Source organism: Raphanus sativus, chromosome 5 (genome assembly GCF_000801105.2).
Source record: "Raphanus sativus cultivar WK10039 chromosome 5, ASM80110v3, whole genome shotgun sequence".
Taxonomy (NCBI): Eukaryota; Viridiplantae; Streptophyta; class Magnoliopsida; order Brassicales; family Brassicaceae; genus Raphanus; species Raphanus sativus.
This window is the reverse complement of record NC_079515.1, coordinates 30,655,649-31,147,697: the sequence shown is the minus strand read 5'-3', so window position 1 is coordinate 31,147,697 and position 492,049 is coordinate 30,655,649. Positions and strand designations below refer to the sequence as shown.

The 492,049-nt window shown below is 35.0% G+C and overlaps 87 protein-coding genes, 7 long non-coding RNA genes, 3 other non-coding genes and 4 pseudogenes across 128 annotated transcripts in view; 51 read left to right on the top strand and 50 right to left on the bottom strand.

Moving 5' to 3' along the window:
* Window positions 1-6,663: 6,663 nt before the first annotated feature.
* LOC108856140 (alpha-1,6-mannosyl-glycoprotein 2-beta-N-acetylglucosaminyltransferase) lies at window positions 6,664-8,453 on the bottom strand. The gene is given in 3 exon segments (XM_018629879.2): window positions 6,664-7,594; window positions 7,597-8,165; window positions 8,253-8,453. Coding segments are annotated over 2 exon segments (1,302 nt in total). The 5' UTR covers window positions 8,120-8,165; window positions 8,253-8,453; the 3' UTR covers window positions 6,664-6,815.
* A 3,794-nt stretch (window positions 8,454-12,247) lies between these two features.
* Window positions 12,248-15,311, top strand: LOC108862917 (uncharacterized). The gene is made up of 2 exons (XM_018637183.2): window positions 12,248-12,573; window positions 12,858-15,311. The coding sequence occupies exon 2, from the start codon at window positions 12,963-12,965 to the stop codon at window positions 15,036-15,038; it is 2,076 nt and encodes a 691-aa protein (XP_018492685.1). The 5' UTR covers window positions 12,248-12,573; window positions 12,858-12,962; the 3' UTR covers window positions 15,039-15,311.
* A 739-nt stretch (window positions 15,312-16,050) lies between these two features.
* LOC108861897 (zinc finger CCCH domain-containing protein 18) lies at window positions 16,051-19,378 on the bottom strand. Of its 2 annotated transcripts, none has more exons than XM_018635876.2 (7): window positions 19,112-19,378; window positions 18,928-19,004; window positions 17,623-18,529; window positions 16,923-17,347; window positions 16,686-16,823; window positions 16,508-16,601; window positions 16,051-16,434 (listed from the first exon to the last, which is right to left on the bottom strand). In XM_018635876.2, the coding sequence occupies exons 3-7, from the start codon at window positions 18,492-18,494 to the stop codon at window positions 16,338-16,340; spliced, it is 1,626 nt and encodes a 541-aa protein (XP_018491378.1). In that variant the 5' UTR covers window positions 18,495-18,529; window positions 18,928-19,004; window positions 19,112-19,378; the 3' UTR covers window positions 16,051-16,337. The 2 variants fall into 2 exon arrangements, with proteins under 2 accessions (XP_018491378.1, XP_018491377.1); XM_018635875.2 differs by having other exon boundaries at window positions 16,054-16,434; window positions 16,508-16,610; window positions 19,112-19,375.
* A 3,605-nt stretch (window positions 19,379-22,983) lies between these two features.
* On the bottom strand, window positions 22,984-25,207 carry LOC130512383 (uncharacterized). Of its 3 annotated transcripts, XR_008945907.1 has the most exons (9): window positions 24,838-25,207; window positions 24,669-24,736; window positions 24,536-24,589; window positions 24,392-24,468; window positions 24,240-24,292; window positions 24,104-24,140; window positions 23,910-23,976; window positions 23,363-23,718; window positions 22,984-23,260 (listed from the first exon to the last, which is right to left on the bottom strand). It is a non-coding gene; the product is annotated as an uncharacterized LOC130512383 (long non-coding RNA). The 3 variants fall into 3 exon arrangements; XR_008945905.1 differs by having other exon boundaries at window positions 24,392-24,589; XR_008945906.1 differs by having other exon boundaries at window positions 24,240-24,289; window positions 24,392-24,589.
* A 428-nt stretch (window positions 25,208-25,635) lies between these two features.
* Window positions 25,636-30,664, top strand: LOC108861896 (nuclear pore complex protein NUP133). Its single transcript, XM_018635873.2, has 8 exons — window positions 25,636-25,916; window positions 26,015-26,133; window positions 26,215-27,975; window positions 28,195-28,916; window positions 29,005-29,157; window positions 29,370-29,706; window positions 29,783-29,850; window positions 29,936-30,664. The coding sequence occupies exons 1-8, from the start codon at window positions 25,717-25,719 to the stop codon at window positions 30,464-30,466; spliced, it is 3,891 nt and encodes a 1,296-aa protein (XP_018491375.1). The 5' UTR covers window positions 25,636-25,716; the 3' UTR covers window positions 30,467-30,664.
* A 581-nt stretch (window positions 30,665-31,245) lies between these two features.
* On the top strand, window positions 31,246-32,308 carry LOC108861895 (chlorophyll a-b binding protein 2.1, chloroplastic). Its single transcript, XM_018635872.2, has 2 exons — window positions 31,246-31,454; window positions 31,566-32,308. The coding sequence occupies exons 1-2, from the start codon at window positions 31,309-31,311 to the stop codon at window positions 32,215-32,217; spliced, it is 798 nt and encodes a 265-aa protein (XP_018491374.1). The 5' UTR covers window positions 31,246-31,308; the 3' UTR covers window positions 32,218-32,308.
* A 1,128-nt stretch (window positions 32,309-33,436) lies between these two features.
* On the top strand, window positions 33,437-36,380 carry LOC108857417 (altered inheritance rate of mitochondria protein 25). The gene is made up of 12 exons (XM_018631403.2): window positions 33,437-33,639; window positions 33,844-34,221; window positions 34,605-34,691; window positions 34,774-34,815; window positions 34,942-34,986; window positions 35,126-35,191; window positions 35,282-35,338; window positions 35,439-35,500; window positions 35,598-35,718; window positions 35,863-35,940; window positions 36,020-36,126; window positions 36,217-36,380. Exons 1-12 carry the CDS (start codon window positions 33,538-33,540, stop codon window positions 36,245-36,247), a joined length of 1,176 nt encoding a protein of 391 aa, XP_018486905.1. The 5' UTR covers window positions 33,437-33,537; the 3' UTR covers window positions 36,248-36,380.
* Window positions 36,381-42,079: 5,699 nt separating this feature from the next.
* Window positions 42,080-47,926, top strand: LOC108861767 (histidine kinase 2). The gene is made up of 11 exons (XM_018635720.2): window positions 42,080-42,805; window positions 42,894-43,493; window positions 43,591-43,851; window positions 43,938-44,320; window positions 44,417-44,603; window positions 44,698-44,749; window positions 44,839-45,068; window positions 45,184-45,282; window positions 45,364-46,463; window positions 46,554-47,324; window positions 47,573-47,926. The coding sequence occupies exons 1-10, from the start codon at window positions 42,509-42,511 to the stop codon at window positions 46,768-46,770; spliced, it is 3,426 nt and encodes a 1,141-aa protein (XP_018491222.1). The 5' UTR covers window positions 42,080-42,508; the 3' UTR covers window positions 46,771-47,324; window positions 47,573-47,926.
* A 609-nt stretch (window positions 47,927-48,535) lies between these two features.
* Window positions 48,536-51,205, bottom strand: LOC108861768 (WRKY transcription factor 1). Its single transcript, XM_018635721.2, has 5 exons — window positions 50,928-51,205; window positions 49,894-50,514; window positions 49,659-49,824; window positions 49,431-49,589; window positions 48,536-49,333 (listed from the first exon to the last, which is right to left on the bottom strand). The coding sequence occupies exons 2-5, from the start codon at window positions 50,453-50,455 to the stop codon at window positions 48,868-48,870; spliced, it is 1,353 nt and encodes a 450-aa protein (XP_018491223.1). The 5' UTR covers window positions 50,456-50,514; window positions 50,928-51,205; the 3' UTR covers window positions 48,536-48,867.
* Window positions 51,206-53,497: 2,292 nt separating this feature from the next.
* LOC108805135 (protein MAIN-LIKE 2) lies at window positions 53,498-56,483 on the bottom strand. Its single transcript, XM_018577104.2, has 6 exons — window positions 56,293-56,483; window positions 55,867-55,978; window positions 55,127-55,771; window positions 54,878-55,045; window positions 54,411-54,803; window positions 53,498-54,339 (listed from the first exon to the last, which is right to left on the bottom strand). The coding sequence occupies exons 2-6, from the start codon at window positions 55,960-55,962 to the stop codon at window positions 53,647-53,649; spliced, it is 1,995 nt and encodes a 664-aa protein (XP_018432606.1). The 5' UTR covers window positions 55,963-55,978; window positions 56,293-56,483; the 3' UTR covers window positions 53,498-53,646.
* Window positions 56,484-56,619: 136 nt separating this feature from the next.
* LOC108856239 (pentatricopeptide repeat-containing protein At2g04860) lies at window positions 56,620-58,895 on the top strand. The gene has a single exon (XM_018630003.2). The coding sequence runs from the start codon at window positions 56,797-56,799 to the stop codon at window positions 58,867-58,869; it is 2,073 nt and encodes a 690-aa protein (XP_018485505.1). The 5' UTR covers window positions 56,620-56,796; the 3' UTR covers window positions 58,870-58,895.
* A 75-nt stretch (window positions 58,896-58,970) lies between these two features.
* On the bottom strand, window positions 58,971-60,728 carry LOC108856240 (cytochrome b561 and DOMON domain-containing protein At2g04850). Its single transcript, XM_018630005.2, has 2 exons — window positions 59,913-60,728; window positions 58,971-59,638 (listed from the first exon to the last, which is right to left on the bottom strand). The coding sequence occupies exons 1-2, from the start codon at window positions 60,532-60,534 to the stop codon at window positions 59,031-59,033; spliced, it is 1,230 nt and encodes a 409-aa protein (XP_018485507.1). The 5' UTR covers window positions 60,535-60,728; the 3' UTR covers window positions 58,971-59,030.
* A 98-nt stretch (window positions 60,729-60,826) lies between these two features.
* On the top strand, window positions 60,827-62,658 carry LOC108857640 (uncharacterized; the record flags this gene model as incomplete). Its single annotated transcript, XM_018631644.2, has 6 exons — window positions 60,827-61,097; window positions 61,398-61,469; window positions 61,647-61,734; window positions 61,864-61,996; window positions 62,106-62,144; window positions 62,232-62,658. Coding segments are annotated over 6 exons (738 nt in total), but the record flags the coding sequence as incomplete, so codon positions are not given.
* A 2,529-nt stretch (window positions 62,659-65,187) lies between these two features.
* On the bottom strand, window positions 65,188-68,555 carry LOC130495109 (uncharacterized). The gene is made up of 2 exons (XR_008934384.1): window positions 68,231-68,555; window positions 65,188-65,297 (listed from the first exon to the last, which is right to left on the bottom strand). It is a non-coding gene; the product is annotated as an uncharacterized LOC130495109 (long non-coding RNA).
* Window positions 65,437-68,192, top strand: LOC108830213 (threonine--tRNA ligase, chloroplastic/mitochondrial 2). The gene is made up of 7 exons (XM_056986222.1): window positions 65,437-65,809; window positions 65,993-66,139; window positions 66,208-66,355; window positions 66,450-67,081; window positions 67,156-67,464; window positions 67,557-67,757; window positions 67,834-68,192. Exons 1-7 carry the CDS (start codon window positions 65,549-65,551, stop codon window positions 68,092-68,094), a joined length of 1,959 nt encoding a protein of 652 aa, XP_056842202.1. The 5' UTR covers window positions 65,437-65,548; the 3' UTR covers window positions 68,095-68,192.
* A 2,698-nt stretch (window positions 68,556-71,253) lies between the features above and the next one.
* Window positions 71,254-71,832, bottom strand: LOC108859247 (uncharacterized). The gene has a single exon (XM_018633134.2). It carries the CDS (start codon window positions 71,757-71,759, stop codon window positions 71,481-71,483), a length of 279 nt encoding a protein of 92 aa, XP_018488636.1. The 5' UTR covers window positions 71,760-71,832; the 3' UTR covers window positions 71,254-71,480.
* Window positions 71,833-72,881: 1,049 nt separating this feature from the next.
* LOC108858759 (F-box protein At1g47340-like) lies at window positions 72,882-74,297 on the top strand. The gene has a single exon (XM_018632634.2). It carries the CDS (start codon window positions 72,903-72,905, stop codon window positions 74,214-74,216), a length of 1,314 nt encoding a protein of 437 aa, XP_018488136.1. The 5' UTR covers window positions 72,882-72,902; the 3' UTR covers window positions 74,217-74,297.
* Window positions 74,298-75,138: 841 nt separating this feature from the next.
* On the top strand, window positions 75,139-76,757 carry LOC108861310 (F-box protein At1g47340). The gene has a single exon (XM_018635148.2). The coding sequence runs from the start codon at window positions 75,216-75,218 to the stop codon at window positions 76,530-76,532; it is 1,317 nt and encodes a 438-aa protein (XP_018490650.1). The 5' UTR covers window positions 75,139-75,215; the 3' UTR covers window positions 76,533-76,757.
* A 521-nt stretch (window positions 76,758-77,278) lies between these two features.
* On the bottom strand, window positions 77,279-78,355 carry LOC108859759 (uncharacterized). 2 transcript variants are annotated; one of them, XM_018633666.2, is made up of 4 exons: window positions 78,100-78,350; window positions 77,923-78,004; window positions 77,614-77,775; window positions 77,279-77,534 (listed from the first exon to the last, which is right to left on the bottom strand). In XM_018633666.2, exons 1-4 carry the CDS (start codon window positions 78,292-78,294, stop codon window positions 77,467-77,469), a joined length of 507 nt encoding a protein of 168 aa, XP_018489168.1. In that variant the 5' UTR covers window positions 78,295-78,350; the 3' UTR covers window positions 77,279-77,466. The 2 variants fall into 2 exon arrangements, with proteins under 2 accessions (XP_018489168.1, XP_018489169.1); XM_018633667.2 differs by lacking the exon at window positions 77,279-77,534 and having other exon boundaries at window positions 77,640-77,825; window positions 78,100-78,355.
* Window positions 78,356-78,760: 405 nt separating this feature from the next.
* Window positions 78,761-80,407, bottom strand: LOC108805202 (fasciclin-like arabinogalactan protein 7). Its single transcript, XM_018577175.2, has 2 exons — window positions 80,250-80,407; window positions 78,761-79,746 (listed from the first exon to the last, which is right to left on the bottom strand). Exon 2 carries the CDS (start codon window positions 79,726-79,728, stop codon window positions 78,958-78,960), a length of 771 nt encoding a protein of 256 aa, XP_018432677.1. The 5' UTR covers window positions 79,729-79,746; window positions 80,250-80,407; the 3' UTR covers window positions 78,761-78,957.
* Window positions 80,408-89,459: 9,052 nt separating this feature from the next.
* Window positions 89,460-92,178, bottom strand: LOC108856487 (BTB/POZ domain-containing protein At2g04740). Its single transcript, XM_018630297.2, has 4 exons — window positions 91,571-92,178; window positions 90,342-91,036; window positions 90,125-90,258; window positions 89,460-89,980 (listed from the first exon to the last, which is right to left on the bottom strand). The coding sequence occupies exons 1-4, from the start codon at window positions 92,040-92,042 to the stop codon at window positions 89,644-89,646; spliced, it is 1,638 nt and encodes a 545-aa protein (XP_018485799.1). The 5' UTR covers window positions 92,043-92,178; the 3' UTR covers window positions 89,460-89,643.
* Window positions 92,179-93,279: 1,101 nt separating this feature from the next.
* LOC108834368 (GDSL esterase/lipase At2g04570) lies at window positions 93,280-95,120 on the bottom strand. Its single transcript, XM_018607700.2, has 2 exons — window positions 94,701-95,120; window positions 93,280-94,205 (listed from the first exon to the last, which is right to left on the bottom strand). The coding sequence occupies exons 1-2, from the start codon at window positions 95,070-95,072 to the stop codon at window positions 93,522-93,524; spliced, it is 1,056 nt and encodes a 351-aa protein (XP_018463202.2). The 5' UTR covers window positions 95,073-95,120; the 3' UTR covers window positions 93,280-93,521.
* A 2,139-nt stretch (window positions 95,121-97,259) lies between these two features.
* On the bottom strand, window positions 97,260-98,979 carry LOC108857181 (protein-tyrosine-phosphatase IBR5). Its single transcript, XM_018631129.2, has 5 exons — window positions 98,593-98,979; window positions 98,259-98,358; window positions 98,095-98,152; window positions 97,815-97,921; window positions 97,260-97,737 (listed from the first exon to the last, which is right to left on the bottom strand). The coding sequence occupies exons 1-5, from the start codon at window positions 98,833-98,835 to the stop codon at window positions 97,466-97,468; spliced, it is 780 nt and encodes a 259-aa protein (XP_018486631.1). The 5' UTR covers window positions 98,836-98,979; the 3' UTR covers window positions 97,260-97,465.
* Window positions 98,980-101,619: 2,640 nt separating this feature from the next.
* LOC108856532 (3-oxoacyl-[acyl-carrier-protein] synthase, mitochondrial) lies at window positions 101,620-104,464 on the top strand. The gene is made up of 14 exons (XM_018630358.2): window positions 101,620-101,818; window positions 101,905-102,134; window positions 102,328-102,426; window positions 102,512-102,583; window positions 102,654-102,740; window positions 102,846-102,997; window positions 103,076-103,156; window positions 103,250-103,283; window positions 103,363-103,429; window positions 103,534-103,610; window positions 103,729-103,789; window positions 103,876-103,958; window positions 104,050-104,121; window positions 104,219-104,464. Exons 1-14 carry the CDS (start codon window positions 101,713-101,715, stop codon window positions 104,378-104,380), a joined length of 1,383 nt encoding a protein of 460 aa, XP_018485860.1. The 5' UTR covers window positions 101,620-101,712; the 3' UTR covers window positions 104,381-104,464.
* Window positions 104,440-106,249, bottom strand: LOC108856533 (tRNase Z TRZ2, chloroplastic). The gene is made up of 8 exons (XM_018630359.2): window positions 105,778-106,249; window positions 105,535-105,697; window positions 105,376-105,446; window positions 105,207-105,302; window positions 104,998-105,111; window positions 104,853-104,921; window positions 104,699-104,773; window positions 104,440-104,618 (listed from the first exon to the last, which is right to left on the bottom strand). The coding sequence occupies exons 1-8, from the start codon at window positions 106,165-106,167 to the stop codon at window positions 104,529-104,531; spliced, it is 1,068 nt and encodes a 355-aa protein (XP_018485861.1). The 5' UTR covers window positions 106,168-106,249; the 3' UTR covers window positions 104,440-104,528.
* Window positions 106,250-106,769: 520 nt separating this feature from the next.
* On the top strand, window positions 106,770-107,808 carry LOC108805370 (eukaryotic translation initiation factor 1A). The gene is made up of 2 exons (XM_018577392.2): window positions 106,770-106,930; window positions 107,246-107,808. The coding sequence occupies exon 2, from the start codon at window positions 107,251-107,253 to the stop codon at window positions 107,686-107,688; it is 438 nt and encodes a 145-aa protein (XP_018432894.1). The 5' UTR covers window positions 106,770-106,930; window positions 107,246-107,250; the 3' UTR covers window positions 107,689-107,808.
* A 33-nt stretch (window positions 107,809-107,841) lies between these two features.
* Window positions 107,842-108,688, bottom strand: LOC130495231 (uncharacterized). The gene has a single exon (XM_056986619.1). It carries the CDS (start codon window positions 108,628-108,630, stop codon window positions 107,965-107,967), a length of 666 nt encoding a protein of 221 aa, XP_056842599.1. The 5' UTR covers window positions 108,631-108,688; the 3' UTR covers window positions 107,842-107,964.
* Window positions 108,689-110,987: 2,299 nt separating this feature from the next.
* Window positions 110,988-112,664, bottom strand: LOC130512370 (cytosolic sulfotransferase 5-like; annotated as a pseudogene).
* A 142-nt stretch (window positions 112,665-112,806) lies between these two features.
* On the bottom strand, window positions 112,807-113,312 carry LOC130512369 (uncharacterized). Its single transcript, XM_057010284.1, has one exon. The coding sequence runs from the start codon at window positions 113,237-113,239 to the stop codon at window positions 112,910-112,912; it is 330 nt and encodes a 109-aa protein (XP_056866264.1). The 5' UTR covers window positions 113,240-113,312; the 3' UTR covers window positions 112,807-112,909.
* Window positions 113,313-115,665: 2,353 nt separating this feature from the next.
* On the bottom strand, window positions 115,666-116,377 carry LOC108858758 (cytosolic sulfotransferase 5-like; annotated as a pseudogene).
* Window positions 116,378-125,612: 9,235 nt separating this feature from the next.
* On the top strand, window positions 125,613-128,204 carry LOC108863500 (bidirectional sugar transporter SWEET11). Its single transcript, XM_018637946.2, has 6 exons — window positions 125,613-125,783; window positions 125,896-125,932; window positions 126,190-126,400; window positions 126,528-126,689; window positions 126,791-126,910; window positions 127,671-128,204. The coding sequence occupies exons 1-6, from the start codon at window positions 125,732-125,734 to the stop codon at window positions 127,944-127,946; spliced, it is 858 nt and encodes a 285-aa protein (XP_018493448.1). The 5' UTR covers window positions 125,613-125,731; the 3' UTR covers window positions 127,947-128,204.
* An 8,201-nt stretch (window positions 128,205-136,405) lies between these two features.
* LOC108856509 (DEK domain-containing chromatin-associated protein 1) lies at window positions 136,406-139,682 on the bottom strand. Its single transcript, XM_018630327.2, has 11 exons — window positions 139,210-139,682; window positions 139,092-139,125; window positions 138,841-138,920; window positions 138,672-138,731; window positions 138,451-138,564; window positions 138,287-138,367; window positions 138,122-138,193; window positions 137,231-137,597; window positions 137,047-137,144; window positions 136,940-136,970; window positions 136,406-136,830 (listed from the first exon to the last, which is right to left on the bottom strand). Exons 1-11 carry the CDS (start codon window positions 139,462-139,464, stop codon window positions 136,709-136,711), a joined length of 1,314 nt encoding a protein of 437 aa, XP_018485829.2. The 5' UTR covers window positions 139,465-139,682; the 3' UTR covers window positions 136,406-136,708.
* A 1,674-nt stretch (window positions 139,683-141,356) lies between these two features.
* Window positions 141,357-144,027, top strand: LOC108805339 (probable carboxylesterase 12). Its single transcript, XM_018577355.2, has one exon. The coding sequence runs from the start codon at window positions 141,428-141,430 to the stop codon at window positions 142,400-142,402; it is 975 nt and encodes a 324-aa protein (XP_018432857.2). The 5' UTR covers window positions 141,357-141,427; the 3' UTR covers window positions 142,403-144,027.
* A 964-nt stretch (window positions 144,028-144,991) lies between these two features.
* Window positions 144,992-146,732, top strand: LOC130512328 (uncharacterized). Its single transcript, XR_008945834.1, has 6 exons — window positions 144,992-145,204; window positions 145,288-145,464; window positions 145,564-145,779; window positions 145,926-145,995; window positions 146,080-146,173; window positions 146,408-146,732. It is a non-coding gene; the product is annotated as an uncharacterized LOC130512328 (long non-coding RNA).
* A 1,476-nt stretch (window positions 146,733-148,208) lies between these two features.
* Window positions 148,209-151,109, bottom strand: LOC108805337 (protein INVOLVED IN DE NOVO 2-like; annotated as a pseudogene).
* A 2,292-nt stretch (window positions 151,110-153,401) lies between these two features.
* Window positions 153,402-153,897, bottom strand: LOC108860129 (uncharacterized). Its single transcript, XM_018634034.2, has one exon. The coding sequence runs from the start codon at window positions 153,815-153,817 to the stop codon at window positions 153,608-153,610; it is 210 nt and encodes a 69-aa protein (XP_018489536.1). The 5' UTR covers window positions 153,818-153,897; the 3' UTR covers window positions 153,402-153,607.
* A 546-nt stretch (window positions 153,898-154,443) lies between these two features.
* LOC108861494 (beta-glucosidase 13-like) lies at window positions 154,444-156,695 on the top strand. The gene is made up of 2 exons (XM_018635369.2): window positions 154,444-155,521; window positions 155,692-156,695. The coding sequence occupies exons 1-2, from the start codon at window positions 154,748-154,750 to the stop codon at window positions 156,439-156,441; spliced, it is 1,524 nt and encodes a 507-aa protein (XP_018490871.1). The 5' UTR covers window positions 154,444-154,747; the 3' UTR covers window positions 156,442-156,695.
* A 233-nt stretch (window positions 156,696-156,928) lies between these two features.
* On the bottom strand, window positions 156,929-158,405 carry LOC108858757 (probable xyloglucan endotransglucosylase/hydrolase protein 11). Of its 2 annotated transcripts, none has more exons than XM_057011088.1 (4): window positions 158,120-158,405; window positions 157,703-157,803; window positions 157,446-157,633; window positions 156,929-157,333 (listed from the first exon to the last, which is right to left on the bottom strand). In XM_057011088.1, the coding sequence occupies exons 1-4, from the start codon at window positions 158,313-158,315 to the stop codon at window positions 156,973-156,975; spliced, it is 846 nt and encodes a 281-aa protein (XP_056867068.1). In that variant the 5' UTR covers window positions 158,316-158,405; the 3' UTR covers window positions 156,929-156,972. The 2 variants fall into 2 exon arrangements, with proteins under 2 accessions (XP_056867068.1, XP_018488134.2); XM_018632632.2 differs by having other exon boundaries at window positions 157,506-157,633; window positions 158,120-158,402.
* Window positions 158,406-161,237: 2,832 nt separating this feature from the next.
* Window positions 161,238-163,671, top strand: LOC108859321 (uncharacterized). 2 transcript variants are annotated; one of them, XR_008945925.1, is made up of 6 exons: window positions 161,238-161,717; window positions 162,412-162,527; window positions 162,606-162,693; window positions 162,797-162,958; window positions 163,078-163,139; window positions 163,222-163,671. It is a non-coding gene; the product is annotated as an uncharacterized LOC108859321 (long non-coding RNA). The 2 variants fall into 2 exon arrangements; XR_008945924.1 differs by having other exon boundaries at window positions 161,251-161,717; window positions 162,415-162,527.
* Window positions 163,672-169,821: 6,150 nt separating this feature from the next.
* On the top strand, window positions 169,822-171,550 carry LOC108859677 (cytochrome P450 94B3). The gene has a single exon (XM_018633585.2). It carries the CDS (start codon window positions 169,883-169,885, stop codon window positions 171,395-171,397), a length of 1,515 nt encoding a protein of 504 aa, XP_018489087.1. The 5' UTR covers window positions 169,822-169,882; the 3' UTR covers window positions 171,398-171,550.
* A 592-nt stretch (window positions 171,551-172,142) lies between these two features.
* Window positions 172,143-172,228, top strand: TRNAY-GUA (transfer RNA tyrosine (anticodon GUA)). Its single transcript is given in 2 exon segments — window positions 172,143-172,179; window positions 172,193-172,228. It is a non-coding gene; the product is annotated as a tRNA-Tyr (tRNA).
* Window positions 172,229-172,846: 618 nt separating this feature from the next.
* On the top strand, window positions 172,847-175,606 carry LOC108862031 (cyclin-dependent kinase G1). 6 transcript variants are annotated; one of them, XR_001950958.2, is made up of 3 exons: window positions 172,847-174,892; window positions 174,971-175,225; window positions 175,323-175,606. XR_001950958.2 is itself a non-coding variant. In XM_018636049.2 (2 exons), the coding sequence occupies exons 1-2, from the start codon at window positions 173,206-173,208 to the stop codon at window positions 174,779-174,781; spliced, it is 1,503 nt and encodes a 500-aa protein (XP_018491551.2). In that variant the 5' UTR covers window positions 172,847-173,205; the 3' UTR covers window positions 174,782-175,606. The 6 variants fall into 6 exon arrangements, 4 of the variants coding, with proteins under 4 accessions (XP_018491551.2, XP_018491549.2, XP_018491548.2 ...); XR_008945833.1 differs by lacking the exon at window positions 175,323-175,606 and having other exon boundaries at window positions 172,847-174,700; window positions 174,774-174,892; window positions 174,971-174,993; XM_018636049.2 differs by having other exon boundaries at window positions 172,847-174,700; window positions 174,774-175,606.
* A 9,387-nt stretch (window positions 175,607-184,993) lies between these two features.
* LOC108829133 (uncharacterized) lies at window positions 184,994-186,427 on the top strand. Its single transcript, XM_018602792.2, has one exon. It carries the CDS (start codon window positions 185,080-185,082, stop codon window positions 186,046-186,048), a length of 969 nt encoding a protein of 322 aa, XP_018458294.1. The 5' UTR covers window positions 184,994-185,079; the 3' UTR covers window positions 186,049-186,427.
* Window positions 186,428-188,146: 1,719 nt separating this feature from the next.
* Window positions 188,147-190,010, bottom strand: LOC108829161 (pentatricopeptide repeat-containing protein At4g14170). Its single transcript, XM_018602827.2, has one exon. It carries the CDS (start codon window positions 189,920-189,922, stop codon window positions 188,489-188,491), a length of 1,434 nt encoding a protein of 477 aa, XP_018458329.2. The 5' UTR covers window positions 189,923-190,010; the 3' UTR covers window positions 188,147-188,488.
* A 289-nt stretch (window positions 190,011-190,299) lies between these two features.
* Window positions 190,300-192,996, top strand: LOC108829172 (uncharacterized). Of its 2 annotated transcripts, none has more exons than XM_018602843.2 (3): window positions 190,300-192,330; window positions 192,410-192,556; window positions 192,647-192,996. In XM_018602843.2, the coding sequence occupies exons 1-3, from the start codon at window positions 192,271-192,273 to the stop codon at window positions 192,710-192,712; spliced, it is 273 nt and encodes a 90-aa protein (XP_018458345.1). In that variant the 5' UTR covers window positions 190,300-192,270; the 3' UTR covers window positions 192,713-192,996. The 2 variants fall into 2 exon arrangements, 1 of the variants encoding a protein (XP_018458345.1); XR_008934449.1 differs by having other exon boundaries at window positions 190,439-192,319; window positions 192,410-192,540.
* Window positions 192,997-196,923: 3,927 nt separating this feature from the next.
* LOC108829167 (probable ubiquitin-like-specific protease 2A) lies at window positions 196,924-198,873 on the top strand. Of its 2 annotated transcripts, none has more exons than XM_018602834.2 (7): window positions 196,924-197,157; window positions 197,332-197,572; window positions 197,660-197,836; window positions 197,930-198,064; window positions 198,139-198,220; window positions 198,299-198,412; window positions 198,494-198,873. In XM_018602834.2, the coding sequence occupies exons 1-7, from the start codon at window positions 197,079-197,081 to the stop codon at window positions 198,569-198,571; spliced, it is 906 nt and encodes a 301-aa protein (XP_018458336.1). In that variant the 5' UTR covers window positions 196,924-197,078; the 3' UTR covers window positions 198,572-198,873. The 2 variants fall into 2 exon arrangements, with proteins under 2 accessions (XP_018458336.1, XP_018458337.1); XM_018602835.2 differs by having other exon boundaries at window positions 196,925-197,157; window positions 198,305-198,412.
* A 521-nt stretch (window positions 198,874-199,394) lies between these two features.
* On the bottom strand, window positions 199,395-204,390 carry LOC108829155 (uncharacterized). The gene is made up of 12 exons (XM_018602818.2): window positions 203,994-204,390; window positions 203,807-203,909; window positions 203,440-203,614; window positions 202,952-203,137; window positions 202,695-202,837; window positions 202,109-202,385; window positions 201,816-202,030; window positions 201,557-201,655; window positions 200,960-201,474; window positions 200,100-200,866; window positions 199,822-200,020; window positions 199,395-199,695 (listed from the first exon to the last, which is right to left on the bottom strand). Exons 1-12 carry the CDS (start codon window positions 204,177-204,179, stop codon window positions 199,510-199,512), a joined length of 3,051 nt encoding a protein of 1,016 aa, XP_018458320.1. The 5' UTR covers window positions 204,180-204,390; the 3' UTR covers window positions 199,395-199,509.
* Window positions 204,391-206,291: 1,901 nt separating this feature from the next.
* On the bottom strand, window positions 206,292-207,773 carry LOC108829162 (GDSL esterase/lipase At3g48460). The gene is made up of 3 exons (XM_018602828.2): window positions 207,088-207,773; window positions 206,803-206,984; window positions 206,292-206,711 (listed from the first exon to the last, which is right to left on the bottom strand). The coding sequence occupies exons 1-3, from the start codon at window positions 207,730-207,732 to the stop codon at window positions 206,390-206,392; spliced, it is 1,149 nt and encodes a 382-aa protein (XP_018458330.1). The 5' UTR covers window positions 207,733-207,773; the 3' UTR covers window positions 206,292-206,389.
* Window positions 207,774-218,040: 10,267 nt separating this feature from the next.
* LOC108829170 (protein NOI4-like) lies at window positions 218,041-219,084 on the top strand. 2 transcript variants are annotated; one of them, XM_018602840.2, is made up of 4 exons: window positions 218,041-218,086; window positions 218,232-218,292; window positions 218,454-218,717; window positions 218,789-219,044. In XM_018602840.2, the coding sequence occupies exons 2-4, from the start codon at window positions 218,284-218,286 to the stop codon at window positions 218,810-218,812; spliced, it is 297 nt and encodes a 98-aa protein (XP_018458342.1). In that variant the 5' UTR covers window positions 218,041-218,086; window positions 218,232-218,283; the 3' UTR covers window positions 218,813-219,044. The 2 variants fall into 2 exon arrangements, with proteins under 2 accessions (XP_018458342.1, XP_018458341.1); XM_018602839.1 differs by having other exon boundaries at window positions 218,074-218,292; window positions 218,789-219,084.
* Window positions 219,085-219,195: 111 nt separating this feature from the next.
* LOC108829154 (lysine-specific demethylase REF6) lies at window positions 219,196-224,280 on the bottom strand. Its single transcript, XM_018602816.2, has 8 exons — window positions 223,090-224,280; window positions 222,893-222,971; window positions 222,733-222,800; window positions 222,489-222,639; window positions 221,798-222,399; window positions 221,220-221,708; window positions 220,745-221,127; window positions 219,196-220,660 (listed from the first exon to the last, which is right to left on the bottom strand). The coding sequence occupies exons 1-8, from the start codon at window positions 223,961-223,963 to the stop codon at window positions 219,374-219,376; spliced, it is 3,933 nt and encodes a 1,310-aa protein (XP_018458318.1). The 5' UTR covers window positions 223,964-224,280; the 3' UTR covers window positions 219,196-219,373.
* A 3,479-nt stretch (window positions 224,281-227,759) lies between these two features.
* LOC108829163 (CBBY-like protein) lies at window positions 227,760-229,607 on the bottom strand. Its single transcript, XM_018602830.2, has 8 exons — window positions 229,223-229,607; window positions 229,070-229,140; window positions 228,831-228,989; window positions 228,576-228,642; window positions 228,308-228,403; window positions 228,188-228,234; window positions 228,008-228,088; window positions 227,760-227,920 (listed from the first exon to the last, which is right to left on the bottom strand). The coding sequence occupies exons 1-8, from the start codon at window positions 229,553-229,555 to the stop codon at window positions 227,800-227,802; spliced, it is 975 nt and encodes a 324-aa protein (XP_018458332.2). The 5' UTR covers window positions 229,556-229,607; the 3' UTR covers window positions 227,760-227,799.
* An 856-nt stretch (window positions 229,608-230,463) lies between these two features.
* On the bottom strand, window positions 230,464-233,374 carry LOC108829156 (MA3 DOMAIN-CONTAINING TRANSLATION REGULATORY FACTOR 4). The gene is given in 5 exon segments (XM_018602820.2): window positions 230,464-231,161; window positions 231,163-232,398; window positions 232,494-232,588; window positions 232,699-232,852; window positions 233,174-233,374. Coding segments are annotated over 4 exon segments (2,052 nt in total). The 5' UTR covers window positions 233,174-233,374; the 3' UTR covers window positions 230,464-230,594.
* A 2,105-nt stretch (window positions 233,375-235,479) lies between these two features.
* Window positions 235,480-236,353, bottom strand: LOC108829169 (uncharacterized). Its single transcript, XM_018602838.2, has one exon. The coding sequence runs from the start codon at window positions 236,264-236,266 to the stop codon at window positions 235,859-235,861; it is 408 nt and encodes a 135-aa protein (XP_018458340.1). The 5' UTR covers window positions 236,267-236,353; the 3' UTR covers window positions 235,480-235,858.
* A 72-nt stretch (window positions 236,354-236,425) lies between these two features.
* Window positions 236,426-237,902, top strand: LOC108829168 (protein-L-isoaspartate O-methyltransferase 1). Its single transcript, XM_018602837.2, has 4 exons — window positions 236,426-236,629; window positions 236,870-237,140; window positions 237,227-237,394; window positions 237,480-237,902. The coding sequence occupies exons 1-4, from the start codon at window positions 236,624-236,626 to the stop codon at window positions 237,728-237,730; spliced, it is 696 nt and encodes a 231-aa protein (XP_018458339.1). The 5' UTR covers window positions 236,426-236,623; the 3' UTR covers window positions 237,731-237,902.
* Window positions 237,903-238,472: 570 nt separating this feature from the next.
* LOC108829160 (cytochrome P450 71A26) lies at window positions 238,473-240,240 on the bottom strand. The gene is made up of 2 exons (XM_018602826.2): window positions 239,300-240,240; window positions 238,473-239,203 (listed from the first exon to the last, which is right to left on the bottom strand). Exons 1-2 carry the CDS (start codon window positions 240,149-240,151, stop codon window positions 238,604-238,606), a joined length of 1,452 nt encoding a protein of 483 aa, XP_018458328.1. The 5' UTR covers window positions 240,152-240,240; the 3' UTR covers window positions 238,473-238,603.
* A 1,135-nt stretch (window positions 240,241-241,375) lies between these two features.
* LOC108829159 (probable serine/threonine-protein kinase WNK3) lies at window positions 241,376-243,973 on the top strand. Its single transcript, XM_018602825.2, has 8 exons — window positions 241,376-241,531; window positions 241,616-241,653; window positions 241,750-241,977; window positions 242,061-242,284; window positions 242,511-242,668; window positions 242,758-242,923; window positions 243,122-243,247; window positions 243,340-243,973. Exons 1-8 carry the CDS (start codon window positions 241,463-241,465, stop codon window positions 243,876-243,878), a joined length of 1,548 nt encoding a protein of 515 aa, XP_018458327.1. The 5' UTR covers window positions 241,376-241,462; the 3' UTR covers window positions 243,879-243,973.
* A 564-nt stretch (window positions 243,974-244,537) lies between these two features.
* On the top strand, window positions 244,538-246,693 carry LOC108829158 (pentatricopeptide repeat-containing protein At3g48250, chloroplastic). The gene has a single exon (XM_018602824.2). The coding sequence runs from the start codon at window positions 244,651-244,653 to the stop codon at window positions 246,487-246,489; it is 1,839 nt and encodes a 612-aa protein (XP_018458326.1). The 5' UTR covers window positions 244,538-244,650; the 3' UTR covers window positions 246,490-246,693.
* A 4,631-nt stretch (window positions 246,694-251,324) lies between these two features.
* Window positions 251,325-253,496, bottom strand: LOC108829164 (kinetochore protein SPC25 homolog). Its single transcript, XM_018602831.2, has 8 exons — window positions 253,268-253,496; window positions 253,112-253,177; window positions 252,796-252,942; window positions 252,531-252,644; window positions 252,346-252,435; window positions 252,113-252,235; window positions 251,770-251,981; window positions 251,325-251,585 (listed from the first exon to the last, which is right to left on the bottom strand). The coding sequence occupies exons 1-8, from the start codon at window positions 253,431-253,433 to the stop codon at window positions 251,574-251,576; spliced, it is 930 nt and encodes a 309-aa protein (XP_018458333.2). The 5' UTR covers window positions 253,434-253,496; the 3' UTR covers window positions 251,325-251,573.
* A 1,048-nt stretch (window positions 253,497-254,544) lies between these two features.
* Window positions 254,545-256,703, top strand: LOC130512384 (26S proteasome non-ATPase regulatory subunit 6 homolog). Of its 4 annotated transcripts, none has more exons than XM_057010312.1 (6): window positions 254,545-254,840; window positions 255,153-255,220; window positions 255,384-255,671; window positions 255,855-255,963; window positions 256,077-256,245; window positions 256,352-256,703. In XM_057010312.1, exons 3-6 carry the CDS (start codon window positions 255,495-255,497, stop codon window positions 256,524-256,526), a joined length of 630 nt encoding a protein of 209 aa, XP_056866292.1. In that variant the 5' UTR covers window positions 254,545-254,840; window positions 255,153-255,220; window positions 255,384-255,494; the 3' UTR covers window positions 256,527-256,703. The 4 variants fall into 4 exon arrangements, with proteins under 4 accessions (XP_056866292.1, XP_056866293.1, XP_056866291.1 ...); XM_057010313.1 differs by having other exon boundaries at window positions 255,121-255,220; XM_057010311.1 differs by having other exon boundaries at window positions 255,085-255,220.
* Window positions 256,704-270,136: 13,433 nt separating this feature from the next.
* On the bottom strand, window positions 270,137-296,807 carry LOC108829153 (serine/threonine-protein kinase ATM). 7 transcript variants are annotated; one of them, XM_018602814.2, is made up of 79 exons: window positions 296,585-296,806; window positions 295,974-296,082; window positions 295,737-295,880; window positions 295,192-295,350; window positions 294,877-295,072; window positions 294,624-294,780; window positions 294,382-294,518; window positions 294,198-294,285; window positions 293,765-293,868; window positions 293,348-293,446; window positions 292,710-292,766; window positions 292,425-292,506; window positions 291,808-291,882; window positions 291,225-291,266; window positions 291,083-291,153; window positions 290,794-290,842; window positions 290,594-290,665; window positions 290,006-290,149; window positions 289,822-289,908; window positions 289,552-289,736; window positions 288,655-289,237; window positions 288,496-288,567; window positions 288,213-288,383; window positions 288,008-288,133; window positions 287,467-287,594; window positions 286,828-286,984; window positions 286,683-286,729; window positions 286,549-286,612; window positions 286,344-286,418; window positions 285,847-285,966; window positions 285,454-285,639; window positions 285,066-285,187; window positions 284,917-284,986; window positions 284,695-284,822; window positions 284,017-284,158; window positions 283,795-283,935; window positions 283,601-283,699; window positions 283,461-283,507; window positions 282,787-282,973; window positions 282,480-282,701; window positions 282,030-282,101; window positions 281,685-281,754; window positions 281,031-281,148; window positions 280,811-280,934; window positions 280,504-280,638; window positions 280,201-280,311; window positions 279,618-279,665; window positions 279,418-279,522; window positions 279,028-279,114; window positions 278,274-278,591; window positions 277,889-278,001; window positions 277,486-277,552; window positions 277,327-277,401; window positions 276,746-276,868; window positions 276,422-276,586; window positions 276,251-276,349; window positions 275,883-276,034; window positions 275,567-275,771; window positions 275,318-275,365; window positions 275,114-275,197; window positions 274,915-274,998; window positions 274,380-274,460; window positions 274,174-274,263; window positions 274,028-274,090; window positions 273,611-273,751; window positions 273,467-273,523; window positions 273,319-273,378; window positions 272,787-272,881; window positions 272,586-272,694; window positions 272,332-272,421; window positions 272,158-272,237; window positions 271,982-272,060; window positions 271,841-271,887; window positions 271,676-271,775; window positions 271,176-271,307; window positions 270,954-271,088; window positions 270,803-270,868; window positions 270,542-270,685; window positions 270,137-270,437 (listed from the first exon to the last, which is right to left on the bottom strand). In XM_018602814.2, exons 1-79 carry the CDS (start codon window positions 296,651-296,653, stop codon window positions 270,360-270,362), a joined length of 9,063 nt encoding a protein of 3,020 aa, XP_018458316.2. In that variant the 5' UTR covers window positions 296,654-296,806; the 3' UTR covers window positions 270,137-270,359. The 7 variants fall into 7 exon arrangements, with proteins under 7 accessions (XP_018458316.2, XP_056842097.1, XP_056842098.1 ...); XM_056986117.1 differs by having other exon boundaries at window positions 283,461-283,699; XM_056986118.1 differs by lacking the exon at window positions 296,585-296,806 and adding an exon at window positions 296,372-296,479 and having other exon boundaries at window positions 283,461-283,699.
* A 3,708-nt stretch (window positions 296,808-300,515) lies between these two features.
* LOC108829145 (putative pentatricopeptide repeat-containing protein At1g13800) lies at window positions 300,516-303,131 on the bottom strand (annotated as a pseudogene).
* Window positions 303,132-307,047: 3,916 nt separating this feature from the next.
* On the bottom strand, window positions 307,048-309,892 carry LOC130495213 (uncharacterized). Its single transcript, XR_008934479.1, has 2 exons — window positions 308,720-309,892; window positions 307,048-308,620 (listed from the first exon to the last, which is right to left on the bottom strand). It is a non-coding gene; the product is annotated as an uncharacterized LOC130495213 (long non-coding RNA).
* Window positions 309,893-310,032: 140 nt separating this feature from the next.
* Window positions 310,033-311,056, top strand: LOC108829128 (thioredoxin-like protein CXXS1). The gene is made up of 3 exons (XM_018602785.2): window positions 310,033-310,256; window positions 310,445-310,567; window positions 310,729-311,056. Exons 1-3 carry the CDS (start codon window positions 310,155-310,157, stop codon window positions 310,882-310,884), a joined length of 381 nt encoding a protein of 126 aa, XP_018458287.1. The 5' UTR covers window positions 310,033-310,154; the 3' UTR covers window positions 310,885-311,056.
* A 22-nt stretch (window positions 311,057-311,078) lies between these two features.
* LOC108829147 (probable xyloglucan endotransglucosylase/hydrolase protein 8) lies at window positions 311,079-319,325 on the bottom strand. Its single transcript, XM_056985853.1, is given in 7 exon segments — window positions 311,079-311,647; window positions 311,650-311,720; window positions 311,846-311,975; window positions 311,978-312,035; window positions 312,119-312,177; window positions 312,180-312,204; window positions 319,167-319,325. Coding segments are annotated over 7 exon segments (771 nt in total). The 3' UTR covers window positions 311,079-311,378.
* A 1,024-nt stretch (window positions 319,326-320,349) lies between these two features.
* On the top strand, window positions 320,350-321,762 carry LOC108860439 (uncharacterized). Its single transcript, XR_001950686.2, has 3 exons — window positions 320,350-320,734; window positions 320,879-321,256; window positions 321,360-321,762. It is a non-coding gene; the product is annotated as an uncharacterized LOC108860439 (long non-coding RNA).
* Window positions 321,763-322,857: 1,095 nt separating this feature from the next.
* LOC108859147 (B3 domain-containing protein At3g17010-like) lies at window positions 322,858-324,479 on the bottom strand. 2 transcript variants are annotated; one of them, XM_018633005.2, is made up of 4 exons: window positions 324,153-324,479; window positions 323,743-324,028; window positions 323,367-323,662; window positions 322,858-323,285 (listed from the first exon to the last, which is right to left on the bottom strand). In XM_018633005.2, exons 2-4 carry the CDS (start codon window positions 323,822-323,824, stop codon window positions 323,268-323,270), a joined length of 396 nt encoding a protein of 131 aa, XP_018488507.1. In that variant the 5' UTR covers window positions 323,825-324,028; window positions 324,153-324,479; the 3' UTR covers window positions 322,858-323,267. The 2 variants fall into 2 exon arrangements, with proteins under 2 accessions (XP_018488507.1, XP_018488506.1); XM_018633004.2 differs by having other exon boundaries at window positions 323,743-324,479.
* Window positions 324,480-324,719: 240 nt separating this feature from the next.
* Window positions 324,720-324,799, top strand: TRNAL-UAG (transfer RNA leucine (anticodon UAG)). Its single transcript has one exon. It is a non-coding gene; the product is annotated as a tRNA-Leu (tRNA).
* Window positions 324,800-327,270: 2,471 nt separating this feature from the next.
* On the top strand, window positions 327,271-327,785 carry LOC108835906 (uncharacterized). Its single transcript, XM_018609126.2, has one exon. The coding sequence runs from the start codon at window positions 327,516-327,518 to the stop codon at window positions 327,783-327,785; it is 270 nt and encodes an 89-aa protein (XP_018464628.1). The 5' UTR covers window positions 327,271-327,515.
* Window positions 327,786-330,541: 2,756 nt separating this feature from the next.
* LOC108829126 (pectinesterase/pectinesterase inhibitor 18) lies at window positions 330,542-333,339 on the top strand. The gene is made up of 3 exons (XM_018602783.2): window positions 330,542-331,303; window positions 331,946-332,210; window positions 332,455-333,339. Exons 1-3 carry the CDS (start codon window positions 330,596-330,598, stop codon window positions 333,144-333,146), a joined length of 1,665 nt encoding a protein of 554 aa, XP_018458285.1. The 5' UTR covers window positions 330,542-330,595; the 3' UTR covers window positions 333,147-333,339.
* A 621-nt stretch (window positions 333,340-333,960) lies between these two features.
* Window positions 333,961-336,295, top strand: LOC108829132 (glucose-6-phosphate/phosphate translocator 2, chloroplastic). Its single transcript, XM_018602791.2, has 5 exons — window positions 333,961-334,612; window positions 334,957-335,182; window positions 335,287-335,509; window positions 335,591-335,804; window positions 336,009-336,295. The coding sequence occupies exons 1-5, from the start codon at window positions 334,121-334,123 to the stop codon at window positions 336,018-336,020; spliced, it is 1,167 nt and encodes a 388-aa protein (XP_018458293.1). The 5' UTR covers window positions 333,961-334,120; the 3' UTR covers window positions 336,021-336,295.
* Window positions 336,296-337,637: 1,342 nt separating this feature from the next.
* Window positions 337,638-339,518, top strand: LOC108829178 (cytochrome P450 77A3). Its single transcript, XM_018602847.2, has one exon. It carries the CDS (start codon window positions 337,729-337,731, stop codon window positions 339,259-339,261), a length of 1,533 nt encoding a protein of 510 aa, XP_018458349.1. The 5' UTR covers window positions 337,638-337,728; the 3' UTR covers window positions 339,262-339,518.
* Window positions 339,519-349,631: 10,113 nt separating this feature from the next.
* LOC108829149 (putative F-box/LRR-repeat/kelch-repeat protein At1g11620) lies at window positions 349,632-351,014 on the top strand. The gene has a single exon (XM_018602809.2). The coding sequence runs from the start codon at window positions 349,707-349,709 to the stop codon at window positions 350,898-350,900; it is 1,194 nt and encodes a 397-aa protein (XP_018458311.2). The 5' UTR covers window positions 349,632-349,706; the 3' UTR covers window positions 350,901-351,014.
* Window positions 351,015-351,419: 405 nt separating this feature from the next.
* Window positions 351,420-351,491, bottom strand: TRNAW-CCA (transfer RNA tryptophan (anticodon CCA)). Its single transcript has one exon. It is a non-coding gene; the product is annotated as a tRNA-Trp (tRNA).
* Window positions 351,492-351,574: 83 nt separating this feature from the next.
* Window positions 351,575-354,760, top strand: LOC108829192 (polyadenylate-binding protein RBP45B). Of its 2 annotated transcripts, none has more exons than XM_018602859.2 (6): window positions 351,575-351,886; window positions 352,229-352,676; window positions 353,819-353,877; window positions 353,969-354,099; window positions 354,203-354,299; window positions 354,395-354,760. In XM_018602859.2, exons 1-6 carry the CDS (start codon window positions 351,641-351,643, stop codon window positions 354,581-354,583), a joined length of 1,170 nt encoding a protein of 389 aa, XP_018458361.1. In that variant the 5' UTR covers window positions 351,575-351,640; the 3' UTR covers window positions 354,584-354,760. The 2 variants fall into 2 exon arrangements, with proteins under 2 accessions (XP_018458361.1, XP_018458360.1); XM_018602858.2 differs by having other exon boundaries at window positions 351,576-351,886; window positions 352,229-352,694.
* Window positions 354,761-355,856: 1,096 nt separating this feature from the next.
* Window positions 355,857-356,321, top strand: LOC108829150 (uncharacterized). Its single transcript, XM_018602810.2, has one exon. The coding sequence runs from the start codon at window positions 355,944-355,946 to the stop codon at window positions 356,289-356,291; it is 348 nt and encodes a 115-aa protein (XP_018458312.1). The 5' UTR covers window positions 355,857-355,943; the 3' UTR covers window positions 356,292-356,321.
* Window positions 356,322-356,684: 363 nt separating this feature from the next.
* Window positions 356,685-358,290, top strand: LOC108829183 (nucleolin 1-like). Its single transcript, XM_018602851.2, has 6 exons — window positions 356,685-356,949; window positions 357,016-357,068; window positions 357,197-357,349; window positions 357,425-357,592; window positions 357,678-357,931; window positions 358,042-358,290. Exons 1-6 carry the CDS (start codon window positions 356,929-356,931, stop codon window positions 358,149-358,151), a joined length of 759 nt encoding a protein of 252 aa, XP_018458353.1. The 5' UTR covers window positions 356,685-356,928; the 3' UTR covers window positions 358,152-358,290.
* Window positions 358,291-363,417: 5,127 nt separating this feature from the next.
* Window positions 363,418-365,360, top strand: LOC108829175 (ATP-dependent Clp protease proteolytic subunit 6, chloroplastic). The gene is made up of 9 exons (XM_018602844.2): window positions 363,418-363,689; window positions 363,778-363,824; window positions 363,907-363,952; window positions 364,106-364,310; window positions 364,397-364,462; window positions 364,549-364,689; window positions 364,745-364,807; window positions 364,918-365,010; window positions 365,156-365,360. The coding sequence occupies exons 1-9, from the start codon at window positions 363,592-363,594 to the stop codon at window positions 365,201-365,203; spliced, it is 807 nt and encodes a 268-aa protein (XP_018458346.2). The 5' UTR covers window positions 363,418-363,591; the 3' UTR covers window positions 365,204-365,360.
* Window position 365,361: 1 nt separating this feature from the next.
* LOC108829176 (mediator of RNA polymerase II transcription subunit 32) lies at window positions 365,362-365,769 on the bottom strand. Its single transcript, XM_056985852.1, is given in 3 exon segments — window positions 365,362-365,481; window positions 365,484-365,592; window positions 365,594-365,769. Coding segments are annotated over 3 exon segments (405 nt in total).
* Window positions 365,770-373,722: 7,953 nt separating this feature from the next.
* Window positions 373,723-375,544, top strand: LOC108829140 (berberine bridge enzyme-like 2). Its single transcript, XM_018602800.2, has one exon. It carries the CDS (start codon window positions 373,738-373,740, stop codon window positions 375,352-375,354), a length of 1,617 nt encoding a protein of 538 aa, XP_018458302.1. The 5' UTR covers window positions 373,723-373,737; the 3' UTR covers window positions 375,355-375,544.
* LOC108829143 (alpha-ketoglutarate-dependent dioxygenase alkB) lies at window positions 375,461-377,357 on the bottom strand. The gene is made up of 7 exons (XM_018602804.2): window positions 377,200-377,357; window positions 376,978-377,123; window positions 376,584-376,894; window positions 376,372-376,510; window positions 376,227-376,293; window positions 376,015-376,136; window positions 375,461-375,896 (listed from the first exon to the last, which is right to left on the bottom strand). The coding sequence occupies exons 1-7, from the start codon at window positions 377,304-377,306 to the stop codon at window positions 375,757-375,759; spliced, it is 1,032 nt and encodes a 343-aa protein (XP_018458306.1). The 5' UTR covers window positions 377,307-377,357; the 3' UTR covers window positions 375,461-375,756.
* A 561-nt stretch (window positions 377,358-377,918) lies between these two features.
* LOC108829136 (uncharacterized) lies at window positions 377,919-379,745 on the bottom strand. Its single transcript, XM_018602796.2, has 4 exons — window positions 379,249-379,745; window positions 379,016-379,167; window positions 378,822-378,932; window positions 377,919-378,732 (listed from the first exon to the last, which is right to left on the bottom strand). Exons 1-4 carry the CDS (start codon window positions 379,727-379,729, stop codon window positions 378,148-378,150), a joined length of 1,329 nt encoding a protein of 442 aa, XP_018458298.2. The 5' UTR covers window positions 379,730-379,745; the 3' UTR covers window positions 377,919-378,147.
* Window positions 379,746-381,459: 1,714 nt separating this feature from the next.
* On the bottom strand, window positions 381,460-384,045 carry LOC108829130 (glucan endo-1,3-beta-glucosidase 1). 2 transcript variants are annotated; one of them, XM_018602787.2, is made up of 4 exons: window positions 383,751-384,045; window positions 382,367-383,677; window positions 381,804-381,831; window positions 381,460-381,720 (listed from the first exon to the last, which is right to left on the bottom strand). In XM_018602787.2, the coding sequence occupies exons 1-4, from the start codon at window positions 383,815-383,817 to the stop codon at window positions 381,579-381,581; spliced, it is 1,548 nt and encodes a 515-aa protein (XP_018458289.2). In that variant the 5' UTR covers window positions 383,818-384,045; the 3' UTR covers window positions 381,460-381,578. The 2 variants fall into 2 exon arrangements, with proteins under 2 accessions (XP_018458289.2, XP_018458288.2); XM_018602786.2 differs by having other exon boundaries at window positions 382,367-383,680; window positions 383,751-384,044.
* A 1,362-nt stretch (window positions 384,046-385,407) lies between these two features.
* On the bottom strand, window positions 385,408-387,226 carry LOC108829181 (uncharacterized). 2 transcript variants are annotated; one of them, XR_001945922.2, is made up of 3 exons: window positions 386,918-387,226; window positions 386,132-386,324; window positions 385,408-385,869 (listed from the first exon to the last, which is right to left on the bottom strand). It is a non-coding gene; the product is annotated as an uncharacterized LOC108829181 (long non-coding RNA). The 2 variants fall into 2 exon arrangements; XR_001945923.2 differs by having other exon boundaries at window positions 386,183-386,324; window positions 386,918-387,197.
* Window positions 387,227-391,889: 4,663 nt separating this feature from the next.
* Window positions 391,890-392,536, top strand: LOC108829179 (uncharacterized). Of its 2 annotated transcripts, XM_057011038.1 has the most exons (2): window positions 391,890-392,189; window positions 392,226-392,536. In XM_057011038.1, exons 1-2 carry the CDS (start codon window positions 391,955-391,957, stop codon window positions 392,306-392,308), a joined length of 318 nt encoding a protein of 105 aa, XP_056867018.1. In that variant the 5' UTR covers window positions 391,890-391,954; the 3' UTR covers window positions 392,309-392,536. The 2 variants fall into 2 exon arrangements, with proteins under 2 accessions (XP_056867018.1, XP_018458350.1); XM_018602848.2 differs by having other exon boundaries at window positions 391,891-392,536.
* A 717-nt stretch (window positions 392,537-393,253) lies between these two features.
* On the top strand, window positions 393,254-395,481 carry LOC108829191 (aminomethyltransferase, mitochondrial). Its single transcript, XM_018602857.2, has 4 exons — window positions 393,254-393,412; window positions 393,668-394,243; window positions 394,330-394,448; window positions 394,809-395,481. The coding sequence occupies exons 2-4, from the start codon at window positions 393,683-393,685 to the stop codon at window positions 395,353-395,355; spliced, it is 1,227 nt and encodes a 408-aa protein (XP_018458359.1). The 5' UTR covers window positions 393,254-393,412; window positions 393,668-393,682; the 3' UTR covers window positions 395,356-395,481.
* Window positions 395,482-395,948: 467 nt separating this feature from the next.
* LOC108829137 (serine--tRNA ligase, chloroplastic/mitochondrial) lies at window positions 395,949-398,671 on the top strand. 2 transcript variants are annotated; one of them, XM_018602798.2, is made up of 9 exons: window positions 395,949-396,409; window positions 396,595-396,688; window positions 396,764-396,912; window positions 397,002-397,094; window positions 397,348-397,527; window positions 397,618-397,784; window positions 397,870-398,004; window positions 398,068-398,160; window positions 398,275-398,386. In XM_018602798.2, the coding sequence occupies exons 1-9, from the start codon at window positions 396,047-396,049 to the stop codon at window positions 398,384-398,386; spliced, it is 1,386 nt and encodes a 461-aa protein (XP_018458300.1). In that variant the 5' UTR covers window positions 395,949-396,046. The 2 variants fall into 2 exon arrangements, with proteins under 2 accessions (XP_018458300.1, XP_018458299.1); XM_018602797.2 differs by having other exon boundaries at window positions 395,953-396,409; window positions 398,068-398,161; window positions 398,251-398,671.
* Window positions 398,672-398,721: 50 nt separating this feature from the next.
* On the bottom strand, window positions 398,722-401,183 carry LOC108834182 (uncharacterized). Its single transcript, XM_056986456.1, has 8 exons — window positions 400,741-401,183; window positions 400,550-400,655; window positions 400,383-400,475; window positions 400,077-400,272; window positions 399,792-399,958; window positions 399,464-399,696; window positions 399,217-399,392; window positions 398,722-399,100 (listed from the first exon to the last, which is right to left on the bottom strand). The coding sequence occupies exons 1-8, from the start codon at window positions 401,069-401,071 to the stop codon at window positions 398,936-398,938; spliced, it is 1,467 nt and encodes a 488-aa protein (XP_056842436.1). The 5' UTR covers window positions 401,072-401,183; the 3' UTR covers window positions 398,722-398,935.
* Window positions 401,184-401,439: 256 nt separating this feature from the next.
* On the top strand, window positions 401,440-458,756 carry LOC108829134 (25.3 kDa vesicle transport protein SEC22-1). 3 transcript variants are annotated; one of them, XM_057011154.1, is made up of 7 exons: window positions 401,458-401,577; window positions 401,749-401,984; window positions 402,180-402,340; window positions 402,444-402,590; window positions 402,737-402,813; window positions 402,933-403,017; window positions 458,746-458,756. In XM_057011154.1, the coding sequence occupies exons 2-6, from the start codon at window positions 401,797-401,799 to the stop codon at window positions 403,014-403,016; spliced, it is 657 nt and encodes a 218-aa protein (XP_056867134.1). In that variant the 5' UTR covers window positions 401,458-401,577; window positions 401,749-401,796; the 3' UTR covers window position 403,017; window positions 458,746-458,756. The 3 variants fall into 3 exon arrangements, with proteins under 3 accessions (XP_018458296.1, XP_056867134.1, XP_018458295.1); XM_018602794.2 differs by lacking the exon at window positions 458,746-458,756 and having other exon boundaries at window positions 401,440-401,577; window positions 401,755-401,984; window positions 402,933-403,214; XM_018602793.2 differs by lacking the exon at window positions 458,746-458,756 and having other exon boundaries at window positions 402,933-403,214.
* On the top strand, window positions 404,277-406,062 carry LOC108834185 (uncharacterized). Its single transcript, XM_018607532.2, has 2 exons — window positions 404,277-404,667; window positions 405,453-406,062. The coding sequence occupies exons 1-2, from the start codon at window positions 404,385-404,387 to the stop codon at window positions 405,833-405,835; spliced, it is 666 nt and encodes a 221-aa protein (XP_018463034.1). The 5' UTR covers window positions 404,277-404,384; the 3' UTR covers window positions 405,836-406,062.
* LOC108834184 (F-box protein At2g32560) lies at window positions 406,395-410,185 on the top strand. The gene is made up of 5 exons (XM_018607531.2): window positions 406,395-407,761; window positions 407,853-407,932; window positions 408,035-408,216; window positions 408,286-408,360; window positions 409,860-410,185. The coding sequence occupies exons 1-5, from the start codon at window positions 407,159-407,161 to the stop codon at window positions 410,045-410,047; spliced, it is 1,128 nt and encodes a 375-aa protein (XP_018463033.2). The 5' UTR covers window positions 406,395-407,158; the 3' UTR covers window positions 410,048-410,185.
* On the bottom strand, window positions 410,201-413,957 carry LOC108834183 (aspartic proteinase A1). The gene is made up of 14 exons (XM_018607530.2): window positions 413,803-413,957; window positions 412,835-413,187; window positions 412,680-412,740; window positions 412,378-412,472; window positions 412,177-412,289; window positions 411,917-412,085; window positions 411,791-411,830; window positions 411,598-411,662; window positions 411,392-411,505; window positions 411,215-411,279; window positions 410,981-411,137; window positions 410,765-410,884; window positions 410,584-410,672; window positions 410,201-410,486 (listed from the first exon to the last, which is right to left on the bottom strand). Exons 2-14 carry the CDS (start codon window positions 413,180-413,182, stop codon window positions 410,402-410,404), a joined length of 1,521 nt encoding a protein of 506 aa, XP_018463032.2. The 5' UTR covers window positions 413,183-413,187; window positions 413,803-413,957; the 3' UTR covers window positions 410,201-410,401.
* LOC108858750 (EP1-like glycoprotein 3) lies at window positions 417,826-419,373 on the bottom strand. Its single transcript, XM_018632628.2, has one exon. It carries the CDS (start codon window positions 419,328-419,330, stop codon window positions 417,993-417,995), a length of 1,338 nt encoding a protein of 445 aa, XP_018488130.2. The 5' UTR covers window positions 419,331-419,373; the 3' UTR covers window positions 417,826-417,992.
* Window positions 421,173-422,232, bottom strand: LOC108860879 (lectin-like protein At1g53080). Its single transcript, XM_057011153.1, has one exon. The coding sequence runs from the start codon at window positions 422,172-422,174 to the stop codon at window positions 421,290-421,292; it is 885 nt and encodes a 294-aa protein (XP_056867133.1). The 5' UTR covers window positions 422,175-422,232; the 3' UTR covers window positions 421,173-421,289.
* On the bottom strand, window positions 427,282-428,080 carry LOC108860470 (stigma-specific STIG1-like protein 1). Its single transcript, XM_018634345.2, has one exon. It carries the CDS (start codon window positions 427,973-427,975, stop codon window positions 427,556-427,558), a length of 420 nt encoding a protein of 139 aa, XP_018489847.1. The 5' UTR covers window positions 427,976-428,080; the 3' UTR covers window positions 427,282-427,555.
* On the bottom strand, window positions 431,522-434,617 carry LOC108860486 (glycosyltransferase BC10). The gene is given in 11 exon segments (XM_057011152.1): window positions 431,522-432,018; window positions 432,109-432,255; window positions 432,341-432,397; window positions 432,483-432,524; window positions 432,700-432,780; window positions 432,930-433,011; window positions 433,135-433,206; window positions 433,521-433,621; window positions 434,022-434,138; window positions 434,237-434,378; window positions 434,380-434,617. Coding segments are annotated over 11 exon segments (1,182 nt in total). The 5' UTR covers window positions 434,520-434,617; the 3' UTR covers window positions 431,522-431,817.
* On the bottom strand, window positions 443,894-444,784 carry LOC108863122 (uncharacterized). Its single transcript, XM_018637440.2, has one exon. It carries the CDS (start codon window positions 444,675-444,677, stop codon window positions 444,003-444,005), a length of 675 nt encoding a protein of 224 aa, XP_018492942.1. The 5' UTR covers window positions 444,678-444,784; the 3' UTR covers window positions 443,894-444,002.
* LOC108836486 (leucine-rich repeat extensin-like protein 1) lies at window positions 449,402-451,743 on the top strand. Its single transcript, XM_018609638.2, has one exon. It carries the CDS (start codon window positions 449,808-449,810, stop codon window positions 451,509-451,511), a length of 1,704 nt encoding a protein of 567 aa, XP_018465140.2. The 5' UTR covers window positions 449,402-449,807; the 3' UTR covers window positions 451,512-451,743.
* LOC108836489 (rho GDP-dissociation inhibitor 1-like) lies at window positions 456,518-458,479 on the bottom strand. Its single transcript, XM_057011155.1, has 5 exons — window positions 458,091-458,479; window positions 457,576-457,642; window positions 457,191-457,415; window positions 456,969-457,093; window positions 456,518-456,675 (listed from the first exon to the last, which is right to left on the bottom strand). Exons 1-5 carry the CDS (start codon window positions 458,274-458,276, stop codon window positions 456,604-456,606), a joined length of 675 nt encoding a protein of 224 aa, XP_056867135.1. The 5' UTR covers window positions 458,277-458,479; the 3' UTR covers window positions 456,518-456,603.
* A 6,550-nt stretch (window positions 458,757-465,306) lies between the features above and the next one.
* On the top strand, window positions 465,307-466,215 carry LOC108838228 (uncharacterized). Its single transcript, XM_018611192.2, has 2 exons — window positions 465,307-465,465; window positions 465,648-466,215. Exons 1-2 carry the CDS (start codon window positions 465,451-465,453, stop codon window positions 466,059-466,061), a joined length of 429 nt encoding a protein of 142 aa, XP_018466694.1. The 5' UTR covers window positions 465,307-465,450; the 3' UTR covers window positions 466,062-466,215.
* Window positions 466,216-471,854: 5,639 nt separating this feature from the next.
* Window positions 471,855-475,572, top strand: LOC108838263 (uncharacterized). Its single transcript, XM_056985851.1, has 6 exons — window positions 471,855-471,883; window positions 471,974-473,636; window positions 473,727-474,352; window positions 474,437-474,721; window positions 474,795-474,900; window positions 474,973-475,572. The coding sequence occupies exons 1-6, from the start codon at window positions 471,855-471,857 to the stop codon at window positions 475,570-475,572; spliced, it is 3,309 nt and encodes a 1,102-aa protein (XP_056841831.1).
* A 15,868-nt stretch (window positions 475,573-491,440) lies between these two features.
* The window catches only part of LOC108859259 (protein NRT1/ PTR FAMILY 6.3), a 5,308-nt gene continuing 4,699 nt past the window's right edge, over window positions 491,441-492,049 (top strand). The window contains exons 1-2 of the mRNA XM_056986490.1: window positions 491,441-491,711; window positions 491,905-492,049. The exon at window positions 491,905-492,049 is cut by the window's right edge and continues 33 nt beyond it. Coding sequence (XP_056842470.1) covers window positions 491,600-491,711; window positions 491,905-492,049 — 257 coding nt within the window. The 5' untranslated portion in view covers window positions 491,441-491,599. The remainder of the gene's footprint in view (window positions 491,712-491,904) is intronic.

The following is a 492,049-nucleotide window of genomic DNA, read 5'->3' as shown; positions in this document are numbered from 1 at the left end:
GTGTTGTTCAAGACTGTTCTGCCCTTGCCGTCTTTTTGCTGTCACTCAAAAGCATGCACCTTATTTCGAGTAATTTCTGGGAAAACCAATCTGCTGCAAGTCTTTTAAAGAGTCTGTCCTGTTCCTTGAAGATTTGGTCGTGGACCAGACCAAAGTATTCAGTAATAATAACGTGCGTGCTTCGATCACTTGCAGTGCCCTAAAAACATTGAATACTCTGTGAACTAACTATCAACGCTGTTCCACCATCGTTTTCCATGCCATCACTCAACAGCCATGCAACTTTTATCTGTTACGTTCTCGGGAGGCGAATCAGTTTTAAATCTTTTAAAAATATGCCATGTCCTTGAGGATTGGTTGTTAACCAAAACACAAGTGTTCGATAGTAAATGAGTGTACTCTGAGTAGTTGCAGAACACTAAAAAAGTTGACGCTCAGTGAACTAAGTATCAAGGCGGTTCTGCCTTGGTTTCTACACTTCAATCTCCTTCTTTCTTCTTCTATGACTGGCGGCGTGAGCCAGTCCGATCTCGAAGGGAGAGAACGATGACTTCGGGGTCCATCCATCGTCGACAGGAAATGCTTCTAAATGTTTCTGGTTCGTGGTGGTGAGTTTGGTAACGATCTTTATCCCCTTTGCTGAGATGGGGATTCAAAATATATGTTGTTATTGTGATTGTTTCTTGTCGTTTAACGTCAAAGCTAAAAAAGAAGAATGTAAACAGAAACTGTTCGACCATAAAAAAAATGGTTAAATTTTTTTGTCATTGAAGCAAATAAGGAAAGAAAGCTAAGAATTAAATGATCCGTTTTTCCTTAAAATCGCTCACAGAGTGACACGTGGAATGGAGACTTCTCATGCATTCTCACCAAAATCGTTTAAGAAGAAAGTCTTAAAATGCTTCTCCTTAATATATGGGGATAGTGCAATAAAAAGATGAATATATTTTATTAAAACAAAAGTAAGAGTAATTGCATTATCTTCAGAAAATGACAAAGTTTAGGTAGCAAATTAAATAACATGGTATTTATTTGCAGCTTTTGGATCCATCCTAAAATGAAATTGGTAATGAGATAAGTTATCAAACAAAGTATACGTTGCGTCGGCCCATATGGTGGGTTGTTGGAAGACATTTTTGCAAGGAACTTTAAACTCGATAAAGGGCAACCTCACTAGTCTTTAAGATATTTCTTATCGACGTATTCAAAAACAGAGCAAGCAGACACATGTTAATACATGTAGAATCGCATTATTGGATCATAGTTTGATATTATTATTACTTGGGCACAAAAGTCGTCCACTATCTCTACTTTAAAGATCTTGTGGAAATCTCAGCCGACAGATTTTAAGCAGTCGATAAAGATGGATCTTTATGCATTGTAAGTAGAGCATGGAGGAGTATACGACGTAATTAACTAAGATTACTAGATAAATCTCCTTTCATTAATTAATGAAAATGTACAATTGCGGATTTATATAAGGAATTGATGGCCAAAACCAGAGCCTTTTTTTTTGTTCAAAACCAGAGCCTTAAACCAATGTGTAACGCCCATTCATTTCCACGTTTAATACTTCATTGAATTTTGAAATATAGTTTTAGTATTCTGCTATAAAAATAAATAGAAGTATTCTGCTATAAAAATAAATTAGTATATTTATATATTAAAGAAAAACGGTAAACCGTTCTTCCCATGAAAGAATGTTAAATCACCGATGACCACGTGTTAGATTCTGAGTATAATCGGATTCGAACTCAACTATATTTTACTTAGATATAATAGTAAATTATTAGTGGATTGCCATAACATATCTAAAATATGATGTTTTAGATTTTTGTTTAGAAAATATGCCGTAAATTTTTTGCTTTGAATTTATTTGTTTTTGTGTATATTGATTTTCAAAACACTATTAAAAGCGGTAAAAATTTTGATTTTAAAAATTAACCATATTTTTATTTTTTGACTTTTGACTTTTCGTTTTACTTTTTAAAAATAAATTATGATTGCTTTAAAAAATTGATTCAAAAAATAGTTGTCCAAAAATACCTACGATCACATTGCCATTCAACCCCTTAATCTATATCTGGAGTATATAATGATGCAAAACATACTCCCATCTTTTTAAAAATCAAATTTTATCAAAAATTTATTTGATTCGTGCGAAATCATACTACCACAATTAAATTAAAAACATCCCCTATATATTAAAGGAGAAACATTTTTAAGACTTTCCTTAAACGATTTTTGTGAGAATGCATGAGAAGGCTCGGATCCACGTGTCACTCTGTGAGCGAGTTTAAGAAAAACAGAGCATTTAATTATTTGCTTTGTTTCCTTATTTGCTTCCATTACAAGAAACGAATCCAGTTTTTTTTTCATTCATGCGCGAACTGCGTTGACGTTAAACGTGTAGAAACAACTACATTTCCAACTTATGGTTTGAATCCCCATCTCAGCATGTTGATAAAGAGCGTACGAAACTCACCACCACGAAGCAGAAACACTTTGAAACATCACGTCATCGTTCTCTCCCTTCGAGTCTTGCTGTCTTCTGTCGCGGGTTTTGACCCCGAGATTGATGAGCCAGCCCTTAGCGTAGACGAGGAGGACAAAAGTTAGGGAGAGCTAAGGGACGAAGGCCAAAGCGGATGAGTTTGAACTTCAGTTGCGAAGGCCAAATCGGATGAGTTTTCCGTTTGCAAACAGGGAGAGCTAAGGGACGAGCAAACACGAAGAGCTAAGGGCGAGCTAAGGGACGAGCAAACTTCAGTCCCGAGTAACTATGGAAGATTGAGAGAGAGAAGGAAAAGATTTGATACGTTTACGAAGAATAAACTTTATGTTTTTCATAGTCCTACACTGATTTTTTGTTGTTTTATAGGTCGACCATAGTTATCTACAATTTTCATGTTTTTGTAGAACCGAGCTGCTCGTGGAGCTGATGTTTATTTCCATTTTCTCGCAAGCATTACGTTAGTAAGTCGTGTATTTTGACAAGGCAAGTGGGTGAAACAATTGCTTTTATGGTGATTTGCTGCTATTCAAAGGAAGCCTTGCATTCAAAGGAAGTCTTGCATTGTGATCAAACATTTGCTGCTTATGGTATAACCATAGTTTTTATTTAAGTAATATTCGGAGTCATTTGCTTCTCTGCATAGCCAAAATTGGATTGAACGAACCAGTAACATTATAGTCAAGTTTGATAGACTGTCATGTATTTTTTTGTATGCTATAGTTTGGTTATTTGTGCACACTGATGTTTCATGTATGTAAGTTATATGTTGTATGAATTCTTTGAAGCAAAAAAAAAAAGAACTATGTGTGTCTTCTTCGCGGAAGTTTAATAACCAAAACAACAGCTTCAATTAATAAAAGGGTTCTCTTCTCTTTTTTGTCAAGTAAGGTTATAGAAAGAAGCTAAATAGACGTACAGTGCAAGAAAACACATTTGTTTAACTACTTCATTGGCTTAGATAACATTGCATGATAATAATATCGATCAGATTCTGTAAAACACATATGTTTTGTTTAATACATACGAGGACGTTGTGCATGTTAAGTTTTTTGCAGAATCAGTTAAAAAAATATAAATTTTTTTCTTGCTTACCATATTTACCTACTAAATATTTTTCTTGCTTACCAAGTCTCAAATCAGTAAAAAAAATGTTAAATATCTAAACTTCGAACTTATAAGATATCTATTTAACATAATCTAATTTTGCATTTACTTTCGTATTGCCTTTCTTATTAGCAATAATATTGCAACTATATAAACTAAAACACTATAATTACTTTATTAAAAACACAAATAAAAATTATAGAGAGAGAGAGAGAGAGTTTAGGGTATATCCAAGAATTTAGGGTTTAGTGTTTGGATTTTTACCCATGGGTTTAAACTTTGTCCATGGATTTAGGGTATAGTGTTTAGTGTTTATGATTTAATTTTTTTTGACGGTTTTAAAATTGTTAAAAAAATTCATCTTTTTGCAGCTAATAATATTTCTTGTATTTTAAAATCTTAACACAAATATTATTATTTTATTTATTATATTTAAAAAAAATTGTACATTAATTGGCAAACTATGATTAGTTGGTAATTCACCAAGAAAAATTCATGATAAAATATTAAACTAGGAAATATTTCCATATAAATAAAAATATGGTAGTTAAAAGATAATCGATGAATTAAAAGAATGTTTACATTTTTATATTTTTCAAAAAAAAAGGTTTACGATTAAGGGGATATCAAGAAGAGAGAGAGAGAGAGAGAGAGAGAGAGAGAGAGAGAGAGAGAGAGAGAGATTTGGTGTTTAGGGTATACCCAAGGTTTACAGTTTAGTGTTTAGGATTTACCCAAGGGTTTAGGGTATATCCAAGAATTTAGGGTTTAGTGTTTGGATTTTTACCCAAGGGTTTAAGCTTTGTCGAAAGGTTTAGGGTATAGTGTTTAGTGTTTATGATTTAATTTTTTCTGACGGTTTTAAAATTGTTAAAAAAAATTTCATCCTTTGGCAGCTACTAATATTTTTCATTTATTTAAAAACTTCACAAATTATTATTATTTATTTATTATATTTAAAAAAACTGTATATTAATTGGCAAACTATGATTAGTTGGTAAATCACCCAAGAAAGTTCATGATAAAATATTAAACTAGATCCCATATAAATCAAAATTGTGGTAGCTAAAAGATAATCAATGAATTAAAAGAATGTTTACATTTTTATTTTTCTCAAAAAAAAAAGGTTTACGATGAAGGGGATACCGAGAGAGAGAGAGAGAGAGAGAGAGAGAGAGAGAGAGAGAAGAGAGAGAGAGAGAGAGAGAGAGAGAGAGAGAGAGAGAGAGAGAGAGAGAGAGAGATTTAGTGTTTAGGGTATACCCAAGAGTTTACAGTTTAGTGTTTAGGATTTACCCAAGGGTTTAGGGTATATCCAAGAATAGGGGTTTAGTGTTTGATTTTACCCAAGGGTTTAAGTTTTGTCCAAGTTTAGGGTATAGTGTTTAATGTTTATGATTTACTCTTTTGTGACGATTTTAAAATTGTTAAAAAAAATCATCTTTTGGCAGCTACTAATATTTTTCATTTATTTTAAAAAACTTAACACAAATTATTATTATTTTATTTATTATATTTTATAAAACTGTACATTAATTGGCAAACTATGATTAGTTGGTAATTCACCCAAGAAAAATTCATGATAAAATATTAAAACTAGGAAACATTCCCCATATAAAACAAAATTGTGGTAGTTAAAAGATAATCGATGAATTAAAAGAATGTTTACATTTTTATAATTTCTAAAAAAAAAAGGTTTACGATGAGGGGATACCGAGAGAGAGAGAGAGAAGAGAGAGAGAGAGAGAGAGAGGAGAGAGAGAGAGAGAGAGAGAGAGAGAGAGAGGAGAGAGAGAGAGAGAGAGAGGAGAGAGAGAGAGAACTAGATCCACTTATGCACTTATAATAATAACATAACATGTAGTATATGAATTAGACATAATGATACATAGAGATTGAGAAAGAATTACAATCTACTTATATTTATACTAATAGCTAGAACGGGTAATATATGAATCATATGAATGCCCGCACGCATGATATGATCGTAATTACCTTTTTATATCCTTTCAAAAAACTAAAATGTTTATGATGAGAGAGAGAGAGAGACTTATATGGGATAAACCTAAATGAGTAAGATACAAAGATACAACGAGAGTGAAATATAATTACGATCCACTTATGCACTAATAATAATAGCTATACATGCAATATATAAATCATATCGATGCCCGCACATGCATGATTTATTATTTCATATTTCAAAAGTATATGATAATAATTTAACCTCAAGTATATTGAATTAAGTAATGTCTAAAATGCTTATAGTTTTGAACCACAAAAAACTGAATGGAGAACAAATTTAGTTTTAGTAATACATAAAACATATGAATTGTATTTGAATAATACATATTTATATTAATAATACATAAAACATCTGAAGAACAAATTTTAGTTTTAATAATACATAAAAACATTTGATTAGATATTAATAATAGGCCCTTTAAAATTATACATAAAACATAAGAATCGTATTAATGCCCGTGTGCGGGCATTAAATACGATTCGTATGTTTAAAATAAAAATATGTTAAAATCTTAATCTTATTTTTAAAAACACTCATCAATACTGATAAAATCTGAGAGAGAGAGAGAGAGAGAGAAGAGAGAGAGAGAGAGAGAGAGAGAGAGAGAGAGAGAGAGAGAGAGAGAGAGAGAGAGAAGAGAGAAGAGAGAGAGAGCCATAGAGAGAGAGAGAGAGCCATAGAGAGATAAACAAAATGAGTTCGAGAGTAAGATAAACACACAAAACCCAAATTCCAAACTATATATATATATATATATATATATATACTTTCTAATATTTTCGAAAAATTGCTGATCTAACCATCTCATTCCGCGCAAGGCGCGGATTACTACCTAGTTAGTTAGTATGAAGGGACCCCTAGTATGAAGGGACCCCGGGTTCGGAACTCCACCATGCCCATTTTCACCTTGCAACTTTTCCGTGACACATGAGTTTTTAAGTTCATTCTATCAACCTCTCCGGCCAAAAAGAACAAAGTTCCGCAGTGATTTTGCATAACACAAAACTCAAACCAAATCTAAACAAAACAGCAATCACCTCAAGTTTCCATTTAACTTTGAAACTATTGTCAATTAGTAAGAAATGCGACAGAAGCTCAATATAATGCAAAACAAGACATAACAATAAGAATACAAGTTTACTTTTGGAAGTCCTTAAAAAGCTTCTTCATTCAAGGAGAAGACGCATCTCTGCTTGTAAAACGATACATAGTGGCAAAATCCAAACACAAACGCCGGTCCCTCTCGTCTCCCCAACCTCCCCAACCTCTGAAACCAGCTTTATAACCAGGCTGATGTTCAAACACCCGAACTCCCCATTCTTCCTTTATGTTCACACCTCTATCCGTCTCCTTAACCTCAATGTTCACCTTCCCATCATCGACACAATCACCTTCCCCTACTCCACTACCTTCATGCAACCCGCATTTCCCAAAATGAACCGCGCTCGTCCTAGGCCCTCTCAGCGTGTAAACCGGTGAACCGAACGAAGGGAACACCGTCGCCCACATGGTTATATCCCAATTATAATCATCGAAGAAACAAAACTCTCTCGCCTTCCCGTGTATACTCTCCCACACACTTCTATTAAAAGAGTAACCCACGTTCCCCATCCTCTCCGCGACAAGACTATCAAACCCTTCCCCTCTCGACTTCACGTCAGACGGCGCCAAATTAACAGCAAAACACTCGGGACATTTCCCGCCGCCACGTGTCAGCCTCGCGAGCGTCTGTATATTCCTATAAGCATTAGGAAATAAAAAATGATCTCCCTCGATGAAAAGGAGGTGTCCCTCGTGACCTCTGGTCTCCTCCAACCCATCCCACACGGTGTTCATCATCCACCACCAGTGATGCTTCAGAGACACGATCTTCGGAGACCGGTGGTTCCCGTACTGATCCGGATCACCTTCGCAAACCTTATTATCACCTCTCTTCTTACAGTCGTTCCAGACACCCCGGGGAAAGTATCTCGGAAAATGTGAGGAGAGTAAGGAGAGAGTATCTGCTTCACCCGACAGAACTCGATCCTTTCCACGATCTCGTTCATCTCTTCGAAGTAACCGTCGTGGCTAACGATCAGCAGCGTCTCGTTTATTCCTACGACTCTGGACAGGCTTTCGACGGTTACTCGGAGATACTGAGGACGGTTGTGGACGTATAAGACGATGACCACGCGGTCGTCTTTCGCGAGATTCGGGTACAGATCGAGATTCCTCGGCGGGAAGGTGTTTCTCCTGTGCAGCCTGAGTGACATTTGATTGCCTTTGGCTACACTTAACAGGGAAGCGTTGAGCTTGGCTTGAGAATCTTTGTCTAAATTAGCTATATCGTTGTCGGAGAAAGGATTGTTGAAAGCTGTTTTGGGTACAGACACGAACACGAGAACTACGGAGGCTGTAACTGCGAAGAGAATCGCTAAACGACAAAAAGCCGTGTCTTTCAACAATCTCTGCTTCTTACAAGGAGTTTCCATAGGCACAAAAGTATTAAAAACTAAATTTCCAAATCTCCTTAAACCTCTGCGGGAAAAAATTGGTTCCTTCTTTTTTTTTTATAAATTAAGAGGGAAGTAATCAAACCGTGAAGAGGAGTTAGGAAGAATGTACCAGCTTTGATTTTGAAGCAAGTTTCTTAGGAGAGATCGCGAGATGGGTGAAAGATGAGATTTCATCAGGAAAGGAAGAGAGACTTTGAAGTCATTGAAGAAGAATCTTTGAGAAAGTAGTAGTGCCTAGTCTAAACGTGACTTTGGGTTTCGCATTTCATTTGTCAGCTATCGATGGGTGCTCCAATTTACGTTTCTGCCATCCAATTCTGACTGCTGTTTTTGGTTAAATAACTTATTTGCTTAAAATGCAATCAACATTTTGTGCGAATAGTTCGTTAGGATGGATGGATGGACCATCATCCTCTGTGATCGTATCACATTTACCCACATTGTTTAGGAAGATGCTTCTCTTTGAAGATTACTAATTAATTTTCCACTAATTCTTTATCAGTAGCGTTTGATCATGCGTCCCATGATGGTTAGATCACACTAGATTTTCACTTGCTCTTTGGAAACGTTAGAATATTTTCTTAACAAAATTTTAATTTTTATATTTGATAACTTAAAATAAAAACAGTTGTAATACAAAAGTTTTCAATTTTTTTGTATAAATATATTTTATTGATTTTAACATGACGATGTATGAGTTATTTTAGTTTAACTTAATACAATTTCACAAAATATGATAAAATAGATTAAAAATTACATTGAACTAATAATTATTTATAATATTTTAATAAAAGTTACGATTTAATAATTTATTTTTAAAATAAAGAAAAAAACATTTTTAAGATTTTTCTATAGTAAAATAAGAAATATATAACATTAAAATTATTATTTGTATGGTAAAATAACAAACATTTCATGGAAGTGTTTATCAAACATTACACTTAACAAATCAAAAGACACCCTATGAACCTAAAAGTAATGATTGATTTTCACTTATTTTTTAAGTTTCAGCAATTTGTTTCATGTTCAAATGACTTTTATGTGTGTTTTCTGCATTATGTATACACCAACAGATCTATATGCTATATCAAACTAGGAAAGCTGGCTGAGGGACTTGCGGATTCAGAAATGTCTTTTAAGCTCTGTCCTAGATTTTTAGAAGGCTATTTTCGAAAAGGAGATTTGGAAATCTTCATGAAAGACTTTGATAGTGCAATTTAAACATTTAAAATGGGCTTAGAGTATGATCCACTCAGTGAAGTTTTGAGAGGTGTTAGAAGGTAATTGCTTTTACAATTATCTATGTTTATGTGAGAATCAATTTTCTTGAACTAAATGTCTATTTGTCGTTTATGTAGATGTGTCAACAGGACCAGGAATATACTTAATTAACATGTCTTCATTCTAGCAATTAGTGTTAGTTTCCAGGAGAAAAAACAGAAAGCTTCATCAAGAAACCATGAACTAATTGACGTATTGTTTGTTCTCTTTTGCTTTTTCTTTCTTCTAGGTGACTCATTGTAGAATTTTTTACTTATACTAGTTACGAGTAACAACATTTGTGATTATGCTTTACTGTTCTTCATGGATGTTACAACTCACTTTCACTTCTTCTTGGTCCCATCAGCTACGAAATATATAATGTTAGGATTGGAACTAGAAAAACAAAATTTTCAAGCCTAACTTGCTATCAGACTCCGAAGGCACTGAAGTGTTAGGAGTGTTTGAGGAACCTTCTCTTATACCCTTCCTATGATGGTTTCTTAATGCAAGGCATCTATGTCTGTTTTGTGTTTTTTTTCTGTTCTCCGTTTTGAACAATGTTTTGTTTCCGTATCAAGCCTGTCTCCATAATGAACCATTAACCGACAAAAAGTACAAATCAAGCAATAATTTAAAATTTTTTGAGAGTAGTTGATATGAGTTTATCTCATTTTTTTAGTTTGTGTTCATTTATTGTATGAGCACCACATAGATTTCTAGTTGATGCAAACTAGTGGTACTTCCTCAGAGAAATTATAGTGATTTGGTTTTCATGATATGAATATATTGGATCATAGAATGTGTGTCCTCTGTTTCTTAATTATTCTTGATCAATGACACACAACAAGATCGAGTTCGACCTATTAGGAGATTCTGACAAGGAAAATTTGTTTACATACTTTGTTTATACTTTGACGGAGGTCGTTTCCGTTAATGCAAGAAAGTTCAAGAACTCATCTCTTTACAAGACATTAAATGGGCAGTAGCTCCCTCCTATGATTCACTTGATCTATGCTAAAAACACCATACTGATCCGGGAAATTCTTCCTCGTATACATTCTCAATCGGTACAAAGAAGCATCATTTCACTGTACAAAACTGAGCCAAATAAGCAAACAATTTTTCATCTAATACCCTCACAGAAGCTAAAATCCGAGTTGAACATGTTCTCAATATCGCAAATGAAGGAGGGTATTGGAAAATAAATTGGTTCCCTGAACTTTTTGGCAGAAGAAAGAGAGATATCTTTGCCAACATATTGGACCATACTCACGAGAGAGCTCACATTCGGATTTCAAAGTTCCTCTTATGTGTTGGAAAGCAAGTTCTTCTCAAAAATTTCCTCATAGTGATGACATCATATACGATGGCTGTCATGCTTAAACTATACTTGTCTTTGTGTAGGAAATCTGTTCTATCTTCTATGTACTCGCTTATGACGGGATGTGAAACATGAACATGATATTAGGTAAAAGAAACCGGATATAAGGTCTGCCTCTGCAGATATCTCCCATACCTGGAGAGGTATTTTGTAAGTAAAGAGCTCCCAGAATAAAAGCTTGGGCTGGGTTGTATGTAATGTGGATCTCATTAAGGTCTAGAGGTTTGACTGGATCTCCACCTGTGCATATTATACAACATATTCTTCCTAATTAGCATCTCACCATTAAAATGAATATGCCTCGAGGTATAGGATCAAATCCCCAAAATCATCCCTATTTTTTTAACATGAAGGATGGAATTTTTTGGCTACCAAAAACCTTTTATTCCTATTCTACAAGGTCAGCTTATCCTTTAACCAAAAAAGTAATACTTGTTTGGCAAGAGCCGGGCCTTTCCTTACGAAGCAAAATATATGGAACCTCCACACTTCCCTCGTGCTTAAACGTCCATTTGGAAAGCTAAAACCAGAGCCCTTCTAATTCGAGAATCTTTCGTCTCACAGAAACTAATGTCAGTGTCTCGTGTAAAAAATGCAGAGGAGTGAAAACCACCTTTCATGTCCTTGTCTATTCCCCTTTGCAGCTTGTGTGTCGGGCTTTCTCCAACCGTTTACTAAGTAGACGGTCCAACCGTTTACTGAGTAGACGGTCCAACCCTTTACTGAGTAGACGGTCCAACCCTTTACACCATTGCTCATATTTAAGATTCTTCCAGCCTGATGATCAGTTTAACCCCTTTATAGATCTTTGCTCTTTTTCATCGAATCTTTTTGGTCTTTATTTTTGGAATGGCGGAATTCACAAAGGCATGTCTGCTCAGAGACATCTGAAATGCTCACGCTTGGCAAGCTGTGCAATTATTCTTTAGTCTACCAAAGTTATCACCCAAATAAGCATCCCTTTGTCAAATCCCTTTTACTCTTAATCAATTTAGAAAAATTATCTAAAATCTATTTAAATAAATAAAAGTTAAAGAGTACATACATAATTTCTGCAGAGAACCAAAATTGGCTTTGGATTTTCAAAGTTTTATTTGTTTTTTCAGTGACCTAATTTATTTATTTTATCTATATTTTCCAAAAAAAATCTTTAATCCAAAAAAATATTTTTTTTAGATAGAACTAATTTATAATTTACATCTTAAATTAAAAAATCTATTAATTAATTAGCCAAAAAATATACTTTTCTAACTTCCAACCTATTTTAGTTATTTTTTTTACAAGAAGTTAAGAAAAATCATTTTAACAATTCTACATCTTTTCAACGACAATTCGATTAATTAAATAGTCACATTAAACATTTTAAATTTATAATAAAAAAATAAAATAAAATATGCGCACTACTCATCACAATACACGTAGATAAAGCCATCAACTATTAAGAAATTAGCACCGTTTACTTTCACTCCAATATTTACTTTACAACCCAAAAAAAAAAAAATTCCCGAAAATTATAGATCCGCCGTTCGACGGCAAATCTCGAAATTTTTTTACACCCACACGGCGGGCGATTCGCTCCGTGATGACTTGAACCGCCGATTACCCAACAACTTCCACTTTCCCCACAAACCCTAAGCTTTACTGTAGCATTGGTTCCCAAACCCCCCCCACTTGGGATTCGTGCTTTTCGCTACCTCGATTTCGTCCCCGATCTGCTCGAACTAGGGAAGACGAACCTGCAGCGATCTATTTCAAAGCCTTGTTTTCATTTCCCCCAAAAACCTCAGTAAGATCGCTACCTCTATTCTCTGAGTTGAAAATTAGGGTTTGTTTTGGTTCAATGTTGTGATTATTCGTAGGGTTTCGAAATTAAAGTTGGGGCTTTTAAGTTAAATCCACTGAAAAGGGTTTATCTTTCTTCATTGAAGAAGTTAATAGCTTCAATCTAACGCTGTGTAATTGTGTGATTCTCTCATATGTTTTAAGTGCAAGTGCTGTTTTGTTTTTTTGTTTTGTCTAAAAATGTTGCATTTTAAAATGAATAATGCTGTTCTCTTGAAATGCTTGCAGATAATGATGACCTGTTTGTGCTTGGGAGAACGGTCTTAGTTTATTAATTTAGCAGAGTTGGTTTAATATATATTGGAGTTGAGTCTGGTTCTTCTTCTATCAACTATGGAAGCATACAGAGAGGAAGCTATTAGAGTGAAACAGGTCGCCGAGAGGAGATTCGCGGAGAAAGATTTCACTGGCGCCAGGAGCTATGCGTTGAAAGCTAGGTCTCTGTTTCCTGATCTGGAAGGTTTGACTCAGATGATTGCGACTTTTGAAGTTTACCTGGCTTCTCAGTGTAGAAGCGGCGCCGGTCAGATCGACTACTACGCCGTGCTTGGACTGAAACCCTCTGCTGGGAAAAGAGACGTGAAGAAACAGTACAAGAAGATGGCTGTCTTGCTCCATCCGGACAAGAACAAATGTATCGGAGCTGATGGCGCGTTCCATCTCATATCTGAAGCGTGGAAGTTCTTGTCAAATGAGTTCAACAAGAGCACTTTTTACTACAAAAGAAAGAAGCATATCGAGTCCACGGTGGTTCAGAAGCACCACCGCGCAGAGTACACGCCACCGGGGACTGCAGCATTTGATCGGTTTCCATCATCATCATCATCAGAAAGACTCGACACTTTCTGGACTGTGTGCACCTCTTGCAAAGTTCAGTACGAGTACCTGAGGAAGTACGTGAATAAGAGGCTTTCGTGTAAGAACTGCCGCGGAGCATTTATAGCTGTGGAAACCGGTCCAGCTCCTGTTAGTGCACCGTTTCATTACACGCCTCCATCTCATGCGCCTCCTCCTCCTCCTCTTCATAGTAATGGCTATAGCTCACATAGCTACGATGCACGCATGCCCACAAGTTCCACGTATCTCTTAGGCCACTATCCTACGCAAGGACATGGATATGAATATGGTTCATATGATTGGACCTCATCATCATACCCTGAAACAACCACCTCCCCAGGGAATCTTGATTTGAAGCGTGTGTCCTCTGTGTCCAATGGGTATCCTTACAAGCACAGCAAATCAGTCGTTAGCACGGGGATAAATAAAGTTAAAGACGGTTCCAACGGGACATGCTCGATGAAAACCAAACCAGACGGTCTGATCTATGCTAACCCGCCAGGCCTTTCTACCCATACGGCTGCAGTTAAGGTCGGCAGACCTGAGAAGAAGAGCAGAGTATTTATTGAATCGTCTGTTAATGGATTTGTTGAGAACCCTTTGATGAGATCTTCTGCTCCAGCGTCAAAGACAGCGAACGCAGATTTCAAAATTCACGGGCAAAGCTATGGTTCAACTAGGCGGTGGTCTGCTGCATCAGTATTGGATACACGCAAGCCACTGCTTCAGAAGGCAAGAGCAGATATTAAGCAAAGACTGGATATCATAAGATTGGCTTCAGAGGCAGCAGCGGCTGTAGAAGACCCGACACCAGTTGATTCCTGCAAGTTGGGAGATGTCACGGCGGGGCGCAAAACCAGTGGGCCTATAACGGTACCAGACTCTGATTTCCATGATTTCGATAAAAACAGATCGGAGGAGTGCTTTGAGCCAAGACAAATATGGGCAATCTATGATGAAGATGATGGCATGCCACGCCTGTACTGTGTGGTTAGGGAAGTGCTCTCTGTTGAGCCCTTTAAGATTGACATAGCCTACTTGAGCTCCAAAACCGACATCGAGTTCGGTTCCATGAAGTGGGTACAATACGGGTTCACAAAGTCGTGCGGACATTTCAGGATACAGAACTATGACATAGTTGAACAAGTCAACATATTCTCGCATCTTTTGAGGGACAGGAAGACAGGGAGAGGTGGTTGTGTTCGAATCTTCCCCAAAACTGGTGACATCTGGGCTGTATACAAGAACTGGTCGCTAAACTGGAATGAATCAACACCTGACGAAGTGAGGCACGAGTACGAAATGGTCGAGATCCTTGATGAGTATACTGAACAGTATGGTGTGTGCATTGCGCCTCTTGTTAAGCTAGAGGGTTACAAAACAGTGTATCACAGGAGCGGGAGGGAAGAAGACGGTAAGAAATGGATACCCAGGAGCGAGATGCTGCGGTTTTCACATCAAGTGCCGTCTTGGTTTCTCAAAGGTGCAACTAGCGGCTTTCCCGGAAACTGTTGGGACTTGGATCCGGCTGCAATCCCCGAGGAGCTGCTTCAAGTCGGAGCAGAAGCCTGATTGATGATTCCAGTGACGTACCCTGCAGGAGAAGCAAGGTTTCAGATTTAGACCAAGTGTTATAGTTGTACCAGCGAAGACTAGAGATGTAAGAGAGAGAGACTGTTGACACGCAAAAGATTCTGTTTGGTCACTAAAGCTGTTGTATTAGGTGATGTCCAACTGAGTAAACCAAAGCGTAGTTGTTTTTTTGTTTGCTCTCTTCTTTTCCTTCTTTATTGACCTTGACCGAAATTTTACAAAGCAGTTATTAAAACTAGCAATTTATCTTTCCGTTTCTTAGCACTCTTGTTTTGTTTTTTTTTTTGTTTTTACATTTAGTTATGGTATATATTGAAACATTCCACGAGACCGAACCCATTTTAGATAAATTCTTTTTAAAATCATCAACTTTAAAATTTTCAAGAAATTATGTAAAAACTATTAAAATAATTAATGAGGAGAGGAAGGTATTTGTTTCCTATGGTGATATAGTATTTGGTAGTGTTCTAAAAATCGGTTTACAGCCACTATATGTAAGAGCTGTTTGAAGAAAGGGAAAGCTTTTATTATATTCGACACCCACATAATTACTAATTTTGTACCAGTATTGTCGTCGTATCATAATTTATTTTCAAACTTGCCTATATAAATTGCAGACAATGGAAGAGAAAAACGTATATTTTACTTCAATTTTCACCAAACTAGATATTTGTATTGGTCTCATATAGGGTGATAGCATTTTATAGTTATATTTGATCATTTTTTCATCCTTTAGCTGATTCTTTCTGACCATATGTATGTTTGATCTCTCTAGTTCAACTAACAATACATATATTTGTCATAAATTCCAAATAATCATATGCACACTCATTGATGGAGACAATTTCTAAAATTTGTAGAAACTAGCTACATAAATTAAACCTTGTTTCTTAAAACTAGAATGATTATCATAATGTACAGTGAGATATATCAGCATAATAGAGTTGATAAGAGAGAACAAGCCAAAAAAAAAGAAGCAAATTAAACATTTTCTCAAGTTTTGAATTATTATTACAACCACTTGTACTTTAGTTTTTCTCAATCTGCTAGGCTCATGTTGTAGTTGAAGCAAACAGCTTCTGTGTTTCTGTCACCTCTTTTTATCTTTTTGGTGTTATTGCTGAAGATTCTAAAGTTGATATGCAAGAACATTATTAAAAAAGAACTATCTTTCTTTCTGCTGACTGATGATTATTAGATCTTTGTGAAATTTCCTCTAACCTTTATGCTCCTATCTTCTTCTCTCTCTCTTTTGGTTAGGTATTAGTCTCTTCCTCTCTATGTAACTGTCGAAATTTCCTTCCCAGAAAGGGAAGAAAACGGACTCTCTGGTAGATTCAAGACTTGGTTGTCCAAAGGTTCACAATGGATTCTCCTGAAAAAAAAAACGTCATATTGATAAATAATGTCTTAAATCTGTGTTCGTTAAGATCATTTGTTGCTCGTACCGATCACTGTCTTTGTAGTTAGTGGTTATGTTCAGGACATTATCTTCGGTGTTCAAATACTCCAGCAGATAGCTCAACCGTCCCGCTTGTTCCTCTAGCTCCGCTAAAAATTAAGAACATCAAGCAATTGATTGTGTATATATAGTTTTATATATCAATCAATTAGCGTTGTAATTACCATCTGCTGTTAGTTTAAAGTCATCGGAGAAGCCAAGATAAGAGTAATTAGTAGGCAAAGACTTTGAAACCGATTGCTCATGTTCCTCAAGAAACTGCTTTCTCATTAGTCTTGAGCTCTCACTTACACGCGCTGGCACTTAACAAGACCAAAGCAAAAAAAAAAAAACAGTTAAATGAAACCGTAAACCCAAGAGTATTATTGTATATGTTAAAACTGATTTTGATAATTACTAACATGTGTTCATCTCCATGTCTCTGTCCATGTATTGGGAGCCATACCGCATCCCGTGAAGAGGCTTGTTATTGTCAAGATATCGACTGGAGCGCGATTTTTCCCGGTAAGGCTTGACGAGAACACGGGCCCCACAGATGAAATGAGGGTTGCCTTTAGCAAGAATGAGTTTGACGGTTTCTGTGTAAACAAACGTTACGAATCCAAACATTCTTTTCTGTTGACAAGGAATCCTCACATCTTCCACAAGTCCAAACTTGGAGAAGTAGTTTGAGACATCATGTTCAGTGAAACTACTCTCTGCTGGAAATGTCAAATAAATCTGTTTGGAACCAGCAAGGATCGCTCCGTGTTCGTTTCTCTCTTCCATGTATTCCACAAACTTTGATACATCTTCTGCTAGTATAACCGAGTGCTGCCCATGAGGCCTGAAATTCAAATATAATTTCAATTAGTATTCCCTCCATGTGGTTGTATAATTTTTTTTTTGCAAAATAAATGTTGTTTTATCATTTTAATGCATAATTTATTAATTTTATTCTCTAATTTATTTTTCAATCAGTTGAAATATGAGTAGGTGTATGGATAATGATATTTTTATATGGAAAATAAGTAAAATTAAATGATTTTTTATCTGTGTGAACAAATCTAAAATAACAACTAAAAATTAGAAAAATTTAGATAGGCCGGGTAACAAACTAACCTGTCGATGAGACGGATGGTGTTCTTCAAGCGAGCAAGAAGCTTGGTGAGGCTAAAGCCAGCTTTGCCATGCCTTTGTGACTCCGTGAGGTATCCTTCAGCTTGGAGGGTCCTACCGTATTTTTCGAAGTACATCATCGGCAATGAAGCTATGGAAATCGGAGCGCCTCTTCTTGATTTCAGCAGCTCGATGATCTCTCCCTCGAGCTTCTCTAGTGATCCAGGAGAAACAACGTGCTCTTCATCGCTTACGTTGTTTGGATTAAACATCTGAGAGAAACTCTCTCTCTCCGGTATGATCTGCCCGTGGAAGTACCGGCAGTTACCGCCGTGCTTGCAGTACCCTTTGCTGAAATAATGACATATTTTTACGGGAAACTCGGGTAGACTCGGTGATCTCCTGCTCGTTCTCAGAGGCAAACACTGATGGTGATGATGATCCCGAGGGAAGAAGCCACTAGAGAACTCGTGGCTTGTCATCGAATCGTCAAAGTTCAAGAACTGGATGTTGTTCTGCAGTGAATCAACAACCTCTGTTGGATTCTCCCAAAAACCGGTTCTCATGGGAGGAGAAACCGATACCGAGGGTGGCTGGATTGGTGAACCGGTGAAAGATCCGAAACTACTACGAGTAGTAGGAACGTGATCAGAAGAAGGAGGGCTGTGGTGGTAACGAGGATCTTTAGCTAGTTCGCATTTAACGAAGTTGATCATGGAACGCATCACAGAGTCAGGACAGAAGGCGAGACGTATCATGTCACGGTCACCATGGTCTTGCATCAACAAGAGATAACCAATGATTTTCGAAGCATTCTCAGGTTCAAGTTGTTGGATTCTGTTGTGCACAACGTTCATTGCTTCTGTGAAATTCATCTCTAATAATAATAACGTCTGATCCCAAAAGTACTCTGCAAAAAAAAAAAAAGATCACTCAAATTATTCACTAGATTATTGTTCCACATGTTTATTAGTAAAACACTTTTATATGGATGAATCAAAAGTAACAGAACAACAAGTTGAGAACAAATAGAGTAGTAGCGTGAGACTCACTCAAGAACGCACATTTTACGAAAGTGGACTTTACATTTTTAAGTCAAACAAAGATATGGATAAGAATAACAAAGAATTAGATCTGAGTCATGCTTATACAATCAAAACAACATTAGACCCCCAACATTTTAACCATTTCGTTGGTAAATTTTCAAAAAAGCAGGAATATGGATTACCTGAAAGCAATAAGGAGAAGAGTCTTCTTTTCTTAAGGTAAAGGATGAAGAACAAATAGAAAAGAATTTAGATGTGTAACCTTTTAATGGATCTGTTCGTGAAATTCTTCCATGTTCATAGACTCATATACTTTCAGCGTTTCTCATGGACAAGTTTCTGGTAAATGAAAATGATTGTGTCGCAAGTGTCAGATAATAAATATTTTCATATGAAAAACACAGTAATATTAACAAAAAAACTGGACATAAATTAATCATAATTACCAATGCTAATGACAATGACAATTGTGGCCAGTGCCGGCGCTGGGACAAACCTGGATTTTTTTTTAAAAAAGAATGAAATATGATTTGGTCTCTGTGGAAGGAAGCTGAAAGGCTTAATTGAATAAATTAACTCAAGACCGTGAGAACCACAAACGAAAAGAGAAGAACATCACTTTTTAAAACAAAGGTAAACAGAAAAGGAAATGGAGAACGTAGAAGACAACAAATGGGAAGATCGTGCAATTTTCTTAATTTATTATTTTAATCTTTGCAGACTTACAGTAACTGTAAAACAGATAAGATCTTTCAGAGACTCTTGGCTGGTAGAGAGAATAAACGATAAGTCCTAGGTACAACTTAATTTGTTTTTTTCTGATAAACAAATTCTTGTTGCGAGTTGTTTTTTAAATAAAGAAATATACTTTTTGAATTTTTCTTCGTTTGACAACTAGTTCCATTCCATATCGTTACAGCAAATATCGGAACTCAGTTGGAAGAATAATTTAGCTGAAGATTTTAAGACTTTTTAATTACGTGATATAACTATTCAAAAATAAAGTAAAGCGTTTCCCGGCTTACGCTCATGTTCATTATTTTAAATTATTTGCTATTTTAGTTTGACTAAGTTGATATCATAATAATATTACGATTTTGTATATTTAAAAGTAGTTTTATTTATATAATACAAAAGTTTATTATAAATAAACTTTTTAGTTTCGGATCGTTAACTTAGAAATATGTTATATTAAATTAAATTTGGAATAATTTATTGCATTTTTTGTTATTTCTAAACAATTCATTTTTTAGTCATCGATTTCGTTTTTGTGAAACTAATAAAACTATATCTAATATAGTTGTTGGATCCAAATATGTGACATATTGGCGAAATAGTTTGATAGGTCTAGTTACGATTTTTTGGGATACGCAAGATATCAAGGAAATGAAGAGATGAAATCCAACATGAGGTAGATGGAGGTACAATAATCGGTCTCATACAAATTTTGCAGAAACAGGTGGAAAGATGTTAACGCAATTATCAAAGTATACACTCCAAGGATGTGGATATAAAAAGAAGAGGGAAGGCAAGAGCATACGGCGTTCATCAACACACACATATTCAGTGCGTTATCAACACACCCATATTCAGTGGCGGAGCCATACATTATTACTATCAGAGTTAATTTAACTAATGTAAATTAAATATAAAAATTATTAAACTTGTGAAAATAATTAATTAAATAGTATAAATTATTAACGCATCAAATTTATTTGAAATTTATATTCATCTAAAGTTTACCCATAAATAGTTTATATTTGATAATTATTAAAACTCTAAGTATTGATCAAGAATGGTTAAGAAAACTATATAACAAAAATAAAAATATAGTATGAAAAGTGGAAAAATAATTCAGTTATCACTGTGGAAAGAGAAATGTTGGACAACAAAAATAATATAAAGACAATGAAACAAAAAATAACAAAATAATTATTGAAGTAGTAGACATTTACCCACGTTCTAAGAATTCTACTAGAATAAACAAAATTTCCACAAGGCCAAGTTACTTGCGAGAGGAAAAGTTTTGGGGGTCAACCAGTGCATTTCTTCAAAATACATGTAAAAATGTTTGAAATATAAATCCACAGGGGTCTGGTGACCCCTCCCCAACAGCTGTCTCCCTGCCGTATTAGAGACATCGAGCTTGCCCATAAACATTCTATCGGCCTCTCTTTTGTTTTTTTTTTTCTTTTGCTAAAAGCGGCCTCTCTTTTGTTTTTTTTTTCTTTTGCTAAAAGCGGCCTCTCTTTTGTTTCTCTCTCTTTGTCTCGTTTACATTATTGTTTACATCATTGATCTTGTACATAATTTGATACCATCTACAATATTAATATATTTTAACTTATACTTGATCATATCATTTGTTGTTATTTAGATTTTGTACTCTTGTTCCTTCTTTTCTTTACTTACAAAAAATATACTTTTAACTATTCAGTGTAGGATTTAAGGTAGCATTATCGGTTAAAGGCATGTCCATTGAAGATTAATAAGGGAAGTTCATCCCATTCCCAAGGAAAAAAATATATAATAAACTGATTTTGTTGAACTTGGGTCACCAGAATTCGCCCCAGTGATACCGAGTATTACTGTTTCATGGGTCGTAAGCCATGTAGGCGGCCCACTATTGAACCATTACTAATTTTTTTTTTTAAATTAAACGAAAAAACAAAAATAAAAAAAATCGAAATTAGAGCATAGGGTCTCGAGCTCCCCCGGTACACTAATGCCTATGCTCACTTCTTGAGTTTCTTAGGAAAAAAGTAAATTAATATTATAATTACTAGATTTCTTAACCGCGCTACGCGCGGATAAGATATTATTAAGATATTATGTGTATTTTTTAATTCTAAAAAATAATGTATAATATTATTACATTATTTACAGAATATAAAATAAGACTACATAACATAAATATATTTAAAAAATTCTTTCTAGTTACCATTATGTTGTTTGATTGTTGTACTTGATTTACATATTTACATAGATATTTGTGATAGATGAATAATTATATTTTTATTATCATAAGTAATATATATTTATTATATAATATAAGAAAAACGAAATTACTTACTTTTTAAACAAACTTGTCTCATATTGGGGATTCAGTTATAGACATATCATATTCGAAGGAGATATTTTTACAGTTATCAATCTTCTTAACAATCAAGACACAAATCTGAATATCAAAACAATATCTCATACAATCTCTTTGTAGACTAACAGCGTTGATTAGGTATCAAAAAGGACTGGAAATGGATGTGCAGATGTGTTCTCTAAGTCAGCTTTACAAAGTACTACTCATAGTTCGATATATCATTTATGTCCATCCTTTTTTTTGTCCATCATTTCTTAAACATCCTGAAATAATTGATGCTAATTAATAATAAACATCCTGAACTCGTCTAATATCCACCGTAAGCACCGTCGGGGCACGTCAGATGAGTAAAATATTAAATATTTTATTAATATTGTCTAAAAAGCTTTCAAGTGATATTATAGTTTAATTTTTATTAGTTTTTTTTGTTATTTTTATAGTTTTCTGTATTTAAGATTTTTCCATATTAAGCTTCTATTCTTTCACAGAGTTGATATATATATATCATAAAAAATTACCATCAAATCAGTTTTACTTATTTATTATTTTGTTTTTAATGAAAATACACTTTTTAAATAATTTAATTTAAAATTAAATTATATATTAATTTGTTGTATTCTAACAATTTGATTGATTTAATTAATTTGCTTTGGTGAATAACTTAAAAGGTTTTCATATGAATAAAGCAAGCTTATGTTGTTATATTATAATTATTTGTGTATATATAATCTAGGGCAAATCTCTAAAATAGCACTTTTTAAGTTTTTATTACAAAAATAGCACTCAAAAAATAAAATGACCAAAATAGTACTTTTTTTGTTTTGAAAATTTTTATTTTTATTTTTTGTTTTTAAAAATTTGAATACATTCCTAAAACGCCACCCTTTAACTCTAAACCTTAAGTCTTAGATTAATTAACCAATTGTTATAAATACATATTTACCCTTCAATAAAACTTATTTTGGTCATTTTCTTTTTTATGATGCTATTTTTTGTGACAAAAATTTGGTTTAGTGTTATATTTGTCTTTTTCTCTATAATCTATATATAATGCTAGTGTAATAAGGAAAGAACATTATTTTTTTGTAACTTAAAAAAGATAGATTATTACAATTTGAAATTAATCAAAATTGAATAAAATGGTAGTTAAATATTTGTAAATCTAATTGTCTTTTTATCTTGTTTAGTTGGATTCTAATGACCTAAAATGTGATAATGATATACCTGAGAACCAGTAGGAATCTCATAACATGGAGAAAAAACACAAACTTCTTGTAATAAATCTCAACATGATAATTCTTGCGAAAATATACAACAACAGAGGTGACTGATCATATAAGGATGGCCACAATATCTTGATTTATTTATTAACGGTGTGAATTTTTTTTTTGCAGCTTCGTACTGTAAGAGAGATCAAGAATGGAGAGTGCTCCTTCTGTAGCAATGTTGTAACTCTCTATTTCTTGTTTGTGGGTTGCCATGAACACAATGAACATATCTGCAAAATAAATGTAAAAGAGATAACACAGCTTGGTTAAATAATGTATTCCGTTAAAATTAACTTAAATGACCAAACAAAGAAGATAAGCAAAGAGCTAACCTCATTGAGCGAGTGACAAAGAGCTTCCTCTCCCAAAGATGAATAGATAGTAACCACAGTGACGTTGCGCCTGAATCAACCCTGTAACGCAATGAACCACTCTTCTCTCGTATCCGCAAAACCTGTCGCTGTGGTTCTTGCACGAGATCTCGAAGAGATCTGGGAGAGTGGAGATGTCTTCCCAGTGAGAGCTGACGGGATCTCTGAACTGGTGGTTTCTAACGGTATGACATGGATCTCCGCCGACGACATCGATAATCACGCCTCGTTTCTTGTCTTTCTTAGCGTTACGGACCAAAAGGGTTAAGGCTAGAGGGACAATGACACCAGCAGCATAAGGAATCGTCTCCCACTTCCTGCAAGCAATAGTAAACGTGTTTATTCACATAATCAATACTGAGTGGAGCTAAAAGAGTACACATTGGTTAAAACCAGTATACAGTCTCGTCAAATTAGAATCTTTTTAATACGATTTTGATTTGAGACCGAAAAGAGATAACTGAACAAAAAGAATAAATAAATAAACACAGAGATGTGGATGCTGCACCTTAGATTAAACTATTGTTTTGTTGTTCTGCCACTGTATACACTCTCGAACTTCCTCTTCGTCTCTCCTAACCAAAAAAAAAAACAACCATTTCTTCAAATTCCCCCGAAACGGAGTTTGAATAAAAACGCTTAACTTTACCCCTCAAATCAGGGAGAAAGAACTAAGAAACAATTATTTTCTGCCGGAATTACCTTCGTGTGTGCTTCCCGAATTCTTAGCAACTGGACTCTGATGATGATAGAAAACATCGATTTGAAGTCACTTACGGAATCAACTGAAAACCAAAATCAGCATTACAGAATCTGGGAAATATGAGATTTTATATACCCTGTGGGAACTGCTGCACATACTCAAGATGCAAAAACCCTCTCTCAAACCTTCTTCATGTAAACAAAAGTAAAGATCAAAGATCAAAAAGAATTCTCATTAATCAGAAAGTGAGACAAAACAAAACACACTGAGAGCTATTTAAAATGTACCTTGAGTTGAGATAGAGAGCGAAGAATCTGAACAAACCTTTCCAAGAGTAAAGTTTCTTCCCTTTTCTAGACACAACCTGAATGAGACATATAATCAGCTCAGAGAGAGTGAAATGAGCAAACTTTTTCAGAAGAAAGTGAGACCCCCAAGGCTCTCCAATATATTGACCACATCATATATAAGCCAACGTTCAACTCCTGCAATAACCACACAATTTTCTAAGTTTTGGAATCCAAATAAGGTTTAGATATATTCACAGAGAATTATGAATCTCACCTAATTTGGCTGCGGCATCATCCATGCCAAACAAATCAACATCGTCTCGGTTATATAGTCACAGGAAACTGGATCGTACAAACACACAAAAGACAATAAAGTTACACAGAAACCCAATCTGGAGGAAAAATATCTAGAGAGAGAGAGAGGGAGAGGTATGTGTAAATACTTGGACCGAGAACGCCTAGAGATTTGTTGCTGAAGAATATGGGAGTGAGAGCATCCGAATCTTGAGACACAATCCTAGCCTCCCAAAACCTCAGAAGATGGACCTCGGCTGGGGTTGAACAGCAACTGGCTTCTTCTAAATCAGCAAGCAGGGTGATTGGGTGAAGGAATTCGCCATATTGTGGCTGGTAATTAGCAGAGATTATACTGATAGATTTCATAGATATGGCGTTCTTCATCGCTGGTAACATGCAAATTTATAGGAGACCTTCCACCGCTATCTTCGTAGTACCAATACGGCAGGGACATCAAAGACGGAGGAGACGATGAAGGAGGAGACGAAGAATCTGGATGTTGATGATTGATATCGTGACTTTCACCACTTGGGCTTATGGGCCAACTATGAGGGAACTATCAGTTTATCACAAATAAGCCCAAACGCTAACAGATCAAATTAAATAAGCCCAAACGAAAGTGACGTGGAAGAAAAACAATTTCTGATTGGTCTGAATTAAATGGGTGACGTGGACACTCTCTCCTTTCAAGTTATTTACCTTTTAGTATAGTATTGATTTTTGCTTTTTACAATCCATTAAAACAATGTGTGATTAACACATTTTCATTTATTTTAAATGTTGGCCTATTACAGATTCCTCATTGGAGTTGGTCTTTATGATCCATATTCTGGCCCAGTACGCAGAAAAGAAAAACCCAATCTAATACTAGCCACTTCGAATTAAAATAAGTCGAAATTCATTTTACACCAAAGAAATAATTTTTAAATTGGAGAGGCATTCCACCTCTAATAGCTGCCCACTCGCCTTGTTCACATAAACCCTAAACCCCCATTTCTCGCTCTCTCTGCAAAAATCAGTAGACAATGTTCTCTCCACAGACGAAGCGACCTAAGCAAAGCTCTCTTTCTCACAGAACTCCACTCCATCGAGCCGCTCCGCCCGATTCTCCAGTAACTCCGGCAACTCACAATCGCGAATCATCTAACCGCTCCAGTTTCATATCAGATCGTCCCGCCACTGGAACTCCTGCGCCTTGGGCTCCTCGTCTCTCTGTTCTCGCTAGGTATTATTCTCATCCCCTCCTCTCTCTCTCTCTCTCAATATTTCCCCAGATCTGATCTTGTATTGGTAACACACTGTTTCATTCTGTTATATGCGTAGAGTTTCTTCTCCTGTCAATGATGCAAACCAAGTAAAGCCTGTGTTCGTTAGAGAGTTTCCCCAATTGGCTAGAGATGAACAATCACGCTTCTCCAGGAATAATAATAATACTCATCCTGGTTAGTTACTACTCTTTCCCAATTGATCGTAACAAGTGAGAGTCTCATGTGTTCTCAATTCTTCTGTTTCTTCTTCTGCAGTTGATGTTTGTGTTTCAGGTGGAATGGATAAAGAAACTTGCCTTTCTTGGTTTATCACTGGAACTAAACTTTTTGTTTGGAGTCACTTGACAGCCTCACCATCAAGAAAATGTGTTCTTCTTGAACTCCCTTTCGCCAATCAAGAGTCTTTACAAGATGGTAAAAGCTGGTTGATTAGTCTCGTCTCTTGGGATGCTGCTTCTACTGGTGCACCTGCTCGATCTCCTCGTAGTCCTATTGGTCTTGTGTTGGTCAACAGAAAAACTCGAGGTGTTGTGTTCTGGTCCGACATCTTTTCTAGTCAGGAAGCTTCGCCTGTTACTACTAGTCTTGGATCTTTTGACGAGACTGGTATGTATAGTTCACCTAAGGTCAGAAAAAGCTCGCGACAAAGCAATGGGATAAGAGGCAATAGATCAGGATACAGTGATCTTAACGCTTTGATTACTACCCCGGTTGATTCAACAGAGCGTGTTTGTATTGCTGTCGCCTGCAGTTCCAGTGGTGAGCTATGGAAGTTTACTTGTAGCCCTACAGGCATTGAAAGTAATCAAATACACTTGGATGTCAGCTCTTCCTCCATGAGTGAGGGTTACCCGAGGTCTCTGGTCTGGAAAGGATCGGCTAGAGAGTCTTGCTGTCAATTTTTAATGTTGACAGATTGTGACATACATTGTTTTACAATCGAGCCTGATCTAACTCTTTCGGAAGTCTGGCGTCATGAGATTGTTGGCAATGATGGCGATTCTGGTATCAAGAAAGATATAGCAAGTCAAAAGGAAATCTGGCCTCTGGATTTGCAGGTGGATGATCAGGGTAAAGTGATTACCGTTCTTGTTGCTACTATCTGCATGGACCGGGCCAGCAGTTCAAGCTATACACAGTATTCGCTTTTAACCTTGCAACAAAAGTCTGAGACGAGGTTGGCAGATGGAAAAGAGGAAAGGGTTCTTGAGAAACAGGCTCCAACCCAAGTCATTATCCCAAAAGCAAGAGTGGAGGATAAAGACTTCTTGCTCTCTATGAAACTCAGAGTTGGTGGTAGACCTCAAGGGTCAGCTATGATTCTTTCAGGTGATGGAACAGCTACAGTCTGCTACTGTCATGGTAACTCCACCCGGCTCTATAAGTTTGATTTACCTTATGATGCCGGTAAGGTCTTGGATGCATCCGTTCTCTCCTCAACTGACGAACATGAATGTGGTGCATGGACTGTGCTAACTGAGAAAGCTGGAGTGTGGGCTATACCGGAGAAAGCTATCGTACTTGGTGGAGTTAAACCTCCAGCGAGAAGTTTGTCACGCAAAGACAGCTCAAATGAGAGATCACGAGATGAGACAATGAGCACACCATATGGTATTGACAGAACCGCTAGATTGGATGGTTCTGATTTACAAAATAGTGAAGACAAAGTTAATGCTAAAATGGGAGTTTTTCGTCAAACAGCCCGTGATGAAGAGTCAGAAGCTTTGCTTGGTCAGCTCTTTGAAGGTTTTCTGTTATCTGGGAGAGTTGATGGTGCCTTGGGGAAGCTTAGTCAATCTGGTGCATTTGATAGAGATGGAGAGACCAATGTTTTTGCTCGCAAAAGCAAATCTATAGTTGACACATTAGCTAAGCATTGGACAACAACTAGAGGGGCGGAGATCGTAGCTATGACTGTTATATCTACACAGTTGGTGGAGAAACAACAGAAGCATGAGAAATTTCTAAACTTTCTTGCCCTATCCAAATGCCATGAGGAGCTGTGTTCTAAACAGAGTACCTACTTTGATCTCCGACTTTTTTTTTTAAACTACTGTAGCATGATTCTGTTTCATCTATTTTAGTTTAAAGCTCGAAGATATATCTCTACGTTAGAAGTAATTTGTTCCCCAATATCAGATGGGTAGTTCATGTTTAATGCATACTCCGGAGGTGTTGTAATATTTTGGCTGGCATAAAATCTGACTGCTGTGCTAATGCATCTCTTTATGGCAGGGAATTCTTTGCAAATAGTTTTGGAAAATGGTGAAAAACTTGCGGCAATGATTCAACTCCGGGAACTGCAAAACTTGATTAACCAGAGCCGCTTAGGCAAATTTGGGTCGCCGCATGCTGCCTCACAGGACCAGGTTTCATGTGCCCTTTGGGATCTTATTCAGATTGTGGGGGAGAGAGCCCGGAGAAATACAGTTCTGTTGATGGACAGAGATAATGCTGAAGTTTTCTACAGCAAGGTATCTGAAATTGAGGAAGTATTTTATTGCCTGAACAGGCAGCTAGAATACATAATCAGAGATGAACAACCACTGGGAATTCAAGTGCAGAGAGCATGCGAACTCTCAAACGCATGTGTTACAATTCTTCGGGCTGCCTTGGATTACAAAAATGAGCATCAGATGTGGTATCCACCACTTGAAGGTTTAATACCTTGGCACTCTCAGCCTGTTGTGTGTAATGGACTGTGGTGCATTGCGTCCTTCATGCGTCATCTGTTAACTGAGGGATCTAGGATTGATATCTCTTCTAAATCCGAGATATACATGCATCTCGAGGTGCTTACTGAAGTTTTACTGGAGGCTTGTGCTGGTTCTGCCACTGCTAGATTAGAGCGAGAAGAAGAAGACAAAGCTTTGCTTGATGAGTACTGGACACGGCGAGATACCATTTTCGACTGTCTTTATGAACAGGCCAAAGAGTTCATGGAAGCAGATTTCCAGGTTAGCATGTTCTTCTCATGCAGTCATGCTGTGCAGTGCATATTATTTTTGCTGTTAGTAACATCATGAACTGGTTTTGTATCTGTAGAACGTCAATGAAAGAACTGAAATGACAGATGAAGACATCTTCAAAAACCGTTGTTCAGATTTACTTTCTATTGCAAAGCGACATGCAGGATATAAAGTTATGTGGAGGATATGCTATGATCTCAATGATACTGGTCTGCTCAGAAACTTAATGGTATGGTTGAGCTCAGGCTTCTTCTTTCCGTGTTCCTGAGTTACACATTAGAGTAGACAATTTGTTATACTGTGTTGTTTCTTTTTTTGTGGCATCACTCGTACAGCTTTCGCTTTACTTTTGTTTAGTTAATCATCTCCTTCTTTATCTTAGTTATCTTACTTCTTTTCTGTGTTCCTGCCTAGTTAAATACCCTTGATTTTTCTGTGCAGCACGAAGGTGTAGGACCACAAGGAGGCTTCAGTTACTTCGTGTTTCAGCAACTTTACGATATGAAACAGTTCTCTAAGCTTCTACGGCTTGGAGAAGAATTCCAGGACGAGTTATTGATATTTCTAAAACGCCACTCTGATCTGCTGTGGCTTCATCAGGTGTTTCTTCATCAATTCTCATCCGCCTCTGAAACTCTTCATTCGCTGGCTCTAGCACAAGACGAAGAGTCTATGACAGCTACTAATGAAAGAACGGTGTCAGAATCTGAAGATGTACAACCAACATTTGCAGACCGCAAGCGGTTCCTGAACCTTTCAAAGATAGCCTATGTGGCAGGTATAATAGTTTATTTTCCTTGGTGTTATTTGACATATTTTTTTTCTTACTTTTAATGATGAATATCACGTTTCAGACAAGGATACTGATTCAAAATCGATTGTGAAGCGCATTGAAGCTGACCTCAAATTACTAAAGCTGCAGGTTATAAGAGATCTTTTCAGCCGTTGATATTTATAATCCGCTGTGGCATTTTCTCTAAAACTAGCTAAGCCGTACTTTTTTGCAGGAAGAACTAACAAAAGCTCTTCCAAGCGATGAACAAACCAGAAACCGACTGTTCCGACCAGAGGAGCTCATTGAAATTTGTTTAAGCATCCAGGGCCGATGGACAGCTATAAAGGCTTTCGAGGTGTTTGCATGGACGAGCTGTTCATTCCGTGAGAATCACAGGAGTGTCTTGGAAGAATGCTGGAGAAACGCTGCGGATCAGGACGACTGGGACAGGCTCCATCAAGCCTCTGCTAACGAAGGTTGGAGCGACAAAGAAACATTACAGAATCTAAAGAACACAGCGCTTTTCCAGGCTTCGAAGAGGTGTTATGGACCAAACCGAGTGAACGCCTTCGATGTGGACTTTGCACAAGTCCTTCCCCTGAGACGAGAGAACCCTGAGGATAAAACTTCTTCTGTAGAGGACTTGTTGATGAGCCATAAAGATTTCGCTGAGGCGGGTAAACTGATGCTAACTGCAATCATGCTGGGTTGTGTTGAAGAAGAGGGTATCGAAGCAGAAGATTTTTCATCCCCAATGGAGTAATTGAATCGTCTTTTTAGAGTAAAAGTGACGGTGTAAATGATGTTTAGGGGATGCCATTGTTTTGAGGATGATTTGCTGTTTGTTTTTTTTTGGTCAAGATTTGCATCTCTGTTTAATGAGTTCATGTCGGGGGACTCCGAGGTTTCGTAACAATGTTTTTCTTTTAAACGCGAAGTAGACCATGCTACGTTAAAATCAGTCTAACCACAGCACAGAAACCATGTTCGGTCTAGATTAGCTATGAACCAATTCGAACTAAACCAAAAGATATCCTTGAACTGTTTCAGTTTTTCAAAACCAAATGATCCTATTTTGTGAATTATTATTTATTCCACTTAACAAGTATTCTTTGTATTTAAACTCATATTTCCCACCTTTGCATTATAATTATAAAGTATATTAGCTGTAACTACTATTCATATAAGATTACATAATTTGGGATTCACACTCTGGAATTATAAACCTTTGAAGTTCTAATATTGATTTAAAATAAAGGTAAAAGAGATGAAATCCAAAATATATCAAGAAAGAATAGCCAATAAAACTTAAAAAAAAAAGAATAGCCAATAAAACCAATCCAATAAAATCTGTGAAACAATATCCTCTCATCGAGCCAGAAGATCTTCCACTGCCAGGTGGTATCACCACAACCTCAACATTTCTCCACCAAGGACCAAAGAGAATCTAAATCCAACTCTTTCAACCAATCAGATTTCGCCGACGTGTACATCTGATCATCCCCAAACATTACCTTCTCTGTTATAAATCCCATTTGGTTTCACTCCTTTCTCAACTCACACACTCTCTTCAATCCTTCTAGTTAAGAAAGACTTGGATCAGAAATGGCCACCTCAGCAATCCAGCAATCCTCCTTCGCTGGCCAAACGGCCCTAAAGCCCTCCAACGATCTCCTCCGCAAGGTCGGTGTCTCCGGCGGCGGCCGCGTGACCATGCGCCGCACAGTCAAGTCTACTCCTCAAAGCATTTGGTACCAAATTTTAGTCTCTAATTTATTACCACAGTAACTTCATTAGTCCTTAATTCTTGAGATCTGTCTAAACACAGCTAAGCAAAGCAATCTGATGGACTTTGTAAATAGGTACGGACCAGACCGTCCCAAATACTTGGGACCGTTCTCCGAGAACACACCGTCCTACCTAACCGGAGAATACCCCGGAGACTACGGCTGGGACACCGCGGGACTTTCCGCTGACCCAGAGACATTCGCTAAGAACCGTGAGCTCGAAGTAATCCACAGCAGATGGGCAATGCTGGGAGCTCTAGGCTGCACGTTCCCGGAGATCCTCTCCAAGAACGGAGTCAAGTTCGGAGAAGCCGTGTGGTTCAAGGCAGGATCCCAGATCTTCTCAGAAGGAGGTCTTGACTACCTCGGAAACCCTAACTTGATCCACGCGCAAAGCATCTTAGCCATCTGGGCTTGTCAAGTTGTGCTCATGGGTTTGATCGAAGGGTACAGAATCGGAGGCGGTCCTCTCGGAGAAGGTCTTGACCCGCTTTACCCCGGAGGTGCGTTCGACCCGTTGAATTTGGCAGAGGACCCGGAGGCCTTCGCTGAGCTGAAGGTGAAGGAGCTCAAGAACGGACGTCTTGCCATGTTCTCCATGTTTGGATTCTTTGTTCAAGCAATTGTTACTGGTAAAGGTCCCATCGAGAACTTGTTTGATCACTTGGCAGATCCTGTGGCTAACAACGCCTGGTCTTTCGCTACCAACTTTGTCCCCGGAAAGTGATTTATCTTATGAATTTGCTTCACCGTCTTATCTTACTTTGTAAAAGCATTAATGTATTGGTCGTGTTTTATGTGAATTTGGTACTTGGTGACTTGGTGACTGAATGAATAAAAAACAACCAATCACAACTAATTAAGAGTTAAGACTCAAGTCTTATTGCACAACCAACCATAGGTCTTAGACATTCATACAGTCAATCCCGCACATGGTCTTGAAATGAAGCCCGACAGAACAAAATTCAGTTTTGTACTGAAACATGTTTCCAACTTCGATTAGAGGGACCGATCCACTTCTCTTTTCTGTGTACACTTGCTTCCCCATTCTCTCTAGGACATATGGCACTTCGACTAGATCTCTACCGCCCTCCTCTCTCACGTTTGAAACCTTTGATTCTTATGAAATCAGCCAAGTCCTCATCAACGAGTTTCTACAGACAGATTTTTGCGCCTAGCACCTTGAAGTTAACGGTTGAGTGTCCATTTGGTCCCTTCGGTACTCGCACTACTCGCTTTCGTCGTATGACGTATTATATTTTGAGGATCAAAAATCGATCAATCCTCCACTTGAACATCAGTTTAAGCATTAAAGTTTCCATAGAGTTACCAAAATTGATGGCTTCATAACTAAATAAAATTTGGATAGGAATCAAAAGTACAAGTTCTCTAAGCTAATTAAGTTGTTGATATGTCCTAGGCTGCTCTACATCAAGGTCTTTCATGACGAGCTCGATTAGGAGAGGATCACTATGAGATTTGCCGATTCCGCACTGTAACCCTTTCTTCAAATGATACTATGTCATTTGAGAGATCGAAGGAGAAAACAAGCTTACCTTCGTTTCTACGTTCCGCTGATTGATATACCTTGATTGAGGAAGCCGGATTGTGACAGGAATTTGATCATGGTGATCATCTTTATTCTTCTCTCTGATTGTTGTTATTATGCTTTTAGAGATTTGTATTTTTGGGACGAATTTTCATCTTTTTCTTATCTATGATGAAGACTAATGCTTAGTAGAAATTGTCATCTCGATCTAAATTAGACTATTAGTATCATATTTGTTATTTTATCGAATATTAACTTATAAATTTTTTTTTTCTAGAAGTAAAATAAAATATCAAAACACCACCAATTAGGGGTAACAGTTGGAGTCTCTTACAAAGTTCTGCCACGAACAATAGACTTGATCCATTGTATGCATTTGTCATTAACTTAATTAAAATAAATATCAATCTTCCAAGAAACAAAACATAAATCTGTGAAAAAAAGCAAACATCGGCTGAGCTCCCACAGGGAAACAAAGCGACCGAAGAAGTCATCATCATGCTCTGCCTCTCCAAGCGCTCTCTCTCTTCTCTTCTCCTCCGATCCGGTTCCGTCGATGTTACTGCGGCTGTCTCATGTTCCTCACTCTTCTCTTCCCTGGTATATTTTCACTTCTCCACCCGACTTTTTTGAAAATTTCTCATCCCCAAAATCGCTTCCTCTGCGTAATGCCACTGATAAAGATCCGAGCTTTCTAGGTTTCGCACCAGGAACTATTTATGGATTGAACAAAGTTTCAACCTTTTTGCATCTTAGGAGTTTGATTAGGGATTTTCGTTGTTAACCCCTCTGAAATCTTTACAGGACGGAGTAGGACTCAGGAAGCTGCATTCTCCTCCTGCAGGAAACAACACTATCTTATTGAGAAATGGTCATCTTTCTTGTTCAAAAGAAGGAGTCTTGTTTCCCACTTTTCGACGCTTCAGCGATGCTAGTGGTGAGACTCCTCCACCTCGCGTGGACCGGGACTTTTTGGCTAAGCTATGGGTTTCAGATATGAAAAAGCTAAAGGAGAGGGAGAAGCGATTTGGGAAAAAAAAAGCTTCTACTAAGCATAGAGTAGACTATCCCGAGGAGGATGCAGCTTATGAGCAATCTTCTTCCCGTTACGAGCCTACCCGGCAGCAACCACCTGTTAGCCAGTCTATGTCTGGTCCTCTCAAGCCTAAAACTTCAGATGAGGTCACTCTTTATTTTTCTTCTCTTTTTGGCTACTAACTAGACTGTAAAAATACTTTCTTTATTTCTTTTTTGCTTGAGATAATCTTTTATATTATGTATGAATTGGGCTTATTAGTGCAAGAGTGTGTATGTAAACCATCGTCTAGTATCTTTTTTCTTGGTGTCACTGCATCTCTGTGACATTACTATGGTCTAGAACTGAACACAAACAAAATGTTGTTTTGTTACTTGTATAGATGTATGGAACCAAATATGGTCTTTCTGACCAATTTCTATATGAAAGTTTATCTCTTTTTAATTGATTAGCTTACAGAAAATATTGAAGTTAGCTCATTGTACTCTTCATCTTCCTGATTTTTCTTGAAATTGTTTTTTCTTGTTAGGCCAAAATTGCGACGCTGCTTGCTCGGTCTAATTTGTTGATTACAAGGGACATTGAATGGGCAAATCTGGTTCTTGGTTTCGAACAGGTATATATTTTTTTCTTCTTCCAGTTCCTCATTGGACTATGTGATACCGTTGCTTGTTTTATCTTCACTCTTCTCTCTGCAGGAAAATCGCTATGCTGTAGTTGATGTTTGCTATCCTGAGGCGGTAAGTGATATATCACAACGCATGTAGTTCAGTCTTTTGCTTACAAAAGGTTTGAGTGTGGAGGACACTATTGAGACCTGAGACCTTGTGTTCATAAACAAGTTTTTTTTCTTTCTTCCTTGACAGCCTGTGGGGTCTATCCGGGAGCAAAGTCATGTAATTATGCGGCAGGTTACATTCTCACTTTCAATTATAGTTTTTTTTTAAAATCTCATGTATCTTTGCCTAAAGTAATATCACTGTGTTACTACAATTGGCTGTCACCAATGAGCAGTGTTTAAAGTTTAACATGTATCAATAACATCTGCAGCTGCTTCGTACCCGGCGACCATTTGTTGCTTCCATAACTGATGCTTTGGGTAACGAGCTTTTCCGGGTGAGGTTTCTTTGATGATTCTCTACTGTGTGAAAATTTGCTACAAGATATTGTGTTTGAGCTGAAGTAGTTCATATTCATCATTTTTAGGTTCGTAGACCTTTCTGGTGGGTCACAAGTTCAATATATGCTGAGATTGATGGAGAGGTACGCTTGTGTATATCACTTTAATTATATACGTACAAAAGAAAAACAGTGATAAGATGTTAGGTTGTCTCACTCTCGTGTCTGCTGCTACTGGGTGTAGGAAATTGGTGTGGTTCACCGACGATGGCATCTATGGAGAAGAATTTATGATTTATACCTCGGGTAAACTTCCTCCCATTAGTAAAATTTCACTTTAAAACTTATCAACATGTGTTGCACGAACCAAACATGTGACATATACACACTATTGTTGGTGCAGTAACGAGCAGTTTGCAGTGGTGGAGAATCCTGGGTTTTGGAACTGGACATTCACGGTGAAGGATGCTGATGGAGAAGTGTTGGCCCAAATAGATCGTGACTGGAGGGGTTTCGGCTTTGAGGTTTGTCTTAGTTGTGATGACCAATATAAGGCTTGAAATTTATATTGTGCAATCTATGTAGGGTAGAAGAGTGATACATACATAGTAGATGAAAAGTCTAAATAAATGGCTCTTTTTCTTATGTATATATATGTGGTACAACAGATATTAACAGATGCTGGGCAGTATGCAATAAGATTTGGAAAATCTGATGCTGCATTCCAAAGTGGCCCTGCTAAAATGGTAACTCGGTGTATTTCTTTTATATTTTGGTTGAGAATATAGAGAGATTTGATTTTTGAGAGTCTTTTTCACATGGCAGATAGAAGAGCTACTTGTGAAACGGCCATTGACCTTGTCGGAAAGAGCTGTTGTTGTTGCTCTTGCTATTTCTCTAGATAATGATTACTTTTCAAGACATGGTGGCTGGTAATCCTTCTTCTTCTTCTTTTTTCCTTTGGGTTTATTCAGTCTCTAAGTCAATGAGTTATCTGAAAAAACCATTGTTGCTGGTGGCAGGGGTATCCCGTTCATGGCTGTGGGCGAGTAGGTTAGGTTTCAGCTTTGTCTTTTGGCACTTGAGAGCCCTTGTGTTGTGTTTCTCTATTATCTCTCGTTTCAACTCTCTTATGAATATGATATAACTTCGGTTTATTTGTATAATGATGATGATCGTTTTGGAAGATGCCCCAATGGTCAAAAGAGTATTTGCATGAAACAAAGAAGGTGAACCAACCCATCACCAGAAGGTGAACTTCAGCTTCTTTCTCACACTCCTCCAACTAAGCCATATATTTTTGTTGTTTATCATTTCTTCCTATGTGAATATAAACTTTTATATATTGGCTTGGAGTCATAATTATATTTGAGAATGTTTTTTTTTGGGGTCAAATATTTGAAATGTTTTCTGCCGGCATTATGTCATATTTTTCTGAAATGGAATAGGTAAAATTTAAAAGGATCGGTTCTTAAAATGATAAACAAGAAAAAAACACGTTTTTGTAGTGGACGTATTTGCCCAAAAGGAGTCGTAAAGAAAAAGAAAGACTTAGCAACCACCAAACTTAGTTATATAATTAACACATCCTTATTCCCTATTAGTCTATTTAACAAAAGTTGTTGTTGTGTCATTTTCGTCTACACAATAACCTCTTTTCTCTCTTCTCCACCAATGAAACTCATTACTTTTTAGTTTTATATGACGACTTTTCAGTCTAATAATACAACCACAATTTCACCACAATATATATGTATTTGATTCTCTCTCCTTGTTTTTTTTTTCTGGTATATTCAAGACACGAGAAGCCGGCTAATCACCTTCGAAGTTTCAATGTCTAATCTCAAAACTTTAAGGTTTCAAATTTTCAATCGAACTGAGGTGTGGTCCTACTGTAGCCATTTTAGCATTTTTGTACAGGCCTGTGCGTCCATTAATAACTTCTCATTTCTTGATGCGTGAAATGCTTACATTCATCCCATTTACCAATCTATAACATAAATTTTTGGACTTCTTGAAAGATTTGTTTTGAGTACTCATTATATACAAATAAATATATAAGAATATATATTTGAGATGGTGAATGATATGATGGTCATTAAATAAAACATGTATAATAAAATAAGATATGTAAGTAAAATAGATATCAATGTACAGTTCACAAGATGATATGCATCGGGTGCTTCTGGTCAGGTGGTAAAATATTCACGGATGTGAGTTTTACCACCTAGATTTAAGTTTTGGTTATTGTTGATTAAAATGTGATGAAAAGTTATCTATTAAAATAGAGTAAAAAAGACGTTATCACATATACTTTTGACTGACTCTTGGACTTAATTGCCATCAGTCATTAAGTGTTAACCGAATCTTTTCGAAGGTATTCAAATATTAGAATTATCAAAAAATATATGATAGCATGTAATTTAATAATAAATACCAAACTTTAATAATAAGAAAAATCTCCAAATTGTTAGGAAATTGGATACAAAACTTGGTTTTCAAATTGTCATTTTTTTCTTTCATTTTCAATTAGTCTTGGTTTTGTCTTTCTTATATACTAACTATATATATTTAGCTGTTGGTTAAAACTAATTGTTTTTTGTTACTATTAAAGTTTATATTAATTAGGCTTCTTGCAATTACTACATAACATTCTAAGTCAGGTACAAAATGAACTCATTTTTCACTTCGCCATATTTTGCTGCTTTCATCATATTTTATTCATAGTATATACCCCACTATTTATGAAAAAATGTCATTATATGTTTTTCTTCTAAAAATAAAAGAATATTTTTGTTGCGTCTCTTGCATGCCCGGATTTTTGCCTCCTTCAAATCTTCTTGAAGTTTCGTTGGAAACCACCGAAGATGCTTGTATGAAAGCTGAGAGATCCGCTTCTTTGATAAGATCCGTTTTTCGGCTAATTTAGCTAATGTAGTGAGTCACATACGTAGTTAGTCAACAATGAGAGGATGGTGATTCCTATCATGTGATTAAAATTCAAGTTAACAAAAATAGTACAATTTATCTAATAAAAAAAATAAATTTCGTTTTTATTTTATGTATAATTTATATATTTTAATCATTAAGGGTAGTATCGATATTAACCACTCTAACTTTTAATGTGAGAGCTCCATTGCGAAAAATCACTTCGTAAATAATAGTATATATAGATAGATTGTTTTTTATTTTGATTTTTTAACTTTTATAATAAAATAATTATTTTAAGATAACAACACAATATATAAAATTATCTTATTTTAAACATAATTAATACTATTAATATAAATTTGTTTTAACTATATAATAAATTCACAAATAATACATTTACCATCAATCTATATATATACATATTTAGATTGATTCACCTAGTATATACATATATTGTTAAATACATTTAATTTGGCCCGCGATGCGGACATAAGTATTTTATAACTACTGATTAATACATTCATTACTAAATAAAAACTATAATATAAGTTATTATTTATGTTTTCATCTAAAAATTCTTATGTCTTATAATTGTTTGTAAATTTCTTTGTATATTACATATATTTCTTCTATATATATATTATATTTTTATTATATAAATTAAGAATTTTACTTGATGAAATTAAATTATGTGTTTTCTTTTTTTTTTACCTTTTAACTTTTTATTAAAATATTAAATTTAACTATATTCATTATTAATAGATAAATCTTAAAAATCATTCAATATTCTCTTTTCTATTATGTAAAATCAAGAATTTTAAATTATTAATATTTAGTTATATGTTTTCTGGTTTTTATTTTTTGAAATTTTATATTGAAAGATATTTTCCAGATAACAACACAATATTTAGGAATTTGTTTTTAATATAATTTAAGATTTTGGATAATTCTTATTATTAGTAATATACTTACTTATCTAATCAAAATAATTTAAATTTTTTTATTTGGTAATTAGCAATATACTCACTTTATCTAATCAACATAATTTATATTCGTTTTATTTGGTAATTTATATATTTTATTTATTAAGGGTATAAACATATTAACCGCTATAAATTTTACCGTGATAGATTTATTTTTTATTTTAAAATATATTTTATATTTTGGACAATTCATATTTTTATTAATTTAATCGCTTATATTTTTTTATTTTGTGTTTTTAATTTTACCCTTTTATTAAAAACACCTTTACAGATAACAATACAATCATATATAAGACATATCTTTTGTTTTAATATATCTTTCTAGGTTTTTAATAATAATAATTATCCAAATATAAAAATATATATTAAGATAAAACGAACTTATAATTAATAATATTAGTTTAATAAAATATATATTATTTTGTTTCAATCTAACAATAAATGTATTGATCCAACTATTACTTTCTGTAAGTAATTTTTTTATTATTTATGTTTAAATAGTATATATGAGCACAATATATGTAATGGAAAATATAAATAATAGAAAAGAAATGGAAAATATGAGCAAAATATAAGTAAAAATAAGTGTATAAAAAGTGATAACAAAAGTATAAGATTTCAAAATCAAAAATATTTTTAACATGTTAATGTTTTCAAAATTTAATACAATAATAAGCATATATATTTTAATAAAATATATAAACTAATAAATATTCGTATGAAAATTGTGCCCGCATATGCGGGTAAGACACCTAGTTAGTAATTATAGATAGAAGTCACGTTCTCTTAAAAATAAAAAGGAAAAAAAAAATAAAAAAAAATAAAAAAGAATATCATTGGCAACTTTCTCATCTCTTTGTCCAAGGCCTCTGATTATTGAGTTAGAGAGTTCCAGTTTAGTTTCTCAAGGAGGGGCACACACCAACTTGGTCTTCCTCTTCCATCCTGTCCTTTTTTTTTGCTCCAAAAAATATGGGAGATGGAGGAAGAACATGCTTCGGCTCGGCATTCTCGCAGGTGTTTCTTTGTCTGTTCTATGGTTTTGGGACACAAACGAGCAGCTCTTGTTCCAAAGGAAAGAGACGTTAACCAATATGTGTGAGGAACGAGCTCGTGTGTTACAGGACCAGTTCAATGTCAGCATGAACCATGTCCACGCCTTGTCCATTCTCGTCTCTACCTTTCACCATGGCAAATCCCCTTCTGCCATTGATCAGGTTCTTAATTAAAAAAATAATAATAATTAGTTTCTTAAAGATTCTTTAACTCTTTCTATGTGTCTTTTCAGAAAATATTTTTATAGATATTTTTGGCTGATTCCTCGGTTTAACTGCAGTCAATCATTAGGTTTTAACCGAATCTTTTCGAAGACATTCAAATATTAGAATTATCAAAAAAAAATGTATGATAGTATGTAATTTAATATTAAATACCAAACTTTAATAATAAGAAAAATCTCCAAATTGTTAGAAAATTGGATACAAAAATTTGGTTTTCAAATTGTCATTTTTTTTTATTTCGTTTTCAATTAGTCTTGGTTTTGTCTTTCTTATATACTAACTGTATATATTTGGTTGTTGTAAAAACTAATTGTTTTTCGTTACTATTGAAATTTATATTAATTAGGCTTCTTGCAATTACTACATAACATTCCAAGTCAGATACAAAATGAACTCATTTTTCACTTGGCCATATTTTGCTTCTTTCGTCATATTTCACTCATAGTATACCCCACTATTTATGAAAATGTCATTATATGTTTTTTTCTAAAAATAAAAGAATATTTTTGTTGCGTCTCTTGCATGTCCGGATCTTATTGGAAGACGAGGTTGGGCGTAGTTTTTTTTTTTTTAAAGAAGAGGTTAGGCGTAGTTACTCAAAAGTTTTCAGTGTTTTTTTTCATGCGACCGCACGTGGATCTCCGTTCTGTGTTTCGTCGACAGAGAAAGTGGTGTTGATTCGTTGTGGTGGCTATAGTGGCGAGGACGTTTAGTTTGTTTATTTGACATGCTGGAGTGATTGATTGAGTAAGCTCGCCGTGTCAAGGGCTGCGACATGTCTCAAAAGGAGCTTCCCAGCGACTGACTACGGCAACGGTTGGTCCTTGACAGGATCAGTATATTTCTTCTCATAATCCTGCTCTTTGTGCTTTATCAAGGAGCTCTCTGTCATAGTCCTCTGTTTTTGGTGTTTGCGGTTTGGTTCATCAGGTGGAGGTCTTGTCGGTGTGCTCTAGTATCCGGTGTTTCAGGGGCTCGTTTAATCTTTGTCGTTTTTGGCGGTTTGTTGCCGAACAAAGAAAACTAAAAAAAGTCTTAAATTATGTGCTTTGGATTTTCTTTAAAAAAATGTTTATCTTATTGCAGCATATGTGTAACAAAAATAATAATTCAATAATTTGTAAAAAAAAAGATCGGGTCAGACACATTTGTTAAACTGATGATGCTTCTTTAGGAACGAAAAATTGATTGGTGGTGGCATGGCGTTGCTCTGTGTAATTTCTTTTTTCAAACAAGTCGGTCAAATGTTTACTTAAATTAAAATAACATTAATGTCAACAACACATATGAATGTAAAACATGGATTTGAATCCCTGTCTTGATCCAGTTTCACACTAAAAGAAAAAATAGTATAAGATTACATGTCATGATTTTAGATAATTAAAACTAATTGTGTACTATATTTTTATAATGTTTCAGCAATTACCTTCTCCCCCGCGCAAGATGATTATTGATGAGATCATCATGGACCCAAAAAAACCACAAAAATATCAACGTTGAGTGCATCAAAAGAAAAAGAAAAAAAACCAAAAAACCAAAAACATAAAAAAATAAAAATAAAAATAAAAATGATCAAAAGAGAATTAGTAAGTCTAGAGAGAAGTGACGTTCTTTTTTTTTTAAAGGAAAATAAAAATAAAATAAAATAAAAAAAAGAATATCATTGGCAACTTTCTCATCTCTTTGTCCAAAGCCTCTGATTATTGAGTTAGAGAGTTCCAGTTTAGTTTCTCAAGGAGGGGCACACACCAACTTGGTCTTCCTCTTCCATCCTGTCCTTTTTTTTTTTTTGCTCCAAAACCAAACTGAAAATAAAAAGAAGAAAGAGTTTATCTTTTCTCTCCCTCTCTCTCTCTCTCTCTCTTTAGTGAACCATGTTGATTTGCTCAAAGCTTGGCCACGAAAACGACTGAGTTTTGGCTTATCTTGTCTTCTTTGATTCAATCACTGGAAAGCTTCCACCCTTCTTGACTTCTCTCTCTCTCTCTCTCTCTTTTGATTCTACTCAAATCTTGGTTTCTTGGAGAAGAATTCTGAAGAAAAAGCTTCCCCCAAAATTCTGAATCTCAGATTAAAAGGGGGGGGGATTGGTAGATGTGGTATTGGTGTCAGTCGACGACATGTCTATAGCTTGTGAGCTCTCAAATCCCAATTTAAAGAAGACAAAAGCAGCAGAAAGCAGTGTCGGTAAATGGATAATAATAAGCAAGATTCTGCTTTTCCGGGTTTTTTGTGGCTTACTCTGCCTTTCAGCTCTTATCTGCCTCTGCTTTAGCTTCTCATCATGTATATGCAATAATAAACAAGATGAGGCTGCTGAATCTTCTTCTTCTTCCAAAGGAATGTTGTTCAGGAACCAGAACGTTAGCAGAAGTGAGATTGATGCTATGCTTTCTCTCTTCTTTGATTCAAATCAGGTCTCACCACAACTTCTTCTTTTGATGTTTTCAATTATTGTTGATAATTACTTACTTAGCTTTGAATAAATTTGGAAAAAAAAAACAGGTCACATCTTTTGAATGTCGCAAGGAATCTAACGACCCTGGAATGTTGGAGAATTATGGTATTACATGTTCCTTGTCAACACGTGTTGAGAAAGAAGAAGAAGAAAACGAGGAGGAGGAGGCTAAGAAGATTAAGAGACACGTTGCAGAGCTTATGTCATCATCATCATCATCATTTGAAGAGAATGAAGAGGGTGTGCATCATGAGCTGGTTGTATTATTTTATGTAATGAATAAATGGCACTGGTGGTGGTTGGTCCTTTCTGTACTAGTGGGCGGCCATGTGATATTTGAATTTCATCAAAGAAAAATAGAAGTTTCTTCTTTCCTACAAGACAAGCAGCAATGCAAAAGATCTGGGAGATGGAGGAAGAACATGCTTCGCCTCGGCATCCTCGCAGGAGTTTCATTATCTGTTCTATGGTTTTGGGACACAAACGAGCAGCTCTTGTTCCAAAGGAAAGAGACGTTAACCAATATGTGTGAGGAACGAGCTCGTGTGTTACAGGACCAGTTCAATGTCAGCATGAACCATGTTCATGCCTTGTCCATTCTCGTCTCTACCTTTCACCATGGCAAAACCCCTTCTGCCATTGATCAGGTTAATTAATAATAGTCTTTTTTTTTTTCAAAATAATAGTCTTCTTTTTCTTTTTTAAATAATAATACTTAAACTCCTTCTATGTTTTGTTTTTCAGAAAACATTTAGTGAATATACTGAGAGAACTAATTTTGAAAGGCCACTAACGAGTGGTGTTGCGTATGCATTGAAAGTAACACATTCTGAAAGAGAGAGATTCGAGAAGGAGCATGGATGGTCAATAAAGAAAATGGAGATTAAAGACCAGACTCTTGTCGCAGGTTTCGATCCAGCTCCTGTTCAAGACGAATATGCACCCGTTATCTTCGCTCAAGAAACCGTCTCTCATATTGTCTCTGTCGACATGATGTCTGGAAAAGTCAGTCAGTCAGTCAAAAAAATCCACTTACTCTTAGACAGACAGGTGTGATTAAACCCATCTTTATTACTCTTTTTGGCTTGTAGGAAGACCGAGAAAACATCTTGAGAGCGAGGGCATTAGGGAAAGGAGTGTTGACATCACCTTTTCAGCTTTTAAAATCAAATCATCTTGGCGTTATCTTGACCTTTGCTGTATACAACACCAACCTACCACATGATGCTACAGAAGAAGAGAGGCTTAATGCAACTATTGGGTACCTTGGTGCATCGTATGATATGCCATCGCTTGTGGAGAAACTTCTTCAGCAGCTTGCGAGTAAACAGACGATATCTGTCAATGTTTATGACACAACTAATGCCTCGTCTGTCATCAAAATGTATGGCTCAGAAGTTGGTGATATGAGTGAAGAGCACATTAGTAGCCTTGATTTTGGTGATCCCTTTAGGAAGCATGAGATGCACTGCAGGTTTCGTTCGTTCGTTTCAGCCCCTCTTTATTATGATGATCATTCTGTTTTTTTCACTCAGAGCTCATACATATAGTGGCTTTTTTTTTAAAACAGGTTTACACAAAAACCACCCATTCCTTGGTTAGCAATAATGCCACCAGGTTTCGCACTGGTCATTACGCTTCTTCTTGGTTATATCTTTAATGAAGCCATTAATCGGATTGCTTCAGTTGAAGAGGACTATCAGAAAATGATGGAGCTTAAAGCTCGTGCTGAGGCTGCTGATATCGCAAAGTCACAAGTCAGTTTTCTTCTTTCTTGTGCTATATTTTACCCCCTTAATCAAGTTCTTATGATTTTGATCAAATGTTTGTTTGTTGTGTGTGATTGGTCAGTTCCTAGCCACTGTTTCTCATGAGATACGTACTCCAATGGTTGGTGTTCTAGGTAAAACAAGCATACTTAATAATTGTTTTTTCTTTTTGGATTTTTGTTTCTCTGGAACTGAAAACTTGCAAGGGGGCTGTGTTTTACAGGGATGTTGAAGTTGCTGATGGACACTGATCTTGACGCTAAACAAATGGACTTTGCTGAAACCGCTCACGGCAGTGGGAAAGATCTCATATCGTTGATAAACGAGGTTCTTGATCAGGCAAAGATTGAGTCAGGAAGGCTTGAGCTTGAACACGTTCCTTTTGATCTCCGTTTTCTTCTTGATAATGTTTCTTCACTCCTCTCTGGCAAGGCTGCTGAAAAAGGAATCGAGGTATAACCACACAAACACAAACACAAGTCAAACTTCGCCATCATCATCATCATCACCCTATTGCAATGCCAACTCTTTCTCTAATGAATGTTTGTTTGTTTTGTGGCAAGAACAGTTGGCTGTTTATGTTTCTAGCAACGTTCCAGCTGTTATAATTGGTGATCCAAGTCGGTTCCGACAGATTATCACAAACCTCGTTGGAAACTCAATCAAGGTATAAAGTAGCTTACTTCTTTTAAGAACCAACAAACATATAAGTCTCCTGATGTTTTTGTTCTTTTTTCCATTAATAAAGTTCACACAGGAGAAGGGACACATATTCATCTCGGTGCACCTAACCAGTGAGGTGAGAGAACCGTTTGAAACAGAAGATGAAATACTAAAACAAAGACTTGGTTCGGATGAGACATCATGTAACACGCTTAGCGGCTATCCAGCTGTGAATGCAACTGGAAGCTGGAGGAACTTCAAGACGTTTCAAGACCATAGCTGTGATAAAAAAACTGAGCTGCTTGTTACTGTGGAGGACACAGGGGTTGGCATTCCTTTTGACGCACAGTCTCGGATCTTCACTCCGTTTATGCAAGCCGACAGCTCGACATCACGGACTTACGGTGGGACAGGGATAGGTTTGAGCATAAGCAAGCGTTTGGTTGAGCTCATGCAAGGAGAGATTGGTTTTGTGAGCAGGCCTGGCGTTGGCACTACTTTCTCCTTCACAGGAGTTTTCGGAGAACGGGAAAGGGATTCATCAGCCTTGGAGCTATTGGATCAATCTATTCAGGAGTTTCAAGGATTGAAAGCATTGGTTATCGATAGCAGAAACATTCGAGCTGAGGTTACACGTTACCATCTTCAGAGAGTTGGTGTATCTTCTGTAGACATTGCTTCGAGTCTTGCAACTGCATCAGGTAAATTAGTGAACTTGGATTTGGTTCTAATCGACAAAGATGCCTGGAACAAGGAAGAGTATAGTGATCTGCTTAAAGAGCAGCCCTCTACGAGACCATCACCGAAGATTATACTTTTGGCTACTTTTACAACTCCATCAGAGCTCAGTGAGATAAAATCATCTGGTTTGGTAGACGAGGTGGTGATGAAACCACTTCGAATGAGTGTATTGATATGCTGCTTGCAAGAAACCATGGGAAGTGGTGGTGGGAAGAAGAGGCAGACGAATAGAAAACCAAAGAATCTTGGGAAGTTGCTTAGAGGGAAAAAGATACTTGTGGTAGACGATACAGCGGTAAATAGAAGAGTGGCAGATGCAGTGCTTAGGAAGTATGGAGCTCTTGTGACTTGCGTTGACAGTGGCAAAGCTGCAGTTGCAATGCTTAAGCCGCCTCATGATTTTGACGCGTGCTTCATGGATTTGCAGATGCCTGAAATGGATGGGTAAGTAGTAGTAGTCTTGAGTGGATATGATGATGAATGCAAAGAAACTCATGGGTAATAATCTCTTTTTATCTTTTTACTGGTGTGCAGATTTGAAGCAACAAGGAGAGTCCGTGATCTGGAAGAAGAGATGAACAAGAAAGCAGAGTGTTCTAGGAAGTGGCACACACCAATATTAGCTATGACGGCTGATGTGATTCAGGCGACAAATGAAAAATGCATCAAGTGTGGAATGGATGGGTTTGTATCTAAACCGTTTGAAGAGGAAGAGCTTTATTCATCAGTGGCAAGATTCTTCGACAAATAAAAAAAGAACATATATTTTATAATATATAGTTAGGCAAATCCATGAAGTTTGATGGTTAGGAGTTTCGCTTTCTTTAGTGTGAGAAGAATGTAGATTATCTTTGTATAGATAATATATACATGAAATATAATATAGTGTATAGATTCAGGACCAAAGGGTCTCTCTTAAGAGCACCATTAACGGGGTTGCTTAGACCTGTTGCTTAACTTAATTATGATTAAAAGAAAAAGAAAATTACCTGTATATAGAAGCACCGTAGCTTAATTAAGGTGTGCAAGCGTTCGTTGCTTACGGACACGCGTCATTCATTCAAGTCCATGGCTGCTTCAGATTCTTTCTCTCTATCATCCCCACCACTCTGTCTCTCGCCCGATGATGAATCCACAAGGCTATCCCGAACCTGATTTCAAACCTCCTCCGACGATACCTTCTAGTCCTCAGACACCGAAGAAGAAGGTTAGCTCCAAACTGAATCGATGGTCCATGGGCCGAGCTTTACGATCCGGTGCCGTTAAGATCGACTCCGACAACAACGAGGAAGAGATGCTTTAAAGGTGGAGATTTTGTTGCTGCTTTGCTTGTGTATGAGATTACTCAATTGCAAGTTTTGATTTTTTTTTTGATGAATTTGTGTAATCTGAGAACATGCTCAATCAAATTTCCATAAAGTTCATTACTTTGGTCTCTGTATTTTTGCCTCGTGGATCTACTCATATCTCCTTTGCTGTAAAGTGTTTGATCTTTACTGTTTTTGTGTTGATGGGTCTTAAAACTTATGTATGTGTTGGTGTTCTGTGTTCAGTGTCTGGACTTTCTGGAGATGCGGGAACTGCATCAGCGCAAGTCTCTGTGGGAATGGGTTTGCTCGCTGGCTCCACCGTTACTTTGATTGGAGTAGTGTGATGAATGAAATAAGATAATAGAAACAACAGGAACAACAATTCTCATTGGTTAGATACTGTCTTCACTCTATTTTTGGGTCTTAATCATAAAGAATGAAAGACTATTCAAAGAAACATAATCTCTTGACATGTGTTGTGAAATTGAACAATAGCTAGATTGTTTGGTTGAGACTTGAGGTCAGAACTTTTGATCCATATGATTCGTTTTGTGTGTGTATGATACCAAAGGCTTAAACTTTTACTTGTTAATGTAATGTGAACATAGCAGTAGCTTCTTAGGTAGCTGTGTCAGACACTGTGGTTGTGTTTAGAAGTTTCTAAGAGTAATAGATCATGAAAGTTTTGTTTGATGGTAGTACTGTGAGAGTTGTCGTTTGAACTTGTAATTGGTGTTGTTGTGTTTGACTTATAGGTAGAGTGAGTGAGGAGAGGAGTACATGTGGTCTTGTTTTCTTCTTGTTGTCTTCCTTTCTTGTATCACGGACCTAGAGATTGTCATGTTTTTTTGTGGTCTTGTGATGTGATTAGTATTGTGATTTAAAGATGAAATGTGGTGGATTAGTATTGCTTTACTTGTGGATTAAGTTTTTTCTTAAGAACACCAAATTAAGATACTTGCATTAGAGGACATTAATTAGAAGTTGCTTAAGAAAAGTGCTTAACACCCATTTATTGTTAAAAAAATGATTAAGCACCCCATTAGAAGTGCTAGGGTTAATGGTGCTCTTAGATGTAAAAACAGTTTGTTTGTTGTTGTGTAGTTAAAAAGATGAGTTTAGTTATTTGAAGTTTGTCATTTAAATTGAATTTGTCTACATTGCACTTTCAGGATTGTAATGCTAAACAAAGACACTAAGTGGAAGTAGTAGTAGATGGATTTGTCTTAATACCATTAAATAAAAGTTGGAACAAATCAATATACATATATCCCCAGTCTACAACTATTACACAGGCGCCATCACAACAAAGAAAGACTTTCTTATTTTGTGCTACCCAACTTTTATTTGAACCAAATCGAAATGGCTTAATGCGCATATGCTATAATATTAAAGGGTCATAAGCATACACTATACCATCCATTATACACTAAATCTAATCTGGTTCCCGCTTGAACACCAAGCTGTATGCCTGTACTAATCTCTATGTTAAGCATCTCTTGTATATATCATTTAACACCTCACAAATGCCACCTTTTTTAGCTTTGACCAGACTCTGCTTTGGGTTTCTGTTCCTCGCTCTCCACAGTTCTTGACGTCTTCTCGTGACAAACAGTGGTGGTTTTATCATCCGACTTTGTTTTGGCTGCTTCATCTGATCTCTCCTTTGTTTCCTCCTTTGGCTTCGCATCCAAAACTGGATCTTCAGCAAGACTTTTCTCAAGGCCATTAGTCTTAGCTTTCTTTTTCGAGTGATGATGTTCTAAGCGCTCAGCTGAGCTCTGGGGAGTTTTGTTGACTTGTGTGTCTTTACTAGCACTCGGTTCTTTGTCACCATCAACTTCTTCAGAGTCCAGCGTGTTGTTGTGAGTGACAATCCTTCCTGGTGGCATGTCATGGTCGTGGTTCCCCTCGTACGTCATTATAAGCATCTTCGTGTCATGAGATGACCTCTCTACGTGTTTCTTGACAGGGCATCCAGAACTTGAACATCTATAGTAGCTCCTAATAGCATCAAACAGAGAAATATTGTGAGTGTGGGTGGGGAGACTGAGAGAAGTATATGAAACTAAAAAAAGTTAGTAATTGGATCACTACTAACCTTGGATATGGACTGCCTTTCACAGACTTCTGACCATATTTACGCCACCTGTACCCATCATTCACAATATCAAACAGAGTCTGAGTGTGAACCACATTGCGTGATTCACTGTTTGGCCTCTCCATCGGAATGTGCTCAATGCTCCCTCCTCCTTTCTTCCTGATTTTAGTAGTGAACATCAAGATGAGAACAAGACACACAAATGAAAAGATGAATATAAGTAAGTACCTTCGCTTTGAGGCAGGACTAATGTTATCCTTTGGTGTTGTTATCCTACTAGATGGTGAAACAGCAGTTTTCACTTCATCAGCCATTGGAACAACAGAAAGATGTAATCCCCCATGGACCTTCGGTGGTTGATGTGTCTGAACACTACTAGATCCAGATGATTTCTCTGCAAAACACATCATAAGCCCCCAAAGAAAGTCTTTATATCAAAAAACAGAAAAAAATATTCTTTTACCTTTACTCACAGCCGTCAATACATCACTTCGTCTATCTTGATTGATAGGAACAGCAGCAGCACCACCGAGAGGCTTTGGATGATCATGCTCACCAAAGTAAACAGTATCCACGATCTGTCCACCTGGAGACCGTTCCAACTGCTTCTTGGCTTTGCAGTTAGGGTGCGTGCACCTGTAATAGCTCCTCACGAACTCATTCCCTTTAACAAGTTTCTGTCCGTACTTCCTCCAGTTGTATCCGTCTTCCATAACTTTCTCTCGGATAAACGGGCTACTACTCCCTTCCGAACCAGACTGCAGGGATAACACGGTACCACTTTCAGGAGCCTTTGGTGGTTTCTCCGAAGCAACAACTACTTCTTCTTCTTCAGACACTGAAGCTGGAACAAGCTTCTTGCTGTCCGTAGATTCCGGAATCTCGGCTGGACATTGCTCAGTTTCAGTTCTAGTTACAGTAGCCACTGGTTTAGCCTCTATTTTATCAGTGGAAGCAACGACAGCATCAGATGCTTTAGCCTCGCTTGATTTGCCACTAACCAAGACTTTTCCCACCTCAGCCATAAAGAACCAACAAAATCTCTAACCAGCAGATGTAATTTTAATCAGAGCTTAACATTAACCTGAAAGAGACCAACATGATCAATCAATCAACACAAAAAAAAAACAAATTATTTCAGCAAATTCAAAACACTAAAAACTAAACTATTGTGAGAGTATAACAAAACTCTACTTTGGTCAGACAATTACATTCTTAAGAGTCAACCTTTAAAGTGTACAACAAAAGGGTGTTTATTAACCAAAAAAAAAGAGAAAAAGAAATGAATTTTCCAGGTTTGATCCCTTATGATCTACGTTAATCTTACCATCTTGAGAGAATCAACGTTTGTCCTTACAACATCAATAGCATCTAAAAAAAATTCCTTTTTATTCCCCTCAAATACATTTAATACTAATAAGCATTATTAAGTTCTGAATTAAAGAACTTTGCTAAAATAAATAAATAAATAAAAAGAAAAAAAAGAAAAGTAATCACCTAGCACAGACATCGAGAAGATCACACCATCCGACCAAGATTTCCGTAAACTGAAGCTTCTCAAATTCCAGTACGATAAAGAATCAGCAGATCGAAACCGAACAACCCTCAAAACTAGGGTTAAACTAAAAAAGGCAGAGAGAAAAAAGGGGGTCGTGTCCGAATATCAGATTGGTTGGACTTGGAAGGACTTTGGAGAGGAGAGAAAGGAAGAGAGAAGTGGGAAGGAAGAGATATTATTCGGTGCGATGCGGCACACTGAAAGATATGTGGACACAGTTCGATCTGAATACGTTTTTGAAAGAAGTCTCTTGCGAGATGACATATATTCTCTCCCACTCACGAACCTGCAACCCGACAAAATTAAAGTAAGCACTGGGACCCACTCAGTGCATAATAATCTCGTGTGTCTCATTAGTATTGTGCCTGGTGGCCCCAGAGACGGTCATAATGTGGGAGTAATACAAAAATACAGGGATCCAATTTTGCAAATTATAAATCATTCAAGGAACAATGGACTTTAGTTTGTTGCCTCAAACAAAAGTAGCAACATAGTTTAATTGATATCCTTTTTTTTGTTCAACAGTTGAATTGATATCTTAAATACGAGTTTACAGATATTTTTATCGATTTTAAAAATATGCGAAATAGAGAAGTAAAGCAACCGAACCAACTTTTTGTTTGGTCCATTTCAAGATTGCAAACTAAACTAACAGAAAATCGAATTGCCTAAACCGAACTCACCGTTTTAACCAAATCCGCATGTTTACCTACAACATCGAAACTTTGCACATGCGTAGCCATAGATATACCAGTAAACCAAAATTTTGAAATTAGATGTCACTAGTAAGCAATATGAAGTTTAACTACTACATCACATCAAAAATTTAACATTTTACCAAAAAACGAACTACTACATCACAAAGAAAAAAAAACAATTTTAATGAGATTGCATTTGTGATTTGAGATTCACATTATTAGACTTTTATGTACTATTGTGCTTTCTAGGTTGGAGGGTTTTTTCCGATCATTCAAAGGACAGGAGACTTTGACGTTCACAAAAAATAAGGGGAAGGATACGTTTTGATCTTCTTTTTTTTGCAATTCTGCGATCTTTTTATTTTTATGATGTCTGAAGAGAAACATAAGCATGCATTGCAACCAAAATAAATAGGATTGATTCGATAAATTCATAAACTTAAAACACAAAACATATACAGTAGAACCTCTATAAATTATTAATCAATAAATTAATAATCTCTATAAATTAATAAATTTTGCCGGTTCCAAGTTGGGCCGGTGTTAAATATAACATAAATCGATAAAATAATAAGATAATAATATTTTTAAAACTTCTATGTAAATATATAGTCCAAATTAAAATCATAAATTAATAATCTATCTATATATAATTTTTATTTAAGTACAAGCTAAATATTTTATTGTTGGTTTTATATTCACAATGAAAATTCTTTATTTTTCTTAACATTTCAATATATTTTGATAATATTTAGTAAAAATATACCGAAAACCACTTAACAATTCTATGAAACATAAAAATATACATAAAATAAGATAGTAAAACAATATGAAAAAACAAATTTCTAAAATTTAAATAATGTACATACGGTAAAATACAATATTTTCTTCTTTTTATAAATAAAATATTTAAAAATAGAAAAAAATCTAAATTAGAAAACTTTTGTAAATTAAAATCTCTATAAATTAATAAAATTTTAAAGTTCCAACATTATTAATTTATAGAGATTTTATTGTAATTATCGCATTTGTAGTGACTCGATATAGTTTAGCAACTTAATAGACTCAACTATTGGTTATTATAAATTGAAAGTATAAATCAAACCACTTTCTCCGAGGAACAAAGCATCAATTCTCACACAACTTGACCTCCTTTTGTAACTACTTTTATTTAGGACCTCAAAGTACTTTTGTAAGAAAAGTTAGAAACGAGCATTTTTTTTTTTGAAAAGAAAAAAAAAAGTTAGTAAACGAGCATTTTCAATGGTCAATTTGTTGAACCACCACTAATCGTCTGATCCTCATTCGAATTTAGGTAAACAATGTTGTTAAATTATTCAAATATTCACAAAACTACAAAGGTGAAATTGTAGTGATTTACACTACACTCTTTACAAATATAAGTGAGAGAAATGGTAAAGAGAAAATAGCATTTTTGTTGAATAAATTAACTATTTCTTTTCCAAAGTGAATGAACACTATTTCATGGATACTTTATCCAGTTTTTGTAGTGAGTACTGAGTAGTAGTGACACACTAAATTTTTGGGATCAGTATGATGTTTCATTGATTAGACTGAAACTACTCTGTTTGAAACAATGACTCTAATAATCCATTTGTTTCAGATGAGAATCATGAACTATATTGTAATTGGTAATTTGAAAGTTACTTTTACCATTTGACCAACTCAAATGAATCATCTAACCTGTTTCATGCTTCTTTTATCTTTCTTCTGTAACCTCTTCTACATATATTATAAATTTATAAGTTTATTTTAATCATCTACTCAAAGTTGGTTTTTATGACCTAACATGTTTGATGCTTCTTTTTTCTGTAACCTCTTTTACAGGAAAAATGAACATACTTCTAACAGAAAGAAAAAGACAGTACTTCAACAAAAAGAGGTTTAAATAAACAAAACAGAAAAACTAACTCAGCTTCCTCTCTGCAGCCTTTCTTAGTCAAGCCACAACAGAGTTCTCTCCTCTTCTTCCAAGTGAAGACGATTCTGCAACATTTTCTCCCATGTCTATTCCATCTTCTTCCTCTCTGTTGTTCACGTTTTCTTCATTACTTTCCTTTGCTGCATCATTGCCTTCTGCCTTTGATTCTCTATCTTCTCTCTTCACATCATAGCTCTCAGGCAGTTCCCCTAGGCTCTCCTCACCGGTCATCGCATTGCTTGTACCAACAACATCCAGCGACGACCCATCAATCTTGTTCATCTCTTGAGCCTCTGGCAACTGAGGTATCTCGTCGCAAAGCTCCATGTCATCCACTTTGGTGACAGGATCGTACATATGCGTTCCATCGTACACCGAGTTGCCGTGATGGTGGGTAAGTGGTAAATGCAGCTGATCAACCTCAAGGACAGGTCCAAACTGTGATTCATCTTCACTACCTCCATAGTCTTCCATTGGATCAATGCCTTTCCTTCTCTTCCCCGTCCCTTTCCTTCTCACCCTTTCTTTACCTCTCATCCTTTTCCCAAGTTCTATCTGCTGCTGGCTCTCCGTTGGCGTCACTCCAACTTGATCTCTCAGACAATCTTGCGCAAGGCTGATAATCCGTGCCATCATGTTCCCTCTTTCAAGGTCCAAATCATGTGTCGGAAAATTCTCAGCCAACTCCAATATATCCCTCACATTTGTAATCTGCAAGGAGGAATAAAAGTATTAAGAAACGTTGCTGTAAACATGAGTAAGTGTCAAACAAAACTATTTACCGTTCTTTGAAACTCGCTTGAGAGAGAGATGGGCCTTCCCACGACTTTACGGGTGATTCCTAGATACCACCTCATGTAGTCTGCTTCAACAACACCAAGAACGTCATCAGGCACGATACTGTCCCAACGCAATTCCCATTCGTTTAGCTCTGCTTCCATTTTAGTTGAGAGGTCAATGCCTCCGTCGACTCCACGGGACTTTCTTACCCACTTCGGCACATCCTCTGGGATGCCTTGAAACAAACCAAACTGCTTCAGACAGCGATCAGGTAGGTGTCTCTCCGCCTTGTCAAAAGATACCAGCATTGTTCTTGATCTACCTAACTGCAGAGAGTTTCTTATGTGTTCTGGTATATATCTACCATCCAGATTTTCATACGGCAGCCACTCCACCTTAAAATTCCGAAGGAAAGTATATTAAAAGAAGTGTATACACAGAAGAGTATGTAAGGAACAATAAAGCTTACATCAGTTGGCTTCAAGACGTCCAGAGATTTCCGGTAAAACACCACATCACGGTTTGCTGTTGGACCGTTTTGCTTCCCCTTCCACCTAAGCACAAATGGGAAATGATCATGGACTGGCTCACGGTTCAGCCTTGGCCGGCCAATGTTCAAGTGATAGTAACTCCAACACTACACAGTACACAAGAAACAAAACAAAAAAAAGAATAAGAAACAAGTTTGGGGAAACAAGAAATGAAAAGCAGAGAGCACCTGTAACAGCGTCAAGCAACCACATATGGTGCTTTGGGATCTAACAGAAGCATTCCCAAGCGCTCTATACAAAAAAGCCAAAGCAGCTGCACCCCACGCAAACGTTCCAGCATCATCAAAATCCTCAAAGAGCGGGAGATACATAACAGGCACCTTGTTTCCAGTGGTGGTAGAGAAGATGGTACTCCCAACCAGGTACAAGAGGTAAGCACGTGTACGCCTCTCGACTTCCTCAAAAGAAGCGTCATCAGGACAGAAAGAGAAAGTCTCTTTCAACCAGCTGAGCTTCACCATCCCACCGCTAGCGTAATTAGGATCAGGGGCCTGTCCTAAGTACCTCTCGCAAACCGAAGAACAAGTCGTGTACGTAAACCCAATCACGGGTTTGCCATCGATCCCTAACCCGAGCAAGAGGGCAATGTCCTCGAGGGTTACAGTCATTTCACCGACGGTGAAGTGGAAAGTGTTGGTCTCTCTCCTCCATCGCTCGACCAAAGCAGAGATGAGAGGGTTGTCGAGACTAATGGCGGGGATACGTCTCAAATACCCGAAACCGGCTCTCTCCACTAACTCAATCTGCTTCGAGTTGAGCTTCCACTCGCTCAGCTTAGAAGTGTGCTCATGACACCTCAACGCACCTCGCTCCTAACAAGTTTGTTTAAACCATATCAATTGTTAGTCAGTAAAGAGGAGGGAGACATCATCAAATCTTTATAGAGAAGGATGATGGTGAATGAAACCTGGCCATCCCAGACAGCAGAGGAGACATGTTTCTCTTGATCATAAAGGACAATGTCCTTAAGTGGACCAGGATTCGTTATAACGTCCATAAGCATCAACACACTCACTCACCTGTGTGAGAGAAAGAGAATGTTCCAAACCAAATTAAATCTTCAAACTTTTACCATAAAAGAAAAAAAAAAACTAAAACTTTTGATGCCCAGATGATATTCGCAGCAATGATTTTAATTCGAGAAATTGAAAACCCTAACAAAAAAAAATCGAAGCTTTTTCAGATGAGGACAGAGATTTTTCCCGAAATCAATTGATTTTACAAAGGATTAAAAGAGAATGCTTTCGATTTGGGATTTAAAGTTGTAGAGAGAAGGTAAAGGAGATGAGATTAAAGGCGGGGGATGAAACGACGCCGGAGAAGGGAGACTAACCTGAAAACAGCGCGGAACAGAGATGAACTTTGAATGAATGAATCAAAACGACGCCGGACCGAGAAAAAGGGAGGCTTTGAACTTTGAAGAATGAGATCTCAGGAGATTGGAAGGAACGGTGTGTGCCAAGCAAAATAAAAACCCTCAAAACGACGGCTTCCTCGTCGTAAGGGATAATGCCTCTCTTCTCTCTTTTTCTCTTTTCCATTTTTTTTCTTTAAACAAAAATAAAGGTTATAGCGTTGAGATTTGGGCCTCAAAGGCCCAAACAGTGAACTACCTAAATTTATAAAGATCAGCTGGTGATGACGGGAAAGGATCAAATCATGTTAATATCGAGATCATTTTGAGGAAAGATATAAAACATATTTAAAAACATACCGACACCATAGGAAGATCAGACACTTGATTGATCAGTTTGTTGTGTCGCAAATCTTGTCATAGTTTTTGAGTAAAAAATAGGATTCCGACAAGAACAGAAGACTTTGAGAGGAATACAACATTATGCGAATTAGCAAACCAATAACTTTTATCACTAAAGATCTTTCTTTCTACCATTCTCTACTGAAGTCTTGTCTTCATGGCGATAACTCTTCTTCACCAATCACAATCTTCCGTGACTTACTTCGTTCCTCTCTCAGACCAAACCATTTTACAATGTCCTTCCTTCTCCAAGCTTCTTCTACCTCTGTCGTTTCGTTGAAGCTAGTCCAAACCCATCTCAAGAAATCAGGCATTGATAGGTTCGTATACGTGAAAACATCTCTCCTCGATCTCTACTTGAAGCTGGGTCTAGTAGCGACCGCAGGTAAGCTGTTCGATGAAATGCCTGAGAGAGACACCGTTGCTTGGAACGCAATGATCTGTGGGTATTCACGCAATGGCTACGAGCGTGACGCGTGGCATCTCTTTATAGTAATGATTCGACAAGGGTTTCTCCCTTCCGCGACTACACTTGCAAATCTGTTGCCTTTTTGTGGGCAATGCGGATTCGTTTCTCAAGGGAGGTCTGTTCATTGTATCGCTGCTAAGTCTGGCTTGGAACTTGATTCTAAGGTTAAGAACGCCCTCATTTCGTTTTATTCAAAGTGCACAGAGTTGGGTTCAGCAGAGGTTTTGTTTTCAGAGATGAAAGATAAAAGCACGGTCACTTGGAATACGATGATTGGTGCTTATAGCCAGAGTGGTCTTCAGGAAAAGGCCATCGCTGTTTTCAAGAATATGTTTGAGAGGAGCGTGGAGATTAGTCCGGTCACTGTTATCAATCTCCTTTCTGCTCATGTCAGTCACGTGCCGTTGCATAGTCTCGTTGTTAAAACTGGAATGGTGAATGATAACTCTGTGACTACTTCTTTGGTTTGTGCGTATTCAAGGTGTGGGTGTTTGGATTCAGCTGAGCGTCTCTATGCATCTTCTACTCAAGACAGTATCGTTGGTCTAACTTCGATTCTCTCAAGCTACGCCGAGAAAGGGGATATGAACACAGCGGTTGCTTATTTTTCTAAAATGCGCCATCTGTGTATGAGAATCGATGCTGTAGCGTTGGTTGGGGTTCTCCATGGATGTACAAACTCTTCCCACATCGACGTTGGAACGTCGTTACATGCTTATGCGACCAAGAGCGGATTGTGCACGCAAACGCTGGTTGTGAATGGACTGATAACAATGTACTCTAAGTTTGATGACATCGAGACCGTCCTGTTTTTGTTTGAGACATTGAATGAGACTCCTCTGATTAGCTGGAACTCAGTGATATCGGGGTGTGTACAGTCGGGAAGGGCAAGTACAGCCTTTGAGATCTTCCATCAGATGAACTCAAGTGATGGACCTGTCCCTGATGCTATCACCATAGCAAGTCTGCTTGCCGGCTGCTCCCAGCTTTCATGTTTGCATTTGGGGAAGACGCTTCATGGTTATATTCTTAGGAACAGCTTTGGAAACGAGAAGTTTGTTTGCACTGCTCTTATAGACATGTATGCTAAATGTGGAAATGCAGAATTAGCTGAGAGAGTGTTCGATAGCATCGAAGCTCCGTATACAGCAACATGGAACTCAATGATATCAGGATACAGCTTATCAGGTTTACAAACCCGAGCTCTTTCTTGTTACTTGGAAATGAGAGAGCAGGGATTGAAACCTGACAAGATCACCTTTTTGGGGGTTCTGTCTGCATGCACACATGGAGGTCTTGTCGATGAAGGGAGAGTATACTTCAGAGAAATGATCAAGGAGTTTGGGATATCTCCAAGTTTACAGCATTATGCGCTAATGGTTGGTTTGTTGGGTCGAGCATGTTTGTTTAGTGAGGCGTTGAGTTTGATTTGGGAGATGGATGAAAAGCCTGATTCTGCAGTGTGGGGTGCGCTGCTTAGTGCTTGTATTGTGAACAGAGAGATTGAGATTGGGGAATATGTAGCTAAGAAAATGTATATGTTGGATTACAGGAACGGAGGCTTATATGTATTGATGTCAAACCTATATGCAACAGAAGAAATGTGGGACGACGTATCAAGGGTAAGGAGGATGATGAAAGATAATGGCTATGATGGTTTCTTGGGAGTTAGTCAAACATTATAATTTTCCATTATGAGAAACCAGAAAACAGGTTAGTTATGAAGGGTTCCTTAAATCATTATGAAAGTTTAAACAAAATCATGATGTTCTATGAACAGTGATGAAACCACCTCAACAATGTATATTAACCAAGCAAGAATACAATATTAGGACACATGAACAAACTATGAATGAATCCCACTGCATCTGCCATCGGTCAAACCCTCTCTCTTCATCTTCTCCTCTTTAGCCTTGCGACAAAACACAACCCACGAGTTAACTTCCATAGCCACACAGACTCCGACCAGGGTGGACAGACACACACAGTAACCAAGCTTCGCGTACGATCCCCCTTCCCTCAAAACATCAAACCCTTGGAACACATTCACCACACCCATCACCACGCAACCGTACCCGACGAAATGATGGTAAGACTTCCAGTACCTCCTGAACTTGTTAGTCGTCTTCGGTCTGAACAGCAGAGCCAGCGTCTGCAGCGCAGCGAGTGTGAACGTCGCTATCCCGAGGCTCCGGTGTAAGCCGTAGGTCACTCCTGGGGAGTTCCGGCCTAGCACCATCCCGATCGAGAAGCCGATTGTTCCGAGGAGGAAACCGGTCAGCTGTATGGCTGCGTGGATGTAGAACCAAGTTGGTCCTATTGACTGCATCTGACGAAGGTATCGAGCTGTTACTGCTCCCGCCGGGATGAGAAAACCCCACGCCACGGCATTGATCACTCCGTGTGTCACTTTCAAAGCTCTGGAACCGCTGTTTCTTTTAACCGTTGCAAAACCTATACAAAACAGAACAAACTCAAAACTTATGACTGATGAGACGAAACTAATATTACATTCATGGCCGTCTAACACAGCATGTGCAAGTGAAGCTGTTGAATAGGATCCGAGTTAAAAAAAAAATTAAGAATTTTGAAAATATATAGCTGATAATTTCAAAACTAGACATCAAATATATATATAAAATGTATAAATTTTCATTACGTCTTAATATTTTTTGAACATGGTCCGACTGCCCTGATTGCATTGATGTGAGCCAAAGAGTGGGTATACCTGAAGTGACATCGAAGGTGGAGAAGGAAGAGAGATCAGTGGAAGTGGTGGGATGAATGGTCGGAGAGTAACCTTGAACGTAAAGACCTCTGTTCCAAACATGATGGATCTTGGTGCTGTTCGAGGAGAGTTTCACCGACGCGCAAATCTGAACGGAGGCGCCGTTCCGTATGGTAGCCATGTTACCGCCGTAAAGAGAAGCGGAGGAGGAGGAGAGACGGAGGAGGTCGAGGGGACGAGAGAGCAGAGGACCTTTCTGGAGCTTGACAGAGGAGTCGAGAACGTAAGGGAGGAGGATGAGCTGACCCGAGTTAGGATCCGGAAACGCGACGAGGACTCGAGAGCCGGTCATCTGGGAGGGAGCATCCGGGTTGATGCCCCACCCGACCCACCCGGAAGGTGAGATGAACGTTCCGAAGAAACAGAGGTCGAGGGTCGAGTTGTGCGGATGGTATGTCCACGCGATTGAGGCTTGCTGTGTGGGAAGTGAGATGCATTTCTCGAATGTTTTTGTGGATGTGGTGGTGGTGCACTTGCCGGAGACTGAGGCTGGAAGTTTTGTTGAGAGAAGGAGGAAGAGAGTCAACGTTAAAGTCGTCGTCGACATTGCTACTACGATCATCTCTGTTTTTTTTTTCTGTTGGTTGAATCAATACTATATGTAGTGAAATAGTATGGTTACCAGAAAAATCAATGACGTATTTTAAAAAAAAAATTAATTTGTATATATTTTTTTGGAGATGGGAATGATGATTTTCCATTGAAGAAGGCTTTGCTTTGAAGTTAAGTGATCACACAACTCCAGTTGGTTGGTTGTGTAATGTTTGGACATCTTTTTACGATATATCATTAATGGTCGTCATGCGGATAAATTTTTAATTAAAGCTGACGTGGATTAATGACGACATGAAACGACACCGTTTTCATTGATTCGTGGACGTTTAATTATTCTCTCTGTAAGAAAAGAAAAGGAGAAGACGAAGAAGAAGAAGAAGACGACAAGAGTGACGATGAAAGTGAGCTTGGAAGGGAAGAGAGTGGTGTTGGTACCGTACATGTCGGAACATGTCCCGAAGTACCACAGTTGGATGCAGGATCCTGCGCTTCTCGAAGCTACTGGATCTGAGCCGTTGAGTCTGGAGCAGGAGTATGAGATGCAAATCTCTTGGACTCAAGATCCCAATAGTACTATGAACTACCTATTTACCTAATTTCAGTTTCTTTTTTACCTAAAGTTGATCACTTTCTTGTGTATAAGTTCAATTAGGTTTTATTTCCAGAAATCTGAATGTTGACTTTTGTTTGCATCTGGGTTTTGATCATTAGACCATTATAATATAATACTCATGATTCTCTATTTTTTGAGTTTGGTAATCTTTAGCCATATAGCTTCTTATGAAGTACATTGAGTAGAGTAGCTTTATGAGGTTATGTACATATAAAAGGTCCTAAATGCTTCTGTTGTTTTGTTTGTTATGTTTGCAGAGCGGACTTTCATTGTCTTGGACAAAGATTTCATAAAGGGAGACTTGGCTCATGGCGAACCTCATGTAGAAGGTTTGTTTCCCGAGTTAAGGAACTAAAAGGAGATTACTTTACCATGCATTTTAGTTTGTAATCTTCTATGTAGCTACTGTGACTAAGCGGCTTGCTATCATTACTATTGCAACACACACTCTCTCTCTCTCTTTAGTTGTTATAGCGTAAATAAGTAACCAAAGCTTTTGTGTGCAGCCATGACGGGTGATGTGAACATTTACATGAACGATGTGGATGATCCTAAGGTTGCAGAGGTGGAAATAATGATAGCTGAGCCCACAAGGTAAACTTTCCCTTCTCTTATCACATAACATTTAGGAGCAGGTTGAGATTCGAAATCGACTTGTAGTTAAAAGCTAGTGTTATTATTTCTGTGCACAATGATGAATCTTCCTTTGTTGGTGTAGAGTAGTCGTGGTAAAGGAATAGGAAAGGAATCTGTGTTGATGATGATGGCTTATGCTGTCAAGAACTGGGAGATTCACAAGTTTACAGCCAAGATTGGGGACTCAAACACAGCTTCCCTCAGCTTATTCCGCAAACTGGTACAATAGTAACTCACCCTTTTGTCTCAAAAAAAATGTAATGTACTTGATACCTGGATGTAAAAAGAAAAAAAGAAAAAGACTAAACACACTTGTTTGTGTTTGTAAGGGTTTCGAGGACACTTCTCACAGTGAAATCTTCAAAGAGGTAACTAACTAGTACACTCTCTCTCCAACAAGGATGTTTCTTCAGCTCTTGTGTTAAAACTGGACTGAGTCTTTCTTTACCCGACAGGTTACACTAGAGTACACGGTGACAGATCTCCGTCGAGCAGAGCTTTTGAAGTCATTGGAGGATGATGTCATCACGCACACTCATTCATCTGACAGCCCATCAGATTCGCTGCTAGCAGGGAAAGCTATTGCATAGGGCCTTTGTTCAATGCCTTATTATTGTTGAAAGAAAAGACATAGTTTACCGTGTCTGAGCCTAAACAAAATGATGGTAGCACAATAATATATATGGAGTTTTATGGAGCTTCTAACGAACGTATACGAGCTTACCAACAAGGGAAAACTTTTCTAAACTTCGGATACATCTGATCTTTCTTTTTAGGTGTTAAAAGAAATGAGAAATGTAATGGCAATAATTACTTGTAATTGTAACCAAAGATATTAGACCGCAGTAAATCTAAAGATAAAATAACGAATTTTCTATTAAACCGAACTGAGATCGGATTCAAATGCTGGAATGGGACAAGAGAGGTCAAAAAAATCTGGAATGAACCTCCTCTATTTTCAATTAAAAAATGAATTAAAAATAAATCAAAAATAGAGAGAAAAGACCATAAGACCAAAGGATTTAAATATATTTACTAACTTATGCCATTACTATCCAACCCAGATCTGACCCGGATCCAGAACCAAAATCCGAACTAACTTTTACCCTAATCTTTTTATTCTTCCTTTTTTTTCTCTATTTACATTCTTTCACCTTAAAATAAAATCAAAAATTTTCTTCAACCATTCATCAAATTTCTATTTTATATCTCAAATCGATAAATCCATAGTCATATTTAATTAATTATATATCATCTATAATCAAATTTCATCTTTTATATACACGATTCAAGATAAAGAAGAACGCAGAGTATTACTTATACAACTAGAACAACTCAAACTAGTACAACTACGATTAGTACAACTAGTAAAAATAGTACAACTACAACAAGTATAACTAGTATAAATAGATTGAGTATAACCATTATAATTGATATATAACTAGTACAACTTTGCAATAATATGGTGATATTTATTTTTTTGTTTTCAGTGTATGAAGATGATAGAAAATAGGATGATGTAGAATTAATAAGATATGTTGGTCTAATCTTCCCCTCCATGCATGTATCAAATACATGAATGGTATATTTTCAATAATATTTAATTTGGTTAATGATTTGTTTATTAATTGTACTAGTTATGTTAGTTGTACTATTTTCGGAAAAGAATCATCTTTATATTTTTGCTCTCAGGGCAAAAAAGGTAGATGCTGAGCCAGAAAAGTATTCAACCATGGCTCCCAAAAACAAGAGTCACCTGAAGAAGTAGAGAAGGGAGCGTTGGTGATGAGTAAGAGTGGCTCACCAGCGATGAACAAAAAAAAACTTTACTGTGAGGAAGAAAGATGCCACAACGAAGAAGAAAAAAAGAAGAAAGACAGAGTGAATAAGAAGAGTTTTGCGGCAAAGATGACTGAAGTCGTGGCGAAGAAGAGGATGCTCGACGGTGGTGTCCACGGTGGTCCTCATCAAATCCATCCAAGCAGGATTTCATATGTAAAACATGATTTATTAGTCGATTCAGTTACATTAGTTGCATATTATACATGAATTATATAATTTATATATTAATTATATTAGTTATATTAGTTATTTTGTTAACATGTTTAGTTGTACGAGTTATACTAGTTATATCCATCCAAATAAGAGAAATTGTATGGTCATGATCAAACAAGAGAAAATGATTCTATGGTTGAGAAAAAAAGGAAATGGGTCCCATCCGAATGAGAGAATAAAGGATCATGTGGCTCGGAATTAAAGGAGATGTGAGAAAAGGAGGAAGTAGGTCACATCCGGCTATACATAGTTGTACTAGTTTTTTAGTTGTGCGAGTTTGTTCATAGTTGTACTTTGGTAGTAAAATCGAAAATATTAGTTATACCATATTATAAATAAGATTATCTGAGTGGTACCACTTATTTATGTGTTATATGACTTTGCCCCGTTACAATGAAATTATCAATTTCGTAAAAATGAATTTCATTAATGTTTTCCAAAAATTATGTGAACAAACAAGTTAACAAACCTTAAAAGTATAAGGTAGATCATGTAAACTTATGAAGTTGTGTAATAATTTATGATTTTTTTTTCAAAACTTCAAATACATCAAGATAAACTTTTTAAGTACATACCAATTGATATATTTGATTATTTTCTCATATGTAGTATCAAATTTGTTTTGTCAATTTCTGAAATGTCAAAGTTATACCAATTGTACCAGTAATACTCATCTAATATATACTAAAAGATTATACCAATTTTTATATGTCTAGTAACGGGGGGTTTTACCAATATTTTCACATCCTATCTTTGTAAAAACATGTTCAATGTTTGTTTATCATAATAATATGGCTAATATAGTTAATAAACTTTAAAAATGTAAAAAATATAATGTAAAACTAAAGGTGTAATGTAATAATTTAACAAAACATTAAAAACCTCGACAAAATAGATGAAATTTTGTCATTATATACCAATTAAAATATTTGTTTGTTTATTTTATGTGTAAAACATTTATGTATCAGTTATATAATTTTTTTACATATTTAGTTGTACGAGTTATATTAGTTGTACTCAGTCGAATAAGATAATGAAATAAAGAAGATTGTGTGGATGTGAGTGGTTGAGATAAAAAAAAAAAAGAAGAGATAAAAGAAAGAAAATGAGTGAAATCCGATGGCCAAGATCAGAACAAGATCATAAGATCCAACGGCTAAGGAAAAAGATTCATTAATGGCATTGTTGTAAATATTTCATCTTTCACATCCGACGGTTCATATTATAACGTGAAGGATTCTGATCTAATGGTTCATATTCAGCCATCATTAAGGGCAAAATCATAATTGACACTCATCTGTCCCATGACAGATTAATTTAGGTGGTTCTAGATTTTTTTTTGACCCATTTGTCCCATAAGAGATTAAAGTCCACTGAGATCAAACATATAACAGAAGTAAACAAAACCAAAACGTGGTCTTATGTTCTCCAAATCAATCCAGAGAAGCTTCCACCACAGATTGTTCCTGTAAGAGTAGTGTTGAATACTTGTAACCGAAGATATTAAACCAACCAAATCGAATTACATAAATGGTTTTCTACTAAACCGAACCTAAAAATATATATAAATAAATAAACAAAGCAAAAAACGTGGACTTGTGTTCTCCTCGAATTCAATCCATTTTATGCAGGGGAGTTCGTTCCCACCACAGATTGTTCCATAATCTCAAAATCATCCCTGCGGAAGCCTCTTGGAGGCTTCATCTCTTCTTCTCTAATGGCCTCTACTCGCTCTCTTATCCTTTCCTCTTCCTTCCTCTCCAAACCACCTTCCTTCACTTCTTCTCTAAGACGCTTCGTTTACCTTCCTTCTCCCACTCCCAGATTCCATCCAAAACGTCACGCTTTCTCCACCGTCTTCTCCGTCGCCACCGAGCCAGCTATCTCCAGCACCGGCCCCGAGAAGAATCCAGAGCCAGCGACCGTCCCTCTTCCCAGTAACGACTCATCCGATAAGCTCCTCAAAATTCGCCACACGGTAAACACATTCTTTGCTCTGTTTCTGTTCTGCAATGAGTCCAACACTAGTGGGACATTACTAGAAACAGTTTGATTATATTTTTCTTAATGTTTGTGCTGTTAGCTAAATTGGGTTTTGCAAAAGTTTGAATTTTGATGAGCTGAAGAGTGTGTAATAATTAATTCATGTGAGTACGTACAGTGTGCACATGTGATGGCCATGGCGGTTCAGAAACTCTTCCCCGATGCTAAAGTCACCATAGGTCCCTGGATCGACAACGGTTTCTACTACGACTTCGACATGGAGCCTCTCACAGACAAAGACCTCAAGCGGATCAAGAAAGAGATGGTTAGTTTCTGTTGCTGATAATAACTATCTATAGACTTAGCTTTGATTTCTCTCGGTTTTTATTACAGGATCGTATCATTAGTCGGAACTTACCACTTCTACGAGAAGAAGTATCCAGAGAAGAAGCGGAGAGAAGGATCATGGCTATCAACGAGCCTTACAAGATGGAGATTCTCGAGAGTATCAAAGAAGAACCCATCACCGTTTATCATATAGGTAGGTAATAAAAGCTGTAGCTTCTCTCTGTCTTCTTGAGTATATGTATTTAGTTTGGTAATATAACTTTATGCCAGTTAAAATGCCTATCTAGGTAATGAATGGTGGGATCTTTGTGCTGGACCTCACGTCGAGACCACAGGGAAGATCAACAAGAAAGCCGTCGAGCTAGAATCCGTCGCTGGTGCCTACTGGAGAGGGGATGAGAAGAGGCAAATGCTTCAGAGGATCTACGGAACGGCTTGGGAGAGCGAAGAGCAGCTCAAAGCCTATCTTCACTTCAAAGAAGAAGCTAAACGCAGAGATCACAGACGCATTGGCCAAGACCTTGACCTGTTTTCGATCCAGGACGAAGCTGGAGGAGGGTTAGTGTTTTGGCATCCCAGAGGTGCCATCGTTAGAAACATAATCGAAGAGTCATGGAAGATGATGCATGTCGAGCACGGTTATGATTTGATCTATACTCCTCATGTCGCTAAAGCTGATCTGTGGAAGATCAGTGGTCACTTGGACTTCTACAGAGAGAACATGTATGATCAGATGGAGATCGAGGACGTGCTTTATCAGCTTAGGCCCATGAATTGCCCTTACCACATCTTGCTCTACCAAAGAAAACGTCAGTCGTATCGAGATCTGCCCATAAGAGTTGCAGAGCTTGGTACGGTTTACAGATACGAGTTGTCTGGTAGCTTACACGGTCTCTTCCGTGTCAGAGGGTTCACACAGGTTAGTCCTCCTAGTTTTGTTTTTTAAGTACTTAGGATTAAACTTTAACTAACGTTTTTTTTTGTTTTTGCCAGGACGATGCACATATATTTTGTTTAGAGGATCAGATCAAAGACGAGATCAGAGGTGTATTGGATCTCACGGAAGAGATATTGTCGAGGTTTGGGTTCGATAAGTATGAGGTTAACTTATCAACTAGACCTGAAAAGTCAGTTGGGAGTGATGATATATGGGAAAAGGCAACGTGTGCTCTTAAGGATGCTTTGGATGATAAGGGATGGAGCTATGAGGTTGATGAAGGAGGCGGCGCCTTTTATGGACCAAAGATTGATCTTAAGATCGAAGATGCATTGGGAAGAAAGTGGCAGTGCTCAACCATACAGGTAAGTAAAAAGCCTTTTCCTTTCTATCTACTCTTTATAAATCTCAGGAGGATGCTTCTCTGTTAATGTGTTTCTTGTTTTGGCAAACGCAGGTTGACTTTAATCTTCCTCAGAGGTTTGACATTACTTATGTGGACACAAACTCGGATAAGAAACGTCCTATAATGATCCACAGGGCGGTTTTGGGCTCTTTGGAAAGATTTTTTGGGGTTCTCATTGAACACTACGCAGGGGATTTTCCATTGTGGCTCTCTCCTGTTCAAGTTCGGGTTCTGCCCGTCACAGACAATCAGGTTGGTTCTGTCTCTTGAGTCTTGATGAAACTGAAAATATGATGCCATGTCCTAACTTAGTGAGGGGGTTTTGCAGTTGGAGTTCTGCAAGGAAGTGAGTAAGAAGCTGAGAGCTTGTGGAGTGAGGGCTGAGTTGTGCCATGGGGAGAGGTTGCCAAAGCTCATAAGAAACGCAGAGACGCAGAAGATCCCGTTGATGGCGGTTGTGGGTCCTAAGGAAGTCGAGACCGGAACTGTTACCGTTAGATCGAGGTTTGGAGGAGAGCTCGGAACCATTCCTGTTGATGAATTCATCAACAAAATCAACATTGCAGTCGAAACAAGAACTGCTTTGTAACTTTATTGTAAGACTAGGACCATACACATCTCTCTGTTTAAAACTTTGTTCGTTTGATTTAAAAGATTGAAATGGCCAAGCTAAAATCTTTGGTGACACTGAATGATTTCTTTATCTTGTATAAGAGATTAGTTACCTGAGGCAGTGACCATTACGATCTCTTTGGCTGGGTATAGCTGTCGGGTTTGTTGAGTTCTGCTTGTGTTCGGATTCTTTGGCTGGGTATGTTCAGTTGAGTGATCGGAAGCTGCATAAGCTTTTTTTCATAGTTTGAAGGCGTTTTTTTCTCGATAGCTTGTGGCACCTGGCTCCTGTTCTCGACTGTTCTCTTCTCGGATCCTATGGTCTAAGCTTGGCTCGTCGCTAGGCTGCTTTTCTACTTTGTCCTGCTTTACTGTCGTGGTTTCTTTTAATTTCTCACACTCTACTATTCCCTCTGTTTTTAAAAAATATATGTTTTGGTGTTTTCATACATATTAAGAAAACACATTAATTATACATCATTTTTAGAAATTATCAAATTCCAGTGCATTTTAACCAATAGTCTTTCAATAAATTCAATCAATTTTATTAAAATTTGCAATTTTTGTATAGAAAACATAAAAATACATCTTTGTGAAACAATTTATTTTTCTAAAACATCTATCTTTAAAAAACAGAGGGAGTATTAGTTATCTTTATAATTTATGTCATAAATTCGAAAAATTGATATAATGATTTAATATTTTACCGGAAAAAAAAATAATTTTTTCAATTTCTTTTCATTGGTTGACGCGCTGGAGAGTTAAAACCAAGCATAGCTTTATATTTGAAAAGTTTCCTAGTTAATTCCATAGTGTGAATTTAGTTTTGATTTATCGTTTTGTAAATTTAGCTTTCCTTCAAACTCGTGCTGGACCAAAAATCAAAACAGGTTAAACCACTATCTAACATATCTAGACTAGATAGATAACAAAACTCAAGATTCATGACCAGTAAAAAAGATAATTCATGTCAAACCGGAAAAAAGCTTAGAAATCGTAGAACCAATGAAGAGGATAAAATTGGATATATCTGTAATACACTGTCATAAATCAATTTGTTAATTATTTCTTCTTCTCTTGCACCAATATAATAAAATTTATAATTAAAAAAAAACTAACACTGCACAATTAATTGTCATTTGCTAAATTAACTACAAAATAATTGAACTATTTGGTTTATGATAATGGTGGCGGCATGCAATGCTTTAATAAACTACTTTCCAATCTTTCCACTTGTTACATAAGGATTCCAACTCAAACAAGATAATCTATAGAAATTTGTGGAAGTACGTACACTTCAAAGAACTAGTGGATCAACAAACTAACACTTTCATTGGCTGCTAAACAAAAGGAAACATTTCGTTGAGCGAAAGTCTTAAATTGCAAAAGTGTAAACCAATAAACAGATTAGATTCATGACGGTGTGATCTAAATCAACATGATTGTGTCCGCCATTGTTTGCTACCCGAAATAGAAGAGGAGGTTACTCATCTTATTATATAGTCTGGGTTTGTCTAATCATAATCTAAATGAATATAAAATGTAAGTAGCACTGGTTTAATTAATCTTTAATAGTTAGCAAAGAGGGTTCCAGTACAATCAGATTCTAGAAATTTGTAAATTCTCCAATCAGGTAAAAGAAAATAATTAACAAACGTCAATTACAACGATGGGATGATTCATAGAGCGAACCGCACTGAGAACATCACTATCCTAATTGTAGTCGACTTAACGTAACAGCAATTGTTTTGTTTAAAATTAAATTTAGCAATGATTTATAAGAAAAAAAAGGGTCGGTTCATGCTGTGTCGCACTAAACATGGACATGAGTATTTCCACATCCTGTTACCATCCCGCGTTAGGTAAACTTAATTTTTGACCCATCTTCAAACTATCATGTTACTTCAAATTTTGTTATCATTCATCTACAGTTTACACGCACTCTATTATAATCCAACAGCTTACTAACACAAATAACTAGACGACAAACTTTGGTGGATCAGATTTTACCAACTCGATTATATTTATTCATATTAGGCTCTAGTAGTTAAAGTGATTTAGCGTTAGAATAATGCCGAGGTTAATAATGCAAAATGATTTAACGTCATCTTAAGCTCTATTTTGGTAAAGTATATAATACTGTATTGGGACAATAGTTTGAACTAATACCATTGATTTGTCATATACTCGAAACTAAAGCCGTATAATGCATGTTGACCAAAACTGTTTAGCAAGAGCAACTCCAACAATATGTTTTCAATTTTCAATGAGTTTCTAGAGAATCTAAAATAAAGAAAAAATCATGAAAGGATATGTTCTCTGCATATGATATTCAAATGGCAACTGTTTTTTTTTCTTCATTTTTTTGACTTTTTTAAATGTAATTTAATTATTAAAACAAAATTTATTAAAATATTATCATTAAAAATTTTTAGAAAAGAGTTGTGAACGATAGGGTTGCTCTTAGCCATAACTAAATGGACATGCTTGTAACACTTTTCTTTGTTATCTAATATTTTGTTTGAAATAATATCCAAGATTTCGGGGTTCGACCAAGCCAACTTATTCTTTCTATTGGCATTATCATCTTGGTTCCAAAGGGAGTTTGTAGTCGTTTGAGTTGTTTGGCAGATTAGTAGAGAAGCTGTAGGAGCGGATGAGATTTTGGGTAATTAACAACTTTGAATCTGTAACTCCCGGCAGCTAAGTGAAACTCTCCTTCGCAATCGCAACTTAATTATGTAGCGGTCGACGTTTTAAAGACTGTTTTTCTACTCGTTTGTGATTAAGTCGTTTAACTTTTCATAGTCATTTGTTGCGTTTTGCATTGTGATCGATGTTTAGATGTTTTTCATATTTTCCACTATTAGTTTACTATATATTTTCAATAAATTAAATTGTAATGAATCTTAGCATGTTTTGACCTAAAAAAATTTATATGACAAATAATCCAATTCTTTGGCAAAATAAATCATTTTTTTTCCGTTGGATGATCTTTGACCAATAAATAATATGTGCACATAATCCATCTAAGACATCGATTTGTCACTATTTTAATAAAGTTTTGTTTTTATCAAGTTCAAAATTGTCCAAGTTGTATAATTAAACATGAACGTGGATATCTTACCAATAACACTAGACATAAAAGTGAAATACTCCTATGAAATCTTCTGGATTAACAAACGCCTCATGGACGCAACAAGAAAAGAAAAAAGGGGGCGAAAACTCACTGTATATCTCTCGCTAGATTCACTAACTACTAAACCCATTAATCAACAAAAGAAGAAGCAAACCAAATGGGTATTGATGAAGATCGGTGTATTACTAGGCTACTAGCTAGAGTATAGAGACAAAAGTGGATAATTACATTAAGAGAGCGTATCTCATGCCATCACAAACCATGAGATGGTTAACCTCCGAGACCCTTCCGTAATCTCCCGACACCCACACACCATCAGTCCTGCTACCACGTGGAACTGCGAAGCATGACATGATCGATAACGGAAACTTCATCATCGCGCCGTTTTCTCTCCCTTCTCCTCCGTTAACGGTGGTTGAAGGGAACGCGTTTTCGTCAGCAACACGCGGGCTTTTCCGAAGACTTTGGAGGTTTCGCCTTAATACAGATAACATCTTCAGCATCTCTTTCCTTGTTCTTTAGTAAATATATCAGTTTTGGTATTTGGAGAGAGCAATGTGTTTCTTGAAGGAGGAGAAGAAGAGGGTATTTATTGTGTAAAAAGTGCAAGTGGCCAATTGGGAAAAAATTCCTTTTTACTTTTTTTTTTTAATTTGTTATCGCCTAGTAGACGTAGTGCTTGTGTTTATCATGAACATTATTCTGCTTTAAATTTTTCACGAAAAAAAAATTCTAGGAAAGAAACAAGATAGTGGAGACAGAAACTTGAGGGTTCGCTTTAGAAACTTACCCCATGATTGAGAGAGATGGTGGGGTCTGGTTTACTTGGGTATCTCTTCCCATTTCTTAAAGGATAATTGACAAGAAACAAAACTAAACTGAGTGGTATGTATTTTTAGGTTTTGAAAGGTGACACTGGTTGACAATAGAATAGAGGGTAAATCTTCCAAAAAGACATAAAAGTGTTCTTATGATAAAAAATCCATAAAAAAGAAAACCAAAATAAGTTTCATTAAATAGATAAAAACATTTGTGTACATACTCTATCTACAAATAAATAAATAAATATTGAAAAAATAACAACTATTTATCTTGAGAAATTACAGCTTGTATCACTTTTCATCTTTGTTTTTTTGCTAAGTATGTAAAAAATATAATTTCTAAAAATGAACAAAAGGTCTTACAAAGAGTTTGTGACAATTTGCAGAACCTAAACAATTGGTTCCACGGCAAAAAAAAAAGTTAAAAACATGGAAGCAAAATACAATCGCTGTTCATCTTTGTTATTATAACTCTTCCTACACTTTTCTTAACTAAGCCCAGGACGAAGCCAGTAAATTAACTCAATAAGTATGTTTCTAGTTATTTTGTTCTTACAAGTACCGCTTGTGAGTTGTGTCAAATGTTGTCCAATGTCAACACATACTTTTTTTCCTTATTTCTTCACTTATCACTAAATTGGAAAACTGAAATTAATTTTGATAAAAAAAAAAGGAAAAGAATGTAAGCAGTGAACATTTGTATTAGTTCTTTTGGGCTTCTTCTTTTGGGCTTCGCCTTAATTCCTTTTTTTCCCTTTATATATCTCCGCCCCTTCCCACATATTATCAGAATCTCTCCCTCTCTCTCAGCAAACTAAAACTATAATGGTTTCAGAATGTCTCCCCACTGATCTGATCACCGAGACATTGTTGAGGTTACCAGAAAAGTCCATCGCTAGGTTTCGTTCCGTATCGAAGCAATGGACATCAATAATCGACCATCCACAGTTCAAACACTTGTACCTGACCAAGTCCTCCTCGTCTTATTCTCGTATCACATTCGCCATCGAGGAAAAAGGCCTGTGGAGCATCTTCTCTTCACCTAAGCATCATCGGGAGGCTTCTTCATCCTCGTCGTCGTCTCTCGTAGTATCCCCCGAGTTTCATATGAAGTTCCCTCCCGACAACATGTGCATCTTTCCTCGCGATCACCGACAGTTCGCGTGTGGCGATGCCTCCGGTTTGATCTATTTCCACAGTATGTGGACCAACGAGTATGGTTACGGTGGAGTGTCTGTCGTATGTAACCCTAAAACAGGACGGTACGAGGCCTTGCCTTTTATCTCACGGTACAGGAAGTCTTACAGCTTTTTCGGGTTCGATCCTGTCGGGAAGCAGTACAAGGTGCTTCACATGGCTTATCCGTGCGGTCCCGACGACCACAGGGTTATGACGCTAGGAGCTAGAGGAGCTAGGTGGAGAAAGGTCGACTGTTTGTTGAGACTTGAGCATATGAGTGAAGGGGTGTGCATTAACGGGGTTTTGTATTGCTTGGGTGACACGTCTGAGTGTGACGAAGAAACGTTGGAGGAGAAGTCTAGGTTTGTGATAGCTTGCTTTGATGTTCGGTCCGAGACGTTCAGCTTTCTTTATCCCGAGAGCTTTTGTGAATTGATAAACTATAACGGTAAGTTGGGTTTGGTTTACTACGATGATCTCAGTGATGATGTCGTTGAGTTTCGGGTGTGGGTTCTTGAGGATGCGGAGAAGCGGGGATGGTCCAAGCATGCCTACGCTTTGAGGGGCGATTATAAGCTCTTCCCGCGTTACGTTTCGGTGGTGGGAGTGATTTGTACGGGTGAGATTGTTTTGTCGATGGCGGATTATACGTCCGGACAACCGTTTTATGTTTTCTACTTCAATCCTGAAAAGGATACTATTCGACGGTTTGAGATCCAAGGTTTTGGGGAATACCATGATACATCCAACAACAGTACTCGTAGAGTCCGCGTCTTTGTAGACGATTGTAGTAGTTTCTACTCCGTTGCTGGCCGTGTAGAGCATCTTAATGTTAACGGTCCAACGCTACTCAAGTCTAGCATCTACGCTCCTTATGTGTATAACGAAGAATCAGAAGAAGAGGAAGAAGAGTATTGTGTTTTTGGGGCTCGTTTTTATGGTAAAAAGAAGAGAGGATGAGGATGGTGAAGGAGAAAGAGAAGGAAAAGAAGAGACCATGAAGAGGATAGAGCCGATCATTGAAGTTTGGTGAAAGCAATGGGCATGTAACTTTGATCTATATGCGTTTAGCCTCTTGAGTTATGTACCCGCTTTCTAACTATTTTCATAAATCATGTGTTTCATCTAACATTCTATATTTTCGAATTAGAAGGTTAGGAAGTTATCGTAATTACGTTTTTGTGTTTCTTGTGTGGTGTGGTGTGGTGGTTATTAACTAAGGATAATAAAATTGGTTTTTTGTACTTGTCATTTGTTGTCATTTGCTTAAAATAAGGTCTTTAACCTACGAGTTAAAACTTAAAAATATGCTTATTAGGTGCTGGCCATTTATCTTGGTAGATAAGTGAACATATGTTTCATCCATTCTTGAGGTGGATGCTAACTGCTGTAGCTTCTTGTGAGTCGCTGAACAATTTGTTTTTCTCCGGTAAGATGTTGAACAAGTTCTGCAAATGAAAACATGAAAACAAATCCCAAGACTCAAGAGTTAAGACTTAGTTATGTTTTTATAAAAAAAAAAAGCAAAGTGATCAAAGCTTGTAATAGTACCATTGGTATAATGTCGACAATCATGAAAGCCAACTCTAAGATCAGTCTCCCATGAGCTACTAAACTCAATTGCCATTTCCATGGCGTTTTCCCCTTTGGATGATCCAACCATCCAACATCTTTGTTTAGGAACATTCTCCAGCTTTCTTTGCATCGCTATACCTACAGACCAAACCAGAACTTTGGTCAGAATATTGACTACAACATCTGTATTAGTTCTTTTGGGCTTCTACTTTTGAATAAAAAAAGAGGGTAAAAACAAAAGCCCATCTATGATCTATCACAAACAAACAATTTCAGCTGTGCTCTCCTCGGGACCTAGGTTAACGCCGCCCTAATCCATTTTTAATATTTCTCCGCCGCTTTCCATAATATTCTCAGACCCCTCTCTCTCTCTCTAAAACGACAATGATTTCAGGTTCTATCCCTACTGATCTCATCACCGAGATATTGTTGAGGTTACCAGCAAAATCCATCGCTAGGTTTCGTTCCGTATCGAAGCAATGGGCATCAATAATCGACCATCCAAAGTTCAAACACTTGTACCTGACCAAGTCCTCCTCTCATCCTCGTCTCATATTCGCCATCGAGGAGAAAGGTCTCTGGAGCATCTTCTCTTCACCTCAGCATCTGAGTCCACACGACGACAAGGCTTCTTCATCTTCATCGTCTCTTGCCGCCGAGTTTCATATGAAGTTCCCTCCAGGCCGTATGCGAATCTTCCGTCGCGACGACCGACAATTCGCGTGCGGCTACGCCTCCGGTTTGATCTATTTCTACGGTATGTGTACCGGTTTCGAGCGCAAAGACGAAGTGCCTGTGGTATGTAACCCTAAAACAGGACGTTACGAGACGATGCCTTTTATCTCACGGTACAGGAAGTCTTACAGCTTTTTCGGGTTCGATCCTGTCGGGAAGCAGTACAAGGTGCTTCACATGGCTTATCCGTGCGGTCCCGACGACCACAGGGTTATGACGCTAGGAGCTAGAGGAGCTAGATGGAGAAAGGTCGACTGCTCGTTGAGACTTGAACATATGAGCGAAGGGGTGTGCATTAACGGAGTTTTGTATTGCTTGGGTGACACGTCTGAGTGTGATGAGGAAATGTTGGAGGAGAAGTCTAGGTTTGTGATTGCTTGCTTTGATGTTCGGTCTGAGAAGTTCAGTTTTCTTTATCCCGAGAGCTTTTGCGAGTTGATAAACTATAACGGTAAGTTGGGTTTGGTTTACTACGACGATCTCAGTGATGATGTGGTCGAGTTTCGGGTGTGGGTTCTTGAGGATGCGGAGAAGCGGGAATGGTCCAAGTACGCGTACGCTTTGAGGGGTGATAAGCTTTTCCCGCGTTACGTTTCGGTGGTGGGAGTGATTTCTACGGGTGAGATTGTTTTGTCGATGGCGGATTATACGTCCGGACAACCGTTTTATGTTTTCTACTTCAATCCTCAAGGGAATACTATTCGACGGTTTGAGATGCAAGGCTTTGGAGAGTGCGATGAACCACCGTCCAACAACAGTCCTCGTAGAGTCCGCGTCTTTGTAGACGATTGTAGTAGTTTCTACAGATTCGCTGACCACGTAGAGGATCTTAGTGTTAAAGATCTAGCGCTACTCAAGTCTAGCATCTACGCTCCTTATGTGTATAACGAAGAATCAGAAGAAGAAGAAGAACAAGTAGCGTGTGGTCACGGGCGTTATTTCACTGGTAGAAAAAAGAGAGGATGAGGCTGAGGAAGGAGAACGAGAAGGGAAAGAAGAGAGCAGGAGAGGATAGTAGAGCCGATCATTGAAGTTCTGTGAAAGCAATGGGCATGTAAATTTCTGCTTTTATCTATTATTATGCGTTTAACTATTTTCATAAAATCATGCTTTTCATTTAGTATTCCATCTTTCGAATTGTTTTAATTTTGTTACTTTGCAATCGTTATATGCATTGTCAAGTTCAGATAAGCTATCTCACTATAAATCTATCGTTTCTGAATTTTTTAAATTAAAATGTTAAATTAAAACGATAGATTTATGTACACTCTTTCTAACTATTTTCATAAAATCATGCTTTTCATTTAGTATTCCATCTTTCGAATTGTTTTAATTTTGTTACTTTGCAATCGTTATATGCATTGTCAAGTTCAGATAAGCTATCTCACTATAAATCTATCGTTTCTGAATTTTTTAAATTAAAATGTTAAATTAAAACGATAGATTTATGTACACTCTTTCTAACTATTTTCATAAAATCATGCTTTTCATTTAGTATTCCATCTTTCGAATTGTTTTAATTTTGTTACTTTGCAATCGTTATATGCATTGTCAAGTTCAGATAAGCTATCTCACTATAAATCTATCGTTTCTGAATTTTTTAAATTAAAATGTTGATTGCGGGTTTTTTCAACTCCCACACGTATATCTGGTCACTTTGTTACTCTCTTTTGTGTTCCTCGTTTGATCAGCACTCCGTTGGAACACAGGTAGAAGTTCGAAGGTTATTTTAATTAAGGATAATAATATTGGTTTGGGTACTGTTCTTTAAAAAAAATCTTAAACCTACGAGTTAAAACTTAAAATATACTTATAAGTGCTGGCCAATTTGACAAAAAAAGCTAGCAATTTATATTGGTAGATAAGTGAACATATGTAACATCCATTCTTGAGGTGGATGCTAACTGCTGTAGCTTCTTGTGAGTCGCTCAACAATTTGTTTTTCTCCGGTAAGATGTTGAACTAGTTCTGTAAATGTAAACAAGAATCAAGACTTTGTTATGTTTTTATAAAGAAAAAAGAGCAAAGTCAAAGCTTGTAATAGTACCATTGGTATAATGTCGGCAATCATGAAGGCCAACTCTAAGATCAGTCTCCCATGAGCTATTAAACTCAATTGCCATTTCCATGGCGTTATTCCCTTTGGATGATCCAACCATCCAACATCTTTGTTTAGGAACATTCTTCAACTTTCTTTGCATCACTACACCTACAAACCAAAAGACTTCGGTCAGAATCTTGACTACACTTTCAAGATTCCTACACGAAGTCATGAACCAAAAGATTCGTTGAAAACCGAAAAAAAAACTGTCTAAATCATAGATTACATTCGATATGATTGTCTGGGAATAAGAACCTGGAACTGATTTTCCTGACAAGATTGAGATTGCTGCATCTATGCTTTCTGGATTAACAGGTTGAAAATCAAACACGATTACCTGAAAAGCCCCACATAAGTTTTCGTTGAGAGACATTTATACAAAACACCTTATGGTATATAGTCAATATACAAAGAAAAGAATAATGAAGAGACCTCTTGAGGAATTGAAGAAGATGGTTTGATGAGAACCAAGAAATGCTGTAAATTCCTTATATTAAGTGAGTAGGCCATTGACATGATAAGCTGTGGTGGACCAGAAGTTGCTCTGAGCGGCACGGCCGCAACGTAAACGGCATCTCCGCCTCCACTGGTGGCGTTTGCTGATGGTTTGAAGAACTGAGATGCCATTTTTCCCCTCTGTCTATGCTTACGGTTCTGAGTGGACCAAATACAAAGCTACGAATAAATCCATATAATTAAATTATTTTTATCTTAATTAACACAATATATGACGTCATAATTTAGTGGGCGTTTCTTTAGATGTTGAATTAAGGAGACATTTCATCATTACTGATAAAAAGTTAATGTGTATTTTTTCTCTAAGCTAAATAGCTAATGATAACAGTTTTATTACAATATAGTTATATATCTAATTTGCAATTTTTTTAAAAATGTATTGTGTCCTTATTCTTATTTTTTATTATTTGATAGACCTATTTTATCTTCTCTCTTTTACTTTATATAATTTTTTTTTTGTAGTAACGAAAGAGAAACTCTTTAAAGTTTAAAGTATCTTAACGAAGTGCGTTTATCAAAAGATGGTCTTAACTTAGCTTGCAAATGAAGCAAAAATAAACTAAAATAAAAACAAAAAAGGAAGAAAAAGCTCAATTCACAAACACTGATAAATGACAATAATAATGGTAAAATGTATAAAATAAAAAATGGTGCTTAAAAAAAGAAAAAATCAAAAAGACAAATTTGGAATGATGATGTAATACAAATCTCTTTGACAATTGGGAACTTACGACATACTCAACCTGCAAAACAAATCCATCCTTATTATTATTCTCACAAGAACAATGCCACCAAACCGGAAACCACCATAGCGACTGGACCAAAAGCAAGCGTCTGCGCGGAGTTCTTGTGCGATGACTTAGGCGAAGAAGCCTTGGCGTCATCAGAATCAGCAGTAGGCGAATCAGAAGGAGCGCTAACCACGGGAGCAGGAGCCGGAGCAGGCATTGGAGGGACGTCAGTTCCAAAGATAGCTTCAGGTAGAAGCACCCGGTTCACCTGGTAAACCGCCACAGGGTCGGTGGAGAAAACGCTGCTGCTGACTTTAGTCCTGGTCCAGAGCGTCTCGATCCTAACCGTACCGGAGACGTCTGTGAATTTCAGAGGGTACTGTCCACCGGCGAAAGTGCTGACCGGACCGGACTGGCTCAGGTTCTTGAACTCGGAGAGGGAGTAGTAGTGAGGGAGGGCGTGGGAGAGAAGAAGCTGCTTGAGCTGGTCCTTCGTGAGGTTTGAGAGAGGAGGGTTCTTCTGAGCCTTGAAAGCGTCGTCTTTGGGGACGAAGATCGTGACGCCTTCCTCTGTGTTGTTGGCTTGGTTCTGGAACGTTTCGATGACTCCTGACGAGAGGAGATAGTCGAGGAACGTGTGGAACGGACCGGCTACGCTTAGAAGCTCGGTGAGATTCACGTGGTGTGGAGCAGGTGCTGGAGCTGGTGTCGGTGGTAGCATTGGTGCCGGTGGGCTTGCGGTTTTGGCGTTTGTTGATGCAGAGAAGACGAGGAAGGCGACGGCAATGAAGATTGTAAACTGCATCTTTGCCATTGCTTCCTTTGACTCTTCCTAATTTACACAGAGATTGAATCAGGATTTAGTTAAAACAATGCAAAGATCAAATCTTTATCAAGAATTATTAGACAGAATCTCAGATCCGGATCTGTAATAGTCAAAGATTGGAAGTAACAAAACTAAAGTAGTGTAAGTTAATCAGATCTTGCACATTACTTGAAAGTTGAGACTGCAGGAAAAAAGAAAAACAAACCGACACATTAACACACAGAGACAGTAAGTAGCTATAAAGTTCACGAGATCCGAAACACATAATGCAGAAACAATGATAAGCTAACTGAAGAGAAACTAGATCTGGATCAGACAAAACATAAACTTATTTTTAAGACAAGTACACGGAGCTTTGATAAAGTAGTTCAATGACATTGTGATTAAACTGTAACCAAAGTGGAAAAGAGAGGAGAGACACTGAAGAGAGAGAGAGAGAGAGAGAGAGAGAGAGAGAGAGAGAGAGAGAGAGAGGAGAGAGAGAGAGAGAGAGAGAGGGAGGAGCTGACCTGAGCAAATGATGGTAAGATGTGAAGTCTTTCTTGGAAGATGGAGAGAGCAGAGGAGTAAGAAGAGAAGGTATTTAAAGAAGTTTTTTTAATAGTTTCTATAGAAAAGGAAGGAAAGACAGGCTGTGTACTATTTTCTTGTAAAACTCTATGCGGTGTTGTTGTTGCGGCACTATCTGGGGGTACTTGTTTTGTAACCGGTGATGCCGTTATTCATAGTCGTGTTTTTATTCATGATTTCTTTTTAATTCATGATTTTAGTGTAAGCATATATATTTCTTAAAGTTACACTAAAACCATACCTATTATTTTGGTTTAGTTCGGCTTATATAATCGATTTTTGTTTTATATCGTTGTATACCAGAAATCATAAATATATTTATCTTTTCTAATATTTTACATATTTTATTTTATATAATTTATATCAGCTTTAATAAATATGAAGAAATTTTGGTTTTTAAATAGACTAATTTTCTTTCTTTTTTTTACAAATTGAAAATTATTAGTAAAGATGTTAAGTTTACTAAAAGATACTAAGTTAATAATAATAGTATTTTTATAGAACAAAAATAATAAAATTAGTAATCAATAATTCATGATTTTAGTGTAACCTTAAGGCATAAAACACACTCATCTATTTTACATAATTTATTAGTGGGGTTTTATGTCTCCCTTAATCATTTATTGTTGCTTCAACTTTTTTCTGGGTGTTAGGGTTTGATTGGTAAACAAATGGAGTAAATATTTTTAAATCAAATTATTTGTTTTTTCTTCTTTCAGGTGAAAATGTCTTTCTCATAAAAGGATGAAAATGTTTACATTGACAGTGGTGAGCACAAACACAGTTTCTGTTATTTGTTCCTCTCCACGAATAGACCAATTAGAACCTAATGGTGATAAAAATAAAATAAACAGTTGATAGAGTTTCGAATAAAATGTTAGGCTCAATAGTTACAAACATTTGTATTGTTTAACCACAATAGTAAATGAGATAAACGAAACATTTTGTATTTTTGTGTATAAATTAACCTATTAAATTTTGAAAAACAAACTAGGAAATTGCATAGCTTACATTATACGTTAACCATCAATAATTTTTAGTTGATAAATAAAAAACACACGTTAACTATCAATAATTTTTAGTTGATAAATACAACAAAAAAACACAAACTTTTTATTGGACACTTTTTAAACACAAACTTAAAGTGTATCATTCTAACAAAGTATCTCATGGTGTAAATGTTTCTACTCTGATCTTTGATCCATGAGGTTCAAGCTATTGGATTTATAAAAATTACCCTTACTACTAGTTCGGTTCCAAGCATTTCTTGGCATCATTTACAAATTGGATATTTTTGCTTTTGAACGCAACTACACCACATATTCACAAGATCGCCCCACTTCTTTGTATATATATATATATATATATATATATATATGCTTATTTATATTTTTGTCACGAGACTATGTTTTTTTCGCCAAATCTTTTGTATTAATCAAGAGAAAGAAAATCAACAACGGTACAAACAACCAATAGAAGGAAAATTACATATTCACAAGGGTAAACATAACAAAGTACATCTGAACTCTAAAATAAATTTAAAAAAAATATATGTATTATATGTTTGGATATATGGAACCTGATTTGTTAAGTTATTTCATTTGTGGATGTAGAATGTTCTTTTTGTTAATTGTTAAAGTTATAGGAAAGAGAACCGTTTTCCAACTTTTTATTAATTTAATTTAACTGGGAAATTCTTAAAGTTATAGGAAAGAAAAACCTTAAGTTTTATTTTTCAAAATTTGTAGAGTAGGTGAACAAATAAAATCGAATTTAATCCCGATAGAAGCAATTATATATGAACATCACCCTTCAGGGCATTACCAAAAAAGTCTTAGCGAATAATTTCCCATAATTCGTGAATTGCAAGTAAAACAAAAATAGATCGTTACGGAAGAAACTTAGAAAGCAAATCGGAATATGGTGAGCTTTCCTAATCACCCTTCCACATATTTGTCTTCTCTAATTTTTGACTCGTCACCAACCTTATGGTACTCGCTTTAGTTTATTTTGTTTTTGACATTGTACACGGTGTATTTAATTATCTTAATTTATTTCATACAAATCATATAACGCGAACTGTACTTCCATATCTATATAACTGGTTTTAATACGGTTTGACATTTTTGCGGTGTTATCACTCGATGTTTTGTGCTGCTGTATTGTTTGTTTGTTTGTATACATTACACGTGTATATATTTAAAATTTAATTCATACACAAACACAGTTACGTTCGACTTTGTAGACACCATATTTCCCAGTAAAATGTATAACATAATGCGTTATTTCACTCATGATTTGGTTCTTGAATTAGAACCTTAAATAAAAATAATAATTTGATTTGAACATGTATACTTGTGGTATAATTTTAGCCAAAATCTGATGACCCAAAATGGGCCTAACCTGAAATTGGTCTGACTGATTATAGGAGATTTTTTTTCCTGTAAAACCACTAGAAGTAAGTCTTATGCACAAGTAGCAAATACGTAGAAGTCAAAAACCAGTAGACGTTCATGTTGGATCAGTTCCATATCACCAAAATCTGAACCGACCTAATCCTACGAGATTTGAGGAATTCATTTACAACCAAAGTGTTTGACAATACATGCTTTTTATTTGTCTAGAAGACACCAACTATGGTTCCGTAGTACACTGCACGAAGACGATGATACCAAACTTTTATATACAATTATCTTACAATTTGTTGTCATTATCCAAGATACGCAATCACTAATTTGACAATATAACAAACCATAAATATGGAAGATTAAATTATTGGTGATACTTCAAATCCATGCAAATACCTTAATAAAAAATGTGCCTGTATATCGATTTAACATCTTTGTATGTCTTAATCGTTACTTTCTCACCGACAGCCGTGACAAGCAATTTCCCGTAATAATATAAATACGGGGTGAACTTTTTTTTAAATATGTTGTATCTAAATAAATAATACATTTTTTTGTTATCAATAATTTTTTTTTACATTTGATTATGGATGACATGTGGGTAGGTATTATTTGGTTTGGTTAGGTTCGGTTTGGATCTTTGCAAATTTGGTTCGAATCTTTATATGTTCGGTTTGGTTTTAGATTCAGATAATCCATTTAATTTTTTAAAAACTTAAAGTTCATATATACTTTAAATTTCTCAAAACATAAAAATAAAAATAATATGTTACATATAAATTTGAATAATGTATACCAAAAAACTTAAATTTAACATAAAAATTGGTTTAACTTAAATATTTGGATAGAAAATGAATAGATATTTTCAGTATTTTGGTATTTTGAGTAATGTTTAGTTATTTTAAATATATAATTTTTACTATTTTTATATATTTCTAAATATTTTGGACAATTTAAAAACATCTTAAGTATTTTGTATATTTCTTTGAGATATTAATTTTTTTAAATAATATATTTAAGTATATAAATTTGATTTGAATATACTCGGATACCCAAAATATTTTGGTCCGAATCGGGTTCGGTTCTGGTTTTTAGATACCAAAATTTTAAACATGTTCATATATCTAACCAAATTGATTAAAGTTCTATACTATTTTGTAGATTGGATTTGGTTCGGTTATTTGGATTCAGATTTTTTTCCCAACCATATATTTTTATTGTAACCAAATTTTAAATGAAAGTGACGATGGTTCATACTGATTTTGGGTATGCAACAATTTTTAAACCAAAACACTTTCTTTTATGTACATGATTTATTTAGTTAATCATTAAAAAATGTTCAAGACCCATTAAAAACGATAGGCTGAACTGAAAAAAAATTACCATTGATCACAAAATTTTCAATGTGAGGCTTGTGCCATTTTTAGTAATTTATAATCGTTTTAAAAAATTCGAAATACAACATATAAGAAAAATATAATTTTTTTTATTATATGCTTAATGTGATTGTTTAATTTATTTTAACAAATAAAATTAAACGGAAAGTATAGAGGATAAAAAATTATTATCAAATCTTTATTATTCATAATCATTAATGGTGATATATATGTCAATTATATTAAGAAGTTCCGTAGCTTTTATTTAAGGAAACAATAGAGAATATTCTTTTGTATATTAATAATTGATTTAATAGTTATTTAATAAAAACTATAATATATGTGTAGATGGACCAACTTATTTCTCTAACAATCCTCAGAATAATTTTCATGATGACACGTGGTACCAAACAATGTTGCAATGTTCCAGGATTAATATATAGGGGATCAGATATGATATTATGCTATTTTGATCCATGTTGAAGTTGTATTCAGTCAAAATAAATCATAACTAGATGATAACCCGCGCCTTACGCGGAGTGAACTTTTTTTTTAAATATGTTGTATCTAAATAAATAATACATTTTTTTGTTATCAATAATTTTTTACATTTGATTAGGGATAACATGTGGGTAGGTATCATTTGGTTTGGTTAGGTTCGGTTTGGATCTTTGCAAATTTGGTTTGAATCTTTATATGTTCGATTTGATTTTAGATTCAGATAACCCATTTAATTTTTAAAAAACTTAAAGTTCATATATACTTTAAATTTCTCAAAACATAAAAATAAAAATAATATGTTACATATAAATTTGAATAATGTATACCAAAAAACTTAAATTTAACATAAAATTGGTTTAACTTAAATATTTGGATAGAAAATGAATAGATATTTTCAGTATTTTGGTATTTTGAGTAATGTTTAGTTATTTTAAATATATAATTTTTACTATTTTTATATATTTCTAAATATTTTGGACAATTTAAAAACATCTTAAGTATTTTGTATATTTCTTTGAGATATTAATTTTTTTAAATAATATATTTAAGTATATAAAAGTGATTCGAATATACTCGGATACCCAAAATATTTTGGTCTGAATCGGGTTCGGTTCTGGTTTTTAGATACCAAAATTTTAAACATGTTCAGATATCTAACCAAATTGATTAAAGTTCTATACTATTTTTTTTTTGGCATCTAAAGTTCTATACTATTTTGTAGATTGGATTTGGTTCGGTTATTTGGATTCGGATTTTTTTCCCAACCATATATTTTTATTGTAACCAAATTTTAAATGAAAGTGACGATGGTTCATACTGATTTTGGGTATGCAACAATTTTTAAACCAAAACACTTTCTTTTATGTACGTGATTTATTTAGTTAATCATTAAAAAATGTTCAAGACCCATTAAAAACGATAGGCTGAACTGAAAAAAAGTTACCATTGATCACAAAATTTTCAATGTGAGGCTTGTACCATTTTTAGTAATTTATAATCGTTTTAAAAAATTCGAAATACAACTATATAAGAAAAAATATAATTTTTTTATTATATGCTTAATGTGATTGTTTAATTTATTTTAACAAATAAAATTAAACGAAAAGTATAGAGGATAAAAATTATTATCAAATCTTTATTATTCATAATCATTAATGGTGATATATATATGTCAATCATATTAGGAAGTTCCGTAGCTTTTATTTAAGGAAACAATAGAGAATATTCTTTTGTATATTAATAATTGATTTAATAGTTATTTAATAAAAACTATAATATATGTGTAGATGGACCAACTTATTTCTCTAACAATCCTCAGAATAATTCTCGTGATGACACGTGGCTACCAAACAATGTTGCAATGTTCCAGGATTAATATATAGGGGATTCGGAAAATGATTCCTTACACCTGTTTCTTTGCTAAATATGTAAATATTATTTCAAAAAATGAACATTGAAGTTTACAAAGTGTGATTAAGAAAATAAAGCCACTAAACTTGATTCCACGGTAAAAAGATAAAAACATGAAATCAAAAGCAATTGATATTATAACCGTTCAGTTTGATATCAAATCAAACATGACTATAGTAGCGATACACGATCTTAAAACGCCTGAAATGAGAGATCGAGCTGAGACTGATACACAAGAAGAAACCCAAAGACAAAGGGAACAGCAGCAAACAAAGCGAGCAAGAAGCTGATTCACTTACACTTATTTTCGGCTATGATGTGTGGAACATATTGTGAAGATATAAACATTCTAACTTCAACATATATACCAAACTCTAACCAATTGACAAACATGATTTAAAATCCATTTTATTTCATCCAATTCATAACTATACGATTTTCTTAATTTTAATTTACATGATTTTATTTTTTATATCTACATGTTTTAAATTTATTTTTGGTCAAAATAATTTTCAAATTTATAGTTTGATTATAAAATTAAATTTGTAAGCAGACTTCCTAATTTTTTTTTTGCTTAAAAAAACAAAACTTACTCATAGGACTTTGTTTTTTTTACAGATTTTAGGATTACAATCGTAAAATATTTTTCATTACTTTTTAAGTTATTTTTGTATTTGAATAAATATGAAGTGTATATTTGCATTCAAGAATATTAGTATTGTATGCGAATATAGACTCGGTATAAGATTCGTGCATCTTTTTGTTCAATAAGATTCATGCATTTTTTTGTTGAATAAGATTCATGCATTGCCATGAAGACATTAATATTATCATGTTTTATCTCACCGTCCAAGATATACGAACAGCTTGAGCCTATTGTTACAGATATATTATTTTTGTCCGGACGAGCTTAAATTTATTTTTCAATGGAGGTTGTTGTTGAAGGTGAGTGACCACGTAGGATATAATCATCCAACCCTCAAACACAACTTTTAATCATTAACTCACACTCCACTCCTGGGGCAAGACAGCTAATCATGCATAATTAAACGGCATCATATCATTATACAGCCGTCCCGAAATCCTTACCGAGTAGGCCAGTCCCCACTATGTGGAAGCAAACCGTTGATGTGGAAGTTGTATTCCTTCTATTGTTCAAGTACCAGGGAGAATGCATTCCTTATAAAAAACGTTTTTTTGTTGAGAAATTAACTTTTACATTCTACAAAAGAAAGAGGTTAAATTAGCTTTCACTGATAACCTGTTTTGATCTCTCTAAAAATTTACAAATTAAAATAACTCTTAAACTAGAAACCCAAGCAAGATTTTATGGAAAGATGATTACACATTTCTTACCTCAATGCATCAATATTCGAATTTATGTTTGGGAATTAAGTCGTTTTTCTTGGACCTCTTGGACTCCTAAATTTTGGCCATATATGTGGAAAACTCATATACTAAGAGACCTACTCAACCTCGTGAGACATTGAAGTGGAATGTTCCCTAACTTGAGTTTTAAGAAATCGGCCACCGGATAAGGGATACCCAATTGTAATCTAATAAGTCTTAAAGTGGGGAACAAGTACATCAGCAATGACCTATCTCTGTCAGTTCTGATACAAACTTTTTTTTTTTTTTTCCATCTGATGATTTTCATTGATAACATTGAGTCATACAAGATTAAATACTAAAATTGGCAGACCACAACAAGATCTCCAGAAACCAAACCCAAAAGAGGGAGACTAAAGCTCAAAAGACTAGATATGAGCACTTAAACAGAACAATAGCCAAGATACTACACTCCTCCAACTAGCTAACTGAATCCAGAAACAACCCAATAGGAGATAGTAGAAAAAGAACTTAATTGACTATGACCAGCCGGATGTCTTGCCATGAAAAGCAAGAGAGCACACACCGTTAAGGACTTCTTCATGGAGAGCAGCAACTTTCATCTGAACCACCCGTCCACGATGACACAGCAAGAACCACACGAACCATTTTGACGAAACCAAGACAGAAACCAAACAGAAGCAACAACCGGTAAAAACCCCTTCTCAACAGAACCTTCATCTGGACGCTTCAAAGCCACAACCTCATTCTATTGCTTCAACTTCAAGAAGCCACCGAGGATAATAGAGACCAGAGACAGACCAGGAAAACACACTTATTCAAGGAATGGGAGAAGGGCTCCTAAGAGACAGAGAGATGAAGAGTTGCCCTGAAACCAGCTTCTTCTCGACACTAACCTACACCTGCTCAACACACACCACTACGAAGCCTGCTACACCGTTGCAGAATCAAAGACCAACTAAGCAAACTCTACACTCCATCAAAGATTAATCGGATACAATCCAGCAGAGAAGACAAAATCCACAACTTAACGAAACCCTAAGAAAAGCTAGCAAGGATCCAGGATCCACTACAAGGAAGATAAAGTCCAAACAAGAAGGCACCAAGAGCACAAACTACTGGAAGAGGGGCGAGTAGATCTAGGGATTCAAAAGAGTACCAAACTCTCTGATACCGGCGAAAAGACATCGCACACGTCTTCCACATCTAGATAAGATCAACCCCTAACCGTTGGACACCGAAATCGCTCTCCACGCGCCGTCACGGTCCTTCACGCCGGAATCTCCACAACCCACAAGCCAGACAGATCCTCACCACACCTTCAAAGAGCAAGCAGAATAAGGAAAACAACCTGAGAATAAGACCACGAAACCCGACTCCGGTGCTGTGTGAGCCACCGGAGTCGACCACCAACGAAACCAAGATCTGTTTTCTCTCTGTTCTTTCAGCCAAACTCTTTATGTAAATATATTTGCTGGTTCTGATACAAACTTACGTTCCAATTCTTTTAAGAATTAGCTAAAACTACAAAAAAAAATATATTTAATAGCCAAAGAATTTCCTATGGTTCCTTTTAGGAACTATAACTATTTTGATACAGCCACTTTTCATCTCTTTCTCGCCATCTGTTTATTCCCGTTCTCGACAATACAGAATGAGGTTATTTTTACCATCGTGCTAGATGACTACCACATCTTTTTGTTCCTACCGGCCACTCTTATATAAACTCCTCTCTTCCCGTGGTTACTGGGTTATGCTCTTATGTATCTGTGATGCGCTATGCTGAGATTAAGATAGGCTCAAGTTTTGTTTGGGCTTGTTGTAATAAGGATGAGATTAAGAGCTAGAGAAATGTAAGAGACAGGAACGAGTCAGATAGTGAATTAGTGATATTTGTTTAATCCGTGGAGATGTATAATCTGTTACATATTGTGTAATCAACAATAGAGAGATTGTTCATACAAAATTACAAACACAATCTGATACATATTGTGTAAATATATATATTTGATTCTGTGGGTCATCGCAAACTCTTGGATGTGAGATTGTCCTATCGGTCCTTGTTACAAATCATTTCTTATAAATGAGAAATCAAATCAGAGACTAAAGAGACAAGAGAACGAAATTATATTATCAACATCTAATAGTATGTTTGATTGTTTGTGTAAAGAAATACTTGAAAGGTTCTATATAAGATTCTGAGAAAGTAAGTGAAAGTATATACTGTATATGAAAACAAAACAGACTCAAAACTTGTCTCCACCAGACTCTTAAGGAGGACCGGTGTCTTAGTTGTCCTCAGCTTCTGACTCTGATCTCTCTTGCTCGGCCATTTCCACAAGCATTCTGAGGCGCTTATCGAAAACCAAAGCACTCTCGTCTCTCATGTCAAGCTCTAAAGCCTCTGCTTCAAGCCACTTCTCTCTCAGATCATCGAGCACATTCCCTTGGTCTGCCGTCATCGTTGCACCTGGTGCACTGGGAACAGTGGTTCGAAGCGAAGAGTCCCCTGACGGTGGAGGCAACGTTAATAGCATTGCCCTGAACTCTCTGGTTTCCACAAACGCCTCGAAATTACAAGCAACCAAGTCTAGACAGTACTCTCTTATCTTCAACACGCCGTACCTATACCATTCAAATACGAATCCACTAGAATCAATATCATCAAAACGAGCTTCACGCATGAAACTATAGACATAGAGACACGATGTTTTTAACTCCCACAACTAGTAGTGAACAAACTTTAATAAACAAGAAGAAAAATCATACATATCAGACAAAACAAGCCAATGACAGAGCTCAGCAGGTGTGGCAGATTCCAAGTGAGGCAACAAGGCGTCAGCAACAGCACGTTTAAGAGGAAACAGTAAGTAGCGAGATGCAACATCAAAGATCTCCTCAGCCTGCAAAACGAACAAACTATCAAAAATTTAAACACACTTTCCAAATTTTACCAAAATGGCGCAAACAAGTTTTTTTTTAAAACCTGATCTGGACTGATCTCCTTCAAGCCATCAGTGTACATATACTCAATCATCTTCTCGAAAGCCTCTGCGCTCAAATCATGTTCTTCTAGAAACGGAAGACCCGGAAAACCATTCTTGCCCTCGTGAAAATCATTAACTCGGGACAACCTCGCTCTGAAGTACTCTGACCTCGACGCTAGTATCACTTGATGGCAATAATAACTCCTTCTATCTACTCTAACACAAACATCAGCAAGGCTATCCACTCCAAGAATCCTACGCAAGGAAGCAGGAAGCCTGTCTTCCTCTGGAAGGGATACACCCTGCAAGATAAACCGTTTCATGGAGCTATCAAGATCCCTATGCGTCTTGTACTCGGCGTATCTCTGGTGAATCAGCTCCTTCTCGACGATCTTCTGCAGCGACTCGCATCTGCAGACTCTGCAGATCCTAACCAGATCTTCCATGTCGTCGACCGATATCTCCAGCCTATCAGAGTAGAAGAAGTGGATGAGGCTAGAGAGAGCAGGATACGAAAGCTTCTCTTTGGAGAACCTGACTTCTATCCGCTCTTTCCACTCGTTCTCAAACTTCTGCTTGAAGAACGGAGACCGAGCGCTTAAGATAGCCCTGTGCGCTTCGATTGGTCTGCCTTGAACGAAGAATACCACGTCCGGTGGGAAGTAGCTTGAACTACCCATCTCATCAACTGAAACTGAAAATTGCAAAACGTTCTCATCATGCGTCAGTCTTTTTTGACTAAATACAAAAAGCTAACAAGCACAAGAGGATACATACATCCACGCCTTATCTCAGTAAACATCTCTACAACAAGGGGCCGGCCCTGAGATTTTAGGAACTGTAGGCGATTTAGTAAATGATTCAACAATTGTTTTTATTTTTTTATTTTACAAATTTTGAGAGTTTACAGTTTCATTTGGCTCTGCCTAGGACCGGCCACTGTCTACAACTACAATGTACTACAACAAGAGGTCGGCCCTGAGATTTTAGGGGCGGTAGGCGATTTAGTAAATGATTCAACAATTTTTTATTATTTACATTTTACAAATTTGAGAATTTATAGTTTCATTCGGCTCTGCTCAGGACCGAGGACCGGCTCTGTCTACAACTAGTCCACTACAATGTGCTGAACGATTAAAGAACTCAACCTTAACCGTCATCTCATACATATCAACTAACATGTATTGAATTGGATTCGAGAGCTTAATTGATCTCGGAGAAGGCATACCAGAAACATCAACGTTAGCATCGGAATCTTGTTTTAAATAAGCTCGATTGTGGCGGCAACCGAGAAACGTATCCCTAAGAGAAGCTTGCAAGGGAGCAAGCGGAGGCGGACGAGCCTCGAAGGCCTTGAGAAGCTTCCTGATCCTTAGGTTGAGAGAAGCGTAGTGACAGCGATCGCCGTCGAAAGTGTGCTCCGAGCAAATGGCGCCGTTCTCGAGGAGCAGGCGAGCGGCGTCGAGGCGGCCGGTGAGGCAGGCGTAGTAGAGAGCGACGGAGTCCCAGCGGTCGCGAGCGTTGACGTTGACTCCGGTCTCGAGGAGGTAGCGGAGCCTGTCGACGTCTCCGGCGCGGGAGGCTTCGAAGATGTCTCCGTTGGGGACTCTTTTGGGAGGCAGGGAGGGGCCGTAGTCCTGGAGGTCGATGTCTAGATCCTCTAGGTCCGATTCGAGTGTCCAGGACGGCGAATTCTCCATCGGAGGGGTTTTTTCCGACGAGTTAACTCAGGGAATCGGCGATTTAAGAGGGAAGCGCATTAAACCCTAAGAGGAGGGAGGAAGTGGTGAAGAAGCTATGTGCATTCTCGTTACTTTCCGTGGTTGTTTTGTTTTTTCTTTGATGTTTTACTTAAACGCTTTTTGTTATTATTAACGAAAAGAGACACGACAGAGTTTAGTAATAACAAATCCAACGCTTTTCGTTAGTAGGGCGGACTCTAATTTGATTTAGAGTCGGTTCTACTCGGTTCAGGGTCAAGATCGGTTCAGTTCAAACATCTCCAATACCGATATCAAAAACTTTTTACTTTACTTTGCGGGAAATGGGGTTCTCAACAAAACTTTCTTCAATTCATATCAATTTTGCAATCAAGTTCACGGCACTCTTCAAGAATGTTATATTTCCTTGTATTGTGCAACATTACATGCTTAATAGCTTTGAGTCCTCATAGCACGTCTTCCGGTAGATTAAATTTGTCTTTCATATATTCAGTGATACTGTCTATGAATAGATCATCCATCATGGTTTCGTACATGCACTTTTTTAAAGAAACTGCATGAGTAGATCCCTTCATCCATGGTACTTTGTAAATAGTTCAGAAATTAACAAAAAAAAATAGTAGATATTACGATTTAAACTAAAACTTACTACCAGTATGCATTGAAGATTCCGTGACCAGTATGTAATCTTGGTTAGGTTGTAATGAATTTTGTTGTAATCTTCATTATTTTGTAACTTTGTAATATAATGAGCAATATAAAAAACTGATCTAAAGACCGAGTTATAAAGCAATATATAATGAGATGTGATTTATCCCTAATAAAGTTGGATTGCGAGTGTGTCTTTGACTCTTTCTCCTTTCTTCCTTTCTCGGTGGTTCCTCTTCATGGTATCTTGTGTTTTGCGATCTAGTATTTGCTTTGTGCTTGTACTTTAACAGTTACTATGTTGTAATGTTTCTGTGTTGTGAGAGTTCTGTAATTCTGCTAGCTAATGTCTCCAGAGGATAGTTTGTCGGGATTCTACGTAACTCGCAGATTAGTATCATATCATGTGTAATTCTCTTCAGTGAACAAAAAAAAAAAATGTTTAAGCCAAGTTCAATTTCACTTAAATTTGTTTGGTCTTAGTTCTTTGTGGAAAAAAAATCACTTTGAAACCAAATTTCTTCTTAGAACTTTCATGATGAAACATAACGTAATGAGAATACCTAAACAAGAACACATGCATATTCTTTGTCTAATAAAATAAGCTATATAGGCACACCATAGTACAGAAATAAACATAGGTTACGCTATTTTAACATCTTAACACAAAAGCAAAGTCTAATTTAATACATACAAAGTGCATAATTTATTGGATCAAAAATATGGGAAGTTAAGCCCTGTAGACAAGCCCTAATAATAATATTACTCTCCTCTCCATCATCCGTTCTCCAGACACACACACATAAATCATTACAGGAAGTCAGAGAATGTGTCGTTCATGAGAAAATTGGCCATGATGCGATGAGTCTTCTGTGTTGGATGAAATGAGTCCCAAAACACATACTTGTCTGCGTTTGAACATGTGAATGGGTTATTCCTTTGGCAACTATAACCCATCTCGAACATCCCCGTCGCACAGCAAGCAGCTGCGGCCACCTCGAACCCAAAAGAGGAAGGGTTCTTGATGATTCGCATAAATGGTTCATAGGGATTTGAAAAAACAAGGACGGAACCAGAAAGCTCTTTGCTCAGCTTCTCAACAAGCCTCTCAAGCTTGCCGTTGAACTGGACCGCAATGTCGTTAAAGCGTCCAACGCACTCACCTCCCGTGCCAATGTTGGTGGCTCTCTCTAAAGGCATACATCCCATTGGAGGCAATCCACCTAGTGAAATCTTTCTAGCTCCAAGTCCGTGTAGCTTCTTCACAAACTCTTTGGCGATTCCAGCTAGAAAATCTTGGTAAAGATCGACCGAGTATTGAGAAGAACGTCCAGGAAAGGCAAAGTAGTTCTCCAGGAAGTCGTTGGTCCCTACGCTTATGAGGTACAGAGAGTTGGTTATCGTTTCTGTGGCTTGGTCTTTTCCTTGGTATGCTTCTAGTTTTGTTTGGTATTCTTTGTAGTATTCAAGTTGTTTCCACAGTGGTAGAACCGACTAGAATCGCCATCAATTGAAAGTAATTAGTAGATTGTATGACAATATGTAAAGACAACATACTTTTGGACGATCATCTTCTTCGAAATAATATCATCGTAAATTATTATTTCTCAAAATGTACATATAAAGACGAAATTATTTTATATATAAAATATTATATTTATCCGTTTGTAGTAGGTGTTATGTTTTTAATAAAAACTATATACTGGACCCCTCCTTTTTAATAATATTTTTTAATAAAAATGAATGCTTTTGTATTTCATATGTATAATTTGTATGGTAATATTTATAAGACATTTACATAATTAAAAACAATTTAATTTTTTGTGAGATTTACTATTTATAATTTTCTTGTAGATGTTATATATACTCTGCGTCAAGAATCATAAATAATGTCTATAAAGACGAGTAGATTTATGTAACATACCAAATACTGTAGCTAGCATAGTAGCATATATCATAAATACAAGGGAATTAAAGAAAAATCCGTACCAGCACATCGGAAGTGGCGTTGTCGTAGCCGGTGGCAGCAGAAGCAAAAGTAACACCTGTTGCAAAATCTGAAATGTTGTAAGAAGGATCCAAGTATGCCGGAATTATTGGTTTGAGCCCTATGGCTTCCGACATAAAGTCCGTCGCAATCTTTCCATTACAAAACCTCCCAGTCGGTTTCCCACCAACAAAGTCCCGTCCGTATGGCTCAAAGTTGCTTCTTGCCACTGTTGGGATGTAGTTGTTGTTACCCGCATCAACGGTTGAGTCGCCAAACACGATGATGGCGGGTATTTTACCGGCAAACGTTACTGCTAGCGACGTAGTTATTATGAAGAAGAGAAGTGTGAAAAGACTTTTGATGTTTCCCATAGTGTAATCTGTGTCTTGTGATTTTGATTGTGATGGTGTGATTCCATGAGCTGTCTGTCTTTATAAGAAAACATGAGTGTTTGAAACTGTGGTTTCATTGAATAAGGAGAGGTTTGTTGTGTGTTGAAATTAATGCTGAGAAATTCTGGTTAGACATTATTATTTTCAGCATGATCTGTTGTTTGGTCGTTTGCCGCGCCATTAATACTAGTCTTTTACCGTTGGACTTCTTTTTTTGCTATTCACTCTAAATATTTTAGTGGTGGAAATATTGATATACTAATTCTGCAGTTGTGGAAATATTGATATATATTAATTCTGCAGTTAGGTTTCAGTTTACAAAAAGGAATGATCTATCGTCCATACCTAAGTGATATATTTGATTAAGTGGTTGCACATCCACCAATTAACTTATTGTGCAAACAATACCATAAGTGAATGGTATGTCATTTGTAACATTTTATGATTGAATCCATATAGAAACTAGTGATTTATAACAACACTAAGGCACACATAGAAAAGAGTTTGAAGCTAATCTAAATAAAATGTAAAAGTCAATAAAAATCTACAATTGTCAAACCGACGAAAATAAAAAGAAAGCCAAGCTTTTGAGTCAAAGTTATTGATTGGGATGATGAAATACTAACTTATGATGCTAATACAATCAACAATTGTTAATCGTTATGTTTAAGATCACTAATTTAAGCTAACACATTTCCATGAGCTTAATCATCATATGTTCATCAAGTTCTTCACATCAATTTTCATTGGTTAATTACCATCAAATACGATCAAGTTCTTAATATCAATTTACCATCGCCGTCCACATCAGTTTGTAATAGTCAAAGTCTGTAAGCAAAACATAACACACCAAACAAATTTATAAACACATACATTTTTTTATGTTGTTTTGTTGGTTCTCATTCTTTAAAACTTTTTGTCTTGAAAATTTAATAATACAATCTAGCGACAAAAAAAAACTCATGCATTAATCAAAACATAACGCATTAGCATGCAATAGTAAAAGCGTAACTCTAAGCCAAACATGCACATTAACAACTTCTATATATCTACAACTTTAACCATTAACACTAAACAAAACATAACAAGATTGTAATAATAAGAATCCAACCTTTAAGTAGGCTTTGTTTAACATGATGCGAGAACAAATTAATGCTGTGCTTGGATTCTCCGGTGATCCACCAGAGTAACAAATATGTGTGGCTTCCATCTTTGTTTGAATGACGAGTTCCTCAGTTCTGTAATCCACAAATGTTCCGTATTTGTGTGTGTGTCCTCCGGACAAGCTTAATGTATGGTGGTGGTTCTTCAACACTAGACTCAACAATCTGAAAAACAAGTCTAAACAGCAGTAGAGAAAGCATGAAATGATACTAAGTTAAATTCAATAAGTGCAAAAGACCGAGGTCTTGCATTATGCTTGTGAACCTCAGATTTGAGTTGTAGCTCTTGAAAGCTTTCCTTATCTTCTTATGTACTAGTTCTGTTGACCAATGCTCCATGAGATATGTCCAGTAAGGCAGTACTCTTCATCGCCAATGTGCTTTGTTTTTTTTTTGTTTTGCCTCTTCTTCTTGATAATCCTTTCCCATGGGTGTGTGCTTGCTATGTTGTATAGTGAGGTCTATGTAACTAGTCATGGGTGTGCTAGCTATACTGCAGCCCACTAACTTCCAGCTCGCTTGCGACCCATGAAGTTCTAGCCTACTAGTATTAACACGACGCGCTGAATTACTGGTCCTTATGGTCAGTGGCGGAGCCAATGAAGAAGCATGTGGGTCAACTGACCCCTATCAATTCTAAATTTTTATTCAATATAAGCATATAACTGTAACACACAATGATTAATTAGTTTATTTTTAGTGGTTTGACCCACTTGATAGTTACAAATCTTCCAATAGTTTTATATGTATATAGTTTTGACTCCGGTAGACTGTATTTCTACCTCCGCCACTGCTTATGGTGGTTTGCGCATTTGCTTCTAGTGTACATCAATATTTCACTTCTTTGAATTTTTTTCCTGTCTACAAAGGTTCATTACGGTGAATGATGAGAGATTTTGCTAAGTCGTTACTAAATAAATTCAAGGGCTTACGTAAATATTGAAGGATTATAAGACAAAAAATATTGAATGTCAGCTTATTAGACAACACCCAGCCTTTGCCATACTAGTAACAATGAGGGTATTGAATTAAACCAGAAAAAGATGCTTTCCTTTCAGCAAACAGAGATAGATGCAAAACACCAAACCAACAAAGATTCATCTCACGTACCCAAACTCTCTCAAGCGTGCACCAATATCCATTTACAAAAAGGAAAAAAAAAAAGAAACCGGTATGTTTTTTTTGTGGAATGTTCTTGCAGATTTGGTTTTAAGAGCCATCCATGGAAATATCATCGCCGGTTGTTGGCTTTGGTGAAGCAGCTCCAAAAGTGAACCCTTGAGGAGGTATACTTGGAGCAGGGGATGAAAATATAGAAGAAGCAGGAGCACTGTTGAACACAGGGACTTGCGCTTGATCACTGTTAACCTTTGGGAAACCAAAACTAAACGTTGGAGGATCGTTGATACTCATGGCCGACATCATTCCTTCTCTTGATCCGAATACAGCCTGCTCAAACGCCTCCAGTTGTTGGTAGAACTCTGCATATTATTATAAAAAGCATATGAGCAGACTATTTCACTAGCTTAAAATCCTTGAGTGTGGGTTTAGCACTTGCCTGGAGATATGTCAGTAGTTGGTCTTCGTTGCTTAACCCACTGATGACTCTCAGCGAGTCTCCACCCTTTACGTTTCATCAAGTACGCAATAACAACCGCTGGTGATCTGCCAAGTAATTGAAAAACATCAACATAAAAAATTTAAACTTAAAAAGGTTTTTAATCTCTAATCACAGAGAATAAAAGAGTCTTAACTACACCTAATAAGTTAAGCAACCACAAATTTATCAAAGCATGTGTTTATAGTTGGAGTATACGAGAATGATAAATGATACTCACCTGCTTTTCCCTGACATGCAGTGCACAAGAACACGTGCCTTGTCCTTCTCGCACTGGTCTACACAGTAAAAACAAGCACAACACAATAGATGATCAGACCCCAAATAATTATAAATATATTTTTTTAAAATAAATGCTTTTGAGGTGGGAATGAGAATTAAAACCTAAGAACTTGATAGCATCATCAAATTGTAAGACTTTTTCATCAGAGAGGCCATGGTAAGTGAAGGAGTTCCTGTAGAGATTCTGGCACATAGGAACAGTCTGTTTGAACAAAAGAGAAAACAGAGTCAATACAACATATAATCTACAACTCTCTTATGGGTCAATGATTCAACAAAACCAATTCAATAACCCGGTCAAGACTAAACCAATTCCATGATTCAATTGAGAATAAAAACCAATCAAAACACAGCTAAATTAACAAGCTTTTAACCTAATTAAGCTTAACCCTAATACGAATTGAAACAGAGTCGATGAAAAAAAAAAGAAACTCACATTAAGAACGCGAGAGATTCCCTGAGTCTTGAGAAGCTCAGAGCGAGAGGCGTTGTCGTAGCTCCCTAGGAAGAGAAACTCCGGCAAGATCTCCGACGGAAAAGCGCTGACGTGGACTTGAGGAGCCGGCACATCGGAGGGATCAGGCATGCGGTGGCCACAGATTCCACAGACTTCTCCTTCCTCGTACTTGTGGTAATGCCCACAAAGCGAACAAGGGTTCTCCCTCTCTCTCTTCCTCATAATTATCAAAACCTAGATCCGGTTCAATTAGGGTTGTAGAAGGAAGATGAAGGTTTTTTTTCTTGAAAGGGAAGGATCGGGGGAAGGAAGGAGAAGTAGCGAGACTTATTAGTTCTGCGAGAGAGAAGAGAATAAAAAATATTACAGAGGGCTTTGTTTGTCTTCTTCTTCTCTGACTCTGAATTTACGCCTAAATACGGTTCGGGTAGAAACACGCCACGTGGTGTTAGATTTATGTAAAATCTAGCAACACTTCTGTAGTTCTGTAAGAAAAAGTTAAATTTACATTATTGCATATTTTACTTTTTATGTTTTACAGACTTTTTCCTTTTTCTTTTCTTCTTTAACTTTTTTCCTTTTTAATTTCTGAAACACAAAATGAAACCTTTTCTTCTTTGACTTTTTTCCTGTTTTTAGTTAACAAAATTAATTATAATTTTATGGAGGAAATCAGAAATAAAAGAGAACACACTAAAGGATATATGAAAGATAATACTCCCTCTGTTTCTTTTTATAAGTCGTTTAAAAACTATGCACAGAGATTAAAAAAGTCATTAATTTTTTATATTTTCTAAACAAAAACATCATTAAATATTTACCTAACCACAAATTAACCAATGAAAAAATAGAAGCTATATTCTTATTGGTCACACAACATTAATTATTAATAAATTTTACATAGAAAATTGAAAACGACATATATTTTGGAACAAAAAATTTCCTCTAAAACGACTTATAAAACGAAACGGAGGGAGTAGTTGTTAAAAAAAAGAAAAGGATATATGAAAGATAAAATAAGGCATACAATGATACTACTAGCACAAAGGACGATAGAGATTTGGTTAGATTAAAACGAATATTTAGAGACAACATAAAATGATCCTTCCCATAAATCATCAGCAAGAGAGACTGCATCTTATGAAGGTTCTGTTTTTTTTTCTAAATAAAGTTTGATGCCTGGAATTTACTAATTAACATAATTAGAATTACATGTCATTTTCTTAATTAATTTTAGATTTTTCTACATGTGAAATAAAATCTAATTAAAAAGACAAGTCAATTATAATATGAAAAATGTGTCTAATTAATTAAATCTAAAATAATCAATTTATCAAGATATTCAAACACCACCTATATAAAAAAATTGTTTCAAACAAATAGAAAATCCCCTAAATATTTAAAATATGAAAATTAATCAAAAACTCAATAAATTTGAAATTTATGATACATTTATTTGTTAGTTTTTTCAAAATCTTTCATTTTATATTTTAGATATACGTATATCTTCGTTGATATCGACTTTTTAATTTTTTTTTGTTTTCCTATTAAAAATCAATTGTAAAGTTTAAAACATATTATAAATTGTTTTACAAGTAAACTATAATTACAAACTTTTGGAATAATCACATTAAACACCCATGAACTAAATACAATTTCAACTTCCCTTGTTTTTGTTTTTTTGGAAACAGTGATTAATCTAACAGCTAAAGTGAATTTGAGTTTTCACAAGAAATTAAGTCTAAGTATAATTATTATTTGGTATGAAATCTTGTAGACTAGTTAACAAAGTAAGCAATATTATTATTATTATAATACGTATAGTGATATTTCTCAATTAGGGTTTTTACCACTAAAACACTTTAAGTTATTTTTTTGTAACACAAATTTATTAATTCAAATTTAAAATATTTTAGTGATTACAATCGAAGGTATACTCAACGGTAAAATAAACAACAATAACAATAGTACAATGAAATAAGAGACAGAAATGTTGAAAGGAGTGATTTGCTCAGAATAAAAAGACCTACAAATATTTTTCACTTTGAATTCTAGAAACCATAGTTGGAAGGAATTTCAAATAATCTAAAATGATGTTGAAATATTCAAGTGAAAAGGATCCGGAGGAGTTCAGTACTAGCTTGAATAGGGGTGGGTGTTCGGGTATCCATTCGGATTCGGCTCGGGTCTATTCGGGTTTCGGGTTTTCGGGATCAAAGATTTCAGCTTCATTAGGGTATTTCTAAATTTTGGTTCGGGTTCGGTTCGGATCATTGCGGGTTCGGTTCGGGTTCGGATAACCCATTTAAATTATTTTTAAAATTTTAAAATTCACTATATACTTTAAACTTCACAAATCTATAAAAAAATAAATATTACATATAAATTTGAATAACATGTGTTAAAATACCAAAACTTAATATATATATTGGTTTACTTTGAATATTTGGAATGAGAATCAATATATATTTTTAATATTATTGGTGTTTTGAATATATTTTAACTATTTAGACATGTACTTTTGACTATTTGTATATATTTTTCAAGTATTTTGGACAATTTAAAAGTATCATATATTTTTGGATGCTTTTTAATATACATTAAATCTAAAATTAGTTAATATATATAGATATATTAATCTATTTCGGATATATTCGGGTACCCGAAATATTTCGGTTCGGATCGGGTTTGGGTTCGGTTCTTTAAATACCAAAAATTTAAACCCGTTCGGGTATTTTATCAATTTCGGTTCGGGTTTGGTACTATTTTTTCGGATCGGATTCGGTTTGGTTTTTTGGGTTCGGTCTTTTTGCCCAGCCCTAAGCTTGAACACTTTTACTAAAGGTAGAAACTAGAAATTGAATGACTTCTTGTGGGGAGTCAGCGCTCCATCCAACTAATCAATAACCATTCTGGTTTGCAATTATTTGCAGTTGCATTAGGTATTCCTGACTTACCGATTGATTGGCAAAACCACCGGTTAACTAAACAATCGAACGGTTCTTATTCAAGATAAACAAAAAAAAAAACAAAGCCCCTGCTCCTCTTTCTCGCCGTCGTATCCAGCCAGCCATCATCGCCGTCGTCTCTGCGCGTGAAATGGCGACCTCGTTTCTTCGTAGAAACTTGAACTCAACTCGCTTCCGCTTCATTTCTACATCCTCTTCTTCTTCTTCATCCTCACATCGCCGTGTTGTTGTCACAGGTCTCCGTCTCATTCAAAGCCTTCCATGTCTTTTTACACATGCTTTGTACCTGCAAACTCCTCTGATTGAACTTTTTTTCCTTCAGGTCTAGGAATGGTGACTCCACTTGGAAGAGGCGTTGAGACAACATGGAGGCGTTTGGTCGGTGGAGAAAGTGGGATAAGAGGATTGACACCTGATGATCTCAAGATGAGTTCGTTTGATGAAGAGACAAAGTTGTATACTTTTGATCAGCTTTCCTCTAAAGTTGCCGCCTTTGTGCCATACGGAACAAACCCAGGTCAATTTGATCAAGGTCTTTGGCTTAACTCCAAGGTATCTTCTTTCTTCTTCTCTAGATTTGAAGGTTATTAGGACAGAGTTACTAGCAACACAGTCAAGTTTCATGTCATAACCAAAGCTTAAATGTGGTTTCTTCATGTTCTTTTGGAAGCTTGATGTGTTTTGTCAGATATGTTCATATAATTAAAGGTTATATTATAATGCATTTTTTTTTTGGATCCTGGAGGCAATTGCGAAGTTCATTGGATATGCTTTATGTGCTGCTGATGAAGCCTTGAGAGATGCAGAGTGGTTACCAACCGAAGAGGATGAAAAAGAAAGAACAGTTAAGTATGAATGATTTACTTCTACCTATCTTTTTCTTTTTTTTGTTTGGTTTGATTTCTTATAGTTTCCTTGGAAAATATCAGGGAGTCTCTATTGGTGGTGGAATCGGAAGTATAAGTGACATTGTAGAGGCAGCGCAGATGATTTGTGAAAAGGTTAGAGACATTTCTGTATGGCTCATGAAGTTTCTGTGTATCACATCGTTAAACGATTATGGTGATGCAGAGGCTGCGGCGGCTTAGTCCCTTTTTCATCCCAAAGATATTAGTAAACATGGCATCTGGTCACGTGAGCATGAAGTACGGTTTCCAGGTTTGTTTTAAAAGTCTTTTTGTTTTACTTTTGTATCATAAAAACAGTATGAACGAACATCTTAGATTAATGAAAACATAGCATTGTCGTGCTTTTTGATTATAGGGGCCAAACCATGCTGCTGTGACAGCTTGCGCTACTGGTGCGCACTCTATAGGCGATGCCACTAGGATGATTCAGTTTGGAGATGCAGATGTTATGGTAGCAGGTGGAACCGAGTCCAGCATTGATGCTCTCTCCGTTGCTGGATTCTCCAGGTAACTAACATGCTTTGTGTGTGCTTCCGTTAAAAAAAAATTCTCTTGGAAAGTCATTGTTATCTTTTCTCTGTCCAGATCAAGAGCTTTGTCGACTAAGTTTAACTCATCACCGCAAGAAGCTTCACGGCCTTTTGATTGCGGCCGGGATGGTTTTGTGTGAGTTGCATTCTTTGGTTGCTTATTTGAAATAATATGTTTTGGAGGAGAATGTTGAGGTCATCATATAACATTTTTTTAATTTTGTTTCAGGATAGGGGAAGGCTCAGGGGTTATAGTATTGGAGGTGAGACTCTAAAGTGATCATCCTCACAGCTGTTTTCTTGGCTTTAGTCTCTTCTGATTTTTCTGGTTATAAACAATAGGAACTTGAGCATGCAAAAAGACGTGGAGCAAAAGTTTATGCTGAGCTTTGTGGATATGGGATGTCAGGTTAGGCTCATACATTACAGAAAAAAAACAAAGTTTGATCTTCCGTAGATAATACTAAAACATATTTTTGAGATTTTATAAGAATGTATCTTCTTGGCATTTAGGCGATGCACACCATATTACTCAACCTCCTGAAGATGGAAAGGGAGCTGTTCTGGCCATGACACGTGCCTTAAGACAGGTAAGCTCCGTTTGCGGTAGCTTATAGAATGGTTTCTGTTGATCATTTTTATGTTTGTTTTTTTTTTTCATCGGTTTGAATTCTAGTGATTTGACTTTTACTGTCCGTGACTTTTCAGTCTGGTTTGTGTCCAAATGAAGTTGATTATGTAAACGCACACGCAACATCAACCCCAATAGGTAAAACAGATTGAGATTTTTTTTTTGTTGATTCTTTTTAGTATTACAATTCAATTGATAATAACTCTGCATCTAATTTTTTTTAGGCGATGCTGTGGAAGCAAGGGCTATAAAGACCGTATTCTCTGATCACGCCACTTCAGGCACATTGGCTTTCTCCTCCACCAAGGTTAAAAAAAATGCCTAATGATGATGTTTTTGTATTAAGTAGTAACTGTGTCAACAACTATAAATAAGAGTTTGATTGGTTTGGCCTAAAGGGAGCTACTGGTCATCTTCTTGGAGCAGCTGGAGCTGTGGAAGCTATATTCAGCGTCCTTGCTATACACCACGTGAGCATTCTCATTTCTTAGTCTTGTCATGTGTTCTTGTTTAATGATTGAAAAAGGTTTGTAACCAAACCAAGAAACTAAAAAAAAAAATTTGTAGGGAGTTGCTCCTCTGACTCTAAATGTCAAGAATCCAGATCCCATCTTCGACAAGAGTTTCACGCCTTTAACCACTTCGAAAGAGATGCAAATTAAGACCGCAATGTCGAATTCTTTTGGGTTTGGTGGAACAAATGCATCTTTGCTCTTTGCCTCAATCTAAAGTTAAAGTGTAAAACACAACATGGCAAAAGTTTTGTACCCATCTTTCTTCAGTTGCAATCAATGAATATATTTCTTTCCATTTCTCCTTGTTAACTTACATTAGTTGATAAAGATGGTTTTGAATCACACTAATAGCTTGCACTCTTTCAAGAATACCTTGACCTGAATCCTTCTGTAAGAGGAACGACTTTTGCGGACACTTTTGATTGCAACTTGAGCACAGCTTCGCGAATTTCCTGCCCCATTACAAGTATATGATGAAATACATGGTAACAACTATACTAACTAAGAACATGACGTCAAATGAGACTATCACCTCTATATTGTAACGTGATGAGAAATGCGTTAGCAACACAGTTTTGCTCCGGATCCATTTTGCATTCTCAATTATCTGCAAATTGTCCGTGGAAAGATCCTTTTACAGTGTAGTTCTACGAATGTTTGAACATAAAATAGGATGGATCATAAACCTGAGATATATGAGTGTGACCGAGTGACTGCGCATGCTCATTACTAAAACTTTCATCCAAGAAGGTAGCCTGCCAAATATATTAAAAGCTCAGAAGCTGTAGTAGCTAAATTCGTTAATAGAATTTGAAGTAAGAAAGCAAGGACCTCGGTTATAAGAACTTTAGCCCTCAAAGCATCAGCGTTACGAGGGTCAAGCATATACTCAGCAGTTGTATCTCCAGTGAAAGCTATCTCAGGGGATAATATCATGTCTGTAATCTGTAATTAAGTACAACATAATATGTGTGTTTTTCTTTTTCCCTTTTTCACATCAACAGACAATTATGGCTTTCATAAGAAACAAACAAACAAACCTGTTCGCCAGATTTTTTAATCTTTTCGATTTGTTTGCCTTTAAGGTGACCATACTGCTTCTTCAACTTGTTCCTGACCGAGTAGATAACATAACCCTGAGAGAAGGAAGCCATTAGAGCATTAGAAAAAGACTACACTTGTCTCCCTGATAAAAACGTGTAGTAGAACCTGGCTTGGTATGACGTGGTTAGTTGCAAAAGGTCTAACGACAATGTCATTCCGTAACTCATATGTTTCACCTACATATAACAAACTCTCATGTTTTTTTTTATAACATTTAAGAGTAGAAAACTGGTTTTTTTGAGTAAGTATGTTTCATAATCATACCAACGTGGAGTGGAATGAGTTCAACGTTGAGGTCAACTTGACCCATAGACCTGTGAATGTCAAGGAGTTTCTCAACATCTTCTTTAATGGACGGTGGCACGAATATTTTAGGTGGCTCTAGATTGTATAACCCACGGCTCGCTACATACATCGGTAGACCTCCCTGAAAGAATCATCATCAATTCAATACCTTATCCATTCAAAATAGTTGAAAACTTAAAGAGAGAGATTGAGGTCTCTGACGATGTGATCGAGATGAGCGTGAGTGATGAAAAGGAACTTCTGCTGGATGGCGCGCGAAGGACACCTCCCGATATCGAAGACGCATTTGAGCTCAGGGACGATGACGCAGGTCTCTTGGCCTCCCACGGAGATTCCCTCCACGGCGTAACCGTCCAGCTCGACGCCTTTGCGGTTAACGGCGGCGCGCGCCTTGCGGTACTCTTCCTCCTCCTCGATCGCTCGGCTTATGGAGGAGAAGTAGCCGGAGACTCTGACGGGTGGAGTCGAGAAACCGGCGCGGTGGTGATGATGCGTGTGCTGCGGCGCGGGGAGGAGGTGAATCGGGGGAGGGACGTGTCGATTGGGGAAAGGGAAGAAGTTGGAAGGTGAAATTGGAACCGAAAGCTGCATCCTTTTTTCCGGATGGATAGAAAAAGGTTTTTGCAGAGGTTTTTGGGTTTCTCTCTCGTTTGCACTGAAGACTAGTGATGAGGGGAACAAAATAAAAAGATAATAGGAAAAATCCCTAACCAAACCGAATTTTTTTAATACAAACCGATATTTTTTCTGGTCGAAACCCAAACATAAAAATTATTTCTGAAATTAGACTTATTTAAAAATATTGTTTTTAAAAAAAAAACTGGTGCATCTAATCAATCTTGAGGAAATTTTTTTTTGTTGTATCCAAGTATCCAACACTTAACTTTTATTAAATTTAATTTAGATACTAGAATTACTTATTAAAAGTTAACCAATGAAAATTGGACTAAAATACGAAATAGTATATTTCAGTTTGAATATTTCTTTTACAAAACTCAAATTCAGTAGATCGCTTACCTAATCAGAACCGGACATAATTGTTTGGATTTAAATTTGTTTCTTTTTTTTTTATAACTGAAATATCCAGACCGAACCGATCTGAATTTAGACCAAAACCAAGGCCCAGACCGTGTGTCAAACTGAAATGAATGGCATTGTTCGGTAATAAAACCTAAACCAAAGGGGTATTAAAATAACAAAGCACCGACTTGTCTAGAGACATCGATAAAAAGGTCTTTCGCAGCCGCACGTCTTCAGAAAACGTTGTTGATCCAAATTCAAAGAGAATCTCCGAATCTCTCATCTCATCCAAGAGGTTTTCTTCTCAGCTTTATCTCAGATCGCTTCTTAGCTGGTAAGTCTCGTCTTCTATGCTATTCATTTCATCTCTTACCTCTAGATTTTTAGGGTTCACGCTCTTCGTAATCAGTAATTGAATCGGCGGCGAAGGTCTATTTAATTTATTGCTACCTCTTGGTTTGATTCGTGTAACTAGGGTTTCGATTATTACAATCGAGGAAGAATACGTATTGAATCACACGTGTTTGTTTTTTTAGATTCTTCTCTAGAATCTGCTTTTGTTTCTTAGAGATAGTTTTGTTTTTTTTGCTTTTTTTAAGACAGAACCGTGAACTGAATCATTTGTCTATTATTTATATTTTTTTGGCAGTTACCATGCCGAAGAACAAGGGAAAGGGAGGAAAGAACAGGAAGAGAGGAAAGAACGAAGCTGATGACGAGAAGCGTGAGCTTATATTCAAAGAAGACGGACAAGAGTACGCGCAAGTCCTTCGCATGCTCGGCAACGGGAGATGCGAGTGCATGTGCATCGACGGCACCAAACGTCTCTGCCACATCCGCGGCAAGATGCACAAGAAGGTTTGGATCGCGGCAGGTGATATCATACTTGTCGGTCTGAGAGACTACCAGGATGACAAGGCTGATGTCATCCTCAAGTACATGTCTGACGAGGCGAGGCTTCTCAAGGCCTATGGTGAGCTTCCCGAGAACACTCGTCTCAACGAAGGTATTGCTGGTGATCTTGACGATGATGAGGAGAATGGCGCTGATGATGTTATTGATTTTGAGGACGAGGATATCGATAGGATCTAAGGTGTTTGTTTGGTTTTTGTTTTTGCTTTAAACCTTTTCTGGCAGCTTTGTATTGTCAGTTTGAGACGCATGACTTCTGAGTTTACAGAAGAGTATACTTTACAACTATTATGTTCTTTAGTTTGGTTTGGGCTTTGCAGTGAATCAGGTTACTTTGGCACCAAAGTAAATAATCTATTCAACAGCAAACAAATAAAAAACTTTTAACATTCTCTAGAAGAATGTGAATATGCTAATGATAAGTTGATAAATATTACTCAAAAAACAATCACATATCTAAGAAGTAAATAAACTCTGGGACTCCGATCGAATCCCCGCCTTCATCTTTCTGATGAACTCCTCGCATTTCTTGTTCAACTCTTCCGAACTTAGGAAGTTATCATATATCTCATCATCATCATCTATTCTAACGAGAGTGAGGTCTTTACCTCCATCGTCATCCTCAACGACCATTGAAACTTCTTCTCTCAATAAACTTGTCATATCTTCTTCTTTGGATGCACATTGTTCTTCAAGTAATGCCACTGCTTCTTCTCCTTCTTCTTTGGATACACACTGTTCTTCGAGCAGCGCCACTACTTCTTCTTCTTTTTCTTCTTTCGATACACATTGTTCTTCAAGTAGCACCACTACATTCTTCATTTCTGATTTTCGAATATGGTTGATCCTTAGTTCTTCCGTTTCTTCAACGATGTTAATGGCATGACCACGCAGAAGGGTTTTGAAATTCCCCATGATAAAACCTACAATACCATTGCATAACAAGAACATGTATTTCTTGTCCACAAGGCTGATATACATGGAAAGTAAACAGAGTCTTTGTTGTAGGGAGGAGACTAAAGACGAGTAAGACAGAACGAGAGAGAAAATGGATGCCAATGCTATGATCTTAGTGACTCTTTTCATCTTCTTCACCCCACTTTCTTGTTTCTGATATTCCATCCTTTCTCTCTCTCCCCCCTTGATTTGAATTGAGTTGAAGAATGGTGAATGAGAGACAAGTTTGAGAATCTATTTCTTCTTTTATAGATTAGTGGAGGGGTTGCGCTTGACTCAAAACCATTTATTTTTTATATATATTTTGGTTAAAACAATTTATCTTCTCTTTTGAAGCATTCAAACGCAACGCGTCTTGATTTTCTTTTGGGTTTGATTATTTCTGATTTATTCATACGTTAATTTTTACTTGGTTTATTACTTCTTCCAGTTAAATATGATCAACTGAAAAAGAACTGCTTACATAAATATTGCATTTTTAACAAACTAATTTGCATAATTTTCTTAGATTCGTTTATTTTTTTCTTAAGTTTGGCTCTTACAAAACCTTCAAAAAATAATGTTAGTCAGAAGTATTAAATAGTCCAATTTAACAATGTATTTTTTTAAGTTATAATTATTATTTAAAAATTTCATAATTCTTTTCTAATAAATATGTACGATCGATCTATTCTTTTTGTTTTGTTTGTCAAAAGATGTTCTAGAGCCTTAGAGGCTTAAATATTCATAATATATATGCACAACAAAATAATAAATCTATCTATAAATAAAAAAATTATATCAAAAGTTTTAGATTTTTATATGACTTGAATCAGTCCTGAGTGCAAACAATATACTCTTCGTGAGTTGGAACGTTCCTTATGTGGTATATACTTATAAAGTCAAGTCAACTTATCACCTTCGAAGTAAATTCTCGAGTCCTTCGGTTTTCTTCCTATGGGCCATGTGGGATACCTCTTTTGTTTTGTTTTGAGATGGTCACTAAAAACGCCAAAACTAAAAGACCATTGACTTGAGATATAAATAAAATCCAATATAATCTATTTAAAGTTATAAAATAAAATCAAACTATATCATAACCCTCACGACAGCATGGATTTCATTTCAAATTAATTAATTTCTTTAATAAATCAGTTGAATATTGTTTGGTATTGAAAAATATTTGGTTTCAAGATTAATTATTGTGTTGCCGATCAAGTTTTTAATAAAAAGATTTTCAGGAAAATAGTTTTTGAAAAATTTAACTAATTTGCGAATAAAAACCAAAATCTAAAAACTAAAAATCAAAACCAAAAGCTGAAAATTAAAAATAAAAATCTAAAAATCAAAAACTAAAATCTAAAAATTAAAACCAAAAACTAATTCAAACAATCAAAACCTAATTATAAGAGGTGTCTAGAAGATTGGAGTGAAGGCCTTCTAGATGATAGATGGAACTTAACTTTGAGAACAGCATGAGCAAACGGCCTAGCTTCATTTTGGAGTCAGACTCACGCCATTCCCATCAGCGTTTCAAAGTAGAATTATCAATTTAGTGAGAACATGTCAAAGAGAAAAACGCAGAGGAAGTTTAAATCAGCTGAAATATATGGCACTTATAACAGTGCCAAATTTAATCTCAAATCCAGTGACGAGATAGTGTATTGAGTTAGGGTCAAAATATCGTTGGATCTAAATCATTCCGAACACTGACTCGTCGTCACAAAATATCACGTGAAATTTACAAAACTTCAAATCACTCAAATAAAAATATGTGGTCATAGAGAGTTGTTTTGGAGAAACGCCAAATACATGCATTTCAGTTCTTTTTCAGGAAACTAGTTCAGACAGTTTAAGGATTGAGAAGTCTATTGTTGAAGAGACACTAGTTCAGACAGTTTGAGGATTGAGAAGTCTATTGTTGAAGAAACTGTAAAATACATGTATATTGCAAATATTCTGGCAGTTCATCTTTCAATATTGAATACTGTTTTTTTTTTGTTAAAGATGAAATTTCAACTTCTTCAATCCAAAGATCAAATTTTTGTTTCTGACGGTTTCTTCTGTACGTATATATTCCAAAACTGAATATGGATCGTTGAAAAATTTCTCCCCGTGCTTGTTGATTCAGTTTGAAGCAATGGTGTTGTTTTGGGTGCACATATGGATTGTAAAAGCTTTAAGATAAACTCTAAGGTGATTCACAATTCACAGTTAGATGCACTTAGTTACATAAAGCAAAAACGTCATGGACCAATATGGTGTGCATATGTTTCTACTTCTTCAGCAGTTGTTCAGTACTACTAAAGCCACGCCTAGCTCCTTGCCCCTGCACTCTCAAAATAATTCATTGTTCAGAGAGAAATGTACATTCTCGATCGATATGAAACCAAATTCATGATAAAGAATCTTATTGGGATTTGGAAGCAAGTTCCTCTAGTCTTCTTTAATCCTATGTAGTGATCAAAACCGAACGTGCACATAGTCAAAATCTTCCGGAGCAACCTCAACTGCTTTGGAAATTTTTTGTTTTTTTTTTTGCAAGATCAGCATTAGAAACCCGAATATAGGCTAAGACATAGAAATAAGCATTAACGAGAGAACAATTAAACGCAACAGATAAAGAGTGGTTTGCCTTAAAAAGGAAAAGGACCATCCATAACAACGGAAGGTGCTCTTATTATGCTGCATCAACAAAGAAAACACAAACCATAATAAAACTCTAAAAATTCAAACCAGAACCTTGCAATTTTTCTTGGATGATCACGTCTATCTTGTTCTCCATTTCAGGCGTGAGATAATTTTTTGAGACACCGACTTCCCCTTTACGGAAAAAAATTTGTGCTCCACATTGTTTATTTTCCCTGTTTTGTTAACCTCCAAACTGCTCAGATTACGCAGAGAGCAAAGTTCCAAGATCTCGTCCACAAATCCACTCTCTTCTTCTTGCTTAGTAAAAGGACAGCCCAAGAAGTCCGCGAGTCTCTTGATCTGATCACGAGGCTCGGCTTTCATTTCCTCATACCTCATGAGAAGGACATGCTTGGGGTCTTCCAAGCTTCCTCTCCAGTAACTCAAGGTATGTTCCCAAAACGGTTCAAAATAGTTCGTTCCATTGCAGAGCTCTTTAAACCTAGACTCGAGAACGCTTCTGGTTGGTTCAATTTTATAAATAGCACTGCTATAAAACCAACACGAAGTCAACGTGTCCTTCACGTTCCTACCCAGGTACACAATCTTACGATGAGAGTACTTGAGGGCTTCGTGCATCGCGTGCAGTGGCATGTGAGTCGAGAACAGCCTCGGAGCTGAGAACTTGGCTAGGTTAGTGATAGGATATCAAAGCAATGACAACACGTGGCTTCTTTATTTCTTGCTATTTACTTATTCAAATAAGAGACCTAGTCTTTAGGAGATTAGTTCCCACTTTGTGTTGCGTTCCCGTTTTGTAAGGAGGTGATGACTCCACTTTCCCTTTTACATTATTTGCTTCTTGTACTATCTATTTAAAGAAATGAAAAAGACAAAAAGAGGTAGTCTTAACTACCCAAAAGAAAAGTGTGTTATTAGTTTGTTCTTGAACAAATTCTCTTTGATTTGAAGAGGGACCTTAATTGGTATCAAATCACATGTTCCTAGATCAACATTGATATCTCTTGGCAAGGGACCTATCAGTTAGGACTTGAGCTTTCGTGGTACGTACACATCGATCTCAAAGAATGGTATAATGCCATGTGGATTATCATGTAGAAGAGGGTGATCAGCATCATCAGAAGAATGGTTCTTTGATCTCTCAAGGAGAGCTACGGTGAGGGCCTTGAGCCAAGTAGTGCCTGATTTGGGGTACGAAGCAATGATTATATCAGTGTCTTGCGGTTGAAAACCTCTCTGGAAATTGAGAACACCTTGGAGGGTATTGTAAAAATACTAACATCCTTGATATTCACAAATCTTATTCCCTTGGTAATCTATATATGTGTGATGGAAGCGAAGAGATCAACTTTTTGGTTTCTTCACTTGTCTTGTCGTCTCCTACGTTGGACTTGGACGGAAGCTCCTTCGGATCCATTTCTTTGTTGGTTCTTGACTTCTTGTTACAGAAAGATGTGTTTAAGCTTCAAACCAAGTCACAATAGATAGATATTGTTGATAATATTGTTGGTAATAAAGACGAAACCTAATTTAATTTGCCGGTAATAAACGACAAACCAATACTGAATATAGTTTTCCACTAAAAGAAACAAACTATTTAAATATGGATGGGTTGGTTGGTGCATCTATCTTACCATTGGTTAAACTAACCATTGGTTATAATATAACAAATAAATTGAATAAGTAAATAGCAAGAAATAAAGAAGCCACTGGTTAAAATACTAGGTCTCTTATTTGAATAAGTAAATAGCAAGAAGTAGGTCTCTTATTTGAATAAGTAAATAAAGAAGCCACTGGTTACTTATTTACTTATTCAAATAAGTAGCACCACTACATTCTTCATTTCTGATTTTCGAATATGGTTGATCCTTAGTTCTTCCGTTTCTTCAACGATGTTAATGGCATGACCACGCAGAAGGGTTTTGAAATTCCCCATGATAAAACCTACAATACCATTGCATAACAAGAACATGTATTTCTTGTCCACAAGGCTGATATACATGGAAAGTAAACGGAGTCTTTGTTGTAGGGAGGAGACTAAAGACGAGTAAGACAGAACGAGAGAGAAAATGGATGCCAATGCTATGATCTTAGTGACTCTTTTCATCTTCTTCACCCCACTTTCTTGTTTCTGATATTCCATCCTTTCTCTCTCTCCCCCCTTGATTTGAATTGAGTTGAAGAATGGTGAATGAGAGACAAGTTTGAGAATCTATTTCTTCTTTTATAGATTAGTGGAGGGGTTGCGCTTGACTCAAAACCATTTATTTTTTATATATATTTTGGTTAAAACAATTTATCTTCTCTTTTGAAGCATTCAAACGCAACGCGTCTTGATTTTCTTTTGGGTTTGATTATTTCTGATTTATTCATACGTTAATTTTTACTTGGTTTATTACTTCTTCCAGTTAAATATGATCAACTGAAAAAGAACTGCTTACATAAATATTGCATTTTTAACAAACTAATTTGCATAATTTTCTTAGATTCGTTTATTTTTTTCTTAAGTTTGGCTCTTACAAAACCTTCAAAAAATAATGTTAGTCAGAAGTATTAAATAGTCCAATTTAACAATGTATTTTTTTAAGTTATAATTATTATTTAAAAATTTCATAATTCTTTTCTAATAAATATGTACGATCGATCTATTCTTTTTGTTTTGTTTGTCAAAAGATGTTCTAGAGCCTTAGAGGCTTAAATATTCATAATATATATGCACAACAAAATAATAAATCTATCTATAAATAAAAAAATTATATCAAAAGTTTTAGATTTTTATATGACTTGAATCAGTCCTGAGTGCAAACAATATACTCTTCGTGAGTTGGAACGTTCCTTATGTGGTATATACTTATAAAGTCAAGTCAACTTATCACCTTCGAAGTAAATTCTCGAGTCCTTCGGTTTTCTTCCTATGGGCCATGTGGGATACCTCTTTTGTTTTGTTTTGAGATGGTCACTAAAAACGCCAAAACTAAAAGACCATTGACTTGAGATATAAATAAAATCCAATATAATCTATTTAAAGTTATAAAATAAAATCAAACTATATCATAACCCTCACGACAGCATGGATTTCATTTCAAATTAATTAATTTCTTTAATAAATCAGTTGAATATTGTTTGGTATTGAAAAATATTTGGTTTCAAGATTAATTATTGTGTTGCCGATCAAGTTTTTAATAAAAAGATTTTCAGGAAAATAGTTTTTGAAAAATTTAACTAATTTGCGAATAAAAACCAAAATCTAAAAACTAAAAATCAAAACCAAAAGCTGAAAATTAAAAATAAAAATCTAAAAATCAAAAACTAAAATCTAAAAATTAAAACCAAAAACTAATTCAAACAATCAAAACCTAATTATAAGAGGTGTCTAGAAGATTGGAGTGAAGGCCTTCTAGATGATAGATGGAACTTAACTTTGAGAACAGCATGAGCAAACGGCCTAGCTTCATTTTGGAGTCAGACTCACGCCATTCCCATCAGCGTTTCAAAGTAGAATTATCAATTTAGTGAGAACATGTCAAAGAGAAAAACGCAGAGGAAGTTTAAATCAGCTGAAATATATGGCACTTATAACAGTGCCAAATTTAATCTCAAATCCAGTGACGAGATAGTGTATTGAGTTAGGGTCAAAATATCGTTGGATCTAAATCATTCCGAACACTGACTCGTCGTCACAAAATATCACGTGAAATTTACAAAACTTCAAATCACTCAAATAAAAATATGTGGTCATAGAGAGTTGTTTTGGAGAAACGCCAAATACATGCATTTCAGTTCTTTTTCAGGAAACTAGTTCAGACAGTTTAAGGATTGAGAAGTCTATTGTTGAAGAGACACTAGTTCAGACAGTTTGAGGATTGAGAAGTCTATTGTTGAAGAAACTGTAAAATACATGTATATTGCAAATATTCTGGCAGTTCATCTTTCAATATTGAATACTGTTTTTTTTTTGTTAAAGATGAAATTTCAACTTCTTCAATCCAAAGATCAAATTTTTGTTTCTGACGGTTTCTTCTGTACGTATATATTCCAAAACTGAATATGGATCGTTGAAAAATTTCTCCCCGTGCTTGTTGATTCAGTTTGAAGCAATGGTGTTGTTTTGGGTGCACATATGGATTGTAAAAGCTTTAAGATAAACTCTAAGGTGATTCACAATTCACAGTTAGATGCACTTAGTTACATAAAGCAAAAACGTCATGGACCAATATGGTGTGCATATGTTTCTACTTCTTCAGCAGTTGTTCAGTACTACTAAAGCCACGCCTAGCTCCTTGCCCCTGCACTCTCAAAATAATTCATTGTTCAGAGAGAAATGTACATTCTCGATCGATATGAAACCAAATTCATGATAAAGAATCTTATTGGGATTTGGAAGCAAGTTCCTCTAGTCTTCTTTAATCCTATGTAGTGATCAAAACCGAACGTGCACATAGTCAAAATCTTCCGGAGCAACCTCAACTGCTTTGGAAATTTTTTGTTTTTTTTTTTGCAAGATCAGCATTAGAAACCCGAAGATAGGCTAAGACATAGAAATAAGCATTAACGAGAGAACAATTAAACGCAACAGATAAAGAGTGGTTTGCCTTAAAAAGGAAAAGGACCATCCATAACAACGGAAGGTGCTCTTATTATGCTGCATCAACAAAGAAAACACAAACCATAATAAAACTCTAAAAATTCAAACCAGAACCTTGCAATTTTTCTTGGATGATCACGTCTATCTTGTTCTCCATTTCAGGCGTGAGATAATTTTTTGAGACACCGACTTCCCCTTTACGGAAAAAAATTTGTGCTCCACATTGTTTATTTTCCCTGTTTTGTTAACCTCCAAACTGCTCAGATTACGCAGAGAGCAAAGTTCCAAGATCTCGTCCACAAATCCACTCTCTTCTTCTTGCTTAGTAAAAGGACAGCCCAAGAAGTCCGCGAGTCTCTTGATCTGATCACGAGGCTCGGCTTTCATTTCCTCATACCTCATGAGAAGGACATGCTTGGGGTCTTCCAAGCTTCCTCTCCAGTAACTCAAGGTATGTTCCCAAAACGGTTCAAAATAGTTCGTTCCATTGCAGAGCTCTTTAAACCTAGACTCGAGAACGCTTCTGGTTGGTTCAATTTTATAAATAGCACTGCTATAAAACCAACACGAAGTCAACGTGTCCTTCACGTTCCTACCCAGGTACACAATCTTACGATGAGAGTACTTGAGGGCTTCGTGCATCGCGTGCAGTGGCATGTGAGTCGAGAACAGCCTCGGAGCTGAGAACTTGGCTAGGTTAGTGATAGGATATCAAAGCAATGACAACACGTGGCTTCTTTATTTCTTGCTATTTACTTATTCAAATAAGAGACCTAGTCTTTAGGACTATTTGTTTAAATATAACAAATAAAGAAGTATAACCAGTGGCTTCTTTATTTACTTATTCAAATAGCAAAGAAACTATTTGTTTAAATATAACAAATAAAGAAGTATAACCAATAGTTCTGCCATTGTTTTTTTGGAGAAAATTATAATGACATGTCACTAAAATTTAATTCTGATATAAGTATTACTTATTTAAAATAAACAATTAAATATTTCTTATATTTATGGTAACTAATATTTCCATATTTTTGGGAATTAAATGTTTCTTGTATTTATGGTAACTAATCTATCCATATTTTTGTGAATGATAATAATTCTAATTTCTATGCAATCTATACATTTCGTTGAACAAATATTTAATACTCTAACCATTGGTTATACTTCTTTATTTGTTATATTTTAAAATTAAATGTAATTATTTTCTAAATTGATATTACATATTTTTTTTAATATTTGCGGCTACAGAACTATAATTTTATATAAATCATAATTCATAATTTTAAATTATTTTAAATTAATATTTTTAAAAAATAAAAATAAAGTTGATTTTTCAAAACCACCCTATAATAACGAGTTGACATTTTTACAATTACTGTTTTCTGGATTAATTCATCAAATATAGAAACTATTTATCAATTAGAAACGGGTTAAACAAATAGATTTTTTATTTATGTTATGAACTCCGCTGCTCTTCGTTTTAAGTGGTGGTTACTCTTAAGACAGAAGCTACATGCTGTTTGCTTTGGCTCTACAGATGACTATTGACTAGTGGGGAGTGGTCTTAGTCGACGTGGTAGTGCTCCAGCGGTTTTCGCTCCTGTGGAATGATCACTTTCTGGTTATCACTTTTGAATCCAATTTCTTGTGTCGGTTTACCTTTGTGTATCAGCTTTGTTATCTAGGGTTTTAGATTTTTTTTCTTTATTGTTTTTTATTTCTGCATTCCGTATTAAAAATTCAAAAGATAATTAAAATGAAAGCCTTTAAAATATATTTAGATTTAGAAAATAAAAAGAACCGTTATCTATATTCTATATGATTTATCCATATTTTGACTGTGCAATATCCGTAGGTAGCTTAAAGGATATAGGGGGTAAATTTTTTTTTTTTTGAAAGCTATATAAGGGGTAATTAACAGTAGCTTGGTGCAAATTAATCGTTTCACTCATTTAATTTTAAAGTTTATTCGCAATAATTAAGATAGCAAAGATAAAACAAATCATTCGCTCCATGCTGACTGGAAAAAGAAGTAGAGAACATACGTGCTCCGTTTTTTTTTTCTTAATAAAAAATTAACGTATGAAATCTATACAAGTATCTCCAATCCAAAATAATATACTGAAAAATATTTTTTTTGCTTTCAGTAAATTTATTCTTAGATTTGTTTACAAAAAAAGAAAAAAAATTATTCTTAGATTCTCCCATTCATGCAGATATATTTTGAAAAATAACCAAATGGGCCTTTCTTAGAAAAAAAATGGACCAAAATAAATGAACTAATTGGAACTTTTCCCAAATCAAAGACGTGATATCAATTCAACTTTTATAATCCGACCTTATACAATGGTTAGGGGCGGCATGAAAAGAAAAAATTTGACACAAATGACTTTTTAAATAAATAAAATGTATTTTTATTAATTGGCAATAACGTCCGGCCAATCATATCATATCTCTCCAGTCTCTCTTTTAATCTTTCTCCTTTTATAAGATCTCAAGATAAGGCCAACGTGATTGCTATCTCCATGGATGTTTATTTTTTCTTTTTCTTTTCCTATCTTCAACAATATACAACAAATGCATGAAAAGAACACGTTCATCACGAGTTACGATGGACATGGTTAGCCATGATTAGTTGCCAAAAGTTTGGAGTAGAAAATCAATCATGACATCATCATTAAAATAATGGAATTTTACTGTTTCTTGTGATTCTTTCTATTATAAGTGAAATTTAATTATTCGTAAGATTGTATGATTTGCCAATGTATATTTTTCTCTTCCATCTACACGGGACAAAGTGTTCTACTCCTTCTGTATAGTAAATAAGCAAAGACTGAGTTCAAAATAAAATAATTTATTTTGATTTTTGAGAAGCCGAAAATATTTTAGCAAATTAATAAAAATATTAAAACATATTATACAACAAATAAAATATATTGAATTTTGTAAACAAAAAGTAAAATTAGAAGCCTCTAATAATCATAGAATCTTAGTTTTTAACTTTATCAAATATCTTGCTTTAATTTCTCTATTTCTAAAGTCACGAATACTAATATATAAACTGTAATAAATGTATCTTTAATTTTAACCCAGATATATATTATACATATATAGATGTGTGTGTTTAGTGAAAACATAATATATATAGATGGGTTTGAATAAAATTATGAGTGGGGGCAAATGCACCCTCTTTGCATAAGTTGGATCCGCCCTTGAATATACCAACTGTTCAATTCTACAATAGTTTTAAAGTATGGAAATCAAGTATTTTATCATAAACTTGATATTCAGACTTCATTTGTCGTGTAATATTTCAAATATGAAAAATAATAATTAACAATCAGTTTTTTTTCCTATAAGTATAGATATCTGGACGAAAGTCCAAAGAAAATTGATATCCAACCCCCAATTCTCTAAATAAAGCTTAAACATTTTTAATGTCATTGATTAAACAAATGACGATTTAGTTCTTGGGAAAAATCAAATCTAAAATTTACGAACATACGTCTTATCCTAAATTCTTTTTTAATTATTATTACTAGGACACTACCCGCTTAACTACACTCACAGTTTTAACCATTGGCGCCGCTTTGCCTGCATCTTGATGTGATGCAAGTTGGTTTATTACTAACAAACAACAAATAGCAATAAAGTTACAAAAGATGTATACCAAAGAGGAAAAGTATAAATAAGACTGAATGGTATTGGATGGAGAGGCTGAGAGCAACTACATATGATAGAAGAGCCACATTTTATTGTTGTCTCCTCACCTCTTCTTTTGCTTTTTTTTTATCTCTTTTTTGTTTTCTTTATATGAGATTTTGCCATTTTAATTCTTCGTCTTTTGTAGAATAAAATTATAATTTTTTTTGCAAATATGATTTAAAACTTGAAATCAAATATAAAATTAACCTTCTTAGAATTTTTATTTGTCTTTTTTCACCTAAAAATTTCAAGTTATTCACGAAAACACAATTATTATTTTTTCAAAAAAATTATCTTACTCTATCATCATCATATTCCGCTTATATTTACTACATTGTCAATATTATCAATATACCAATCACCATGATATTTTTAAAAAACTCTAAATACACATTTAATCGACATCTACATCTTCATGTTTCTTTATCAAGAACGAATAATTAACTTTCATTAAGATGCTAAGTGTGTTTGGAGAAGTTAAACACGAATCTTACCATATATATATAATAATGATATTTGCATTTTTTCAAATATGTTTGGCGAAGAAAACTTCTCTATAAGTCATCTCCATCAATGCATATCTTAGTTTTGCAATTGTATATTATGTGTGCATTTTTTTAAAGCAAAACAAAACAAAGAAAACTTCATGAAGTCTTCTCTAATAAGCATGCTAGTTTTGCAATCGACCAAGTTTTACAGATATTTAACTTTTCATAGATCTACCTTTAAATAAGTTGAAGATGAAAATTTTGGTGTCTTCGAGTTCAAAATATTTCTAGAGAGAGGTTGGAGAGAAATATTACATTTTTATTACAGTCGTTTGAGAGGAACATATAGAATGCGTAAATTTTCTTTATCAAAAGAGACAAAAATTTCTATTAGATTAAATATTTTTGGTTCAAAAAACTTCTTGTGAAGTCTTTTAACATAAAATGCACTAAAAGTCTAAACCCTAAATTTACCGTGCGTCCCATAATACTTTCTAAGAAGTCTTCTAATGCATCAAATACTTCATTAATAATATATACAAAACTAAACATATATATGTAAAAAAGATTAAATAAAGATTCTAAGATCTTATCCTAAACATACAATCAATACTAAAACATATGTTACAAATCCTAAACCAGTGTTTTACACCCGGATCAGATTAAACCATGAACCAGACAAAAATCCGGGTTGGGTTAATGCCAAACCAAAATTGAACCGGTCAAAAACCCATATCAAACCGTAAAGAATACGGGAAACGGTGACCCAATGAATCATCCAAACCTTGGTTTGTATATAAACCAAAGTTTTGTTAATAAAACAATTAACGATTCTTTTCTTAAAGTAAAAATAGAATTTGTGAAAGATTAATAAAGTATTGCCTTTCATCTTTTTCTTTTGACATGTTTGTAACTCACAAATCACAAGATTTACAAAGTTTATTTTCACGTCAAGATATTGTTTTGGTCTACTTCTCACTTTATCTAAATTTTATTTCATGATCATTTGTATTGAAGACTTTAATAATTTGAACATTTACGATTGTGAAATTTTTATAATTTATAAAAGAAGAAAGCACTTGTTTTATTTTAAAATATAACTTTTAATATGTATATAATTTAAATAAAAGGTGATGAAAATTTGAAGCGATAAAGATCTAAAGAATAAAGTTTAAATGTGTTGTTTGTATTGATTTTAGATCTGAATTATTAAATTATTCTATTACCTTTGTTGCATTTTAGTTGTTATTTTTTAAGTTTTTCTAAATATTATTGGTACTGAAACATTTTACTTGATATGTTTTATCTTTGTAAGAATAAAAATATTATTTATAAAATTTCGTTAAATTCAGTTTAATCTAATCAAATCCAGTTTAAACCGGTCGAACTACAATGATCCATGACCCAAAATATTTCTGATTCGCTAGTCGGTCCTATTTAAAAAACACTGCCATAAACCAAAGACAATAATGACTAGCTCATAACATATATTTATTCATTTATGTTAAAAACAATTTAGTTTTAGTAAATCTAAATTTTCATCATTTACAATAGTTCATAAGTACATAATTCAAATTGATTTTTCATCAAAATATTCTTAATTTTTTTATAAATTATTTTTAAAATTAGATACATGAGAATACTTTCACTAACCTGGTACGACTTCTTAAGATTATAATCATAAAATTGATTACAATTTCTTTTGTTTGGTCATAATAATATGGTTGTAATTTCATTACTATATTCGGTTAATTTTACATTTAAAATCAAAATTTATGTTAATTGTTTTGAAAATTCTCCAAAATAATAATAATAAGGCCTAGAAAATCCTTCAAGAGATGAACTATCATAAAGAGCTTAATATTGTATATGTTGTTTTCAAATAGTTCTCTTGCCAATTTTTTTTCTTTCAAATTCCTTTCGTTAAAATCCACCAACGTTAGATCTTGTTTTATTTTGAGGTAATAAATCTAAATCACTTCAAGCCTTTGGGACAATTTTCTGACTGACGATTTTTTTCGTTTGTTATAATGTTACTGTTGATTAGTAAAAAGAAGGGAATAGAACTAGCATTTCACTTATGAAACAATTCACAAATATATTTATACGCTATTCCTTATTTTATATTCGTATCGTTTTTAAGCAAAATAGACCACCAAATTTCTTTTACAAACCTTTTCAACAAGAATAACATGATTTTCTGTTTCTTGTAATCAAGTTCAAATTTCTTTTTCCATCTTTGCTTTTGTGAAAATTTTGTTTTAGTATACATGTGATTGGAAAAAATCTGAAAGATATTATTAGATGTAGTCCACTACATACTATTGTAGCATCTATTATCAATAATATTACAATTCTAAATATCGTTCATCAATTATTTTATTTTATTTTGGTAAACATCGCCGTGAATTATCCTAAAATATAAAAAGAGTTCCAAAGGAAATGGGTGTATGACCTTTTTAATAAAGCAAAGGCCCAAGTTGTGTGAACTTAATTTCCAAGTGGTTCTTAGATGGTGGAGAAGGTTGGAATTTGGAAACGTAACCAATTATGGGTGTATCATTTAATAAGAAAAATACATTAGAAGGAATCGACCTGAAAACTATGGGTGCAAATATGATCATTTATACCAATTTAGCTACCAAATTCTATTGGTTTTAAATTTTATAATTTGCACGTGCACTATTAGTTGCCAAGTGCCAACCATGGCAGAAAAATGATCAATTATTGTGTAAAGTGGGAAGATTCCATGCACGTAGGATAACTAGAAATAACATAATCGCCGAGACACGAGGACGTCTCTGCAGTGTTAGTTGTTTATGTATAGTGATGGCTTCTATATTTGTGTTTTTGCTTGCCTTTTGTTGCAGCAAAGCTGTTAGATAGTATGGCTTTGTTATCATTTTTGTAAACAATTCCTCCTCTAATGGAGACTAGTTATCTATAAAATCTTGTTTGACCAAAAAAGAAACATAAGATAGATTTAATCTAATTATTCATACGACATCTGCTAATGAATTGTGTCAATGATGCCTGCCAACAAAATCTGCAAAAGAAGAAAAAATAAATGTTAATAAATAGTTAAAATTATTTTTAAAAAAATACATGAGATAGTTTTTTAAATAACATTTTATTAGAGTTCATCTGAAATCTGTTTAAAATTTATAGCTCAGTGGATTTCAACTGAAATTTGTTATATCAGATTATTTTCAGATATGAAAAATCTGAATAATCTTGTAAACTTTACAATAACTTCATATCTGATAGAAAACTTCAAAATGTGTAAATTATAAGCTATCGGTGCACACAAAAAGTAAATTTTAAGCTGAATAATAGAAAAACTAATTAATTTTGAATTCATAATTTCATTGGATCTAAACAGAAATACAAATGTAAAATTTAAGAATCTAATATTATCTGTTTGGGTGAGGAAAATAAAATTCATAGAAGATGATACTTTCAAAATAAAATATAACTAAATCTTGACTTGTGCATCCTTGCGGATATTAGTTCTTATGGTTTTATACATTGATAGTTGCTATTCATGCTTCTTGATCAATAGAACAAAATTTTTGATCTATTCTTCTTGTTTTATTGTTTTACTTCATGTTTTGTAGTATGATGAATAATTTTCTATTATTTTATAAATTAGTTTTTAAAACTTAATTACAAGTTGATTTTAAGAGTTTTAAACAACGCATAAGTGATAATGAAAGTTTTCAAACATTTAAATGATTTTTAGTAATAAAAACTTTCAACTAAAGATCAGATGGATCGTAAAACAAAATTCAACTAATAAATTTAACAAAAAAAAACTCTCAACCCTAATTCCAGTAAATTGTACTACCCTCCGTTACGATATTATAGATGGAAGATGACAAAAAAATTAACATTCTTTCATCGAAATTTTAGTTGAGTGGTTGTATTACTAAAAAGCCAAAATAGAATGCTCATATATCATGTTTAATGTAATATTTTGCTATTCTAATTAACTGTATAAATACTTTTATTTTGCATGTGTTTCTATTTCAAAATCATATGTGTTTTTAGAATCTAATTGATAATACTAAATCAATAAATATTGTTTAATACATAAATATTGTCGTTACATATCAAAGCTTTATTTCAGGTAAATATAATAGTATAGAACAACTTTATTTCATAAATATTGTAAAATATAATATAGCATATTGCTATACATAAATAAAATAGTAATTTCAATAGATTAATCAGGGGGAAAGTGTTAACTTACCAGAAAGACCATCTCACGCAACACGTTATAAATGAGAGTCGTCATTTATGTCACTACCTGATGCTTCTTACTATTATCTTTCAATTTTGATTTACAAAACATTCTTATAATAAAATATTTTATATTCTAATTAACTAAATTATACTATTTTACATGTTTTCTTTTTCTTTTTACTGATTGTTAACGTTAAAGTGTAAATTAGACATGTTAATTCACACATCAATAAAAGCTATAAGCTGTATATTTGCACGATTTTAGGGATTCACGTTACGTTTGACACACGGTCACGCATGAAGAGAAAGAATCTCTAAAGTTTTGTGACAAATTCTGTTACAAAAAAAAAAAGTTTTGTGACAAATTGCTACATCTCCCTAGCCGATCTTACATAAACATTTTATTAAATTTTCTTATATAATGGGTGTGCTTCTAATTCATCTATATTCTAGTAATAGAGAAAAGTAGTAATTTATAACATTAGAAATTTATCCTATGTATATTGTATCTAGTTATATTAGTTGTACATTCATACATGCAAATAAAAGCACATAAATTTTAGAAATATAATCTTCCACTACATGCCAAGAAGTTATTGAAATAGTTTGTTCAATTGTTATTATTAGGATAGTTTTAGTTAGTAAGACTATAAAATTCACATGAGTTTAACAATAATCAAACTTTTTTTTTCAAGTTTGGTCAAAAGATAACCGAAAATCACCTTATAGCATAAAATATTACGATATGCCAACCCCACATAATGGTAAATTAATTAGGGGACTATATATGTAATTAAAACTAGAAAATTTCAGTAAGTTATCAAAATATTATCTTTACTATTCGTTTCATCGTTAGATACCCGAATTGAATTTCTCGACCCTAAAATATAATTAGTTTGATATATATTTGTTTTCCAATTCTCTTTTCTTTTTAAGTAAAAAAAAACCACTAATATGTTGACACATGAATAAAATAGTTTCTTAGAAGGTCTCATAGTTTCGTCTTTTAGATCTCGTATCTCAATTTTTTTTAACACTACTCTTTTTGTATTTGGTTATATTATGAGAACTATGAACTCCACTACTTCTCTTATGTTGTTGTAGACCCATAGATAGAATCTAGCCATATAATCCTTAAAAGGGGGCTTGCCTAAACTGAGACTGACAAGCATTAGTAATTAGGTTTTTATATCCTAAACCAAAACCCAAAAACAGTTACTTTGGTATGGGTTTTGTTTTGTTTTTTTTGCACGTCAACATGTACAATTTGGTATGTATTAGCGTGTAAATTATTGTTATATGTCTGTAACATCTTTATTTTTCCTTTTTGTACAACTACAAAAACAATAATGCTTTTTAAAATACTTTCCAGAATTATTCGAAATATTATTGTTCACACAAACATTTCACCTTTTTCCATCTCTCCCACACTAACCCCATTCCTCTCTTTAGCCATAACCCTCTATATAATACGTGAGTTCCCGAAATGTTAAGTTCGTGCCATCAGCTTTTATATTAAGAGAAACCACTTACAAATCTAAGTGCGAACTCTCTTCTTGTTCCTCCTTCTATAAACCTAAACAGTTTATTTAAACAAAACAAGAAAAGCATGCCTCTCTTCGACACTCACAACACATGGGCCTTTGTCTTTGGTTTGATGGGTATGATACTGACGCTTGTGAGATTTCGTATAGATATATCAACGAGTGTAGTTAGAGATGTAATTCAATCTATTAATACCATATGTTTTGTTTATTCTTTTATAATCTCCAGGGAATGTCATCTCCTTCGCTGTGTTCCTCTCTCCTGTGTAAGTAGTAATTGTTATTTATATTTAGTGCATGTTAATATTAGAGACAAAAATCTTTCACATCAGTAGTTTGAATGAATCACAAGTAATATATAAAATCCAATTGGTTTTAGATTAGAATCTCGTATATTTTAACAGTTAATATATATGTCTACTTATATCAATATATATATATATATATTCGGTATAATAATATATTTTTTTTTGCTGAAATTTGGTCGGTATAATAATATTAAGATGCTATGAAATGGTTGCAGGCCAACGTTCTATAGGGTTTGGAAGAAGAAGACAACAGAAGGGTTTCAGTCTCTTCCTTACGTTGTGGCTCTCTTCAGCGCGACACTTTGGCTTTACTACGCAACGCAAAAGAAAGATGTTTTCCTCCTTGTCACCATCAACTCTTTTGGATGCTTCATAGAAACTATTTACATATCTATCTTCCTTGCATACGCACCCAAGAAAGCCCGGGTACATAAACACCTTCAAATTCATACATTAATATATATGTAGATAGTTGTTCAAAAAAAAAAAAAAATATATATATATATGTAAATCAAATCAATCCGCTAACTAAAACACTTCTTAATGGACGCAGATGTTGACAGTGAAGTTGCTTCTTCTGATGAACTTTGGAGGATTCTGTCTGATTCTTCTTCTATGCCAATTCTTAGCAAAAGGAACCACACGTGCCAAGATCATCGGAGGAATCTGTGTCGGATTTTCCGTCTGTGTTTTCGCTGCTCCTCTAAGCATAATCGTAAGCACTTCGAAAAAGCTAATTAATAAGTATATATATAAAGAAACGGCTAATTAATATTTAGTTTCAATAGTTAACATATTTTATGATTTAAATCACAGAGGACAGTAATAAAGACAAGAAGTGTAGAGTACATGCCCTTTAGCTTATCCTTAACCCTCACAATCAGTGCTGTGGTATGGCTCCTTTATGGTCTTGCTCTCAAGGACATCTATGTTGCTGTAAGCCATTTCTTCTCTGTCTATCTCTGCCTCTCTTTCTATATTTATGATTACATACACATACATATATACAAGTATATGATATTGCACGCAGATATGTTTATGTAGATCCATATATGTACTGTAAGACACACGTAAGCACATGCTCAATTTCGAAACCGACACCATAATCAATATAATTTGATTTGAAATTTTTGGTTATAGTTAATATACATTAATATGTTTTTACATTATTATTATGCCTTTCACCATGTCATAATCATATTTTTTTGGGTGTAGTATCATAATCATAATTGTATCATTATGATAAAGTATACTTAATGAAAGTGGGTGCTTTTGTTTCTTGTGTACCTGAGACTTTGAGGTTCTAATCATAGATTCATAGATAAAAGAGATAAAAGCAAAACCCTTTTGTTTGGTATTATATTGTCCTTTACGATTAGAAATTATAAAACATATTATAAAGAGACTCGCTTTATGTTCCAATGAAACATTAAAGAATTTAGCTTTTGCAAAAGAAGTTCAATATATATTAGAGTTCTTTATCTTTCTTGTTCCATAGAAATTATATTTTGTACGTAACTTCTATTGGTGCCGCACAAGTTTGCTATAAACTTTACACCAAAAAAAAATTTGCTGTAAGCTTTTCTTTTGTCATAGTTTTTTTTACGTACTATATTCATAAGCTAGAAAGCGGAAAATGGAGTGTATTGAATAATTATCATGCTATTGCCACTAAACAAACTTCTTTTGTTTGCAGTTCCCTAATGTGCTTGGTTTTGCTCTCGGTGCACTCCAAATGATACTCTACGTGGTCTACAAATACTGTAAAACGCCGCCGCATCTAGGAGATAAAGAAGTGGAAGCCGCTAAGTTGCCTGAGGTGAGCCTCGATATCCTAAAGCTAGGCACAGTGTCGTCCCCTGAGGTTCGTCAAGCGAACAAGTGTACTTGCGGAAATGATCAGAGGCCTGAGGTTGAAGATGGACAAAACACTAAAAACGGCGAACAGTTCTCTTCCGCATCAGCTACATGAAAGTAAACGACATTGCTTTTACCCCAACAAGGCAACCACCATGTGTACCCGTTAGCTGTCGTATTTTTTCTGAGTTTTTATCCAAGTGTGCTAAGTAGAGAATTAGTTTTCCTGAATAATATATATGCATTTTCGGATGTTACATATGTTTTTCTAAAATTAAGTTCTCCACTTCTTTATAAATTTTCTATAGTTACCTATTAAGGATATGTATATTTCCTACTTTCACATTTAACAAAAACTATCAAATTTATCTACCATGATTTTCTTCTATTTGTTATTACTTCATTATACGTTGGCTGATTGTTTCAAGTTTATATCAATATATTATTCAAACTCTACGTACATCTGGAAGAATTGACATAAACCAATTATTTGACAATATCTTAAGAGCATCCACAATGGTGGATTCCATTGTGGAATCTTTAGCCATATTTTATTAATTTTTTTCTTTTTTGTTTTTTGTTTAAATAGTTAAGGATTTATTGCAAAAAAATTGTCTACAATGGTGTACTCCAATTTGGAGTCCTTAAAATAAAATAAAAAATTTTAAAAAAGAAAATTGAAATCCTTTTTTTGGTTGATGTTTCTTGCTGTCCAAGATACCCAAATCAAACCAGAAACACCGAGCATATGAGTCGCAAAAGCTTACCTTCACACAGAGAACTCAAGTTCAGTATACAAAAAACACACACACCAAGAGTTTAAAAATATTAACAAGTAGCATCTAAATCAGTAATGTTCACAACCAATCACATTTTATAACCAAAGATTGCAACTTTGGATACCGAAGAGATATATCAGGTGTATATGAGAGTATATGTGATGATGCATTGTAGCAAACATACCTTAGATTCTTCTTCTCTTGATCAGAATTAATAGCCATTTTCGAATCAGTTTCCTTGGCCACTCGAATTGTGGTTCCTCCAATCTGAGCAGTTACAGATCTTTGTAAGATATATGAGATTACCTGGAAAAGAATGCAACTCAGTTGCTTAGAGCCTACCTGTGATGCAACTCTGTTCCAAGCTTGTCTGCTTCTTGTGATAGAATTGATAAATGTCTTATCTTTACGTTTTTCACCCGGTTTTGAGTTTTCGACTACTACTGCCACTGAAACCAATTGTAATCTCATTAGAAAATAGAAACCAATCCTAGACATCTAAATTCAATTAAAATCCAATTAAAGTTACCATCTTGCAATAAAACAAAGTTCTAGAACGGACTTCATCTTCGATCTACGATAAAAAGGTACTTGCTTAGGAACAGAGTCGCCGGAGGGAGGATGTCCGTTGTTGCTGGCGGCTGAGCAGGAGAGTGTAGAGCGACCATGTAAGAGAAGGCGAGTGGTGGGTTTGAGGTGAGATGAAGGGAATAGGAGTAAGGATCTGGAAGTTGATAGAGGAGGAGCAGGAGGAGCAGGAGAGAAGCTCGTCGTCGTCGTCGTCACTAGCTGAAGCTCGTCGTCGTCATCATCTTCCTTGTCAATACTTTGCTTCCGATTCGAAACCTATGGGCCACCGTAGTATCAATTTCTACGGAGAAAGACAGAATAAAGAGAGAGATTCTAATTTGTCTAGGTTTATGTGCTAAGGATCAAGTCCTAAAAATATTTATCCAAGGATCAATCCTTACAATACTTAAACTAAATAATATTATTATATTCTAATTTGTCTAGGTTTATGTGCTAAGGACTCCCAAAATCCACAGTTGCAGGTGGTCTAACCTAATACATTTCGAATATATACTCTAATAAAATTACTATTGTGACTAACGTGAAGACTAAACATGGAATTATGAATAGTTCTAAAAAAGAGATGAAAATAAAATTCAGAAAAATATACAAGGTTCCTATCTGATATTTAGTGATTGTAAATAATAGAATCCTATTTGTTCCGTTAGTTTAGACAAGTATATATAGTCTTCATCACTATTGAACTCAAAGAATATAATTCACAGTACTCTATTAGTTTAATAAAAGTTAACATAAAAGTTTCTTTCCATTGTCTTCTTCATTTAACACTCTTCATCACTATTGAACTCAAAGAATATTGGAATATTTCATGTTCATAATTAATATTCACTATATGGTATTAGAACAATACAGTATTTGCGACTATGCTGCAATTTCAAAAAATAGTCGCAAATTAGTGTGCAGAATATAGCGACTAATTTAGGACTTCATCCTTTTAGTCACAAAAGTATCTCTCATTAGCAACCAATTTGTCTTAATTGTTCTGTGTTTAATGTGATAACTTATTTATGACTACCAGTATTTAATTATTATTTTTTGGAAATCTTAATTTCAAATTATAAATGCTACAACAATAATATAAAAGCAGATATTTAAATACATAATAGCCGAACTTAAAATATTTTATAGCCAAAAGAATCATAGTTTTGAAAATATGAAACAAATTAAAACCTAACTTTGTCCAAACATTAGGAATGTTATATATATATTGGGTGATCAATTTTAGGTGAACGTTAAGTCTGGTCTGATGAGGTGTCTGGTGAAGTAGCTTGTGTAGTTTCTGGAGGTTGATTATCCATAAACGATGCAAGTGACGGATTTTGATTCTTCATAAAATCGATGGCCATCTCCATGCTTGACATGCGATATTTAATAGCATGTTGTTCATCATGACGAGCATTCTCTGCTTCATGTTCGACAATCTTCCGGTTAGCGCGCAGTTTCAAGTTAGGCCTTCATCTCTAAGATTTTTTTTTTGAGCAAACCATCTCTAAGATTGTTGTGTCAGAGTTTCCGTAACTCTCTTTTTCTTTCCCTTTCTCGAGAGTTTCTACGAGACTTCCAAATCCAAAGAGGTTTCTCTTTTTATCTGTTTCAGTAGAATAAACGAAGAAACAAAAAAAGTATCATCAATTGCAAACATAAATAAATTATCTAAGGCTATGGTTAAACATCAAATTCAGACATTATACATAGACTAATTACTAATTAGAAAACACACATGATTTATATATCAAAGAAGCTACTTTCATGAAAATATAACTGATATTAATGCTTATAATTTCTTAGTTTATTCCATTTTATTTGTAATGTAAACAAAATGAAAATATATTTCTAAATTATATTAACGTTTTGTTGGTTAACAAATACGAAAATTAAACTTAGATATAGTTATTCTGATTATTTGGGTGTAGTGCAAATTATTTATAGAAGTTTAATTATATCTAAATTTAAATTATATTAACATTTTGTTGGTTAACAATTACGAAAATTAAATTTAGATATAATTATTATAATATAATATTAACGGATCCTTTAGAACTTTGGACTACATATAAAAAGACGGTCATCTCTGGTTTAAATCTATGTTCATATTATTGGATGTAGTTTCCACCTTTATAAAGTGGATTATGAACTTTCATAGATTCATGAACTCCATTGCGTCATATATTCTTAAATCATTCCTAAACTAAATATTTTAGAATTGAAGAAAATAAACTATTTTTTTTTTTTTACGTCAAAGTTTAATTTTATTAATTAAAAGAGTTTACATAATCAAAATACAAAAGGTTATACAACCAAAGAGGAGGATACAATCTTGATGAATAAAAGATTTCATTCCTATCTAAAAACCTAGCCAAACTATTTGCAGGTTCATTATTATCTCGCTTTGTGAAACTAAAGGTACAATCTTTGAATTTCCTACTCCAGAAATGAATATCATTGATCAAATTATCAATAAGAATATTTGTTTGTTTGCCAGTGAGAATGTTAACAAGTTGTTGACTATCTCCTTCAAACATAACGTAAGAGATTCCCAATGACCAGATATGTTGCATTGATGCTAGTAGAGATTTTCCTTCTGCCTCAAGAGCTGAAGTTGACTTTCCAGTACTGGCTGAACCCCAAAAAAGTGTTACTCCTTGATGATCACGAAGTACCCATCTTGCTTTTCCTTGCTGTGTCTCCTTGTCCCATCCTGCATCAAAGTTTGTTTTAACCTTTCCTAAAGGTGGTCGTTTCCATTTCGAGTTTGAGTTTTCCTGCTGAGTTTGCTGAGTAGTTGGATTTGTCAGTGCTGATTTTGCCTGTAGCCACGAGATCACATCTCCATGTGCCCATTGTATTTGTAACTCTGGGTTAAGTGGTTGTTTTTTAAAAATAAAGTTACATCTCGACTTCCATATTCTCCACATAATCCAAAAGGGCAAGAGTTGGTGATACTCAGACAAACCAGTCAAGTCATGAAAGGACAGTAGAGAGAGTATTTCTTCTTCACCATGGTCTTCTGATGAGGGTGGTGGTTGCCAAGGGGATTGTGACAATCTCCAAATCATCATCGAATGAGGGCAGGAGAAAAAAGTATGTCCTATTGTTTCAGGTGCAACACCACATCGTTGGCATGTATCATCCATAAAAACTCCTTTAGTATTTAATCTAGTTGCTGTACCAATTGCGCGAGACAGGATTCGCCATAAAAAATGTTTTAGTTTGGGCACCAAGTTAAGCTGCCAAATCTTGTGTTTAAGAGATGGGTCACCATATGACTGTCTTTGTGCGTCAGTGTTCTGATCTGTGAAAGACATCCAATAACCTGTTTTAACTGTGTATTCACCAGAATTAGAGTAATGCCAAATCACTCGATCATTCCTAATGGCCAGCGGTAAATAGATAGAGATGATTCGTTTCACTTCGGTTTCTTCAAAAAGTTGATAAAGTAATTCCTCATTCCATTGTTGTAGAATCCCTGTTTTGATTATAAGGTCGTTGACAGTTAGACCTTCATCATAGATGGTATTTGCTTTTGGTATTGCCGGTCGGGGTGGATCTGAGATAATCCAATTGTCAGTATAGACTGATATATTTTCACCGGTACCAATAATATGTCTTATTCCTTTTTTCAGAAGTTGCAAGCCAGTCACAATGGAGCTCCATCCATATGACTGATTTACTCGTTGTGTGGCATGTAAAATGGTAGTGTCTTTGAAGTAGCGGGCTTTTAGTAGTCTAGAAAGAAGGCATTCTGGGTTTCTCAAAATGCGCCATCCTTGCTTGGCAAGTAAGGCATCATTAAAAATAGGGAGATCTTTGAAACCAAGACCACCATCTTTCTTTGAAGCCTGAAGTTTATCCCATGCTATCCAAGAAATTCCTTTGTTTTTTTCATTCTTTTCCCACCAGAAACGACGTAAGATAGAAGTGATTTCATTTGTGACATGCTGAGGAAGCTTAAAGCAAGACATTGGAAAAACTGGCATCGAAATTCCTACTGATTTAATCAAAATTTCTTTGCCAGCAAAGGAGAGATATTTACAGCTCCAGGTTGATGTTCTTTGGCGTACAGAGTTGATAACATTGTCGAACATATCTGATTTCTTTCTTCCAAACTGTTCAGGTAACCCAAGGTATTTACCACCACCTCCTGGGTTTGTAATTTGCAAAAGATTTTTCAAAGACTCCTGAGTTGATTCTGGTATTCTCGATCCAAAAGTGATGGCTGACTTATTTTTATTTATCTTTTGTCCTGATAGAGTTTCATATAACTGGAAAATCTTTTGGAGAGTACGGCAGTTTCTACTATTAGCTTTGCAAAAAAACAGAGAGTCATCTGCAAATAATAGGTGTGTAACTGACGGAACACCATTTCCAATTCTAATACCTCTTATACTTCCCGCGACTTCATTTGATCTGATTAGGTGACTAAGAACATCTGCACATAAGATGTAGAGATAAGGTGATAGGGGATCGCCTTGCCGCAAACCTCTCTGTGGTTTAATCACTCCTTGTGGGTATCCATTAATTAAAACTGAGTATTCAACTGTAGTGACTGTCTCCATGATCAAAGTTGTCCAATGTCTATCAAATCCAAAGGCTAGAAGTGTGTTTTCCAAGAACTTCCATTCTAGACGATCATAGGCTTTAGTGATATCAGTTTTAATAGCCATGTAAGTCTGTGAAACCCTTTTCCTTGATTTTAAGGCATGCATTAGTTCATGCGCAATAAGCACATTATCATGAATGACACGTCCCGGTATGAATGCAGCTTGTGAATCAGAAACGATGTCTTTGAGATAGAGCTTAAGTCTGTTAACCAATATTTTTGAAATGATTTTATACAACACATTGCATAAACCAATTGGACGGTAATCTGAAAAGGTAATTGGTTTCTCCACTTTTGGAATCAAACAAATATTTGTTTTATTTATTTCTGCACTCATTCGTGATGTACGAAAGAAGTTTGTTACTTCTTTAATGACATCATTGCCAATGATATCCCAACATGACTGATAGAACCTGGCTGTTAGACCATCAGGCCCAGGAGCACGGTCAGCTCCAATACTGAAAATAGCAGTTTTAATTTCTGTTGGAGTAACTACACTGAGAAACCATGCATTCATTTCTTGAGTAACCGTAGGGATGATATTTTGAAAGATAGATTGGTCTTCATTACAGTCTTGACTTTGATAAATTTGTTGGAAGAAACTTTCAGCCTGTCGTCCCACTTCAGAGTCACCTTTGTAGACGTTACCTTCTTCATCCTGAATCAAGGGGATTCTGTTTCTGGAGTATCTTGCGCGAGTACATGCTTGGTAGAACTGTGTGTTCTTGTCCCCGAGAACTAGCCATTTATTTCTACTCTTGAGAAACCAATATGTCTCTTCTTCTCTATAGGCGACCGCCAATTCCTCTTGTATTCTTTTTATATCTTCACTGTCCGAAAGTGCCAAAGACAACGTATGCTCTAGTTCTGTTTCCAGCGTTTGTATTTTTTGTGATGAGTTTAGCTTTGATTTTTGTTTACAAATGGACATTTGTTTTCTGCACTCCCGTATTCTATCAGATATTAAAGGATCACCACACACGTTCCTGTTGTTCCAACCCTTTCGCACATATGTTTTAAAATCCTTAACTTGTAAAAGACGTCGATCAAAACGAAAACATTTCTTGACTATGTTTTCAGAGTATGCTACAGAAACAGTCACCGGCCTGTGATCCGAACCATAAAGGCCTAGAAACTCGGCTTGTGAAGCAGGAAAAGTCTCAAGCCAAGTAGTATTAGCTATTACTCTGTCAAGGCAGCATTTGACTGTGTGTTTATATCGCTTTCCCACCCAACTAAATCTGTTTCCCTTACTCTGTATATCTTGGAAAGCGCAAGTTGAAAATAGGTTTCTAAAGTCATAGAAACTACTCTCTTCTCGTATTTTTCCACCTTCTTTTTCTTCATTACTTAATATTTCATTGAAATCCCCTAGAAGTAACCAAGGCTCAGTTCTTGTGATACTAATCTCTTTAATAGTATTCCATAGTTCATGTCTGTATTGATGATTTGGATGTCCATACACACACGAGCAATAAAAGGCCATTCCATTATAATTAAGAGATACATCAATCATCCTTACATCTTGTGAAATCTTAACAACATCAACATCTTTTTTCCATAATAAGGCTAATCCTCCACTCCTACCGATAGGAGGTACACTACAAACATAATCAAACTTCAAATACACACATAGATCCCTAATAATATCGCACTTATTCATAGTTTCTTGTAGAAATAACATATCTGGCCTAATAGTAGTACATAGCTTAGTAAGTCTTTTTTCAGTAGGAGACCCCACAGGACCGAGGCCTCTAATATTCCATGTGATGATCTTCATGGATCCAACCCTGGAGGTACCGGGCCCTCCGCGCCTCTGTCCATAGCGTAACAAGGAGACCAAGACCCCTGAGATTCCTTATCATAAGCATAATTGTTAACGGGACTCAGGTCCGTCCCATTAGCAATCACATAAGAGTTAGGATAAACAAACTCTCTGTCATAGCGTGTCCTCTTGTTATTGCGTGGTGATTCTTCCTGGCGAGTGTACTCAGCAAAGGTCTTCATGAAGTCAGTTGAAGTGAATTTCCCTTTCGCCATTTTTGATTGTAAGTAGCGCACCGTTTCAATGGCAAGGTCATGATCGTCTCTGTTTTGACCCTGGTTTGCATTTGAAGTATCCTTGGGGAAATCTGGAGACATTGGTTCCAGTCCCGTGTAGAGATCAGCAGTTTGAGGAGGGAGAGATACATCACCTACATGTGCATCACCATTATCCATCATAGGGGATGGTGGTTCATCATTATCATCATTGTCATCGTTGTCTTGCTCTGGTGGTGGGGAGTTGTTTGCATCATCATCGAAATGAAGTGGACACTCCTTCGCCTCATGTGTCAACATAAGAATTTATTATATTGTTTAATTTAGTAGTTTGTGCTTTTGTCTGCTATTCTGGAAATAAAAATTAATTAGGATCATTATATTGCTATGAAACTATTATTAGTGCTAAGCATTATTTGGGTGTAGTCCTAATTCTTTATAGAAGTTAATTGGTTTGATGAACTTTGCTCCATGTCCTAGTTAACACAGGTTTGAATTCCATAGCAGAGATTAAGAAGTGATCATGTAACTATCTATCTGTCATTAGACATGAAAAAATAGATAGAAAGAAATTTTAAAATTCTTACAAACATCCCAATTAAATCAAATCCACAAAATATCCAATCATTCAGTTGTAAATAATAAGTTAGAAACTGAACAGCTACACGAGCTGAAGGAAGAACCTAAAACAACATGAGCCTAACTGATTACAAATACAACATAGTACAAACAAATCCCATTTTGTAAATCAACCCTATGATTACACACATGAGGATTAAGTTAAACCCTGTCACCTTTTTCTCTTAATTTTCATATGGGATATGCAGAAATGAGAAGAAAGACAACTAATCCTTTCATTTTTTTTTCTCAACCTTCATCCTCTGTGTTTTCCTCTCTTTCATCATCAACACTCATTTCGTCAATGGCATCAGTGATGATATCCTTCACCTCTGATTTTCTATGCATAAGATCAACTCCAAAATGGCTCCCTAATATTGTTATGACAATCAGCGAAAAAAACATTTTAGTGTAAAAAAATATTCTCTGCAAATTCGAAAGAAGATAACATTTATGAAAATTGAGAAATGTGAAACATACCAAGCTTCCGCAGAATATCAGATAAAGTTGCCTGTTTTGATACAAAGATATCTCATAAGTTTTAAGACTTTGGTAAACAGTTTGTATATAATCTGTTAAAGTCCTACCGTATTGAAATCCACTTCTTTCAGAATTTTGGCAACCACTACGTGCATTTCTTTTCTGGTGGGTTCTCTTTTATTAGTACCTTTCTTACTAGCTTTTCCTGAACACCCACACAATTAGTGATAAAAAAAAGATTCAATGAACTATCACAATGCAATTTAGCAGAGCTGAGAAATAGTTTCAAACCTTGATCTTTGGACACCTTTGCCTGTGGTTTACTTGTCTGTTTCTTGCCTTTCTCTTTAGAGGAATCGTCTTTATCAACCTTTTGCTTCTTGCTTGAAGATGAAGTTGATTTATCAACTTTTTTAGAGGACTTTCCACCAGATTTTGCAGACCCTTTAAGAGATTTCTCCTCTTCAGCTGCTGGTTTCTCCTTCTTACTTCTTCTTGACAAGTTTTTCTTATTGGTTGACCTCTTCTCCTCAGCTTTATCTTTCTCATCTTCAGTTTCAGTATCTTCGCTTTTCTCCGGAGCTGCATCATCTTCTCCATGAGAGTCATTAGATGGCTGGTCTTGCTTCTTTCCAGATTCCTTTGTCTGCCTTCTCCTCTGTAATATCAAACAGACACATTTATGCAAAACCATTCAAAGGCTTGATATTTCATGAAAATCTCAGAACCTTTCCTTCCAGTAATCTATACATTGATAAAAATCTGAAACCTCATCACACAAAGAGCTAAATGTGGAAAACTGAACAAAAACAAAATAGGAGTACCAACCAATAAAAATACCAATGAACCAGTGTTTTAGACATCTCTTTTGCTGACACCCTTGAAAACTACTGTGCAATTTGCTACCAATCCTAACCATTTTCAGTATGGGAGCTTTACGTACAGCTTAATAAACTATGACATGAACATCAGATTACAATACGTTGATGCAATTTGGAACCGTTCACAAAGGTGAATTGCACAGCTTCACGGGTAAAGTTTCATGAGACGAAGCTACTCGTATTATAAAGACCACAAAGTTCAATTAACAACCAACTAGTATTACCAGCCGGGAGCTAAGAAATAGATAATCAGACTAACAATTACAAATTATAAAGACGAAAAAGGTTAACGATAACAAACCTTGGCTGGGACATCTGACGATTCCCCAGAAGTCACGTCTTTGGCTGTGCTCTTCTTCCGTTTTTTAGTTTCCTATATTATGTATTCAAAACAAAGCGAAAACAATTTTCTCAAGCTTCTAAGTTGATAACAGTAATCAGATTCAGCTGCCAAAAGTTAGAGTACCTTTTCAGGATCAGCAAGTACAACATCCCTTGTTGCCTTGGGACATACCAAAAAATCAAGCACGCTTACGACTAGTTCTTCCTGAAGGTATGTATTATTTAGCAAACATTTCATCAAGACATAAAATAGATATATAGATCGACCAAAAGTTTCTGATCACTAACCTTTTTCACATTACTTTTGTTAATGGGTATGTCAAGCACATCACAGAAATCAATTAACTTGTCTTTAACACACTTGTCAATCTTCTCCTTTGTTTTTGCTCTTTGCTTCTCCTCCTGAAAGAACATTGTAAAACAAACACACAGCTCTCTCAAAACAAAGGCCGAATGTGTCCCTGGAACTAAACATCTACTAACTAGATGATGTATTTTTTTTTTGTTACCTCTTGCTCCGACCAGACAAACCCCGAAAATTGACCAATGTTTTTTTTCAGCGTCTGAACCTGCACAGTTCCATTTCCACACAAACCTTGAGTAAATCAATCATGCACTCGAGAAAACACTGTAAATTACTAGACAGCACTGAAGAGTTCAAAGCTATAAATGAGACACCTTTCCTTTCTTGGCGTAAAGAATAGTGTGAAGCAAGAAAAGGTTGTCGTCAGGTTTCCTCTTGGATAGTTTATAAGCCACTGAAAAAAACAGTTACAGAGCTCTCAGACAGCAGAGTAAGACAGAAGAAAAGAAAACATGTCTGAAATCCAAACACATTAAAGAAAAAGAACAGGACAGTTATGTAAGAGACCGCCAAACTGTAGCCTAAAAAAAGCAACAATGGTTGTAAATAAATAAAATTCAGATACCATTTGGAATCTCCTTAAGCTGTGTTCCACGACCCTGAAACAATCAAGGAAACAGTCAACACCCCAATATCCTCATAAATACTCAAAAACACAAAGAAGAAAGATTCAAACTTTGTACCTGCTGAACAGAGACGGGCTTGCTCCTCGAACGAGAGGGAGTAAGCAAAATGTGAGGCTCTACTTTCTTTATTATCCTCTTAGGCCTCTCAGTAACGGGCGTCCCTGTGACAGCCTCCTCCTCCTCCTCGCTGTCTCCGTCTTCATCACTTGCAGGAGCATCTTCTTTGTTCTCCGTCTCCTTAGCAGCAACAACAACACCATCTTCCGCTTCCACCGCTTCGGGTATCTTCTCCTCTTTGGTTTCGGTCGTCATGTGAGAGACTGACTGCTTACACGGTGGAAATCGATCGAGGCAGGTGAAGAGAATCGAATTAATGTGTGGGTCAATAAACCCTAAAATTTCAGAGCTTTTTTGGGGGAGAAGTTCGAGGAAACCCTAATTGGTGATTTCAAAAAATTTGGTGCCAAAAAAGAAATAGAACACGGTGGCTTTCACAGCTCGCGGCGAAGCTAAGCTAATAAGCTAAGAAAGATATTATTCATTAGTATGTTCTTTTTTTCTTGTCTGAAATTAGTTTTATTAACCACGTAAAGTTTTCAAACAATTTTCATTGAGCCGGATAAACCGAAAAATAAAGCCTGCAAATTTTAAGACAAAGCCCAGTAATTGATCAACCAAAAAAAAAAGACAAAGCCTTTAACAATTAAGAAATGTCTTTAAAAACTCTTTTATGAAATGAAAATTACATAAACAATTCATTTTTAAAACTGGATAACTATGATATTACAAATAAATTATAAAAATATTATAGACGATTTTATAACCGACAATTATATTTATCTTACAAAGATTCACGCATCGTTTGAATCACCCCTATCAAATCTATGTTTGACGATATTCTTTACGTTATACTACAAATTTCTTGCGAATCTTTTTTCTATTAATTTATATAATTTCGTTTGTATTGGAATTCGAAATTCAGACTTCATAACATAAAAATATTAATGAACTCTTAATTAAATCACCGGACCAAGAGAACTTTCACTAAAAGATACTCCCTCCGTTTTTCAAAGAAGGACTTTCTGGATTTTATTTTTGTTCCACAAAGATAGATTTTCTATTTATTTAATGTACTTTTGTATACTTTTAAGAAACATTAATTGTAAATATTTGAATTGATTAAATTTTATTGGTAGATAGTTGTTGGAAAGTGTGTAAAAAAGATAAATACTCCATCCGTTTCTTAAAGAGGGTCGTTGTGACATTTTTCACACAGATTAAGAAAGTTGTTGAAATATATATAAGTTGTAATTAATTATACCTCTTTGACCAATAGTATTTTAGATAAATAAAATTATTTATAAAATTAATGCAGTTTGCAATTAATTTTCAGCTGAAAGTTAGTATAATTTATATTGGAATTGTAAAATGACACTCTTTATGTAACAAGAAAATGAACTCAGAATGATACTTATTATGAAACAGAGGGAATAATAAATTAAATTGTAAATATTTAATGTATTCTTAATAAACATGAAAACTTCAGAAAATCATACTTTCAAGAACAGAGGGAGTATATTTTAGCAACAAAATAATTCTTCATGTTTAGATATTTTCGTGGCTTTTGAGTTTTTGAGAATAGATAATTTCAAAACATCATTTACACAATCCCTTAAGAAATTGGCTAATTCTGATATCAACACTGCTTTACGTGTCTCTCGATCCAAACAAGCACTCATAATTTATGCTAAAACATATTTCAAGTTTATGTTTTAGCACAGATGATGAGTGTATGTTTAGATCAAAACTCCAAAACAATTTGACGTTGGAATTGGCCGTTTTCTCACAAAAATCCTTTATATATCTTCATAAGCTGCCAGACCAAACAATCAAAATGTCAAACAGAACCGACGACTCAAAATTTCAGTTTGAGAGTTGGAATTTGTTTCGGAAACGGAGAACTTGGAAACTCGAGAATCCAAATTAAACAAATCAAATAAGTTAAAAGAAAATATAAAAAAGGAAACGGAACCAAAGGTGCTCCGTAAATTAAGATGATTTACTTTACTTGACTAGTCAGCAATTAAACGCCTAGTTTGAATTGTGTGGCAAATAGATCTTCCGTGTAACAATAATACAACACATCACATCACATGTCTCAACCAAACCAAGCTCCAATAGAATTACAGACACACACACACACACCATTTCTCAATATAAACCCAAAACGAACACTATCCTCTCAATCTTATCATCCCCAACCAACCAACCAACCATGGACTCCGAGATCGCCGCCGACTACTCTCCACTGCTCAAAATCTACAAGAGTGGCCGCATCGAGCGCCTCATGGGAGAAACCGCCGTCCCACCCTCTCTAACCCCACAAAACGGCGTCATCTCAAAGGACGTCGTCTCTTCACCCGAACACAACCTCTCCGTCCGCCTCTACCTCCCGGAGAAAGCCCCCGGCGGTGATGAGAAACTCCCTCTCCTCGTCTACTTCCACGGAGGAGGTTTCATCATCGAAACAGCCTTCTCGCCGACTTACCACAATTTTCTCACGGCGGCCGTCTCTGCTTCCGGCTGCATAGCGGTGTCGGTGGATTACCGGCGTGCGCCGGAGCATCCCCTCCCGATCTCTTTCGACGACTCGTGGACGTCTCTCAAATGGGTGTTCACACACATCTCCGGCTCTGGACCGGAGAGCTGGCTAAACGAACACGCAGACTTCGGCAGAGTGTTCCTCGCCGGAGACAGCGCCGGCGCGACGATCGCTCATCACATGACGATGAGAGCTGCCAAAGAGAAGCTCAGCCCCGAGTTAAGCGACTCGGGAATCTCCGGCGGGATCGTCTTGGTTCATCCTTACTTCTGGTCCAAGGCACCGGTGGACGACAAGGAGACGAAGGACGCTGCGGTGAGGGCCAAGATCGAGGGGATATGGATGATGGCTAGCCCCAACAACAAAGACGGAGTGGATGATCCGTGGCTCAACGTGGTTCAGTCGGAGTCGGTGGATATCTCCGGGTTGGGTTGCGGGAAGGTTTTGGTGTTGGTGGCTGAGAAAGATGCGCTTGCGAGGCAAGGTTGGGGTTACAAGGCGAAGCTCGAGAAGAGCGGTTGGAAAGGGAAAGTGGAGTTGGTTGAGAGTGAAGGAGAAGAGCATGTGTTTCATCTGACGAGACCTGATTGTGAGAGAGCTGTTGAAGCCATGAAGAAGTTCGCAGGTTTTATTAAGGGAGAGATGTGAGAGATTATGATATACGTAATGGAATAATTATATCTGTCTATCAGTCTCGGTAATGGAATAATATATAAATTCAAGAAAACAAATGGGAAACTATTATTTTGGTTGAAAAGAAAGAAAAAATAAAATAAAAAGAAAGTAAACTCTTTCTGAATAAAAGAACAGCGCCGTCGTTGAAGAGTTAGCTCCGGTCGCCGTCTCGACGGAACCGGAGGCGTTCCCCTCATCTCTTTATCCTTGTTTTCTCTTTGCTCTCTTCTTCCTCTGCTCTCCTTGGTCGATATGCAAGTCACTCTGTGCTTGTCGAGGCTTCAACCAGAGGCCTTTTGCGGCTGATGGTGACGAAGTACGGCTTTCTATGGCGTGACGGCGAGACTCACAGCGGGACAGTGGAGATGGGAGTCGGCTTCTAGGGTTGAAACTTTTGTAAAGATCTGATTTTCCTTTTCTAGATCTCCAACGGTAGTTTCGTGATGACGGCGCGTGGCGTGGTGAGACTGTTCCTTCACCTCAGATCTACCCCTATCTATGGCGGTGAGACTGTAGGAGATGATTTATATTAGACGGTGGAAAGAGGTCTGTTTGTTGGTTCCCGGATTCGACGTACGGTTTAGATCGGCGACGGTAGAGTAGTCAACTAGAGAAGAGGCTCTTGCCGGTGCTGCGTGGTGGAGACGTGTTTCCCAGCGCCGGTGTCTGTCCCGTGGTTGCTCCGGTAACATATACTCGGCTCTCTTGGTAGCTGCGACTTGGTGTGCCTTGCTTCGTTTCCAAAGTCGAGACCCGCCCTTTCGATCCGGACGGTGATGTTCGGTGCCTGTCTTACAGTATGGACGGTTTGATGGTGTACCTTGGCTTTGGTGTACTTATTCGATCCTCTTGCTGTGTCTTGTTATCGGAATTTAGATAGTAGTTTTGCGGTATGCTTGGCGTATTGTGGCCTCAGTCTCTTGCGTAGTGTTTGACAGTTTCAGATGCATTTTTCTCCTCTTTTTGTGGCGGTAGCAGTGATCTCTCGTCGGTTTGGTGGTCAATGGCTGTATTTGTATTGGGGTTCGATCGTCGAGGCTTGTTTGTGTGAAGGTTTATGGTGGGCTTCTATCTAGGTGTGAAGTGGACGTCAAAGAGTGCGTTCAATCCTTATCCAAAAGTTCCGAGGATCGTGAAGCGATCTATCTTGTCGGGTTATGAAGCCTTGTTTCTTGTTTTCGAGTGTGGGATGGTATCGTTTGGCAGGCCATAGGCGGCAACGATAAATCCGGGTTGAGAAGGTGCATCGGTGTCTTCGGGTTCTACAAGTGGATTGTATCGTTTGGCGTGCCGAGAGTGCAGCAACGATGTATCCAGATCATTGATACCTGCTACTTGGGAAGTCTTTTGCATTGGTTTGTCGTGTTCTTTTGTGCGGTTTTTTTTAGTTTATTGAATCCTAGTGTGTGGTTTAGTTTCCTTGTCTTGTTAAAGTTATGTTCAAAAGGTGCTCCGGTGTGGGTTTCAGCTGCCTGTTCTTTGGGTTCTTTGTACGAAAGGTGCCCCGGTGTGGGTTTCAGCTGCATGTTCTTTGGGTTCTTTGTCTCTGGGGATTTTTATCCGCCAGCTTTATGTATGAAACAATCGCAGTTTGTTTATGAATGAATTTCAATTTGGGAAAAAAAAAAAAACTATTATTTTGGTTCAGTTCTCTAGTCAGCCGTGGTTCAGTTCTTTTATGTATTTTCTTGTGAGGAGCTGAGCATTCTCTAGTTAGGAGATGGCTGATATTGGTGTGGAGTGTCCACATGTAAGAGTAATAAGTCTTGGTTGGCATTTTCCATTTGCAATATGTTGTGTTTGTGTAGCCTTCAGTTGTGTGTTGCTGATGAAGCCTTGGACCTCTCACACAGAAGAAACGGGAAAGTGGGTTCAGTGAAACATATGAAGCCACTGGTTTGTATCTATAGATGAAAATGTTAAACAACATGTAGCTCCAAAGTTTAGAAAATGACAGTACAATATCGATCAGTGTATAGTTTACTTGCACGCAACGCAACTTACGACATCAATAGGAATCATCCGGACTTGCAAAACCTGACCTTACTAGAAAACAATGAACATGTATAATATTACAAAGAGAAAAGCTCTTGATTTGTTTTTCAATATTTTTATTTCTTTGAACCTTTTTATTCGTTTTTCTGGATCTGTTAACTAAGTATCACTATTTTATTTTACTCTTTACGAGCCCATCTTGAAGTCTTGCAAAGGCAAATTACTGAGATGAATTTACTAGGAAATACAGCAGGATCCCCATGCATGAACCCATAATCATCTCAGAGATCTAAGCAGTAAGTAAAGCAGGGCGTACATAAGCCCTGAGTCAAAAACTTATTTCCAGAGAAAAAAAGCCCGAGTCCTCAACATTAAACAAAAAGTTGAAATCTGACAGAAGTGCTCTCTACATTTCTAAAGTTCATGACACTGCCTCCAATTAAAAGTTTTTCTATCTGTTAAATCTATAATATAATGAGGGAGTATCACTCCTCTTTATGTGACACCTGTCCTTTTTTAAAATGGGCTTTGTGTTTGTATGGGCTTAATCATGTGTTTTGATTTGTGTTGGTTTGTGTTGATTTGGCCCATAGATTAGAGGTTCTCGATATTTTTTTTCAGATCACACGCGATCCCTATTCATCTTGCTCTTCCTCTTTCTCTTCCGTTCTTCTGCATTTATGGTGGGCGTTAACGCACGATTGGGCATTTCTTCTATCACCGAAACGATTCGGCCTTCCGTAACGATTCTTGAATCCTCCTTTATAAAGAGCACTCGAGGTGAGCTATCAACCCTTTCTCTCTACATTCCTTGAAACATCGCTTACATCATTTTTAAACTCTTGCAAAAATGACTTCACCAGCTGCCTTAGCCGCCGTCACTACCGTCGCCCCTGTCTCCGCCGTCACCGCCGCCTCTGCAGATGCCGCCATCTCCGTCACCGCCAACGTCTCCGTCGCCGCCACCGTTCCCTACACCATCTTTATCCCCAAGTCTATGCTGGTGCAAGTGGTGCAGTTGCAGTTTTGAAAGCAAATGAGTAAGTTTGAGCTAAATAAACATTTTCAATTTTGTTATATGCTACTTTATTTTGCATACTATCAGTCTGAATGTTTTGTATCAATTTAACAAAATTCAGGGATGCGTTTGAGGAGCAAATGGAAAGACTACCGTCAGCAACACATTATTTTTGGGAACTTCCTCCTGAACTAAAATTCCCCTTATGCAAAGAAAATATGAGAGATGCTGCTTTGACAAGCAAATGCTGTTTCCAACAAGCAAATGCTGTTTCCAAAGCTTCTGTGACAATTGTAGGTTCTCTTGTGAGTTGTGAATACAACTGATGCCTTTCCTGGTATGCAAAATCTGTTCTTTTTTAATCATCACAGATCCATGCCTCAATATATATATAGTTCCTCAACAAACCTTGAGATCCATATCTCCTAATTAAATCATTCCTAATGGTAATGGATGGTCTTTTGTTTCTTGCACCATTTGCAGGAGGAAGCTTACCAAGTCCGGCACTTCTGTTGAACCAATGTGTTTCTTCCAAAGTGACAAGAGTCATCAGGTCTAAACTGTTATTCCCAAATCCATTTTCAAAGTGACAAGATAATATAAATACCTGCTAATAATTCATGTCCTTCTGATCCAGGTGACACGGAAAGGACAGTGCCACTTTTGTGGTCTTCCACAGAGATATGGCAAAACTCATCAAGACAGATACATCAAGTCTAGCTCTTGAGTAGGTACGTTTTCCTTTCACAATTCCACTTAAATTTTGTATGTAATTTTTTCCTCTTACTCTAAAGCCCCACAAACCCCAGCCTAATTCAGATGAGTAGCGTGTGACTCCCTACAAAATTTCTGATATATATGATAGGATAACCTCTTATTTGGCACTCATTCAGAGATAACCTATGTATTCACAGTTTTTTTATATTGCTGATATATATTAAAACACATGTCCTACTGTATCTTAGAGTAGCAGCAGCAACCCACCTCCAGTCGTGCACATTGAATCTGGACAAGCAACAGAACCTGCCAGCAACAAGGGTGTGCACCAAAGATTTCATTGGGAGTTGCTGAAGCAAGTCTGCCAGGTTCTGCAGCGGACGAGAACAAACGCAAATGCCCGTTGAGTGATTCTCCTAAGGCCATCTAACCGTCAACCCCGCTTAGCTTTCGTTTCATTCCAATTGTCTATTTCCACATGTTTTCTCTACTTTGAACTTTGGTTATCTCTTTGATTTGCTGTAAATGGTTTCTTACTGGTGTAAGAGTTAATAAAGATAGTATTCACACGTCTTCGCTTAATTACTGGTATCCCCAACTTTATATATCAGTAAAGTTTAACGTCAACAATACATAAATGTCAGTCATATAATTTTTTAATACTTTCTGAGTTAAAAATGAAGCTTACAGCTTAAATTAAAAACACATGTAAAATAAAGACATTTAAACGTTTTTCTATTTTAAAATTTATAACAGATGCAATTTCAATTAATAATTCTGCAATGAACTTTAAAATAACTTTCTGGACACCCAAAAGAATACCAAAACAATAAATCAACTGTAACACATTTAAAATCACTAACAAAAAATTAAACAAATTCAGAGACACAACAAACATATAGAAAATGAAAAATATTACAGGATAACCCTAAAAATATTATTTTGAGTCTTTATGAATCAAAATGAAAAAAAATATTTTATTAAAAAGATAAATATACATTTATAGTTTATTAAAAAGATAAATATACATTTATAGTTTAGAGTTAACTAATCTAAAAGGCTAAACATTAGAGTTTAGGGTTAAGGTGGAATTTTGGGATTACGATTTAAAATTTTATAAAATAAAAATAAAATTTAAAATGAAAAATATTTTTTTAATAGTTTCAAATAACATTTTTGAATTTGAAAAAGCTGAAAAAATCAGAAAAATAAAATTTCATAACAAATTCGAATTTGAAAACATATAACTCTAAACTATAAAAAAATCTATTTTGTTTTAGTTTTTATTTATATTTATATATCTTAGGAATACAAATCTTTTAGCTATTAAATGTAATATTTTAGTCATTTTCTTCCTAATGAACTCTTTTTGTGACAAAATTTTGAAAAAATTATTTAGGAGAATTATCCCTAAAAATAACAATTCATAAACTTACTCCAACGTTACTAATCAGTTCTAACCAAACAAAACGACTAACTGTTCACAAAGAAAAAACCCACGGAACACATAATATACAATTCTATCCACACCTACTAGCACAGTTTTAATAGCGACTACACAAACTACATCAACTAATAGACAACTTACGATAAAGAAAAAAGGTCAATAATCCCTAGCGGATATGCTTTGAGAACTATACCAATGTAACCAATATTTCGACCCTCACCTGCGGTCATAAATTTCATTTTCTTTGCATTGATCATTGGCTTCGTACAAATATAAGTTGTCCAGTGTGTCGGGAAAGTAATTTATGGGTCAAGACGAAATAATAAAAAGAAAACACTTTCAAATTTCAAATTCGGAATTCATTTTCTCATTGCTTACAATTCCAGAAATAACAATCATACAAAATCCCATAAATATTCAATAACCTAATCAAATAACAAAATCAGGTACACAAAATTATCTAACGTGTCGACAATGTCTCCGGCCCCGCGCCTGCGCGGGGGCTATGAAACTAGTATCAATAATGATATAGTTATCCAATAGTGTATACATTTCCCACCCTAGATTTTAGAAATTCCGGATTCTACATGCCTTGATAAAGATACGAGAGTTAACCTGGAAGTTCTACATGTGGATTACATCACAATAATATGATACATCAAAGCTGAGTCCGTAATCCACTAGTAAGTTCTGATAAAAGAAGAAATAAAAAAAAATAAGAAAACAGAATCCGCCAAAGTTCCTTATCAAAGACATTTTTCTCCGAAACTACAAAACCGCATCAGCGGCGTTTCGACTTTTCCCATTGATGAAGCAAACAACTGACACCTTCTTCAAGTGTAGCCTTCCTGTCTTCTTTTAAATTCCACAGCTCTGTCGTAATGTACCTTCCACTTGGGTTATACTCGTTTACTCCAACAATGCTCTCGTCACCGCATTGTAAGGACCATCTCCTAAATCTTCCTTTAGCTCCCTCAGCTTTTCATCTCTCTCATCTATCACTTCCTATAAAAGCCCCCACAAAAAAAAAAAACTTAAGGATACAACAGAAACCAAAAGCAGTCCAAAACCGTTTAGGTCTTCTCACCATTTCTCTTTCTTGATTTGCGAGCTTGATACGTTTGAATGGATGCCAATCAGGGTCTTTGAGATAGTCTTCCCAGAGCTGGAGGACGTCAATGGCTCTGTCCTCCACGTCTTGCTGACAATACTTCTGCTGCAGTGCATCCATGAATGGTTTCGTCACCAGCTCTCCCATTCTCTTTACACCGATACTTAGTTTCCACTCTTTCATAATCTACAAGAAAATTAAAAAATTATTAAAACGTATTGAATGAAAAAAACGAAAGAAAAGAAAACAACACTTTTGAAAAACGTACGTTAACCAATTCTTTACGAGCTTCTTGAAGCTCATCGTTGGTTCTACGCTCTCTGAGTATAAGAGTTTGGTTAAACTTGTCGAGGTCTGCGAGTTCCTCTTCCTTCTCAGTTAAACCTTTGTAGATTTCTTCCACTTCTTTCACGATCTCAGCGTCCCCATCTGATCCCATGTGCCTCTTCACGTTAAGCTCTCCTTTCAGCTGCTCGATCTCTAGCTCGATGGCTTGTTTCTGGTCTCTCTGTCTCTCTAGTCTTATGATTTTCTCATGAAGCTCCTCCTTTTGCCTCTGAGGAGGTTACACTTACACACATCACACAAATGAACAACAAAGCAAGCCTTTTTGTTTAGGAAGAGAATGTGAAGAGGAAAGACACTAATACCCTTTGATATTCAGCCAGCTTCTTGACTTCTTCGTCCGCCTTTTGTTGTTCCATGGAAGCTAACTCAAGAGAGCTATTCTTGGAGGCATTCTGATAACACAGAAACCAAAACTATTCAGTTCTGACTTATATTTGAATAAGAGAGAGAGAACAGAACCTGCTGTAGATCTTCAGAGAGATTCTTTCTCTCGGTTTCATTGTGTGCTTCCCTCTTAGCCAACTCAATACCTTTGAGCTCAAGCTTCTTCTTCTCCAACTCCAACCGCATCTTCAACCTCTCATGATCAGCAAAGATCTTGTTAACATGACCCATCGTTCTCTCCTGTATAGCATTCAGCTCTCTGTTATGCTTCAACAAACTCTCCTCCTTCTCTTCCATCTTCTCCTTAAGTTCCCTAGACTTCACCCAACACATCTCCTCGAACTCCTTCACCCCTCTCTTCTTCTCCTCCACGAGCTGCGTCAGATTCTCCACGAGCCTCTCCTGTTTCCTCGCCTCCTCTTCCGTAACCTCAGCTATCGTCTTGAGATCACCCTTCTTCCTCAAGTCTTCTCCCACGAGAGTGCTTCCGTTGTAATCATCAGCACGGGCTATCCACGCGTAAATCCCTGACTTGGAGTTGGACCCATCTTTCTTCAACCAGTCTTTTTTCCCATGGCCATCTACTTGGTAAGCCTTGTCAAAGAGAAGAGCGCTGTGTAGTCCGTTCCAGTCGTTGCTGAAATCCACAGTAGCCGTTCCTGAAAACCCCCGGTGGTTCCATAAGGGATAAACCCTAGTAGGGTTGAACCCTCTCTGAATGTACTCGTCTCTAAGCTTGGACCCGCTCTCACCAGCTGATCGACCGTCTTGAGTCTTTCTTGTTGGAATGTTAACCACAACACCTGTGAATGATAGAAAATCAATTAAAGTAAAAACAATCTTTGGATGCAGAGTGAGTTTGTTTGTTTTGTATATACCTTTCCAAGGACAGACAAGCTTCTCGTCCTGGTCACAATCTTGAATGGTTTTTTGGCGCTTATTAGATGAAGGCTCTCCAGCTTCTGGTGAGTCAGCAAGATCTAGTTGGAGGTACTTGACGAGAGCGAGGTGGGTAGCTTTCTCCTTTGAGGTTCGTTTCTCCGAGTTGCTGTTACCAACTCCGGAAGCGTGTTGGAGGAGATCTTTGTATTGGAAACTCGGTTTCTTCTTCTTGTTTGGACAGTAAGGACACGTGAAGGCTTGTGGACAGAGTTTCACTTTCGGCTTTCCGGTTTTTAGAGTTTGGTAGATTTTGTCTGCATGATCTTCCATTTCGGATTCGCTTATGTCTGAATCAGCTTCGTCTGAGCTTAAATCCACCGTGCTACCCATCTTGTTATGTCAACTGCATGTTTAGTTTTATAAAAAAAAAAGAAACTATGGAGTTTTGTTTCGTGATCAAGGAGCTTCGGATGCTTAAAGTTAAGGGAATTTGGACAGCGAATGAGAATTCAGTTGAGATCGGTCTTTAACATAAGTTTAGCTGTTCTGTTTCTAGTATTTTTTTCCCTGAAGAATGCAGATTATAGAAGAAGAAGAAATATGAACTTACCGAGGGAAGAAGAAAATGATGATGGCGAAGCGTGCGATTGGTACTCAAGTGTCGGGAAGAAGAAGAAGAAGAAGCTCTCTCTCTCTCTCCTGTCTCTGTTCTTCTCTCCTATTTACACTTTCTTCACTTACATTTGTTTCGCCCAGATTTTCACTTTAGGGTTGAAGAAGGTAAAAATATATCTCTTTTTTCAATATTATTTTTTTTCCATCCCTATATACTAAAGCGCAAGTCGCCTATCGAATCAGATCTTGACACATGGAAAATATATTTAAAAAAAAAATCATTGGAAAAATGATCTTATTCTTAGCAGTTATTTCTTCATGTTTCTTTGAACAAAATCAATCCCCCACGTTCAATATTCTTGACCACGATTCTAAACTGTTTTTCTCCTTTACATAATTTTTTGGTTTGATAAATTATTTTCTATTTCTTTTTCTGTCTTCTCAAACAAAACAACAACAAAAATATGGACGACACGTCCAAAAGATATGAACTTCCGAACCAATGGTGAAGCTTGTGTTCGAAAGCATGATGGCCTTTTCTTTGACCTGTCGAAAGGTGTTCCTGACCAGGATAGGTTCCGGCCGGAAGGCTGGTGCCATCATGGATTCGTCTATTGCGCTCCTTCCAAACGTCATAGATAACGGCAGACCAAACTTGATAGATTGCGACTGTGGTAACGTCTATTACGTTTTTGCAGCAAACCTGATAGATTGTAGACCAACATCATGGATTCGTCAATTACGTTCTTGCACCAAAATATTCTCTTACTATTTTGTGTCTGGATTAGTACTTAACAGTCTATTATCGAAAAGATTTTAGATTGATTCGGTGGAACTATGGGAAGCAGTTGATGTGCGTTAGTTTTAAAGAAGTTCGATTTTAGATCATTATAATATAGCTAACTTTGAATCTTCCTCTATCTATTGTTTTACAGCTCCTGGAGTCAGGTTTTGAGAGATAGATGGAGCATAAGCAAATATTATTCCTGTGTAAAACCCATAACTACCTCTCCCACAATGATATTCCAGTTGAATCAAAGAATCATACGGTTTTAGCCTCACAAAGAAGGTATTCTCTGTTTTCTATTCTTTACTATTTTCTTTAATTTGTTGAATAAATTATTTTTCAGTATTCACTACTGTAGTTGAGTTCAAGACTAGAAATATTGTTGAACTTATCACAGAGCTTGCATTTCTGAATTCAAAGGTGAATTTATATTACTTAGTTATTACTAGACATTTTTTTTAATTATAAAAGGAAAATTAAAAATTTTTATCTTATAAATTCAACAAACTATCAAAATAAGTAATGTAGATTAATTTTGTTTAAATGTGTACTTTAAAAACAAAAGATGTTAGGTAAATTAACATAAAATTTCAATTTTAAACGATAAAAATTTAAATATTAAATTTATTAGATTCATGGTATCTAAATTTACACAATACTAAATTAGGTATATGTTATTCTGAACGAAATCATCCAGTATTATACCTCAAGTATGTTTTGTATTTTGCTGTATATATATATATATATATATATATTATTGAAAACTTTTAATATCATGTGCTACTGTTTATATAATAATTATTCACTTATTATGACAGTGATCAAATATTTTTTAAACAGTGAATTAACCTGTGCATAGCACAGGTGGTAATACTAGTCAGGTAATAAAAGTACAAGATTAATTTCTCTAACTGAGTTTCTTTTTTTTTGTAAAATCTAACTGAGTTTCTTAATATATACTTTTATTTTATTTTATTTTTCGGCTTTAATTTTAATGTAAGAAAATAACAAATAATTTAATTTTAATGTAAGAACTTGTGACCGTTCAAATAACAAATGAAATAATAATTTCTCGTTCTTATACCATCTTTCATACTTTTTTATTTTCTAATATAATTTTAAATTTCACGATGATAGTTTTATAAGAAAATCAATAAATAAACAATAAATTTATAAATTTTAGCATTGCTAGTAACTTTAAAATTAATATATACAAAATTAAATAAATTGATTTTGTACATTTTGTAAAAATACTATTAACATAATAAAAATAATAAAAAAATTGTACTGAAACGAATATGTATTTTTTGTCTTTTGCTCTTCTTAAATCATCTTAAAAAGTTATCTAGTATAAAAATAATGATTTGAAAATAAATAAGAAAAATATGTCTAAACTTTTTAAAAACAAACTCTTATTAAATGTTTGATGAATATTCTATTTTCTCTCATTTTTCCTCTAAATAATTCTTTTCGGAACATCACTTTTTTAATTTCGTCTTGATTGTTACATTCTTTTTTGATCAAGTCTTGATTGTTACATTCTTGAACCAGATGCTGACCGAACTCATGCAAGTTTACTTTTTCCGCTCTCACATCAACAAGCAACGCTGCCTAACTAACTGCCTACCAACACATTCAAAAATCAAAACCCATAACCAGATTAAACCGGAAACAAAACCAGCCTCAAAAACCCAGAGAATCAAACAGAAACATTTAGCACAATGCAAATTCAGATTCACATACACTAATCCAAATACGTTTACACCATTCATACACAGCGAATTTCTAAACAAAGCCATAGGAAAAAAAACAAACCAAACCGGTACGAAGAACACAACGACAAACGAAAAAACTACAAATCCGGTACGGTAAAATCAACCGGTATAGATGTGGAGGCGAATGGCTATGGTGAAGATTGTGATGAGAGCGAAGTAAATGATGGTGTGGACGAGAATAGCGGCGCCGCTAGTGTGCATATTCCCAAACTCCACGATTCGACCTCTCGCCGGAATCTGAAAGAGAAGTCCCGGAGTCAGAAGCACGAACAGTATCACAGCCACCACTACAGGTCCCCAGTCCGCCATACTTTTACCACTAGAGAGAGAGAGAAATACACGAGAAGACGTTAAAGAGAGGAGAAAAATGCTTGAAGGTTTTTCTTTTTGGTTTTGGTTTTGAAGAGTTCAAAACTTCCTCGTGCGTTGTGAAAAGGAAACTGCCGGTGGCGATGGCACGTGCGAATACGTTGTTTTCGAAAGACGTGACACGCGACTTCGTGTGTCAAAGATGATGTGTTTTTGTCTGCTGGTGTATGACGGGAGGAAGATTAAACTGGGCTCGTCTTGGATCTCATTCTATATGGGCTGAGAATGTTAACTTAACCAGTACAGTTTTTTTTTTTTTTTGGTAATCAAACCTAACCAGTACAGTTGAATTAATATCTGTATACATTTCTTAATCGTTTTACCATGTTGGATTTTTTTTTTGATCTCTCTAATAATCACCTATACAGCTATACTACTCTTTTTCAAGAGAAGTGAGAACAAGAAAACTTTCTAAAATAAAATCATGCAATTATGTATGTATGAGGACATATTCCTCAGTCGCCGAGAGTTGTGTCGTTCCTAGCAGAGGGTTACCTATCGAACTTAACGATCAAAAAATGTCTTTCCCAAGCAAGGTTTCAGACCGACCAGAAAAAAATCATGGAATTATATATGTATGAAGATAAAAAAATTTTACTATGAATAAGTACTAGATAACGTTAGTTGAATTTTTCTGTCTTTGTCTAACAGATAACTAGATCCTAGATAAGATTAGTCCGATTTTTACTAGTTAAGAAACTAGATAATCACTTAATAATTCTTTTACCAAATAGTCATTCTTAAAATTCTCTATTTATAGATTCACATGCCCAGTCCACGCATACACAATTCTCTTCACTATATAAATCTCCACTTCTCTTTCACCTTGTTGAAAGAAAACAAGATTTAACAACCAAAAGAAAGTAGAGAATGAGAGGAAAATATATGTTCTTACTAGTGCTCATTGCCTTGGCCTCCGATGAAGTTTTTGCCAAGCAAAAGTCTTCAATGCCTAAACTAAGAAGAAGTGATTTCCCAGAAGGTTTCATTTTTGGGTCTGCAACCTCTGCCTACCAGGTTGAAGGAGCTGCTCATGAAGATGGTAGAGGACCAAGTATCTGGGATACATTCTCTGAAAAATACCCAGAGAAGATTCAAGATGGTAGCAACGGGTCTATTGCAGGTGACTCTTACCGTCTTTACAAGGATGATGTGGCTATAATGCATCAAATTGGTTTCAATGCCTACAGATTCTCCATCTCTTGGTCAAGAATCTTGCCACGTGGGAATCTAAAAGGAGGAATCAACCAGGCTGGTATTAACTATTACAACAAGTTGATCAATGAGCTTTTGTCCAAAGGAATCAAGCCTTTTGCCACAATTTTCCATTGGGATACGCCACAGGGACTTGAAGATGCTTACGGTGGATTTCGTGGGGCGGAGATTGTGAATGATTTCCGCGATTATGCGGATATTTGTTTTAAGAATTTTGGTGATAGAGTGAAGCATTGGATGACACTGAACGAGCCGTTGACAGTGGTGCAACAAGGTTATGCTCTAGGTATAATGGCTCCAGGAAGATGCTCCAAATTTACAAACCCTAATTGTACCGCCGGAAATGGAGCCACTGAGCCTTATATCGTTGGTCACAACCTCATCCTTGCTCACGGAGCGGCCGTTGAAGTCTACAGAGAAAAATACAAGGTCAGTGTAAAAAAAATCCTTCTATTTCTTGATTCTCAAGCTACTAAAATTCACTATGTTTATAACCATATATAGCAAGCGAGATAATAGTATGTGTTACTAATCAACAAAACAATATATTTATTCCACATCTAATTGTCACTTATCTTTTCTTGAATGTTGTATAACAGGTGTCTCAAAAAGGTCAAGTCGGTATTGCTTTGAACGGGGGTTGGAACTTGCCCTATACCGAAACAGCGGAGGATAAGTTAGCTGCGGCACGAGCCTTGGCCTTCACATTTGACTACTTCATGGAGCCGCTCGTGACTGGTAAATATCCAGTCGACATGGTCAACAACGTAAAAGGTGGTCGGTTGCCTACATTCACAGCAAAACAATCAAAGATGCTGAAGGGCTCATATGATTTCGTTGGCATCAATTACTACTCTTCTTCTTACGCAAAGAACGTCCCTTGCTCAACCGAAAACGTTACATTATTCTCCGATCCTTGTGCAAGCGTCACGGGTGTGAGAGAAGGAGTTCCCATCGGTCCAAAGGCTGCCTCGGATTGGCTTTTGATATATCCAAAGGGGATTCGTGACCTTGTCCTCTATGCAAAATACAAGTTTAAGGATCCTGTCATGTACATAACCGAGAACGGGAGAGATGAACCTAGTGTTTCCGGTAAAATCTTACTTAAAGATAGTGATAGAATCGATTACTACGCTCGACATCTTGAGATGGTTCGTGAGGCTGTCTCGGTTGGAGCCAATGTGAAGGGCTTTTTCGCGTGGTCGCTGCTAGATAACTTTGAGTGGGCAAATGGTTACACGGTCCGGTTCGGGTTGGTTTATGTGGATTACAACGATGGTGGTAAGAGATATCTCAAGAACTCAGCTCACTGGTTCAAAAAGTTCTTGCATCATAAGAAAAACAATTGATAAGGTTTGTATTTTCCCGTTTTATCGAATATCTCTTTATTCTGATTTTGGTAGTAAGAGATATCTTCAAGTCTAGTCTGATTTTGGATATTTTCGTTCGGTTTTGGTTCAGATATTTGGATCTGATTTCTTCTCAGGTATAGATAGGAGCGATGACAATAAAGTAGTTATTTTGATTGATAATTAATATTCCATTTGTTTCACAAAAGTATCATTTGGTATTTTTTTTCTTGTTATAAAGTGCCATTTTTAGAATTTCAGGTCAAATTATTATTACTTTAAACTTAATATTAATGATAAAATACATTGTTCTCATAAATAATTTTATTTATTATAAATATTATTGGTTAACTATATGTAGTTAGTAATAATTTATATGTATTTTTATTATTATTTTAATTTTATGTGAAAAACGTCAAAGTAGCACAAGTATTTGATAGTAATAGCTTATTACAAAAACATGTTACAATAACAGTAATTATTCTTTTCAAAGCTTTCCGTTTCTGAGGCTAACAAAGTATTAATCTTTCTCTAATTGCGACTTTTGCATTCTTTAGGCACCTTTGGATATAGCTTTCTGTCAGAGCAATAGTCATAATCCATGTACACTTTCCTTGCACTCATATACATTTTTCTCTCTCTAGAGCTTAGCTGCCAATTTTCTTTGCGATTCCACCAAAATTGAGGACCAAAGCATTTCTCTATGTCTAAAAAATCAGTTACACACCCATCAATTGTTGATGCCTGGAACTTAGCAGTGTAAGGCATCTCATTGGGGTCAACTATCGATCCGTTTTTCACACTCCCATGCATGAACATTGTTTGCCCTGATGGATACGGAATGCTTGGATTCTTCTTGTACACCCGGATCGGTGTATCATCTACATAGAACCTGACATTTGTAGAAATACATTTGTATTATATACTTTCTTTATCTAATATGTTACTAATGTCAATCAATTGATTAAGCTATATGATTCATTAAGTGTTAAGAAAATACTCACACAAGTTGATGTTGGTTCCAAAGAAACCTATATGAATGGTATTTTTTTGTTGGATCAAACCAAAGACGAAACCTCTGATCTTTAGCTCCTTCACCGTTTATAATTATATTTGTATTCAGCAAATACGCTGGCCCATTTCCAAAAATCTGGAAACATAACTGGTCATTGCGGCTTGATTTGGATCTTAGCTGCATTCAAAATCAAAACATATTTCAAAAACTCCTCTAGGTACGTAAGTTTAAGTCATTCATACTTACGTAGAAAGAAGTAACGACTCTCGTGGACTTGGTTTGGGGTGCCTTGATTTTCATACTGAAAGATCCTGATCCGTATATCGAGTTTGATTCAAAACCTGACCCTGTTAAGGACCAATCATAAGCATCGTCTAGACAAATACACAACTTCATAACACATGTAGATAACACATGTAGAGACAAAAACACACCAAAATAAACGGAATTTTTTTCCCTCTAGTCTTTTTAGAGATAGATGTTTTAGAAAAAAAAAGTTGTTTCAAATTAAACATGTTTTCAGTTTAAATGTAAAATTTAATAATTTTTATGTTATTTGACTTTTTATATTTTATATTTAATCGGTTGAATTATGATAAAATAAATTATGATGATATTTAGATAATATATATTCTTGTGCGTCTATAGGGAAGAGTTATAAACCAGATTTATGATCGAGGGTGAGGTCGAGCTCGGAGGTTTCGTTAATAACCAGAGCTGGATGTCCCCATGTTTTGTAGTAATTATGGCCCCATGTCACGAACCCAGTAAGGTCTTCATCTATAGCCCTCGCTGCGACCGTTAAAACCATTATACCGATCAGTAGAAGAATCTTCTCATGAGGTCCACTCATCTTCATCTCTTCTCTGTCTCTCTCTCTTTGCTTCTTTCTCACTTCACTTGAAGACGATAGAATAAGACTCTCTGCTATGCTATATAGTATAGAGCAGCCACGTACGTTACTTTCTCTTCAGTTTTTTAATTCAGATGGGACTCCATGCCATCTGAATTAAAAAATTATGTATGACTATGATGATGACCAAAGTGTTACATTAATTAATTGATATGTTACTTACTAAATGGTCAAAATAAATTGTAATCTGACCAAAAATGGTCAAGGATTAAAAATGGTCACGATAAATTGCAATTTGACCAAAAATGGTCAAGAATTTATAATGGTCCATAGAAATTGTAATCTATATTATTATTTAAGAAGTTATTTCAGTTATTAGTCATCTTCTCCATGATTTTAGAATAAAAACTTTATTCCAATTAATTTATATTATTAAAAATTATTTTACTAAATATTTATTTATCATGATACTTAAGATAATTAATTGATAAATAGATATTGACATGTTCTAGTGATCTACATATAATATTATTTAAGTATATATTTATCATGATATTTGCGATTATTAATTAAATAAATAAATCAACAATAGATATTAACAAATTTATTGATATATCATAATTAGGTTTATATTATAATTAGTTTATGATTTTAATGGTTAATATTATAGTCATGTTTTATTATGATATTTGTGATTATTAATTAATAAATATATACTAAAAATATATTAACAAATTCTACTGATAATATGATAGTTAGATTTATCTAATATTTAGTTTATGATTTTAATGGCTAGTGTTACATCCATATTTCTGATTCTTATTGGAAATATTTATCCAAATTCAAATTATTACAACATTAACATTATAGTTTGGTTTATTTTATATTTAATCTATGATGGTTAATGTTAAAGTCAGATTATGTGATTCTTATTAGAAATACTGATTTAATAGATTATTTCAATATTAAATTTACTATTAAAATTAAATTATCATATATTTGAATAATGCTAAATAATTTATATATTTTAACTATAGATAATCATATTCCAAAATAAATTAATTTATATTTATACATGACAAACATCAAATTTGTTGTAAATCTAAAAAATCACAAATATTCAAAATATATATTTTAAAAAATAAATATATAAACAACAAAACTGAAATAAACTTAAAATATTAAAATATAGAAGCATGAAAAACTAGAATAAAATAGTAAAATAACATATCTATATTATTATTTATGAAGTGCTTTCGATGATTTGTCACAATCTCCACAATTTTAGCTAATTATGATTAATTGTCATATTTTTTTATTAGTTTTCAGCTTAAATATTTAATTTATTAATTTAAATAATATAACTATTTTGAAATTTTTAGTTGAAACTAGAGTTATAATTATTTTGACTTTCACCGGTTAGGATAAGCTCTTATTTTCATTTGATGTAAGAGATTTTAAAATCTATAATTTTATTTTTTTCATTCGTTCTAAGTTGTTTCGGTTATAGTTTTCTTTTCATCTTTTAGGTGTAGTGTTTTCTTGTTATTTAAATTGCTTGTTTTTTTCTTCATCACTTTCATGATGATGTGAACATTTTCTTTTTAGTGCTTTAATCATTTTGTACAGATAAAGGACATATTTCTACACCATAATTATCATGTAACAGCGGTTCAACGCAATCTTTCACAGATAAATAAGTGAGAAGATTTACAATACTTTTATTTACTAGTGTTTGACCCCGATTTGACTCTAGCCCAATGCTTAGTCTGTTAATCAGTAGTCACCAACAGAGTTAAATGGGCTGATTAGTCCATCACGAGAGGCAGGTCAAGATGTTGACTCTTCGGTATAGAAGATAAGAACGGACCGATTCTTTCTGTTTAGCAAATACTGATCAGTGGGGGTTCAGGTGTGTGGATGTGCGATCCGTGGAGGTTTGAAACAGGTTGGGTGGCTCTGTGGCTATAAAAGGAGGACGGTAGTTCAAGAGATGACATCTTTTCCCGAGATAGAACACACATCGAGCTCTACAAACTCGTTTTTCCTTCTATTTTCTCATTCATTTAAATTTAGTCTTATTGTACAACTATTAAACTATTTCGACAACTCGATCATCACTACATCGTTGATCGTTTTAGAGGATCTTTTTTCTTTTTTCTTATTTGAAACTACGTACATACAAAAATATTTAGTGTGGATTCTAGGATATACAAGAAAATTTTATATTTATTACCAATTTCTTTAAAAGGGATATAATTTTAACTTATAACAAGGTCTTATAGTAGACATAGTTTTTTAATCCGTAAATAAAAGCATAATGTCAATAACAAAACAATGGGTGATTTGGACACATGTGATTAAAAATAAGCCATGAATCCAAGCCTAAATAAGAACATGCAAAAATGTATCTGGTCATTTTTATCAAGAAAAAAAGAACATGCAAAAATGAAAAAGCACCAGTGGGAACTGTATCTGGTCATTCTTCCAATCAGGCTCGTGCAAATACTTCTTCAATGTCTACGTCCTACATTTCGGCTCGAGTTTATTTAAAACCCGACCATTTGATCAAACGTCTGATCATTCAGTTGTTTTTAAATGCGTTCTGGTAGGAACACGTTATGCAAAACTGGAGCCATTATAAAAGTTTGTGTTGGGATTGTTAAAGCCCATGTCCAACTCTATTTATCCGATTAGTACGATATTGTCCACTTTGGACTTTTAATGGCAAGCCCGCATGGATTTACTTTTGGTTTCCATCCCAAAAGGCCTCGTACTAATTAGAGTTGGACATCTATTTATATAAAAGAAGGATGTATCTCTCCAGCTGACACATAGGATTCCACCTAAGAAATTCGAGCTCTGACGTTGTGACACGTGTCCCGTGCGGATGATACTCCGCGTTTCATTTAATCCCGAATGAGATGGGCTTTGGTTGTTTGATGTGTGCTGGTCTTTTAGTTTGTGCGCGTTATCCGGCCCGGTAGAAGGATCTTGCACTAACCCTAATTCTTATGTACGCTTCGTCTCTCTCTTTCGTACGGCGACGACTCCTTGACGTCTTATCTTCCTCTCGCCATTTGAGCTTGCAAATTTCTTCAACTGATTCTTTTGGATTGATCATGATAAACTATTGCTTCGCTGATTTGTTTTTACATGTCTTATCTTCCTCTCGCCATTTGAGCTTGCAAATTTCTTCAACTGATTCTTTTGGATTGATCATGATAAACTATTGCTTCGCTGATTTGTTTTTACATTCTATCTGAGGGGCATGAGAGTGTGTGCGAGAAATAGAAATGGAGAGAGGAGAGAATGAATGGTGGTGATGCAGTCGGAGCTTCGTCGTTTTAGATTGGAGATTCTCTCAGGTATTTGGTGAAGTCAGTGCTGGAGAAGAAGTTCAAGAAGGTATCCTCTCATCGATTCACTTTCCCGTATTTTTCTTTGCATCTCTATTTGTTTCTACTTAAGCTCCCCCCTCCCCCCTCCAATTGATTTGAGATTAGTGTTTGATGTAGATTTATTAGGCCTCTTGAATTGCAAGGTAACTACAGTTTTAATTATTGGGTCATTGTGAAGTTTTGGTCTTTGATCGAATTTTGTGAATTTCACTGATATTTAGTGGTTTCTTTTTCTATTTTTTTTTTTTTGACATGTTAGTGGTTTCTGTTTGCAAATTTATGCTCTGTGGTTACAACTAAACAATTTTTTCTTTTAAAAACCAATGATGTATGTGGAGGCAATAGGTTTACTTCATACCTTTCTGCTTTGCCATGTCACAACTGTTTATATCTTTTGGGGCTGTGGTATTTTTCAACGTGTCCGAGAGGCATGGTGATTGTGGTAGTGTTTGTAACTCTCTAAGTTGTAAAGGCACCAACTTAATCAAACTTATGGTCAACGCTTAAATTCAGTTTAGGGAAGTCTCGGAATTTTGTACCATCCACTACGTAAATAATGTATTCACAATACTCTTTTGACCTACATTTTGATGATATATTTTTAGTATTCAGTTCGGTTGTATGGTGAGCTGAATGTATTGGTAGTGAAACATGGGCAAGTTTTATCCTCTCCCAGAAATCTTAACCAGTTTGTCTTTTAGCAGATCCAGAAGAAGCACACATATGATGCTGTGAAACCGAAGATACCATAAACAGAAAGGATGAGGAAGATAGAAAGAAGACATTAAGAAATCAAAGAAATAATTTTTAATAAAAGGTAACAAATGCTTCTTTTGTTTGTTTCACAACCTAAAGATTCAGACTGTTGCAGCATTTACCATCACATTTTATGCAGTCTATAGTGCATGGAGTTATTGAATCGTAGTCATCAGTACTCAGTTGTGGGCTTACATGGCTTATCTCAGCCGAGAATATAGGAAAAGGTAATGTGTTTTATTATTTCATTGAAGTGAATGTCTCTCAACCTTATTAGTTGCTGGATAATCATAAGCAAGAAAAACTTATATTGAGTTTGTACTTTGTAAGCTTTGTTAGACGATGCTGGTCCATCCAGAATAGTATGGAGAGTGTGATAGTATTTGAAGCTTTTAAGAACTGCAGCCCATATGACGTGATGATTGTGGTTCATCATTTGTATTGGTGCATCAAGAACCTCCATCTCTGATCTCTGTAGCTGTTTCATATTGGGTAAGTCTTGCTATATGTTTGGTCTTTTTCCAGTTACAAAAGAATAGTTGAGTTTGCGAGTTGATTCTTTTGATGATTGCACTTAAAAGAACTTAAAGCCACTGATTATTGCTGACAAGGAATTTGAGCTGGGAGGAAGATTAAGAAGTGATGCAACTCCTTATGTGAGACGCCTACCAATGTAAGTGTTATTGACTGAGTTTGCATGTGTATCAACAAAGTGGCGGTTTTTAGTCATCTAATTATATTATACTTATTGGCAGCCAAAACCAACATGGAGGTTTGTGAGAGGTGGTTAAGGCAGAGGCCAAGCTGGTGGTGGCAAAGGGAATAAAGGTGGCCAAGCTCTAACATGGTATTAGGAAGAACATGTAGACAACAATAGCTGAAGGATTGTTGCAGTTGTGGATTATCAGGTGAACACGCTCCTATCTTCTAGGAACAGTTGGAGCTAAAGTCTTGCTCAGATTTGTGCAGTGATCCTTTTCATAATTCAGTGGCTACATGAGAGTGTTTCTGCTGAGTTAGAATTTAGAGTCTGCAACGAATCAAGCTTCACATTCAAGATTGTGGTTAGAGTTGTTTATCATAAAAAAGAAGCAAAAACCAAGTAGTAACATGTTTCAAAAGTGATTTACAAAATGTTCTTTCTATTGGTTACTAATACATGAATATGTTTTTTATTGATATAAGATGTGATGATTATATTAAAATATCTATATCTACATAATAAAATAGAACACAGCTTCATTAATATTCGTATTTGAAAATTTGGTTAACCCCAAAACTGACGTTGAGTCTTTCACAATAAAAATCAATCAATGAAAAAAATTATAAACTGGAAAATTTCAAATATAATCAATGAAAACTCAATACTGTAAGCAAAGAGAATGTCAACGCATTGTCCTGCAACCATCAGTGCATCATTGATTGGTTTATATCAAATTTAATTTGTCCAACATGTCGAGATACATTAATATTATTATTTTCGGTTTACATGACTAATATTTAGCCAACTTCATAATAAATTTTACACATATATTTGTTTACTTAATCTATAACCACAAGTTCGTTTCTTTCCTCACGAGAATCTTTAGATTCATCCACCTCCAGGAAATTACCAAAAATAATGTGATGGCACCAAAAAAAAAGAATCAAAACTACCTATCAAAATAGCATATTTTATTTAGTCTTCCAATACTGTGACTGTACAAAATTTAACTAATATATATTTAAAAAAAATTATATTAAATATTTAATCTAACTATTTATATTATTTTCAAATTATTATCCCGCCCGTAGGGCGGGCCGGTCCTAGTCTCCTTATATATTAGACTCTATTTTGTCTAATATCCAATGTGGGACTTAGATTGACATCTCACATTTTCCCCCTCAAACTAAGGACCACAACTCATCTCTTGTGTGTTTCCTTTAGCGGATTGCAGGGTTTCCTTTGAGAATGTATCTTCTTTCACATCTCGTTCCTTTGAGAATGTATTTGTCCCACAACACCACAGGTTCCATGATCTTCTGACGTTTTTGCAACAGACATTCTTTTTCTTCTTCTACATGTTCTTACTTAAAGGGTATTTTGATCTTCTTGCATCTCTTCGTCAAACCGCTCTGATACCAATTGTTGGGATTGTCAAAGCCCATGTCCAACTCTATTTATCCGATTAGTACGATATTGTCCACTTTGGGCTTTTAATGGCAAGCCCGCATGGATTTACTTTTGGTTTCCATCCCAAAAGACCTCGTACTAATTAGAGTTGGACTTCTCTTTATATATTAGACTTTCCTTTGTCTAATATCCAATGTGGGACTTTGTTTGATATCTCACATTCTCCCCCTCAAACTAAGAACCACAACTCATCTCTTGTGTGTTTCCTAATCATAGAGCTTTTCTTTGAGAATGCTTCTCCCACAACATCCCAGGTTGTCTTTCGAGAGTTTGAAAACCTTATGTTCTTCTCCCTTCTTTTCAAACCCTTCAGGCAGTACGACACGCCACATACTTGATCAATAGAGTCCCTACAAGGGCTTTAAAGAATCAAACTCCTTATGAATGTATCAAGGGCAAGAAACCGAGCTTATCACATATACGAGTATTTGGTTGTATGGCTCATGCCAAGATTGATGCTGGTCATCTAAGGAAACTTGATGACAGATCGCAAGCCTTAGTTCACCTTGGTATTGAACCTGGAACTAAAGCATATCGTCTATACAACCCTGATACAAAGAAAATTGTTGTAAGCCGAGATGTGATCTTTAAAGAAGAGGTTTGCTGGAATTGGAAGGGAGAAAGCAAAGAAGCTCAAAGTAAACCAGGTATGTTTCACATGACGTGGGGAGCTACGGAAGATAGTGGCAGTGGTTGTTACAGTGGAGGAATTCTTCCTGAAACAGGCTCAGTTGCAGAGCAAGAAAAGGCAGAAACAGAGTCTGTAAAAACCCATGTTCGAAAACGCGGGCAACTCGGCCGAGTACACGGCGTTGCAACGCTCGGCGGTGAGAAACCGCCGCGATTCCATCAAAATCGGACAAAAAATCGGATTCATCAAAAAAGTTCAGGTTTTTGTGTTTTAAATGCTTGAAATTTGATGTTACGTCGTGAATCTGCAGTTCTTATGCAAAAACTGATAAGGAAAATGCAAGAAAACGATGTTTTATGTTAAAAAAGTTTCAAGGCGGCCATGAAAATTTCGCAGAAGAAGTGAAAGCCCTAAAAGGAAGAAGATGATTTATTTACAGTTTTGCCATTAATGAAAAAAAAATTATAAAACCAAAAAGGAGCATCCTGCGTTTCGAAACCGTGACATGTTAGACAATAAAAGTGCCTTTGGCCACTGGACCAAGTCAATACCTTTGCAAAGAATCGCATATAAATATTTAATACATTATGTTTCTAGGAAAATATAAAAAAGTACTGAAAACTAATCCCCGCGTACTCCCCGCTTAATCTTCGATTTTCCGTTAACTCGCTAGGCGCCAACCGACCGCCCGACTCACGCCTAGCGTAGTTTCGAACATGGGTAAAAACAGAATCTGTAAAAACAGAGTCTGTAGAAACAAAAACAGAGAAAAGTGACTCTGTTTCGAACGAAGGAAGCGATGAAGTACAAGAGTTGAGGCGTTCGTCACGACAGATAAATAAACCGGACTATCTTAAAGACTATATTCTACTTGCAAAGATAGAATGCGAGATGTTACTTCTGTCTATTAATGATGAACCGACAAGTTTTCATGAAGCCAAAGACGACAAGCGATGGACGATGGCTTGTGAAGATGAAATCACCTCTATCAACAAAAACAAAACATGGTCACTAGTTGATAAACCGGCTGGAGTAAAAGTCATAGGTCTTAAATGGATCTTCAAAATCAAAAGGAACGCAGACGGCACAATCATCAAGTTCAAAGCAAGGTTGGTCGCCAAAGGATACGTTCAAGAACATGGAATCGATTATGACGAAGTTTTCGCACCAGTGGCTCGACTAGAGACTATACGACTACTAATTGGTTTGGCTGCATCAAATCAATGGGAAGTTCATCACTTAGACGTCAAAACGGCTTTCTTACACGGAGAGTTGAACGAAGATGTGTACGTATCTCAACCTGAAGGGTTTGAAAAGAAGGGAGAAGAACATAAGGTTTTCAAACTCTCGAAAGCATTATACGGTCTAAAACAGGCACCACGTGCCTGGAACACAAAACTTGATCGTGTCTTGAAGACATTAAGATTCAACAAGTGTGCAAAGGAGAGCTCGGTATATCGCAGAGAAGATAAAGATAAGCTACTCATTGTGGCAATATATGTTGATGATCTCTTTGTTACAGGAAACTCCATAAAAGAGATAAAAGACTTCAAAGCTTCGATGTCACAACAGTTCGAGATATCTGATCTAGGAGTCTTAACTTATTATCTCGGAATGGAAGTGAAGCAGAGTTCAGTAGGTATTGCGATCAATCAAGAAGCTTATGCTTTGCGTATACTCAAAGAGGCAGGAATGGACGACTGCAACGCGACTCATATACCGATGGAATTTGGTCTGCAACTCTCTAAGGCACTAGACGAACCGGAGATCGATGCTACTCTGTATAGAAGAAGGATAGGCTGTCTGAGATATCTGATGCATACAAGACCAGACTTGGCATTCTCTGTAAGAATACTAAGCAAGTATATGCACTCACCACGAAAGCCTCATGGTGATGCATTAAAACAGGTCTTGAGATATCTAAAAGGCACTAAAGGTTTCGGTCTGTTGTTTAAGCGTGGAGGAACTCAGAAGCTAATAGGTTTCAGTGATAGCAGTCATAACACTGATCCAGATGATGGAAGGAGTACTACGGGACACTTGTTTTGCCTCGATGACACGCCAGTTTCTTGGTGTTCACAGAAACAAGACGTAGTGGCCCTATCTTCGTGTGAAGCCGAGTACATGGCGGCAACAGAAGCTGCTAAACAAGCTATCTGGCTTCAGGAGTTGATGACTGAGATCACAGGAAAGAAGAAGGAAAGAACATTGGTTCGTGTTGATAATAAATCAGCTATAGCTTTAGCAAAGAATCCAGTTCTTCACAGGCGCAGTAAACACATCCATAAGCGTTTTCATTTCATCAGAGAATGTGTGGAACGAGGACTGATTGATGTGGAACATGTACCCGGAACAGAGCAACGCGCAGACATACTAACCAAAGCACTAGCAAAGATCAAGTTCAAGGAGATGAGGGAGTTGATTCAAGTTCAAGACATAAGCAAGGATGGCTTGAAGCTTAGAAGGGAGAATGTTGGATAAGCTTCAAGAGTTAGCTTAAGAAGCAAGTTATTCATAAAAGGCTAAAGTCTATTAGAATTAGGTTTAAGATAAGTTCCTAGTTCATGTTGTAATAGGACAAGTTAAGATTCCTGTTACCTATATAAGGTGATGCAAGATGTAAGAGACATTACAGAAGTTAAGAGAAATAAAACGAAGATACAGTTTTATAACATTCAAAGCTAATACATTCGATCTAGGCAACAATTGTTTGGATGTTCCATAATATTTTAGCCATTATTGGAAATGTCGTATATCACTTGAATTTTGCTTAAGCTTTTTGAAAAATATATGCATTTGCCAACTTCATAAGTAACAACGTAATCAGTATAACTTTATATAGACCATTTTTTTCCTTTTGGTGTCGCGGTTTTTTTCTACAGTGGTTTTGTGAATATGCCACGTGATGAGCAATTGACTCCCAGTTCTCCAATGCGTTTAGAACACGTCACATTTTGGTGACAAGTTTGACTCAGGTGGACTCTCCTTTTCTTAGTAGTAAACAAAATCATATTTTCGGTTTCGTGCAGTGCAGTAGAGAAACAATGTAATACACTATCTTAAAATATATATATATAGGATAACAAATAAAAAATAAAATAAAATATAGAGAGAGGAAGGTATTTGTTGCAAACGTGTATAATGGTATATTTTACAATTTAGTCGACAATAAATGGTAGTTTACAGTGTTATCCAACTGTCTATAATTAGTATATAAAATTACATCACCAGTTTAATCTTCTCGTGGAGTTTTTTTATTAAACAAAAATATGATTAATATATAAGTGAGTATCTAAGAATAAATAATAATATAATGAAAATTTAAGTTAATATAACGAAAAACTTCTCAGACACGACTACCCGAGATCACCAATTCGATACTCGGAGACAGCAGGGCGGTGTTGTGGTAACTAAAAAATCAGTATTCCGCAGATGATCTGGGCCTAAAGTTCTAGAGGTTTCTCGGGTGTGTTCATACGGTTTCTGGCGAGGTGATCCTTTGAGGTGATTCCAATCATTATAAAAAGATCAATCCATAAAGTTTTAACCACGAGTCAGTAGTCAGGTGGTACATGGTATTCCAGGATCCCTAAAAGACCTGAGTTCGAATCTATTGCTGCTCAGATTACCCTGACTTGTGGCCACGCGAATATGGACCATGCTTTCGGTTCATTTGAAAACCCATAAAAAGGATCCATCCATGGGCTGCATTTTTCTTTGGTAATTAGTCTGGCCTCGGCCCGGGATACTCCCAAATTAAAAAAAGAAAAGAAGTTAATACTGTTAGATTTAATTAAAAAATATCAAGCATCAGAAAACACGATTTGGTTTTTTCAAAAAATTATTTAATGATATTTTATTAAAATTATATATGATTAATATGCTTCTTATATATATAATGCATTAATCTTATCAAATACTATTACAATTTTCTTATATATACTTAAGATGTAATTTAGTATGTTTTAAATTTTTATTGAGTTCAGATCTTGTAATTAAGATAAAAATTATAATAATTGTTTCTATAAAATTACACTAGAAATAAAGTTTTTTTTTTTAAGTTGATGATATATTAAAAGATACATAATAGATATTTCATCAGTAAATTTAAAATTTTAGCTAAATTTTTTCATCTTAAATCTACAGTCAACTAATATTAGTATATAGTGCGAAATTTGATGATTTTTTTTTTATATAACTACGAAATTCGGTGAGTATTTCATCAATGGAGATAGATGTGCTCTTAGAAACTCAATACAATTTTACTCTTGAAAGTAAGCATATACCTACGTTGATTAAATATTCACATCTTTTTTTGGTCAAAAAATATTCACATCTTTTCGTTAAAAACATTCCTAAAAAACAAAAAAAACAATAATAATAAAAAGATATCATACCTATCCAGACAACGTCGGGTCATGTGGAATATGGATCAAAATCAAATAATTAACACGATGTCCATTTTGGACAATTGGTCAACCCCGCTTCCTTTCTCCCTCCTATAAAACACACGCAATACCCACGAAGAACATAGACACATACATATTGAAATCACATTCACAAATCCTCTCAAGAAGCTCACAACGAAAAATAAAAAAGAAACAAAAAAAAAATGTCATTTCTTATGAGCTTTTTTATTATAGCGTTTCTTATGATCATCACCTCGATCCTTTCATCGTTTTCAACTAAGAAAACTCAAGAAGCTAAGGTAAATGGACCGCCGTCGTATCCACTCATCGGCTCCATACTCTCTTTCAACAAAAACCGTCACCGTCTTCTCCAGTGGTACACCGAACTCCTCCGTCTCTCTCCGTCGCAAACCATCACAATCCCTCTCCTCGGAAACCGTCGTACCATCGTCACAACAAACCCGGAAAACGTCGAATATATTCTCAAAACAAACTTCTTCAACTTCCCGAAAGGCAAACCTTTCACCGACCTCCTCGGTGATCTCCTCGGGAAAGGCATTTTCAACGTAGACGGTCACTCGTGGAGCTCGCAACGCAAACTCGCTAGCCACGAGTTCTCGACTCGCTCGCTGAGGAGTTTCGCTTTCGAGGTTCTTAGAGAAGAAGTCGAAACCCGTATCGTACCGGTTCTTTCGACAACAGCTGATGTCGGCGCGACCGTGGACTTGCAAGACGTTTTGAAACGTTTTGCTTTCGATGTTGTTTGTAAAGTCTCGCTGGGCTGGGACCCGGATTGTTTGGATTTGACCCGACCCGTTAACCCGCTCGCGGAGGCGTTTGATGCCGCGGCTGAGATAAGTGCTCGCCGTGCCACGGAGCCTCTTTACGCTGTTTGGAAGGTGAAGCGTGTGTTGAACGTGGGAAGCGAGAGGAGGTTGAGAGAAGCGATTAGGACAGTACACGAGTTGGTTTCCGAGATTGTCAGAGCTAAGAGGAAGTCTATCGAGATAGGGACCGGACAAGAAGCCAAACAAGATCTTCTGTCGAGGTTTCTAGCGGCAGGACACGAGAGCGAAGCGGTGAGGGACATGGTTATTAGTTTCATCATGGCGGGAAGGGATACTACGTCAGCGGCGATGACGTGGCTGTTTTGGTTGTTGTCTGAAAACGATGACGTGGTTAGGAAGCTATTAGAGGAAGTGGAGCCGTTTATGAGTCTAGGGTTAGGGTTTGAGGATTTGAAAGAGATGAGTTACATGAAGGCTTGTTTGTGTGAAGCCATGAGGCTTTATCCACCAGTGTCGTGGGACTCTAAGCATGCTGCGAACGACGACGTTTTGCCCGACGGGACTCGTGTCAAGAAAGGAGATAAGGTGACTTATTTCCCGTACGGCATGGGGAGGATGGAGAATTTGTGGGGGAAGGACTGTGAGGAGTTTAAGCCGAACCGGTGGTTTGATTCTGAACCCGTTTTAAAACCTGTTAGTCCTTTCAAGTTTCCGGTTTTTCAGGCAGGACCGAGGGTTTGTGTTGGAAAGGAGATGGCGTTTATGCAGATGAAATATGTTGTTGGTTCTGTTTTGAGTCGGTTTGAGATTATACCGGTTAGTAAGCACAAGCCGGTTTTTGTTCCTCTCTTGACGGCTCATATGGCTGGGGGACTCAAGGTGAAGATCAAGAGGAGAGAAGTCAAAGTCACATCCTTGACTACATTTTAATAGAATAATGTAAAATGAGTGGATTTATATACTAAAAACTAGAAACTAGCGATCGGTTAAAGACATATAACCAAACAAAATTGGATTGAGCAACCCGATCATAACCCATACAAAAGCCAAGTGAAATGTGAATGAAATGATCTTTTGATATAACTACTTTAGCAGTTGGTGTTGTCTTCGCTAAAAATCTGGTTAAACTCTATTTTTCTTTGTGTTTCCTTTCCCTTATTTCATTAGATAACTTTTCTAAGTGGCCAGTGCTGAAAACTTCAGAACGGATATTTGTGGATCAGAGCGGAGAGCGAAAGGGTATGTTCCTTGGATATCTTATGACTATTAGCCATGTGAGAAAGACAGTAATTACATGGCAGTTTGACAGAGCAGCTTAAGATGCTTGATGAAGTCGTTTTAGCAGTATTTCTTACTGGTGATAATCCTTATATTCTTTTGAAAACTTTTTATCCCCCCCAAAACATCAAATACTATGTGGCCGCAAGATTCCCATGCCTTGATCATACAAGAAAAAAGCAATGCTAAAAATGGCATACAATGCAATGTTAAAACTGTCAGATTGAAGCAAAAAATGATGCAACTAAATTATGAACATTATGTTGAGTCTTCTCCAGAACAAATCTGTTGATTATTCTAAGACAAGAGAAGCTAACAATTCTCCCATCGCGAAAACTGCTCTCCAGAAATTTACGAATTCATTGATATACTTTAGAAAGTAAAACAACACAAGCATCCGACCTTAGCTCAGTTGGTAGAGCGGAAGACTGTAGTCTGTGACAGCAAATCTTTAGGTCGCTGGTTCGATTCCGGCAGGTCGGAAATTTTTTTTATTATGGTTTTGTCAGCTAATTCATCAGCACAAAATTAATTGAGCCCAACAAAATTAAAGCCTACACTAAATCGAGCCCAATATAGATTTAATATAGTGTTAAACATTTATATATTGTTTTAAGTTTTCTCATACAAATTAAAAAATAAATTTACTTATTTATATTTAACATTTTTACTATAATATATAATTTTTTAAATAAAATTCGAATACTCATATTTGTACTTTTAAATTTTTGATAAAATACATTAATTATAGTTTAGAAGGACAATCTCCTAACAATCAGAAAAATATGTAATATCTTTAATACTTAGAGAGTATATTGATGATGTCAAAAAAGAGAGAGTATATTGATATGCTCATTTTTAATAAAATTAATCAATAAAGATTTCGACAAAGAAAAATCAATGAAGATTTGGACAAAAGAAAAATCAATGAAGATTTGTTTATTTAATGGGGCACATGGCACATGCTAAAAGGAAATACCGAAATCAAGTTCAACGCGCACCGTTCGATCAGCCGTATCTGCACAATCTACACCGTCTATCTTGATGTAGGAAAATAAAGCATGGCATAAACTTCGCGTAGCCCTCGTGTATATAAAAAGATAAGACAAGCAACAAGAGCCGTAAAAGAAACGCGTCTTTGCTTTCTCATCATCGAGAGGATTATTCCAAATCTGCTCTTCTATCGATCTCTCTTCGTCTCGTTGGTCCTAAATCTTCTCGATTCCCGGTTTCCCCAATTCGCCGTCTAGCATCTACGAGAATCGGCGAAGAAAGAAGGAGACGTCAAAACTGTTCCTGGAGATGACTTTTTAGGGTTTTCAATTTCATCCCAGATCTGGCTTGTTTTCATCGAGATTCTCTCTTGATTTTGATTGCAATCCAATCCCTTGTGATTCTCTTTGTGGCGATTGGTGATTTGTGCGTATTGGGGATTTTTTTGGAAATTGGTTATTGATACGATGGCGGCAGGAGGAGTTGAGATCTCGAAAAGTTCTGTCGTCGTTGCTGATCGTGTTCGTGATTTTTATCCTCGTCAAGGTGGTAGGGACGGTGAGAGGCGCCAAACCAAACGAAGTTGTGATTTTGATCGCAGGTTTAATGATGGGCGGCGTGATTCGTATCAGAGACACTCTGAGAAGAGGAGGAAGTGTTCTATGGTTTCAGGGGAGAGGAAAGGGGAAGTCTTTCGACCTGCACTTGGTGGTGAGAAGGCCGTTGTTGATTTGGGTGGTACTAGGAAGATTTCATCTGAGGATCGTGTCGGTGTTCTGAAGTCAACGGAGTATGTTTCCGCAGTGTCAGTACCGTCTGTTAAACATCCTTTTGATGATCTTGAGGAGGGGCAGCTGGAGGACGACGAGCAGGTGGTTCAGGCGCCCAATATTGCTACGTCTAAGTGGTGTTTGGAATCTCCAAAGGATGAGGCTGTTCATGTTGTCAAGAATAGCAGATGGAACAGGAGCAGTCTGAGTCCTGAGAGCCGTGATGAATTTCAAGTGGAGGCCTCTGATGAACGTCGGTCCAACTCTTCTGGATCTCGCAGCTTAGAACCCCTCAGTGCCCACGAAAATTCAGAGCATGAGTCGGAGGGTCGTATTGACATTGATGTTGGTGATGAACAATGTTGTGCTTCTGATTTGAACGACTCGGGGGTTGATGAACCAGAGGGAGGCTTAAGCATGCTTTCTGGTAGTAGAGATGTTAACGAGTACCAGAAGCTAAGCAAGATAAACGAAGGAACATATGGTGTTGTGTACAAAGCCAAGGACAGAAAGACAGAGGAGATTGTGGCACTTAAAATGATCAAGATGAACATGGAAGACGAATATGGATTCCCATTGACATCTTTGAGGGAGATCAACATTCTTTTGTCTTGCAACCACCCGTCTATTGTGAACGTCAAGGAAGTTGTGGTGGGAAACAGTGATAGTGTTTTCATGGTCATGGAACACTTGGAACATGACTTGAGGGGCGTAATGGACAGGATGAAACAACCTTTCAGCACCAGTGAGGTCAAATGCTTGATGATTCAGCTGTTGGAGGGTTTGAAGTACCTTCATAGCAACTGGATCATCCACAGGGATCTGAAGCCATCGAATCTTCTGCTGAACAACAGCGGGGAGCTGAAAATATGCGATTTTGGAATGGCTAGGCAATATGGGAGTCCTATCAAGCCCTACACGCAGTTGGTTGTAACACAGTGGTACAGGTCCCCGGAGCTTCTTCTAGGAACAAAGGAGTACTCAACCGCAGTGGATATGTGGTCGATCGGTTGCATTATGGGTGAGTTGCTGTCTCTTAAACCTCTTTTCAGAGGAAAAAGTCAGAATGATATTGACCAGCTTCAACAGATCTTTGCGGTTCTTGGAACACCGAGTGAGACAACATGGCCTGGATTCACTTCGCTGCCAGGTTCCAAAGCCAAGTTTCGTAAGCAACCGTACAATTTACTACGTAAGAAATTTCCTGCTGCATCTTTTACAGGAGGTCCAGTTCTTTCAGAATTGGGATTTGATTTGTTGAACAGGTTATTGAGTGTTGACCCTGAGAAGCGCCTTACAGTTGACGAGGCTCTTAACCATGCCTGGTTCAATGAAGTACCTCTCCAGAAATCCAAGGAGTTGATGCCTACATTTCCCTCAAAGCGTAACTGAAAGATCTAAATCTTTTGTATCTTTTCGTGATTACTCTTTTACTTTGTGATTCTTGCCATGGATTTTCAAGATAGAGGAGATTGGGAAGCGTTGATGAAGTTGCATCCATGTATATATATGAATGTTCCATGAAACTGCAAGGTGTGTGGGTCTTCCTCTCTTATTGTCTCTCTCTCTCTTCTCCTTGACTTTCATTTAGTTCCCTGTGTATCATACAGTCTTAAAATTAATCAAGAGATGTTGACTTTTAAATTTCTTTCTTGTCTTCATTTTCTTTTGTGTTATCTTCTTCACGAGGTAAACTTTGGAAGGAGACTTGCCATCTGTAAGTTACTTTAATTGTGTCATCTACAACATTACGTGAAACTTCTTAGTCTTTTGATCCGATTCATTACCATGCCGTTTCCTCATTTATTCTTAAGGATATATTCAATAATGCTGATCGATGTTTGGGCGTAACCGATGCTTAAAGGCTCTGTTATTTTCTGATACTTTTTTAAGCGTCACCTACTAATTATATTGGCAGAGAGAGGTGGTGACTGAGTTTCTGAATCATATATTGACTAGACTCCAAAAACCTCGATGAATCAAATGTTGTTAATTGAGCAAAAGTTCTGATATTTCTTTACGGCTGACAAGGCGATTTTTTTGTATTGTATCTTGTATCTTTCTCGACATAGTAGTGGATGATTGTTTACAGATTCTACACTAGTTTGTTAGCAGAAACTTGTTTGTCCTTCCTTTTACTATTTCTTTCCTTGAAACCAAAATAGCTATTCTGTCGGATAAGAAAAACTAAAAAAAATCCTCTTTTTTTCTGTTAACTAATTCAAATTGTAGCTAAATAATCTTAGTATATAAGACATAGAGCTATTACACTACAAACACACAAAGCAAAGCAAACGTAAACCTTGAATAGTGCATCACCCAAGTCTCTAGTTTTAACAAGCCTGCTAATCATAAATATTTGGTTTCAAACCCTAGTCTCTACATCCAATTGAGAAGTTATTTTGCTCCCTGGTTTTTTTTTTTTTGTAATTATCCAAGAGATATGAGTCTAGACACTTCAAAATAAGCATCACTAGTTAGAATTAACTAACATCAGTTGGCTATATCTATAACCTATGAACTTAAAACTATCGTCTAACCTAAAGACGTGTGTAATATCGTTAGTATTATGAGTTTTGGGAGTATATATAGATTTAGAACTAAATGGGAGAAGTGGAAGTCATAGACGTTGGTATAATTAGTGCAGTTATTGTCTAGTGAGTACAACAAGAGAAATTGGATAGCTTATCAAGAGATTTCGTGTGGGGTGGAGGACAACATCTAGTGTCTTGGGATAAGATCTGTAGACCAAAGAGCGAAGGAGGCCTTGGGATTAGAACATCGAGAGATATGAACAAAGCACTGGTAGCGAAAGTTGGATGGCGTCTGATGCATGATACAGAGAGTTTGTGGGCTCGAGTTATCCGATGTAAGTATTCAGCGAGTACCATTCATAATGTAGCTTGGACGGTAGCGAGGAAGAAAGACTCATCAACATGGAGAAGTGTGACATTAGGGATCAGGGAGGTGGTCCTCAAAGGTCATGGTTGGGTTCTGGGGAACGGAAGAACAATAAAATTCTGGACTGATAGATGGCTATCGAATCAACCACTCACGACAGCTACGGTGGCAGAACTACCAGAAGGGTATGAGAACATAACTGCTAGAGACTTGTGGGCTATAGGTGAAGGTTGGGATCTCACTCAAATCGCTCCATTTGTATCTGAGGAAACACGATTGGAACTTGTGGCAATAGTGGTTGATACCGTTACAGGAGGTGAAGATAGGTTATCTTGGAGGCACAATAAGAATGGGCAATTTACTGTAAAATCAGCCTATGACTTGATCACACATGATGATGTACCAAGACCACAAATGGGGGAGCTCTTCAGAAGTATGTGGCAGGTTCTGGCTCCTGAGAGAGTGGAAATATTTCTCTGGTTAGTTGGACACAGAGTAATTATGACAAACGCAGAGCGATTCAGAAGACATCTAAGTGGCACTGATGTGTGCCAGGTCTGTAAGGGAGGAATAGAGACGATTCTACACGTTCTCAGAGATTGTCCAGCAATGAGAGGAATATGGGAGCGACTTGTCCCAGTGGCGAAGAGGTATTCTTTTTTCTCAATGCCTCTACTTGAGTGGCTCTATGTGAATTTGAGGGAGAATGGAAACGGGAGAGGAGTTCCGTGGTCTACAAGCTTCGCAGTAGCGGTGTGGTGGGGCTGGAAGTGGAGATGTGGGAATGTGTTTGGGGAGAATAAACTTTGGAGGGATAGAGTTGGCTTCTTACGGAACTTAGCTAAGGAAGTGATGGCAGCTAATGAGTTTGAGAAAGGACGAGGGGACTTGAGAAATAGAACTGAAATCCTAGTGAAGTGGACTGCTCCTCCAGCAGGTTGGATGAAAATGAACACAGATGGGGCTTCCTTGGTAACCCGGGACCAGCAGCCGTGGGGGGAGTGATGCGAAATGATGAAGGGGAGTGGTGTGGGGGTTTTGCTGTTACCATAGGACGATGTGGAGCTTTGATGGCTGAGTTATGGGGAGTGTATTATGGTCTTGTGGTCGCTTGGGAGAAGGGGATTAGGAGACTGGAGATAGAAGTGGATTCAAAGGAGGCGTTTAATTTTCTTACGACAGGGATGGGAGGTATGCATCCGTTGTCATTCTTGGTACGACTGTGCCATGGCTTTATTTCGAGGGACTGGTTAGTCCGTTTTGTTCACGTGTATAGGGAAGCTAACCGCTTAGCTGATGGGTTAGCTAACCTTGCTTTTTCTCTTCCTTTTGGCTTTCATAGTTTTGAGACTTTACCTGTTGAGGTTGCTGATGTAATGCAAGAGGATGTTGTTGGACCTCCACGGCCACGACTAACTCGTGTGTAGACTGAAGTTTTGTTAGTTTGAATAAAAAATGGGAGCTTGCTCCCGTTTTCCTACCAAAAAAAAAAAATTAGTGCAGTTATGCCCTTAAGACCATGTGTAATAGACTTGTTGAATCTTTAATTGTTGAACTATTACAATTGACTAGTTGAAATCCAAAAAAAAAAAAAAATCCAAAAGTAGTGATATGGTTTCAATTTTGCTGAAAACATCCAACTACTTAGAAAACAAAAAAAATTGGGACCATAGAACACATTTTATTGTGTGAAACATTATATATTTAATTAAATACTAAATTTTGATGCGCCCTTTAAAAGCATAGCTATATTTTTTGTTTTAATTGTTTTTTGAAATTTTAGTTTTTATATTTAATAATATTTGTGTTAGCATTAATTTAATTTGTTAAAATAATCTTTTAAATAAATGAAATACATAATTGGACTTAACATTTATCAATAATGTTCATGTTTTAATAGAATGGATGAATTGAATATATGGTATTTTTAATTAGATACATTTTTGTATTTTCTTTTCACCCTAGTTATTTAAAATCAATTATTTAATAGCAAAATACTGCTTTCATCAATTATTTTTACATCGAAATTTATTATTTAAAAAACTCCATAGATTGAGATTTGTTTCATTTTATTGGGGCACTAAAATATTATTTTATGAAACATATTTTAATAATAATTTTTTAAATATTGGTTCACTGTTTGCAAAAATATAAAAGTACATATTTTATTTTCAAAATTGTTTAAGTTTAGCTAGTTATTTTAACATATCTCAATAATAACTATTTTAATATTTTTCACTGACTATTTGCAAGAATATAAAAGTAACGTATTTTATTTTAAAATTTTGTTTAAATATTAATTACTATGTGATTTTCCCGTGCTCATGCATGGATATAATATTTATAATATAAATATACAATTTATTTTTAATTTAAAATCAGTTTATAATTTGTATGCATAATTTATATTAATAAAATTATATTACTCTAATTAGACATAAGATTTTGGATATGTTATATGTAGTCGGTTTTGTTGTTTTTACAGTCAATTTAGTTATTATTTAGACATATATTAGATTGCATCTATTTCTCTGAATTCAACTATAATATCTTTTATATTAAAAATTATGATTAATTTTCATATTTGCATTTATGTTGATTGTTGTTTAAAATATGTAAATATATTTGAGGAAGATTATGTATAACTTAAGATTTGTGCTTATAATGAATTAAAAATAAATTAAAGTGTCTTATTCCAAATTACATAAATTAATATAATGATAATATTCTACGGTCCATGCATATATATAAATTTTACAGAAGAACTAAATTGTAACAGTTGGTTATTACTTTATTTTCACGTGTAAATATGTTTTGAGTCATCTTATAATTTACATTTATAAAATAAATTATTATTACAAAATTATATATTCTTATTTAAGTTAAATATATTATTTTAGATATAAGTTGAATTAGTCGAGTTAGTCATGTTGTGAGTATATTGAGTTACATACATTTTTTTTTCAAATTCAAACTGAACTATAATTTTTTTGTTATAATTAAGTAAAATCAAAATTAATTTCATTTATTGTATGTGAATGTATTTTTATAATAATATCAAATTATATGCTGATTTAAAATAAATAAATAAATTTTGGAAAATGAAGAAAAAAGCAATATGAAATTACATACATAAGTAACTAATACATTTTTGGAAACTCATGAACACATATGAATATTGAAAATAACTAAAATATTCAAAATTTTAAAGAATTTTATGCTTTAGATTTATTAAATGGTAAAATAAAATTTATTTTAAATAATCTTAAAAATAAGAATTTAGATCTTCTTTGGTATTTTAGTTATGGTTATATAAAGTTCCACAAACATAAAAACATAGAATTTAAAAGCAAATTTAATAGAAGAAAAAAAAATTTTAATAATGATATTTATATATCTACCTTGTTAAAATATATAGTGTTATGTTATTTTAAAATGTTTTGTAATTATTTGATATGTTTATTGTTAATGATTTTTTTTGTTTTTGTGATTGTATTTTAGAAATCATATTATATATAAAATATAATTTATAAAAAACATTGTTGTTGTAATTTAAAGATATGATAGTAAAATAAATAAAAAATAATAAATTTCAATAATACTAATTAATTATAAACTATTCTGAGTCAATCAAACATATATCAGTTTGTGTTACTTAAATTATTTTATGTAATCATCTAAAAAATAGTTACGTATATAAAAATTATATCTATTACTCTGAAAAATATATATTTTTATTGTTTAAAATTATTTTTTAAAAATAATACTTCTTTTTGTAATATCAAGATTATATGTGTGAATTTTGTTTTATGAAATCACATTATATACAAATATATATTTTTGATCTAAGAAAATAGAGATATAAAAATATTTTATTACTTCAAAAGTAATATTTTATGTTATTTTAAAATATTTTTAAATGGAATATTTCTATTTTAATGGAATACTTCTATTTTGTGAGTTTTTCCTTTTTAGTGAAATCATATTATATATACATATATTTTCGTTTTAATTTTTTGGTTTAAATTTATAAATTTTTCATTAAAATTTATATATTTTATTATATATTTTATTTGGAAAATTTTAAAAAGGAAACTAAATAAAAATTCAATAATAATATTTAAATGTAATATTTTTAATTTATTAAGGGTATCAGAGTAATCAACCATTATGAGAATTAACGTGAGTGTGACACATAGGAAATTGACTTCTCAAATAATATTATATAAATTTTAATCAAACTATATATTATTGTTTTAATATATAAATATGCAAGTATAGAAAATAGTGGAGTAGCTTAGGGTGTTGAATTCTCTCAACTGTCGTAATGATAAAATTTATATAAAGGTTGAATTAAAAGATGGAAAAAATGGTTTTGATTAAGAAAGAAAATGAAAATTAGGGTGTTATTAGGATCTCTTAAGCATTGTACATGGTCTAATGGGGACAATAGCTTTGGTGACTCATCCTAGTTTTGCCAACCAGATTACAATCCATACACGCGGCGCAAACCATTTGGCCATTTTTCTAAGTTAGGATTCTTGGACTTTGAGACTTTTACGGCCTTCAAGACGAGCCTAATTCTTCTCTCTTTTTTGTATCACGCCTAATTCTTCTCTTTAAACTTCCAAATATCTAACTTAGTTGGCGGGTTTTCATTCGTATAACATGCTTGCTCTATCTCCATTGGTCTCATTAAATAATAAGTTAATAACAAAAGGAAATGTGCAGATGATATTATTTGTTACGAAAACTGTTGGCCGAAATGTGTATTAATGTATCGAATACTGATTAACTATACAACTAGGTATCATAGCAGCAAGTGAGATTCAAAACTTAATCAGCGTTTTGCTTTCGATGTCTTTGAAATCATTCTATATTATCCGGAGTTGCTAACTATGTTGGTAAAGTCTTCTCTTCTCAGTAAAGAGGTATTAGATTCGAATCTCAATCGTTATAAAATATGATTTAAGAACCAGCTTTTATTCATGGTCCAAAAAACTTATGGGTTGAAGATAATAGATTACAATTATCTTTCTACTTGGAGAAAGAAAATCAGTCCATTTGGTTATTCTGATTACAATTCCTAGGGACGTGTCTGTAAAGGGAAACTCTCCAATTATCATGTAGTAATCATTTTGTACTATTTACTATATATAGATGGACACCATTTTTAATTATTGGAGAATTTCAAGGTTTATAATACATAGCATAAGGTTTAGGAAAATGCGAATATTTTGTTCAAAGCCAATGGCTGCAACACGCACATGAGGATATATAATACCAGGTAAAAAGTCCCAGGCCCAAATATAGCTACTGATGAAATGTTTTTATAACCAGGTAAATATATTATAATGTATTAAACATAAATAAATTGAACTAAATTTATTTCTAGGTAAACATTCTACTATAATCATAATTAATTATAGTGACTTATACCAAATTAAGTTTGAATAACTGGGCACTGATGTCTCAGTCATAAAAAAGGTTATGGTTTTAGAATAATTTTTTTTCTAGCAATAAATGTTTTTTTGTAAACTTTTTTTTTTCTTTTTGGTGCTATAAATGTTTTTTGTAAATTTTTTTCTAGCTATAAATGTTGCTAAAAAGAATATAACAAATGGGTGTATTTTGTATGTTTAGAGCAGGATTATCGCACGGTTAAAGGAATTTTTGCAGAAAAAGTAGTATGCGGGTTCCACTTCTTTGTAAAAACTGTATGCAGAAGTCGCGAGATAGGAGTCATTTTTGGTTTGTTTTTGTACCGTTTACAGATTTCACTGATACGTGGCAGTCCACGATTTTTTTTTATTTTTATTTTTTTAATCAGACAAAACAAAATAAAAAAATTTAAGAAACCCATAACAGTTTTAGCGACAATGGTGCTCTTAACTAGTGGTTTTTCTTAGGCACCGGTAGTAAATTTGTAAACACTAGCTAATGAATTGTCTTTGCGTATCCTCATGCGTGTTCTTATGCAAAGTACAATCCACCCATGATATTTTCTAGTTTTCCTCGCACTAATTGAACATTAAATATCATCTTGTCCCCTTTGATATTTAATGTTTGATTAGTGTAAGGGAATCTAGAAATTATGAGTACTGTATTATTTTTGAACAATTTTTGGATTAGAATTTAACTCTATGAAATATATGATATATGTATCAAAAAAATATGGTAAAATATTAAATATATATTAATTTTTAATTTGTAACAGCGATTACTAAAACTAGTAGTAGAATGTGGGATATGAAACTAAACAACAGAAACAAAAACAAAAGACAAGAAACCAAAGTATGAAAGCTAACCTAGAAACCAGCTAAGCAATGAGACGGCTCAAGAAGCGGATTCATCAGTATTCCATTGCAACGAAATATTTTTGGATCGTGCCTATACTTATTTGTAAAAAAAAATTGTGTATTGATTAATAAATTTGAAATATCATTCCTGCTATATTTTCGAAGAACATATAATCAAGTTATTTCACAAGTTCCAGATCTAATTCTAATGAATGAAATACATACAACCCGCTTATCATAACTCTAGATCCGGCTTCCATGATCACTGTCTCGTCCCAATTATTAAGGGGAAGAACATAGTCTCCGCTCTCTCCTCACTATTGACCCGCTGCAACGCTTAAGACGGACAAAAACATAAACACAAGACCACACAACACACGCAACAACCTAAACAAACTAAATGCAAGAAAAACACTCGAAGGACATCACAAACAGACTCGATTTGATACCATACAAATTGGGACTGAATAGCAACCGCAACACTGTCAAAATAAGCCCATAACCTGCACGAAAAAATCACAAATAACATTATCAATATGATTAAATGACCATCTATTGGCACTGGGAAGACATTACTCCAAGCAAATGAAATCACCGCTAAACACAAGAGTCGAAGACCAACTCGAGCACTATGGATCAACATCATTTGCCGCCTTAGAGAACCCGTGACAGAACCCGACCAGTACGAAGCTTAGTGATTGCATTTAATTACGGAAAGCGTCTTATATCCTCAAATTAATTTTATCCGGAGATAAGAAATAACCACTTATAACATGAACTAGTGATGGGTTTGCAGGTTAACCTGCCCTGCTGTGGATCGGGTCTTTTCTGATTCAAAAATCTGATATGTATGATCCGTAAAAAAAAAGTTTTATATCTGCATCCGTCCACCAAAACGAACAGCAACCCATCGGAACGGCATATAATATTAATTATATTTACAATAATTATTTTAATTATATATTATTTTTAAAAAATTGTATTATAATTTTATAAATTTTTACGAAAATAAAATTTAAAAAAGATTTACGGATTGGCTGGTACCCTCAGTGCATACATATTCTACATAAAAAACACTCAACCTACACCATCTCCGTAAATCAATTTTTAAAAATCAATTTTTAAAAATCACTCGATCCGCACCTGCCTCACGGTGGTGGATCCAAAGAAACGGGCCCGTGGATAAAATTCAAGTTCAAACTAGCGACGAGGGTTTATATATGCAAAAATCTATTGTGTCGTCACAACGAAGGTTTTTTTTTTTTTTTTTTGCCAACTTAGATTAATATTAAACAAAGAACATTATACAAAAGCCCACTGGCATGCAAAGCCCAAAACATACAAACCCTAGCCAACATACAACTAAACGAAGGCCCAACAACAGCCTAAATACAAGACACGTCAGATGTATTATCGGTGACGAGACTCGTCAACGTGTTACCCGCAGGAGAAGGGAGAAAACACGTGTTCAAAGCAGCCTCCACCATCTTTTCCGATCTGAACTTCGTCGCCGGAACCTACCGGATACACTATCCCGATCACAGAACCCACCAGCTTCATCACATGAGCTTTATCCAATGGAGAGCCTCAATCGACTGTAATTGAGATTTCATCCAATCTCACGCCTCATAGACAGAGGAGAAGCTTTACACATATCGGAATCACCACCACCGGAGAGCTTCAATCAAACCACATTCGAGAACTCCTCCGCATCAACAATCACCAACCACAAAGAAACATAATCTTCTCGCAGATCGAGAATTTTTTGAGTAAAAAGCAAAACGCCGACTTCACCCTAAAGTACGAATCAAAGTCGGAAACAAAGCCGGCCGCTATCACCGAAGGATAAAGTGATAGCGCCAGAGTCATAAGCCAGCCACCCGATGCACACGATTACCATCGTTGCTGGAGAGAAAACCCAAACTAAACTACACTAGAAACGAAAAAAACAAAAGCAAAAGACAAGCTATCCCGACGGTGACGCCTAGGGCGCGCCACCGTCGGAAGACCACATGCACTCGCCGGAAACGATAAACTTGAAGAGAGAAGTTAGAGAGTCTCGAGGTCACAACGAAGGTTTATATATGCAAAGATCTATTGTGTCGTCACATTTATCATTTTATGTCGCTGATAACACTACAAGAGAGAATAAAAACGTTTTCGAATAACTTATTAGGCAGAAAAGAAAATGAAGGAGGGAGAATAACTTTCCATGTGCAACTTGCAACCAACCAAAACCTTTAATATATAGCGTCTTCTAGACCAACACAAGCGGGCAAGCTACAACACGTGTCCAGATCACAATCCTTACATAACAAAACAAACATGTAGACTCCGACACGTGTTCGGATCATAGACAGTATAAAACCCTATGATGACCTTTGGCTCAGTATTCCTCAGTTCCAGTAAAATCTTCTATACAGATATAGAAATGGACGGTAAGGGAGGGTGCTGCATTGCAAGGTACACCGGCGGAGCTGGACCGTACGATTATGATCTGTCTCAAGCTGATCGCATCATGCTTCGTTTTCGTCCCATCGCTCCTAAACCAACTAGCGACCACGGCGGCGGCGGCGGAGGAAAGCCCGTATCCAGCAGAGAGAGCTGTGCCGGAAGCTCCGACGTATCTTGCAGAGGAGGTAGAGGAAAGAGGAAATGTCAGCAGACGGAGAATGGTGGTGTCGCCAGGAGGTGCACTCGGCGGAAGAGATCGGGAAAAACCGTGGTTAACGGCGGAGATGCTAAGGTGACTCTCTCTCTGTTGCCGGAGAGTCCCGGTCAAAGTGCTTTTACAGATATGAAAATGTCGTCTGCGGAGAAGCAGAAGCGGCAGGGTCCGTTTTGGCTGAGTTTCAGCGACGGCGACGACGGGGTGATTACTCCGGCGTACCGGACGGTGGAGGTTACACGGAGGATTATGGTGGTGATTTCGTCGTGTATGACGGTGGAGCGTGTAACGGATGCATGGAATGACGGTTACGGTATCGGGAGGTCCGATGAAGAAAGGAAGATGAATCTCGCGAGGGACACGTGTCCTGGTTTCGTATCGGACGGTTCAGGTAGAGTGACGTGGACAAATGAGGCGTACAGGAAGATGGCGATGGATAACGTTCAAGGTGCACCGGAGAACAAGAGCGGCGATAGTTTCCAAGTGATCGTACGGTTGGTGATGAGGGAGAGGCCGATGCTAACGTACACGGCTTTTACGTGCAGGGTAAAACTACAGTTCACGTGTCAAGATCGTGAGAGATGCTCTGTCACGGTGCCTTGCGACGTGTGGAGAATGGACGCTGGTGGTTTCGCTTGGAGGCTCGACGTTAAGGCCGCTCTGTGCCTTTGACCGGTAGATATAATGTACTGGTACCGTACACACGACTGAAACTGTCCTGATCGGTGCACTATAGTCTACATGATTTCTTCGAAACAAAATATGCATAAGTACAATTAAGACTAGCTAGTTATTTCGAGCATAATTAATTATGTCGTTTTTATTCTGTCCTCTTTTCTTTTCTTTTTTTTCCTCGAGTATAATGTCACATTTCACGGCAAGGTCGTCACCGTCCAAGTGCAAAATCCAAAAGTGGTCCATCACAAAACGTGCTCTTGATCGCTTCAAATGAATGTGACACAACCAGTTTGAAACGTTAATGTATAATATGATATGATTGGACCGGTATATATTTTTCGATTGGTATATGCTTATGTAAAATGCTCTGTTATTCAACTATTTCAACGATCCGATTCAATCAAATATCTAAACCTGCCTCCCCAACCACACTAATACCATACCCTTTACATTTGTTGTTTGTCCGTTCACTATATTCTGAATTCCTCTTTCGTTTAATCTTTTATCGATCCAACTATATATATATATGGATTATATTCGATAGAGTTTTTATCAAAAATATTCGATAAAGTTCCTGAAACCATTTCTAAGCTTAGAATTTTCTGCAGAGGATTTAAGGGTGTGAAAATAAAGTTTGTTCTGTGTGCTAATTTTTAGGCAGTTACTTTCTTGAAGAGATTTTCGAGTCGAACTTACGATTTGATTTTGGTTTATTTTAGTTTGTCGGCACCTACACTTTGAACAAACAAGGAATATAACAAAGTAACCAATGAAAAAGTGACATGTCGAGCAAAAGAAAACAAAAGAGGGGGTAAAGAATAATTGTTGTACTACAAATTTGAATGTACTACAGTCTACACCTGCGATAGCAAGAAAAATATCCAGTGTTACGTGGGACATCTATCAGCTTTGCAATAATGCCAAACGTCACGTGTACCAGTGTTAACTCAGTGTGTAGCTGTTTTTGGACTCTAAACGTCTAATTCCATTATGACAGAAAAAAGAAAACGTCAAATTCATAATGTCCAACGGCGTACCAAATTCCAGATGTATGGCTAAGTTTAAGAGTTTTCGTTTTACACAATGATCCACTATTTTCGTTAGGGGTGGACAAAAAAGCAAACAGAACTAAACCGAACTGACCCAACCGAATCCAAACCAACATAAACTAAACCAAATCAAAATTATATGTCCCAACTATTTAGTTAAAAATCAAATGAATCAAAATGTTTGGATTCGCTTTCGTTTTAAATCAAATCAAATGGAAAAACTTTAATAGTTATTTAATTAAATTAACTAAACATACTGTTAACCTTCTTCCTATGGCCTTCAACAAAGCTTCTGAAATATCTAATTTAATATCAATAAATTTCTGAAATCAAATATCCAAATGGCAATGGATGTAATTTTATTTTATTTTAGTTCTAATTAATAATTTAATACATCACTTTTTTATTTTCAACTTAATACATCAACTAACTTTTATTTGCAAAATAACACACCACTCTCCATAAATTTATAACCATTTAAAGTCGTCAATTTAATGGAGAATAAACTTTCATTACTTTTTATTTTTATTCAAAATATTAATATTCAAATGAAAATAATAGTTGGAATAAATTTGTTTCTAAAGTAACATATACATTTTTTGCATACTTGTAAAATCAGTATACTAATTATTATAAAATTTATGTATATTTGATTTTTCTTGCATTGATGTATTATATTTTAATTTTTTTATAAAACAACATGAATAGTACTAAGAATATATGCACTAAATTATATTGTTAGATATATATTCATAATAAAGAAAAATATCAAAATATCTTGTGTTAATTATTTATTTTTAAGTAAACTGGTTAAAATAAACTTGTCATTATTATTTTTAATGAGAATCTAAAATCAAACAAACTTCAAAAGTATAAATTGTAAACCATATATTACACAAAATTATTTCCATATAATATTTCCTTATAATAGAATATATACTATACAAACTATCAACAGTTAAAATTCTTAAATATTCATTGTAGAATATTTGAAATATGTTGAAAAAAAGAATTTTTGAAATATAATTAGATAATTAAAGTAATTTAAAAATTTAAATTAATGATATATCATACTAATAAACAATTTAATTTAATTACAGTGTTCTCCTTTAGAAAAGAAAAAGCTCTACCACTGACTACGTTGCTTTATTTCTGTGAGAATGTCTAGAGTTTTCACGAACTTGTCAATACTTTTCTCCTTGATTTCAGTTCTTTATCTGAGCCTCCTCATCAAAAGTCTAGCTATAGTTTCATCAACTTGACTGTTGGATCATACCAATCTGCATAAACGCAAATGCACTTTTGCCGTATGCATAACACCTCTTCTGGTGATCTTTTTCACATAAAAATCCCAGGAAACAAAACTTAGAAACCTGTATCCATCTTTAAATTGAGCTACATCCGGGAACCTTAGAAATCTGCTTATCCTTCATCCACTGCCTCAGGTTCTCAGCTTCGACAAACCGACCTGCACCTGTATATAGACCAGCCAACGTCACATAATATCCAGCTTTCCCCGGCTTAAGTTGAATCAGCTTCCTCGCCACTCTCTCCCCTACTTGTACATTCCCATACACCTTGCACCCACTCAACACCGCACCCATAACAGCCTCATCAGCCTCCACCGGCATCTCTTCCATAAACCTCTCTGCTTCCTCCAAAAGACCTGCTCTAGCCATACAATCCGCCATACTAGCATAGTGTTTCAACTCGGGAACTATCTTATACTCCTGCATCTGTCTGAAATACAGCCAAGACTTGTCCACAAGACCACCATGTGCGCATGCCGACAAAACACCAAGAAAAGTAACAGCGTTGGGCTCGATCCCTTCCTCGAGCATCTCCTCAAACAGTTTTACCGACATGAAAACGTCCCCATCCAACCCATAACCCAAAACAAGCGAGCTCCAAGAGATCACGTCTCGCCTCGGCATCTCGACGAAAACCCTATGCGCGTAAACCAGCTTCGAGCACTTCACATACATATCGACAACAGCATTGCCGAGATTCAAACCCAAGCAAGAGCATCTCCTGATACACCACCCATGCACGCTCTTCCCTTGCTCCAACGCCCCAAGCTGCCCACACGCCGTGACTAAACTCACCATCACAACCGAGTCTAACGAAAACCCACAACACATCATCTCTCTGAACAGAGCCAAACCCAACACACCTTCCCCTCGCTGAACATAACCGCCAAACATAGCCGTGTAAAGAACAGAGTCTCTCACAAGCATTTCATCGAACACCTTACGCGCATAACACATTTCTCCGATATCGACATACAAATTCACTAAACCCGAACCAACGAACAAACTCACTCCAAACCCTAATTTCAAGCTCAGGACATGAACCAAACCCCCGAGCCTCGCCTCCCGAGAGGCGGAGCAAGCTCGCAGGACGAGAGGGAGCGTGAAATCGTCGGGCCTGACGCCGGACTCGCGCCACATGCGAAGAAACAAACCGATCGATTCCGAGGGAGAGCCCGATCTTGCGAACTCGCCGATGATTATGTTCCACGAGAAGATGTTGCGGTGCGGCATGTGCCAGAAGACGGCGAGGGAGGTGGAGGGGAGATGGTTTAGGTTTGAGTAAGCGAGGACGAGCTTGGAGCTGAGGACTACGTTGGAGTAGTCGGAGGTGCGGAGGAGGTGAGCGTGGAGGTGGCGGAGATGGTTGAGGTTTGGGGATTGGTGTAGAAGAGAGAAGAGATTAGGGTTCTGTGTGGTGGTTCCTACTGATAGAGCTCGTCGAGCTGTGAAGAGCAGTTTCTTCGCGGGAATGCAATTGCGGGAAGAGGGAAAAAACGCTAAGCGCATCGAATCACAAAGTTCACTGTCGATTATTCTGAAGGTTAGATATGAAGCTCTAAAATTCTAATCAGTGCCAACGAGAAAATGATTAATAAAACAGCTATTTTTTCTTTGAAATACAATCTTACGAGGGAAAATTAAGATGAGAAATTCTCTAAAAATAACAATAAAGTTCTTTTATTATGAATATAACACACCAAAGTCAAAATAAGCAAAATGTTTCATTAAAAAGAAAAATAAACACTTATATTCCTATAATTAATTAATCTACATTTAGCATTTAAATTTAAGAGATGGTGTTTTGGAGATAGGATTTAAGATTATTTTTAAAAATGGATTAATGTTTAAATTTTTTTAAATTATATCAAAAAGGATTTTTATACTTCAGAATGAGATTTTAAAATGAAAAAATAAATAAAAATTTGTATTGGAAAACATATTATTCGACAATTATAATTAATTATTTAAACAATTATTTATATTTATATATCTATAAAATAAATTTATAAGAATTTTTTAATATTTTAGTGAAGTTTCTTTTTGTTATTTTTCTTCTTGGGTGTTCTTTTGCTGAAAACCCAATCTTAGTGTGTTTGTGTGTTCTTTTGTTGAAATTTCTTGGACTTTTTTCAAGTTCTGGATGCAATTTAACATGTGTATGATTGCTTGACTGGTGTTTGTTTGTAACATATTTTCTTCTTATTTAGAATAATGAAAAACACAGATGACAAATGAGTACAAGTTAAAAATCATATGGGGAGATAAAATCTTGAGAATTTGCATACCATATATACCAACTTTCGTGTATTTAAGTAACTGACATAAGTTACTGTGTATTTTTTAAATGCCAAATCAAATTCTATAACTACATTAATAAATAATAGCTGACATATGAATTTGTCAGAATCAAAAATATAATAAAGGAGACTTGTTTCTTGGGGAACATCTTCGAGAGGAAACCCTAGTTAAAAGAGTAGCCGTCGGTCTTCTTTCTCTTGCTCCGGTTGTTGGTGGTTCTCACCACTACCGGGAGTAGGTAAGATTCTGGGAAAATAGGTTCTCAAAACTCTTTACCGCCGGTTTTCTATCTTTGGAAAGGGATGATTCTTCTAACATCTCTATCGTCGAATTTGTGTCTCTAGGAAAGATGGTTTTTCTAGCATCTCGATCACCGAAACTTATGTTCTTGTGTGGTGAATTAATATTAGTTTGAAATCGTGGGAATACTGCTTTTGTTTGGTTCTTGTTGTTTCAGTCACTTCGTCGCATCCTAAGTTAGCTTTTTGGGTTCGTTTTTGTGATTTATGTTCGCTGTGGAGGTATCTACTAGACTTTATCTTAGACCTTTGTGGTTTTGGGAGATGGTTTCTAGACGAATCAGTTAACTTGACCTTCAGTTTTTCTTTTGTGAGGAAGTGGGCAGTCTTTGTTCTGTAGGTCACTTAGCTGTCTTGCAAGTGTCCGCGTATAAGAGCTGGTGGTCTTCTTTGACGTTTTCCCAAGTAGCGTTTCAAGGTCTTTTGTCTTTGTATCTTAGTTTTAGTGGTGGTTTCTGGTCATGCAAATTTCACATGGATAGCAGCTGTTGGAGTTGGTGTAGATTTGACCTCTCGATTGTTTCTGATGTTGTTGGTTCTAATATGGCTTGGTGATATTCCCTTCAGGGTTGGGACTGCTCAAGACATTTGTTCTTTAGGTCAGCTCCATTGATATCGAATTCTTCTCGAAAGGTGGAAGGAATAGATTTGTGGACATATATGGATTTTATGCTTAGTTTATGTCTTTGTTTTATTTTGTTTGGTTTATGTTTTTTGTCTTTGGTTTCTTATCGACACTATGTATCTCAACTTTTTTCGAGTTAAAAAAAAATGAATTTGTCAGAATAAATGGTCGAGTATATTTATCTTTTTTACTTTTTTTTTATTCTTTCGTCCATATTTTTATGAGTATTTGCGTGCCATATACAAGAAGTTTCCTATATTTAGGTAAATGACATAAATACTGTGCAATTTTCTAAATGGCATTTCAATCCCTAATACCTACGCGATGACACAATTTATTGATTTTTTTATTCTTTTTTTTTCTTTTTCTTTCTCGTCATCTCCGTTAAATATCTCTCCACTGAATCCAATAATCTCCTCGACCTTAATGGAAAGCCTCCAACCTCCACCCCCTGTCGATCCGCTAACATGGCCCCGCCGGTAGGACAAACGGCGGCGGTAGCATAAGCTGGTGGCGACGGCGATTCTCAGCCGCAGCAGCAGAGAGGGTTTGGTTCAACGGTATCCGGAATCATAAGGATTGCATTGTTCTGGTACTTTGCTTTAAAGTTCTTTTCGCCTAAGCAGAAACCGATGGATCCTTCTCAGACTCATCACCTCATGACCAATCTCTTCCACAAAGGTGAATCTTTGGTAATTTAATTATAAACTGACGCCTCTCATTAGTCTCTTATAGAATTAGGGTTTTTTAAAGTTCAGATTTTTTTTGTAGGATATGTGGTTTTATCTATCAGAGCAAGAGAAGTTCAATGACTTTAGCAATGAAGGTGCGCTCTATTGGCATGAGACGAATACACCTTATGCTGTATGGACACCAGAGAGTATCAGGACCCGATCACTCAAGTATTATCCATCTGCTGTAATTTATAAAAAAAAAAAATTGTTCACTCAGTGTTTAGTATCTAATCCAGATACTATAATTAAGAAGGTATTGTTGTTCTGTTTCCAGACACTACAGAATAACGGAAGTCTGTATGCTCATGTCTTCTTTACTCGATCTGAAGTTGACAAATAAAGCCAGCGTTGAGACAGGTACATAGCTCGGGGAGATTGTCTAGTTCCTCTCGTGTAACTGCGTGAGCGGAGGAGAAGCTTACGTCCTCCGTAGGTGGCGCGTGGAGACTGGTGATTGTTACAGCGAGTTTAGTTATGGTTGAACATCTATAGATACGTAGGGATTGATGTGTAATTTAACACCAATTATCTTACCACTTTTGCAAATACTTTTGAATTTTGTATAGATACCTAATTACCATTGTTTTTTGTGTATATCGAGCTAAATGACCCTATTTTTATTCATCTTGTCCTTTCATTTTTTTCTTTCTTTGAAAGTTTCATTTTCGTTTCTCTGAATCATTTCGTTCCAATTAGGATAAATTTATTTTTTTACAAAAATCTGATTCGTTCCAATTAGGATAAATTTATTTTTTTACAAAAATCATATTGGAACATTACAAATCACTATATTTCTTATTGTTCTTGTAGTTATTCGTAGTTATTGCGAAAGCATCTTCTCTTTTTTTTTTCTTAGATGAAAAATTATTTTGTGATAGAGAATGTTAGATAGAGAAGGAGACCTGATTTATCTCAAATATGGCAACAACAATGATGTATCTATTTTTTTTTGTGCTTTAGTTTCTCCAATAAAACAACTCTTGATAAACAACTCTTGATAAACGGTAAAATTGTTTGTTAATTAAATTATCTGGATAATCTAATCTATTAATTTAGGGATTATCTACTATTTGAAGTTCTCATTTAAATTTTGGACTCTTTCATAGTTGTTGCTAGAATATATCATGCCCCCTATACAATGCAACCTACCAACTTAAATTAAACCAAATCTTAACCAACATAGATTAGTTAAACGTAACCAGTAACACTTTTATAATATTTTTGGTTAATCTCTTAATATAATTAGATCACTAGATCTTGACCCGCCCAACCGGACGGGTATTTATTTTATGTTTTTATTTATAAACGATGTAGGCGGGTATTTATTTTATGTTTTTAGTTTTTTATTTATAAATGATATATTTGTAATATTTAAACATAAATTCAGATTGAAAATTAACGGTTGTAGTTATAATAAAAATTAAAAGTTTAAAAAATATTTTGATATAAATTTTAAATTCCTAATTAAAATAATATAGAAATGAGTCATAATTTTTTCCAATTCCAAAATCTTAGCATTTTTAATAACAAATAAAATAATTTATAAATACATAAAAGATATAAACATATTTGAAATTAAAATGAATTTGTTAAAAAAATATCTTACGCCATTGTTATTTATTTCTATAGTTTAACCCGTGGCCGTATAAATATTTGCTTTCACTTCAATTTTTTCTTTGTTCTAATGATAATACACACACATATATATATATATATATATATAACATTTTAAAACAAAATTGTTAGCATAACATTTTAAAACAAAAATTTTATTTATTACTTTAAATAATTATATTATGTGAATTTAATCGTCTATTATATCAGAGTGTATTATATAAAAATCTAATATTTATAACTAATTGGACTTATATTATAAAAGTGTTATACTAACAATTTATAAATAAAATATTTTATATTTTATTTATATGATATATAAATTGATTTTGATGTGCGATTTTTATTTAATTATTTTTATTAATAAAAAATATTAAATGTTAACAAAAAATCTATAAGGAAATTTATTTTGGTCAAGATTCATCTAATCTATTAATTTAGGGATTATCTACTATTTGAAGTTCTCATTTAAATTTTGGACTCTTTCATAGTTGTTGCTAGAATATATCATGCCTCCTATACAATGCAACCTACCAACTTAAATTAAACCAAATCTTAACCAACATAGATTAGTTAAACGTAACCAGTAACACTTTTATAATATTTTTGGTTAATCTCTTAATATAATTAGATCACTAGATCTTGACCCGCCCAACCGGGCGGGTATTTATTTTATGTTTTTATTTTTTTATTTATAAATGATGTGGGCGGGTATTTATTTTATGTTTTTAGTTTTTTATTTATAAATTATATATTTGTAATATTTAAACATAAATTCAGATTGAAAATTAACAGTTGTAGTTATAATAAAAATTAAAAGTTTAAAAAAAATATTTTGATATAAATTTTAAATTCCTAATTAAAATAATATAGAAATGGGTCATAATTTTTTCCAATTCCAAAATCTTAGCATTCTTAATAACAAATAAAATAATTTATAAATACATAAATATATAAACATATTTGAAATTAAAATAAATTTGTTAAAAAAATATCTTACACCATTGTTATTTATTTCTATAGTTTAACCCGTGGCCGTATAAATATTTGCTTTCACTTCAATTTTTTCTTTGTTCTAATGATATTACATATATATATATATATATATATATATATATATAACATTTTAAAACAAAATTGTTAGCATAACATTTTAAAACAAAAATTTTATTTATTACTTTAAATAATTATATTATGTGAATTTAATCGTCTATTATATCAGAGTGTATCATATAAAAATCTAATATTTATAACTAATTGGACTTATATTATAAAAGTGTTATACTAACAATTTATAAATAAAATATTTTATATTTTATTTATATGATATATAAATTGATTTTGATGTGCGATTTTTATTTAATTATTTTTATTAATAAAAAATATTAAATGTTAACAAAAAATCTATAAGGAAATTTATTTTGGTTAAGATTCATTCTATTAAACAAATCTATTATTTAAATTAGGAAAAGACATTAAATACTTAAATCTATCATTTAAATAAGGAAAAGACAAAATTCTCTACTATCTTTGTTACCAAACAAAATTTTTTTTTTTAAAGATTCCTATCCCTATTACCAAAAAGAAGCTTAAAGTACTTCTACTTTAATAAGATAGATATAAAACTGAACCACTCTTAAATCAACGAGTTCCATATCATTCCAAACATATGAGAAAAAATATCCGACTCATTTACAATGTAAGCATACAAAGACCGTGTATGCTTATGCTCATTGATCTTCCAAAAACCAAATAATTGTGACATAGACCAACATAGATTCATGTTCATAATACTAACTTTACTTCCATATATTTACTCTTCACCTACATCATATCACAACATACACAGTTATGCAAGAACATGATTTTTTTTGTTCAAACAACCAAATAATGGTGGCATATGGTCAGTAAATTTTTTAAATATGTTTTTTATATATTAAATTTTACGAGACTATGTGTATAAGTTTTTTTTTGAAAAAAGACATAACTATGTGTATAAGTTAAAAGGTAAAAGGTGTGACAAGACAAATTATTATACTAAAAATGAAAGAAGATTAAATACAAACTAATAACAAATACAACACAAATTATAACACTATTAAATTCTATATATATTTACTAAAATATTATATATATGTCTAATATGTATATATATATATATAAATGTTACACAAAATATATATAATATTATATACACATATTATATATACCATATATTATTAATTGAAATTTGACAAATCAATTTCCGCCCTTTAGGGCGGATCCTAATCTAGTTATTATAAAAATCGAGTTACTGACAATACGAACCTATGCGCTATCTATTCATTTTTGGTAAGGGCAATGTTGTCTTTATATTTGATCTCATATCCATCTCACCTAAATACATAAACTTTATTATTATTTACCTAATTACCTTTTTTCTATGTATATTCACCTAAATAACTCTAAAATCTTCTGCAAATTTTTTTATTCTTAGTAATGTATATTTTCTCCGTTTCACTTTACTTGTCGTTTTAGGTTAGTACATACAGATTAATAAAATATTTAATTTTGTACATTTTCAAAACAAAAACATCATTATCCATATATCTAACCATATTTTAACCAATGGAAATATAAGTAGAAAAATTTTGTTAATAAATTTTGCATTAAAATCATAGAACGATGCTTATTTTGAAACGAATATTTGTTCTTTCAACGACAATAATTAATATGAACGGAGGGAGTGGTTCAATAGTATTAAACTATTATTAATAACACCGCCCACCGAGCAACCATTTAATTTTCTTAAAGAAGAATTATGAAGAAAACTTAAAAATAGAGTTCAATAAATATCTAGTCACACAATGTGAAAAACTGTTCCCGAGTAAATAACTCAATAGTTGACAAAAAAAAGTAAATAACTCAATAAATATATCTACTAAAGAGACTTGAAGACATCTCGACCGTAGAATCGTTGACTAAGGGAACAACCAAGAGTAGAAAAAAAAAGGTCGAGGCTTTACACAAGAAGAGAGAAGAGAAGAGAAGAGAAGAACAAGTATAGATACTCACTGACCTAACTCTCTGTCTCTCTTATAGATTCTTCTTCAATGTCAAGAAGAAGAAGTAATCGTGTTAGAAATTCCAAAGCCGTCCCTGCTCTCCCTGCACCTGTTACTATAATTGAGGGTAATCATTGCCCTCGATTCTTACTCACTTTTTTTCTTTTATCTCTGCAGTTTTGGGGATTAGGGTTTTGGAAAATTCGATTAATTTGTAGCAAAGTTTGGGACTTTATGTACGATTACATTGAAATCTTGATACTTTTAGTTCTGCATTTTATTATATGTTTTTTTAAAGCAGATATCGAGGAAGATGAATATGAAACCCACAGATCATGTTGGAAGCATGTTGCTTATCTGAACACGCGTGATTCCAAACCCAAACTAACCAAGGAAGAGTTTGAGATGTTCAAACTCAATGCTCCTTGTCTCTATGAGGAATGCACTCGTCGTGAACGGTCAAGGAGAAGGGTCACGTGCAAGTATTTAGTCTCCAAGCTACGCAAAAAACTCAACTCCAACGTATTCATGAACTATCTTGAGTAAGCTAAAGTGAAGAACTCAATTTTTTGCTTTGTTCCCCGGTTGTGTCTTTTTTTTTTGTCTAATTGGTTTTACTTTTGGAACAGGGTGTTGTGGAAGAAGGACGTCTTGGATAAGAAAAAAAACTCTTTTGTGTACGTGGATTGTCTATGGTTTAGTATGTACAAAAGCGAAACCGAGAGAGTTAGAAGCAGTGTTTTCGAATCCGTTAAGGCCAAGCAGATCTTCTCTAAACAATATGTTTTTCTTCCTATCGTCTATTGGTAAAAAAGTTATTTTTCTTTTTGCAGTATATGTTCTTGATACAACAAAGCTGTTTGTTTAATTAACTCTAGTGGTTATGATTTCATATTTAGGAGCCATTGGACTTTGTTGATCTTTTGCAATTTTGGGGAAGATCTTGATGATGATAACGAGAAGACATGCATGCTGTTTCTTGATTCACTTAAAACAACCGGGACTGCGCAGCAGCTTGAACCTGATATAAGGAAGCAAGTACTCTCTCTCTTTCTTCAATGATATTTGTTAGCCAAACCTTGCGTTGTAACATGTTCGTGTATTTCAGGTTTGTGTTGGACATATTCAAACTCGAGGGAAGAAGCGAGGACTCGAGCTTGGTTGATGATATCCCTCTCCATGCGCCAGATGTAATGATGACACCGATCTAATTTCGGATTTTCTTTATGCTTATTATCTCATCGGAACTAGATTTGACTTTGTCATAGTTTCAGGTTCCACAGCAGACAAACGATGTGGAATGTGGAAGCTTTGTCCTATACTACATCCATCGGTTTATAGAAGACGCCTGCAGCTTCAACATCAACGAGTACCCATGCTTCGTATGTTTATTATCTTCACTTAATAGTAATCAATTTCTCGTTGTTAGCGACAAGTGTGTTTCGTTTGTTTAAAATATGCAGTTGAAAGAGGACTGGTTTAGCCACAAAGACTTGGAAAATTTCTGCAATGCATTTGATTCTTCGGGAGCCATTCGTTGACCAAAGTGTTTTAACCTTTTTAACGACTCAGAAGGTTAGTAGAAGACTAGTTCCATCAGAATTTTCAAAAGGGGTTTTGAAGATGTTATCAGTTGGTAGGAAATCGCAAACTTCATCAGGAGGAATCTTAGGAACCTATTGTGGATAGTATTTTTATGTTTTTAGGTGCTTTTGATATATTAAACTGCTGTTCTTGTTTTTGGCCTGGCCTGCCTGTTATATTATCACTCATATTTAAGTGGTAACCAGTTGATTTTTTTAGCTGCCCATAAAATAAATCTGAAAGGAAGAAGTTATGAATCTTTCTGTTTTTAGCATCTGTTATTGTATCAGCAGCTGACCTTATCAGCAGCTGACCTTGTCGCTAGCTTGCTGAAATGGCTTGCATTCTTAATCTAATCAGTTAATCAAAGTGTTTTATAGAGTGATCAAGCTGATATTTGGTTCAGTTCTGCATTTCAAACACAGGGCCTGCAATAGATATCAAAATCGAAACCAAGTAAAGAAATGTTGATCTATGCTAAGTAAATGAAAATGAAAGAAGAACCTTGAAGAAGGAAGTTTGATCTTAGCTTAGAGAAACTAGAAGGTAGGACTTTTGATATGACCTTAAACCCAAACATGCACTCTTTACTCAGTAAAAAGGAAAAAAAAAACTGGATGTGTGAAAATTATTTTTCTTTTCAGTCGATGAATCTCTGTTAGAACTGGGTGAGTGGTGGGTTCACATTTGTTGATGACTTTGTTCAGGTCCAAAGTATATTGACTTATTTTATTTTATTTTTGGATTCGAAGTTTTGAGGAATTGAAGACAAAAAAAAAGTGTGCTCAAACAAGAAAAAAATCAAAACTCGAACCAACACACAATACACGTATTTAGTTAAAGAAATGTTGCTCTAAACTAACGATGTATAGCCAAGTTAACGTCAACTAAGTTTCTAGAGATGAACATTTGAAGAAGGAAGTTTGATTGATGTCAGCTTAGAGATACCAGAAGGTAGACTTATCTTCATCGGTCCAATGCTGCTGCTGCTGCTGCTGCTGCTATTCCCACCAGTTGATTCTAAAGCTCGGGAAGTTTGGAGAGCCATCTCGGCGTGGAGTTGGAGACATGACAAAGCCATCTTAAGACAAGACACAGAACATAAAGCCAAATTGTAAGACTGTTCAATCTTGTTTAAGCTAATGAAAGACTCGTTATTTTCTTTTATTTATAACCAATATCTACTATGGAGAATGTATTGACTTACCGAGTAGCAGTCACGGTCGATATCTGAGTCAGCTATTTGTAGAGCCCACGTTCTAATCCATTCAAGAGCTCTGGCAAGTTCAAAATTTCCTTCAGCTAACCCTGAGACTATGTAAGAAGGGTGGAGAGCAATCAAAACAGAAGAGGCTGCAAAAAGAACCGCCCTTCGGACATAGGCTTCTGGGTGATTGCAGACTTCCCTGTATCGAATTTTTCAAGCATTCAGTATAAGGTGCTGAAGTCTGGATCATAAGACAAAAAAAAAGATGTGATGTGTACCTTCGTTGTAACATATCTAGAAGAGAGAGAGCTAACGCAGATGCTTCAGGATGCATTGATGCACACTGCATACAGACGCCGAGCATGTGAACAAGTTTCCCAAGGACAACAAAGTCCCTGCCAAGCAAGTCAACACCATGTCGTTTCTTGTCAAACTCTTTCATGGCTGGAAGCATAAACGCTGCTGCGTACAGTGGAAACCTATTTTGTGACCAGTCAGTACTATTCTGATCTCTATCTCCTCCTGATCTCAAGCTCCACCTTCGAGTTTTTCCTTTCATCTTCTGTCCAGGTTTTGGCTGTAGCTCCCTCTCGTACCGGTTAGCCCAGTTAAGATGAAAAGATCCGGTCTCCTCGACCTTTCTCCATGGTGTACTCGCATCGCTAGGCAGATACCAGGGTTGAGGATCTGAGATATTTGTTACCAGAGGTCCACGTGCTTGGTGTTTAGGTTTCAGTGTCTTGGTATTAGCGAGCTCTCGAGCTGCTTCAGACATGACATCAAGTATCATAATGCGCTGACTTACGTCTACGTTAGGCGAATACAAAACGCTGTTGAGAGTTTCGAGGGATTCAAATGGACGGGTCACGAGCAACGCTATTAGAGCTCTTTGCCGCTTCTCTTCTGCTGAGTCTTCTTCACCTTCGATTGTTATATCAGAGCAGCGAACCTGTATAAGAATTCGAGCAAGATCACCAGCTATATGAGTCAGTTCATCCGGTGATGCTCGCACAAGTTTCTCTGCAACATATATCGCTTTCTCCACCTGCAAGACGTCATTTTCATCAAAGTTAGCACTTCTTGTTGAAATCTTAATGAAGGTATACACAAGTTTTTAACGTCAGAGACGATTACTTACCCCATTAGCATCATTAGTCTTCCGAAGAGCTCCTACAACATCAACCAAATGTGTAAACTGCTTCCCTAAATCCTTGTCATCATCTAATAGATCATATGGCTCCAAAGAAGTAACACTTGAATTATCTGAGCTGACACTTGCGTTATCATCATCTTTATCACTCTCTGTTCCACAGTTCAAAGTAGCCAAATCAACTATTTCATCTGGATCAGCCAATACAAAATTAGCTATGTCCTTGCTCTTGCGATCCTTCTTTTTCTTGTCTCTGCGGCTAGAGTTGTTTACATCAGTTAAGGAGGCTGATGTTTTGGTTTCACCGTCTTCATTTTCCATTGAACTCGTGATTGGTCGGACCCGTCCAACAGTCGTTTGCAATTCAGATTCCCAGTCAATTGCATTCCCAGTGAATGAATCATCAAGGTAGAGAAGGTTCTTCGGGTCAATAACTTTAGAGAACATAAAGGCAATAGAGCTAGCCATTTTCCGTACCAGATCTCCTGGGTTCTCTAGTCTACCTGTTGGCAAATAACAAGCAAACGACATAAGACGATTACAAGTTTAAGTTACCCAAGATACTGAGAGAGATGAGTCTTATACAGCTAACTCCTTGTAGAATGTTGTGCATTACATCCTTCGTTCTATCTAGTTCCTCTCTTGACATGTTATCCAGGCAAAGCCCAAGAGCTGTAGTTATATCTGCAACATATATTATGGGAAACAGGAGCTGGAAGTCTTTAAACAGTATTATGAGGTCTAAAACATTTCTACACAGTGATCAAACAATACGCCTAGTCAACCCTACAATGTGTGACTAATTCATCTACATATATCAAGTTTAAAAACAAGAAGAGGATACAAGCTTGCTGCTCCAATTGGACGGACTGCAGAAACTCCCCTTTAGACCAAACTGAGGCTATTCGCTGCGTTGTTTCAAGCAGTCCCTGAGTGATGTCACCTTTAGCAAGTGTATTAGTAACCGGTGGGCACTCAAGAACTGAAAACTGTAAGATCCATCGCAGACAACGGATAGGAAACACTTTCCACAGCAAAAATTTGTCAACAAATATGGACCTGAAAGATTTAAGTCCACAAAATTACTTGCAAAATACACTGAAGTGGGAAAAGACCAACAAAAACATTTTTGCACACCTCACTGATGCCTGATGTTTTACATTGCGATGAAACAGAGTCCAAATAGTCCAGAAAGCTTCAACATCACTGGCATGCTCAGCGTATAGCTGATGTAAAAGTTGTTCAGCCATTTTCTCAACAGCATACGGATCAGTCACTGCTTCCATAGTTTTCGACCAAATCTGGGATGTAGGATCCAACTGAAATGATTCAATCTCAACAGAACCCTTCTTTGAGTTTAGTATTCTCCTAACATGAGCAAGGACGTGAGGTGTTACTTCACTTAACAGCAAATCTGCAAATACGAAACGTAGAATAAAAAATTACTCCGAACTACATCATAATTTTGTTTACTGAAATAACTCTAATAAGAAAAAAAATCGCCACACCCTCAGTACTAAGAAACTACAGATCAGCATGTTTCTAACTCCTGTCTGTAGCGAGGATCAGATCAACATGCTTAACTCCGACATTGCAGGGGACAGAAAGTGAATACAAGCAAGTCCATGGTAGTTGACAACACTAAGAGCAACTACAGAACATAACTGAAATTTGTGGACAGCACAGTAAGTTGAGAAGTGAAATGCTCGGAGTCAATACATACCTGATAATCCGCGTCGACAGATACGGGAAAACATTTCCCCCACAAAAGATAAAACAATATCTGTGCTGCTGTTAGCCTCATCGCAGGAAGCTCTCTCGTCTAATATTTGAAGAAGCTGATTGGTAATCTGCTTGAAGTATAAGCTTTAGGACTAATGTCAAAGACAAACACTGACCTTATCGTATATGATAGTTAACATAAAAAGAAATATATCACACTGAAGGCGCTAGAGTCTGTGCGCACAGAGAAAAGGATACTGAGAGGAAAGCAAAGGCGGGGCTTTCAGCCGTGCTTTATCAGGAATGGAAGTCAGTATCTGCGATAGCCTAGATAACAAAGCCTTGAGATTTCTATTCATGGAACTGTCTCCTCGATAATAAACACCAATTTCTTTAGTCATCTTAAGCACTCCGGCGTTTTCAAGCAAACACATTATAAGCAATCTGTCATCCACAACAAAGTCACATCACTGACGGGCTAAGAATATACTTATACTAACATTTGCATCAGCTAATGTCTAAAATATACCACTGGACATAAATTTATACAGAGATATTCATAACGTGCCAATATCTGAAAGGTAAGGGGACTAAAGACAAAAGTTGGTCTCTACACTGGCAACCAAATACAAGAATAATACCATTTGGCGTAATTCTCAACAGGGAGCTAAATGCAAAAAGCTGAAAAAAAAAGAAAAAGATAAGAGGAAAAAATAAACAGAAAAGAATTGTGCGTGTTTGGGCACCTTTCCACATTGGTCTGGACAGAATTGGAATCAACGGCAGCATTTTTGTCGACATGATGTAGGAATGGAACCAAGACCTGAACAACCTCGACAACAGGTCCATCTAAGAAGAACAAGTCATACAAATGTTTCTGCACTGAAACAGGGAAGCAAGAGAGCCAATCCGAGGCAACATCTGCAAATTAAAAAAAAAAAAGTAGTTGAACACAGACAAAACATAACAACATCCAAATTAGATCAAAGAAACAACAAACTCAAATCAACCCGGGGCTAACTAAATCAGTATCTAAAACAGAACACAGTAACAAACTATCTACAAGGAAGTAAAAAAAAAAGAAGCCTAACGTGAAATTCGATAGAAAGTTACCAAGCAACAAAACGCGAGCAAACGTTGGAAACGCAACACCTCGGTAAAACGTTTGAGACAAATCATGTATCTCATCTGCAGAAGGAACAAGGGAGGTACAGACCTGAAAAGACATAATCATAAGTAAAAGCTATAAGAGACTCTCATGTCGAGAAAACCGAAATTAGACACGAGACACCAACAAAACCTTTTCTCCGTATTTGTCACCGATACGTGTCGTTGGATCGACCGGGAAGATAAGAAGGGCGACGGAGTGAACAGCGGAGATGACTTGGTCGACGTGCTTGGCGTCGCTGATAGCAGAGATGGCTTCTCCCACCTTATCGAGGAGTTTTGTCTCAAGTGCTTGCTGCCTAGTCTCTGCTTCGGCCATGGACTGGTGGAGAGAGTGAAATTAAAAGTTACAATTTTTAAGAAAATAATCAGACGTAATCGATGTTCTCCTTGTCGAACTATCGGAGAGTAATATGATTTTCTCGGGATTTTTTTTGCTGATTCTACTGAGAGAAAATCGATGAAATTATTTTCACAAATGTGAAAGTATCACAGCGACCAAAACAGAACCATTCTAGATGCTTTCAGGCCCAACGCACCTACTTCTCAATCATTTTGGGCCTCTGTGGCCAGCTTAGATGGACCCGGGCATGTACTTTAGTGTTCTTTCACCAAGGATAACCCAACTTTAAAATACCATCATTTAATTTATTAAGGGGGTGTTATTGGTTTGTTTATTTTAATAGATTTGAAAATCAAAACCAAATTCAGTGTTATTGGTTCTATGATTTTAAAATTCATATGTAAATCTAGTGTTATTGGTTTTATGATTTTAAAATAAATTTTAAAATCAAGTCAAATTCAGTGTTATTGGTTCTATAATTTTAAAATAGATTTCAAAATCATGTGTTATTCAATAGCAGTGATTTGTTTAAGAATTTGATTTGAAATTGGATTTTAATGGATTTATAACTATTTTTAAGACCAAAATATAAAGAAATAAATATTGAGTTAAACCTTGTTATTTGGTTGGATTTGTATTATTAGTTTTCTCCATTCTATAATCACCACTCAAGTTTCCCCAAACCAACTTCCATGTTCTCGATTCTATTATCACTATTTTTAATATCATATTTTCTAGTTCAAAAAATTATACTTTTAATTACACATTTTTTTACAAATAACCCAAAGAAAAAAAAGATTTTGATGATGAAAAAAATCTAAAAATAATAATGATGAAGAAGTTCTTGACTTCTTGTAACCAAAATCAGCGTATAGAACATATCAATCAGTTAAGAATAACTATTACAACAAATAGGTGAGGATATTCTATATGTTATGAGAATTTGAGAACATATAAGAAAAAAATGAAAAAGATATATTTTTATATTTATTAACTTTATCATAAACTAAAGTTACTACAAATCCATTTTGTTGATTTACAATAATCCATTGATTTGATTTTGAAGTTCATCTGATTTATTTTAAAATAATTGTCTGATATTAAAATCATTAGATTTACCAAGGATTTCAAACTGCAGGAAAGATTTCTAAATCCATTAAAGTACATAATCCAATAACCCCCACTAACTCTTTATCATCACTAATTATTTCGAAAATAAAATTTTACACTTTGCCATCAGAACTATGCAGTTAAACATAGTAGAAGTCCCCTTCGTCCAATGGTTTGATTAATGAATTTTTCAAAATTTGTAATAGCATAATATATCCAACATTTAAAAAAAATTACACTTTGCCATCATCATGTAGATATGATATAACATCAGCTTAAACAACCCCCACTAACTCAAACTGCAGGAAAGATTTCTAAATCCATTAAAGTACATAATCCAATAACCCCCACTAACTCTTTATCATCACTAATTATTTTGAAAATAAAATTTTACACTTTGCCATCAGAACTATGCAGTTAAACATAGTAGAAGTCCCCTTCGTCCAATGGTTTGATTAATGAATTTTTCAAAATTTGTAATAGCATAATATATCCAACATTTAAAAAAAAATTACACTTTGCCATCATCATGTAGATATGATATAACATCAGCTTAAACAAAATAAAATTCCTACCCAGTAATCCTAACACTTATTTTTAAAACACATAAAAGTTATTTGATGTTTTTTTCTTATCAATTATTAGACACAAGTCCAAAAGAAGTTATCAAACCTAGTGTGTTGATCTCTGAGGATTGTCACAGATCAAATTCCATTTCTTCATTTATAGTGGCAATTTAAGTTTTCTCCGTTTCTTGCACAATAAAAGTCTCATAAGTCATAAGCTACTTTAATTTTTGTCATTTCTTTCCATCACAATAAAGCTCTTTGAGTCTAATCTACTCTTGTGTTTGAAATTGCTATCACATCGAACTACAACTATCTATATTTTGGAAAGAAAAGATAATAGATTGAAAGATGCATGGGATAGCTTCTTTAACTTTTTTCATCGGTGTCATCAGATTCTCTTCAGTAAGTAGGAGTCTAAAATGATTCACGTGATCATAGTTCAGCAAACAATGTCAAAACTCCAAAACCATACAATCATCATATATGGAAATCAGTAAAACCTTTTAATCATAAACCTTTTAATTTCTTGTTCAACAAGTAACTAAACTTAGGTCGAGTGAAACTGCCGCCAAGGAACATATCGGCCATAACCTTATACATGCCCTCGGTTAAGTGGACTCCATCCCAATTAATGTGCCGACTCGGGTCCTTACACGCGGTGGCTGTATCCGACCCACACGTCTCGAATACTTGGAAGTTGTACGGCTCTCCCGTTCCACAGCACGCCTTGAACTTTTCTGAGATGCCGTACTTGCTAGGGTTCTTTATCACCTCACGGTACGCGTTCCAGTAGTCTGCGTAGACTATTGTAACGTTCGGATACTTGATCCTGCGTTTTTATATTAAAGAATGTTTATTGAACCAGCACAAGAAACAACATTAAATAAAAATGTTAATAACAGAGTATTGTATAAACTAACCTAAGTTCTTTAAGTTTGTATTGCAATGCAAGATTGTGAGTGTAACTCTGGTTATTGACACTCTGAACACATCCAAGATAGTCTCGATCGTCTTCTCCAGCCAGCGACATCGCTAACGTCAAGCATCCAGTTGCTGGATGTCCTTGTACAACCATGTGCCTCACACCTTTGTTCAACAATGTCTGAAATAAAAAATTGAAAAAAGGTTACAAAACCAAACATAAGAGAGTCAATTCAAACCAAACCGGTTGGTTAAGTTCTACAAGTTTAGCAAAACATTGTTACCTCAAGGAACCTTGTGTAGGTTGTAATACTAAGTTCTCTAATGGTGTCGCTTGACACAGTAGATCCAACGGTGTATGCATAGTCGTTAACTCCGATCTCTCCGATCCAAAACAGAGAATCTTCAAACAAGGAAACCTTCTGGCTCGTTCCGAGTGTCTCCAGATACTTTTCGAACCAGCCAAGCTCCGTCTCTAAAGACTCAGGAGTCATATCAAGCGTGAGATTGTTCTCGGCGAAGAAAGCGTGTTTAATCACCGTCGCTCCAGAGACGGCGAAGTTGACGCCGTAACTATCCGTTGCGGTGCCGTTACCGCCGTCGGTGGATCTGAGGCTGAGGTAAGGTGGCAGAAACGGCAAGTTCATCGACTGCGCCACGAAGTCGATGGTGAGCCGCCCGTCGGAGTAACGGTTCGTCGGCCGTTTGAAGTAAGTCATGCCGTAAGGGAAGCTTGACAAGTGTCCGAACCCAGCGGGGCCTTCGCCGGCTCGAGAGTTTCCTGTGTCGGTGAAAGAGTCGCCGAAGGCGTAGATTCTGTTGAACGGACGACGGACGCCGAGAGTTGGCGAGGCGGAGGAGATGGTGGATAGGAAGAGGATCGCGACGGAGACAGCGGTTGCGAGGGTAAGAGAGATGGAGAAAGGCATCGTGAAAGGTGGTTTTGAGATTTTACTTCAGTGGAAAATGGTCGTGTGGTACACATATATATATAGGGGTGACTGGTGAGGATACTGTATAATGAAAAAAAAATGGTGTATTAAAATACTTGATTTATTGTCGAATGTAATATGATACATGCCTATATTTCATATTTTTCTGCTCTCTCTATGATAGATGATAAACATTTATATGCTAATCTTTTAACAACAAAAACATTTGAATATGATAAACCCCCACAAATATTTGAAAATTTGGATGCTTGTTTTTATATTTGGAGAAAATATACAAATATCATGATCTTAACATGTAAGATGGTTGCTTTTTTAAGTTTTTATTTTTGGTTATGTGGCATTTTAATTTTATATTTTAAATCAGTTATTATTTAACCACAGTATTAGTAATTTGTCATTATTTAAAATTGTACAGAGTTTTGAGATGATATCACACCAATAATGCTTGTAGACAATAATAGACTACATGTTATTTTGGAAGAGTTTCGTTCTTTAAAACATCTTTAATAGGGTTTTCACTTTTCAACCTAAAATTTTCAAAGATAAATATAAAATATTCATATTTTGTTATGAATATTGAGAATTCAACTTCAAAGTATTTTTAGATACTTTTGAATTATGTTTTTGAAATATCTAAAGTAATATTTATTAACATTTTTTGTGAGAGTCTCTACTTTTACAAGTTTGTATTAAAAATTATAGTGGCATTATACTCAGGCTCGGACCTAGTCTAACACAATTTAAGTGACTATACTATAATAGTTTATCTTTGCCGTAGCATTAATACAGTCACATGGGCAAACATATCCAATGGATAATATATTGGATATATATAATTTTTTTTTGATAAAGGGTTTAGATATAAAATTAAGTAAATAAAAATTGTGGTTGAGGCATGGAGGTGGTTAATGTGGTTGGATGTGGAGGGAGTTTTAGTTAGCTATTAAATACATCAGCCACCTCTCAATGAAAACACTCGCAAGTCGCAACAGTGTTTTCAATATATAATTTTTTTTTAGCAAAAAAAACACTCGCAAGTCGCAACAGTGTGGCAGCATGAAAGTCAGCGTTTAATTTCCTTAGAAACCGTATTGTACACGACGACTACAGATTTCAAGAATATATTTTAATATTGTACCGAATTTCCATTTTTAAATTTTTGTTGTCGGTTTAAAACTGTAATTTCACGTCAGCTTCAACAGAGAACAAAGACGATTCAACCAAAATGAACGAGTCTTTTCCATGCAACTTGTAATTTTACAAAGTTGCCACGCGATTACAATAACAAGTGATATGGATTGTCAAAATCCCATCGGTCTACTATACTCCAAAAGACGTACGACGATGGGCAGAGCGGTTTGGCATATTAACTGACACGAGAAATGACCGATAAACTCGCCAGTTAACTAGGCCATTGGCTCATCACCTAGATATTATTTGTATCTAACAAATTCCCCCATTTTTGGTAACAATAACCTTGTTTATATAAAAAGTTGAAAAATGTGCATGTGACAATAATGAAGCGAATGTAACTTATGGGTGAAGATGGTAGGTGCCTTATAGGCGGTGTCTCTTAATTGCACTAAAAAACAGGTATCCAAAATTCAGCTTTTGCAAAAAAAAAGAAAAAAAAATTAGCTTTTGCGCCATTTGCTACATTTATCACATTTTCTATTAGTAGTGAAATCTAGTTATTGGTAGCAACAACTTGATTTTATATAAACAAGATGATTTTATAAGGAAATGCACGTAATTTCCCCAACAGATTATTATAACTACTAATCCCAAAACTCAAATTAAAACGAAAACACGATGTTTTTTTTCAAAAATATGTGGTGTTTTTTAAAAAGAAAATTAGCTACCAGTTGTTTTCTTTATGTTAATAAAAGGAAATTTTTTAACATAGAGGTAGCCAATTTAACAAAATAAAAAGACTACATATATATATATATATATATATTATATATATATATATATATATATATATGTGTGTGTGCAAATGAAAACAATAACATTGACTACCTATAGTTAGTTACCTATAGTTGTCTTATGATGATGATTGTAACACTTATAATACGTTAGTTTCATAATATGTGATGTTACATACAATGTACTAAAAGACAATTCTGTTAAGTTCTTTTATTTGTTTTGTTAACCAATTCCAATAAGTTGATCTTTTCGCTGATGCTATTACATAAGTATCTTGGACCATTCTTTTTCGTCTCTGGTCGGTACCCCATATTGTTGTCATAATTTATTTTCTTAGTGACCACAAGGTTCATAACCTACACGTGTCGAGGATGCAGGTGTATGCATTAAGTGCAATCCCTTTAATCTTGTTGTTACTGTTGGGTTCCTTCTAGATGGAGGAAACCCATTGGGTTTGGTTGGTGATAACCAAACTTGGAAGTTGGGCCATTGGTATTAGTCCATGAGATTAGTATTGGGCCTTGGAGGTTATTAGGGTTAGTGAGATACCATATAAAGTCTCTTAACCTAATTTGTGCTAGATATAGCAGACATAACACAAGAAAAGAAAGAAGAGTACTCAAGAAGACTCTTAAGACAAAAGAGAGAAAAAGAGAGAAGAAGGCAGATTCGTCTAGGTTTGTCAAGGCAGAGTTTGGAGGGTCAAACGGATCCTGATCGGGCTGATATTTTGTGGGAAGCTTCTTCAGTCAGTGGGTTAGAGGTTCACCGAAGGGATTTGGATTCTAACGGTTGGATCTTCTGTTGTCTGGGTTTTGGTGAAGCTGGTCGTCACAGTTCTTCAGCAGTACTGTCTTGAGTGTTTGGTAAATCCGACGGTGAGATCTTCTCTGATTGAGCTGAGATTTGGCAGAGGTGTTGTTGACTTGTTCATCTTGGATTTGTACGGTGGGATTAGTCTCTGGTTGCCGGAATTCTTGTGAGCTGAGGTCGTTTGGTTGCTGCCGGTTTTGAAGCTTTGTGTTGTTCTCTTGTTGTTGTTGTTCTTGTGTTGGAGATAGCTCTTTGTAGCTAGAGTCTCTGTTCTGTTCAGGTTGTTGAACAGGGAGGACGTAGTTGTACTCACATACATTTATATAGTGGATTGTTGAGTGGACTACGGTCCCGTGGTTTTTCCTTCTCACACCGAGAAGGTTTTCCACGTAAAAAGTGCTTGTCTCATTTAGTTTCTGCTTATACTATATCCTCTATCGTCGAAGTATTTTCTTCACAGGTTCACATAAGGTCAGGGGAAACACGACCGCTAAGTTCCGCTGGGCCGTGTGCCTTTATTTCCCCAACAGAGTGGTATCAGAGCTTCTGGTTTTAGAGCTTTGGGTTTGATAACTTCGGGTTATTGTTGCTTGTGTGAATGATGGAGAATATGGGCAGGATGGAAAATATGGGCAGGATGATAAGCTTGAATGGTGCTAACTATCATCTATGGAAGGGCAAGATGGAGGATTTGCTCTTTGTTAAAGAATTCCATGTTCCTGTCTTCGAGGAGAAGAAACCTGAGAAGAAGACAGATGAAGAGTGGAAGCTTCAGCATCGCCAAGTGTGTGGGTTGATAAGGCAGTGGGTAGATGATAATGTGTTGCATCATATTGAGACTGAGACGGATGCTCGTTCTTTGTGGAAGAAGCTGGAGCAGTTATATGCTAGGAAGACCGGTAATAACAAGATGTACATGATCAAGAAGTTGATTGAGCTGAGGTATCAGGAGGGGACTCCGATGACAGATCACTTGAATGCATTTCAGGGATTACTCAACAAGCTGTCTGATATGGGCATCAAGTTTGATGATGAGATTCACGGTCTATGGCTTCTCGGTACTTTACCGGATTCTTGGGAGGTTTTCAGGATGTCTCTTTGTAACTCCGCATCGGAAGGTGTTATTTCGATGGATTCAGTGAAGAACAGTGTTCTTAATGAGGAAGCAAGAAGGCAGTCGAATGCTAGCAGTTCGCGTTCAGATGTCTTTGTTACTGAGTCAAGGGGGAGGAGTTCAAGTAGAGATCCCAAGAGGGATAAGAACAGGAGCAGGAGCAAGTCTAATAGATTTGCAAATATGGAGTGCTATTTCTGTCATAAGAAAGGGCACATGAAGAAAGATTGCTGGAAGTTGAAAAACAAGCAGCAAGGAAATCAAGAAGAAAAGGTGGATCGGGTGACCGTCACCGAAGATCAGTTTCTCATTCTTCTTGAGGGTGATGCCATTAATGTCGCATGTCAGGACACCAGTTGGGTGATTGATAGTGGAGCTACTACTCATGCCACATCACAGCGGGATTTGTTTTCTACCTATACTACGGGTAATTATGGTTCTGTGAAGATGGGGAATGATGCGATGGCTCAGGTTGCTGGCATTGGTGATGTTTGCTTGGAGACTAGTCTTGGTACTAGGTTGGTGCTTAAGGATGTTAAGCATGTTCCAGATATTCGGATGAATCTGATATCGACGGGAAGACTTGATGATGAGGGTTATTTCAGTTTGCACGGTGGTGGTAAATGGAAGCTCTCTCGTGGTTCTTTGATTGTGGCTCGAGGTGAGAAGTCTTCATCTTTCTATTGGATGCAGGCTAAGGTCTCCAAGGATGCTGTTAATGCGGTGAAGAATGATAATGCCATGGAGCTATGGCATAAGAGACTCGGTCACATGAGTGAGAAGGGAATGACTGTGTTGTCTAAGAATGAGGTGATTCCAGGAATCTCTGGTTTGCACCTGCAGAAGTGTTCGCATTGCTTTGCGGGAAAACAACACAGGGTATCTTTCAAGTCTTCTGCGCCTTCTAGGAAACCCGAGGTACTGGATTTGGTACATTCAGATGTGTGTGGTCCAATGAAGACAAGATCTCTTGGTGGCGCATCATATTTCGTGACTTTCATTGATGATCATTCAAGAAAGTTGTGGGTATTTTCTATGAGGACAAAGAATCAGGTGCTGGAATATTTCAAGCATTTTGTGGCGTTGGTAGAGAGACAAACGGGGAAGAAGCTGAAGTGTATCCGCAGTGATAATGGTGGAGAGTACATCAGACCATTTGATGCTTATTGCAAAGAACATGGAATAAGGCATCAGTTCACGCCGCCTTATACTCCACAGTTGAACGGGTTGGCTGAAAGGATGAACAGGACGATTGTCGAGAGGATGAGATGTTTGATCTCACAGTCAGGCTTATCGATGACTTTCTGGGCAGAAGCTTTGAACACGGTGGTTCATGTGCTGAATTTGTCACCAAGTGCTCCATTGGAAGGTGATATTCCAGAGAGGGTTTGGACTGGTAAGGATGTTTCTTACAGTCACTTGAGGGTCTTTGGGTGTAAGGCATTAGTTCATATTCCCAAGGTTGATAGATCAAAGCTTGAGATGAAGTCGCGGCAGTGTGTGTTCATCGGTTATGGTCTGGATGAGTTCGGGTACAGATTTTATGATCCTGTTGAGAGGAAGCTCGTAAGGAGCAGAGATGTTGTGTTCATGGAAGATCAAACGATTAAGGACATTGAAAAGTCCAAAATTCCAACTCAGGTTTATGAAGGTTTGATCGATATAGAGGCTACTCCTTCTACATCAGTCCACGGTGAGGTTGAGGTTGAGGTTCAGGATGGTACACCCGGTGCAGATGCTCCCGCACATGAAGATGGCAATGGTGATCATGGTGACGATCATGGTGAGACACCAGCTGCTGAGAACCAACCTACTGTTGTTAGAAGATCCACAAGGGGTCTTAAACCGTCGACAAGGTATGATCCTAGTGAGTATGTTTTACTTACTGATGGGGGAGAGCCTGAAAGCTATTATGAAGCTTTAGAGGATGAGCACAAGGATCTGTGGTTTGGCGCCATGGATGAGGAGATGGATTCTTTTGAAGAGAATCACACTTTTGAGTTGGTGGAATTGCCTAAGGGCAAGAAGGTTTTGCTTAATATGTGGGTGTACAGAATTAAGCATGAGGATGGAAAGCCACCTCGATACAAGGCTAGATTGGTTGTGAAAGGTTACAGCCAAAAGAAGGGGATTGATTATGATGAGATCTTTTCTCCTGTTGTGAAGATGTCATCCATTCGGGTTGTGCTTGGATTGGCAGCGAGCCTTGATCTAGAGGTTGAGCAAATGGATGTGAAGACTGCTTTCCTTCATGGTGATTTGGAGGAAGAGATTTACATGGAACAACCGGAAGGCTATGTTAAAGAGGGCAAGGAAAATTTGGTTTGCCGCTTGAAGAAAAGCCTTTATGGATTGAAGCAAGCACCGAGGCAGTGGTACATGAAGTTCAAGTCTGTTATGGGGGAGCATGGTTATGCAGAGACTGATTCAGACCAGTGCGTATTTGTGAAGGTGTTTGGTGAGGATGATTTTATCATCTTGTTGCTGTATGTCGATGATATGTTGATTGTGGGCAGGAACATGGACAGAATTAAGGAGCTAAAAGAGCAGCTCGGGATGTCCTTTGCCATGAAAGATATGGGTCCAGCGAAACAGATTCTCGGTATGAGAATTGTTAGAGACAGAGGTGAGAAGCTGATTCACTTGTCTCAGGAGAGGTACATCGAAAAGGTACTTAAAAGGTTTCATATGGACAAGTCTAAAGTGTTGAGTACTCCGCTTGCACCACACTTAAGACTGAGCAGTCAACAGAGTCCGAAGACATATGAGGAGAAGGAAGATATGGCGAAAGTTCCATATGCTTCTGCAGTTGGTAGTTTTATGTATGCCATGGTCTGTACAAGATCGGATTTAGCCTATGCCGTTGGAGTTGTCAGCAGGTTTATCTCCAATCCGGGGAGAGAACATTGGAATGCTGTGAAGTGGATCTTGAGATATCTCCGAGGGACTTCTGATCTGAAGATTACATTTGGGAGTAAGAAGCCTTTGCTGGTTAGTTTCACTGATTCTGACATGTCTGGAGATGTTGATTCTAGCAAGTCTACTTCGGGTTACTTAGTAACATTTGCGGGTGGAGCTGTGGCATGGCAGTCAAGGCTGCAAAAGTGCGTTGCACTATCTACCACTGAGGCAGAGTTCATTGCTGCAACTGAAGCTTGTAAAGAGTTGTTGTGGATGAAGAACTTCTGTGAAGAGATCGGTTTCAAGCAAGAAAAGTATGAGTTGCTTTGTGATAGTCAAAGCGCCATTTGTCTCGGGAAGAATTCTACATTTCATTCGAAGTCGAAACACATTCAGAGGAGGTATCATTGGATACGGGATGTGGTTGCTTCTAAGGAAGTGGAACTTGCAAAAGTTCATACGGATGATAATGGAGCTGATATGATGACAAAGTCTTTGCCGAGGGGAAAGCTTGAAGTATGCCGAGGGATAGCCGGAATGGCTATTTCCTCCACCTAGTCGGAGGGGGAGTTTGTTGGGTTCCTTCTAGATGGAGGAAACCCATTGGGTTTGGTTGGTGATAACCAAACTTGGAAGTTGGGCCATTGGTATTAGTCCATGAGATTAGTATTGGGCCTTGGAGGTTATTAGGGTTAGTGAGATACCATATAAAGTCTCTTAACCTAATTTGTGCTAGATATAGCAGACATAACACAAGAAAAGAAAGAAGAGTACTCAAGAAGACTCTTAAGACAAAAGAGAGAAAAAGAGAGAAGAAGGCAGATTCGTCTAGGTTTGTCAAGGCAGAGTTTGGAGGGTCAAACGGATCCTGATCGGGCTGATATTTTGTGGGAAGCTTCTTCAGTCAGTGGGTTAGAGGTTCACCGAAGGGATTTGGATTCTAACGGTTGGATCTTCTGTTGTCTGGGTTTTGGTGAAGCTGGTCGTCACAGTTCTTCAGCAGTACTGTCTTGAGTGTTTGGTAAATCCGACGGTGAGATCTTCTCTGATTGAGCTGAGATTTGGCAGAGGTGTTGTTGACTTGTTCATCTTGGATTTGTACGGTGAGATTAGTCTCTGGTTGCCGGAATTCTTGTGAGCTGAGGTCGTTTGGTTGCTGCCGGTTTTGAAGCTTTGTGTTGTTCTCTTGTTGTTGTTGTTCTTGTGTTGGAGATAGCTCTTTGTAGCTAGAGTCTCTGTTCTGTTCAGGTTGTTGAACAGGGAGGACGTAGTTGTACTCACATACATTTATATAGTGGATTGTTGAGTGGACTACGGTCCCGTGGTTTTTCCTTCTCACACCGAGAAGGTTTTCCACGTAAAAAGTGCTTGTCTCATTTAGTTTCTGCTTATACTATATCCTCTATCGTCGAAGTATTTTCTTCACAGGTTCACATAAGGTCAGGGGAAACACGACCGCTAAGTTCCGCTGGGCCGTGTGCCTTTATTTCCCCAACAGTTACGATGATATGAAAAGAAGTTGAAGTTGTTAGTTGAACGAATCTGATACTGATAGAGATCGTAATAGCTACGTCAGTAAGAGAAATCCAGAGGGAGATGGTCATTGGCGTTGATGCGGTGTTTGCGCTCTGAAGGGGAATCATTCAATAGTTATTGTTTTTAACAGTATTTACTGCTCCTTTTCAAGATCTCAGTAAAATATTACTCTCTCCGTCTGTATCATTTTAAGTAGGGCTGGACAAAAAATCCGAACCCGAAAAACCGACCGAACTCGATCCGAAAAAGTAGCACCGAACTTGAATCGAAATTGATTAAATATCCGAACGGGTTCAAAATTTTGGTATTTAAAGAACCGAAACCGATCCGAAATATTTTGGGTACCCGAATGTATCCGAAATAAATTTATATACTTAAATATATACATTACTTTTATATATAATGTATATTAAAAATATTAAAAATATATAAGATACCTTTAAGTTTTCCAAAATACTCGGAAAATATATGCAAATAGTCAAAAATAAATGTTTAAAATAGCTAAAATATACTGAAAACACCAAAATAGTTAAATATCTATTGATTTTTTATCCAAATATTCAAAGAAAACCAATTTATATGTTAAATTAAGGTATTTTGACATATATGTTATAAAAATTTATATGTAATATATTATCTTTCTTATAGATTTTGAAAATTTAAAGTATATAATAAATTTTGAATATTTTAAATGGGTTATTCGAACCCAAACCGAACCCGCAAATATCCGAATCGAACCCGAACCAAAATTTAGAAATATCCGAATGGGGCTGAAATCTTTGACCTCGAAAACCCGAAACCCGAATGGACTGAACCGAAACCCGAATGGGTACCCGAACGCCCAGCCCTAATTTTAAGTGGTTTTTAATGTTTTGACACATAGATTAAAAATACAAAATTCAATATAATTTATTTTGGTTACACATAATATTGTTAATGAAACTAATTCAACTAATAAAAAAATCTTAGTATTTTTTTTTTGGTAGGTAAAAAAAAAAACTTAGTATTTTATAATTAGTCATAAGAGTCAAATGATAAAAACATCAATTATTTTTTTAAAAAAAAATTCTTTAAACACCACTTAAAATAATACAGAGAGAAGTAAATTCAAAATATTTTTCATTTCGTATACATGGGAATTGACACTTTTTTCTCACATATAAATACATACGTAAGGTATACACAATTTGATTTAAATAAAGATGGAAGTATATGATAATAAATAGATTATTTCAGTAATTAGTTTTTTTTAAAGAAAAGATTATACTAATTAGTTTATACAAGAGAAAGACAATCACCAATATAAAACAGATTTGGAACAAGTACTAGTTAAAAATGATGTTATAATATCTTTCCTGATTAAAGATTAACATGATGACATTACCCCATGCAGCTTTAAATAATAAATTTGTTTTTTTTTTCTTTTTTGAAAAATGTAATAAATTTGTTGAGAATAAATTGTAGAGTATCCGACAAAATAGCAAGCGCCAATACGTTTTACAGGATAGCTTGGCAGGGCCATGTCCATGACAGGACCAATTCGGAAACCTTTAACCCCACGTACAAAAACATAATTCTTTGTATTCAAAGGTTCTGCTGTCCTACACTAAAAACTGGTACTGGGATTTAGAACTGAACCGAACCAAACTGAACATTGTGAATTTTCGTTATTGTTCGGTTAGGATGACCAAACCGATCATGGATTCTGATTGGTTAACCAAGGTAATAACCAAGTATATTTTCAAAAAAGTAACCAAGGCAATAACCAAGTATATTTTTCTTCGTCGACTTCTCAAACCAAATTGTAAAAGAAAAGAAAAAGATACAAAGCAAATGACTATAATTATAAAAGTCCATAAACTATGGTTAAACCGTAAATTAAAATATTAACAAACATAAAAATTCCAAACTTTTTTTTAAAGGCTGCTGAACTTTTTTGCCTATGCTCCACGTTTTTAATTAATAGATATTTTGATTTTTCTAATTTACTAATTTATTTTAGGTAATTCTGTTAGGAAAGCCGCGGGAAAGAGAAAGGTGTGTATATGAAAAAAAAGGAGATTGTTGATGCGTTTCCAACGACGACGTGATCGTCCTCTCTCCTCCTCCTCCTCCTCCTGTATTATTACAATTTCATCTCCTCTTTTCCCAGATTATCATCATTGTCTTTGTCTCTCTCTAGATTCTGGCTTCTCCTCGTATCAGAACCAAGATCCTCTGTTCTAATACCGACAATGGCAACGGTAATGAAAAATCTCAATCTCCATTTTTTAAATAAATTTCACATCTTCATCTCTTACATGGAACTCTGATTCATCGTGTTATTACCATTACCAAAGATTAAGGCCTCTTTATGATGAACAAACCTGTGCTTAAGGTTTTTTTTTTTGTGGGTGGTGTGTAGGGAAACAAAGGAAGACAACTGCCAAAATTTGGGGAATGGGACGCGGCGACTAATCCAGGCGCCGCCCAAGGATTCACCGTCATCTTCAACAACGCTCGCGACGACAAGAAGACCAAGAAAACAGCCGTGGCAGGACCTGAGAGTCTTGTTACACCTCAAACAAACAACGAGCCTCAACAGAACAACAACCATCGTCATCATCGTCATCAACAGAACAACAACCATCGCAAGAAACGTAATTCGTCGCCACCCCCACGTGAAAAGGTACCTTCTTCTTTATTCTTCCAGATACAACCCCAAATAGTAGACTACTCACGTGATATTTGTGTTGGCAGAAGAAATGGCTTTGCTTCTATTGAATCTGGTTCGGGCTCTGTTTTCAAAAATCGCAATGGTAAGTAAGGAAGCAGATCGGTTGAGCAGAGTAGTTTTCAACAAATGACAACGACAAAAACCTTCTGTTCGTGTTAGATTGTTGTTAACTTCAATTCTTCTTCTTCTTCTTCCTCTTCTCGTCGAGTTTCTCTTTTCAACTTTGTTTTGGCCACACATTTGGGTGTATTAATTAAATATACATTATTGTTCTTGCTGCTTCTTGGTTTGATTTTATAAAATGTTGACAATGTTCTTTTCAGTCATGTAATGCTGCACAAAAGTTATGTTATCTAATTACTTAATATCATTAGCATAGAGAAAGAAGATAAAAAAACATTCCTACACAAGGATTGTTACCAAAGATTCAAACAGTAAAGAAGATATGACATTTAGAGTGTAACAAAAGGAGCTTCTGTCTGAAACAACAATGCCTGTCCTCAATTGTTAACAAGAAACCACTCTAATTCTCTCCTTACAATCCAATGGATTTAATAATACTCTTCACATATAGATTCCATGTTAAAAAAAGTGTAAGTCAATCTCTCTCACCTTTTCTTGGTCTTCTTAGCTGAATGACCCGTCTTCTTTTTGTGCCTGCTAAAATCTGAGACAAACCTGAATGTCTGACCACAACCCGGTTCAGCGCAATGATAAGGCCTCTCCCCTGTGTGAACCCTTATGTGCTCCGTTCTAGACCAAGCCCACTTGAACGTCATCTTGCATCCCTTCCATGGACATTTCAGTGGACGGTCGTCCGAGTGAACACGCCGGTGTTGAACCAAATACTTGTGCGAGAAGAAGCTTTTACCACATCCTTTAACAGGGCAGATGTTTCTTTTGTGCATAGACAACTGTTTTTCAGAACTGAAACTCATCGTGCAGCCCTCGATATCGCATTTATACGCAGAAGCAGCAGCAGGACGTTCCTCTTCCTCTTCCTCTTCTTCTTCATCACCATCTTCCTCTAACTCTTCTTCACTTAGACCTCTAGAGAAGGAAGCATTACTACTTCCTCTCTTCGGTTTTGTCTCTGAAGACACTCTTGAGGGCTTCAGGATTCTCACCCTAAGCCGTGTGCTAGGTCCCTCCATGTACGGATCCAAATCTTGAATCTTCTTTCTGTATCCAGACTGTTGCAAAGTGCGGCGACCTCTTGTGTCTCTCGGACTCTCAACTATCTCGGTTTTTACTTTACGTCTAGATGTGGACCTGGTTTGCCTTTTCCTTGTGCTGAAACCTTCTTGTTCTTCCAGAGAATCATCTTCTGAATCATAGTCACTACCTATTCGACTAGCTTGAATATTTCCCCTTTGCTGATAAATTGGAATCCTAATCACTTTAGCTCGCTTGCTCCTAGGGTGCTTGTAGATATTATCATCATTATGACCATCATATACAGAATCCTCCAAAGCATCTCTGTCCATTGAGCTATCTGAATCTGAACGGTCTGAAACCTCATCATCTGACTCAAATTCTCTAACACCCTTGTCTCGGCGAATTCCCTTAAGATGATCAGACATTGGATTTGATGAATCATCAGACATTTCTTCCTCATTCCCAAAAGCCCTCCTCCACTGCTGCTTGTAAGAATGATCCTCTGACGTGTCATCAGAAACTCCATCTTCCCTCTTAAAAGAGGTAAGCTTCTTGCGTGGCACAGCTTTTGCTCTCATCTTTCTCTTCCTACTATACTTTCTTCCAAACATTGTGGTTGCAGCATCTCTAGCAACATTACAAGGTAACAATCTCTCTCCACTGACATCCTCAACTCGCAGATGACTTCTTTCAGTTTCTTCCCCCTCTGAATCTTCCTGCAGCAGAAAGGGATGCACCTGAAGAGATTTTAAAAAAAACATCAGTGTTAAGAGTTAACCAAACCAAGTATATCATCAATGTGTGAATCAGTCAATAGTTACCTGATGTGACATCCAAACCTTACCACACCATTTTCCAACAACATACTTCCTCTGTCTGGAAGATCTTTTACCAGAATCTTGGTGTTGTGTGGGTGAGCTTGTGGATGGAGAGCTGCGACCGAACATATTGTATATGACGGAGTTGTAAGGCATCTGCTTACTGTACAGAGGAGAGCGGCTGAGGATAGCGCTGTAAGAAAGGTTAATACTCAATTTCACAGTCCAGTCACTGTTCCCAGCCTTAGCTTCAACATTTACCAACGCTGCCTGAATCGTTTCCTCATCCTCTCGAGTCACATTCCTGAACTCAGTATCATTCCATTCGTGGTTAACTCCAAGCTCTTCGGCAATAACCTTCCCTTCAGCCTCTATCCTAGGATACTCTGTAAACAACATGCGTTTCTTTTTGATCAAAAGACTCGAGCATATGCATATTTTATAAAAAAATGAAAGCTTGTAATGTTGCTGCTCTTACCTGGATGGCATAGTAACATTATGTTAATCCCTCCGAAAGGACGGAGTTGCTGTTCCACTTCTGCAGCATGCTCAAGACAGAATACGTGCAACCGTGAGGAATCATCTTCAGAGCTTGAAACAAAGGGTAAAGTTACTTCAAGAACTGATGCACTGCCGCCATTTGATCCCTCAGCAACCCCTTTCCCTTTCCCACATGAAAGTCTTTCGCTGCTATGGTCAGAAGTTCGACCATCTGTTGTAGCCTCCTCATTGCCATCTGTACCAAAAGCTGGTGCTTCATGTGAACTAGCACCATTTTGACTGGTAACACCATCTATGCCTTTGTGTTCTTCTTCCTCAGAATCAGAAGAATCTCCATACGCTGAAGCCAACAACCCGAGAGCACCAGAAGCTGTTGAAGTTCTTTGATCAATTGTCAGTACTGAGTGATCCGTAGATTGAACAGGAGCACTGTATATACAACCTACATCTCGTTTTCCCATGCTTTCTGCGTCATGAAACAAATATATGAACAAAAAAAGCCTATAGAATGAACACTTTAAAGCCATAAACAGGATGAGTAATTGGTTAACTTACGTGAATGAGGCTCCACTACAAGAGATCTTTCATCCTGACCAGGGTTTGCTAATCCGGAAGAAACAGTCCAATCACTGAAGAAGCTACAATCAGCAGAACTTAGATACCTTGCTGCTGCTTCTTTTGGTTGAACTATAGCTACACAATCAAAGCATATGATTCCACATGTAACACATGAGAAAAGCCTCTGATCCGAAAGTCCAACAGCTCCATCGTTTTCCTTTCTTTCGGCTTCTGGCACAGTTTCTTGATTTATGTTCCTTCCTCCACATAAAGATGTAAACTTTTCTTTCACTGAAACAGTTTCCTTCAGACCGACTGTATTGCTTCCAGGGCTTAAGTCCACCTCAGATTTTGGTTGGATTGGCTTCTCCTGGTTAGCACTCAAATGTGATCCAATTCGCAGGTCTGAACAGACTGATACATCTGAGGAACTCTGCGGAAGAAGAGCTACTGGAGATCCTTTTCCGAGAGAGAAGAGCAACTCATTGTTGTGGATAATGTTCTGCGCAAACAGCTCTTTACACAATTTTTCTCCTTCACTTCTTTTCTTATCTTTGAGTCTAGAACTCCGCGGCTTGGCGTGGATGCTTGTTGGCACTCTGCAAATGAGTGATGATGACACTTTAAAATGAAACTTTCAAGGAGCTTAAAAGTTGGAGAGTGACTATGAAAAAGAGATAGGATTTACCTTGAACCTAGAGACAATGCATAGTCATAAAGTAACTGGAGATGAGAAACCATCGGAGGGTAACTTATTGCTGCTCTCCGTATGGCAGCCTCTTTCGCCACTCTCAGCCATTCGGGAGTTGCAATGTTAGATGCTTCTCCACAATTGAATCCTAAACACATCATATCTCAAAGATTTATATTTTGGATATAACATGCTTCAAAGTGATTAACTAGAAGACACTTAAAGGTGGTTGCTCACTCACCGTGACTAAACCCTGAATGATATGCTCTTGGAAAAGTGACGACATACTCTCCAGGATTTTGCACTAACCTGCAATTGAACAGAATTGATTGTTTATTTTAATAGATGAGAGACAACAAGATCATGAGATAAACAGAGCACACAGACAAAAAACAGCTAACCTGCAACAAGGTATTCCAGCTTTAACAAATACTTCAGGAGACATCACAGTTGTCTTCTCACCAAGAGTAGAAAATGCCACTGAGAAGACAAAACAAAGAGTCATTACTATTTAGTTTACTTGCATACAGTTACCATAAGCCAATGTAACAGAGTATCACATAGCAATAAGGATTTTTGGTGGAGAAAGAAAACTCACCAAGAGGATTAAGCTCTCCTCCATAACCATGATCCCTAACAACCTCCTCAAAAGCCAAAGCAGCATCTTTCGGCACGCCGTACCAAGTCTTACCAGCACCCATATGCAAGTAATTGAGACTATGAAGGTCATGGTCCTCCACATGCCAAGCAAACCAGCTAAACATCATAGCAACATACACCATCGGAGAAGTGACACCAGGGATCTCCTCTTTCATGAACCTAAGCAACGACCCTTCCGCTCTAGCCATCGCTCTCATGTTCCAAGCCGTCTCGCCGACACTTCCTCCATCGCTACCACCGTACTCCCTCCTCCTCGCTGCTGCTAGACTCAGAGGGATAAATGCAGAGCCAGGCATGTCGTTCGCGTACTCGACGGTGAAGGGTTTGTCCACGGTGGCTCTCCAGTAAAGGGTTTCGATCTCCAGAGCAGAGAGCTGCTGGCTCTTTCTACCACCGCCGCAGCATCTCTTGAGATAGCTCTTCTCAAAGGTCTTGGCTTTGGCCTCGAACTCGCCGAAACTGTAACGCTCCCCGCTCTGCCACACGGGTCTCTGCACGGGCCGCTGCTTCCTGGGGCAGAACCCGACCTGCTGCTGGCGCGTGGCGAACGCGGGGCTACCGTCGTAATCGCACGCGCCGTTGCGAGCCGACGCACTCGCGGCCAGAGAGCGGTTGAGGTTAGAGACGGTGGTTTTCTTGGAAGGAGGAGGGAGGGGAGGGAGAATCTTGCAGATTCCGTACCTGGAAGCTTCCTCTTCTATCTTGAAAATGTAGGCGATGGGATCTTGGAACTCTGCTACAGTTGGTCGGAACTCTGGGGCTACTGGTAACGATTTCAGCCATGGGAACACGTCTGTGCTCTGCTCAGACATACCTCTCTCTCACTCTCGTACAGACAGAACAATAAAAGAGAAACCTTTTCTGTGGAAAATGTGTTAGCTTTAAGGGTTTCAGAATCTGTTTTTTGTTTTTTGTTTATGAAACCGTCATTACAGAGGAAAGAACCAACACAAAACAGAACAAAAAAAAAGTTGTAAGGAAAAAAAAGGGAGGAAGAGATTCGACAGTCTCGTCCACTACCTATAGCCTCTCCAAGAGGATGATGGAGGGGTTTTAATTTGGTATTTACTGCTTTTCCTCGAGGAAAACGATGGGCTTTGATCTCGTTTCTTTTGTGACTCTCTGTTTTTATTGTACGTTCTATTAAAAAGAAACAGAGGAAATTTTGTTTTTCTTCTTTTTTTTTTCCTTCCAGGGCTTGGGTTTGGGCAGAGCTAGAGATTCTGCTTTCTTTCTCTGTTTTTTTTTAAATTTTGTTATTGTTTTTTTTTTGCTTTTTAAACTAGACTTAAACTGTATAGGCAAAGAGGTTTTGGAAACTTCTTTTAGTAAATATAATTATATATATTGTTGACAAAAAAAATAACTATATTTTAATAATTTCAAGAGAAATACCTTAGAATATCACTACTCAAAAAATCAAAATAACCAATATATTTCATTAAAAAGATAAATATACACTAATAACCTTTGGATTAACTAATCTATATCTTAGGATTAAGAGTTAAAGGGTAAAGATTGGGATTGAAGTTTAAAATTTTATAAAACAAAAAAATAGTATTAAAATTTTGAAATGAAATTTTTAAAAATAGTTAAAAAAATATTTTCGAATTTAAAAAGAAAATTTGAAGAAAAAAGATCGAAAAATTTATTCAAAATTAAATTTGAAAACATCTAATCCAAAACAATAAAAAAATATTTTTTTTATCTTTGTATTTGTATTTATATATCTAGAATATAAAATCTTTTTTTCTATTAAAAATATTTTAGTCATTTTCTTCTTTAGAATTTTTTCTACAACAATTAATTGAAAATAATCTATTTTGGAGAATTGGCATATTTTCAAACCAAAAATGGTTTCAGGGATGAATAACGCAAAACTGAATAAACAATAACTCATTAACAATTATATTTTAAATTGACTTATATTAGTCTTCAAAGTTTTTCACTATTTTAATAGTCACCAAACTCTCTATCAATTGTTTCGGCACAATTCAAAAAAAAAAAATCCATCTTTATAATGTGAAATCTTAGAATATTCAAGGTTCATATACCCTTTTTATACTAAATATCTTACTAACGAGTCTAGTATATTTTCTTTTGATATTATATAATTTCAGAAAGAAATAATCAATATAATAAAAAGAGATTAACATACAATAAAACGAAGAGAACTTTTATTTATAAACAGGAAATAGTATATTATTCAAAAGTTAAATCAAATAGTTTTACCTTTGTTTAATTTTTATGAAATAAGAATTTATTCAAAACAATTTTTTTTTGTGAGACCATGTTTTATATATTCTTTTAAATTATTCAATAAATTATGAAATTTGAAATTTACTTAGAAGATATCTCTGTTTTGTGAAATAACATTTATACATAAAATTTTACTTTTTTCTTTCGAGATTTTTTTTGATACTCACGATAATTATAAAAATAAATATCGATCTTAAAAAGATATAAAGTAATTAGTTATGGAAGTCATAATATTTTCGGAAAGTTGTAAATAAGAAATAGGAAACAACCACTAACATAATTTAAAAACATTAAACAAAAACAAATTACTAAAAAAAATAAAACAAATTGAATGCAAAATTATAGAAACCATGTTCCTAAATAATATTAACATAAATATGTTTTAGTATACTTTCTATTTTTATATATTTTCTTAATTTGTTAATTCTAAGGGATTCTTTTTAATATGATTAATGACGAAACAAAGAGATGAAACATGCTTTCAGAATTGCTAGTGTGCGAGAGATTTATGTGAATAACCGATAAGTGATCGCTGCTGATAAGAGACCAAGCAACAAGATTTCCAAAAAAAAAATATAACTTTATCAAAGCCAAACCATATCTTTTGGGGTGGGGGGGGGGGGGGGGTTGAAACATTATCCAAACAAGAGAATGTTCTTGATTGATCAAATTTTTTAACTTTGTGGATTAGGAGGGTAATATTGACCGCTTGCACAAAGATCGCATTGAAACTTGCCCCCTGTAAACCAAATCCAGCCAGGTTGACCACAATTTTAAATACGCACAAAAATGTAGTTTAGTCTAGATATTTACAACAAAAGCTATGCGGACCTCAAAAGACAAAAGGCTATGCCACAAAGAACTCTTACTTTGGAAATGGCTCGCCCATCAGATGACTGGAAAGTGGCTAAGCGTCCAGCTGAATCTCTTCTATCTGAAAAGGAGGTGATCCACGCTGGTGACCAGTCCCTCCAACGGTGGTAGCATAAGACTTATGCTTCATTTTGCTCCAACAATTGCTGAGATTTTTTTGGGTCCTCTTTGCAAACACGGGCTGCAATGTTTCTTGATCAAGGATCATTTAATGCCATATTTCTGAACCCTTTCCTCAAGGGCTTTGTTCTCTTTAGCAGTGAAGTGATTGAGTTTTTTTAACTGCACTAACTTCATCCAAGGGAGGAATCAAAGCCAATGGAAGAGACTGAAACTAATTGTCACTTTTAGAAATAATTTAGCTAATAGCTAGGTAAGCCTTTAGATCAGAAAATTATGTTGACAAGTCTAAAGAGCCGACTTCTGCATAATTACGATATCTCAAAGCATCTGATTAGTTTAGTCTTATGAATGCATTAGTTTAATCATCTTTTGTTTTTAGTAAATTCTACCCATAATAAAGGTCTTAGAAGTGTACAAGCTACATACAAGTTCATCTGATACATAGATGGTATAACCAAAAAGATTATTGAATGCATCTGAATCATCTGATAGAAGAAACAAAGCTTAGAAAACAACCACGACTACAGTAACTACGTGGAGCTGTTTTTTTAAAAAGGATACCTGAACTCTCACAAGTGGAGATCATCTGTTTCTCGAGTTCACGGACTGCATCAAATATCCCATGAGCAGCATAAGTCTTGGCCATAGTCGCATAAGTGATTTTATCAGGCTTACATTTCCTCTCTTCCATTTGCATGTACAACTCCTTCATCTCATCGTGGCCAGATCACCAGCCTCACCATACGCATTGATCATACAGTTGAAGAACACCGTATCAAGCACCACATCCGAATTCACAACAGATGATATAAACTTCATCAAGAGACCGAACCAGGGTTTTTAGAAAATATATCCAAGCAACAAAGTTCCAAAAAATATATGACTTTATCAAAACTAGACCATATCTTTTTTTTGGGGGTGAAACATTATCCAAACAAGAGATAAAGTTTGTCACTCCAAAAGTGGATATCTCACGAACCCATCTGATTTCGATGATGAAATGTAAAATGCTTTCAGCTTTTCTTCTCTGTGTTGACGGGTGACGGTGAATTCAAATATCATCTCTTTGTTTTCTCAGATGAGCCTTACCACTACATTAATTCCCGTATCAGAAACTAGCATGAAGAGAGAAGAAGTTAAACTACAGTAGATTGTGACGGTTGGCCAACATTATGGTGAAGGATCTGGTTCTTACTATGAACCAAGCGATGGGACCAGTTGAGGAATGTGTAACGAAGATACATGATACGTTTCAGTGGAGAAGAAAGTTTGATGAGTGAGTCTGTATGGTTTTACAATGAATATATATGTCTCTCTCTTCATCTATACACACACCAACGTTGAGATACAAACAACCGAATATCATTTTTATCGGTGGGGTTTTGGGTTTAAACTAAACCAACTGTTTCTGCAGAAGGCTTCCACAGAATGCCAAATCAAACCTCTCTTCTGGAGGGTCTCCAATGCAGTCGAAAACCGCGTCTGCGTTCACAAAATCTTCATCCGCCGTATATCTGCACATTCCAAACAATAAATACACTCATCTCATCTTCTGATTGATAAGAATTTCAGAAGATGGCTTATGTACTGAAACTACTAACCCACTCTTTGTAACTATACAAGTCATTCCCGCAGCTTTTGCAGCTGCTAGCCCGATAGCGCTGTCTTCAACCACAACACATCTGCACACATCAATAAACAGAGCCAAACTATTCACAACATTTTCTACCAAAAACGAAAAAAAAAACAACTGATTCATTCTCCTGTAAAGAAACACTTACCTTGAGGGGTCAACTCCAAGGGTTTCAGCTGCTAAGTTGTAGATGGCCTGTTCAAAACAAAAGTTTCTATGTCTTTAACCAAAGATGATGAAGCACACAAAATAGTTGTTAGTATATTACCGGGTCAGGCTTCTTTTTGGGGACTACATCTCCTGCAAATATCTTGATCTTCTCTGCTTTTTCTGGTCCAAGCAAGCATGAAACTATAGCAGACACCTGTAAATCAAAGCTGATTCACATTTCTCTTTTATACAAAACAGTTAATAATGATGCAGCTGGCATAGGCTGCTTTTTAAAGAATTAAACTCTCATCAGGACATGATGCTGATATCAATAAAGTCACTGTGGCCTTGGAAACTGAAGTAGTAGAACCTGATTGGGGTCATACCGCCTTTTCATTTGAAGTGCTGCACACGGCGACTTTTACTCCATTCGTTAGAGCTTGATCAACCAGTCTGCACAAGAATGCTTTTGGTTAACTTAAGATATAGCCGAAGCACACGCAGCTGATCAAAACCACAACATATGTATATGATTTACTAGAAATTAACTAGCCTACTACTACTACAAACGTTCATAGTGACCCTAATCCCACTTAGATTAATGTTATTCAACAAGGACGTGGATTAGGAGATGCACTAACTTGGCAACACCGGGTCGAAGAGGAAGCAGCTTCTTCTCGATGAGAACCATGAAAAGCTCAGTCTTCTGCTTGTGAAGGCCAGCTATGAACGCTTTCCTCTCTGCTTCATCTTTGGGGGCTTTCTCAGGCCAACCCACCTTGTTAAAATACGCCGTCATCCTACATAAAATTTAAAAAAAACAAAGCCATCACTCAAATTTCATTCGGACAGGAACTAAACTGAAACTAGATCAAGATACCTTTCTTTCCCACCACCGATTTTCAGTAGCTCTCCGTACAGATCAACATCCCACGTAACACCCAAGTCTCTCTGCGAGACACTACTAAACACTCAAGATTGCATTTTTTGAATCACCAAGAAAAAAAAATATAGGGGAGAATGTGTGACTGACCTCTTTGAAAGTGTCGTTGAAGGAGATCCTGTGACCATCCTTCTCGGTATCGACAAGCACTCCATCGCAGTCGAAGAGAAGAGCAGAGGGAAGATTCCCCGGTGAAGAAGATGAAGCAGAGCAAGTGATTCCGCCGGAGCGAGATGCTCTCTGTATTATTATTATTCGCTGTCTTGCTTTGAGGCAATTATTATTACCCACGAACCGCGACTTGGACGGAGAAAGTGTCGCGTTGAAGGCACGCGCCGCGTTAGGGATGAAAGATGATGCGGCTGATAGCTTACGCTGAGTTGAAGAAGAAGGTGGTGAAGGAGAGAATTTCAGAGTCGCCATTGTTCGAGTCTCTCTCTCTTCTCACTGTATATATCTTTCTATATCCGTCTGCAGGGTTATAATAACGGTCGGAGATTTTCGTTAACTTTATCCGATCTCGCGCTAACGACCACATGATATAACCACCCGGTTCTGTTCGGGTTAAGGTACTTTCCTAATCAAAAACCGGGTCTGATCTTTTTTGGTTTATACAGTTTTGTGCAGAAAAACATCTTGATGAAGGTAATCAACTTTTAGGCAACATCAAAACTATTAGAGAGGATAAAATTAACCAAATCACCGTGTAATCTATCTATTTATTACCATAAAATACAATTTTATCTTTTTTTCAAAAGAACCACTTTATTTGAGCATTCCTTTTAATGAAATGTGCCATTGTCTTAATAACTCATCAAAAATTACTTGGTTATGGACTTTGTTGACAGGTTAGCAGGAGCGGCGCTTGTAGGACCGGATATTAACTACTGGTGGAGAAACTTACCGAGAGACATAACAAAAGATGCTTTCTCTCTAACGTCTCCTGCAGATCAATGGGCTCTTAGAATAGCTCACCATGCTCCCTGGCTTACATATTGGTGGAACACTCAGAAATGGTTCCCATTCTCCAATGTGATTGCCGGTAACCCGGTTATTTTCTCCCGTCAGGACACGGAGGCTTCAGACCAAATCTGGTACAACAAGCAACATATATACATGTTTACTTGCACAATATCATTAGTCTGACACTTCCTGAAACACTTTTTAGAAGATGATTTTGGATTCAAAATAATGTTGTATTTTGCTCAGGCATACACAAGACAACAGTGTGGGTTTATATATTCTAAGGTTAAGTAAATTGCTTCTACTTATATTTCCTGAATCTCAGACTCAGTAAGATACTTTCTGGATGCAACTGTCTACAAGTAAAATCAGAAAAAAAAAACGAACACCTTTAAAATGAAAACATACCATCCTTGATCTTTCAAAACTAACCAAACTTCATCTCCACAATACATATCTACGTATTACCATAATACACATAGAGAGATTCAGAATCAGGTCAGGAAAAATCTGCAGCAGGACAGCCGAAACCGCTGTGTAGCCAACACTTCTCGGCAGCTTGCGTTACATACGAGTTAAATTTCTCTTTAGCATAAGGAATGTCCAAAGACAAGTCATCAAGACTCTCTTTGACACGACCAAACCCTTTTGTCATCTGGTTAGTTGTGATGATCCCTTCAGCAAAACACTCCTCCAAAAGATTTAGCATCCCATCGTTCTTCTTCTCCATGGCCATCACCAAAGCTTTCTTGACCACCTCGTGGTTGAAAAACGGCATCCCTAGATCACGTATGCACTGACAAGCTTCGGATATCACTCCTCCCGTCTCGTACTCTTCCAGAAGTTTCCAGATCTTGTCTTTAGCATCTTCCACTGCCCAGCCTGTTCCTCCACCCCAGCTTCTCAAGAGTCTCTCTCCTGCGTGTCTAGCGGATATCAGAGACCGAGCTGAGCGGATGGTTTCGCTACCGGTTGACTTTGGAGGTAAGCTGCTTGAGATCTCTTCCAGGTTAAGTGGAGCCAAGACATCGTCGATCACAGCTCGAGCTAGAAACAGAGCAAGCTCTGTCGGATGCGTCTAAGATGTCTAACGCTGTGTCCTCTGCAGACTCTAAGAGCATGGTGAATCCGTTTATGAGATCTTCTGTTGAGAACATCTCCATGTGGAGAGCAGAGAGAAGAACAGAAGCCATCTCTTTCTCTCTGTTCTTCCTATCCATAGCAAGAGTGATCAGCTTCTTTAAGAACACCGAGTTGTATTCAGGTGATCCCAAGTCTTCAAGGCTTCGGATTAGCTCAGGGATGTCATCGGAGAGGAAATACTCTTGAATTATAGTTACCACGTCCTTCTTGTAACGTCTTAGCTTTTCATCTTCGATTGGCAAGTCTCCGTCTTGATCCGAGCCTCCTTTGATGAAGGCATCTTGGTCTAGCCAACCTCCAGTTACAGCCCTTGGAACTATTGATTCAAACAGAGTTTTGACAGATGGTATGTCTAGAGAAAGGTCATCAAGAATCTCTTCTACACGGGAGAAGCCTTTCGCTATCTGACTCGAACTGATGAGACCTTCCTCCGCAGCTTCTTTCAACAGTTTCAGCATCAGCGGCTCGGATGTTCTTGACTCCATGGCTTCAACCAAAGACCTCTTCACCACCTCGTGGTGGAAAAAAGAGACGCCTAGCTCTCTGATGCATCTGCAAGCCTCGCGAGCGTCACCGTTCTCCGAGTATTCCTTCAGAATTTCTGATATTTTTCTCTTTGTTTCTTCAACCGTGACGAGAGTGCTCCCACCCCATTTGTTCTCCACCAGCTCCGCGTGGTGAGGAGCCGTGAGGTAGCTTTTCTCCGCGGTTAAGATAACCTGAAACCCTTCAGAGGATTCTGGTAGAGTCTTCTTAGCCGTAGCTAGAAACACCGGGGGAAGGATTTCGTCGACGATGGCTCGGGCAACAAACAGAGCAAGGAGGTTAACAGCATCAGGTATGTCCAATGCAAGATCACCTACCGACTCGAGAAGTTTGATAAACCCAACCCTGATCTGGTCAGGTGAAACAACATCAGCATACAACGCAGATAGTAGCACAGAAGCCTTCTCCTTTTCCTTATGGTTCCTGTCCATGGCCATGGAAACAAGACGCTTGACGAAGTAAGGATGGTACTCGCTCAAACCAGTTTCTCTGAGGTCTGACGCAGCCACTGACACATCCCCAGAGCTGAAGTATTCGTGGATGATGGAAACAACAGATCTTTTGTAACCATCCAAAGGGTCTAACACTGGCGAATTGACATGTAGATATGCTTCCTGTTTTTGAACCAAGTAAAAGATGATCAAAACGAGTAAACACATTAAAAAAATGAAAGTATAGCACAACATGATGAAACATGGAAAAATAATACCTCTTCAATATCATAACCAGGATCCTTGTTATGAATACAAGAGTCAACTTCTGTGTCAAGAACATTTCCCAAAGTTCCTTTACCGCCAGCATTGTCTGTTGAAATATGGAAAGAAGAATGCAAATTTATATAGAGTTTGGGAGCAAGAAGTATGAAACTGAACCAAGAATAACTTTTTTTTAATCTACATGAACCATATGCTTACTTGAATGCGTTTGCAGCACACTCTCTCCTAATGGCCCCTTGCCACTGCTAGGGGATTTGATGCCCAGACCAGGAAACAGAGGAGGAGAGTTCTGAGTAGCTAATTCATGTTTGTTCAGCTGTCCATTCGTCAAAAAACCCTCACTAGATGCCATCTAACATGGTAAGAAGAGATTTAACATTGTTTATAAAAGCCAAATGAGCAAAACAATCAAACAGCAGCATTAGGCTAGTATTTGATATGAGAAGACAAATAAAAGTTATAGACTTATACCAAAAAGAAAAAAAAGAAGAAGAAAACTTTACAAACTAGAATCTACTGACACGATCTTGTGTTTACTCAGCAAACCATGATCAATTAGACGACTCTAAGCAATAACATAGATTCCACAAGCCTAACTCCTTCTCAAACACCACTTCTAAACTTGTTAACGAATCAAGAAAGCTTAATATAAGAAACTGCAAAGGAATTATACAATACCAGTGATCGAAACGAATGCAATTCAAATCGTGAATCAAACTTCTTCTGTGCTTGGCTCCGATCTTGAGAGCCAAGACAGATATAAAAAAACAAGATGAATAATCAATCAAAGCTCCTGTTCCGAAACTTGGCAATCAACGAAAGATTCAATGTCTCCGATAAACCGAGTCCCATCCCATGGCACGACGAGTTTATTATATAGAAGAGAATCGGCAAAGATAATTAAATTTGAAAAAGAAAAGAATTTACTTTTTTGTAGTAAGACCCCTTGAATATATGCTTTATTTCCAAACAACACCCTATACCTTTAATTGGTTCAGTTAGATCCAACATACCTTCAGCATTTCAAGTATTGTGAACTGTCTTATTGAAAAAGTCACACGAAACCTTTTCTTGCAGACACTTAACTCCTCTAAATTGAATTATGATTTGTGTGTCAGTTTTGATTAGCTAGCAGAATAAGATTTCTTCCGGTACTAATTGAGATTTAGGCGGAACATTAGAGATATTAGGCTAAACATGAGGGGCTTTAGATAGTTTTTCAAGAGTTATATTGTATTATCTCAGTTTCTATTGATTCTCTTCCACGTGCTTCACACTCCCCGCACGTAATCGGTCCTATCCGAGCTTTTTCATAAAAGAAAATCTGATCATTAAAAATTGCCCATAGTTATCTGCTACAAACTAAATGACAAAAGAGATAAAATATATTACACAAACTAAATGACAATGTATAGTTGTGTATTTAATTAGATCTGCCAACTGATTCATCTGACACCAAATCCAAATTTTGATTGGTTGGGTTTTTAGAAGATTTTAAAAAGTTTATTAACTCATTAACTATTACTAATAAGTATTTTAAGCAAATGTTTATTTGAGCATATATTTTCTATGAAATTATAGTAGACCATAAACTTATAAAATATCTAAAAAATTGGAATATTTTTATATAATTAGTTTATTTTATTTAATAATATTAAAGTTTATCTTTATATGAGAAAATACATTTATTACTATTTTAAAATAATATTTAAACAAGAAAATATAATTTCGTTAATATAATTATAGATAAATACTATTTTCAACAAAACATTATTTTAAATATATAATAGATAATATGTATATTTATATAAATGTATCCTAATTCATTATATAATAGATAATACGTTAACTTGTTTATGCATATTTATATATAAACAAGTTAACATATTATCTATTATAAATATATCCTAATTCATTATATAATAGATAGATAGAAAACAAGTTAACATATTATCTATTATATAATGAATTAGGATATATTTATATATAATTTTTTACAGTTCTGTTAATCAATTAACATAAGTATAATTATTATGGTGCACAGAAAAGTATTTCATTATTATTTTTAACAAAATAGTATAATAATATACTATATTTATAGTTTATTGTTATTCCTTTATAATCATATCTGTAATTAAAATACAAATCCAAAAATTTGACGATTTAAAAACTGTGAAACTTTTGCAAAATGACACAAAAATTGAAGTGAAGTACAAACATAATTTTCTTTATCCACAATATTTTGCCATAGTATTCCTATAAAATATTAACGTCCCTAAAAATTTACAAAATACTATCATTATTTAGTTTTTTTTTTCTGAAAATCACAAAAAAAAAAACAGTCTAAACATTTATTTGCACCAATATCTCTATCATCAATCTCTCCAACCAACCACAATAAACCACTAATTTGGAACTTTTAAAATTCAGGCATTCAATTTTTATTTCTTCCCTTCTCACTAAACCAACAAAATTTCATTCATACATTTCCTTTCCAATTTCATCTAAAAACCCTGGTAACTTTCATTTTAATCAATACAACTTTCATAGTTTGGTATTCTTCACTAAAAATCATCAAAACATCTCTTCTATATATATTCAAACCAAATTGCCAAAAAAACAAACTTTAAATTTTCAGCGTAACTATTTACATTATAAGCTCATTCATAAGTAAAGCCAAGACAAAATAAGGTGAGAAAGCATAAGAATCAAAAGCCTGAAGAAAGAGGGTTTAAGGAGGATAAATATAATTTGGATAAACTAAACCCTCGGATTAGTAACCACTCAATGGATCTGAAACAAGCAATCTATATAGTAGAAGCAAATAACTCTATATGAACCCGTTGAAGAATCTAAATTTAACTACTAATTACTATGTCCGGCGATTATCCATAATTATAATTTCTTCCGGGAAAGAAACTAAGAAGCCTTTCGATTTATATCAAGACAGCTCCTTATAGACTGAAAAGAAACATCGAGTTAATTGAAAACAATCAGACTAGATAATATAGGTCTCCAAAGCAACCAAGAAAAGTGACCACGATCACAAACTAAAAGACCTATATACATCTCAGGGTTTCTGATTAGGTAAAGACAAACCAATACTAAGAGACGATGCAAGAAAGAAAAAGACAGGAACTTTGAAGCAAGCAAACTCACTTGGCTAATGCCCATCAACTTTGAAACACAATTTTCAAGTCCTGAAGATTCAAATCATTGAAGCTACAACACAGCAACTGTGTGGAAATGAGTGAACTCACTTTAACGGGAAATGCAGAAAACAATACTTTGTAGCATTACCGATCTAATTCAAACAAATATGTTTGGAGAAAGGGAGGAATCGAAGCAAAGAAGCTCTTTAAGATTTGCGACCTTGAGCCTTCCTGAGCTTCCTGTACTTATGCTTGTTCATCTTCTTCTTCCGCTTCTTCTTCACACTATCAGCGTAAATCACCACCTCCTTCTCACCTTTCTCCTCCGTGAACGGCACCATACCGATTAGATCCGAACCGTGAACCATAGTCGGGTTAAATCCGTACCCGATTGGGAAACTAGGGTAAAACCGCAGAGATTCGTCGGGTTTATTAAACGAAGAGGAGACCGTAATCACCGGGTTATTAGCAAGAGAAACTGGATCGGAATCTACAGATGCAGACTCGACGACGACGCAAGGCTTCTGATGTGGTGTAAGAAGACTGGGAGTGAGCCTCGGGATCGCTCTTAAACAGGATTGGTTCCTCAGAAATCTGTGCACAAGATTCGCCATTTCAGATTGAAAAAGAAAAACCTAGAAATGATGGAAGTGACGAGCGAAGCCGACAACAGATCCGAAGGGGTTTTGTTTTGTCGTCCTAAACCTCCACAACGACGTCGTTTTGCAAACTTGTAGAACAGACATTTGGGGGTCAGAATGATTAAAAACCAAACTTAGGGGAAAATACTGAAACATAACACAAAATATCGGGCATCTGTGCAAAAGCACGCGCACGATATTCCCTTTTTGTTGCGTGCAGTTTCCGCTATCATGCGCATTATCCTAAACGAATAAAGTCTCCGATCACCTCTCTCTCTCTCTCACTCTTTCTCAAAGTGTCCAGTCACGGGAAGTTATCTCTCACACAACATGAAGGTACTCTTTCCCTTTGTTCTAATTCGAAACCCGAGAAGTGTAATTGTGATTTTAATGGACCTAATTGATCAAAACTTTATCTTTTTCTTCTAAATAATTCTGCAGAAAGTTTCATTTGATTTAATAAGTTTCTAGACACAATCGATTGATTAAAAATCCGATGACTTGAAATGTATCAACTTTTTAAGTAGTTTCTAGTTTAGTGTTTGGTCCTGATGTTGTTGTTGTTGTTTGTTGTAGCAATTCTGGAGCCCAAACAGTATCAACAAGAACAAAGCTATGGTGGAGAATCTTCAAAGCCATGGTGTGATTACCTCTGACGAGGTCGCTAAAGCTATGGAGGCTGTCGACAGAGGCCTCTTTGTACCAGACCGTTCCTATGCTTACGTCGACAGTCCCTTGTCTATTGGCTACAACGTCACCATATCAGCTCCTCACATGCACGCAATGTGCCTTGAGCTCCTCGAAAAGAATCTGAAACCAGGGATGCGTGTTCTTGATGTCGGCTCTGGTTTGTTTCTTGAAACTTAGGCTTATTCAGTTCTTGCTTGCGGGTTGGTTCATTGGTTGATGAATGATATTGGTTGATCTTGATAGGAACCGGGTACTTAACAGCTTGCTTTGCGTTTATGGTTGGTTCCGAAGGTCGTGCTATTGGTGTGGAGCACATCCCTGAATTGGTGGCTTCTTCCATCAAGAACATTGAAGCGAGTGCTGCTGCTTCGCCATTGCTGAAACAAGGATCTCTGGCTATTCATGTTGGAGGTGAGGTTTCAGTTCCAAAAGTTTGTTTGGTGTTTTCTTTAAAAAAAAAAAAAAACAATGAGATGTTTGTTTGTTTCAAAAATAGATGGAAGGCAAGGATGGGGTGAGTTTGCACCTTATGATGCTATTCATGTGGGAGCAGCGGCACCGGAGATCCCAGAGGCATTGATTGATCAATTGAAACCTGGTGGGAGACTGGTGATCCCGGTTGGCAACTTATTCCAAGATCTGCAAGTGGTGGATAAGAACTCTGATGGTTCGGTTAGCATCAGGAGCGAAACATCAGTTCGTTATGTTCCTTTAACTAGCCGTGAAGCCCAATTGAGAGGCGAGTGATGATTTGCTTGTTATACAGTACAATGGATCATGTATGCTTCACTTGGTTTTATAAATCAACCTTGTTACTAGAGAACATAAATCTCGAGGATGTCTTTGCTTGTTAGAGTTTCAAATGGGTAAACATGTTTATTGTTGAACATAAATAATAGTAAGTGTTTATTAAGGGTAATGGTTTTAGTCGATCGAGTAGTAGTAGTTGATGCAATGGCAGTGTAAAGTGGGAACATGCAGTGAATCACACTACCGGTTGATTCATCAAAATTGTCTCAACTTCTGTAAATTAAAATATCTAAAATATTTGAAAACTATCTTTTTATCATACCAAATATTTAAGATATAACTACATTTTAAACTATTTAAATTTACTAATATATAATAATATTAACATGAAAAATTAACAAAAAATATAGAAATTATTCACAAATCTAATTAAATATTAGTTTAACTATCTAAACTAACTAAGAATATTTAAAATAACAAATAAATCAAACTACAAATATCTTTAAAAAATCATATGTAAATTAACTTAAAATATATAAAAACATTTACACATTAACTAATTTTGGATTTATTTGGATATAGTTCGAATTTCGGTTTGGTTCAAGTTATAATCAAACTTTAAAGTACTAAACTCATAAGTACCACCGTATATCTTTGTATAACGGTTCAAATTCAGATTTAGATAAATATTTCGGTTTAGGGTAAAAACGCTCAGTCCTAGTGTTGGAGACCGATAATATTCGTTTCACAGAACAATGAGTCTTCGCAAGCAAAGCACACTTGGCTAATAAGAGTTTCAAATGAGCAAATGGATAGTGATGATGATGCATACATAACATAATAAAACATTTATTATGAATAGTTCCCAAGTCAAGAAGTAGATGATGCAATGGCGTAAAGAGGGAACATGCGGTGAATTGCAATACCAGTTGATTCAGCAACTTCGGCCTGATCCTCTGTAGATATCCAACCAAACTGATGCACTAAGTTAGCTAAAACCACCTCATTCAACACCACAGCGAACGATATAGCTGGGCAAATCCTTCTCCCTGCTCCAAATGGAATCAGCTCAAAATCTTGACCCCGGAAATCAACAGATGAATTTAAATGCCTCTCCGGTCTAAACTCCTCTGCGTCTGGTCCCCATGTCGCAACCTCTCTCCCGATTGCCCATGCATTGATCATGACCTGTGTACCGGCAGGTATGTGGCAATCTCTTAATCTGACATCATGTGTTGATTCATGAGGAACCATCAGTGGAAGTGGAGGATGTAGCCTTAGTGTCTCTTTGATCACAGCTTTTAAGTAGTTCATGTTTTGAATATCTTCTTCTAATACGCTTGATTTCCCCTTGCAAATTGTACGGACTTCTTCTTGAAGTCTGCTAAGACATTCGGGGTGACGTAGAAGCTCTGTCATTACCCATTCCATAAGTGTGTAAGATGTGTCCGTACCACCTACAAAAACATCCTGAAAACCAAAATAATAAAATAATTATGATCATATACTAAAACATCACTGAATCTGAACAAGTATCATTTGAGATAGTATGTTTCTTCCACTAACCAAGATGATTGCCTTTATGCTGACTCGGTCGATGTCAAACCCGACGCTTTTCTCTCTCTGAATCTTGAGTAATACATCCACAAAATCAGTCCTGTCTCCTCCGTCACCATCTTCATGGTCTAGTAAAACTCTCTCAAAGAACTCATCAAGATCCTTTCTTAACTTTTCTAGCTGACTATCCAGACCTCGGATCCGATCAATCCATGCAAGACACGGAACATAAGTCCCGACACTAAACACTCCCAATAGCCTTGTGAGCCTTTCCATTAACTCCTTAAAATCCGTCTCACAGCCGTACTTCCTTCCCAAAGCAACTCTACATATCACATCGTTCGTTAAATTTGCTAAGAGCTTGCTTAGATTCACTGGTAACGAACTTGCTTTAATCTTTTCCATCATCAGACTCATCTCTTCTTCTCTCACGTTTCGAAAGGAACGTACCATTTTGTTGCTTAGGAGATGGAGGACACAAACACTTTTCATTTGCCTCCAATACTCTCCATAAGGAGCTGCGGCCACATCGTGTCCATCGTAAAGAAGCTTTTGGAAGATTTTAGACCGTGGACGGCTTGCAAACACGCGGTCGTGCGTCTTCAAAACGTCTCGGGCCGCCTCCATTGAAGAGACTACTAGAACGGGGACGCTGCCAAAGTGTAGGAGCATGAGAGGACCATAACGGTGGCTTAGGAAGCATAGTGATCGGTGAGGATGGTGCCCCAGCTGATGGAGGTTTCCGATCAAGGGAAGTTTAGGTGGTGATGATGGTGTGTTGCTTTTTTCCTCTTTCTTGAAGAAGAGAAAGGTAATCAAGATTACTGAGCATAAGAGAAGTATTGTGATCATCATTTGCATGTCTAGATTCTTGAAGTTCTTTGGTATTGTCTCCACGGACCACGGACCAAAATTAATGTCCGCTCAATTTCTTTTTCTTTTTTTTTGTTCGGAAAACAGATAATGTTATACGATTTATATTTCACAAAAGACAAAATCTAGTGATCGTTCTTTCTTCTGGATTTAGTTTTGATTTATTGAATACCACAAAAATATGTTTTGAATTTTTTTTTCATTCTATCTAAGCGCTTATGAATAGTACAGGTTATGCTACAAAGCCTATCTCTCACACTATCATTACAATCTTATGGTTTCTCTATCTTATCTCCTCTCCTTATGCCACTAGTGTCTACTTATAGAGTGCTATTAAAAAAAAAAGCTATGGCTTCTAGGTGCATGTTTCCTCGTCGCTATTTCCTCATTAGCCGTTTTATGTGGACGTCCCAAAAGCAAGCTTAAATTGAGTGATTGGTTGACTTCGACTATTGTTAAGCATTGGTGTTCTCCAGCTGGTAAATGCGAAATCAGACTTCCACATCATGTTAGCATAGCTTCACACCAAATCCAGATGATAAATAAAAACATACGAGCATATCTGCAGGGCGTGCTTGTGTAGAATATATCCCTAAACTGGTGGCTTCTTCCAATCAAGAATATGTATAAAAAGCCTCTATATGGTATGAACAAAAATGTGGATGAACACTTGAAGGAGTCTTAGAGAGAACAAGAGAATTTTACTGAGAAAATCCTAACCACGATTTTGTAATTACCAAACCCATTTTTAACTTCTTATTTTTCAGTTTAGGGTGGGTTTTTATAGTCAGCAACAAGACTGTGACTTACGGAATAAGAAAAGGGAAATTTTGCTATTCATTAACGAGTTTTTCTTGATTCGCGAATCCCGTAAGAGAAACACCTTGAAGTTGACCGAGAAAGCAAAATAATTGAACAAAATAATAAAATCACATGACAATAAATAGGCAAGCCAACAAAAATAAGTAAAAAACAGATCCATGGGCGGGAAAAAAGCAACAACCCACACCTCTGCCACGTGGTCTTGTCCGGTGGATCTCAGTGTCTACAAAGAAAGAGCGAAGTCTACACCATTAAATACGAATAGCTGGAAAAAGCTCAAGCTTGGTTTGAATGGGAGAAAAGTCAATTAACATCTAAGTAACCAATTAATACTCAAAAACAGCCAAGTAATGCTTAATAACAATAATATCAATAATGATAATGTGCTTTTAAATATGTTCCCAAAGAGGTGCGTTTTCTTCTTTGACCAAACTCTCTCTCTGCTCCCAAGAAATCCTCTGTTATCGACCCTCAAGAATGAGACAAGACGAGGAAAACTCCGAGGAAGAGTTCGTAGAGATTGATCCCACTGGTCGCTATGGACGAGTCTGTTCTTCTTTGTTTTGTTTTCCTTTTCTAATTAACCCTTTTGTTGCTCCATTATAATCTTTCTTGTGTCTCACTTTACAGTATAATGAAGTTCTAGGCAAAGGAGCTTTTAAACAAGTGTATCCTTTTCTAACAGATCTCTGTTCTTGCATGAACTTTTCAACAAATCCGGAGTTATAAAAATGTTATTTTCTTTCATCGGTGCAATTCTTCAGATACAGAGCATTTGATCAACTGGAAGGAATCGAAGTGGCTTGGAACCAGGTTAAGCTAGACGATAAACTCTGTAGCTCAGAGGATTTAGATCGTCTTTACTCTGAAGTTCACTTACTCAAAACCCTTAAACACAAAAGCATCATCAAATTCTACACCTCTTGGATCGATCACCAACACATGACCATCAATCTCATCACCGAAGTCTTCACTTCCGGAAATCTTAGACAGTTTAGATTCTCCTTTCTCTCAAATATTTTATTATGTTTCTGATATAACGTTATAATCCATTCGAGTCCTCTGACATTTTTAGGTACCGGAAGAAGCACAAGTGTGTTGATCTAAGAGCACTGAAGAAATGGTCAAAGCAGATTCTAGAAGGGCTTGTTTATCTTCATAGTCATGATCCTCCTGTGATCCATAGAGATCTTAAATGCGATAACATATTGATCAATGGTAACCAAGGTGAGGTTAAAATTGGAGATCTCGGGCTAGCAGCCATTCTGCACCGTGCTCGCTCAGCTCATAGTGTCATTGGTGAGTCCTTTAAGCTTGTTCATTCTTAGAATTCAAAGTTCCTTTTGTGAAACTATAGCTTCGATTGGTAACAATTATAATACATTATTTATAATTCATGCATAAACTCAAAAAAATAAAATTAATTTATGAATGATCGGTAACATTTTATAACTCAAACTTAATTAAGTGCAACTCATGTCTCACCATTCAAAACTATAATTGCGTATGTTTGAAATTGTTAAAGGTACTCCTGAATTTATGGCGCCTGAACTCTATGAAGAGGATTACAATGTACTTGTCGATATATACGCCTTTGGAATGTGCTTGCTTGAGCTTGTAACTTCCGAGTACCCGTATGTCGAATGTACAAATGCTGCTCAGATTTATAGGAAAGTTACATCGGTAAGTGATCTTTCTCTCCAATCCTAATCCAACATCAATGTCTGTGACTTATATTTATCTAGTCGGTCCATTTTATTGATGCTTGTTAGGGAATCAAACCAGCCTCACTTGCAAAAGTTACTGATCCACAAGTGAAAGCATTCATAGAGAAGTGTATCACAAAGGTCTCAGAACGCTTGTCAGCCAAGGAACTACTTGATGATCCTTTTCTGAAATGCTACAAGGAAAAGACCGAAAGTGTCACATCTTACAAAGGTAACCTTTTTTCTTTTTGATATATCTTCTGTGTCACATCTTACAAAGGTAACCATAATCTTGATATATCTTTTATCTTCACTGTTGGATCTAGCCATCTAGGTCGATCTTGTAGATCTCCTATAGTAATCTATCTTTAAACCAATAGTTCAGTTCGGTTTATATATTTTGTATACTGTACATATGATTTATATACAGAAAACGGATGCAATGGGAGAGAAATTGAAGATAAACTCTCAGATTCTGCGGTAGGTTTAACCGTAGAAGGGCAACGTAAAGATCTCAACACAATCTTCCTAAAACTACGTATCACCGATTCCAAAGGTTTCAATCTTTTTTCTTTATATAAAAAAGTTTCCATTATCATATCATCATTGAATCTTTCTTTAGATAATAGTAGTAACATGTTAATACAGGTCAAATTCGTAATATACACTTCCCGTTTAACATAGAGACGGACACATCTTTCTCAGTAGCCATCGAAATGGTCGAGGAATTAGACCTAACCGATGATCAAGACATCTCCATGATCGCTAAGATGATTGATGCAGAGATACATTCACACATTCCCGATTGGATCCCTTCTGGTCTTAACGGAGATTATTCAACCATGCAAAGATGCTTATCTTCTCCTGATTCGCTGCGTTTAGATAGATTTCCCTCGGGTAGAAAAGTCTGGTCCTCTCCCAAAGCTGGAGATTCACGTTCACCGTTCGCTCAACGTTCTAGTTCTAAGCTTTCGTCGCCGTCAAAAGGACGCATCGATGATAAAGAAGTTTGGATTGTGGTTAAGAAACTCGAGTCTTTGTTGAGGAAACAGAGAGAGCAGATCGAAGAGTTGCATCGAGATCAAGAACGTGTTGTTCGTGAGTTTTTGAAAGAGTTTCCTCCTGAGATCTCTGAAGAGGCTTTGCTCAGATTGCAAGCCATGGATTCCGACAGCTTACTGTGTTAAATTCGTTTGTTACATCTCTCGTCAATATTTATTTGGTCTGTAATATTATGTTATACAGTTATACTACACAATAATTAAAATGTGCTTGGTGCAAACTATGGAATTGTTACTATTATAAGGAAATCTATCATTTTCGTTAGGGTTAGATCCTTATTACGTCGTTCGTTAACTCTAATCTTATGTTATGTTCTTAGATTTTTTTTGAGAAGGGTTAGAACTTAGAACAATAAACGTAAGAACACACCATAGTTTAACGAATTTCGGGTCTTGAACCGGTATGATTTGTGGGAGACTTTCATCCCAAACCTCATTATGAGTAAGAGAGTACAAACTTAACCACAAACCCTGATTCCCTTGTAAATTCAAATACAAGAACACCTGAGGAGATTACGTTAACTTTTGGCTCAAGGTACATTAGTAATATAGACTCTCATAACCCTAAAACGTTTTACCTATTCTACACGTATTGGGCTTCATCAACTCACAAGCAATGGCTTTGGGCTGGTCGATACCAACACTATTTGATCCATCACATCCTGAGTTTGTCTTTTATAGAGAGTACTGTCTGAACCGAGTATGCATTTCTGGTTTTTCGGTTTAGATACGGTTTGGATACCTAAAATTCAACCTATCTTCATACAAAACGCAGCGTTTTATGAAGCTGTTGAGAAACCCCCAATTCGCAAGAAGTTGCATTTCCGCTTAAACCCTACAGTTTCGTCACTGTCGTCTTCTTCGTCGCTTCCTTCTTCCATCACACACACAGCAAGCCATGTACAGGTCAAAAGCAGTTCTGTCTTCTCTCCGAATCGCTTACTCAAAGATCTCCACCCGGTCGCATCTAAGCAAAATCTCGTCCCTTTCTCTCGCAATTTCCAGTCAATTTCCATGGAAAGTCCGCTCCTTTGCTTCTTCTTCGAGACCAGAGTCAATGCTTCAGCTAGTACTCGAGAACCCTTGGTCCAAACAAGTAGAGGAAGGATTGAAGCAACCAGACACGCCTCTAACCCACGAGACCGCGATCTACCTTCTCAGGAAACTAGACAAGCACCACCCTGAGAAAGCTCGCTCCTTTCTCGACTGGGTCATCAGAGGAGACTCAGGTCTCCCTCCGAGCTCTCCGCTCTACAGCACGATGCTTAGGATCTTGGCTCACCAGAGATCAATGAAACGGTTCTGGACGACTCTGACCGATATGAAGAAAAGAGGGTTTTATATCGACGAGGAGACTTACAAGACTGTTTACGGTTTGCTTAGTAAAGAGGAGAGCTCGAAAGCCGACGCTGCTGCTTTGGCTCATTTCTACGAGAGGATGCTCAAGGAGAACGCGGTTTCTGATGTCGCGGGTGGTGTTTCCGCTGCTGTTTCGAGAGGTGATTGGAGTTGTGAGGTTGAGAGGGAGTTGCAGGAGATGAAACTCCCTCTGTCGGATGGTTTTGTTGTGAGTGTGTTGAAGGAGCTGAGGGAGCATCCTTTGAAAGCTTTGTCGTTTTTTCGCTGGGTCGGTAGTTATTCTGGTTATAGACATAGTACTGTTACGTATAACGCGGTGTTGAGGGTTTTGGCTAGGCCTGGTTCGGTGGCGGAGTTTTGGAGCGTTGTAGATGAGATGAAGGAGAGTGCAGGGGGTGAGGTGGATCTTGATACTTATATAAAGGTTTCGAGGCAGTTTCAGAAGTGTAGGATGATGGTGGAGGCTGTTAAGCTTTACGAGTTTATGATGGACGGTCCGTACAAGCCGTCTGTTCAAGATTGTAGCCTTCTTTTGAGGTCATTGTCTGCTGGTCCCAGTCCTGATTTGGATCTTGTGTTTCGGGTTTCGAGGAAGTTTGAATCGACTGGGGAGTCTCTGTCAAAGGCTGTGTACGATGGGATCCACAGGTCTTTGACCAGTGTAGGGAGGTTTGAAGAAGCTGAAGAGATCGTGGAGGCGATGAGAGGTGCGGGTTATGAGCCGGATAACATCACTTACAGCCAGCTCGTGTTTGGTCTTTGTAAAGCTAAGAGGTTAGAAGAAGCGCGTGGGGTTGTGGATCAGATGGAAGCGGGAGGATGCGTTCCGGATATAAAGACTTGGACTATTCTCATCCAAGGGCACTGCAAGAACGACGAAGTTGACAAGGCCTTTGCGTGTTTTGCGGAGATGCTGGAGAGAGGGTTTGATATCGACTCTGATCTGCTTGATGTGTTGGTAGGTGGGTTTCTCAGCCAGAACAGGATCGAGGGAGCTTGGAGATTTTTAATGGAGATGGTGAGAAAGGCCGATGTCAAGCCTTGGCAAACCACTTACAAGGGTGTTATAGACAAGCTGCTGGAGATAAAGAAGGGCGATGAGGCGCTGGATCTTCTGCAGATGATGAAGAAGCAGAACTACCCTGCTTATGCAGAGCCTTTTGATGGATACCTCGCAAAGTTTGGGAGTTTGGAAGATGCTAAGAAGTTCTTGGATGTGCTGAGCTCAAAGGATTCTCCTTCCTTTGCAGCCTATTTTCATGTTGTTGAAGCTTTCTACCGAGAAGGAAGACTGGCTGATGCGAAAGACCTTGTCTTCGTATGTCCCCATCGCTTTAGAACACACCCTAAAATCACTGCACTCTTTGGCGCAGCTTGAAGGATGTTTTCTTTCATTCGTTACAAGGAGAATTTGATTTTTTTTCATTCAGAGAATGCAGTTATGGAACTAGTTTTTGCACCTTAAATGCAGTTATTTTCATAATTCATTTCACCAATTTGCAGAAGAAGTGCTGAATATGAATTTATGTACTCTTGAGTGAATGTTTTCTTTTTCGATGAGTAAATTTATTGAATCCCGGTAGATTATTTTTCGATGAGTTATTCTTGAATTTACCATTTAAGAAAAATATATATGTTCATCAACTAATAATATTTTGTTATTTTGTATCCAATATTTTTTATAAAACGATTATTATTAAGTTATATTATGTTTTAAAATAAAAAATAAAAAAAATAAAAATAATAGTAGTTGTAGAAAATAATAATATATTTTTAATCATGTCAACGGAACACTAAACCTTAAATCATAAACTATTAAACAAATCCTAAATCTTTAGATAAATCATAAACCCTAAATCAAAAATCCTAAATACTAAATTTTAAAAACACTAAATTTTTAATTCTACTCTTACTTTATTCTAATTTATTTTATTTTATTTTAGAATCAACACTTTTTACTCACAATTGTTGATAATTAACTTATATATAACAATTTTTAGAACTTTTTCATAAAACTACAATATTATTTCAATAAACATTTTACTAGAGAAAGAGCTATTATGCAAAATAATAAAACAAATTAGACATTTTAAATCATCAAATTACTATATGTTTCTCAGTATTATCAAACGAAAAATAACTTTTCTATATACTTTAGTTTTCTGAATTGACTTAATAATGTTTGAAAGCAACTATCTTCGTCATCTGGTATTTAATGCGAATGATCGTATTATGTAAAACTACTTATCCAGTTATTATATAATCTAAGCCTTTTTTCCAAAAACGTACTGGTTCTTTCACAATACCAAAATGTGATCTTAAAATTATGAATGAATGTTCTACATTTTCTCTACATTTTTTCTGTTGTGGCAAAAAAAACTTTTTTGGACATACAATAGAAATTCCATAAATTAATACTCATTTAATTAATAAATACGATAAATTAATAAATTTTAACAGTCTTCACTTAGACCAATGTACAATGTGACATAATTCGATAAAATAATAAGATAATAACTTTTCTAAAAAAATTATATAAATATATGGTCCCAATATAAACATAGATTAATAATTAATGTATAGAAGTTTATATAAATATAAAAATATATAGTATAGTTTATGTTTATCCACATTAAATTCTATCTTTGACTTTTACAAATATATTGATGTTCTTTCATGTTATTTTGTCATTTTAAACCTAAAATTTTTTTACATTTGATGCATCTTTTCTATACACCAAATAGTCGAATAAAAACAACCTAAAAATTCTATATGTAAAATTTAATAATTGCATAAAATAAATAATTATTTTTCTTAATTTTACATAAAAATATAATTCAAATATATAAATTTAAAAGGGGAAATTTTCTATAAATTAATAATCCAATAAATTAATAAATTATTAAGTTCCAACATTATTAGTTAATAGAGTTTTTACTGTATTAGCTTGAATAGTTTGCACTATAGTGACCTTTTTAGATTTTTTCCATCAACTAAATAATAACCTATATTTTATTTTTTTCTTTGAATGACATAAAAAAGTAGCAACATTTTTAGCGAGATTAGAGAAAATATGAAAAGACTCCAGCATATGGTATCATTATTAGTCTTTGGCAATATAAAGCAAGCATGCTATATACAAATATCATAATCAGTCTTACATGTTGTTCATCCCAAACAGTTGGACAAAGCACCAACATTTTAAAAATTTATGAATGTGACTAATCAAGAAATCTAGAAATCTGGTCATACATTGTTAGATAGGTTTGCTGTCCTAGCACTAGTTCAAACATGCATTGTGTAACTATTAATTATGACAAGAAAAATACTAAAAACATGAATTGGTGTTAAAATATCTTGTGTAAACCATACAAATGTATTTCATTTTCCTATAAAATATAATCATTAACAAAATATTTGTATTCACAACACTAAAGAATTCTATAATATTTACACACATTATAATCTTGTTCTTCTAGATATATATATATATATATATATATATATATATATTTATTTATTTATTTTTGCAACTTTGTTTTTCTAGATATTTTGGTTAAGAAAATAAGTGGTATGTCACATGTATATGCAAAATTCTCAACACATTTCAAGGTGTTTATCAATCATCCGATCAATTCTTAGGTAGTGTGATTGAAGCTTATGTGAAAAAGATGTAATATAGAGGGGCCGTTTCAAAAAACTAGTCCAGTAGTCTGGGTTCAAACAATTCAAAAAGCAGCAAAGAGATTGCATGCATGCATATATAAAAAGTGAAAATGGACGTCTAACTGGTATTTCAAAAGATGATATCATAAGTATTAATTTTATATTTACATATATATTTTAGAATAATTGTTTTACCCCCAGATATTTGAATGTTTATTGTTTTACATAGTCTGAAGATTAACCAAGCTAAATTAATATCAAGAGAAGATCAAATGTTTGAATGAAGTTGGAAATTTGAACATGTTTGAGATATTATTAAAATATTTGCATGTTACATTGTGTATGATGATGATATATTGTTGATATGTTAATGTGAACGAACATAAAATTGATCTAGAAAGGAATTGGTATGTTAATTAAAAAAATCACACACATGGATTAAGAATGGGAGTAATTAATAAATTTACGAGCTTAGATGACCAAAATTAAATAAGGAAAGTGTTTTGGCTTTCGAACGTAATATACTAAGGATGCAACAAGATGACCATACTTTGTTTTTCATCTTGTTCTTGTTATAATATTTGGTGTATATAAAATATGTATTATATAATATAAATGTGATTTAGATTAAAAAGATAAATTTATACCAAAATGTTTTGAAGTGTTAAGAGATTGATTTCATTGTGAAAAACAATACAACGTTTTGTATACATTCATGTTAAGATTATGTTTTAATTATTAATTTAAAAATTTATGTATCTGAGAAAGACCCCCTCCATTATGAATTTTTCTATAATAGATTATCTCATTGTCTTACAAATTTCTGTCAGATTTTGAATTATATCAATCCAAGACCAGTGAAATTTATTAAATTTTGTGGCAATTATTTTATCTGCTATTAGTTAAAAGATTCTCTTTTGTATTTCCAATATATATATATAATCAATTTATTCAATAAAACGAGCCTTTACATAATAAAATACAGATAAAACAGTCAAAAATGGTTTTATTCTTTTTTTTGCTATAAAATTTCAAACTTATTAAATACAATTGGAGAATTTCAAAAAAGGAAAAACAACTATATAATTGAGCTCTTCAAAAAAATCCCAAAATCTTTAGAACACAGTACTCGGACATATTAAAAATATATAATTATAAAAATTATTTTCAGAAAAATTCAACGGCCTTTAATACAGACCTTCTGACATTCCAATTTGGAACTTCGGCATTGTTTGTTTGACATGCAGCACCAAATATCATGTTTTGATTTATTAGAGCATCCATGTTTGAAAGTTTTTTCCGGATTAGCACCTGTATAAAATTTAACAAATAAAATAATTAAAAATGATGATGGAATATTTTATTATAATTATAATGGTAATGTTGATATAAGATTGGATAAACGTAAATTATATATAACATACATTCATGAAAATTAGCAAAAGAAATGAAAATAATACAAAATATAGCAAATTTAGATGTTGACATTGTAACTTTTTTCTACAAGTTTTGTGTGTTTATAGAAAACCTTAAATGTGAACATAAACATATATATAAATCTTTGAAAACTATTTGTAAGATGATCCGAAAAAACTGTTTTAAATTGACTGAGTGGTTTTATTTTCTTTCTATCTAAAAATATTATGTTAAATTTTAGTTCAAATATTCTATTTTAGTTTTTGATACGATGTCACCACGTAAAAATAATAATGACAACCACATATATGTAACTTTGAATGATTAATTATGTGGGTAAGCACATTAGCGATGGATTAGTTACCAGTTTTAGCATTTACTATTTTCTCAACAATAACCTTAAAAGTGAGCATATAATATATATAACTGAAATTTGATTGATTGGTTAATTTTACTTCACAAATATCCTAAAATTAGAGTTCCTCTTTTGATCGATAATTAGATAACAAACTTATTTTCCCAACATATATTCTCCAAATCGATACATCTCCCGTGTATAGTGTTTTTTAAAGCCCATCTGAGAATATACAATTAATGTTCCTCTCATGGTCTCGGACTCTCGGGTACAAGATTCTAGGACATCCTTGGCCCAGATACCCATATTTCTAAGCCCATCTGAAATATACAACTTACCCACAAAATATTAAGTACGTCTGCAAACTCTGCGGCTGATTCATTAACTGGTGATGCATTGGGTAAATTCAACCTGTTTATCAATTAATGTTCCTCTCATGGTACGTTAGATCAATTATAATGTTCCTCTCATGGTCTTGGGTGGTGAAGGTCGCACTATTCCAAATGTTGCACGTTGCTGGTGGTCTCTTTCTCATCTCTTTTGTAACTTGGACTATGTGTTTTCTAACAAGTATTGTTTGCTTTCTTTTTGTTGGGTTGTTGCAGACACCGGTTTCACTTTGGAGAAGAACTTGACAACAACCTCCCTTTCAATCAATACAATGAGTATGTTTCACCCCATGGAGAATTTAAACACAAGAAGATATTGCGAAAATAAAGTAACCTTCTAATAATACCTGTTTATTCCGGTGGTGTAGTGTCATAGTAGGAGGACTCTTCATACTAAAATTTCACCTTCTTGTTAATAATTTTACCAACATGTACATATAGATCGATAGTTGTATAAACACAGCACCAATACTAGTACATTGATCAAAGTTGGTAGATAAGCATGATAACAACAGTAGTCTGATTTAATAGGAAAGTCAAACAACAGATTGCTGTCAAAAGTCTCCAAAACACCATCAACATCTTAGCTTTTGTGTATTCCTTGATCCTGGTGAAAAAGAAAACAGAGCTCCACCTTCACTTCTTAGCCTGTTACATGTTTGAATCAGTATATGAATTCTCTGTTGGAAACTTTAGGCAAACAAGTGATCAGTTAAAAATATATGTCTACTAGTTACGAAGTTCCCTTATCCTACTTTTGGGAAGTATAGTCCCTCAGAGTCAGAAGACTTGAGTTTGGTGCAACTTTAAGAACACAATCGTGTGTCTGTACCTTAAGGCGAGAAGAACGGCGAGTGGAAGACGTGGGTGCAGGAGATTGGAGTGGGGAATTGCTAGATCGTTTCTGTCGCCGATTCACTTGAACCTTAGATACCTTGTTCTCTGGAGTAAGCATGCTTGTATCAGTAGTAATTGACATAGCTGGAGCTGAAGCAGATATGATGGAAGTTTCCTGTGGCAGGTTTTCTGAGTGTGCTGGTAGTTCTGAGAAGTCAATTATAGAAAGAAAAAAACACAAGTCTAGTTCAAATACAAAATACATATATTCAAAACTAGATGTCTGGTTTCTAGAGATACAAAGTCTAAAGATAAAGAGTGAGAGTCAGTATACGTACCAGATAAGGTAGCTTTCTGAAACTTATCCCTCGTCAGACGAACAAATCCGAAAAGGTCATTGGTTTTATTCAATTTCTGGACCATCTCATCCATGTCATCTAATTGTGGGTTGCAATCCAATACTGATGATCATGTAAGACAAATATTGTACACAGTTCTTGTTATTAGTCTCTTTGTAATCACTAAAATGTAGTTGATACTTGTTTCAGTAAAGAAGTATATGAGTACTCACGTGTGTAGATGTCATTTCCATAGTGAACTGTGAACGAAAACTCGCGTGTCGGCCTTTTTGCATCAATGTTGGTGAATGTGAACTTAACTCCTGCAAGAGAAGTAAAAACAACAAGATCCTCCAAAGGTCAAACTTCAATAACAAAGAAGTATGATCGTTCCAAACTTAAAAGCTTCTCTCATTACCATGTCCAGCTTCAACATGAAAACCAAGAGCCTGATTATACCAAGAGATGGCTTCATCAATATGGGATTTGTTTTCCGTGACTTGACCAGCATTGTCCTTGGATACTGATAAGCCTTCATCGGATGGAAAGAAGTAGAAATATGTTAGCTTGGTCTTTCAGATGTGGTCTCAAACTATAAAAGCCGAGTACTTTTCAAAGATGAAGCTGAGTCTCACATATAACAAACACATGAAAACTAGAATGTAAAAAAATAAAGCCAATACCTTGCAGACGGTGGGAGATAGTTTTGGCACGCTCTTCCTTCTTTGACTTGTGTAACTGCAGAGTTCGTTTAAGCACTTGGATTCGAGATTGTGTTGCAGAAATGGAGTCCCTTAAACCCATTTGCATCGCCTCTTTATGGGTTTTCGCTAAAACATCAAAACATAGAAAAAGATGGAAAGATACAGAAGAGTAAGAAGCAACAAAACATGAAACTATATTGTAACCAAAACAAGCAATAAAAGGGGGCTAAGAAGAAACAAGCAATTAGTTCCCAGATTAAGAAAACATATGTACAAAGTTTGAAACTTTATATACCTGACAACACTTTAACGAGCTCGTACTCTGCTTCTTTCAGATCCGCTTTCACATTCGCTAGTTCCACTACAAAATCAAATCCCAAATCGAATAAAAAACCCTAGTTTCACTGAGACGGAACTTAACTACATTATGCGAGAATTAGAGACAACCAACCTTGGCTCTGAGCAGTGGCTTTAGCTCGGTCAAGTAGAGAGTCCATAGATCTGTGGAAGGGGGAAGCGATGAAGGAATCGATTTGAAGCCGCTGTTCCTCGATATCTTTCTCACACACGATTCCCATAGTGTTGTTCTTCCTTGTATCTCCGCTAATCTGTTCCATCACCAGAGAGAGAGAGAGAGAAGCTTGTTAGCCCGCCCACACTTTTTTGATTCGAGTTTCGAAAAGCTTCACAGTGATGAGAATTTGAAACAGCGTCGTTTTATTCCTATGTTCAAATTTATTGGGCTCAAAGTCTATTCTAAGCCAGGTTTCTCGTTTAAACGGGTAAAAGATAATCATATCCCTTTCTTACAAAAAAAAATATATAAGTATTTAAATATAAATAATTTTGAAATATATTTTAGGAAACGTTTTTAATTTTTTTTTTGAAAAATGATTTTTCTTTAAAGTTTAAGAAAACCTTCATAAATGTATGATATATTCATGAATTGAGGTATATTTTTAATATTTACTTTTAATATTTAATAAATAATAAATAATAAAGTAAAATTGTATATAAGGATATAATTTTCTTTTTACCCGTTGATGAAGGCTAGTTTTTGGGAGTTTTTTCCTTAGAAACTACTTAGGGAACAAAAACCAAAATGACTATTTAAGATATTTACATATTCTATATTTTATTGTTTTTAGAATTTAAAAAAAAAATTGTAATAGATAATGAACAAAATTATAAATAATAAGATCATTTATATTTTTTACCCATTAATGAAGGCTAGCTTTGATATTTTTCTGCCTTAATGGCTATTTAGGGAAACAAATAATAAGAACTATTTTGGAGATTTACCAATTTATATTAATAGAAATAGTTTGAAAAGAAATCAACTATTTTGGAGAAAAATCCACTATTTAAATAAGAACTATTTTGGAGATTTACGCAATTTATATTTATAGAAATAGTTTGAAAAGAAATCAACTATTTTGAGAAAAAATCACTATTTAAATATTTCTAAAACCGAAATGATTTGTTTTGAAATTTTTGATGTTAACATAGATTTGTATTTGTTCCGAGTATAGAAACAAATAAATCAATACTATACTAAAAGGGAGATAATCTCAACAATGAGAGTGTCCACCTCAGCAAATTAATTCAGGCCAATAAGACACTTTCTTTTTGACACGTCACCATAGCTGAAATAGAGTGAAGTTTCGTATGGGCTCAATTCAATTATCAGTCGGCCCACAAGAACCCATGGCGAGAAATAATTCATTTTTATCTTCACGCGTCGAGAGTCTCTCCTCTCCCCCCCTCCCGCAGTTGACTCTTCCACTTCATCTTTTTCAGTTTCTGCTTTTTTCCGTTATCTTCTCAATCAATGATGATGTTAAAGCTATTATTTAATGTTTTGTTGCTACTCCCCCCTTAATCCTTCATTTATATAAAAATCTATGTACACCTAAATCAAAAACCTGATTTTCAGCAGCTATCGCCGTGGCCGTAAAATCGACCGGAAAACTCAACTCTCCACCGGCAAATATCATACCAGGAAATCAACGCTTCCCCTAGAGGTATGGATCTCCTTAGTCGTTTGTTTTCATATTTAGTTCACAAAGATTGAAAATTTATGTTCTATGTGTCGTAGATCATTTTCATTGTTGATGTGTAATTTGAAAATTGCTGACATACTACAGATTACGCAAGTGTGAGCTTAATAGTGTCTTTTTACTTATGACTCAGCGAGCATACTTTAGATTCTTAACTAATCAAAAAAGTCATTACCCTGTTTAATGTGTGTTTTCCTTCTCTGTTTAGCTATGGTTTTTTTGACAATGTTACAATGGATGTAAGATATCATATGGAGATTTGAACCTCCTCTGCAGCTGGAGAAATCATAAGCCTGTCGGTTCAAGTTTCTTACAGGATGGGAACTTCGTAGACTCCGCTTCTGGTGAGTAAAGTTTTCAATTTTGAAAATTCTCTGTTCAGAAACAGAGGAATAAGAAGAGAAAAGTTTGACTCTTGAGATTCAAGTTCCATGTGCACTAATGTTTATTTTTTGATTTAGTGTTTCAGTATCATAATACAGAGATTGATCATATATATCTTTGTAGAAATTTGGGGAAGATGAAGTACTACAAATGTTCCGAATCATCATCCGCTTCAAAATCCAAACTTAACAGTCGCAAAGCAGAGCAGAGAGGTGAGATTTTGATTTTCTGTCCATGGAGAGGGTGTACACGTTCGCATTCTCCACCAGAAATTTTAAGAAGGCTGCCAGCTTATTTTTGGATTCTATATCGACCTTCACGATGTATGAGATCCTTCTCTACGAGACCTTCATTTTCTACACCGTGCTTACCAGCATCATAACTCTGGATAGAGTTTCTCTTAAGCAAAAGGTATTTGTCGATCTCCCAGGTCCTCTACTTTTGAGTGTTCTAAATCCAGTCACGGATGATAACATTCAGTTTGTTTGGTCAGTACTAAAGTGATGTGAATCTGTTTTTTTGGGTGTAGTTCCTCCATGAGGATGTGAATCTTTTTGAATAAAATGCTAAAGTGCTATACTACTAATTTGACAGGTTGTTGACGCACCTGAGATCTTAACCGTGCTTGGGAAGATACCATTCCTTTCCGAGTTCCTGAACTCACTATACGAGTGCCAGTACAAGGCGTTTTTCTCAGCATTTGGTGAGTTCAATATAGTGACCTAATTAGCTTACTGAACTTTGTTAATTGTGTATGCGTTTTGCTTGCTTTGTCTATGTGTTAATAATAGATTCATTGTTTTTCTATTTTCAAAGCTGGAATGGCGGAGCAGATTAAGTTTGACCGTTATTTGAACCCACATTTCCGGTTCTACATGAGAGAAGTGAGAACGGTGGTGTACTCTCAGTTTTTGGAGTCTTACAAGAGTGTAATGGTGGATGCGATGGCAAATGCCTTTGGTGTTTCCGTGGATTTCATCGATCAGTAAGCACACTAAAAACGCTCAATTACATTCTGTAAGAATATATATGATCATACAAAGTTAGAACCTGACTTGACATGTTTCCTTCTTTTATAATCCAGGGATGAGGGAGCTGTCACGCTTCATTGCAGCTGGGAAGCTTCACTGCAAGATAGGCAAGGTTGCCGGTGTTTTGGAGACAAATCGTCCTGATGCAAAGAATGCACTTTACAAGGCAACAATCAAGCAAGGGGACTTCTTGCTAAACCGGATCCAGAAGCTGTTTCGAGTCATTGATCTGTGAGCATGTCTCACATGTGTCTGTTTAGCACTTTCCTCAAAACTGCAACAACTTGCAACTCAAATGGGTAGAATCTTAAGGTGTGAGAAACGATATTTGAGATCAACACCTGTCTGTTCTTTCTTATGACTCAGTTTGTTTCATCTACCTTTTTATTTATTTATTTATTCTACTTTCACATCTGGAAAGCATGAACTTATCAAAAAATTTCAAGGTCGTATTTCCCCATCTGAGGTTAGTTTCTTCTTCCTTAATCATGAAAGGTTCTTCTATACAAATCTACATCAGCTGATGATGTTTTAAAAAAAAATGTGCAAGTATGCAGCGACATCGTAGAAGTTTCCTGGAGGGATTTACAAAGACTCCAGTGATTACACTTGCAGGGAGAGATAAATTTAAGTAAATGTCATATATTTTAGATTATGATTCGAGAGAGGAGTAGTAGCATTCTCTTGCAAATTTTGTGGTGTCTATTACAGACCCGTTTCTTGAATTAGTAGTTGCATGCATTTGTGTTGACTGACATATCATGGTTAGGCACTGACCTATTTCTTAGATTCATCATTTGTTAATGAATACATGTGTTACAGATGAGAAGTAGTTGAGTGTTTAGAGAATGTTTTTCCACTCTATTTGGAGTAGAAGCCAATTCTGTTATAGACTTTTTATATTTTGAAGAAGAAAAAAATGAGTCATTAGAGATGGTCTTACATTAATAGTAAAAAAAATATAATCTAATCTATTAAAAGTGAAGTACAAATTAGAATTAACCCTTAGTTTTCCTAAATAATTACAAGTCTATGCCACTAGATTTTTTGTCATTTAATTATATTTCTAAAATAAAATTATGGAATCTTACCAAATATCTAAACTGATAATTTTTAAACGTGATTATAAAAATATCTAAACTGATATTTTTTAAACGTGATTGTAAGAATCTTTTTTAACCAAATATTCTAAGAATAACCTTCCATATTCTCATTGTTCACTAAATCACTTTCCAATATATTAAGCAAAAAGTACATGTTAAATATTCGGTGAACATTAATTTGTTTTCTTAAATTAAATTTGATTTAAATACACTTCATTCACTTTTTCATTAAATCAATGTCAAAAATATATATTTTTATCAGCTTATTTTATTGGACTAACAATTAATGGAAATTATAATATCAACTCTTCATTTAAAAAATCTGAACGAAAAAGTAGCACCAAATTTGAACCGAAACTGGATAAATATCCAAACGGATTTACATTATTTAAATTTATATGTTATATTATTTTTATACGTTATATTATTTTTATTTTTAGATTTAGGAAAATTTAAAGTATATATAAATTTTGAAAATTTAAAAAATAATTTAAACGGGTTATCCAAACCTGTAAAGATCCGAATCAAACCGGGACAAAAATTTATAAACAATCGAATACAGCTAGAATCTTTAAACTCAAAAAACTCAAATCTGAATAGATTTTAATCAAATTCGTGTGAGTATCCAAATATCAACTTCTAACTTAGTCAATGTAAAACGATCAAATATTATAAATATATCATTTAATATAAAAAAAAAATAGAAAATTAGTGCCCGTGCGGGCGCACGGGTCAAGATCTAGTTACACTTAAAATAAAGCTTAAACAAGCTAATACAACAAAATAAATTGAATAAAAACAAACTGAAATTATTTCCAAGCTATTCACATGGTATGTGATTTTGATTTCTTTAATGAATTTACATCTAAGCGAACAAACACTTAAAACTAAAAATATATACATACAGTGATAATGAAGCTTTGATCATTTTTTAAATACGAGATGAATAAAAACTGTATTTAGACAATTATTGAGCAGTTAAGCTCGATAATAACCATGTTAATCACATTCATCAATCTCTAATATATAGAAGTTCAATACTCATTAAAATTATATAACATATCCTAAAAACTAATTTAAAACAATGCAGGAAAATTAGTATGCTAAAAACACCATCAAAAAAATTTACTTCCATAAGAGGTAAACCGAATACAACAACGTAAAAGACCAAACTCCATTCTCCTTTGGTCAAAAAACCACATTCCCTATCTTCAGTACGTTAATTCAGAATTATAAAGATTTTATCATAACACAAATTGTATGTAGATGAGGGAAAATATTTTTATGTTCCAAACTTACAGAAAACAAAACCATGAAATTTTTGTAAATATTCTGACCAAATTAGTAAATTTATATATACAGAATATCTTAAGAAACTTAATACAAAATTAAAAACAAATTAAAAAATAATATCAAGTTCATTGAAAATTTACTTGCATTACCATAATTTATATACCACTTTTTATATTATTTTCAAGGGAAAATATTATAATATTTGGGTTTAGGGTGTACTAATTATTTTTCCTTTTTAGTATTTATAGGGTGAAGTTGAGTTTATACAATTTTAAATATGGTTCTTAAACAACAGTAATTAATTTATGAGAGTAACTTTAGTTTTTTCATTATAAATTTAAGATATTTATGAAATAGTCATTTGAAAAAAGTAAAATCTTAAAAAAATTATATCAGATTTACAGTAAAAATAGAATATCTCTAAATTTAATGTTAAATATGTGACTTGCGTGTCTGTATATGAACAATTTAGCTTATATCATACACTAGAAGGCACATGAATCCTATTTTTGGTCGGTTTTAGCATCTTACAATCATTTCTATTATTTTATACAGAACATTTCATAAATAACTAACTGGATGCAAAATCACAACTCATATCTTAATTATTATTTTTAACAAAATGTTATTTGATTTATATTTAATAATTTATTTTGATTATACCATACAAGATGCTGATTAACATGTATTTTTATTTTCCTAAATGAAGGTCAATAGAAGAATTCATGTATCAGCAGTAAACCAATATATAACCAACACTTATTATCGAATATCTATAATATCTTCTATCTCCTCATAAAATTAATAATATTAAAAATAGCAAGGAACAACATATATAAAATCATATATAGTAGAGATATTTATTCTTCATCATATAAGAATCTCGAGTGTTTGATTGGTAGAAATTGTGGTTTTAATCATTTAACTTTGGAATATAAATGGTACGTTTTCTGTTGCAACTATAGATTCTATTAATTTAGATTTATATCAAAAACTTAAATATGAAACTCCAGAAATATTAATTTCTGAAACCAATATATTTTCTAATTTAACCTTTGTGCTGTAGGTTTAAATTATTTTCCTAGAGCATAAATGGTAAATGAAAATGGTTGTGAAAAAAAAGCAATAGAATAATTCGGAACACTTACAATCACCTTACAAAATCATTGTATTTTTCTCAACATTTATGAAATTTCAAAATAAGTAGTCAATAAACAATTAACTGTTTATCTTTTATCAAGGTACTTACAAAAAATGTATTTATTAGATCCAACATTTTTGAAATCGGGTGAAAAATGTCAACAATTTTTTTTCATGTATTTCTAGAAAGAATAGTTTTCTTGGCAATAACTAAAACTTTTGCCACTGATTATACAGTACAAATACAAATCAGGAAAATATAATAAAGAAAATAGTTACGAAATCAAAATTTTAAACGATTGGAATTTTAACATATGTTTTTCTGTAATATTATTTTAAATAATATAATATGTATTTTTATCTTTATATACGTTTTGGATTCTAATAAGATAGACTTCATTTTAATAATCAATATTTGTCAAAGTATCCAATATATAATACATATTTAAATATAATAACATAATATTTTAAAATGAATTAAAACTTTATGAAAATAAACCCGGGCATTACGCAATGTTTTTATTTCGAGATGTTTTTAATGATAATTTTTCTAATAATTCACATTTTCTGTTATTCAGTGTTCTAGCTATAAAGAGAGAGATGACATCTAAAACTTCTTCACCGGATATGGATATTCCACTACTTCCAAGTACGACCACATATACTATGAATCAAATAATTGATTTATATTCCTAAGTTATGCTCATTGATTAATTTCAAAATAATTTCAGGCTCTCCACCTCAAAAAAAACCCAACAGATCTACATGCTTCTTTTGCAAAATTCCAGCATCCTATTTATGAGATCCACTTTTCTATTTTAAAACTTTAATATCATCTCTTAGTAATGATAATAACTTTCCTATGTTTCAACTATTATCTCCATTCAGATTTAATTTTATCAATATTTCATCTACTCCATACAACAACTAATTTTTATAAGCAAAAACAAAATATGTTATGGTTGAAATTTTATTCATAATGAAACACCACTATTTTCCTTACATTTCAATATATTCTGGAAATATTTACTATGTTGAAAACCCCATACACCTTACTTCTTTAAAAATAACGTCTTTCACACCTCAACCTCTTCTTATTCCTTTTATTCATATCCCATCTAAATATATATTGTGTTTCGGCTGATACAAACATACCGAACTTTATCGTCAACTATTTTTTTAAAAACTAATATATTTTAATCTTTTTCACAAATTAAAAATCTTCCCTGCTACGCACTACTTTCACATTGCACAAATCAACTTCCGAAAAACTCATTTAAAAATACCTGATAACTCTAAATATTATTTAAAGATTCCTAATCTAACACAAATAGTTAAATCTATTTTCCGCGCGTAGCGCGGACAAAGAATCTAGTAATTAATAATTATCAAGTTCATCACAAGCAAGGATTTCTGTTTTTTTTTAAATTAATTTAAATTAAATTAGTTATTTTCTATTTTTGATTGGTAAATAAAAATACTCTAATATTCATTTAGTAAAGCTGAATAAACTACATATTTTAATTTTAAATATTCCCAAGCCAAAATTTTGAATGTTAGTATATAATTATTTTGCTTTTCTTCTTAATATTCAATTTGCTTCTGATATGTATACATATGTATTACTTTTTAAAATGGCAAGTCTATATTATTTAAATATTAAATAATTTAATAAAATCAATAAAATGTCACTTATAAACACACATATATTTCAAAATATTATTTGTTTCTCTTGGTAAAAGATCAAGATTCAATAACTGTTAAGTAGGTTTCGAGTTTACGGCTATAAATAAAAGGATCATTCAATATATTAAATTATTAATACAACACAAAAAAAGTTAAAAGGAGAAGAGAGAAATAAGAAGATATGGGGATGATGAAGGTGATGATGATGATGGTGTTAGTTGGATTCCTAATTGGAGAGGTCAAGAGTCAATCACGTGAGGATTGTATTCGACGTTGTAACGATGTCTGCTCTAGCCATATTGATCCAGATTGTGTCTCAAATTGCGTCTATGTTAAATGTCCTCCTCTTCCTACCAATACTCATCATTCCAAGTATATACTCTTGTGATACATACGTTTAGATTTGTAGTAGTTGTTTTATAATAACAGTTATATGGTCGTGCACTTTTTTGTCGTTGTTAGCAGGATGGTGAAGACTCCACAGAATCATGAAGTCAGACTATAAACTGTTCTTGACTTTTGACCTGAAACAAAGCTATTAATAAACATGAAACAATAGTATTTTTATCCGTCGTTTTCATAATATCTTTTGGTGTTCAATTAGATGTATTGTTTACAGAATTTTATATCACAACAATTCAGTTCAGTTAGTTTGGCACACTTTAACCTGCGAAACACATTCCAGATTCAGTTTTTCTCTGTTTCCATTTCAATCTTTCTGGTATTTCAATCTTGTATTCAAGCAACATATATGTGGCTTAAGACAGACCAAATTGGTTAGGCCAGATTTTGTAAACCATTTCTTGTTAATAAGGCTCCTAATGATACAATCCGCCCGTATCACACTGCAGTTAATAGTAACAAAAATCTGTACATATACCATATATTTATACGTTTCTATAACTATTAGAACGGTACCGCAGTTGTACTGTTTGTTCCGCACCACTCAATCCACGCGTAAATAAAATTTTTATTTCAAAAAATACTTATCACTCATAATAATAAAACTAAGAATTTACATTATAAATCACTTTACATTGATTTTATAGTTTTAAAGATTTTAACGAGAGAAAAGAGATCAATGGTTGATGACAATTTTGTAATTTATTTAAACTTTAGTTATATTTTAGTTTTGTAAATTGGATTAGTTATTATGGCTCAGAAGTTGGGAGGAAAGAAAAATATGTTGGAAAAAGTGATAGTATCTCCAACCCAGTTCTACTAATAATAGCATTTAGAAGTAAAATAATTTTAATTCATCGCTATTTTTCTTCTAAAGTATATATTGCTATTTCTCTTTTATATATATATATATATATATATATACATATTTACATAAGCCAATGAAACTAGATTTTCTTGCAATTAAAATCTGACCGATCGATATCATATTTATATTTTTGATAATGATAATAATTTTTTCATTTGATGTGGTATTTTTCATCAAGCAGTATTATAATTTAAAATTATCTATAAAAATCATACAGAAAATGTGGCAAGATCAAACCAAAATTTTATAATTTGTATTGTATTGGTAACAACAAATAAGCTAACACGCAAATAAAACATCAAAATTTCTTATGAAAACTAGGAACAATATAGTGTTATTGATTGATCTTTAACAGCTTGAGGCAGTAACATTTTATTCTCGGGTTTTACTGATTATGTGGATCTTTTATCCTGTTCAGAGCCACAAAAAGCAAAATAAATTATCACAAACAATTAAATAAAAATTTACATATTATGCATAGTACACTCAAAGTATATTAAACCTTGAGATGGCGAATATTTTTTGGAAGAGCAGGACCGCAGTTAAAAAAGATGCAACGAGGGACACAATTTTTATCTCCAGGTTTGGACGAACACAAGTCATTACAATGTTTCACACATGCGGCATATCCTGCAGACGTAGCCTTCGTCTCTCTTATGGTTCCAAGCAACAACATCATCATCATCATCATCGTTACTATTATTATCTTTATCATTCCCATTTCTTGTTCTAACTCAACGTTTGTTTTTGTTCTAATTTGTGGTGAACTTGTTCTCAAATATGTTAAATAGATTTTTTATTTATAGTCATACATATACATAATCGTCATTGTAATTGATTCAGAGTCGTCGTGAATATTAGCAATTGACCAAAGTTTACTTTTGTCATTAAATTTCTTTTGACTAATCTTAAATAATATAAAAACTGAAAGAATATATAGTAAGTTGACCAAAGTTAATTTTTGTCACTAAATTTATTTTCGACTAATATTAAAATAATATAAATATATCATTATGAAAAGGAATATATGGCATATTTAGAAATATATATCCTAGAGCAGTACCAAACATACCAATGGTATGATAATTTATAAAAGCATTAATATAAATTATCTTAATATAAATATATAATCGAACCCCTATTTTCTAGTCCTAACATACTTAAAAACATTATTTTTATCAATTAAGATAATTTATATTAATGCTTTTATAAATTACCAAATTTTACTGTTATTTAAAAGGGAAAATTTGGATAAATGCACTTCAACAAGATTATAATTTGAAAAATACACCCTTGATTTAAGCATTTGGAAAAATACACTTATTTATATATAAATTTACCAAATTACCCAATCTTAATATTTTTCAATTCCTATTATATTTTTTAATAATTGTTTTAAAAAAGGAAAAATCGTTAGAAAATATGCATAATATCTTTTTAATATACTACACAATATCTTTCTCATATCTTTTGAATATATTTTTTAAAAAATATTATTTGAAAAAATAAAATAACACAACATCTTCTCGTCTCTTTATCTATGTTTCTGATTTTTTTTTCCTTTCTCTTTAATTTTACAGATTCTTCCTCTCATTTCAAGAGGTTTGTTGATTCATGTATTGGATTTCAGTTATTCTGACAATAGTTCTGTCTTTTTTTTTAAAAAAACCATGTTGTATTTAGCTGGAAATTTAGGAGAGTGGAAAATGAATAAAGAATCATGGAAATTCATAGTGAAGACAAGAGCAGAAAATTTGGATGCAAATTACTTCAATATGAGTTAATCGTATTCATGCCAGGTTAAAAAGAAGATTAACAAGTCAAAAGCTTTAATGTTAATTAGTGTTCTTCTTTTACATATCATAATTTATTTATTTTATTTTATATCTATACTATTAAAGCAGGATCCTATTGGATTTTTTACTAAAAATACCTTTTTTTAATAACATTGCATATTTAATTAAGGGCAATCAAGTAATATTAATAACACATCTATATTGGGTCACCTTTTTTAAATCCAACTCATTGCCCACATCATCTCTTTTGGGCCATTTGGACCGATTAACAAATCAAAGTCAATTTTTATTTTTTTTCGGATCGGGTTCGAGTCAGATCTTTCCGGGTCCGGGTGGGTTCGGTTCTCATGCATAAGAACCTGAAAAATAACCAAATAACCAAAATATCTAAAACGGGTTCGGTTATTTATACTCAGAGTAACCTTTTTTTTTTTTTTTTGTCATCAGCAGAAAAACAAACACACTCTCATCCGGTCACTGAAAACCATGCCGGCAACTCTGCATCCATGTGAACAACAAAAAACGGTTGTGTCCTGGCACTACGTGCTAGTCGATCCGCCTGCATATTCTGCTGTCTTGGTACATGAATAATGTCTGAGTTGATGAAACCGTCTTTAAGGGTCTTTATATCTTTCAAATAACTTGCAAAAGCTGGCCATTCCTCTGGTTCCGAAACCATCTTTACCAATTGAGAACAATCCGTTGCAAACGTAACCCTGAACTGACGCAAATTTTTCATACTTTCCATTGCCCATATCAGAGCCTCTACCTCCGAGTGGAGGGGAGAAAGACTTGCTCTGACATTCCGTGCTCCCATCAAACTGTCGAAACCTTCTAAAGTACTATACCAACCTTGGCCGGAGAAACTGTCTTTGTCTTTCCACGAACCATCTATGAAACACCAACGTCCTGGTATTGCCGTCTGTGGTACTACCTCAACTTGTCGCACCAAATTCTGTGTATCTGCGTTTTGTGCCTCCATCCAAAGTGTTGATTCTGTCTCTGCCAGTTTCAAAGTATCTCTCGGATCCACATCTAAGTTACTGAAAACCTTATTATTCCTTCCTTTCCAGATGTACCATAGAATCCAAGCATACTGATAAGTTTCCATCTTCGGATCAATTCTCCAAAATAAATAATCCATATTTGTAAAAAGACCTTGATAAGGGAAAATAGCTGGACTGGAAGGGATCTGCGAAAGAGCCCATACCTGACGCGCTGGTGGACACTCAAAAAACACATGATTTATGGATTCTTCGGGAGCGCCGCACCTATCACAACATATGTCCCCTTTTATCCCTCTTGCCTGCAAATTCTTTCTCACTGCTATGCACCCTGATACCAATTGCCATAGGAAATGTTTAAGCTTTGGTGGGCATCTTACTTTCCAGCAAAATGATTTCAAAGCATCAACTGAAGGTCCAAATACTGCTAATGGTTTCTCCTTATCAGGATAAACTCTCTCTACTTGGTATCCTGACTTCACCGTATATTTTCCGTTGTTTGTGAAATGCCATCCATCCCTATCCTCCAATCGGTTCCTGCTAAGCGGTATACTTTCAATAATTTGTACATCCTGAGGATCTACCAAAGTCCGAAGTGCCTGCGAATCCCAAGTTCTTGTAGTTGAATCAATTAAAGAATCCACTGTAAGATCTGGGTAGTTAGTGTGAAGATTTTTGTTTGCTGGTCTCGGGCGAGTGGATGGGATCCATGGATCATTCCATACTGAGATAGAAGATCCTGTTCCCACCCTTTTGATTAGTCCTTTGCTAACCAGAGATCTAGCAGAGATAATACTCCTCCAGCCATACGACGGAGAGTATGATCGGATCGGTTCTAGGGGTGAAGCATTCCTAAAGTACCGTCCTTTAAAGACCCGTGAGAATAAAGTCTTGGGTTTCTCAATCAGTCGCCATAGCTGCTTTCCAAGCATTGCCGTATTAAAATCCGTAAGGTCTTTGAAGTCCAAGCCTCCATCCTCCTTACTTAACATCAGAGTAACCAAAGTATCCGATTCGGTTCAAATTTTTGTATCCAAATTACTCAAAAGTAACCAAAAATATCCATTCTATACCTTTTTTTGGGTAAACTTTTATCCAAACTATCATATTTTATCCAAAAATACTCAAAAGTACTAAAAATGACTATTATAGTTAACTTATGATATTAATTTAAAATATTAAAATAATTATAAATATAATTATAACATATATTTTTAGATATATATACAAATTTGGGGTATCTTCGGGTACTCATTTGGTTCTCGGTTCGGATCGGGTTCGGATCGGTTCTTCAGATATAACAATTTAGAATTCATTCGGATATTTACCCCAGGTCTGATCGGGTTCGGGACCCTGATTTTTGGGTCGGTTTTGGGTTGGTTCTTCGGGTCCGGATATTGTGATCAGGCATATACTCATTTAAAATGAAACACGATAAAGAAAGATAAAAAACTTAAGTCTTTTATAAAAAAAAACAAATATATGAAAATATGATATTTATTAAATATTTGTCAATTTAAAAAAAATAAAGGAAAATAAACCTGCGCTTTAAAAGCGCGGGTCAAATCTAGTATCTTTGTTATTGTAACATATTCATCTTTAAACACATATTTATCTTAAACATCAATAATTATAATATTCTTATTAATTACGAATTTGTATATTAATTATTTAAATACTAAATTGGGGTAAAAAGTAAATTCACATTAAAGAAAGTGTATTTTTCAAAAAAAAATTAGAATCAATGCATTTTTCAAATTTCAAATCCTAAATATGGTATTTTGCAAATTATCCCTATTTAAAATGTGATATGTAAATAATATTTGTGTTGTTTAAAATATTTTAATAATTTAAAAACACCCAAAATTAAATTTGAATACTTATATGATTTTATTATGATTATCTATTTATTTAATATTATAGATAGTTTTTTTTTTCATTTTGCAGATTCTATAGCCTATAAAAAAGATGTGATTTTTTTTTGCCTAAAATACATTAAAAAGATTTGCTTTAAATTTTTGATGTAGCTTTAAAATTCAGTCAAAGCATAATTGATAAGAATTAAAAAAAATTTGATGTAGGTTTTACATTTTAAAAAAAAAACTACATCATAATTGGTAAAGTTTAAAATATTTAAAATAAATAAAGTTAAAGCAAAGATATAAAGTCCAATCAATCACCCATGTATAGAAAGTTGACCTGCATTAAGAGAATAAATCTGAATCTCAATATTTATTTTCAAAATTTTTGTCATTTTTTTGAAAAAAAACTTTTAATTTTTCATAATTAAAAGTATACATTATATTTATCCATATATGTGTATATATGACATAACTATGTCGTTTATGATTTGATTGCATGGTATTATAAATAAGTTAAAAACTGATAAGACAAAATGATGTGTATATGGATATGAATTTGTAAAGGTTGTTAAAATTTTCAAGTTCTACTGTTATTGATTAATGGATTCTAATATTTTTACTAAAATCTAGTGTTAATACTTTGATAATTTTTAATGACTTACAACATCTCTTGTTAATCAAAATTTGGTTTTTAATTATTTCAAGTTTCCATCAAACCAGGGTTTGAATTCTAAACAATTTTATTTATAAAAAAACTTTAAAATATTGGATATTTCTTCTATGTTCTTAAAATCCTTGAACCATAGAATTTCCATAATTTATTTTAAATATGAAATTCTTTTTAGAAGTCTTTTAAAAATTTAACAAATCTTTTGACTTTTAGAATCAATCAACTCTACGTATTAACGTTCTTAGTTTTGTAGATTACATATGTATCTATGTTTTGATGTTTTAGTGAAAACACGCAAAGAGGCAACGCAAATGGATTTGTGGGATTCCATTCCGCAGCAATATCACGAATCCAAGTGCTTAGAAGAACTATACAATTACACAAGTTTAAGAACGTTGCCAAAACTAACGGTTGGAAGGTATTGTTTTCGCTTGTCGTCTGATTTTTTTTATCTTCATTGTGCATTGTAAGAGACTCAGCTTGATCTTTTGAAAGTAGATAAGCCATGGAGAGCTTACTACCGCAAGAGACTAATTAGAGGAAAGATGAGTCGAGACATTCTGTTGGAGTTGATGGAGAGGGAAAGCCGTTAGAGTTGGCGCGAGAGTTAGTTAGAGATTGTAACAAATTCTTACGTGCAATAAACAAGTGGGCTTGTAATTCTTGTGGGATTGGGATTTAACTGTGATGTTAAGGAATCCATCATCTTTGCGTTGGGTTAGGCTCAGTTAATTACGGTATATACCGTACTGAGATTTTCATATTTCGCAAAGGAAGGTGAGGTCATTAGAATGAATCATTAGGTACATTATCTGTCCTTAGAAAAGATGTCGGAAGGTCAAGAAGCATTATTTCGCAAAGTAGAAATTTCGATCTTTGGAGGTTCGAATCCGTACGGTTGGTTAGCAATAGCTGAGAGATGTTTTTAGATTTCACATTACAATCCATCAGCTCGAATGGATCTAGTAACAATGAGGTTAGAAGAAGATGCCTTAAGCTGGTACAATTATAGACATTTGCGGAAAAGAAGAATGTTAGCATAATGGTTTGTAGAATCGTTTGAGAAAACTCCAGGGAAGAGGTTGTTCTGAATATGTCAAGAGTTTCAAGAGTTAGACAGTTCTGGATGTTCTGTATACATCCAATTTTTTAGATGGTCTACTCCAACCAAAACAAAGATCAGAGGAAGAATTGGGAAAGAGTGCTACATATAGTTTTATGTCTTCACTAAGTATTAAAAGAAACACGCCTACAACCCTACTATAACAACAAATTCACCGTGTTGGTGGGAACAAGAATGCAAGTGAGATGGTCAATAATTTGTAAGGCGATGGAGTTTCAACTACAATCAGTGCTCATGAAAACATACTATTATGGGAATTCAATGGCTGTGTACCTTAGGGAAATGTCAGGTGGACAGTGAGAACAATGAACTCTCCTTAGGGCTGTGTGACATTACAAGGTGATTCAACACAACATGACGCAGTTCAGTCCTTATTTTTTCGTGAGGTCAGTCCCACACCGTTATACTTTCCTATCGACATATTCACTCATCTCCTCAATTGATCGAATGGTAAGAAACCGGGGCTCCAGCCTTCAACCTCAGAAAACCTCCCTATCCTCCTCTATGCTGCAACAGTGGTAATCTTCTCACTCTCTCTTTCCATCATTAACTCTGCTACCACCGATTGTTTGCATGTCCAACTTGAGCTGAAAGGCTTCAAATTATCACTAGCGCTTTTATGTTTGTATTTCTCCAATCAGGCTAACTATGGGTTAGGCCCAAGTAGACTAAGACTTGTGCTTGTTTTATGCCTAGTTTGCTTACTGTATTGTTGACTCATATAAACATTTTTTACCAGTTTTTTGTGATACTTATATAGCAAAAACTATATATCTAAACCCCTTCTTGACAATATAATTCAGTCACTATTGTTAATTTGCAGTACTTACAGCTCTTCCCTGCACTTTGTTGGTTGCCCATAATTTATTTTTTTTCTCTTCGGATATGGAATTGTGAATAGTTTAATTCATGTTGGTGGGTGTACATTAACGCGTGAGCCCATTAGCTCTTAAATCATACAACTGTACCGCCAACCCAAGATATAGTTTGTAGCAGAATGCTCCATACCATCGTCCTGGGCTAATATACAAAACTTGGCAGCAGAGTGTTTGAACATTACTTTCAATATTTACAGACCAAAAGAAATTGGAGCATATGCGGAAGAAGGCTGCTGTTGTTAGTTACATCCAGGCCCCCCAACCAGGGAACATATGTGACAAACGATCTGTGTCTATTGCATCTTGTATTAGTTGCTGTGCCTACAAAGCAAATCAGTTTTCGAACAAATACACTCACTCAGTCAAATTGTGAAACCAATAACAATTTAAGAGCTTTTTTGATCAAAAATGTCACAAAAACTTACCTGGCCATGTATGCTTCTCATCTCACCACCCTCATAGCCATCAAGTTTTTGCTTGACACGCATCAAGGCACGTGCAGCATCCTTGTTACCTTCGAATTCCTCTTGTAATCCTTCCAAGTTCATGCCATCGTAATCTTCAGTTTCCTGGATCAAATACACCTTCGTGTGAGAAACTGGATAACATCTTCAAAAGAAAAAATAAATTACTAATATTAACAAGACAACATAATGAAGTGGAACACAATGATTTTCATGAAGCACCTTCTGTCTTTGCAAAGCTTTTAAAGGGGACAAGGCCCATTTATATAGAGGATCATGTATGAAAACCTGCAAAACAAGCCACCTTGACTAAGCATTCGATATATGTTTTTTATATTTTCAGCATCATAATTGAACTTTCAGTTTTGGTTACTTCAACAATTGTAAGGAGGGCCTCTTTATTTGTTCGCATCACAGACAAGGTTTCTTCGCAACATCTCCTGAAAACGCCTTCCACTCCTGTGATACCCATTCCATCAATTATATCTCTTGTCAGCCTGAAAGGGACCTGTCACATCGGAAAGAACAAATGAGAATCGTGCAGAGGCCAGTATAATATAATAATATTTAAAGAGAGAAAACGGAAAGAGCATACCCGTTCAGGAGTCTTGAGCATTAATCCTTGTTCAAAGGCAACTCCAAGATCTATGTGGATAACTTCTGCTGTGGCTTGATCGATTAAAATATTCATGGCATGACGGTCACCAAGACCAACGATGTACCCAACCTGATAGCGAAACAAACGCCCAATGTTCAGAAAGAGATGAATCAGAAGGGAAAAATTTTGAACATCTACTTAAGGTGCGTCAACTAAGAATTCAACATGTTCTATTGCATAAGAAAGTTAAACTCTAATGATATTAACAGCTTCCAAAACGTATTCCACTTTCTCTGATGGCTTCCTCATTACATAAGAAAGATAGACTCTACTAAGATTACCAGCTGCCTAAATGTATTCCACTTTCTCTGATAGCTTATTTTATGTCATTTAGATGGGTATGAATGATTTTTTCCGTTATAGCTACACAAACTGAAATTCCCATCCATGATAAACTGAAAGAGAGAAAAAATATCATCAAATGTGGATATACTTGCCATTGAACTAGCTGCAACACTACGTGTATACGCAAGCCTCTTCACAAACCAGTCAGCAGGATGCAGGAATTTTTCCAGGAAAAAGTAATGCATGACAGGCCTGCAAAGGGGATGGATTTGTCAGCTACCAACCGGAGTAAATTAAAGTTTCACAAAGAACGCAACCTGAAGTTTGTGCAGACATCCATGAAGGCTTTGCGCTTGTCTTTTGCCTACAAGCCACCAGTCAGCAAAGATTAACTGATAGAAATTACCGGATGTAAATGATGGCCAACTGAGAAGATTTGAGAAATGAAATGAGCTTACGCTCGACATATGTTCTCGGCATTTAGAATAATTCCAGTTTCCAATGCCATAACGACCATGAGCGCCCCCAGCTCTTGAGCTGTGATTTGACATGCAAACAGCAGATTCAAACTTTCACGACTTGGAAATGCGATTGATGTACCATGTAACAGTAAATAATAATTTAGAATACCAACCTTCCTATAAGATAATCTCCAAGTGGAATTGTGCCATCAACCCACTCAAGAACACCAGCGCTTGGGGTAAAAGGAACAACCTGAGCGTATGTATGAACATATAATTATAAAAGGTTTTGACTCAAACGTTCTCTAAAGACACGGACGTCTTGGAGATAGATTAGAGAGACGTGCCTTGTATGTGCGTACAGCTAATCTTCTCTTCCATGTGTCCCGATTATTATGTAGGAAGGTATTGACGAGCCCAAAAAATTGTTCCATAACCTGAAGACAATAATACACGCTTTGCATAGGTAGACCATTCTATATGTTAAATTGTATAGCTTGGCTAGCTCAGCATATTTTCAATTTTCTGCCAGTAGATGGAGCAGTGCCGCATTACAGCCAATGCAAGTAAGAATCAGATTAGAAAATTAGGAAACTCTTACAGCATCTTGTCTGAGGTCATCATTGCCAGATTTTGCAAGTTGCTTATATTTTCGGCCATCAGAGCCAAAGCATTCAACTACTTTTGGAGCATTAATACCATTCATCACTCTGCATCTCCAGAAGATGTTGTCTCAGATAAGATACTATTTTAAACTAGAAATGTCAAATGAAATTGTTATTTTGATTGAACAGGGACTTACGTAACAGAATCTGATAAACCTCTGAAAGAAGGGAACGACCCTTCATTGTATTGGCAGCTACGGTCAACAGGAATTGTAGCAGTCACTACAGGTACCTAAACTCAAAACAAAAGACCGATAATACAAGTTTGCCTGTTACGTTTGAAGCATAGAGAAAAAGCGCAATTCAATATCTGAATCAAGAAAGAAAACGGAAAACATCTGTTCCAAATTAAAAGACATTGAGAAAACTATATTGCCAGACTTATTTCAGCGAAGAGAATTGATCTGTTAAGTAAACATGGGAACAAACAAATTAGGATCAGACCAACACATAGGACAACATTTAATTTACACAATTATTAAAACGTCTATAGCTGCCACTAAATTTTCAGTCGTATGTATAGCCTATCATAATGACCCAGGGAAGCTTTTCCTATCTAGATTGAAGACATCAAATTTAAAGTCTTAATTCCATATATGGTGTCCTACAAGCTAATAATCACGCCAACGCTAGATAAGCATGCAAATGGATAACTGGAAGCGTGCTTACAAGTTCCAATTGTTTCACACTACGAATTTCTCTTGGCAGTGCTACCCTTTTATTAGTATCCTGTGAAGGAAAGAGTTCCGCAAATGTTATTTGGATTCAGCAAACAGTATAAGAAAAAACTTCCTCTATTCTTATAAAATTATCAGACCTCTCTCCTTGTTTCAAGCTCTGCAAGCTTGATGTAGATATCTACCAGTTGTTTCATCTGAAAAAGAAAAATATCACGATCTGCAGTTAAGTAACTAGGCGAAAGTGTCAATGATCCATACGACTAGATGAAAACAGGGTTTACTTGTCTAATCATAGGCCCATGATGCTGTGATACATCCTGCAAAAGATGCTCTGCAGCAACCTTTTTATCTATATCAACCACGAAAGAGTTTCTACTGCGTTGGTTATCCTTGATTCTATCACCGTTCGCCAAAGCCAGAAGCTAAAACAAAATTCAAAAGGAAAATACGAGAAACATATAGAGCAGAGCATTTAGATACGTAACGTAACTTCAAAAGATATAGACAAAGTCACTTGCAAATAATGTATTCCATGGCACGCTACATAGCACAACGGTCTTTACTCTGTTCACCATATAGATTCAAGACGTCATCGGACATTCAATGGTTTTAACTTATGCACTTCTAGCAAGTTCTATGCCAGTTGACCAAACCGAAAAAGTGAAACATAAATAATAAATATAACATTTCTTCAGAACCTGAAGGATAGTATGGTATGGATGATCAATGGCCATTTTTCTGAGAAGTGAAACCAGAGCAGACTGCAAGTAGTAATTCGTATATATTAGCTAGACACATTATGGTCTTGAGTTTTCAATAATAACCAACTTAAAATGCATTCCACCTGAAAGCTGTTAGATCCTGATTCATCTCTAGAACTACCCAACCTTGAAGCAATCTGATAGACAAGTGGTACAAATTTGTAAGACTGAACCTGCAAGAACGTTTAGGGAGATTATTAGTTGATTAAACAAAAAAATGAAAAATTGACTACAGATTTCCTTCTCTATAGTCTATAACAGATAAAATCAGACCCCATCAGTCAAGTACCTCACTAATGGTGCTAAACATGTTATCAATAACATTTTTCTGGGAGGCGAGGTTAAACCACATGGATACTTGTCTAAAGACCTGTAGAAAGAAAAATTAGTTCCAAAAATGTTTCCGTATTTCAGCAACATAATAGAGTACACCACGTGTTCTTAAATCTGTCAAATATTCTTCAAGGCCAGATAAAACTCTAATATCTTTGTTGATAATGTGTTTGAAAAAATTGGACACGAATCCCAAACACGAAAGTGTATAAAGTATATATAGTTTCAAAGGTGACTCTATCATAAATCAGGCGTATATAGGTATGCGTCCATATACCCCAAACCTTACACTTATCTGTACAAGTCGATATTTCCTATTAAGGAAGCTTCACTAGATGCTATAACCTAACAATTACAGCTAATCTAAGGAATTCCATATTTGACTCTAAAGTAAACTCAAACACTTCCTCACCTGTTATAATGAAGGAAACCTAGCCATTAATTCACACCTTACATTATGCAAGCCTCAGTGCAATACTTAAATAACTTACCACTCGGACATCATATTTGTCACCAATTTGCAGGCAACGTTGATACCCCTCCAACGCAAGTTTCAGAAAGTTGTCCCTGTCAACCTATGCAGTTGAGGAGAAAGGGAAAGATAATGTATCAGTAAATATCATCCATCTAGAAAAAAAACCATGACTATTTTTCCGCAGCAGCCAGATTGTTGGGTGGAATAAAGAACACCTGCAGCTTCTCTGCCTCTTCTTTGTCCATTGTTAGTTGCTTCTGCAGCTCTTGAATCTTCAGTGAATAGTCAGATTGTTCCCCCTAGTACGGTAAAATACCAAATATGGAATAAAATGAGCGACATTTCTAGACCGGCAGTCATACTGTTCTGTGCAAAGAGATGTTCAGAGATCAAGCATACGGAGGTAGACAACTACTTGCCTTCTTTGACTTCTTATAACGTTTAATAAGCACCTCCAACTCTTTCGTCTGAAAAAAAATAAGAAGGCTAGTTAGTTTCCTCAACAACAGAAGAAAAACGACCTTTGGGGTCGAAACTGTAGATGAACTCAGCGAAGAGATGAATTATTCATTTATCTGTGCCCCAATAAGGAGGGAAAAAACAGACATTTTCTACACACAAAAAAAGAACTACAGAGAAAAAGAAATGTAATAGCAAATGGTGGAGACCTTGTGTTTTCGTAGCCGCATTGCAGCTTGCCATTCACTGGAAGAGAGTCTCTCCTCATAACTTTTAAACAGAGCATCTGCATAATGTGCCAGATGAAACCAAGTCTGGCTTTGTCTATCTACCAATCTTTTGCTGATCTCGGAACTCGGGTTTTTGGCAAGCGAAACTGCAGGCTTGAGGTACTTGTCTAAAATTGTTCTAGAGCTATATCCAAGAGAAACAAAAAAAGGGACCGAGTTGAGATTTCAGAAATAAGATCATGTCGAGCATAGATGGATACTTTCAACCAAAATAAAAGTGTAACATTTTATTTACTTGCTAGATCTGGTTTCCGCTAGCCACTTCCCAATCACACGGTATATATCTGAAGCCTCTTCTTTTAACTGATAATTTTGTAAGATGTAGTTTGCCAGGCTGATGGCAACTTCATGCCGCCCTTGGGCATGTAATAGTTTTGCCTCTTCAATCTGAAAAAGCACAAAAAGTTACTGGAAAGCATATCTCTAGTGGATCACTAGATATACAACATATCTAAGAGGAAAAGTAACTAATAGATCGGGAAGGAAATATTGTATGCCTTCATTCAATTAGAATTATTTTATGTCCTAAGTAACAACTATTAGATGACAGTCATAATTTTTCCAGTTGTAAAATTCCACAAAACATGGGAAGTTAAAATGTACCCTTCCAAGCCAATCTGGAACAGGTTGTCCTCCATCACTTTTTGCACAAAGGAACTTGAACTCATGCAGAGACGCGGCTGCATGAGAAAACTTTGATCCCTGAAAACAACAAGATAATGTGTTTCTCCCTGGCATCCTACTACAAGTGAAATGGTAGCTTTTCATACATACCTTGCGAAGTAACGAAGCAGACTGCAAAAGATGTTGCATAGTACATTGCTCACATCCCAAGATTTGGAGGAGGACTCGCCTAAATGCGACTAATGGCTCCAACAAATTCATGTGCAACTGAGTTTGTGTAGTAATAGAGATCCAATCCTTATTAAGCCAAGACAACTGTAGTTCATATTATAAAATCGCCTCAGGACAAATAATTATCTCACTTAGCATACGTGCAAAACTACGATGCTCCAATGACTAAATTCTTAAAGCTTAAAGTCATTACTTGAAGCTAGTGAACAACCACTTGAAAAAATAAGTTACAAAGGAAAATACCTGCTCCATTGTTGGTGTCACAGGGTCTGCACATGCCATTTGTTTGACTGGATAGCCTTGCACACTTTCATGTGAAGATGTCGTCCAGCGAAGATCCCAAACTAGTCCAAGATGATAAAGAATCTGGACATGATAAAATATCAAAAATCACGAAAGTGATTCCATATAGAAATTCAAAAACATTGTTTACCAAAAGGACCTGAAATCTTGAGCAATTTATATATTTTCTCTAGATCTAAAATGAACATGTAGCTTGCATTCACAAATCCAACAGCTTGACAATTCAAGTTTAGTTTAGGAATCACTCAACAGATAAAATCTTTAGTAAAGGATATTGTTTTGTGAGGAAACATTGAGATGCAGAGGTACTTTCTTAAAAGGTGAACACCACGACAGCACATGTTTGAGTAATTGGCTAGGCAAAATCAATATGACCTTAACCAAAAAAGGAGGTCTGGCATTCACAGAGGGTTCCATTATCAAAATAAAGACATGAGCAATAAGGAGTAGAAAGTAATCTTGGCAAAACTATAATTTGGCATCCAAATGACGTACTTTAGTGCCAATCTAAACTTATATACCTGAAGTTTCACTACTGCTGAGTATATAAATTCAGTGCTTTCTTCACTTGCACGGGAAATGGACAATACAAGCTCCTGAAACAGAGCAAAATCAAATATTCTTAACACAGAAGCTTGCGCCTTCGAATTCAATAGTGATAAACTGAAATCATGCATTACCTTCTTGGCATCCTTCAGTTTTACATGAAACCCATTGCAATCCCCTTCTTGCAAAGCTCTTAAACAACTGAGAAGTAAACATGTAAAGATACAGGCCTAAAATGGGAGCTAGTGTCCCATTGGCAATGACTTTTCGAAATCTAAAGACTTCATTTCAACTGGCCATTCATACTAGGACGTGGCCCAGGAAAGTAAAGCTAGAGACCAACAATTATAGTGGTTTCAGCTAATCTATTCTAAAAGTCCTCTGTAACACATCATTCCTTTTAAAAAAAAGTCTAAGACCACGGAAAAGTTAGCGGAGATAAGATGTCAAGTAAATTTGGTGCAATCAAGAGCTACAAACAAGGAAATAATCTAATGTCTAAGAATAGCATCATCGGTAAGAGTGAAAATGTGTTACCCGTGCAGATTTTCATGATAAATATTGTTCTTGACATGTTGCATAGGTGGGGAGTGCGTTTGTGGATAAAGTAAAGAAAAATCCCATTTTCCTGCACGCCATGCAGCCTCATACTGCAAGCAAGAAGTCAATTTGTAGCTAAATTATCACCTACCCACAACTATCGTGTGACAGCTGAGTAGTGGTCAATTGTTAATTGTCAAAACAGAATATGGGCCAACTATCTAACCAAAATTTCACTATTTAGTAAATATTGCTGCCAAGCTACTCGAAGATCTCTGCTTTATCATATCGTTTCTTTATCGCATGAAATATTTATGAACTAACCAACAACCTTATCCAGGTGCGTAAATAGGAGAAAACTTAACCAAATCAGGATGCATACCTGCAATTCGATGAACTCTGGATCATACTGAAAGGAGCCTTCTCGGGAAGTCAAGCCCCGGCAATACAGATCGAGAACATGCATACAGCCTGTCTGCTGCAACGACCTAATGAGCCCTTTGAAAGGTTGTCTCTGGACCTCCCCTTCGCCAAAGACAGAATGTTGTGCACTAGTTGTTGGCTGAAAATGTTCCACCCCTAGATTTTCAGGAAGGCTACCAGGCACCACCATCTTCTGTGAACGTGCTTGTAAGTCATAGTACTCAAGTGCCCTACTCCAGTTTCCCTCATGCTCAAATGTGGTTATTTGAGCAGACAACTTTCAGATTGCATCCATATACAAGAAACAGGAAGCGTTAGTCACATATACGAAACCAGCAAAATATCAAAAAGTACTGCATATGATTTAGTTACGTCATTTCTTCCTGAAAATCCTTGGTTCTACGCAGAAATGGTTTTCGTTGTTCAGCAGTAAAAATAAATAATAAAAGACTTAGCATATTAGGTTTCATTGATAACCAATATACACTTTTTAGTTAGTGTAGTTGTTTCACTATTTTGGTTATAATTTTCTATTTAGACTATGTATACTCATCTGATATTAGCAGCGGAATCATGTCAGTTTTCTCACAATATTCTTATAATACGTAACAGAAGGGCTAATATAACCACTTTTATGACTAGCAAACCATTTCCAATAGACACGTTATCCGACATGTAGTCTATAGGACACACTTTTAGTATCAAAATCGAACCTTATTTGAATGTATAACCCCATACAAGCTGTCAGGCTCATTTATTCTTGTTATTGCAGACACAAGTATCTCAACATGATCCGGTAACTGTTAGCCACAAAGGAAAGGAAATATTAGAAAGCAGCACAAACAAACCAAATTATTTTCCACATGAAATATCGTAAAAACTCTAATTTGTAACCCCTTTTCTACATGAAGAACAAATAATGCAATTTTGTAAAATGCATCCCATAAGAGTTTCACATATGACAATGATCCATGATTACACATTAGACATTAAGCATAAACGACAATGCCTATTAACTATTTAGTTAAGACAATGAAAACAATGGAGGAGCCTGAGTAAAATATTGTATAATTCAATGATCCCGAATGGATAACATGAATTACCATATCATGATAAGAAAAATCAGGATCTCCGAGGCTTAGACTTCCAAATTTCTCCTCACACCAATACTCAACATACATGGCGGCGGTCAAATATGCACCACAAACCTGGGAAGAAAGAAAAGAGTTATATATTGCAAATAATTTTAGAGCCTCTACTTTCATAAATTGGTTAATGATTTAAAAGAAAAAGGATGACTCACTACTGCTGATCTGGCAGCAACAAGATAATCAATGGAAAGCCAATAAACCTGATCAACAAAAGAAACAAGAGGTAAGAACAGTAACACATGCTTGAATTTAAAACTTCAAGAGGAATACTGATGAGCCAACTAGCGCCATATGGAAAGATACACACATATTTAACTGAAAAAATATATGAGACAGTTAATACTAATGGGGTTAATCAAAAATATAGCACACAGCTGCAGGGATTGCTTTGTTTTGCGATAAATTAAGTTACTAAACCTCCATCGATCATTTCAAAGTACAAAATTTCTTCTGTATGACATAAACACAAATTAAAACAAGGCTATCATTTTGATCAATAAAAAAAAAGAAAACAAGGCTATCATAATGCAACAACGTGAAAAATGTACTACCGCCAATAGTTATAAATCATCTTCTTTTTTGGGTTAAATCTAGTTGTAATCTTAGTTGGAGAATAAAACACTTCGAGAAGGAACTTTCGGTGATTCCAGACACATGAAATATTGCATGGATCAGTAATGCTCTTCCTCATAAAAATCCATATAGTAACTGAAGTTCATATAATATAGAGAACACCTTGTCCCAATTTGCAGTTATGGACGCTGCCATTCCATTAGCTGTTTCCACATCTCTGATCTTAGCAGCGCTGGAGCAAGATCTAGAACTGTAGTTAGAATGCTTAATATTCTGCAAGAAAATTTCAGACATTTGTTTTAGTAATCTCTCATATTTCGTACAGATCTTTTTGTATGAACAAACTAATCTGAAATCAGATTTCACTATAAAGTGGATACAAATAGCAGAATATCCTTTTTTACTCCCCATGAATAGCAGATAATTCAATTAGGAGAGCGCTGGAATCAATGCATTTACCCTAACCTTTTCTCTTTTAGTTTGCTCAGAAAAAGTTGATCTTTCAAGGACATAACACATTCGCAGTTCATTCAGGGTATTTAACATGATCTGCTTCGACTTTGTTAGCTTGTTTGAATCAATGAAGATGTGCTCTTTCACCTGCCCAATGGGGATTACAAGCTTTAACAAATAGTTCTCTGCAGTGGTTTTATACTGTTGTACAATAAAAATCAAGATGGGGAAGGAAAAGTACAAGAGAGAAGTGAATTTGGTTAAAACAGTGATTACAGAGAAGGAACAATGCATGAGGGCAAAAAAAGAGGAGCCTTACCTGTGATGTAATTAGTTCGTGTAAATTGATATCTGTCCCTACCCTTCCTGCAAGACTAACAATAACACTTGGAAACAAAAGCTCAGAAATTTCAGCTTTCAGCATTGCTATATTCTGGCATAACCTGTCAGACAAAACAGCCAGAATGATCCACTGAGTGCAAGAGTTTACTTGAATACCGTAACTGGATAATTAAGGTAGGTAGGAACCAAACAGATACCTTATTGGGACATCCTCACATAAAGAGATCATACAGTACACAAGCTGACAAATCCATCCATCAAAGTTTTTATTATACGTGGACCACACCTCAGACTTCTCCAGTGAAAAGTTCTCAGCTGACAGCGCCGAAAATGAACAATTTTTAAGAAATTAACAAAAACGAAGAACGGGAACATGAAACGAAACTTTTTTGGAGCCGACATGTCCATTTCAAGTGAAAATTGAAATAGAGGATTAGATTCTCCAAAAAACGTAAACTGAATTCACTAATTATATATATATATATATATGTCCCGAAAATCGATTAGAACAACTTTGCATGATTGCCAAAAGGAATTGATATGCCTATGAATTCATCAATGACTCCATTTTTGTTTTAGGTTGCATTAAAAATTAGATGGTAATAACAATATAAATAATAGCCTTCCTTCAGTAACATAGATTTCAGCATTCAATTAGTTTCTAGACAAGCACTTACCCTGAAACTTGGCAGTGAAAATTATAACATCTAGCAGGAAGAACAGTCATAGAAAACATACAGAGTTTTTTTTTTGCGTGGGACTATAGACATAAACCATGAGAAAGCTAAATGGAGATTATTTCTTCTAATAACTTTTCAACAATGTCAAGATTCATGATATAGTTAAACTACCTTTGTACTGCTTTTCGCTATCCAGTAAGATCTTTTCAACAGTGTCAAGGTTAACGCCCCTGCCATGTACCTACAAAAAAGAGTAGACATCTGAGTAGATAGAGCAGGCTTGTACTTAATTAACTCTAACAAGAAAATAGAATCTATCATCATTTATATATCCATAAATGTCAGAATGTGACTATTAAAATCAAATTTACCAGATCTTGAATATTTTTTCTTTTTACGATGAAGTGTTTTATCTTCCCCATGGGAACAATTTTTCAATATATGAATTATCTGAGAAAATATCAACCCATGAAAAGCAGCACAAGACCAGAAAGCTAATGCGGAGGAGAAACTTACCTCAATCAAAGATCTCTCACACGAATCGATAGAAGATAATGCTTGCTGCCCCCTTTCAGTAGAAAGAATTCCCTAAAGCAAGGAGAAAAGGATATCTATATAAGCTGAATGAAAATTCTAAACATAGCTTTTTGAGACAGGAGCCAAGATAGTACAGAATAAATCTTTGGAAATATGAACAACGCCTCTACTAGGAAGGTGACAACACATATTTGACAAAAATACAACCGCACATTAGACAGAAAAATTCATGACTTTCCTGTGCATCTTAGTAGATTGCTAAATTATCAATAAAAAGCTACAACAAAATTGAGAAAAGTCACACTAAATTAGGTCAGAACCAAACATTACGGTATTCAGATACACAATCAATTCTGTACAGGAGAGATCGAAAAACTATGAGCCCAACGAAGGTCAAGTTTAGATAGGTAAGAATGTTAGAAAACTGACCCGAAGGGTTTGAGACGTCACATCAATTATCTTTACAGAGTCATCCAAAAGATACTTCTTCAGAATTTTTAACAGTGAGATAAGGGTTTCATCGGATATGCCATTCTCAGTATAAGAACTATCTTTTGATCCTTTATTATGGCTAACAAATTGAAGATCATGCATGGATCTCAACTCCCCAGGAAGATGGAAAACAACAGTGTGGGGGTCCCCAATACCAACCTACAGTTAAAATAAAAGATAATGAGACCAGATATTCAAATTTGCAAAGTAAGAGATACTGACCACAAAAGAGAATGACAGATACCCTGGAAAGAAAATCCGACGCCAACAATCTCATATTATCTGCCTCATCTGAAGCAGACACCCGGACAAGAGTCCAAACAGCATTTACAATTTCATCATCAGAATGCCAAAAGCTATCTCCAGTTTCGAGATTTGACTCTCCTTGTGAAGCTTCAGTAGCTATGAGCTTGTTGTGCAGCGCTTGGAGACTGTAAAGACATGATTAGTTGATAAACTGCAGAAATTGATAAAGAAATAGGACTAATGGGCAGTATATTCGGCAAACGCTTCATTGTGCATGTTATCGGCTCGAAGTTATCAAATTTGTTGCTATCAAGGTAGAAGCCAGATTGGCAAAATTGAAAGACAAACAATCTCTGCTTTGTAAATTAACTTGTAAAACATAAACCTAAATCAAACGTTTCACTCATGAGCACAAACATGAAACATAAAAACAAAGTAGCTCAGACATCTACCCGTCCTAGTAAAAAAATAACCAGAAACGAATTACAGGAAGTGAGAAATCCCTCGACTAATGATTCTTTGCGTAATTAGAAAACACAGTCCCCAAAATAAAATGGAAGGAACCATACTTATTCTTAATTCTAAAGTTAACATCCCCCCCAATCATGGCACTTATGGTTAGCCTTAATGAATATCACCGGACGATTTAACTAACAAAAGATAGAATGATACCTCCAGGAAAGGAATCTTGGTGGAAGATAACATGATCTTCTGGCACACTGTTGTAGCGGAACAGGAAAGAACCCACAAAAAACTGTTAGTGATGAAATTCCAACAACAATGTAATTATTAAAAACTTCAGTGTGTTCGACCTTCAACAGATGATTCCTTGGAGAGTAACCTTCGCATATCCTGATGTGTGATTCGCGAATGACACGAAAATTTTCCATATCGGGCAATGGTTCTAAATCCTGAAAAAGATGACAAATCAAGAAGCATAAATTTCTAGATGATTCCTTGTAGTGGTAGGGATAAAAGAAAGGCAATTTAAAGGTTGAACGCCTACTCTTATATCTTCATGGAGAGAAGATTCTGAATTAACAATTAGCTTGTGGAGCAAATTTACAAGTTGAGATGACTTAGAACCAGAAACTTTGGAGTTCGCTTCAGCATCGATGCAGCATGTAACTAGCTTTGAGACCAAAAACTAGAGAGTAGGCACCAAAAGAAGGTAAACGACGTTTTCTCGAAGTAATAAAAAGTGGACCAATATATTAGTATAGCATACCTGGAGTTGGTCACCTAGTACACCAACAATTTCTTTGGCCGGATTGCTTCTGAACGAATCCAGCAAACAGGAAGCTATACTACAACACTGGTCTTGTAATGAGGGAGAGGCGATAAATTGTCCAACAAGATTGAATATATAACTGAAAGAAACCACAAGTAAAGGTCAAAGTTGTTCTTCAGAGCTCAAAAATGGAGATTCACCCTTCAATACCACCAAAATTTAAATTTACATATGACACTCATGTTTATTAGCAGAGTAACCTAGCAGTATCACACATCATAGAGTGTAGCCTTGGTTGTTAAAATATCAGCTAAAGATTTATATATATATATATATATATATATATATATATATATAACATCAAGCTAAAGATCAAAACTGGAAGCTACTCTCGCTAAAGAAATACCATGCAAAGCCACTGATCGGGTAAGATATCATGATAATCAGTGTCTTGCATTTAACAAACGAGTTCAAGACAAAAGCAAAGCAGATAAGAAACTACACCTTCTAAGTTCTAACATCTACAACATAGTATTTACTTGAAAAAGAACCAAAATGGTCAATCTCATTGCTACTTCACATTCAATAAAGTCTGAAGAAAGTCACTTTGGTTTTATAAAACTTGAATATCACCAATCAAAGAATTCAAAGAAATAGATCGAGTATTCTGCTCACTTTAAGGAACTTGGAACTAAAGCTCTATGACCAAGAATAATAGTAAGCTCTTCTAGAGCGGCCAAGTGATGACGCGTATGCCGATGATGGCATGCAGCTGACATTTTATAATGTATTTCTGTGATGAACTGCCAAACAACAACAAAAAATATTGTGACTAAGTATCAAATTGATAATAAAATTGCTATCTTGTGAAAAAGCTTCAGCAAATGAAAGTTTCACCATGAACACTCTATCTGGGCGAAAAACATTGATATTATCAATGACCACCGCATTCTTGGGATAATCAGCGCTGCATAAACCAAGTAAGACATTAGAAAAGGGAAAACGAGGAAAAAGAAAGCCAAGATCGAGCGAGCAAGAAATGTTACGTTTCCAGAAAACCATCCACAATTGTTTGAACTGCACGTGAAATGGTGTCACGAGAAAAAGTAGGAACCGGAGGTTCTGGTGAAGAGGATGCACGTGATAAAACAAAACTAACAATAGATACCTGCGATTAGAACAGGGTGCCAATCAGAGATTCGATACGTTATACCTTATATAATATTATAGTTTCAGAAGCTAGTATCACCGGCAAAATGAAAATAAAGCATCCAACAAGTGATCGTGTAGTTGACAATGCTTAGATTTTGGATCGGAAGGCTTGACAACTTGTAACTAGCTGACCATACTAGCTAATTAACAGATGGAATTCTCCACTACAAACAATAAAGACAGATTGCTGGAATCATGAGTCAAATGTTACTGGTATCATACCATATTCCGTTTAATGAGCTTATCCCTCTCAGTCTCGGTGATCTGACCGACATGTAATATCGAATTCTGAAGCACCAATGCACCTTTTTCACATTCTGATGTTTTACTACAGTGCAATCCCATACATATCGAAAAGATTGGCACAAAATTTTCTTTGACCAACACAGCCACCGGTTTGCCAGCCATCTGCATATTGTAGACAGAATCAGTGAAATAGAGATCGGAAAAATTCAAATCTCTGACCTTATCTGAAGGGCCAACCCAAAATCGACGAAAACAAGCAAAAAAGTTATACAAGTTTCAATTTCATTAAAGAAATTAAGTCTCTATAACCGAAATCGCATCTATCTGAAACATCAGCATATGTCCATAAAATATATGGAAGCGCCTTACCTTAGCTACCCAATCAAGGTTAGTATTATCTTCATGCAGCAGAAGAGCTGGAAGTAGCCAGTGGGAACAAAAGTTGATGAAATATTTCGGTTCAGCATTTAGAATGAACAGCTGACTTGTCTGCAACAAAACAAACAGCCGATTAGATAAAATGCTAACATGTACTCATTCCATTCTGATAACTGCCACAATCATGAAACAAATTGCTGGATATTTGGAAGCACATGCCGATATCTTCAATATTTTAGACATGTGTGCAAGAGTGAAAAAAGAATTTGAACCTAGTACTGTAACACAAGTTCAAATAATTTTCATTTGGTTTTTTTTTTTTTTGTTCACTCTAATTTTCATTTGGTTAGAAGTTTATAAAACAAATGAAACTCCTATGAACAAAGGGATACAAACAATATGCTCATGAGTTACTTGAGTGTAACGGTAATATGACCATCACAGAAAAGACACCCATCTATAAAACAGAATATCAGCTGGCGGCATACCTCAACAAGAGCAGCTAAACTGACACCACATGCAATCCAGAAAAAGAGGATCGGGCCCAAGAGTTCTTCCAGGTACTGCACAAACCAGTTTTGAAAGAGATGTAGTCATCAGGATATCATTTACAAAGCTAAATCAGCTGATAGCAGAAAAATGCAAAGCGAGAAGCTAGGGAAGAAATAAATAAACGAGAATCCATAATCAGACCTTGAACCTAGAAGGGTAATGGAGTTGTGCTGATAGATTGTCAAGTGCAGCAATGATTAATTCCCTATTAGAAAAAACCCAGATAAGTAGAAGAAGGTTTCAAGTAAATAAAAAGACATACAAGAGAGAAATACCTCTGACAAGGATCTATAGCTGAAACAGCGCACATCATAAAAACAGCCTGCGTTTCACCCATAAGGAATACGATGTTAATACTTTATATAAAGCTACTACTCAACACGATTCCGAGAATTCAAGAAAAAATGAGTAATATATTACTTGCAACTCTATGTTCTCACTGTGATATGCAAGGTGCATAAGAGTGATGATGACAGTCTCCATTTTTGGGCGAGGTTGAGGACCAGCAGCCAAAACATCTCTTGCAGTGACAGGCTTTTCCTTTGAGGAGGTTACCAATATAATACCAAAGCTGGAGCTGGAAAGGAAATGGGGAAAAATAACAACTAATGAGGTACTTCAACCGGACAGTATCTGTAAACGATGATAAAACTAAACTATTAACAGCAAATGAGGTACTTCAATCAAAAGAGTATAATAATAGATACCGTAGCAAGCTAATATTTCAAAGAATAACAAGCTCTATGAAACATCAGAACTTACAGAATGCTGAAATTCAAAAGACTCACAATCAAAAAGGAAAAATGATACACAGAACTGTCGAAGGATTTCAAGAAAGAAATATAAATAACTTTAGCAGGCATTGTGTTTATTAAACAATACTTTCTGCCACACAGAAAAAAAAAAGAAGAAGAAGAAATCAGCCTCTTCCTCTTTTTCCTTTTTTGGTAAGCCACAAACATCTGTCATCTAACAGTCTGTCTTACTAAGATAACACCGTATTAAAAACAATAGGATAGCAAATAGTTTTAAATAAACAAACACCAAACTTAAGCGTACCAAATATCTTGGAATAATGCCTCATGTCCATCCCATGTCTGGAATAAAAGCCCAATTTGTCTTGCCAGGACAAACCGTACCCGATAATCAGAGTCACTTAGCATTAGTAGAAGTCGCTCAATCATTGTCTGTACAAATTATAACAGAAATTCCATGAAGTAGACAGCAAGATACTTAATGAAATATGAAATCAACAAGGAACAGAGCAGAATATTTAATTGTAACCGGTTTATTTGAAATTCCAAAAAGACAAACAATTAGCACTAATGTTTGAAGTACACATAATGAGCGCAAGAAAAATTACAATATTTCATCTGCAAACAACAGGAACTATCTCATCTGAACAGAATGTACACGAAAATGTTATTCTTCAATTTCAATGGTATTTGATATGTAAACTAAGTCACGAAACCTTTAAGGCAGGAAACTGTTTGCTCTACGAAAACACTAAAAAGAGAAGCAAAATCGGCGTGATTATAAATACTGCGTATGCCAGTTCTTTAGGTCTAGTGAATTAGTGGATTATAAGAGAAGTAGCTACCTGACCAATCTGAGGATTAAGCAAGACAAAATTACATATACAGCTGATAAGCCTCACACGCCCAAACCAGCCCAAGAGACCACATTCAGAAACTTTATTCACCATTGCGCCAAGTTGTTCAAAGACCTGCACGGCACTTAGGGGATGAATCAAGCAGATCAAGGAAAATAACCAAATAATCAACTCAATCAAGAGGAGGCGCTACCTGACAACTCTCTCCTTCTTTCAAAGACAAATCCGAGTTTGGTCTGAGTCCAGAAGAATCCATCCCCGAGGATAACAAATTATGAAGTAAAACATGTAAGGCAGTGACTATATTGAGACAGTTACGCTTGTTCTTTACTTGTGTGTTGAGCATATCATCCAAGAAAATAACCTTAAAGATAAAATCGTGAAACAAAAAAACCATAAACAAAAGAAAAAGTGGAGATATTAATATAAAATCCTCCAAATATCATAACAATTTAAGCAACAGCTGAATTCCATACCAAATCATAAACCTTCGGCATAGAAGTCAAGCATGAAAGCTGGCATAGATGATAGAGTATATTTTCCAAAACCTGCAAATATAAGCAGTTGAACAATACGTTTCTGTAAAGTCACAACAAAAGCTTGAGAGATTGACATGTGGAAAAAATTCTTAATACCTTAGGATCAAATTCCTTCTCCATAATACTATATAAAACATCCCATGTAGGAAACTGAAGTACCGGAGAAAAACATGAGATAAGTGATATCATGCCCAACTTCCAGTTCCCCGTAGAAACAGGTACACCGGGAACAGCTTTTCCACCGGCAGTTATAAGATCGATCTCTTTAGTGTCTACAGCTAGATCCAAATCCATATCCACAATCCTGCCAACTTCTGGGGGATCAAGTGCTAAAGATTTCGAAGTAACAGTGTCAGATTGGGTATTCCATGAGTGCTCAGTATATTCTCCGTAAACTTTAGCAAAAGACCGTAAAAGGTTCTCTAAGGAGTGAAATACAGTATCATAACTAGTGGCAAGAAGATTTTGGTCTCTTCTGTTGCTGAAGACAGGAGAACTAGTAAGAGACCTCAGCGAAACTATTATAGAACTTTTCTCATTAAAATCTGAGCCAAACCCCAAGGATCCAAGCCTTTGAAAATCATAGAGGCTCTTTGAAACTGCTTCAACAGCGTAGTCCAGGCTTTCTAACAAATACTGGCTTGCTTTTAAGTAGAACGAAGTGCTTCCCTTACCCTTCCTGAGAAATAAAACAAAAATTCAAGTGACTGAAAGAAAAGTTCACGCAGAGAGATACATCTTAAGCTAGTTCATCGCAGCTGCAGCAACATTCACAACCACCGGTTAGAAAAGTCAAACTACGTGATCTTGCTTCAGAAAAACTACATGCATAGAACATGGTGACACTACTACCTGAACATAGCCACATCTACAAGTGGGTGTTCACCTTCTGTCAAGATTAACTATGACACTTTTGTCATAAACTATTTTTATATAAAAAATGACAAGAAACAATCATTCACAAGTTACCAAGAATAGGATGTGTTGACTAACCCTGTGGTATAAGAACCATGCATAAAATGACACAGCAGAGAACATCCCATAAATATGTCGGAAAGTGGTCCTTTCTCACTGTCCTCCGGGATAATGCTAGCAAAATAGATTTCCATGTCATGAAGCAATGGATCTCTTAGTACCAGAGGTAGTTGTACTCCATCAGGAACTCGGTAACTAGAGATCTGAAAATAAAAAGATACACACAAATAATGTCAATGAAGAAATGAGGTTCAGGAAAAGGTGAAACAAAATTGAAGGATCCTCCACCTTGCTAGAATCCGAGTAAACTTTTGTTAGAACCTCTACAGAGCATTCAAACAGTCCAAATTTTTTTTCTTGTTCAACATCATCCATCTGGAAAAGAAACAACAACAGTGAATTCCAGTTTAGACTTGCAAAATTTTCTGAGATGAGAACTATTCAGAGCTTCAATAACAAACATAATATGCACCTTCACCACTTCACAGGCATCCCAACTCGATGGTGTTGGGATATGTTCCTTGGGTAATGGAAGTGTCGTTGTGGAACCAGTACATAGGGCTAAAGCAGCTGCTGGTAGAAGGCGAACCATTCTCTCATTCAGTGTTAAACGACCCTAAAATATATAAGCCATAAGTAAGATCTCCAACATGATAGTGTGGACAATGAGAAACACACAACTAGAGACTTATAGATGCACAACACTGTACTTGACTAAGTGAACATGTTAGATTTCTAATTCTCTTAGATATTCAGTTTCACAAATCAGGTAGAAATATAATGCAGCTCTTACCAACTAGTTGGCAAGAAATAACAAATAGAGCACATGATTTTCGCTGCCTGAACCTAGAATTAAGTGTTTAACTTTAAACTTATCCTACGATCAATCTTTTGGGGTAAACATAATTTCAGACGAATGGTTTGGCTTGGTCATATGGTAGACAATTCCTCCACCACGGGAGTAAGAGGTATCACAATAATCAGACAAACAATATGATTATTCATGAGATCCCTGTTGCAAATATATCTGTGCTTTTCTGGAAAAGGGAACTGAATCTACCTTCCAGCTAAGGGGACCACAAACTGCTCTAAGGAGATTGCGTCGTAGATGTAGATCATCTTGCAGGTTTCCCTGCACAAACGAGAGGACAGAGCCATGATGATATAATAGTTTTTCAAGACTTGAAGGTCTATTTAGCAATAAAGTAACCAAGAAGGTAACTAAGACCATACAGTTCATGTGAGAACCAGTTTACATACCTGGCAACCCATACGTGAAAAATAACATGCAATGAAGTACAAGGCCGGCCTGAGTAAAAGTTACAATTCTTTAGCTAACAATAGAGCAATTGAACAACTATCAATTCCAACCTAACACACATTAATCTTATAATAGGAAATATTATATGATCTCGAAATAGAACAACATGTATCCAAGCTCATTGCTCATTTCCTTATTTTCCACAGTAAAAGTTGGACTCTAGCCTATTAGCACCTCAAGATTAGCTATCCATCATGGACTATGAAGATATGAGGATAAAAGGCTTACTCAGAGGGTATATGTCTGAATAATTGGTGATCCCATACTTCTTGAGGCAGAATCCCCACGTTTATGTGGTTCTGAACGAAGGGACAATAAAATAAAGAGTAGCTCAATAAAATTTCTGTTAGAATTTAATTTACAAACTTACATTTGAAATAATTGATCCCAGGAGCACCAAGACAGCATCAACCTGCATTAAGATAATTTGAACATCCGATTGCAGAACAGAGTAGCATCAGCCACATGTATCGTAGATACTAAACAGCTAAGCAAACCGAGTAACTGAAATTTTTTTAGCTCAAACAGCTAACCAAACAACCTATACAGTAGTATAAACCAAGAAAACCAATTTACCTAGATCGCTGTCAAAGAGGACTTTATCCTTTTTATATATTTAAGTATCAACATGTGACCAATTACCAAAACTATTACAGCGTTTATGTAAGAGCATGATCTAAAGGGAAATGACTAGAAAAGAAACGCTGAACCAGTATAACACTAAGGTTTGATCGACAAATCCTCGACGAGATTAATTTTTTCACTGTTTGAAGAGAGATTAAGAGGTTAAGAATAAATTTTAGTTTTCCTGTTACCTATAAGCTCAAGCTTCACTTGCTACCTAGTTTTCAGGATTTTATTTTGTTTTTTCGAGTTTCTTCCAAAACTAGCAACCGTTTTAGGAGTATATAGTGTGAAACAAGAAAGAATATAAGTAGATATGTGCAACATACAATTACGGTCATGCTGCTGAATGTTGCTAGTCCATGGATTAAAGAGCTCCAGATCAATTGCCAACCACGATCTAGCTGCAAAAAAATGTGTTTTAATGAAACCAAAAGCTAACTACAACGAAAACTAGGTTCGTAATATAATTTTAAATCACGTAATCCAATACAAATCTGAAAATGAACAAGGCAAGAAAACCGTTTCAGCGACCACAAAACAAAAAGTCCTAATGATTTCCAGAACCCAAGCAGCCAAAGTAGGATACCAAAAGCCTAATAATGACCAGCGACTTCTATCAAAAACTAGTCAGATGATTTATAAACACAAGTTGAGTAGAGCTGAACTTGACATCAAAACAAAAAAAAATTATATGCGAACAGGCCATTAATGTTTCGTACATTTTACACCGAAAAAGTTTGCCAAGATGCAAATAGAGAAACAATATTTTTCCTTAACTTCGCCACAGTATGATCAAGGGAATCAAGTACTATCATATTTTAGTAACAGTACCAAAATAAACTCTAAACCCATATTTCTGGCGGACGCTATAAACCCATATTTTGCCAAGATATGTGTATCAGACTCACACACACACACAAACAAAGGCAAGAAAGGTATGTACCTCACTTGAGGAAACAGATGACTTTGATATGTCGATAGTAGCAGCTGGAAGTAACAACCCAGAAGATAGCCCTTGCAAACTCCTTCAAAAAGAAATAATTTTCACAATATACTAACTAAGATATAGGATCAAAGAATTTAGAACTTGAAAAGTTAAGGCCAACTAAGATCCTAAGTGTATCCTATCATTTCACATGTTTTTCTATTAAACAGCTCGACAGAAGTGAATAGAATATATGAAGGAACTTGCTGCATATTCAGAATAGTAAACACCTGAACTCCATACCTCAAAGTCCATAATAGACCATCATAAGAACGTCTCATACTAGCATCCTCCACAAGTCTGTCAGGTACAAAATTAAGTAAATCAAAGCACTGTTAAAGACAATGGTTGTATAACATTGAATTATTTATGAGTAGCAGCATCTGCAATTTTAAGCTGTTACAGTGCAAAGGGAATACGGTTGTTCGATCAAGTTAGTTATCAGGTATTTTAATGGAAAAAAGCTACCAGTAAAGGTACCACCATCATAAGAGAATACAAAGTGTAAAGTAACGTTGAATAATATTTTTGTTTCAAAAGTTGGTAAATATGAGAAACTACTAATTTAGAATCAAATCTAATGAATCAGTAAGCTCCTGATGTGCAGTCATAGACTTGTGTTTACTTGGTTAAGACACATCATTCACCCCGTACTATTTATGGTATGATAAACATCGTGCGTATGTTCTCAACTGCTTCTTCCGTTAAATGTAGTAATCTAATCAGTGAAGCATGTTAAAGGATAAGGTGGCAATGGATATTCTAAAAGAGAATTATACCAGAAAGTGTTAACAAACAACTCCTACGCTCTTAGTTGCAGCTTTCGCAGAGGCAAAGAAACATAGGTCCACGTAATAACTAAGTACAACTTCCCAAGTTACCTTTGAAAGTTTGTGCAGATGGCTTCAAACCAGTAAATAAGGAGATCCCTGTTGATGCGAGTACAATAAGTCCGAACTAGACAACCAAAAGCAGCACACCTGGACAAAGCTTATGTAGTTCAGTCTACATATCGCAATAAATAGTTTCTATGTAAAGCAGGGAGCAAGAAATTCAAAATAATGCTAGGATAGCATATAGAGTGACAGAAACAAGAAGAGTTTTTCTTCTTAATAAGAGACGTGCTATGCCACTTTAGCTAGTGCTCCAGCATTACAAATCGAACTGAAGTTACATGTCGATAGAAAACAAATGGTACGCTCATCAAAGGCATTCTAATGATATGGCTACACATATATCGAAACAACACTCCCAAAGAAGATATTAGCAGATCGGATATACTCTAGTTAGAAACATACCACAGCCATCTTCCTTCAGTAAGTGCCTCTACAAGACGCAATGTAATATGTTGCCTTCGAGCTCGTTTCTCTGACAGTGATGATCTAGTAGTATTGACAACCGCCTGCCAAAGTTCAGAATATTAGCACTCTTTCTCTCCCACATTCCCTCCAGACAAACACGGACATAATATTCAAGTATACACAAAGGGGTGACTAAACACGCATTTATGTGATGGGATTCCACTGGCTGTACTTGAAAAAGGATAAAACGATTCTCGAAGTATACAAAATCAAAATTCAGTGCCGAACAAAAATACTTCAGAAAATCATAATGCAAATCAATTTTAAAAAAAAATCCTGAAGGTAGATGAAGCAAAATCCAGACACTGCTGAAATCAAATAAATGGTTTGTTGATCTTGTATACAAAATAAAGTGAATATAAACATATACCCGGTAGAGCACATGTGCAGCCAACTCAACCAAGCTATTCTGATAGCTGCTCAACGTCCCAAACTTATCATCCTTGGTTGAATCACCCCTAAATATTTTTTTAATTAGAAAATTCATAACTTCGCGAGATGTGTAGAAGTTAAAGAAGTCGTCCCTTTGAAGAGAAGACATATAAAATATATACCGTGATGCAGAACTTGATGAACTACCAAGATCCAGTTCACGAGTAACCACGTCCAAAAGTTGTTCCACCAGAGAACTAGATTCACTAGATCCTCTTGTCAAATTTAGCTGTAGCCTTCCATAAGAAGCAAGTATCTCCTGAAAGGTAGAACAAGAAAACAAAAAAAAAATAAAACTGACTTAGACCGGAGCTGTAGAAGAAACAAAATCACGTGTTTAATAAAGGGTACCACAACAGAAAACCTTAAGGTTCTTATCATGGGTTGTTAACCAGCAACGGAATACAAACTGTTGGACCGCATTATGAATGTCCAATGACAAGGAGCCTATGTTAGGACCATCCTTCAGCAAGAAGGAATTTACACATTCAATAAGCTTGCGTGAGAGCTTTACTTCATCTCTGAAAATGTTATAGTAAATTAGTATAGCTTTTACTATTGTTTGCAAAGGAGGGTACAAATATGAGTGAGACGTTGAGTAACAAATAAAATCTGACCTTATAGAAGAGAAGATGTGAATGAGACCATTCACAATTTCTTCTCGAATGTCATCAGAAAAATCTCCTGGGGGGTTCTCTAAAAGTGACTGAAGCGTAACAATACAACGAAACGCCTCCTCCTTCTGGCTATGTTGACCACTGTTTTTCTCGCAAAACCCTGCTTCCGCCCTTTCTATGTATAACATCACCAAACCTTGCAGAAACATTATGTTAAAAAGATATCGAACAGGACCAACACCATCATACCACCATACACACTATATCCTTGACAAGACTGGACATGTAGAATATTTAGATTTTTAGAGAACTCACTGGAATATGTACGCTTTCTCATTTGGAAACGGTACTCCTTAATTTCCAAAAGATGGCGGAGTATGTTCCCATACTCTGAATGAAAGCTAGGTGTATTGCTCAAAATATCATGTATATGTGTAAAGATGGTTTTGGCCATAGATAGCAAAGGAAAGGCACCTGAGACATTAGAACAGATTACCAAACAAGATGAAATCTTGATAATAAAAGAAATCTACCATCGAAGTGTAAGCATAAAGATACATTCTATGAGAAAATAACTGACATGCAGAACACAATTGCGCATGTGGCGTATTAATAAGATGAACACCTAACGTATTTCAGTTCCATAAAACCATATTAAATCAATGTTCACGTTCTCCCAGATTATTCTAAGCAATTTTACGGTTCCAGTAACCACAGGAAAAAACTCAAATTCAGATAGCAAATTGTTTTGACCAAGAGGCTAGATAACAGCGTCTTGCAAGCACAGAATAATTAAAGGTAACGTTTAAAGCATATTACTCTGTTTCTAACTAACAAAAAACAATTACTATATTCCTCACCAGGAAACTTGGTTTCTTCGGCTCTCTGAATAACAACTCGAAGCGCCTTCGCAAAAGTTGGTTTGGGTATCCGTCTCTTACTACCTGACACCTCCATTGATACACATTGAAGAAGAATTTTAACCAAAAAGGGCCACGTTTCAGCTGCAACAACAAGAAAGGTGCTGGAATTAACTTCAAAGCTTAATCTAATCTATAATAGCATCACATTTTTCAATGGAAAAAATCACCACCTACCATTTGGAATCTCGTCCAACTTAAGCTCGGCTGTGTTTTGCGAAAGAAACCTACAGAAGTTAATCGACCTTTCTCCTTCGAGCCATATGTTCAACAACTTGACTCCATCCTGCACATGTAAGAGATCCATCAACATGAAGCAAACTACTAGTTTCTAGTCACTGCTGCTCCATATTCATGGCTTACTTTTGGGAGCCACATAAGTGTTGGTATCACACTGAAAACCAAGGAAATACTCAAATTCAAACACTTAAAACCAGCAGTATGATCAAATCAAGAAAGTAAACTAAATCCCATTAGCAAACAATTAAATAAGCAGCCAGAAACCTAATTTCAACTAAAAATATAATTGTCTTTTCACAGATGTTACACAGCAACAGGCGAAGAAACACACGAACCCTACTCGAGGCTATCATAGAAACCGACATGTATTGCAGATTAAGGGTGCTATTGTTTCATCGACGTCGTCGTTTCATTTCACTCAAACCCAGACGAATTAACTCCCCCCCCCCACACACACACACTTTAAACAGTGACAAAACCCTAATCATCTCTGCCATTTTCGGGCCTGAAACCCAGGCGATTAAGACAAGATAAAGCGAAAAGTTTACTTCACGAGTTTTGGCTTTATCCGACGAGAGCTTGGAAACGATCTCATGGATATCCCTCGAAGTAACCATCGTGCAATTGAACTGGGTACTTCTACAGCATAATCCGAGAACGAAACGACGATCTTCGTGAAAACCCCCAAAAGTAAATTGATTTTGAATTTCCGGGGAAAGAGGTTCAGGGTTTAGAGGAATCGTCTGTAGTGCCCCGGAATCAAAAAAAATTATAATTGGGTATATTGTTTTTATTTATTTTTAAATCGAAAAATAAGTGAAACTAGATTTTGATCCGCCCTTAGAAGGACGGATATATTTTTTTTTACATTTTTTTATAAATTTAATTTTTATATTTATGTTTTTATTTACGTTTTTTCATTATATAATATCAATATACTAAAACAGGAATATGACCTATTGATATATGTGTGGTCAAATTATTTTACGATAATTATTAAAACCTCTTATTAATTATTTAAAAGAAATATTATACAAATAAAAATATAAATATGATTAAAACATAAATATAAAAATTAAATTTCTAAAATATGTAAAACAAAAAAATATACCAGCTCTTTTAAAGGCGAATCCGAATCTAGTCAATACTACTAAAATAGAAACATAACATATTGATATATGTATGGTAAAACTATTTTAATACAATGATTAAAACCTCCTATTAATTATTTAAGAGAAATGTTATACAATGAAAAACACAAATATGACTAAAACATATAAATATAAAAATTAAATTTCTAAAAGAATATAAAACTAAAAAATATAAAAAGGCGGGTCCAAATGTAGAAATCTATTTAAAACCCGTTAAACTAAAATCTGTAGAATATCGGATCATGATAATAATTTTTAATTTTAATTTTAGTTGTTTAGTTTTAGTTTTAATTTTATTTTTTAAAGAAACATAATTTTTATGTTTGTGTGTTTGTATAATCATATTCTGTATGATATGAATTTAATAGAATAGATAAGTTTTGTAAGTATGTACATGTATCATATGGTAAGGCTTCGTCTTTTTGTCAATATTCAGTCCAAATTATTTGTTTTTTTTATTTGAACATAAAAACAGGAATATAGGGAAGTTACGAACGGTTAACAATATTCGAAGCCCAAATTATCGTTTCATATGCCGAGGGAAGTTACGAACGGTTAACAATGCTCTAAAATACCTTTTATTAATTGGTCATACAGGATAATTAATAGAATAGATTTTGATCCGCCCTTAAAAGGGCGGGTAAATTTTTTGTTTTACATCTTTTAAAAGTTTAATTTTTATATTTGTGTTTTTAATTATTTTTGTTTTTAATTTGTATAATATCTTTTTAAAATGATTTATAAGATGCTTTAATAATTATAATCTTTGTATAATATCTTTTTAGCCAGTTACGTGATTAATGACCATGATTAAGAAATTAAGAAATATAATTATGCAGTAATGGGCGTTCACAAAAAATACGATATCAAATCATATTGAATCATACGCCCTTTTGGGCCGTTACGTGATTAATAGCCAGTTACGTGATTTGGCAGTTATATTAATAAAAAGTATATTAAAGATGTATTTAGTGGCAGTTATAAAAATTAAAAAGTGGACATAACCTTATATCAATTGGATATATTGAAGAATTAATAGAATAGATACAAAGAAACCAGGGGATGTATCGGTATTTACAAATAGTATCAGGGTAAAATTATCCATCGAGTAACCCATCTTATTTAATGAATAAACCGAGATAAATCAAGCTAATCCAAAAATCAAACTCGATTTTTAATCGCAGGTTGGAGATGTACGATTTTCTTGATAATTTTTTAATTAGATTTTGACCTGTACATTCGTACGGGTATTTTTTTTTCTTTTAATTTTATAAATGTAGAACTAAAAATTTTAAATATAAGATTTACATTTTAATTTTATATTGTATAAATTTATAATCTTATTGTTTTAAATTTTTATTTTACATTATTAATATATAATGATTTATTGTATACATAAAACTTGTCAATTTCCCATAAAACTTTTTTATTATTATTATATACTAATATATTTTCGAGTTCGGTACAATAAATTCATAATCTGAAATCATCAAATAAAGAATCACATAAAATATGTTTTTTTAATTTGGATATTTTTCATACAATACATTTTAACATTTATTTAGTTATACTATAGAAATGATAGTTGTTTAGAATAATATATGTTTTCATATTGTATTTTAAAAATGTACTTTAACATCTATTATTTTAGTATATTCCATTATTTTATAGGTAAATACATTATTATGTTTAGTAGTTCAACCCTAATATTTTAGTGAATTTTATTCATAAGCATCTAAAAAATATTTAATAAATTTAATCGATATAGGATATTTTTTGATTATGGTATTAGTTTTTCTGATTTTTTGGTTATTAATTTCAAAATATTATGCTATTTTAAATTTTACACAATATTTTTTGTGTTGCATTTCAAAAAAAAAATACTTTTGGACCTATTATTTTATCTTCTGTAAAACTTGGAATATTATCATTATGAGTTTGGAATATTTATTTTCATAGTTGTATATTTAGTCAAGAGAAATTTGGAAAATCACATAATTATTTTTTGAGCTAGAAGATTATATGACTTTGAATCTTTTTGTTTCTAAATTAATGCATTATTTTATAAAAAATATTTAAATATTTGCTAATTTTTTCATTTTTCAATAGTTTTTCATAACTGTGAATAAACAATAAATTTATTTGTTATTAATATAATGAATATTAGAATTTCAAAGTTTTAGAATAGCAGATTTTTAAATAACAAATGAAATTAAGGTTAGTTATATAATTTATATTTGTATATAATTACCTTTAGATAATATATTGGGAGTTTACTAATAAATAAAATAATAATATATAATTATTTTTTAGATAATATATTGTTGTGAGTTACAATAACATAAAAAATCAGAGTTAAAAAAAACTTGTCTCGATCTCATTCAAGTCACGCCTCAACAAAACCTATTTCATCATACTCTTACGATACTAGTAGGAAACAAAAAGGGTATGGTATCAATTCGAGTAAATTATTGACAACTTTGAAGGCGCGCAGTCATTACGGGAATGACATTGACGGGATAAGTAGGGTATGTTCCGTCTTTGCAGTGGCGCAGCTAACAACTAAAATCAAGCATTTGTCACACAAAAAAAAAGGTAAAACTCCTCAATTTGTTTTTCAGCATTCTAATGTCATACCCGGTGACTGACTCTCTAACCAGCCCGTAGAACAAACATACATTCGAAGAAGGGACTTGTAGCAATGGTGCAGAAACGGAAGAAGCTCTTGAAATATCTCTGACTTGGATTCGTACTGCCTTGTCCTGTCACGACTCAGCCTTTTTTAAGATTACAAGTTCTAATAAGCTCTATGCGTTAGGATGCTTTAATAAGACTAAGACCTTAAGAGAACATTTTGTTTGCCTGCAAGATATAAAGATGATGATGATCTAAAGGTGAAATTGTGTAACTGGTAGTTTGTGATCTCACAGAAGCTCAACAGCAGAAGAAGACTGCTCCTCAAGACCTAAAGCCAGAGCAAGTGGAGAAATTCTCTAAGCTTGGAAGAATGGAGGCAAGAACTCAAGGCTTTGGAGAACAAAGATGAGGCTTAGCTTTCTTCAGCACCGACATGAACTGTCTATAGCTTTTAAAGACATGTTGTAGCTTTTTCTAATGACCATTGCTAGAAAACCAATCCAGAGTTTGTATGAATATGAAAAGAACACTCTATGACTGGTTAATAAACTTAGCACAGTACCTAAATTCTCTAACTAAAACATGTGTTCAACAAACAGATGATGTAAAGTTGCTGTAAAAGAACTATATAACCGTTACAAACTGTTACATCTGACAGAGAATCTGCCATTAGTGTATCCCACAGCTACGTCATTCCATTTTCCACGGTCCCTTGAGTGAGTTTTACATATAGATCCATGTAAGCTTTAGGTGTCCTCTCCCCCATTACCACCATCTCACGAAAAAATTCAACAAAAAGATCTTCGCAGGCTTCAGGTGGCCTCATCTCATATTCCACCATCATCTCTTTAAAAAGTGTAACATATACCTCTTTGCAAGCCTTCTCTGCCGTCATCCCATTCTCCACCATCTCTTGAATAAATATAACATAGAGATATTTGCAAGCTTCAGGTGGCTTCACCACATCATCCATCATCTCTCCAATAAGTTTAACAAATAGCTCTTTGCAAGCTACAGGTGGCGTCATCCCCTTTTCCAACATCTCTTGAATAAGTACATATAAATCCTCGCAAGCTTTAGATAGCGTCATCATCTTATTTTCCACCGTATCTTGTTTAAGCTTAACGTAGAGATCCATGCAAGGCTCAGGTGGCCTCATTCCCTTTTCATCATCTCTTGCATAAGTAGATAAAGATCCTCGCAAGCTTTAGCTGGCGCTATCATCCAATTCTCCACCATCTTTTGTTTAAGCGTAACATAGAGATCCATGCAAGCTTTAGATAGCCTCATCCCCTTTTCAATCATCTCTTGAATAAGTGCATAAAGATCCTCACAAGCTTTAAATGGCGTCATCATCCCATTTTCCACCATCTTTTGCTTAAGTAGAGCATATGTAACCATGCAAGATTCAAGTGGCGTCATCCCCTTTCCCACCATCATCTCATGAATAAGTTTCTGCGCCTTATCTTCACATCCATTCTTGCAACAACAATTTATTAGCGCTGCGTAGGCCACACCATCAGGCTCCACCCCATTTTCAACCATGTGACGGTCTGGTTCGAAGTTACGGGCTTTCATTTCTCTCATGATATCATGTATCGGATTATGGTCTTCAAAAATTGTGAACGTTACCAAATCAGGAACGACTCTTCTCTTTTTCATGTCTTTAAAAAAAACACAGGCTTCGTCAAACCGCTCCATCAGGCAGTAGGTGTTGATCATGGTTGTGTAAGTGTACTTATCAGGGGTAATCTCTCTAGACTTAAGTAAAACTTTGAAGTTCCTCCGTGCATTTACAACATTCCTAACTCGGCACCAAGCTCCGATCATGATCCCATGCATGCTCTTCCCAGGCTCAACTCCAAGTTTGTACGTTCTGTTCAGTACTAACTGAGCTTTGTAGATGTGATGAGCATCGCTGGCGCAAAGGCTACTGACTAGTATGAAGTAGACATTCTTGGGAAGAGGCAAGTCCCCAAGCCTGTCGAATCGTTCAAAGGCCTCATCGAGACGACCAGTTTTACAATAAGCTTTTATGAAAGTTGCGTCATATCCCCTATCATGTTCCAAACCCTTGTAGTAAGCATCAGCGTCCTCTGTTTTGTCTGCAACAACCAGGCCTTGGATGACCATGTTGTGTGTGAGGTTAGTGGGCTTTAAACCTCGGCCTTCCATCAGTTCTAGCGTTTTGTTCACGCTCTTTAAATCACCGTTCCTAGCTAATCCACCGGCGAGCACGTTGTACGTGACGATATCAGGCGTTATACCATTTTTTTTCCATTTCCATAACCAGATCAAGCGCTTGGTCGACTTTGCCGTGTGCACAGCAACCACCGATCAGAGCCGTGTAGTTGACGACGTCAGGAGATATCCCTCTACGCGTCATTCCTCTGAACAACTCAATAGCCTCTTGCATTTGACCAAGCTTTACCAAAGCATCGAACGCCACGTTGTAGCAAACCCTGTCGAGCGAAGCGTTCAAGTCACGAAACTGCTTGAAGAGATCATAAGCTTCTTCGAACTTGCCCATGTGACAGCAGCACTCGAGGAAGGAGCTCGCGATCACACGGTTTATCTTCATTTTTCTACCATTCCCCACCACAACGTCGTTGAAAAACTGCAAAGCTCTAGGGAAGTTCATGGTCATGCGATGTCCTTCGATGATGGCGGAGTAAACACACACGTCCTGACCAATCCCGCGCTTCTTCTCCATGTTGTGGACAAGCTCTTCAGCCTCGTCCATTTTCATCTCGTGACACAAACGAACGACCACTTTGCGGTACGCCTGGACCACCAGCACGCGAGTATCCTCCGCATCATCATCCGCAACTAATAAACCATATTTACGGAAGAGAAAGAGAGCCATATCGTATTCACCACAAGCATTCAGACGGGTAATGATGAAATTCAAGGAACGTTTACATGGCAGGGAATAACAAAACGTATCGATAGCTTGGCCGAACATGTTGAGATTAGCATAAGCTTTAACCAATGAACCGCAGAGCCTCCTGCTCAACAGCAGCGATGATGATGAACCCTCTCCTTCTTCAATTGCATTCAACAAATCCCTCACACTGAAACCACGTGCCTCATCTCCTTTCTTAATAAGTTCCGTGAGCAACTGATCCAGCTTCTGATCTAAACGACAACTAGTACAATTACACAGGATTCTGATAACAGTGGCATAAGGTTGGACACCCCTGTTGTTTCCTTCGATTCGTTTCAGAAACGACAACGCACGATAAGGACGATCCTTCAAACTAGTCAGTACTTGCAAAACCCCAATTTCGTTGTTTATTCCCAATGATTTATTTTTTTTTTTTTTTTTTTTTTTGAATAAATGTTAAATTTTATTCAAGCCAAAACGTTTTTTACATCAAGTGCACCTGTGGATTTGAGTATTTACATTTTTAAAACACTAAAGCAAAAAGAATTATCCTGTTTCTCTATCCCTTCCATTCCCTTGTACCTCAAACCAAGTTATTAAACCTTCCTCAAGATGCTGCTGTCCCCTTCCTTTCACAGATAGTAACTTTAGTCTCATGCTTCTGTCTAGAAATCGGACCAAACTGTTAACATCTTTCGGTTGCTCCCCGTGTCGTCTAGCGTTGCGTTCTCTCCACACTGTGTGCAACGTAGCTTGAAGAACATACCGAAAGATAAAAGTCTTAGTTGGTGAGAGACTTGGGTTAGGCAAGAGCAACTTTAGAGTATTCCAGTCAGTGGTAAAGTTGTCTTGCATAAGCCCACCGATTAACTTCTTCCAGACCTGTCCCGAGTAGCGGCAGCCAAAAAACAAATGACTACAAGACTCTTCCTCTTCATTACACAGAACACAAGTTGCGCTCACTCCCATGTTCCAATGCTGCATTTTGTCCGCTGTTTGTAATCTCTCCCGCATAATTACCCAAAGAAAGAAAGCGTACTTCGGAGTTGCAAGAGGGAACCAGACACCTTTGCTCCATGGGCAAGATCGACGGCTGTTTCTTATTTGTTCCCAGGTCTTCTTCGATGAGAACCTCGCCGCATATTTTCCATCAGCTTGTTTCCAGAGATAGATGTCATCATCTGGTTGTGGGCTGAGTCGAAGCGTAGCTAGCTCCTCTTCTATCTCATTTAGAGTTGCCAATCTGTGCCTTCTGCGTCGAGTATTGCAGAGCGCCTCCTCAAGAGTAGCATTATCACTGATGCCAAAGTCGATGGGACCCCTATCTCCCAAAATACTCTTCAGATTCCCAAACCGAGACCAGTCATCATACCAGAAGTGTGAATCCCTTCCATTCCGCACCTCCACTTTTAAAAAATCCTTTGCAAGGTCCCTGAGCTTAAGAAGCTTTCTCCATATCCAAGAGCCCAAGCTAGTGGTGCCGCGGATCGACCAGAATGAGCCTTTCCGAATCAAGTAGCAATGTATCCATCTGACCCAAAGAGAGGATTTCGCAGAAAACAACCTCCAAACGAGCTTTAAAGAATGAACTACATTTACCTCTTTCAAAGGCCTGATTCCCAAGCCTCCTTCTGCTTTCGGTAAACAGAGATCTTTCCAGGATACTTTTGCTTTAGTCGTTTTCAGCTCTGGTCCAGACCACAGAAAAGCAGAGCACAACCTCTCTATTTCCTTCAGACAGCTCCCTGGCAAACGAAAGGCACTAAGCCAGAAATTTGCAAGACTTGTGATCACTGAATTAATCGGTTGCAACCGACCCACATGCGACAGAAACCTGCCAGTCCAAGAAGACATCAGTTTCCTGATTTTCTCAACGAGTGGAAGGTAGTCACTGACTGTCATTCGCTTTGTGAGCAGCGGGAGACCTAGATATCGAACTGGGAGCGTACCAGAAGCAAGTGGAAAGCAGCTAAGAATATCCCTCTCATTTTCCTCTGAAACCCCTGCGATAAAGAGAGTAGATTTCTCTAGGCTTATGTTGAGACCAGACATTGCAGCAAATTCAGAGAAAACCTGAAGAACACCCTCAATTGATCGCTTCGTACCATCAGTGAAAACCATGAGGTCGTCTGCGAAACACAAATGTGTTAGCAGAAGGTTTTTACATCTTGGGTGATAGCCAATAAGGCTCCTCTCCGCTGCTCTGTCCAGCATATGGGATAGCACATTCATGCATATCACGAACAAGTAAGGGGACAACGCACAGCCTTGCCGTAGACCTCTCTTGCTCTGAAAAAACCCCGCAAGCTCTCCATTTACCTGCACTGAAAAGGAGGCAGTACAAATGCATAGCTCAATCCAGTGGATAAACTCATCAGGCATGTTTAAAGCTTTTAAGGTCTTCAGCAGAAATGGCCAGTGGATCGAATCAAAAGCCTTGGCAATATCGATCTTCATAGCGCATCGGGGTGAGACGTCTTCTTTGTGATAATCCTTCACAATTTCTGTGGCAAGGAGCAAGTTCTCTACAAGGAGACGGTCTTTGATAAATGCTGACTGATTATAAGAAATACACTGGGGTAGAGTATCTTTTAATCTGTTAGCTATTATCTTGGATATCACCTTGTAGAGAACATTGCAGCAAGAGATGGGTCTATAGTCGCGCATTTCCTGTGCTGAATCCTTCTTTGGTATGAGAGCCAAAATTGTTGCATTGAGCCCCTTAGGCAGGAAGCCCTTACTGAAGAAAGATTGTACTGCGGTCGTGAAGTCTTTTGCTATGATGCTCCAAGATGATCTAAAGAACTCAGTGGTGAAACCGTCTGGCCCTGGAGATTTGTCATTTGGCATCTTGAATAACACTTCCCTGATTTCTTCTTCCGAGACCGGGCGTGTTAGCTTTGTCTGGTCTGCTGCAGTGCAACGGAAAGGCAGTGTCTCCTGCAGCTCGTGGACAGTCACTTCCTGCAGGTCTGGCTCATGAGATAGGAAATCACTAAAGAATCTCTCCGCTTCCACTTTAATTTCTTCCTGAGAAGTGACCACACTCCCATTGGGACACTTAATTTCTTCCTCAGAAAGATTTATTAACCTTCAACTTAACTTCTTTCTCGACTTGCTCAGAGTGTGAGATTGATGTCGGGCGCCGGCCAAGTGCAGGAACCCACCCGTAACATCGCCGCGCGCTTCGAATTAGTCCTCCTCTCACGTGCCAAAATAGGCAAATCCGAACCAAACCCATAATGTCGGTTGGTCTGAACGGCAGCCATAGACTAATTAACAAAAAGGTTTAAACCCCCTCCTCGCCCCTCTCGTACAAAGACTACGACCACTTTTAACATTTTTTTTTTTGAATTAAGCTAATTTTTATTCATTTATTCAAGAGTAATTGTATTTCATACTCAGTTTCAAAAATACTCATTTTATTTCAAAATAATACATGTTTTAGATTTTCACTTTTTCTAATAAAACATATTAAATTTTAATTATAAATGCATAGTTTTGTGATTTTATATTTCCTATATTTCTAAACTAAAAAAATTAGAAAATACAATTAATATTTTTGAATTTCACAATTTTTCATTATTAATTGATAAAAATTGTATTGAAAATACAAAAAAAATGTGTTTTTTATTTCTCTAGAACATGTATCTTTTTGAAATGGAGTGAATAATGCATATCCTAAAATTTCATACTTATTAAGAAAACACATAAAATTTTACAATAAATGTATTATTTTCCGTGTTTACTTATTTTCTATCAATTTTAACCAAACAAAATTCAGTAAACACAATTAATATCTTTAAAGTTCACAATTTGTCATTATTACATACATTAAAAATCTAAAAATGGATATCTTACATGATATTTACGAAAGACTAAAGTATAATAATTTAGATAATATTTTATTAGTTTTAATTTTTATTTTTTTTTGTATATTTTTTTGTTATTTTAATTACAATTCTAATTTCTGAGTTATTTAGTTCTGGTACTTTAGTTTTGTAAAAATCATTTGGTCACGGTATTTATTTTTTTAAATTGTAGTATGGTTTAAATTTGGTATAGTTAATTAAATTTAGTTAATGTTGTTTATGATTGTAATCATATTTAATTTTTGGTTATATAATTTATTTTCAAGACGTTTTTTAGTAAAAAGTAAACCTCTTATTTCTTTCTAGAACAGACGTTTTTTAGTAAAAAGTAAACCTCTTATTTCAATCCGAAATTTCTAACTTTAAAGTTGATGTATTTAGTTTACACTAGTTTACAAGAAAGCAATGATACTTTACTTGGTGAGACCAAACCAGAATTTCTTCTCTTTTAATGAGAGTGAGACTTAAGAAAGTGATCTGATTCTTTGCTTCTTCCTATCAAACTTTCATACAACAATGGAAATATAGACAGTAATCACAAAAATAAAAATATGTACTTATGAATTAAGAGAGAGAAAAAATGGAAAGTGAACTTAGCTTCTTGATTTCTGTTCTGATCATATGTGCAGACATTTCAGCTGGAGTCCTTGGGATTGAAGCTGAGATTGATCAGAACAAGGTTCTATAGTCTTTACGACCACATGATTGAAAGAGAGTTTATTTTACATTACCAAACTAATATTTCTTGTGTGTTGATGTTTCTCCTTTAAATAAACAGCAGCAACATCACCATGATCATGAACAACATTGCAGAAACCAAAGCTCTGGAGCTTTTGCTGAGGGAGTAGCTGCATTGGTGCTTCTGTCTATCGTCCATGTCACTGCCAACGTGCTTGGAGGCTACGCTTACATTCGCTCGAAGCATGATATCAAGAGAGCAACGGCCAACAAGATACTCGCAGTGACTTTCTTTGTGCTCTCCTGGTAAACTGCAAAAAAATATGAAACTCAAAACACAAGTTTGGATTTTCAATTAACTCACTATTTTTCTTAGGATCTTTTTTGCTGTGAGCTACTCGACGCTGATGGTAGGAACATTGGCTAACTCAAGATCGAATAGATACTGCAGCTTGCGGAGTCGTTGGCTCTTCCTGATTGGAGGCATATTTTGTCTAGCACATGGACTGGTGACTTCAGCATTTTATGTTTCAGCCCTTGCTGCTAGTAAAGAAGACAAAGAGAATGTGAAACAAGAAGATCCAGCAAATAGAAGAGGCGCATGATCCTGCTTTTTCAACGCAATTATGTTTTGCGAGTGTATAAAACTAACATCATAGCACTTATATTGCTTCACTAGTCAAAACTTGCTTCCTTGACATTAATAAATCGACAAATATTCAAAAATGAACTCTTCAAGGAAAAAGAGGCAGAGAGGCAAGAAAATCGAAATGCTGCGGCCATCTTTGTTACTACCTCATGAATGAAACCACTCTTCAGGGAGTAGAATTCAAGCTCCCTTAGCTGCAACACTTTCCACTGCTTCTCGAATCTCTTCTTATTCTCTGAGGCAAGCCTACTCCAACCTTTCTGAGCAGAAAGATCATCCACACCAAAACATTCTAGTGATTTAAAAAGAACAGACTTCACAAACTCATACGAGACTCCATGCTTCTCCTTTATTAGTATTCACCACCTCGTCTTCACAGTTTCTACCATTAGGAGAAGATGGCATTAGCTTATGGCTCTTCTTGTACTTACCTTTAAATTTGACAGCTGAATCCAAACTTACTCCATAAACAAACTTGGACAATACAAACTAAGGCTTGCAATCATGAGGTTTGAAGAATGTCAGCTCCTCTCCATTCTTCACTTTACCAATATTGTTTTTAAACTTTTTCTCAAACCCCTAAGCTTCTCTATGAGTTGGCTTATACTAACATCAAAGCTAATAGATTTCTTCACCAACTGATAAAATGAGTCTTCTCAGTAGGTGAAGAAGTCTATTATTGATGTTAGTAAAACTAGTCATGGAGAAGCCTAGGGGTTTGAAGAAAAAGTATGAGAACAAATATTAGATATACATCTAATATTAGATATATCTAATAACAAACTTGGTAAGGATGTGGAGGAGCGTACATTCTTGGACTTGCCATTAGATTTCATAGCTGAATCCAAAGCCATCACATCAGCTCCCCCAAACAAACTTGGACAAATCAAAGGCCTTGCGATCATGAGGTTTGAGGAAAAAGTCTGATAACAATCCACCCAGATCCGAAGTCGGAAACTTGCTGCTTTTCAGTGGCTGCTTCTTCAGACGAAGAGAGGATTGTCTTGGGACTGAGAGATCTACGTTAAACCACTGTATTATGTAGTCCCCTATTTACTAATCTGAATTTAACATATTTACTGAATTTGTTTGAACTTTCAATTTTTATTTTCCCTACCGTTACGATTTTTCCTTCGTTTCAAACAGAAAATCACTAGAAGATTACCTCATTAAGAGAGAGAAACCCTAGCCGTCAAGAGAGAAAAAAGAGATTTTTCAAAGTTTCAAGCCGATGATCGGAGGCTTCTTCAGCTCCGACATCGGCTTGTTTAATTCGTTTTGCATCTCTTTCTTGAATCTATTTTGTTTCCAATCGCTATTTTATTGTCAATTTATTTTGAATCTGGCAATTCTTTTGTATGCTTCTTCCAATTGGTTTGGAAAGACAAAATTTTCGGTTCAGTTGAACTGTTTAGAAAAGTTAATTGACAGATTTACTGCGGATGGTAGCGACGGGTCTTACCGGCTTCAATCGTTGATGATTCTTCATTCGATGGTGATGGAGTTCTTACTGCAAACTATGGTTACTTCGAAAGGCAGCATGAAATTCTATGGAACGGTAATCTCTTTGACTCTGATAATAGAGCAAAATAGAGAGTTGTCTTATCTCGGTGGCTTTTACTGGAGTAATAAAAAGAGAATGACAATCGTTTTTAACTCACTCTGAAGCGTGGTGCTTTTGAATTATTATGAAGATTATCTCCTCTGAGGTTCGTCTATTCCAGAAGCAAATATGGAGTTATCCATACGCAAAATAGATGTGTTAGTTTATTTTGGATCCCTACTAGTGTATCTTTTTTCTATGTTGTTTTTCTGGTTCTCATTGTTTAGAACTTTTTGCCTTAAAGGTTTAATAATACAATTCAATGACAAAAAAAAAAAAAAAACAGAAAATCACTAAAGTAGCCATACTCTTTAGTCTCTTAGATATTCGTATACATAAAAGATCCGCGACGTCTATGTAATTTCAGTATAGTATGACTGTTGATATCACGGAATAACGAAAATTATGTAATTCGAAACAGTCACGGATAATTAATAAATATCTTTATTATCTTTTTATTTATTTATATAAATCGTTCAAAAACAATGGGCCACAGTCTCATGACTCATCCTTGGTTTGTTATTTCCGTCCCATCACTTGAGTAGATAAACACTAAAACACCGAATCATGTTCTCTCTTTTACAGAGAGATAAATAAGAAGCCAAGTTTTGTACGTAGAGAATTAAAGAAAGCTCCAAGCGATGGAAGATCAAGAACTGCAGAAGAATTCACGAGTTGTTAAAGTCAATTCTGCAGAATCATGGAACTTTTATGTGAGTCAAGCCAAGAGTCAGGCTTGTCCTGTAAGTCTCTTAACCTTTTTTATCACTTCCTTTTCCAGGAGATATTTCTCTCAACACATGAACCACCACAGTAAAATTGTGTTACTCTTAAGATATGAACTACTTATTGAGGATATTTAAATGAATGGATCTGGCTTGTTTGTTCATACGAATTACCAACAGAGGTTGTTCCTTTATGGTATTTACAGATTGTGGCTCATTTCACAGCATCATGGTGTATTCCTTCTGTGTTTATGAACTCGTTCTTCGAAGATATTGCATCTAGCTATAAGGATGCTCTGTTTCTTATAGTTGATGTTGATGAAGTCAAGGTAAAAAATACTACTTGTACGTGTCTCTAGTTTTTAGGTCTTAATCATATAGAATGAAAGAATATTCAAAGAAACATATATAATCTCTTGACATGTGTTGTGAAATTAAACAATAGCTAGATATGGTTTTCTCTTTTTATATACCATGTTGGACTGGTCAGGAAGTGGCGAGACGGCTAGAGGTAAAGGCCATGCCGACTTTTATGTTCTTGAAGGATGGTAAAACGATGGAAAAACTGGTCGGCGCAAACCCTGATGAGATCAAGAAAAGGGTCGATTGTTTCGTTCAGTCCTCACGCCTTGTTCATATTGCTTAGAATTATATTGATATACATGGTAAGAAATCTCAATCCTAATAAAGTTTGTGTAAAGTGTATTTTAGTTTGTGTAAAAAGTGTACTCATAGCTTGTGTAAAGTGTATTTGTAGGTTGTGTAACTTGTATGATTACTCTTTTAGTTTGTGAATTTGTATAAAAATGTTTGTGAAATGTGTATATAATCCAGGAGAAATGAAATGCAGAAAAAGTTTAATTAAAACTTATTACAGCAGCAATTTCCGCTTAATACATTAATTGAAAACAAAGAATGATTCTAAGCCCAAGGGCTAATGGAAACACTCCCAGGAAAGCTTAGAGCATTATTAACCCCAGATTTTAGGGGGTTGCGTGCTATTATTTTAGTTTAAAAAAAGGAAAGGAAAAGAGAAGAAGAAGAGCTTAAATAAGCTTCAATGTTGCTGTTGTTTGCACTGTTCTGCGGGCTCCACTGACACGTGGTGACCCGTAAATGGTTCATCTATTAATTTTTTTTTTAAAATCCAACGAGTTTAAGATTACGCTGTACCCATGCATAATCCATCTTTTGTGTTTTGGACAAGTGCCATGCATCGTACTGATCCCACCAATTGTCCGTTGTGGTGGAGACGCAAGCAGGGAATGGCTCCTTCCAACGACAGCCTTCCACGGCGAAGTCCTTGTAGGAAGAGACGAAAGGAGCTTTTTTCCAATCAGTCTTCTCTAGACCACCACGTGTCGCCCAGTCGTCGGCGTTCTAGATGCTTGAGAACAAGTACATCGGCTCGGAAAGAAATCATTGTTTGGTACCTTGTCACTGTTCTTGTACACTCTAATCGGTACTTTATCCACGAATAATCTGTGATTTGCATTGAGCTTAACTGGATTACACATTGTACCAGTTGACCAATTCGGTTTGATTTGGTCTAGTTTGATTCTGTTGAAGTTTGGTTATGGTTTAAGCCAGATTAAGAGGGGACTTACACGAGCTGGTGGTTATTCCAAAGAATGGAGTAAGTGTGGTAATCTTTGGTTGGATCGAACCAGAGGGAATGTCACATCTCCCGATTCCCGGTTCCTTTCTTAAACACATTGGTCTGAATTATGTACGGTTCCCTAGAAATTCAAAATCTACCTCGTCTTTCTCCGTTCCTGCTCCATTCTCTGAACACATCTAAGCTCATCAACAAAAAATAATTATAAGAAAATGAAATTTGATATATTTCTATAGTTTTCTTTAATAAAACAACGGCTCACGTAGTAAGCGGTAACGACGCCGGCTGAGTATCGGCCAACGAGCTTTAGCTTCATACTGACCAACCGAATCTGTACATGTGCTTTGTCTGAAACCCACATCCTACCTCAAAAGGAATCTCAAAAATTAAAAGGACGAGCTACATTGATCTTAACCAGTGATTTCCGGTTATTGAAATGGATACGAAGGAATCGTTATCTAAAGAGAGATTCCAGATCTGTCCATCCTCGGAAGTCAATGAAATGATTTTCAGACCACATGATATTGAAGTTGTCTTCGAAAGACTGTGCTGGTGTTGCTGCGATTGAGTTAGACGCCATTCGAGCTGCCATGAAAGAACAGCTCGTGATTATTCTCATTCTCGTCTCTATTGGGTGTCTCTGCTTCGATTTTCTGAGAGAGAGAGAGAGAGAGAGAGAGAGAGAGAGAGAGAGAGAGAGAGAGAGAGAGAGAGAGAGAGAGAGAGAGAGAGAGAGAGAGAGAGAGAGAGAGAGAGAGAGAGAGAGAGAGAGAGAGAGATTTGATTGGTTCCTTGAGTGAGAAGATGATCAAGCTTTATTTTAATTTAAAGACCGGGAAATTTACTGGTCTCACCACTATTTTTTCGATTCATTTTTGGGTTTGGATACCGTTTATTATCTAGTAATTTATTATACCACTAAACAAAGTAGCAATTATTAAAGTTGTAAGAAAAAGCACCAAAAGATTAATTAAAGAATAGAGGAAATTAACAGTAAACTCAACATTTAAAATTATTGTCAACTGTTTGGCCATGATCGAACTTAATATTCCCGCATTATTTACTTAAAGTTTTCAAACACTGACCGGTTTATTCATTGAGTTGAGAATTGAGATTAGTCACTGAACTATTTTTGAAGAGCTGACAAAGGTATTCTGGGCATTAGAAAAATAACAAGAGAACACATGAAAATCATTGGACCTCCAGATTCAGTGGATATGTTTATGTGAAAGCAAAAAAGAACAAAAACATTATTGTGAATCATCAATTCTTTGTCCTTATTTAATCAACAAGGCTAATGGGGAGAATCATCAATTCATTGCCCAAAACTAAGAATGTTGTAAATATCAATCAACAACATTCTTAGTTTTAGGATGAAAATTTTAAAAAGGCTAATGAGGAGAATTGCTCTTATTTAATTCTTGTGAATTTCTTGCTTTCTTGTGAATCATCAATTATTTGTTTAAATCTAATCTCTATAGGAACAAACAACTATTTTTCATAAAAAAAAAAAATCCAATTAAAATTATCTGCTCTCGAAATGAAACAATACAACATCTGCGCATTTGAAACTGGTCAAGTGATATATAGATATTTACTGCAATTTCTTTATAAAATATCGAGATTTTAAACCAAGACTTATAAAATTTATAAGTTCTAAACTGCATTATATAATAATAGTTCTATTTCAAATATGATTTATTTTTCCTTAATTTTTGTAATAGACTTAATGACACTTAGTAGTTCTCTAGATTTTGAAATGTTAATAATATTTAGAGAAACACTTGGCAAATTTTGGATGAATCCATTAGGCCTGAGATTTATTATCCAAGATTCGGATTCGATACGAGATCCGATCCGGATCCGCTCCGAAAATACGAATATCCTAAGGAGTCTAATCCGAATCTAGATAGTAAATTATTGGATTCGTACAAACCAAATTCGAATATGGATATCTTGATTTTTTTATTCGGATATCCGGATCCGTAATTTTTATTGATAATTATTTTAAAATTATAAATATATATATATCAAATAATTTTATTTATTATATTTCTATTTTTATACTAATATATCTATATTATTATTTGCGAAGTGATTTTTGGCAACGAAACTCTCACATTAAAAATTAGAGCGGTTGATATCGATACTACCCTTAATGAATAATGTATATATATATATATATATATATATACTATTTGTTATATCTATACTATTATTTGTGAAATAATTTTTAGCAACGGAGCACTCATGTTAAAAGTTAGACTGGTTAATATCGTTTATAACCTTAATGAATAACATATATATATATTAAAAAAGGAATTTAATATTTTTTGATAAGATAATTGATTAAAATTATTAATAGTAAGAATTATCCCAAATTTAAAAATATTTTAAACTAAAAAGATAATTTTTCTATATATTGTGTTGTTATCTTAAAAATCTTTTAATAAAGTTTAAAACAACATAAAATATATAACTAAACATTAATAAAATAATTTTGTTACTTTTATATAATTGAAAAGAAATTTTTAGTGACTTTTAATATTATTATATATGATGAATATAGTGTACAAAGAAATTTTCAGAAATATTCTAATTAATATGTAATAATTTTCATGAAAATAAAAATAAAAACTTATTATTATAAATTAGTAATACATATATTAATAAGTAATTATAAAATATTCTGACCCGCATGTGCCAGCCAAAAACTTAAAAATTGTAAATATAATTCTAAATTCTAAACCTAAAGAATCTAATATATATAACGCAGGTTCATAAAAATGTAAATATAAATTCTTTTAGAAATCTTCTTTTAAAAAATAATATTATTTTAAAATTAAAATCGGATTTAATATTTTTGATAAGATAATTGATAAAAGTTATTAATAGTAAGAATTATCCTAAATCTAAAAATAATTTAAAATAAAAAGATAAGTTCTCTATATATTTTGTTGCTATCTGAAAAAATCTTCTAATAAAATCTAAAACAACATAGCATATATAACTAAATATTAAAAAATATTTTTTTTTACTTTTATATAATTGAAAAGAGATTATTAGTGACTTTTAAGATTATCCTATACAAAGAAATTTTCAAAAACATTATAATTAAATATGTAATAATTTAATCAAAATAAAAATAAGAACTTATCATTATAGTCTATTAATTAGTAATACATATATTAATAAGTAATAGTAAAATGTTCAGATCCGCATATGCCGGCGAAAAAACTAGAAATTATAAATATAAATTATAAATTCTAATTCTAGAGAATCCAATATATATAATGTAGATTCATAAAAAGTGTAAATATAAATTATTTTTAAAATATTCTTTTAAAAGATAATAATATTTCTATTTGAAGATATTAAATTTAATATATTTCATTGTTATTTCTTTTCATAATAATATTTTAATTAACTTTTAATTTAATTTTACTTTTTACAAAGCACACAAATAGAAAACTAAAAATTTAGAAAATATAAACATAGATATTTTACATGTAAAGAAATTTCAGTTTTCTTTTCTAAATTTTCTCCAAAAACATAAATAAAAAGGAAAAATATATTAACTTTTTACTATCTTTTTTAATATAACGTAGCTTCCAAAAATTGAAAATATTTTTTTTAGTAATCTTCTTTTAAATACTATTATTTGAGAAGTAAATTTGCTGATTTGTCATGCTTTCCACCTTTTTGGTAATTTTATTTATTTTTCATGTTTTTATTAGGTTTTAGTTAAATCGTTGATTTATTATTAATACCCTTAATAAATCTTATATATGTTAAAATTAATTTTATTTTAATAATATTATTAGGTTTTAGACTTTTAGCTAAATCATTGATTTGGTTATTTTTTCTTATTTTTCATATTTTGTTAGGTTTTAGACTTTTAGCTAGGTTATTGGTTTATTATTAGTTTCTAAACGATTCGCTAATTTATTAATTTAAAAAATATTCTTAGTGAATTTTATATATATTTAAAAATAAATTTTACTTTATGATAATTCTAATATATATTGTGTTGGTATCTGAAAAAAAAATTTTTATTATAAAAGTTAAAAGAGTTAAGATACAAAAATGATAATTAAATATTAATTAAGAAAAACATTCATATAAAGATATTTTCTAAACTATTTCTAAGATATGAGTGTTTTAAAAAATTTAACACAGTAATAAGTATATATTTTGATAAAAAAAATATTTGACATATATAAATACTTTGATGTTTGATTTAACTATTTAAAAACATCAATAATAGGTTATTATGCTGTTTTAGATTAATAAGACATAAATTAATAAGTACAATAAGAAAATTATGCATGTATGTGCGGACAAAACACCTAGTATATATAAATTTATATAAATTTTGTAATAGTAAACGTAGATATAACTAAAAATATTATAATTTTTTTTTAAATTATTGTTAATATTTTTATATTTTAATATTGTTTTTATTTATTTTAAGGTTCCAGATCCAGATATTTACTAGATATTACAATTTTTAAAAAGATATCCGACATCCAGATATCCGAGAATCCGGATCTGAATAATGTTAGTAAAAGCATGGATCCGTGGAATAAAAATCCAGATCTAGATTCAAATACCTTAAAACACCCCGGATATTTAGTGCCTCCCAGCCCTATAATCCATCCAGTTAAACTCAAGTCTCAGATTTTGGTAGTCCGAGACAGTGCACGTGAAGCAAGCAGAATGTGAAAAAAGCGGAGAAATAATACACCTGAATTACTAAATCATCTATCTTATTAAAACAGAAACATTACAACTTCTTCTAGGTGGATTTTAAAGTTGGACCTTACGTAATTAATGCTATATTAATCTACTTATTATTAGACATGTCTTTTTATAAATAATTAATATCAACCATTACCATAGTTTTTTACTTCTTACCTTATTATTATATCCACTACGCATGTTTCCTTATATTGCATATATTTTATTATAAACTAGATACATCCACTAGCATATTATACTATAAGATAAGATAGATTATTAATAATACATCTACTAACATATAATACTATACGACAGATTACTAATAATACAATATATTATTTGTATTCATTAACTTGCATTTATCAATATTAGTAATACTATGAAGACGACTAACTCTATACTTTGAACCTATAAACCATGATATACTAATTTATAACAAAAATGATATTACTGTTACAAATTAGTTTTTATAAAAATTATTTATAGCAGCAATTTGTTATATAAGATAAATTTAATTAAGACCTAAATTTTTTTTTCTGTTCAGAAAAAAGAAACCTACGAATATATACCATTAAGCCAAAAATCTTCCGAATAAATAGTAAATCTCACCAACCCAAAAAATGAATTAAAAATATAACAAAAGATATTATGTTTGAAATTTAGCTCACTGGATCGGGTATAAATCTGTTCATTTCAGGTATGAGTTCTTCGAGTTCTCAACATTTAGATCTAAGTAGGTATTTGATTTTTTTTTGTCCGGATCGATTGGTTTGTTCCGGATCATTCTAACTTTTTTATATTATAAATCTTAAATAATATACAACATGAATATGAAATATGTGAATCAAAAGATAAACCCGCGCAGGCGCGCGGGTCATGATCTAGTTAGGTTATTATAAGTAGCAAGTTGGACTGTCTCTTCCATTATCCATTATACAATGTATTTTTACATGACTATTATTCTTGTATGGATATGAATGTTTTAGATGTGAGATATGCAGAAAGCATTTATAGATAGTATTAAACTATATGCAACTCGACCTTTTTTTTTTTTTTTTTGCTAAACGATTATCGACCTTGTTACTTTACACTATAAGACTAGAATATTTTTTTTAGATAGTCTATTAGGATTAATACAGTAATGCTAATGATGATGAACAAGAGATGAACTTATTTTAAAAACAGACCCGGTTTGATCCATGCTCTTGAAACATTTGAATGTGGTTTTTACTTTTCTGAAGCCCTTATTTAAAAAAATTATATATATACAAAACGTAAAACAGAAAGAAAATCACATAAAGCAGTTTTAAATATTATAACTATATAAAAACAATTTTGTAATAGACTAAAATGCTTTTTTAACTTTTAAGTTACTAAAAATACTCTATCCTAAGAAGTAGTTTAAATTAAGATTTTGTTCAAAAAAAGAAATTTAAGATGAATAAAAATTAGATTAAAAATTTTTGTTTTGAATAAAGCCCCCCAACTTTCAGATCGGGCTCGGTTAACAAATATGTATGGTCTGGTCTAGTATGAGCGCGTTACTTTTGTATCTTATGGTTATAAGAAAAAAACGAGTTGGTTACATTAAGAGACACATTCTGAGTTTTGGTTACACTCAGAGACACATTCAGCATGTGGGACACTTTCCCTTGTCTTGTAGTGTGTGAGAGGTCAACAATATCCCTGTTGAGAAAGGCGTCGGTTTGGTATGTTGCAAGAAGGGAAATCGGTTCGGCTTTGATTTCCTTGGATGCGTTAATGAGGCAGGTTTAATGATAAAGGTGCTTTTTTCATGGACCGTTGGATGGAGAATGTACATATTTAATCTGAAAGCTCTAATTGAAAGTAGGCTGGCAACTCATCTCTTTGGACAATGACGTGAGTGCATTGCGTTGCCTTTGTTAGGACAAACACAAACGACATCGATTGTGCGTTTTGTGACGGAGTGTTGCGTAGCAGAATCTGTAAGATTCAATTTTGTTTTTGCTTGTAACTTGACAAATCCACAATTAATATTTTTTTTTCCGTCCACAATTAATAATTTTGTGGTCGCAACTATTTGTGAGCCGTCCACAATTAAATCAAATTGTGATCGGCAACTAGTTGTGAACCGTCCACAATTAATATTTTTTTCCTTCCATCCACAACAATCAAGACTAAAGAACCCCGGTTTGTTGATAACCTGAATTGAATTGTGGTCATGAACTACTTGTGCGATTTATCCACGCAAGTTACAGGTACACATAATGAAAACTTAAAAACCAAAGCAACCTTAGCATCCACAAAATGATCCCCTCCCCATGTCGAATTCCTGGTGCAATGAGGAAGGTACCGATGATAAACATATTACAAAAAGCCTAGAAGTGAGTCCCGATGCAATAAGTTTAGCATATTACAAACTGCTTGTGGATTGCATCAACTTGACGGGGAATTGTTTTGGGTGTGGATGGTGAAGTTGTGGACGGCTAAAGTGTGGTCAAGGTTATTCTGCACGGGAGATGTTGGGGTGGTTAAAGTGTGGTCAGGGCTGTTGTGTACTGGTGAGACGTGGCCGGAGGATGTACCGAGGGGTGTAGCATGAACGGGTTCTGCAGGGTTCTCTGTAGTTTGTCCATTTGTTGATTTGCTGGAGATATTGAGCGGTGAAGCTGTGCCTCGTATTGGCTGACGATGTGATCTTCTCCATAGGCGCTTGGGACTATGACAACAAATAGGAAAACCATCAGATTAGAGTTTCATCACATTAGGCAGATAAGCTTTGCCTTGTCAAAAGTTGAAAAGAGAACGTAATAGAAACATGGAGGTTACCGTCCTTAGATAAGTTAGGAGTTGGTTCAGTTTGCTAACCTTGTTCGCTTTTTTGGACTGTAATCCGTCGTTTGGTTGTTCTCAGAGATCGATAATAAAATAAAAAATAGTCATGTAAAAACCCAGATTTGAGATCAATAAAGATTAAATGAAGGTAAAAGATGGATGAAAGAAAACAACGGCAAATCACTTAGATATTATGTAAAATTGTTTCACAAAAAAGCAGATCTGAAAGGTAGGTGTCAGAAACCAGAAACAAAAAGATGTGCTTGGAGTAAACATGAAGATTATAAAATGAACAGGAAGATCTCATTATAAAATCGTCAAAAAAAAAGATTTTTGGAGAAGAGTCCAAGCAAGTTTGGGTCGAGATGAACACAAATGAAGGTTTAATCAGGGATTTTTACCTCACATGTCTGAAATCGCCTTCACAAGCTTATCTACGACAGAGAGGAGAGGAAGCAGGTGTAGAGCGGCGAGACTAAGAGGATTAGGGTTCGGAGTAGATCTCCGCAGCTATCATCGGAAGAGAGGGAGAGAGAGAGAAAGAGAGAGAGAGAGAGAGTCGTGAAACGAAGGAATCATGATTGTAGAATTGAGAGTTGGTATAAGTTGGATTGGTAGGATTTGGTTTAGAAAAATACCAATTCGGTTTGGTTTCACTTACTACAAGGACATCAAAGTCTTTGAACACCTATAAAGTGTCCTCCAAGTGGAATGTGCCTTATATTGTTATATGAAAGTCAAAATGTGCTTTGGAGAGTAATAAAATCGAAAAAAACAGTATCTCATATGTTTCTTATTATATGTAGGGGAAATTTTATGTTTACCACTTTCATGGTACCACTTTTCATCTTTACCATCACTAAAAAGACATTTTCAAAAATACCTAATATATATTGTTAAAATGACTAATGTAACCCTTGAGTCTTTCTTCTTTGTGCTCTACGATCCTCCACGGCTGCCAAATCCGATCACTGAAAGGAGGTTTCGATCTTCCACCGTATGCTCCTCTCTTGGAGTGGCGTCTGTGAAATTTAGAGAAACAAGAAAAAAATCGAAACGGAGCGTAATGGCAGAAGCGACGGTGAACGATTCGGCCCAGTACGGTGTTCCGACACAGGAAATAGCATAATCCGATCGGAAGAAACCACCGGAGAGATTTTCGGTCGAACCTATTTTCGCGATGAATCAGGTCATTGGAGAGAGTGAGAGAAAGAGTGAGACAGAGAGAGAGAGAGATCATGCAGAGAAAGAAGAAGAAGAAGAGGAGATGGCTGAGGCAAGATTACTTGACATGTCGCGGGAGTTCCATTCATATCAAGTCTCTCTCTTTCTTTCTATTTTCTCTCCCATTACTCTCCTTTACTTGGTGCAAAAACATAATAAAGTTTCCACCTTTACGAGTTTGCTGCCTTGTCAGTAGTTGGTAATCTCTTCTTTTGTTGTTCTGTTTATGTTATGACAGAACACAGGGAGGACAACCTTTACGTCCGTCTCGACCTGCGCAGTGAGTTTGCTCATGGAGTCCCACTTTGAGCCACGACATTGCTTGGGATGCTGAGTTTGGTGTTCTCACGGTCCGTGTCGTATGTGAAAATTTACTTTCTAATCAAGCAAACATCACAATAGAAAATGGGTTTGAGGTGAAATGGCTAATGACTAGCAAAAAAGTTTAACTGCTTATGTGTGAGTTCTGTAGTTTGTATCTGTGTTGTCTGCTTTGTGTATTGTTTACCTGTAGGAGTTCGAAGAATGACCGAAGAAAGTGATGCATGTAGAAGAAGCTAAAGAGATGGCTGTTGAAGAAGCTAAGGGGTTGAATCAGGTTCTTAATAATCCTAAAGTAATGGCTTGCTTTCCTTTTTGTTTTGTTTGTTCGGGTGTCAAGTGACTCCTTTCATAATACCTCATTTCTGTAGCTAAATCAGGTTGATCTTGTTTTGCAGATGTGTACACAGTTAAAACCCAAACACTTATACTTCTCTGGTTCACAAAGTTATTTATTTTCATTGTTAATTAAAAGTTGAAGTTCACTGATCTTTTTGCTTGTAAAGAAGTTAAGTGATAGCTTTAATATAGCTATGGATGTTGCAGTGGGCATGATCAATGGTTACTGAACAAAGAAGACACTGAAAGACAACGTTGGGCATTGCCAGAATGTGAAGTTTATGAGTTTGTGAATAATTGACAGTTTAAATGCTCTATAAATCACTTTTAAATGATAATAAATAATATGAGAAACGTCTATAAATCATTTGTAAATATTTAAATATCATTTATAAATAATTTATAATGGTTTGTAAACCATATATAAGGGTTTATAATTTTTTTATAAAATTTTATAAATCATTTATAAGAGTTTATAAAGAAATTTAAAATTTTATATAAAACAATTTATAGATTATATATAAGGGTTTATAAATCTTTTATAAAGACATTTATAAGATTTTATAAAACAATTATAGATCATATATAAGGTTTTATAAAATCATATATTAGGCTCATAAATCTATTTAAAATCATTTATCATTTATTAGGCTCATAAATAACTTATAAGAGTTCATAAATCATCATTTTGTAAGGGTTTGTAAAATGTATTCATAAGAATTTATTAACTATATAAGTGATTATAAATAACTTTGTAAGGGTTTATAAATAATTTATATCAGATACAAAAGTAGAAAATCATCAAATACTAGAGGGTCAGCTTCAGTCTTCAGAAGTCATCTCCTTTCTTTTGCTGTTGAACACTATCGTGATCCTGCAATCGTAAATAAAGATACACCAGTAGGTCATCAAGATGATCAGATCAAACATGTTCATGGGTTTTACTTCCCATTAAAGTAAACTGTTTCGTGAGTAATGTCAGAACTCACTGTTTTCCAATGCTTTGCAGACTGCTGCAAGATCATCCAGACCAGACTATATATATAAACCATTATAAATAAGTTAGAAACCATCACAAATGATCTATAAATCTTTAGAAATTATTTATAAACCTTTAGAAATTATACATATATAATTCCTTACAATTACAAATAATTTATAAACCATTATAACTAATATATAAACATTTTATAAACTATTATAACAAATTTATAAACATTTTATAAAGGTTTATAAAATATTTAAAAAGGTTTATAAAACTATTTACAAGAACTTATAAGATATTTATAAGAGTTTATACATTTATTTTAAAGTGTTTATAAATTAATTTACAAGGTTATATATCTATTTATAAAAGTTTATAAATCTATTTATAAGGGTTTATTCCAAAGATTGTAAGAATTTAATAATCTTCATAACACAATTTATAAGAGTTTATAAATCAGTTAGAAGACTTTATAGATCATTTATAAATTCTCAATTCTTTTCTCGCCATCTTAGAATTTTTGTAAGAATTTATAAATGATCTAAAATATCTATGCTAAAGGCCACGATAAGTAAGACGTTAAATAACTAACCATTGATTTGCATATAAACAAAATTAAGTCTCATGACCAATATCATAAACAACAGCGAACACAGAAAAACACTACATATTAGCTAAAGTGATATCATATTGTCTCCACAGATATAAGCGAAAGCAAGACACTAAACATCATTCCTTCCATCAGTCAACCACAATACTCTCTTTTCTGGCCTTCTTGGTGATGAGGATAAACTCAGTGGGTTTGATGAGCCTGAAGGTACACCTGTCACCAACCTTCAAAGGGAACTTTCTTGCCAATCTACTCCATCCACTTGAGAAGACTGTTCGATTCTCCCTCACCAAGCAAAGCACGTTCCATGAAGACTTCCTCTTTGAGTGATGGATCGTGTACTCCATAGACTCACTCGGGATATGATCCTCTTCAAACACCCTCGGACAACTGATACCAAAACAAAGAAGAAGCAGAGATTCACATGTCAGAAACTGTATAGAATACTTGTTGAATTTCTTTAAATATTACCAAGAACTTGAGGTATGATTTCCTTATGGTGATTTCGAACTCTGGAACACCATTTTTCTTGATCTTCTTCTTTTTCTTGAATGTTTTGAGTTTCTCAGCTTTCTTCTTTCTTCCTCTCGATGATTCATCTACTTCATTCACCACTTTCTTGCTCTTCTTCTTCTTGGAGGATGTTTTAGAAGCCTCAGCTTTCTTCTTTGTGGTTTCAATCTCAACTCCGTCCACAGACTCACATGCTTCATCTTCCTTCTTCACGTCCTTGTAGCTACTCTCACCTTCTTCTTTCTTTATGCCACCTGTTTACATCATCATCAAATTAGCAAAAAAACATTCTTCCTCACAATCTACTTTGTTTCATTGAAAACAAAATGCTTACTGAAAGGAGTCGTTGTAGGATGTTTGCGTGGTGCGACGATCTCCTTGCCACTCGGCTTGTACATGTTGACGTTGAAGCGCATTAGTACAGTGTGAGTAAAGGTAATGACCTCGTTTCACCCAAAGCATTGTCGCTCACAAACTGGCTCTGTAAGCATTGTCGCTCACAAACTGGTTCTTAAACATAACCTTCCTGTCCCATGTTTCTTCTCCACATCCATCGTAACTCGACCTTCTCCTCTCTCTCTCTCTCTCCAATCTGGTTATCTTCAAGTATCACTATGATCCTGAGCCACATTAATAACCCAATCCAAACTTTCCAGGCACCACTTTTAACAAATCGTTGACTCCTCTGTCGATACACCAAGTAAATCCAAACAGATCTCCCATTGAATAGAAGAAAAATCATACCTTTATTATCCAAGCCATCATCACTTGACGACCCAAGATCACATGTATCTGTGTAGATCGTAGATCGTAATATCTCCCAGCCCCTATCAATCCCGATCTTTTTCATATTCCCCTGCAATCCAATCAGTTCTGATTGATCCCCTCGGATCATCAGAGTTGGCTTCTCATACGAACACGTTTGCTGAACCAACCAAGCCTTCCACGAAGATGAAACAGATTGCAAAAGAGATGCAGAAACGAAGCCAAAAAGCTACGGAGGTGGTTATAATGATTCGGCGGCAACGGAGGCGTTCACCAGGTGGAGACAACGACGACTTCTCCATCTCCTTTGATTTGATTAAGTTAGGGTATATTAGTCTTTTACCTATTGATATTTTAAGTGTAAAGTTGGTTAGTGTAGTTTTGAAAAGTGGTACCTTGAAAGTGGTATTAGTGGCAATTTCCCTTATATGTATGATTTCTCAAAACGTGGGCCTGACAGAGAAGAAAGCAAAGCTTCTTGGGCCGAAGAGGAATACTTTAACAACAGTTGAATTATAATATTTGTAGTCATCACATAAATAACTAGACAGTTTGGCCGAGTGGTCTAAGGCGCCAGATTTAGGCTCTGGTCCGCAAGGGCGTGGGTTCAAATCCCACAGCTGTCAAATTTTCTTATTTTTCTTATTTGCCTGCCCAGTTATATATAGAGCCTCACAACTCATAAGTATCCAATTCCATGTATTTTATTGGTTAACAAAAATTAATTAAAAATAAAAATAGTTATAGTTATTAAAATATTGTTAGTCTAAATTTATATAAAATTGATAATCTTACAAAAATGAAGATATTTATTCTCAAAATTTAATATATATTTTTAAATATGAATGAAAACAAATAAACCAATATCTTTTAGAAACAAAATATTTATATATTAATAAGATTGCAAACACTATACTTGGTCCTTCTTTTTAAAACGTTTATTCGTCCAAAATGAAATGTTACGGTTAAATATGGCTGAACTTATTTTAAATTTTATGTTTTCGTAATAATATCTCCTATATAAAATTAATTATATTGTTAATAGTTTATAAACATTAATCATACACATTGAATAACGAATATAACAAACTGATATTATGTTTTCTGTTAAGTTTCAAATGGGTGATTATGTATATATCAAACTATAATCCTTGTTCGAATTTGGTATGATGTTGATTGGTCCAAAACTAAGTTAGTAGTTAAATTAGAAAAGCATATTATGTTATGGTAGTTAAAGTCACCATGAAAGGATCTCAAGTAAGTTTTTCTGTTTCATCTTTGTTTTTTCTGATTTTATTTAAACTTTCTTCTAATTTTCTATTTTCAAGTTTACAATGACGTTATGAAAAGAAATTTGACCTACATGAACCCAATAGCGGAGCTAGCATATAATCATGTAGGTCAAATGATCCATGTGATTTTTTGAAAAAAAAATATTTGCATGTATTTTCTATAGAAACATACGATATGACGAAGTTTGCTTTCTGACCCTCGGAAAACTCTTGTATCATCAACTTGACCCTTGTGAAAAACATTTCTCCTTCTGCCACTGCATGAACCTTGCTCCAATTAAAATGAAAGTTTATGTCTTTTGAATTATGGTTAAAAAACATTGAATATATGAGGAAGAGCAGATTTCTGCACAAAAATATATGAGAAAAAGAGGCTAGAATATGTTTATAAGTCTGAAAATAAAATAAGAAACATAAATTTTTCGTTGGCAAAGTTTCATTAAGCATATCTTGTTTGAGATTCTTATTATTTGTATAAGGTTTTCATTATGTACAATTTAAACACTCAAGTATGATATTGAGTGTGATTATGTGAACTTTGTATACTCATGAGGCTTTATGCTGCACAACTCTTAGTGAGTTTAATTCTTTTTTCTCTCTTCGGACTGAAGAATGATTGTTCATCAACATGACCGAAGTTACAAGGAAATATTTAACTTAAATTAATATCTTTCATATCATTTTTTCATATAGACGTTCTTCTGAATTATTTTCTTTTCACAAGTCTGTTTTAGAATTTTGGATGAATATCTTGCCTACAACTTGCTTGCTCCTAAGAAGAAATTTCATTCTTTGAAGCATGAGTGAAAACACTCATCCTCCTGATATTATGTTATGTGTTAAGTTTCAAATTGATGATTACGTCCACATCAAACTATGATCATTAGTTTGTTTGAATTGGATTCAATTTTGATTGGTCTAATTATCTAAATATAGGTCTTTAACTAAAACCAAAGAACAAGCTTATGTTAAGGTAGTCAAAGCAGCCACAAGAAGATTTTGGATAAGTCTTTTTGTTTAATCTCATTTTTTTTCATCTTGATTTTTTTTCTTTGTTTTACTATTTTCAGATTTCTTGTGGATCTTTGAAAGAAAATTTATCATACATAGACCTCGTTCCAAAAAAATATCATTCATTTGAGTCATGATTGAAAAACATTGAATATTTAAGGAAAAGAGGCGAAAATATGTTTAATGCTCCGAGAAGAAGAAATTTATAAAAACAATTGTTAGCAAAGTTTTAAGTATATACAGTCTGAGATTCTTAATGTTTGTTTAAGCTCTTCATTATGTACAACTTAAGCACTTGATGTGCTCAATTTAGGTAGATACTGCGGTATGCTTATAACTCATCTTTGCGCTGATAAAAGCTTCTCAATTACAATATTACACTCCAAAATCTCCAAATACTCTATATTTCTTTTGAATATTTTTATGTTGTTATTTGGAATTATACCTTAGTACAGTTTGATTTCTTTGCAACTCTTGAAAAATCAGATTACACTTAAAAGAGGATGCAAATCTAATTTAAGAATGGTATTACATTTGCTACAAGGAAGTTTCTTTGTCCAAAATGAAATATTCCAGCTCAACTATGGCTGAACTTATTTGAACTTTCATGTTTATGATAAATATCTCATATATGTAATGAATTTTACTGTAAATAGTTTATAAACAATATTAATTCATATCGTTGAGCTAATATAACAAACTGATATTATGTTGTGTGTTATGTTCGTATATGCATAGTTTTAAATTGGTGATTCTTTCCATATTATAAGTAAAAACTAGATAACTCACATTTACCCAGCAGCAAACAAACAAAAAAGCAGAACTAAAACATCTTCTTTTTCTTTTCGGGTCTCGGTTCTTTGCTATCTATTTATAAATAGTGAATACTCACGGAAAAACCGATCACATATAAGGCCATGACTTTCTTTTGAATCTTAACCATCCCCTTTTGTTCAAAATTATTCCCTTGCCTCCCAAGAAACTATGCATCCCTCGTTATCTCTCTTTCATCGATTTTTTTCACGTACGAAGCAAGAGAATGAAGAGCCGGAGCAGAAACTTAGTCACCCTGAGTTTGATGATAATTACGGTTTTATCATGGATGAAGATTGTGTCTGGACAAGAAGCCCTATTAGGAAAGAAAGTATTGCCGTTATGCCATAGAGAATGTATGCCAATATGCATGAAAGTGACCGAAGCAACGCAAGAAATTTGTGTGGGTGCATGCCAAGCCGGTTGTGTCCAGCTTCAAGGTCGAGGCACCGGACTTTCAGCCACCGATCAAGGAGTCGATATGGTCATCGCATAGAAAAATATGTAATATCTTTATCACGGAAGAACAAAAAAAATCAAGATTTTGTTATTACCATGTTAGTTGTTCTTTATATGTAACAGATTGTAAAATTGGGTTGTCTCCAGGTAAAAAATATAGGCATCATTATGAGAAATTTTCTCCACTCTTCCTTGAAATAACAAAAGTGGTGCTTTAGAGAATACATCTTCAAAGTTCAAACGTTACGTAGTAAGAATAGAATGTTTTAACTTTTTCAAAAAAAAAAGAATAGAATGTTTTCAAAAGAATCAAATCTTTATTTTAACATGCGTACCAAAAAAAAGAATCAAGTATTTATTTCATAATGTTAAAAAAAAAAAGAAAAGTATTTATTTCATGAGGACGAACAAGGAGAAGCGACAAAGAGAGGCCATAAGGGATCTAATAGTGTTTATATATATCAGAGCCTTGGATAATCTTAAGACTGAACCTTGTTTGAGAAAACCCTGCAAAATCATGGTAGCGGTACGAAAAGAGTTGATTTGAGGTTATCATGAATTAAATTGCTATTATTTGCTTTCGTATAGATTGAGCTATAGATCTTATTAGAAAGTCTAGGACTGGGCAAGTTGTCGATATTTTCTTCTTGAGGATTAGTTGAACTTCTGTGTAGACGACACAAATTAATAAAAAGAACTTTAGATATATCAACTACTAAATTTAGATGGTACATTACTTACCGACAAACATCAAGATTATATAGATCGGCAATGTCAAAATCATTAAAAAAGTCATTTACGAAAATATCATAAAACGATCTCAAATTATAGTCATTGATTTAATATATTTATTGAAACGTTTTTTTCTTCTAAAGGTGGCCCAATGGTAAGCGCCAAAGAGAAAGCGTCTTGGGTTCGACATACAGTGGTCACGGGGTTAACATTAAATCGCAAGAATACGTGGATTGCCGTTGGTTTCGTGGGATTAGTCTGGGCGAAACCTGGGACTCCACGGTTATAAAAAAAAAAGATGTTTATTCCCAGCAAAGCATGATCGTGTCCTTGGTTATTACAAGAAAGAAGAAACCAATTCACACCAAAAAAAAAAAAGAAAGAAGAAACCAATGGGTCTATAAAAATGGTCTGTTTCTTCTATCTTTAAATTCTCAACTATAATATTCATTTCTTTCTCCCTTTAGTGTATAATGTATTTGTCCTTTTCAAATTTAAATATATGAACATGATTCTAGCCACCGGACTGTCAAAAAGTTGGCGACAAGAAGACTTTAATTAATTTACACTTGCAGTCTTGCAGATAAGAGCTAGTTATGCTAAAAGTAAATAATATACATATTCTATTGTGTATTTTACATAGAAAAGTTTGAAAATGATGAAATCAGTGTGCATTAAATTTAATTTTCTAATGTTTTAATAGGTAAATAAATAAATAATACAACTAGAAAAGAAGAATTACTATAATCAGATAACAAAAAGCAGAGTAGATAGGAACTCAAATATTGACTAATACCACTTGTTATTTTTTTATTATACATTAATGATTCTACTTATTGTGTAAGTTTGTAACAATACAGTTCAATCGTTACAATACATTTGTTCATCAAGTATTATGTAACAGTGTAGTCACTAGTCACTTCTTATACTTTGAAAGCAACCTGCTTTACCACTAAGATGAGTGAGCTAAATTCGTTAATTGACATCATTGTAGTTGTTATCTGCTTCGAGTTTCAGTGTCTGAAAAACGTGGTCCTTGTTTTGGTTTAATTTATTCAATAAAGCATATCGAATAAAAGATGAAGTCATTGCCTGAATATTCTGTCGGAAAAACATACAGTATATTTTCAATTTTGTTTTTGTTAACGAGAGGTTGTCAATACAATATATATATATGTACATATATATCTGATGATCTATGATCATCCTAAATCTTGTGATATGATGGATTTGTAATGTAAATCACTACGTTACATAAAAGTTAGCTATTGTTTTTGTATAATAAGTATATATAGCTCTAGTGATTATCCAAGATAAAAATGGGCGATGATGGATAGGAATAGCTGCCGTCGACAAACGTTGGATGTGTTAAACGTCGGTGGACGGCGGTATCAAGTTTCAAATTATACTATTATACTGTCCACGTTATGTTCTACTTTCTAGAAAGTTAAGGTTTAGCTGTGGACTTGTGATCAAAAATTGTTTAAAATATTGACTTAATTCGTCACTAGAAATAATGTTTTCAAAAGTTTCTGCTATGGATTTAAAGATTGATAAGGAACCAATAGTGTTCAAAAAAAGATAAGGAACCAATTATTCTTTTCAATATATAGTTATTTTAATGTATAGTTAGTTTGATACGCAGCATTAGAAGTATAATAAACATGAACATTAATATGGAATATAAAACTTACCAATATAAAATTTACACAGGCGCCATTTGGGTTTAGATGTTTTTGAGAAGATAAGATAAAACAAAAGTATTTGTCGTAGTACAAAAAGTTGTTGGATATTGTGATTTTCTTAGTGGAGTGAATCCTTACATTTTATTTCTACCACAAATTTCAAGCTATACAAATATTTTGTCTATCTACTTTGAGTCATACTGTTCATTTTCTTTTTTCAAAAGAGATAAGCATAAAGGTTTAGTTTTTTGTGATGACTTTATAGTGTATTAGGTGCAAATGATAATGAATTAGCATGTGCAAATAAGAAAAGGAAATCAAAACCCTCATCTCATGTACTCCACTCACTAGCATATTCTATAAAATGGCATGATTCACGGTAGTGGAAGGCCAACACAAACAATCATTTTACCACTAAAACCAAGGGGCAATGTCCAATTCAAATCAACCACTTCTTTCCAAACCAAAGTCTCTTAACCACAAGAGTATATGCCTTGTCCTCTCCTTTGCAGCCATTCTTGGCTTTGCAGCTTTCTTCACAACCCAACTAATTTTCAGTACTACTGATGATTCCTTATTAACCCCAAGCCAGATCTGCCATGGAGCTCACGACCAAGACTCATGCCAAACTCTATTGTCTGAATTCACGACGTTGTCGCTCTCAAAGCCCAAACGTCTTGACCTTTTGCACGTGTTCTTGAAGAACTCTGTATGGCAACTCGAAAGCGCAACAAAAATGGTGAACGAGGCTAGAACTCGCTCTAACGAGGTGAGAGACGAGGCCCACTTTGCGGACTGCAAAGAGATGATGGACGTATCAAAGGATCGGATGGTGAGTTCTATGGAGGAACTCCGAGGAGGAAACCTTAATCTTGAGTCTTACTCAAACGTTCACACTTGGCTGAGCAGTGTGCTTACAAACTATATGACATGCTTAGACAGCATAAGTGACGTCTCCATCGACTCCAAACATAGAGTCCAGCCAAAGCTTGAAAATTTGGTTTCTAGGGCTAGAGTAGCTCTATCCATCTTTGTCTCCGTATTGCCTTCAAAAGACTACCTAGAGATGATCCTTCCCATTCACTTCCCGTCTTGGCTAAATTCCCTAGACAGAAAGCTTTTGGAATCCACCCCCAAGGTAATTAAAAGCCTAATTCAAATCTCACAACCTAAACAATTTATATGGCCAATTGCAACTTTTTACTCTCTTCGTTAATTTCAAATATATATGTTTAAAGATTTTCACACACTTAAAAAAGAATTCAATACCAAGTATAACATCACCTACCAAATTTTAGCAAAAAAAATAAAAGTATAACATCACCTTACTAAAGCATCACTATAGTGACTAATTACTAGATCTCTCAAAAACTCAAAATAATAATAATCTATTTATTTAGTTATTTTTATATAATTTAAATCTTTCAACTATCTGAATGGTGACATGTAGAATTTAGATCTCTCCAATTTGATAGTCTCTCATACTAGACTCATTTTCTCTATTATTTTATGATTTTATGATAGTTCATTGATGCAGATCTTAATTTAATTAAGATTTGCATTGTATTGAATTTAATTTGTAAGCATAAATTAGGAAAATAGATATTAAATTTACATAGAAAATTGAAAACATTTAAGACAAAAAAGACCTTAAAACATACATGCATTTTCATGAAAGGGAGGGATATTTCTTGTTCTTGAAAGAAACAACAATAATCGGTTCAAATGTAAAATGTTTATAGAACTTAACATATATACTAAGACTTGGACCCTTTATTAGACACTTGAAGTGAAGGCAGACGTCGTGGTGGCTAACGACGGCACCGGAAAGTACAAAACAGTAAATGAGGCGGTGGCGGCAGCACCAGAGAATAGCAATTCAAGATATGTTATATACGTGAAGAAAGGAGTTTACAAAGAAACTATTGACATCGGGAAAAAGAAGAAGAACTTAATGCTTGTTGGCGATGGCAAAGACGTAACGATCATAACCGGTAGTTTAAATGTCGTTGACGGATCCACCACCTTCAGATCTGCAACAGTAGGTATAAAGATAATAATATTTTAGTTTTCAAAAAAAAAAAAAGATAATAATATTTTTTTCATTTGTGTGTGTTCAATACACTACATGTTCCTTCACCAAAAATATATATATATATATATATACTATATGTTCCAATAGTTTCAACCATTTATGCATCAAATTATTGATATAAAAAAAGAGTATCAAATTATTACAATTTTGTATCCGAATAACTAACAAAACCGGGTTGAAACACGTGCATGCAGCTGCCAATGGTGATGGGTTTATGGCACAAGACATATGGTTCCAGAACACGGCCGGACCATCAAAGCATCAGGCTGTGGCTCTCCGCGTGAGTGCTGACCAATCGGTCATAAACCGTTGCCGCATAGACGCGTATCAAGACACGCTCTACACTCACACCCTGCGACAATTCTACCGCGACAGCTTCATAACGGGTACCGTAGACTTTATATTCGGAAACTCAGCGGTCGTATTTCAAAACTGCGACATCGTAGCGCGGAAGCCCGGTGCTGGGCAGAAGAACATGCTGACGGCTCAGGGACGTGAGGATCCTAACCAGAACACAGCCATCTCGTTCCAAAAATGTAAATTAACTGCTAGCTCTGATCTTGCCCCGGTGAAAGGATCTGTGAAGACGTACCTTGGACGGCCGTGGAAGTTGTACTCGAGGACAGTGATCATGCAGTCTTTCATCGACAGCCACATTGATCCGGCCGGTTGGTTCCCATGGGACGGTGATTTCGCTCTCTCCACATTGTACTACGGAGAGTATGCGAATAATGGGCCTGGAGCGGATACGAGCAAGAGAGTTACATGGAAAGGATATAGAGTTATTAAAGACTCAAAAGAGGCTGATAAGTTTACTGTCGCAAAGCTTATCCAAGGAGGATTATGGCTGAAGCCCAGTGGAGTTACTTTCCAAGAGGGGCTTTGAGTTGATGTCTTATTCTCGTAATTTATGTTGTACTACGTGTTATGCTCTGTTTTCGTTTGATGTCTTCCTCTGTTATCTCTGGACGTAAACCAGCGACATGTTATGTTTCATGAAGTTATGATTAATAATAAAAGAAAATCTTGTGATCTGGTATGTCATGATCACGAGATTTCTGCAGGTTTCAGCTTCCAAATGTGCGTATACACACAGCTAAATAATTAAATCGGTGTGTAAGCACATTGGTCAGTTAGAACTTTTGTGTATTTGGCTTTAGCTCTGCATCCACAAACAACATGCAGTGGATGTGTTTGTAACGTTGCATATAATAATTATTTTTGACGGTGGGGAAAGCTTATGAGAGTTAACATCAGACATAGTAAAATCAATAAAGCTGTCTCACATGTCACCAAAACTCTTGTTTCAACGGTTCATATTCACTTAACATAGAATACTAGTAATCTGTATCAAATTCAAGACTAGGTAACTAGTGTTTTGGTCTCATAATGAAACTTCTTAATGGTAAAACACAAAACAAAAGATTGATTTCAACAAATAAGTAAACTTGAATCACTCACCAAATTCTATAATTAATTTCAACTCTTAAAATGAATAGTAGTAGTACCAAACAGGGATGTGCTATGCTCAACTTAGCTTATGGACAGTCTCTACGGCCAGCTTAGCCAGAGACATAAATACCCATCTCATGGAGCTAACGAATAGCCACAATTTAAGGGTATTAAAGTAATTAGACATAAACCCATACTTTCCCTCCTTAACCTCCATCCTACCCTATAAAAACACTCTGCCTTCCTCTGTCTCTTCCATCTTCACAAGAAACAAAAGCGCCTCTTCTCTCTTTCTATATAAAAAAAAACCCAATCTTCAACGAAAGTCCATTCCTTTAGCTTTCTCCCTCCCCACCTCGTGATCATCGCTTGAACCGAAATACCCAACTGTTAATTTTCCCCAGAAACATGATTTCTTCGGTTAAACCGGTTTCCTCCTCCTTAACCGCAATCGCCGCCCTAAGACGAACAGTTCCGACAAAGCTCCGGTTTTCTCCCTTACCCATTATCAGAAACTTCGAGAACTCTCCTCTCTGCTTCTCATATGCCCACAATCTATCGACTTTATTCCTGGCCTCTGCGGCGGAGAAGCAGAGGCGTGATGGTTTTAGCGCTGGAGCTTACGAGGCGGATCGGTCTCAGCCGATTGAGATCGGTGTGGAAGTTCCTGCGGAACAGTCAGGGCAGAAGGTTAAGATTGGGATCTACTTCGCAACTTGGTGGGCACTGAACGTTGTGTTCAATATCTACAACAAGAAGGTTCTGAACGCGTTTCCATACCCGTGGCTCACTTCGACGCTTTCTCTTGCTTGTGGGTCCCTCATGATGCTCGTCTCTTGGGTCACTAGAGTCGCTGAAGCTCCTAAGACCGATCTCGACTTCTGGAAAACTCTCTTCCCGGTAAAGACTTTAGCTTTCATTAGTGTTTCACTAGAGTAGGTTCCGGTATTTCAGTGTTTGATTATACAACTTTTTAGAATTGTCTAGGTATTTATAAAATTCGTTTTCGATTAGGTAATTTTGGTTTTAAAGTTTTGTTATTGATAGCAAAACTGGGAATATCCGAAAAAAATACGTGTTACGGTTCGGTTTTTGTTGGTTCGGTTCTTAATTTTGGTATAAATGTGTCCATGCCTAGTTCAAACTGTAAATGTCTGGAACTTGGAAGCTGAATCTTCTGAAGTTTCTTGATTAAGAGTGTAATTACTGATGGGAACAATGATGCTGGTTTTTTTATTGTTTAGGTGGCGGTGGCTCATACAATTGGACATGTAGCAGCGACGGTGAGTATGTCAAAAGTGGCAGTGTCCTTCACACACATCATCAAGAGTGGTGAACCAGCCTTTAGCGTCCTTGTCTCGAGGCTCTTCTTAGGAGAAACATTCCCTCTACCTGTTTACTTATCCCTCTTACCAATCATTGGAGGATGTGCTCTCGCTGCTGTCACCGAGCTCAACTTCAATATGATCGGTATGTAGAATTAGAAACATCCTCTTGTAGTTCAATAAGGTGTATGAGTCACATCTTATGCAAGATGTAGATGTAATGGTGTTTCTTGGTTTTGCTTTTTGCAGGGTTTATGGGGGCGATGATATCGAACTTAGCGTTTGTGTTTCGCAACATATTCTCAAAGAAAGGGATGAAGGGGAAGTCCGTGAGTGGGATGAATTACTACGCTTGCTTATCTATGATGTCTCTTCTCCTTGTCACTCCTTTCGCCATTGCCGTGGAAGGTCCTCAAATGTGGGCAGCTGGTTGGCAAAACGCTGTCTCTGATATTGGACCAAACTTTGTCTGGTAATTTGCTATATGATCAGTTGATCAAAAACAAAGAAAATAAGTTTTGTCTGGTATTTGATTCTAAATGTTTGCATTCAGGTGGGTAGTGGCACAGAGTGTGTTCTACCATTTGTATAATCAAGTCTCATACATGTCCCTCGACCAGATTTCGCCCTTGACGTTTAGTGTTGGAAACACAATGAAGCGAATCTCAGTCATTGTGGCATCGATTATCATCTTCCACACCCCGATTAGACCTGTCAACGGTCTAGGTGCTGCCATTGCGATTCTTGGAACTTTCATCTATTCTCAGGTAAAACAAACAAAGCAGAGAACTTCTTACACAGAGATGCAGAATACTTTGTTTCTTATATGATCTTATGCAGAAGAAAAACAAACGCCCAAAGATTATCCCTGTTTTACATTGGATACCTTCATTGATCATGAACTCAAAGTCTTTGATTCTTGCGAGTGTTGGTTAATGATGTTCTTTTGTTTGTTTTAAATCTTTGAACAGGCAAAGCAGTGAGGGGACGAAAGATGAACCGTTTTCACAGGAGTGTTTGATGCACCAGAGCAGATGACAGAAAGAGAATCCTGTGAAATCTCATGTGGGTTTTAATGTTTTGAGCAAATGGAGTTGAATGATCAACGGCTTAAAATAATGGCATAGTGCTATGAAATGTATAATTTTAGTTTTGTTTTGTCCACAAGGATCCAAGGATCAACTGATTGAACTACCCACACCATTGTATAATATAAGTTAATACAAGGCCCAATAAACATATCGTATTATGTGTTTTACTTGTTATGAGTCTTGGTGGTAGATCAAGAATAAATCTTACTTCATTGCCTAAAGAACTCATAATCAAGAATGTGTTTTCCATGATACTGCATTCTTGTTATGAGTCTATGTGGCATAGTTATGATATGCAAGGCAATGAAGTAAGCTGTCTTTTTTTTTTGAATGAAAATGAAGTAAGCTGTCATCTTAATCTATGACTAGGAATGTGTTATGATAATCAAGAATGTGTTTTCCATGATATTGCATTCTTGAATTATGCCACAACCCACAAGGACCCATAATCAAGAATGTATTCAACCAATAAGGTTGCTCTTATGAACATGAGCGTAGTAGTCAAGAATGTGTTCATATCCCTCCTTTATGAATTGTTTTTTCAAGATGAATCGTTGTAAATTTGCTAAATACATCGAATGCAACGTACTTACGGACGACAAACATTAGTGTTGATATACGTGTAAACTATAAGTATATCTAAAAAGATAGTATGTACTAGTATCTGTATTAGAAGACGTAGAGCTAAGCTATATCTTTGAGAAACGAGATGAAAAAGAATAGGTTAAAAATAATTGACCCAATAAAGGCATTAACACTTGGCCAACTAACTTCCACCTATCTCAATTAATTATACGGAGAGTAATAAGTACTCAGAGGCTTATTACTGTCTCTACTAGTACTACCACAGAGCAGGTCCTATAATACAGATAATACTGGAATATGGTAGTTGTGAAAATGTTCGAAAAAACACTACTCTATTCATAGTTAGGAGTAGAATTAATCTTGCAACTAATTTTTTACATTTTTAATGTGTGAAAATGCCAGACCAGATAAAACGATATATATATATATATAGTATAACTGCTTCTTTGCAATTAATCTCTTCACTAAATGGACATTAATTTCAATATATCAACAAACGTTTTTCCCCTCCTAAAGCTGAACCCTAAAACTAAACAACAAAAGAGAACAAAAACTATGACTAAGAATAGAAGACTCGGTTGAGGGTTGCAAATTGATACTTATATGACAAAGATTAATGCATCCCCCTAATAATGTTGGCAAAGAAAAATCTGATGACTAATCCCCCTATGGACATATATACCTTAAAAATATATCATTATGGAAATCATAATTTAACTAGATCAATCACACTGTCTTACTGATATTTATATATTTATTAGGTTAAACTCTAATTATAAACTTGATGAACTTATACCAATTACATAGAGTAGGAAGTAAATGCACAAAGATGGTTGGTGAGAGCAATTACTCGTTAGGTTCATGTGGCATATCACTTTATCACACATAGATATGTATACTTTCTCTATATAAGATCCCTAGTTAAATCTCTATTCATCATACATTTCCCTAAACTACTCCATCTATCATTCTTATTCACTTATATCCATCACTCTCTTTCAAATAATAAACAAATATGGATCTAACCGATGTTATCATATTCTTGTTTGCTCTATATATCATCAACCTATGGTGGCGCCGGTACTCCTCCGCCCGAAGCAGCCAATGTCGCATGACCATCCCGCCGGGACCAAAAGGATGGCCACTAGTCGGAAACCTACTCCAAGTCATATTCCAAGGTCGCCATTTCGTCTTCATAATACGTGACTTACGTAAAAAGTACGGTCCAATATTCACCATGCAAATGGGACAACGTACGATGATTATTGTCACGGACGAAAAACTCATCCACGAGGCTCTAGTCCAACGCGGCCCCACGTTCGCTTCCCGGCCTCCGGACTCGCCAATCCGGCTCATTTTTAGCCTCGGAAAATGCGCTATAAACTCGGCTGAGTACGGATCTTTGTGGCGGACTCTGAGGAGGAACTTTGTGACGGAGCTTGTGACCCCGAAGAGAGTTAAGCAATGCTCGTGGATAAGGACGTGGGCTATGGAGAATCATATGAAGAGGATTCAAACGGAGAGTCTTGAGAAAGGTTTTGTTGAAGTTATGAGTCAATGTAGGCTAACGATTTGTAGCATCTTGATATGTCTTTGTTTCGGAGCCAAGATCAGCGAGGAAAAGATCAAGAACATAGAGAATGTTCTCAAGGACGTCATGCTTATAACTTCTCCGAAGTTACCAGACTTTTTACCGGTTTTCACTCCGTTGTTTCGGCGTCAGGTTAGAGAAGCGAGAGAGCTAAGGAAGACGCAGCTCGAGTGTCTCGTGCCATTGATCAAGAACCGTCGTGCGTTTGTTGACGCTAAGGAGAGTCCTAACGAAGACATGGTGAGTCCAATAGGTGCAGCTTATGTGGACTCTTTGTTTAGTTTGAAGCCGGTGGAGAGAGGCGGTGAGCTCCGAGATGAAGAGATAGTGACTTTATGTTCGGAGATTGTCTCGGCCGGTACGGACACAAGTGCAACTACGCTTGAATGGGCGTTACTTCATCTAGTGACCGACCAAAACATACAAGAGAGGCTGTACGAGGAAGTTGTTGGAGTTGTTGGCAAAAACGGCGTCGTTGAAGAGGATGACGTGGCAAAAATGCCTTACCTGGAGGCAATAGTGAAAGAGACTCTCCGTAGACATCCTCCGGGACATTTTCTTCTCTCTCACGCCGCCGTGAAAGATACTGAGCTTGGCGGGTACGATATTCCGGCAGGGGCGTATGTGGAGTTTTACACTGCTTGGGTTACTGAGAACCCGGAGATATGGTCGGATCCGGGTATGTTTCGACCCGAGAGGTTTCTAGCGGGTGGAGATGGAGTTAATGCTGACTGGACCGGGACACGTGGTGTAACAATGTTGCCTTTTGGTGCGGGTCGTCGGATCTGTCCGGCTTGGTCATTAGGGATTCTGCACATTAACTTGATGCTTGCTAGGATGATCCATTCGTTTAACTGGATCCCGGTTCCGGATTCTCCACCCGACCCGACCGAGACTTACGCGTTTACGGTCGTGATGAAGAATTCTCTCAAAGCTCGGATCCAGTCAAGGACTTGATGGATACATTCGAGCTGGAACGGGTCAGGTTTGTGATGTGTTAATTGTTATGCTTTTGTATCCGTGTGTGGTAATTAATAATTGCTTACTCAGAACGTCGCATTAATCTTATATTTAATAGTGTGGTTTTTTTTTTTTGAAAAAAGGCTTTTAATAGTGTGGTTTGTTACTATCATTTTCAATATTTATTCCAAAGAAGCTTTTGTTTCTGCTGTATGATGTTAAATTATATATAACCATATGCATTTCGGCTGGTTCGTGTGTTTTTGTACTTTAAAGGTATTACAGTATAATATGAAAATTTAAAGCTATTACATTGTATTAAATATAGTTGTAGGCTCTAAAGCTGGCTTATCCCTCTAATTACGTCCGCTTCATGCGGATTTGGATTTTGGAGTGAACTTTTTGTTATTGTTAGCATTGTAGATATTTATCGTGTGTATAGTGACTATAGTCTAGTCAAAAGAGAATTAATATTTATTAGATTCCATTTTCGACTAAATTCAATTATAAGTTTCTCTTTAGGTACCAAATAGGAATGGGTAACTGACGCAGACCTATCAAATTTAAATGAAATTGTCAGTTGTGAGGTGGCCAATTAAATTCCACCCAAATATGTTGGGGCTACCAGTAGTACGGTGAATAACATTAACTTAAAAAAAAAAATTTTAAAATAACATTAACATCATGAAAGAACATATCATTTATTTGGGGGACGGGGAGCAAAACATAGAATATACTTTTAAAAATTATCATATTACTCTTATAAACAGGAACTATCATAACACTTACGTATATATACGTGCTTAACTATAATAAATGGATGAGTATGGCCAATGTATGTATATAAAACGGTGAAAGTTATAGTGAATGACACACTATCAAAACTTAAGTTTATGTGTTGGCCTAAATTAATGTACGATTCTTTATAAAAAAAAATTAGTGTACGAATAGACACGCTATCGTACTTACCCTGGAATGAACTTTCTAACCTAATAGAAAATCTTTTAGCAAAAAAAAAAAAGAAAAAAAGTTTCTAACCTTCCAAGCCTGACACTGGGCCATCCATGCATTAAACTTAGGGCAAACTAGATTACAAAGATTTTACTTTTTATCAAACTTCTTTTATCAAACCGTATGTAAGGAAACGATGTTTAAAGCATTTCCAAAAGATATTCTAAAACTTTAATATGAATTTTTTTGCTCTAAAAAAAATTTAAAAATTTTAAATTTGAAGTTTTAAATAGAAAAACTTCAAATATGTAATGTCATTATTCAAAATTTGAAGTTTTATATTTTTCATCGCATGTTGGTCGTACATTTATATATTATATTTATGATTCTTCCTTTTAATTTTTTTGACCTTTCAAAATTTTATAAATCATAAATATTTCAAATTTTCTTTATGATTTTAATTTTTACAAAAAACTAAATAAAAACTTAAAAATAAGTTTTTTCCAAAACTAGATTTAGATAAAAACAATATTAGAAAAGAAAATTAATAAATGCAATAATTGATCATATATGAAAGTACTACGAAAATAGATTTATAGAATAATGTAGTATTTTACTTGTATTTTAATATTTAATTATGTAATTCTATGTAAAATTATATATTTTACTGTATCATTTTGTTAATTAATATTTATGTAATATTTTTATATATGTACTATTTATTTATAAAGTTTTATGAATTTAGATTAAGTAACATAAATATAAATAATACCAGTTTACAAAAAAAAACATAAATATAAATACCATAATATAAAATATAAATTGTTTTGAAGTTAGGTTTAAAGTTTTGCTTTTGGAGAAGACTATTTTAAAACTTCAAATAGGAAGTTTTGCAAGCTTCAAAATAGAGTGTCATTTTTTGATGTTTTTAGCCAGTTTGACGTTTTTGACACAAATCTTGAACCCATTTATTTCCTCTTATACCGTAAGAGAGTCCTTTTTCGTATGGGAGTTTTCATTCATAGGTTTTAATTTTTTTTCTACACATATGGTTCAGTTTTAAGAATGATTCTGATTTGTAAATGTTTTAAAATAACAAGTTTCCCATATCAAATTTGTATTGTAGTCAAAATAATTTTGCTAAAATTTTCGTAATTTTAACCATACAATATCCAATTACCATTTATATTGATTTTGACATGCATAGGATAGGTGGTATATAAATGGACAAAGATTTTCTATTATTATTACATAAAGAAAAGTTTGAAAACTGGTCGGCCCTTAATATTTGAAATTGGTCAATGAGTTATTCGAAAGTTGTTTCCTCAGGAAAAGACAAAGACTTATTTAATTCAACGGCTTAGAGGGTGGATAGATATACAATTAAGGGAAAGTGGACTCAATAACACAAAAAACTATAACGCACTGTCTAACTTAAATCCCACCCTCTCTCTTCTTTTCTTTCCCTATCTCTCTCTAAAAAACTAATTTTTCTTCTTTTTTTGAATTCCCTAAATAAGCCCTACAATTACCACATTTAGCCTAAAAGAAACAACCACATCTGAATAAATTAATATTAACTCAGAATCTTCCAAGTTTTAGTGTTTTGTGTACTTTTGTTTCCAAACGGAGTTGTTACTCTTTTTCGGAGTTCTTATCTTAGGCATATAAGAGCATATGCATCGGTACGTCCCACACTCCGTCCTTATGTCATTCGGGCGTAGATCCCATGTTAAAAGTCCTACACTTTCTTCATTTGTCCTGGAATAAGAAACGTCCCACACTTTCTCTCTCTCCTTCTCTCTTTCTCTCTCTCGTTTAACAGAAAACAAAAGAAAAAAAAAATTTAAGGACTTTTAAAAGTTCTGTCGATACAGATGCCCTAAGAAAAATTGTCAATGCTTATTTCATTTATTTATTTTCAATTTTTCTTATCAATTCTGAGGAATGAGGAACCTATTTTCATGAAGAAACTTTTGTCATCAAATTTTAAGATCGAAAAGTTCTTTAACTTTACATGTGACTATGTGAGGTCTTATTTCATGCTTCACAAATAAATTTTTGTTCATCAATTCATCAGCATATATGTACAATAGGGCAAGACGCTTACAAATAGTTTTGGGGTAGAAACAATTTTAATATATAGTATTAGTCTGACTAACGAAAGTATCTCAAAAATCTACTCTATCCTAACTCTACATCTACTCTATTAAAATAGAGTCCTATTTGAAAATTACCATGGCATGTTTTAATTTTGGACTTATTGAATATGTTGTGACTTAAAAAAAACTTTAGTGTCACATTTAATTTTCCTATGTTTCTATAACCCTTCACATGTTTCTATCAAGTTATATCTAACCAACTAAATCCTTAAAAGCGGCTAAATAAAATATAGGATCAAACTCGATTGATTTAGGGTTTCTCGGAGAAAACGATGAAGAAAATTATAAGAACTCATATCGGCTGAGCTGGGATTCAACGTAATTCCTGATGGGAGCTTTATGGCCTCGAACACTGGGATCCAGCCTGATGGCATGCTGCCCAGGTATAATAATCTAACCTCCATTTCTATTTTTTTAATGTCAAAGCTTTTTGAGGGACAAACGTGGTTTGTCTTTTGTTTCTCTCGCAATGATACTACGTTTGGTGTCGCACACTTGCTTTCAACACATTCTTCAGCGAGATTGGTGCAGGAAAACATGTCCCTAGAGGCGTTTTCGTTGATACGAGCCCACTGGTTTTGATGATATTCGTACGGGAACCTACCAGCAGCTTTTTCATCCCGAGCTGCATATCTCTGGGAAAGAAGATGTTGCTAACACTTCGCAAGATGTGGTGAGAAAACCATTCCCTGCGTTGTTGTACTTAGAATTTTGCAAATAGTTCTTTAAATTTATATAATTGCAGTTGGAAAGGAGATTGTGGACCTTTATCTTGACCATGTGAGGAAACTTGCCAACAACTTTATTGGCAAGCAAGGATTCTTGGTGTTCAATGCTGTTGCTGGTGGAACTGGTTCTGGTTTTGAGGTCTCTGTGTTGCTAAAACGTTTCTGTTGATTATGGAAAGAAGACTAAATTTGAATTCACCATATACCCTTCTTCTCGGGTATCTTAAAACAAAGAAACTCATTAGTAATATACAGTTCTTTATTTGGTATAATTTGAAGCCTCTCTCATTATCTCATATACTCTGAATCTTGGTTTTGATACATTGTCTTCTTATGTGAAACCTTTCAAAATAGGATGGCAGATTCATGTTGAAGTACTCTCTTGGAAACAATACATAGTTTCTGGTGGAGAGTCATTGGACCTAATAATTGCAGATGAAATTTTAAGCATATAATCTTTTTTTTATCTAAATCTACAAAGCCTATATTAATATTAACATTTTTTTTTACCTTTTTGTAGAGTCTAAAGATTAATGTTTACGTAAAAGAGTTTTTCTTAGGCACAACACTGTTGTTGCAATTTTCCGAAAATGATTTTGTGAAACCAGCAAGAGATAAACTTGCAAAATGCAGCCCGTTGAGTAGAGGTACCACCTCTTTTCTTAGGTCTTAATCTCTCGGGAAACAAACATCAGTAGGAAACTTACACCATAGATAAACTAGAGTCAGCGTTTTGACCTATTCACAAAAGGGTACACAAGTTTGATCAGCCAAGAGAAGAACATATAAAACAAATAAAGCTTTGATTCAAAAAAAACAAACAAATGAAGCTTGAATAGAGATTTTTAAATTCAAGCTTTATTGGTTTACTATTATATCTTATTTCTATATTTTTGAAGATACACCTAAAGTAAGAAATTGTCATTCATTATATATATTTAAAAAATTGTCATTATCTTCCCAAAATGATATTTCCAATTTGCATAAGAGAAGAAAATTATACTTTGGCTAATCAGTTTTAAGTCTATTATTAATTGCACATAGATCAGAGAATTGTATTCGATCTTGTGTCAAGGACCTCTCTCAAGTCACAAATATTTCCCACCACCAGATTTTACTCTTTTGAGGAACAGTTGAGCAGTTTATATACAGAGCAATGGGAGAATAGATAACTGATGGCTGGACTTCAACCTGTTTAATAATTGTAACAGAAGTTGTTCTTCTGCATAAACAATTGATGGTTGGATGCGTTTTAAACTACTTTTCCATTTTAGCGGGATATATATCTTGGGAAGTAGATTTGAGAATATTCTACTTGGCTGTAACTCGCACACTAGCTCTTCCTCTATGCAAGTAGTTGAGTAGAGGGTGCGCAGTCGAGGAGCCGCTTTGTTCCATCCCCATGGTCGCTTTCAGTTGTGTTGATAAAAGGAAAAGTAATACATCTTGGACTCTCTTTGCAAATAGATTACTAAATTTGTAAGGAAATGAAATAAAATTAGAGGATACATTCGGTTTCATGAAAGTTCTCTTATGTTAAATTACATACTATTCAATTTATCAAGTAAGCAATTTATTTCACTATAAGAATGTAAGATAATCGTGCTTAGCTTGAATCCTGATCCAGACTAGATGTACGGTTTATACTTTGCATACAAATCATTTTATTAAATATTAAATCAGTTTATACAATATCAAACAACACAATTCAAACTACAATATTAAATTATTTATCGTCTACGCCAAATGTATAATTTACATTATCAGATAGAGGTATAAAGTTTCTGATTTGTTATATAATTTACAATTACTAAATATATTTAAAATATATAGACATTCAATAACAAAAAATAAAAATAAGAAAATGTAGCGAAAAATATAGCTATCTAAATCATAATCAAGATCTATAAATTATATTCCTATTTAGATCCGGACGCTCGAATTAAATTCGAAATTTTATCGGGTTCCGATATTAATATTTGAACAAAAAAACCAAAATAACTAAATTTAAAATCAAATTCAAATTCATAAATAACCAACCAAAAATATATTTCTTTAAACCAAAAACGAAAAACTATACTCAAACCAGAAAAATAAAAAAAACAAATCTGGAAGAAAGAGAACCAAACGTCTGTACCTAAACATAATAGTAAATACAAATACATTTTTTTTGAAACACACTTTTTTGAAACACAGTAAATACAAATACATATTAATAAATTTATCAATAAAAAGTAGTTCCGCGCTTTCGAAGCGCGGGTTAGAATCTAGTCTACTCTATTAAAATAGAGTCCTATTTGAAAATTACCATGGCATGTTTTAATTTTGGACTTATTGAATATGTTGTGACTTAAAAAAACTTTAGTGTCACATTTAATTTTCCTACTAGATTTTGACCCGCGCTTTTGAAGCGCGGAATATTTTACGATGAAAAATTTCACTAATAATTTAATAAATATTTTGGTAATTTTTAAAGAGTGTGTATTTAAAATACTTTTTCATTTAAATCAGTATTTTTAAATTCAACCCGATTGTGATTATACCGGTTAATCCGGAGATCTGACAATTTAATTTATGTTTTTAAAATATTCATATTAAAAAATCACTAAAACCCGAGACTAACCGATTGAACTGATGGATGACCGATATGTAATCTAATTGGATTTAAACTGTAATAGTTTCATAATTTGTAATCTTATAATCGAAATTTTAAAGTTCACTATTTTTCAATTTATGAAATTATGATGTTTCTACAAAATTTTAAAGAGAAAATGATAGATATAAAATAACTAAGATTAATTATTGTATTATTTGGAAACATTGATGGTAGTATAAAAATATATTGTTTGAAAACATTGATAGTAGTATATAGAAATAAGTATATTGTTTGGAAACACTGATCGTAGTATAAAGAAATAAGTATATTGTTTGGAAACATGGATAGTAATATAAAGAAAGGAACATTAGTGATTAAATGTATGTTTAACTATAAAGTATAAAAGTGTATTTAATTTAAAAACTTACAAAATAAATGTTAGGTCCAACAGAATGTTTCTGTTTTAATAAGATAGATGTTTCTATAACCCTTCACATGTTTCTATCAAGTTATATCTAACCAACTAAATCCTTAAAAGCGGCTAAATAAAATATAGGATCAAACTCGATTGATTTAGGGTTTCTCGGAGAAAACGATGAAGAAAATTATAAGAACTCATATCGGCTGAGCTGGGATTCAACGTAATTCCTGATGGGAGCTTTATGGCCTCGAACACTGGGATCCAGCCTGATGGCATGCTGCCCAGGTATAATAATCTAACCTCCATTTCTATTTTTTTTAATGTCAAAGCTTTTTGAGGGACAAACGTGGTTTGTCTTTTGTTTCTCTCGCAATGATACTACGTTTGGTGTCGCACACTTGCTTTCAACACATTCTTCAGCGAGATTGGTGCAGGAAAACATGTCCCTAGAGGCGTTTTCGTTGATACGAGCCCACTGGTTTTGATGATATTCGTACGGGAACCTACCAGCAGCTTTTTCATCCCGAGCTGCATATCTCTGGGAAAGAAGATGTTGCTAACACTTCGCAAGATGTGGTGAGAAAACCATTCCCTGCGTTGTTGTACTTAGAATTTTGCAAATAGTTCTTTAAATTTATATAATTGCAGTTGGAAAGGAGATTGTGGACCTTTATCTTGACCATGTGAGGAAACTTGCCAACAACTTTATTGGCAAGCAAGGATTCTTGGTGTTCAATGCTGTTGCTGGTGGAACTGGTTCTGGTTTTGAGGTCTCTGTGTTGCTAAAACGTTTCTGTTGATTATGGAAAGAAGACTAAATTTGAATTCACCATATACCCTTCTTCTCGGGTATCTTAAAACAAAGAAACTCATTAGTAATATACAGTTCTTTATTTGGTATAATTTGAAGCCTCTCTCATTATCTCATATACTCTGAATCTTGGTTTTGATACATTGTCTTCTTATGTGAAACCTTTCAAAATAGGATGGCAGATTCATGTTGAAGTACTCTCTTGGAAACAATACATAGTTTCTGGTGGAGAGTCATTGGACCTAATAATTGCAGATGAAATTTTAAGCATATAATCTTTTTTTTATCTAAATCTACAAAGCCTATATTAATATTAACATTTTTTTTTACCTTTTTGTAGAGTCTAAAGATTAATGTTTACGTAAAAGAGTTTTTCTTAGGCACAACACTGTTGTTGCAATTTTCCGAAAATGATTTTGTGAAACCAGCAAGAGATAAACTTGCAAAATGCAGCCCGTTGAGTAGAGGTACCACCTCTTTTCTTAGGTCTTAATCTCTCGGGAAACAAACATCAGTAGGAAACTTACACCATAGATAAACTAGAGTCAGCGTTTTGACCTATTCACAAAAGGGTACACAAGTTTGATCAGCCAAGAGAAGAACATATAAAACAAATAAAGCTTTGATTCAAAAAAAAACAAACAAATGAAGCTTGAATAGAGATTTTTAAATTCAAGCTTTATTGGTTTACTATTATATCTTATTTCTATATTTTTGAAGATACACCTAAAGTAAGAAATTGTCATTCATTATATATATTTAAAAAATTGCCATTATCTTCCCAAAATGATATTTCCAATTTGCATAAGAGAAGAAAATTATACTTTGGCTAATCAGTTTTAAGTCTATTATTAATTGCACATAGATCAGAGAATTGTATTCGATCTTGTGTCAAGGACCTCTCTCAAGTCACAAATATTTCCCACCACCAGATTTTACTCTTTTGAGGAACAGTTGAGCAGTTTATATACAGAGCAATGGGAGAATAGATAACTGATGGCTGGACTTCAACCTGTTTAATAATTGTAACAGAAGTTGTTCTTCTGCATAAACAATTGATGGTTGGATGCGTTTTAAACTACTTTTCCATTTTAGCGGGATATATATCTTGGGAAGTAGATTTGAGAATATTCTACTTGGCTGTAACTCGCACACTAGCTCTTCCTCTATGCAAGTAGTTGAGTAGAGGGTGCGCAGTCGCGGAGCCGCTTTGTTCCATCCCCATGGTCGCTTTCAGTTGTGTTGATAAAAGGAAAAGTAATACATCTTGGACTCTCTTTGCAAATAGATTACTAAATTTGTAAGGAAATGAAATAAAATTAGAGGATACATTCGGTTTCATGAAAGTTCTCTTATGTTAAATTACATACTATTCAATTTATCAAGTAAGCAATTTATTTCACTATAAGAATGTAAGATAATCGTGCTTAGCTTGAATCCTGATCCAGACTAGATGTACGGTTTATACTTTGCATACAAATCATTTTATTAAATATTAAATCAGTTTATACAATATCAAACAACACAATTCAAACTACAATATTAAATTATTTATCGTCTACGCCAAATGTATAATTTACATTATCAGATAGAGGTATAAAGTTTCTGATTTGTTATATAATTTACAATTACTAAATATATTTAAAATATATAGACATTCAATAACAAAAAATAAAAATAAGAAAATGTAGCGAAAAATATAGCTATCTAAATCATAATCAAGATCTATAAATTATATTCCTATTTAGATCCGGACGCTCGAATTAAATTCGAAATTTTATCGGGTTCCGATATTAATATTTGAACAAAAAAACCAAAATAACTAAATTTAAAATCAAATTCAAATTCATAAATAACCAACCAAAAAATATATTTCTTTAAACCAAAAACGAAAAACTATACTCAAACCAGAAAAATAAAAAAAACAAATCTGGAAGAAAGAGAACCAAACGTCTGTACCTAAACATAATAGTAAATACAAATACATTTTTTTTTGAAACACACTTTTTTGAAACACAGTAAATACAAATACATATTAATAAATTTATCAACAAAAAGTAGTTCCGCGCTTTCGAAGCGCGGGTTAGAATCTAGTATGTGATTAAACTAAGGGAGGTAAATCAACTTTAGGAATCTAATCTGTAGAAATTAAGGCTAAGGTTTCGAAATGGAGAAAACGGATCGAGTGTTGCAGATCTAACGGACCAAACGAATCTTGCAAAACAAAAGTGTATCAAGCGAATTTAAAATTACAAAATATACGTTTGGATAGTAAAAGTGGATAAAAATGGTTCAAAACATTGTACAAATTTAAATTTATTTATATAAGAATTAATATACTATTTATTTTTATAATTAAAAATAATAATTTAAAAATACTTTGTACATAAAATAATAATATTTTGATAAAAACAGTGTAAAATCAATTTAAATTTATTTCTCAAAAAGAATGAAATATTTATTTAGTTAAATTTAAAATAATTTATTTAAGTTTCTATTTCTATTTTCATAATTTTAATATAAAATATTAATGTATTATCTATTAATAATGTTTTATTATTGGTGATAGTTCTAACTAATTATTTAATTATAAACTGTGTTCACTTTTGTTTCAGTCGATATGCTTGATCCACTGGATCGGCAGCGTGTATATAGGTGGATTTATATTGGGCCTTAATGGACTTCAGCATTTATGAAATTTCGTCGTGGCTATTAAGGCACATCCGATTGATGATTAGATCCGATTGATGATTAGTAAGGTCATAATCAGACGATGGCGATGGAACTTCCGTTTGATTTGGTGGAGGAGATACTCTCGTGGGTTCCATCTAAATCTCTTGAACGATTCAGATGCACTTGCAAGCAGTGGGAAACCCTAATCTCAGAGCCGAGATTCATCAACAAGCACTTGTCTAACATGCGTGGCCGTGAGGAACAATTCACAGTCTTCAACGACGTTACCCTAGTTTCTCATTTTACGGACTCATCGACAGTTTCTTGTGTTTGTGTAGGCATTGACTTTGATGACCTCAACGAACCCCGTTTGAATATGCATGATTTTGAACCTCTTCTATCTTCGAGTTTATTGGTGAAGAACATGTATCATTGTGATGGTCTATTGCTATATGTCATGAGAACACATCTTTTGGTTCTGAATCCGTTGTTGAAACAAGGAAGATGGATCAAATGTGGCAAAGCGGACCACTCCTTGGATGCTTATGGTCTTGGATACATTAGTAGTAACCAACCATCATGTGGTAATGATTATAAGATGGTTAGGTTTCGTTGTGGCAGGTCCAAAGATTCAAGTATCAAAGTATACGTATACGAATTAAAATCTGATTATTGGAAGGTTTTTGATAACATCTTTGATGGGTTCTTAGAATGGCCAGAGTCGAACGTGTGCTTGAGAGGAACACCTTATTGGATAGGTTATGTAAAGGGTAGAACATGTAAGACGATAGAGAGTTTCGATTTCTCCAAGGAGAGATTTGAGACCTTGTTTCTTCCTCCTTCAGCCATTGGATCATCTAGGCTGGATAACTCTCTTTCCTTGGGAGTTTTCAGAGGAGATAAACTTTCTATATTACATGAATCCCGCGTGACAGGTAAGATACAGTTATGGGTGATGAAGAAGCATTGGAGCAAGCTTATGACAATTTCTACACCTGAATCCTCGATGTTTCCTAGATATTCAAGTTATTTCATTGAGAAAAATGGCAAGCTTGTGCTATCTATTCGTGGCATAAATTATATTAAAGTTTACATTGCGGGAAAGGATGATGAGTGCCAAAACGTTGAAAATCTTTGTATGGATCATTTAACTAGTGGTTCTGGTTGCTACTATATTCCAAGCTTGGTTCCGGTTCCAGGTTTTGATGATGAGGCAAAAAGAAGGTCAGGTTTTGTTTTGAAAAAAGAGATTTATGACAATGGTTTAGGGTTTAAGGCGCAAGAATTGAGTTAACTTGTTTGTGTTTCAAATTTCTTATCTTGTGACTTCGTTTTTTTCTCATTAGCAAAATATGTTATTTGACAAGCATTCCGTTTACATCGAGACTACTTTCTCTGAGTGTCTAGTTCATCCAAATATTATCTTGTTTATCAAGCTATCAACAATTTGTTATGTGTTATACATTTTATATACAAAACATTCTGATAGAGGTAAGCTATTACGATACCTCTTCTTGATCTCGAGTCTCGACGACAAGATTTTTATTGAGAAGTTAAGACTATTCTTATCTTTTGTAGTCAGTCGTCATTGAGAAACACCATGCAATATAGTAGGGTCTACGATGTTTCAGAAGAAATAGAGACCACAGTGAAGATAGGCCAGGTTTAAACCGGTTCTCGGTTTGACCAAATTTAAAATCGATTCCAACGGTTTTCTAGAATAAGTAAGAGACCATTCGTCACCAACAGTGACGGTCCTAATGAATCTAAAACGGAAGCAAAAAAATTTAGGATCATAATTAAACCGGGGGTTTGAACCCGACGTGAATCGAACACGCAACCTTCTGATCTGGAGTCAGACGCGCTACCATTGCGCCACGGATCCGATGCATATAGCTGTAATAATTTATTTAAAAAGCATATCCAAAAATCAACTACCTTAGCACATTGTTGTTATCTTCTTCTTCTTCATCAGCATCACAGTTTTGTACGGTCTCAAAGAGTCCGAGTTATCTTTATTCTTCTCCGATCACGATGCAGCACCCACCACCACCCGGAGGTCTCCTTCCCCACCACGTTCCTCCTCCGTCTGCTCAACAGCACTACGGTTACCAGCAACCCCCTCCTTACGCTGCTCCTCCACCACAGATGTGGAATCCACAAGCGCCGCCACCAAGCCAGCCTATGACCGCCGACGAGATCCGTACTCTCTGGATCGGTGACTTACAGTTCTGGATGGATGAGAGTTTCCTCTACAGTTGTTTTGCTCACACCGGAGAGGTAGAAAAAAAACATCCTCCTCTCTTCTCATCATTGTTACTGTTCTGTCTGAAAGATTGGATTTTTACAAACATCGCGAACCACTTTAATGAGTTTTGTGTCCTGTCAACTTTAGTGTCTTCGTTTTCTGTCTGAAAGGTTGGATTTTTAGGGATATAACGATCAAATTCGAACAACTTCAATTGTCTTGTGTCAGTGAGTTTTAGTGTCCTGTCTTCATCACTGTTCGTTTTCTGTCTGAAATATTGGATCTTTAGTGATATGAGGAGGATCAAATTTCCGACAACTTTTAATGTCTTTGTGACACCTAAGTTAACGAGTTTTGTGTCACTATTTTCGCAGGTTCTTTCTGTTAAAGTCATCCGTAACAAGCAGACATCTCAGGTTGAAGGCTACGGTTTCATCGAGTTTGTATCTCACGCTGCTGCTGAACGAGCTCTACAAACATACAACAGCACTCCCGTCCCTGGCCTTCCTGACCAGCTCTTTAGATTGAACTGGGCCTCGTTGGGCTCTGGAGATAAACGTGACGATTCACCGGATTACACTATCTTCGTTGGTGATCTCGCCGCTGATGTTACGGACTATGTCTTGCTAGAGACTTTTAAAGCATCTTATCCTTCGGTTAAAGGTGCAAAGGTTGTTATTGATAGAGCCACTGGGCGTACGAAGGGATATGGTTTCGTTAGGTTTTCTGATGAGAGTGAACAGATTCGTGCAATGACTGAGATGAACGGTGTTCCTTGTTCGACAAGGCCTATGAGGATTGGGCCAGCTGCTAGCAAAAAAGGTGTGTCTGGTCAGAGAGGTATGCTTTTTTTTAGATCTGAAGGATATGCTCTGCTTTGCTATTGCATTCCACCACGATTTGTTTGCTATGCGACTAGGTTATCCTTCAGTTTAGCCAAGCCTAGTTTTTTCTGAAGTCACATCCTGTATTTACCGCTCAGGCCGCGTTAAAATTATGTTAAAAAGCTAAAAACGATAGAACTCTTATAGCACACACTTGTTGTATCCAGTTTGTTTCAAAGCCAGGGGAGTCAAGAGGCTCTCTCTAATCATCTTGAGGCCTGGAACTGATTCAATGCTCATGCTTAGGTCAGTTTTAAAGTTCATGTGTTGTCCTTTTATTAGCCCTTTCCTTCGTACGTTTCAGCCCCGGCTATGGTTTAAATTTATCTTTCAATACAACATTTCTTCCAATTCTCGCCAGTTACTCTACAACTCAGTTCTTGTGTATCTCTACGTTTCTATTTCATTCTGCTCTACTTAAAGTTCCTATCTTTTACTTGTATTTTAAATTTGTACACCAAGCTCCTTTCTACTGCTTCTGGGAGTCTAGATGTTAGAAGTTTTCACTATCATTTTAGTATCCATTTTCATAATGGACTTGGATGTGGCAGTCTATGCTGTAACCATAGTGATAACTAGATTGTTACAATTTTTTTTAAAGTTTTGGCTAAAGTTCCTCTTTATCTTGTCCCAAGTATAGGCAGTTTTTTACTACTACTTTGTTAATTAGCATCTTGATTCTTGACCTACCCTATCTTAGCAGCTGAAAGGCCTTGGGAGAAATGTGAAGCCATTGTGATTTTCATTGATCTAATTGTTCGTCTTTTGTGGTTGTGGCTCTTCACATCCATTCTTATTGCTTTCAAAATGGCAAGTTCCTCTAATACTTGATTGAAGTTAACATCATTGATAGACTTCGACTATATGTTTGGTATTTTACAATTCTTTCGTCAATAGACTGAAGAACACTATTTCTCCTTTTGGAGTTTGAGCGGGAGTGTGTATGTGTCTGTGCCTTTCTCTGCATTTGTTTCAATGTATCTCTCAGTCTCATATTTTTTTCCAAATTCTTTGTTGCATGTGGAGTTCACAGATCCTTACTCCTTTCTACCGTATCTACGTTTTCTTGTGTATATGCAGATTCATACCAGAGTGCTGCTTCAGGGGTTCCAACTGATAATGATCCCAATAACACAACCGTGAGTTATATGCTCCTTTTATATATGCGTCTCTCTGAGTTATCATCCAAGAGGGGGTACTTTCTGACAATTTTTTTTAAGTTATGTACAGGTTTTTGTTGGTGGATTAGATCCCACTGTGACAGATGATCATCTAAAGAATGTCTTTAGCCAGTATGGCGAGATTGTGCATGTGAAAATACCTGCCGGAAAGCGCTGTGGATTCGTTCAGTTTTCTGAGAAGTAAGTGCACTGTCGTTGCTTGGAAACTCTTAAACATATGAGAGTATCAACCTGTCAGTTTAATCATGTGTCTTGTGATTACCCCTCCTTTTTTTTTCTGCAGAAGCTGTGCAGAGGAAGCAATTAGAACGTTGAATGGAACGCAGTTGGGTGGAACAACCGTCAGGCTATCATGGGGACGAAGTCCTTCATCTAAACAGGTGATTGATTGATTCCCTTCGATTCTAGTTGCTTCTTCCTGCGTTGCTCGGTCAATGAACCCTTATGTTTTTGTGTATTTCGATTGATTCTTCAGGCGGCGGATCCGAGTCAGTATTATTACGGTGGGTATGGACAAGGTCAGGAGCATTATGGATACTCCATGCCGCAAGATCCTAACGCATATTACGGAGGCTACCCTGGCGGGTATCAGCAGCCACCACAGGTGGGGCAGCAACCACCTCAGCAGCCACCACAGCAGCAACAAGTCGGGTTCAGCTACTAGCTGGCGAGAGTGTTCTTAGCTCCACTGTTTGTTGTTTGTCTACTTTGTCATGAAACAGACGCAGTTGACCTCTCTCTCTCTCTCTCTCTCTCTAGGACAGTTTCTTTTGCTCAGCACTGATACTAAAGGAGTGTGAAGAGATTTGACTCTTAATAATGCTTTGTGTGCTTCTGTTTTCTTTATTTCTTTTCCTTGCTTTAGAAGTGTAGAACATGAACGGCTATAATAAGATTTTAAGCTTCCATTTATAAAATAGCCAATCATGTTCTACACTTCTAAAGCTTAAAATGCCCATGAGTTATACATTGCGTTTTGAATTTTAAAAACTTAATATGGTCAATGAGTTGGTACATTGCTTTTTGACGTTAAGATTTGGAGTTCTGTTCCAGGTTTTAAAAGCTTTGGAGTATTAACTAACAGTTTAAACATGCGTGTTTTGTAATTATCTCTTAACTTAAGGTTTATGAATGAATAAGATAGAGATAGCCACAGAACTAAAAGAAGACTTTGTGCAATAGTTCACTTTTGACCACAGAACTAAAAGAAGATAGAGATAGCCAGGTCTATTTATGCTTAACTGCTTTCGGTGTGGCCATTGTAATTTGACTCCGCTATACAAAACCTGTCTAGTTACTACTTATGGACAGAAAATATATCTTGAACACAACTATAGTTCTCCACGCAGCATTAGAATAGTTGGACAGATTTGACTAGACCAAAGTTTTGTCTTTAGATGTCTTTGGCGAGGCAGGGTGGCATGTGTCTCCAAACTCATGACCGCTTCATAAAACAAATTTAAAAGTGATGTATGCATGAAGCATGATGATCAGTATATTACTCCTAAAATATACAAAACTGTTGATCAACGATTTGTGTTAACACAGGTATACTAAGGTATATGCGTTATGAGGATATACTATTAAAAAGATGTTGAAATAATAATCTTTCATATGTATTTTTGGGCGGCAAGCTCGTAAATTCAAATGCTTATAGACTAAATTGTTATCTTGTAAGTATATATAACACGTATATGACCTCATTTCGCAAATAATAAAGAACGATTTTATGCATTTACTATGCATTGTTAGCTGGGAGTCATACCATCCTGTATATTTTAGCATATTTTATTATCTTAATGATTTGGCTTACAAATAAAACTGTATTAACTAAAATTATTCAAATGAAAAAAAATCATATAACTTGTGTACAATACCGTACAAGTTATATAAGTTAGTGCACCACCACTTTCTAATGCCATGACTACAAATATTTTCTCATCTTCAATTCCTCTCTTCATTCTGAGATCTCTATACTTCCCTTCACAAAAGATCATCATCGGAAAAACCTTAAAACACAGAAAATGACCCTCTTCAAAAGGCCATGTATGTACTCAAAGGTGAACAAGGAAGATCCAGAAGAGGTGTTTCACCAACGAGCCAAGTTCTTGATTTACAAAACGCTTCAAGAAGTGGACTTGGTTTCTCGGCGTTCTTCTCATCCGTCGTCGTCGTTTCTACGGATGAAGCTTTTAAGGTTGAAGGTGGAGATCAGAAAGAGTTTGACTAAGCTGCGATGGAGCGTAGTATCCGTCGTAAGTTTTGGCGGAATTAGAAAGCATTCTCAAAGCGGCGTGAGAGCTTTGAAGAAGATGTTCCACGGTGGTGCAACAAATGGACTTACTAGGCCTATTTTCACTCTTGAAGCTTGATTTTCTTTTATATTCTTGTCTAGTGTCTTTCTTTCGTTTCTTATATTGTATGTTGATCTCTGTTTACGTACAGAAGTTTATCAAGAATAAGAAGAGATCTTGAGTTTTGTAATTTCTTTCACAAAAGAGGGAGAGAAATCTTGAATTTGTAATAGATATGAATCAAATCATGAGTTCAACTTGTGAACAATGTAAAATTATGAAGAGGCTTATTACTTTATTAGTATATACAACTTTATCATCGCAATCCTAATGTGGAAGGGAATGTTATTGATCATCAGTGAAAGAGATCTAAAATGCCTAACAGGGTTTGAAAATCATATCTCTTACTCCCAACAGGGCGTTGCCCAAATGAAAAGGGAGGGCGGGGATCCTAACGCATAAAGTTTATTAGAACTTGTAATCTTAAAAAAAAAGGCTGAGTTGTGACGTCAGGACAAGGCAGTACGTACGAATCCCAGTAATCTTAAAAAAAATTGTTTATGCTTCGGAGGAAGGATATCGATGAGTGGGCCTAGTACAGGCCTAAGCTAAACTGCAGACCCAACGAGAAGGATAGTTATACGACCCAAAACAAGGTCGAGAGGGAGACTCTCTAAGACCAAAAATACAAATTTCTTTTAGCGCAGCAGTCGCCATGGACGCATCCGTGATCAAAGTAATTATTCTTCGATCCGCTTTCTGTTTCTCGCGAATTAGTTGTTTCTGAACTTATTTGCTTTAGGGTGTGGAAGGTCTGGAACTGAACGGTAGTGATGCAGCGATTCGAAAAAGCAGGTTCGTATCTTTTTGTTTTTTTGTTTTTATTTTTTTGAGATTTGTATATCTAATTATTAGATGGATCATGTGTTCTTGTGTCACGGTGATTAATTAATTAATTAATATCCTTTTTGCAATATATATAGTATTAGCAGGATTGCGGTTGAGGGATACGACACCACCTCCCATCCTAGGGTGGATGTTGAAGAGGCCCTGAGAAAACACTTTGCATCACGTGGAATAAAGCTAATACATGCTTCTGCTCCCGAAATCGACATCGATTTCACTATTCTCTGCAGGTTTGTGACATTTTCCTCCTCCAGCTTGATCGCTCTGCCGCTTATTCCATACTAAAATTTGTTTTTTTTTTACAGATACGCCTTAATCTATGTTAACGAAGAAGATGAAGCAGAGGCGTTGAAGCTTGATGGAAGTGACATGGGAGGACGTATTTTACGAGTTACGGCTTACCCTTTTGGCAACAATCGCCTTGAGCATTTATTGTCTCCTACCAAAGCACAAGACGATTACCTACAGCGCACGTAAATTGATTTTTTTTCCCTTTCTTATTTATTTGTATCCCTGTCCTATTTGATGACATAATATGATGTCCTCCTGCTATTTTAGGTTGGATGTTACAGGATTTGATACTTCCATGGCTAAGGATGATGTTAAGGAGATGGTACGTAGGGTTTTCCCTCGAACCGGTTCCGGTTGTTCTGTTTTCGGGGATGGGCGTGTTTTCGTTTATCTCCGTGGACGAGATGCTATTGACAAGGCTCTGAAACTTAGCGGAGGTTCTGTGGGAGGCTTTAAAATTGTAGTTAATGAGGTCCTCCCAATACAGAAGTTGGGCGGTGGCGGTGGCGTATCTCGAGCAAGTACGTTACCTTCTTCATTCTTTTCCTTTTTTTTTTGTTTTTCTTTTTTTGAGAAAACAAAGTGTAAAACCGTTCATTCATTCGTATCTTTGTTTGTTTGTTTGTTTCAGGTATGTTGGCTATGGCTGAGAGAGATAAAGCAGCTAGGTTGGCTATGGCTGAGAAAGATAAAGCAATGCCATGTGAGGGAAATCAGAAGGCGATCATGACTACGGACTAGAAATCTCTCTCCCTCTCAAATGCGCTGTCTCGTGTTATTAACTTGTCTTGCAATGCCGCCACCTTCTTTTCTCTTGTCTGGATGTTGAATGTTATGTTTTGTCTAGATTTTGAATATGTTTCTATGCGTGTGTTGTTTTTTTTATGATAAAACTCTGTAATAACACTGACAAACTTGCTTGTCCAATCAAGTTTTTATTAGATACATAGTTGTCCCACATCGGTAGTTGGAAGGGATCTTTAGTAATATATAAGGTAGATGGGCCACTCCTCTTATTACCAATTGGTTTTAAGTGTGAAGCCCATCTAACTTAACTTGGTATCAGAGCCCGATCCACGCAGTCCAACCCGATCCACATCGATCTGGTCCAAAGTTGGCCCATCGATCTTTGCCCAAGCATGCCGAGATTGACGCTCAAAGAGCCATCATCTCGAAGGGACGTATTAGATACATAGTTGGGACGTATTAGATACATAGTTGTCCCACATCGGTAGTTGGAAGGGATCTTTAGTAATATATAAGGTAGATGGGCCACTCCTCTTATTACCAATTGGTTTTAAGTGTGAAGTCCAGTTAACTTAACAGTTTTTAGTAACTTAAAAAGACTAAGAGAGGTTAACATATCTACGTTCCACAAAATGAAATATTTATCCAGGTCCTCGGCTCACTTGTCCACCTAAGCCAAGCTATCTGATTCTTAAACAACTTTCATATGTAAATTTATCAAAACGTAAAGTAGATATGGATATCATGAACCCAAATTCAAATTGATTGGAGCATTACTATTAACCGCTGTGACTTGTTTTTTGTCTTCTTGCAGGGCGATATTGGCTTTGGTATAGACTATAGAGAGTGGTTTAAATCACTGATGAAGCAAGACTGGTCATGGAATCTTCCTGCACCCGAGTGCCCTAAGCTATATGCTTCTATCACTCTGCGCGCAAGTGAAAAGGAAAAAAGAGTGGAAACTGTTGAGATTTTTTTTGGGTCAGAAATTTAATAAATGTATACAAAAAATAGTTAGCGAAATGGTTGAATGAGAGACAAACAAATAATGGTATTGGTCACATTTGGTTTGTCCTATGACAGACAGAGTCTTTATTCTTTTGTCTTTTATTAACTCCCACATGTCCTCCTTTTGGCGCCGTTTTAATGTAAATTGTTCTACCTTCAAGTTTGAATGTTATAACTTATAAGTTCGAACATTGTCTACATATATTTGAATTTGTGAAGTTTTATAAGTTTGGACATTTTTATTCACATAGCTGATAACATCTGTTGGACATCGTCTGTGATTAGTAAATAAACATGTCTTCCTTTTATTAAACAAAATACAATTTTTTAAAAGGTATTTTTTACAATTGTGTCACAAACATACTTCCCGAAAAGTTGAACGACTTGATATCACTTTAATAAACCCTATTGCCTATTGAAAGTGAGTTCAAAACAGACTCCCTTAATTGTCTTATGACTGCAAAAGCAAGCGTATAAACCATTCCCCAGTTATAGTGTAGACAAGAGCGCAGATCATTACAAACTAAACTACAATTTTTGTATTAATGCAATATCCTCATGATAATAAACCACAAGAACATGAACACTATAGCTACTAGCTACATTTAGTCCAGTAGCATGTTACTATACTTTTTGCTTAACATTCCTTATACTTTCTAAAAATAGAAGTAGTATCGCAATTGTACTTGGATTTTGGGGGTAAGTGTTGCGTCTTACATCCTCACACCCTCGAAGCTCCCAGAGTAAAAAAGTGTTAAGCAGTTATCAAATTTGATATTATACAAAGTGGAAAACAATAAAGTAGATTGATAAAATACCTTAAGATGATTGACAATATACTTTTGATCATCTTGGTTTTATGCGTGATATTGGCACGGCTCAATCGAACAAAATCAATCTCTATCAACTAAGAGTACGAATATTTGATTGAACCGCACTAATATCTCGCGTTACCAAATTACATCAGAACCAAAAGACGGCTCATCCTATTGCCATCACTAGTTAGCTCCACAAAATCAAGAAACCAAAAATAAAAGTAACATCAACTAATAGATCAAATAAACATATAAAAATGATGTCGGCACTAAAAATGTTACCGTACCGATGAAATCATCGGATCCGCACAGAACTCTTATTTCCAGCAACGTCGAAAACAAAAGTACCAAGGAGAAGAATCAAAGGAGGAGAGAAAAGAATATGGCTATTTGCAAAGTCTGAGACTGCAAAGTGAAGAAGAAGATCTAAATATGAAGATGGTTGAAGAAGAGAGTCACTAGCATTAAATTAGACCAACAACCCCATACCAAAAAGAGGTTGGTTTATTAAATTTGAATTGTTTCTATAGGAAACCTTTTTGAAAAGAGTATTTATGTGTTCTTATTAAATTTGAATTGTTTTATGGTATATATATATACTTTCTTACAAGCGATGATATAAAATTATTGAAAATAATCTCATATGATTTTCAAGAACAAGAGTTTTTTTTTTGATAAAATTTCAAGAACAAGAGTTGTTGCTTTCTATGATAAAATACTAACAATGGGTCTCTGAAAACATCTAAATCTTTAGTCTAACCACCTCAAACTCTTCTAAGCAAAAAAAAAAAAATTGAACACCTCTCTTCTAACCAAATCAATATAAAATATTTTTTAACATAAAAGACAAAAAAATGCATTGTTATTAGTATTTTATTATAGAAAAGCAAGAATTAATTGGTTTTCAAATACTGGTATTGTAAATGAAGTCCATGGCATGAAGTTAACTAATTCATTTGTAGCCGACGAAATAAACGATTTTCCCATGAGCATTCAATTTAGTATTTATGAGGTTTGTAAGAGAAAGCAAGGCATGTTGGTGGGGTTATGTCACTGCCAGTAGTATACATTTGAAATTGGAAATTAATATGGCTCACCTTTCCAAATATTCTCCCTCCCTCGTTATTTATTTTCTTGTTAAGTTCCTATCATTTTTTAGTATTAAGGAAAATAAATCATAAGGCATCATCGTCTTCAAAAAAAAAACTCACGAAAGTGGAGTCTGTTTGAAGTGTGTACAGTGCTGGACTAATTTTGATACTGTCACAATCAAAATTTAAAAATATGTCCTTGTACAAATTTTATCAATATCGCAAAACAACGGAAAATAACGTAAATATTCATTAAAAAAACCAAAACATACAATCTATTTATAAAATAGTGATATTATATATATTTATTATCAGAAATATAATTTTATTTACATTTTTCTACAAAATCATGCATTAGAATCATATAGTCAAGCCTTTAAACCACGACCACTTCAATTGATAGTATAACTAAGGGGTTGTTTGTTTCACCATTTGTCATTTCCATTCAGATGATTTATTTATATGATTTATCTAGATGATCCATTCAGATTTTTGTACATGTTTGTTTGTTCATCCAAATATCTCATCTAGATGAATCATCTAAATGAATCATATGTTTGTTTCTTTATTTTTATTTCCATTCGAATGAATTTAGTAAACAAATTACCAAAATACTCTTGTATTAGTTTAATCATATGGTTGATATTATTTTAACTATATTAAATTTAATTATTTAATTTAATATATTTACATTAGAATTATTTCAAAAATTAACAAGTTTTTTTGCGGTTTGGATGGAAAAACAAGATTTTCGGTTTTAGCGGACAAACACATTTTTTGGTTTTGGTGTGAAAATACAAATTTTTGATTTTGGCTGGAAACAAGTTTTGCGGTAACGAAATTTTTCAGTTTGGCGGGAAAACGAAATTTTGCGGTTTTGGTGGAAAAATAAGATTTTGCGGTTTTGGCAGGAAAACACATTTTGTGGTTTTGGCGGAAAAGCACATTTTATGGTTTTGGCGGAAAAACACATTTTCTGCGGTTTTCGCGGAAAAACAAGACTTTTCGGTTTTGGCAGGAGAACGCGTTTTTGTAGGAAAACAAGATTTTCGGTTTTGACGGGAAAACACGTTTTTCGGTTTTGACGGGAAAACGAGTTTTTCGTTTTTGGCGGGAAAACGTGTTTTTGCTGTTTTGGCGAGAAAACAAGATTTTCGGTTTTGGCGAGAAAGATTTTTTGGTTTTGGCGGGAAAACGAGATTTTGTGGTTTTGACGGGAAACCGTGTTTTTGGTGTTTTGGCGAGAAAACGAGATTTTTCGGTTTTGGCGAGAAAATGAGATTTTTCGGTTTTGGCGGAAAATGCATTTTTACTGTTTTGGCTGGAAAACGCGTTTTTGCGGTTTTGGCGGGAAAATGAGATTTTTCGGTTTTGGCGGGAAAGCACGTTTTTGCTGTTTTGGCGGGAAACGAGATTTTGTGGTTTTCGCTGGAAAATGATTTTTTTTTTGGCGGGAAACACGTTTTGTGGTTTTGGCGGGACACACACATTTTTAGTGATTTTGGCGGCAAAACGCGTTTTTTGCGGAAAAACGAGATTTTTTTTTTTGACGGAAAAACGCATTTTTGCGATTTTTGCTGGAAATATGATTTTTTTTTTGATTTTGGCGGGAAATGCGTTTTTGTGGTTTTGGCGAGAAAAAGACGTTTTTGCGGGATAATGAATTTTTTCGGTTTTGGCGGGAAAACGCGTTTTTGCCATTTTGGCGGGAAACACGTTTTTGCGAGAAAACGAGATTTTTCACTTTTGGCAGAAAAATGAAATTTTTCGTTTTTGGCGGAAAAATTGTTTTTGTGCTTTAGTCAATTTTTACGTGAGACAAAATTATATTATGTTTAGGTTTATAATTTGTGAATTACATTTAGGGGCATAATAAACATTATACCATTTTAAATGAACCATCTCCATTCAAATGATCCAAATTGGTTCATTTGAATGGACTTTAAAATTAAGCCTAAATTTCCAAAAGTTATTTGAATGATCTATCTGAATGAGTTACACTTTTAGTATCTAAACAAACAAAACTCTACATCTTCATCTAAATGGTTCATCGAGATGGAGAAACAAACATGCCTAACTCATTTATTTTTTTAGTTATATGGAAGACCACAAATAAATTTTTGTTAGCATCAATTTCAAAAAATTTCTCTAACTGTAGCGACTACACTGGAATGGTCAACAATATACGATAAAAGAAGAAAAAGAATGTATACAAAGAATTTAATGTGAATCAAACCAAAAGTTATCGTAAACCAAAAGAATTGGTTCTGTAGAGCCGGTACAAGATTCCGGTTATGCAGAGTTATGATTTGGTTATGAACCTGCCATCAGAGGAGACAGAGTCGAGTCACTCTGTCCTGTCTTTGTTGTTTGCTTTTGACTGCGTTGGGTTTCAGTTTCGGTTCGTGTCCAAACAAAATAACCTGTTATGTCTTTGCCCTCCTCCCCTGTCATCATCTATCCACGCCCGAACTCAAAAAAAAAAAAAACTCAAAAAAACTTGGAGCTCTGATAGAAGCAATGGCGGGTATGACGATTTCACCTGCACTGGGTCTTTCCTTCTCTTCTCGAACTAGAAACTCTAAACCCACTTCGTATCTATCTCACAACAATCAAAGGTACCTTTCTAATCGCAATCACATATATTTGAATTTATTAAATGACTCAAAAGTTTGTCTCTTTCTTGTTTAATTTGATTGTGTGTAGAAATCTCACTAGGCGTATTCTTTCTTCTGGCGATTCACTCAAAGCTGGTAACTTTAAAAACCTCTTTTGATTCTTTTCTTTTTTGTTGCTGAGTTGATTTGAGCCTGTGTTGTGTTTGATGCTTTTCAGGCCTTCCGAGTAATGTCTCTGTAAAGATTGACAGCAAGGATCCAAGGTCACTCTCTAGCCCGTTTATGTATCTAAACCATCTGTCTTACTTTCTCTGAAAGCTAGATTGATTGTCAAAAAGTTGTTTTTTAGTACTAATAATCTCATGACCTTTCTATATTCAGTGAGTTTTTTGTTTTCGTTGTTGGAATGGTTTTAGATTTGGAGTGATAGAAGCTAAGAAAGGAAACCCGCCTGTAATGCCATCAGTGATGACCCCTAGAGGAGGACCTTTGGACCTTTCTTCTGTGTTATTCCGCAACCGCATAATCTTCATCGGACAGCCAATCAACGCACAGGTTGCTCAGCGTGTCATATCTCAGCTTGTAACCCTCGCTTCTATTGATGACAAATCCGACATCTTGGTCAGACTCAAAAAGACTTTTACTTTGTCTCCCACCCAACCTACTTTTTCAAATAGTTTACTGACTTGAGTATTCTCTGCTTGTAGATATACTTGAATTGCCCTGGAGGCAGCACCTACTCCGTCTTAGCAATTTATGACTGCATGTCTTGGGTAAGTTCCCTTCCCCTGATGATACACAGAAACTCTGCAGTGTATTAACCACCACCTATGGGATGATGTTTTTTTTTTTTTAATAGATAAAGCCTAGAGTTGGAACAGTAGCGTTTGGAGTAGCGGCGAGTCAAGGAGCACTTCTTCTTGCTGGAGGTGAGAAAGGGATGCGCTATGCAATGCCTAACACTCGCGTCATGATCCATCAACCTCAAACTGGATGCGGAGTATGTCTCTCTTTTTAAATCTCCTTTATTAATGAACTTAAAATTCATTTTTTAGTGTGTAACAAACTTTTGCAGGGACGTGAGGAGACAAGTGAATGAAGCCATTGAAGCCAGACAAGTAAGTCATTCCTCTTTATATTTTATTGGATTGGATGCTTCTTGGTTTAAGAATATGGAAGGGACTCACTCAAGTCTTTGATCTCTTTGGTTTGTCTCTACGACGAGCAGAAAATTGATAGGATGTATGCAGCCTTCACTGGACAACCTCTTGAGACAGTGCAGCAATACACTGAAAGAGATCGTTTCTTATCTGCTTCTGAGGTAATAATGTTACTAGTCAACTCTAATTCTTTCGGAGCTATAGTACTAAGACTTAAAAGAGAGCTCGGTTTGAAACCAGCCACAACTCATGGACATTGCCTTTTGTTCCTCACAATCCTTCTGTTTCATTGATGTTCTTTTGCAGTCACTTGAGTTTGGGCTTATCGATGGTCTACTAGAAACAGAATACTGAAACAGCATATACATGACAATGCACAGAGACAGTTTCATTACATGTTCAAAGCTTTCATAACTCATTTGAATATGAACTTAATAGTTTTTTGTTTTCTTGGTTTTACTATCTGCCCCATTTATTTTTGCACTGATACAATCAGAAAACTTTTGTTCTATTTACGTTAGCCTCCTGTGATCAAATCCTGTAGAGGAAGAATGCATAGAACCAGCAGCGACCCCAGAGCCACGTAGCAGCTCAAGCACAAGCCATCCAACCCCTCTACTCATCTGTTCCAGAGCCTTACTGCACTAATAAGAGCGAGACTAGTCGCAGCACCAACACTTTGCCCTGAGTTTCCTGTTTTTAAACCAGTAGCCTCATCAACCAAACCCTCAGATCCAATCCTCAGCTTGATCACAAGCCACGCGGAAAAGCTCCCACTTCTCCTTGTAATTCTCTAATGCAAGCATCAGTGAGAGTTAGCTTTTTGCCCGCCAGCACTCTCTTTTGGACTCGAGGACATTAGCTGAGGCAATAACAAACTTCTCGTAAGCTTTGTTCAGTGAGTCTACAACGTTATCCATCTCGATTCTTCCCTCTTTCAAAAAATCTGATCACACCAAAATATCAATCACAACATGAGATTCCATCCAAACGTAACCAACAAGTAAAGTCTCATTGTAGTGAAATCATTAAATGTTATCATTAACATATCGTATCTCATCATCCCATTTAGGTTTTCTATATTTTTTTAAATGCTTTATTTTCTTTTTCAGTATTGTTTCTGCGTAATTTATATTCGCACAATCTAGTTTTTTTTATGGTTTCTACCAAATTTGTAACTTGACTAAAAGGAGAAACTGTAAAACAAACTTGACGACTAACAAGAGAGGAACATAGCTAAATAGAGAGGATAGATAACCACCCATTGGCATCAATCTATATTGATTTGACGACTTAATGGAGAATTCCAATTATAGAGCAACAAGAAAATGTTAAAAAAAACCTCAAAAATAGCAATACATATGTGTATATATAACACCACAAACACGAACACAACACACAAGTTTTAACAATACAAGAATATATATATCTAAAACATCTAGAAAGAAAGAAACAACAAAAAATGAAAAATATTTCAATCTTTCTATTTGTTTTTACACTTTTCATGATCGACAGTGTATATGGTGCCAATTTATTGAAAGGGCAGAAGACAACACTCTATTTCAGGAACAGCCTTAGTTACAAGAAATGGCTCAAGGTACATTGCAAATCAGGGAACGACGATATGGGTGCCCACTATCTGAAACCGGGTGGAATCGATTACACATTCAGTGTCTACGATAACGTTTTGGGGGGTACGCTTATCTGGTGTACCCTGAGCAAAGGACCTGATTATAAGATCTCTTCTAGGTTTGATGCCTATAAACAGAACAATGACAAGCCTCACGGAATCTCATATAACTATGTTGCTAAAGATGATGGCATCTATCACAGTAATTTTGTGGAATTTAGACTTCACAAGAAGTTTGACTGGAAATAGAGATCGCAAACTAAATCTCCCGTGTTATCAGATGTTTTCAATATATGTACTTATATATTCACACCATTTATTTGTTATACTTGTAATGACCAATGATATATTTGTAAATATATCAATGATATACTTGTAAAAATTGTTCTTATTTGTTTAACTGTATTTAAAATTTATAAATTAAACTTAGGTGTTATTCAATATGTATTTTCTAAAAGGTTACAATATCAATACTATTAAAACAGAAGGCCCTTTTTTGAGGTGACCTTCTATTTAAACAATATTTACCATTCTCTGCCACTAATTTATTTAAAACCTATAGTTTTATATTTTTTCTATTTTAAATCAAATAAAAGATTAGAAAATTATTTGCAACAACCAAATCGAATATTCTATTTACCATAAATAAATGTATATTACCACTTAATTACCTCATCATGTTTTGGCCAAACAAACACAAATTGAGAGCTTGATTCGTGAACAGATTGGAGAAAGGCAGATTTTATGGGGTTTATTTTGAAATAGCAGCTTAGTTATATATTAATCAATATGATTACAACAATTTCTTTTAAAAAGCAAAAACATGCTTGAAGGGATATCTGCTATGCTCTCTTGTGATCTTTCCTCAAACAACACATGTGAGTTTTATTTTTTATGAGATTCTTTTGTGTTCATGTTTGCTGAGTTTGATTTTTCTTTAGGTTTTAGTTTAACAGGTTTTAGAAAGAAGTTGTACTGATGGTGAAGTTTTATTTTCAAATAAGGTGTTATGGTTGCTGATTATTCATGTGCTATGAGAGGAGACGAATCAATCACAACTTTTAGTCAAGTTGAAGGAGAAAACTTATTATGAAAGCCACCGACTGGGTATACATCTTAACCATTCATTTATTTAAAATTTATGATTTTGTTTAAATCCTAATGAAATCTATTCAATTCTAACAAAATCTATTTAATCCAACAATATTTATTTTTGAACTTTATTAAATAACCGAACAACAATAGAATCTCATATTTTAATTATCCCTTAATTTTAGGATTGATTTATTTGTTGTATAACTGTTTTGATCTATTTTTCAAAATTAAAATATTTTTAACATCTGAAATTAAATTATAATTGAAAAGTACGTGAAGAAAATTTCAATATTTTAAAATATTTATGTGTTGCAATTATCATTTTAACGACCACATAAATGTTATTTTTTTAATTTTAAACAAAAAAATGCAAAGATCACATTTAATAAATAAATTTGTTAACTTTAAAAACTATTTTAAAAGATGTTACAGCTACTCATAATCTTGACAGATATTATAAAATCTTAGAAATAATTATTTTCTAAATCAACATGACATAAATTTACTAATATATGTGCTTAAAGATTATAATTTGAGTTAAAATTTTAACTATTTTTAAAATCAATATTTAAAGTTTTAAAATAAAGTTGACTTTCCAAAATTAGTCTACAATTAATGACTAGAAAATTTTACAATTAATATTTACATGTTTTCCATTAAATATGTAAAATATGTATCAAGTACAAACATGACTTACAAATACATTTTTCATTTCTATTCTGATCTAAAACGGGCTAATAATTTTATCAACAAAAATAATCACGCGCTTTCAAATATAGATGTATATATTCTTATATATAATATTAATCAATACTATTAAAGTTCAAACATGACCAACTGATATTAGTTGGATTAATTTGAAAAAAAAATATTATTGCTATATATGTGTGTATCAGTGTATAAATAACGTTATCTGGAAAAAAAAATTATTCACGGTTACAAACCGTAAGATACAATAACTAACAATTTTTATAACTGATTCAACGTCCTATCATTCCTACTTTTTTGGTAAAATCTAAAAAAGATATACAACTCTTTTATATACACACACATATAAATAACAAAAATATTTTCATAACCACTAATATCCTAATAACAAAAATATTTACATAACAAATCCTATTTTCACAAAAATAAATCTATCATACTAAATTCTGATAGTATTTCCTATTGAGATTATATTTACAAAATCGATTTGCGGGTGTAGGTTATAAGTATTTTATGCGAGGTGATGTGGTTTGGTGGATTTTGGATCCCGGCTACCCGCCGATCCGTAAAATATTTTAAAACGTAAATATTTTATTTAAATACAGGAGTTTGAAAATAATAATCTAAAATTTAAATCATGTATGAAATTTAAAATATAAATATACTTTATAATAATTAAATTAAATAATGATTTCTAAAATATATATATATAACCCGCGGATAACCACAAAATTAAGCGGAATGAGTGCGGGTACAAAATTATTTGTTTGCGGATTGTGCGGGTTATATTTTTTAACTAAAACAAAATTGAAAATCCGCGGGTTGGCGGGTTGATAGAGCAAGTTTGACCCATAATCCAGCTTTAACCGTACGTATACCGGATCAATTTATAAAATTTCTATTATTTAATAATTTTGATTAAAATTTATACAAAAATATGATTACAAAAAATAAAAATATAATGTGGAAGAAAAAAAAACAAATATCAAAAATTAAATTTAAAACAAAAAAATACCCGCCCTTTTAAGGGCGGGTCATAATCTAGTTTCTATTAATTCAATAGTTGAAAAAGTACAATGGTATATTGAAAAAGATATTAAATTCTATGTGTATTCAATATGGTTGAAAGAACTCAACATTGTTGAACCAAGATGAGATAAAGTGGTTCCTCCAAAATCCATGTGTCACTAAACCATTAGTCAGTAAAATTTTGATTTATTTTATTTTTGTCACTTATTTGAGATCAATTATCTTCTAAAATTTTACTTTTTTAAAAAGAATTTTACATTAAAATTCATCATTTTCGTACTCTATAAATAGAAACTTGTTTCATTTGATTGAAGACACAGAAAAACTCATTTTTCTACTATAGTTTCTCATTTAATCTACAACAAACTCTTGTTTTTATATATTTTCAGGTGAAATGAATCTCAATAATAATTTTTTTATTTCTCATAATTTTATTTACTTTAATAATGACTTTTTAATTTTCATCATCTTTAATATTTGAATGCAATCCCTTTTCTAACACTAACACTAATAACGACATAAAATATTATTTTCTAACACAAAAAGAATTAGTATATGCATGTGGCAGTCTTTTTTTACCGTTTTCAGATTCTTTTAAGAGAAGTTAAATAATAACGACATAAAATAAACCCAAAAAAGATACAAGAAAGTAGAGATGATATTAGTGTTAGAAAAGGGATTGTCAAAACAATATTTTTTTTTTTCATATATATACAACACCTCATTGCTAAAATATAGTTTAATGTCCCTCATTCTCTTTTAGATATCACTGTTACTTTTTTAACACCCATATAGTATGGTTATCCACTTAATCATGAAACAAGTCAAAACAATATTTTGATATGGGAATGGGATATAATCTACTTATAACTTCCATTTTTAGAAGATTTCTGCATCACTTTTGCAGCTCGAGACAAGGTTTCGGAGAACTAGAAGAATAGTGATCGATAGTTGTCTTTATTCACGTTAACATAATCTGAGAAGTGAAATAATCTACAACGAGTTTTGCAAGCCAGTTCTAAAAAAAAAAAAAAAAAATCTTCAACGGCCATCACGAACTATTGTTCGATTTTTGTTTTTTTTCTTCTTGTAAAGGGCTATTTTGTTGGTGTGCTTGCTTCTATACCATTTTGATGTTTCTCTTACCTATTGTTTTATCGTCTCTCATCATCGCGTTTAGTTTCTATATTTTCTCCATGCTTTTATTGTTATGTTTGCATTATTATCTAATATTCGTACAATCTAGTTTAATGTTTCTGCATTGTATGTAACTTAACTCAATTAAAAGGAGAGTCTATAAATCAAACTTAACCAACAAGAGAGGAACATACCAAAATAGGGGGGAGGGAGAATAGCCACTGGAAAAAGTCTTGGAAACTTGATGGGATCAATCTATTGTTTCGAAACGACTAGATAAAATCATTAATAGAAAACTTCCAATAATAGAGTAAGAAGATAATGTAAAAACTCAAAAATAGCAATACTATGTGTCTATATAACATCATCACAAACACACAAACACGAGTCTTAACATACATAAATATTTATCTAAAACATCTAGAAAGAAAGAAAATGAAAAATATTTCAATCTTTCTATTTGTTTGTGCCCTTTGCATGATCGGCAACGTACATGGTGGCAAACTATTTCAAGGCGCCAAGACAACACTCGTGTTCATGAACGACCTTCGTTACAAGAAATGGCTCAAGGTACATTGTCGATCAGGGAACGACGATATGGGTGTCCACTATCTGGAACCGCGTGGAATCTACTATTTCAGTTTCCACGACAACCTTATGGGAAACACGCTTTTCTGGTGCACCCTGAGCAAAGGACCTGATTATAAGATCTCGTCAACGTTTGATGCCTATGTGGAGGACAATAGTAAGCATCACGGAGGCACATATACCTATATTGCTAGAGATGATGGCATCTATCATAGAAATCTAGTATATTTTAAGCTTCACAAGAAATTTGACTGGAATCGGAGATACTAAACAATTTCCCTCATGATATCAGATACTCTAAACAAATGTATGTGCTTGTATATTTATTGATTTGTTATCAATACTATTAAAGTTGAAGTGTGCCTTATTGATTTAAAGTTATGTCCAACAAAATAATTCCACAAAATAATCAATATTATGTAATTTTAACCGTTTTGTACGTTGAATACTTATGGTTTGGTTTGATGAATATAATATCTCAGCGATAAAACAAAAATAACCTCCTCATTCTATTTCCACAATAATAAGACCCCACTAACAATAGCTAAAAACCGTCGATTAAGAACATTTTCATAATATATTTTTTCTACAGGCCACACACCTTTATAACATATAATAATACTATATCATATATTATTCATGTTTGATGAAACAATATATTTAACTATCGCTAAAAACAGAGGTTTTTTTAACCTAACAATAAAAATAAAACTTTCAGTTTTATTCCTAACATCTACACGTTTAATAAATAAATATGAATAAACATACATGTTTTGCATAAGCTTAAGGTCTGTTCTGAAATAACTTTGCTTGGGTTTTTTTATGCAGGTTACCATTTTATTTTTATAAATACCAGAACAATACAAGTCTTTTATATATAAAATTACATTACTCATTTTTGATACAACAATATAGGATATGGTAGATTACAGTTAATACTATGAATACAACATAATTATAATGTTATTTTACAACAAAAAAATATAATTATAATGTTCAGTTTTTTTAATCCATCATGTATACCTAATATCATCTATTCTATTAAAACATGATCATGATCTATTGATAGGTTAGTATCTATTCGAGTTTCGGGTTTTCAAGGTTAAAATACTTCAGTTTCACTCGGAGATTTTTAAAATTTGTCTCAAATTAGAATAATAGTCTAAATTAATTTAAAAATCTTAAAATTCATATATAATTTAGATTTCAAAAATATAATAGCAAAATAGTATATATATTCTATTAATTTGTCAAAATAATTAAATTATGATTTTGTTTTCGTCAAAAATCAAAATATAATCCGCGGATAATCGTAAAATTAAACGAATCGGATATAAAATTATTTTTTTACGGGTTATGTGGGTCAGATTTTTTTGACCAAAACAAAATTGAAATCAGCGGGTTGGTGGGTCAGTGTGGCGGATTTGACCCGTAACCCAGTCGAATATATAACAGATCGATTTTTAAATTGCTATTATTTAATAAAATATATTTTGATTAAGATTTATATAAAAATATAATTACAAAGAAAAATACAAATACGATCACAAAGAAAACACAAATATAAAAATTAAATATTAAACAAAAAATATACCCGCCCTTTTAAGGGCGGGTCAAAATCTAGTTCTTGTTAAAACAAATGATATACTTGTAAATATGTCAATGATATACTCTTGTAACTAAAAGTTTTTCTTAATTGTTTCGCTGAATTTCAAAATTTGAAATTAAACTTTGATGTAGTTAAAATTTTATATTTTAAGGTTTCTGATGAACGCCATTGACGCGATATGATCTCAACCCTAAACATGCCAATCGAGCTTATATATGTAGACATGCAAACTAAATTAGTCTTCAAATACTTACCGTACGAAATTAACAAACCCAAATCTCAAAACCCTAACATGCGATTCCAACCCATGATATTTGTGTAAAAGATTATCAAAACAACATTAGGATGCCGATATGTATTGTTTCGACTGCAGTTTCTTTTTTAATCAGTTCCATGTATACACACACAAAATGATACGTGAATGTTTACTTGGAAGAAGAAAAAAAACTAGCAAAAAAAACATTAGAAGGATATAATCTTACTTATAACTTACATTTTAGATGATTTCTGCATCATGCTGACAAAAAAAAAAGATTTCTGCATCATTAGTTGAAGCTCAAGCAAGGCTTCGGAGAACTAGAAGAATAGTGATCGGTTGTCTTTATTCATGTTAACATAATCTGTGAAGCGAAAAAAAAAATCTATGAACTTATGCTTCTTTAATTAGTGAGTAAAATTCACTGATTAACCCAAAAAGTAAGAGTCACTGTTTTGGTTGAGTTCTATTCAAAGTTCAAAGATATGGCCTTATTTGTTTTCATTTTTGACAATCAAAATATAACAAATACAAAACACAAGTTGATTACAACCATCATAGATGTTTTCAACTATAAATACATTCTGCAAATTAGAGAGAGAAAAAATTGATTATACAAAAATTTAGAATCACCGCACAAAATAAAGAAAGAAATAAGAAAAACCTTTTTTTTTTTTAAATAAGAAAAACCTTAACTATTAGTAATAGTCTTATTACAAACGAATCCTAATATTAGCCAAAGCCAAGAATTATAGCTAAAACTTGAAGAATCTATGTACTATATATATATACCACAGAACAATATCAAAAACAATTCATCCAATCAACAACAAAACATGAAGCTCCTTTATCTGACTTTTGTCTTCTTGATCTCCACCACTCTTACAACCGCAACCCCTCCCGACGCAACAATCTACCAAAACTTCCTCCAATGCTTCACAACCCAAACGCGCGCCCCTCCCAACACCTTAACCGACGTCGTTTTCCCCCAAACCGCAGCCGGTTTCACCCCCGCGCTACGCAACTACATCCGAAACGCGCGTTTCAACACAACCGCGTCTCCCAAACCCGCGATCGTGATCGTCCCGCGCACCGAGGCCCACGTCCAAGCCGCGGTCGTATGCACCAAAACGCTGAAATTCCAGCTCAAAACCCGGAGCGGCGGGCACGACTACGAGGGCGTCTCCTACACCTCGAACCTCCCCTTCTTCCTCCTCGACATGTCGAGCTTCCGCGACATCACCGTCGAGGGAGAAACCGCCTGGATCGGAGCCGGCGTCACGCTCGGTGAAGTCTACTACAGGATATGGGAGAAGACCAAAACGCACGGCTTCCCGGCCGGAGTCTGTCCCACCGTCGGCGCCGGAGGGCACATCAGCGGCGGCGGTTACGGGAACATGATCAGAAAGTACGGTCTCTCCGTCGACTACGTCACCGACGCGAAGATAGTGGACGTCAACGGACGCGTTCTTGACCGTAAAGGAATGGGAGAAGATCTCTTTTGGGCGATCAACGGAGGAGGAGGAGCGAGCTTCGGTGTGATATTAGGTTTCAGGATCAGGCTAGTCCCTGTCCCCGAGACAGTTACAGTCTTCAGAGTTCAGAAGAACTTAGACGAGAACGCGGTTGATATGGTACATAAATGGCAGTTCGTTGCTCCGAAAACAGATCCTGGTCTCTTCATGAGGGTGTTGTTACAGCCAGTGACGAGAAACAAGATGCAGACGGTTCGCGCCTCGGTGTTGGCTCTGTTTCTCGGCAAGTCGAGCGAGGTTTTGTCTCTGATGAACAAGGACTTCCCAGAGCTTGGTCTGAAACAGGAGAACTGCACGGAGCTTACGTGGATACAGTCCGTGCTGTGGTGGGACAACCACGATAACGCTACGCTGGTCAAACCCGAGGTGCTGCTGGAGCGTAACTTGGATACGGCGTCGTACGGGAAGAGGAAGTCGGATTTCGTGGAGAAGGAGATTACTAAAGAAGGGTTAGATTACTTGATGAAGAAGATGATCGAGGTTGGGAAGATTGGTCTTGTGTTTAACCCTTACGGTGGGAAGGTGAGCGAGGTGGCTACGACCAAGACTCCGTTCCCGCATAGGAAGAAGCTTTACAAGGTGCAGCACTCGATGAACTGGAAAGATCCGGGGAAAGAAGCGGAGACCAGTTTCTTGGAGAAGGCGAAAAGCTTTTATAGCTACATGGCTCCTTTTGTGACCAAGAACCCTAGACACACGTATCTTAATTACAGGGATTTGGATATTGGAGTTAATACTCATGGTCCGAATGGTTACAGAGAAGGAGAGGTTTATGGGAGGAAGTATTTTGGAGAGAATTTTGATCGGTTGGTGAAGGTGAAAAGTACTGTGGATCCTGAAAATTTCTTCAGAGATGAACAGAGTATACCTACCTTGCCTAGCAAGCCAGCTAACCCGCCTGCTAAACCTGCTCTATAAACCCTAGTTCATAGCAATTTTGAAAGAAGCGCCAGGCAGAGAGACCTAGAGCCAATAACAATATGATACCTATAAACTGATTCGTTTATTTTTATTTTTTCAAAACTTGTAAAATAAAGTTGTATTTTTAGTGTAAATGTGTAATACACGATATGCTATTCTTTCTTGGTAATAATACAATTGTTTTCAACAACGGTCTAAAAACATAGAATGTCAGCAAAAACTAGTCCTGTGTATGAATCTTACTCTAGTTCAAAATGGAAAGCTTCTGTGTCCCTAAGAGCATAGAAAACTAAAGGTAGTGAAACAGAAGAAGAAGAAGAAGGGCGGCTGCTTCTCAAAATCTTTTGGCTCGATGCTAATACAGATACTCTGGCAAGACATCAGGTGAACTCAGGCGACTCAGAAAACCTGCCTGATGTTTATGTTGATCCTCGAAGTTTTGATGTACTCTGCGAAAAATTGTCCACCTTCATGGGACAATTCTGATTCAAGCGCGCCAATATCTGCATTTTCTTCGTCAATGAAGATACGGGGCACGCCTGCATCATCAACAGATATCATCTCAGACCAAGCAGAGAGAGAGAATATGAGGAACTGAGAATTCTTGCTTGTAAGATAAAACTGGTAAGCTAATGCTGCAAATGAAGTAAGGTTTACCGTGAAAGCATTCCCTGGCTTCTCCAGCCATTAGTACAACATCTCCACTTCTGAGATACATAGCATGTGGAGGATCCTCTTTTGATTTTCCTCCTAAGAGGAAAATAGCTTTACATCCCAGGCTGCGCAAGATGAAATACAGTCACTCTACTGCTCTTTAAAATCTATGAAGTATTTACCTGTTGCTAAGAAAGAAGGCAAAAGGTGTATACCTCATGCTTACTATAGGTTTACTCCAGTCAGCTTCCATGTCATCAAGGTGACCTCCAAGGGTATCACCTAAAGAGTGAGTTATAAAAGTTCAGCAATTGTGTTTGAGCTTAAACAAGAAATATGAGTTCAAGTTAACTCTACTACCTAAGCCAAAATAGTTTACAATTGCACCCTCTGGACGGAACTCCTCCCCTGCAGGCATTGCAATGGCGGCGTGTGTCTTAGCCAATTGACAAAGCGCATCAGGGATGTTATTATGAGGCAGGGAAACGTCATAGTTGCGCTGAAGAAAAAGGTTAAAACAATCAGCATTCTACTAATCTATTTCATCAAAACAAGTTTAAAAAAAGTAGAACCTTGGACCAATCAAACTGTAGACCTAGGGTGCTCCAACGAAGCTTCCTCAACAGAACCGAAGCTGAAACTGACTTGCAACCTGTTTGTTTCACTTTTGCAATAGCGTCTTCACCATCATAGAACTTCCATCTGTTAGTATCCTCCTGAACCAACACCTTGTTTGCTTTAGCTGAACCAAACAAATCAGCAACGGGACCATAAATAGCATTGTGGTTTGTTCTATTCGGAGGCTGAGGAAAACTCGTCAAGCTCTCTTTGATCCATTTGCACTGCTCCTCCAAGCTCAATGCATTAGGGATAAAGTAGAAACCTAAAAATCAAAAATCAAAAATCAAAAATTCACTTCACATAAGTTCCAATCATAACTCTATTAGATCCTGAATTTAACTTTACCGGGACGATTGTCGATGCAGAAGACCTGGGAATCAGATTCCGCAACCCTAATTCCGTCTGGCAAAACACCGGTCTGGTTGAAATCTTGTGAAATTGAATTGAAATCGAGGACCGATGACAAATCAACCGGTTTAGGCAGCTTCTTCCTGCGAGATTGAAGTGAATGTAAGTGAGAGAGAATACAACAATGGCTGGGAGGAGATTTAAAAAAAAAGTGCTTACTTTCTGGAGAACTTTGAGTCTTGTTCATAGTAAAGTTTGTATTGTTTCTCTGCTCGCCGGAAAGCCGTACGATCTGCATCGTCGGAGACGTTCGCCGATTCGTACATCTTCTTCACTAGTCGACGATTAAATCTCTGCCTCCGGAAATCAACGATGCCGAAGTTTTAGTTTACTTTCACTTTTTTGGACTAACTTTTTTTAATTTGCGATGAAGACACTGATCTTTCCTCAAAACTCGTTTTAGACCTATTTTGACAAAGAGTTGCAAACGAACCCTACAGCAGTTCTTCTTTTTTTTTTTTTTTTTTTTTTTTGTGAAACTACCTACAGCAGTTCTTCTACTTGTAGTTTTCTAGCACACAGCATCAGCATGCATACGTCTTTTTGACAACTAGTTGTGGTGACACATGTACTTTGATTACCTATTCAATTCTACATTGATTTTGAAGCTTCCATGGTCGAAAAACGTGCTTAGCAAGTCGGCAGTCATACGTTTCCACCAAGCTTCCATTGATTACCTATACGTTTACTTGGGTGTTATTCTATCGATTTAGTCAGATAACAGAGGAAAATCTCCAATTGTGCAGCACAATGTGAATATAAACTACAGATGAACCATTTTTATGGCGTTGGTATACCGCATGACTCTTGTTTAGCCATTTTTAAGGTTCAGTGACCAAGTGTCTGAAACCAAACCCCGCTATATCAAACATTTCATGTGTTTAGAGATCGTCCAACTCTGATTAGTTTCATAATCTTCATTACAGAAGAGTACAAGACTCAACTTTCAGAAAACAAAACAAAAACAAAATACCTAAAACCAACAAACCGCTTATCAGTTTGATTGACTGAGAAAGCCAAAAACACCACATTGTACAGTTTTTATCCTAGTCATTCATTGAAGTTCCACAGGGGGAAAAAGGAACTTCGAGCTCCGACAGTTTGAACTCATTTCGGCAAAAGAGTCAAAAGCAGACCAAAGTGATCGCTAGGCAACACTGGAAGCTCCAACCTCTTGATGTCACCCCTCACTCTCTTCTCTTTCACATAGGATAATCCAGGAATCGCCTCTTTCCCAACCATCTCGACTCCACCAAGCTCGTAATCATCCAGACGGCAGAAAAACCGGTCCAACCGTTTCTGCAAAGCTCGGTTACCAGACAGCATCGGGTTTGCTTTCGTATCGTACGTAAAACCAAGATCACCTGGTTTCAAAACCTCCCAAACATCGACCCACTTGTCCGGCAAAGGAAACTTCCCATCTAGCTTGTCGTCCCAGTTCATATCTCCCCCGAATACCACGTTGGGATTAGCTCTGAGAATCTCGACGGCTTCATTGGCTTGTTCAACGCGTTCCCTGCTATACATCTGGTCCCATTTAGGAGGACCTGGACAGGGGCTCTCGAGATGGCTTGTTGCCAGAACAAGTGGCTTTCTCCCCGGAACTTCAACCTCTGCAACGGATAACTCTCTTCCCATGATCGAGTTCCTGAAGCTTTTACAGCTTGAAGACTTCATCCCCACCCTGCTCAACTGCAAATCAACCAACCATAAGAGTCAGTTACACAAAAAAAAAAAAATCACAGGAACTTGACACAAATCTACAAGCTAAGAGAGCCTACCAGCATGCAGAAGTAGCCTCTTGACTGCGCCGCATCTACTGAGACAGAACAAGTATACTCTTTCCACCAGTTGGATTTGCGGAAAATCTCATATATCTCAGGGATAACTTCCTACAAAGAAAGACCACATGTCAAGCTGCTTGTATATCTCACAGATGAAAATCACTTAGTCAACAGCAAATGTAAAGAGTGACCTGAAAGCATATGAGATGAGGAGAATGGAGGTGGATAAGGTGACCGATCGCTCTCATCCTATTACTCAGCTCAAGATCTTCACGGAACCAAACATTGTAGGTCAAGATCTTCACGCAAGAGAGAGCAGCTGCTCCTGAACCAGAAGCTTCCCCTACAATACCAGTAACTAAACAAAGTAAGGACATACATTTTCAACGAGCTAAGAACCTCAACAGAGTTTTAAAAATCCAACCTTTCGATTCAATTTCGTTCTTCTTCTTCACGGAGCCACCATCAACCTCGATGACGTCATCATCCATGGTCTTGCGCTTGCTACACCGCCGCAGAGGAAAGAAAACCGAACCCACGGAGCAATTAGGGTTGTTGCTGTTGTTGTTGTTACTTTCGAGAACCTCCGAATCGTTCAAATCGTCAAAGCCCAGGAGAGAAGAGGACGACGGAGATCGGGTCCCGCAGATATCGCAGGCTGAGTTCTTGTACGTGTTCAGAAAGGTGCAGGCTTTGCACGCCCATTTAGGTTCGTCGTTTGAGGAAATCGAGAGGGAAGAAGGGGTAGGGAGAGGAGTCGAGCAGATCATGCAGTTGAGCTTCTGAGATGGAGAATTGAGGAACGTGCATTTGGTGCAGGACCAAGAGGATGACGATGATGACGACGACATCGCAACGGGAGCGAGTCTAGTGACGACGAGTCGGAGAATTCTGGATGCTGACATTTGACCTAATTTTTATTTTATTGATTTTGGATTTGACTTCGGTTTCGGTTTAACGGTTACGCATCATACGACGTCGTAAGCACGTTGTACATTCAAAATCCCCTATATATTAATCCTGGAACATTGCAACATTGTTTGGTAGCCACGTGTCATTATGAGAATTATTCTGAGGATTGTTAGAGAAATAAGTTGGTCTATCTACACATATATTATAGTTTTTATTAAATAACTATTAAATCAATTATTAATATACAAAAGAATATTTTCTATTGTTTCCTTAAATAAAAGCTACGGAACTTCCTAATATGATTGACATATATATCACCATTAATGATTATGAATAATAAAGATTTGATAATAATTTTTTATCCTCTATACTTTTCGTTTAATTTTATTTGTTAAAATAAATTAAACAATCACATTAAGCATATAATAAAAAAAATTATATTTTTTCTTATATGTTGTATTTCGAATTTTTTAAAACGATTATAAATTACTAAAAATGGTACAAGCCTCACATTGAAAATTTTGTGATCAATGGTAACTTTTTTTCAGTTCAGTCTATCGTTTTTAATGGGCCTTGAACATTTTTTAATATTAAGTAAATAAATCACGTACATAAAAGAAAGTGTTTTGGTTTAAAAATTGTTGCATACCCAAAATCAGTATGAACCATCGTCACTTTCATTTAAAATTTGGTTACAATAAAAAATATATGGTTGGGAAAAAAATCTGAATCCAAATAACCGGACCAAATCCAATCTACAAAATAGTATAGAACTTTAATCAATTTGGTTAGATATCTGAACATGTTTAAATTTTTGGTATCTAAAAACCAGAACCGAACCCGATTAGGACCAAAATATTTTGGGTATCCGAGTATATTCGAATCAAATTTATATACTTAAATATATTATTTAAAAAAATTAATATCTCAAAGAAATATACAAAATACTTAAGATGTTTTTAAATTGTCCAAAATATTTAGAAATATATAAAAATAGTAAAAATTATATATTTAAAATAACTAAACATTACTCAAAATACCAAAATACTGAAAATATCTATTCATTTTCTATCCAAATATTTAAGTTAAACCAAGTTTTATGTTAAATTTAAGTATTTTGGTATACATTATTCAAATTTAAATGTAACATATTATTTTTATTTTTATGTTTTGAGAAATTTAAAGTATATATGAACTTTAAGTTTTTAAAAAATTAATTGGTTAATCTAAATCTAAAACCAAACCGAACATATAAAAATTCGAACCAAATTTGCAAAGATCCAAACCGAACATAACCAAACGATACCTACCCACATGTCATCCCTAATCAAATGTAAAAAAAATTATTGACAACAAAAAAATGTATTATTTATTTAGATACAACATATTTAAAAAAAATTCACCCCGCGCAAGGCGCGGGTTATCATCTAGTTTAATATTAAATGACGGTTTTTCAAAATTCGAAGGTGAACCGTAATCAAATCGGACCTAATGCGAATTATCATACGGCGTCGTAAGCGCGTCTCGGATTAAATGACGGTTTTTCAAAATTCGAAGGTGAACCGTAATCAAACCGGACCTAATGCGAATTACCCAAACCACCATATACAGAATCACATGTGGGGGGGGGGGGGGGGGGGGAATACATCATGTAACAGCAACTTTTACGAAGGCGCATTTTATTCTAAAACATTACTCCCCTACAAGAGACTAAAATGGTCTATGAACAAAACAACAAATTACATAAAAATGATAAAATAGAATGTTTATAAATCTAGAACTTCATAGAAATCAGCTTTTATGAACCTAGAGAATTGTCACTCACCGTGGAAAAATGAACAATCACCAGAAAGGTAACAAAATACAAGTTACAAGAATCATAATACTAACGCAGAAGCCTCTTGAGAGACTCCTTGAGAAGGCTTCACTCCCGGCGACTTGGGTTGAATTCACCACCGTTTGTGTTCGGTTTCCCACCTTCTTGCTGCACAAAATGACGCATGAGCAAGTGAAAAAAAAAAATAGAGAGTTCATAACGGTTAAAAAGATAATAAACAAGATTCATACCTTCCTGGGAAAATGCAGCTTCCATGACCTGCAACATACATTTCCCCGATTTAGAAGCTTTCCACAATGAAAAAAGGAGATACTTTAAATCTAAACTTCAACACAAAAGTTTCCAACTTTTAAAAATTTGGCAACATTTACACAAACAAAGATTATTATCTTGATCATCTTTTCTTGTTATATAGCCTTCTAGTAACCTCAAAGTAGTAAAAAGCTGTATATGAATGAGAATGTACAAAGCTTCTAAGACCATCAATCATTTACCTTTGGACTGCCAAAAAAAGAAAACTCTTTTTAAGCAAAGGTGGTTCACATAACCTGGTGCATTAGCAACCATATTTTGAGATTCATGAACAAGAGAACCTAGCTTCTATGTTCTGTATATGGCTGCAAAGTTTTAGCATATCTTTTGACACAAGACACTCAGATGTTCTTTTCATGATCACCACAAGTCTTTTACTAGAGACTACCAAGCAACAAAACCAATCACTATCTTCTCTAACAATAGAAAGAAACATGAAAACAAAAAGAACAGAGGAAGATGATATAAATTAAGAGCTTACTTGGGTCTGTAGTAGTGATCATTGCAACACCTTTAAAGTCACAAGAACCATAACCCCTCCCTTCCTTTTGGTAATAACTATTAAAAGCAAAAGAAGCATGCCCCTTCACATCATTCGGCTGATAACAACTCTCCCCAGGCTGAATCTCGCTACAATTAGCTCTCCCCGGCCCACAAGCCCAATCCAACGCAGCCTGAAGCGTCTTCACATCAACCCCATCCTCATCCACAGCAACGCAGTACGTCTGGTTCGTCGTATCATTCGCCAAAAAAGTCCCACTTCCAGACACGTGAAGCAAATAAACCGGCGTAGAGTTCCCATAGAACATCCCCCAGCTAGCTTCACTAACCGGAGGCGCCCTCTTATCCTCGTTAAACAGCTCGTAGATATACACACTCGGCGTCACCTCGGGGCGCAGAGGAGTACCGGTCCGCTCGAACACATGCTTGATCAGGTTCGAGTTATACGTATCAGCGTTATCTACAGTGGCATAAGGCTCCTTTGAATCACCTCCCGAAGGCCAACCCGTCTCGGTCACAAGCACAGCCACGTCAGAGACGTTGAGATTCTTCATCGACACGTAAGCAGCGTCCACCATCGCGTCGAGGACGTTAGTGTAATGCAGCAGAGTGTTGGGATCAACCATCTCTTTAGCAGGAGTCAAAGGTTTAAACAAACAGTTATCTAAAGGAACCGCGCCTCTGTTCTGCATATAGACGTAGTAAGGGTAGAGATTCATCATGAGAGGAGAACCGGTTCTTGACAAGAACCGAAGCAAGGGCTCCATAACCGAGCGCCACGTCTGGTTAAAGTAAGCCTGAGAAGGAGGGAACGTCTGGAGCATGATGGAAGCGGCGTGAGGAGTGGAGACTTTGATCCGAGCGTGGAGATTCGAGGCCACGAGAGCGTTGTAGAGAGACTCGATGGCGGGTAAAAGAAGAGGAGCGGAAGAAGGGACGGTTGTCAAGACCTCGTCACCGACGGAGATGGCGGTGATTAACGTCTCGGGGTAGTAAGCGACGACGTTGCGGCCGATCCACGAAGCGGCGGTGGTGTTGGAGGAGCCGATGGCGAGGAGCTGGTTGTTCGGGACGCTGATCACGACGCGGATCTTGGTGTTGGAGAGCGCTTTGAGGAGATCTGGGTCGGCGTCGTATAAGCGGACGTGGTTTATTTTCTGGGTTTGGAGGAACTTGACGAGTTGTGGAGGAGGGAGCAGGGTGGTGACGTCGGTGCCGATGTTGAAACCGACGAATGGGTCTCTGTCTTGTTCTTGGATCTTGATGTCTTGAGATGAAGGCGAAGACTTTGCTGCTGGAGAGGTTAGAAAGTTAAGAGACTTTTGAGAAAGATCTGAGCTTTGTAAAGTGAGAAATGTACTTACCGGAGACCAATAGATTGGAGATTAGAATGAATGAGAGAAGAGAAGAGAAGATGCTAGTGAGAGCCATTGAAGAGGAGATTGAGTTTGTTCTGCAACTCTTCTTCTCCTTTCTGATTCAGACTCAGAATCAGCAGGTTCTTGCATTATCTTCAGTCTCTTTCAGTAGATTTCTTACTGTCTGGTTGTGATAAGCTAAGAGAATCGGAGAGGAAGACGAAGAGGAGAGATTAGACATGTTTCTAGGGGTTTTAGGAGAAAGATTTATGTCTTCTTATGTGCTTTCACGTGAATAAACTCTGTTCTCTCCTCCCCGACACAACTGGTTGGTTTTTCAGACAGAACGAAATTACTATACTGCCCTTGAATACTGATGATAAAAGGTGCCAGCTGGACATCACTAGATTTTGTTGGAATGTGTGTATTTGCAACATCTCATATTATTGCTCTTATAACCCAATTAGTTATGGAACCTTTAACCCCATGTTTGGAATCGCGCTAGGCGTGAATCAGGCGATTGGTGTACGCCTAGCAAGTTATCAAAAAATCGGAAATTATACGGGAAGTATTCGAGGATTAATTTTAGAGGAAATTTGCTAATATATACAAGATTTGGTAAAATGTATCAATAGAATGACATAGTCTAGTGGCTAAGAGTCAAGTTTAAGTTGCAGCGTACATGGTTTCGATTCCAAGGAAGACCTTCTTTTCATTTTTTAATATTTATATCAATCAACTGCGAAATAAACCGATTGCAAGGAAGACCTTCTTTTCATTTTTTTCATATTTATATCAATCAACTGCGAAATTACAAGTCTGTCCTCGTCTTCTTCTTTTCTTCTGCAATCTTAGCCGCCTTATTTCTGTCTTCCACACGATTTTTTCATTTCTTTCATTCTTCTTTTCTATGTTTATACTAGGATCGGTCCGCCCTACGGGCGGGATATATTTTACTTGTGGTCTAAATTATTAATTTTGTATAATTTATGTTTTGTTTTTAGGTTTGCACTTGCAAGAAATGTGTGTAATAATATTTTTTGTCTTTTAAAAATTTTAGGCGAAGATAAATGATATGTGATAAAATATGTTTTCTTTGTTTACAATAGTTTTTTGTTATTAAATAATTTTTTGTATTCTAATAAAATTTATTTATTTTTGGTATCTTGTCTAATAAAAAATATTTTAAAAATTATTTGATTATTTTTAAACTAAATATAGTTAATATTTAAAAATATGTGAACTATATTATAGATTTTCGAGCATCCATTCGGTTCTCAGTTTGGTTCCGGTTATTTAGTTCTAAAGATATAGACTACTATAATTGATAGATCCAAATCCGAACTTATTTAGTTCTAAAGATATAGACTACTATAATTGATAGATCCAAATCCGAACCAATTTTTTTCGGTTTGATTTGGTTTGGTTCCGGAAAATGTGGATACATGTAACCAGGGCTAATTAGTTATATGGCTATATCGCATACCCATATTCTGTTCAAAAGTCCACTGTTTAGATTAGTTCCACCTTATGATGAATACAATACGACAATTTCCCAACCAAAATCCCAACGAATAGCAGCAAAGCTTCATCATTTTATCCTTTTTAAAAACATAAATCCTTCTTAACATGTAAAGTCTTTGCCATTGTCAATTTGTCAGTATAATAAACAAATCTTACGTTAATAAACAGATAGTGAGATGTGTACCAATCCCATTATTAGATATTCCACTCTCATCTCCAACTATCCTCTTAACATAAAGAACTAAAGCTTCCAACTTCCTTATTTAAGGAATTCTACAACTTTGAGCTCGGCTAATAAAATCTCCAGAGTTCTTGTTAATTACTTTTGTACCATCAGTAAAACCAATATCCTCAAAATAAATGGCAATGTGATGGAAAGGGGCTAAACATATTTTTCTCCATGACATTTTCTCTCTCCGTAGTCGAGACATTAATCTGTCTTCCATGGTGAAAGGATTGATAAGTTTCATGTATTGATGCTTTCTCCTAATAAACATTCTGTTCCCAGAAGAATCTGAACAAATCTCCTCATAACCCAAAGCTACTTCCACTCCAAATACAATGCCACATTCAAATCATCTAGATCTTCCCCATATATTTCCTACATAGCAATAACAACATTCAAATACTGTCAAATGCCAAGAAACTATACTGGTGTAGAGTGGCCTTCATATATATTCCCTACTTAACTGATTACATTCCAAATTCCGTATCCAGGCTATAGTAAGATGTTCAAAACTTTTGTCTTGATAGAAACACAAACCAGCATCTCAAGGTTTCTATCTTTACCTTTTGATAAGGCTTTAAACTTTTTGTTATTAAACAACAAAACAACATAAATGTGCAACGTAAGATGGTCATACCTAGTGATTCAATAAACTGCTTTGACTGAAAGAAGAGTATAAGAGCTTCACCTATGGCGCCGGAGGGAAATAGTTGAGAGATGTGATCACCAATATTCTTAGCAACACCAGAGAGCTCCACATTGTCGAACCTCTCGTTCTTATGAAAGTAGCGAACAATACTCGAACCCTGAGCCACATAATGCTGCTCTATCTAACACATTAAAACATCTAAAAATTCGAATCAATAAGTACAAAATCTCAGAAGTTAAGATATTCAAGAGAGAGAGCATATATTAATACACACACTAAATCTCTCTCAGTCATAGATACAGTCATACAGAGCAGTTATGCTGGTTGTCGATCCAAGATCTAAACTTCCTATTTTATAACAGCAACAATAGTTAGAATGTACAGAGAAATCAAGAAAGAGAAAGAACATGAAGAAAAAGCTAGTAATAGCATATGCAGCTGCAATTACATTTAGGACACGTATTACAGTCACTGACTCTCTCTCAGACACATTACAAAACAATGATGTGCTGGTGGTTGAACCATAACAACAATACTGAGAATGCAAGCAACAGACAAACACGAAAAAGGAGCTGCAATTACAATTACAGAAGGTTTCCAAAAATTCAGAACTCAAAATCCAAACCAGGCTGTCAGATGCTAAGTATTTTAATATTTAATATGAAAGATTATGTATCAATCCGATCTGAATCAGCGAAATTGTTAAGGAACATGAAGCAGAAACAGAAGCAGAATCAGTATCAGAGAAGAGAGATTGAGCAAGATGAATCTTACATTAACCGAGATTGAGGCAGAGATTCATCACAAAATTAAAATCGGACTCCAATTGGAGGTGAGATCGATGACTTTGGGAGCTAGGAAATACCATGGGTTCTGTTGCGAGAGTATAGGAAGTCGCAGCGACGAAACGATGAACGTGGGCTCACGCTGCGAAGGAAGTAGGTCACAACGGAGGGGGGCGACCGAATTGCAAAAAAAAATGAAACGCAGAGTTTTGTTTAGGAGGGACACACGTCAGTCTGAGGATGAACGACTTAATGACGTGGCAGCATAAGAGAGAAGGAACATTTTTTATATATATAGATATCAATCAACTGCGAAATTACAAATCTGTCTTCGTCTCCTTCTTTTCCTCTGCAACCCTAGCCGTCTTATTTCTGTCTCCTACACGATTTCTTCATTTTTTTCTTCTTCTTTTCTATGTTTATACCCAAAGCAATTCTAGTTATTGTCGATCTAATAGATTTCAAAGCCAGTTTTTTATACTATAAACTGATTTCTTTTTTATTTCACTGTTAACTAGGGAAAACTCCGGTGTACCGCCTGGCCACGCTGATCAGCCCCTTCTCGCTACGGTGACCTTCCGAGCAGCGATTCTCCGGCCGAGTTCTCGGCCACTCGGGCGCGTTTTAGAACCTAATTAACCTCACCATCGTCCTAAAATAATGAATCTATCGGTTGTTACGTCTCTGTGCTGGTAACATTACCATATCACAGGCAGTGGCAGAGAAGTTGTCGGTCAGATAGAAATCGAGTATATCTTTTAAAGTGACCGACATTGCTTTGTAACCTAAAAAAGTTATTCAAGTAGCAGTGGTTATCTGCTCGGTTCGTACATCTTCACCAGGTGAATTACTCAGATGATCTACTTTCTACATTTCCATGATTGAAGCATATTTTTATTGAAGTTGTGTTACATTAGAGTTTGTGTGTTTATTTCATTTATATTAGAGTACATGTGTTATGTCAATTTTCCAAGTACGAAAAAGAAAATAAAAAAAAATTCCAAGTACGTGTTTGGCCAAGAGCAGTACTTTTGTTAAGCAATCAACTATATATGATCGATTAACAAGGAAGAACAATATTGAATCCACTAAAATGATGGAAACGATCCTTCAGAATCAAGTACAAGCTCTTGAAACTGCCTAATAAAACTCAACAACCCTAATGATCAGATTCTAAACAATCAATAACCAACAATAAAGGTAACGCTTCCTATTTATACTTCCATCAATCTTCTCGTCTCCTCTCGAACTGCCATCTCACTCCTTTATTCTCTCTTTAGTTGGCCAGCTCAGCACCAACAAGGTCATCACTTGCCAACTCATTGCAATGGTATGCACAACGTAGCATACTACTGTACTAGAATGGGTTTTCTTTTCTTCAATTCGAAGCAGCCGACTCATGTTTGTTTTTTTCTTTAGAAAAATGGTTGCTCTTGTTGGAAATGCTTAGTTGTTGGCAGGGCCGGTCCAGAAAGCAAGCCATCCAAACAATGGATTATGGCATTCAAACTAAATGAGATATATTTTTGTTTTTTTTAAATGTAGTTATATCTATTAGTAAATAAATTTTGTAGGTTTTCTTGTTAAAATATAATTTACTAGGCATTTCTTGTTAGAATAAAATTTGTTAAATCTCTATTTCTAATTTTTCTTAAATTCATATTTGAAAAATTCTAAATTATGAATTTGTTTTTGGATTTTGGTTTAATTTTTTAAAAATTAATAGATGCAAGCAAAGATATTTTGAGCGCATCATTTTTGAATCTGGAAGTTTCTTTGAGGAATGTTACGCTTTCATATATAATTAGTGATTATTTGTTTAAGAAACTAAAGATTTTTCGATAATCAATGTCCGAAAAAATTTGAAACATATAAATTGTTTATTGGATATTGTTGACCATTTCAATGTAGTCGCCACAGCTGAGAAATTTTTGTTCGAAACTGATGCTAATAAAGATTTATTTGCGGTTTTGCATATAACCAAAAAAATTAAATGAGTTAGTTATATTATCAATTGAAATAGCTATGGTTTAAAGATTTGACTATATGATTCTAAAAGATGATTTTATTGAAAAAATGTAAGTAAAATTATATTTCTAACAATAAGTGTATATAATATCACTGTTTTTATAAACATATTGTAGGTTTTGATTTTTTAATGAATATTTACGTTATTTTTTACTGTTTTGCGATATTGATAAAATCTGTATAAAGGCATATTTTTAAATTTTGATTGGGGAAGTACCAAAGTTTAGTCCGGCACTGGTTGTTGGATTGGCCAAAGAAGGATATTTGAAATCTTGTCTTCATGTTTGATATTCATTAGTAAGATTGTTCTTCTCTAGAAAGCTTCATATTTGTATACTTCACTTACTTCTCTGCAGGCCCTTGGGATGAGACTTTTGAGATGGATTGAGCGACCTGAATACAAAGTGAAGTCACATTGTAGAAAAATAATTACCGTTTGAGCTACCTTGCGACTTAATGAGTCTTTTTTTGGTTGGATGAAAGTATGAAACATTACAATAGGTATGATCGGATGGCTGGAAAACGGTAAGCATCTGCGGATATTATGCCATTTGCGTTTAGATTGTGTCTGAAAGGTTTTGCCCAGTTATAGTAAAACCAGTGTTAGTCCAGTTATGATGAAACTAGTTTTAGCGATTGCGTTTAGATTGTCTATAAAAGGTTTTATGAATAAAGGAACTTAAATGAGGAGAGCAATTGTAATGGTCGAGATCTCACAACGCTAAAACGATAACCATGATAAAATATGTAATCTTATGAAATAAAGGGAAAACTTAATTAGTGTTCAATTTCAAATAAGTAGATGTGTTTCAGTGTGGGGGATCGTGTGTTAGTGCTCTGTGCTCGTTCCTTTTGTTTAAACTCTCCTACAGGCTCGAATAAAATATTTCCACCACCTGGTTTTGGCATTTTCCGGTTCTAGACGGTTTAATATACTTCAAATTTTCCTTACCTATTTGGTTTACTCGATTAAATACGGATTTGCTCCGATGTATAATGCCCTTGGCCAACTTGGAGTGATTACATTTTCATCTCCACTTCTCCAGTGTACTGTGTATGCAGTATGCAGTCACATGAAACTGAGCCACTACCGTTAAAGGGGAATCAAATTAGTTGTCTATATTAATGGATCCACCTACTTGCTACAATAGTATCATTCCCAATTCATTTACGCATTTATGGAATATGCATTCCATATCGAGCCCTACCTATTACGTTACCAATCTTCAATTAGGTCTCAATGATCATGCATGTGTATTTCTTTGGAATCCCAATTAATACATCCATAGAAATGCGGTGGAGTTGTTAGGTCTTTTTATGCCCTTACTTACCTACCCATCACGGCACGGCATCCCTAGTCACTGGAATACTGCTTTTTGTTATATAAATAGTTAAATACCATGTTTTACTAATCGTCGGAATGGTCGTTCAAAAAAAAAAAAAAAAAAACTAATCGTCGGAATGAACCTAATCCGGTAACATGTTATATACCACGTGAATTACATATATAATAATTTTGCAGAAAATAGATTTTTGGTTTTGACAAATAAGATGGAGCCACTACTACACCAAGAACGTATGTTTAATATTAATTTGTTCTATACGAAAGATGATCGTGTATCCATATTTTAATTTTGTTAGAAATTTAACATCTCAAAAGAGAAAAATACCATGTAGAACATGAATCAGTCAACCACGAACTCAGATTCAGTGGTCGAGTGGCGCATAATTCCACGGAAGATCTGATTTCAAATCCATCGTCATTTAGATTATCCTAATTTGTGACCATCTGCCGCATGGAGTTTCTGTCTACGTGAACCCAGATGCAAGACTTCGTGGGATTAGTCGATCCGGGACCCCACATATATCAAAAGAGAAAAAAACATGAATCACTCACTCATTGCCAATTAACTTTGAACTGAATTTTTAGATTTTTATAAGTCGTCCAACAAAAGATGTTCTCAAAGCTTATAAATTTTGAGTTACATATAACATCTCAAATGTCTAGAATTGCTCAATATAATGCAATATAACATTTCCATGCACAAGGTTTCACGTTTCAAGATCTAGAAAACTGATTGATTATTTTATGTTTTTACCTCTTTGTATAAAAATACATTTCGTTTGACACGTTCATTAAGATTATTTTACCTAAGTAAGCTACTAGGGGTGGGTGTTCGGGTACCCGTTCGGGTTCGGATCGGGTATTTCGGTATAGGAGTATAATACTCGTTCGGGTATTTCTTTACTTCGGGTCGGATTCGGGTATTTTAGTTCGGGTTCGGGTATTTCGGGTCAGGTTTTCGGATATTTAGATTTTGGAAAAAAAATATTAAAATTTTCATTTCTCAAGTTTTTTTGTATTTAAAAAATATATATATTTCACTTAACTGATTTTTTAATTTTCTGACAATCGAATGATTAATAAATTTGAAGACAACATTTTACAAATAAAAGATAATAAATTGATTATTATTTTTAAATTTTGGATGTAACTTTTGTTAATGCATGAAATAAAAATCTTGACATACATTTTAAGTGAGTAAAAATTTCACCTTTTTCAATTATATGTAAATTATCTAATTTTGAACTATGTGCATAATAAAAATAAATATTTTGAATAAAATTAAAGAAGTAAACTAGGAATATAGACCTAAGTATACATATGTTCGGTTATCTTCGGATATCTATTCGGGTTCGGGTATTACCCGTTCGGGTTCGGATATCCAATATCTCCTAATTCAATACTCGTTCGGGTATTTTGCTATTTCGGTTCGATTTCGGTTCGGGTTTTTTCGGTCGGGTTCAGGTACGGGTTCGGGTATCGGGTAAAATGCCCACCCCTATAAGCTACATTGTCCTAAGTCAAAATCTATTCGCATTTAATTTGCACCCAAGTTAGGTATGTATGCGTATATAAATACATACCTACATGTGCTCTTGTAACACACACACCTCCATCATAAACAAAAAATAATCTCTACCATCAAAGCAAAACATGAGAGCCACTTTCACTAACTTGCTTATGCTTCTCTTCATTGCACTTGTTTGTGTAAATGTCGGTGCTAGGAAACTTATCTCCGGAGATACCCAATTCAAAGATGAAAAATTCCTTGGCGGCGGTGGAGCCGGTGGTGGCCTTGGTGGGCTAGGGATTGGAGCTAATATCAATGTTGGAGCTGGATTAGGGCTAGGTGGTGGAGTTGGCGGTGGTGGTGGACTCCTAGGCGGAGGTGGTGGACTCCTAGGAGGAGGTGGTTTAGGCGGAGATGGTCTAGGCGGAGATGGTTTAGGCGGAGGTGGTTTAGGCGGAGGTGCCGGTGGACTTGGTGGCGGTGGTGGCTTTCCTTGAACGTATAGTCAAGTGTTTGTGTGTGTGTCTGAGCTCATTCGCAGCTTATTTCCATTGTCATAATAAATTTAGAGTGGTTTAATCACATTTACATATTTTATTTCAACTTCAATGTTTTAATCGAGAAAGGCCTTAGCTAATAGCTACTACTTCTAGCGGTTATGGTCGGACTCGTAGTATGTGTAACGTCAAATATTATTATTGATTAGTGAAAAATTTCCGATTTTATTTACTGTGTGATTTTTTTTCCTCTTATGTACTACGAAATAGATTATTCTATTTGTCCATAACACATGCTTGAAATGCTTATCGTCACATGATTCTTGGTTGCAGAGAATCCAAGATTTTGATGATCATAAAGCGAAGTCAATATAACCAAATGACAAGTATAGAAACAGCTTGATTGTATCAAGTTAACATGTAGTTTGATTCCAAAGTGAGTTAAAATGTCACTTATATAGATAATTAATTTGCACATAAAATAATTATCATATCCAGTCAAGAAATTTATTTGGTCAAAGCATATGACAAAAGAAGTGTTACTTTGATGAATCCATATAAAACTTAGAAAGATAGAATATGCCTTATTCATATATCAAAGATTGGGTGGTGGTACCCTGACTCATATTCATAGAAGCCATGCTCTTGATTCCATTTTGAAATATTAATGGATCAAATTGCTAACAATAATTTCAACAAGAGAAAACTTTTTTTTTATAACAATCATTTCAACAAGAAAGTTGAATCAGAAAATAGAACAAACATCAAAACTTTTCTTTTTATGTTTTATTTTGATTTTACAAAAAATTGAAAAGAAGAAGATAAAGAGAGGACAATACTTACCACTCAATGGGGATGTGGTTGCTTTGGCTGATGATAACCTCCACCACCACCAACCCCTGGCTCTATTTTTTTTTAATTCACAATTTTAATTCATTTATAATTTTTTTTTAATCCCTAAAAAGTCCCTTTTGCCACTGAAACCGATATATTTATTTATTTATTTATTACCAAACCATCAGTTTATTGCAATAACAACACTACAAAGTAGTAGGATCAGGAATCTGGAAGAACTCCAGAGGCAAACACAAAGTCTCAACCTTTGTAAGATTTCTACACAACCCTTTTCATTTCTTCGTCTCGGATTTAATGTTTTCATCTCATATTATGATGTTTTTCTTCTTTATGAAAATATAAGTCCAATCTCATTGCTGTTACTGAGTTCCCAGATTGGTTTCAAATGTTCTGTAATGAATCTGAATCTTACAGTCAAGGCTTTATGGATTAAAAGTGTACTCCTTTTTTTTTCTGTATATTTGATTGTATTTTGATTAGTCTTGGATCAAACTGTTGATGTAGTTTGAGGCAGAGAAGATGAGAGGAGGGAGTCTATGGCAGCTAGGTCAATCCATGACCCGTCGTCTTGCTCAATCCGACAAGAAAGCTGTGTCACGCCGCTGCTTCGCCTCTGACGCCGACCTGAAAAAGACAGCTCTTTACGACTTCCACGTCGCACACGGTGGAAAGATGGTTCCTTTCGCTGGTTGGAGTATGCCGATTCAGTACAAAGACTCCATCATGGACTCAACCGTTAACTGCAGGGTCAATGGCAGTTTGTTTGATGTCGCGCATATGTGTGGTCTGAGCCTCAAGGGCAAAGACTGTGTTCCTTTCCTGGAGACGCTCGTGGTCGCTGACGTGGCTGGTTTGGCTCCTGGAACAGGGAGCTTGACGGTGTTCACAAACGAGAAAGGAGGTGCTATTGATGACTCGGTGATTACCAAAGTGACGGATGAGCATATCTATTTGGTGGTGAATGCTGGTTGTAGGGATAAGGATTTGGCTCATATTGAAGAGCACATGAAGGCTTTTAAATCCAAAGGTGGTGATGTCTCTTGGCATATCCATGATGAGAGATCTCTTCTCGCCCTTCAGGTTTGGCTTTTATTAAATTGAACCCAAAGATTGTCCCCTTCTTGTAGTTAGTTAATAGTAGTAATCTTGAACCTTGCGATGTATAGGGTCCTTTGGCTGCTCCGGTGCTTCAACACTTGACCAAAGAAGACTTAAGCAAGCTTTACTTTGGACAGTTCCAGATCCTGGACATTAATGGTTCCACTTGCTTCCTTACCAGGACCGGGTAACATCTCATGTTTCACTTTCAGCTTCGAGTCAGACGCTATAATAGTCCTGAGCATATAACCCGAAAACCGAACCAAAAAAGCAAAAACCGAACCAAAAAAACAATACCAAAATGAATTTACGAAATCCCGAACGGTTCCTATTTTAACCCGAAAAATCAAAACCGAACGGATATCTGAATATTCCAAATATTATAAAATATTAGTTATTATAATTTTTATATATAAATATAAAATCCAAAAAGTATCCAAAAGACTCGAATTACCCAAACTGAAAACCGGAATGCTCAGCACTATGCTATACTATCTTTTTGTTTCTTGGTTCAGCTAGAAAGAGTTATGTTTTTTTGGGTTTTCAGGTATACTGGGGAAGATGGGTTTGAGATCTCGGTTCCATCGGAGCATGCAGTTGATTTAGCCAAAGCAATCTTGGAGAAATCCGAGGGAAAAGTAAGGCTCACAGGTCTAGGAGCAAGAGACAGTCTGAGGCTAGAAGCAGGGCTTTGTCTCTACGGCAATGACATGGAGCAACACATTTCTCCTGTCGAAGCTGGACTCACATGGGCCATAGGTAAGCGTAGAAGAGCCGAAGGAGGGTTTCTCGGAGCTGATGTGATCCTCAAACAGCTTCAAGATGGACCAACGATCAGAAGGGTTGGATTCTTCTCTTCGGGACCACCAGCAAGGTCGCATAGCGAGGTGCATGATGAGAGTGGTAACAAGATTGGAGAGATCACGAGTGGTGGGTTTAGTCCCAACTTGAAGAAGAACATAGCTATGGGGTATGTTAAGTCGGGTCAGCACAAGAACGGGACCAAAGTCAAGATCTTGGTCCGTGGGAAGCCTTATGAAGGCAACATCACTAAGATGCCGTTCGTGGCTACCAAATACTACAAGCCGTCATGATATGTGGGCGTGTCTTCTTTGTCTATGACATTGTGTTTCTTGCTTTTGCTAAATGACTTCTGTGTTTCTTTTGTTCTGATTTGGCCTAAAAGTGTACGTTCTTTTTGCCAAGAGGGCATTTGCTTATTTCACTGTTACCGAAATAAAATTTTAACACATCTGAAACACGAAACTAAATTAATGAACTGAATAGATATGTGAATCAAATTTTATACTTCAAAAGTTATACTTAACTGAATAAACAGACGCAGGCTGGTTCCGGGCTCAGGGGGATTAGTCGGTTGGCCACGGCCGCCGGATCACCTCCTGATTATTCAAAAAAAAAAAAAAAAACTGAATAAACATAACTTATATCTAAAAATGAATTCTCTAAAATTATTGTTTATTTTAATGCTTTTACTTGAAAAATAACTTAAAAAAAAAAATCCAAATCATCTGAAATTTATATGAACCAAATCTAATTATTGTGGTCAATGTTGGTTTCTAGTTTTATCATCCGAACCCAACCAATCCGAATTTTCCTTGGTTCTAGAATCTCTTAACATTAAATAACCCAAACCGAACTGAATAGCCGAATGCTAACCAGTTTCTTAAAACGACAACATTTCGGTATCAGTACGCAAAGGAGCAGATGATAGATAAAAGTAAAACATAAACAAGCCGTCGTGTCCTCTTTACCTCAGCTCCGGCGATGGGTTTACACACACTGAGACTCGCCACCACGGTTCCTATGACTTTCTCCACATTAACCTCTCGCCTCTTCCTCAAGCCAATTCCTCCCAATACTCTACAAAAAGTTGGTGTATTTTCCCGCCATGTTCACCCGCGTAAGCCTTTCCTCGCCAGGACCTTCTCCGCTCCCGCCGCCGTACAAGAGATTCAACCCACGCAAGCTTCGGATTCCTCTGCGAGGCCTCAGTGGAAAGCCTCCATTGACTTCAAGTGGATAAGGGATAACAAGGAAGCGATTGGAATCAATATCAAGAACAGGAACTCGAATGCTGATCTGGGAGCTGTGATCGAGCTCTACGAGAACATGGTCAATCTCCAAAAGGTTATCTAAACCTTCACTCCTCTTACCAATTAGCTCAATTTCAAAGTTGGGGTTTTTTTTTCTAGTTATGTAAAGTCAGCTACTTTGTTAGTTTCTGGATAGTTTACTCGTTGAGTGTTCTTGGTAGAATTCAACTTTTATATTTCTTCTCTATGTTCAGCTAATCAAACGCTTGTAGATAGCAGGAAGTCGAGGGGATTCGTGAGGAAAGAAACAACGTTGCCAAGAAGATGAAAGGGAAGCTTGAACCTTCTGAACGTGAGAGACTCGTTGAAGAAGGTAAAACGAGAGGATTCATTTTTTGGTGTTTGTCAGGCTGTGTTTAAAGATAATTGAGGGGGTCTCGTTTTTCAGGTAAAAGTCTCAAGGAAAGTCTTGTAACTCTGGAAGAAGACCTCGCGAAGCTTCAAGATGAGCTCCAACAAGTTGGGCGGTCTATACCGAATATGACTCACCCTGATGTTCCTGTTGGTGGAGAGGATTCATCGGCAGTTAGAAAGGAGGTAGTTTTGTTTGGTCATCATAACTCCACTGAGCTGTTTAATTTTCCTGTGATGCGCCTTCCTAGTAACATTCGTAATGTTCTTTGTAGGTTGGTAGTCCACGTGAGTTTAGTTTCCCAATCAAGGATCATCTTCAGCTTGGGAAGGATCTTGATCTCATTGATTTTGACTCTGCTTCAGAGGTATATGCTTTGTCTATGTAAAGGTATCATGTTTGGCTTTTGCTGATAGGCCAGTGTCTCATCGAAATATCAATTTATCCTACACTGAAACACATCAAGTGAACTTCTTTTCCCCCAGTAAATAGTTTTGATGATCAGCTAATTTTTCTATACGTGCAATTGTATTTAGGTTTTAGCTTAGCTTCGACATTTTGAGTATATTTTATTAAAAAAGATGAGGTGAAGTAACTGCCTTGCTTTTACACTATTCTAGGTAAGTGGTTCAAAGTTTTTCTATTTGAAGAATGAAGCAGTGTTATTGGAGATGGCCCTCCTTAACTGGACCTTATCAGAAGTCATGAAGAAGGGTTTTACTCCCCTAACAACCCCTGAGATAGTGAGATCTTCGATTGTTGAGAAATGCGGTTTCCAACCTCGTGGAGATAACACTCAGGTTCCTTCTATACTTGTGTGTTTGTTCTTATTGATAAGCCAAAAACCTTTTTTTATCTGTTACCAATCGTATTTCTATTTCGCTGGATAGGTTTATTCTATAGATGGAACTGACCAATGTCTCATTGGCACCGCTGAAATTCCCGTAGGAGGAATCCACATGGATTCTATTCTTCTTGAATCAGCACTACCTTTGAAATACATAGCATTCTCTCATTGTTTCCGAACTGAAGCTGGTGCAGCTGGTGCCGCTACAAAGTAAGTTAGCTTCTGCCTGTTCTTGGCTTCTTCAGTAGCCGCATAGGTGTACTAAACATCCGTATCTTCTTGAATTTTTTTGCAGAGGTCTTTACCGAGTTCATCAGTTCAGCAAAGCAGAAATGTTTGTCCTGTGCCGACCTGAAGATAGTGAAACCTTCCACAACGAACTTATTCAGATCGAAGAAGATCTGTTTACTTCTTTAGGATTACACTTCAAGTAAGTAACTGAATTTGAATCCAGAGTTTTTGTCTTTCAGAAAATCTAATTTTGTCTTTGCAGAACATTGGACATGGCCACAGCAGATTTAGGCGCTCCAGCTTACCGCAAGTTTGACATTGAAGCATGGATGCCCGGTTTAGGAAGATATGGCGAGGTAGATATTACAAAACCCTTATCTTGCCTGATCACTAGAACTGAATCTTACTTTCTTCTATGAACTTACTGTTTTAACTGCTGAACTAGATATCAAGCGCATCTAACTGCACGGATTACCAAAGCCGGAGACTGGGAATACGTTACCGCCCATCTGAACCGCTTCAGACGGGTCCTAAGAAAGGCAAAGCCAGTCTTCCGGCTACTAAGTTTGTGCACACTCTAAACGCTACAGCGTGTGCTGTCCCAAGGATGATGGTGTGTTTGCTGGAGAATTACCAGCAAGAAGATGGGTCCGTCGTCATCCCTGAGCCTCTTAGGCCTTTCATGGGAGGCATTGAGCTTATTAAACCCAAGCTTAGATAAGTTTTAAAGGCTAGCTCTAAGCTGAGTCTTGTTGTAACTCATGATCTGAGGTTTGCGGGCATACATTATACAGTTCACATGCGTTGAGTTTTGTTGTGTTTTTTTCTTCAATTGTATAATAGAAATGGTATTTACCTTTCCTTTTCACTTATTTGTATATACCAAACTTTATTCCATAATATCTGAGGATATTGCTGCAAACCAAACATTATCTTCATTTCATAATACAAAATCTTTCACAAAAGTCACAAATCTTGCCAAATACGAAGGAGCTAGAATCCTGCAGAAACAACAAAACTGGTTTGTTCTCTGGACTAACCACAAGTATCCGTTAATTTTGCCGTTAGGAAAGGTAAACCAACGTCTTGATTCTCTGATGAAACAACTAAGGTGCTGAAAACTTTTTAAATCAAGTGAATGGATAGAAGTTTGAGAAGAGAAGAGTGCCAAGTAGGATATAGGCTGCACAATATGACCATATCAAGTATTCCCATTTCCTATGCTTAGGAGATGCAATTAAATGAGATGCAAACCAGTAAAGAGAAGGGCTCGCTGACAAGAACCGTGTTGCAACCTGCAATAATCACAACACACACACACATGAGGACAGTGAACAACTATCACACAAGAACCTCTATGTCATCTTCTGTACATGTTTATGTTTTTGGTTTTGGTTTTGGGGAATGTAACCTGAACATGCATGATGAAGAACGCTGTAGCTGTCATTAGACACAAGTGTACGACAAATGGAAAAACATCAGCTGAAAAGCATCCTGATGTAGCTGGCGAGTTGGATTTCGCAGCTGCATTGGTGACAACCACATCCTTCTTTTTACTCGGTCTTCTCTGCCTAATGTCACGGTTCCCTACTCAGAAAACACACAGAGGATCGATCAGTTTTGGAACTATAAAATTCCATAAGTGAAGACACTCATACCATCATTTGATGAACTTTTAACAGCTGGTTCAAGTGCATCATCCTTAAGAGAATAAAGCTTTGCAGAAGATCTCTTTTCTTTCTCGGTAGCTTGAAATCCCAAGGAAATGAAGAGCTCAGGTCGAGTCTTCATGTAACTTACAACTGAACACACAGCTAGAGACAAAATTGGGGAAGCGAGCAGAAAGTTTGGGAGCTGTTTAAACCGAAAGTATCTAAGGAACCCTACTCCCCTGTCACAATTCATGTCATCGAGAACGTTAAGACCTCGTAATCAAATAGAGTGAACGGAAACTTGCAAGAATAAGAAAAAAAGTTTCAAACTTACCAGTAATGACTTTGAATGAAGTTGTACAGCAAAGGCACCCTTGCTTTGCACCAAGGCCTTAATTCATCAAGCGTATGTCCATGACATATGTTATAGTATCCGTATGCTTGAAATGCAACAAAAGGAAGACAAATGCATACGCATCGAAGAAATCCAGTAACTAAAACCTGCACAGACAAATGAGAAGAGAAACAAATCACTATAATACCCCCAGAGAATTACAAATGTTTTGACTTGAGACCATAACTTCGGAAACTTGATTGAAGTATGTATTAACTCACTCACACAAACACGCCTTTTCAGATACAAAGCCTCATATGCTCGATGCATAGTTTGGAAACAGATATAGCCAGCATTAAGAATTCCATTGGACCTTGCACAACCGGAGAGTGCAAACCAGAGAACTGCTGCATTGCTGGCACCAGATAACAAGTGATACAATCCTCCAATTGAAAACAGAGCATACAGGCTTTCTGAATATCTGAAAGTTAAATGGAAACAGTCCAATCTTCAGTTAGTTACCATTCTTATAAGATTGAACATTTTACCCTCCAAAAGTCAATAAAAATAACATTGATTGAATACACTTACATTGATGAATAGAATATGGACGCCGGATTGAAACAGAACATAACTGAAGCTCTGAATGATGCCTCAGTATCCTTCAAGATAATAACTGAAACCCTGTTAGCAAAGACTAATGTAAGACACTAATAAGAGCAACTCAAAAACTGTTGATTGCTTACGCAAGATGGCACCTGAAGAGATAGATAGCAGCAAACACGAAGGCCAAGTTGCTGACGACGTAACCAGACAACACCATTACACCTCGAAGACCAATCAACGGAACCAAAGGCGCAAAAACTGAATCAAAGGACACATCTTTCTGATCAGTGAGAAGAGAACTCGTAGGGATCCAAAAGGGAACAGAAACTACTGAAAAGGTTACCAGTGCGAGAGAGAAGAGAGATGAAGAAGGGAAGGAGAGGCAAGAAGGCGTAAGTCTGCTCATACTCGTACCCGCACTGACTGATCCTGAGGAAGTACACGCTGTCCCAAACGACGCTGTTCTCAAGCGTCTTCGAGAATGCATCGAGTGGAGGAGGAGAGTCTTCGGTGACTTCTTTGTGGTGCAGGCAAGGCGGGTTGAGCACGGCGGATGTATCGTACGGTTGGAGGAAGCTCCGCCACAGAATGGTTAAGAAGAGAACGAGGAGTCGCGAGAAGACGGCGTATTTGATCAAGACGAACTCTTTCCTGGATTTCGAGTTTGATTCCATTGCTTACGTACGTGATCCTCTTCGAGAAATACGATCCCGAAGAGTGTATCAAAGCCTTCCTTCCTTTTTTTTGGGTCAAATCCGAACAGAAGTAGCTTTCAGTAATTCTCCGACAGCGTAGCTCGGACGGAGAAGCAAAAAAACGAATTTAAGATTCAAACCCTCTGAACGATAAAGAGGTTTTTCGGTTTGCTCAAGAATCGACCCGTACCGGTTTAATCAGAAGGACCAGTTACGATTTCGAATATTATATCTGGACCATACAGACCGGTTAAAAAGGCAAACGCGCCATGTCATCAAGACATGTCACCAAGACTCGTCACAGAGCCAATCACGTGAGGCCAGAGCGTATATGAGTCATAAATAACATTTCGACAACAGATCAAAAACTAAGAAAAAAAAAAACTAATAAAGACAATAATTCACTCCTCTGGATCATCGTCTATCTTCTGGTTCTGGTTCTCAGATCCTTGAATCGAGAAGAAGCATTTGAACACTCGTATCAGGTTAGTTCAAAATCTGGACTTGAAGTTTATGTTTTTCGTTATATATGTATACTTGGTGCAAGGGGATAGATATAGCTTATTTGAAATCGAAATTGTTTTATTGAAATCAGATCTTTTGATTTCTTTCAAAATTAAGATTATACGATAATTCGAAATTAATTTTATTATTAGTTGCAGTGAGATTTTTTTGTAATTGGAGAAGAAGGAACCAGGGCGGAGATGGTGAAGATGACATTGATAGCTCGTGTTACTGACGGTTTGCCTCTAGCAGAGGGACTCGACGATGGTCGTGACTTGCCAGATTCAGACATGTATAAGCAACAGGTTAAGTCTCTGTTCAAGAATCTCTCCCGAGGTCATAACGAAGCTTCACGAATGTCTGTTGAAACTGGCCCTTATGTTTTCCAGTATCCTTCTCAACATCTCCAATCGATTTCGATAGATTTTTCATGTTGATATTTGATTTTAAGAGTAGTTGCATCTGTCTCTATCTACAGTAGTCTCTCTTTCTCGTAGGTTTGCACCAGTTAATTGCCTTATCATGTGTGATTATTTGTCATGTGCATATCCATCCATGTCATTCCTTGATCAGAGAACTTCAGTTACATCATAGAAGGACGTGTTTGCTACTTGACGATGTGTGACCGCTCTTACCCGAAGAAACTCGCGTTCCAGTACCTGGAAGATCTCAAGAATGAGTTCGAACGTGTCAATGGGCCTAACATTGAAACAGCTGCTAGACCTTATGCTTTTATTAAATTTGGTATGTGTTTTGTAGACTACTAGACTAGACTCTCTACCGAATTCAATGGAAACATTCTTTTATGGATTTCTCACTCTCTTTTTTTTGGGGGGGGGGGTTGTAGATACTTTCATACAGAAAACCAAGAAACTGTACCAAGACACTCGTACGCAACGAAATATCGCCAAGTTGAATGATGAACTCTATGAGGTCCATCAGATAATGACGCGGAATGTGCAGGAAGTCTTAGGTGTTGGTGAAAAGCTGGACCGTAAGCCCACCCCCCTATCTACTCTTTCTCATGTGATCATATTCATTACACTTTTTTGAATCAGGAGAATAGTAGTTGTGGGCATTTTTTTTTAATAATCAGCAAAGCAATATGCTCATCCGCTTTTTGTTTTTTTCTTAATGCAGAGGTGAGCGAGATGTCGAGTAGGCTAACTTCTGAATCTCGTATATATGCTGATAAAGCTAAAGATTTGAATCGCCAGGTGAGTTTGATTGTATATTCCCTTACACTAGACAATGCAACAATACTGGTCACTTGTTACGATCATGTTTAGTTTATATAGCTCAAGGTTTGGGTTTTGAATTGATTTTGGTAAACCAGGCTTTGATCAGGAAATGGGCACCAGTAGCGATCGTGTTGGGTGTAGTTTTCCTTCTTTTCTGGGTCAAGAACAAGCTATGGTAAAAGAGAGGAGGAACCTAAGGCTATTTTCGTAATTTAGCAGACTTTTCCGGACATATATCAGCCTGATTCCGGCACCCACCAAAATATCTTCTTTCTTTCAAAACAGAAACTTCGACACATTTTGTACTTCTGTAGTATGCAAACTGTTATGAGACTGCTCATATTATCATCATCCGTTTATACACTTTAAACTTGATTCTCAAATTTCTCAAATGTCCTTTTATCGATGGCAATAACCTTATCATCTCATTTCCGAAGCAAGCTCGTCCCAAGATAAACAAAACTGAGTTTTAGTGATCATATATGTGGTGTACGTTGCGACTCTTTCATCTTCTCACGTATCGTAAGAAACTTATTGACTTTTCAGACTAAGCAAATGCAAGGATGGTTCGGTTTATCACCTATTAATCTACACGGAAGAGAAGACCTCAACGAAAACAAACTCGGTCCATTATTTTTGACATATTCAGAGTTCAAGGTCCTATTGGAAGAAGGAAAAGGAGTCGGCGAGGGAAATGAACTAAACTTTAGGGACTAATAGTATAAATCTACAGAAGTTCAAAAGCAAAGGTAGTAGATAACCAAACCAAAAAATATATGAAACCGAAATCTTCAAAAAAACTGAATAATTTCTATATTTTTATATCTGAAGTAACAAAACTAAATTGAAACCGAATCGAAAACCAAACGGATATCCTAATATATAAAAATGTTATAACATAAATAACTATATTTATAATTTAAAAATCTATTAAAAGTATTCAAAAATATTTTTAAAAAAATTAATAAAAAATATCTGAAAATTATCTGAATTTTTTATTCCAAATATATAGAGTAATAAGTAATCTGAAATAGCCGGAATTTTTATAAAAACCATTTTTGTTATTCCATTTTTTTACCTAAAATGTTTTATATTTAATTTGAATTATCTGAAAACCAAACTTTTTTAAGTATATTGCAGTTTCTAGTTTTATTATACGAGCCTAACCTAGCCGAACCGAATTTGAAACTATCCAAATCAAAAATAGTTCATGTAGTAATAAATCAATTAACTTCTATCCGAACTATCTGATATCTAAAATACCTAAAGCGAACAGAACCGATATCAAAAATGCTGCTCAAGCCTAGTAGATTTCATTGTTTGCGGGGTTACATTAACCTATTTTCAAATAATAGAGCTATTTGTAAAACGTTTTACAATACAGGGACTAAACGGATAAAACTACAAAAGTTCAAAAGCGAAGGTAGTAAGTAGTAGATGTCACACCTGCTTAAGAGTTAAGACTCCTTGAACTTTCCTTCTTCGTATTTGCCGACGGCAAGGAAAGTTCTCGATCACATCTCCCTCCTCCGATCAAACAACACACGATGCAGCACTTACTCTTCGCGGTTGTACTCTCCGAGGTCGCGGTGATACTGGCGCTCTCTTTCAAAACGCCGATTCGGAAGCTCCTGATCATGAGCCTGGATCGCGCGAAGCGCGGGCGCGGACCGGTGGTGGTCCAGACCGTCTCCGCGACGGTCTGCGTGGTGCTGGTGGCGAGCGTGTACAGTATGATGGAGATCCAGAAGCGCTGGATCGAGGAGGGTGCAATGAACCCGACGGATGAGGTCATCATGTCTAAGCATCTCCTCGAATCCACTCTCATGGGTAAAGCCTCCTTTTCGCTTCTCCGGTTAGATCCGGTTTTTTTTAAATTGGTTTGTTAGTAAACTCTTAACCGGAAATTACTAGTAGAGAGAATTCGAGATCCGGTTTAAGGAAACTATGTTGTCGTGGAGGTTGAGATCTTGTGATGGATCTTAGATAGACTGATGATTTAGCTCAAGCTCTTGAATGTTTGTGATTACTGTGTGTTGATCTTACTCGTGTAGTCGAATTTAGAGTAGATATATACTAATGGTTTAGCTATTGATTCAATCAAATTGGATGTGGAGGGATTCATATTGTGTGCCCAGGAGGTTTTTGTTTCGGTGAAATCAGCTTCTCCAGACTCAGTTAAAGCCTTCTTCTACTTTGTGTAAACCTTAGTTGCTACCTACTGGTGTGATTGCTTATTAGCTCTTCCCCTCCTATGTATCAACTTACTACACTCAAATTGGCTATGGAATTAGTATCATAAAAGCTTTTTGTTATTTAAAATCTGGCTTTCAAAGTTTCAGTTTGATATCTTTTGTGCTTGGGTAAAACCTCTGAACTGTGTCTTCTTCTTTGTGTAAAACCTTAGTTGCGAGTGTGATTGCTTAGCTCTTCTCCTCCTCCTCTATGTCAACTTCAAATTGGCTATGCAAGTAAAGTATCCATAAAAAGCTTTTGTTATTTGAAATTTCAGCTTTTAAAGTTTCAGTTTTTTTTTTTTAGATTTCTTTTGTGCATTTGGTATATTTCCTCTTCTGCTTTGGTAAAACCTTATATTAGTTGTGCTATACGTCCAGGTGGGTTTCTTTTCCTTGGGCTGATGATAGACAGGCTGCACCACTACATGAGAGAGCTACGCATGAGAAGGAAGACCATGGAAGTTGTAAAGAAGGAAGGATCGGTTTTGGAAGGTGAGAAAGCCAGAGCTTCAGATGAAGTCAAAAGCTTGAAACAAGAAATCACATCTCTTCGGGAAAGACAAAAGCAGCTGGAGTCTGAGATCGAGGCAAAGACTAAAGAAATCCGTACTGAAGAAACAAGTGGAATAGCTCTACAGAAGCAATCTGAAGGGTTCCTGATTGAGTTTAACCGGCTGTCTGAGGAAAACCAGGATCTTCGTTACCAATTGCACACTGTGGATTCAAGAATTTCGCGTTCAAGCATCAAGAAGAATACTTGAGCCAGTCTGTACTCCAACATTTTTTTTTAGTTTAAACTTGTTTGTGATATTACGTTTGGTGTTTGTTAATAGGGTGATTTGCTGCTTGGTAATTGAATCTTGTCTTTAACCATATGGAAGATAATGGGAGTAAATCAGAGGGAATACAAAAACACAAAATACATTTGTTTCTTTTTGTCCTAGTGTTGTTGGCTGAAGTTGAAATGATCAAATGATCTAATTCCGTATGCCTTGTTTCTTATTTCTCTCCATATAAATATTACAGTAGCTTTCCAAATTTGATGTTATTCGTTTTTCCAAGTTGAAGGAACTTGTCGAGAAAAGATTGGTGGAGATTCAGACAAGTTGATTCAACCTGATGCTCATATTTGCGATTCTGTCTTGAAGTATTGTATTACGACTCTCTTCTGCTACCCTTTCCTGATCTCAAGAGGAGATGTTGTTCCTTTTCTCATTTTCTGTGTGTGTTGTTGTGTGAAGATGTTTGCAGGCTGTAGAATAATAGAGTTGTGGTACTGGTACACATGGAATGGAGAATATATTGCTCTCTCTATCTCTCTCTTTGGTATTTTTGACAAAAAGGGTAAATAAGCAGTAGCCTCTCTCATCTTTATCATAATCCAAGTTTTTGCTATTTTAGATGAATATTTTAAAATGGAGTTTTACAAGAGAGGAAGAGTTGATTGTTTGCATAATTTGTTGGTCTGGTTGGTATCTTGAGAGTTTGGGAGGAGGAAGGAGAAAGAAATCTGTTTCTTCTGTAGAAGGTGGAGGTGCCAAAACTCTCTTCAGGCTCCTCTTCTCCTTCTTCATCCTCCCTATTGGTTTGTTTATGTTTTTATAACAATTAACAATAAATTAATAGTTTTTCTATTAAAAAATTGTTTATGGTTTTGGGTTCAATGAATCTTTTGTTTTTGGTGCCCAGATCCGATTCTTTCTATCTTCCCACTGTCCTTGGAAATCCCAATGACACCAACTAGACCTTTTTCTTTAAAAAATATTCTTTTTATTGATTTTAAATAATAACTGGCACATTCTTTACGCATTATCTCGGTTTTGTCTGCAAAGTTTGGATTTTTGTAAAGGCTTTTCTTTCCTGTCATCTGGGTTTTTGTGGGGTCCAAACCACTCTTGATTCAACTTGGCAACTTCATTCAGCTTCAAGTTCCCAAAAACAATTGTTTTTTGTTTTTTCATAAGTTGGTTAGGTAATCTCTCAATTCCTATTGGTCATCTACCTATCCTCTCCTTCCATTTATACTCTCAGAAACAGCCACAACAGATCAAAAAACAAAAAGGAAGCAAAAACACACCAAAATAATGCTTCTCTACTTTCTCATCTCATGTCTCTCTTTCTTTTTCTTGTCAAAATCGTTATCTCTTCCTCCATGGGCATCTGAAACCAAATCCTTGCTCTCTTTCTACCTCTCCAAGAACCTCCTCTTCACCAACACTCTCCATCCAACCAAACCCGACCCTGCCTCTCCTGCGCTAGAAGACCATATGTCGGTCCTTGACCTCCCTGACCTGGCTCTCGACCGCATTCTCGACCTTCTTCCACCCTCTGGACTCTCTAGTATGGCTAGGGTTTGTAGCTCCTTGAGGGAGAGGTGTGTGAGTGATCATCTGTGGGAGAAACACTTGGTGAGCAAATGGGGCAAGATCCTTGGCCCTTCTGCGTATAGAGAGTGGAAATGCTATCTCTCTTCCTCCCGTCATCTTGATTCTTCTCCTCTTCACCAAACCGGTCATCCTCTTGGGCTTGATAAACTCATCATCGCTTGTCTTCGATCTATTTCCTCTGTTTTGAGAGATGATGATAGTAAACAGAGGAAGGCTCTGCCAGTTGATTCCACTATGAGCTTCTATATCTCACTTGAAACTGGTCGTTTTTGGTTCCCAGCTCAAGTTTACAACCGTGAGGTAATCAATTTTATTAAACAACATAGTTAGTTTTTTTTATTTTTTCTGGATTTGATCATTAAAGTAGTGGTCTCTTTTGGTGTAAGAGCAGAATGGGCATGTAGGGTTCATGTTGTCATGTTATGATGCAGAGCTTAGCTATGACGCCCTCACTGATACTTTTCAAGCGAGGTATAATTTATCTGAGGTTCACATTTGACAGTTTTTTTTTAACTTATTCTTCATCGAAGTCATTTTTAATATAAAAAGAAAACTCTGTTTTGGGGATTTTAGGTATCCGCCACAGGGTAGAAGAGCAGGTTCGGTTGAAAAGGGTGTGACATGGGAGAGGCTAAGAGCAGCTCCCCTTGAGGCTTCTCCTCATCATCTTCATGTGTCAGAAGAGTCTCTAAACGAGTTGAAACCTGGAGATCATATCGAGATTCAGTGGAGAAGGAACAAAGAGTTCCCTTATGGTAAATCTTTTGATGACTCTTGGTTCGAACATACCCTGATTCTGAAAACAAAGCTTGTTGTTGTGTTAGGATGGTGGTATGGTACCGTTGGCCATTTGGAATCGTGTGATGGGGATCTCAACCATTGTCATTGCCATCTTAGTGGTGCGTTCTTCTTCTCAGCTTCATGTTCTGTTTTTTACTCATTTTCTCGTTTAAATTCCCAAGTTGAAAAGTGTGAACATTGAAGAGATCTGATTAGAGCATTGGTCCTCAAAAAAGCCAAATGATGGCGATATGTCTTGATTTTTCTCGACATTTTGATAAAATGTGTGTCTTGAAAAATGGTGGTCAACAATGATTCTGTCTCTTTTTTTAAACTCCAAAAGATCTTTTCTTTTGTTGGCACCTCTCAACACCACACAAAGTAGAAATCAATTAGAATAATAATGTAAGATTTTGTGTGTTGCCCACTGATATGAACCAAAAAGCTTACTTCCTCTTAACCTAATCTCTCTTAGAGATTAAGTTAATTCTTGGAAGCTTGTCTCTTATTAATAATAAAAAACCCTTATATAGAGATACAATTTTGTAGAATATGGAAAACATTTAAACTAATATAAAAAGTAAACCAATTATTAAATAGAAAACTACCAAAACTCTTAATGTAAAATATCATAATCTATCTAACCATATTCCCATATCATTATCCCCTCCTTCCAATCGGAGCTTGTCCTCAAGCTCCAACTAATGATAAGCACAAGAATCACTACATGACCATAGCAATGTATTTGCTGTCCAAACTAATTGTCATGCTCTGCCATAAACCGTGACAGAAACTGCACTTGATCACCGCAACAGTTTACTTTCTTTGTTGAGGTATCACATATTTGAATTGAAAACTTGCAAAGCATATTAAAGTCTGATTTTTTTCTCTTTGTCACCATATCTTCCTGCAACATAGTTTCCTCCTCACAGACTTTCTCCTCATGAATTTCTTCTAGCACTGTCTTGGGCTGCTCGCATGCTTCTTCATTTTGTGTGGTAACCCCTTTACCTTTAATCTCACTCATTATTTGAACGTCTGTTAGTTCGTCGGCAGAGAACTTGACGGCTGATCTCTGCTCAGTGTTTGTGGTGTTCACCTTGGCGGCAAATGCACCTCTTGGTTCTACCACGAGTTTCTCCAACAGCTTATCATGTTCATCCACTTTCGCTCTTGTTGATCGAACCTCCTCCGTTAGAGCCGCCAATTGTGCTAGTATACTATCGAGCTTGGCCTCCATAGAATCGTTTTGCTCTGATACCAAATTGATATGAACCAAAAAGCTTACTTCCTCTTAACCTAATCTCTCTTAAAGATTAAGTTAATTCTTGGAAGCTTGTCTCTTATTAATAATAAGAAACCCTTATATAGGGATACAACTTTGTAGAATATGGAAAACCTTTAAACTAATATAAAAAATAAACCAATTATTAAATAGAAAACTATCAAAACTCTTAATGTAAAATATCATAATCTATCTAACCATATTCCCATATCACCCACTTACATCATAACTATACCCAACCCCCTGATCGTATAGCTAAACCAATGAGTATTGTAGAAAGGTTTATTGCATTCATATGTTGTGCTAAATGGTAAAAGTATTGATTAAAAACAGAGATGGTGGTGTTGGAGTTCAACCAGTACACAGTGGGGTCGAGGTGGAGAAGAACAATGATCAACAAGAGAGAACATAGAGAGGAAGGTAACGAGGAAGACGGGTTCTACGGAGGAATCAGAAAGCTAAGTTGTAAAGAAGAGATTGCAACGTGGACACGTCTCTGGCCATCCTCCATCTTGGAGTAGCATGAAGAAGAAGAACAACCACATTGCGAAACAACATTTGCACGAAGCGTAGGACGTCAAGTTTAGATGTGTATTCTATTGTATCCAATGTATGATTAACAATTTGATTATATTTATTCGAGAATAGATTTTTTTTTTTTCCAAAGCAGCGGATAACATATATAACCACGAAGGCATAGGGACTTTTATTTTTAGTCTTTCAACATCGAACTTACTTAACGATAGGTATATACAAAGCTAATATCTTCAAAAATACAAAGGCCTTACCATTACTACTACTACGACTAGTCTTTTTTAACAACACACAACATACGAACGAGAGACCAATTGTTCACATCAAACCAAACTCGTGTTTTACACTGCCTCTGCAAACCCGACCTGCTCTTTTCCAAAGTCAAACACGGTGTGGTATTTGCCCATGAACACATCTCCAAGGATCCTGTCACATTTTTACAAACCATGCTTTTCCGGTTAGTAAAGCTATATAGAAAGAAAAGAGCTGGAAACTGTTCTGAAGTGTAGAACCAATTACTTACCAGAGAGGTCCACGAGGTGGAGCAACGTCAAGTGCAATAAAGCCACTGATGCACTGTGCCGCAGGGCCCTCACCAACCTTCAGAACATACTGCTCACACCATACCAATGCCAAGAGATTAAATATATATGTATAATTTTCAGGTGAACACTACGAGATATGAATCAAATTTTTAATCCTACCTCCTCTGGAGCAAGATCAAAGACTTTGCCTCCAATGGTGAGCGAAACAGTGGGCATGGTCGAGAGTTGTGCACAGTCCACTGCAGATTCTCCCATTGGGCTGGGAAGACGCTCGCATAGCTGTCCAGGAAACCAACAACATTAGCAAATAAAACAACATCAGAACAAGAAAGGTTTAACAGAATGTATCAAAAGGTGATGTAATTGAAGCTTTACATCGTTGATGTAGTCCAATATGCGTTCCTGAGTCATGTTCTGCCTCAACTGGCTCTGTATCCAAACAACTGCCATCTCACATGCAGAACACGCGGCATCTCCAACACCATTGGAAGATTTGGCGTTTTCCTTGTCCACCACTGACTCAATGCCCATACTAAAACAAGAAAAGAAGAATCATAGTTAATAAGATATAGCTTCTCAGTAACATGAACGAAACCACTGGAAATTTACCTGACACCACGTTTACCATCGAAAGTGCACAGACCAATCTGCGAGCAGATTTTCTTCGGTTGGGTCTGCAAACCAAAGGGGGGTAATGTAAGTCAATATCATTAACATAACAAGAGTGGCATACACAGCATATGATTTGTTACAGAGACTCTTAACTAGTCTGATAAGCATACTTACCTCAGACAAAAGTAAATCCAAAATGGTTTGTCCGTACTGATCCACAACAATCTTGCACTGCTGGCTAACAACTCCAGCTGCTCCAATAGCATGGTTTATCATGGTGATTACAGTCTACACAAATAAAAACAAAAATAAGAGTGTATTACTACCAATACTACTCATTACGAAACCACTAGAGAACCCGTTCCAGGTTTCGTGCTTACTGTTGGACCCGCAAGCAAAGATGTTCCAGAATCTGCTATCGCAGAGCATCCACTTTCGCAATATCCTGTATAACAATGACTCAAAACCTTAGATCCAGTCGTTGCCAGCAAACATAAATAGTAAAGCCTTTCTAATTGGTTACGACCAGCTATATATATTATAAAGAACAAAGCATATTAATGCTATACATACCAGTGGGTGCACCGCCAATGAGAACATCACCCATGTCAAACTATTGCACACAAAAAAAAAAGCTTGAGTTAGACCACTGGAAGACGTTTATGTCAAAACAAGACAAGAAAATGATATATAACATACCTGCCAGTAACCCTTTTGTGTCACAGGGACATAAGTATGCTCTCCCTTGAAATGTTTTGGATCAACACCTCCAAATACAAGTTCACCACCTTCTTCATCCTCAGCGTTACGGTTAAGCCAAAATGAAAACACGGGCTCCTTGATGAGGCCTTGCTTGAGCATGTTGTACCTGTTATAAGAAAAAGACATCATGGTATGAGATTAAAGCTACAGGAAGTAGTTAGCTCAACCTAATCAAGAGAAGAAAATTGCAAGCGTACCAAACAGGAGCGGCATTTCCAACTGAGATCTCTTGGAATCCAAGACCAAGGATACCATCAAATTTAGCTACAACAAATGTTATACCAGGCTCCTTGGTTGCCTCAATAAACTCCTGATAAGATAGGCAATCGTAACAAGGAAGATCAGTGAAGTAGCATATATACGCAAAGGAGGGTTGAATAGGGTAGGATATATTTTACCTGATCCTTGACAACTAGATCGCCAACCGTGACGGCATCATTACTAAAGAAGCCAGCAATTGCCCCAGTTCCGTAGTGAATTGCGGCGGATTTTCCTGAATCAAAGATGAGCGACTTAGTTATAAACATCATAGCTCACATCCTCAAAGATGTTGCATCTTTGAAAGAAAGGTGAAAAAGATTCTCGGCTAAGCAAACAGACCTCATTACAAACACATACTACACTTTCAGAACACAAAACCACAATAAAGACTGCATAACTAATTCAGGAAATAATTTTTCAATAGAGAGAGTACACAAACCATTCTTCTCATATGTGCTTGAACGCGAGGACTTGTATTTGGAATGGAAGAGACATGCAATCTACACAACGTACAGAAACAAACATATTAATTCTCTTCTGCAACGTATCTTGACCATTTTTTTGAACCATTATAGACAATATATTGCTGCTCACCGAGAAATAGCATTTTGAAGATGGCACCCAGAGGTTAGAGCTCCCAGTGTCAAAAACCACGGTGAACTTCTGTGGCGGAGTACCAATAGCGATCTCACCGTAGTACTGAGCATCTAAGTAATTCTTCAGCGTGACAATATCAGCATCCCCAGAACCTCCAAGACCGTAAGCTCTCAAGGGCTTTAATTGCTTGGAACCAACACGTGCTGCAAGACGGCTCTTAGGATCCAACTTAAGTTTCTTCAGGCCAACCCTGAAAGTTCCATCATTACGCTCAGCAGAGGCAGAGAGAAACAGCAGGAACGAGACAATGAGTGACACAGCAACCGTTTTAGAGTATACTCCCATTTCACCTATTCATCAACAACAACAAAAAATCAGAACAAGACAGAATCAGAGGACCTATATTAGTCAACTAAAACATATTATAAGAAACTGTTTATATAGTAATAATACTAAAGGGTACAATTTTTACTTGGTCTTTCTCAAACAGATAAAGATGAACAAGGTAACACGCATTAAAGTGATAAAATTTATTTTCTTACTTAAGTCTCCCTCAAACAGCAACCAAGTAAGCAGTAGCGTGGAAGAAATAAATAAAAGAGAAAGACTTTTGACTCTGCAAATGATAAAGACCTTTCCTTTTCTGGTTAAACATTGATTACAACAAAACCCTAGAAACACCAAATCATTTCTACGAATGGGTTCACAAGAAACTTGAGATCAGAACAATCATTTAGCAAGATAAATAAAGAGGTGTAGTACTGTACGATTGCATGATCAAACAAAAAAAAAAATCAAAAGCTTCAAAACCAAAATTCGCACTGTTCAAGCACGACTACTATAGTGAAGAGCAAAATTAACCGCCCAGGGAGCCACGAATCACCTAATCTGATCATACGTAGATACTAATCTACATCGAAACACAGAGAAGAGAGGAGAGGAGAGGAGAGGCGGAGAACACTCACCGAAGCGAAGGCACGAGATGCTCTGAAAATGAGGAAAGTATTGATGATGAAGAAGGATACGAGGAGAGATATTAGTTGTATTTATCCTAAGAGAGAAGACGCTACAATAACAGGGCTGTTCCTTAATTGACTACGACAGGGACCCACTTTTATAATCTGGTCATAAGAGAGAGAGCGTGTAGCACTGGTTTCTATATCAGCCGTTGGATCGAGTCTGATGAACAGTTGGATTATATCGTTGCAGAGGCGGCCCTTGACGGAAGCGAGAGAAGCGACCGCTTCCAGCCGTCCAATAATTATATATGTTTCGACCACATTTTGACAGTAAAGTCTTAGTAGCATTGGTGGTTGACATGCTGCTAAATCCACAACAGGTCACGTGTTCGAACCTCGCATCCTTCATTTCGGCCACATTTATTTTTTTGGCTTGTAGCCTTTAGATTTGTAGGACCGGCTCTGATCGTTGTCGAATGGATAGGAAGGTTTAACGAATCTAGTTTTTTTATATTTAGCGGAAATTAATAATCAAGGTGCTTACGAACTTAGAGTGGACTACGTGCTCTTATAAGATCTTATCCGTTGATTTGAGATGAGTCAAACTGTGGTTCATCTTTCTATCATCTGTTCTAAAGCCCAATTTAAGGAAAGAAGGCATACCTCATGGACAATGATCAATTAAAAGTTTATATTTGGGCTTTTGTTAAAAGAAATAAAATATATTTGACCTTTTCAAACTTAGGGTCCAACTGGTAACACCAACCGAGGAAAAAAATTGCAGGGAATAGCAAGGATGTGATGTCGGCAAAAAATTTCTGATCTCAAGAATTGCAAGTTTATCAAAAATTGCAGGGAAAAAAATTCCGATCCAAACTGAACTTTTATTATTGGATACAAATCCAAACTAAACTTGTTTCTTGTGATGTCGGCAAAAAAAAAAACTTGTTTCTTGTTATATCTTTTTCTAAGAATGTAAATTCCATTTCAAGAATGTGATAATATTTTTCTTTAGAAAAAAAAGAATGTAATAGTAGTTTTTCTTTTTTTGAAAGCTAAGAATGTGAGAATAGTTTTAGCAAAAAAAAGAAGAAAATGCGATCATATTTCATACTGAGATCTTCAAGCTGCATTATTTACGTATGTTTTCATAAGTAATAAACGTCACATTAAATCTTTCTGATCTTCAGAGGATCGATCTTCTTCCAAATTCAACTTCTGCATCTTCTCAGATCCAGCCTCGGAGGTTTCTTCCTGCCCAAGCAATCTCTTACCACCCGGTTTCACGTTGGTATCCGGAGAGTTTGCCAATATGCAGTCGATGGAATTGCTCGTCCCAAGTATCTAAGTAATGTGTCAGAAAGTAAATGAACTCAGTGGTTTTCAAATGATTAGTTAGCCTATTGATTGATCTATGTATTTGATTACCAGCTTGTCATATAACTCCGACTGATTTGCAAGTGCAGCGTTAGTCTTCTTCGTTTGTTTAAGCACTTCTTCAAAAAGCTGTTGATTCTCCACTTGTATATCAGCCAACTAAAATCAAATAGGGGTATACGATCAAGAAAAATCAATTTCCAAAATTAAAATACTAACATGTGCATTATTGGTTACAGGGGCGGATGCACATGAGAGCTAGAGGGGTCAGCTGACCCCTATAAATTTTAATAATCTACAATAACTTTTGAGAGTTTGTAATGCTTGACCCCACCTAAAGTTTTTCATTGACCCCTGTAAGCTAAGCATCCGTAATTTCAGTTTTTTTTTATAAAAAAAACACAATTACTTGATCATTTAAACGTAACCCAAATCTAGACGAATAACTCAGGCCATTTTATATGGGCTTAGCTAAAGTTAAAAATCATGTACATGTTAAAATATTTACTAAAACTGGTTTTCTTGCTAAATGTTTATTTATCGGATTACTAAAGATATGTGTAATTATCTTTCTTTTCTATTGTTTAGGATATATAGTTTTCAAAAATGTCTTTCATATATATTAAAAGAATTTATCGTCAAAAATATATTTAAAGAATTTTTAATTGATGTTATCTTTAGTTTGTTAAGTAAAAACATTTAAACTTGAAAATAAACATACTAAATAAACATTGAATGTGAAAATAACATATATAAAAATTGCTAAAACTATCTATGTGTAAATTTTATAAAGTAAATCAAAATATTTTAAATTTTGTTTCATTAATCGAAAATATTTTATAAGATTTTCAAATATATCTAGTGTGTTTAAAATTTAATGGTATATTTTTATATTTAGTATATTATATAGCTAATTAATAATATATTGATGACCCCAGTATAAAAAATTTCTGTCTCCGCCACTGATTGGTTATATAATATATATATATATATATATATATATATATAACATATGGATCTACTTTGCCATACATGTATTTGGTTCGTCCGCGCCATTTCTTCAACAAGCTTCTGGTTATCCAAATCAATCAACTGAAAATACAAGTAAATCCGCTCTATATAAATTAAAAACAATATAATTAAAAGAGATTTCATGTTGAAAATTTACAATATGATAAAATAAGAGAGAAATGTAACTAATGTCACGGTTGAAATAAACAGTTTGTACTCACGTTTTCATCCGTATGAACATCTTCAGAGGGAACAGAGAGGCTCACTGGTAAACTAACTGTTTCACCGGGGTTGCTGGTAACTTTGTTGCTTTGATCATCTGAATTCAGGCCACCAACGTTTCCTCTGGAACTTGACATATATAGAGTCGAATACAAACAACGGAGAGACGATTTTAGGAGCGAGAGAGATCAGAGAGTCTTGGGAAGTCTTCTGTGTCAACATCAGTGCTGCTCTTTGATAATTAAAGGCTCTCAGCCGACCCATTGTTCATCACATCTGTTAACCCCTTCAACTTTCTCGGAAGGTCATAATAAAACTGTCATAAATGAACTTCATATCAAATATTTATGATAATTTACATGGGGTTGATCGATTTAAAAGGGACAATTAATTAAGATGAGTTTAGCCCTAAGGAAAATAAGTTAATTTTCCAAGATGCAGGGTCTAGGGCTTAGTCTAAACTTTGTTGTGAGTACATGCATAGTACGCTGAATAATATGCGTAATTAACTACCGTACGTATTAAAAATCAATCTACATATTTCTCTATAACTTAACAATCAATCTACTATCCGTAATTAACGACCGTACGTATATATTATTCAGCGTTAATCTCGATTGAGGTTTGATTATTTCACCCTAGTGTAAGCGATCTTCACTTTAAGCTTTCGATTTTCCAATGTCAATTTCTATATAACTGTCAACTGAAATGATACAACAAAGTTCGAAATACTTACGCACAATCAGAAATCAAATAAGTTAGGATCAAAAGATCATCACTAAATTAATTACCTTCTTCAAAGGATTTTCATCTCATAATTGTGTATCAGAGGAAGCTTATTATTTAAACTATGGTGTTTTTCCCATCTTGTTTCAAAATTTATCATTACTAATTCATTATTTAAAATTACAAAGTTTAGTTATTACTTAATTAGTGTTTATCAATCTTTCTATTTTTTAAATTTATTTTATAATTAAAGATTATGTTTTCGGGTAACAGCATCATATATATATATATATATATATATATATATGTATATATAGAATAGGAATTTTTAATGTATTTTTATTTTTGGGCCAATATATATATAATTTATAAACAATTATCTAATAAAAATAATTATTTATTATTCATTAAGGTTATAAACAATATTAATATTTATAAATTAAAAAATCACTTTATAAATAATAGTATATAAGAAATTTTTTAATAAACTCAAAAGACTATTTATAATCGTTCCGGTATATTTGGTGATATGTACGTTCTCAACAGAATATTATGAATCTAGTAGAATTTTTTTTGTAACACATCTAGTAGAATCTTTTACAAGATAGGAAAAATTAGATAATTTTGAACAATATTCATTTTTAATAATATTTCATGTTAGGAATATTTAATAGTTATTTGAACATGGTTGATGAACTTTACTTCATTTTATTAAGACATGGCTTGAGAACTAGCATGTAGTTTAAAATAAGATAAACCAACGGCAACAACTTTTAAGAAGAACTGAAGAAGGTAAAACAAATGACAAATGTAGCACTTATTATTGGTCAAAACAACACACAAACAAAGTAGTCGACACTTCAAATGGCAAGAACCGAGTTCTTGTTAGCATTAGGAGCCTTGACATAAGCGACGAGCGAAGAATCTCCGGTTCTAGTCAATGTCTTGAGCTCATAACCCAACCAACACCTCGAACTCTTCCTATTGTAGAAAAACCCTAAACACTTACAATCTCTCGTACACTTGTCCCCACACGCTTTCTCCGTCGCCGACGAGCCTCCGTTATACTTAGTCATAAAACTATCTGCTCCTTCGATCTTGAAATAATGAAACGTTTTGGGATCGCAGCTAGTCAAACTAGGAGTCTTACAAGTGACCTCGTCCCAACCAAGAAGCCCTTTGTCGCTAGGACAAGCGTTACACTGTCCTTTGTTACACAAACCAAACTCACCACAATGCTCAGCGAGTCTACACTCATCATTACCGTCAGTATCAGCGTTTGTAAACGCCGTGTATGTGACGTCCCAAGCGGTAGAACTCGCTAACGTACTGTAACTCCAAACTCTGACGTTTCCGTCTGATTCTAACCGAAGAAAACTCAACGTAGCGTTGTGTTTAGGCCGCGAGAGGAAAGTGGAGACGTTGAACTGAGAACCAGAGTCCACACCTTCCATGTGTAGACCCCACGTGGTGTCTGTATCCTCGACAGCTTGGAATGTCATTGACTGTAACTGAGTTATCTTCGTAAAGAACTCATATTCGTAATAAGCGATTGGTTTTGGCGTTTTGTTTGTCGTGTAGTACAAAACTAGCTTCCCGGCTTCCATCACGAGACTGTAAGGTCCGTTTGTGTTGACCGATGGAGACATTCGGCTCACGAGCTTGTTCTGACCGTTGGCTTTCAAAGACTGTCCGACAAGAAGTGTATCGGTCGGTGAATCAAAGCTTTGCCATAAGAACTTCCCGCTGGAATCGTATATTACCATATTGCCATTCTCCAAGATTTTGATACCAACGGCGTTTTTGTTAGCCGTGTTCGTTTGCCACACCACGCGACCATCGGCTTCGGCGAGTACTAGGTTTCCATCTTCTCCGAAAGTCAACGTGGCGTCTTCTTTGACCGGAGAGCCTCTGTTTGCTTCCCAGACCCATCGGAGAGTTGACTCTTGGGCTCTGTTTCCGATTCTTAGAGCAAGAGTGTATGCGTTTGGAGTTGTATTGTAGAAGCAGAGACGGAAGTTGTCGTTGAAGGGTTGGAAGCCACGTACGTCGGCATTGTATTCAATAGGACTGTAGTCAGTGTAGTCTCCTTCGTTCACCACTCGGAACTGCTCGTCGACGGGGACTTTGGCTTGTGCTCCGGTTAAGGAGAATATAGAGAGAGTGAGGAAGATGGCTAATGTGATTGAGGTTTTCATTTTTTTTTTGTTTATGTGGATTTGGTGTGATTGAGTACGCAGTGTGAGCTTCTTTTTATAAGCAGCCAAGGAAGTGTTTTGAGGAGTGTTTTGACTCATCAGTGACCCGAGTCCATGATGGTCTTTCTTTTGTAACAGTTTCTTTTTTGTTAAATTCGGTGTAAAGAGAAAATTTATATATATTTTTAAAAGACTTTTTCTTGGGTTCACCCCCTAGGGTGAACCTTTAGGTTCACCAACCAATAGAAAATTATTATTTTAAATCTAGTATCTTTTAATTAAGAAACAAAAATAAGTTGCCAAATTATATTATGCTTTTAAAATAAATAAAAAAGATTAAATAAATAAAAATAACAATAGTTCTCAATAAAGATTATTTTAAAAAATATTTATTTATAAGATTTGAAGTTTAGTGTTTAAGATTTATAGTTTAGAATTTATCCAAATGTTTAGTGTTTTTCCAAGGGATAGGGTTTACCCAAGGATTTAGGGTTTACCCAAGAGTTTAGGGTTTACCCAAGGGTTTAGGGTTTAGGATTAGATTTTAGGGTTTAGTGTTTTGTTGACAACATGTTTAGTGTTTTTCCAAGGGTTTATAGTTTACCCAAGGGTTTAGGGTTTAGGATTAGAGTTTAGAGTTTAGTATTAGAGTTTAGGGTTTAGTGTTTTGTTGACAACATTAATTTTTTTAATTCGTTTTTATATACTATTTTTATTTATTTTAAAATTTTATTTTGAAAAATAATATAATTTGACAAATTATTTGTTTCTTAATTAAAAGATACTAAATCTAAAATGATAAGTTTCTATTGGTTGGTGAACCTAAAGGTTCACCCTAGGGGGTGAACCCAAGAATAACTCTTTTTAAAATATAACATGTTTCTTGTACAAAGCGAGTTGATAGTGAATTATTAATTATACTTTTTTGGTGGTTTCAATTATACTACAAGAACATTAGTTTTGTAGTTTATCTATTTGAAAGGGTACGTGGGCTGCGCATTTGAGGTAAGACCGAACAACTACTGCTTTAATTAAGAGCCACCGGGAATATGCTGTTGGTCGGTTCCCTCGTCCCGTTGGATTTTTTCTTTCTAATTTATTTATTGACCTGTTGCACATTAAGAATTCGAAAGAATTCTAACACATGTGCTTTGAGATAAGTACTATCCGCTGTGAAAATAATCTGAAATATTCTGAAAGGTTGTTATTGAAAGAATCTGACGAAGGATAAATACTTCTGGTGTTTCAAAAAAAAAAGGATAAATACTTCTTTATGTTATGGTCTTGATCGGATCTCTGATGTTCATGTGCGTCCCAATACCCGGCGGCTTATACATCTCAGTTTTTAATACAATGTTTCTTTTTGCAACTTTTTATGAGTTCATGTGCCAACTCGAAACTTTATATTAGAAAAAAAGTCATTAGGTAGGTAGATATAGCAAACTTATAGAAATATCTTTATTGTTGGATCATATCATACATATCGGTCCAGGCAAAGCAAGTGTGGTTCATGTATAGGACAAGCAAACCATGTGGTGCAAGCGCTATGATTGGGGCTATAAACAATGTGGACTTGTGTACGAGGATGGTAAAAAATGAACAAAACTTAGGTTCATTTCCTAAGGTTTAGGGTTCAGAAAACAATAATTAAAGCTCATGTAACCGCTCAAATTCTTGAACTTTAAGATGGGTCTAGACGCCATATTCGAGATTAAAGCTTAAAAGTAATTAACCTTAATGTAAAGTTAATATAAATATCAAGAATAAACATGGAAATGTTTCAAAGAATCTGGAAATAGTTAAATACAACACACAGCACAACAAGAGAGATAAAAACTCTGGCTTTTTATTCAATTTGATTAAAAGTTTACAACTCGAGAGATAAAAACTGTAACACAAGAAACACAAAAAAAAAAGATACAAAACAGAAACAAAAACAACAAGAAAATGAGATGTGTCCTAACCGGACTGGACCGGTTTTATTTCTTTGGGGGCGTTGTTCTCGAACCTCCATGTCCATATATCGTGACGCTCGACTTCACGGCCCATTGAACCGGCAAAACCGGTGAACATTTTACCAAGAAAAACCTTGGAGAGGTCGATTGGGGTTTCTATCAACGGCTTCTTCGGTTTACTAAGATACGCCGGCGCGATGGTAACTGTAACTAGTTTAGAGACGTTATCATACTCAACCCAAGATTTGTATTTATCACCACTGCTCAGTTTCAATTCTATAAACTCCCACACTTTCTTTCCTTCCACGGTTCTGGTCTGGACCCAATAACCGGCTTTCTCGGAAACCGTCGATTTAACCGAGTTAATGTCAATACCAACGTGGTTATCATTAATGTCTCCAAGATCTTTGTCTTGGTAAACGTCAAACTCGACAGCAAAAACATGGTTATTAGGGTTTCCGTTGTTGGTTTGGTTTAAAAGACCGAGGAAGCCTTTTCCGGCAGCGCCATCGTTGTCAAAGGTAGGGACAACGATGAAGGCGAGGCCGTGGCCGGGATTAGGATTTGTTTTCCGGCGAGGAGAAATAGAGAAAGTGAAGGAGGTTTTAAAAGAGTAAGTAGTAGAAGAAGTATTTGAGGGCTTGAAAGGGATCTCACCACCGTCACCAATGTATATGCCTTGGCCGTGAGAGAATGGGGAGCTGTCACGTGTCATGGAGAGAGCTCCGGATAGGCTCGATCCATCGGTTGTGGAGCCGAGCTCTGCGTCTCCGAGGAATACTAGGTTCGAGCCATCAAAGTGCTCGAAGTTGAATCTAGCGGCGGATGTGGTGTGAGAGCTGAATATAGCTATGAAAACAGCAAGAAGACAGATATTTTGGATCTGCATTGTGTTTTTTTTTTGTGTTGGAAAATTAGAAGTGAAAATGATGGATGATCTGTCAGAAGTGAGGGTTTCTATATATAATACATAGTGACTAATGATATCCCACGTTTTTTCATTCCAACTATATATGATTTGTTAAAATTATCAATACTATTAAAATAGAAGAACAAATCAACAAAGTTTGTTCTAACATGATTCTCATGCACTCATGAGATGTTATAATTATTTTTTTAATGTTGTGTTCAAGATCCACGTAATCCTTAAAGAAAGTTTACTTACTTAGATGATCTCCAATTTGTACATCTATTTTTTATAAATATAAGAGTTTAAAATGAAATTTTAATGTTCTTATTTATTTTAGAAAAGTATATTTTTATGTATTTTTTTGACAACCTATTTTATTTATAAAACTTAAGAAGTTACTGCTATTTTTTGTAATATTTAAACTCCAACATTACATCGTATAAAAATATAAAACATAATAAATTTTAGATTAACCACAAGACATATATATAATACATTATAATACATTGGTTTGTTAGAGCAACATTACAACAACATCTCAACAAAATTTCTTACTGTATTTAATATTAATATAATTGATTTTAGAATTATATTATAATTTTCTTTTTAAAAAATAGACCAATTACAAAATGACACATAAATAAACTAACATCCTTCTTCTTTCTTCTTGTTTTCAGTCACTTTCTTTTTTTTTTTCTCTTTCTTCTTCTTAAATGACACAAGGATATAAAAAATAAACAATAATACAATGATGGTGACAAACTCTTACAACAATTTTTGTAATTGAGTTATTTTTACGCTAAGCTAGTTTTAAGTTTTTATTACATTCTAAGGCAGTTATTACTTCTTAAACAGTTTTTTCTAATTATCTTCTAACTTATTCTTTTCTTTTCTGATTTAAATATAACTTAAATATAATTAAGTAAACTCACTCACTATTTCATCCTCTTCCTTATTTTTTGTAACAATGGAACATGGAAGAGAGCACCACCAGTTTGAAGGAGAAGTTGGAGAGTCCTAAAGCAACCTCCGCAATGTCTTTAATCAAACATCGGGTTTACACAGCATCCGTTGCAACAAATTTCTGAGTATTGACAGCTTTTCCACATTTCCGCAGTTCAGTTTGTTGGTTCTAAAGTTCACACACCTCTTACGACAACAATCACAGTCTGGCCTGCCTTTGAGATGACATACTTTGGGGCTTTTGTCAGATGTCATTGCACTAGTACGGTTTCCACCTTTTTTTCCTTTGTGTAGCGGCTATCAACTGACCATATCTGTTTTGATCAGGGGTGGATATTTCAGTTTAATTATGGGTTCGGTTTAGTTTGTTTGAGTCTAGAAAAACTTTAACAAAAGTCAACCTAAATTAGTTTGATTCGGTTTGTGTTCGGTTTGGTTCGAATTTACTTCGGCTTGGTGCATGTTTGGTTTGATTCAAGTTTGGTTTGGTTTGTATTTGGTTATGTTTAATTTGGTTTTATTTATGTTTGTTCAGTTCAATATAGTTGTTTTTTTGTCTAGTTTTGTTACAAAAAAATAATTTATAAAAACATAAACAAAATATTAGTTGGCACTAAATCGTTATATTTTTCATATTTACATGTAAATCTAAACTTCACAATAAAAATCTATAAAAATCTAGAAGATGTAATCTAATAATTTTATATTATTGTCTTCAAAGGTAATATAAATATCATAAGTAATTTTTGGTTTTGATGTTAATGTATGAGATTCATATTCTTTAATTTTAATTTTGTTTATGTTTATTCTATTCTTTTAGAAGTAAAATATATAAATTTTTGTTTAGTTGTGTAGATTAAATATATTAAATTTTAAAATTATTAATATATTTAATTAATCTAATTCTTTGGTTTTTCGGTTTAGTTCAGTTTAAAACCAAACTAAACCAAACTATTTGGATTGATTAAATCTTGAACCAAATGGTTTAAAGATAAAATTTGATTTGGTTTTGGTCAGTTTGAATTCGGTTATGTCAGTTTGATCTGGTTCAGTTCAGTTTTTTGGCCCACTCCTAGTTTCGATGGTTTCGCCTCGACCCTTAGCGGTTCGCTAAGTGTTATAACAATGGCCAAGACCATTATAAGTACGACAGCGAAATAGGATATCTTGAATGTATTCATTCTTCTTGTTTTGTCGTAGTCATCTTTTGTATCGGAATATTCTTTTTGGTCAAAAAAATATATTTATTTTTGTGTGATTGTATGTGTGTGAATATATTTGGATGAAGAGTAACGAATGAAGTGAATGGTTTATATACACACGAGAATGGTGCAAAGGTCAACGAACAAGTTTTTGAAAAATTAAGTATTTGACTTTTCTAGGCTCTTTTAGTGGAGTTGTCAATTTGGAAGGGTTCCGATTTCAGAAGAAATATACGAGTTAGGCTCGCGTAGAGAAAAATTCAACTAATATCTAAATTGGACAGAACAAATTACGAACACATGAACATGCAACCCATTTGATCATTTGAAGATAGTTTAGGGAAACATAATTTTACTTGGGATTAACTGGAAAAAATCATGCTAGCTAAACTAATTGAATTTTGCAGTAGGGAAATTGAAACAATAATCTACTCATTGTCTGCTTTCGTGAGTTCACATATGATAATTTAGACCAGTAACATCATATATATTAAAATAGAAATCATGATTTTTTTAATGTATGATTTTTTAATTTAAACCATCACCTAAAATTTTTTAAAAATGTATATTTATTAAGACTAATAATATACAGAATCTTTAAAATACTTTAATCATAATATCTTATGATATCTTTTCATTTTAAATATAAATATTTTTATTTACAAATTCTAATAAATCTGTTTTAAAATATTTCTACAAGATCTTCATTTTCGAAATTATATCTAAATATTCAAATACAAAAAGATAAATATATAATAAGAAGTGACAAATACATAAGGTTTTAAACAATTGATTAATTTAACATGTAAATTATAAAATTATTGTATTTGAAATTGTTATATAAACATTTAAGTATATGATTTAAAAATATATATCATTTATGTTCTAAAACAAATATTTATGTATATAACAGTGAAAACAAACACTCGCACGGTCGCTCGGATCAAAATCTAGTTTTATTGTTAAATGATAGAAGTAAAAAAAACTACAGAGCTAAATCATGCAATAAAAGTTAGAGTTATTTTAGGTTCACCAACTAATAGTATGTTGTTATTTTATATTCAATATTTAAATAAAAAATAAAAAATACTGTCAAACTAATTATGTTTTCAAAAGTAAAAAATTAAAATTAAAAAAAAATATAGTTGCATAAAAATATATTTTCTAATATTTTCAACGCCGTCAACAAAACACTAAACCCAAAATTTTAAATTCTAAATCCTAAACATTTGGATAAACATAAATACTTAGATAAGTCTTAAACCATGAATCAAAAATACTAAACAACCCTAAACCATTTGATAAATCCTAAGCCCTTGAGTTTATGGTTTATGCAATAGTCTAGAGTTTATCTTTTAGATTTATTGTTTAGTAACTAAGGTTTAATGTTTTGTTGTCGGCTTAAAAGTAATTGGTATATGCAAACATTTAGAATTTAGTGTTTAGTATTTATGTTAGTGTTTTGTTGTTGGCTTTAAAAGTATTAAAAATCTCCTTTTTAAGCAGCTATTATTTATTTTTATTTATTTTTATCTATCTATTTTTAAATATATTTTAATGTATTTTTTGGGAAAATATTTCAAATATATTTTTGTTTTTATTGATATTATTTTATTTAGAAAAACTAACAAGTTATCTCTATTTGTTTTAACGTTTACAAACTTTAATAAATTAAGATGAATCACATTACATTATATAAAAGAATAAACATTAGAGACCCTTGAAACAGTTTCTCTCCTCCTTGCAATGGCGACGTTAGTGGCGATGGGGGAAGAGTGAAATTCTCATCTACTCAAATCTGATCAAAACACGATCAATCTATATCTTTTCTCCTATCTTTTATTCTTTTCTTTCATTAAAAAAAGTAAAGTTTTTGAAGATTACAATTCAAAATATTTATGGGTGGTTCTTCACCAAAGATATAATTTCGTTGTTGTATGGCAATGTTATTGAAATCGTTAAAAGTTAGCAGTTTCAGTTTCTTTTTCTTTTGAGAAAATCAGTAGATTGGATTTTTTTTTCAAAATGAAATCCGGCCAATGTTATACTCCAAAGAGATTTTCGAAAAATAATTTGGAATATCTTCAAAAAGAAGATAACCAAATGGTGTTACATAAGAAAAAATGGATCAGAAGAAATGTTCTTCAGATTTTAATCTCTGTGTTGTAATGTTGTCTCTTTTCTTTTCACTTTGTATTTCTGTTATTTTCTATACTTTTATTGTAACTTTACATTTTATTTAAATAAAATAGTTGTTAAAAAAAGAATAAACATTATAAATTTTAGATTAACCCAGTGTTTTGAAAACCGGATCGGACCGGCCGGTCGAACCGGTCCGACCGTGACTCGCTGAAGAAGCCGAGTCCGGTTCGGTTTAAAACCCGGATTTGATAAAAACCAGTAAAATCGGCTGAAATCCGGTAAAACCGGTGACCCGGTTTAATTTTAAAACCCGGTTCTTGAAAATTAACATATAATTAAGTGTTTTTAATTATTACTAGCTAAAATTTAATATTTTATAATTAGTGTTCAACTATCACTATTTAATTGTTCTACGAAAAAAATGTGAAAAATATATTTTTGACTCTCATATACTATTTTTATTTTACCATATTCTTAAAATTTGAAATGTTAGTTGTAAAAATAAATAAATATGATTGTTTTAGTTGTAAATCATTTGTTTTTTTCAAATTTTTAGTTTACATACTAATCAGATTTATGTTTGTTATTTATTTCGAATTAATAAAAAATAATAGAGAAAGTATTATATGTAGAAGTAAAGTTTATATAGTATAAATATATAATTATATATTTTTATATAACTAAAAAACCCGGTTCGACCGGTTGAACCGGTCTAACCAGTCAACCAGTAGCTTCACCGAGTCTGTGTCCGGTCCGGTTTTCAAAACATTGTCATTAACCATAAAACATAATTGATTTGTTACATGACACATGGATATAAAAATTAAACATTAATACAATAATGATGACAAACTTTTACAAGAGCCTTTCCAATTTTAGTAACGAGTTGACCAACGTTTTCTCAAGTTGACCAACCTTATTCAAGCTAGCTATATATTATTTTAATTTCAGATTGTAGTATACTAAATATGAATGTAAACCAATTTAAACCAACAAATTAAACATCCCTTTCTCGTTAACCTTATACGGTTATCTTATACCCCTATTATTTCTTCAAGCATAGCTGCACATCCCATATGCACACGATCTCCCTTTGTTGCACTTCCTAAAGCAACCTCCACAATGTCTTTTATCGAATCTCGGGTTTACACAGTATCCATTGCAACAAATCTCTGAGTATTGACAGCTTTTCCCACATCTTCCGCAGTTCAGTTTGTTGGTCCTCAAGTCCACGCACCTCTTACGACAACAATCACGACCTGAACTGCCTTTGAGACGACATACTTTGGGGCTCTTGTCACATGTCATTGCACTAGTACGGCTCCCACCTTTTTTCCCTCCTGTAGCGGCTATCAACCGACCATATCTGTCTCGGTGGTTCGCCTCAACCCTTAACGGTTCGCTAAGTGTTATAGCAATGGCCAAGACCATTATAAGTACGACAGCGAAATAGGATATCTTGAATGTATTCATTCTTCTTGTTTTGTCGTGACTTTCAAGAAATTAAAGGAGATAAAAAGCAAACAAAGTTTTTTTTTGTATCGGAATGTGTTGTGGGTGTGTTTGTATAATTGTATGTGTATGAATATTTGGATGAAAAATAACGAATGACATGAATGGTATTTATACACGAGTGAATGGTGCATATGTCAACGAAGAAGGTTTTGAAAAATTAGGTCCTCTAAGAAAAATATTTGACTTTTCTAGACTATTTTAGTGGAGTGGTCAATTTCCAAGGGTTGCGATTTCAGACGAAATAAACGAGTTAGGCTCGCGTAGAAAAAAAAAACAATTAATATCTAAATTAGGTAGAACAAAAGTGGAACACATGCAACTCATTTGAGCATTTGAAGATAGTTTAGGGAAACATAATTTTACTTTCGGTTAACTGGAAAAAATCTTGGAGGCCAACCGATCACAGTAATGGCCATAGCCTGTGAAAATCGAATTTTTTTTATACAATAAGCACTCAAACTAGCTAAACTAAGCAGGAAAATTGGAACTATAATCTCTAAATTGTCTGCTGTAATGAGTTAATATCAACAGATCTTGACCCGTCCAACTGGACGGATCTTTATTTTTATAATATATATAAAATTTCAAAACTTTAAATTAATTGAACGAAATTGTATTGTTCAGTTTACTGTTTAAACTTTGCATTTCGTCACGGTATAGTGTAATCACAGACTTCTTTGAAATATTGAGAGCAAACAATTGGTAATTACTGGGTTTTAGAAATTGTGGTCCATGTTATAAATTACAGCTTGATAATTATTATATTGAATGTATTTGTAACACACATAAATGAGTACTAACAGTCGTATATTTTTTGTGTGTTTTATTTCACTGTTAATACAAAATTGTTCTCAAATCCTATCATTGTAAATGTAAAAATATAAAAATTACTAATTATATAGCTATCTTGTTAATGGATAACTTATTTATACAGAACTCATAATGGTTTTAAATCTTACCATGCATATTAAATGTGTTTTTAGTTCATTTACAATGTGTTAGAAGTACTTAAATATAAGAATACGAAAAAATTGATTTTTTTAGTTGAAATCTATGTTATTAGTAAAAAAAATTATTACTATTGTATGCATTTAGTTATTTAATAATAAGAAAATGTACCAATTTTTTTGTACATGGACCATTGACCTCTTTATAGTAAAATTTTAAGATATGATTTATATTAATTTAGATAAATCAAATACAAATTGGGTATTGTCTTGATATAATACCTAAACAATAAATAAGATTGACTACAATGGCCCAATTACAAATCTAATAATCAAAATGTTACCATAATACAAAATAAAAATCATGGTCCAACTCTAGATAAATGTAAATATTAATTCAGTAATTTAATGAGATGGGTTCTTTCGTTCCAAACATATTTTTTCTAAGAATACTATTCTTGTTTCCAAACAACTCCAAAATGTATTTCAACTTTAATAAGATAGATGTCATTGATGATCATTAGAATCAGACCAATAGCTTAGTAATTTGGTTAATGATACAGAAGAAAACAATGCAAAAAATGTAAAAACGGGTTTCTTGGTTGAATATTTTAACATTATTTCAAAAAAAAAAAATCATGCAATAAAAGTTAGATATTATATTTGTCTTTAGTTTCTCCTGAGCAGTGTATACAAAGAGAATTTGCAACTAGCATTGTAACGTCTCGATCGCGTCTGTTTGTGAATCTTATCCTATTAGACACATGACCAGAATCATAGATATATTAGACGATATACTCAAATGCTCATCTCCATCCACTACTTGTAGTATCATATTATATTAATATTGCGTATTAGTTTGACACTCGATATTGATCTTTGTACTTTATTTGCTCGTTTATTCTGTTACTTTTGACCTCAAACTGCAAAAAAAAAAAAATTGTTTAGCAGGTTTTTAAAATCTTTTAAGAAAATCTTTTACCATTAAGGTATTACTAATACCGAGACTCCAAATAGTTGCTGCGAATTGAAAGGTGATGCGGAACAAACGGTTCAACTGCAGTGCGATTCTAACAGTTATAAAAACATATAGATATATGGTATATGTAAAGATTTTTGTTACCGTTAAGTGTGGTGCCGAGTGGTGAGGTTCAAAACATTTGAAGCCCAAGTGTATTTCTTTTAAATTGTGTGTTTATACACACTTGCCGTACCGTTTTTACTTAAGAAAGCATTTTTAAGATTTTACTAGAATTTGATCCGCATTTCTGTGTAGATGTTCGATTTAACTTGTGTTCAGCGTAAATTTATAAACAGTTGATTTTATATAAAAAAAATCTATGTATACTTTTTATGTTTTATAATTTGCATATATAGTAAAATATATTATTTTGTAATATAGATGTTTGATAATATTTTTTTTATTTGTACATAATAATATATTATAAAATTTATAATTTGATGTAGTTGTACTATTCACTTTTATTAATTTATTTTAAAATAAAATAATATAATATTTTTTTTTAGTTTTTACATTAGTTTTCTATAAATAATTATTATTTTTTATGATATTTTATGTTCTTGAAAATTGAACACTCGAAATCTGATATTTGACTAAACTAAATAAAATAATATTTTATTTAAAAATTATTTTATATAGTATATACTATATATCTCGGTTTGTGTTTTTATTTTCGCTACAAATAAACAACAATTGTTATAATTAATTAATTTAAATTGATTTTAAATACAAATAAAAAGTACAAAAATAAATATTTAATTTATTGTAAATATAATAACTAAATATGTAAATAAAAGAAATATTTAAGTTGTTATCTGTGTTTCCAAATAGTATTAAAAATATTTTAATTTTAATAATATAAATTAACCATCCATGTTTATTACCAAAATACAGAATTCCCGTAACACACGGAAAATGAATCTTTCTCCGAACTGACAAAAATCCGTTATAAGAGCACTCGATTAGAGGTTGACTTGTGGAATAACTTGATGAATAGTATATTTGCGTACCTAAGCTGCTACAAACAATTTTAAATACGTATATGTCGAAAGTTACGCTGTAGAACACTCTTTCAATTCTTGTTGAGCTTTGGGGTTGAAGTCTTTATTTTGCTTCTTTCTTTCTTTTGTAACAAATCTTCATTTTGCTTTATTTAATCTTAATTTTTTTGTTTAGAAAATAGAATTGAAAGAGCTCACATATTACACCTCTCGACACTACAAGCAGTATATATGTTTTTTTTTCTTAGCGTAAAGAGTGTTTTAATCTAACGACATTCGAATATCATTTTCTTACAATTATATAATTTATATATCTATTTCATGTATTTATCAACAGCTGCAATACATGGAAGATGAGTCGCTGTTCAAAGTTGACATAACTTAAATTAAATCCGTTGTAAGAGCACTCGAATACGTAGGTTTGACTCTTGGATAGTTAGATAGATAGACTCGTTCAAAAACAAATATTTTCCCCCGCTAAAATAATAACAAAATATTTTTCCAGCAATCACAAATAGAATAAAAATTCTGCTTTGTAGCATACCTTTAAATTTCGGTTGTGAAATCCGCAAACTAAACTAAAAACAAAAAGAAAATTTGGAGAGCAGACATTCATTTTTGAGTATGTTTATCCATTATGTGAATGAATAAATTAGGGAATAATGTTGTATTAATCAAAACTAGTTTCTTTAGGCTTATTTCTAGAAAACTTTTAACACCAAACACAAATTCACTTAACTAGTGATGATGTCTGATGTGTCAGTGGTGTTCCCTACTCTATACTCTTTGTTGCTTGACCTAAAAGTTACGTCCCCTTTTTTTCAGTTTAACTTAAAACCTTACTGACCCTGTTGTAGAGTTATCACTTATAAGGCTACGTTTTTTGACGAATCCTATTAGTACTTCACTCACAAGGCGCATAGCTGCTTCTCTGGTGAATTTTCTTGCAAAGAGAAAGCACGGGACAGGTTTTGAGTCGGCTTTACACCATTCTACTCGTGATTCAGACTCGTAATTGACATGATTTATACTCTATTCCAAGAAAAAATAACCAGTGATGATCAAAGAACAAAGATCAATTAGATTTTGATGTTAATCACAAATAAGAAATTAACTATGTACCTTTATTTCTTGTATATCCTCAGGGCCGGAGTTTTCAAATGTGAAAGTGACGGGATGCCAGGACTTGGCTTCATGTTTTGTACCCGAAACGTTCCATACAGTGTATGTCAGTGTTCTTGGTTCCATTTCACTCTCTAGTCCACGCATCTGCAAAAAAAATAGTGTATTACATAACTACGAGCATATTTAACTTATGTTTATATTTGATTTTATAATAGCATTTAGACAATACCGTAAGCAATGTTTGGATATAGTGTTCATCGGGGATGCAATTCCGCAAATTCTGTCTCTGAGTTCACATGAAACTCCAAAGGTTCAAACATCCATTTGACTGAGAAAGAAAGAGGTTATGCTAATGTTGAAGTATCACTTACAAAAAACACCCGTGCCTCTTGTGAACCAAAAGGTGGAGCTTTCTGCAAATTTGAAAGAGAAATCAGCGTATAAAAGCAGTTGTTTCTTGAGCAAAAAAAGAATCGAGATTGGCATTAGAACAATAAAAGATACTCTGAGGTTTCACTTAACAGTGTGATTTCTACTCAATTAACCAAGCAGTAACTAAATTGAATCACCATAAAGCCTTATCTTTACCTTGCAAAATTTCTCAAAAACTGGGAAGACGATACCATCGCTAACAATGAGCTCTGCATGACTTCTGATCACAGATATCCACTGAAATACATGAAACAAGAGTTAGATTGAACTACAAGTCTACAAAGGAACCCTTGTCACCCTCATGTATAATTTTCAATAGAAACTAGGCCTCAAAGTTACAAATCAATTATGTAAAGTTCATTTGAAAAGCAAGATGATAAAGATACCTGGGACCCTTTTCTCCATTTCTCTTCAGGTATGACAGAAGACATATTCGTACTGTACCGTCTCTCTTTAGTATGAATAAAACTGCAAACAAAGAGAAACACAGTTACAACATCTAGAAAACTCCATAGAGTGAAGCAGTTCCACTAAGATATTTACAAGTATGACAAATTTAAACAAAAAAAAACTCAAAGACTTGCAATCTACCTATCCACAAAGCTTCTCGGTGAGGAGATAAGATATCTGTATATGTAACCAAAGTCGTATAACGGAGCACAACTGCAAAACAGGAAGTAAAAGTAAAGTGAAGAAAGATTGCGAAAAAATTGCATGATCACATATATGAAATAAGATATGGTCAGATATAAGAATAAGGTCTAAAAGCGAATGATCAGTGTGTGAGAACACAAATGAGTTTATGTACGTGTGTTTCTTGCGTCACAAGTCTGCTCCTGCGTTAGCAAGTTCACAGCTAAAATCAAGAGAAACTGTAATTGACTAACCAGCTCCAGCCAATTAATCATATGCAAAAATAAAGAAGCACTATAGATATATCAAGCATTTGTTGAACAATAATGCTTAGAGAACCGCACCTGTCAGAGAGAAGAACAAATCTTTGGTTTGATTGATCCTCTAAGGCAGTTGAAAGCAACAATCTCTCTGCTGCGATCATGCTGTATTCTCCCCATGTAACCTATAACATTACACCCTAAGTTTCAATTCATCCACTATAATGCTTAGGAACCGTGGGATATACTCGGATCAATAATCACAGTTAAAATTATGAACTATTGTGAATAACCCGCAAATTAAACTCCAAGAATACTAAAAATGAAGAGAAATTTGATTGAGTTAAACATTCGTTTTAAGATTTCTTTACTAAAGATGTGAATAATAACTTATGAACCTTCAGACATGTGTTCATAGTCTTCAAAACAAACTCGATTGGTTTTTATTGGTGTACTGATATTTAAATCACCGAAAACATAAACAACACCCAGCTTGATGCTATTGTTTCAAGAAAAAAAAATCCATTTTTTTCTTACTAATGTACTGAGATTTAAGTCATCGATGATAACATGAACAACACTCACGTTAATGCTATTGTTCAACTGGCGATTATAGAAATACTGTGATCTCGTGGTCTCTTCATTGAACACGAAACCAGGTTGTGAATGTACATAGACGGAGAAGTTCGCCTGATCAGCACCCTGCAAGAAATTACCAGAGGCATACAATCTTGATTCTTGCAAACTTAGAAAACAGCCAGTGACAGGAGCTGACCAAAGACATAGTCTAAGAACAAAACCTTGAAGAATCTGTCCCACAGAAAGTCAAGCGGAAGATCACGCCGAGATAAGAAAAGGAAGGCGACCTTCGGACGGTCGCTGTCGCCGGAGTATATGCGGAGGGGGATATGAATCCCAGCGACGGAGAGCGGGCGGGGGCAACGTCGTCAGGGAATAGTACTGAAGGTGGATACTGACAAGAGAAAGAAGAGATAGCGCGACGTATAAAAAGATAACGAGCTTCCATTGGAGCCATACGACGTCGTGACGTGACACTGGATGCAGCTGCGACTTCCTCGTCATTGTGTCTGTACTTCCCGAGAACTGTGATCACTCACCGTCCAGCGATCAACATCGCGTACGTCGTCGTTTCACTCCACGTAACGTTTTAAACAGGATCACTAAATTATTAGTCAACACCTAATTATTTCCCGAAATGAAAAATTAAAAACAAAAAGGTTATCGAACTTTTTTAGAAAAAAAATCAACTGTGAATATGTCAGAAATGGTATGAGATAGATCTAAACGATTTGACCAAGGAGCGTCATTAAAATAATTTAATATTCTCTAATCAAATTCCATACATATTAAAATAGAAACATTATAACATTTTCTTTAACTACGGTCATCACCTCATTCTTAAAATCTTTAAAAAATACAGTGAAACCTCTATAAGTTAATAATATTGGAACTACACCAAAACTATATTTTTTATTAATTTATAGAAATTATTAATTTATTTATATACTAATTAAACCAAAAATTCAATTTGACACTATAAAATTATATTAATTTATAGAGATTTTTAGTGTATATTAATTTATCGAGTATTAATTTAAAAATGTTATACTGTATGTTGGTTCATCTAATATATAATAATTATTTTATTAAACTAATGATAAATTAACTACTAATGTCCTCATTGTTTTCTTTTATAAAAATCACAGAATTACCTAATTTGACTTAAAAATATATATGATAATAAATGATTTTCAATAATAAAGATTTGATAAAAATTAGTTTATTCTCTATCATTTCTTAAAATTATAACTTATTAAAATGAATTAAACAACCACATAAACTATATAATAAGAAGTAAGATTTTCTGTATATATGTTATATTTTGCATTATTCAAAATGACTATAAATAACTAAAATTGTTATAATACTCTCACAATGAAATTTTTGTGATCTATGGTTTAAAATTTCTGTTATAATAAGATACAAACTATTATAAAATTATATAAGTAGGGCCTTATTTAATAAATATTAATATAATATATATATATATTAATATGTTTGAAATAAATTATATACCATATAAAAGTACATAATTATTTTAATTTAAACTTTGTTTTTTGAGAAAAAATTGAACAAATATTGACAACTTAATATTTATATTTTCAAATTTGTATTGGATATTTTTAAAATTATAAATTAATAAAACTATTAAACATCCGACAAAATGTTTTTTATCAGTGATTTTAAACTTTTGTTATAAAAAATACAAATGATCAAAATTAGAAAAAGTGTTTGTTTAGATTAATAAAATTTATTTGTTTTTGTACCTATTTAATTATATAAGTAACATTTACTAAATTTTAAATATTCAATATATATTATTTCATAATACGTAAAAACATATAATACATTAAAATAATTTATATATAATATTCAATCCGCACAGGACTCGGATTTTAACCTAGTGTGCGGGTCAAAAATCTACGAAGAGTAGTAGTAAATGAAAATTGGCCTCTAATTCCTAAACAAATACTAGTAATAATCTTGCCGTCAATAATAATGGCTTAAGGTTTATAACTGTGACAAAAAAAGGGTTTTTTCGCAGAGTTCAGACAAAAATCTAACTAATACGCAGGTAAACAGATAGAGTCAAAGACGTTGTTGTGTTTACCATTTTAGTCCAGACTATTAGTATAGTATATAAAATGTAAAACTCTCAAACACGCCTCCTCCTCAGTCAGTCGTGATGACTGATGTTATCTTATTCCTCTGACATAGAGTATTTAATAATTAAAAAGTACAAAAATTCACATCAATATTGACTTGACATTTTTCATCTGACAGCATATATTTCAACGACGAGTAAAAGGAAAAATCAACAATACTTCAATGATTTAATAAGAGACTCATGATCTAAATCATGTTAATAGTTTCGATAGTCTATACTCCAACTTTTATTTTAGAAACAAACAAGTCAGCTAGATACGTAGTTTGTTTTAAAATCATTAGATTCTTAGAGCAGGTTTATTGCAGTGTTTTGGTGGGATCTTGAAGGAGGAGAGAGGGAGGGGGACCCAGCAAATTCTCAAAAACCAAAGAAAAAGTCGACTGAGGAAGAAACGAAATGGGTTGGGTTTTTTCATGATCGCGGGCCCCACTGAAACGTGGTGGCCCACGACTGGTTTATCTTTTTTTTTTTTTTTTCAAAAAGTCGGATAAAAGGAAAAAAAAAAGAAAAAGAAAGAACCCCATTTGGGATTGTGGGATAATCATGGTCTTAGAGCATGATTAACCCTGGATTTTTAAAGTGAAGTTCTTAGTGAAAGTTAAGAAATTATTTTTTAATTTTTATCTAAAAAAACTAAGAACTAGTTTTTAAATAAGGATTTGAATAATCGATTTTTAACTTTTTAGTTAAAAATTAAGTAACAGTTTCTTAACTTCCGTTAAAAATTTTATTTTAAAAACTCCGGGTTAATCATGATCTTATATAAATGTACTAAACCATACAACAAATTGATTATTTAGTAGTGCAAATATTTATGTGTCCTTTGATCAGTTCAACAAAAGTAACTATTTCTTTGCGCGGAAAAATATGAGAGAAGTATTTACATCGATACCAAAGCCATTTTTTTAACAAAACCAAAGCCATTTTTTATGTCTCCACTTTCGCTATGTATTCGTGATACCATAATATTCCAATATCCGCATTTCTAAGATTCAGTTCCCCTCGTTCTGTTAGAAAAAATAAACTTAAACTATTTTGTTTTATTTTTTTAAAAAATTTAGTTTTTATATTTGAATTTTATAAATCATATTTGTATCTAATATTAATTTAATTTAAGAAAATAATCTCTTAAGTAAATAAAATACATAATTGTACATAACATTTATTAATATGTCATGTTCCTATTTTAAGAGAATAAATTATGAAAGTTAAACACCATAAACAAAGAGATAAGAATGATGATCAGATCACTCTTGCTTACATTGGAATTTTTTGTTCTGCATATGATTTAGTTGTAATGCTGCGGGTTATAGATATTTTACCTATCCAACAAACATGTTCATTGCACATTTTCAAAGTCTTGAATGGTTATTTAAAACTGTATTCGAACAAGAGAAAACAAAATATTATTGGAAAGGGATCTTATTCTCCAAGTTGTAAGAAATCCAAATCATAAAAACACTAGTTCAAGGGTAACCAAATCAGAGCCATGATTATCTAACCAAATAGATGTTTAACTTAAAATTAGTGTTGCATCTGTGTGTCTTAAATCTCTGATGTACCAGTAAAATATCCAGCACTCGTGGGTCGGACGTAGGAAAATTATTATTTCTATTGGGAAAAAAAAATCGGGTTTTTTAGGCTGTATAAATATGGGTCTAAGGGTTTGTAAATTGTCATCACATCATTAATAAGAAACCCTAAACGGGTATTTGCCTCAATACGTTTTCTTCTCTATTCTTCTAACCTAACGACGACTGTTCACAACAATTAGAATAAAAACTGTAGCCAAATAATAATATAACCAACTGAAAAAATACTCAGTGGCATCGGTTGGAGTAAGCTGAGTAAGTCTTTATCAGACGGAAATTAGGTTTAAATATAGTGCTATCGTTTGAACTTCGAAGAAAATGATCGTAGAGAGCGAGGATGATTTTGTAGTGGGGGCAAAAAAAATCTCTCTAAAATGAATGGGGGCATGATAAAAAAATATAACCGAAATTATTAGATATTAATTACACATTCAGGTAAATAAATTAAAATCTACAAATGAAGGAGGGTCACATGGTCCCCTGAGCTATAACATAGCGCGGCCTCCAGAAGCAGAGGCAGTAGATAAACAGTGGGATCAATTAAAATTTAAAATATTTATTTTACTTAAAAGAAATTGTAAAATAATTATTTTTGCTTAATAAAAATTACATTGACTCCATTAAAAATAAAAAAAATTAACTCTATTAATTTTTTTTTGACTTTAATACAAAATGTTTCTAGTTCCGCCACTGGCTCTATCTCTAGTAGGGTTCATATTTGACTTTCATTAAAAATGTCTACTCAAAGTTCTAAGACATTTGTTGACAAAAAAAAAGTTCTGAGATGTTTGTTTCTGTATATTTCTTTTTATATCCTATAAAAGAACCTAACAAACCATACAAATCTACTTATACTCTGTCTGAATCACATGGATATTGGAACAACAAGTATACGATTTAGTAACGGAGAAGTGAGAAATCTAACTCAGTTGACATGTTCAGAAAGATAGTTCTGAAATAACTATTCTTTCATTACCAGCTTACGAATATATAAGTTCAGAGTGCATGCCTACTTTTAACTTTAGACTTTACGCTTTGATGATAGAGATCAGATTGCATGACCCGCAAAGGGCAATAATGTACAGACAAATATTGTGACAACAACAATTCATGGGCAGCATCAAAATGGCTGTGGTGGTCGGCAGCACAAAAAATATCGTTGGACCCGAAATAATACTATATAGTTTTGTAGATTTTTAGACGAGTATACTTTTATAAAATCAATATTCCAGTAAAAGCCACTATCAGTCTATCACTATAGTCTATAGACAATCAATTATATATATGTACTGTGTAGGTAGTAGTATCTAGGAAGTAACAATTCTGCATGTTTCTTATACTGATCTTAATCATCTGAAGGAAAAAGATCGATTATCTCATTGCAAAATAAAATAAAAATAATGATCGATACCTCAAGAAATCACGGAAGAAAAATCAGTGGTAACAATTCTACTTTGTATTCTACTCAACAATAATCCATAATATTAATTTTGGCGGTAATAAAATAATATCTTAAGCAAGTTTCAATATTTTATACTATATGATCACGATGTTACATACAAACGTATTAAATACGTGCAACTACACTAACATTTTTTATGTAATCAAGATGTTATAATACAATGATATTTTTGTCGCATTATACTACTCCTAATGCTTACAAATGGAATCAAACATGTTTGTGCTAGAAAGAACAAAGTGAGTAAAAAACAGGATCAAAGGGAGTTCAAAAATTCTAAAATGACACAACCATGATTTAAATTTATTTTACATTTAAATTTAAAGATAAAATAAAGGTAAATAACTAAAAAACCAGAAGACATTAACTTATTTACAACCCGTGCCACTAATATCCACCCAAGATCCGACCCGTTTTCTGACCCAGAATCCAACTTATTTGTAACCCTAAATCCCCAAATCAAGCACAATCTCTTTTTCACCTCACACAATCCAATTTTGTTGTTCTTGTTCTTAACCCAGATTTTTACTTGTTTTTTTGTTCTTATCCCAAGTCAATTAACTTATTTCGTCCTTAATCGATTTCCTCTTATCTGGATCGAACTTCAGCTTCACTGTGAAAAATTCGCGACATTGAAGAACACAGAGTATTACTAGTACAACTGGTACAACTAAAACTAGTACAACTAATACCACTCTAACTAGTACAACTAGATTAAGTATAACCAGTATAACTAGTTCAACTAGGTTGAATATAACTAGTACAACTAGAACGTGTATAACAAGTACAACGTTGCAATTAATATGGTGATATTTGGTTTTTGTTTTCATTGTATGAATGATGCTATCAATAAAATGATATATAACCAATGAGACATGTTGGCCTAATCTTTTCCCGTTTGCATTTGTCAAAATCTTATTATATAAAGCTTGGTTCTTCAAAGTTACTAATTAACATGATTGTGACATGTGTCAATAATTTTTTAAAAGGGTGACATGTGTCAAAAATATGATATCATTCTTTTTTGTTTATTATTTAATAGATATTTAAAAAATGAAAAGTCTTTTAAAAAATGAAAATTTCTAAACAATTACTATTAAATAATTTTTATAATTACTTTTCACTATCAAATAAAATTTAGAATTATTTCTTCAATATTATTTTTAGTATATATATTTTGAATCATTATATATTTTAGAAAAGGAAAATTACTATTACATAGTCTTTTAAAATTCTATATTATAAAATATTTGATAGTAATTTCTTTTTTTTAAAGACTAAAAATTGTAAAAGTACTCTTATTATATATCAAATTATATTTTACAATTATCTTTTTTTGGATTTTGGAAAAGGAAAATTAGTATTAAATAAGTTATTTTACAAACTTCTCTTCTTTAAGATTTGTAAAAAGGAAATTTCTAAATATTACTATTAAATAATTTTTTTAATTAAATTTTACAATTAAATATTTTTTAAAATTAAATTTTACTATTAAATTTACGAAAATTATTTCTTCAATTTCTTTTAATTTTATTAGTATATATATTTTTAATCATGAGATATTCTAACACAACTTCAAAAAATTAAAAGAAAAATTACAATCAAATTTTTTAAATTTTCTTTTTACTATTAAATAATTTCAAAATTCGTTTTTGTTTTATTTTCTTAGTATATATTGTTTTAATCATGATATATTCTAAAACATGTCGCATTATTAAAAAAGGAAATTACTATTAAATAATATTTGGTTTAAGATTTTTAAAATGGAAATTTATTATATAATTAATTTTACCAAAAATCGTTTTTATTATCTTATATATTTATTTTAAATTATGAAGTAGTTTAACACATATCACAATTTTAAATATATAATTGTCATGTGTCACAATCATATTAATTAACAACTTTGAAGAACCAAGTTTCCTATTAAGTAATTTTAGAATATTATTAAGTATTTTTAAAATTTTTCTTTTTACTGTTAAATCAATTTTAAAATTAATTTCTTTCAAAATTCGTTTTTTGTCATCTTAGTATATATATTTTATATCATTATAAATTTTAACCTCTTTAAAAATATTAAAAGGAAAATTACTATCAAATAATTATTTACAACTATGTTTTGTTTAGGATTTTAAAATGGAAAATTACTATTAAATATACTTACAATTACTTTTTTAACAAAATTTGTTTTTGTTATTATCTTAATATATATTTTTAATTATAATATAGATTAACACATGTCGCATACATAGTTGTACCCGGTTTTGGGTTGTACAAATTTGTACATAGTTGTATTTTTGTCCAGAAATAAAAATATGTAGTTGTACCAATTAGTAAATAAATATACATCAGTTGTACTACTTGTATATATATTTACATACTTAGAATCATATACTATGAAATCGTTATATTTGTTAAAACATAGTCGTTGTATGTTTTTCAAAAATATAGTGATCAAACAAGTAAACAAACATTTAAAGTATAAGGTAGATCATAGAAACTTATGTGATTGTGTAATTATTTCAGAAAAAAAATTGGTTAAACTTCAAATAATTAGGATAGACCATTCTAAGGGTCTTTCGACTTGTTTAGTCTTATGTTATTTCTTTATGAAAAGCCAAATGAAATTTTAAAATTTTTTGATTGAAGAAGTTGTACAAATTGCACCAGTATTTTATGTCTGGTATATATAGAGTAGTTATGCTAGTTGTACTATGACAATAATAGTCCAACTTGTGCACCTATTTTAACTATGGTAATAGTACCAATGTTTCCATACTAAAAATGGCATATCAATGTTAGTTGTAGTTTCGTATTTGACTTCAAATAGCTTTTTATTCTTATGTTTTGCAAATTAGCAAAGCCATCTCAGATTATCATAACACCTTTGATTAACGAAAATATATTTGCATAAAGAGCAATGAATGATGGTGATGATGATGATATATATGTTTTTCTGTGGGATGTTAATGTTATCAATAGCAATATACCTTCACCAAGAGAACAAAAGATGATGCACATGGCATCACAAGTACAAAAAATACATAAGCATTATGTTTTATGTTTGGACTACAACAATAATAGTGCAACTGGTTTGACTATGGTAGTAGTATTATTAATATTGTACTGGCAACACTTAATTTGTGTTGTTTTAGTATACCAATGATTTTATATATGATTTTCTATAGGTCTTACACATACTTGGAAAATATTTTGAATGTTATGAATAGAAATACACTCCATCGAGAAAATGAAAGTCTAAAAACACAAAATTAAGAGAAAAGTAGTTTAATATGATCAGTATAAATAGTACAACTAATGTAACTACGAGAAGAATATGTAATATTGGTTTAACTGGTACAACTATGTTCTTGTAATAACACATAGTTGTACCAATTTTTGAGTTGTACAAGTTTGTACATAGTTGTATTTTGGCAGTCAAATTGAAAAAGTTAGTTGTACCACATAAAAAATAAATATAACCCGGTTTTATTACTTCTATATGTTTATCCATTTGATATCACATATAATTGAATCATTAATTTCTTTAAAATGCATTCGGTGTATGTTTTTCAAAAATATAGTGGACAAACAAGTAAACAAACCTTTAAAGTACAAGGTGAAACATGAATACTTATGAGATAATGTAATAATTTCAACAAATTTTTAAAAATTACAATAGTTAGGAGAGACCATTATAAACACACCAATTTGGTTAGTTGATTGTTTTCTTCATATGAAAAATCAAATGTAATTTTAAAATTTCTACAATGAATAAGTTTTACCAGTAGTACCAATATTACATGTCTGATATATAATATGAAGTTGTACCAATGAAATCAATATTACATGTATAGTATATGAGTTATATGTCTAGTTATATGAGTTGTACTTTTTGTACCATCTATAATCCACTCCTTTAGCAATTTCATGATTTTACTTATTATGCAGTTAGTTTTAGGCTATTTTAATCTTTCTAAATTGTATTTAGGTGTATATATTATATTTATTTGTCTATTTGTAGAGCTAATAAGGGTTAAAATGCGTAATTGAAAAGTTCAAGCTGAAATCAGAAAAAAAATCTAGTCAATTAAAAAGTTTGGGATCAAAATGAAGAGAAACAAAAAATCTGAGGACCAAAAACATAAATAGTGAAAAGTTGCTTCTCCCACCAGATTCAATCAATCGCTCATCCATGGTTGATTGAGATTTTCTCAATCCATCGTCATCCATGGTTGACTGAAATCAAAGCTTGGCGGAGTCGGCGGTGAGGGTCTAAAATCACGGCGATGATGGCGACTTGGTGGAGTCGACAAATGTTGCCTACGAGTTATCGAACACAACTTTAATTGGAGGTTAGAGCAATAAACCATCATGCGTTTGAAGTTTGAAGAGGAGAAGATGGTCACAATTACAGAGAGTACTAGATACACCGCATGCTGTCATTGAAATTGAAAATCGGAGACGTCGCGTGCTGCCGGAGGAGATACGACGTCAATGTTGAAGAAGACCAATTTCTTTTTCTGTTTTTTGTTTTTTTTTAATTAATTACTGGAAATAAAAAAAAAAGATAAAATAAAAAGAACAAATTCATTAAGAGTGAACTAGATATTTCATATAAAGTGTGTCATGTAGAATAATGTGGGTTACCATAGAATAAGCTATAAGGGTTATGTGTTATATAAGAATAATGTCCTAAAAAACAGAAATAAAAAAAAAAGTTCTACCTTTTTATTTCTTGTAATTATTCTCGGTAAAAAAATTTTTTATCCCCAAACACCAAAGACTTTCTGACCAATGAAAGTCACAAACCTCCTAATGGACCCCTTCTCGTCCTCTGCCGCCGCCTCTTCACCATCCTTCCCGGTCCGGAACTCTTCCGTAGATTCCAAACCGCCGTTGCAACTTCCAGTACCATCAACCAACTCCCTCGAACTTGTGATGAACTCGCCACTGAGTCGACTCGGAATCTCTGAATCGTTCGGACCAAAGCTAGGAGTAGCAAGAGCTGAAGGTTTCCCTGAACGCTTTCTACGGTCTTTCTTCCCACTTACGTTCTTCTTCTTCTTTGTTTGATTCTTTTTCTCCAAGCTGTCTTCATATGCGTCGATGATTTCATGAATCAGCTGGCGATTAGGTGAAGAGTCCCATCTGACCCAATAACTCGTATAGCAGCTGAAACAGTCGCAGTGGAAGAGAGGGGAGTGGTTGTCGAAATGAGATACTTCGCCGGGTTTGGTTTTATTCACGCGGGAGGTAAAGTTTAGTTCGCCGGAGTAAGAGGCGGTTGATATGAGATATGCCAAGACTTCACGGTCTTCCGGAGAGAGCACTGCCGCTAGTGAGAATATGGCAACGGGAAGGAGAGAAAGAAGTTGGTCGTCGGATTTTATCTGCGGCGGCGACGGGTGTACAGTTCCTTTCTTGTAGAGCTTCTTCATTGCGTCGTATGGTGGAGAGAGAGAGAAATAGACTTCATTGATGAATGTGTTATTGAGACTTTAAATACCGAAAGGGTCACTAGGTTTGTCGTTTGTTTCATTTTTTTTATTGTTTTGTGATTAGTAGTTTACGAAATTAGGCTTGATACAAATCACCCTTTATTAAATGGTCTCGTTAAGATGTTTAATGTGTATAATTCATTCCGAGTAGTGTTATTAAGAATCCGAAGTTGTAGTCCTCTTTCGAACCAAATCGTGATTATGGAGCGGACCAGTTATATAAGAGGCTTCATTTAAATATAGTCCCCAGCAGGCCACCACTATTTACGCCCATTAACAACTAGTTATGGACCTAACTGATAAGTTAACTCTGGGCTTATTTTAGAAGCCCAAATGAAGCCGAAAGCACGAAGAATTTGCCCCGCCGGTTTGAAACTTTTAGCCGGAGAAGATGACAGACTTGTTTTCGTCTTCCTTCCTCGCCGGTGAATCCACTAAACCCTCCGTACGTGTCGTAATGGGCGATTTCTTCAATTCGTGGCGATCATAATGCTGCTAGTGCTAGCTTATTCGTCTTTAGGATACTTGTATCAGTGTAATGTGCTTGAACACTGATGAATAGTTAATATGTGGATTTGGTGATTAGTTACGAACTTAGTGTCACAAATCAACTATCATCCGTAGTGGAACTCTGTAACTTTTATGTTTCTCTGTTGATAATGGCTGGATGATTCTGATAGATTGTAGAAATCTCTATCTCCTTTATTGGTCTTCAATGTCAGATTACAAGAACAACGACGCTTATAACAGATAGAAATACGATCTCATAGCGATCGTAGAGATGATCTCATGGCGATCATCACCTCCAAGCTCATAGCGCTTGAATCACATCAACATCATAAGCATGATCTCCACATCACTCGAGCTTTCCTATTTATACATCGTCTTCTTCAATCTCTAGCTGCCTCCAGAATCCAACGGCAAAGCTTCTGAACCGCTTAGAGTCTTTCAATTACTATATTTCTTTGTCCACGTCATCTCTGCACATGCCAAGTCCGTGTAGAGATATTTGATATCTATCAATTCCCCTTTGAAAACAAGCTTGTCCACAAGCTTGTATGGAAAGAACCAACCATCCTTTTGGCACTCGGCATTTAGCTTTTGCTAAGATGAAAGCATGGTAAATCTATAAGCCTTAAACGATTCCAGCATATCTCTCTCTACCCATCTGCCACGCTCCTTACTTCTCCATCAATGCCAAACCAAAGAAGAACTCCTCCAAGGACTAAGAACAACATGTAATGGTAGAGTTTGCACGTGCTTTAGTCTAGCTTTATATTTGAACATCCATGTCTTGGGAAACTTCTTACACTTATGCCTTTGTTGTACGAGAACTTGTTGTAACTGCTTCTTGATGTATATCAACAGCTTGCATCTTTCATTATTCAACAGATAGTGTGTAATCCATACTTCCCACACTTGTCTAACATCTTTCACGAAAAGATCAGACTCCCTTGCTATTGCAAACCACCAAATCAGCTCAATCTCTACCAGCCAACAAATCATTATTCTCGTGTATGGAAAACAAGCTTGCCCACAAGCTTGGAATGAATAGGAAAAGGGGAGATTTTCCAGGAAAGAACTCATACTGCTGCAACTCTGTTAGTCCGCATGCAACTCTTGCCAACACCAACACTTGAAACTGCTTAAACCTCCACTTATGTTTCACCTGAAACTTTGCATTACCAACTAGCAGCTGTGTCAATGCTTGTAAGACTCTCAATCCCCGTTTAAGTCTTTGCCTGAAATTCTGTCTCATCAGTTTTGGTTGTTCCAGTGTATGACGTGTGAGAGACGAGCAACAAATCAGCTCACTACCATTCCTAACTCTGAATCCAGCAAATGAGTTTACAACAGAGATCTGATTCATATGTAGAATTACACAATGAGACCTTTCTGCAACTGCTTTGTTCTCACGCTGCTTCCTTACTCTGCACAAGTATCTCAAACTTTCAAGCCAGACAGAAAAACAGACTTTCCACCTCCCATCTGTATCCTGGAACAGCCAATCTCCTTTGTCTGAATCGTTATGCTCTGTATGGTCTTGTTCAAACACAGCAGAACATGAAAGAGGGTGGACTACTTCGGGTTGATATGGAGAACTGCTTAAACGCCGCAACTGACGTTCCGAACCACTGAGAATATCTCTAGACTCCCACGGTGAAACTTGGTGTAAGTTCACCAACCTTCGAAGCCAGAACGTCTGAAAAGGTTTGGATTTAAACTTAAATTTCCAGCCTTTAGAAAACTTCTGTTGCTTCTCCATACATGAATCTGCTTTCCCTGGCTCGTGAAGGGCATTAAGAACTGAGTCTTGCTTGAGCAGTAACTCTGGTGAAGAGCAATTATTAACAAGACGATCACTAGGACTCACATATAATTCATCCACCGTTGAGAAAGCCATATGTTTCACCATATCTGGTTCAGGAACAATCTCGCAAACCAAATCTTGCTGGTGTACTTCTGCAACAGAGGTCAAAGAAACTTCTTCCACAGTTGTGCTATGCTTCTCTCGTGCTGTCTCATGATGCTCTTTAGCAACGAGAATCTGTTTCACTTCTGTCCCAAAAACTACTTCTTTGCTAACCGCTAATTTGTAATCCATCAAGCGCACTGGTTTTTTTATTCTAATGACCTCCTTCATCTCTGATTTGAGACCATTAAAGAACACTTTGATCAAAGTCTTCTCATCTAGTCCTGTCACCTGATTCCTCGACGACTCAAATTCATTGACATAATCACCAATGTCTCCTTCTTGCCTTAAACAGAAAAGCCTTGCTTCTGGATCATCGTCGATAGGGCCTCCAAATCTGTCTAGCATTCTCTCCTTAAACTGCTCCCAGTTCAAGAATGGATCACTGATCAATTCACCATTGAACCACTGCAACGCTGGCCCCTCCAAACTCAATGATACTAGGTGTAACTTGTCTTCCTCTGTATAATTCCCAAACCTGAAGAACCTCTCCACTCTCGAGATCCAATCAAATGGCAAAGGACCAGCAAACACAGACATATCAAATTTTCTCAATTTCGTTTCTCGATTGGCTACAGTATCATTGATTCCCCGATAACCTAGCTGTGTATGATTTTGCTCCGGTTCAGTTAAAATGATCGGTACCTGATCGATCGGAGGTTGCAATCGATCCGTGAGAAAGGTCATCTTCTTCGATAATGCTTCGATCTTCTTTTCCACCGGCTCGACCTTCGCCGTCGTCGTAGCTCGATCACTCCGAGCTAGTTGCTCGTATTTATGCTTCGTAAGCTCCATCTCTTCTTGAATCAGTTGTAGAGCCATCGATTTTGTCGAATCTCCGGTTGTCGTCTTCTCTCGATCACCACAGTTACTCGTTTCCACCATCTCGTACCTTCGCGGTGGTTCCGATCAAGTTTCGCCGCACCAATGATAGATTGTAGAAATCTCTATCTCCTTTATTGGTCTTCAATGTCAGATTACAAGAACAACGACGCTTATAACAGATAGAAATACGATCTCATAGCGATCGTAGAGATGATCTCATGGCGATCATCACCTCCAAGCTCATAGCGCTTGAATCACATCAACATCATAAGCATGATCTCCACATCACTCGAGCTTTCCTATTTATACATCGTCTTCTTCAATCTCTAGCTGCCTCCAGAATCCAACGGCAAAGCTTCTGAACCGCTTAGAGTCTTTCAATTACTATATTTCTTTGTCCACGTCATCTCTGCACATGCCAAGTCCGTGTAGAGATATTTGATATCTATCAGATTCTTGATTATGGATAGTTCTGAGTCATATGAATACATTGTCCATTTGATTGTATTTTAAACATGCTGATAAGATAGCTTTCCTGTTAATATAAGCTTTGAATTTGAGCTTGAGACTGTCTCTGGCTTTCTAATGTAGCATGGAATCATCGATTGATGACAAAATGAAACTTGATCATGGTAAGCTTTTACTGGAATAATGGTCTAAGGTTGCTCTCTGTATCTTCATGTCTCTGCTTTACCTTGATCAAAGCATTCGAGCTTGGTTGAGTTTCAAAACGTTGAATGTTATAGCTATTTAGATTCACGGATAATAAGATATTTCTGCACATATTGTAGTTTGCTTTGTTGTTTGAGCCTTCAAATGATCTTCTCGAGAATATCTGAGGTATCTTTCAATTCCACGTGCTTTATTGGACATTCTTTGCTTTACTTTTAGGGACTATGCATCACCTTGGATCAACCTCCAGAGCATGCAAAACACTTCAAAAATGTGCTTTGCCTTATTTAACTACCCTGGAGTCCTGGACACGTTCCTTGAAAGTAAGATATCTAGCCATGGAAGTTCTAAGTTCTAACCTATATATATTTATATATTTTTTTCTTTGGACTTGTTGATCACATCTTATTCTATGATTTTATATTCCTTACTTGATGTTGTGTCTGCTAGCTGAGCTCACACCAGCATCTTGTACCAGAGAATCGCTTTAAAACACTATAAAGAACGAAAACATAGAGGTTAGATCAAGCTATTCTTATTATTCTACTAACCGAAAGAAATTGTTTTGAGTTTATGTTTGTTGCTCACATTTGGAGGACTTAGCAACTGGTGAACAACTCATTATCATAGGGATAAAAATCTAAGGAATGATGATAGATATATACACGTTTCCTAATCCTATGACAGACTTGCGTCCAAGTTCTGTTCCCACTTGGTCGTGCTTACAGGTCTGTCTTTCTTTGACCGCTTCTTTTCCATAGATCATGCACCGCACCAATGTCATTTTGAGTTACAAACATATTTAACTGTATTTTATATGATTAAAGGTTGACCGCTGATTTGGAACGTGCATCCAAGTTAGAAAAATCAGTGACTATGGTTTCACCTCTGCGCTAAGATCAGCTCTTTTTTGTATCCTCTACGTGTAAACATGTAACTAATTGACAAATGCAGCAAAAAAAAAAAGAAAAGGAAAATGAGAGAGATGGAAAGAGACACGACTTTGGAGTTTCAAAACTGTTTTATATAGAAGAAGAGCACAGAGAGATAATAGATGTTATCATAAGCCAAAAAAAAGTGGGTTTCTTGACCCATAAGAAATGCTGATCCCTCCTCTTCGTCTTGTCTTCTTCCTCCTCTTGCTCTCCTCCATTTTTTTACTACAGATCAAAGCAGATGAGCGCAACGAAAGCGGCTTGGGAGATCATATCAAAGTAGACCCAAAACTCAAGTTTGAAAACCCGAAGCTACGTGAAGCCTACATTGCTCTCCAATCATGGAAACAAACAATCTTCTCTGACCCTTTCAACTTCACAGCCAACTGGAACGGCTCAGATGTTTGCTCCTACAATGGAATCTACTGTGCTCCTTCTCCAAACTCATACCCTAAAACCAGTGTCGTTGCGGGCATTGACCTCAACCACGCCGACATGGCTGGTTACTTGCCTGCCGAGCTTGGTCTCCTTTCTGATCTCGCCCTCTTCCACCTTAACTCGAACCGTTTCTGCGGTGAAGTTCCTCTGACATTTAACCGCATGAAGCTTCTCCACGAGCTTGATCTTAGCAACAACAGGCTGGTTGGGAAGTTCCCTAACGTTGTCCTCTCTTTGCCTTCTCTCAAGTTCTTGGATCTCCGCTTCAACGAGTTCGAAGGCAAGATCCCTTCAAAGCTCTTCGACAGAAAGCTCGACGCTATTTTCTTGAACCATAACAGGTTTCGGTTCGGTATTCCCGACAACATGGGGAACTCCCCTGTTTCTGCTCTGGTTCTCGCAGACAACGATCTTGGCGGATGCATACCGGGAAGTATCGTTCAAATGGGGAAGACACTCAACGAGCTTATCCTCTCCAACGATAACTTAACCGGTTGCTTACCTCCTCAGATAGGAAACCTCAAGAACGTGACGGTTTTCGACATCAGTTCAAACACTCTACGTGGTGTGTTACCGTCTAGCATTGGCAACATGAAGAGCTTAGAAGAGCTTCATGTGGCTAACAATGGCTTCTCAGGACTTATTCCTCCAAGTATCTGCCAGCTTCCTAACCTTGAGAACTTCACTTACGCTTCCAACTTCTTCACCGGCCGTGCTCCTATATGCGCAGCTTTGTCTGTAACCGAGGCCATTGTGAACGGCTCTATGAACTGTATTGCTGGTATGGATCGTCAGAGATCGGCTGAAGAGTGTTTATCTCTGCTCGCTCGTCCTGTTGATTGCAGTAAGTTTGGTTGTTTTAACATCTTCTCTCCACCTCCGCCGACGTTCAAGATGTCGCCTGCTTTTCGGATGCTTCCTCCGCCAATTTATGTTTACATTTCGCCTCCACCACCGTCGTCCAAGATGTCGCCTACCGTTCGAGCTTACCCTCCGCCTCCACCACCTTATGTATACTCATCTCCTCCACCTCCGCCTACTCCAAGTCAACCACCGCCTATTGTATACTACGCACCCATGACACAAAGTCCACCACCAACATCACCCGTATACTATCCATCGGAAACACAAAGTCCACCACCACCATCACCAGTTTACTATCCGTGGGAAACACCAAGTCCTCCACCACCAACACCGGTTTACTATCCATGGGAAACACCAAGTCCTCCACCACCAACTGAGTATTACTATTCACCAAGCCAGTCTCCGCCGCCATCAAAGGGATGTAAGGACGGCAATCCTCCACAAGCATCACCAAGTTATGAACGAGCTCCTGAAAATTCTTACACAACACCACCGCCTTCTTCCTACCCCGACACGTCTCTTCCACCGTTTCCAAGTGTCTCATATGCCTCCCCTCCTTACTACTAGTGTCTCATTGGGAGAGAAGAAAGTGCATCGACTTATGATTAACGACTACTCACAATTAGTTTCTTTTGGCTACGAGACTATAACATGTGTGTGGGGTTATTACTCGAGTTATTATTCTTTCCATACTTTTTTACTTTGTGGATATTTTGTTCTTTTTTCCCCTAACACAGAATGGATACAGTATATAGTTTTCCTATCTGTTACCAATGATAGTGTATTTCTTGTTATTAAACTGGCTTGTATATATAATAACAATAAGTATACACTCCTATTAACAGTCGGTTCTCTTTCTCTCGGCGTAGCCTCATCAGGCTATCCCACGAGTTGTTTATCCTAGGAGAAGCTGTGGGGATATCAGGATATGTCTCTTTACTCTTAGATTTTGTGTGATTGATATATGAACGATAGTAGTATATAGGTAAGCATTCAACATTATATAACATATAAAGTTAAACGACAAAGATCCAACACTATTCAACATATTATTGCAACATCAAAGAGAGAGCATTAAGTCGCTACGTTCCTAATCCGCACAGCTACAGTTACACCTAGAAATACAGCGTTTACATTCCAAAAGCGAGGGCTTGGCCACGGTGTCGCAGCCGCATGTGGTGGTCCATGTACTCTGAGATACACCACCCTAAAGGCAACGAGCCATGCACCGGAGCACCGGCACACACTTAGGGCAGCCGTATTTCATCTGCTCCACCATGCATGTCTTGCAGCTAGTTTGCGACGGCGGATGTCGGCAGCCACCACGGGAGCTGATGGAGTTGGTTCTTGAAATTGGTAGGAGTGTGAAGAGGAATAGGAGGAAGATGAGAGAAGAGAAGAGGCTTTGGAACTTATAGGTGTTCTAGGTGTTCTTCATGCTGAAAGTTAGTTTTGGGCTGTGAGAGAGTTGACGTTTGTATTTTGAGAATGTGATTGATTTTATATATAGAGGTTTTGTCTTTATATGCGAATATAAATCTGTTGATTATGTTAGTATCTAGTGATTTTATTTTTCACAAGCTTTAAATCAGTGTTGTTAAACCCGGACCGGACCGGCGGTCGGACCGGGTTCAACCGCGAACCGGACACCTATCCGGGTTGGTTTAATGTCAAAACCCAACTAAAGTTGAACCGGTCAAAAACCCATGTTGAACCGCTAAAAACCCGGGAACCGTGTGACCCAACGAACCGACGAAACCCTGGTTCGTATAAAAATCAAAATTTTGTTAATAAAATAATTATTTTTTTCTCCTTTTTAACATATATACTATTTTGTTTGTCACAAATTGCAACCAAAATAGAGTTTTGTAACTAATGTGTATATAATTTTTATAGGTGATGAAGATTTAGAAGGACAAAGATTTGGAGAATAAACTTTAAATGTTTTTTTTCCTATTGACTTTAGATTTGAACTATTTTTTTTTTATATTATTTTTATCACATTTCAATTTGTTATTTTTGAAAGTTTTCTAAACATTATGACTATTTTTTGAAAAGAATATATATAATATTTATAAAATAATAAATTCAGTTTAATCTAATCGACCCCGGTCGAACCAGGTCGAACCACAATGACCCGTGACCCAAATAATTTCCGGTTCGCTCGCCGGTCCGGTTTTAAAAACACTGCTTTAAATGATATCGATCGATAGTGGAGTTAGGGTTGGCCACGGATCAAATACTATTGTAACTTTCAGTGTCCGAGATTTGTTTCATATTTTACGGATATTCTATTTTTATTTATTTTGTACGGATATCCAGTTTTCTGAATATCCGAAAATTGCAGATATTTGTAAACATTTACGGATTTATTATGAGACAAATAAATTTTTAAAAATACTATACAAATTTGTCTTCAAAAAATATCTTTAAAGTAATATGAAATACAAAATAAAAATTAATGAAACTATATGTTTCATACTTTTCTAAAATTAATTAAATGTTCTCATAAAACATAAAATTTTAGATGAGTAATAGTTTTTTATAAATAGTTTATATACTTTCTTAGTTTAATACTTATATAAATAACTTTATAAATAAAATTAATAAATTTATATGTTAAAATAATAGTTCAACAAAAATTGTATATTTAAATTTCTATATTTAATTGTACAAATACATATATTTCTATACAAGTTAAAGTGGATCAGATATCTGATTCTCTTTTTTAGTATTTGTGATTTGTTTTATTTTTAATAAATATTTATCTCTTAATATTTTTTTTGTTTCAAAGACCTACAATTATCTAAGTTATCCAGATTTTTTTAATAGAATAGAAAAAATAACGAATTAAAATCAAAATTAACGGATAAAATGTCCAACTCTAATATTTTAGTGCAGTGCGCCAAAATGCATTTAAGTAAAGCATTCATTGTTCTCGAGGTGTACAATCTTCTTAAATCTATACTATTAAAGTACAAGCATGTTTTGGATTTTTACTTTTTTTACCCCTACCAAAGAACCTTTCCTTTGTATTCATTAAGGGTATTCTGGACATTCTACGCTAATTTCTTCTTAATTATTTTTTGATTTGTCATTAATCACCGGTTTTCTAATTTAATTTCGGCTTGCGATTATTTCTTTGTTTGATATGCATCGATTATTTCCATGTTTGATACTGTTATTAACCACCGGTTTTCTAATTCTAAAATTATTAATTTTGACAACAATCATTATCATTTAGAACGATTTTGAAAAATATAAATATATTTTAAACAAATTTCCAACTTATGATCACCGAATTTGTCTTATCATTAGAAAAAATCACAATATTAAAAATACCGGGTTACAAACCGGTAATTCGTTCAACCGCAGGTCCGAGTCGAGTTTCAAAACACCGATCAAAACTATAAAACTGTTATATTGATTTATATTAAAATATCTAATTCAAAATTAAAAACCTAAAAATACATGTACAATATAGTTTTAACCGAATATAAACCCGAATATAAAACACATATATGAGACGGGTTATATAAATGCATATACAAGACGGATTATATAAATGTGATTATATAAAATTTTCACCAAATATAAACCCGCGCTTTGAAAGCGCGGGTCAAAATCTAGTGTTCTCTTATAGTATGATTTTTTCGGTCAACAACTCTCTTCCATGTTTTTATTTTATCAGATACTAGATCTTGATCCGCGCTTTGGAAGCGCGGAATATTTTACGATAAAAAAATTTCACTAATAACTTAACAAATATTTTGGTAATTTTTAAAAGTGTATATTTAAAATATTTTTGCATTTAAATCAGTGTTTTTAAATTCAACCCGATTGTGATTATATCGGTTAATTCGGAGATCTGACAATTCAATTTAGGTTTTTAAAATATTCATATTAAAAAAATTACTAAAACCCGAGATTAACCGATTGAACTGTTGGATGACCGATATGTAATCTAATTTGATTTAAATTGTAACAATTTCATAATTTGTAATCTTATACTCCAAATTTTAAAGTTTATTTTTTTTTAAATTTATGAAATTATGACGTTTCTACAAAATTTTAAAAAGAAAATGATAGATATAACATAACTAAGATTAATTATTGTATTGTTTGGAAACATTGATAGTAGTACAAAAAATATATTGTTTGGAAACATTGATAGTAGTATATAGAAATAAATATATTGTTTGGAAACATAGATAGTAATATAAAGAAAGAAACATTAATGATTTAATGTAAGTTTAACTATAAAGTATAATGTGTATTTAATTTAAAAACTTACAAAATAAATGTTAGGTCCAACAGAATGTTTCTGTTTTAATAAGATAGATGCACTTATTAACCTTTCGTCAACATGTGTATTAATTAGGACCGGATATTTTATCCGTTAAATTTGATTCGAATCGTTATTCGTTTTAATTTGATTGAATTTCGGATACCCGTAAACTTTCGAAGCAAAACAAATACTAAAAATTAATATCCGTTAAAATTGAAGAAAATCATAAATATTTAAAATTTTGAAAACCGGATATCTGATCCGATCCGGCAATATATAAATACATATATATCTTGATTATATTTAAAATTTTAAATGTATAAAACTATATAATTATAAATCTAACATGTGATTTGACAAATTCTATTCACATTATTAGTTATATAAAAATATTATATAAAAGGAATTTTTTTTATGACAATTATAACTTTTTCTTAAGTTTTGTGGTATTATAATTGTTAACTATGTTTAAAAAATTTACAAAATATGTAGTTTTACTACTTCTTTTAATTTTTTATCTTATATACCATGCAAAAAATATGTTACAAAACAAATTTGTATTGAATTTTAAGATTAGTTGTATCAATCAAAGAAGATGAGATATCCGTAAATATTCGTAAATATCCACAAATATCTATTTATTTTTCGGATATCCATTTTTTGAATATCCGTATTTTTACTTAGCAAAGCAAATCGAAAAATTAGATATACGTAACATACGAAGGAAATCACAAACACTTTCAAAAACCCAAATATCCGATCAGTGCTCAAACCTAGTATTAACAACCATTTAAGTTTAACCAATTTTAATTAGAGATAGACAACAAAATATGAAACAATAATGAATCATTTTTTGAATAACTGTCACTTTGACACTTTTCACGTAGATTAAAAAATCTGTACAATTGACTAATATATTATTTAATGTATGATTAATTAAATAAGAAGGATTTTAAAAAATTATGGTACAATTTTAGATTTAATGTACAAAATTACATGGAAATCGTAGAATGTCATTTATTTTGAAACAAAATAAAAACCCTTAAAATGACACTTATTATGAAACATATAAAGTATTATATTATTTCATCCGTTTTTAAATAAGTGTCATTTTAACATTTTTCACAAATATTAATAAATTTATATAGTTGATTAGTATATCTTTATTTAATGTATGACTAATTAAATAAAAATAATTTAAATAAAAATCTATTAGTCATTTAAAAGAGTAGAAATTAGATTTAATGTACAAAATTATATTGAAATTGTAGAATGACACTTATTTTGAAAACAAAATAAAAAATCTAAAGTGACATTTTTCTTGAAACAGATGAAGTATGTTTTTTTATTCCATTAACTTATGTGGAAGGATCACAGCCAATTCTTGCGAATGTCGAAGGTGTAGTTGTTCTCCAGGTAGCACTTATTGTCGTCGTCTACGAACTGAAAAATAGAAATAAGACAAAATTGTTGGCAAATGGTTTTCTTAATTTCGGAACAATCGCTTCTAGCCATCTAGAGGAAAACAAGCAGTAGTTTTCCCCATCAAGAGGAAAACAAGCAGTAGTTTTCCAATGTATCTACATTGTTTCATTTGCCAATTTATTAATAGCAAATTAGAAAATGGAGTAACAGTTATGAAGATATGATTATAAGTTATCACAGAATTGGAAATGGTATTTAGTTATGCTTAACTAACAATATGAAAATACGTTTCGATTTTTTTAATTTGGTACCTTAGATTTAACGGAATAGGAGCCTCTAACAAGCATACCAGACGGTGTCGATTCTTCAAACATGACATGGTTATACGGTTCCGCCTGTGGACTAAACGTTCCTAGCATCTCCTTTCTACTATACACTGTTCTCAACAAAAGAGAGAGAAAATAGCGAAAAAGCTTCAAAATGTTATTGTATTTAAGTGTGGTACACGAGTGCGTCAAAGACACAAAAAATACCTTTGAGTCCGGTCTTCCAAACCGAATTACTGTACCGGAGGCCAGACACAATGTTGTTGGTCACACGGAAAGTAAATACAAGAGTGTACTTAGAGCCTTCTTTGAGAGTAAACCATGGTTCTTTCGATGTCGGGTTTCCGTTTTCAGGCACCGTCAATACCATGTCTTCTCTATCCGGTGACCTAATTGTTAAGTACATTATCTTTACCACCGGATCCGTAGTCTCTGTACCCAGATTTTGTTATTCAATCAAATTACAAATATAGTTATATATAAATACTATTTGCACACAAAACAATAATGTAATCAATTGGAATTCTCTTTAAATCGGATTTATTTGTTATTAAACGATAGAGCTAAATATAGGTACTAGAAATTGGTTTACCTCCAACCTCCTCCATATCCACACTGCCTAGAAGTTGTTCTTTCCATCTCCTCAAGCTTTCATCATCCTAAACAATTTATTTCAATGGTACCAAAAAAATGAGTAGACTGTCGTCTAGGTTTTGAAAACGAAATTCACCTATTATTATGTAGGTCAGATAAAAACATTAAAAGAAGAAAAAACCAAATACTCCTTCCGTTTCATTTTATTTGTTGTTCTAGACTTATGCACACATACTAATAAAACATGTGATTTTATATATTTCCAAGATAAAAAGACAATTACCTATACACTTAACCACATTTCAACCAATAGAAAAATAAACTGGAGAATATTATTAATAAATTTTGTATTGAAATTCTAAAATGATACTTATTTTGAAACGAAATTTTTTTTCTAGAAAGACACTTAATCCAAAACAGAGGGAGTATGTAGCATTTGTGGACTAACGTAGCAGCATAGCAAAAATGCTGTGTTATTCTAATTTAAGAAAACAGGACATGAGAGATCAAAACCTTGTCTTTCTCGAGCTGTTCTTTGAGAGCGATCATGGGACCAAGTTCAAGCTTCTTCTCTTCGTCTTCATCGTCATCATCTGTCGGACAAAAAGAGCTGTGGCTGTTCTTTCTGCTTAACGCCCCTTGTCCCTTTTGGTCTTCTGAAGTTTCTTCAGCTTTCTTCTCCTCCTCTTTCAAAACCATCTTTGTTTTCTTGATATATATTGTTCTGATTTAATTTGGTTACTAGAAAATCCCCACTATTGGATTTGATTCAATACGATTTCCCGGAGATGAGGAGACAACCATTTAGTCTTCCCCACAAAACAAAAGAATAAAGAGAGTTTAATTAAAGGGTTTGTTATTTTTTTTTTACAAAGAATGAGAAGAAGGTAACAGGAAGAAAAACAAAGACAGTTAAATGATGGATCATGAGAGAGAGCTTTGGTATTTTTGTTTGAGGAATGTTTAAATATGGAGTTAGGAGAAACGGTCATGCGGTGATCCTTAATCTAGGGTTTGTAGTCTTCCGTTCACATGATTTATTTCTAAAAATAAATGGTATAGCATAATTAATTTATGCATACGTACGTGCATCTGAATATACATGCATGCATGTAGATCTCGATATACCCATGCATGACTGATAGTCTGAAACCAGCGAACCGCGGTAGAGACAGGAGATTAATTCGGTGTCTCCCGTGAGATGCAAGGACAAGACTTGGATTCAACCCCTATGGTGAATCTTTAAATTTACCACCTCCTTAAGAACCAACCAAAATGCCAACTAGATTAATGATTAAAAAATATTAAATAATTTTTTCAAAAACCAAAATAATTAAAAAAATAAATACTATCAATTTTAATAATGTTAATGTTACTATCTAATCAATAAACTCAAACTCTATACCCTAAATCCAAATTCTAAACCCTAAATTCTAAATTATTAACCCAAAATCTATATCCTAAACCCAAATCTTAAACCCTAAACCCAAACCATAAATTATAAACCCAAAAACTTGAACTCTAAACCCAAACCTATACCCTAAACCCAAATCCTAGACTCTAAACCCAAAACGTAAATACAAAACCCAAAATCTATATCCTAAATATTTAGATTAATATTGATGTTGTTCTTTTGAAATTTAAGGTTAAGAATTAAAGTTTGAATTTAGAGTTCATGGTTTGGGTTACGGTCTAGGATTTGGGTTTAGGGTATACGGTTTGGGTTTAGAGTTTATGGTTTGGGTTTAGAGTATAAGATTTGGGTTTAGGGTCTCGGGTTTGAGTTTAGGGTATAGTTTTGGGTTTAAAGTTTAGATTTTTGGTTTATGATTTATGGTTTGGGTTTAGGGTTTAAGATTTGGGTTTAGGGTATAGAGTTTGGGTTTATAAGTTAAAATTTAGAGTTTAGAATTTGGATTTAAGGTATAAAGTTTGAATTTAAGGATTAAATAGTGACATTAGCATTATTAAATATGATATTATTTATTTTTTAAATTATTTTATCATTAATCTAGTTGGCACTTTAATTGGTTATTAAGGAGGTGGTGAATTTAAAGGTTCACCATAAGGGGTGAACCCAAGTCTTGTCCCTGTCCCAGATGGACAAGACTTGGGTTCACCCCCTATGGTGAATTCTCAAATTCACCTCAATTGTTAGCACCAATAAAAGTGCCATGTAGATTAGTAAAAAAAAAGGAAACAAAATTAAAAAGAAAAAAAAAAGAAAAGAACTGAAAAATACGTCGACTAATTTTTGTAACACCATCTATGGCTTCTTCTTCATCACCAACACATAATTTTAAAAGCTTTTTTATCATCTACACAGAATATTGAAAGTTTTATTTGTCAAATTGATGTCTACAATCCTCTTCTCTTATATCTTAAATCTAAACCCAAAATACTAAACCCTAAACCCAAAATACTAAACCCTAAACCCTTAGGTAAACTCTAAACCCTTGGGTAAACCCTAAACCCTTGGGTAAAGGAATATTCCAAAGGTTTAAAGTTTACCCAAGGATGTAGGGTTTATCCAAGGGTTTAGGGTTTAGTTTTTAGAATTTATCCAAGGATTTAGAGTTTAGTGTTTTGAGTTTAATAATTTGACAAATAAAGCTTCAATATTCTGTGTGGATGATAAAGAAGCTTTCAATATTTTGTGTAGGTGATGAAGAAGAAGCTATGGATAGTATTAAAAAAATTAGTCTACGTCTTTTTTATTTCTTTCCTTTTTATTAATTTTGTTTCCTTTTTTTATTAATCTTATATGACATTTTGATTGGTGCTAACAATTGAGGTGAACCCAAGTTTTGTTCGTCCCAGATGCAATATAGGACGAGAAAAAATATTGGGCCATGAAAATTAGGCCTCAATCCCCCAACACTAAGTCCAGTAACGGTCTGTAAAGTTTCACTTAATAGTGGTTATTCAAAAACATTTTTGTTTTGTAAATATTTTAATAAAAAAAATTTAAAGTAAAACAAAAATTTCTGCTTAATACAAATATGAGTTGGACATGGTTATTTTCAAAATTTAAGTCTCTTGGAAAATTGAGTTTTTTTTCTAAGTTATAGTATATTTCATCCAACTGTCCATTTTTAAACAAAAACCCAACAAATTATTACGGACTGTTTATTTTAGATCTCAGACTTTCAAGTTACAGGCTCATGGATTTGGAGGCGTCTGAAATCAAAATGTAATAGAAGCTCATATCGCATTGCTCTGATAGGGGGGGGGGGGGCTTAAAGGTTTTCAAGTAAAACCATGTGGAGTTTATCTTCTTGTCTTACTGACCGTATTTTAAAGATAAGTGTTTCAGAAATAGGACACTCATCAAAAAACAAGTCTCACGGCTCTAGATTGGTTCGTATCATATGATGCTCTCAAAAGATACTGAAGTCTCTGTCTCAAAGTATTTTGTCTTCAAAAGGTTATTCCCTTGCATGTTCATGCGTTCAAATCAGCCATGAACCTTATCATCTGCGTAGGTTGGAGAGATATAGTGACGAACGTCTCTACCTTCTCATCTATCTTGGTTAGAGAGTTCCTCACAAAATCTCAGTGAAGCGAACTCGACAGTTTGAATTAGAGATGAAGTCTTCCAACACACCAGATGGTGGTGATTCCGAGAACTGGATGGTAGCAGATCTAGATCACTCTGTTTCGATCCTCACTGGTGGACTTCACAACCAGTGATTTCTCTGTCAAAGATCTTTTCTATGTGTATCGACAAGTGTATGAAGTCTACAGTTTCAACTGGATTCGAAGAGAAGACGGGGACCGTATTGTTCAGCAGCACCTTAGATTGCTAAGTTCTTTGGTCATGAGAAAGCAAATTAACTTTTATGAACTTCTGGTGTTTCAGATCCGTTGCATCAATAGTGACAAAACCAAGGAATTGAATGTCTACTTCCCAAACTTTATTCATCAGATTATGGAGTGTCACAAGGCTGTTAGTCACATGCTTGATGATGATCAGTCTCCATGCATCAGCGAAGGCGCAGTTGGTGAAGAAGTTTTTATCTGATAAGTCACACATTCAGGGGGAAGAGAAGTCGTAGTTATGTGTGCGTTCATATGTGTTCGGGCAAATTGTATTTGTTGTTTCTTGCTTGTTTTGTGTTGTTCTAAACTATGCTTATGTTTTTGCGCATTCTTAAACTTGTTATGATATTTGGTGCGTTAAAGGTTGAACTAAAACATGATGAGTATTTGATATTGTGTGCTTTGATTAATGGTTAATGCGGCTGATGCTGTGAACTTTGTGTGAGTGTGTTTATACAGTTCAGATTATTGAAAAACAAGATGGCCAGTTTAGTAACTTGATGGATATGAAATCGTAATCCAATTTAGTTATGAATTGGAGAAAGATATGGAAAGAAGATTTTGAAGAATATTCATTGATCATGATATAGAAGGAAACATCGTCAAAAAGATAAAAAAAATTGCGTTTTTTAAGAGAGATATCCATGCATAAGGGTTTTGGATTAAGAGAGTGACAGCGAGAGAATTGTAAGGGTAGCACATTAAATTGTGATTCTCATGTTTTTAGGTTATTAAAGATTGATCAGTCGTGATATATAGTTGTGTGTAGTCACAGAAATCTGATTAATTATATTGAATTGTTTAAACGATTTCTAATAAAGTATTATTGAAATGAGTTTAATTGTGCCAAGATTTGGTTGTTGTTCATGTTCTAGGAATTACATTATTTTCCCTACTACATTCGAGTTTGATACTCAAATTGTCTTTAGACTTTAGTCACCATCTGGATATCAAAGTCAAACCAATATTTTGTAAGCTATTTTTAGTTTCAGGCAAAATCGAACCCTTTCCATGACCATGACACTCGTGAATATTTCCTGTGTTTAATTTATAAAGAAATCACATAAAAGCCCTGAAGGGCCAACTATTTGGCTACAAAAAGATTCTCCTTTTTCGAAACCAGCCCTGCAATATGAAATCCTCTAACGTCTGCTTTATATCCTCTTTCTAAATCAACGGCGTAGGCTACGTTATATATAATTCTTGAGACATCTATCCTTCACCCTGTTCGGGTTTTACGTTACACATGTTCAGGACATGCGGTTGGGACACCAAAAGAGAATTATTTTCAACTTTTTAAGATCTACATCGTCTATTATTTAAATATAAAGTAGAGAAGTAAGGGATGGATAATGCACTATTGTGTTAAGAGATTGTAAACATTATATTTTGTGACCAAATAATTACAGTTATGGAACTTCTAATTGTACTAGATGGACGCATTATTGTGTTAAGAGGTTGTAAGTTTCTTTAACCGATCAGCATTGAACTTCGGGGTTAGCTTATTCCTAAGATTCATATATGTCTTATTTTTCTTTTATTCCTCTGCCTAAGATTTTCCAATTTGTAATAGCATCCCTTATGCATTATTGATGCGTTACTACCTTTAGTCCTCTAGTTACTTTTCAGGAAGAATAATACAAGAATTGGGACCCAGTAACGGGTCATATGTGCCGTCCAACTCCTTTTACCTGCTTTTCTGCTGGCCATCTTTACAGATTGCATAAGTATATTTGAAAGTTTGTACGATATATTTCCAAAACTAAAACTTAAAATATAGATTTACCTTCTAAACCTAAGCATAGTCGATAAATTGACTACCTTGATGTCATTTGCAATGATCAAAAGCATCTAAAGTCAAAATATCTCGCTAACCAAACATATCGTAAGATATATTCATATATTTTCATGTTAAACTGTTTTTATTGAAGATAAATAAAATGAACTAAATATAAGATGAACTAAATATAAGAATACACTAAGAATTTTAAATAGAAAATATTATTGAAGATAGTATTTTATTGTTTATAAGTTTCATTTATTTTGGTTTTTGCTATTTATGCTTATGCTGCCTCTCAAATGGGTGTATTTAACCCAAACCAAGAAGGAGATGAAGTCGTGTACGTGGGTACACATTCACGAGGAATCCTACCTGGCTCACACTCACATGGGCCCGCTTGATCTTGTAACCACGTCGTCAGTAATCAAATTAAGGTATCGATTTTAAAATAGAGCAGTGATACTAGTTACGTGGGAAGGAACCCTTATAATCAACTAGCCTATAATCAACAGACAAATTCTGATTATTAGGTTGTAAAAAACGCAATTATTAAATAAAAAAAAGAATGAAATCTTTGATAATTCAAATAATTTTAGAAAAAAATAGTTCACATGATCAATAATCGTGAAAAGAAAAGTAGTAAATATTGCATTCTCTTTCTCAGACAATAATCGATCTCAATCATGATCAAATGGTTAACATCATGGTTTTAACCCTTGTTCATTCATGGCATGTAAATTTTCATACCACATTTTTTCTAATCCGAAAAATAGAAATAAATTGTAGGAAAAGTAAAATTTATTACAGTAAGTCTGAAAACAAAATGATTTGATTTTTGAATACATAAATAATGTGACCTCTAATTTTATTCAAGGGTTCTTATTCTCCAAAATATCAATTTCACCAAAATTCAACTGGGTCATTATTTTTGAATTTTTTTTTCTTTTGTAAAAATTACTTGTACATACAACGATAGTCTAATTTACCTTTTCTTTGTATAGTGAAATAAAATATACTGCTTATTTGATTAGTTCAGTTGCATATCTTTAATAAGAAATCTATAAAAAAAACTATACCGATAATTAAGGCCTAATGGTCACTACTCCGTACTCCATATTGCATTTTATCGATTATAATCAAAGATGTGGAAATTAAAATATTAAAACTGAATATATATTTATATATATCGAGGAACTTGCATTTGTCCCTTGTCCCCTGTAAACTATAATTAAATTCTATATACTTTCATCTACAATTTTTGGTTGTTCCACCATTCGTTAGAGGAAAAAAATCAAAGGGTTAATAACAATCCAAACATAACTTGGAATTAACGTTCTGCTGTCTGTATATATATTTGTTCAAGTTCATTCAAAGTCTTTACTTTCGATGCTTGGTTTAAATCGAGACGACCACAGTTAAATTTCACTGGACAATCTAGTCCACACAACATCAACACGACTAAAACTAAAACATGCTAGAGCTGCTTAAAATTCAACATCGGTAGTTTACGAAGTTTTATATTACTATCTGGCTAGCAATACACTAAAACGCTTCCTCGCAGTCTTTAATCAATGCGAATTGACTGATAGATTACTTATGACAATTCCTCATCACTATCTTGTTCATTTACAACAAATATTTTTTCGTGCCGAGGTAAAAAAATATGTTTTTTTTGGAGAGAGATTTATAAAAGACTTTAAGAACAGTAACATGAGAGTTTGTTTGTAACGTATAATTTTATAAGAGTTCAACGTTAGTAAAACGAAAAAGATTTGTTGTAACGTTTACTGAGCCACAGCAGAAGCAAAAACAAACACTTCTCAAAGATATTCTACTGTATATAATAATAATTAGTAAATTTTTGTAAAATAGAATTCCTTCTTATGAAAAGTTGAAATTTAAGTTCTTAATTAGTCGTATATAATAATTTAAACATTTCTAATAAAAAACAATTCACAACTTGACGAGTAATAGTTACGTGATGAGGTTCAATATCTATGTGGCATGAGGTGGAAATTAGTACATAAATACTTTTATATAAGAAAAAGATGCTTTCATGTGCAATATTCATCATCATTATTCTTTAACAACATTGTAGACAAAACAAATGGTTTTTGACATATATATATTCAAAAGTAGTCGTGAAGCAATTGTCTCTACTATAAATAGCTCTCCTCGACCAAACATCTTCATTCACCAAAGCATCACATACACTCTTACTTCTCTTCTCGTTTTCTTTATATTTTTCCTCTTTACCTTTGTCATTTAGAGATGGCCGACGTTAAGGTATGATCTTTATTAAGATTTATTTTTACTAATCAGATTCCTATCTCTATCTTTGATTATTTGTTAAAGCTAGTTAGATTTGATTTAAGAACTAGTTAGTTATACTTATTCAGACGATCAGATACGTATGATGTCTATCGACAGCAAAATGGTTTTAAAACTAAGCGTGTGTTTGCTCCCAGGTTGAACAAGTCATTACTCCAGCAGCAGAGAACGTTGAGGTACCAACCAAGACAGTGGAGGAGCCAGTTGTGGTTACCGAACAGGCGGAAGAAGTCGTGGCCACCAGGGATTCTGCTCCTGCTCCAGCCGCCGTAACTGAACAAGAATCCGAAGTATCAGTCGAAGAAACGAGAAAAGAAGTGGTTGTGGAAGAGGCAGAGAAAAAAGATGAAGAAACTGAGAAGAAACCAGAGGAGCCAAAGGTAGAGGAGGAAGAAGAGAAGACAGAAACTCCGGTCGTTGAGGAGGAGGCAAAGACAGAAGAGAAGGACGAGGTGACTGAAACTCCGGCGGTTGTGGAGGAGGAGAAGAAGGCTGAGGCAGGGGAAGTTGTGGCTGCTGGTGAAGTCGCCGCCGAGAAGGCTGACGAGTAAAGAGAAAGAAACTATATATGAATCTTTGGTCTCATTTCGTTGTCTTTTAAAAATATTATATTTTATCAACAGTTCATAAAAGTTTCTATCATTTGCTGTGTTTATTATGATGAAATCAGATGTTTGGATAATTTGATGGTTGCTATATTGCTTACATGCTTGGTCTTAGCTTTTTTTTGTCAACAAGAAACTACTTGGTCTTAGCTACAAAGTACAAGCCAGGGCATGGAATATGAAAACCATTTTGCGTTTACATGGAAACAATTTACTATTTAATTTCCCTCATTAACATTACTAAGTTTTTGTGAAATATTCTTACCAAAATGACCTTTTTGGCGTTTACGTTTACAATAACCAAAGAGAATTTGGCACAAGAAAAATAAACATATTAACTTTATATGTTTTTTTTTTTTTTTTTGTCATCAACTTTATATGTTTAACACCAAAAAATTTAGCAAAAGAAAAAACTTTATGTCTAACAAAACGACGCCTAAGAATCTAATCAACGAAGCTGATCGTGTGTGGTTTTTTTCTTCTAATCATTCAGCAAGAGAAGTGCAATGACACAATTCTTGAGTGCAACAAGACCTCTTCGTTTTTAAATTTGAATAGGGTAAAGATGCCAGCAACCTAATCGTCCTTCTAATTAGTCAAAAGAGAGTATAATTGATGATCCAAATGACATACATATCCACACAAAAAAATTAAAAGAAAATCCACAAATTCCTTTAATCCATTTTTCAAAATGAAAACATGATCCGACATTTCCAAAAAGAACACCGACCATAAATGGATCATCGCAGATGATTGTTCCCAGGAGTTTTTGAAAGAGTTATTCGAAACTAAAGAAAATAATTTTCAACATACCACTAACTAACAAAATCTTCGTCGTATACATGCACCAAACCATAGAGAACTAGGGCACTGGTCAACAAAATAACACTGAATAGCTTTTGAGCCATATCCGGCCCAGCTCATTTTGGGTTCAGTCCCTATTAGTCAAGCCTATCATTAATCTAAATCTATTTTTGTGCTTTTACTATAAAGCCTAATCCCATCCCATTCATTAACTGAGCATGACCCGCGATTGAAAAGAGCGGTTTAATGGGCTATGGGTGCGGTCGTGCGGAACGTCATATTTGCCGACGGTTGCGAAAGAAGAAATTTAAACCTTCGTTACAGACTGAAATGTGAACAGAATATTTTACGTAAATAAAGTTCACGCAGGAAAAAGGGTTACTTAGGGCCAGGGTAGCGGGCTTGATATTCAATCACCGAAAAAGATCAGATAAACGTATTTGATAAATATTTGGCCCATTTGTGAATTACGGTAACAACTAGATTGATGTGGCCCATCAATAAGAGCGGGCGAATTTATCAAAACAAGTTGATATTCTTTAAAAGCAACTGCAAATCAAATCTTAGATGCGAAAACTCGACCGAGATTTTTAAGTTGCAACATTTAAAGACCACGATACTGCAATAAAATATCCAAAAATATGAATTCTAATGTCTATTTAATAAATAATATATACGTATTCATATCAAGTTCATGTTTCATTGACGACAATTATTTTCTTGAGCGTCATTGTGAAGTGAAAAATCTAATATTTCAACGACGCTGAAGTATTATGTAGTTGTGGAAAGTTTTAATTAATGTTAGAACGTTGAAATGTCTATGTAATGTGAGCTTCTAGCTAGTGTCTCTTGGATAACTCCTGAAAGCGCCAATGGAGCTATGCTACGCGGAAACTTGGTATTTCTATGAAAATTTGACTCACAAGTTTGATCTATTTCAACGATATTTTATGAAAGAGAGAATAGTTGCCGAATATTTAGTGTTTAAAGAGTGTTTCTAACTATATTATTTTCTCGAATAGAGAAGTTATTATTAAAATGTAAAAGTTGAATCTTATAAACTAATAAGGTAAAACTTCAATACTTCTTGGTTATAATAAAACGTAATGTATATGGTGTCTGCTATTACCCATATATTTATATTAGACAATTATTTGCTCACCACAATTATACGTATATTAGTTTACAAAAAAAATTTATACGTATATTATATTTAAATATGTAGAAAAGTTTGCAAGCTTTAATCCACTCTATATATGTAGTTTGTAGGTTAGAAATAAATATTTCACAAGTCAATATTTTGATCAAAATGTATTTTCTGAATTTTGTTATTCTACAGCTATCATCGAAGTGAAACTTGAGTGAGTTATGGTAGTGGAGTGCATGCGATCCAGTGAGGTGAGAAGCTTCGGTTGTGTACTATCAGTTTTATAATTAGAAACTCTAACCATCCTTTCTGGATACATTGAGAGGAGAGGTTCAAGTGTAAAAAAGTAGATTAAAAAAGTTGCTAAGTTTAAGTTGGCGTAAATGAATTCACCATCCACTAGCCTAGTTTTTAGTTTATTTAAATGATAACTTTTTTGTAATTTTGAAAGCTAAAACAATGTAAACGTTAAATAAACAAACAGAAATAATGGACAACTTGATCTTAATTTCCATGAATACTTTTAACATTACTTAGGTCTCTTTCTTGGAATTTTTAGCAAACCTACAAAATGGCTATGTTTTAGGGTGAACAAGTCTCTTCCTACTTGTATAGGTTAGTTAATACTCCTTCTACTTCATATCAAGTATCATTATAAAAAAAAAATTGTTGCAAAATAGGTGTTATTTTATTATTTCAATACAGAATTTATTAATTTTATTTTTCAATTTATTTTTCTATTGATTTAAATATGAATATGTGTATTAGTAATAATCGTTTTTCTATAGAAAATATACAAAACTAAATAATTTTTTAATATGTGTGTGTAAATATAAAATAACACTTATTATAAAATATATATAGTATTTTTTAATCAGAAATGACTGTGTCTTCTGTTCCTCCTTGAATATTCTCTCTGTTTCTAAAAGATTTATGTTATAGAATTTTCACATTTTTTAATAAAACATATTAAAACTTAGCTATAAATGCATAGTTTTCTATTATTTTATATTTCCTATATTTTTAAACCAATAAAAACTTCACAAAATGCAATTAATGTTTTTGAACTTCACAATTTTTTATTATTAGTTAACAAATATTCCATTAAAAATATGAAAAATGTATCTTTTTGAAATAATTTTTTTTCTAGAACTATCTTTTAGAAATGGAGGGAGTATAATATAACCAATACAAGACAATAAGTTTTAAACACAAAAACAAAGACAAGACAATAAGATTGATCAAATTATGTTTCAGCATCATTAACCTTCAGAGAAAAAAAAGAATTAATTCAAGACGTGGAAACTTCATTGCAAGCTAGTCCCCATGAAATCCAGCTATAGGTTATCGGTTAAATCTCCTTTTCGACGTGGGCTATAGGTTACATCTAACGCACAGTTTTTTACTAATAAATATTCTCTTTGTTTCAAAATATATAAGTTTAATTTTTTTTACAAATATTAAAAAACATATTAAATTTTGATTGTCAATGCATTGTTTTTTGTAATTAACTATTTTCACAACTTTTAACCAACAGAATTTCAATGAACATAATTTTTTTTTATAAGTTTACAGTTTACTATTAAGTAATATATTGAAAATGTAAAAACTTTATCTTTTAAAACTCTTTTTTTCTTTCTAAAACATGGTTTTTTCGAAATTGAAGAAATATACCAGTCTCAGTATTTTTATGACGATTTTTTAGATATAAATGTTCCCAAAAAGATTAGGTCAAAAGTATATATTGGCCAACCGTAAAACCAAGCATCTATAATAACCAACAACAAAATAACAGTAGCTAAAAATCGTAATCTTGCTCAAAATAATAGCTTCTTGACCGGGTAGGTTTATATGAACACACATTAGTTGGGTAAAACATACAGTTACAACTCATTTGAATGTCCAGGAGAGGGTCTATCCGTGGGTTGTACCTCCACCTGGGAGTTAGGCTTGTGTCATCACTGACCCGGATTTAACCCTTTTCAGTTTCAGAAAAAAAAACATACAGTTACAAGGTTTTGTTTTGTTGATGTGGTAGTCAATTAATATAAATTAAAGGCATGGTTTAATAGCATATAAAATCGTTCTTCTATCTAACTTATATATATGAACCTCTATGTAGTTTAATTCAAAAAGTTTGACAACAAATTAAAAGATATACAACAAAAGATATAATCTATTGTTGATTCTTGGAATTTCCGATTTCTAGATATAATTATTTTTCGTATGTAATTCTCATATGCATTGAAGGTTTTTCTCAAAAGTTCACACGTTTTCCTAGAAGAAAAAGTAATAAAAAAAAATAAAACCAATGAACTCCTCTCTCCTCGCCTCTTCCGCGTGATACCGTTTCATAACTGTGCAGTGGGCCCCACGCGACGTGGCGGCCCACTATAAGTCAATAATTTTTTTTTTTTTTTTTTTAGAAAAGATATCAAACGAAAAAATGAAAAAAAAAAAAAAATATTAGTATTGTGAACCCCAATTGCCTATGGGCATGCCCTTAGTGCTGATGTGTTCTCAGAAAAAGTTGAGGAGACACACAATAGTTTGCGTAAATAGCTCATGCTCTCACAATATATATATATCTGTTTATTAGAAAAGGCAATGTAGATTCACATAGGCAATAATAAGTTTTGAAGAGGGTAAGAAATCTGTAACATTCATTTAGTCAAAAAAAAAAAGAATCTGTAACATTCAGCTTTTCAAAATTAAAATAATAAAACTCATAAGAGGATCTTTTCTCTCGCTGAATGTGTTGGCCAAATATTAAGGTGTTTCTTACCTACTGATGATATCTGGACACCTATATAGAATCTTCTGTACCAGTCAAGGTGCTAATTCCTTACCTCTTTTTTTTTTTTATAACAGCAACCCTCAATTGAGTATTTTGTCCGTTCAAGTATCAGACAGTATCATTGACAATTAAGCAATATCTTTCAGTCTAATACGCTTTCCCTAATACAAGATATATACATTATCATAACAACCATATATATATAATTAGTTCACATGTCACTACAAAAAAAGTTGCTATTCATAGCACATTGTTATAGCTCGTTTTACCGAACTGCTGTCATTGATGAGGGTAATATTTTTTAGTTATATAACAACATTAGATAAATGCTATGATAGAGTTTTAGTAAGCGGGAACCTAAAAAAAGCTTTTTTCGCGAAACACTTAAGTGAAAAATTAGCTTTTCCCTCACTCTCATCGGGTTTCCCTCTCATCTCTCTCATTTTCCCTCTTTCTCTATTGAACCCTAAATGAAATCCCCATCGATTCTCTCTCGAAAAACAAATCTGGAAACCAATTAGCTCGGGAACCAATCTCTATCAACCTCCATCTCGAAAACCCTAAACAAAATCAATCTCCGACGAAGCTCAAACCATCATCGCCGACGAAGCTCAAACCATCATCGCCGCTTCAAACCATCCTCGCCGCTTCTCCCAGCCGCCACAGTTCTTCGATTCAGCTCCGGTTTTACATCTCGAAGGTATTGGAAGTTGAAATCGATTTACTTTTTGAGTTCTTGGTTGCTTTGAGTTCTAATTTTGAGTTGAAATCGATTTACTTTTTGAGTTCTTGGTTGCTTTGAGTTCTTATTTGCTTTAAGTTCTTATTTGCTTTGAGTTCTTGGTTGCTTTGAGTTCTTGTTTGTATTGTTATATGCTCTGAATTATTTTGATGATTTTTTGGATTTTATGTATCGTTATATGATCTGAGGACAACTTTACATCACATTTATGTTACGAAAAGCTTTCAACTTAGGTTCGAACATAGTACGATGGACAAAGCTTGGGTACATCTAAGCAGGTACTGATGTTAAGCATATATATTTTAGCTTTCATTTGGTGCATCTCACTAACATGTTTATTTTGTTTTCATTTTGATTGTTAATGGAAGAGTTGATCCTGGATATGAGAGAGGGGCTTCACAGTTTGTCCAGGATGTGGCTTCAGCTATGGGAGGGATTGATATGATTATATGCCCGTGCATAGACTGCCGTAACATTGATCGTCATTCAGCAAGTGTTGTAGTTCACCATCTAGTTACCAGGGGAATGGAGGAGGGTTATAAGATGCGGAGTGATTGGTATCTACATGGAGAAGTGAACTCAGAGGTTGCAGGTGAAAGTAGAGCAACTGAATGGAATGATGAGATCTTTGGGCTGTACAGAGCTGCTGAGCTTTTTGATGAAGAGTTAGTTGAGACGGGGGATTTATCTGAAGCTGCAGAGGGAGACGACAAGAAAGAAGATGAGTTTTTGGCAAAGTTAGCTGAGGCTGAAACACCCCTGTATCCGAGCTGTGTCAACCATAGTAAGCTCTCTGCAATTGTTTCATTATTTCGACTGAAGACTCAGAATGGGTGGTCTGACAAGAGCTTCAATGATCTGCTAGAGACATTGCCGGAGATGTTACCAGAGGAAAATGTGCTTCACACATCACTGTATGACGTGAAGAAATTTCTGAAATCCTTCGACATGGGCTATGAGAAGATTCATGCATGTATTAATGACTGCTGTCTGTTCAGAAAGAGGTTCGAGAAGCTTGAGAAGTGTCCAAAGTGTAAGGCTTCGAGATGGAAGACAAATATGCATACTGGTGAGAAGAAGAGGGGCGTCCCACAGAAGGTATTACGTTATTTTCCTATAATTCCTAGACTGAAGAGAATGTTCCGTTCAGAGGAAATGGCTAAGGATTTACGGTGGCACTCTATGAACAAAAGCAGTGATGGTAAGCTTCGTCACCCTGTTGATTCAGTGACATGGGATCAGATGGATGCTAAATACCCAACGTTTGCAGCTGAAGCAAGGAACATCAGGCTTGGACTTTCAACAGATGGATTCAATCCATTCAACATGAAGAACTCGATGTACAGTTGCTGGCCTGTTTTACTGGTAAACTACAACTTGCCACCTGACTTATGCATGAAGAAGGAGAACATCATGCTCTCATTGTTGATTCCTGGTCCACAGCAGCCTGGTAATAGTATAGATGTATACTTAGAACCCCTCATCGAGGATCTGAACAGCCTGTGGAGCATTGGGGAGTTAACATTCGATGCTCTGAGTCGATCAACATTTACTCTTAAGGCAGCATTGCTCTGGACAATCAGTGATTTTCCGGCTTACGGGAATCTTGCAGGCTGCAAAGTAAAAGGTAAAATGGGGTGTCCGTTATGTGGGAAAAAGACAGATAGCATGTGGCTAAAGTTCAGCAGAAAACATGTGTACATGTGCCATAGGAAGGGTCTCCCACCAGGTCATCGTTTCCGGGGAAAGAAAAGATGGTTTGATGGCAAAGCTGAACAAGGAAGAAGAGGAAGAATACAGACTGGGCGTGACATTTCTCAACACCTTAGAAATTTCAAGAATGATTTTGGAAATTTCAAAGGATCTGCAAGAAAGAGAAAAAGGGTTCAGTGTGCTGATAATAAAGGCTCTGATAGTGAGGCTTTATCGAGTGAATCAGAGGAAGAAGAAGAAGAAGAAGTAGAAGTAGATGAAGATGAGTTATCTAGATGGAAGAAGAGGTCAATCTTCTTCAAGCTACCTTACTGGGAGGTAAGAAACTTATCTCTTTTCCTTAAATGGTTTTCTATTGCAACTGCCTTTTGATTAATTTTTTTTTGTCTTTTGTTTATGGTTGAGTAGGAACTTCCGGTGAGGCACAACTTAGATGTTATGCATGTGGAGAGAAATGTGGCTGCGAGTTTAGTGTCAACTTTGTTGCACTGTGGTAAATCAAAGGATGGTCTTGCAGCTCGTAAAGATCTCGAGGAGCTTGGTATTAGGCCAGAGTTGCATCCTAGAGTTCAGGTTAAACGCACATATCTTCCTCCAGCACCGTGGTCGTTGTCCAAGGCAGAGAAGAAGATCTTTTGCAGGCGTCTATTCGACTTCAAAGGGCCAGATGGATATTGTTCTAACATCTCAAGAGGTGTCTCGTTAGATGAGTGTAAAGTCACAGGGTTGAAATCACATGACTACCATGTGTTGATGCAGCAACTTCTGCCCATTGCACTGAAAGGTTTGTTACCAAAAGGACCAAGGCTTGCAGTGTTTAGGTTATGCGCATTCTTCAATCTGCTGTGTCAGAGAGTGACTGATAGGGAGAAGCTTTTGGTCATGGAAGCTGAGATTGTTGAGACTTTGTGTTTGTTCGAAAGATTCTTTCCTCCAAGCTTCTTTGATATCATGCTCCATTTGACTGTCCATCTTGGAAGAGAAGCCCGGCTTGGTGGACCAGTACATTTTAGATGGATGTACCCATTTGAAAGGTACGATAGATATGACTAATTTTAACAAATAACTTTCTTTTGAATTGAGTTTCTATCTGCTCTGAATTTTGTCACTTGTTTCAGGTATATGAAAGTCCTTAAAGACTTTGTAAGGAATCCTGCAAGACCAGAGGGATGCATTGCTGAGTGCTATCTAGCTGAGGAATGTATCAGGTTTTGTAATGAATTTTTGAAGAAGACTACAAATGTCCAACAGAAAGTAGATAGAAACATGGAGTTCGAGAACAATTATGTCTTAGAGGGTCGTCCAATTTCGGGAGGCACTTCAGTTACTCTCAGTGAAACAGAAAAAAAGATTGCTCATCTTGCTATCATCCAAAACATGGCTCTCGTCGAACCTTATATAGAGTAAGTACACTATTTTACTCTTTCATTAATTCGCTGACAGCAACTAACATATTGTTTATTTTCAATATTGAAGTGAACATCTACAACATTTGCAAGATAGTGATGGAAGATGCCGTCGAGATGCATCAACCTTATGGAGTATGCATACAAAGAATTTTGCAAGTTGGCTAAAAGAACAGGTATTGATTTATACTGAAGATTCCTCTTCTTAATTTACTGTATTGGTATTTGACTTGTTTTTAATTTATCAGGTGCCTCTTGATTCTACAGCACATGATGAAACACTTAAGTGGATAGCTTATGGTCCAAGATGTAGTGCAAGGTCATATACAGGATTCATAGTTAATGGACAGAGATTTCACACTATATCTGTTGATAGGAAGAGTCAAAACAGTGGGGTTTATTACGAGGCAACAGCAGTTTGTAGATCAAGTGCCAAAGATACATCACAGGTCGTTAATTTGGTTTCCTACAACGGCAGAGTAACTGACATCATTTTGGTGGACTATAACATCTTCTATGTTCCTCTGTTCCGGTGTCAATGGGCCGTAAAGGGTAATGGAGTGAAGATTGAAGATGGTTTTACACTAGTTAACATGAATCATAGTCAAGCCTCCTTTACAAGTGACCCGTACATACTAGCATCTCAAGCGAAGCAAGTCTTCTACTCAAGGGAAGATGAGTCTTCGAATTGGTATATAGTAATGAGAGGTCCTTCCAGAAGATACAGTAAGGAAGAGACTCAAGAGGGAACTGCAGACATTGGACCATTGCCATCAAATATAGACATGGATGCTGAGATTGATGAAGCTGAGAATGCCAGAAGTGATGCTGAAGGCATTTATGTGTAACATGTATCCTTATTGTTCGTGTGTGTCATGTTTGCTTGGTCATTGAGTCGATATTTGTTTGTGGTCTGTTTGCTTGGTCCTTGTGTCTTTGTTGGTGTGGCTTGTATGGTTTCTGTTTATGCAAAGAGTGAACTAATGAAATTTAATATTTTGTTTCAGGTAAATTGAGATGGGGCGTCCAAAGGGCAGCAAACGCGGAAGGAAACCAACAATCAAGAAGAAGAAAAAAAATGACGATGTTGAGTTCGTCTGTACTGTAAAGACCGGGGAACAAGACCAAGCTCCAGCAAATGTCGAGGAACAAGTCGAGGAACAAGTCCAAGCTCCAGACCATGTAGAGGAACAAGATCAATCTGCGGAACATGAAACTCAACAAGAGCAATCCGATGGACATGAATCTGAACAAGAGCAATCCGAGGAACATGTATTGGAACAAGAAGAAGCTGCTGATGTGCTAGAAGCAGAGCATGATGCTGATGTGCTAGAAGCAGAGCATGGTGCTGATGAGCCTCAAGGTGAGATCGAACATACTGAGGAACCAATAGCTTCAAGTTCTCGTAAGAGAAAGCGTGGACCAACAATGATGAGAGACCTAGCTAAAGATCCAAATAGCAGAGTTCGTGTGGATTTCACATTCATGGGAGAAGCATATGGTCCTGGATCAGTCAAGTTGTCGTCATATTTAGGTCCATTGGTTAGGGAGCACGTGCCTGTTACTTTAGAAAGTTGGAAGCATCTCACTGAAGAAGTGAAGACAGTGCTCTGGAAATCAGTCCAGGTAACACTTTCTTGACAATGTCATGAACACGTATCTATCTAGCCTTTCACAGAATAAAGCTTAATTATTTGCTTACTATGTGAGTGCAGGCAAGGTTTGAGGTTGATGAGGACTACCAAAGGGTTTCAGTTCTGAAGCAGATGGGAGGATTATGGAGAGCATCCAAGTCACGCCTAGTTACACAAATTAATCAATCAGATAATAACCAACAGAGGATGCAGCTGAGGCCTAAGAATGTTCCTCCTATTGAGTGGCGCAAATTTGTTAAACTGAAAACTAGCAAAGAATTCAAGGTATGCAATTCAACTAAGGCCTAATAATGTTCTCTAAACATGCATTTGATTACATATTGTCAACCATTTGATAGGTTCTGAGTGATAGCTACAAGGATAGGAGACGCAAACAGATTCCTCACACATGTAGTCGGAAGGGAATGGTTAGACTAGCAGAAGAGATGGTAATTAAACATACTACATATTTTTTTTGGCATTCTACATATTAATTAGACAAGTCTGTTGACATATTATTTTGCCATAGAAAAATAGTTCTGAAGACCCGTCTGAAGTGTCAAGACTTAAAGTCTGGGTGAAGTCACGTACAAGGAAAGATGGAACACCAGTCAACACAAATGCCGCTGAAAAGATTGTGAGTTTAACCCATTTTCTGATCCTGTAAAAACAAAATTCTAATTTCCCTGATCTTTTTTTTAATGTTCTCTACAGCAAAAGGCAGCTGAGATAGTTAATGGTGCTAATCAGACTGCTAAAGATGAAGATACACTCATCCAGGTCTTAGGACCTGATAATCCTGGCCGAATGAGAGCAATGGGGAGAAATATTAGTAAAACGAAATTAGCTTGCTTCAATGTCAACCACAAGTCTATCTCTGAGATGCAAGAGAAGCAAATTCAGCTTATGCAAAAGGTTAACGAGTTACAGTCAGAACTTGCGAAAGTGAAAAGCCAGGTTAGATACATCTTGTAGAATTCATAAAGATAAGTAGTTATGCAATAATTTTAAGCTTTGGAATGGATTTATGTTACAGAGAGAAGACAATGAAGTGGGGGAAAACTCTGCTGCAAGAGTAAGTCATATATATATATATATATGAGATCAATGGTTTTTTTAATTTATTTTACACTAGGATTTATAACTCTTGACCATTTGACAGAGTGTGAACAAGAGATCACAAAAGAAATGTCTTCTGATTGATTGGGCTGATGAAGATGGGAACGTTGCTGAGGGCCGTATCCTTGCTTCTGACCCAGATGACATAGTGAATGACAGTCGCCTAGGACCTAAGGATGCAAAGGTCTTAGTTGAAACTGCTACTGAACCGGAAGCATTCCTCTGGAGACCTGCGAGTAACATGTGCACAATTAAGGAAGCTGTTGGTCAAATCATTGCTTGGCCGAAGAATAAATGTGTCGAACTAGGTATGGGCCTTGGATCAGAAGACATTGCACCACTGGTAATCACTATTTCTCTTGCATTCACATAGTAATTAAGGTCAAGATTTCGTCTATGATGAGTTTGATATCTGAATATTTTTGACAGGGTTCGAGAGCAAATTCTCTCAACAAATGCAAGATACTGGATTTGTCTGATGATAGTGTAGTTGTCGGTGAAGGGCGTTGGCAGACACAAGAACCAAAGGCACTGGTTAATGGCATTCCTCTCGGACCTAAAGCTGTTAAAGTATTTCTGGATGTTGTGCTTCACGAGGGAACATATTTATGGAGGCCTACGATGGATCTTGCATACCTTGACGACTGTTTAAACTCTTTCATATCATGGCCTGCTCGGAAAGTTGTCTTTGAAAACACACCAGGATCAATAAGACAACATTCTCCTTCTCCAAACACTGCCCCTTCATCATCAGTACGACACGGAAGAGAAACTGGTAGCAAAGATACATCGGTAGGTTCACCCGCTGGAAAAAGTGTTACAAAAGGTGCAAAATCAGGTGCAAAATCAGGTGCAACAACGTCTTCTCCTACTGAGGATTCTCCACCAACTGATCAGGTAATTTTTTTTTTACTCGTTTTGCTTTCATCTGATTATATAGTCTCAGTTTGAACTTGTGTTCATGTATATTGTAAAGTGTCAGATGAAGCTTGGATCTCAAGCTGTGAAACCGAATCAGAAATGCAAACTGATGGACGTTGGTGTGAAGAAACAAGTTGTTGCTGAAGGACGTGTGCATTCAACCGACCCAGCTCAAATGGTCCACTTTGTACGCTTAGGTCCGAAAGCAGCTAGAGTTTGGGTAGATGTTGTGCTCGTAGATGATGCAGAAGTTTGGAGGAAATCAGATGAGATTGAGTGTTTGAAAGATGCACATGGTTCATCAATTGCTTGGCCAATTGATAAATTGGTCATCTTTTAAGCTGTTGTAAGTGTTTTATTTTTTGTTATAACTCTGCATATGTAATTGCTTTGTTGATGATCAGAGTTTATCTCATCTCAGGGAGCAGGGGGAATGAAGAACTTAAGTCCAGATTAGCTAGTTTTAAGCTAGACTAATGAACTCCATGTATGATATATATTATTTCTTATGACTTTGGTATCAGTTTTCAAACGGCATCAGTAACACTTATGTGTAATGACTTCTGTAGTTGGAACTTATTTTATGAATGGATTTGTTTGGATTTGAATTTCTGTTTTGGTGAAACAAATTATAGCATTACAAATCATAGCATTCCAAATCATAGCTCTTATACACAAAAACAATAGCTAAAAAAAAACTGTTGTCATTACAAATCATAGCATTCCAAATTACATATAATTTAAATTATCATGATATATTTCGAAGCTATTACACCCTTTTGTATAGCACTTAATAACTGCAATTACCAGAATAAGCTTTTGCTATTGTAGAAGTCTCTACCATTGCACGAAATATGTATCGTAATTGATTTGTAACAGAAAATAAACGTGCCATATATTAGTTAATAACATCACCCAGTTAGTGCTATTGTAAATCAACATTTCGTAGCATCACAGAGAAACGCTATCTTAGGGGGGATACCTATGATTGCTGCCGTATACATAGCATTTGGTAAAATGCTATCAAACCCCTAACATAGCATAAAATCCGCGCTAACAATGGACATATTTCTTGTAGTGTGTTTACCGAATATATTAGAAAATATTGATAAGAGAACGGGACATAACATTACCTTTTGTAACTGGAACAATGCCATGAATGTTTGTAAATGAAGAATCGTTTCTGGTTTTCTTTTTCTTTTCTTTTTTCATTGTATTACCAATTAAGTTTCTAGAAAAAATAGTTGTCTTGAAAACCAGGTTGGGTGGGAAAGGTTCACCAATCAAAATCCATATCGGCGTTTTGTACATATCTCATATTTCTACAAATGAAATATTCACGTCTTTTTATTTTATTTTATAAGAGATGTTTTTTATACAATTTTTTTTGTAGTTTCTTTTTTACACTAGATAATTATGCTATTTACAAACTATGAGAAAATTACAGACGATTTTATAGCCGACAATTCTACTTGTCTTATGAGGATTCACGTCTGACTGCATCATTTGAACCGCCCTATCGGATCCACGTCTGACAGTACTCCTTGTGCCATATTGTAGAATCTCTTGTAAGCCATCTCTCCAATAATTCGCAAAATTTCGTTTTTGTTGGGATTCGAAACCCAAACTTCTTGGTGTAGAAGGATTAATGGACACTTAGTCAAACCACCGGACCAAAAAAACTTTCACTTTTTTTGTAGTTTCAATCATATGAAATTTTAGAAATTAAGAAACAAAATTCAAAAAATCATATCAAAACAAATATTGTCATTCAAACCCATAGCTTATTCCTTATTGAGTGTGACTAAATTGTATTTTTAGAGTAAATGTTTATTCTACTTTTAAATTTATTCTAGGTTGAGCTAAAAAACTGCCCACCAAGTGGACAATTTTTTTTTAATATTTACTTCAGGTACTGTTTATAAAGTGAAAATGCATTTCATAATTTATACTAGCATAATATTTGCACCTTGCTCATGATGAATTTATATAAAAACATATAGTTTTGACAAACTAAATATTTATATATGATCGGATTTGTTTTATATATACAATTATGTTTTATTTTATATAATCATCTAAGACATGCGCCACAAGATAAATTTATATAATTAAAATAAAAAAACTCGTAGTATTGACAAATTAAATATTTATATCTCATCGGATTTGTTTTATATATACAATTATGTTTTGATGTATATATTGGGCCGAGACCATTTGTAATTGTAATTGTAAACTAAAACCTATTTTGAATTTATGATGGACTTATCGGTTTGAGCTTAAAATTTTTAATCGTTTTTTGGAACTAAAAGTGTTTACATAAGGTGGAAATAACAATATTTAAAAATAATTATAAATTGGGTTAGGATTATTTATAATTTTGACGATAATTTTAGTTGCGGTTTTTTTGTAGGCCATATTAAGATTATACAAAATTAATCAAAGCTGATTATCAAAATTTTTATGGACCAAATAAACTGAATATTTTGAAACAGATCAATCCGTGAAAAAATAAAATCTATAACTTTCTGTTTTTTTTTTGCTTTAAGTCCTTAACTGAATAAATACTTAGAAATTTAATGGTTTTCGAATGCTTGCAGTCGACAATATATAAGAGATTGATAGTTAGGTTAATGTGATACATTAATTAGCATTAACTACAAAAATTCCCTATTATCATTTATTGTGAATAATATAATTATTTGTAACTACAAAAAACAATTGGGTAGTTTTCCTTGTTGTCAAACTCTTTTTATAGTCTTCAATTTAAATTCCTATATATAACTTCTGAATAATTGTATAGCAAACATATATATATATATTCGATACACAAGTTTGGTGATAATAATTTTGTATTTATTTCTTTCTTATTCTATTGAAACAAATACATTACATTTACCTAAATATTTATTTTGTCAATATATAGAATAGAGTTTATATTGTTGTAATCTCGTATTTATAATTTATAAATATTTTTTTTTGTGGTTTATCCACTTTCGTGTTATAGGTGATCGAACTGAATTTATAGTTTCATATTTTTTGTTAATATAGAGAATAGAGTTTATATAGTTGTAATCCCGTATGGTGAACAAAATATTCTCGGACATTATGTACCATCCACTCAAATGTAGACCATTGTGTATTTAAAATCTAGAAAATATAGTTTATAAAATTTATAAAGCAAAATATAAATAAAATATTTCAGAAATGAAAAAGGTAAAATCGGTGAAAAATCATTGCTTTACAAATTAAAATCATTTTACAGATTGAAATAGGTTTACTAATTTTAATTGGTTTACTAAATTAAACCAAATTTAAAAAAAAACTAAACCTAACATTCAGTTCATAACATTATAAATTAATCGGTTAAATTTTTTGTGAACATTATAATGTATGATGGTCGTATATGTTAATGGACATAATGTCCCTATCGAATCCCTAATCCAATTTGGACCAATGTTCTTTTCAATTGCATCCTTAAACTGTCACGTAAGATTCGATATCTATCTTATTAAAGTTGAAGTACACAATGAGATTATTTGAAAACTTGAATAGTAGTCTTGAAAAGTTTGTTTTGATACATGAATAGCAATGTCTATTAATTATATTTACATATTTCACTTAGTTTAAAAATTTCATCAATTATATTATCTTAACAAAAATTCACATCATTAATTATATTACTATAATAATAGTGCATATTTTATTTATTAATTAATCAATATTAAATTTATGCCAATTATAAAATCAAAAATATTAAATAACTAGGTTTTGCATATGATTAAAAATTTGGTTTAGTTTGTTTTACTAAAACATTTTTATTTTAGTTTAAATATGTGGAACATTACGCAGCCAAAACATAATTTAAAGATATGTTTTTGTTAATAAAATAAGAATCTAAATCAAAATAAAAAAAAATTCTATATTTACTGCTACTTAATTTTTCACTTCATATAATTATTTTACTAAATAAAAAACTCTTCCTATTTCACTTTATTTAACCAAACAAAATGAGTTAGACATGAACAATATCTATCCTTTTAGGTACATGTTGTTCCTTTCGGATATCATTTTTTTTGTTTTGAAACCAGGTCTCGTTTGAATATGTAAATTTATGTATACATTTTGAGTTGGGTCATTCTGAATCTGGATGAATTCGATCTGATGTATAGGAACCTAAAAATATCTAAATAACCAATGTATCTAAAATAAGTTCGGATATTTGTAATAAAATAGTCTTATTACCTGATTTAGTCCAGGTCTTTTGAATATCATTATTTATATTATGATACATATAAAATATATAACATTAATTATGAAAAAATAATATTGATGTATAAAAACGAACCAATATCCACGCAGCTGCGCGGATCAATCTCTAATTTTAATTAAATGACAACTGAACAAAACTCTTTTTAATTAATACAAACTATAAGTTACATCTTTTTAAATATTTTTCTATTAATATATAGAGAATATTACTCAGGTCTCATGTGATATATAATTTTTACCCTCTATTTTCTTCTTTTTTCTCTTTCCATATTCTTTACATTTCTCTCAATTCCACTTTTTTGTTTCCTATAGTTTACTCTCAATTTTATCAATCACACCCATTATATTATAGGAAATTAAAAGTAGACCGATAATTCTTTATCTAATAGGAAATTCAAATTTTACATCTGGTGAACAAAATAGTTTCATCAGCATCATCATATACTTTTATCATGTCAAAATACTAAAAAAACTATTATTAAGTCAACCATTCCAAACGGTATTGCCAACTTATATCCTTTAGTGTGACCATGTCGACATTAATAAACAATACTAACTTTAGTTAACATGTTCGTACTTCTTAAAGCTAATCTAATAATCAACACACCTTCTCTGGTTTCAAATGGAAAGAAGGTGCATTGCATAAATAAACTTTTGCTGAATATTCAAGAAAGAATATATATATATATAGATGCCAAAACAATATGACTTAATTTCACGTATTGAGATCTTAAATCCGCCACCAACCACAAGGTCCCGGACAATTAATATTATAGGTGATATATTGTGATTTTCACTAAATTAAGCATTCACTTAACATGCATTTCATCATTTAAATTAGCATGTAGGAATCATTAGGTTGCAATTCCATGTATATGTCTCTGTTAGATAATGGAGTATCCTTAAGAAACTTTCTAAGGAGTTTGGAGCCATTTCAAATCAAAAAGGAGTCAAGAATGGTCATTGACTGAGTTGATTATATGGGAAGTGTCAGAGTGGAAGCCTACAGCGGGTCATGTACCTCGCTGTGCATGAGGCGAGCTTTAGAGCGGGGTCATGTTGCAACCATGCAAAGCTGTGTTATGCAAGATATGATCGTCCAAGATCGTCGAAGCCAATTTATAGCGCGGTCATGTCGGAGCGAGATATCAAAGGCGTTGCACATTACACGAGTATGGGATCGAGTCCTTGTTATTATCTACCTCGCTGCGCATAGAGCGTGCTTGAGAGCGGGTGATGGTCGCGAGGTCTTGAATTCGCTGGAGACAGGACACTACACTAGGTCACAAGACATGAATTATCAGAGCGGTCATTGCACAGCATCTCCGAGCAACTGGTATACATAAGACGAGTCATAGAGCGACCTCTTGGAGCTGCCTAGCACTGACTGCTATCACTCTCCACATGAAATCGTCTTGAAGCTGACTTGAGGCTGAAGTACCAGAGCGGGTAGGTGCAGCGAGTCAAGAAGGCCGCTGTGGTTGGAGCGAGTTCAAGAGCGGGTTTGTGGAGCGATCGAGACAACCCGCTCCTACACTTCATTGGTTGAATTTTCATATCTTTTATGAGATTTTTCAGATACGTTAGCTCAATCGATTTTAAAAGTCCTATAAATAAATTTTAGATCTAAATGTTGGTACTAATTTTGTTTTCTCACAAATTTCTTTGCAACTTTGGTGAAAGTTTGAATCTTTATCATTTAAATCTTTCTTTCTTGATTAAATCTAAATTTATTTTATCTTCATATCATGATTAATTTTGAATCTATCATGGGTTTAAGGTTAAACATGGTGATTAGTGAGTAGATTCTTTTTAGATTAATGGGTTATGATGATTAAGGTGATTAAATGAAGATTTAGGGTGTTTAGTGTTAGATCTCTATGTTTTATTACTTATCCACTGTTCTTAATGTTAGATTAGTGTTGGCCACTCTAATTTAGATCTTTAGACATTTCACATCCTGAAAGTGTTTGATGAAACGTCTGAACCAAGTTCATCTCGGTCTTAACTTACTTAACCAAAGACATTTGTTGTTAGGGAAACTTAGATAGTTAGTACACTTGTTATTAATGATTTCTTAAGTAAATTGAACCAAAAACATTTGATGTTTGATTAATGAAAGTAAATGAGCATTTATCTTGACAAATAACTCGTTTAGGATTGTGTCTAGACTTAAGAAAATTTTTGATTGATAGATTGCCACTCTAGATTGGATCTAAGTCACTTGAAATCAAATCCCTATATTCATGAGTCCTATTTGCTTACTTAATGTTAGATCTCTATGTTTCATTGCTTATCCACTGTTCTTAATGTTAGATTAGTGTTGGCCAGTCTAATTTAGATCTTTAGACATTTCACATCCGGAAGGTGTATGATGAAACGTCTGAAGCCTTAACTTACTTAACCACATACATTTGTTGTGAGGGAAACTTAGATAGTTAATACACTTGTTATTAACGATTGCTTAAGTAAATTGAACCAAAAATGTTTGATGTTTGATTAATGAAAGTAAATGAGCATTTATCTTGACAAAAAATTCGTTTAGGACTATTTCAAGAGTCTCAAGACTAGAAAATTTTTGATTGATAGATTGTCACTCTATATTGGATCTTAGTCGCTTGAAATCAAATTCATATATTCATGAGTCCTATTTGCTCTTATTGATTGAAAGTTTTAAGTTATTTTGCTTACTTCTTGAATTGAAATCACTTAACTACAAGCATTTTTGTATTTTTTTGTATCATGAACACTTAGGATTGTATTGACATATATCTATAGTATTTCATCTTATATTTGATATCGTAGTGTGATTTTGTTTTAAGAAAGTATTGTTCAAGGTTTTTATATACAATATAACATTTTTAAATTAGTATTCTATAAATTAATATATACTAATTTTTTTATAAAATAATATAATTTTGTAGTTCCAAATTGAATTTTTTGTTCAATTAATATATCGATAAATTAATAATTTTTATAAATTAATAAAAAATATAGTTTTGGTGTAGTTTCAACATTATTAATTTATAGAAGTTTCATTGTATATAATACTCAATTCATATTTTCCCTTATTTAGCTAATGACTTACCGTTTAAGCTATGTATATATAGCCAGTCGCATATTAATTTATGTTGGAAAACGATTTAATTCCATACAAACTATGTCCAAACAACACGTTTTACTAAATATAGGGGAATAACACAATAGTACATTTTAAACTGCTATAACATGTGAGATGGTAAATCATGAAAATAATGCAAAAAGCTGAATTAAATAATTATACTGGTTTTTTTTTTGCTAAAAATTATACTGAAATGTTGCAGAAGTATTAGAAATCTTGTGTATATATTGTCTATTACTCGATCGAGATTTAATTTCCAAAAACAGTTGACGAACATGTTTTTTTCGTTTAAGGGTATTGTAAACGTTTATACAAACGGCCCCAATTAAATTGTCTTTGCCTAATTAAAATCAGATATAATTAAAAACAGTTGTCTTTTGAGAGCATCAAAAAGACCATAATAATAAAGTGTTTGGTTCGTTTCCAAAAGTCCGACGTACTTTTAATTTTATTTCCTTTTGCAGTGATGTAAGGCATCTTTCACTTTCGATTCCTCTCTTCACATTATCTATTCGTAATCTTTCTTTATCTTTTTTTTTGTAATTTAAATCTTTCTTTATCTTTCCTTCATTCATTTTTAAACTAATATGCAAATATATATATATATATAAACGTAATTTCAATGAGTCGGCTTTCAAAGAACATTTTCATGTGTGTTCGTTAGGTTCCAAACAGTTGCAATATTCGAATATGAAACATGTAAACTGATATCATGTAGCATAAACTTTGTGGAGTAGAAAGAAACAAACAGTTGCAATATTCGTTAGGTTCCAAACAGTTGCAATATTCGAATATGAAACATGTAAACTGATATCATGTAGCATAAATTTTGTGGAGTAGACAGAAACACAACAAACTTATTAATCCTACGTCACTTCTTACACCTTAAGCAATCGTTACACGTTCTCATTTCTCAGTAACCCATCGGGTCATGGAGCGTATTAGTTGGTATAACCTTCTTTTTGTATACATATACCATTAGTAATGGTAATCCATATCTAGTTCTCATAGATGCATTCAAACATGAAGTACATGGTCTCGTAATAATGCGTGGTAATATAGTTTTGTCCCACAAAGTCAAAAAACATTATTTCAATTTTTTGTTATTTAGGATTTGACTTTTATTATGATGAGAGAAGAGAGCTTGTGCCGCCCATTCGTCATCATCTAGTTAACAGTTGTTTCTTTTACTTTCTTCGCTTTAAATATTGAGTCCGACTAGAGACACCTAGGTTATTGAATAACTCAACTACGGCTCATTTAACTGGGTGAGTATCGTTTTAATATTGTTAAATTTGAGTTCGAAGCTGGTACTATCTTGTTATCTGAAAATCACAAATGAGCTCGATACTTCTAAATGTGATTAATTTAAATAGATAAATCGTGTTTTGTTACTGAGAGCTTCGCGTTCCAATATGAGTATATGACGCATGATTATATTTCATAAAACGATGTTTATTGACTCCTCAATTTATCTTAATTTTGCATCAATCCAGTTCGCAATCAAAATAAATCTCAAGTGTAAACAGAATTGTAGGTCATTCAGTAAGAAATTATGCTCTTTTTAAAAACAAAATCTCGCAGAAGCGATCATACAGATACTAATGTCATTTTGCTTGTGATTTGAAAAGGCACACCGTTACTGCTCATTGTAATAGTTTGTTACAACTTTATGACCTTGTCAAAAAAATCAAAACCAGTATGCAGTATATCTGAAATGTAGAATCGCTTATAATCCTTTAGCAAACTCGGTTAAAATCACTTTCATAACTGCCCCTTGAAATTATGAGATTCGTTTGTATATGCAAGTGCCTACAATGATTTAACCGGGGGAGGGGGAGGCTGTTGGTTAAAAATTACAAATCATACTTAGCGAAAACAAAATGTTATGATTTATCTATAAATTAAAACCAAACAGCTGTGAGTACCGCCATCTGGGTTCGAAACCCGGTCACTGGAGAATTAACATTTTGGCATCGGCAGGGATAGAAGACCGACATGTTCAACACGTGACTAGTCTGGACTATTTCTGTGGGGCCATGATACCTCTGTATAATTCAAAAAAAACCAAACTGAAATGTGACGTCAGACAGAAAAATATAGTTATTGATTCACCATTTTGTGACAAGTGGGTGTCCTCCATACCATCCAAATGAGTCACATATTTCTCCTAAACACGTTGTTTACTAATTTCATAATGATGAAATCATCAATCCAAGACGCCCGAGACGATAATTTTAACATAATCCTCTCTTATAATAAGAAGAAACCAATTTCAAAACATATATATTCACAATTTTGTTTAACATTCTATTATTGAGCAAGTTGTCATTCCGATGTTTAGTCAACCATGGCCTTTGGGATCCTCCGAAGGATTCATACCCAAATATTTAATTCGATACTCTTCTGCTTCGTGATTCAATCAATCCGTTTATAAAATTGAATCTGATTTTTTCTTCATTCGTAACCTGCTAGAATATAAATATCATATAGTTGATATTAAAGCATTAAGTTTGTCAATGTTACATATTAGACCTACAGCTTTATTTAAATTATCTATCCAGTTAAGACAATATTGTGCTAACTCAATTATGTACCTTGGTTAACTTCGCCTCGAGGTTGCACTGTTACTGCAAAAGTGTTGGTAGCAAATTATCAATCACTTCAGAATTCAAATCATGTATTCAGCTTTGAAAAGTCACTTGGTTAACAACGGCTCATTTGGAGCAGAAGTTGAGTTTTCTCTTCCACATGAGATTTTTAGGAAGAATAATGATTTTATGCTTTAACAAATATCATGCCTTTTTGCTGGTTAATTAGTTTTGAAATTTTTTAAAAAACATTCATCCCACTTCTGAGTACTGACTGAATTATACGAATGTTATATAAATTATAATTCTTCATTTTTAATAATAGTAAATAAATAAATAGTGTTTTGCTTACATAAGTACTATATAGTTGTTCGTTTAATTATTTTTGGGTGTTCGCGCTAATATATTTTTTTGGAACATTTCGTGCTAATATTAATATGGATTCATCCTCTTGAAATGACCGAGTCAGCGCTGTGGGAGAATCTCTGGCTGTCCCACAACTCTCACGTGCCCCAGAAAAAGAAAAAACTGGGACCTGCCTGAGATATACATTTATACTACCTATAAGCTAAGGCAGCTCCGCCCAAAAATTATGATCCATCCATTTACATCTTTATTTTCCATTTTAAATTTAAGATTATCATATAATATACTTTTTGTTAATTTCTTTATTTTTCTTTTGTATATCATATACTCCCTCTCCCTCTGTTTCAATATATTTGATGTTTTGGTTGTATGCACAATAATTAAGGTAAACACTATTTCCTAAAAAGTAACATTAAAAATATAAATCAAAACTAATTCAGCCAATCCTTTAAAATAAGTATTAAACATTATTGGTCACATAGTTTTCTATAAACTAAGAATAATATAAAAATATCAAAACATCAACTATTTTGAAACATCAAAAACTTTCTAAAACATCATGTATTTTGAAACGGAGGGAGTATTTATCAATTTAATTCAATAGAAAATAATAAATTTGGGTGCGCCACTCGTTCTCTTCTCCTTTTTGGATGGGACTCTTCATTGTCACTTGTCACCTTTTTCGCTGTTCCGCAATCTTTGGATGTGTACAAACTAATGAACTGTTGGGGATATTTACATATACAGAAATATGAACGCTAAAAAGGTGCTTGTTTATGGGTTCTGAAAATTTATCGACCCGCTTATGGGTAATTTGGAGATTGAGAAGATATAATTCATGACAAAAATCTATAATAAATTCGTCTGAATTTTATAATAAAGTTTAAAAATTCATTTTATTAGTTTTAGAAGCTAAGATAGACTAATGTATGTTTAGTTCTTCTTTGTAACATAGTTTCTTACTTTTCCTTGGAGTGTTTAAAAAAATTGTATTGGATATTTTACATAGACTTGGAGTCAGAGCCGGTCCTTGTAAATATTGGGCTAGAAGCCAATTTAAAAAATATGGCTGGAGGAACTCGAACCAACTACCTCGAACTCTTACAATACTGCACCAAACCATTAGGATACAAGGAACTTTCTGTACAAATGTGGCCGTTTAAGATGATAATATTTTACGGCCGGAAGCACAAGCTTCATCAGCTTCCCTCCAAGGCCGGCTCTGCTTGGAGTCTGATCAATAAAACCAGTTAACTTACTTTCTCTTAACAATTTTGAGATGAGTTAATTATCTTATTCCTGTATTGGTTCTAAATCGTGCTGTTTTTTAAGCTCTTATTTTCTCAAGAGAGAAAGAGTACCATTGGAGTTGCAAGGCTCCTAAACAAAATAACAAATAAACAAGCTGCAAGGCTTATAACTTTATAAGACACTTCGCATTAATTTATTTCACTTTAAAGTTGATAATTAAAAATCCAATATTATTTATATTGCAGCAGGACTCATTTTAGTGGCGTTTAAGAAGCATACATTTTGAGCCATTAAATCTCAAGCTATAATTTTCCATTAACAGAAAAGAAAAAAGTTGGTTTATTAATGTAATCATACCAATTATACAAATCTTCGGTGTCAAAGTTGTATCAAATACCTAAGTTACTTTTATTGACTTCCGATATGATGATTTTGCAGATTTTCATATGATTTAATAGAATTCTCAAGTACTATTTGATAAAAGTATAATTTGAAAATATAAGTATTCTGAAAGTTTCATTTTTTTTTTGTTTTTTGCTTAAATTTCTGAAAGTTCTTTGCATGTCAATTTTTGTTTACTTTGGGTTAGAATCGTTTGTTTACATGTGAAAGTGAAATTATGCACATAAATCTCAATTGAGGAATATAAAATCAGTATATAGATATTAAAACAAAATAGTATTCATATGCCACCAGGATGCATAATAAATAATATATACCAACTAGGTTTTCTCTTTTGTAAACTCTACACTCGTTCTTTTAGAGAAAAATAAAATAAAATAAAATCATACTATATTACAATTTTCAAAGGAGGAAACAAAAAAAAATCTAGCATTATCTAATTTTATTTTTTGTTTATGTGCTCTGGAACAACAAAATGGACCTACAAGAGCTAGATATTTAGCAAACTAAAAACAAAAGTACAATAATGCAAATCAAGAATAATGAAAAAATATTAATAAACATGCATTTGTAACGCCTCAACCAATTATTTTGAATTATTATTCATAGCTCGGCCGTAAAATTAAAAAAAAAATTGGTAAAAGATATAAATATATTTTATGAAAATAAATAATACTCGAATAATGCTTTTTTGTTTTTGTTTTTACATATTTATTTCCCCCATTTTGTCAGTGACATAATAATTGCTCATGATGGTGAGTAAAATTGATGCGCCCGATGCCATTGAGTCAGTGACAAAATGACTTTTAACTAAAGAAGTTCATAGCAGTTCCAGAGTCAGAGGAAGTGGTAATATTTTGCTTTGCTCTCTCAGTTTTCTTTTTCTACCTATTTGCTATTTTTATATGATAATTCTCTCCCCAATCAAACAACACTCATCAGAGTCACACATGTGTCATTTTTTATTTAATTTTGTGTATAAAACTCTAAATAAATAAAAATTATAACTCGGGAAGTTTCCCAGTATAAATAGAGGTATCAAGAGTCCAAAGACGAACACCTTTGATATCACAAAAGAAACCAAAAGCTCTAAAACAAAACAGCCTTTCTCTTTGCTTGTAACTGAACCATTGTCCCCGTAAGAACAGAAGTTCTAAGAAGTTTTTCGAGAAAAAAATCTTCCATCGATCTCCAAGATATGTCTCTACCTGAAACTAAATCTCAAACTCTTCTGGATGCTTGGGATTTCCAAGGCCGCCCCGCCGTTCGCTCTAAGACCGGTGGATGGGCCAGCGCCGCCATGATTCTCTGTAAGTATCATCACATACAATAAAAGTTGTAAAGAAAAATCTGCCAACGATATATATGCAGAAGACAAAAAATGAACATTTATGGCCGTGTAGTACGTTATATGTTTGTTCTAAATGGGTTAGAGTTCTTTTCTTGTTGTTATCATTTTATTTCTTCATAGATCTATCTGACTTCTTGCTAATAATTATTTAGGTATTGAGGCGGTGGAGAGGCTGACAACGTTAGGTATCGGCGTTAATCTGGTGACGTATTTGACGGGAACTATGCATTTAGGCAATGCAGCGGCCGCTAACACCGTCACCAACTTCCTCGGAACTTCGTTCATGCTCTGTCTCCT

Coding starts and splice junctions, on each gene's coding strand:
- LOC108859147 (XM_018633004.2), bottom strand. CDS start 323,824: ATGCGCTTCAACGTCAACATGTACAAGCCGAGTGGCAAGGAGATCGTC. Junction 323,663..323,742: donor TCCTACAACGACTCCTTTCA/GTAAGCATTTTG, acceptor TGATGTAAACAG/GTGGCATAAAGAAAGAAGAA.
- LOC108829126 (XM_018602783.2), top strand. CDS start 330,596: ATGTCCAATTCAAATCAACCACTTCTTTCCAAACCAAAGTCTCTTAAC. Junction 331,304..331,945: donor TTTTGGAATCCACCCCCAAG/GTAATTAAAAGC, acceptor ACCCTTTATTAG/ACACTTGAAGTGAAGGCAGA. Junction 332,211..332,454: donor CTTCAGATCTGCAACAGTAG/GTATAAAGATAA, acceptor ACGTGCATGCAG/CTGCCAATGGTGATGGGTTT.
- LOC108861897 (XM_018635875.2), bottom strand. CDS start 18,494: ATGAATTTCACAGAAGCAATGAACGTTGTGCACAACAGAATCCAACAA. Junction 16,611..16,685: donor CTTTAAACTAACAGCAGATG/GTAATTACAACG, acceptor CTTAATTTTTAG/CGGAGCTAGAGGAACAAGCG. Junction 16,435..16,507: donor AACTACAAAGACAGTGATCG/GTACGAGCAACA, acceptor TTTTTTTTTCAG/GAGAATCCATTGTGAACCTT.
- LOC108836489 (XM_057011155.1), bottom strand. CDS start 458,276: ATGGTTTTGAAAGAGGAGGAGAAGAAAGCTGAAGAAACTTCAGAAGAC. Junction 457,416..457,575: donor GGATATGGAGGAGGTTGGAG/GTAAACCAATTT, acceptor ATCTGGGTACAG/AGACTACGGATCCGGTGGTA. Junction 457,094..457,190: donor TTGGAAGACCGGACTCAAAG/GTATTTTTTGTG, acceptor TGTTGAGAACAG/TGTATAGTAGAAAGGAGATG.
- LOC108829161 (XM_018602827.2), bottom strand. CDS start 189,922: ATGCGCTTAGCGTTTTTTCCCTCTTCCCGCAATTGCATTCCCGCGAAG.
- LOC108829137 (XM_018602797.2), top strand. CDS start 396,047: ATGGGTTTACACACACTGAGACTCGCCACCACGGTTCCTATGACTTTC. Junction 397,528..397,617: donor CTCGTGGAGATAACACTCAG/GTTCCTTCTATA, acceptor TTCGCTGGATAG/GTTTATTCTATAGATGGAAC. Junction 398,162..398,250: donor GTTTAGGAAGATATGGCGAG/GTAGATATTACA, acceptor CTGCTGAACTAG/ATATCAAGCGCATCTAACTG.
- LOC108834183 (XM_018607530.2), bottom strand. CDS start 413,182: ATGGGAGTATACTCTAAAACGGTTGCTGTGTCACTCATTGTCTCGTTC. Junction 412,473..412,679: donor AAGCACATATGAGAAGAATG/GTTTGTGTACTC, acceptor TCTTTGATTCAG/GAAAATCCGCCGCAATTCAC. Junction 410,885..410,980: donor TATTGGACTACATCAACGAT/GTAAAGCTTCAA, acceptor TTTCCTGGACAG/CTATGCGAGCGTCTTCCCAG.
- LOC108829191 (XM_018602857.2), top strand. CDS start 393,683: ATGAGAGGAGGGAGTCTATGGCAGCTAGGTCAATCCATGACCCGTCGT. Junction 394,244..394,329: donor GATCTCTTCTCGCCCTTCAG/GTTTGGCTTTTA, acceptor TGCGATGTATAG/GGTCCTTTGGCTGCTCCGGT. Junction 394,449..394,808: donor TGCTTCCTTACCAGGACCGG/GTAACATCTCAT, acceptor TTGGGTTTTCAG/GTATACTGGGGAAGATGGGT.
- LOC130495231 (XM_056986619.1), bottom strand. CDS start 108,630: ATGGAATATCAGAAACAAGAAAGTGGGGTGAAGAAGATGAAAAGAGTC.
- LOC108805202 (XM_018577175.2), bottom strand. CDS start 79,728: ATGGCAAAGATGCAGTTTACAATCTTCATTGCCGTCGCCTTCCTCGTC.
- LOC130512369 (XM_057010284.1), bottom strand. CDS start 113,239: ATGGAATATCAGAAACAAGAAAGTGGGGTGAAGAAGATGAAAAGAGTC.
- LOC108858759 (XM_018632634.2), top strand. CDS start 72,903: ATGGTTTCAGAATGTCTCCCCACTGATCTGATCACCGAGACATTGTTG.
- LOC108862031 (XM_018636046.2), top strand. CDS start 173,206: ATGGCGGCAGGAGGAGTTGAGATCTCGAAAAGTTCTGTCGTCGTTGCT. Junction 174,893..174,970: donor GCCTACATTTCCCTCAAAGC/GTAACTGAAAGA, acceptor TGGATTTTCAAG/ATAGAGGAGATTGGGAAGCG.
- LOC108856239 (XM_018630003.2), top strand. CDS start 56,797: ATGCGAATTAGCAAACCAATAACTTTTATCACTAAAGATCTTTCTTTC.
- LOC108829179 (XM_018602848.2), top strand. CDS start 391,955: ATGAGAGCCACTTTCACTAACTTGCTTATGCTTCTCTTCATTGCACTT.
- LOC108829159 (XM_018602825.2), top strand. CDS start 241,463: ATGAGACAAGACGAGGAAAACTCCGAGGAAGAGTTCGTAGAGATTGAT. Junction 241,532..241,615: donor CCACTGGTCGCTATGGACGA/GTCTGTTCTTCT, acceptor CTCACTTTACAG/TATAATGAAGTTCTAGGCAA. Junction 241,978..242,060: donor ACTTCCGGAAATCTTAGACA/GTTTAGATTCTC, acceptor TGACATTTTTAG/GTACCGGAAGAAGCACAAGT.
- LOC108805370 (XM_018577392.2), top strand. CDS start 107,251: ATGCCGAAGAACAAGGGAAAGGGAGGAAAGAACAGGAAGAGAGGAAAG.
- LOC108857181 (XM_018631129.2), bottom strand. CDS start 98,835: ATGAGGAAGAGAGAGAGGGAGAACCCTTGTTCGCTTTGTGGGCATTAC. Junction 98,153..98,258: donor TGATGCTATCAAGTTCTTAG/GTTTTAATTCTC, acceptor TTTACTGTGTAG/ACCAGTGCGAGAAGGACAAG. Junction 97,738..97,814: donor AACTACTGACATATCTCCAG/GCAAGTGCTAAA, acceptor AATAATATGCAG/AGTTCTACCAACAACTGGAG.
- LOC108859247 (XM_018633134.2), bottom strand. CDS start 71,759: ATGCTGAAGATGTTATCTGTATTAAGGCGAAACCTCCAAAGTCTTCGG.
- LOC108838263 (XM_056985851.1), top strand. CDS start 471,855: ATGGACAAAGCTTGGGTACATCTAAGCAG. Junction 471,884..471,973: donor GCTTGGGTACATCTAAGCAG/GTACTGATGTTA, acceptor TGTTAATGGAAG/AGTTGATCCTGGATATGAGA. Junction 474,353..474,436: donor TGGATGTACCCATTTGAAAG/GTACGATAGATA, acceptor CACTTGTTTCAG/GTATATGAAAGTCCTTAAAG.
- LOC108861896 (XM_018635873.2), top strand. CDS start 25,717: ATGTTCTCTCCACAGACGAAGCGACCTAAGCAAAGCTCTCTTTCTCAC. Junction 26,134..26,214: donor TAATAATAATACTCATCCTG/GTTAGTTACTAC, acceptor CTTCTTCTGCAG/TTGATGTTTGTGTTTCAGGT. Junction 29,707..29,782: donor AAAGATAGCCTATGTGGCAG/GTATAATAGTTT, acceptor ATCACGTTTCAG/ACAAGGATACTGATTCAAAA.
- LOC108863122 (XM_018637440.2), bottom strand. CDS start 444,677: ATGAAGAAGCTCTACAAGAAAGGAACTGTACACCCGTCGCCGCCGCAG.
- LOC108835906 (XM_018609126.2), top strand. CDS start 327,516: ATGAAGAGCCGGAGCAGAAACTTAGTCACCCTGAGTTTGATGATAATT.
- LOC108829136 (XM_018602796.2), bottom strand. CDS start 379,729: ATGTCAGCATCCAGAATTCTCCGACTCGTCGTCACTAGACTCGCTCCC. Junction 378,933..379,015: donor CTCATCTCATATGCTTTCAG/GTCACTCTTTAC, acceptor CTTTCTTTGTAG/GAAGTTATCCCTGAGATATA. Junction 378,733..378,821: donor GAGGCTACTTCTGCATGCTG/GTAGGCTCTCTT, acceptor GTTGATTTGCAG/TTGAGCAGGGTGGGGATGAA.
- LOC108829130 (XM_018602786.2), bottom strand. CDS start 383,817: ATGGCTCTCACTAGCATCTTCTCTTCTCTTCTCTCATTCATTCTAATC. Junction 383,681..383,750: donor CTCCAATCTATTGGTCTCCG/GTAAGTACATTT, acceptor TAACCTCTCCAG/CAGCAAAGTCTTCGCCTTCA. Junction 381,832..382,366: donor GATCACTACTACAGACCCAA/GTAAGCTCTTAA, acceptor TGTATGTTGCAG/GTCATGGAAGCTGCATTTTC.
- LOC108861895 (XM_018635872.2), top strand. CDS start 31,309: ATGGCCACCTCAGCAATCCAGCAATCCTCCTTCGCTGGCCAAACGGCC. Junction 31,455..31,565: donor TCTACTCCTCAAAGCATTTG/GTACCAAATTTT, acceptor CTTTGTAAATAG/GTACGGACCAGACCGTCCCA.
- LOC108856532 (XM_018630358.2), top strand. CDS start 101,713: ATGGCGACCTCGTTTCTTCGTAGAAACTTGAACTCAACTCGCTTCCGC. Junction 102,427..102,511: donor AGGATGAAAAAGAAAGAACA/GTTAAGTATGAA, acceptor GGAAAATATCAG/GGAGTCTCTATTGGTGGTGG. Junction 102,584..102,653: donor CGCAGATGATTTGTGAAAAG/GTTAGAGACATT, acceptor ATGGTGATGCAG/AGGCTGCGGCGGCTTAGTCC.
- LOC108856240 (XM_018630005.2), bottom strand. CDS start 60,534: ATGATCGTAGTAGCAATGTCGACGACGACTTTAACGTTGACTCTCTTC. Junction 59,639..59,912: donor CACCTTCGATGTCACTTCAG/GTATACCCACTC, acceptor TGTTTTGTATAG/GTTTTGCAACGGTTAAAAGA.
- LOC108859759 (XM_018633666.2), bottom strand. CDS start 78,294: ATGGCATCTCAGTTCTTCAAACCATCAGCAAACGCCACCAGTGGAGGC. Junction 78,005..78,099: donor CTTCTTCAATTCCTCAAGAG/GTCTCTTCATTA, acceptor GGGGCTTTTCAG/GTAATCGTGTTTGATTTTCA. Junction 77,535..77,613: donor TTGCCGACATTATACCAATG/GTACTATTACAA, acceptor TTACATTTACAG/AACTAGTTCAACATCTTACC.
- LOC108829175 (XM_018602844.2), top strand. CDS start 363,592: ATGGCGGGTATGACGATTTCACCTGCACTGGGTCTTTCCTTCTCTTCT. Junction 364,463..364,548: donor TTTATGACTGCATGTCTTGG/GTAAGTTCCCTT, acceptor TTTTTTTAATAG/ATAAAGCCTAGAGTTGGAAC. Junction 364,690..364,744: donor AACCTCAAACTGGATGCGGA/GTATGTCTCTCT, acceptor TTCATTTTTTAG/TGTGTAACAAACTTTTGCAG.
- LOC108829158 (XM_018602824.2), top strand. CDS start 244,651: ATGTACAGGTCAAAAGCAGTTCTGTCTTCTCTCCGAATCGCTTACTCA.
- LOC108856509 (XM_018630327.2), bottom strand. CDS start 139,464: ATGACGACCGAAACCAAAGAGGAGAAGATACCCGAAGCGGTGGAAGCG. Junction 138,732..138,840: donor TTTACGCCAAGAAAGGAAAG/GTGTCTCATTTA, acceptor GGAACTGTGCAG/GTTCAGACGCTGAAAAAAAA. Junction 137,598..138,121: donor CGTCAGATGTCCCAGCCAAG/GTTTGTTATCGT, acceptor TTGATATTACAG/AGGAGAAGGCAGACAAAGGA.
- LOC108858757 (XM_057011088.1), bottom strand. CDS start 158,315: ATGAAGATGAGTGGACCTCATGAGAAGATTCTTCTACTGATCGGTATA. Junction 157,634..157,702: donor GAGTCGTTACTTCTTTCTAC/GTAAGTATGAAT, acceptor TTTTGAATGCAG/CTAAGATCCAAATCAAGCCG. Junction 157,334..157,445: donor TGGAACCAACATCAACTTGT/GTGAGTATTTTC, acceptor TACAAATGTCAG/GTTCTATGTAGATGATACAC.
- LOC108829164 (XM_018602831.2), bottom strand. CDS start 253,433: ATGGAACAGATTAGCGGAGATACAAGGAAGAACAACACTATGGGAATC. Junction 252,645..252,795: donor TATCTCCCACCGTCTGCAAG/GTATTGGCTTTA, acceptor CATCCGATGAAG/GCTTATCAGTATCCAAGGAC. Junction 252,236..252,345: donor TGGAAATGACATCTACACAC/GTGAGTACTCAT, acceptor CATGATCATCAG/TATTGGATTGCAACCCACAA.
- LOC108861310 (XM_018635148.2), top strand. CDS start 75,216: ATGATTTCAGGTTCTATCCCTACTGATCTCATCACCGAGATATTGTTG.
- LOC108862917 (XM_018637183.2), top strand. CDS start 12,963: ATGGAAGCATACAGAGAGGAAGCTATTAGAGTGAAACAGGTCGCCGAG.
- LOC108829132 (XM_018602791.2), top strand. CDS start 334,121: ATGATTTCTTCGGTTAAACCGGTTTCCTCCTCCTTAACCGCAATCGCC. Junction 334,613..334,956: donor TCTGGAAAACTCTCTTCCCG/GTAAAGACTTTA, acceptor TTTATTGTTTAG/GTGGCGGTGGCTCATACAAT. Junction 335,183..335,286: donor GCTCAACTTCAATATGATCG/GTATGTAGAATT, acceptor TGCTTTTTGCAG/GGTTTATGGGGGCGATGATA.
- LOC108860129 (XM_018634034.2), bottom strand. CDS start 153,817: ATGGCGGACTGGGGACCTGTAGTGGTGGCTGTGATACTGTTCGTGCTT.
- LOC108861494 (XM_018635369.2), top strand. CDS start 154,748: ATGAGAGGAAAATATATGTTCTTACTAGTGCTCATTGCCTTGGCCTCC. Junction 155,522..155,691: donor TCTACAGAGAAAAATACAAG/GTCAGTGTAAAA, acceptor GTTGTATAACAG/GTGTCTCAAAAAGGTCAAGT.
- LOC108829167 (XM_018602834.2), top strand. CDS start 197,079: ATGTCAAGAAGAAGAAGTAATCGTGTTAGAAATTCCAAAGCCGTCCCT. Junction 197,837..197,929: donor TTTCTTCCTATCGTCTATTG/GTAAAAAAGTTA, acceptor TTTCATATTTAG/GAGCCATTGGACTTTGTTGA. Junction 198,065..198,138: donor CTTGAACCTGATATAAGGAA/GCAAGTACTCTC, acceptor CGTGTATTTCAG/GTTTGTGTTGGACATATTCA.
- LOC108829192 (XM_018602858.2), top strand. CDS start 351,641: ATGCAGCACCCACCACCACCCGGAGGTCTCCTTCCCCACCACGTTCCT. Junction 353,878..353,968: donor ATGATCCCAATAACACAACC/GTGAGTTATATG, acceptor AGTTATGTACAG/GTTTTTGTTGGTGGATTAGA. Junction 354,100..354,202: donor TTCGTTCAGTTTTCTGAGAA/GTAAGTGCACTG, acceptor TTTTTTCTGCAG/AAGCTGTGCAGAGGAAGCAA.
- LOC108829172 (XM_018602843.2), top strand. CDS start 192,271: ATGGATCCTTCTCAGACTCATCACCTCATGACCAATCTCTTCCACAAA. Junction 192,331..192,409: donor TCCACAAAGGTGAATCTTTG/GTAATTTAATTA, acceptor TTTTTTTTGTAG/GATATGTGGTTTTATCTATC. Junction 192,557..192,646: donor TCAAGTATTATCCATCTGCT/GTAATTTATAAA, acceptor TTCTGTTTCCAG/ACACTACAGAATAACGGAAG.
- LOC108836486 (XM_018609638.2), top strand. CDS start 449,808: ATGCTGATCCCTCCTCTTCGTCTTGTCTTCTTCCTCCTCTTGCTCTCC.
- LOC108829128 (XM_018602785.2), top strand. CDS start 310,155: ATGGAAGATCAAGAACTGCAGAAGAATTCACGAGTTGTTAAAGTCAAT. Junction 310,257..310,444: donor CCAAGAGTCAGGCTTGTCCT/GTAAGTCTCTTA, acceptor TGGTATTTACAG/ATTGTGGCTCATTTCACAGC. Junction 310,568..310,728: donor TTGATGTTGATGAAGTCAAG/GTAAAAAATACT, acceptor TGGACTGGTCAG/GAAGTGGCGAGACGGCTAGA.
- LOC108829162 (XM_018602828.2), bottom strand. CDS start 207,732: ATGCCTTTCTCCATCTCTCTTACCCTCGCAACCGCTGTCTCCGTCGCG. Junction 206,985..207,087: donor CCTACACAAGGTTCCTTGAG/GTAACAATGTTT, acceptor TTTTTATTTCAG/ACATTGTTGAACAAAGGTGT. Junction 206,712..206,802: donor TACAAACTTAAAGAACTTAG/GTTAGTTTATAC, acceptor ATAAAAACGCAG/GATCAAGTATCCGAACGTTA.
- LOC108863500 (XM_018637946.2), top strand. CDS start 125,732: ATGCCTCTCTTCGACACTCACAACACATGGGCCTTTGTCTTTGGTTTG. Junction 125,933..126,189: donor GCTGTGTTCCTCTCTCCTGT/GTAAGTAGTAAT, acceptor AAATGGTTGCAG/GCCAACGTTCTATAGGGTTT. Junction 126,401..126,527: donor ACGCACCCAAGAAAGCCCGG/GTACATAAACAC, acceptor TAATGGACGCAG/ATGTTGACAGTGAAGTTGCT.
- LOC108858750 (XM_018632628.2), bottom strand. CDS start 419,330: ATGAAAACCTCAATCACATTAGCCATCTTCCTCACTCTCTCTATATTC.
- LOC108829170 (XM_018602839.1), top strand. Junction 218,718..218,788: donor CGCCACCCCCACGTGAAAAG/GTACCTTCTTCT, acceptor TTGTGTTGGCAG/AAGAAATGGCTTTGCTTCTA.
- LOC108829143 (XM_018602804.2), bottom strand. CDS start 377,306: ATGTACGAATCGGCGAACGTCTCCGACGATGCAGATCGTACGGCTTTC. Junction 376,294..376,371: donor TGTAAACTATTTTGGCTTAG/GTAGTAGAGTTA, acceptor CTCACTCTTTAG/GTGATACCCTTGGAGGTCAC. Junction 375,897..376,014: donor AGCCAGGGAATGCTTTCACG/GTAAACCTTACT, acceptor TTGATGATGCAG/GCGTGCCCCGTATCTTCATT.
- LOC108829154 (XM_018602816.2), bottom strand. CDS start 223,963: ATGTCTGAGCAGAGCACAGACGTGTTCCCATGGCTGAAATCGTTACCA. Junction 222,640..222,732: donor TCATTCAGGGTTTAGTCACG/GTGAGTGAGCAA, acceptor TGATGTGTTTAG/GATTCAATTGTGGAGAAGCA. Junction 220,661..220,744: donor AGGTTTGGATGTCACATCAG/GTAACTATTGAC, acceptor AAATCTCTTCAG/GTGCATCCCTTTCTGCTGCA.
- LOC108829153 (XM_056986117.1), bottom strand. CDS start 296,653: ATGGTTACTTCGAGGGATATCCATGAGATCGTTTCCAAGCTCTCGTCG. Junction 294,519..294,623: donor CCCATGATAAGAACCTTAAG/GTTTTCTGTTGT, acceptor TCTACCTTTCAG/GAGATACTTGCTTCTTATGG. Junction 286,419..286,548: donor ATTACCCTTCTAGGTTCAAG/GTCTGATTATGG, acceptor TGGTTTGTGCAG/TACCTGGAAGAACTCTTGGG.
- LOC108829169 (XM_018602838.2), bottom strand. CDS start 236,266: ATGGCGAATCTTGTGCACAGATTTCTGAGGAACCAATCCTGTTTAAGA.
- LOC108860879 (XM_057011153.1), bottom strand. CDS start 422,174: ATGCAGATCCAAAATATCTGTCTTCTTGCTGTTTTCATAGCTATATTC.
- LOC108857417 (XM_018631403.2), top strand. CDS start 33,538: ATGCTCTGCCTCTCCAAGCGCTCTCTCTCTTCTCTTCTCCTCCGATCC. Junction 33,640..33,843: donor CCTCACTCTTCTCTTCCCTG/GTATATTTTCAC, acceptor AAATCTTTACAG/GACGGAGTAGGACTCAGGAA. Junction 35,339..35,438: donor ATGCTGAGATTGATGGAGAG/GTACGCTTGTGT, acceptor TACTGGGTGTAG/GAAATTGGTGTGGTTCACCG.
- LOC108861768 (XM_018635721.2), bottom strand. CDS start 50,455: ATGGCTGAGGTGGGAAAAGTCTTGGTTAGTGGCAAATCAAGCGAGGCT. Junction 49,825..49,893: donor ATTGACGGCTGTGAGTAAAG/GTAAAAGAATAT, acceptor TGTGTTTTGCAG/AGAAATCATCTGGATCTAGT. Junction 49,590..49,658: donor AGTCCTGCCTCAAAGCGAAG/GTACTTACTTAT, acceptor TACTAAAATCAG/GAAGAAAGGAGGAGGGAGCA.
- LOC108829133 (XM_018602792.2), top strand. CDS start 185,080: ATGATGACCTTTGGCTCAGTATTCCTCAGTTCCAGTAAAATCTTCTAT.
- LOC108829140 (XM_018602800.2), top strand. CDS start 373,738: ATGAAGCTCCTTTATCTGACTTTTGTCTTCTTGATCTCCACCACTCTT.
- LOC108856533 (XM_018630359.2), bottom strand. CDS start 106,167: ATGCAGCTTTCGGTTCCAATTTCACCTTCCAACTTCTTCCCTTTCCCC. Junction 105,698..105,777: donor ACGCTCATCTCGATCACATC/GTCAGAGACCTC, acceptor TGATTCTTTCAG/GGAGGTCTACCGATGTATGT. Junction 105,112..105,206: donor TTAAAAAATCTGGCGAACAG/GTTTGTTTGTTT, acceptor ACTTAATTACAG/ATTACAGACATGATATTATC.
- LOC108830213 (XM_056986222.1), top strand. CDS start 65,549: ATGGCCTCTACTCGCTCTCTTATCCTTTCCTCTTCCTTCCTCTCCAAA. Junction 65,810..65,992: donor TCCTCAAAATTCGCCACACG/GTAAACACATTC, acceptor GAGTACGTACAG/TGTGCACATGTGATGGCCAT. Junction 67,758..67,833: donor TGCCCGTCACAGACAATCAG/GTTGGTTCTGTC, acceptor GGGGTTTTGCAG/TTGGAGTTCTGCAAGGAAGT.
- LOC108834368 (XM_018607700.2), bottom strand. CDS start 95,072: ATGGGAAACATCAAAAGTCTTTTCACACTTCTCTTCTTCATAATAACT. Junction 94,206..94,700: donor ACGCCACTTCCGATGTGCTG/GTACGGATTTTT, acceptor TGGCGATTCTAG/TCGGTTCTACCACTGTGGAA.
- LOC108829155 (XM_018602818.2), bottom strand. CDS start 204,179: ATGGCCGAAGCAGAGACTAGGCAGCAAGCACTTGAGACAAAACTCCTC. Junction 203,615..203,806: donor TGCTCGCGTTTTGTTGCTTG/GTAACTTTCTAT, acceptor TTTAATTTGCAG/ATGTTGCCTCGGATTGGCTC. Junction 199,696..199,821: donor TCGACCGTGACTGCTACTCG/GTAAGTCAATAC, acceptor TCTTGTCTTAAG/ATGGCTTTGTCATGTCTCCA.
- LOC108829134 (XM_057011154.1), top strand. CDS start 401,797: ATGGTGAAGATGACATTGATAGCTCGTGTTACTGACGGTTTGCCTCTA. Junction 401,985..402,179: donor ACTGGCCCTTATGTTTTCCA/GTATCCTTCTCA, acceptor AGAGAACTTCAG/TTACATCATAGAAGGACGTG. Junction 402,591..402,736: donor TGTTGGTGAAAAGCTGGACC/GTAAGCCCACCC, acceptor TTCTTAATGCAG/AGGTGAGCGAGATGTCGAGT.
- LOC108805339 (XM_018577355.2), top strand. CDS start 141,428: ATGGACTCCGAGATCGCCGCCGACTACTCTCCACTGCTCAAAATCTAC.
- LOC108829160 (XM_018602826.2), bottom strand. CDS start 240,151: ATGCAAATGATGATCACAATACTTCTCTTATGCTCAGTAATCTTGATT. Junction 239,204..239,299: donor GCATAAAGGCAATCATCTTG/GTTAGTGGAAGA, acceptor TTTGGTTTTCAG/GATGTTTTTGTAGGTGGTAC.
- LOC108834185 (XM_018607532.2), top strand. CDS start 404,385: ATGCAGCACTTACTCTTCGCGGTTGTACTCTCCGAGGTCGCGGTGATA. Junction 404,668..405,452: donor CCTCGAATCCACTCTCATGG/GTAAAGCCTCCT, acceptor CTATACGTCCAG/GTGGGTTTCTTTTCCTTGGG.
- LOC108829183 (XM_018602851.2), top strand. CDS start 356,929: ATGGACGCATCCGTGATCAAA. Junction 357,593..357,677: donor GACGATTACCTACAGCGCAC/GTAAATTGATTT, acceptor CTGCTATTTTAG/GTTGGATGTTACAGGATTTG. Junction 357,932..358,041: donor CGGTGGCGTATCTCGAGCAA/GTACGTTACCTT, acceptor TGTTTGTTTCAG/GTATGTTGGCTATGGCTGAG.
- LOC108856487 (XM_018630297.2), bottom strand. CDS start 92,042: ATGGAGAATTCGCCGTCCTGGACACTCGAATCGGACCTAGAGGATCTA. Junction 90,259..90,341: donor AGGAGATCAGTCCAGATCAG/GTTTTAAAAAAA, acceptor TTCGTTTTGCAG/GCTGAGGAGATCTTTGATGT. Junction 89,981..90,124: donor TGGCTTGTTTTGTCTGATAT/GTATGATTTTTC, acceptor TGAATGGTATAG/GTACGGCGTGTTGAAGATAA.
- LOC108829149 (XM_018602809.2), top strand. CDS start 349,707: ATGGCGATGGAACTTCCGTTTGATTTGGTGGAGGAGATACTCTCGTGG.
- LOC108829178 (XM_018602847.2), top strand. CDS start 337,729: ATGGATCTAACCGATGTTATCATATTCTTGTTTGCTCTATATATCATC.
- LOC108860470 (XM_018634345.2), bottom strand. CDS start 427,975: ATGAATACATTCAAGATATCCTATTTCGCTGTCGTACTTATAATGGTC.
- LOC130512384 (XM_057010312.1), top strand. CDS start 255,495: ATGGAGAGGGTGTACACGTTCGCATTCTCCACCAGAAATTTTAAGAAG. Junction 255,672..255,854: donor GAGTTTCTCTTAAGCAAAAG/GTATTTGTCGAT, acceptor CTAATTTGACAG/GTTGTTGACGCACCTGAGAT. Junction 256,246..256,351: donor TCCGTGGATTTCATCGATCA/GTAAGCACACTA, acceptor TCCAGGGATGAG/GGAGCTGTCACGCTTCATTG.
- LOC108861767 (XM_018635720.2), top strand. CDS start 42,509: ATGTCTATAGCTTGTGAGCTCTCAAATCCCAATTTAAAGAAGACAAAA. Junction 42,806..42,893: donor TCTTCTTTGATTCAAATCAG/GTCTCACCACAA, acceptor AAAAAAAAACAG/GTCACATCTTTTGAATGTCG. Junction 43,494..43,590: donor CCCCTTCTGCCATTGATCAG/GTTAATTAATAA, acceptor TTTGTTTTTCAG/AAAACATTTAGTGAATATAC.
- LOC108829168 (XM_018602837.2), top strand. Junction 237,141..237,226: donor TGTTCTTGATGTCGGCTCTG/GTTTGTTTCTTG, acceptor TGATCTTGATAG/GAACCGGGTACTTAACAGCT. Junction 237,395..237,479: donor TCTGGCTATTCATGTTGGAG/GTGAGGTTTCAG, acceptor TTTCAAAAATAG/ATGGAAGGCAAGGATGGGGT.
- LOC108834184 (XM_018607531.2), top strand. CDS start 407,159: ATGCTTCTCTACTTTCTCATCTCATGTCTCTCTTTCTTTTTCTTGTCA. Junction 407,762..407,852: donor CTCAAGTTTACAACCGTGAG/GTAATCAATTTT, acceptor GTGTAAGAGCAG/AATGGGCATGTAGGGTTCAT. Junction 408,217..408,285: donor GAACAAAGAGTTCCCTTATG/GTAAATCTTTTG, acceptor TTGTTGTGTTAG/GATGGTGGTATGGTACCGTT.
- LOC108829150 (XM_018602810.2), top strand. CDS start 355,944: ATGACCCTCTTCAAAAGGCCATGTATGTACTCAAAGGTGAACAAGGAA.
- LOC108834182 (XM_056986456.1), bottom strand. CDS start 401,071: ATGGAATCAAACTCGAAATCCAGGAAAGAGTTCGTCTTGATCAAATAC. Junction 399,959..400,076: donor ATCTGAAAAGGCGTGTTTGT/GTGAGTGAGTTA, acceptor TTGTCTGTGCAG/GTTTTAGTTACTGGATTTCT. Junction 399,101..399,216: donor TCTTCATCATGCATGTTCAG/GTTACATTCCCC, acceptor TGATTATTGCAG/GTTGCAACACGGTTCTTGTC.
- LOC108829163 (XM_018602830.2), bottom strand. CDS start 229,555: ATGGCGACTCTGAAATTCTCTCCTTCACCACCTTCTTCTTCAACTCAG. Junction 229,141..229,222: donor TCAACGACACTTTCAAAGAG/GTCAGTCACACA, acceptor AGTGTCTCGCAG/AGAGACTTGGGTGTTACGTG. Junction 227,921..228,007: donor TGTATAGTTACAAAGAGTGG/GTTAGTAGTTTC, acceptor TGGAATGTGCAG/ATATACGGCGGATGAAGATT.
- LOC108805135 (XM_018577104.2), bottom strand. CDS start 55,962: ATGCTTATGGACGTTATAACGAATCCTGGTCCACTTAAGGACATTGTC. Junction 55,046..55,126: donor GTTGCTTGACGCTGTTACAG/GTGCTCTCTGCT, acceptor TGTACTGTGTAG/TGTTGGAGTTACTATCACTT. Junction 54,340..54,410: donor CAAGCGAGTTTCAAAGAACG/GTAAATAGTTTT, acceptor TCCTCCTTGCAG/ATTACAAATGTGAGGGATAT.
- LOC108859677 (XM_018633585.2), top strand. CDS start 169,883: ATGTCATTTCTTATGAGCTTTTTTATTATAGCGTTTCTTATGATCATC.